Here is a 576,716-nt window from a genome sequence, read left to right on the forward strand (position 1 = left end):
TTATCGGAGGATATTTCCTTTGGCCCTATAGTCTCCAAAGGGAACCGAAATATCTGTTCTCAGATTCCACAGAAATAAGGCTAGCAAAGAGATCCACGAAATACAGATGTAACTCTGTGAGATGAATTAACAGAACACTAAGCAGTTTCTCAGAAAGCTTCTTTCCAGATTTCATCTGAGGATATTTCCTTTTTCACCATAGCCCTCTATGGGCTTCCAAATATCACTTTGCCAATTTCACAAGAACTGTCTTAGCGAAAGGCTTCTTGAGGGGAATGCTGTAACTCTGTGAGATGATTTCAAAGAACACAAAGAAGTTTCTCAGAAAGCTTCTTTCTCTTTGTTATCGGAGGATATTTCCTTTGGCCCAATAGGCTCCAAAGGGAACCGAAATATCTGTTCTCAGATTCCACAGAAATAAGGCTAGCAAAGAGATCCACGAAATACAGATATAACTCTGTGAGATGAATTAGCAGAACACTTAGCAGTATCTCAGAAAGCTTCTTTCCAGATTTCATCTGAGGATATTTCCTTTTTCACCATAGCCCTCTATGGGCTTCCAAATATCACTTTGCCAATTCCACAAGAACTGTCTTAGCGAAAGGCTTCTTGAGGGGAAAGCTGTAACTCTGTGAGATGATTTCACAGAACACAAAGAAGTTTCTCAGAAAGCTTCTTTCTCTTTGTTATCGGAGGATATTTCCTTTGGCCATATAGTCTCCACAGGGATCCGAAATATCTGTTCTCAGATTCCACAGAAATAAGGCTAGCAAAGAGATCCACGAAATACAGATGTAACTCTGTGAGATGAATTAACAGAACACTAAGCAGTTTCTCAGAAAGCTTCTTTCCCGATTTCATCTGAGGATATATCCTTTTTCACCATAGCCCTCTATGGGCTTCCAAACATCACTTTGCCAATTCCACAAGAACTGTCTTAGCGAAAGGCTTCTTGAGGGGAAAGCTGTAACTCTGTGAGATGATTTCACAGAACACAAAGAAGTTTCTCAGAAAGCTTCTTTCTCTTTGTTATCTGAGGATATTTCCTTTGGCCCTATAGTCTCCAAAGGGAACCGAAATATCTGTTCTCAGATTCCACAGAAATAAGGCTAGCAAAGAGATCCACGAAATACAGATGTAACTCTGTGAGATGAATTAACAGAACACTAAGCAGTTTCTCAGAAAGCTTCTTTCCAGATTTCATCTGAGGATATTTCCTTTTTCACCATAGCCCTCTATGGGCTTCCAAATATCACTTTGCCAATTCCACAACAACTGTCTTAGCGAAAGGCTTCTTGAAGGGAAAGCTGTAACTCTGTGAGATGATTTCACAGAACACAAAGAAGTTTCTCAGAAAGCTTCTTTCTCTTTGTTATCGGAGGATATTTCCTTTGGCCCTATAGTCTCCAAAGGGAACCGAAATATCTGTTCTCAGATTCCACAGAAATAAGGCTAGCAAAGAGATCCACGAAATACAGATGTAACTCTGTGAGATGAATTAACAGAACACTAAGCAGTTTCTCAGAAAGCTTCTTTCCAGATTTCATCTGAGGATATTTCCTTTTTCACCATAGCCCTCTATGGGCTTCCAAATATCACTTTGCCAATTCCACAAGAACTGTCTTAGCGAAAGGCTTCTTGAGGGGAAAGCTGTAACTCTGTGAGATGATTTCACAGAACACAAAGAAGTTTCTCAGAAAGCTTCTTTCTCTTTGTTATCGGAGGATATTTCCTTTGGCCCTATAGTCTCCAAAGGGAACCGAAATATCTGTTCTCAGATTCCACAGAAATAAGGCTAGCAAAGAGATCCACGAAATACAGATGTAACTCTGTGAGATGAATTAACAGAACACTAAGCAGTTTCTCAGAAAGCTTCTTTCCAGATTTCATCTGAGGATATTTCCTTTTTCACCATAGCCCTCTATGGGCTTCCAAACATCACTTTGCCAATTCCACAAGAACTGTCTTAGCGAAAGGCTTCTTGAAGGGAAAGCTGTAACTCTGTGAGATGATTTCACAGAACACAAAGAAGTTTCTCAGAAAGCTTCTTTCTCTTTGTTATCGGAGGATATTTCCTTTGGCCCTATAGGCTCCAAAGGGAACCGAAATATCTGTTCTCAGATTCCACAGAAATAAGGCTAGCAAAGAGATCCACGAAATACAGATGTAACTCTGTGAGATGAATTAACAGAACACTAAGCAGTTTCTCAGAAAGCTTCTTTCCAGATTTCATCTGAGGATATTTCCTTTTTCACCATAGCCCTCTATGGGCTTCCAAATATCACTTTGCCAATTCCACAAGAACTGTCTTAGCGAAAGGCTTCTTGAGGGGAAAGCTGTAACTCTGTGAGATGATTTCACAGAACACAAAGAAGTTTCTCAGAAAGCTTCTTTCTCTTTGTTATCGGAGGATATTTCCTTTGGCCATATAGTCTCCACAGGGATCCGAAATATCTGTTCTCAGATTCCACAGAAATAAGGCTAGCAAAGAGATCCACGAAATACAGATGTAACTCTGTGAAATGAATTAACAGAACACTAAGCAGTTTCTCAGAAAGCTTCTTTCCAGATTTCATCTGAGGATATTTCCTTTTTCACCATAGCCCTCTATGGGCTTCCAAATATCACTTTGCCAATTCCACAAGAACTGTCTTAGCGAAAGGCTTCTTGAGGGGAAAGCTGTAACTCTGTGAGATGATTTCACAGAACACAAAGAAGTTTCTCAGAAAGCTTCTTTCTCTTTGTTATCGGAGGATATTTCCTTTGGCCCTATAGTCTCCAAAGGGAACCGAAATATCTGTTCTCAGATTCCACAGAAATAAGGCTAGCAAAGAGATCCACGAAATACAGATGTAACTCTGTGAGATGAATTAACAGAACACTAAGCAGTTTCTCAGAAAGCTTCTTTCCAGATTTCATCTGAGGATATTTCCTTTTTCACCATAGCCCTCTATGGGCTTCCAAACATCACTTTGCCAATTCCACAAGAACTGTCTTAGCGAAAGGCTTCTTGAGGGGAAAGCTGTAACTCTGTGAGATGATTTCACAGAACACAAAGAAGTTTCTCAGAAAGCTTCTTTCTCTTTGTTATCGGAGGATATTTCCTTTGGCCCTATAGTCTCCAAAGGGAACCGAAATATCTGTTCTCAGATTCCACAGAAATAAGGCTAGCAAAGAGATCCACGAAATACAGATGTAACTCTGTGAGATGAATTAACAGAACACTAAGCAGTTTCTCAGAAAGCTTCTTTCCAGATTTCATCTGAGGATATTTCCTTTTTCACCATAGCCCTCTATGGGCTTCCAAATATCACTTTGCCAATTCCACAAGAACTGTCTTAGCGAAAGGCTTCTTGAGGGGAAAGCTGTAACTCTGTGAGATGATTTCACAGAACACAAAGAAGTTTCTCAGAAAGCTTCTTTCTCTTTGTTATCGGAAGATATTTCCTTTGGCCCTATAGTCTCCAAAGGGAACCGAAATATCTGTTCTCAGATTCCACAGAAATAAGGCTAGCAAAGAGATCCACGAAATACAGATGTAACTCTGTGAGATGAATTAACAGAACACTAAGCAGTTTCTCAGAAAGCTTCTTTCCAGATTTCATCTGAGGATATTTCCTTTTTCACCATAGCCCTCTATGGGCTTCCAAATATCACTTTGCCAATTCCACAAGAACTGTCTTAGCGAAAGGCTTCTTGAGGGGAAAGCTGTAACTCTGTGAGATGATTTCACAGAACACAAAGAAGTTTCTCAGAAAGCTTCTTTCTCTTTGTTATCGGAGGATATTTCCTTTGGCCCTATAGTCTCCAAAGGGAACCGAAATATCTGTTCTCAGATTCCACAGAAATAAGGCTAGCAAAGAGATCCACGAAATACAGATGTAACTCTGTGAGATGAATTAACAGAACACTAAGCAGTTTCTCAGAAAGCTTCTTTCCAGATTTCATCTGAGGATATTTCCTTTTTCACCATAGCCCTCTATGGGCTTCCAAATATCACTTTGCCGATTCCACAAGAACTGTCTTAGCGAAAGGCTTCTTGAGGGGAAAGCTGTAACTCTGTGAGATGATTTCACAGAACACAAAGAAGTTTCTCAGAAAGCTTCTTTCTCTTTGTTATCGGAGGTTATTTCCTTTGGCCCTATAGTCTCCAAAGGGAACCGAAATATCTGTTCTCAGATTCCACAGAAATAAGGCTAGCAAAGAGATCCACGAAATACAGATGTAACTCTGTGAGATGAATTAACAGAACACTAAGCAGTTTCTCAGAAAGCTTCTTTCCAGATTTCATCTGAGGATATTTCCTTTTTCACCATAGCCCTCTATGGGCTTCCAAATATCACTTTGCCAATTCCACAAGAACTGTCTTAGCGAAAGGCTTCTTGAGGGGAAAGCTGTAACTCTGTGAGATGATTTCACAGAACACAAAGAAGTTTCTCAGAAAGCTTCTTTCTCTTTGTTATCGGAGGATATTTCCTTTGGCCCTATAGGCTCCAAAGGGAACCGAAATATCTGTTCTCAGATTCCACAGAAATAAGGCTAGCAAAGAGATCCACGAAATACAGATGTAACTCTGTGAGATGAATTAACAGAACACTAAGCAGTTTCTCAGAAAGCTTCTTTCCAGATTTCATCTGAGGATATTTCCTTTTTCACCATAGCCCTCTATGGGCTTCCAAATATCACTTTGCCAATTCCACAAGAACTGTCTTAGCGAAAGGCTTCTTGAGGGGAAGCTGTAACTCTGTGAGATGATTTCACAGAACACAAAGAAGTTTCTCAGAAAGCTTCTTTCTCTTTGTTATCGGAGGATATTTCCTTTGGCCCTATAGTCTCCAAAGGGAACCGAAATATCTGTTCTCAGATTCCACAGAAATAAGGCTAGCAAAGAGATCCACGAAATACAGATGTAACTCTGTGAGATGAATTAACAGAACACTAAGCAGTTTCTCAGAAAGCTTCTTTCCAGATTTCATCTGAGGATATTTCCTTTTTCACCATAGCCCTCTATGGGCTTCCAAATATCACTTTGCCAATTCCACAAGAACTGTCTTAGCGAAAGGCTTCTTGAGGGGAAAGCTGTAACTCTGTGAGATGATTTCACAGAACACAAAGAAGTTTCTCAGAAAGCTTCTTTCACTTTGTTATCGGAGGATATTTCCTTTGGCCCTATAGTCTCCAAAGGGAACCGAAATATCTGTTCTCAGATTCCACAGAAATAAGGCTAGCAAAGAGATCCACGAAATACAGATGTAACTCTGTGAGATGAATTAACAGAACACTAAGCAGTTTCTCAGAAAGCTTCTTTCCAGATTTCATCTGAGGATATTTCCTTTTTCACCATAGCCCTCTATGGGCTTCCAAATATCACTTTGCCAATTCCACAAGAACTGTCTTAGCGAAAGGCTTCTTGAGGGGAAAGCTGTAACTCTGTGAGATGATTTCACAGAACACAAAGAAGTTTCTCAGAAAGCTTCTTTCTCTTTGTTATCGGAGGATATTTCCTTTGGCCCTATAGTCTCCAAAGGGAACCGAAATATCTGTTCTCAGATTCCACAGAAATAAGGCTAGCAAAGAGATCCACGAAATACAGATGTAACTCTGTGAGATGAATTAACAGAACACTAAGCAGTTTCTCAGAAAGCTTCTTTCCAGATTTCATCTGAGGATATTTCCTTTTTCACCATAGCCCTCTATGGGCTTCCAAATATCACTTTGCCAATTCCACAAGAACTGTCTTAGCGAAAGGCTTCTTGAGGGGAAAGCTGTAACTCTGTGAGATGATTTCACAGAACACAAAGAAGTTTCTCAGAAAGCTTCTTTCTCTTTGTTATCGGAGGATATTTCCTTTGGCCCTATAGGCTCCAAAGGGAACCGAAATATCTGTTCTCAGATTCCACAGAAATAAGGCTAGCAAAGAGATCCACGAAATACAGATGTAACTCTGTGAGATGAATTAACAGAACACTAAGCAGTTTCTCAGAAAGCTTCTTTCCAGATTTCATCTGAGGATATTTCCTTTTTCACCATAGCCCTCTATGGGCTTCCAAATATCACTTTGCCAATTCCACAAGAACTGTCTTAGCGAAAGGCTTCTTGAGGGGAAGCTGTAACTCTGTGAGATGATTTCACAGAACACAAAGAAGTTTCTCAGAAAGCTTCTTTCTCTTTGTTATCGGAGGATATTTCCTTTGGCCCTATAGTCTCCAAAGGGAACCGAAATATCTGTTCTCAGATTCCACAGAAATAAGGCTAGCAAAGAGATCCACGAAATACAGATGTAACTCTGTGAGATGAATTAACAGAACACTAAGCAGTTTCTCAGAAAGCTTCTTTCCAGATTTCATCTGAGGATATTTCCTTTTTCACCATAGCCCTCTATGGGCTTCCAAATATCACTTTGCCAATTCCACAAGAACTGTCTTAGCGAAAGGCTTCTTGAGGGGAAAGCTGTAACTCTGTGAGATGATTTCACAGAACACAAAGAAGTTTCTCAGAAAGCTTCTTTCACTTTGTTGTCGGAGGATATTTCCTTTGGCCCTATAGTCTCCAAAGGGAACCGAAATATCTGTTCTCAGATTCCACAGAAATAAGGCTAGCAAAGAGATCCACGAAATACAGATGTAACTCTGTGAGATGAATTAACAGAACACTAAGCAGTTTCTCAGAAAGCTTCTTTCCAGATTTCATCTGAGGATATTTCCTTTTTCACCATAGCCCTCTATGGGCTTCCAAATATCACTTTGCCAATTCCACAAGAACTGTCTTAGCGAAAGGCTTCTTGAGGGGAAAGCTGTAACTCTGTGAGATGATTTCACAGAACACAAAGAAGTTTCTCAGAAAGCTTCTTTCTCTTTGTTATCGGAGGATATTTCCTTTGGCCCTATAGTCTCCAAAGGGAACCGAAATATCTGTTCTCAGATTCCACAGAAATAAGGCTAGCAAAGAGATCCACGAAATACAGATGTAACTCTGTGAGATGAATTAACAGAACACTAAGCAGTTTCTCAGAAAGCTTCTTTCCAGATTTCATCTGAGGATATTTCCTTTTTCACCATAGCCCTCTATGGGCTTCCAAATATCACTTTGCCAATTCCACAAGAACTGTCTTAGCGAAAGGCTTCTTGAGGGGAAAGCTGTAACTCTGTGAGATGATTTCACAGAACACAAAGAAGTTTCTCAGAAAGCTTCTTTCTCTTTGTTATCGGAGGATATTTCCTTTGGCCCTATAGTCTCCAAAGGGAACCGAAATATCTGTTCTCAGATTCCACAGAAATAAGGCTAGCAAAGAGATCCACGAAATACAGATGTAACTCTGTGAGATGAATTAACAGAACACTAAGCAGTTTCTCAGAAAGCTTCTTTCCAGATTTCATCTGAGGATATTTCCTTTTTCACCATAGCCCTCTATGGGCTTCCAAATATCACTTTGCCAATTCCACAAGAACTGTCTTAGCGAAAGGCTTCTTGAGGGGAAAGCTGTAACTCTGTGAGATGATTTCACAGAACACAAAGAAGTTTCTCAGAAAGCTTCTTTCTCTTTGTTATCGGAGGATATTTCCTTTGGCCCTATAGTCTCCAAAGGGAACCGAAATATCTGTTCTCAGATTCCACAGAAATAAGGCTAGCAAAGAGATCCACGAAATACAGATGTAACTCTGTGAGATGAATTAACAGAACACTAAGCAGTTTCTCAGAAAGCTTCTTTCCAGATTTCATCTGAGGATATTTCCTTTTTCACCATAGCCCTTTATGGGCTTCCAAATATCACGTTGCCAATTCCACAAGAACCGTCTTAGCGAAAGGCTTCTTGAGGGGAAAGCTGTAACTCTGTGAGATGATTTCACAGAACACAAAGAAGTTTCTCAGAAAGCTTCTTTCTCTTTGTTATCGGAGGATATTTCCTTTGGCCCTATAGTCTCCAGAGGGAACCGAAATATCTGTTCTCAGATTCCACAGAAATAAGGCTAGCAAAGAGATCCACGAAATACAGATGTAACTCTGTGAGATGAATTAACAGAACACTAAGCAGTTTCTCAGAAAGCTTCTTTCCAGATTTCATCTGAGGATATTTCCTTTTTCACCATAGCCCTCTATGGGCTTCCAAATATCACTTTGCCAATTCCACAAGAACTGTCTTAGCGAAAGGCTTCTTGAGGGGAAAGCTGTAACTCTGTGAGATGATTTCACAGAACACAAAGAAGTTTCTCAGAAAGCTTCTTTCTCTTTGTTATCGGAGGATATTTCCTTTGGCCCTATAGTCTCCAAAGGGAACCGAAATATCTGTTCTCAGATTCCACAGAAATAAGGCTAGCAAAGAGATCCACGAAATACAGATGTAACTCTGTGAGATGAATTAACAGAACACTAAGCAGTTTCTCAGAAAGCTTCTTTCCAGATTTCATCTGAGGATATTTCCTTTTTCACCATAGCCCTCTATGGGCTTCCAAATATCACTTTGCCAATTCCACAAGAACTGTCTTAGCGAAAGGCTTCTTGAGGGGAAAGCTGTAACTCTGTGAGATGATTTCACAGAACACAAAGAAGTTTCTCAGAAAGCTTCTTTCACTTTGTTATCGGAGGATATTTCCTTTGGCCCTATAGTCTCCAAAGGGAACCGAAATATCTGTTCTCAGATTCCACAGAAATAAGGCTAGCAAAGAGATCCACGAAATACAGATGTAACTCTGTGAGATGAATTAACAGAACACTAAGCAGTTTCTCAGAAAGCTTCTTTCCAGATTTCATCTGAGGATATTTCCTTTTTCACCATAGCCCTCTATGGGCTTCCAAATATCACTTTGCCAATTCCACAAGAACTGTCTTAGCGAAAGGCTTCTTGAGGGGAAAGCTGTAACTCTGTGAGATGATTTCACAGAACACAAAGAAGTTTCTCAGAAAGCTTCTTTCTCTTTGTTATCGGAGGATATTTCCTTTGGCCCTATAGGCTCCAAAGGGAACCGAAATATCTGTTCTCAGATTCCACAGAAATAAGGCTAGCAAAGAGATCCACGAAATACAGATGTAACTCTGTGAGATGAATTAACAGAACACTAAGCAGTTTCTCAGAAAGCTTCTTTCCAGATTTCATCTGAGGATATTTCCTTTTTCACCATAGCCCTCTATGGGCTTCCAAATATCACTTTGCCAATTCCACAAGAACTGTCTTAGCGAAAGGCTTCTTGAGGGGAAAGCTGTAACTCTGTGAGATGATTTCACAGAACACAAAGAAGTTTCTCAGAAAGCTTCTTTCTCTTTGTTATCGGAGGATATTTCCTTTGGCCCTATAGTCTCCAAAGGGAACCGAAATATCTGTTCTCAGATTCCACAGAAATAAGGCTAGCAAAGAGATCCACGAAATACAGATGTAACTCTGTGAGATGAATTAACAGAACACTAAGCAGTTTCTCAGAAAGCTTCTTTCCAGATTTCATCTGAGGATATTTCCTTTTTCACCATAGCCCTCTATGGGCTTCCAAATATCACTTTGCCAATTTCACAAGAACTGTCTTAGCGAAAGGCTTCTTGAGGGGAATGCTGTAACTCTGTGAGATGATTTCAAAGAACACAAAGAAGTTTCTCAGAAAGCTTCTTTCTCTTTGTTATCGGAGGATATTTCCTTTGGCCCAATAGGCTCCAAAGGGAACCGAAATATCTGTTCTCAGATTCCACAGAAATAAGGCTAGCAAAGAGATCCACGAAATACAGATATAACTCTGTGAGATGAATTAGCAGAACACTTAGCAGTTTCTCAGAAAGCTTCTTTCCAGATTTCATCTGAGGATATTTCCTTTTTCACCATAGCCCTCTATGGGCTTCCAAATATCACTTTGCCAATTCCACAAGAACTGTCTTAGCGAAAGGCTTCTTGAGGGGAAAGCTGTAACTCTGTGAGATGATTTCACAGAACACAAAGAAGTTTCTCAGAAAGCTTCTTTCTCTTTGTTATCGGAGGATATTTCCTTTGGCCATATAGTCTCCACAGGGATCCGAAATATCTGTTCTCAGATTCCACAGAAATAAGGCTAGCAAAGAGATCCACGAAATACAGATGTAACTCTGTGAGATGAATTAACAGAACACTAAGCAGTTTCTCAGAAAGCTTCTTTCCCGATTTCATCTGAGGATATATCCTTTTTCACCATAGCCCTCTATGGGCTTCCAAACATCACTTTGCCAATTCCACAAGAACTGTCTTAGCGAAAGGCTTCTTGAGGGGAAAGCTGTAACTCTGTGAGATGATTTCACAGAACACAAAGAAGTTTCTCAGAAAGCTTCTTTCTCTTTGTTATCTGAGGATATTTCCTTTGGCCCTATAGTCTCCAAAGGGAACCGAAATATCTGTTCTCAGATTCCACAGAAATAAGGCTAGCAAAGAGATCCACGAAATACAGATGTAACTCTGTGAGATGAATTAACAGAACACTAAGCAGTTTCTCAGAAAGCTTCTTTCCAGATTTCATCTGAGGATATTTCCTTTTTCACCATAGCCCTCTATGGGCTTCCAAATATCACTTTGCCAATTCCACAACAACTGTCTTAGCGAAAGGCTTCTTGAAGGGAAAGCTGTAACTCTGTGAGATGATTTCACAAAACACAAAGAAGTTTCTCAGAAAGCTTCTTTCTCTTTGTTATCGGAGGATATTTCCTTTGGCCCTATAGTCTCCAAAGGGAACCGAAATATCTGTTCTCAGATTCCACAGAAATAAGGCTAGCAAAGAGATCCACGAAATACAGATGTAACTCTGTGAGATGAATTAACAGAACACTAAGCAGTTTCTCAGAAAGCTTCTTTCCAGATTTCATCTGAGGATATTTCCTTTTTCACCATAGCCCTCTATGGGCTTCCAAATATCACTTTGCCAATTCCACAAGAACTGTCTTAGCGAAAGGCTTCTTGAGGGGAAAGCTGTAACTCTGTGAGATGATTTCACAGAACACAAAGAAGTTTCTCAGAAAGCTTCTTTCTCTTTGTTATCGGAGGATATTTCCTTTGGCCCTATAGTCTCCAAAGGGAACCGAAATATCTGTTCTCAGATTCCACAGAAATAAGGCTAGCAAAGAGATCCACGAAATACAGATGTAACTCTGTGAGATGAATTAACAGAACACTAAGCAGTTTCTCAGAAAGCTTCTTTCCAGATTTCATCTGAGGATATTTCCTTTTTCACCATAGCCCTCTATGGGCTTCCAAACATCACTTTGCCAATTCCACAAGAACTGTCTTAGCGAAAGGCTTCTTGAAGGGAAAGCTGTAACTCTGTGAGATGATTTCACAGAACACAAAGAAGTTTCTCAGAAAGCTTCTTTCTCTTTGTTATCGGAGGATATTTCCTTTGGCCCTATAGGCTCCAAAGGGAACCGAAATATCTGTTCTCAGATTCCACAGAAATAAGGCTAGCAAAGAGATCCACGAAATACAGATGTAACTCTGTGAGATGAATTAACAGAACACTAAGCAGTTTCTCAGAAAGCTTCTTTCCAGATTTCATCTGAGGATATTTCCTTTTTCACCATAGCCCTCTATGGGCTTCCAAATATCACTTTGCCAATTCCACAAGAACTGTCTTAGCGAAAGGCTTCTTGAGGGGAAAGCTGTAACTCTGTGAGATGATTTCACAGAACACAAAGAAGTTTCTCAGAAAGCTTCTTTCTCTTTGTTATCGGAGGATATTTCCTTTGGCCATATAGTCTCCACAGGGATCCGAAATATCTGTTCTCAGATTCCACAGAAATAAGGCTAGCAAAGAGATCCACGAAATACAGATGTAACTCTGTGAGATGAATTAACAGAACACTAAGCAGTTTCTCAGAAAGCTTCTTTCCAGATTTCATCTGAGGATATTTCCTTTTTCACCATAGCCCTCTATGGGCTTCCAAATATCACTTTGCCAATTCCACAAGAACTGTCTTAGCGAAAGGCTTCTTGAGGGGAAAGCTGTAACTCTGTGAGATGATTTCACAGAACACAAAGAAGTTTCTCAGAAAGCTTCTTTCTCTTTGTTATCGGAGGATATTTCCTTTGGCCCTATAGTCTCCAAAGGGAACCGAAATATCTGTTCTCAGATTCCACAGAAATAAGGCTAGCAAAGAGATCCACGAAATACAGATGTAACTCTGTGAGATGAATTAACAGAACACTAAGCAGTTTCTCAGAAAGCTTCTTTCCAGATTTCATCTGAGGATATTTCCTTTTTCACCATAGCCCTCTATGGGCTTCCAAACATCACTTTGCCAATTCCACAAGAACTGTCTTAGCGAAAGGCTTCTTGAGGGGAAAGCTGTAACTCTGTGAGATGATTTCACAGAACACAAAGAAGTTTCTCAGAAAGCTTCTTTCTCTTTGTTATCGGAGGATATTTCCTTTGGCCCTATAGTCTCCAAAGGGAACCGAAATATCTGTTCTCAGATTCCACAGAAATAAGGCTAGCAAAGAGATCCACGAAATACAGATGTAACTCTGTGAGATGAATTAACAGAACACTAAGCAGTTTCTCAGAAAGCTTCTTTCCAGATTTCATCTGAGGATATTTCCTTTTTCACCATAGCCCTCTATGGGCTTCCAAATATCACTTTGCCAATTCCACAAGAACTGTCTTAGCGAAAGGCTTCTTGAGGGGAAAGCTGTAACTCTGTGAGATGATTTCACAGAACACAAAGAAGTTTCTCAGAAAGCTTCTTTCTCTTTGTTATCGGAGGATATTTCCTTTGGCCCTATAGTCTCCAAAGGGAACCGAAATATCTGTTCTCAGATTCCACAGAAATAAGGCTAGCAAAGAGATCCACGAAATACAGATGTAACTCTGTGAGATGAATTAACAGAACACTAAGCAGTTTCTCAGAAAGCTTCTTTCCAGATTTCATCTGAGGATATTTCCTTTTTCACCATAGCCCTCTATGGGCTTCCAAATATCACTTTGCCAATTCCACAAGAACTGTCTTAGCGAAAGGCTTCTTGAGGGGAAAGCTGTAACTCTGTGAGATGATTTCACAGAACACAAAGAAGTTTCTCAGAAAGCTTCTTTCTCTTTGTTATCGGAAGATATTTCCTTTGGCCCTATAGTCTCCAAAGGGAACCGAAATATCTGTTCTCAGATTCCACAGAAATAAGGCTAGCAAAGAGATCCACGAAATACAGATGTAACTCTGTGAGATGAATTAACAGAACACTAAGCAGTTTCTCAGAAAGCTTCTTTCCAGATTTCATCTGAGGATATTTCCTTTTTCACCATAGCCCTCTATGGGCTTCCAAATATCACTTTGCCAATTCCACAAGAACTGTCTTAGCGAAAGGCTTCTTGAGGGGAAAGCTGTAACTCTGTGAGATGATTTCACAGAACACAAAGAAGTTTCTCAGAAAGCTTCTTTCTCTTTGTTATCGGAGGATATTTCCTTTGGCCCTATAGTCTCCAAAGGGAACCGAAATATCTGTTCTCAGATTCCACAGAAATAAGGCTAGCAAAGAGATCCACGAAATACAGATGTAACTCTGTGAGATGAATTAACAGAACACTAAGCAGTTTCTCAGAAAGCTTCTTTCCAGATTTCATCTGAGGATATTTCCTTTTTCACCATAGCCCTCTATGGGCTTCCAAATATCACTTTGCCGATTCCACAAGAACTGTCTTAGCGAAAGGCTTCTTGAGGGGAAAGCTGTAACTCTGTGAGATGATTTCACAGAACACAAAGAAGTTTCTCAGAAAGCTTCTTTCTCTTTGTTATCGGAGGTTATTTCCTTTGGCCCTATAGTCTCCAAAGGGAACCGAAATATCTGTTCTCAGATTCCACAGAAATAAGGCTAGCAAAGAGATCCACGAAATACAGATGTAACTCTGTGAGATGAATTAACAGAACACTAAGCAGTTTCTCAGAAAGCTTCTTTCCAGATTTCATCTGAGGATATTTCCTTTTTCACCATAGCCCTCTATGGGCTTCCAAATATCACTTTGCCAATTCCACAAGAACTGTCTTAGCGAAAGGCTTCTTGAGGGGAAAGCTGTAACTCTGTGAGATGATTTCACAGAACACAAAGAAGTTTCTCAGAAAGCTTCTTTCTCTTTGTTATCGGAGGATATTTCCTTTGGCCCTATAGGCTCCAAAGGGAACCGAAATATCTGTTCTCAGATTCCACAGAAATAAGGCTAGCAAAGAGATCCACGAAATACAGATGTAACTCTGTGAGATGAATTAACAGAACACTAAGCAGTTTCTCAGAAAGCTTCTTTCCAGATTTCATCTGAGGATATTTCCTTTTTCACCATAGCCCTCTATGGGCTTCCAAATATCACTTTGCCAATTCCACAAGAACTGTCTTAGCGAAAGGCTTCTTGAGGGGAAGCTGTAACTCTGTGAGATGATTTCACAGAACACAAAGAAGTTTCTCAGAAAGCTTCTTTCTCTTTGTTATCGGAGGATATTTCCTTTGGCCCTATAGTCTCCAAAGGGAACCGAAATATCTGTTCTCAGATTCCACAGAAATAAGGCTAGCAAAGAGATCCACGAAATACAGATGTAACTCTGTGAGATGAATTAACAGAACACTAAGCAGTTTCTCAGAAAGCTTCTTTCCAGATTTCATCTGAGGATATTTCCTTTTTCACCATAGCCCTCTATGGGCTTCCAAATATCACTTTGCCAATTCCACAAGAACTGTCTTAGCGAAAGGCTTCTTGAGGGGAAAGCTGTAACTCTGTGAGATGATTTCACAGAACACAAAGAAGTTTCTCAGAAAGCTTCTTTCACTTTGTTATCGGAGGATATTTCCTTTGGCCCTATAGTCTCCAAAGGGAACCGAAATATCTGTTCTCAGATTCCACAGAAATAAGGCTAGCAAAGAGATCCACGAAATACAGATGTAACTCTGTGAGATGAATTAACAGAACACTAAGCAGTTTCTCAGAAAGCTTCTTTCCAGATTTCATCTGAGGATATTTCCTTTTTCACCATAGCCCTCTATGGGCTTCCAAATATCACTTTGCCAATTCCACAAGAACTGTCTTAGCGAAAGGCTTCTTGAGGGGAAAGCTGTAACTCTGTGAGATGATTTCACAGAACACAAAGAAGTTTCTCAGAAAGCTTCTTTCTCTTTGTTATCGGAGGATATTTCCTTTGGCCCTATAGTCTCCAAAGGGAACCGAAATATCTGTTCTCAGATTCCACAGAAATAAGGCTAGCAAAGAGATCCACGAAATACAGATGTAACTCTGTGAGATGAATTAACAGAACACTAAGCAGTTTCTCAGAAAGCTTCTTTCCAGATTTCATCTGAGGATATTTCCTTTTTCACCATAGCCCTCTATGGGCTTCCAAATATCACTTTGCCAATTCCACAAGAACTGTCTTAGCGAAAGGCTTCTTGAGGGGAAAGCTGTAACTCTGTGAGATGATTTCACAGAACACAAAGAAGTTTCTCAGAAAGCTTCTTTCTCTTTGTTATCGGAGGATATTTCCTTTGGCCCTATAGTCTCCAAAGGGAACCGAAATATCTGTTCTCAGATTCCACAGAAATAAGGCTAGCAAAGAGATCCACGAAATACAGATGTAACTCTGTGAGATGAATTAACAGAACACTAAGCAGTTTCTCAGAAAGCTTCTTTCCAGATTTCATCTGAGGATATTTCCTTTTTCACCATAGCCCTCTATGGGCTTCCAAATATCACTTTGCCAATTCCACAAGAACTGTCTTAGCGAAAGGCTTCTTGAGGGGAAAGCTGTAACTCTGTGAGATGATTTCACAGAACACAAAGAAGTTTCTCAGAAAGCTTCTTTCTCTTTGTTATCGGAGGATATTTCCTTTGGCCCTATAGTCTCCAAAGGGAACCGAAATATCTGTTCTCAGATTCCACAGAAATAAGGCTAGCAAAGAGATCCACGAAATACAGATGTAACTCTGTGAGATGAATTAACAGAACACTAAGCAGTTTCTCAGAAAGCTTCTTTCCAGATTTCATCTGAGGATATTTCCTTTTTCACCATAGCCCTTTATGGGCTTCCAAATATCACGTTGCCAATTCCACAAGAACCGTCTTAGCGAAAGGCTTCTTGAGGGGAAAGCTGTAACTCTGTGAGATGATTTCACAGAACACAAAGAAGTTTCTCAGAAAGCTTCTTTCTCTTTGTTATCGGAGGATATTTCCTTTGGCCCTATAGTCTCCAGAGGGAACCGAAATATCTGTTCTCAGATTCCACAGAAATAAGGCTAGCAAAGAGATCCACGAAATACAGATGTAACTCTGTGAGATGAATTAACAGAACACTAAGCAGTTTCTCAGAAAGCTTCTTTCCAGATTTCATCTGAGGATATTTCCTTTTTCACCATAGCCCTCTATGGGCTTCCAAATATCACTTTGCCAATTCCACAAGAACTGTCTTAGCGAAAGGCTTCTTGAGGGGAAAGCTGTAACTCTGTGAGATGATTTCACAGAACACAAAGAAGTTTCTCAGAAAGCTTCTTTCTCTTTGTTATCGGAGGATATTTCCTTTGGCCCTATAGGCTCCAAAGGGAACCGAAATATCTGTTCTCAGATTCCACAGAAATAAGGCTAGCAAAGAGATCCACGAAATACAGATGTAACTCTGTGAGATGAATTAACAGAACACTAAGCAGTTTCTCAGAAAGCTTCTTTCCAGATTTCATCTGAGGATATTTCCTTTTTCACCGTAGCCCTCTATGGGCTTCCAAATATCACTTTGCCAATTCCACAAGAACCGTCTTAGCGAAAGGCTTCTTGAGGGGAAAGCTGTAACTCTGTGAGATGATTTCACAGAACACAAAGAAGTTTCTCAGAAAGCTTCTTTCTCTTTGTTATCGGAGGATATTTCCTTTGGCCCAATAGGCTCCAAAGGGAACAGAAATATCTGTTCTCAGATTCCACAGAAATAAGGCTAGCAAAGAGATCCACGAACTACAGATATAACTCTGTGAGATGAATTAGCAGAACACTTAGCAGTTTCTCAGAAAGCTTCTTTCCAGATTTCATCTGAGGATATTTCCTTTTTCACCATAGCCCTCTATGGGCTTCCAAATATCACTTTGCCAATTCCACAAGAACTGTCTTCGCGAAAGGCTTCTTGAGGGGAAAGCTGTAACTCTGTGAGATGATTTCACAGAACACAAAGAAGTTTCTCAGAAAGCTTCTTTCTCTTTGTTATCGGAGGATATTTCCTTTGGCCATATAGTCTCCACAGGGATCCGAAATATCTGTTCTCAGATTCCACAGAAATAAGGCTAGCAAAGAGATCCACGAAATACAGATGTAACTCTGTGAGATGAATTAACCGAACACTAAGCAGTTTCTCAGAAAGCTTCTTTCCAGATTTCATCTGAGGATATTTCCTTTTTCACCATAGCCCTCTATGGGCTTCCAAATATCACTTTGCCAATTCCACAAGAACTGTCTTAGCGAAAGGCTTCTTGAGGGGAAAGCTGTAACTCTGTGAGATGATTTCACAGAACACAAAGAAGTTTCTCAGAAAGCTTCTTTCTCTTTGTTATCGGAGGATATTTCCTTTGGCCCTAGAGTCTCCAAAGGGAACCGAAATATCTGTTCTCAGATTCCACAGAAATAAGGCTAGCAAAGAGATCCACGAAATACAGATGTAACTCTGTGAGATGAATTAACAGAACACTAAGCAGTTTCTCAGAAAGCTTCTTTCCAGATTTCATCTGAGGATATTTCCTTTTTCACCATAGCCCTCTAAGGGCTTCCAAACATCACTTTGCCAATTCCACAAGAACTGTCTTAGCGAAAGGCTTCTTGAGGGGAAAGCTGTAACTCTGTGAGATGATTTCACAGAACACAAAGAAGTTTCTCAGAAAGCTTCTTTCTCTTTGTTATCGGAGGATATTTCCTTTGGCCCTATAGTCTCCAAAGGGAACCGAAATATCTGTTCTCAGATTCCACAGAAATACGGCTAGCAAAGAGATCCACGAAATACAGATGTAACTCTGTGAGATGAATTAACAGAACACTAAGCAGTTTCTCAGAAAGCTTCTTTCCAGATTTCATCTGAGGATATTTCCTTTTTCACCATAGCCCTCTATGGGCTTCCAAATATCACTTTGCCGATTCCACAAGAACCGTCTTAGCGAAAGGCTTCTTGAGGGGAAAGCTGTAACTCTGTGAGATGATTTCACAGAACACAAAGAAGTTTCTCAGAAAGCTTCTTTCTCTTTGTTATCGGAGGTTATTTCCTTTGGCCCTATAGTCTCCAAAGGGAACCGAAATATCTGTTCTCAGATTCCACAGAAATAAGGCTAGCAAAGAGATCCACGAAATACAGATGTAACTCTGTGAGATGAATTAACAGAACACTAAGCAGTTTCTCAGAAAGCTTCTTTCCAGATTTCATCTGAGGATATTTCCTTTTTCACCATAGCCCTCTATGGGCTTCCAAATATCACTTTGCCAATTCCACAAGAACTGTCTTAGCGAAAGGCTTCTTGAGGGGAAAGCTGTAACTCTGTGAGATGATTTCACAGAACACAAAGAAGTTTCTCAGAAAGCTTCTTTCTCTTTGTTATCGGAGGATATTTCCTTTGGCCCTATAGGCTCCAAAGGGAACCGAAATATCTGTTCTCAGATTCCACAGAAATAAGGCTAGCAAAGAGATCCACGAAATACAGATGTAACTCTGTGAGATGAATTAACAGAACACTAAGCAGTTTCTCAGAAAGCTTCTTTCCAGATTTCATCTGAGGATATTTCCTTTTTCACCATAGCCCTCTATGGGCTTCCAAATATCACTTTGCCAATTCCACAAGAACTGTCTTAGCGAAAGGCTTCTTGAGGGGAAAGCTGTAACTCTGTGAGATGATTTCACAGAACACAAAGAAGTTTCTCAGAAAGCTTCTTTCTCTTTGTTATCGGAGGATATTTCCTTTGGCCCTAGAGTCTCCAAAGGGAACCGAAATATCTGTTCTCAGATTCCACAGAAATAAGGCTAGCAAAGAGATCCACGAAATACAGATGTAACTCTGTGAGATGAATTAACAGAACACTAAGCAGTTTCTCAGAAAGCTTCTTTCCAGATTTCATCTGAGGATATTTCCTTTTTCACCATAGCCCTCTAAGGGCTTCCAAACATCACTTTGCCAATTCCACAAGAACTGTCTTAGCGAAAGGCTTCTTGAGGGGAAAGCTGTAACTCTGTGAGATGATTTCACAGAACACAAAGAAGTTTCTCAGAAAGCTTCTTTCTCTTTGTTATCGGAGGATATTTCCTTTGGCCCTATAGTCTCCAAAGGGAACCGAAATATCTGTTCTCAGATTCCACAGAAATACGGCTAGCAAAGAGATCCACGAAATACAGATGTAACTCTGTGAGATGAATTAACAGAACACTAAGCAGTTTCTCAGAAAGCTTCTTTCCAGATTTCATCTGAGGATATTTCCTTTTTCACCATAGCCCTCTATGGGCTTCCAAATATCACTTTGCCGATTCCACAAGAACCGTCTTAGCGAAAGGCTTCTTGAGGGGAAAGCTGTAACTCTGTGAGATGATTTCACAGAACACAAAGAAGTTTCTCAGAAAGCTTCTTTCTCTTTGTTATCGGAGGTTATTTCCTTTGGCCCTATAGTCTCCAAAGGGAACCGAAATATCTGTTCTCAGATTCCACAGAAATAAGGCTAGCAAAGAGATCCACGAAATACAGATGTAACTCTGTGAGATGAATTAACAGAACACTAAGCAGTTTCTCAGAAAGCTTCTTTCCAGATTTCATCTGAGGATATTTCCTTTTTCACCATAGCCCTCTATGGGCTTCCAAATATCACTTTGCCAATTCCACAAGAACTGTCTTAGCGAAAGGCTTCTTGAGGGGAAAGCTGTAACTCTGTGAGATGATTTCACAGAACACAAAGAAGTTTCTCAGAAAGCTTCTTTCTCTTTGTTATCGGAGGATATTTCCTTTGGCCCTATAGGCTCCAAAGGGAACCGAAATATCTGTTCTCAGATTCCACAGAAATAAGGCTAGCAAAGAGATCCACGAAATACAGATGTAACTCTGTGAGATGAATTAACAGAACACTAAGCAGTTTCTCAGAAAGCTTCTTTCCAGATTTCATCTGAGGATATTTCCTTTTTCACCATAGCCCTCTATGGGCTTCCAAATATCACTTTGCCAATTCCACAAGAACTGTCTTAGCGAAAGGCTTCTTGAGGGGAAAGCTGTAACTCTGTGAGATGATTTCACAGAACACAAAGAAGTTTCTCAGAAAGCTTCTTTCTCTTTGTTATCGGAGGATATTTCCTTTGGCCCTAGAGTCTCCAAAGGGAACCGAAATATCTGTTCTCAGATTCCACAGAAATAAGGCTAGCAAAGAGATCCACGAAATACAGATGTAACTCTGTGAGATGAATTAACAGAACACTAAGCAGTTTCTCAGAAAGCTTCTTTCCAGATTTCATCTGAGGATATTTCCTTTTTCACCATAGCCCTCTAAGGGCTTCCAAACATCACTTTGCCAATTCCACAAGAACTGTCTTAGCGAAAGGCTTCTTGAGGGGAAAGCTGTAACTCTGTGAGATGATTTCACAGAACACAAAGAAGTTTCTCAGAAAGCTTCTTTCTCTTTGTTATCGGAGGATATTTCCTTTGGCCCTATAGTCTCCAAAGGGAACCGAAATATCTGTTCTCAGATTCCACAGAAATACGGCTAGCAAAGAGATCCACGAAATACAGATGTAACTCTGTGAGATGAATTAACAGAACACTAAGCAGTTTCTCAGAAAGCTTCTTTCCAGATTTCATCTGAGGATATTTCCTTTTTCACCATAGCCCTCTATGGGCTTCCAAATATCACTTTGCCAATTCCACAAGAACTGTCTTAGCGAAAGGCTTCTTGAGGGGAAAGCTGTAACTCTGTGAGATGATTTCACAGAACACAAAGAAGTTTCTCAGAAAGCTTCTTTCTCTTTGTTATCGGAGGATATTTCCTTTGGCCCTATAGTCTCCAAAGGGAACCGAAATATCTGTTCTCAGATTCCACAGAAATAAGGCTAGCAAAGAGATCCACGAAATACAGATGTAACTCTGTGAGATGAATTAACAGAACACTAAGCAGTTTCTCAGAAAGCTTCTTTCCAGATTTCATCTGAGGATATTTCCTTTTTCACCATAGCCCTCTATGGGCTTCCAAATATCACTTTGCCAATTCCACAAGAACTGTCTTAGCGAAAGGCTTCTTGAGGGGAAAGCTGTAACTCTGTGAGATGATTTCACAGAACACAAAGAAGTTTCTCAGAAAGCTTCTTTCTCTTTGTTATCGGAGGATATTTCCTTTGGCCCTATAGTCTCCAAAGGGAACCGAAATATCTGTTCTCAGATTCCACAGAAATAAGGCTAGCAAAGAGATCCACGAAATACAGATGTAACTCTGTGAGATGAATTAACAGAACACTAAGCAGTTTCTCAGAAAGCTTCTTTCCAGATTTCATCTGAGGATATTTCCTTTTTCACCATAGCCCTCTATGGGCTTCCAAATATCACTTTGCCAATTCCACAAGAACTGTCTTAGCGAAAGGCTTCTTGAGGGGAAAGCTGTAACTCTGTGAGATGATTTCACAGAACACAAAGAAGTTTCTCAGAAAGCTTCTTTCTCTTTGTTATCGGAGGATATTTCCTTTGGCCCTATAGTCTCCATAGGGAACCGAAATATCTGTTCTCAGATTCCACAGAAATAAGGCTAGCAAAGAGATCCACGAAATACAGATGTAACTCTGTGAGATGAATTAACAGAACACTAAGCAGTTTCTCAGAAAGCTTCTTTCCAGATTTCATCTGAGGATATTTCCTTTTTCACCATAGCCCTTTATGGGCTTCCAAATATCACGTTGCCAATTCCACAAGAACCGTCTTAGCGAAAGGCTTCTTGAGGGGAAAGCTGTAACTCTGTGAGATGATTTCACAGAACACAAAGAAGTTTCTCAGAAAGCTTCTTTCTCTTTGTTATCGGAGGATATTTCCTTTGGCCCTATAGTCTCCAGAGGGAACCGAAATATCTGTTCTCAGATTCCACAGAAATAAGGCTAGCAAAGAGATCCACGAAATACAGATGTAACTCTGTGAGATGAATTAACAGAACACTAAGCAGTTTCTCAGAAAGCTTCTTTCCAGATTTCATCTGAGGATATTTCCTTTTTCACCATAGCCCTCTATGGGCTTCCAAATATCACTTTGCCAATTCCACAAGAACTGTCTTAGCGAAAGGCTTCTTGAGGGGAAAGCTGTAACTCTGTGAGATGATTTCACAGAACACAAAGAAGTTTCTCAGAAAGCTTCTTTCTCTTTGTTATCGGAGGATATTTCCTTTGGCCCTATAGGCTCCAAAGGGAACCGAAATATCTGTTCTCAGATTCCACAGAAATAAGGCTAGCAAAGAGATCCACGAAATACAGATGTAACTCTGTGAGATGAATTAACAGAACACTAAGCAGTTTCTCAGAAAGCTTCTTTCCAGATTTCATCTGAGGATATTTCCTTTTTCACCATAGCCCTCTATGGGCTTCCAAATATCACTTTGCCAATTCCACAAGAACCGTCTTAGCGAAAGGCTTCTTGAGGGGAAAGCTGTAACTCTGTGAGATGATTTCACAGAACACAAAGAAGTTTCTCAGAAAGCTTCTTTCTCTTTGTTATCGGAGGATATTTCCTTTGGCCCAATAGCCTCCAAAGGGAACAGAAATATCTGTTCTCAGATTCCACAGAAATAAGGCTAGCAAAGAGATCCACGAACTACAGATATAACTCTGTGAGATGAATTAGCAGAACACTTAGCAGTTTCTCAGAAAGCTTCTTTCCAGATTTCATCTGAGGATATTTCCTTTTTCACCATAGCCCTCTATGGGCTTCCAAATATCACTTTGCCAATTCCACAAGAACTGTCTTCGCGAAAGGCTTCTTGAGGGGAAAGCTGTAACTCTGTGAGATGATTTCACAGAACACAAAGAAGTTTCTCAGAAAGCTTCTTTCTCTTTGTTATCGGAGGATATTTCCTTTGGCCATATAGTCTCCACAGGGATCCGAAATATCTGTTCTCAGATTCCACAGAAATAAGGCTAGCAAAGAGATCCACGAAATACAGATGTAACTCTGTGAGATGAATTAACAGAACACTAAGCAGTTTCTCAGAAAGCTTCTTTCCAGATTTCATCTGAGGATATTTCCTTTTTCACCATAGCCCTCTATGGGCTTCCAAATATCACTTTGCCAATTCCACAAGAACTGTCTTAGCGAAAGGCTTCTTGAGGGGAAAGCTGTAACTCTGTGAGATGATTTCACAGAACACAAAGAAGTTTCTCAGAAAGCTTCTTTCTCTTTGTTATCGGAGGATATTTCCTTTGGCCCTAGAGTCTCCAAAGGGAACCGAAATATCTGTTCTCAGATTCCACAGAAATAAGGCTAGCAAAGAGATCCACGAAATACAGATGTAACTCTGTGAGATGAATTAACAGAACACTAAGCAGTTTCTCAGAAAGCTTCTTTCCAGATTTCATCTGAGGATATTTCCTTTTTCACCATAGCCCTCTAAGGGCTTCCAAACATCACTTTGCCAATTCCACAAGAACTGTCTTAGCGAAAGGCTTCTTGAGGGGAAAGCTGTAACTCTGTGAGATGATTTCACAGAACACAAAGAAGTTTCTCAGAAAGCTTCTTTCTCTTTGTTATCGGAGGATATTTCCTTTGGCCCTATAGTCTCCAAAGGGAACCGAAATATCTGTTCTCAGATTCCACAGAAATACGGCTAGCAAAGAGATCCACGAAATACAGATGTAACTCTGTGAGATGAATTAACAGAACACTAAGCAGTTTCTCAGAAAGCTTCTTTCCAGATTTCATCTGAGGATATTTCCTTTTTCACCATAGCCCTCTATGGGCTTCCAAATATCACTTTGCCGATTCCACAAGAACCGTCTTAGCGAAAGGCTTCTTGAGGGGAAAGCTGTAACTCTGTGAGATGATTTCACAGAACACAAAGAAGTTTCTCAGAAAGCTTCTTTCTCTTTGTTATCGGAGGTTATTTCCTTTGGCCCTATAGTCTCCAAAGGGAACCGAAATATCTGTTCTCAGATTCCACAGAAATAAGGCTAGCAAAGAGATCCACGAAATACAGATGTAACTCTGTGAGATGAATTAACAGAACACTAAGCAGTTTCTCAGAAAGCTTCTTTCCAGATTTCATCTGAGGATATTTCCTTTTTCACCATAGCCCTCTATGGGCTTCCAAATATCACTTTGCCAATTCCACAAGAACTGTCTTAGCGAAAGGCTTCTTGAGGGGAAAGCTGTAACTCTGTGAGATGATTTCACAGAACACAAAGAAGTTTCTCAGAAAGCTTCTTTCTCTTTGTTATCGGAGGATATTTCCTTTGGCCCTATAGGCTCCAAAGGGAACCGAAATATCTGTTCTCAGATTCCACAGAAATAAGGCTAGCAAAGAGATCCACGAAATACAGATGTAACTCTGTGAGATGAATTAACAGAACACTAAGCAGTTTCTCAGAAAGCTTCTTTCCAGATTTCATCTGAGGATATTTCCTTTTTCACCATAGCCCTCTATGGGCTTCCAAATATCACTTTGCCAATTCCACAAGAACTGTCTTAGCGAAAGGCTTCTTGAGGGGAAAGCTGTAACTCTGTGAGATGATTTCACAGAACACAAAGAAGTTTCTCAGAAAGCTTCTTTCTCTTTGTTATCGGAGGATATTTCCTTTGGCCCTAGAGTCTCCAAAGGGAACCGAAATATCTGTTCTCAGATTCCACAGAAATAAGGCTAGCAAAGAGATCCACGAAATACAGATGTAACTCTGTGAGATGAATTAACAGAACACTAAGCAGTTTCTCAGAAAGCTTCTTTCCAGATTTCATCTGAGGATATTTCCTTTTTCACCATAGCCCTCTAAGGGCTTCCAAACATCACTTTGCCAATTCCACAAGAACTGTCTTAGCGAAAGGCTTCTTGAGGGGAAAGCTGTAACTCTGTGAGATGATTTCACAGAACACAAAGAAGTTTCTCAGAAAGCTTCTTTCTCTTTGTTATCGGAGGATATTTCCTTTGGCCCTATAGTCTCCAAAGGGAACCGAAATATCTGTTCTCAGATTCCACAGAAATAAGGCTAGCAAAGAGATCCACGAAATACAGATGTAACTCTGTGAGATGAATTAACAGAACACTAAGCAGTTTCTCAGAAAGCTTCTTTCCAGATTTCATCTGAGGATATTTCCTTTTTCACCATAGCCCTCTATGGGCTTCCAAATATCACTTTGCCAATTCCACAAGAACTGTCTTAGCGAAAGGCTTCTTGAGGGGAAAGCTGTAACTCTGTGAGATGATTTCACAGAACACAAAGAAGTTTCTCAGAAAGCTTCTTTCTCTTTGTTATCGGAGGATATTTCCTTTGGCCCTATAGGCTCCAAAGGGAACCGAAATATCTTTTCTCAGATTCCACAGAAATAAGGCTAGCAAAGAGATCCACGAAATACAGATGTAACTCTGTGAGATGAATTAACAGAACACTAAGCAGTTTCTCAGAAAGCTTCTTTCCAGATTTCATCTGAGGATATTTCCTTTTTCACCATAGCCCTCTATGGGCTTCCAAATATCACTTTGCCAATTCCACAAGAACTGTCTTAGCGAAAGGCTTCTTGAGGGGAAAGCTGTAACTCTGTGAGATGATTTCACAGAACACAAAGAAGTTTCTCAGAAAGCTTCTTTCTCTTTGTTATCGGAGGATATTTCCTTTGGCCCTATAGTCTCCAAAGGGAACCGAAATATCTGTTCTCAGATTCCACAGAAATAAGGCTAGCAAAGAGATCCACGAAATACAGATGTAACTCTGTGAGATGAATTAACAGAACACTAAGCAGTTTCTCAGAAAGCTTCTTTCCAGATTTCATCTGAGGATATTTCCTTTTTCACCATAGCCCTCTATGGGCTTCCAAATATCACTTTGCCAATTCCACAAGAACTGTCTTAGCGAAAGGCTTCTTGAGGGGAAAGCTGTAACTCTGTGAGATGATTTCACAGAACACAAAGAAGTTTCTCAGAAAGCTTCTTTCTCTTTGTTATCAGAGGATATTTCCTTTGGCACTAGAGTCTCCAAAGGGAGCCGAAATATCTGTTCTCAGATTCCACAGAAATAAGGCTAGCAAAGAGATCCACGAAATACAGATGTAACTCTGTGAGATGAATTAACAGAACACTAAGCAGTTTCTCAGAAAGCTTCTTTCCAGATTTCATCTGAGGATATTTCCTTTTTCACCATAGCCCTCTATGGGCTTCCAAATATCACTTTGCCAATTCCACAAGAACTGTCTTAGCGAAAGGCTTCTTGAGGGGAAAGCTGTAACTCTGTGAGATGATTTCACAGAACACAAAGAAGTTTCTCAGAAAGCTTCTTTCTCTTTGTTATCGGAGGATATTTCCTTTGGCCCAATAGGCTCCAAAGGGAACCGAAATATCTGTTCTCAGATTCCACAGAAATAAGGCTAGCAAAGAGATCCACGAAATACAGATATAACTCTGTGAGATGAATTAGCAGAACACTTAGCAGTTTCTCAGAAAGCTTCTTTCCAGATTTCATCTGAGGATATTTCCTTTTTCACCATAGCCCTCTATGGGCTTCCAAATATCACTTTGCCAATTCCACAAGAACTGTCTTAGCGAAAGGCTTCTTGAGGGGAAAGCTGTAACTCTGTGAGATGATTTCACAGAACACAAAGAAGTTTCTCAGAAAGCTTCTTTCTCTTTGTTATCGGAGGATATTTCCTTTGGCCCTATAGGCTCCAAAGGGAACCGAAATATCTGTTCTCAGATTCCACAGAAATAAGGCTAGCAAAGAGATCCACGAAATACAGATGTAACTCTGTGAGATGAATTAACAGAACACTAAGCAGTTTCTCAGAAAGCTTCTTTCCAGATTTCATCTGAGGATATTTCCTTTTTCACCGTAGCCCTCTATGGGCTTCCAAATATCACTTTGCCAATTCCACAAGAACTGTCTTAGCGAAAGGCTTCTTGAGGGGAAAGCTGTAACTCTGTGAGATGATTTCACAGAACACAAAGAAGTTTCTCAGAAAGCTTCTTTCTCTTTGTTATCGGAGGATATTTCCTTTGGCCCTAGAGTCTCCAAAGGGAACCGAAATATCTGTTCTCAGATTCCACAGAAATAAGGCTAGCAAAGAGATCCACGAAATACAGATGTAACTCTGTGAGATGAATTAACAGAACACTAAGCAGTTTCTCAGAAAGCTTCTTTCCAGATTTCATCTGAGGATATTTCCTTTTTCACCATAGCCCTCTAAGGGCTTCCAAACATCACTTTGCCAATTCCACAAGAACTGTCTTAGCGAAAGGCTTCTTGAGGGGAAAGCTGTAACTCTGTGAGATGATTTCACAGAACACAAAGAAGTTTCCCAGAAAGCTTCTTTCTCTTTGTTATCGGAGGATATTTCCTTTGGCCCTATAGTCTCCAAAGGGAACCGAAATATCTGTTCTCAGATTCCACAGAAATACGGCTAGCAAAGAGATCCACGAAATACAGATGTAACTCTGTGAGATGAATTAACAGAACACTAAGCAGTTTCTCAGAAAGCTTCTTTCCAGATTTCATCTGAGGATATTTCCTTTTTCACCATAGCCCTCTATGGGCTTCCAAATATCACTTTGCCAATTCCACAAGAACTGTCTTAGCGAAAGGCTTCTTGAGGGGAAAGCTGTAACTCTGTGAGATGATTTCACAGAACACAAAGAAGTTTCTCAGAAAGCTTCTTTCTCTTTGTTATCGGAGGATATTTCCTTTGGCCCTATAGGCTCCAAAGGGAACCGAAATATCTTTTCTCAGATTCCACAGAAATAAGGCTAGCAAAGAGATCCACGAAATACAGATGTAACTCTGTGAGATGAATTAACAGAACACTAAGCAGTTTCTCAGAAAGCTTCTTTCCAGATTTCATCTGAGGATATTTACTTTTTCACCATAGCCCTCTATGGGCTTCCAAATATCACTTTGCCAATTCCACAAGAACTGTCTTAGCGAAAGGCTTCTTGAGGGGAAAGCTGTAACTCTGTGAGATGATTTCACAGAACACAAAGAAGTTTCTCAGAAAGCTTCTTTCTCTTTGTTATCGGAGGATATTTCCTTTGGCCCTATAGTCTCCAAAGGGAACCGAAATATCTGTTCTCAGATTCCACAGAAATAAGGCTAGCAAAGAGATCCACGAAATACAGATGTAACTCTGTGAGATGAATTAACAGAACACTAAGCAGTTTCTCAGAAAGCTTCTTTCCAGATTTCATCTGAGGATATTTCCTTTTTCACCATAGCCCTCTATGGGCTTCCAAATATCACTTTGCCAATTCCACAAGAACTGTCTTAGCGAAAGGCTTCTTGAGGGGAAAGCTGTAACTCTGTGAGATGATTTCACAGAACACAAAGAAGTTTCTCAGAAAGCTTCTTTCTCTTTGTTATCAGAGGATATTTCCTTTGGCCCTAGAGTCTCCAAAGGGAGCCGAAATATCTGTTCTCAGATTCCACAGAAATAAGGCTAGCAAAGAGATCCACGAAATACAGATGTAACTCTGTGAGATGAATTAACAGAACACTAAGCAGTTTCTCAGAAAGCTTCTTTCCAGATTTCATCTGAGGATATTTCCTTTTTCACCATAGCCCTCTATGGGCTTCCAAATATCACTTTGCCAATTCCACAAGAACTGTCTTAGCGAAAGGCTTCTTGAGGGGAAAGCTGTAACTCTGTGAGATGATTTCACAGAACACAAAGAAGTTTCTCAGAAAGCTTCTTTCTCTTTGTTATCGGAGGATATTTCCTTTGGCCCAATAGGCTCCAAAGGGAACCGAAATATCTGTTCTCAGATTCCACAGAAATAAGGCTAGCAAAGAGATCCACGAAATACAGATATAACTCTGTGAGATGAATTAGCAGAACACTTAGCAGTTTCTCAGAAAGCTTCTTTCCAGATTTCATCTGAGGATATTTCCTTTTTCACCATAGCCCTCTATGGGCTTCCAAATATCACTTTGCCAATTCCACAAGAACTGTCTTAGCGAAAGGCTTCTTGAGGGGAAAGCTGTAACTCTGTGAGATGATTTCACAGAACACAAAGAAGTTTCTCAGAAAGCTTCTTTCTCTTTGTTATCGGAGGATATTTCCTTTGGCCATATAGTCTCCACAGGGATCCGAAATATCTGTTCTCAGATTCCACAGAAATAAGGCTAGCAAAGAGATCCACGAAATACAGATGTAACCCTGTGAGATGAATTAACAGAACACTAAGCAGTTTCTCAGAAAGCTTCTTTCCAGATTTCATCTGAGGATATTTCCTTTTTCACCATAGCCCTCTATGGGCTTCCAAATATCACTTTGCCAATTCCACAACAACTGTCTTAGCGAAAGGTTTCTTGAGGGGAAAGCTGTAACTCTGTGAGATGATTTCACAGAACACAAAGAAGTTTCTCAGAAAGCTTCTTTCTCTTTGTTATCGGAAGATATTTCCTTTGGCCCTATAGTCTCCAAAGGGAACCGAAATATCTGTTCTCAGATTCCACAGAAATAAGGCTAGCAAAGAGATCCACGAAATACAGATGTAACTCTGTGAGATGAATTAACAGAACACTAAGCAGTTTCTCAGAAAGCTTCTTTCCAGATTTCATCTGAGGATATTTCCTTTTTCACCATAGCCCTCTATGGGCTTCCAAATATCACTTTGCCAATTCCACAAGAACTGTCTTAGCGAAAGGCTTCTTGAGGGGAAAGCTGTAACTCTGTGAGATGATTTCACAGAACACAAAGAAGTTTCTCAGAAAGCTTCTTTCTCTTTGTTATCGGAGGATATTTCCTTTGGCCCTATAGTCTCCAAAGGGAACCGAAATATCTGTTCTCAGATTCCACAGAAATAAGGCTAGCAAAGAGATCCACGAAATACAGATGTAACTCTGTGAGATGAATTAACAGAACACTAAGCAGTTTCTCAGAAAGCTTCTTTCCAGATTTCATCTGAGGATATTTCCTTTTTCACCATAGCCCTCTATGGGCTTCCAAACATCACTTTGCCAATTCCACAAGAACTGTCTTAGCGAAAGGCTTCTTGAGGGGAAAGCTGTAACTCTGTGAGATGATTTCACAGAACACAAAGAAGTTTCTCAGAAAGCTTCTTTCTCTTTGTTATCTGAGGATATTTCCTTTGACCCTATAGTCTCCAAAGGGAACCGAAATATCTGTTCTCAGATTCCACAGAAATAAGGCTAGCAAAGAGATCCACGAAATACAGATGTAACTCTGTGAGATGAATTAACAGAACACTAAGCAGTTTCTCAGAAAGCTTCTTTCCAGATTTCATCTGAGGATATTTCCTTTTTCACCATAGCCCTCTATGGGCTTCCAAATATCACTTTGCCAATTCCACAAGAACTGTCTTAGCGAAAGGCTTCTTGAGGGGAAAGCTGTAACTCTGTGAGATGATTTCACAGAACACAAAGAAGTTTCTCAGAAAGCTTCTTTCTCTTTGTTATCGGAGGATATTTCCTTTGGCCCTATAGTCTCCAAAGGGAACCGAAATATCTGTTCTCAGATTCCACAGAAATAAGGCTAGCAAAGAGATCCACGAAATACAGATGTAACTCTGTGAGATGAATTAACAGAACACTAAGCAGTTTCTCAGAAAGCTTCTTTCCAGATTTCATCTGAGGATATTTCCTTTTTCACCATAGCCCTCTATGGGCTTCCAAATATCACTTTGCCAATTCCACAAGAACTGTCTTAGCGAAAGGCTTCTTGAGGGGAAAGCTGTAACTCTGTGAGATGATTTCACAGAACACAAAGAAGTTTCTCAGAAAGCTTCTTTCTCTTTGTTATCGGAGGATACTTCCTTTGGCCCTATAGTCTCCAAAGGGAACCGAAATATCTGTTCTCAGATTCCACAGAAATAAGGCTAGCAAAGAGATCCACGAAATACAGATGTAACTCTGTGAGATGAATTAACAGAACACTAAGCAGTTTCTCAGAAAGCTTCTTTCCAGATTTCATCTGAGGATATTTCCTTTTTCACCATAGCCCTCTATGGGCTTCCAAACATCACTTTGCCAATTCCACAAGAACTGTCTTAGCGAAAGGCTTCTTGAGGGGAAAGCTGTAACTCTGTGAGATGATTTCACAGAACACAAACAAGTTTCTCAGAAAGCTTCTTTCTCTTTGTTATCGGAGGATATTTCCTTTGGCCCTATAGTCTCCAAAGGGAACCGAAATATCTGTTCTCAGATTCCACAGAAATAAGGCTAGCAAAGAGATCCACGAAATACAGATGTAACTCTGTGAGATGAATTAACAGAACAATAAGCAGTTTCTCAGAAAGCTTCTTTCCAGATTTCATCTGAGGATATTTCCTTTTTCACCATAGCCCTCTAAGGGGTTCCAAATATCACTTTGCCAATTCCACAAGAACTGTCTTAGCGAAAGGCTTCTTGAGGGGAAAGCTGTAACTCTGTGAGATGATTTCACAGAACACAAAGAAGTTTCTCAGAAAGCTTCTTTCTATTTCTTATCGGAGGATATTTCCTTTGGCCATATAGTCTCCACAGGGATCCGAAATATCTGTTATCAGATTCCACAGAAATAAGGCTAGCAAAGAGATCCACGAAATACAGATGTAACTCTGTGAGATGAATTAACAGAACACTAAGCAGTTTCTCAGAAAGCTTCTTTCCAGATTTCATCTGAGGATATTTCCTTTTTCACCATAGCCCTCTATGGGCTTCCAAATATCACTTTGCCAATTCCACAAGAACTGTCTTAGCGAAAGGCTTCTTGAGGGGAAAGCTGTAACTCTGTGAGATGATTTCACAGAACACAAAGAAGTTTCTCAGAAAGCTTCTTTCTCTTTGTTATCGGAGGATATTTCCTTTGGCCCTATAGTCTCCAAAGGGAACCGAAATATCTGTTCTCAGATTCCACAGAAATAAGGCTAGCAAAGAGATCCACGAAATACAGATGTAACTCTGTGAGATGAATTAACAGAACACTAAGCAGTTTCTCAGAAAGCTTCTTTCCAGATTTCATCTGAGGATATTTCCTTTTTCACCATAGCCCTCTATGGGCTTCCAAACATCACTTTGCCAATTCCACAACAACTGTCTTAGCGAAAGGCTTCTTGAGGGGAAAGCTGTAACTCTGTGAGATGATTTCACAGAACACAAAGAAGTTTCTCAGAAAGCTTCTTTCTCTTTGTTATCGGAGGATATTTCCTTTGGCCCTATAGTCTCCAAAGGGAACCGAAATATCTGTTCTCAGATTCCACAGAAATAAGGCTAGCAAAGAGATCCACGAAATACAGATGTAACTCTGTGAGATGAATTAACAGAACACTAAGCAGTTTCTCAGAAAGCTTCTTTCCAGATCTCATCTGAGGATATTTCCTTTTTCACCATAGCCCTCTATGGGCTTCCAAATATCACTTTGCCAATTCCCAAGAACTGTCTTAGCGAAAGGCTTCTTGTGGGGAAAGCTGTAACTCTGTGAGATGATTTCACAGAACACAAAGAAGTTTCTAAGAAAGCTTCTTTCTCTTTGTTATCGGAGGATATTTCCTTTGGCCCTATAGTCTCCAAAGGGAACCGAAATATCTGTTCTCAGATTCCACAGAAATAAGGCTAGCAAAGAGATCCACGAAATACAGATGTAACTCTGTGAGATGAATTAACAGAACACTAAGCAGTTTCTCAGAAAGCTTCTTTCCAGATTTCATCTGAGGATATTTCCTTTTTCACCATAGCCCTCTATGGGCTTCCAAACATCACTTTGCCAATTCCACAACAACTGTCTTAGCGAAAGGCTTCTTGAGGGGAAAGCTGTAACTCTGTGAGATGATTTCACAGAACACAAAGAAGTTTCTCAGAAAGCTTCTTTCTCTTTGTTATCGGAGGATATTTCCTTTGGCCCTATAGTCTCCAAAGGGAACCGAAATATCTGTTCTCAGATTCCACAGAAATAAGGCTAGCAAAGAGATCCACGAAATACAGATGTAACTCTGTGAGATGAATTAACAGAACACTAAGCAGTTTCTCAGAAAGCTTCTTTCCAGATCTCATCTGAGGATATTTCCTTTTTCACCATAGCCCTCTATGGGCTTCCAAATATCACTTTGCCAATTCCCAAGAACTGTCTTAGCGAAAGGCTTCTTGTGGGGAAAGCTGTAACTCTGTGAGATGATTTCACAGAACACAAAGAAGTTTCTAAGAAAGCTTCTTTCTCTTTGTTATCGGAGGATATTTCCTTTGGCCCTATAGTCTCCAAAGGGAACCGAAATATCTGTTCTCAGATTCCACAGAAATAAGGCTAGCAAAGAGATCCACGAAATACAGATGTAACTCTGTGAGATGAATTAACAGAACACTAAGCAGTTTCTCAGAAAGCTTCTTTCCAGATCTCATCTGAGGATATTTCCTTTTTCACCATAGCCCTCTATGGGCTTCCAAATATCACTTTGCCAATTCCCAAGAACTGTCTTAGCGAAAGGCTTCTTGTGGGGAAAGCTGTAACTCTGTGAGATGATTTCACAGAACACAAAGAAGTTTCTAAGAAAGCTTCTTTCTCTTTGTTATCGGAGGATATTTCCTTTGGCCCTATAGTCTCCAAAGGGAACCGAAATATCTGTTCTCAGATTCCACAGAAATAAGGCTAGCAAAGAGATCCACGAAATACAGATGTAACTCTGTGAGATGAATTAACAGAACACTAAGCAGTTTCTCAGAAAGCTTCTTTCCAGATTTCATCTGAGGATATTTCCTTTTTCACCATAGCCCTCTATGGGCTTCCAAATATCACTTTGCCGATTCCACAAGAACCGTCTTAGCGAAAGGCTTCTTGAGGGGAAAGCTGTAACTCTGTGAGATGATTTCACAGAACACAAAGAAGTTTCTCAGAAAGCTTCTTTCTCTTTGTTATCGGAGGTTATTTCCTTTGGCCCTATAGTCTCCAAAGGGAACCGAAATATCTGTTCTCAGATTCCACAGAAATAAGGCTAGCAAAGAGATCCACGAAATACAGATGTAACTCTGTGAGATGAATTAACAGAACACTAAGCAGTTTCTCAGAAAGCTTCTTTCCAGATTTCATCTGAGGATATTTCCTTTTTCACCATAGCCCTCTATGGGCTTCCAAATATCACTTTGCCAATTCCACAAGAACTGTCTTAGCGAAAGGCTTCTTGAGGGGAAAGCTGTAACTCTGTGAGATGATTTCACAGAACACAAAGAAGTTTCTCAGAAAGCTTCTTTCTCTTTGTTATCGGAGGATATTTCCTTTGGCCCTATAGGCTCCAAAGGGAACCGAAATATCTGTTCTCAGATTCCACAGAAATAAGGCTAGCAAAGAGATCCACGAAATACAGATGTAACTCTGTGAGATGAATTAACAGAACACTAAGCAGTTTCTCAGAAAGCTTCTTTCCAGATTTCATCTGAGGATATTTCCTTTTTCACCATAGCCCTCTATGGGCTTCCAAATATCACTTTGCCAATTCCACAAGAACTGTCTTAGCGAAAGGCTTCTTGAGGGGAAAGCTGTAACTCTGTGAGATGATTTCACAGAACACAAAGAAGTTTCTCAGAAAGCTTCTTTCTCTTTGTTATCGGAGGATATTTCCTTTGGCCCTAGAGTCTCCAAAGGGAACCGAAATATCTGTTCTCAGATTCCACAGAAATAAGGCTAGCAAAGAGATCCACGAAATACAGATGTAACTCTGTGAGATGAATTAACAGAACACTAAGCAGTTTCTCAGAAAGCTTCTTTCCAGATTTCATCTGAGGATATTTCCTTTTTCACCATAGCCCTCTAAGGGCTTCCAAACATCACTTTGCCAATTCCACAAGAACTGTCTTAGCGAAAGGCTTCTTGAGGGGAAAGCTGTAACTCTGTGAGATGATTTCACAGAACACAAAGAAGTTTCTCAGAAAGCTTCTTTCTCTTTGTTATCGGAGGATATTTCCTTTGGCCCTATAGTCTCCAAAGGGAACCGAAATATCTGTTCTCAGATTCCACAGAAATAAGGCTAGCAAAGAGATCCACGAAATACAGATGTAACTCTGTGAGATGAATTAACAGAACACTAAGCAGTTTCTCAGAAAGCTTCTTTCCAGATTTCATCTGAGGATATTTCCTTTTTCACCATAGCCCTCTATGGGCTTCCAAATATCACTTTGCCAATTCCACAAGAACTGTCTTAGCGAAAGGCTTCTTGAGGGGAAAGCTGTAACTCTGTGAGATGATTTCACAGAACACAAAGAAGTTTCTCAGAAAGCTTCTTTCTCTTTGTTATCGGAGGATATTTCCTTTGGCCCTATAGGCTCCAAAGGGAACCGAAATATCTTTTCTCAGATTCCACAGAAATAAGGCTAGCAAAGAGATCCACGAAATACAGATGTAACTCTGTGAGATGAATTAACAGAACACTAAGCAGTTTCTCAGAAAGCTTCTTTCCAGATTTCATCTGAGGATATTTCCTTTTTCACCATAGCCCTCTATGGGCTTCCAAATATCACTTTGCCAATTCCACAAGAACTGTCTTAGCGAAAGGCTTCTTGAGGGGAAAGCTGTAACTCTGTGAGATGATTTCACAGAACACAAAGAAGTTTCTCAGAAAGCTTCTTTCTCTTTGTTATCGGAGGATATTTCCTTTGGCCCTATAGTCTCCAAAGGGAACCGAAATATCTGTTCTCAGATTCCACAGAAATAAGGCTAGCAAAGAGATCCACGAAATACAGATGTAACTCTGTGAGATGAATTAACAGAACACTAAGCAGTTTCTCAGAAAGCTTCTTTCCAGATTTCATCTGAGGATATTTCCTTTTTCACCATAGCCCTCTATGGGCTTCCAAATATCACTTTGCCAATTCCACAAGAACTGTCTTAGCGAAAGGCTTCTTGAGGGGAAAGCTGTAACTCTGTGAGATGATTTCACAGAACACAAAGAAGTTTCTCAGAAAGCTTCTTTCTCTTTGTTATCAGAGGATATTTCCTTTGGCACTAGAGTCTCCAAAGGGAGCCGAAATATCTGTTCTCAGATTCCACAGAAATAAGGCTAGCAAAGAGATCCACGAAATACAGATGTAACTCTGTGAGATGAATTAACAGAACACTAAGCAGTTTCTCAGAAAGCTTCTTTCCAGATTTCATCTGAGGATATTTCCTTTTTCACCATAGCCCTCTATGGGCTTCCAAATATCACTTTGCCAATTCCACAAGAACTGTCTTAGCGAAAGGCTTCTTGAGGGGAAAGCTGTAACTCTGTGAGATGATTTCACAGAACACAAAGAAGTTTCTCAGAAAGCTTCTTTCTCTTTGTTATCGGAGGATATTTCCTTTGGCCCAATAGGCTCCAAAGGGAACCGAAATATCTGTTCTCAGATTCCACAGAAATAAGGCTAGCAAAGAGATCCACGAAATACAGATATAACTCTGTGAGATGAATTAGCAGAACACTTAGCAGTTTCTCAGAAAGCTTCTTTCCAGATTTCATCTGAGGATATTTCCTTTTTCACCATAGCCCTCTATGGGCTTCCAAATATCACTTTGCCAATTCCACAAGAACTGTCTTAGCGAAAGGCTTCTTGAGGGGAAAGCTGTAACTCTGTGAGATGATTTCACAGAACACAAAGAAGTTTCTCAGAAAGCTTCTTTCTCTTTGTTATCGGAGGATATTTCCTTTGGCCCTATAGGCTCCAAAGGGAACCGAAATATCTGTTCTCAGATTCCACAGAAATAAGGCTAGCAAAGAGATCCACGAAATACAGATGTAACTCTGTGAGATGAATTAACAGAACACTAAGCAGTTTCTCAGAAAGCTTCTTTCCAGATTTCATCTGAGGATATTTCCTTTTTCACCGTAGCCCTCTATGGGCTTCCAAATATCACTTTGCCAATTCCACAAGAACTGTCTTAGCGAAAGGCTTCTTGAGGGGAAAGCTGTAACTCTGTGAGATGATTTCACAGAACACAAAGAAGTTTCTCAGAAAGCTTCTTTCTCTTTGTTATCGGAGGATATTTCCTTTGGCCCTAGAGTCTCCAAAGGGAACCGAAATATCTGTTCTCAGATTCCACAGAAATAAGGCTAGCAAAGAGATCCACGAAATACAGATGTAACTCTGTGAGATGAATTAACAGAACACTAAGCAGTTTCTCAGAAAGCTTCTTTCCAGATTTCATCTGAGGATATTTCCTTTTTCACCATAGCCCTCTAAGGGCTTCCAAACATCACTTTGCCAATTCCACAAGAACTGTCTTAGCGAAAGGCTTCTTGAGGGGAAAGCTGTAACTCTGTGAGATGATTTCACAGAACACAAAGAAGTTTCCCAGAAAGCTTCTTTCTCTTTGTTATCGGAGGATATTTCCTTTGGCCCTATAGTCTCCAAAGGGAACCGAAATATCTGTTCTCAGATTCCACAGAAATACGGCTAGCAAAGAGATCCACGAAATACAGATGTAACTCTGTGAGATGAATTAACAGAACACTAAGCAGTTTCTCAGAAAGCTTCTTTCCAGATTTCATCTGAGGATATTTCCTTTTTCACCATAGCCCTCTATGGGCTTCCAAATATCACTTTGCCAATTCCACAAGAACTGTCTTAGCGAAAGGCTTCTTGAGGGGAAAGCTGTAACTCTGTGAGATGATTTCACAGAACACAAAGAAGTTTCTCAGAAAGCTTCTTTCTCTTTGTTATCGGAGGATATTTCCTTTGGCCCTATAGGCTCCAAAGGGAACCGAAATATCTTTTCTCAGATTCCACAGAAATAAGGCTAGCAAAGAGATCCACGAAATACAGATGTAACTCTGTGAGATGAATTAACAGAACACTAAGCAGTTTCTCAGAAAGCTTCTTTCCAGATTTCATCTGAGGATATTTACTTTTTCACCATAGCCCTCTATGGGCTTCCAAATATCACTTTGCCAATTCCACAAGAACTGTCTTAGCGAAAGGCTTCTTGAGGGGAAAGCTGTAACTCTGTGAGATGATTTCACAGAACACAAAGAAGTTTCTCAGAAAGCTTCTTTCTCTTTGTTATCGGAGGATATTTCCTTTGGCCCTATAGTCTCCAAAGGGAACCGAAATATCTGTTCTCAGATTCCACAGAAATAAGGCTAGCAAAGAGATCCACGAAATACAGATGTAACTCTGTGAGATGAATTAACAGAACACTAAGCAGTTTCTCAGAAAGCTTCTTTCCAGATTTCATCTGAGGATATTTCCTTTTTCACCATAGCCCTCTATGGGCTTCCAAATATCACTTTGCCAATTCCACAAGAACTGTCTTAGCGAAAGGCTTCTTGAGGGGAAAGCTGTAACTCTGTGAGATGATTTCACAGAACACAAAGAAGTTTCTCAGAAAGCTTCTTTCTCTTTGTTATCAGAGGATATTTCCTTTGGCCCTAGAGTCTCCAAAGGGAGCCGAAATATCTGTTCTCAGATTCCACAGAAATAAGGCTAGCAAAGAGATCCACGAAATACAGATGTAACTCTGTGAGATGAATTAACAGAACACTAAGCAGTTTCTCAGAAAGCTTCTTTCCAGATTTCATCTGAGGATATTTCCTTTTTCACCATAGCCCTCTATGGGCTTCCAAATATCACTTTGCCAATTCCACAAGAACTGTCTTAGCGAAAGGCTTCTTGAGGGGAAAGCTGTAACTCTGTGAGATGATTTCACAGAACACAAAGAAGTTTCTCAGAAAGCTTCTTTCTCTTTGTTATCGGAGGATATTTCCTTTGGCCCAATAGGCTCCAAAGGGAACCGAAATATCTGTTCTCAGATTCCACAGAAATAAGGCTAGCAAAGAGATCCACGAAATACAGATATAACTCTGTGAGATGAATTAGCAGAACACTTAGCAGTTTCTCAGAAAGCTTCTTTCCAGATTTCATCTGAGGATATTTCCTTTTTCACCATAGCCCTCTATGGGCTTCCAAATATCACTTTGCCAATTCCACAAGAACTGTCTTAGCGAAAGGCTTCTTGAGGGGAAAGCTGTAACTCTGTGAGATGATTTCACAGAACACAAAGAAGTTTCTCAGAAAGCTTCTTTCTCTTTGTTATCGGAGGATATTTCCTTTGGCCATATAGTCTCCACAGGGATCCGAAATATCTGTTCTCAGATTCCACAGAAATAAGGCTAGCAAAGAGATCCACGAAATACAGATGTAACCCTGTGAGATGAATTAACAGAACACTAAGCAGTTTCTCAGAAAGCTTCTTTCCAGATTTCATCTGAGGATATTTCCTTTTTCACCATAGCCCTCTATGGGCTTCCAAATATCACTTTGCCAATTCCACAACAACTGTCTTAGCGAAAGGTTTCTTGAGGGGAAAGCTGTAACTCTGTGAGATGATTTCACAGAACACAAAGAAGTTTCTCAGAAAGCTTCTTTCTCTTTGTTATCGGAAGATATTTCCTTTGGCCCTATAGTCTCCAAAGGGAACCGAAATATCTGTTCTCAGATTCCACAGAAATAAGGCTAGCAAAGAGATCCACGAAATACAGATGTAACTCTGTGAGATGAATTAACAGAACACTAAGCAGTTTCTCAGAAAGCTTCTTTCCAGATTTCATCTGAGGATATTTCCTTTTTCACCATAGCCCTCTATGGGCTTCCAAATATCACTTTGCCAATTCCACAAGAACTGTCTTAGCGAAAGGCTTCTTGAGGGGAAAGCTGTAACTCTGTGAGATGATTTCACAGAACACAAAGAAGTTTCTCAGAAAGCTTCTTTCTCTTTGTTATCGGAGGATATTTCCTTTGGCCCTATAGTCTCCAAAGGGAACCGAAATATCTGTTCTCAGATTCCACAGAAATAAGGCTAGCAAAGAGATCCACGAAATACAGATGTAACTCTGTGAGATGAATTAACAGAACACTAAGCAGTTTCTCAGAAAGCTTCTTTCCAGATTTCATCTGAGGATATTTCCTTTTTCACCATAGCCCTCTATGGGCTTCCAAACATCACTTTGCCAATTCCACAAGAACTGTCTTAGCGAAAGGCTTCTTGAGGGGAAAGCTGTAACTCTGTGAGATGATTTCACAGAACACAAAGAAGTTTCTCAGAAAGCTTCTTTCTCTTTGTTATCTGAGGATATTTCCTTTGACCCTATAGTCTCCAAAGGGAACCGAAATATCTGTTCTCAGATTCCACAGAAATAAGGCTAGCAAAGAGATCCACGAAATACAGATGTAACTCTGTGAGATGAATTAACAGAACACTAAGCAGTTTCTCAGAAAGCTTCTTTCCAGATTTCATCTGAGGATATTTCCTTTTTCACCATAGCCCTCTATGGGCTTCCAAATATCACTTTGCCAATTCCACAAGAACTGTCTTAGCGAAAGGCTTCTTGAGGGGAAAGCTGTAACTCTGTGAGATGATTTCACAGAACACAAAGAAGTTTCTCAGAAAGCTTCTTTCTCTTTGTTATCGGAGGATATTTCCTTTGGCCCTATAGTCTCCAAAGGGAACCGAAATATCTGTTCTCAGATTCCACAGAAATAAGGCTAGCAAAGAGATCCACGAAATACAGATGTAACTCTGTGAGATGAATTAACAGAACACTAAGCAGTTTCTCAGAAAGCTTCTTTCCAGATTTCATCTGAGGATATTTCCTTTTTCACCATAGCCCTCTATGGGCTTCCAAATATCACTTTGCCAATTCCACAAGAACTGTCTTAGCGAAAGGCTTCTTGAGGGGAAAGCTGTAACTCTGTGAGATGATTTCACAGAACACAAAGAAGTTTCTCAGAAAGCTTCTTTCTCTTTGTTATCGGAGGATACTTCCTTTGGCCCTATAGTCTCCAAAGGGAACCGAAATATCTGTTCTCAGATTCCACAGAAATAAGGCTAGCAAAGAGATCCACGAAATACAGATGTAACTCTGTGAGATGAATTAACAGAACACTAAGCAGTTTCTCAGAAAGCTTCTTTCCAGATTTCATCTGAGGATATTTCCTTTTTCACCATAGCCCTCTATGGGCTTCCAAACATCACTTTGCCAATTCCACAAGAACTGTCTTAGCGAAAGGCTTCTTGAGGGGAAAGCTGTAACTCTGTGAGATGATTTCACAGAACACAAACAAGTTTCTCAGAAAGCTTCTTTCTCTTTGTTATCGGAGGATATTTCCTTTGGCCCTATAGTCTCCAAAGGGAACCGAAATATCTGTTCTCAGATTCCACAGAAATAAGGCTAGCAAAGAGATCCACGAAATACAGATGTAACTCTGTGAGATGAATTAACAGAACAATAAGCAGTTTCTCAGAAAGCTTCTTTCCAGATTTCATCTGAGGATATTTCCTTTTTCACCATAGCCCTCTAAGGGGTTCCAAATATCACTTTGCCAATTCCACAAGAACTGTCTTAGCGAAAGGCTTCTTGAGGGGAAAGCTGTAACTCTGTGAGATGATTTCACAGAACACAAAGAAGTTTCTCAGAAAGCTTCTTTCTATTTCTTATCGGAGGATATTTCCTTTGGCCATATAGTCTCCACAGGGATCCGAAATATCTGTTATCAGATTCCACAGAAATAAGGCTAGCAAAGAGATCCACGAAATACAGATGTAACTCTGTGAGATGAATTAACAGAACACTAAGCAGTTTCTCAGAAAGCTTCTTTCCAGATTTCATCTGAGGATATTTCCTTTTTCACCATAGCCCTCTATGGGCTTCCAAATATCACTTTGCCAATTCCACAAGAACTGTCTTAGCGAAAGGCTTCTTGAGGGGAAAGCTGTAACTCTGTGAGATGATTTCACAGAACACAAAGAAGTTTCTCAGAAAGCTTCTTTCTCTTTGTTATCGGAGGATATTTCCTTTGGCCCTATAGTCTCCAAAGGGAACCGAAATATCTGTTCTCAGATTCCACAGAAATAAGGCTAGCAAAGAGATCCACGAAATACAGATGTAACTCTGTGAGATGAATTAACAGAACACTAAGCAGTTTCTCAGAAAGCTTCTTTCCAGATTTCATCTGAGGATATTTCCTTTTTCACCATAGCCCTCTATGGGCTTCCAAACATCACTTTGCCAATTCCACAACAACTGTCTTAGCGAAAGGCTTCTTGAGGGGAAAGCTGTAACTCTGTGAGATGATTTCACAGAACACAAAGAAGTTTCTCAGAAAGCTTCTTTCTCTTTGTTATCGGAGGATATTTCCTTTGGCCCTATAGTCTCCAAAGGGAACCGAAATATCTGTTCTCAGATTCCACAGAAATAAGGCTAGCAAAGAGATCCACGAAATACAGATGTAACTCTGTGAGATGAATTAACAGAACACTAAGCAGTTTCTCAGAAAGCTTCTTTCCAGATCTCATCTGAGGATATTTCCTTTTTCACCATAGCCCTCTATGGGCTTCCAAATATCACTTTGCCAATTCCCAAGAACTGTCTTAGCGAAAGGCTTCTTGTGGGGAAAGCTGTAACTCTGTGAGATGATTTCACAGAACACAAAGAAGTTTCTAAGAAAGCTTCTTTCTCTTTGTTATCGGAGGATATTTCCTTTGGCCCTATAGTCTCCAAAGGGAACCGAAATATCTGTTCTCAGATTCCACAGAAATAAGGCTAGCAAAGAGATCCACGAAATACAGATGTAACTCTGTGAGATGAATTAACAGAACACTAAGCAGTTTCTCAGAAAGCTTCTTTCCAGATTTCATCTGAGGATATTTCCTTTTTCACCATAGCCCTCTATGGGCTTCCAAACATCACTTTGCCAATTCCACAACAACTGTCTTAGCGAAAGGCTTCTTGAGGGGAAAGCTGTAACTCTGTGAGATGATTTCACAGAACACAAAGAAGTTTCTCAGAAAGCTTCTTTCTCTTTGTTATCGGAGGATATTTCCTTTGGCCCTATAGTCTCCAAAGGGAACCGAAATATCTGTTCTCAGATTCCACAGAAATAAGGCTAGCAAAGAGATCCACGAAATACAGATGTAACTCTGTGAGATGAATTAACAGAACACTAAGCAGTTTCTCAGAAAGCTTCTTTCCAGATTTCATCTGAGGATATTTCCTTTTTCACCATAGCCCTCTATGGGCTTCCAAATATCACTTTGCCAATTCCACTAGAACTGTCTTAGCGAAAGGCTTCTTGAGGGGAAAGCTGTAACTCTGTGAGATGATTTCACAGAACACAAAGAAGTTTCTCAGAAAGCTTCTTTCTCTTTGTTATCGGAGGATATTTCCTTTGGCCCTATAGTCTCCAAAGGGAACCGAAATATCTGTTCTCAGATTCCACAGAAATAAGGCTAGCAAAGAGATCCACGAAATACAGATGTAACTCTGTGAGATGAATTAACAGAACACTAAGCAGTTTCTCAGAAAGCTTCTTTCCAGATTTCATCTGAGGATATTTCCTTTTTCACCATAGCCCTCTATGGGCTTCCAAATATCACTTTGCCAATTCCACAAGAACTGTCTTAGCGAAAGGCTTCTTGAGGGGAAAGCTGTAACTCTGTGAGATGATTTCACAGAACACAAAGAAGTTTCTCAGAAAGCTTCTTTCTCTTTGTTATCGGAGGATATTTCCTTTGGCCCTATAGTCTCCAAAGGGAACCGAAATATCTGTTCTCAGATTCCACAGAAATAAGGCTAGCAAAGAGATCCACGAAATACAGATGTAACTCTGTGAGATGAATTAACAGAACACTAAGCAGTTTCTCAGAAAGCTTCTTTCCAGATTTCATCTGAGGATATTTCCTTTTTCACCATAGCCCTCTATGGGCTTCCAAACATCACTTTGCCAATTCCACAAGAACTGTCTTAGCGAAAGGCTTCTTGAGGGGAAAGCTGTAACTCTGTGAGATGATTTCACAGAACACAAAGAAGTTTCTCAGAAAGCTTCTTTCTCTTTGTTATCTGAGGATATTTCCTTTGACCCTATAGTCTCCAAAGGGAACCGAAATATCTGTTCTCAGATTCCACAGAAATAAGGCTAGCAAAGAGATCCACGAAATACAGATGTAACTCTGTGAGATGAATTAACAGAACACTAAGCAGTTTCTCAGAAAGCTTCTTTCCAGATTTCATCTGAGGATATTTCCTTTTTCACCATAGCCCTCTATGGGCTTCCAAATATCACTTTGCCAATTCCACAAGAACTGTCTTAGCGAAAGGCTTCTTGAGGGGAAAGCTGTAACTCTGTGAGATGATTTCACAGAACACAAAGAAGTTTCTCAGAAAGCTTCTTTCTCTTTGTTATCGGAGGATATTTCCTTTGGCCCTATAGTCTCCAAAGGGAACCGAAATATCTGTTCTCAGATTCCACAGAAATAAGGCTAGCAAAGAGATCCACGAAATACAGATGTAACTCTGTGAGATGAATTAACAGAACACTAAGCAGTTTCTCAGAAAGCTTCTTTCCAGATTTCATCTGAGGATATTTCCTTTTTCACCATAGCCCTCTATGGGCTTCCAAATATCACTTTGCCAATTCCACAAGAACTGTCTTAGCGAAAGGCTTCTTGAGGGGAAAGCTGTAACTCTGTGAGATGATTTCACAGAACACAAAGAAGTTTCTGAGAAAGCTTCTTTCTCTTTGTTATCGGAGGATACTTCCTTTGGCCCTATAGTCTCCAAAGGGAACCGAAATATCTGTTCTCAGATTCCACAGAAATAAGGCTAGCAAAGAGATCCACGAAATACAGATGTAACTCTGTGAGATGAATTAACAGAACACTAAGCAGTTTCTCAGAAAGCTTCTTTCCAGATTTCATCTGAGGATATTTCCTTTTTCACCATAGCCCTCTATGGGCTTCCAAACATCACTTTGCCAATTCCACAAGAACTGTCTTAGCGAAAGGCTTCTTGAGGGGAAAGCTGTAACTCTGTGAGATGATTTCACAGAACACAAACAAGTTTCTCAGAAAGCTTCTTTCTCTTTGTTATCGGAGGATATTTCCTTTGGCCCTATAGTCTCCAAAGGGAACCGAAATATCTGTTCTCAGATTCCACAGAAATAAGGCTAGCAAAGAGATCCACGAAATACAGATGTAACTCTGTGAGATGAATTAACAGAACAATAAGCAGTTTCTCAGAAAGCTTCTTTCCAGATTTCATCTGAGGATATTTCCTTTTTCACCATAGCCCTCTAAGGGGTTCCAAATATCACTTTGCCAATTCCACAAGAACTGTCTTAGCGAAAGGCTTCTTGAGGGGAAAGCTGTAACTCTGTGAGATGATTTCACAGAACACAAAGAAGTTTCTCAGAAAGCTTCTTTCTATTTCTTATCGGAGGATATTTCCTTTGGCCATATAGTCTCCACAGGGATCCGAAATATCTGTTATCAGATTCCACAGACATAAGGCTAGCAAAGAGATCCACGAAATACAGATGTAACTCTGTGAGATGAATTAACAGAACACTAAGCAGTTTCTCAGAAAGCTTCTTTCCAGATTTCATCTGAGGATATTTCCTTTTTCACCATAGCCCTCTATGGGCTTCCAAATATCACTTTGCCAATTCCACAAGAACTGTCTTAGCGAAAGGCTTCTTGAGGGGAAAGCTGTAACTCTGTGAGATGATTTCACAGAACACAAAGAAGTTTCTCAGAAAGCTTCTTTCTCTTTGTTATCGGAGGATATTTCCTTTGGCCCTATAGTCTACAAAGGGAACCGAAATATCTGTTCTCAGATTCCACAGAAATAAGGCTAGCAAAGAGATCCACGAAATACAGATGTAACTCTGTGAGATGAATTAACAGAACACTAAGCAGTTTCTCAGAAAGCTTCTTTCCAGATTTCATCTGAGGATATTTCCTTTTTCACCATAGCCCTCTATGGGCTTCCAAACATCACTTTGCCAATTCCACAACAACTGTCTTAGCGAAAGGCTTCTTGAGGGGAAAGCTGTAACTCTGTGAGATGATTTCACAGAACACAAAGAAGTTTCTCAGAAAGCTTCTTTCTCTTTGTTATCGGAGGATATTTCCTTTGGCCCTATAGTCTCCAAAGGGAACCGAAATATCTGTTCTCAGATTCCACAGAAATAAGGCTAGCAAAGAGATCCACGAAATACAGATGTAACTCTGTGAGATGAATTAACAGAACACTAAGCAGTTTCTCAGAAAGCTTCTTTCCAGATCTCATCTGAGGATATTTCCTTTTTCACCATAGCCCTCTATGGGCTTCCAAATATCACTTTGCCAATTCCCAAGAACTGTCTTAGCGAAAGGCTTCTTGTGGGGAAAGCTGTAACTCTGTGAGATGATTTCACAGAACACAAAGAAGTTTCTAAGAAAGCTTCTTTCTCTTTGTTATCGGAGGATATTTCCTTTGGCCCTATAGTCTCCAAAGGGAACCGAAATATCTGTTCTCAGATTCCACAGAAATAAGGCTAGCAAAGAGATCCACGAAATACAGATGTAACTCTGTGAGATGAATTAACAGAACACTAAGCAGTTTCTCAGAAAGCTTCTTTCCAGATTTCATCTGAGGATATTTCCTTTTTCACCATAGCCCTCTATGGGCTTCCAAACATCGCTTTGCCAATTCCACAACAACTGTCTTAGCGAAAGGCTTCTTGAGGGGAAAGCTGTAACTCTGTGAGATGATTTCACAGAACACAAAGAAGTTTCTCAGAAAGCTTCTTTCTCTTTGTTATCGGAGGATATTTCCTTTGGCCCTATAGTCTCCAAAGGGAACCGAAATATCTGTTCTCAGATTCCACAGAAATAAGGCTAGCAAAGAGATCCACGAAATACAGATGTAACTCTGTGAGATGAATTAACAGAACACTAAGCAGTTTCTCAGAAAGCTTCTTTCCAGATTTCATCTGAGGATATTTCCTTTTTCACCATAGCCCTCTATGGGCTTCCAAATATCACTTTGCCAATTCCACTAGAACTGTCTTAGCGAAAGGCTTCTTGAGGGGAAAGCTGTAACTCTGTGAGATGATTTCACAGAACACAAAGAAGTTTCTCAGAAAGCTTCTTTCTCTTTGTTATCGGAGGATATTTCCTTTGGCCCTATAGTCTCCAAAGGGAACCGAAATATCTGTTCTCAGATTCCACAGAAATAAGGCTAGCAAAGAGATCCACGAAATACAGATGTAACTCTGTGAGATGAATTAACAGAACACTAAGCAGTTTCTCAGAAAGCTTCTTTCCAGATTTCATCTGAGGATATTTCCTTTTTCACCATAGCCCTCTATGGGCTTCCAAATATCACTTTGCCAATTCCACAAGAACTGTCTTAGCGAAAGGCTTCTTGAGGGGAAAGCTGTAACTCTGTGAGATGATTTCACAGAACACAAAGAAGTTTCTCAGAAAGCTTCTTTCTCTTTGTTATCGGAGGATATTTCCTTTGGCCCAATAGGCTCCAAAGGGAACCGAAATATCTGTTCTCAGATTCCACAGAAATAAGGCTAGCAAAGAGATCCACGAAATACAGATATAACTCTGTGAGATGAATTAGCAGAACACTTAGCAGTTTCTCAGAAAGCTTCTTTCCAGATTTCATCTGAGGATATTTCCTTTTTCACCATAGCCCTCTATGGGCTTCCAAATATCACTTTGCCAATTCCACAAGAACTGTCTTAGCGAAAGGCTTCTTGAGGGGAAAGCTGTAACTCTGTGAGATGATTTCACAGAACACAAAGAAGTTTCTCAGAAAGCTTCTTTCTCTTTGTTATCGGAGGATATTTCCTTTGGCCCAATAGGCTCCACAGGGATCCGAAATATCTGTTCTCAGATTCCACAGAAATAAGGCTAGCAAAGAGATCCACGAAATACAGATGTAACTCTGTGAGATGAATTAACAGAACACTAAGCAGTTTCTCAGAAAGCTTCTTTCCAGATTTCATCTGAGGATATTTCCTTTTTCACCATAGCCCTCTATGGGCTTCCAAACATCACTTTGCCAATTCCACAAGAACTGTCTTAGCGAAAGGCTTCTTGAGGGGAAAGCTGTAACTCTGTGAGATGATTTCACAGAACACAAAGAAGTTTCTCAGAAAGCTTCTTTCTCTTTGTTATCTGAGGATATTTCCTTTGGCCCTATAGTCTCCAAAGGGAACCGAAATATCTGTTCTCAGATTCCACAGAAATAAGGCTAGCAAAGAGATCCACGAAATACAGATGTAACTCTGTGAGATGAATTAACAGAACACTAAGCAGTTTCTCAGAAAGCTTCTTTCCAGATTTCATCTGAGGATATTTCCTTTTTCACCATAGCCCTCTATGGGCTTCCAAATATCACTTTGCCAATTCTACAAGAACTGTCTTAGCGAAAGGCTTCTTGAGGGGAAAGCTGTAACTCTGTGAGATGATTTCACAGAACACAAAGAAGTTTCTCAGAAAGCTTCTTTCTCTTTGTTATCGGAGGATATTTCCTTTGGCCCTATAGTCTCCAAAGGGAACCGAAATATCTGTTCTCAGATTCCACAGAAATAAGGCTAGCAAAGAGATCCACGAAATACAGATGTAACTCTGTGAGATGAATTAACAGAACACTAAGCAGTTTCTCAGAAAGCTTCTTTCCAGATTTCATCTGAGGATATTTCCTTTTTCACCATAGCCCTCTATGGGCTTCCAAATATCACTTTGCCAATTCCACAAGAACTGTCTTAGTGAAAGGCTTCTTGAGGGGAAAGCTGTAACTCTGTGAGATGATTTCACAGAACACAAAGAAGTTTCTCAGAAAGCTTCTTTCTCTTTGTTATCGGAGGATATTTCCTTTGGCCCTATAGTCTCCAAAGGGAACCGAAATATCTGTTCTCAGATTCCACAGAAATAAGGCTAGCAAAGAGATCCACGAAATACAGATGTAACTCTGTGAGATGAATTAACAGAACACTAAGCAGTTTCTCAGAAAGCTTCTTTCCAGATTTCATCTGAGGATAGTTCCTTTTTCACCATAGCCCTCTATGGGCTTCCAAACATCACTTTGCCAATTCCACAAGAACTGTCTTAGCGAAAGGCTTCTTGAGGGGAAAGCTGTAACTCTGTGAGATGATTTCACAGAACACAAAGAAGTTTCTCAGAAAGCTTCTTTCTCTTTGTTATCGGAGGATATTTCCTTTGGCCCTATAGTCTCCAAAGGGAACCGAAATATCTGTTCTCAGATTCCACAGAAATAAGGCAAGCAAAGAGATCCACGAAATACAGATGTAACTCTGTGAGATGAATTAACAGAACAGTAAGCAGTTTCTCAGAAAGATTCTTTCCAGATTTCATCTGAGGATATTTCCTTTTTCACCATAGCCCTCTATGGGCTTCCAAATATCACTTTGCCAATTCCACAAGAACTGTCTTAGCGAAAGGCTTCTTGAGGGGAAAGCTGTAACTCTGTGAGATGATTTCACAGAACACAAAGAAGTTTCTCAGAAAGCTTCTTTCTCTTTGTTATCGGAGGATATTTCCTTTGGCCATATAGTCTCCACAGGGAACCGAAATATCTGTTCTCAGATTCCACAGAAATAAGGCTAGCAAAGAGATCCACGAAATACAGATGTAACTCTGTGAGATGAATTAACAGAACACTAAGCAGTTTCTCAGAAAGCTTCTTTCCAGATTTCATCTGAGGATATTTCCTTATTCATAGCCCTCTATGGGCTTCCAAATATCACTTTGCCAATTCCACAAGAACTGTCTTAGCGAAAGGCTTCTTGAGGGGAAAGCTGTAACTCTGTGAGATGATTTCACAGAACACAAAGAAGTTTCTCAGAAAGCTTCTTTCTCTTTGTTATCGGAGGATATTTCCTTTGGCCCTATAGTCTCCAAAGGGAACCGAAATATCTGTTCTCAGATTCCACAGAAATAAGGCTAGCAAAGAGATCCACGAAATACAGATGTAACTCTGTGAGATGAATTAACAGAACACTAAGCAGTTTCTCAGAAAGCTTCTTTCCAGATTTCATCTGAGGATATTTCCTTTTTCACCATAGCCCTCTATGGGCTTCCAAATATCACTTTGCCAATTCTACAAGAACTGTCTTAGCGAAAGGCTTCTTGAGGGGAAAGCTGTAACTCTGTGAGATGATTTCACAGAACACAAAGAAGTTTCTCAGAAAGCTTCTTTCTCTTTGTTATCGGAGGATATTTCCTTTGGCCCTATAGTCTCCAAAGGGAACCGAAATATCTGTTCTCAGATTCCACAGAAATAAGGCTAGCAAAGAGATCCACGAAATACAGATGTAACTCTGTGAGATGAATTAACAGAACACTAAGCAGTTTCTCAGAAAGCTTCTTTCCAGATTTCATCTGAGGATATTTCCTTTTTCACCATAGCCCTCTATGGGCTTCCAAATATCACTTTGCCAATTCCACAAGAACTGTCTTAGTGAAAGGCTTCTTGAGGGGAAAGCTGTAACTCTGTGAGATGATTTCACAGAACACAAAGAAGTTTCTCAGAAAGCTTCTTTCTCTTTGTTATCGGAGGATATTTCCTTTGGCCCTATAGTCTCCAAAGGGAACCGAAATATCTGTTCTCAGATTCCACAGAAATAAGGCTAGCAAAGAGATCCACGAAATACAGATGTAACTCTGTGAGATGAATTAACAGAACACTAAGCAGTTTCTCAGAAAGCTTCTTTCCAGATTTCATCTGAGGATAGTTCCTTTTTCACCATAGCCCTCTATGGGCTTCCAAACATCACTTTGCCAATTCCACAAGAACTGTCTTAGCGAAAGGCTTCTTGAGGGGAAAGCTGTAACTCTGTGAGATGATTTCACAGAACACAAAGAAGTTTCTCAGAAAGCTTCTTTCTCTTTGTTATCGGAGGATATTTCCTTTGGCCCTATAGTCTCCAAAGGGAACCGAAATATCTGTTCTCAGATTCCACAGAAATAAGGCTAGCAAAGAGATCCACGAAATACAGATGTAACTCTGTGAGATGAATTAACAGAACACTAAGCAGTTTCTCAGAAAGATTCTTTCCAGATTTCATCTGAGGATATTTCCTTTTTCACCATAGCCCTCTATGGGCTTCCAAATATCACTTTGCCAATTCCACAAGAACTGTCTTAGCGAAAGGCTTCTTGAGGGGAAAGCTGTAACTCTGTGAGATGATTTCACAGAACACAAAGAAGTTTCTCAGAAAGCTTCTTTCTCTTTGTTATCGGAGGATATTTCCTTTGGCCATATAGTCTCCACAGGGAACCGAAATATCTGTTCTCAGATTCCACAGAAATAAGGCTAGCAAAGAGATCCACGAAATACAGATGTAACTCTGTGAGATGAATTAACAGAACACTAAGCAGTTTCTCAGAAAGCTTCTTTCCAGATTTCATCTGAGGATATTTCCTTATTCATAGCCCTCTATGGGCTTCCAAATATCACTTTGCCAATTCCACAAGAACTGTCTTAGCGAAAGGCTTCTTGAGGGGAAAGCTGTAACTCTGTGAGATGATTTCACAGAACACAAAGAAGTTTCTCAGAAAGCTTCTTTCTCTTTGTTATCGGAGGATATTTCCTTTGGCCCTATAGTCTCCAAAGGGAACCGAAATATCTGTTCTCAGATTCCACAGAAATAAGGCTAGCAAAGAGATCCACGAAATACAGATGTAACTCTGTGAGATGAATTAACAGAACACTAAGCAGTTTCTCAGAAAGCTTCTTTCCAGATTTCATCTGAGGATATTTCCTTTTTCACCATAGCCCTCTATGGGCTTCCAAATATCACTTTGCCAATTCCACAAGAACTGTCTTAGCGAAAGGCTTCTTGAGGGGAAAGCTGTAACTCTGTGAGATGATTTCACAGAACACAAAGAAGTTTCTCAGAAAGCTTCTTTCTCTTTGTTATCGGAGGATATTTCCTTTGGCCCTATAGTCTCCAAAGGGAACCGAAATATCTGTTCTCAGATTCCACAGAAATAAGGCTAGCAAAGAGATCTACGAAATACAGAGGTAACTCTGTGAGATGAATTAACAGAACACTAAGCAGTTTCTCAGAAAGCTTCTTTCCAGATTTCATCTGAGGATAGTTCCTTTTTCACCATAGCCCTATATGGGCTTCCAAACATCACTTTGCCAATTCCACAAGAACTGTCTTAGCGAAAGGCTTCTTGAGGGGAAAGCTGTAACTCTGTGAGATGATTTCACAGAACACAAAGAAGTTTCTCAGAAAGCTTCTTTCTCTTTGTTATCGGAGGATATTTCCTTTGGCCCTATAGTCTCCAAAGGGAACCGAAATATCTGTTCTCAGATTCCACAGAAATAAGGCTAGCAAAGAGATCCACGAAATACAGATGTAACTCTGTGAGATGAATTAACAGAACACTAAGCAGTTTCTCAGAAAGCTTCTTTCCAGATTTCATCTGAGGATATTTCCTTTTTCACCATAGCCCTCTATGGGCTTCCAAATATCACTTTGCCAATTCCACAAGAACTGTCTTAGCGAAAGGCTTCTTGAGGGGAAAGCTGTAACTCTGTGAGATGATTTCACAGAACACAAAGAAGTTTCTCAGAAAGCTTCTTTCTCTTTGTTATCGGAGGATATTTCCTTTGGCCATATAGTCTCCACAGGGATCCGAAATATCTGTTCTCAGATTCCACAGAAATAAGGCTAGCAAAGAGATCCACGAAATACAGATGTAACTCTGTGAGATGAATTAACAGAACACTAAGCAGTTTCTCAGAAAGCTTCTTTCCAGATTTCATCTGAGGATATTTCCTTTTTCACCATAGCCCTCTATGGGCTTCCAAATATCACTTTGCCAATTCCACAAGAACTGTCTTAGCGAAAGGCTTCTTGAGGGGAAAGCTGTAACTCTGTGAGATGATTTCACAGAACACAAAGAAGTTTCTCAGAAAGCTTCTTTCTCTTTGTTATCGGAGGATATTTCCTTTGGCCCTAGAGTCTCCAAAGGGAACCGAAATATCTGTTCTCAGATTCCACAGAAATAAGGCTAGCAAAGAGATCCACGAAATACAGATGTAACTCTGTGAGATGAATTAACAGAACACTAAGCAGTTTCTCAGAAAGCTTCTTTCCAGATTTCATCTGAGGATATTTCCTTTTTCACCATAGCCCTCTATGGGCTTCCAAATATCACTTTGCCAATTCCACAAGAACTGTCTTAGCGAAAGGCTTCTTGAGGGGAAAGCTGTAACTCTGTGAGATGATTTCACAGAACACAAAGAAGTTTCTCAGAAAGCTTCTTTCTCTTTGTTATCGGAGGATATTTCCTTTGGCCCTATAGTCTCCACAGGGAACCGAAATATCTGTTCTCAGATTCCACAGAAATAAGGCTAGCAAAGAGATCCACGAAATACAGATGTAACCCTGTGAGATGAATTAACAGAACACTAAGCAGTTTCTCAGAAAGCTTCTTTCCAGATTTCATCTGAGGATATTTCCTTTTTCACCATAGCCCTCTATGGGCTTCCAAATATCACTTTGCCAATTCCACAAGAACTGTCTTAGCGAAAGGCTTCTTGAGGGGAAAGCTGTAACTCTGTGAGATGATTTCACAGAACACAAAGAAGTTTCTCAGAAAGCTTCTTTCTCTTTGTTATCGGAGGATATTTCCTTTGGCCCAATAGGCTCCAAAGGGAACCGAAATATCTGTTCTCAGATTCCACAGAAATAAGGCTAGCAAAGAGATCCACGAAATACAGATGTAACCCTGTGAGATGAATTAACAGAACACTAAGCAGTTTCTCAGAAAGCTTCTTTCCAGATTTCATCTGAGGATATTTCCTTTTTCACCATAGCCCTCTATGGGCTTCCAAATATCACTTTGCCAATTCCACAACAACTGTCTTAGCGAAAGGCTTCTTGAGGGGAAAGCTGTAACTCTGTGAGATGATTTCACAGAACACAAAGAAGTTTCTCAGAAAGCTTCTTTCTCTTTGTTATCGGAGGATATTTCCTTTGGCCCAATAGGCTCCACAGGGATCCGAAATATCTGTTCTCAGATTCCACAGAAATAAGGCTAGCAAAGAGATCCACGAAATACAGATGTAACTCTGTGAGATGAATTAACAGAACACTAAGCAGTTTCTCAGAAAGCTTCTTTCCAGACTTCATCTGAGGATATTTCCTTTTTCACCATAGCCCTCTATGGGCTTCCAAACATCACTTTGCCAATTCCACAAGAACTGTCTTAGCGAAAGGCTTCTTGAGGGGAAAGCTGTAACTCTGTGAGATGATTTCACAGAACACAAAGAAGTTTCTCAGAAAGCTTCTTTCTCTTTGTTATCGGAGGATATTACCTTTGGCCCTCTAGGCTCCAAAGGGAACCGAAATATCTGTTCTCAGATTCCACAGAAATAAGGCTAGCAAAGAGATCCACGAAATACAGATGTAACTCTGTGAGATGAATTAACAGAACACTAAGCAGTTTCTCAGAAAGCTTCTTTCCAGATTTCATCTGAGGATATTTCCTTTTTCACCATAGACCTCTATGGGCTTCCAAATATCACTTTGCCAATTCCACAAGAACTGTCTTAGTGAAAGTCTTCATGAGGGGAAGCTGTAACTCTGTGAGATGATTTCACAGAACACAAAGAAGTTTCTCAGAAAGCTTCTTTCTCTTTGTTATCGGAGGATATTTCCTTTGGCCCTATAGTCTCCAAAGGGAACCGAAATATCTGTTCTCAGATTCCACAGAAATAAGGCTAGCAAAGAGATCCACGAAATACAGATGTAACTCTGTGAGATGAATTAACAGAACAATAAGCAGTTTCTCAGAAAGCTTCTTTCCAGATTTCATCTGAGGATATTTCCTTTTTCACCATAGCCCTCTATGGGCTTCCAAACATCTCTTTGCCAATTCCACAAGAACTGTCTTAGCGAAAGGCTTCTTGAGGGGAAAGCTGTAACTCTGTGAGATGATTTCACAGAACACTAAGAAGTTTCTCAGAAAGCTTCTTTCTCTTTGTTATCGGAGGATATTTCCTTTGGCCCTATAGTCTCCAAAGGGAACCGAAATATCTGTTCTCAGATTCCACAGAAATAAGGCTAGCAAAGAGATCCACGAAATACAGATGTAACTCTGTGAGATGAATTAACAGAACACTAAGCAGTTTCTCAGAAAGCTTCTTTCCAGATTTCATCTGAGGATATTTCCTTTTTCACCATAGCCCTCTATGGGCTTCCAAATATCACTTTGCCAATTCCACAAGAACTGTCTTAGCGAAAGGCTTCTTGAGGGGAAAGTTGTAACTCTGTGAGATGATTTCACAGAACACAAAGAAGTTTCTCAGAAAGCTTCTTTCTCTTTGTTATCGGAGGATATTTCCTTTGGCCCTATAGTCTCCAAAGGGAACCGAAATATCTGTTCTCAGATTCCACAGAAATAAGGCTAGCAAAGAGATCCACGAAATACAGATGTAACTCTGTGAGATGAATTAACAGAACACTAAGCAGTTTCTCAGAAAGCTTCTTTCCAGATTTCATCTGAGGATATTTCCTTTTTCACCATAGCCCTCTATGGGCTTCCAAATATCACTTTGCCAATTCCACAAGAACTGTCTTAGCGAAAGGCTTCTTGAGGGGAAAGCTGTAACTCTGTGAGATGATTTCACAGAACACAAAGAAGTTTCTCAGAAAGCTTCTTTCTCTTTGTTATCGGAGGATATTTCCTTTGGCCCTATAGTCTCCAAAGGGAACCGAAATATCTGTTCTCAGATTCCACAGAAATAAGGCTAGCAAAGAGATCCACGAAATACAGATGTAACCCTGTGAGATGAATTAACAGAACACTAAGCAGTTTCTCAGAAAGCTTCTTTCCAGATTTCATCTGAGGATATTTCCTTTTTCACCATAGCCCTCTATGGGCTTCCAAATATCACTTTGCCAATTCCACAAGAACTGTCTTAGCGAAAGGCTTCTTGAGGGGAAAGCTGTAACTCTGTGAGATGATTTCACAGAACACAAAGAAGTTTCTCAGAAAGCTTCTTTCTCTTTGTTATCGGAGGATATTTCCTTTGGCCCAATAGGCTCCAAAGGGAACCGAAATATCTGTTCTCAGATTCCACAGAAATAAGGCTAGCAAAGAGATCCACGAAATACAGATGTAACCCTGTGAGATGAATTAACAGAACACTAAGCAGTTTCTCAGAAAGCTTCTTTCCAGATTTCATCTGAGGATATTTCCTTTTTCACCATACCCCTCTATGGGCTTCCAAATATCACTTTGCCAATTCCACAAGAACTGTCTTAGCGAAAGGCTTCTTGAGGGGAAAGCTGTAACTCTGTGAGATGATTTCACAGAGCACAAAGAAGTTTCTCAGAGAGCTTCTTTCTCTTTGTTATCGGAGGATATTTCCTTTGGCCCAACAGGCTCCACAGGGATCCGAAATATCTGTTCTCAGATTCCACAGAAATAAGGCTAGCAAAGAGATCCACGAAATACAGATGTAACTCTGTGAGATGAATTAACAGAACACTAAGCAGTTTCTCAGAAAGCTTCTTTCCAGATTTCATCTGAGGATACTTCCTTTTTCACCATAGCCCTCTATGGGCTTCCAAACATCACTTTGCCAATTCCACAAGAACTGTCTTAGCGAAAGGCTTCTTGAGGGGAAAGCTGTAACTCTGTGAGATGATTTCACAGAACACAAAGAAGTTTCTCAGAAAGCTTCTTTCTCTTTGTTATCGGAGGATATTTCCTTTGGCCCTATAGTCTCCAAAGGGAACCGAAATATCTGTTCTCAGATTCCACAGAAATAAGGCTAGCAAAGAGATCCACGAAATACAGATGTAACTCTGTGAGATGAATTAACAGAACAATAAGCAGTTTCTCAGAAAGCTTCTTTCCAGATTTCATCTGAGGATATTTCCTTTTTCACCATAGCCCTCTAAGGGCTTCCAAATATCACTTTGCCAATTCCACAAGAACTGTCTTAGCGAAAGGCTTCTTGAGGGGAAAGCTGTAACTCTGTGAGATGATTTCACAGAACACAAAGAAGTTTCTCAGAAAGCTTCTTTCTCTTTGTTATCGGAGGATATTTCCTTTGGCCATATAGTCTCCACAGGGATCCGAAATATCTGTTATCAGATTCCACAGAAATAAGGCTAGCAAAGAGATCCACGAAATACAGATTTAACTCTGTGAGATGAATTAACAGAACACTAAGCAGTTTCTCAGAAAGCTTCTTTCCAGATTTCATCTGAGGATATTTCCTTTTTCACCATAGCCCTCTATGGGCTTCCAAATATCACTTTGCCAATTCCACAAGAACTGTCTTAGCGAAAGGCTTCTTGAGGGGAAAGCTGTAACTCTGTGAGATGATTTCACAGAACACAAAGAAGTTTCTCAGAAAGCTTCTTTCTCTTTGTTATCGGAGGATATTTCCTTTGGCCCTATAGTCTCCAAAGGGAACCGAAATATCTGTTCTCAGATTCCACAGAAATAAGGCTAGCAAAGAGATCCACGAAATACAGATGTAACTCTGTGAGATGAATTAACAGAACACTAAGCAGTTTCTCAGAAAGCTTCTTTCCAGATTTCATCTGAGGATATTTCCTTTTTCACCATAGCCCTCTATGGGCTTCCAAATATCACTTTGCCAATTCCACAAGAACTGTCTTAGCGAAAGGCTTCTTGAGGGGAAAGCTGTAACTCTGTGAGATGATTTCACAGAACACAAAGAAGTTTCTCAGAAAGCTTCTTTCTCTTTGTTATCGGAGGATATTTCCTTTGGCCATATAGTCTCCACAGGGATCCGAAATATCTGTTATCAGATTCCACAGAAATAAGGCTAGCAAAGAGATCCACGAAATACAGATGTAACTCTGTGAGATGAATTAACAGAACACTAAGCAGTTTCTCAGAAAGCTTCTTTCCAGATTTCATCTGAGGATATTTCCTTTTTCACCATAGCCCTCTATGGGCTTCCAAATATCACTTTGCCAATTCCACAAGAACTGTCTTAGCGAAAGGCTTCTTGAGGGGAAAGCTGTAACTCTGTGAGATGATTTCACAGAACACAAAGAAGTTTCTCAGAAAGCTTCTTTCTCTTTGTTATCGGAGGATATTTCCTTTGGCCCTATAGTCTCCAAAGGGAACCGAAATATCTGTTCTCAGATTCCACAGAAATAAGGCTAGCAAAGAGATCCACGAAATACAGATGTAACTCTGTGAGATGAATTAACAGAACACTAAGCAGTTTCTCAGAAAGCTTCTTTCCAGATTTCATCTGAGGATATTTCCTTTTTCACCATAGCCCTCTATGGGCTTCCAAATATCACTTTGCCAATTCCACAAGAACTGTCTTAGCGAAAGGCTTCTTGAGGGGAAAGCTGTAACTCTGTGAGATGATTTCACAGAACACAAAGAAGTTTCTCAGAAAGCTTCTTTCTCTTTGTTATCGGAGGATATTTCCTTTGTCCCTAGAGTCTCCAAAGGGAACCGAAATATCTGTTCTCAGATTCCACAGAAATAAGGCTAGCAAAGAGATCCACGAAATACAGATGTAACTCTGTGAGATGAATTAACAGAACACTAAGCAGTTTCTCAGAAAGCTTCTTTCCAGATTTCATCTGAGGATATTTCCTTTTTCACCATAGCCCTCTATGGGCTTCCAAATATCACTTTGCCAATTCCACAAGAACTGTCTTAGCGAAAGGCTTCTTGAGGGGAAAGCTGTAACTCTGTGAGATGATTTCACAGAACACAAAGAAGTTTCTCAGAAAGCTTCTTTCTCTTTGTTATCGGAGGATATTTCCTTTGGCCCTAGAGTCTCCAAAGGGAACCGAAATATCTGTTCTCAGATTCCACAGAAATAAGGCTAGCAAAGAGATCCACGAAATACAGATGTAACTCTGTGAGATGAAATAACAGAACACTAAGCAGTTTCTCAGAAAGCTTCTTTCCAGATTTCATCTGAGGATATTTCCTTTTTCACCATAGCCCTCTATGGGCTTCCAAATATCACTTTGCCAATTCCACAAGAACTGTCTTAGCGAAAGGCTTCTTGAGGGGAAAGCTGTAACTCTGTGAGATGATTTCACAGAACACAAAGAAGTTTCTCAGAAAGCTTCTTTCTCTTTGTTATCGGAGGATATTTCCTTTGGCCCTATAGTCTCCAAAGGGAACCGAAATATCTGTTCTCAGATTCCACAGAAATAAGGCTAGCAAAGAGATCCACGAAATACAGATGTAACTCTGTGAGATGAATTAACAGAACACTAAGCAGTTTCTCAGAAAGCTTCTTTCCAGATTTCATCTGAGGATATTTCCTTTTTCACCATAGCCCTCTATGGGCTTCCAAATATCACTTTGCCAATTCCACAAGAACTGTCTTAGCGAAAGGCTTCTTGAGGGGAAAGCTGTAACTCTGTGAGATGATTTCACAGAACACAAAGAAGTTTCTCAGAAAGCTTCTTTCTCTTTGTTATCGGAGGATATTTCCTTTGGCCCTAGAGTCTCCAAAGGGAACCGAAATATCTGTTCTCAGATTCCACAGAAATAAGGCTAGCAAAGAGATCCACGAAATACAGATGTAACTCTGTGAGATGAATTAACAGAACACTAAGCAGTTTCTCAGAAAGCTTCTTTCCAGATTTCATCTGAGGATATTTCCTTTTTCACCATAGCCCTCTAGGGGCTTCCAAATATCACTTTGCCAATTCCACAAGAACTGTCTTAGCGAAAGGCTTCTTGAGGGGAAAGCTGTAACTCTGTGAGATGATTTCACAGAACACAAAGAAGTTTCTCAGAAAGCTTCTTTCTCTTTGTTATCGGAGGATATTTCCTTTGGCCCTATAGTCTCCAAAGGGAACCGAAATATCTGTTCTCAGATTCCACAGAAATAAGGCTAGCAAAGAGATCCACGAAATACAGATGTAACTCTGTGAGATGAATTAACAGAACACTAAGCAGTTTCTCAGAAAGCTTCTTTCCAGATTTCATCTGAGGATATTTCCTTTTTCACCATAGCCCTCTATGGGCTTCCAAATATCACTTTGCCAATTCCACAAGAACTGTCTTAGCGAAAGGCTTCTTGAGGGGAAAGCTTTAACTCTGTGAGATGATTTCACAGAACACAAAGAAGTTTCTCAGAAAGCTTCTTTCTCTTTGTTATCGGAGGATATTTCCTTTGGCCCAATAGGCTCCAAAGGGAACCGAAATATCTGTTCTCAGATTCCACAGAAATAAGGCTAGCAAAGAGATCCACGAAATACAGATATAACTCTGTGAGATGAATTAGCAGAACACTTAGCAGTTTCTCAGAAAGCTTCTTTCCAGATTTCATCTGAGGATATTTCCTTTTTCACCATAGCCCTCTATGGGCTTCCAAATATCACTTTGCCAATTCCACAAGAACTGTCTTAGCGAAAGGCTTCTTGAGGGGAAAGCTGTAACTCTGTGAGATGATTTCACAGAACACAAAGAAGTTTCTCAGAAAGCTTCTTTCTCTTTGTTATCGGAGGATATTTCCTTTGGCCATATAGTCTCCACAGGGATCCGAAATATCTGTTCTCAGATTCCACAGAAATAAGGCTAGCAAAGAGATCCACGAAATACAGATGTAACTCTGTGAGATGAATTAACAGAACACTAAGCAGTTTCTCAGAAAGCTTCTTTCCAGATTTCATCTGAGGATATTTCCTTTTTCACCATAGCCCTCTATGGGCTTCCAAATATCACTTTGCCAATTCCACAACAACTGTCTTAGCGAAAGGCTTCTTGAGGGGAAAGCTGTAACTCTGTGAGATGATTTCACAGAACACAAAGAAGTTTCTCAGAAAGCTTCTTTCTCTTTGTTATCGGAAGATATTTCCTTTGGCCCTATAGTCTCCAAAGGGAACCGAAATATCTGTTCTCAGATTCCACAGAAATAAGGCTAGCAAAGAGATCCACGAAATACAGATGTAACTCTGTGAGATGAATTAACAGAACACTAAGCAGTTTCTCAGAAAGCTTCTTTCCAGATTTCATCTGAGGATATTTCCTTTTTCACCATAGCCCTCTATGGGCTTCCAAATATCACTTTGCCAATTCCACAAGAACTGTCTTAGCGAAAGGCTTCTTGAGGGGAAAGCTGTAACTCTGTGAGATGATTTCACAGAACACAAAGAAGTTTCTCAGAAAGCTTCTTTCTCTTTGTTATCTGAGGATATTTCCTTTGACCCTATAGTCTCCAAAGGGAACCGAAATATCTGTTCTCAGATTCCACAGAAATAAGGCTAGCAAAGAGATCCACGAAATACAGATGTAACTCTGTGAGATGAATTAACAGAACACTAAGCAGTTTCTCAGAAAGCTTCTTTCCAGATTTCATCTGAGGATATTTCCTTTTTCACCATAGCCCTCTATGGGCTTCCAAATATCACTTTGCCAATTCCACAAGAACTGTCTTAGCGAAAGGCTTCTTGAGGGGAAAGCTGTAACTCTGTGAGATGATTTCACAGAACACAAAGAAGTTTCTCAGAAAGCTTCTTTCTCTTTGTTATCGGAGGATATTTCCTTTGGCCCTATAGTCTCCAAAGGGAACCGAAATATCTGTTCTCAGATTCCACAGAAATAAGGCTAGCAAAGAGATCCACGAAATACAGATGTAACTCTGTGAGATGAATTAACAGAACACTAAGCAGTTTCTCAGAAAGCTTCTTTCCAGATTTCATCTGAGGATATTTCCTTTTTCACCATAGCCCTCTATGGGCTTCCAAATATCACTTTGCCAATTCCATCAGAACTGTCTTAGTGAAAGGCTTCTTGAGGGGAAAGCTGTAACTCTGTGAGATGATTTCACAGAACACAAAGAAGTTTCTCAGAAAGCTTCTTTCTCTTTGTTATCGGAGGATATTTCCTTTGGCCCTATAGTCTCCAAAGGGAACCGAAATATCTGTTCTCAGATTCCACAGAAATAAGGCTAGCAAAGAGATCCACGAAATACAGATGTAACTCTGTGAGATGAATTAACAGAACACTAAGCAGTTTCTCAGAAAGCTTCTTTCCAGATTTCATCTGAGGATAGTTCCTTTTTCACCATAGCCCTCTATGGGCTTCCAAACATCACTTTGCCAATTCCACAAGAACTGTCTTAGCGAAAGGCTTCTTGAGGGGAAAGCTGTAACTCTGTGAGATGATTTCACAGAACACAAAGAAGTTTCTCAGAAAGCTTCTTTCTCTTTGTTATCGGAGGATATTTCCTTTGGCCCTATAGTCTCCAAAGGGAACCGAAATATCTGTTCTCAGATTCCACAGAAATAAGGCAAGCAAAGAGATCCACGAAATACAGATGTAACTCTGTGAGATGAATTAACAGAACAATAAGCAGTTTCTCAGAAAGCTTCTTTCCAGATTTCATCTGAGGATATTTCCTTTTTCACCATAGCCCTCTATGGGCTTCCAAATATCACTTTGCCAATTCCACAAGAACTGTCTTAGCGAAAGGCTTCTTGAGGGGAAAGCTGTAACTCTGTGAGATGATTTCACAGAACACAAAGAAGTTTCTCAGAAAGCTTCTTTCTCTTTGTTATCGGAGGATATTTCCTTTGGCCATATAGTCTCCACAGGGATCCGAAATATCTGTTCTCAGATTCCACAGAAATAAGGCTAGCAAAGAGATCCACGAAATACAGATGTAACTCTGTGAGATGAATTAACAGAACACTAAGCAGTTTCTCAGAAAGCTTCTTTCCAGATTTCCTCTGAGGATATTTCCTTATTCATAGCCGTCTATGGGCTTCCAAATATCACTTTGCCAATTCCACAAGAACTGTCTTAGCGAAAGGCTTCTTGAGGGGAAAGCTGTAACTCTGTGAGATGATTTCACAGAACACAAAGAAGTTTCTCAGAAAGCTTCTTTCTCTTTGTTATCGGAGGATATTTCCTTTGGCCCTATAGTCTCCAAAGGGAACCGAAATATCTGTTCTCAGATTCCACAGAAATAAGGCTAGCAAAGAGATCCACGAAATACAGATGTAACTCTGTGAGATGAATTAACAGAACACTAAGCAGTTTCTCAGAAAGCTTCTTTCCAGATTTCATCTGAGGATAGTTCCTTTTTCACCATAGCCCTATATGGGCTTCCAAACATCACTTTGCCAATTCCACAAGAACTGTCTTAGCGAAAGGCTTCTTGAGGGGAAAGCTGTAACTCTGTGAGATGATTTCACAGAACACAAAGAAGTTTCTCAGAAAGCTTCTTTCTCTTTGTTATCGGAGGATATTTCCTTTGGCCCTAGAGTCTCCAAAGGGAACCGAAATATCTGTTCTCAGATTCCACAGAAATAAGGCTAGCAAAGAGATCCACGAAATACAGATGTAACTCTGTGAGATGAAGTAACAGAACAATAAGCAGTTTCTCAGAAAGCTTCTTTCCAGATTTCATCTGAGGATATTTACTTTTTCACCATAGCCCTCTATGGGCTTCCAAATATCACTTTGCCAATTCCACAAGAACTGTCTTAGCGAAAGGCTTCTTGAGGGGAAAGCTGTAACTCTGTGAGATGATTTCACAGAACACAAAGAAGTTTCTCAGAAAGCTTCTTTCTCTTTGTTATCGGAGGATATTTCCTTTGGCCATATAGTCTCCACAGGGATCCGAAATATCTGTTATCAGATTCCACAGAAATAAGGCTAGCAAAGAGATCCACGAAATACAGATGTAACTCTGTGAGATGAATTAACAGAACACTAAGCAGTTTCTCAGAAAGCTTCTTTCCAGATTTCATCTGAGGATATTTCCTTTTTCACCATAGCCCTCTATGGGCTTCCAAATATCACTTTGCCAATTCCACAAGAACTGTCTTAGCGAAAGGCTTCTTGAGGGGAAAGCTGTAAGTCTGTGAGATGATTTCACAGAACACAAAGAAGTTTCTCAGAAAGCTTCTTTCTCTTTGTTATCGGAGGATATTTCCTTTGGCCCTATAGTCTCCAAAGGGAACCGAAATATCTGTTCTCAGATTCCACAGAAATAAGGCTAGCAAAGAGATCCACGAAATACAGATGTAACTCTGTGAGATGAATTAACAGAACACTAAGCAGTTTCTCAGAAAGCTTCTTTCCAGATTTCATCTGAGGATATTTCCTTTTTCACCATAGCCCTCTAGGGCTTCCAAATATCACTTTGCCAATTCCACAACAACTGTCTTAGCGAAAGGCTTCTTGAGGGGAAAGCTGTAACACTGTGAGATGATTTCACAGAACACAAAGAAGTTTCTCAGAAAGCTTCTTTCTCTTTGTTATCGGAGGATATTTCCTTTGGCCCTATAGTCTCCAAAGGGAACCGAAATATCTGTTCTCAGATTCCACAGAAATAAGGCTAGCAAAGAGATCCACGAAATACAGATGTAACTCTGTGAGATGAATTAACAGAACACTAAGCAGTTTCTCAGAAAGCTTCTTTCCAGATTTCATCTGAGGATAGTTCCTTTTTCACCATAGCCCTATATGGGCTTCCAAACATCACTTTGCCAATTCCACAAGAACTGTCTTAGCGAAAGGCTTCTTGAGGGGAAAGCTGTAACTCTGTGAGATGATTTCACAGAACACAAAGAAGTTTCTCAGAAAGCTTCTTTCTCTTTGTTATCGGAGGATATTTCCTTTGGCCCAATAGGCTGCAAAGGGAACCGAAATATCTGTTCTCAGATTCCACAGAAATAAGGCTAGCAAAGAGATCCACGAAATACAGATGTAACCCTGTGAGATGAATTAACAGAACACTAAGCAGTTTCTCAGAAAGCTTCTTTCCAGATTTCATCTGAGGATATTTCCTTTTTCACCATACCCCTCTATGGGCTTCCAAATATCACTTTGCCAATTCCACAAGAACTGTCTTAGCGAAAGGCTTCTTGAGGGGAAAGCTGTAACTCTGTGAGATGATTTCACAGAACACAAAGAAGTTTCTCAGAAAGCTTCTTTCTCTTTGTTATCGGAGGATATTTCCTTTGGCCCTATAGTCTCCAAAGGGAACCGAAATATCTGTTCTCAGATTCCACAGAAATAAGGCTAGCAAAGAGATCCACGAAATACAGATGTAACTCTGTGAGATGAATTAACAGAACACTAAGCAGTTTCTCAGAAAGCTTCTTTCCAGATTTCATCTGAGGATAGTTCCTTTTTCACCATAGCCCTATATGGGCTTCCAAACATCACTTTGCCAATTCCACAAGAACTGTCTTAGCGAAAGGCTTCTTGAGGGGAAAGCTGTAACTCTGTGAGATGATTTCACAGAACACAAAGAAGTTTCTCAGAAAGCTTCTTTCTCTTTGTTATCGGAGGATATTTCCTTTGGCCCTATAGTCTCCAAAGGGAACCGAAATATCTGTTCTCAGATTCCAGAGAATTAAGGCTAGCAAAGAGATCCACGAAATACAGATGTAACTCTGTGAGATGAATTAACAGAACAATAAGCAGTTTCTCAGAAAGCTTCTTTCCAGATTTCATCTGAGGATATTTCCTTTTTCACCATAGCCCTCTATGGGCTTCCAAATATCACTTTGCCAATTCCACAAGAACTGTCTTAGCGAAAGGCTTCTTGAGGGGAAAGCTGTAACTCTGTGAGATGATTTCACAGAACACAAAGAAGTTTCTCAGAAAGCTTCTTTCTCTTTGTTATCGGAGGATATTTCCTTTGGCCATATAGTCTCCACAGGGATCCGAAATATCTGTTATCAGATTCCACAGAAATAAGGCTAGCAAAGAGATCCACGAAATACAGATGTAACTCTGTGAGATGAATTAACAGAACACTAAGCAGTTTCTCAGAAAGCTTCTTTCCAGATTTCATCTGAGGATATTTCCTTTTTCACCATAGCCCTCTATGGGCTTCCAAATATCACTTTGCCAATTCCACAAGAACTGTCTTAGCGAAAGGCTTCTTGAGGGGAAAGCTGTAACTCTGTGAGATGATTTCACAGAACACAAAGAAGTTTCTCAGAAAGCTTCTTTCTCTTTGTTATCGGAGGATATTTCCTTTGGCCCTATAGTCTCCAAAGGGAACCGAAATATCTGTTCTCAGATTCCACAGAAATAAGGCTAGCAAAGAGATCCACGAAATACAGATGTAACTCTGTGAGATGAATTAACAGAACACTAAGCAGTTTCTCAGAAAGCTTCTTTCCAGATTTCATCTGAGGATATTTCCTTTTTCACCATAGCCCTCTAGGGCTTCCAAATATCACTTTGCCAATTCCACAACAACTGTCTTAGCGAAAGGCTTCTTGAGGGGAAAGCTGTAACTCTGTGAGATGATTTCACAGAACACAAAGAAGTTTCTCAGAACGCTTCTTTCTCTTTGTTATCGGAGGATATTTCCTTTGGCCCTATAGTCTCCAAAGGGAACCGAAATATCTGTTCTCAGATTCCACAGAAATAAGGCTAGCAAAGAGATCCACGAAATACAGATGTAACTCTGTGAGATGAATTAACAGAACACTAAGCAGTTTCTCAGAAAGCTTCTTTCCAGATTTCATCTGAGGATAGTTCCTTTTTCACCATAGCCCTATATGGGCTTCCAAACATCACTTTGCCAATTCCACAAGAACTGTCTTAGCGAAAGGCTTCTTGAGGGGAAAGCTGTAACTCTGTGAGATGATTTCACAGAACACAAAGAAGTTTCTCAGAAAGCTTCTTTCTCTTTGTTATCGGAGGATATTTCCTTTGGCCCTATAGTCTCCAAAGGGAACCGAAATATCTGTTCTCAGATTCCACAGAAATAAGGCTAGCAAAGAGATCCACGAAATACAGATGTAACTCTGTGAGATGAATTAACAGAACAATAAGCAGTTTCCCAGAAAGCTTCTTTCCAGATTTCATCTGAGGATATTTCCTTTTTCACCATAGCCCTCTATGGGCTTCCAAATATCACTTTGCCAATTCCACAAGAACTGTCTTAGCGAAAGGCTTCTTGAGGGGAAAGCTGTAACTCTGTGAGATGATTTCACAGAACACAAAGAAGTTTCTCAGAAAGCTTCTTTCTCTTTGTTATCGGAGGATATTTCCTTTGGCCATATAGTCTCCACAGGGATCCGAAATATCTGTTATCAGATTCCACAGAAATAAGGCTAGCAAAGAGATCCACGAAATACAGATGTAACTCTGTGAGATGAATTAACAGAACACTAAGCAGTTTCTCAGAAAGCTTCTTTCCAGATTTCATCTGAGGATATTTCCTTTTTCACCATAGCCCTCTATGGGCTTCCAAATATCACTTTGCCAATTCCACAAGAACTGTCTTAGCGAAAGGCTTCTTGAGGGGAAAGCTGTAACTCTGTGAGATGATTTCACAGAACACAAAGAAGTTTCTAAGAAAGCTTCTTTCTCTTTGTTATCGGAGGATATTTCCTTTGGCCATATAGTCTCCACAGGGATCCGAAATATCTGTTCTCAGATTCCACAGAAATAAGGCTAGCAAAGAGATCCACGAAATACAGATGTAACTCTGTGAGATGAATTAACAGAACACTAAGCAGTTTCTCAGAAAGCTTCTTTCCAGATTTCATCTGAGGATATTTCCTTTTTCACCATAGCCCTCTATGGGCTTCCAAATATCACTTTGCCAATTCCACAAGAACTGTCTTAGCGAAAGGCTTCTTGAGGGGAAAGCTGTAACTCTGTGAGATGATTTCACAGAACACAAAGAAGTTTCTCAGAAAGCTTCTTTCTCTTTGTTATCGGAGGATATTTCCTTTGGCCCTATAGTCTCCAAAGGGAACCGAAATATCTGTTCTCAGATTCCACAGAAATAAGGCTAGCAAAGAGATCCACGAAATACAGATGTAACCCTGTGAGATGAATTAACAGAAAACTAAGCAGTTTCTCAGAAAGCTTCTTTCCAGATTTCATCTGAGGATATTTCCTTTTTCACCATAGCCCTCTATGGGCTTCCAAATATCACTTTGCCAATTCCACAAGAACTGTCTTAGCGAAAGGCTTCTTGAGGGGAAAGCTGTAACTCTGTGAGATGATTTCACAGAACACAAAGAAGTTTCTCAGAAAGCTTCTTTCTCTTTGTTATCGGAGGATATTTCCTTTGGCCCTATAGTCTCCAAAGGGAACCGAAATATCTGTTCTCAGATTCCACAGAAATAAGGCTAGCAAAGAGATCCACGAAATACAGATGTAACTCTGTGAGATGAATTAACAGAACACTAAGCAGTTTCTCAGAAAGCTTCTTTACATATTTCATCTCTGGATATTTCCTTTTTCACCATAGCCCTCTATGGGCTTCCAAATATCACTTTGCCAATTCCACAAGAACTGTCTTAGCGAAAGGCTTCTTGAGGGGAAAGCTGTAACTCTGTGAGATGATTTCACAGAACACAAAGAAGTTTCTCAGAAAGCTTCTTTCTCTTTGTTATCGGAGGATATTTCCTTTGGCCCTATAGTCTCCAAAGGGAACCGAAATATCTGTTCTCAGATTCCACAGAAATAAGGCTAGCAAAGAGATCCACGAAATACAGATGTAACTCTGTGAGATGAATTAACAGAACACTAAGCAGTTTCTCAGAAAGCTTCTTTCCAGATTTCATCTGAGGATATTTCCTTTTTCACCATAGCCCTCTATGGGCTTCCAAATATCACTTTGCCAATTCCACAAGAACTGTCTTAGCGAAAGGCTTCTTGAGGGGAAAGCTGTAACTCTGTGAGATGATTTCACAGAACACAAAGAAGTTTCTCAGAAAGCTTCTTTCTCTTTGTTATCGGAGGATATTTCCTTTGGCCCAATAGGCTCCACAGGGATCCGAAATATCTGTTCTCAGATTCCACAGAAATAAGGCTAGCAAAGAGATCCACGAAATACAGATGTAACTCTGTGAGATGAATTAACAGAACACTAAGCAGTTTCTCAGAAAGCTTCTTTCCAGACTTCATCTGAGGATACTTCCTTTTTCACCATAGCCCTCTATGGGCTTCCAAACATCACTTTGCCAATTCCACAAGAACTGTCTTAGCGAAAGGCTTCTTGAGGGGAAAGCTGTAACTCTGTGAGATGATTTCACAGAACACAAAGAAGTTTCTCAGAAAGCTTCTTTCTCTTTGTTATCGGAGGATATTTCCTTTGGCCCTATAGGCTCCAAAGGGAACCGAAATATCTGTTCTCAGATTCCACAGAAATAAGGCTAGCAAAGAGATCCACGAAATACAGATGTAACTCTGTGAGATGAATTAAGAGAACACTAAGCAGTTTCTCAGAAAGCTTCTTTCCAGATTTCATCTCTGGATATTTCCTTTTTCACCATAGCCCTCTATGGGCTTCCAAATATCACTTTGCCAATTCCACAAGAACTGTCTTAGCGAAAGGCTTCTTGAGGGGAAAGCTGTAACTCTGTGAGATGATTTCACAGAACACAAAGAAGTTTCTCAGAAAGCTTCTTTCTCTTTGTTATCGGAGGATATTTCCTTTGGCCCTAGAGTCTTCAAAGGGAACCGAAATATCTGTTCTCAGATTCCACAGAAATAAGGCTAGCAAAGAGATCCACGAAATACAGATGTAACTCTGTGAGATGAATTAACAGAACACTAAGCAGTTTCTCAGAAAGCTTCTTTCCAGATTTCATCTGAGGATATTTCCTTTTTCACCATAGCCCTCTATGGGCTTCCAAATATCACTTTGCCAATTCCACAAGAACTGTCTTAGCGAAAGGCTTCTTGAGGGGAAAGCTGTAACTCTGTGAGATGATTTCAAGGAACACAAAGAAGTTTCTCAGAAAGCTTCTTTCTCTTTGTTATCGGAGGATATTTCCTTTGGCCCTATAGGCTCCAAAGGGAACCGAAATATCTGTTCTCAGATTCCACAGAAATAAGGCTAGCAAAGAGATCCACGAAATACAGATGTAACTCTGTGAGATGAATTAACAGAACACTACGCAGTTTCTCAGAAAGCTTCTTTCCAGATTTCATCTGAGGATATTTCCTTTTTCACCATAGCCCTCTATGGGCTTCCAAACATCACTTTGCCAATTCCACAAGAACTGTCTTAGCGAAAGGCTTCTTGAGGGGAAAGCTGTAACTCTGTGAGATGATTTCACAGAACACAAAGAAGTTTCTCAGAAAGCTTCTTTCTCTTTGTTATCGGAGGATATTTCCTTTGGCCCTATAGTCTCCAAAGGGAACCGAAATATCTGTTCTCAGATTCCACAGAAATAAGGCTAGCAAAGAGATCCACGAAATACAGATGTAACTCTGTGAGATGAATTAACAGAACACTAAGCAGTTTCTCAGAAAGCCTCTTTCCAGATCTCATCTGAGGATATTTCCTTTTTCACCATAGCACTCTATGGGCTTCCAAATATCACTTTGCCAATTCCACAAAAACTGTCTTAGCGAAAGGCTTCTTGAGGGGAAAGCTGTAACTCTGTGAGATGATTTCACAGAACACAAAGAAGTTTCTAAGAAAGCTTCTTTCTCTTTGTTATCGGAGGATATTTCCTTTGGCCATATAGTCTCCACAGGGATCCGAAATATCTGTTCTCAGATTCCACAGAAATAAGGCTAGCAAAGAGATCCACGAAATACAGATGTAACTCTGTGAGATGAATTAACAGAACACTAAGCAGTTTCTCAGAAAGCTTCTTTCCAGATTTCATCTGAGGATATTTCCTTTTTCACCATAGCCCTCTATGGGCTTCCAAATATCACTTTGCCAATTCCACAAGAACTGTCTTAGCGAAAGGCTTCTTGAGGGGAAAGCTGTAACTCTGTGAGATGATTTCACAGAACACAAAGAAGTTTCTCAGAAAGCTTCTTTCTCTTTGTTATCGGAGGATATTTCCTTTGGCCCTATAGTCTCCAAAGGGAACCGAAATATCTGTTCTCAGATTCCACAGAAATAAGGCTAGCAAAGAGATCCGCGAAATACAGATGTAACCCTGTGAGATGAATTAACAGAACACTAAGCAGTTTCTCAGAAAGCTTCTTTCCAGATTTCATCTGAGGATATTTCCTTTTTCACCATAGCCCTCTATGGGCTTCCAAATATCACTTTGCCAATTCCACAAGAAGTGTCTTAGCGAAAGGCTTCTTGAGGGGAAAGCTGTAACTCTGTGAGATGATTTCACAGAACACAAAGAAGTTTCTCAGAAAGCTTCTTTCTCTTTGTTATCGGAGGATATTTCCTTTGGCCCTATAGTCTCCAAAGGGAACCGAAATATCTGTTCTCAGATTCCACAGAAATAAGGCTAGCAAAGAGATCCACGAAATACAGATGTAACTCTGTGAGATGAATTAACAGAACACTAAGCAGTTTCTCAGAAAGCTTCTTTCCAGATTTCATCTGAGGATAGTTCCTTTTTCACCATAGCCCTCTATGGGCTTCCAAATATCACTTTGCCAATTCCACAAGAACTGTCTTAGCGAAAGGCTTCTGGAGGGGAAAGCTGTAACTCTGTGAGATGATTTCACAGAACACAAAGAAGTTTCTCAGAAAGCTTCTTTCTCTTTGTTATCGGAGGATATTTCCTTTGGCCCAATAGGCTCCACAGGGATCCGAAATATCTGTTCTCAGATTCCACAGAAATAAGGCTAGCAAAGAGATCCACGAAATACAGATGTAACTCTGTGAGATGAATTAACAGAACACTAAGCAGTTTCTCAGAAAGCTTCTTTCCAGACTTCATCTGAGGATACTTCCTTTTTCACCATAGCCCTCTATGGGCTTCCAAATATCACTTTGCCAATTCCACAAGAACTGTCTTAGCGAAAGGCTTCTTGAGGGGAAAGCTGTAACTCTGTGAGATGATTTCACAGAACACAAAGAAGTTTCTCAGAAAGCTTCTTTCTCTTTGTTATCGGAGGATATTTCCTTTGGCCCTATAGGCTCCAAAGGGAACCGAAATATCTGTTCTCAGATTCCACAGAAATAAGGCTAGCAAAGAGATCCACGAAATACAGATGTAACTCTGTGAGATGAATTAACAGAACACTAAGCAGTTTCTCAGAAAGCTTCTTTCCAGATTTCATCTGAGGATATTTCCTTTTTCACCATAGCCCTCTATGGGCTTCCAAATATCACTTTGCCAATTCCACAAGAACTGTCTTAGCGAAAGGCTTCTTGAGGGGAAAGCTGTAACTCTGTGAGATGATTTCACAGAACACAAAGAAGTTTCTCAGAAAGCTTCTTTCTCTTTGTTATCGGAGGATATTTCCTTTGGCCCTAGAGTCTTCAAAGGGAACCGAAATATCTGTTCTCAGATTCCACAGAAATAAGGCTAGCAAAGAGATCCACGAAATACAGATGTAACTCTGTGAGATGAATTAACAGAACACTAAGCAGTTTCTCAGAAAGCTTCTTTCCAGATTTCATCTGAGGATATTTCCTTTTTCACCATAGCCCTCTATGGGCTTCCAAATATCACTTTGCCAATTCCACAAGAACTGTCTTAGCGAAAGGCTTCTTGAGGGGAAAGCTGTAACTCTGTGAGATGATTTCAAGGAACACAAAGAAGTTTCTCAGAAAGCTTCTTTCTCTTTGTTATCGGAGGATATTTCCTTTGGCCCTATAGGCTCCAAAGGGAACCGAAATATCTGTTCTCAGATTCCACAGAAATAAGGCTAGCAAAGAGATCCACGAAATACAGATGTAACTCTGTGAGATGAATTAACAGAACACTACGCAGTTTCTCAGAAAGCTTCTTTCCAGATTTCATCTGAGGATATTTCCTTTTTCACCATAGCCCTCTATGGGCTTCCAAACATCACTTTGCCAATTCCACAAGAACTGTCTTAGCGAAAGGCTTCTTGAGGGGAAAGCTGTAACTCTGTGAGATGATTTCACAGAACACAAAGAAGTTTCTCAGAAAGCTTCTTTCTCTTTGTTATCGGAGGATATTTCCTTTGGCCCTATAGTCTCCAAAGGGAACCGAAATATCTGTTCTCAGATTCCACAGAAATAAGGCTAGCAAAGAGATCCACGAAATACAGATGTAACTCTGTGAGATGAATTAACAGAACACTAAGCAGTTTCTCAGAAAGCTTCTTTCCAGATTTCATCTGAGGATATTTCCTTTTTCACCATAGCCCTCTATGGGCTTCCAAATATCACTTTGCCAATTCCACAAGAACTGTCTTAGCGAAAGGCTTCTTGAGGGGAAAGCTGTAACTCTGTGAGATGATTTCACAGAACACAAAGAAGTTTCTAAGAAAGCTTCTTTCTCTTTGTTATCGGAGGATATTTCCTTTGGCCATATAGTCTCCACAGGGATCCGAAATATCTGTTCTCAGATTCCACAGAAATAAGGCTAGCAAAGAGATCCACGAAATACAGATGTAACTCTGTGAGATGAATTAACAGAACACTAAGCAGTTTCTCAGAAAGCTTCTTTCCAGATTTCATCTGAGGATATTTCCTTTTTCACCATAGCCCTCTATGGGCTTCCAAATATCACTTTGCCAATTCCACAAGAACTGTCTTAGCGAAAGGCTTCTTGAGGGGAAAGCTGTAACTCTGTGAGATGATTTCACAGAACACAAAGAAGTTTCTCAGAAAGCTTCTTTCTCTTTGTTATCGGAGGATATTTCCTTTGGCCCTATAGTCTCCAAAGGGAACCGAAATATCTGTTCTCAGATTCCACAGAAATAAGGCTAGCAAAGAGATCCACGAAATACAGATGTAACCCTGTGAGATGAATTAACAGAACACTAAGCAGTTTCTCAGAAAGCTTCTTTCCAGATTTCATCTGAGGATATTTCCTTTTTCACCATAGCCCTCTATGGGCTTCCAAATATCACTTTGCCAATTCCACAAGAACTGTCTTAGTGAAAGGCTTCTTGAGGGGAAAGCTGTAACTCTGTGAGATGATTTCACAGAACACAAAGAAGTTTCTCAGAAAGCTTCTTTCTCTTTGTTATCGGAGGATATTTCCTTTGGCCCTATAGTCTCCAAAGGGAACCGAAATATCTGTTCTCAGATTCCACAGAAATAAGGCTAGCAAAGAGATCCACGAAATACAGATGTAACTCTGTGAGATGAATTAACAGAACAGTAAGCAGTTTCTCAGAAAGCTTCTTTCCATATTTCATCTCTGGATATTTCCTTTTTCACCACAGCCCTCTATGGGCTTCCAAATATCACTTTGCCAATTCCACAAGAACTGTCTTAGCGAAAGGCTTCTTGAGGGGAAAGCTGTAACTCTGTGAGATGATTTCACAGAACACAAAGAAGTTTCTCAGAAAGCTTCTTTCTCTTTGTTATCGGAGGATATTTCCTTTGGCCCTATAGTCTCCAAAGGGAACCGAAATATCTGTTCTCAGATTCCACAGAAATAAGGCTAGCAAAGAGATCCACGAAATACAGATGTAACTCTGTGAGATGAATTAACAGAACACTAAGCAGTTTCTCAGAAAGCTTCTTTCCAGATTTCATCTGAGGATATTTCCTTTTTCACCATAGCCCTCTATGGGCTTCCAAATATCACTTTGCCAATTCCACAAGAACTGTCTTAGCGAAAGGCTTCTTGAGGGGAAAGCTGTAACTCTGTGAGATGATTTCACAGAACACAAAGAAGTTTCTCAGAAAGCTTCTTTCTCTTTGTTATCGGAGGATATTTCCTTTGGCCCTATAGTCTCCAAAGGGAACCGAAATATCTGTTCTCAGATTCCACAGAAATAAGGCTAGCAAAGAGATTCACGAAATACAGATGCAACCCTGTGAGATGAATTAACAGAACACTAAGCAGTTTCTCAGAAAGCTTCTTTCCAGATTTCATCTGAGGATATTTCCTTTTTCACCATAGCCCTCTATGGGCTTCCAAATATCACTTTGCCAATTCCACAAGAACTGTCTTAGCGAAAGGCTTCTTGAGGGGAAAGCTGTAACTCTGTGAGATGATTTCACAGAACACAAAGAAGTTTCTCAGAAAGCTTCTTTCTCTTTGTTATCGGAGGATATTTCCTTTGGCCCAATAGGCTCCAAAGGGAACCGAAATATCTGTTCTCAGATTCCACAGAAATAAGGCTAGCAAAGAGATCCACGAAATACAGATGTAACCCTGTGAGATGAATTAAGAGAACACTAAGCAGTTTCTCAGAAAGCTTCTTTCCAGATTTCATCTGAGGATATTTCCTTTTTCACCATAGCCCTCTATGGGCTTCCAAATATCACTTTGCCAATTCCACAAGAACTGTCTTAGCGAAAGGCTTCTTGAGGGGAAAGCTGTAACTCTGTGAGATGATTTCACAGAACACAAAGAAGTTTCTCAGAAAGCTTCTTTCTCTTTGTTATCGGAGGATATTTCCTTTGGCCCAATAGGCTCCACAGGGATCCGAAATATCTGTTCTCAGATTCCACAGAAATAAGGCTAGCAAAGAGATCCACGAAATACAGATGTAACTCTGTGAGATGAATTAACAGAACACTAAGCAGTTTCTCAGAAAGCTTCTTTCCAGACTTCATCTGAGGATACTTCCTTTTTCACCATAGCCCTCTATGGGCTTCCAAATATCACTTTGCCAATTCCACAAGAACTGTCTTAGCGAAAGGCTTCTTGAGGGGAAAGCTGTAACTCTGTGAGATGATTTCACAGAACACAAAGAAGTTTCTCAGAAAGCTTCTTTCTCTTTGTTATCGGAGGATATTTCCTTTGGCCCTATAGGCTCCAAAGGGAACCGAAATATCTGTTCTCAGATTCCACAGAAATAAGGCTAGCAAAGAGATCCACGAAATACAGATGTAACTCTGTGAGATGAATTAACAGAACACTAAGCAGTTTCTCAGAAAGCTTCTTTCCAGATTTCATCTGAGGATATTTCCTTTTTCACCATAGCCCTCTATGGGCTTCCAAATATCACTTTGCCAATTCCAGAAGAACTGTCTTAGTGAAAGTCTTCTTGAGGGGAAGCTGTAACTCTGTGAGATGATTTCACAGAACACAAAGAAGTTTCTCAGAAAGCTTCTTTCTCTTTGTTATCGGAGGATATTTCCTTTGGCCCAATAGTCTCCACAGGGATCCGAAATATCTGTTCTCAGATTCCACAGAAATAAGGCTAGCAAAGAGATCCACGAAATACAGATGTAACTCTGTGAGATGAATTAACAGAACACTAAGCAGTTTCTCAGAAAGCTTCTTTCCAGACTTCATCTGAGGATACTTCCTTTTTCACCATAGCCCTCTATGGGCTTCCAAACATCACTTTGCCAATTCCACAAGAACTGTCTTAGCGAAAGGCTTCTTGAGGGGAAAGCTGTAACTCTGTGAGATGATTTCACAGAACACAAAGAAGTTTCTCAGAAAGCTTCTTTCTCTTTGTTATCGGAGGATATTTCCTTTGGCCCTATAGGCTCCAAAGAGAACCGAAATATCTGTTCTCAGATTCCACAGAAATAAGGCTAGCAAAGAGATCCACGAAATACAGATGTAACTCTGTGAGATGAATTAACAGAACACTAAGCAGTTTCTCAGAAAGCTTCTTTCCAGATTTCATCTGAGGATATTTCCTTTTTCACCATAGCCCTCTATGGGCTTCCAAATATCACTTTGCCAATTCCACAAGAACTGTCTTAGTGAAAGTCTTCTTGAGGGGAAGCTGTAACTCTGTGAGATGATTTCACAGAACACAAAGAAGTTTCTCAGAAAGCTTCTTTCTCTTTGTTATCGGAGGATATTTCCTTTGGCCCTATAGTCTCCAAAGGGAACCGAAATATCTGTTCTCAGATTCCACAGAAATAAGGCTAGCAAAGAGATCCACGAAATACAGATGTAACTCTGTGAGATGAATTAACAGAACACTAAGCAGTTTCTCAGAAAGCTTCTTTCCAGATTTCATCTGAGGATATTTCCTTTTTCACCATAGCCCTCTATGGGCTTCCAAACATCACTTTGCCAATTCCACAAGAACTGTCTTAGCGAAAGGCTTCTTGAGGGGAAAGCTGTAACTCTGTGAGATGATTTCACAGAACACAAAGAAGTTTCTCAGAAAGCTTCTTTCTCTTTGTTATCGGAGGATATTTCCTTTGGCCCTATAGTCTCCAAAGGGAACCGAAATATCTGTTCTCAGATTCCACAGAAATAAGGCTAGCAAAGAGATCCACGAAATACAGATGTAACTCTGTGAGATGAATTAACAGAACACTAAGCAGTTTCTCAGAAAGCTTCTTTCCAGATTTCATCTGAGGATATTTCCTTTTTCACCATAGCCCTCTATGGGCTTCCAAATATCACTTTGCCAATTCCACAACAACTGTCTTAGCGAAAGGCTTCTTGAGGGGAAAGCTGTAACTCTGTGAGATGATTTCACAGAACACAAAGAAGTTTCTCAGAAAGCTTCTTTCTCTTTGTTATCGGAGGATATTTCCTTTGGCCCTATAGTCTCCAAAGGGAACCGAAATATCTGTTCTCAGATTCCACAGAAATAAGGCTAGCAAAGAGATCCACGAAATACAGATGGAACCCTGTGAGATGAATTAACAGAACACTAAGCAGTTTCTCAGAAAGCTTCTTTCCAGATTTCATCTGAGGATATTTCCTTTTTCACCATAGCCCTCTATGGGCTTCCAAATATCACTTTGCCAATTCCACAAGAACTGTCTTAGCGAAAGGCTTCTTGAGGGGAAAGCTGTAACTCTGTGAGATGATTTCACAGAACACAAAGAAGTTTCTCAGAAAGCTTCTTTCTCTTTGTTATCGGAGGATATTTCCTTTGGCCCTATAGTCTCCAAAGGGAACCGAAATATCTGTTCTCAGATTCCACAGAAATAAGGCTAGCAAAGAGATCCACGAAATACAGATGTAACTCTGTGAGATGAATTAACAGAACACTAAGCAGTTTCTCAGAAAGCTTCTTTCCAGATTTCATCTGAGGATATTTCCTTTTTCACCATAGCCCTCTATGGGCTTCCAAATATCACTTTGCCAATTCCACAAGAACTGTCTTAGCGAAAGGCTTCTTGAGGGGAAAGCTGTAACTCTGTGAGATGATTTCAAGGAACACAAAGAAGTTTCTCAGAAAGCTTCTTTCTCTTTGTTATCGGAGGATATTTCCTTTGGCCCTATAGTCTCCATAGGGAACCGAAATATCTGTTCTCAGATTCCACAGAAATAAGGCTAGCAAAGAGATCCACGAAATACAGATGTAACTCTGTGAGATGAATTAACAGAACACTAAGCAGTTTCTCAGAAAGCTTCTTTCCAGATTTCATCTGAGGATATTTCCTTTTTCACCATAGCCCTCTATGGGCTTCCAAACATCACTTTGCCAATTCCACAAGAACTGTCTTAGCGAAAGGCTTCTTGAGGGGAAAGCTGTAACTCAGTGAGATGATTTCACAGAACACAAAGAAGTTTCTCAGAAAGCTTCTTTCTCTTTGTTATCGGAGGATATTTCCTTTGGCCCTATAGTCTCCAAAGGGAACCGAAATATCTGTTCTCAGATTCCACAGAAATAAGGCTAGCAAAGAGATCCACGAAATACAGATGTAACTCTGTGAGATGAATTAACAGAACACTAAGCAGTTTCTCAGAAAGCTTCCTTAAAGATTTCATCTGAGGATATTTCCTTTTTCACCATAGCCCTCTATGGGCTTCCAAATATCACTTTGCCAATTCCACAACAACTGTCTTAGCGAAAGGCTTCTTGAGGGGAAAGCTGTAACTCTGTGAGATGATTTCAAGGAACACAAAGAAGTTTTTCAGAAAGCTTCTTTCTCTTTGTTATCGGAGGATATTTCCTTTGGCCTTATAGGCTCCAAAGGGAACCGAAATATCTGTTCTCAGATTCCACAGAAATAAGGCTAGCAAAGAGATCCACGAAATACACATGTAACTCTGTGAGATGAATTAACAGAACACTAAGCAGTTTCTCAGAAAGCTTCTTTCCAGATTTCATCTGAGGATATTTCCTTTTTCACCATAGCCCTCTATGGGCTTCCAAATATCACTTTGCCAATTCCACAAGAACTGTCTTAGCGAAAGGCTTCTTGAGGGGAAAGCTGTAACTCTGTGAGATGATTTCACAGAACACAAAGAAGTTTCTCAGAAAGCTTCTTTCTCTTTGTTATCGGAGGATATTTCCTTTGGCCCTATAGTCTCCAAAGGGAACCGAAATATCTGTTCTCAGATTCCACAGAAATAAGGCTAGCAAAGAGATCCACGAAATACAGATGTAACTCTGTGAGATGAATTAACAGAACACTAAGCAGTTTCTCAGAAAGCTTCTTTCCAGATTTCATCTGAGGATATTTCCTTTTTCACCATAGCCCTCTATGGGCTTCCAAATATCACTTTGCCAATTCCACAAGAACTGTCTTAGCGAAAGGCTTCTTGAGGGGAAAGCTGTAACTCTGTGAGATGATTTCAAGGAACACAAAGAAGTTTCTCAGAAAGCTTCTTTCTCTTTGTTATCGGAGGATATTTCCTTTGGCCCTATAGGCTCCAAAGGGAACCGAAATATCTGTTCTCAGATTCCACAGAAATAAGGCTAGCAAAGAGATCCACGAAATACAGATGTAACTCTGTGAGATGAATTAACAGAACACTACGCAGTTTCTCAGAAAGCTTCTTTCCAGATTTCATCTGAGGATATTTCCTTTTTCACCATAGCCCTCTATGGGCTTCCAAACATCACTTTGCCAATTCCACAAGAACTGTCTTAGCGAAAGGCTTCTTGAGGGGAAAGCTGTAACTCTGTGAGATGATTTCACAGAACACAAAGAAGTTTCTCAGAAAGCTTCTTTCTCTTTGTTATCGGAGGATATTTCCTTTGGCCCTATAGTCTCCAAAGGGAACCGAAATATCTGTTCTCAGATTCCACAGAAATAAGGCTAGCAAAGAGATCCACGAAATACAGATGTAACTCTGTGAGATGAATTAACAGAACACTAAGCAGTTTCTCAGAAAGCTTCTTTCCAGATTTCATCTGAGGATATTTCCTTTTTCACCATAGCCCTCTATGGGCTTCCAAACATCACTTTGCCAATTCCACAAGAACTGTCTTAGCGAAAGGCTTCTTGAGGGGAAAGCTGTAACTCTGTGAGATGATTTCACAGAACACAAAGAAGTTTCTCAGAAAGCTTCTTTCTCTTTGTTATCGGAGGATATTTCCTTTGGCCCTATAGTCTCCAAAGGGAACCGAAATATCTGTTCTCAGATTCCACAGAAATAAGGCTAGCAAAGAGATCCACGAAATACAGATGTAACTCTGTGAGATGAATTAACAGAACACTAAGCAGTTTCTCAGAAAGCTTCTTTCCAGATTTCATCTGAGGATATTTCCTTTTTCACCATAGCCCTCTATGGGCTTCCAAATATCACTTTGCCAATTCCACAAGAACTGTCTTAGCGAAAGGCTTCTTGAGGGGAAAGCTGTAACTCTGTGAGATGATTTCACAGAACACAAAGAAGTTTCTCAGAAAGCTTCTTTCTCTTTGTTATCGGAGGATATTTCCTTTGGCCCTATAGTCTCCAAAGGGAACCGAAATATCTGTTCTCAGATTCCACAGAAATAAGGCTAGCAAAGAGATCCACGAAATACAGATGTAACTCTGTGAGATGAATTAACAGAACACTAAGCAGTTTCTCAGAAAGCTTCTTTCCAGATTTCATCTGAGGATATTTCCTTTTTCACCATAGCCCTCTATGGGCTTCCAAATATCACTTTGCCAATTCCACAAGAACTGTCTTAGCGAAAGGCTTCTTGAGGGGAAAGCTGTAACTCTGTGAGATGATTTCACAGAACACAAAGAAGTTTCTAAGAAAGCTTCTTTCTCTTTGTTATCGGAGGATATTTCCTTTGGCCATATAGTCTCCACATGGATCCGAAATATCTGTTCTCAGATTCCACAGAAATAAGGCTAGCAAAGAGATCCACGAAATACAGATGTAACTCTGTGAGATGAATTAACAGAACACTAAGCAGTTTCTCAGAAAGCTTCTTTCCAGATTTCATCTGAGGATATTTCCTTTTTCACCATAGCCCTCTATGGGCTTCCAAATATCACTTTGCCAATTCCACAAGAACTGTCTTAGCGAAAGGCTTCTTGAGGGGAAAGCTGTAACTCTGTGAGATGATTTCACAGAACACAAAGAAGTTTCTCAGAAAGCTTCTTTCTATTTGTTATCGGAGGATATTTCCTTTGGCCCTATAGTCTCCAAAGGGAACCGAAATATCTGTTCTCAGATTCCACAGAAATAAGGCTAGCAAAGAGATCCACGAAATACAGATGTAACTCTGTGAGATGAATTAACAGAACACTAAGCAGTTTCTCAGAAAGCTTCTTTCCAGATTTCATCTGAGGATATTTCCTTTTTCACCATAGCCCTCTATGGGCTTCCAAATATCACTTTGCCAATTCCACAAGAACTGTCTTAGCGAAAGGCTTCTTGAGGGGAAAGCTGTAACTCTGTGAGATGATTTCAAGGAACACAAAGAAGTTTCTCAGAAAGCTTCTTTCTCTTTGTTATCGGAGGATATTTCCTTTGGCCCTATAGTCTCCATAGGGAACCGAAATATCTGTTCTCAGATTCCACAGAAATAAGGCTAGCAAAGAGATCCACGAAATACAGATGTAACTCTGTGAGATGAATTAACAGAACACTAAGCAGTTTCTCAGAAAGCTTCTTTCCAGATTTCATCTGAGGATATTTCCTTTTTCACCATAGCCCTCTATGGGCTTCCAAACATCACTTTGCCAATTCCACAAGAACTGTCTTAGCGAAAGGCTTCTTGAGGGGAAAGCTGTAACTCTGTGAGATGATTTCACAGAACACAAAGAAGTTTCTCAGAAAGCTTCTTTCTCTTTGTTATCGGAGGATATTTCCTTTGGCCCTATAGTCTCCAAAGGGAACCGAAATATCTGTTCTCAGATTCCACAGAAATAAGGCTAGCAAAGAGATCCACGAAATACAGATGTAACTCTGTGAGATGAATTAACAGAACACTAAGCAGTTTCTCAGAAAGCTTCCTTAAAGATTTCATCTGAGGATATTTCCTTTTTCACCATAGCCCTCTATGGGCTTCCAAACATCACTTTGCCAATTCCACAAGAACTGTCTTAGCGAAAGGCTTCTTGAGGGGAAAGCTGTAACTCTGTGAGATGATTTCACAGAACACAAAGAAGTTTCTCAGAAAGCTTCTTTCTCTTTGTTATCGGAGGATATTTCCTTTGGCCCTATAGTCTCCAAAGGGAACCGAAATATCTGTTCTCAGATTCCACAGAAATAAGGCTAGCAAAGAGATCCACGAAATACAGATGTAACTCTGTGAGATGAATTAACAGAACACTAAGCAGTTTCTCAGAAAGCTTCTTTCCAGATTTCATCTGAGGATATTTCCTTTTTCACCATAGCCCACTGTGGGCTTCCAAATATCACTTTGCCAATTCCACAAGAACTGTCTTAGCGAAAGGCTTCTTGAGGGGAAAGCTGTAACTCTGTGAGATGATTTCACAGAACACAAAGAAGTTTCTCAGAAAGCTTCTTTCTCTTTGTTATCGGAGGATATTTCCTTTGGCCCTATAGTCTCCAAAGGGAACCGAAATATCTGTTCTAAGATTCCACAGAAATAAGGCTAGCAAAGAGATCCACGAAATACAGATGTAACTCTGTGAGATGAATTAACAGAACACTAAGCAGTTTCTCAGAAAGCTTCTTTCCAGATTTCATCTGAGGATATTTCCTTTTTCACCATAGCCCTCTATGGGCTTCCAAATATCACTTTGCCAATTCCACAAGAAGTGTCTTAGCGAAAGGCTTCTTGAGGGGAAAGCTGTAACTCTGTGAGATGATTTCACAGAACACAAAGAAGTTTCTCAGAAAGCTTCTTTCTCTTTGTTATCGGAGGACATTTTCTTTGGCCCTATAGTCTCCAAAGGGAACCGAAATATCTGTTCTCAGATACCACAGAAATAAGGCTAGCAAAGAGATCCACGAAATACAGATGTAACTCTGTGAGATGAATTAACAGAACACTAAGCAGTTTCTCAGAAAGCTTCTTTCCAGATTTCATCTGAGGATATTTCCTTTTTCACCATAGCCCACTGTGGGCTTCCAAATATCACTTTGCCAATTCCACAAGAACTGTCTTAGCGAAAGGCTTCTTGAGGGGAAAGCTGAAACTCTGTGAGATGATTTCACAGAACACAAAGAAGTTTCTCAGAAAGCTTCTTTCTCTTTGTTATCGGAGGATATTTCCTTTGGCCCTATAGTCTCAAAGGGAACCGAAATATCTGTTCTCAGATTCCACAGAAATAAGGGTAGCAAAGAGATCCACGAAATACAGATGTAACTCTGTGAGATGAATTAACAGAACACTAAGCAGTTTCTCAGAAAGCTTCTTTCCAGATTTCATCTGAGGATATTTCCTTTTTCAACTTAGCCCTCTATGGGCTTCCAAATATCACTTTGCCAATTCCACAAGAACTGTCTTAGCGAAAGGCTTCTTGAGGGGAAAGCTGTAACTCTGTGAGATGATTTCACAGAACACCAAGAAGTTTCTCAGAGAGCTTCTTTCTCTTTGTTATCGGAGGATATTTCCTTTGGCCCTATAGTCTCCAAAGGGAACCGAAATATCTGTTCTCAGATTCCACAGAAATAAGGCTAGCAAAGATATCCCCGAAATACAGATGTAACTCTGTGAGATGAATTAACAGAACACTAAGCAGTTTCTCAGAAAGCTTCTTTCCAGATTTCATCTGAGGATATTTCCTTTTTCACCATAGCCCTCTGTGGGCTTCCAAATATCACTTTGCCAATTCCACAAGAACTGTCTTAGTGAAAGGCTTCTTGAGGGGAAAGCTGTAACTCTGTGAGATGATTTCACAGAACACTAAGAAGTTTCTCAGAAAGTTTCTTTCTCTTTGTTATCGGAGGATATTTCCTTTGGCCCTATAGTCTCCAAAGGGAACCGAAATATCTGTTCTCAGATTCCACAGAAATAAGGCTAGCAAAGAGATCCACGAAATACAGATGTAACTCTGTGAGATGAATTAACAGAACAATAAGCAGTTTCTCAGAAAGCTTCTTTCCAGATTTCATCTGAGGATATTTCCTTTTTCACCATAGCCCTCTATGGGCTTCCAAATATCACTTTGCCAAATCTACAAGAACTGTCTTAGCGAAAGGCTTCTTGAGGGGAAAGCTGTAACTCTGTGAGATGATTTCACAGAACACAAAGAAGTTTCTCAGAAAGCTTCTTTCTCTTTGTTATCGGAGGATATTTCCTTTGGCCATATAGTCTCCACAGGGATCCGAAATATCTGTTCTCAGATTCCACAGAAATAAGGCTAGCAAAGAGATCCACGAAATACAGATGTAACTCTGTGAGATGAATTAACAGAACACTAAGCAGTTTCTCAGAAAGCTTCTTTCCAGATTTCATCTGAGGATATTTCCTTTTTCACCATAGCCCTCTATGGGCTTCCAAATATCACTTTGCCAATTCCACAAGAACTGTCTTAGCGAAAGGCTTCTTGAGGGGAAAGCTGTAACTCTGTGTGATGACTTCACAGAACACAAAGAAGTTTCTCAGAAAGCTTCTTTCTCTTTGTTATCGGAGGATATTTCCTTTGGCCCTATAGTCTCCAAAGGGAACCGAAATATCTGTTCTCAGATTCCACAGAAATAAGGCTAGCAAAGAGATCCACGAAATACAGATGTAACTCTGTGAGATGAATTAACAGAACACTAAGCAGTTTCTCAGAAAGCTTCTTTCCAGATTTCATCTGAGGATATTTCCTTTTTCACCATAGCCCTCTATGGGCTTCCAAACATCACTTTGCCAATTGCACAAGAACTGTCTTAGCGAAAGGCTTCTTGAGGGGAAAGCTGTAACTCTGTGAGATGATTTCACAGAACACAAAGAAGTTTCTCAGAAAGCTTCTTTCTCTTTGTTATCGGAGGATATTTCCTTTGGCCCTATAGTCTCCAAAGGGAACCGAAATATCTGTTCTCAGATTCCACAGAAATAAGGCTAGCAAAGAGATCCACGAAATACAGATGTAACTCTGTGAGATGAATTAACAGAACACTAAGCAGTTTCTCAGAAAGCTTCTTTCCAGATTTCATCTGAGGATATTTCCTTTTTCACCATAGCCCTCTATGGGCTTCCAAATATCACTTTGCCAATTCCACAACAACTGTCTTAGCGAAAGGCTTCTTGAGGGGAAAGCTGTAACTCTGTGAGATGATTTCACAGAACACAAAGAAGTTTCTCAGAAAGCTTCTTTCTCTTTGTTATCGGAGGATATTTCCTTTGGCCCTATAGTCTCCAAAGGGAACCGAAATATCTGTTCTCAGATTCCACAGAAATAAGGCTAGCAAAGAGATCCACGAAATACAGATGTAACTCTGTGAGATGAATTAACAGAACACTAAGCAGTTTCTCAGAAAGCTTCTTTCCAGATTTCATCTGAGTATATTTCCTTTTCCACCATAGCCCTCTATGGGCTTCCAAATATCACTTTGCCAATTCCACAACAACTGTCTTAGCGAAAGGCTTCTTGAGGGGAAAGCTGTAACTCTGTGAGATGATTTCACAGAACACAAAGAAGTTTCTCAAAAAGCTTCTTTCTCTTTGTTATCGGAGGATATTTCCTTTGGCCCTATAGTCTCCAAAGGGAACCGAAATATCTGTTCTCAGATTCCACAGAAATAAGGCTAGCAAAGAGATCCACGAAATACAGATGTAACTCTGTGAGATGAATTAACAGAACACTAAGCAGTTTCTCAGAAAGCTTCTTTCCAGATTTCATCTGAGGATATTTCCTTTTTCACCATAGCCCTCTATGGGCTTCCAAATATCACTTTGCCAATTCCACAACAACTGTCTTAGCGAAAGGCTTCTTGAGGGGAAAGCTGTAACTCTGTGAGATGATTTCAAGGAACACAAAGAAGTTTCTCAGAAAGCTTCTTTCTCTTTGTTATCGGAGGATATTTCCTTTGGCCCTATAGGCTCCAAAGGGAACCGAAATATCTGTTCTCAGATTCCACAGAAATAACGCTAGCAAAGAGATCCACGAAATACAGATGTAACTCTGTGAGATGAATTAACAGAACACTAAGCAGTTTCTCAGAAAGCTTCTTTCCAGATTTCATCTGAGGATATTTCCTTTTTCACCATAGCCCTCTATGGGCTTCCAAACATCACTTTGCCAATTCCACAAGAACTGTCTTAGCGAAAGGCTTCTTGAGGGGAAAGCTGTAACTCCGTGAGATGATTTCACAGAACACAAAGAAGTTTCTCAGAAAGCTTCTTTCTCTTTGTTATCGGAGGATATTTCCTTTGGCCCTATAGTCTCCAAAGGGAACCGAAATATCTGTTCTCAGATTCCACAGAAATTAGGCTAGCAAAGAGATCCACGAAATACAGATGTAACTCTGTGAGATGAATTAACAGAACACTAAGCAGTTTCTCAGAAAGCTTCCTTCCAGATTTCATCTGAGGATATTTCCTTTTTCACCATAGCCCTCTATGGGCTTCCAAATATCACTTTGCCAATTCCACAAGAACTGTCTTAGCGAAAGGCTTCTTGAGGGGAAAGCTGTAACTCTGTGAGATGATTTCAAGGAACACAAAGAAGTTTCTCAGAAAGCTTCTTTCTCTTTGTTATCGGAGGATATTTCCTTTGGCCTAATAGGCTCCAAAGGGAACCGAAATATCTGTTCTCAGATTCCACAGAAATAAGGTTAGCAAAGAGATCCACGAAATACAGATGTAACTCTGTGAGATGAATTAACAGAACACTAAGCAGTTTCTCAGAAAGCTTCTTTCCAAATTTCATCTGAGGATATTTCCTTTTTCACCATAGCCCTCTATGGGCTTCCAAACATCACTTTGCCAATTCCACAAGAACTGTCTTAGCGAAAGGCTTCTTGAGGGGAAAGCTGTAACTCTGTGAGATGATTTCACAGAACACAAAGAAGTTTCTCAGAAAGCTTCTTTCTCTTTGTTATCGGAGGATATTTCCTTTGGTCCTATAGGCTCCAAAGGGAACCGAAATATCTGTTCTCAGATTCCACAGAAATAAGGCTAGCAAAGAGATCCACGAAATACAGATGTAACTCTGTGAGATGAATTAACAGAACACTAAGCAGTTTCTCAGAAAGCTTCCTTCCAGATTTCATCTGAGGATATTTCCTTTTTCACCATAGCCCTCTATGGGCTTCCAAATATCACTTTGCCAATTCCACAAGAACTGTCTTAGCGAAAGGCTTCTTGAGGGGAAAGCTGTAACTCTGTGAGATGATTTCACAGAACACAAAGAAGTTTCTCAGAAAGCTTCTTTCTCTTTGTTATCGGAGGATATTTCCTTTGGCCCTATAGTCTCCAAAGGGAACCGAAATATCTGTTCTCAGATTCCACAGAAATAAGGCTAGCAAAGAGATCCACGAAATACACATGTAACTCTGTGAGATGAATTAACAGAACACTAAGCACTTTCTCAGAAAGCTTCTTTCCAGATTTCATCTGAGGATATTTCCTTTTTCACCATAGCCCTCTATGGGCTTCCAAATATCACTTTGCCAATTCCACAACAACTGTCTTAGCGAAAGGCTTCTTGAGGGGAAAGCTGTAACTCTGTGAGATGATTTCACAGAACACAAAGAAGTTTCTCAGAAAGCTTCTTTCTCTTTGTTATCGGAGGATATTTCCTTTGGCCCTATAGTCTCCAAAGGGAACCGAAATATCTGTTCTCAGATTCCACAGAAATAAGGCTAGCAAAGAGATCCACGAAATACAGATGTAACTCTGTGAGATGAATTAACAGAACACTAAGCAGTTTCTCAGAAAGCTTCTTTCCAGATTTCATCTGAGGATATTTCCTTTTTCACCATAGCCCTCTATGGGCTTCCAAATATCACTTTGCCAATTCCACAAGAACTGTCTTAGCGAAAGGCTTCTTGAGGGGAAAGCTGTAACTCTGTGTGATGATTTAAAGGAACTCAAAGAAGTTTCTCAGAAAGCTTCTTTCTCTTTGTTATCGGAGGATATTTCCTCTGGCCCTCTAGGCTCCAAAGGGAACCGAAATATCTGTTCTCAGATTCCACAGAAATAAGGCTAGCAAAGAGATCCACGAAATACAGATGTAACTCTGTGAGATGAATTAACAGAACACTACGCAGTTTCTCAGAAAGCTTCTTTCCAGATTTCATCTGAGGATATTTCCTTTTTCACCATAGCCCTCTATGGGCTTCCAAACATCACTTTGCCAATTCCACAAGAACTGTCTTAGCGAAAGGCTTCTTGAGGGGAAAGCTGTAACTCTGTGAGATGATTTCACAGAACACAAAGAAGTTTCTCAGAAAGCTTCTTTCTCTTTGTTATCGGAGGATATTTCCTTTGGCCCTATAGTCTCCAAAGGGAACCGAAATATCTGTTCTCAGATTCCACAGAAATAAGGCTAGCAAAGAGATCCACGAAATACAGATGTAACTCTGTGAGATGAATTAACAGAACACTAAGCAGTTTCTCAGAAAGCTTCTTTCCAGATTTCATCTGAGGATATTTCCTTTTTCACCATAGCCCTCTATGGGCTTCCAAATATCACTTTGCCAATTCCACAAGAACTGTCTTAGCGAAAGGCTTCTTGAGGGGAAAGCTGTAACTCTGTGAGATGATTTCACAGAACACAAAGAAGTTTCTCAGAAAGCTTCTTTCTCTTTGTTATCGGAGGATATTTCCTTTGGCCCTATAGTCTCCAAAGGGAACCGAAATATCTGTTCTCAGATTCCACAGAAATAAGGCTAGCAAAGAGATCCACGAAATACAGATGTAACCCTGTGAGATGAATTAACAGAACACTAAGCAGTTTCTCAGAAAGCTTCTTTCCAGATTTCATCTGAGGATATTTCCTTTTTCACCATAGCCCTCTATGGGCTTCCAAATATCACTTTGCCAATTCCACAAGAACTGTCTTAGCGAAAGGCTTCTTGAGGGGAAAGCTGTAACTCTGTGAGATGATTTCACAGAACACAAAGAAGTTTCTCAGAAAGCTTCTTTCTCTTTGTTATCGGAGGATATTTCTTTTGGCCCTATAGTCTCCAAAGGGAACCGAAATATCTGTTCTCAGATTCCACAGAAATAAGGCTAGCAAAGAGATCCACGAAATACAGATGTAACTCTGTGAGATGAATTAACAGAACACTAAGCAGTTTCTCAGAAAGCTTCTTTCCAGATTTCATCTCTGGATATTTCCTTTTTCACCATAGCCCTCTATGGGCTTCCAAATATCACTTTGCCAATTCCACAAGAACTGTCTTAGCGAAAGGCTTCTTGAGGGGAAAGCTGTAACTCTGTGAGATGATTTCACAGAACACAAAGAAGTTTCTCAGAAAGCTTCTTTCTCTTTGTTATCGGAGGATATTTCCTTTGGCCCTATAGTCTCCAAAGGGAACCGAAATATCTGTTCTCAGATTCCACAGAAATAAGGCTAGCAAAGAGATCCACGAAATACAGATGTAACTCTGTGAGATGAATTAACAGAACACTAAGCAGTTTCTCAGAAAGCTTCTTTCCAGATTTCATCTGAGGATATTTCCTTTTTCACCATAGCCCACTGTGGGCTTCCAATTATCACTTTGCCAATTCCACAAGAACTGTCTTAGCGAAAGGCTTCTTGAGGGGAAAGCTGTAACTCTGTGAGATGATTTCACCGAACACAAAGAAGTTTCTCAGAAAGCTTCTTTCTCTTTGTTATCGGAGGATATTTCCTTTGGCCCTATAGTCTCCAAAGGGAACCGAAATATCTGTTCTCAGATTCCACAGAAATAAGGCTAGCAAAGAGATCCACGAAATACAGATGTAACTCTGTGAGATGAATTAACAGAACACTAAGCAGTTTCTCAGAAAGCTTCTTTCCAGATTTCATCTGAGGATATTTCCTTTTTCACCATAGCCCTCTATGGGCTTCCAAATATCACTTTGCCCATTCCACAAGAACTGTCTTAGCGAAAGGCTTCTTGAGGGGAAAGCTGTAACTCTGTGAGATGATTTCACAGAACACAAAGAAGTTTCTCAGAAAGCTTCTTTCTCTTTGTTATCGGAGGATATTTCCTTTGGCCATATAGTCTCCACAGGGATCCGAAATATCTGTTCTCAGATTCCACAGAAATAAGGCTAGCAAAGAGATCCACGAAATACAGATGTAACTCTGTGAGATGAATTAACAGAACACTAAGCAGTTTCTCAGAAAGCTTCTTTCCAGATTTCATCTGAGGATATTTCCTTTTTCACCATAGCCCTCTATGGGCTTCCAAATATCACTTTGCCAATTCCACAAGAACTGTCTTAGCGAAATGCTTCTTGAGGGGAAAGCTGTAACTCTGTGAGATGATTTCACAGAACACAAAGAAGTTTCTCAGAAAGCTTCTTTCTCTTTGTTATCGGAGGATATTTCCTTTGGCCCTATAGTCTCCAAAGGGAACCGAAATATCTGTTCTCAGATTCCACAGAAATAAGGCTAGCAAAGAGATCCACGAAATACAGATGTAACCCTGTGAGACGAATTAACAGAACACTAAGCAGTTTCTCAGAAAGCTTCTTTCCAGATTTCATCTGAGGATATTTCCTTTTTCACCATAGCCCTCTATGGGCTTCCAAATATCACTTTGCCAATTCCACAACAACTGTCTTAGCGAAAGGCTTCTTGAGGGGAAAGCTGTAACTCTGTGAGATGATTTCACAGAACACAAAGAAGTTTCTCAGAAAGCTTCTTTCTCTTTGTTATCGGAGGATATTTCCTTTGGCCCTATAGTCTCCAAAGGGAACCGATATATCTGTTCTCAGATTCCACAGAAATAAGGCTAGCAAAGAGATCCACGAAATACAGATGTAACTCTGTGAGATGAATTAACAGAACACTAAGCAGTTTCTCAGAAAGCTTCTTTCCAGATTTCATCTCTGGATATTTCCTTTTTCACCATAGCCCTCTATGGGCTTCCAAATATCACTTTGCCAATTCCACAAGAACTGTCTTAGCGAAAGGCTTCTTGAGGGGAAAGCTGTAACTCTGTGAGATGATTTCACAGAACACAAAGAAGTTTCTCAGAAAGCTTCTTTCTCTTTGTTATCGGAGGATATTTCCTTTGGCCCTATAGTCTCCAAAGGGAACCGAAATATCTGTTCTCAGATTCCACAGAAATAAGGCTAGCAAAGAGATCCACGAAATACAGATGTAACTCTGTGAGATGAATTAACAGAACACTAAGCAGTTTCTCAGAAAGCTTCTTTCCAGATTTCATCTGAGGATATTTCCTTTTTCACCATAGCCCACTGTGGGCTTCCAAATATCACTTTGCCAATTCCACAAGAACTGTCTTAGCGAAAGGCTTCTTGAGGGGAAAGCTGTAACTCTGTGAGATGATTTCACAGAACACAAAGAAGTTTCTCAGAAAGCTTCTTTCTCTTTGTTATCGGAGGATATTTCCTTTGGCCCTATAGTCTCCAAAGGGAACCGAAATATCTGTTCTCAGATTCCACAGAAATAAGGCTAGCAAAGAGATCCACGAAATACAGATGTAACTCTGTGAGATGAATTAACAGAACACTAAGCAGTTTCTCAGAAAGCTTCTTTCCAGATTTCATCTGAGGATATTTCCTTTTTCACCATAGCCCTCTATGGGCTTCCAAATATCACTTTGCCAATTCCACAAGAAGTGTCTTAGCGAAAGGCTTCTTGAGGGGAAAGCTGTAACTCTGTGAGATGATTTCACAGAACACAAAGAAGTTTCTCAGAAAGCTTCTTTCTCTTTGTTATCGGAGGACATTTTCTTTGGCCCTATAGTCTCCAAAGGGAACCGAAATATCTGTTCTCAGATTCCACAGAAATAAGGCTAGCAAAGAGATCCACGAAATACAGATGTAACTCTGTGAGATGAATTAACAGAACACTAAGCAGTTTCTCAGAAAGCTTCTTTCCAGATTTCATCTCTGGATATTTCCCTTTTCACCATAGCCCTCTATGGGCTTCCAAATATCACTTTGCCAATTCCACAAGAACTGTCTTAGCGAAAGGCTTCTTGAGGGGAAAGCTGTAACTCTGTGAGATGATTTCACAGAACACAAAGAAGTTTCTCAGAAAGCTTCTTTCTCTTTGTTATCGGAGGATATTTCCTTTGGCCCTATAGTCTCCAAAGGGAACCGAAATATCTGTTCTCAGATTCCACAGAAATAAGGCTAGCAAAGAGATCCACGAAATACAGATGTAACTCTGTGAGATGAATTAACAGAACACTAAGCAGTTTCTCAGAAAGCTTCTTTCCAGATTTCATCTGAGGATATTTCCTTTTTCACCATAGCCCTCTATGGGCTTCCAAATATCACTTTGCCCATTCCACAAGAACTGTCTTAGCGAAAGGCTTCTTGAGGGGAAAGCTGTAACTCTGTGAGATGATTTCACAGAACACAAAGAAGTTTCTCAGAAAGCTTCTTTCTCTTTGTTATCGGAGGATATTTCCTTTGGCCCTATAGTCTCCAAAGGGAACCGAAATATCTGTTCTCAGATTCCACAGAAATAAGGCTAGCAAAGAGATCCACGAAATACAGATGTAACTCTGTGAGATGAATTAACAGAACACTAAGCAGTTTCTCAGAAAGCTTCTTTCCAGATTTCATCTGAGGATATTTCCTTTTTCACCATAGCCCACTGTGGGCTTCCAAATATCATTTTGCCAATTCCACAAGAACTGTCTTAGCGAAAGGCTTCTTGAGGGGAAAGCTGTAACTCTGTGAGATGATTTCACAGAACACAAAGAAGTTTCTCAGAAAGCTTCTTTCTCTTTGTTATCGGAGGATATTTCTTTTGGCCCTATAGTCTCCAAAGGGAACCGAAATATCTGTTCTCAGATTCCACAGAAATAAGGCTAGCAAAGAGATCCACGAAATACAGATGAAACTCTGTGAGATGAATTAACAGAACACTAAGCAGTTTCTCAGAAAGCTTCTTTCCAGATTTCATCTGAGGATATTTCCTTTTTCAACTTAGCCCTCTATGGGCTTCCAAATATCACTTTGCCAATTCCACAAGAACTGTCTTAGCGAAAGGCTTCTTGAGGGGAAAGCTGTAACTCTGTGAGATGATTTCACAGAACACAAAGAAGTTTCTCAGAAAGCTTCTTTCTCTTTGTTATCGGAGGATATTTCCTTTGGCCCTATAGTCTCCAAAGGGAACCGAAATATCTGTTCTCAGATTCCACAGAAATAAGGCTAGCAAAGAGATCCACGAAATACAGATGTAACTCTGTGAGATGAATTAACAGAACACTAAGCAGTTTCTCAGAAAGCTTCTTTCCAGATTTCATCTGAGGATATTTCCTTTTTCACCATAGCCCTCTATGGGCTTCCAAATATCACTTTGCCAATTCCACAAGAACTGTCTTAGCGAAAGGCTTCTTGAGGGGAAAGCTGTAACTCTGTGAGATGATTTCACAGAACACAAAGAAGTTTCTAAGAAAGCTTCTTTCTCTTTGTTATCGGAGGATATTTCCTTTGGCCATATAGTCTCCACAGGGATCCGAAATATCTGTTCTCAGATTCCACAGAAATAAGGCTAGCAAAGAGATCCACGAAATACAGATGTAACTCTGTGAGATGAATTAACAGAACACTAAGCAGTTTCTCAGAAAGCTTCTTTCCAGATTTCATCTGAGGATATTTCCTTTTTCACCATAGCCCTCTACGGGCTTCCAAATATCACTTTGCCAATTCCACAAGAACTGTCTTAGCGAAATGCTTCTTGAGGGGAAAGCTGTAACTCTGTGAGATGATTTCACAGAACACAAAGAAGTTTCTCAGAAAGCTTCTTTCTCTTTGTTATCGGAGGATATTTCCTTTGGCCCTATAGTCTCCAAAGGGAACCGAAATATCTGTTCTCAGATTCCACAGAAATAAGGCTAGCAAAGAGATCCACGAAATACAGATGTAACCCTGTGAGATGAATTAACAGAACACTAAGCAGTTTCTCAGAAAGCTTCTTTCCAGATTTCATCTGAGGATATTTCCTTTTTCACCATAGCCCTCTATGGGCTTCCAAATATCACTTTGCCAATTCCACAACAACTGTCTTAGCGAAAGGCTTCTTGAGGGGAAAGCTGTAACTCTGTGAGATGATTTCACAGAACACAAAGAAGTTTCTCAGAAAGCTTCTTTCTCTTTGTTATCGGAGGATATTCCCTTTGGCCCTATAGTCTCCAAAGGGAACCGAAATATCTGTTCTCAGATTCCACAGAAATAAGGCTAGCAAAGAGATCCACGAAATACAGATGTAACTCTGTGAGATGAATTAACAGAACACTAAGCAGTTTCTCAGAAAGCTTCTTTCCAGATTTCATCTCTGGATATTTCCTTTTTCACCATAGCCCTCTATGGGCTTCCAAATATCACTTTGCCAATTCCACAAGAACTGTCTTAGCGAAAGGCTTCTTGAGGGGAAAGCTGTAACTCTGTGAGATGATTTCACAGAACACAAAGAAGTTTCTCAGAAAGCTTCTTTCTCTTTGTTATCGGAGGATATTTCCTTTGGCCCTATAGTCTCCAAAGGGAACCGAAATATCTGTTCTCAGATTCCACAGAAATAAGGCTAGCAAAGAGATCCACGAAATACAGATGTAACTCTGTGAGATGAATTAACAGAACACTAAGCAGTTTCTCAGAAAGCTTCTTTCCAGATTTCATCTGAGGATATTTCCTTTTTCACCATAGCCCACTGTGGGCTTCCAAATATCACTTTGCCAATTCCACAAGAACTGTCTTAGCGAAAGGCTTCTTGAGGGGAAAGCTGTAACTCTGTGAGATGATTTCACAGAACACAAAGAAGTTTCTCAGAAAGCTTCTTTCTCTTTGTTATCGGAGGATATTTCCTTTGGCCCTATAGTCTCCAAAGGGAACCGAAATATCTGTTCTCAGATTCCACAGAAATAAGGCTAGCAAAGAGATCCACGAAATACAGATGTAACTCTGTGAGATGAATTAACAGAACACTAAGCAGTTTCTCAGAAAGCTTCTTTCCAGATTTCATCTGAGGATATTTCCTTTTTCACCATAGCCCTCTATGGGCTTCCAAATATCACTTTGCCAATTCCACAAGAAGTGTCTTAGCGAAAGGCTTCTTGAGGGGAAAGCTGTAACTCTGTGAGATGATTTCACAGAACACAAAGAAGTTTCTCAGAAAGCTTCTTTCTCTTTGTTATCGGAGGACATTTTCTTTGGCCCTATAGTCTCCAAAGGGAACCGAAATATCTGTTCTCAGATTCCACAGAAATAAGGCTAGCAAAGAGATCCACGAAATACAGATGTAACTCTGTGAGATGAATTAACAGAACACTAAGCAGTTTCTCAGAAAGCTTCTTTCCAGATTTCATCTGAGGATATTTCCTTTTTCACCATAGCCCACTGTGGGCTTCCAAATATCACTTTGCCAATTCCACAAGAACTGTCTTAGCGAAAGGCTTCTTGAGGGGAAAGCTGTAACTCTGTGAGATGATTTCACAGAACACAAAGAAGTTTCTCAGAAAGCTTCTTTCTCTTTGTTATCGGAGGATATTTCCTTTGGCCCTATAGTCTCAAAGGGAACCGAAATATCTGTTCTCAGATTCCACAGAAATAAGGCTAGCAAAGAGATCCACGAAATACAGATGTAACTCTGTGAGATGAATAAACAGAACACTAAGCAGTTTCTCAGAAAGCTTCTTTCCAGATTTCATCTGAGGATATTTCCTTTTTCAACTTAGCCCTCTATGGGCTTCCAAATATCACTTTGCCAATTCCACAAGAACTGTCTTAGCGAAAGGCTTCTTGAGGGGAAAGCTGTAACTCTGTGAGATGATTTCACAGAACACCAAGAAGTTTCTCAGAGAGCTTCTTTCTCTTTGTTATCGGAGGATATTTCCTTTGGCCCTATAGTCTCCAAAGGGAACCGAAATATCTGTTCTCAGATTCCACAGAAATAAGGCTAGCAAAGATATCCCCGAAATACAGATGTAACTCTGTGAGATGAATTAACAGAACACTAAGCAGTTTCTCAGAAAGCTTCTTTCCAGATTTCATCTGAGGATATTTCCTTTTTCACCATAGCCCTCTGTGGGCTTCCAAATATCACTTTGCCAATTCCACAAGAACTGTCTTAGTGAAAGGCTTCTTGAGGGGAAAGCTGTAACTCTGTGAGATGATTTCACAGAACACTAAGAAGTTTCTCAGAAAGCTTCTTTCTCTTTGTTATCGGAGGATATTTCCTTTGGCCCTATAGTCTCCAAAGGGAACCGAAATATCTGTTCTCAGATTCCACAGAAATAAGGCTAGCAAGGAGATCCACGAAATACAGATGTAACTCTGTGAGAGGAATGAACAGAACAATAAGCAGTTTCTCAGAAAGCTTCTTTCCAGATTTCATCTGAGGATATTTCCTTTTTCACCATAGCCCTCTATGGGCTTCCAAATATCACTTTGCCAATTCCACAAGAACTGTCTTAGCGAAAGGCTTCTTGAGTGGAAAGCTGTAACTCTGTGTGATGACTTCACAGAACACAAAGAAGTTTCTCAGAAAGCTTCTTTCTCTTTGTTATCGGAGGATATTTCCTTTGGCCCTATAGGCTCCAAAGGGAACCGAAATATCTGTTCTCAGATTCCACAGAAATAAGGCTAGCAAAGAGATCCACGAAATACAGATGTAACTCTGTGAGATGAATTAACAGAACACTAAGCAGTTTCTCAGAAAGCTTCTTTCCAGATTTCATCTGAGGATATTTCCTTTTTCACCATAGCCCTCTATGGGCTTCCAAACATCACTTTGCCAATTGCACAAGAACTGTCTTAGCGAAAGGCTTCTTGAGGGGAAAGCTGTAACTCTGTGAGATGATTTCACAGAACACAAAGAAGTTTCTCAGAAAGCTTCTTTCTCTTTGTTATCGGAGGATATTTCCTTTGGCCCTATAGTCTCCAAAGGGAACCGAAATATCTGTTCTCAGATTCCACAGAAATAAGGCTAGCAAAGAGATCCACGAAATACAGATGTAACTCTGTGAGATGAATTAACAGAACACTAAGCAGTTTCTCAGAAAGCTTCTTTCCAGATTTCATCTGAGGATATTTCCTTTTTCACCATAGCCCTCTATGGGCTTCCAAATATCACTTTGCCAATTCCACAACAACTGTCTTAGCGAAAGGCTTCTTGAGGGGAAAGCTGTAACTCTGTGAGATGATTTCACAGAACACAAAGAAGTTTCTCAGAAAGCTTCTTTCTCTTTGTTATCGGAGGATATTTCCTTTGGCCCTATAGTCTCCAAAGGGAACCGAAATATCTGTTCTCAGATTCCACAGAAATAAGGCTAGCAAAGAGATCCACGAAATACAGATGTAACTCTGTGAGATGAATTAACAGAACACTAAGCAGTTTCTCAGAAAGCTTCTTTCCAGATTTCATCTGAGGATATTTCCTTTTTCACCATAGCCCTCTATGGGCTTCCAAATATCACTTTGCCAATTCCACAAGAACTGTCTTAGCGAAAGTCTTCTTGAGGGGAAAGCTGTAACTCTGTGAGATGATTTCACAGAACACAAAGAAGTTTCTCAAAAAGCTTCTTTCTCTTTGTTATCGGAGGATATTTCCTTTGGCCCTATAGTCTCCAAAGGGAACCGAAATATCTGTTCTCAGATTCCACAGAAATAAGGCTAGCAAAGAGATCCACGAAATACACATGTAACTCTGTGAGATGAATTAACAGAACACTAAGCAGTTTCTCAGAAAGCTTCTTTCCAGATTTCATCTGAGGATATTTCCTTTTTCACCATAGCCCTCTATGGGCTTCCAAACATCACTTTCCCAATTGCACAAGAACTGTCTTAGCGAAAGGCTTCTTGAGGGGAAAGCTGTAACTCTGTGAGATGATTTCACAGAACACAAAGAAGTTTCTCAGAAAGCTTCTTTCTCTTTGTTATCGGAGGATATTTCCTTTGGCCCTATAGTCTCCAAAGGGAACCGAAATATCTGTTCTCAGATTCCACAGAAATAAGGCTAGCAAAGAGATCCACGAAATACAGATGTAACTCTGTGAGATGAATTAACAGAACACTAAGCAGTTTCTCAGAAAGCTTCTTTCCAGATTTCATCTGAGGATATTTCCTTTTTCACCATAGCCCTCTATGGGCTTCCAAATATCACTTTGCCAATTCCACAACAACTGTCTTAGCGAAAGGCTTCTTGAGGGGAAAGCTGTAACTCTGTGAGATGATTTCACAGAACACAAAGAAGTTTCTCAGAAAGCTTCTTTCTCTTTGTTATCGGAGGATATTTCCTTTGGCCCTATAGGCTCCAAAGGGAACCGAAATATCTGTTCTCAGATTCCACAGAAATAAGGCTAGCAAAGAGATCCACGAAATACAGATGTAACTCTGTGAGATGAATTAACAGAACACTAAGCAGTTTCTCAGAAAGCTTCTTTCCAGATTTCATCTGAGGATATTTCCTTTTTCACCATAGCCCACTGTGGGCTTCCAAACATCACTTTGCCAATTCCACAAGAACTGTCTTAGCGAAAGGCTTCTTGAGGGGAAAGCTGTAACTCTGTGAGATGATTTCACAGAACACAAAGAAGTTTCTCAGAAAGCTTCTTTCTCTTTGTTATCGGAGGATATTTCCTTTGGCCCTATAGTCTCCAAAGGGAACCGAAATATTTGTTCTCAGATTCCACAGAAATAAGGCTAGCAAAGAGATCCACGAAATACAGATGTAACTCTGTGAGATGAATTAACAGAACACTAAGCAGTTTCTCAGAAAGCTTCCTTCCAGATTTCATCTGAGGATATTTCCTTTTTCACCATAAGCCCTCTATGGGCTTCCAAATATCACTTTGCCAATTCCACAACAACTGTCTTAGCGAAAGGCTTCTTGAGGGGAAAGCTGTAACTCTGTGAGATGATTTCACAGAACACAAAGAAGTTTCTCAGAAAGCTTCTTTCTCTTTGTTATCGGAGGATATTTCCTTTGGCCCTATAGTCTCCAAAGGGAACCGAAATATCTGTTCTCAGATTCCACAGAAATAAGGCTAGCAAAGAGATCCACGAAATACAGATGTAACTCTGTGAGATGAATTAACAGAACACTAAGCAGTTTCTCAGAAAGCTTCTTTCCAGATTTCATCTGAGGATATTTCCTTTTTCACCATAGCCCTCTATGGGCTTCCAAATATCACTTTGCCAATTCCACAACAACTGTCTTAGCGAAAGGCTTCTTGAGGGGAAAGCTGTAACTCTGTGAGATGATTTCACAGAACACAAAGAAGTTTCTCAGAAAGCTTCTTTCTCTTTGTTATCGGAGGATATTTTCTTTGGCCCTATAGTCTCCAAAGGGAACCGAAATATCTGTTCTCAGATTCCACAGAAATAAGGCTAGCAAAGAGATCCACGAAAGACAGATGTAACTCTGTGAGATGAATTAACAGAACACTAAGCAGTTTCTCAGAAAGCTTCTTTCCAGATTTCATCTGAGGATATTTCCTTTTTCACCATAGCCCACTGTGGGCTTCCAAATATCACTTTGCCAATTCCACAAGAACTGTCTTAGCGAAAGGCTTCTTGAGGGGAAAGCTGTAACTCTGTGAGATGATTTCACAGAACACAAAGAAGTTTCTCAGAAAGCTTCTTTCTCTTTGTTATCGGAGGATATTTCCTTTGGCCCTATAGTCTCCAAAGGGAACCGAAATATCTGTTCTCAGATTCCACAGAAATAAGGCTAGCAAAGAGATCCACGAAATACAGATGAAACTCTGTGAGATGAATTAACAGAACACTAAGCAGTTTCTCAGAAAGCTTCTTTCCAGATTTCATCTGAGGATATTTCCTTTTTCAACTTAGCCCTCTATGGGCTTCCAAATATCACTTTGCCAATTCCACAAGAACTGTCTTAGCGAAAGGCTTCTTGAGGGGAAAGCTGTAACTCTGTGAGATGATTTCACAGAACACCAAGAAGTTTCTCAGAGAGCTTCTTTCTCTTTGTTATCGGAGGATATTTCCTTTGGCCCTATAGTCTCCAAAGGGAACCGAAATATCTGTTCTCAGATTCCACAGAAATAAGGCTAGCAAAGATATCCCCGAAATACAGATGTAACTCTGTGAGATGAATTAACAGAACACTAAGCAGTTTCTCAGAAAGCTTCTTTCCAGATTTCATCTGAGGATATTTCCTTTTTCACCATAGCCCTCTGTGGGCTTCCAAATATCACTTTGCCAATTCCACAAGAACTGTCTTAGTGAAAGGCTTCTTGAGGGGAAAGCTGTAACTCTGTGAGATGATTTCACAGAACACAAAGAAGTTTCTCAGAAAGCTTCTTTCTCTTTGTTATCGGAGGATATTTCCTTTGGCCCTATAGTCTCCAAAGGGAACCGAAATATCTGTTCTCAGATTCCACAGAAATAAGGCTAGCAAAGAGATCCACGAAATACAGATGTAACTCTGTGAGATGAATTAACAGAACACTAAGCAGTTTCTCAGAAAGCTTCTTTCCAGATTTCATCTGAGGATATTTCCTTTTTCACCATAGCCCTCTATGGGCTTCCAAACATCACTTTGCCAATTCCACAAGAACTGTCTTAGCGAAAGTCTTCTTGAGGGGAAAGCTGTAACTCTGTGAGATGATTTCACAGAACACAAAGAAGTTTCTCAGAAAGCTTCTTTCTCTTTGTTATCGGAGGATATTTCCTTTGGCCCTATTGTCTCCAAAGGGAACCGAAATATCTGTTCTCAGATTCCACAGAAATAAGGCTAGCAAAGAGATCCACGAAATACAGATGTAACTCTGTGAGATGAATTAACAGAACACTAAGCAGTTTCTCAGAAAGCTTCTTTCCAGATTTCATCTGAGGATATTTCCTTTTTCACCATAGCCCTCTATGGGCTTCCAAATATCACTTTGTCAATTCCACAACAACTGTCTTAGCGAAAGGCTTCTTGAGGGGAAAGCTGTAACTCTGTGAGATGATTTCACAGAACACAAAGAAGTTTCTCAGAAAGCTTCTTTCTCTTTGTTATCGGAAGATATTTCCTTTGGCCCTATAGTCTCCAAAGGGAACCGAAATATCTGTTCTCAGATTCCACAGAAATAAGGCTAGCAAAGAGATCCACGAAATACAGATGTAACTCTGTGAGATGAATTAACAGAACACTAAGCAGTTTCTCAGAAAGCTTCTTTCCAGATTTCATCTGAGGATATTTCCTTTTTCACCATAGCCCTCTATGGGCTTCCAAATATCACTTTGCCAATTCCACAAGAACTGTCTTAGCGAAAGGCTTCTTGAGGGGAAAGCTGTAACTCTGTGAGATGATTTCACAGAACACAAAGAAGTTTCTCAGAAAGCTTCTTTCTCTTTGTTATCGGAGGATATTTCCTTTGGCCCTATAGTCTCCAAAGGGAACCGAAATATCTGTTCTCAGATTCCACAGAAATAAGGCTAGCAAAGAGATCCACGAAATACAGATGTAACTCTGTGAGATGAATTAACAGAACACTAAGCAGTTTCTCAGAAAGCTTCTTTCCAGATTTCATCTGAGGATATTTCCTTTTTCACCATAGCCCTCTATGGGCTTCCAAATATCACTTTGCCAATTCCACAAGAACTGTCTTAGCGAAAGGCTTCTTGAGGGGAAAGCTGTAACTCTGTGAGATGATTTCACAGAACACAAAGAAGTTTTTCAGAAAGCTTCTTTCTCTTTGTTATCGGAGGTTATTTCCTTTGGCCCTATAGTCTCCAAAGGGAACCGAAATATCTGTTCTCAGATTCCACAGAAATAAGGCTAGCAAAGAGATCCACGAAATACAGATGTAACTCTGTGAGATGAATTAACAGAACACTTAGCAGTTTCTCAGAAAGCTTCTTTCCAGATTTCATCTGAGGATATTTCCTTTTTCACCATAGCCCTCTATGGGCTTCCAAATATCACTTTGCCAATTCCACAAGAACTGTCTTAGCGAAAGGCTTCTTGAGGGGAAAGCTGTAACTCTGTGAGATGATTTCACAGAACACAAAGAAGTTTCTCAGAAAGCTTCTTTCTCTTTGTTATCGGAGGATATTTCCCTTGGCCCAATATGCTCCAAAGGGAACCGAAATATCTGTTCTCAGATTCCACAGAAATAAGGCTAGCAAAGAGATCCACGAAATACAGATATAACTCTGTGAGATGAATTAACAGAACACTTAGCAGTTTCTCAGAAAGCTTCTTTCCAGATTTCATCTGAGGATATTTCCTTTTTCACCATAGCCCTCTATGGGCTTCCAAATATCACTTTGCCAATTCCACAAGAACTGTCTTAGCGAAAGGCTTCTTGAGGGGAAAGCTGTAACTCTGTGAGATGATTTCACAGAACACAAAGAAGTTTCTCAGAAAGCTTCTTTCTCTTTGTTATCGGAGGATATTTCCTTTGGCCCTATAGTCTCCAAAGGGAACCGAAATATCTGTTCTCAGATTCCACAGAAATAAGGCTAGCAAAGAGATCCACGAAATACTGATGTAACTCTGTGAGATGAATTAACAGAACACTAAGCAGTTTCTCAGAAAGCTTCTTTCCAGATTTCATCTGAGGATATTTCCTTTTTCACCATAGCCCTCTATGGGCTTCCAAATATCACTTTGCCAATTCCACAAGAACTGTCTTAGCGAAAGGCTTCTTGAGGGGAAAGCTGTAACTCTGTGAGATGATTTCACAGAACACAAAGAAGTTTCTCAGAAAGCTTCTTTCTCTTTGTTATCGGAGGATATTTCCTTTGGCCCTAGAGTTTCCAAAGGGAACCGAAATATCTGTTCTCAGATTCCACAGAAATAAGGCTAGCAAAGAGATCCACGAAATACAGATGTAACTCTGTGAGATGAATTAACAGAACACTAAGCAGTTTCTCAGAAAGCTTCTTTCCAGATTTCATCTGAGGATATTTCCTTTTTCACCATAGCCCTCTATGGGCTTCCAAATATCACTTTGCCAATTCCACAACAACTGTCTTAGCGAAAGGCTTCTTGAGGGGAAAGCTGTAACTCTGTGAGATGATTTCACAGAACACAAAGAAGTTTCTCAGAAAGCTTCTTTCTCTTTGTTATCGGAGGATATTTCCTTTGGCCCTATAGTCTCCAAAGGGAACCGAAATATCTGTTCTCAGATTCCACAGAAATAAGGCTAGCAAAGAGATCCACGAAATACAGATGTAACTCTGTGAGATGAATTAACAGAACACTAAGCAGTTTCTCAGAAAGCTTCTTTCCAGATTTCATCTGAGGATATTTCCTTTTTCACCATAGCCCTCTATGGGCTTCCAAATATCACTTTGCCAATTCCACAAGAACTGTATTAGCGAAAAGCTTCTTGAGGGGAAAGCTGTAACTCTGTGAGATGATTTCACAGAACACAAAGAAGTTTCTCAGAAAGCTTCTTTCTCTTTGTTATCGGAGGATATTTCCTTTGGCCCTATAGTCTCCAAAGGGAACCGAAATATCTGTTCTCAGATTCCACAGAAATAAGGCTAGCAAAGAGATCCACGAAATACAGATGTAACTCTGTGAGATGAATTAACAGAACACTAAGCAGTTTCTCAGAAAGCTTCTTTCCAGATTTCATCTGAGGATATTTCCTTTTTCACCATAGCCCTCTATGGGCTTCCAAATATCACTTTGCCAATTCCACAAGAACTGTCTTAGCGAAAGGCTTCTTGAGGGGAAAGCTGTAACTCTGTGAGATGATTTCACAGGACACAAAGAAGTTTCTCAGAAAGCTTCTTTCTCTTTGTTATCGGAGGATATTTACTTTGGCCCTATAGTCTCCAAAGGGAACCGAAACATCTGTTCTCAGATTCCACAGAAATAAGGCTAGCAAAGAGATCCACGAAATACAGATGTAACTCTGTGAGATGAATTAACAGAACACTAAGCAGTTTCTCAGAAAGCTTCTTTCCAGATTTCATCTGAGGATATTTCCTTTTTCACCATAGCCCTCTATGGGCTTCCAAATATCACTTTGCCAATTCCACAAGAACTGTCTTAGCGAAAGGCTTCTTGAGGGGAAAGCTGTAACTCTGTGAGATGATTTCACAGAACACAAAGAAGTTTCTCAGAAAGCTTCTTTCTCTTTGTTATCGGAGGATATTTCCTTTGGCCCTATAGTCTCCAAAGGGAACCGAAATATCTGTTCTCAGATTCCACAGAAATAAGGCTAGCAAAGAGATCCACGAAATACAGATGTAACTCTGTGAGATGAATTAACAGAACACTTAGCAGTTTCTCAGAAAGCTTCTTTCCAGATTTCATCTGAGGATATTTCCTTTTTCACCATAGCCCTCTATGGGCTTCCAAATATCACTTTGCCAATTCCACAAGAACTGTCTTAGCGAAAGGCTTCTTGAGGGGAAAGCTGTAACTCTGTGAGATGATTTCACAGAACACAAAGAAGTTTCTCAGAAAGCTTCTTTCTCTTTGTTATCGGAGGATATTTCCCTTGGCCCAATATGCTCCAAAGGGAACCGAAATATCTGTTCTCAGATTCCACAGAAATAAGGCTAGCAAAGAGATCCACGAAATACAGATATAACTCTGTGAGATGAATTAACAGAACACTTAGCAGTTTCTCAGAAAGCTTCTTTCCAGATTTCATCTGAGGATATTTCCTTTTTCACCATAGCCCTCTATGGGCTTCCAAATATCACTTTGCCAATTCCACAAGAACTGTCTTAGCGAAAGGCTTCTTGAGGGGAAAGCTGTAACTCTGTGAGATGATTTCACAGAACACAAAGAGGTTTCTCAGAAAGCTTCTTTCTCTTTGTTATCGGAGGATATTTCCTTTGGCCCTATAGTCTCCAAAGGGAACCGAAATATCTGTTCTCAGATTCCACAGAAATAAGGCTAGCAAAGAGATCCACGAAATACTGATGTAACTCTGTGAGATGAATTAACAGAACACTAAGCAGTTTCTCAGAAAGCTTCTTTCCAGATTTCATCTGAGGATATTTCCTTTTTCACCATAGCCCTCTATGGGCTTCCAAATATCACTTTGCCAATTCCACAAGAACTGTCTTAGCGAAAGGCTTCTTGAGGGGAAAGCTGTAACTCTGTGAGATGATTTCACAGAACACAAAGAAGTTTCTCAGAAAGCTTCTTTCTCTTTGTTATCGGAGGATATTTCCTTTGGCCCTAGAGTTTCCAAAGGGAACCGAAATATCTGTTCTCAGATTCCACAGAAATAAGGCTAGCAAAGAGATCCACGAAATACAGATGTAACTCTGTGAGATGAATTAACAGAACACTAAGCAGTTTCTCAGAAAGCTTCTTTCCAGATTTCATCTGAGGATATTTCCTTTTTCACCATAGCCCTCTATGGGCTTCCAAATATCACTTTGCCAATTCCACAACAACTGTCTTAGCGAAAGGCTTCTTGAGGGGAAAGCTGTAACTCTGTGAGATGATTTCACAGTAACTCTGTGAGATGATTTCACAGAACACAAAGAAGTTTCTCAGAAAGCTTCTTTCTCTTTGTTATCGGAGGATATTTCCTTTGGCCCTATAGTCTCCAAAGGGAACCGAAATATCTGTTCTCAGATTCCACAGAAATAAGGCTAGCAAAGAGATCCACGAAATACAGATGTAACTCTGTGAGATGAATTAACAGAACACTAAGCAGTTTCTCAGAAAGCTTCTTTCCAGATTTCATCTGAGGATATTTCCTTTTTCACCATAGCCCTCTATGGGCTTCCAAATATCACTTTGCCAATTCCACAAGAACTGTATTAGCGAAAAGCTTCTTGAGGGGAAAGCTGTAACTCTGTGAGATGATTTCACAGAACACAAAGAAGTTTCTCAGAAAGCTTCTTTCTCTTTGTTATCGGAGGATATTTCCTTTGGCCCTATAGTCTCCAAAGGGAACCGAAATATCTGTTCTCAGATTCCACAGAAATAAGGCTAGCAAAGAGATCCACGAAATACAGATGTAACTCTGTGAGATGAATTAACAGAACACTAAGCAGTTTCTCAGAAAGCTTCTTTCCAGATTTCATCTGAGGATATTTCCTTTTTCACCATAGCCCTCTATGGGCTTCCAAATATCACTTTGCCAATTCCACAAGAACTGTCTTAGCGAAAGGCTTCTTGAGGGGAAAGCTGTAACTCTGTGAGATGATTTCACAGGACACAAAGAAGTTTCTCAGAAAGCTTCTTTCTCTTTGTTATCGGAGGATATTTACTTTGGCCCTATAGTCTCCAAAGGGAACCGAAACATCTGTTCTCAGATTCCACAGAAATAAGGCTAGCAAAGAGATCCACGAAATACAGATGTAACTCTGTGAGATGAATTAACAGAACACTAAGCAGTTTCTCAGAAAGCTTCTTTCCAGATTTCATCTGAGGATATTTCCTTTTTCACCATAGCCCTCTATGGGCTTCCAAATATCACTTTGCCAATTCCACAAGAACTGTCTTAGCGAAAGGCTTCTTGAGGGGAAAGCTGTAACTCTGTGAGATGATTTCACAGAACACAAAGAAGTTTCTCAGAAAGCTTCTTTCTCTTTGTTATCGGAGGATATTTCCTTTGGCCCTATAGTCTCCAAAGGGAACCGAAATATCTGTTCTCAGATTCCACAGAAATAAGGCTAGCAAAGAGATCCACGAAATACAGATGTAACTCTGTGAGATGAATTAACAGAACACTTAGCAGTTTCTCAGAAAGCTTCTTTCCAGATTTCATCTGAGGATATTTCCTTTTTCACCATAGCCCTCTATGGGCTTCCAAATATCACTTTGCCAATTCCACAAGAACTGTCTTAGCGAAAGGCTTCTTGAGGGGAAAGCTGTAACTCTGTGAGATGATTTCACAGAACACAAAGAAGTTTCTCAGAAAGCTTCTTTCTCTTTGTTATCGGAGGATATTTCCTTTGGCCCAATAGTCTCCAAAGGGAACCGAAATATCTGTTCTCAGATTCCACAGAAATAAGGCTAGCAAAGAGATCCACGAAATACAGATATAACTCTGTGAGATGAATTAACAGAACACTTAGCAGTTTCTCAGAAAGCTTCTTTCCAGATTTCATCTGAGGATATTTCCTTTTTCACCATAGCCCTCTATGGGCTTCCAAATATCATTTTGCCAATTCCACAAGAACTGTCTTAGCGAAAGGCTTCTTGAGGGGAAAGCTGTAACTCTGTGAGATGATTTCACAGAACACAAAGAGGTTTCTCAGAAAGCTTCTTTCTCTTTGTTATCGGAGGATATTTCCTTTGGCCCTATAGTCTCCAAAGGGAACCGAAATATCTGTTCTCAGATTCCACAGAAATAAGGCTAGCAAAGAGATCCACGAAATACTGATATAACTCTGTGAGATGAATTAACAGAACACTAAGCAGTTTCTCAGAAAGCTTCTTTCCAGATTTCATCTGAGGATATTTCCTTTTTCACCATAGCCCTCTATGGGCTTCCAAATATCACTTTGCCAATTCCACAAGAACTGTCTTAGCGAAAGGCTTCTTGAGGGGAAAGCTGTAACTCTGTGAGATGATTTCACAGAACACAAAGAAGTTTCTCAGAAAGCTTCTTTCTCTTTGTTATCGGAGGATATTTCCTTTGGCCCTAGAGTCTCCAAAGGGAACCGAAATATCTGTTCTCAGATTCCACAGAAATAAGGCTAGCAAAGAGATCCACGAAATACAGATGTAACTCTGTGAGATGAATTAACAGAACACTAAGCAGTTTCTCAGAAAGCTTCTTTCCAGATTTCATCTGAGGATATTTCCTTTTTCACCATAGCCCTCTATGGGCTTCCAAATATCACTTTGCCAATTCCACAACAACTGTCTTAGCGAAAGGCTTCTTGAGGGGAAAGCTGTAACTCTGTGAGATGATTTCACAGAACACAAAGAAGTTTCTCAGAAAGCTTCTTTCTCTTTGTTATCGGAGGATATTTCCTTTGGCCCTATAGTCTCCAAAGGGAACCGAAATATCTGTTCTCAGATTCCACAGAAATAAGGCTAGCAAAGAGATCCACGAAATACAGATGTAACTCTGTGAGATGAATTAACAGAACACTAAGCAGTTTCTCAGAAAGCTTCTTTCCAGATTTCATCTGAGGATATTTCCTTTTTCACCATAGCCCTCTATGGGCTTCCAAATATCACTTTGCCAATTCCACAAGAACTGTATTAGCGAAAAGCTTCTTGAGGGGAAAGCTGTAACTCTGTGAGATGATTTCACAGAACACAAAGAAGTTTCTCAGAAAGCTTCTTTCTCTTTGTTATCGGAGGATATTTCCTTTGGCCCTATAGTCTCCAAAGGGAACCGAAATATCTGTTCTCAGATTCCACAGAAATAAGGCTAGCAAAGAGATCCACGAAATACAGATGTAACTCTGTGAGATGAATTAACAGAACACTAAGCAGTTTCTCAGAAAGCTTCTTTCCAGATTTCATCTGAGGATATTTCCTTTTTCACCATAGCCCTGTATGGGCTTCCAAATATCACTTTGCCAATTCCACAAGAACTGTCTTAGCGAAAGGCTTCTTGAGGGGAAAGCTGTAACTCTGTGAGATGATTTCACAGAACACAAAGAAGTTTCTCAGAAAGCTTCTTTCTCTTTGTTATCGGAGGATATTTCCTTTGGCCCTATAGTCTCCAAAGGGAACCGAAATATCTGTTCTCAGATTCCACAGAAATAAGGCTAGCAAAGAGATCCACGAAATACAGATGTAACTCTGTGAGATGAATTAACAGAACACTAAGCAGTTTCTCAGAAAGCTTCTTTCCAGATTTCATCTGAGGATCTTTCCTTTTTCACCATAGCCCTCTATGGGCTTCCAAATATCACTTTGCCAATTCCACAAGAACTGTCTTAGCGAAAGGCTTCTTGAGGGGAAAGCTGTAACTCTGTGAGATGATTTCACAGAACACAAAGAAGTTTCTCAGAAAGCTTCTTTCTCTTTGTTATCGGAGGATATTTCCTTTGGCCCTATAGTCTCCAAAGGGAACCGAAATATCTGTTCTCAGATTCCACAGAAATAAGGCTAGCAAAGAGATCCACGAAATACAGATGTAACTCTGTGAGATGAATTAACAGAACACTAAGCAGTTTCTCAGAAAGCTTCTTTCCAGATTTCATCTGAGGATATTTCCTTTTTCACCATAGCCCTCTGTGGGCTTCCAAATATCACTTTGCCAATTCCACAAGAACTGTCTTAGCGAAAGGCTTCTTGAGGGGAAAGCTGTAACTCTGTGAGATGATTTCACAGAACACAAAGAAGTTTCTCAGAAAGCTTCTTTCTCTTTGTTATCGGAGGATATTTCCTTTGGCCCAATAGGCTCCAAAGGGAACCGAAATATCTGTTCTCAGATTCCACAGAAATAAAGCTAGCAAAGAGATCCACGAAATACAGATATAACTCTGTGAGATGAATTAACAGAACACTTAGCAGTTTCTCAGAAAGCTTCTTTCCAGATTTCATCGGAGGATATTTCCTTTTTCACCATAGCCCTCTGTGGGCTTACAAATATCACTTTGCCAATTCCACAAGAACTGTCTTAGCGAAAGGCTTCTTGAGGGGAAAGCTGTAACTCTGTGAGATGATTTCACAGAACACAAAGAAGTTTCTCAGAAAGCTTCTTTCTCTTTGTTATCCGAGGATATTTCCTTTGGCCCTATAGTCTCCAAAGGGAACCGAAATATCTGTTCTCAGATTCCACAGAAATAAGGCTAGCAAAGACATCCACGAAATACAGATGTAACTCTGTGAGATGAATTAACAGAACACTAAGCAGTTTCTCAGAAAGCTTCTTTCCAGATTTCATCTGAGGATATTTCCTTTTTCACCATAGCCCTCTATGGGCTTCCAAATATCACTTTGCCAATTCCACAAGAAGTGTCTTAGCGAAAGGCTTCTTGAGGGGAAAGCTGTAACTCTGTGAGATGATTTCACAGAACACAAAGAAGTTTCTCAGAAAGCTTCTTTCTCTTTGTTATCGGAGGATATTTCCTTTGGCCCTATAGTCTCCAAAGGGAACCGAAATATCTGTTCTCAGATTCCACAGAAATAAGGCTAGCAAAGAGATCCACGAAATACAGATGTAACTCTGTGAGATGAATTAACAGAACACTAAGCAGTTTCTCAGAAAGCTTCTTTCCAGATTTCATCTGAGGATATTTCTTTTTTCACCATAGCCCACTGTGGGCTTCCAAATATCACTTTGCCAATTCCACAAGAACTGTCTTAGCGAAAGGCTTCTTGAGGGGAAAGCTGTAACTCTGTGAGATGATTTCACAGAACACAAAGAAGTTTCTCAGAAAGCTTCTTTCTCTTTGTTATCGGAGGATATTTCCTTTGGCCCTATAGTCTCCAAAGGGAACCGAAATATCTGTTCTCAGATTCCACAGAAATAAGGCTAGCAAAGAGATCCACGAAATACAGATGTAACTCTGTGAGATGAATTAACAGAACACTTAGCAGTTTCTCAGAAAGCTTCTTTCCAGATTTCATCTGAGGATATTTCCTTTTTCACCATAGCCCTCTATGGGCTTCCAAACATCACTTTGCCAATTCCACAAGAACTGTCTTAGCGAAAGGCTTCTTGAGGGGAAGCTGTAACTCTGTGAGATGATTTCACAGAACACAAAGAAGTTTCTCAGAAAGCTTCTTTCTCTTTGTTATCGGAGGATATTTCCTTTGGCCATATAGTCTCCACAGGGATCCGAAATATCTGTTCTCAGATTCCACAGAAATAAGGCTAGCAAAGAGATCCACGAAATACAGATGTAACTCTGTGAGATGAATTAACAGAACACTAAGCAGTTTCTCAGAAAGCTTCTTTCCAGATTTCATCTGAGGATATTTCCTTTTTCACCATAGCCCTCTATGGGCTTCCAAATATCACTTTGCCAGTTCCACAAGAACTGTCTTAGCGAAAGGCTTCTTGAGGGGAAAGCTGTAACTCTGTGAGATGATTTCACAGAACACAAAGAAGTTTCTCAGAAAGCTTCTTTCTCTTTGTTATCGGAGGATATTTCCTTTGGCCCTATAGTCTCCAAAGGGAACCGAAATATCTGTTCTCAGATTCCACAGAAATAAGGCTAGCAAAGAGATCCACGAAATACAGATGTAACTCTGTGAGATGAATTAACAGAACACTAAGCAGTTTCTCAGAAAGCTTCTTTCCAGATTTCATCTCAGGATATTTCCTTTTTCACCATAGCCCTCTATGGGCTTCCAAATATCTCTTTGCCAATTCCACAAGAACTGTCTTAGCGAAAGGCTTCTTGAGGGGAAAGCTGTAACTCTGTGAGATGATTTCACAGAACACAAAGAAGTTTCTCAGAAAGCTTCTTTCTCTTTGTTATCGGAGGATATTTCCTTTGGCCCTATAGTCTCCAAAGGGAACCGAAATATCTGTTCTCAGATTCCACAGAAATAAGGCTAGCAAAGAGATCCACGAAATACAGATGTAACTCTGTGAGATGAATTAACAGAACACTAAGCAGTTTCTCAGAAAGCTTCTTTCCAGATTTCATCTGAGGATATTTCCTTTTTCACCATAGCCCTCTATGGGCTTCCAAACATCACTTTGCCAATTCCACAAGAACTGTCTTAGCGAAAGGCTTCTTGAGGGGAAAGCTGTAACTCTGTGAGATGATTTCACAGAACACAAAGAAGTTTCTCCGAAAGCTTCTTTCTCTTTGTTATCGGAGGATATTTCCTTTGGCCCTATTGTCTCCAAAGGGAACCGAAATATCTGTTCTCAGATTCCACAGAAATAAGGCTAGCAAAGAGATCCACGAAATACAGATGTAACTCTGTGAGATGAATTAACAGAACACTAAGCAGTTTCTCAGAAAGCTTCTTTCCAGATTTCATCTGAGGATATTTCCTTTTTCACCATAGCCCTCTAGGGGCTTCCAAATATCACTTTGCCAATTCCACAAGAACTGTCTTAGCGAAAGGCTTCTTGAGGGGAAAGCTGTAACTCTGTGAGATGATTTCACAGAACACAAAGAAGTTTCTCAGAAAGCTTCTTTCTCTTTGTTATCGGAAGATATTTCCTTTGGCCCTATAGTCTCCAAAGGGAACCGAAATATCTGTTCTCAGATTCCACAGAAATAAGGCTAGCAAAGAGATCAACGAAATACAGATGTAACTCTGTGAGATGAATTAACAGAACACTAAGCAGTTTCTCAGAAAGCTTCTTTCCAGATTTCATCTGAGGATATTTCCTTTTTCACCATAGACCTCTATGGGCTTCCAAATATCTCCTTGCCAATTCCACAAGAACTGTCTTAGCGAAAGGCTTCTTGAGGGGAAAGCTGTAACTCTGTGAGATGATTTCACAGAACACAAAGAAGTTTCTCAGAAAGCTTCTTTCTCTTTGTTATCGGAGGATATTTCCTTTGGCCCTATAGTCTCCAAAGGGAACCGAAATATCTGTTCTCAGATTCCACAGAAATAAGGCTAGCAAAGAGATCCACGAAATACAGATGTAACTCTGTGAGATGAATTAACAGAACACTAAGCAGTTTCTCAGAAAGCTTCTTTCCAGATTTCATCTGAGGATATTTCCTTTTTCACCATAGCCCTCTATGGGCTTCCAAATATCACTTTGCCAATTCCACAAGAACTGTCTTAGCGAAAGGCTTCTTGAGGGGAAAGCTGTAACTCTGTGAGATGATTTCACAGAACACAAAGAAGTTTCTCAGAAAGCTTCTTTCTCTTTGTTATCAGAGGATATTTCCTTTGGCCCTATAGTCTCCAAAGGGAACCGAAATATCTGTTCTCAGATTCCACAGAAATAAGGCTAGCAAAGAGATCCACGAAATACTGATGTAACTCTGTGAGATGAATTAACAGAACACTAAGCAGTTTCTCAGAAAGCTTCTTTCCAGATTTCATCTGAGGATATTTCCTTTTTCACCATAGCCCTCTATGGGCTTCCAAATATCACTTTGCCAATTCCACAAGAACTGTCTTAGCGAAAGGCTTCTTGAGGGGAAAGCTGTAACTCTGTGAGATGATTTCACAGAACACAAAGAAGTTTCTCAGAAAGCTTCTTTCTCTTTGTTATCGGAGGATATTTCCTTTGGCCCTAGAGTCTCCAAAGGGAACCGAAATATCTGTTCTCAGATTCCACAGAAATAAGGCTAGCAAAGAGATCCACGAAATACAGATGTAACTCTGTGAGATGAATTAACAGAACACTAAGCAGTTTCTCAGAAAGCTTCTTTCCAGATTTCATCTGAGGATATTTCCTTTTTCACCATAGCCCTCTATGGGCTTCCAAATATCACTTTGCCAATTCCACAAGAACTGTCTTAGCGAAAGGCTTCTTGAGGGGAAAGCTGTAACTCTGTGAGATGATTTCACAGAACACAAAGAAGTTTCTCAGAAAGCTTCTTTCTCTTTGTTATCGGAGGATATTTCCTTTGGCCCTATAGTCTCCAAAGGGAACCGAAATATCTGTTCTCAGATTCCACAGAAATAAGGCTAGCAAAGAGATCCACGAAATACAGATGTAACTCTGTGAGATGAATTAACAGAACACTAAGCAGTTTCTCAGAAAGCTTCTTTCCAGATTTCATCTGAGGATATTTCCTTTTTCACCATAGCCCTCTAAGGGCTTCCAAATATCACTTTGCCAATTCCACAAGAACTGTCTTAGCGAAAGGCTTCTTGAGGGGAAAGCTGTAACTCTGTGAGATGATTTCACAGAACACAAAGAAGTTTCTCAGAAAGCTTCTTTCTCTTTGTTATCGGAGGATATTTCCTTTGGCCCTATAGTCTCCAAAGGGAACCGAAATATCTGTTCTCAGATTCCACAGAAATAAGGCTAGCAAAGAGATCCACGAAATACAGATGTAACTCTGTGAGATGAATTAACAGAACACTAAGCAGTTTCTCAGAAAGCTTCTTTCCAGATTTCATCTGAGGATATTTCCTTTTTCACCATAGCCCTCTATGGGCTTCCAAATATCACTTTGCCAATTCCACAAGAACTGTCTTAGCGAAAGGCTTCTTGAGCGGAAAGCTGTAACTCTGTGAGATGATTTCACAGAACACAAAGAAGTTTCTCAGAAAGCTTCTTTCTCTTTGTTATCGGAGGATATTTCCTTTGGCCCTATAGTCTCCAAAGGGAACCGAAATATCTGTTCTCAGATTCCACAGAAATAAGGCTAGCAAAGAGATCCACGAAATACAGATGTAACTCTGTGAGATGAATTAACAGAACACTAAGCAGTTTCTCAGAAAGCTTCTTTCCAGATTTCATCTGAGGATATTTCCTTTTTCACCATAGCCCTCTATGGGCTTCCAAATATCACTTTGCCAATTCCACAAGAACTGTCTTAGCGAAAGGCTTCTTGAGGGGAAAGCTGTAACTCTGTGAGATGATTTCACAGAACACAAAGAAGTTTCTCAGAGAGCTTCTTTCTCTTTGTTATCAGAGGATATTTCCTTTGGCCCTATAGTCTCCAAAGGGAACCGAAATATCTGTTCTCAGATTCCACAGAAATAAGGCTAGCAAAGAGATCCACGAAATACAGATGTAACTCTGTGAGATGAATTAACAGAACACTAAGCAGTTTCTCAGAAAGCTTCTTTCCAGATTTCATCTGAGGATATTTCCTTTTTCACCATAGCCCTCTATGGGCTTCCAAATATCACTTTGCCAATTCCACAAGAACTGTCTTAGCGAAAGGCTTCTTGAGGGGAAAGCTGTAACTCTGTGAGATGATTTCACAGAACACAAAGAAGTTTCTCAGAAAGCTTCTTTCTCTTTGTTATCGGAGGATATTTCCTTTGGCCATATAGTCTCCACAGGGATCCGAAATATCTGTTCTCAGATTCCACAGAAATAAGGCTAGCAAAGAGATCCACGAAATACAGATGTAACTCTGTGAGATGAATTAACAGAACACTAAGCAGTTTCTCAGAAAGCTTCTTTCCAGATTTCATCTGAGGATATTTCCTTTTTCACCATAGCCCTCTATGGGCTTCCAAATATCACTTTGCCAGTTCCACAAGAACTGTCCTAGCGAAAGGCTTCTTGAGGGGAAAGCTGTAACTCTGTGAGATGATTTCACAGAACACAAAGAAGTTTCTCAGAAAGCTTCTTTCTCTTTGTTATCGGAGGATATTTCCTTTGGCCCTATAGTCTCCAAAGGGAACCGAAATATCTGTTCTCAGATTCCACAGAAATAAGGCTAGCAAAGAGATCCACGAAATACAGATGTAACTCTGTGAGATGAATTAACAGAACACTAAGCAGTTTCTCAGAAAGCTTCTTTCCAGATTTCATCTGAGGATATTTCCTTTTTCACCATAGCCCTCCATGGGCTTCCAAATATCACTTTGCCAATTCCACAAGAACTGTCTTAGCGAAAGGCTTCTTGAGGGGAAAGCTGTAACTCTGTGAGATGATTTCACAGAACACAAAGAAGTTTCTCAGAAAGCTTCTTTCTCTTTGTTATCGGAGGATATTTCCTTTGGCCCTATAGTCTCCAAAGGGAACCGAAATATCTGTTCTCAGATTCCACAGAAATAAGGCTAGCAAAGAGATCCACGAAATACAGATGTAACTCTGTGAGATGAATTAACAGAACACTAAGCAGTTTCTCAGAAAGCTTCTTTCCAGATTTCATCTGAGGATATTTCCTTTTTCACCATAGCCCTCTAAGGGCTTCCAAACATCACTTTGCCAATTCCACAAGAACTGTCTTAGCGAAAGGCTTCTTGAGGGGAAAGCTGTAACTCTGTGAGATGATTTCACAGAACACAAAGAAGTTTCTCAGAAAGCTTCTTTCTCTTTTTTATCGGAGGATATTTCCTTTGGCCCTATAGTCTCCAAAGGGAACCGAAATATCTGTTCTCAGATTCCACAGAAATAACGCTAGCAAAGAGATCCACGAAATACAGATGTAACTCTGTGAGATGAATTAACAGAACACTAAGCAGTTTCTCAGAAAGCTTCTTTCCAGATTTCATCTGAGGATATTTCCTTTTTCACCATAGCCCTCTATGGGCTTCCAAATATCACTTTGCCAATTCCACAAGAACTGTATTAGCGAAAAGCTTCTTGAGGGGAAAGCTGTAACTCTGTGAGATGATTTCACAGAACACAAAGAAGTTTCTCAGAAAGCTTCTTTCTCTTTGTTATCGGAGGATATTTCCTTTGGCCCTAGAGTCTCCAAAGGGAACCGAAATATCTGTTCTCAGATTCCACAGAAATAAGGCTAGCAAAGAGATCCACGAAATACAGATGTAACTCTGTGAGATGAATTAACAGAACACTAAGCAGTTTCTCAGAAAGCTTCTTTCCAGATTTCATCTCAGGATATTTCCTTTTTCACCATAGCCCTCTATGGGCTTCCAAATATCACTTTGCCAATTCCACAAGAACTGTCTTAGCGAAAGGCTTCTTGAGGGGAAAGCTGTAACTCTGTGAGATGATTTCACAGAACACAAAGAAGTTTCTCAGAAAGCTTCTTTCTCTTTGTTATCGGAGGATATTTCCTTTGGCTCTATAGTCTCCAAAGGGAACCGAAATATCTGTTCTCAGATTCCACAGAAATAAGGCTAGCAAAGAGATCCACGAAATACAGATGTAACTCTGTGAGATGAATTAACAGAACACTAAGCAGTTTCTCAGAAAGCTTCTTTCCAGATTTCATCTGAGGATATTTCCTTTTTCACCATAGCCCTCTATGGGCTTCCAAATATCACTTTGCCAATTCCACAAGAACTGTATTAGCGAAAAGCTTCTTGAGGGGAAAGCTGTAACTCTGTGAGATGATTTCACAGAACACAAAGAAGTTTCTCAGAAAGCTTCTTTCTCTTTGTTATTGGAGGATATTTCCTTTGGCCCTATAGTCTCCAAAGGGAACCGAAATATCTGTTCTCAGATTCCACAGAAATAAGGCTAGCAAAGAGATCCACGAAATACAGATGTAACTCTGTGAGATGAATTAACAGAACACTAAGCAGTTTCTCAGAAAGCTTCTTTCCAGATTTCATCTGAGGATATTTCCTTTTTCACCATAGCCCTCTATGGGCTTCCAAATATCACTTTGCCAATTCCACAAGAACTGTCTTAGCGAAAGGCTTCTTGAGGGGAAAGCTGTAACTCTGTGAGATGATTTCACAGAACACAAAGAAGTTTCTCAGAGAGCTTCTTTCTCTTTGTTATCAGAGGATATTTCCTTTGGCCCTATAGTCTCCAAAGGGAACCGAAATATCTGTTCTCAGATTCCACAGAAATAAGGCTAGCAAAGAGATCCACGAAATACAGATGTAACTCTGTGAGATGAATTAACAGAACACTAAGCAGTTTCTCAGAAAGCTTCTTTCCAGATTTCATCTGAGGATAGTTCCTTTTTCACCATAGCCCTCTATGGGCTTCCAAATATCACTTTGCCAATTCCACAAGAACTGTCTTAGCGAAAGGCTTCTTGAGGGGAAAGCTGTAACTCTGTGAGATGATTTCACAGAACACAAAGAAGTTTCTCAGAAAGCTTCTTTCTCTTTGTTATCGGAGGATATTTCCTTTTGCCATATAGTCTCCACAGGGATCCGAAATATCTGTTCTCAGATTCCACAGAAATAAGGCTAGCAAAGAGATCCACGAAATACAGATGTAACTCTGTGAGATGAATTAACAGAACACTAAGCAGTTTCTCAGAAAGCTTCTTTCCAGATTTCATCTGAGGATATTTCCTTTTTCACCATAGCCCTCTATGGGCTTCCAAATATCACTTTGCCAGTTCCACAAGAACTGTCCTAGCGAAAGGCTTCTTGAGGGGAAAGCTGTAACTCTGTGAGATGATTTCACAGAACACAAAGAAGTTTCTCAGAAAGCTTCTTTCTCTTTGTTATCGGAGGATATTTCCTTTGGCCCTATAGTCTCCAAAGGGAACCGAAATATCTGTTCTCAGATTCCACAGAAATAAGGCTAGCAAAGAGATCCACGAAATACAGATGTAACTCTGTGAGATGAATTAACAGAACACTAAGCAGTTTCTCAGAAAGCTTCTTTCCAGATTTCATCTGAGGATATTTCCTTTTTCACCATAGCCCTCCATGGGCTTCCAAATATCACTTTGCCAATTCCACAAGAACTGTCTTAGCGAAAGGCTTCTTGAGGGGAAAGCTGTAACTCTGTGAGATGATTTCACAGAACACAAAGAAGTTTCTCAGAAAGCTTCTTTCTCTTTGTTATCGGAGGATATTTCCTTTGGCCCTATAGTCTCCAAAGGGAACCGAAATATCTGTTCTCAGATTCCACAGAAATAAGGCTAGCAAAGAGATCCACGAAATACAGATGTAACTCTGTGAGATGAATTAACAGAACACTAAGCAGTTTCTCAGAAAGCTTCTTTCCAGATTTCATCTGAGGATATTTCCTTTTTCACCATAGCCCTCTATGGGCTTCCAAACATCACTTTGCCAATTCCACAAGAACTGTCTTAGCGAAAGGCTTCTTGAGGGGAAAGCTGTAACTCTGTGAGATGATTTCACAGAACACAAAGAAGTTTCTCAGAAAGCTTCTTTCTCTTTTTTATCGGAGGATATTTCCTTTGGCCCTATAGTCTCCAAAGGGAACCGAAATATCTGTTCTCAGATTCCACAGAAATAAGGCTAGCAAAGAGATCCACGAAATACAGATGTAACTCTGTGAGATGAATTAACAGAACACTAAGCAGTTTCTCAGAAAGCTTCTTTCCAGATTTCATCTGAGGATATTTCCTTTTTCACCATAGCCCTCTATGGGCTTCCAAATATCACTTTGCCAATTCCACAAGAACTGTCTTAGCGAAAGGCTTCTTGAGGGGAAAGCTGTAACTCTGTGAGATGATTTCACAGAACACAAAGAAGTTTCTCAGAAAGCTTCTTTCTCTTTGTTATCGGAGGATATTTCCTTTGGCCCTATAGTCTCCAAAGGGAACCGAAATATCTGTTCTCAGATTCCACAGAAATAAGGCTAGCAAAGAGATCCACGAAATACTGATGTAACTCTGTGAGATGAATTAACAGAACACTAAGCAGTTTCTCAGAAAGCTTCTTTCCAGATTTCATCTGAGGATATTTCCTTTTTCACCATAGCCCTCTATGGGCTTCCAAATATCACTTTGCCAATTCCACAAGAACTGTATTAGCGAAAAGCTTCTTGAGGGGAAAGCTGTAACTCTGTGAGATGATTTCACAGAACACAAAGAAGTTTCTCAGAAAGCTTCTTTCTCTTTGTTATCGGAGGATATTTCCTTTGGCCCTATAGTCTCCAAAGGGAACCGAAATATCTGTTCTCAGATTCCACAGAAATAAGGCTAGCAAAGAGATCCACGAAATACACATGTAACTCTGTGAGATGAATTAACAGAACACTAAGCAGTTTCTCAGAAAGCTTCTTTCCAGATTTCATCTGAGGATATTTCCTTTTTCACCATAGCCCTCTATGGGCTTCCAAATATCACTTTGCCAATTCCACAAGAACTGTCTTAGCGAAAGGCTTCTTGAGGGGAAAGCTGTAACTCTGTGAGATGATTTCACAGAACACAAAGAAGTTTCTCAGAGAGCTTCTTTCTCTTTGTTATCAGAGGATATTTCCTTTGGCCCTATAGTCTCCAAAGGGAACCGAAATATCTGTTCTCAGATTCCACAGAAATAAGGCTAGCAAAGAGATCCACGAAATACAGATGTAACTCTGTGAGATGAATTAACAGAACACTAAGCAGTTTCTCAGAAAGCTTCTTTCCAGATTTCATCTGAGGATATTTCCTTTTTCACCATAGCCCTCTATGGGCTTCCAAATATCACTTTGCCAGTTCCACAAGAACTGTCCTAGCGAAAGGCTTCTTGAGGGGAAAGCTGTAACTCTGTGAGATGATTTCACAGAACACAAAGAAGTTTCTCAGAAAGCTTCTTTCTCTTTGTTATCGGAGGACATTTCCTTTGGCCATATAGTCTCCACAGGGATCCGAAATATCTGTTCTCAGATTCCACAGAAATAAGGCTAGCAAAGAGATCCACGAAATACAGATGTAACTCTGTGAGATGAATTAACAGAACACTAAGCAGTTTCTCAGAAAGCTTCTTTCCAGATTTCATCTGAGGATATTTCCTTTTTCACCATAGCCCTCTATGGGCTTCCAAATATCACTTTGCCAGTTCCACAAGAACTGTCCTAGCGAAAGGCTTCTTGAGGGGAAAGCTGTAACTCTGTGAGATGATTTCACAGAACACAAAGAAGTTTCTCAGAAAGCTTCTTTCTCTTTGTTATCGGAGGATATTTCCTTTGGCCCTATAGTCTCCAAAGGGAACCGAAATATCTGTTCTCAGATTCCACAGAAATAAGGCTAGCAAAGAGATCCACGAAATACAGATGTAACTCTGTGAGATGAATTAACAGAACACTAAGCAGTTTCTCAGAAAGCTTCTTTCCAGATTTCATCTCAGGATATTTCCTTTTTCACCATAGCCCTCTATGGGCTTCCAAATATCACTTTGCCAGTTCCACAAGAACTGTCCTAGCGAAAGGCTTCTTGAGGGGAAAGCTGTAACTCTGTGAGATGATTTCACAGAACACAAAGAAGTTTCTCAGAAAGCTTCTTTCTCTTTGTTATCGGAGGATATTTCCTTTGGCCCTATAGTCTCCAAAGGGAACCGAAATATCTGTTCTCAGATTCCACAGAAATAAGGCTAGCAAAGAGATCCACGAAATACAGATGTAACTCTGTGAGATGAATTAACAGAACACTAAGCAGTTTCTCAGAAAGCTTCTTTCCAGATTTCATCTGAGGATATTTCCTTTTTCACCATAGCCCTCTATGGGCTTCCAAATATCACTTTGCCAATTCCACAAGAACTGTCTTAGCGAAAGGCTTCTTGAGGGGAAAGCTGTAACTCTGTGAGATGATTTCACAGAACACAAAGAAGTTTCTCAGAGAGCTTCTTTCTCTTTGTTATCAGAGGATATTTCCTTTGGCCCTATAGTCTCCAAAGGGAACCGAAATATCTGTTCTCAGATTCCACAGAAATAAGGCTAGCAAAGAGATCCACGAAATACAGATGTAACTCTGTGAGATGAATTAACAGAACACTAAGCAGTTTCTCAGAAAGCTTCTTTCCAGATTTCATCTGAGGATATTTCCTTTTTCACCATAGCCCTCTATGGGCTTCCAAATATCACTTTGCCAGTTCCACAAGAACTGTCCTAGCGAAAGGCTTCTTGAGGGGAAAGCTGTAACTCTGTGAGATGATTTCACAGAACACAAAGAAGTTTCTCAGAAAGCTTCTTTCTCTTTGTTATCGGAGGACATTTCCTTTGGCCATATAGTCTCCACAGGGATCCGAAATATCTGTTCTCAGATTCCACAGAAATAAGGCTAGCAAAGAGATCCACGAAATACAGATGTAACTCTGTGAGATGAATTAACAGAACACTAAGCAGTTTCTCAGAAAGCTTCTTTCCAGATTTCATCTGAGGATATTTCCTTTTTCACCATAGCCCTCTATGGGCTTCCAAATATCACTTTGCCAGTTCCACAAGAACTGTCCTAGCGAAAGGCTTCTTGAGGGGAAAGCTGTAACTCTGTGAGATGATTTCACAGAACACAAAGAAGTTTCTCAGAAAGCTTCTTTCTCTTTGTTATCGGAGGATATTTCCTTTGGCCCTATAGTCTCCAAAGGGAACCGAAATATCTGTTCTCAGATTCCACAGAAATAAGGCTAGCAAAGAGATCCACGAAATACAGATGTAACTCTGTGAGATGAATTAACAGAACACTAAGCAGTTTCTCAGAAAGCTTCTTTCCAGATTTCATCTGAGGATATTTCCTTTTTCACCATAGCCCTCTATGGGCTTCCAAATATCACTTTGCCAGTTCCACAAGAACTGTCCTAGCGAAAGGCTTCTTGAGGGGAAAGCTGTAACTCTGTGAGATGATTTCACAGAACACAAAGAAGTTTCTCAGAAAGCTTCTTTCTCTTTTTTATCGGAGGATATTTCCTTTGGCCCTATAGTCTCCAAAGGGAACCGAAATATCTGTTCTCAGATTCCACAGAAATAAGGCTAGCAAAGAGATCCACGAAATACAGATGTAACTCTGTGAGATGAATTAACAGAACACTAAGCAGTTTCTCAGAAAGCTTCTTTCCAGATTTCATCTGAGGATATTTCCTTTTTCACCATAGCCCTCTATGGGCTTCCAAACATCACTTTGCCAATTCCACAAGAACTGTCTTAGCGAAAGGCTTCTTGAGGGGAAAGCTGTAACTCTGTGAGATGATTTCACAGAACACAAAGAAGTTTCTCAGAAAGCTTCTTTCTCTTTTTTATCGGAGGATATTTCCTTTGGCCCTATAGTCTCCAAAGGGAACCGAAATATCTGTTCTCAGATTCCACAGAAATAACGCTAGCAAAGAGATCCACGAAATACAGATGTAACTCTGTGAGATGAATTAACAGAACACTAAGCAGTTTCTCAGAAAACTTCTTTCCAGATTTCATCTGAGGATATTTCCTTTTTCACCATAGCCCTCTATGGGCTTCCAAATATCACTTTGCCAATTCCACAAGAACTGTCTTAGCGAAAGGCTTCTTGAGGGGAAAGCTGTAACTCTGTGAGATGATTTCACAGAACACAAAGAAGTTTCTCAGAAAGCTTCTTTCTCTTTGTTATCGGAGGATATTTCCTTTGGCCCTATAGTCTCCAAAGGGAATCGAAATATCTGTTCTCAGATTCCACAGAAATAAGGCTAGCAAAGAGATCCACGAAATAAACATGTAACTCTGTGAGATGAATTAACAGAACACTAAGCAGTTTCTCAGAAAGCTTCTTTCCAGATTTCATCTGAGGATATTTCCTTTTTCACCATAGCCCTCTATGGGCTTCCAAATATCACTTTGCCAATTCCACAAGAACTGTATTAGCGAAAAGCTTCTTGAGGGGAAAGCTGTAACTCTGTGAGATGATTTCACAGAACACAAAGAAGTTTCTCAGAAAGCTTCTTTCTCTTTGTTATCGGAGGATATTTCCTTTGGCCCTATAGTCTCCAAAGGGAACCGAAATATCTGTTCTCAGATTCCACAGAAATAAGGCTAGCAAAGAGATCCACGAAATACAGATGTAACTCTGTGAGATGAATTAACAGAACACTAAGCAGTTTCTCAGAAAGCTTCTTTCCAGATTTCATCTGAGGATATTTCCTTTTTCACCATAGCCCTCTATGGGCTTCCAAATATCACTTTGCCAATTCCACAAGAACTGTATTAGCGAAAAGCTTCTTGAGGGGAAAGCTGTAACTCTGTGAGATGATTTCACAGAACACAAAGAAGTTTCTCAGAAAGCTTCTTTCTCTTTGTTATCGGAGGATATTTCCTTTGGCCCTATAGTCTCCAAAGGGAACCGAAATATCTGTTCTCAGATTCCACAGAAATAAGGCTAGCAAAGACATCCACGAAATACAGATGTAACTCTGTGACATGAATTAACAGAACACTAAGCAGTTTCTCAGAAAGCTTCTTTCCAGATTTCATCTCAGGATATTTCCTTTTTCACCATAGCCCTCTATGGGCTTCCAAATATCACTTTGCCAATTCCACAAGAACTGTCTTAGCGAAAGGCTTCTTGAGGGGAAAGCTGTAACTCTGTGAGATGATTTCACAGAACACAAAGAAGTTTCTCAGAAAGCTTCTTTCTCTTTGTTATCGGAGGATATTTCCTTTGGCCCTATAGTCTCCAAAGGGAACCGAAATATCTGTTCTCAGATTCCACAGAAATAAGGCTAGCAAAGAGATCCACGAAATACAGATGTAACTCTGTGAGATGAATTAACAGAACACTAAGCAGTTTCTCAGAAAGCTTCTTTCCAGATTTCATCTGAGGATATTTCCTTTTTCACCATAGCCCTCTATGGGCTTCCAAATATCACTTTGCCAATTCCACAAGAACTGTCTTAGCGAAAGGCTTCTTGAGGGGAAAGCTGTAACTCTGTGAGATGATTTCACAGAACACAAAGAAGTTTCTCAGAAAGCTTCTTTCTCTTTGTTATCGGAGGATATTTCCTTTGGCCCTATAGTCTCCAAAGGGAACCGAAATATCTGTTCTCAGATTCCACAGAAATAAGGCTAGCAAAGAGATCCACGAAATACTGATGTAACTCTGTGAGATGAATTAACAGAACACTAAGCAGTTTCTCAGAAAGCTTCTTTCCAGATTTCATCTGAGGATATTTCCTTTTTCACCATAGCCCTCTATGGGCTTCCAAATATCACTTTGCCAATTCCACAAGAACTGTCTTAGCGAAAGGCTTCTTGAGGGGAAAGCTGTAACTCTGTGAGATGATTTCACAGAACACAAAGAAGTTTCTCAGAGAGCTTCTTTCTCTTTGTTATCAGAGGATATTTCCTTTGGCCCTATAGTCTCCAAAGGGAACCGAAATATCTGTTCTCAGATTCCACAGAAATAAGGCTAGCAACGAGATCCACGAAATACAGATGTAACTCTGTGAGATGAATTAACAGAACACTAAGCAGTTTCTCAGAAAGCTTCTTTCCAGATTTCATCTGAGGATATTTCCTTTTTCACCATAGCCCTCTATGGGCTTCCAAATATCACTTTGCCAGTTCCACAAGAACTGTCCTAGCGAAAGGCTTCTTGAGGGGAAAGCTGTAACTCTGTGAGATGATTTCACAGAACACAAAGAAGTTTCTCAGAAAGCTTCTTTCTCTTTGTTATCGGAGGATATTTCCTTTGGCCCTATAGTCTCCAAAGGGAACCGAAATATCTGTTCTCAGATTCCACAGAAATAAGGCTAGCAAAGAGATCCACGAAATACAGATGTAACTCTGTGAGATGAATTAACAGAACACTAAGCAGTTTCTCAGAAAGCTTCTTTCCAGATTTCATCTGAGGATATTTCCTTTTTCACCATAGCCCTCTATGGGCTTCCAAATATCACTTTGCCAGTTCCACAAGAACTGTCCTAGCGAAAGGCTTCTTGAGGGGAAAGCTGTAACTCTGTGAGATGATTTCACAGAACACAAAGAAGTTTCTCAGAAAGCTTCTTTCTCTTTTTTATCGGAGGATATTTCCTTTGGCCCTATAGTCTCCAAAGGGAACCGAAATATCTGTTCTCAGATTCCACAGAAATAAGGCTAGCAAAGAGATCCACGAAATACAGATGTAACTCTGTGAGATGAATTAACAGAACACTAAGCAGTTTCTCAGAAAGCTTCTTTCCAGATTTCATCTGAGGATATTTCCTTTTTCACCATAGCCCTCTATGGGCTTCCAAACATCACTTTGCCAATTCCACAAGAACTGTCTTAGCGAAAGGCTTCTTGAGGGGAAAGCTGTAACTCTGTGAGATGATTTCACAGAACACAAAGAAGTTTCTCAGAAAGCTTCTTTCTCTTTTTTATCGGAGGATATTTCCTTTGGCCCTATAGTCTCCAAAGGGAACCGAAATATCTGTTCTCAGATTCCACAGAAATAACGCTAGCAAAGAGATCCACGAAATACAGATGTAACTCTGTGAGATGAATTAACAGAACACTAAGCAGTTTCTCAGAAAACTTCTTTCCAGATTTCATCTGAGGATATTTCCTTTTTCACCATAGCCCTCTATGGGCTTCCAAATATCACTTTGCCAATTCCACAAGAACTGTCTTAGCGAAAGGCTTCTTGAGGGGAAAGCTGTAACTCTGTGAGATGATTTCACAGAACACAAAGAAGTTTCTCAGAAAGCTTCTTTCTCTTTGTTATCGGAGGATATTTCCTTTGGCCCTATAGTCTCCAAAGGGAATCGAAATATCTGTTCTCAGATTCCACAGAAATAAGGCTAGCAAAGAGATCCACGAAATAAACATGTAACTCTGTGAGATGAATTAACAGAACACTAAGCAGTTTCTCAGAAAGCTTCTTTCCAGATTTCATCTGAGGATATTTCCTTTTTCACCATAGCCCTCTATGGGCTTCCAAATATCACTTTGCCAATTCCACAAGAACTGTATTAGCGAAAAGCTTCTTGAGGGGAAAGCTGTAACTCTGTGAGATGATTTCACAGAACACAAAGAAGTTTCTCAGAAAGCTTCTTTCTCTTTGTTATCGGAGGATATTTCCTTTGGCCCTATAGTCTCCAAAGGGAACCGAAATATCTGTTCTCAGATTCCACAGAAATAAGGCTAGCAAAGAGATCCACGAAATACAGATGTAACTCTGTGAGATGAATTAACAGAACACTAAGCAGTTTCTCAGAAAGCTTCTTTCCAGATTTCATCTGAGGATATTTCCTTTTTCACCATAGCCCTCTATGGGCTTCCAAATATCACTTTGCCAATTCCACAAGAACTGTATTAGCGAAAAGCTTCTTGAGGGGAAAGCTGTAACTCTGTGAGATGATTTCACAGAACACAAAGAAGTTTCTCAGAAAGCTTCTTTCTCTTTGTTATCGGAGGATATTTCCTTTGGCCCTATAGTCTCCAAAGGGAACCGAAATATCTGTTCTCAGATTCCACAGAAATAAGGCTAGCAAAGACATCCACGAAATACAGATGTAACTCTGTGACATGAATTAACAGAACACTAAGCAGTTTCTCAGAAAGCTTCTTTCCAGATTTCATCTCAGGATATTTCCTTTTTCACCATAGCCCTCTATGGGCTTCCAAATATCACTTTGCCAATTCCACAAGAACTGTCTTAGCGAAAGGCTTCTTGAGGGGAAAGCTGTAACTCTGTGAGATGATTTCACAGAACACAAAGAAGTTTCTCAGAAAGCTTCTTTCTCTTTGTTATCGGAGGATATTTCCTTTGGCCCTATAGTCTCCAAAGGGAACCGAAATATCTGTTCTCAGATTCCACAGAAATAAGGCTAGCAAAGAGATCCACGAAATACAGATGTAACTCTGTGAGATGAATTAACAGAACACTAAGCAGTTTCTCAGAAAGCTTCTTTCCAGATTTCATCTGAGGATATTTCCTTTTTCACCATAGCCCTCTATGGGCTTCCAAATATCACTTTGCCAATTCCACAAGAACTGTCTTAGCGAAAGGCTTCTTGAGGGGAAAGCTGTAACTCTGTGAGATGATTTCACAGAACACAAAGAAGTTTCTCAGAAAGCTTCTTTCTCTTTGTTATCGGAGGATATTTCCTTTGGCCCTATAGTCTCCAAAGGGAACCGAAATATCTGTTCTCAGATTCCACAGAAATAAGGCTAGCAAAGAGATCCACGAAATACTGATGTAACTCTGTGAGATGAATTAACAGAACACTAAGCAGTTTCTCAGAAAGCTTCTTTCCAGATTTCATCTGAGGATATTTCCTTTTTCACCATAGCCCTCTATGGGCTTCCAAATATCACTTTGCCAATTCCACAAGAACTGTCTTAGCGAAAGGCTTCTTGAGGGGAAAGCTGTAACTCTGTGAGATGATTTCACAGAACACAAAGAAGTTTCTCAGAGAGCTTCTTTCTCTTTGTTATCAGAGGATATTTCCTTTGGCCCTATAGTCTCCAAAGGGAACCGAAATATCTGTTCTCAGATTCCACAGAAATAAGGCTAGCAACGAGATCCACGAAATACAGATGTAACTCTGTGAGATGAATTAACAGAACACTAAGCAGTTTCTCAGAAAGCTTCTTTCCAGATTTCATCTGAGGATATTTCCTTTTTCACCATAGCCCTCTATGGGCTTCCAAATATCACTTTGCCAATTCCACAACAACTGTCTTAGCGAAAGGCTTCTTGAGGGGAAAGCTGTAACTCTGTGAGATGATTTCACAGAACACAAAGAAGTTTCTCAGAAAGCTTCTTTCTCTTTGTTATCGGAGGATATTTCCTTTGGCCATATAGTCTCCACAGGGATCCGAAATATCTGTTCTCAGATTCCACAGAAATAAGGCTAGCAAAGAGATCCACGAAATACAGATGTAACTCTGTGAGATGAATTAACAGAACACTAAGCAGTTTCTCAGAAAGCTTCTTTCCAGATTTCATCTGAGGATATTTCCTTTTTCACCATAGCCCTCTATGGGCTTCCAAATATCACTTTGCCAATTCCACAAGAACTGTCTTAGCGAAAGGCTTCTTGAGGGGAAAGCTGTAACTCTGTGAGATGATTTCACAGAACACAAAGAAGTTTCTCAGAAAGCTTCTTTCTCTTTGTTATCGGAGGATATTTCCTTTGGCCCTAGAGTCTCCAAAGGGAACCGAAATATCTGTTCTCAGATTCCACAGAAATAAGGCTAGCAAAGAGATCCACGAAATACAGATGTAACTCTGTGAGATGAATTAACAGAACACTAAGCAGTTTCTCAGAAAGCTTCTTTCCAGATTTCATCTGAGGATATTTCCTTTTTCACCATAGCCCTCTATGGGCTTCCAAATATCACTTTGCCAATTCCACAAGAACTGTCTTAGCGAAAGGCTTCTTGAGGGGAAAGCTGTAACTCTGTGAGATGATTTCAAGGAACACAAAAAAGTTTCTCAGAAAGCTTCTTTCTCTTTGTTATCGGAGGATATTTCCTTTGGCCCTATAGTCTCCAAAGGGAACCGAAATATCTGTTCTCAGATTCCACAGAAATAAGGCTAGCAAAGAGATCCACGAAATACAGATGAAACTCTGTGAGATGAATTAACAGAACACTACGCAGTTTCTCAGAAAGCTTCTTTCCAGATTTCATCTGAGGATATTTCCTTTTTCACCCTAGCCCTCTATGGGCTTCCAAACATCACTTTGCCAATTCCACAAGAACTGTCTTAGCGAAAGGCTTCTTGAGGGGAAAGCTGTAACTCTGTGAGATGATTTCACAGAACACAAAGAAGTTTCTCAGAAAGCTTCTTTCTCTTTGTTATCGGAGGATATTTCCTTTGGCCCTATAGGCTCCAAAGGGAACCGAAATATCTGTTCTCAGATTCCACAGAAATAAGGCTAGCAAAGAGATCCACGAAATACAGATGTAACTCTGTGAGATGAATTAACAGAACACTAAGCAGTTTCTCAGAAAGCTTCTTTCCAGATTTCATCTCAGGATATTTCCTTTTTCACCATAGCCCTCTATGGGCTTCCAAATATCACTTTGCCAATTCCACAAGAACTGTCTTAGCGAAAGGCTTCTTGAGGGGAAATCTGTAACTCTGTGAGATGATTTCATAGAACACAAAGAAGTTTCTCAGAAAGCTTCTTTCTCTTTGTTATCGGAGGATATTTCCTTTGGCCCTATAGTCTCCAAAGGGAACCGAAATATCTGTTCTCAGATTCCACAGAAATAAGGCTAGCAAAGAGATCCACGAAATACAGATGTAACTCTGTGAGATGAATTAACAGAACACTAAGCAGTTTCTCAGAAAGCTTCTTTCCAGATTTCATCTGAGGATATTTCCTTTTTCACCATAGCCCTCTATGGGCTTCCAAATATCACTTTGCCAATTCCACAAGAACTGTCTTAGCGAAAGGCTTCTTGAGGGGAAAGCTGTAACTCTGTGAGATGATTTCACAGAACACAAAGAAGTTTCTCAGAAAGCTTCTTTCTCTTTGTTATCGGAGGATATTTCCTTTGGCCCTATAGTCTCCAAAGGGAACCGAAATATCTGTTCTCAGATTCCACAGAAATAAGGCTAGCAAAGAGATCCACGAAACACACATGTAACTCTGTGAGATGAATTAACGGAACACTAAGCAGTTTCTCAGAAAGCTTCTTTCCAGATTTCATCTGAGGATATTTCCTCTTTCACCATAGCCCTCTATGGTCTTCCAAATATCACTTTGCCAATTCCACAAGAACTGTCTTAGCGAAAGGCTTCTTGAGGTGAAAGCTGTAACTCTGTGAGATGATTTCACAGAACAGAAAGAAGTTTCTCAGAGAGCTTCTTTCTCTTTGTTATCAGAGGATATTTCCTTTGGCCCTATAGTCTACAAAGGGAACCGAAAAATCTGTTCTCAGATTCCACAGAAATAAGGCTAGCAAAGAGATCCACGAAATACAGATGTAACTCTGTGAGATGAATTAACAGAACACTAAGCAGTTTCTCAGAAAGCTTCTTTCCAGATTTCATCTGAGGATATTTCCTTTTTCACCATAGCCCTCTATGGGCTTCCAAATATCACTTTGCCAATTCCACAAGAACTGTCTTAGCGAAAGGCTTCTTGAGGGGAAAGCTGTAACTCTGTGAGATGATTTCACAGAACACAAAGAAGTTTCTCAGAAAGCTTCTTTCTCTTTGTTATCGGAGGATATTTCCTTTTGCCATATAGTCTCCACAGGGATCCGAAATATCTGTTCTCAGATTCCACAGAAATAAGGCTAGCAAAGAGATCCACGAAATACAGATGTAACTCTGTGAGATGAATTAACAGAACACTAAGCAGTTACTCAGAAAGCTTCTTTCCAGATTTCATCTGAGGATATTTCCTTTTTCACCATAGCCCTCTATGGGCTTCCAAATATCACTTTGCCAGTTCCACAAGAACTGTCTTAGCGAAAGGCTTCTGGAGGGGAAAGCTGTAACTCTGTGAGATGATTTCACAGAACACAAAGAAGTTTCTCAGAAAGCTTCTTTCTCTTTGTTATCGGAGGATATTTCCTTTGTCCCTAGAGTCTCCAAAGGGAACCGAAATATCTGTTCTCAGATTCCACAGAAATAAGGCTAGCAAAGAGATCCACGAAATACAGATGTAACTCTGTGAGATGAATTAACAGAACACTAAGCAGTTTCTCAGAAAGCTTCTTTCCAGATTTCATCTCAGGATATTTCCTTTTTCACCATAGCCCTCTATGGGCTTCCAAATATCACTTTGCCAATTCCACAAGAACTGTCTTAGCGAAAGGCTTCTTGAGGGGAAAGCTGTAACTCTGTGAGATGATTTCACAGAACACAAAGAAGTTTCTCAGAAAGCTTCTTTCTCTTTGTTATCGGAGGATATTTCCTTTGGCCCTATAGTCTCCAAAGGGAACCGAAATATCTGTTCTCAGATTCCACAGAAATAAGGCTAGCAAAGAGATCCACGAAATACAGATGTAACTCTGTGAGATGAATTAACAGAACACTAAGCAGTTTCTCAGAAAGCTTCTTTCCAGATTTCATCTGAGGATATTTCCTTTTTCACCATAGCCCTCTATGGGCTTCCAAATATCACTTTGCCAGTTCCACAAGAACTGTCTTAGCGAAAGGCTTCTTGAGGGGAAAGCTGTAACTCTGTGAGATGATTTCACAGAACACAAAGAAGTTTCTCAGAAAGCTTCTTTCTCTTTGTTATCGGAGGATATTTCCTTTGGCCCTATAGTCTCCAAAGGGAACCGAAATATCTGTTCTCAGATTCCACAGAAATAAGGCTAGCAAAGAGATCCACGAAATACACATGTAACTCTGTGAGATGAATTAACAGAACACTAAGCAGTTTCTCAGAAAGCTTCTTTCCAGATTTCATCTCAGGATATTTCCTTTTTCACCATAGCCCTCTATGGGCTTCCAAATATCACTTTGCCAATTCCACAAGAACTGTCTTAGCGAAAGGCTTCTTGAGGGGAAATCTGTAACTCTGTGGGATGATTTCACAGAACACAAAGAAGTTTCTCAGAAAGCTTCTTTCTCTTTGTTATCGGAGGATATTTCCTTTGGCCCTATAGTCTCCAAAGGGAACTGAAATATCTGTTCTCAGATTCCACAGAAATAAGGCTAGCAAAGAGATCCACGAAATACAGATGTAACTCTGTGAGATGAATTAACAGAACACTAAGCAGTTTCTCAGAAAGCTTCTTTCCAGATTTCATCTGAGGATATTTCCTTTTTCACCATAGCCCTCTATGGGCTTCCAAATATCACTTTGCCAATTCCACAAGAACTGTCTTAGCGAAAGGCTTCTTGAGGGGAAAGCTGTAACTCTGTGAGATGATTTCACAGAACACAAAGAAGTTTCTCAGAAAGCTTCTTTCTCTTTGTTATCGGAGGATATTTCCTTTGGCCATATAGTCTCCACAGGGATCCGAAATATCTGTTCTCAGATTCCACAGAAATAAGGCTAGCAAAGAGATCCACGAAATACAGATGTAACTCTGTGAGATGAATTAACAGAACACTAAGCAGTTTCTCAGAAAGCTTCTTTCCAGATTTCATCTGAGGATATTTCCTTTTTCACCATAGCCCTCTATGGGCTTCCAAATATCACTTTGCCAGTTCCACAAGAACTGTCTTAGCGAAAGGCTTCTTGAGGGAAAGCTGTAACTCTGTGAGATGATTTCACAGAACACAAAGAAGTTTCTCAGAAAGCTTCTTTCTCTTTGTTATCGGAGGATATTTCCTTTGGCCCTATAGTCTCCAAAGGGAACCGAAATATCTGTTCTCAGATTCCACAGAAATAAGGCTAGCAAAGAGATCCAGGAAATACAGATGTAACTCTGTGAGATGAATTAAGAGAACACTAAGCAGTTTCTCAGAAAGATTCTTTCCAGATTTCATCTGAGGATATTTCCTTTTTCACCATAGCCCTCTATGGGCTTCCAAATATCACTTTGCCAATTCCACAAGAACTGTCTTAGCGAAAGGCTTCTTGAGGGGAAAGCTGTAACTCTGTGAGATGATTTCACAGAACACAAAGAAGTTTCTCAGAAAGCTTCTTTCTCTTTGTTATCAGAGGATATTTCCTTTGGCCCTATAGTCTCCAAAGGGAACCGAAATATCTGTTCTCAGATTCCACAGAAATAAGGCTAGCAAAGAGATCCACGAAATACAGATGTAACTCTGTGAGATGAATTAACAGAACACTAAGCAGTTTCTCAGAAAGCTTCTTTCCAGATTTCATCTCAGGATATTTCCTTTTTCACCATAGCCCTCTATGGGCTTCCAAATATCACTTTGCCAGTTCCACAAGAACTGTCTTAGCGAAAGGCTTCTTGAGGGGAAAGCTGTAACTCTGTGAGATGATTTCACAGAACACAAAGAAGTTTCTCAGAAAGCTTCTTTCTCTTTGTTATCGGAGGATATTTCCTTTGGCCCTATAGTCTCAAAAGGGAACCGAAATATCTGTTCTCAGATTCCACAGAAATAAGGCTAGCAAAGAGATCCACGAAATACAGATGTAACTCTGTGAGATGAATTAACAGAACACTAAGCAGTTTCTCAGAAAGCTTCTTTCCAGATTTCATCTGAGGATATTTCCTTTTTCACCATAGCCCTCTATGGGCTTCCAAACATCACTTTGCCAATTCCACAAGAACTGTCTTAGCGAAAGGCTTCTTGAGGGGAAAGCTGTAACTCTGTGAGATGATTTCACAGAACACAAAGAAGTTTCTCAGAAAGCTTCTTTCTCTTTGTTATCGGAGGATATTTCCTTTGGCCCTATAGTCTCCAAAGGGAACCGAAATATCTGTTCTCAGATTCCACAGAAATAAGGCTAGCAAAGAGATCCACGAAATACAGATGTAACTCTGTGAGATGAATTAACAGAACACTAAGCAGTTTCTCAGAAAGCTTCTTTCCAGATTTCATCTGAGGATATTTCCTTTTTCACCATAGCCCTCTGTGGGCTTACAAATATCACTTTGCCAATTCCACAAGAACTGTCTTAGCGAAAGGCTTCTTGAGGGGAAAGCTGTAACTCTGTGAGATGATTTCACAGAACACAAAGAAGTTACTCAGAAAGCTTCTTTCTCTTTGTTATCGGAGGATATTTCCTTTAGCCCTATAGTCTCCAAAGGGAACCGAAATATCTGTTCTCAGATTCCACAGAAATAAGGCTAGCAAAGAGATCCACGAAATACAGATGTAACTCTGTGAGATGAATTAACAGAACACTAAGCAGTTTCTCAGAAAGCTTCTTTCCAGATTTCATCTGAGGATATTTCCTTTTTCACCATAGCCCTCTATGGGCTTCCATATATCACTTTGCCAATTCCACAAGAACTGTCTTAGCGAAAGGCTTCTTGAGGGAAAGCTGTAACTCTGTGAGATGATTTCACAGAACACAAAGAAGTTTCTCAGAAAGCTTCTTTCTCTTTGTTATCGGAGGATATTTCCTTTGGCCCTATAGTCTCCAAAGGGAACCGAAATATCTGTTCTCAGATTCCACAGAAATAAGGCTAGCAAAGAGATCCACGAAATACAGATGTAACTCTGTGAGATGAATTAACAGAACACTAAGCAGTTTCTCAGAAAGCTTCTTTCCAGATTTCATCTCAGGATATTTCCTTTTTCACCATAGCCCTCTATGGGCTTCCAAATATCACTTTGCCAATTCCACAAGAACTGTCTTAGCGAAAGGCTTCTTGAGGGGAAAGCTTTAACTCTGTGAGATGATTTCACAGAACACAAAGAAGTTTCTCAGAAAGCTTCTTTCTCTTTGTTATCGGAGGATATTTCCTTTGGCCCTATAGTCTCCAAAGGGAACCGAAATATCTGTTCTCAGATTCCACAGAAATAAGGCTAGCAAAGAGATCCACGAAATACACATGTAACTCTGTGAGATGAATTAACAGAACACTAAGCAGTTTCTCAGAAAGCTTCTTTCCAGATTTCATCTGAGGATATTTCCTTTTTCACCATAGCCCTCTATGGGCTTCCAAACATCACTTTGCCAATTCCACAAGAACTGTCTTAGCGAAAGGCTTCTTGAGGGGAAAGCTGTAACTCTGTGAGATGATTTCACAGAACACAAAGAAGTTTCTCAGAAAGCTTCTTTCTCTTTTTTATCGGAGGATATTTCCTTTGGCCCTATAGTCTCCAAAGGGAACCGAAATATCTGTTCTCAGATTCCACAGAAATAAGGCTAGCAAAGAGATCCACGAAATACACATGTAACTCTGTGAGATGAATTAACAGAACACTAAGCAGTTTCTCAGAAAGCTTCTTTCCAGATTTCATCTGAGGATATTTCCTTTTTCACCATAGCCCTCTGTGGGCTTACAAATATCACTTTGCCAATTCCACAAGAACTGTCTTAGCGAAAGGCTTCTTGATGGGAAAGCTGTAACTCTGTGAGATGATTTCACAGAACACAAAGAAGTTTCTCAGAAAGCTTCTTTCTCTTTGTTATCGGAGGATATTTCCTTTAGCCCTATAGTCTCCAAAGGGAACCGAAATATCTGTTCTCAGATTCCACAGAAATAAGGCTAGCAAAGAGATCCACGAAATACAGATGTAACTCTGTGAGATGAATTAACAGAACACTAAGCAGTTTCTCAGAAAGCTTCTTTCCAGATTTCATCTGAGGATATTTCCTTTTTCACCATAGCCCTCTATGGGCTTCCAAATATCACTTTGCCAATTCCACAAGAACTGTCTTAGCGAAAGGCTTCTTGAGGGAAAGCTGTAACTCTGTGAGATGATTTCACAGAACACAAAGAAGTTTCTCAGAAAGCTTCTTTCTGTTTGTTATCGGAGGATATTTCCTTTGGCCCTATGGTCTCCAAAGGGAACCGAAATATCTGTTCTCAGATTCCACAGAAATAAGGCTAGCAAAGAGATCCACGAAATACAGATGTAACTCTGTGAGATGAATTAACAGAACACTAAGCAGTTTCTCAGAAAGCTTCTTTCCAGATTTCATCTGAGGATATTTCCTTTTTCACCATAGCCCTCTATGGGCTTCCAAATATCACTTTGCCAATTCCACAAGAACTGTCTTAGCGAAAGGCTTCTTGAGGGGAAAGCTGTAACTCTGTGAGATGATTTCACAGAACACAAAGAAGTTTCTCAGAAAGCTTCTTTCTCTTTGTTATCGGAGGATATTTCCTTTGGCCCTATAGTCTCCACAGGGATCCGAAATATCTGTTCTCAGATTCCACAGAAATAAGGCTAGCAAAGAGATCCACGAAATACAGATGTAACTCTGTGAGATGAATTAACAGAACACTAAGCAGTTTCTCAGAAAGCTTCTTTCCAGATTTCATCTGAGGATATTTCCTTTTTCACCATAGCCCTCTATGGGCTTCCAAATATCACTTTGCCAGTTCCACAAGAACTGTCTTAGCGAAAGGCTTCTTGAGGGGAAAGCTGTAACTCTGTGAGATGATTTCACAGAACACAAAGAAGTTTCTCAGAAAGCTTCTTTCTCTTTGTTATCGGAGGATATTTCCTTTGGCCCTATAGTCTCCAAAGGGAACCGAAATATCTGTTCTCAGATTCCACAGAAATAAGGCTAGCAAAGAGATCCACGAAATACAGATGTAACTCTGTGAGATGAATTAACAGAACACTAAGCAGTTTCTCAGAAAGCTTCTTTCCAGATTTCATCTCAGGATATTTCCTTTTTCACCATAGCCCTCTATGGGCTTCCAAATATCACTTTGCCAATTCCACAAGAACTGTCTTAGCGAAAGGCTTCTTGAGGGGAAAGCTGTAACTCTGTGAGATGATTTCACAGAACACAAAGAAGTTTCTCAGAAAGCTTCTTTCTCTTTGTTATCGGAGGATATTTCCTTTGGCCCTATAGTTTCCAAAGGGAACCGAAATATCTGTTCTCAGATTCCACAGAAATAAGGCTAGCAAAGAGATCCACGAAATACAGATGTAACTCTGTGAGATGAATTATCAGAACACTAAGCAGTTTCTCAGAAAGCTTCTTTCCAGATTTCATCTGAGGATATTTCCTTTTTCACCATAGCCCTCTATGGGCTTCCAAATATCACTTTGCCAATTCCACAAGAACTGTCTTAGCGAAAGGCTTCTTGAGGGGAAAGCTGTAACTCTGTGAGATGATTTCACAGAACACAAAGAAGTTTCTCAGAAAGCTTCTTTCTCTTTGTTATCGGAGGATATTTCCTTTGGCCCTATAGTCTCCAAAGGGAACCGAAATATCTGTTCTCAGATTCCACAGAAATAAGGCTAGCAAAGAGATCCACGAAATACAGATGTAACTCTGTGAGATGAATTAACAGAACACTAAGCAGTTTCTCAGAAAGCTTCTTTACAGATTTCATCTGAGGATATTTCCTTTTTCACCATAGCCCTCTATGGGCTTCCAAATATCACTTTGCCAATTCCACAAGAACTGTCTTAGCGAAAGGCTTCTTGAGGGGAAAGCTGTAACTCTGTGAGATGATTTCAAGGAACACAAAGAAGTTTCTCAGAAAGCTTCTTTCCCTTTGTTATCGGAGGATATTTCCTTTGGCCCTATAGGCTCCAAAGGGAACCGAAATATCTTTTCTCAGATTCCACAGAAATAAGGCTAGCAAAGAGATCCACGAAATACAGATGTAACTCTGTGAGATGAATTAACAGAACACTACGCAGTTTCTCAGAAAGCTTCTTTCCAGATTTCATCTGAGGATATTTCCTTTTTCACCATAGCCCTCTATGGGCTTCCAAATATCACTTTGCCAATTCCACAACAACTGTCTTAGCGAAAGGCTTCTTGAGGGGAAAGCTGTAACTCTGTGAGATGATTTCACAGAACACAAAGAAGTTTCTCAGAAAGCTTCTTTCTCTTTGTTATCGGAGGATATTTCCTTTGGCCCTATAGTCTCCAAAGGGAACCGAAATATCTGTTCTCAGATTCCACAGAAATAAGGCTAGCAAAGAGATCCACGAAATACACATGTAACTCTGTGAGATGAATTAACAGAACACTAAGCAGTTTCTCAGAAAGCTTCTTTCCAGATTTCATCTGAGGATATTTCCTTTTTCACCATAGCCCTCTATGGGCTTCCAAATATCACTTTGCCAATTCCACAAGAACTGTCTTAGCGAAAGGCTTCTTGAGGGGAAAGCTGTAACTCTGTGAGATGATTTCACAGAACACAAAGAAGTTTCTCAGAAAGCTTCTTTCTCTTTGTTATCGGAGGATATTTCCTTTGGCCCTATAGTCTCCAAAGGGAACCGAAATATCTGTTCTCAGATTCCACAGAAATAAGGCTAGCAAAGAGATCCACGAAATACAGATGTAACTCTGTGAGATGAATTAAGAGAACACTAAGCAGTTTCTCAGAAAGATTCTTTCCAGATATCATCTGAGGATATTTCCTTTTTCACCATAGCCCTCTATGGGCTTCCAAATATCACTTTGCCAATTCCACAAGAACTGTCTTAGCGAAAGGCTTCTTGAGGGGAAAGCTGTAACTCTGTGAGATGATTTCACAGAACACAAAGAAGTTTCTCAGAAAGCTTCTTTCTCTTTGTTATCAGAGGATATTTCCTTTGGCCCTATAGTCTCCAAAGGGAACCGAAATATCTGTTCTCAGATTCCACAGAAATAAGGCTAGCAAAGAGATCCACGAAATACAGATGTAACTCTGTGAGATGAATTAACAGAACACTAAGCAGTTTCTCAGAAAGCTTCTTTCCAGATTTCATCTGAGGATATTTCCTTTTTCACCATAGCCCTCTATGGGCTTCCAAATATCACTTTGCCAGTTCCACAAGAACTGTCTTAGCGAAAGGCTTCTTGAGGGGAAAGCTGTAACTCTGTGAGATGATTTCACAGAACACAAAGAAGTTTCTCAGAAAGCTTCTTTCTCTTTGTTATCGGAGGATATTTCCTTTGGCCCTATAGTCTCCAAAGGGAACCGAAATATCTGTTCTCAGATTCCACAGAAATAAGGCTAGCAAAGAGATCCACGAAATACAGATGTAACTCTGTGAGATGAATTAACAGAACACTAAGCAGTTTCTCAGAAAGCTTCTTTCCAGATTTCATCTGAGGATATTTCCTTTTTCACCATAGCCCTCTATGGGCTTCCAAACATCACTTTGCCAATTCCACAAGAACTGTCTTAGCGAAAGGCTTCTTGAGGGGAAAGCTGTAACTCTGTGAGATGATTTCACAGAACACAAAGAAGTTTCTCAGAAAGCTTCTTTCTCTTTTTTATCGGAGGATATTTCCTTTGGCCCTATAGTCTCCAAAGGGAACCGAAATATCTGTTCTCAGATTCCACAGAAATAAGGCTAGCAAAGAGATCCACGAAATACTGATGTAACTCTGTGAGATGAATTAACAGAACACTAAGCAGTTTCTCAGAAAGCTTCTTTCCAGATTTCATCTCAGGATATTTCCTTTTTCACCATAGCCCTCTATGGGCTTCCAAATATCACTTTGCCAATTCCACAAGAACTGTCTTAGCGAAAGGCTTCTTGAGGGGAAAGCTGTAACTCTGTGAGATGATTTCACAGAACACAAAGAAGTTTCTCAGAAAGCTTCTTTCTCTTTGTTTTCGGAGGATATTTCCTTTGGCCCTATAGTCTCCAAAGGGAACCGAAATATCTGTTCTCAGATTCCACAGAAATAAGGCTAGCAAAGAGATCCACGAAATACAGATGTAACTCTGTGAGATGAATTAACAGAACACTAAGCAGTTTCTCAGAAAGCTTCTTTCCAGATTTCATCTGAGGATATTTCCTTTTTCACCATAGCCCTCTGTGGGCTTACAAATATCACTTTGCCAATTCCACAAGAACTGTCTTAGCGAAAGGCTTCTTGAGGGGAAAGCTGTAACTCTGTGAGATGATTTCACAGAACACAAAGAAGTTTCTCAGAAAGCTTCTTTCTCTTTGTTATCGGAGGATATTTCCTTTAGCCCTATAGTCTCCAAAGGGAACCGAAATATCTGTTCTCAGATTCCACAGAAATAAGGCTAGCAAAGAGATCCACGAAATACAGATGTAACTCTGTGAGATGAATTAACAGAACACTAAGCAGTTTCTCCGAAAGCTTCTTTCCAGATTTCATCTGAGGATATTTCCTTTTTCACCATAGCCCTCTATGGGCTTCCAAATATCACTTTGCCAATTCCACAAGAACTGTCTTAGCGAAAGGCTTCTTGAGGGAAAGCTGTAACTCTGTGAGATGATTTCACAGAACACAAAGAAGTTTCTCAGAAAGCTTCTTTCTCTTTGTTATCGGAGGATATTTCCTTTGGCCCTATAGTCTCCAAAGGGAACCGAAATATCTGTTCTCAGATTCCACAGAAATAAGGCTAGCAAAGAGATCCACGAAATACAGATGTAACTCTGTGAGATGAATTAACAGAACACTAAGCAGTTTCTCAGAAAGCTTCTTTCCAGATTTCATCTCAGGATATTTCCTTTTTCACCATAGCCCTCTATGGGCTTCCAAATATCACTTTGCCAATTCCACAAGAACTGTCTTAGCGAAAGGCTTCTTGAGGGGAAAGCTGTAACTCTGTGAGATGATTTCACAGAACACAAAGAAGTTTCTCAGAAAGCTTCTTTCTCTTTGTTATCGGAGGATATTTCCTTTGGCCCTATAGTCTCCAAAGGGAACCGAAATATCTGTTCTCAGATTCCACAGAAATAAGGCTAGCAAAGAGATCCACGAAATACAGATGTAAGTCTGTGAGATGAATTAACAGAACACTAAGCAGTTTCTCAGAAAGCTTCTTTCCAGATTTCATCTGAGGATATTTCCTTTTTCACCATAGCCCTCTATGGGCTTCCAAATATCACTTTGCCAATTCCACAAGAACTGTCTTAGCGAAAGGCTTCTTGAGGGGAAAGCTGTAACTCTGTGAGATGATTTCACAGAACACAAAGAAGTTTCTCAGAGAGCTTCTTTCTCTTTGTTATCAGAGGATATTTCCTTTGGCCCTATAGTCTCCAAAGGGAACCGAAATATCTGTTCTCAGATTCCACAGAAATAAGGCTAGCAAAGAGATCCACGAAATACAGATGTAACTCTGTGAGATGAATTAACAGAACACTAAGCAGTTTCTCAGAAAGCTTCTTTCCAGATTTCATCTGAGGATATTTCCTTTTTCACCATAGCCCTCTATGGGCTTCCAAATATCACTTTGCCAATTCCACAAGAACTGTCTTAGCGAAAGGCTTCTGGAGGGGAAAGCTGTAACTCTGTGAGATGATTTCACAGAACACAAAGAAGTTTCTCAGAAAGCTTCTTTCTCTTTGTTATCGGAGGATATTTCCTTTGGCCATATAGTCTCCACAGGGATCCGAAATATCTGTTCTCAGATTCCACAGAAATAAGGCTAGCAAAGAGATCCACGAAATACAGATGTAACTCTGTGAGATGAATTAACAGAACACTAAGCAGTTTCTCAGAAAGCTTCTTTCCAGATTTCATCTGAGGATATTTCCTTTTTCACCATAGCCCTCTATGGGCTTCCAAATATCACTTTGCCAGTTCCACAAGAACTGTCTTAGCGAAAGGCTTCTTGAGGGGAAAGCTGTAACTCTGTGAGATGATTTCACAGAACACAAAGAAGTTTCTCAGAAAGCTTCTTTCTCTTTGTTATCGGAGGATATTTCCTTTGGCCCTATAGTCTCCAAAGGGAACCGAAATATCTGTTCTCAGATTCCACAGAAATAAGGCTAGCAAAGAGATCCACGAAATACAGATGTAACTCTGTGAGATGAATTAACAGAACACTAAGCAGTTTCTCAGAAAGCTTCTTTCCAGATTTCATCTCAGGATATTTCCTTTTTCACCATAGCCCTCTATGGGCTTCCAAATATCACTTTGCCAATTCCACAAGAACTGTCTTAGCGAAAGGCTTCTTGAGGGGAAAGCTGTAACTCTGTGAGATGATTTCACAGAACACAAAGAAGTTTCTCAGAAAGCTTCTTTCTCTTTGTTATCGGAGGATATTTCCTTTGGCCCTATAGTCTCCAAAGGGAACCGAAATATCTGTTCTCAGATTCCACAGAAATAAGGCTAGCAAAGAGATCCACGAAATACACATGTAACTCTGTGAGATGAATTAACAGAACACTAAGCAGTTTCTCAGAAAGCTTCTTTCCAGATTTCATCTGAGGATATTTCCTTTTTCACCATAGCCCTCTGTGGGCTTACAAATATCACTTTGCCAATTCCACAAGAACTGTCTTAGCGAAAGGCTTCTTGAGGGGAAAGCTGTAACTCTGTGAGATGATTTCACAGAACACAAAGAAGTTTCTCAGAAAGCTTCTTTCTCTTTGTTATCGGAGGATATTTCCTTTAGCCCTATAGTCTCCAAAGGGAACCGAAATATCTGTTCTAAGATTCCACAGAAATAAGGCTAGCAAAGAGATCCACGAAATACAGATGTAACTCTGTGAGATGAATTAACAGAACACTAAGCAGTTTCTCAGAAAGCTTCTTTCCAGATTTCATCTGAGGATATTTCCTTTTTCACCTTAGCCCTCTATGGGCTTCCATATATCACTTTGCCAATTCCACAAGAACTGTCTTAGCGAAAGGCTTCTTGAGGGAAAGCTGTAACTCTGTGAGATGATTTCACAGAACACAAAGAAGTTTCTCAGAAAGCTTCTTTCTCTTTGTTATCGGAGGATATTTCCTTTGGCCCTATAGTCTCCAAAGGGAACCGAAATATCTGTTCTCAGATTCCACAGAAATAAGGCTAGCAAAGAGATCCACGAAATACAGATGTAACTCTGTGAGATGAATTAACAGAACACTAAGCAGTTTCTCAGAAAGCTTCTTTCCAGATTTCATCTCAGGATATTTCCTTTTTCACCATAGCCCTCTATGGGCTTCCAAATATCACTTTGCCAATTCCACAAGAACTGTCTTAGCGAAAGGCTTCTTGAGGGGAAAGCTTTAACTCTGTGAGATGATTTCACAGAACACAAAGAAGTTTCTCAGAAAGCTTCTTTCTCTTTGTTATCGGAGGATATTTCCTTTGGCCCTATAGTCTCCAAAGGGAACCGAAATATCTGTTCTCAGATTCCACAGAAATAAGGCTAGCAAAGAGATCCACGAAATACACATGTAACTCTGTGAGATGAATTAACAGAACACTAAGCAGTTTCTCAGAAAGCTTCTTTCCAGATTTCATCTGAGGATATTTCCTTTTTCACCATAGCCCTCTATGGGCTTCCAAACATCACTTTGCCAATTCCACAAGAACTGTCTTAGCGAAAGGCTTCTTGAGGGGAAAGCTGTAACTCTGTGAGATGATTTCACAGAACACAAAGAAGTTTCTCAGAAAGCTTCTTTCTCTTTGTTATCGGAGGATATTTCCTTTAGCCCTATAGTCTCCAAAGGGAACCGAAATATCTGTTCTCAGATTCCACAGAAATAAGGCTAGCAAAGAGATCCACGAAATACAGATGTAACTCTGTGAGATGAATTAACAGAACACTAAGCAGTTTCTCAGAAAGCTTCTTTCCAGATTTCATCTGAGGATATTTCCTTTTTCACCATAGCCCTCTATGGGCTTCCAAATATCACTTTGCCAATTCCACAAGAACTGTCTTAGCGAAAGGCTTCTTGAGGGAAAGCTGTAACTCTGTGAGATGATTTCACAGAACACAAAGAAGTTTCTCAGAAAGCTTCTTTCTGTTTGTTATCGGAGGATATTTCCTTTGGCCCTATGGTCTCCAAAGGGAACCGAAATATCTGTTCTCAGATTCCACAGAAATAAGGCTAGCAAAGAGATCCACGAAATACAGATGTAACTCTGTGAGATGAATTAACAGAACACTAAGCAGTTTCTCAGAAAGCTTCTTTCCAGATTTCATCTGAGGATATTTCCTTTTTCACCATAGCCCTCTATGGGCTTCCAAATATCACTTTGCCAATTCCACAAGAACTGTCTTAGCGAAAGGCTTCTGGAGGGGAAAGCTGTAACTCTGTGAGATGATTTCACAGAACACAAAGAAGTTTCTCAGAAAGCTTCTTTCTCTTTGTTATCGGAGGATATTTCCTTTGGCCCTATAGGCTCCAAAGGGAACCGAAATATCTGTTCTCAGATTCCACAGAAATAAGGCTAGCAAAGAGATCCACGAAATACAGATGTAACTCTGTGAGATGAATTAACAGAACACTAAGCAGTTTCTCAGAAAGCTTCTTTCCAGATTTCATCTGAGGATATTTCCTTTTTCACCATAGCCCTCTATGGGCTTCCAAATATCACTTTGCCAATTCCACAAGAACTGTCTTAGCGAAAGGCTTCTTGAGGGGAAAGCTGTAACTCTGTGAGATGATTTCACAGAACACAAAGAAGTTTCTCAGAGAGCTTCTTTCTCTTTGTTATCAGAGGATATTTCCTTTGGCCCTATAGTCTCCAAAGGGAACCGAAATATCTGTTCTCAGATTCCACAGAAATAAGGCTAGCAAAGAGATCCACGAAATACAGATGTAACTCTGTGAGATGAATTAACAGAACACTAAGCAGTTTCTCAGAAAGCTTCTTTCCAGATTTCATCTGAGGATATTTCCTTTTTCACCATAGCCCTCTATGGGCTTCCAAATATCACTTTGCCAATTCCACAAGAACTGTCTTAGCGAAAGGCTTCTGGAGGGGAAAGCTGTAACTCTGTGAGATGATTTCACAGAACACAAAGAAGTTTCTCAGAAAGCTTCTTTCTCTTTGTTATCGGAGGATATTTCCTTTGGCCATATAGTCTCCACAGGGATCCGAAATATCTGTTCTCAGATTCCACAGAAATAAGGCTAGCAAAGAGATCCACGAAATACAGATGTAACTCTGTGAGATGAATTAACAGAACACTAAGCAGTTTCTCAGAAAGCTTCTTTCCAGATTTCATCTGAGGATATTTCCTTTTTCACCATAGCCCTCTATGGGCTTCCAAATATCACTTTGCCAGTTCCACAAGAACTGTCTTAGCGAAAGGCTTCTTGAGGGGAAAGCTGTAACTCTGTGAGATGATTTCACAGAACACAAAGAAGTTTCTCAGAAAGCTTCTTTCTCTTTGTTATCGGAGGATATTTCCTTTGGCCCTATAGTCTCCAAAGGGAACCGAAATATCTGTTCTCAGATTCCACAGAAATAAGGCTAGCAAAGAGATCCACGAAATACAGATGTAACTCTGTGAGATGAATTAACAGAACACTAAGCAGTTTCTCAGAAAGCTTCTTTCCAGATTTCATCTCAGGATATTTCCTTTTTCACCATAGCCCTCTATGGGCTTCCAAATATCACTTTGCCAATTCCACAAGAACTGTCTTAGCGAAAGGCTTCTTGAGGGGAAAGCTGTAACTCTGTGAGATGATTTCACAGAACACAAAGAAGTTTCTCAGAAAGCTTCTTTCTCTTTGTTATCGGAGGATATTTCCTTTGGCCCTATAGTTTCCAAAGGGAACCGAAATATCTGTTCTCAGATTCCACAGAAATAAGGCTAGCAAAGAGATCCACGAAATACAGATGTAACTCTGTGAGATGAATTAACAGAACACTAAGCAGTTTCTCAGAAAGCTTCTTTCCAGATTTCATCTGAGGATATTTCCTTTTTCACCATAGCCCTCTATGGGCTTCCAAATATCACTTTGCCAATTCCACAAGAACTGTCTTAGCGAAAGGCTTCTTGAGGGGAAAGCTGTAACTCTGTGAGATGATTTCACAGAACACAAAGAAGTTTCTCAGAAAGCTTCTTTCTCTTTGTTATCGGAGGATATTTCCTTTGGCCCTATAGTCTCCAAAGGGAACCGAAATATCTGTTCTCAGATTCCACAGAAATAAGGCTAGCAAAGAGATCCACGAAATACAGATGTAACTCTGTGAGATGAATTAACAGAACACTAAGCAGTTTCTCAGAAAGCTTCTTTCCAGATTTCATCTGAGGATATTTCCTTTTTCACCATAGCCCTCTATGGGCTTCCAAATATCACTTTGCCAATTCCACAAGAACTGTCTTAGCGAAAGGCTTCTTGAGGGGAAAGCTGTAACTCTGTGAGATGATTTCACAGAACACAAAGAAGTTTCTCAGAAAGCTTCTTTCTCTTTGTTATCGGAGGATATTTCCTTTGGCCCTATAGTCTCCAAAGGGAACCGAAATATCTGTTCTCAGATTCCACAGAAATAAGGCTAGCAAAGAGATCCACGAAATACAGATGTAACTCTGTGAGATGAATTAACAGAACACTAAGCAGTTTCTCAGAAAGCTTCTTTCCAGATTTCATCTGAGGATATTTCCTTTTTCACCATAGCCCTCTATGGGCTTCCAAACATCACTTTGCCAATTCCACAAGAACTGTCTTAGCGAAAGGCTTCTTGAGGGGAAAGCTGTAACTCTGTGAGATGATTTCACAGAACACAAAGAAGTTTCTCAGAAAGCTTCTTTCTCTTTTTTATCGGAGGATATTTCCTTTGGCCCTATAGTCTCCAAAGGGAACCGAAATATCTGTTCTCAGATTCCACAGAAATAAGGCTAGCAAAGAGATCCACGAAATACTGATGTAACTCTGTGAGATGAATTAACAGAACACTAAGCAGTTTCTCAGAAAGCTTCTTTCCAGATTTCATCTCAGGATATTTCCTTTTTCACCATAGCCCTCTATGGGCTTCCAAATATCACTTTGCCAATTCCACAAGAACTGTCTTAGCGAAAGGCTTCTTGAGGGGAAAGCTGTAACTCTGTGAGATGATTTCACAGAACACAAAGAAGTTTCTCAGAAAGCTTCTTTCTCTTTGTTATCGGAGGATATTTCCTTTGGCCCTATAGTCTCCAAAGGGAACCGAAATATCTGTTCTCAGATTCCACAGAAATAAGGCTAGCAAAGAGATCCACGAAATACACATATAACTCTGTGAGATGAATTAACAGAACACTAAGCAGTTTCTCAGAAAGCTTCTTTCCAGATTTCATCTGAGGATATTTCCTTTTTCACCATAGCCCTCTGTGGGCTTACAAATATCACTTTGCCAATTCCACAAGAACTGTCTTAGCGAAAGGCTTCTTGAGGGGAAAGCTGTAACTCTGTGAGATGATTTCACAGAACACAAAGAAGTTTCTCAGAAAGCTTCTTTCTCTTTGTTATCGGAGGATATTTCCTTTGGCCCTATAGTCTCCAAAGGGAACCGAAATATCTGTTCTCAGATTCCACAGAAATAAGGCTAGCAAAGAGATCCACGAAATACAGATGTAACTCTGTGAGATGAATTAACAGAACACTAAGCAGTTTCTCAGAAAGCTTCTTTCCAGATTTCATCTGAGGATATTTCCTTTTTCACCATAGCCCTCTATGGGCTTCCATATATCACTTTGCCAATTCCACAAGAACTGTCTTAGCGAAAGGCTTCTTGAGGGAAAGCTGTAACTCTGTGAGATGATTTCACAGAACACAAAGAAGTTTCTCAGAAAGCTTCTTTCTCTTTGTTATCGGAGGATATTTCCTTTGGCCCTATAGTCTCCAAAGGGAACCGAAATATCTGTTCTCAGATTCCACAGAAATAAGGCTAGCAAAGAGATCCACGAAATACAGATGTAACTCTGTGAGATGAATTAACAGAACACTAAGCAGTTTCTCAGAAAGCTTCTTTCCAGATTTCATCTCAGGATATTTCCTTTTTCACCATAGCCCTCTATGGGCTTCCAAATATCACTTTGCCAATTCCACAAGAACTGTCTTAGCGAAAGGCTTCTTGAGGGGAAAGCTTTAACTCTGTGAGATGATTTCACAGAACACAAAGAAGTTTCTCAGAAAGCTTCTTTCTATTTGTTATCGGAGGATATTTCCTTTGGCCCTATAGTCTCCAAAGGGAACCGAAATATCTGTTCTCAGATTCCACAGAAATAAGGCTAGCAAAGAGATCCACGAAATACACGTGTAACTCTGTGAGATGAATTAACAGAACACTAAGCAGTTTCTCAGAAAGCTTCTTTCCAGATTTCATCTGAGGATATTTCCTTTTTCACCATAGCCCTCTATGGGCTTCCAAACATCACTTTGCCAATTCCACAAGAACTGTCTCAGCGAAAGGCTTCTTGAGGGGAAAGCTGTAACTCTGTGAGATGATTTCACAGAACACAAAGAAGTTTCTCAGAAAGCTTCTTTCTCTTTTTTATCGGAGGATATTTCCTTTGGCCCTATAGTCTCCAAAGGGAACCGAAATATCTGTTCTCAGATTCCACAGAAATAAGGCTAGCAAAGAGATCCACGAAATACACATGTAACTCTGTGAGATGAATTAACAGAACACTAAGCAGTTTCTCAGAAAGCTTCTTTCCAGATTTCATCTGAGGATATTTCCTTTTTCACCATAGCCCTCTGTGGGCTTACAAATATCACTTTGCCAATTCCACAAGAACTGTCTTAGCGAAAGGCTTCTTGAGGGGAAAGCTGTAACTCTGTGAGATGATTTCACAGAACACAAAGAAGTTTCTCAGAAAGCTTCTTTCTGTTTGTTATCGGAGGATATTTCCTTTGGCCCTATGGTCTCCAAAGGGAACCGAAATATCTGTTCTCAGATTCCACAGAAATAAGGCTAGCAAAGAGATCCACGAAATACAGATGTAACTCTGTGAGATGAATTAACAGAACACTAAGCAGTTTCTCAGAAAGCTTCTTTCCAGATTTCATCTGAGGATATTTCCTTTTTCACCATAGCCCTCTATGGGCTTCCAAATATCACTTTGCCAATTCCACAAGAACTGTCTTAGCGAAAGGCTTCTTGAGGGGAAAGCTGTAACTCTGTGAGATGATTTCACAGAACACAAAGAAGTTTCTCAGAAAGCTTCTTTCTCTTTGTTATCGGAGGATATTTCCTTTGGCCCTATAGTCTCCAAAGGGAACCGAAATATCTGTTCTCAGATTCCACAGAAATAAGGCTAGCAAAGAGATCCACGAAATACAGATGTAACGCTGTGAGATGAATTAACAGAACACTAAGCAGTTTCTCAGAAAGCTTCTTTCCAGATTTCATCTGAGGATATTTCCTTTTTCACCATAGCCCTCTATGGGCTTCCAAATATCACTTTGCCAATTCCACAAGAACTGTCTTAGCGAAAGGCTTCTTGAGGGGAAAGCTGTAACTCTGTGAGATGATTTCACAGAACACAAAGAAGTTTCTCAGAGAGCTTCTTTCTCTTTGTTATCAGAGGATATTTCCTTTGGCCCTATAGTCTCCAAAGGGAACCGAAATATCTGTTCTCAGATTCCACAGAAATAAGGCTAGCAAAGAGATCCACGAAATACAGATGTAACTCTGTGAGATGAATTAACAGAACACTAAGCAGTTTCTCAGAAAGCTTCTTTCCAGATTTCATCTGAGGATATTTCCTTTTTCACCATAGCCCTCTATGGGCTTCCAAATATCACTTTGCCAATTCCACAAGAACTGTCTTAGCGAAAGGCTTCTTGAGGGGAAAGCTGTAACTCTGTGAGATGATTTCACAGAACACAAAGAAGTTTCTCAGAAAGCTTCTTTCTCTTTGTTATCGGAGGATATTTCCTTTGGCCCTATAGTCTCCAAAGGGAACCGAAATATCTGTTCTCAGATTCCACAGAAATAAGGATAGCAAAGAGATCCACGAAATACAGATGTAACTCTGTGAGATGAATTAACAGAACACTAAGCAGTTTCTCAGAAAGCTTCTTTCCAGATTTCATCTGAGGATATTTCCTTTTTCACCATAGCCCTCTATGGGCTTCCAAATATCACTTTGCCAATTCCACAAGAACTGTCTTAGCGAAAGGCTTCTTGAGGGGAAAGCTGTAACTCTGTGAGATGATTTCACAGAACACAAAGAAGTTTCTCAGAAAGCTTCTTTCTCTTTGTTATCGGAGGATATTTCCTTTGGCCCTATAGTCTCCAAAGGGAACTGAAATATCTGTTCTCAGATTCCACAGAAATAAGGCTAGCAAAGAGATCCACGAAATACAGATGTAACTCTGTGAGATGAATTAACAGAACACTAAGCAGTTTCTCAGAAAGCTTCTTTCCAGATTTCATCTGAGGATATTTCCTTTTTCACCATAGCCCTCTATGGGCTTCCAAATATCACTTTGCCAATTCCACAAGAACTGTCTTAGCGAAAGGCTTCTTGAGGGGAAAGCTGTAACTCTGTGAGATGATTTCACAGAACACAAAGAAGTTTCTCAGAAAGCTTCTTTCTCTTTGTTATCGGAGGATATTTCCTTTGGCCCTATAGTCTCCAAAGGGAACCGAAATATCTGTTCTCAGATTCCACAGAAATAAGGCTAGCAAAGAGATCCACGAAATACAGATGTAACTCTGTGAGATGAATTAACAGAACACTAAGCAGTTTCTCAGAAAGCTTCTTTCCAGATTTCATCTGAGGATATTTCCTTTTTCACCATAGCCCTCTATGGGCTTCCAAATATCACTTTGCCAATTCCACAAGAACTGTCTTAGCGAAAGGCTTCTTGAGGGGAAAGCTGTAACTCTGTGAGATGATTTCACAGAACACAAAGAAGTTTCTCAGAAAGCTTCTTTCTCTTTGTTATCGGAGGATATTTCCTTTGGCCCTATAGTCTCCAAAGGGAACCGAAATATCTGTTCTCAGATTCCACAGAAATAAGGCTAGCAAAGAGATCCACGAAATACAGATGTAACTCTGTGAGATGAATTAACAGAACACTAAGCAGTTTCTCAGAAAGCTTCTTTCCAGATTTCATCTGAGGATATTTCCTTTTTCACCATAGCCCTCTATGGGCTTCCAAATATCACGTTGCCAATTCCACAAGAACCGTCTTAGTGAAAGGCTTCTTGAGGGGAAAGCTGTAACTCTGTGAGATGATTTCACAGAACACAAAGAAGTTTCTCAGAAAGCTTCTTTCTCTTTGTTATCGGAGGATATTTCCTTTGGCCCTATAGTCTCCAAAGGGAACCGAAATATCTGTTCTCAGATTCCACAGAAATAAGGCTAGCAAAGAGATCCACGAAATACAGATGTAACTCTGTGAGATGAATTAACAGAACACTAAGCAGTTTCTCAGAAAGCTTCTTTCCAGATTTCATCTGAGGATATTTCCTTTTTCACCATAGCCCTCTATGGGCTTCCAAATATCACTTTGCCAATTCCACAAGAACTGTCTTAGCGAAAGGCTTCTTGAGGGGAAAGCTGTAACTCTGTGAGATGATTTCACAGAACACAAAGAAGTTTCTCAGAAAGCTTCTTTCTCTTTGTTATCGGAGGATATTTCCTTTGGCCCTATAGTCTCCAAAGGGAACCGAAATATCTGTTCTCAGATTCCACAGAAATAAGGCTAGCAAAGAGATCCACGAAATACAGATGTAACTCTGTGAGATGAATTAACAGAACACTAAGCAGTTTCTCAGAAAGCTTCTTTCCAGATTTCATCTGAGGATATTTCCTTTTTCACCATAGCCCTCTATGGGCTTCCAAATATCACTTTGCCAATTCCACAAGAACTGTTTTAGCGAAAGGCTTCTTGAGGGGAAAGCTGTAACTCTGTGAGATGATTTCACAGAACACAAAGAAGTTTCTCAGAAAGCTTCTTTCTCTTTGTTATCGGAGGATATTTCCTTTGGCCCTATAGGCTCCAAAGGGAACCGAAATATCTGTTCTCAGATTCCACAGAAATACGGCTAGCAAAGAGATCCACGAAATACAGATGTAACTCTGTGAGATGAATTAACAGAACACTAAGCAGTTTCTCAGAAAGCTTCTTTCCAGATTTCATCTGAGGATATTTCCTTTTTCACCATAGCCCTCTATGGGCTTCCAAATATCACTTTGCCAATTCCACAAGAACTGTCTTAGCGAAAGGCTTCTTGAGGGGAAAGCTGTAACTCTGTGAGATGATTTCACAGAACACAAAGAAGTTTCTCAGAAAGCTTCTTTCTCTTTGTTATCGGAGGATATTTCCTTTGGCCCAATAGGCTCCAAAGGGAACAGAAATATCTGTTCTCAGATTCCACAGAAATAAGGCTAGCAAAGAGATCCACGAACTACAGATATAACTCTGTGAGATGAATTAGCAGAACACTTAGCAGTTTCTCAGAAAGCTTCTTTCCAGATTTCATCTGAGGATATTTCCTTTTTCACCATAGCCCTCTATGGGCTTCCAAATATCACTTTGCCAATTCCACAAGAACTGTCTTAGCGAAAGGCTTCTTGAGGGGAAAGCTGTAACTCTGTGAGATGATTTCACAGAACACAAAGAAGTTTCTCAGAAAGCTTCTTTCTCTTTGTTATCGGAGGATATTTCCTTTGGCCATATAGTCTCCACAGGGATCCGAAATATCTGTTCTCAGATTCCACAGAAATAAGGCTAGCAAAGAGATCCACGAAATACAGATGTAACTCTGTGAGATGAATTAACAGAACACTAAGCAGTTTCTCAGAAAGCTTCTTTCCAGATTTCATCTGAGGATATTTCCTTTTTCACCATAGCCCTCTATGGGCTTCCAAATATCACTTTGCCAATTCCACAACAACTGTCTTAGCGAAAGGCTTCTTGAGGGGAAAGCTGTAACTCTGTGAGATGATTTCACAGAACACAAAGAAGTTTCTCAGAAAGCTTCTTTCTCTTTGTTATCGGAGGATATTTCCTTTGGCCCTATAGTCTCCAAAGGGAACCGAAATATCTGTTCTCAGATTCCACAGAAATAAGGCTAGCAAAGAGATCCACGAAATACAGATGTAACTCTGTGAGATGAATTAACAGAACACTAAGCAGTTTCTCAGAAAGCTTCTTTCCAGATTTCATCTGAGGATATTTCCTTTTTCACCATAGCCCTCTATGGGCTTCCAAATATCACTTTGCCAATTCCACAAGAACTGTCTTAGCGAAAGGCTTCTTGAGGGGAAAGCTGTAACTCTGTGAGATGATTTCACAGAACACAAAGAAGTTTCTCAGAAAGCTTCTTTCTCTTTGTTATCGGAGGATATTTCCTTTGGCCCTATAGGCTCCAAAGGGAACCGAAATATCTGTTCTCAGATTCCACAGAAATAAGGCTAGCAAAGAGATCCACGAAATACAGATGTAACTCTGTGAGATGAATTAACAGAACACTAAGCAGTTTCTCAGAAAGCTTCTTTCCAGATTTCATCTGAGGATATTTCCTTTTTCACCATAGCCCTCTATGGGCTTCCAAATATCACTTTGCCAATTCCACAAGAACTGTCTTAGCGAAAGGCTTCTTGAGGGGAAAGCTGTAACTCTGTGAGATGATTTCACAGAACACAAAGAAGTTTCTCAGAAAGCTTCTTTCTCTTTGTTATCGGAGGATATTTCCTTTGGCCCTATAGTCTCCAAAGGGAACCGAAATATCTGTTCTCAGATTCCACAGAAATAAGGCTAGCAAAGAGATCCACGAAATACAGATGTAACTCTGTGAGATGAATTAACAGAACACTAAGCAGTTTCTCAGAAAGCTTCTTTCCAGATTTCATCTGAGGATATTTGCTTTTTCACCATAGCCCTCTATGGGCTTCCAAATATCACTTTGCCAATTCCACAAGAACTGTCTTAGCGAAAGGCTTCTTGAGGGGAAAGCTGTAACTCTGTGAGATGATTTCACAGAACACAAAGAAGTTTCTCAGAAAGCTTCTTTCACTTTGTTATCGGAGGATATTTCCTTTGGCCCTATAGTCTCCAAAGGGAACCGAAATATCTGTTCTCAGATTCCACAGAAATAAGGCTAGCAAAGAGATCCACGAAATACAGATGTAACTCTGTGAGATGAATTAACAGAACACTAAGCAGTTTCTCAGAAAGCTTCTTTCCAGATTTCATCTGAGGATATTTCCTTTTTCACCATAGCCCTCTATGGGCTTCCAAATATCACTTTGCCAATTCCACAAGAACTGTCTTAGCGAAAGGCTTCTTGAGGGGAAAGCTGTAACTCTGTGAGATGATTTCACAGAACACAAAGAAGTTTCTCAGAAAGCTTCTTTCTCTTTGTTATCGGAGGATATTTCCTTTGGCCCTATAGTCTCCAAAGGGAACCGAAATATCTGTTCTCAGATTCCACAGAAATAAGGCTAGCAAAGAGATCCACGAAATACAGATGTAACTCTGTGAGATGAATTAACAGAACACTAAGCAGTTTCTCAGAAAGCTTCTTTCCAGATTTCATCTGAGGATATTTCCTTTTTCACCATAGCCCTCTATGGGCTTCCAAATATCACTTTGCCAATTCCACAAGAACTGTCTTAGCGAAAGGCTTCTTGAGGGGAAAGCTGTAACTCTGTGAGATGATTTCACAGAACACAAAGAAGTTTCTCAGAAAGCTTCTTTCTCTTTGTTATCGGAGAATATTTCCTTTGGCCCTATAGTCTCCAAAGGGAACCGAAATATCTGTTCTCAGATTCCACAGAAATAAGGCTAGCAAAGAGATCCACGAAATACAGATGTAACTCTGTGAGATGAATTAACAGAACACTAAGCAGTTTCTCAGAAAGCTTCTTTCCAGATTTCATCTGAGGATATTTCCTTTTTCACCATAGCCTTCTATGGGCTTCCAAATATCACGTTGCCAATTCCACAAGAACCGTCTTAGCGAAAGGCTTCTTGAGGGGAAAGCTGTAACTCTGTGAGATGATTTCACAGAACACAAAGAAGTTTCTCAGAAAGCTTCTTTCTCTTTGTTATCGGAGGATATTTCCTTTGGCCCTATAGTCTCCAAAGGGAACCGAAATATCTGTTCTCAGATTCCACAGAAATAAGGCTAGCAAAGAGATCCACGAAATACAGATGTAACTCTGTGAGATGAATTAACAGAACACTAAGCAGTTTCTCAGAAAGCTTCTTTCCAGATTTCATCTGAGGATATTTCCTTTTTCACCATAGCCCTCTATGGGCTTCCAAATATCACTTTGCCAATTCCACAAGAACTGTTTTAGCGAAAGGCTTCTTGAGGGGAAAGCTGTAACTCTGTGAGATGATTTCACAGAACACAAAGAAGTTTCTCAGAAAGCTTCTTTCTCTTTGTTATCGGAGGATATTTCCTTTGGCCCTATAGGCTTCAAAGGGAACCGGAATATCTGTTCTCAGATTCCACAGAAATAAGGCTAGCAAAGAGATCCACGAAATACAGATGTAACTCTGTGAGATGAATTAACAGAACACTAAGCAGTTTCTCAGAAAGCTTCTTTCCAGATTTCATCTGAGGATATTTCCTTTTTCACCATAGCCCTCTATGGGCTTCCAAATATCACTTTGCCAATTCCACAAGAACTGTTTTAGCGAAAGGCTTCTTGAGGGGAAAGCTGTAACTCTGTGAGATGATTTCACAGAACACAAAGAAGCTTCTCAGAAAGCTTCTTTCTCTTTGTTATCGGAGGATATTTCCTTTGGCCCTATAGGCTCCAAAGGGAACCGAAATATCTGTTCTCAGATTCCACAGAAATAAGGCTAGCAAAGAGATCCACGAAATACAGATGTAACTCTGTGAGATGAATTAACAGAACACTAAGCAGTTTCTCAGAAAGCTTCTTTCCAGATTTCATCTGAGGATATTTCCTTTTTCACCATAGCCCTCTATGGGCTTCCAAATATCACTTTGCCAATTCCACAAGAACTGTCTTAGCGAAAGGCTTCTTGAGGGGAAAGCTGTAACTCTGTGAGATGATTTCACAGAACACAAAGAAGTTTCTCAGAAAGCTTCTTTCTCTTTGTTATCGGAGGATATTTCCTTTGGCCCAATGGGCTCCAAAGGGAACAGAAATATCTGTTCTCAGATTCCACAGAAATAAGGCTAGCAAAGAGATCCACGAACTACAGATATAACTCTGTGAGATGAATTAGCAGAACACTTAGCAGTTTCTCAGAAAGCTTCTTTCCAGATTTCATCTGAGGATATTTCCTTTTTCACCATAGCCCTCTATGGGCTTCCAAATATCACTTTGCCAATTCCACAAGAACTGTCTTAGCGAAAGGCTTCTTGAGGGGAAAGCTGTAACTCTGTGAGATGATTTCACAGAACACAAAGAAGTTTCTCAGAAAGCTTCTTTCTCTTTGTTATCGGAGGATATTTCCTTTGGCCATATAGTCTCCACAGGGATCCGAAATATCTGTTCTCAGATTCCACAGAAATAAGGCTAGCAAAGAGATCCACGAAATACAGATGTAACTCTGTGAGATGAATTAACAGAACACTAAGCAGTTTCTCAGAAAGCTTCTTTCCAGATTTCATCTGAGGATATTTCCTTTTTCACCATAGCCCTCTAGGGGCTTCCAAATATCACTTTGCCAATTCCACAAGAACTGTCTTAGCGAAAGGCTTCTTGAGGGGAAAGCTGTAACTCTGTGAGATGATTTCACAGAACACAAAGAAGTTTCTCAGAAAGCTTCTTTCTCTTTGTTATCGGAGGATATTTCCTTTGGCCCTATAGTCTCCAAAGGGAACCGAAATATCTGTTCTCAGATTCCACAGAAATAAGGCTAGCAAAGAGATCCACGAAATACAGATGTAACTCTGTGAGATGAATTAACAGAACACTAAGCAGTTTCTCAGAAAGCTTCTTTCCAGATTTCATCTGAGGATATTTCCTTTTTCACCATAGCCCTCTATGGGCTTCCAAATATCACTTTGCCAATTCCACAAGAACTGTCTTAGCGAAAGGCTTCTTGAGGGGAAAGCTGTAACTCTGTGAGATGATTTCACAGAACACAAAGAAGTTTCTCAGAAAGCTTCTTTCTCTTTGTTATCGGAGGATATTTCCTTTGGCCCTAGAGTCTCCAAAGGGAACCGAAATATCTGTTCTCAGATTCCACAGAAATAAGGCTAGCAAAGAGATCCACGAAATACAGATGTAACTCTGTGAGATGAATTAACAGAACACTAAGCAGTTTCTCAGAAAGCTTCTTTCCAGATTTCATCTGAGGATATTTCCTTTTTCACCATAGCCCTCTATGGGCTTCCAAACATCACTTTGCCAATTCCACAAGAACTGTCTTAGCGAAAGGCTTCTTGAGGGGAAAGCTGTAACTCTGTGAGATGATTTCACAGAACACAAAGAAGTTTCTCAGAAAGCTTCTTTCTCTTTGTTATCGGAGGATATTTCCTTTGGCCCTATAGTCTCCAAAGGGAACCGAAATATCTGTTCTCAGATTCCACAGAAATACGGCTAGCAAAGAGATCCACGAAATACAGATGTAACTCTGTGAGATGAATTAACAGAACACTAAGCAGTTTCTAAGAAAGCTTCTTTCCAGATTTCATCTGAGGATATTTCCTTTTTCACCATAGCCCTCTATGGGCTTCCAAATATCACTTTGCCAATTCCACAAGAACTGTCTTAGAGAAAGGCTTCTTGAGGGGAAAGCTGTAACTCTGTGAGATGATTTCACAGAACACAAAGAAGTTTCTCAGAAAGCTTCTTTCTCTTTGTTATCGGAGGATATTTCCTTTGGCCCTATAGTCTCCAAAGGGAACCGAAATATCTGTTCTCAGATTCCACAGAAATAAGGCTAGCAAAGAGATCCACGAAATACAGATATAACTCTGTGAGATGAATTAACAGAACACTTAGCAGATTCTCAGAAAGCTTCTTTCCAGATTTCATCTGAGGATATTTCCTTTTTCACCATAGCCCTCTAAGGGCTTCCAAATATCACTTTGCCAATTCCACAAGAACTGTCTTAGCGAAAGGCTTCTTGAGGGGAAAGCTGTAACTCTGTGAGATGATTTCACAGAACTCAAAGAAGTTTCTCAGAAAGCTTCTTTCTCTTTGTTATCGGAGGATATTTCCTTTGGCCCTGTAGTCTCCAAAGGGAACCGAAATATCTGTTCTCAGATTCCACAGAAATAAGGCTAGCAAAGAGATCCACGAAATACAGATGTAACTCTGTGAGATGAATTAACAGAACACTAAGCAGTTTCTCAGAAAGCTTCTTTCCAGATTTCATCTGAGGATATTTCCTTTTTCACCATAGCCCTCTATGGGCTTCCAAATATCACTTTGCCAATTCCACAAGAACTGTCTTAGCGAAAGGCTTCTTGAGGGGAAAGCTGTAACTCTGTGAGATGATTTCACAGAACACAAAGAAGTTTCTCAGAAAGCTTCTTTCTCTTTGTTATCGGAGGATATTTCCTTTGGCCCTATAGTCTCCAAAGGGAACCGAAATATCTGTTCTCAGATTCCACAGAAATAAGGCTAGCAAAGAGATCCACGAAATACAGATGTAACTCTGTGAGATGAATTAACAGAACACTAAGCAGTTTCTCAGAAAGCTTCTTTCCAGATTTCATCTGAGGATATTTCCTTTTTCACCATAGCCCTCTATGGGCTTCCAAATATCACTTTGCCAATTCCACAAGAACTGTCTTAGCGAAAGGATTCTTGAGGGGAAAGCTGTAACTCTGTGAGATGATTTCACAGAACACAAAGAAGTTTCTCAGAAAGCGTCTTTCTCTTTGTTATCGGAGGATATTTCCTTTGGCCCTAGAGTCTCCAAAGGGAACCGAAATATCTGTTCTCAGATTCCACAGAAATAAGGCTAGCAAAGAGATCCACGAAATACAGATGTAACTCTGTGAGATGAATTAACAGAACACTAAGCAGTTTCTCAGAAAGCTTCTTTCCAGATTTCATCTGAGGATATTTCCTTTTTCACCATAGCCCTCTATGGGCTTCCAAATATCACTTTGCCAATTCCACAAGAACTGTCTTAGCGAAAGGCTTCTTGAGGGGAAAGCTGTAACTCTGTGAGATGATTTCACAGAACACAAAGAAGTTTCTCAGAAAGCTTCTTTCTCTTTGTTATCGGAGGATATTTCCTTTGGCCCTATAGTCTCCAAAGGGAACCGAAATATCTGTTCTCAGATTCCACAGAAATACGGCTAGCAAAGAGATCCACGAAATACAGATGTAACTCTGTGAGATGAATTAACAGAACACTAAGCAGTTTCTCAGAAAGCTTCTTTCCAGATTTCATCTGAGGATATTTCCTTTTTCACCATAGCCCTCTATGGGCTTCCAAATATCACTTTGCCAATTCCACAAGAACTGTCTTAGCGAAAGGCTTCTTGAGGGGAAAGCTGTAACTCTGTGAGATGATTTCACAGAACACAAAGAAGTTTCTCAGAAAGCTTCTTTCTCTTTGTTATCGGAGGATATTTCCTTTGGCCCTATAGTCTCCAAAGGGAACCGAAATATCTGTTCTCAGATTCCACAGAAATAAGGCTAGCAAAGAGATCCACGAAATACAGATGTAACTCTGTGAGATGAATTAACAGAACACTAAGCAGTTTCTCAGAAAGCTTCTTTCCAGATTTCATCTGAGGATATTTCCTTTTTCACCATAGCCCTCTATGGGCTTCCAAATATCACTTTGCCAATTCCACAACAACTGTCTTAGCGAAAGGCTTCTTGAGGGGAAAGCTGTAACTCTGTGAGATGATTTCACAGAACACAAAGAAGTTTCTCAGAAAGCTTCTTTCTCTTTGTTATCGGAGGATATTTCCTTTGGCCCTATAGTCTCCAAAGGGAACCGAAATATCTGTTCTCAGATTCCACAGAAATAAGGCTAGCAAAGAGATCCACGAAATACAGATGTAACTCTGTGAGATGAATTAACAGAACACTAAGCAGTTTCTCAGAAAGCTTCTTTCCAGATTTCATCTGAGGATATTTCCTTTTTCACCATAGCCCTCTATGGGCTTCCAAACATCACTTTGCCAATTCCACAAGAACTGTCTTAGCGAAAGGCTTCTTGAGGGGAAAGCTGTAACTCTGTGAGATGATTTCACAGAACACAAAGAAGTTTCTCAGAAAGTTTCTTTCTCTTTGTTATCTGAGGATATTTCCTTTGGCCCTATAGTCTCCAAAGGGAACCGAAATATCTGTTCTCATATTCCACAGAAATACGGCTAGCAAAGAGATCCACGAAATACAGATGTAACTCTGTGAGATGAATTAACAGAACACTAAGTAGTTTCTCAGAAAGGTTCTTTCCAGATTTCATCTGAGGATATTTCCTTTTTCACCATAGCCCTCTATGGGCTTCCAAATATCACTTTGCCAATTCCACAACAACTGTCTTAGCGAAAGGCTTCTTGAGGGGAAAGCTGTAACTCTGTGAGATGATTTCACAGAACACAAAGAAGTTTCTCAGAAAGCTTCTTTCTCTTTGTTATCGGAGGATATTTCCTTTGGCCCTATAGTCTCCAAAGGGAACCGAAATATCTTTTCTCAGATTCCACAGAAATAAGGCTAGCAAAGAGATCCACGAAATACAGATGTAACTCTGTGAGATGAATTAACAGAACACTAAGCAGTTTCTCAGAAAGCTTCTTTCCAGATTTCATCTGAGGATATTTCCTTTTTCACCATAGCCCTCTATGGGCTTCCAAATATCACTTTGCCAATTCCACAAGAACTGTCTTAGCGAAAGGCTTCTTGAGGGGAAAGCTGTAACTCTGTGAGATGATTTCACAGAACACAAAGAAGTTTCTCAGAAAGCTTCTTTCTCTTTGTTATCGGAGGATATTTCCTTTGGCCCAATAGGCTCCAAAGGGAACCGAAATATCTGTTCTCAGATTCCACAGAAATAAGGCTAGCAAAGAGATCCACGAAATACAGATGTAACTCTGTGAGATGAATTAACAGAACACTAAGCAGTTTCTCAGAGAGCTTCTTTCCAGATTTCATCTGAGGATATTTCCTTTTTCACCATAGCCCTCTATGGGCTTCCAAACATCACTTTGCCAATTCCACAAGAACTGTCTTAGCGAAAGGCTTCTTGAGGGGAAAGCTGTAACTCTGTGAGATGATTTCACAGAACACAAAGAAGTTTCTCAGAAAGCTTCTTTCTCTTTGTTATCGGAGGATATTTCCTTTGGCCCTATAGTCTCCAAAGGGAACCGAAATATCTGTTCTCAGATTCCACAGAAATACGGCTAGCAAAGAGATCCACGAAATACAGATGTAACTCTGTGAGATGAATTAACAGAACACTAAGCAGTTTCTCAGAAAGCTTCTTTCCAGATTTCATCTGAGGATATTTCCTTTTTCACCATAGCCCTCTATGGGCTTCCAAATATCACTTTGCCAATTCCACAAGAACTGTCTTAGCGAAAGGCTTCTTGAGGGGAAAGCTGTAACTCTGTGAGATGATTTCACAGAACACAAAGAAGTTTCTCAGAAAGCTTCTTTCTCTTTGTTATCGGAGGATATTTCCTTTGGCCCTATAGTCTCCAAAGGGAACCGAAATATCTGTTCTCAGATTCCACAGAAATAAGGCTAGCAAAGAGATCCACGAAATACAGATGTAACTCTGTGAGATGAATTAACAGAACACTAAGCAGTTTCTCAGAAAGCTTCTTTCCAGATTTCATCTGAGGATATTTCCTTTTTCACCATAGCCCTCTATGGGCTTCCAAATATCACTTTGCCAATTCCACAAGAACTGTCTTAGCGAAAGGCTTCTTGAGGGGAAAGCTGTAACTCTGTGAGATGATTTCACAGAACACAAAGAAGTTTCTCAGAAAGCTTCTTTCTCTTTGTTATCGGAGGATATTTCCTTTGGCCCTATAGTCTCCAAAGGGAACCGAAATATCTGTTCTCAGATTCCACAGAAATAAGGCTAGCAAAGAGATCCACGAAATACAGATGTAACTCTGTGACATGAATTAACAGAACACTAAGCAGTTTCTCAGAAAGCTTCTTTCCAGATTTCATCTGAGGATATTTCCTTTTTCACCATAGCCCTCTATGGGCTTCCAAACATCACTTTGCCAATTCCACAAGAACTGTCTTAGCGAAAGGCTTCTTGAGGGGAAAGCTGTAACTCTGTGAGATGATTTCACAGAACACAAAGATGTTTCTCAGAAAGCTTCTTTCTCTTTGTTATCGGAGGATATTTCCTTTGGCCCTATAGTCTCCAAAGGGAACCGAAATATCTGTTCTCAGATTCCACAGAAATAAGGCTAGCAAAGAGATCCACGAAATACAGATGTAACTCTGTGAGATGAATTAACAGAACACTAAGCAGTTTCTCAGAAAGCTTCTTTCCAGATTTCATCTGAGGATATTTCCTTTTTCACCATAGCCCTCTATGGGCTTCCAAATAACACTTTGCCAATTCCACAAGAACTGTCTTAGCGAAAGGCTTCTTGAGGGGAAAGCTGTAACTCTGTGAGATGATTTCACAGAACACAAAGAAGTTTCTCAGAAAGCTTCTTTCTCTTTGTTATCGGAGGATATTTCCTTTGGCCCTATAGTCTCCAAAGGGAACCGAAATATCTGTTCTCAGATTCCACAGAAATAAGGCTAGCAAAGAGATCCACGAAATACAGATGTAACTCTGTGAGATGAATTAACAGAACACTAAGCAGTTTCTCAGAAAGCTTCTTTCCAGATTTCATCTCTGGATATTTCCTTTTTCACCATAGCCCTCTATGGGCTTCCAAATATCACTTTGCCAATTCCACAAGAACTGTCTTAGCGAAAGGCTTCTTGAAGGGAAAGCTGTAACTCTGAGAGATGATTTCACAGAACACAAAGAAGTTTCTCAGAAAGCTTCTTTCTCTTTGTTATCGGAGGATATTTCCTTTGGCCCTATAGTCTCCAAAGGGAACCGAAATATCTGTTCTCAGATTCCACAGAAATAAGGCTAGCACAGAGATCCACGAAATACAGATGTAACTCTGTGAGATGAATTAACAGAACACTAAGCAGTTTCTCAGAAAGCTTCTTTCCAGATTTCATCTGAGGATATTTCCTTTTTCACCATAGCCCTCTATGGGCTTCCAAATATCACTTTGCCAATTCCACAACAACTGTCTTAGCGAAAGGCTTCTTGAGGGGAAAGCTGTAACTCTGTGAGATGATTTCACAGAACACAAAGAAGTTTCTCAGAAAGCTTCTTTCTCTTTGTTATCGGAGGATATTTCCTTTGGCCCTATAGTCTCCAAAGGGAACCGAAATATCTGTTCTCAGATTCCACAGAAATAAGGCTAGCAAAGAGATCCACGAAATACAGATGTAACTCTGTGAGATGAATTAACAGAACACTAAGCAGTTTCTCAGAAAGCTTCTTTCCAGATTTCATCTGAGGATATTTCCTTTTTCACCATAGCCCTCTATGGGCTTCCAAATATCACTTTGCCAATTCCACAAGAACTGTCTTAGCGAAAGGCTTCTTGAGGGGAAAGCTGTAACTCTGTGAGATGATTTCACAGAACACAAAGAAGTTTCTCAGAAAGCTTCTTTCTCTTTGTTATCGGAGGATATTTCCTTTGGCCCAATAGGCTCCAAAGGGAACCGAAATATCTGTTCTCAGATTCCACAGAAATAAGGCCAGCAAAGAGATCCACGAAATACAGATATAACTCTGTGAGATGAATTAGCAGAACACTTAGCAGTTTCTCAGAAAGCTTCTTTCCAGATTTCATCTGAGGATATTTCCTTTTTCACCATAGCCCTCTATGGGCTTCCAAATATCACTTTGCCAATTCCACAAGAACTGTCTTAGCGAAAGGCTTCTTGAGGGGAAAGCTGTAACTCTGTGAGATGATTTCACAGAACACAAAGAAGTTTCTCAGAAAGCTTCTTTCTCTTTGTTATCGGAGGATATTTCCTTTGGCCATAAAGTCTCCACAGGGATCCGAAATATCTGTTCTCAGATTCCACAGAAATAAGGCTAGCAAAGAGATCCACGAAATACAGATGTAACTCTGTGAGATGAATTAACAGAACACTAAGCAGTTTCTCAGAAAGCTTCTTTCCAGATTTCATCTGAGGATATTTCCTTTTTCACCATAGCACTCTATGGGCTTCCAAATATCACTTTGCCAATTCCACAAGAACTGTCTTAGCGAAAGGCTTCTTGAGGGGAAAGCTGTAACTCTGTGAGATGATTTCACAGAACACAAAGAAGTTTCTCAGAAAGCTTCTTTCTCTTTGTTATCGGAGGATATTTCCTTTGGCCCTATAGTCTCCAAAGGGAACCGAAATATCTGTTCTCAGATTCCACAGAAATAAGGCTAGCAAAGAGATCCACGAAATACAGATGTAACTCTGTGAGATGAATTAACAGAACACTAAGCAGTTTCTCAGAAAGCTTCTTTCCAGATTTCATCTGAGGATATTTCCTTTTTCACCATAGCCCTCTATGGGCTTCCAAATATCACTTTGCCAATTCCACAAGAACTGTCTTAGCGAAAGGCTTCTTGAGGGGAAAGCTGTAACTCTGTGAGATGATTTCACAGAACACAAAGAAGTTTCTCAGAAAGTTTCTTTCTCTTTGTTATCTGAGGATATTTCCTTTGGCCCTATAGTCTCCAATGGGAACTGAAATATCTGTTCTCAGATTCCACAGAAATAAGGCTAGCAAAGAGATCCACGAAATACAGATGTAACTCTGTGAGATGAATTAACAGAACACTAAGCAGTTTCTCAGAAAGCTTCTTTCCAGATTTCATCTGAGGATATTTCCTTTTTCACCATAGCCCTCTATGGGCTTCCAAACATCACTTTGCCAATTCCACAAGAACTGTCTTAGCGAAAGGCTTCTTGAGGGGAAAGCTGTAACTCTGTGAGATGATTTCACAGAACACAAAGAAGTTTCTCAGAAAGCTTCTTTCTCTTTGTTATCGGAGGATATTTCCTTTGGCCCTATAGTCTCCAAAGGGAACCGAAATATCTGTTCTCAGATTCCACAGAAATAAGGCTAGCAAAGAGATCCACGAAATACAGATGTAACTCTGTGACATGAATTAACAGAACACTAAGCAGTTTCTCAGAAAGCTTCTTTCCAGATTTCATCTGAGGATATTTCCTTTTTCACCATAGCCCTCTATGGGCTTCCAAATATCACTTTGCCAATTCCACAAGAACTGTCTTAGCGAAAGGCTTCTTGAGGGGAAAGCTGTAACTCTGTGAGATGATTTCACAGAACACAAAGAAGTTTCTCAGAAAGCTTCTTTCTCTTTGTTATCGGAGGATATTTCCTTTGGCCATATAGTCTCCACAGGGATCCGAAATATCTGTTCTCAGATTCCACAGAAATAAGGCTAGCAAAGAGATCCACGAAATACAGATGTAACTCTGTGAGATGAATTAACAGAACACTAAGCAGTTTCTCAGAAAGCTTCTTTCCAGATTTCATCTGAGGATATTTCCTTTTTCACCATAGCCCTCTATGGGCTTCCAAATATCACTTTGCCAATTCCACAAGAACTGTCTTAGCGAAAGGCTTCTTGAGGGGAAAGCTGTAACTCTGTGAGATGATTTCACAGAACACAAAGAAGTTTCTCAGAAAGCTTCTTTCTCTTTGTTATCGGAGGATATTTCCTTTGGCCCTATAGTCTCCAAAGGGAACCGAAATATCTGTTCTCAGATTCCACAGAAATAAGGCTAGCAAAGAGATCCACGAAATACAGATGTAACTCTGTGAGATGAATTAACAGAACACTAAGCAGTTTCTCAGAAAGCTTCTTTCCAGATTTCATCTGAGGATATTTCCTTTTTCACCATAGCCCTCTATGGGCTTCCAAACATCACTTTGCCAATTCCACAAGAACTGTCTTAGCGAAAGGCTTCTTGAAGGGAAAGCTGTAACTCTGTGAGATGATTTCACAGAACACAAAGAAGTTTCTCAGAAAGCTTCTTTCTCTTTGTTATCGGAGGATATTTCCTTTGGCCCTATAGTCTCCAAAGGGAACCGAAATATCTGTTCTCAGATTCCACAGAAATAAGGCTAGCAAAGAGATCCACGAAATACAGATGTAACTCTGTGAGATGAATTAACAGAACACTAAGCAGTTTCTCAGAAAGCTTCTTTCCAGATTTCATCTGAGGATATTTCCTTTTTCACCATAGCCCTCTATGGGCTTCCAAATATCACTTTGCCAATTCCACAAGAACTGTCTTAGCGAAAGGCTTCTTGAGGGGAAAGCTGTAACTCTGTGAGATGATTTCACAGAACACAAAGAAGTTTCTCAGAAAGCTTCTTTCTCTTTGTTATCGGAGGATATTTCCTTTGGCCCTATAGTCTCCAAAGGGAACCGAAATATCTGTTCTCAAATTCCACAGAAATAAGGCTAGCAAAGAGATCCACGAAATACAGATGTAACTCTGTGAGATGAATTAACAGAACACTAAGCAGTTTCTCAGAAAGCTTCTTTCCAGATTTCATCTGAGGATATTTCCTTTTTCACCATAGCCCTCTATGGGCTTCCAAATATCACTTTGCCAATTCCACAAGAACTGTCTTAGCGAAAGGCTTCTTGAGGGGAAAGCTGTAACCCTGTGAGATGATTTCACAGAACACAAAGAAGTTTCTCAGAAAGCTTCTTTCTCTTTGTTATCGGAGGATATTTCCTTTGGCCCTATAGTCTCCAAAGGGAACCGAAATATCTGTTCTCAGATTCCACAGAAATAAGGCTAGCAAAGAGATCCACGAAATACAGATGTAACTCTGTGAGATGAATTAACAGAACACTAAGCAGTTTCTCAGAAAGCTTCTTTCCAGATTTCATCTGAGGATATTTCCTTTTTCACCATAGCCCTCTATGGGCTTCCAAATATCACTTTGCCAATTCCACAAGAACTGTCTTAGCGAAATGCTTCTTGAGGGGAAAGCTGTAACTCTGTGAGATGATTTCACAGAACACAAAGAAGTTTCTCAGAAAGCTTCTTTCTCTTTGTTATCGGAGGATATTTCCTTTGGCCCTATAGTCTCCAAAGGGAACCGAAATATCTGTTCTCAGATTCCACAGAAATAAGGCTAGCAAAGAGATCCACGAAATACAGATGTAACTCTGTGAGATGAATTAACAGAACACTAAGCAGTTTCTAAGAAAGCTTCTTTCCAGATTTCATCTGAGGATATTTCCTTTTTCACCATAGCCCTCTATGGGCTTCCAAATATCACTTTGCCAATTCCACAAGAACTGTCTTAGCGAAAGGCTTCTTGAGGGGAAAGCTGTAACTCTGTGAGATGATTTCACAGAACACAAAGAAGTTTCTCAGAAAGCTTCTTTCTCTTTGTTATCGGAGGATATTTCCTTTGGCCCTATAGTCTCCAAAGGGAACCGAAATATCTGTTCTCAGATTCCACAGAAATAAGGCTAGCAAAGAGATCCACGAAATACAGATGTAACTCTGTGAGATGAATTAACAGAACACTAAGCAGTTTCTCAGAAAGCTTCTTTCCAGATTTCATCTGAGGATATTTCCTTTTTCACCATAGCCCTCTATGGGCTTCCAAATATCACTTTGCCAATTCCACAAGAACTGTCTTAGCGAAAGGCTTCTTGAGGGGAAAGCTGTAACTCTGTGAGATGATTTCACAGAACACAAAGAAGTTTCTCAGAAAGCTTCTTTCTCTTTGTTATCGGAGGATATTTCCTTTGGCCCTATAGTCTCCAAAGGGATCCGAAATATCTGTTCTCAGATTCCACAGAAATAAGGCTAGCAAAGAGATCCACGAAATACAGATGTAACTCTGTGAGATGAATTAACAGAACACTAAGCAGTTTCTCAGAAAGCTTCTTTCCAGATTTCATCTGAGGATATTTCCTTTTTCACCATAGCCCTCTATGGGCTTCCAAATATCACTTTGGCAATTCCACAAGAACTGTCTTAGCGAAAGGCTTCTTGAGGGGAAAGCTGTAACTCTGTGAGATGATTTCACAGAACACAAAGAAGTTTCTCAGAAAGCTTCTTTCTCTTTGTTATCGGAGGATATTTCCTTTGGCCCTATAGTCTCCAAAGGGAACCGAAATATCTGTTCTCAGATTCCACAGAAATAAGGCTAGCAAAGAGATCCACGAAATACAGATGTAACTCTGTGAGATGAATTAACAGAACACTAAGCAGTTTCTCAGAAAGCTTCTTTCCAGATTTCATCTGAGGATATTTCCTTTTTCACCATAGCCCTCTATGGGCTTCCAAACATCACTTTGCCAATTCCACAAGAACTGTCTTAGCGAAAGGCTTCTTGAGGGGAAAGCTGTAACTCTGTGAGATGATTTCACAGAACACAAAGAAGTTTCTCAGAAAGCTTCTTTCTCTTTGTTATCGGAGGATATTTCCTTTGGCCCTATAGTCTCCAAAGGGAACCGAAATATCTGTTCTCAGATTCCACAGAAATAAGGCAAGCAAAGAGATCCACGAAATACAGATGTAACTCTGTGAGATGAATTAACAGAACACTAAGCAGTTTCTCAGAAAGCTTCCTTCCAGATTTCATCTGAGGATATTTCCTTTTTCACCATAAGCCCTCTATGGGCTTCCAAATATCACTTTGCCAATTCCACAACAACTGTCTTAGCGAAAGGCTTCTTGAGGGGAAAGCTGTAACTCTGTGAGATGATTTCACAGAACACAAAGAAGTTTCTCAGAAAGCTTCTTTCTCTTTGTTATCGGAGGATATTTCCTTTGGCCCTATAGTCTCCAAAGGGAACAGAAATATCTGTTCTCAGATTCCACAGAAATAAGGCTAGCAAAGAGATCCACGAAATACACATGTAACTCTGTGAGATGAATTAACAGAACACTAAGCAGTTTCTCAGAAAGCTTCTTTCCAGATTTCATCTGAGGATATTTCCTTTTTCACCATAGCCCTCTATGGGCTTCCAAACATCACTTTGCCAATTCCACAAGAACTGTCTTAGCGAAAGGCTTCTTGAGGGGAAAGCTGTAACTCTGTGAGATGATTTCACAGAACACAAAGAAGTTTCTCAGAAAGCTTCTTTCTCTTTGTTATCGGAGGATATTTCCTTTGGCCCTATAGTCTCCAAAGGGAACCGAAATATCTGTTCTCAGATTCCACAGAAATAAGGCTAGCAAAGAGATCCACGAAATACAGATGTAACTCTGTGAGATGAATTAACAGAACACTAAGCAGTTTCTCAGAAAGCTTCCTTCCAGATTTCATCTGAGGATATTTCCTTTTTCACCATAAGCCCTCTATGGGCTTCCAAATATCACTTTGCCAATTCCACAACAACTGTCTTAGCGAAAGGCTTCTTGAGGGGAAAGCTGTAACTCTGTGAGATGATTTCACAGAACACAAAGAAGTTTCTCAGAAAGCTTCTTTCTCTTTGTTATCGGAGGATATTTCCTTTGGCCCTATAGTCTCCAAAGGGAACCGAAATATCTGTTCTCAGATTCCACAGAAATAAGGCTAGCAAAGAGATACACGAAATACAGATGTAACTCTGTGAGATGAATTAACAGAACACTAAGCAGTTTCTCAGAAAGCTTCTTTCCAGATTTCATCTGAGGATATTTCCTTTTTCACCATAGCCCTCTATGGGCTTCCAAATATCACTTTGCCAATTCCACAAGAACTGTCTTAGCGAAAGGCTTCTTGAGGGGAAAGCTGTAACTCTGTGAGATGATTTCACAGAACACAAAGAAGTTTCTCAGAAAGCTTCTTTCTCTTTGTTATCGGAGGATATTTCCTTTGGCCCTAGAGTCTCCAAAGGGAACCGAAATATCTGTTCTCAGATTCCACAGAAATAAGGCTAGCAAAGAGATCCACGAAATACAGATGTAACTCTGTGAGATGAATTAACAGAACACTAAGCAGTTTCTCAGAAAGCTTCTTTCCAGATTTCATCTGAGGATATTTCCTTTTTCACCATAGCCCTCTATGGGCTTCCAAATATCACTTTGCCAATTCCACAAGAACTGTCTTAGCGAAAGGCTTCTTGAGGGGAAAGCTGTAACTCTGTGAGATGATTTCACAGAACACAAAGAAGTTTCTCAGAAAGCTTCTTTCTCTTTGTTATCGGAGGATATTTCCTTTGGCCCTATAGTCTCCAAAGGGAACCGAAATATCTGTTCTCAGATTCCACAGAAATAAGGCTAGCAAAGAGATCCACGAAATACAGATGTAACTCTGTGAGATGAATTAACAGAACACTAAGCAGTTTCTCAGAAAGCTTCTTTCCAGATTTCATCTGAGGATATTTCCTTTTTCACCATAGCCCTCTATGGGCTTCCAAATATCACTTTGCCAATTCCACAAGAACTGTCTTAGCGAAAGGCTTCTTGAGGGGAAAGCTGTAACTCTGTGAGATGATTTCACAGAACACAAAGAAGTTTCTCAGAAAGCTTCTTTCTCTTTGTTATCGGAGGATATTTCCTTTGGCCCAATAGGCTCCAAAGGGAACCGAAATATCTGTTCTCAGATTCCACAGAAATAAGGCTAGCAAAGAGATCCACGAAATACAGATATAACTCTGTGAGATGAATTAGCAGAACACTTAGCAGTTTCTCAGAAAGCTTCTTTCCAGATTTCATCTGAGGATATTTCCTTTTTCACCATAGCCCTCTATGGGCTTCCAAATATCACTTTGCCAATTCCACAAGAACTGTCTTAGCGAAAGGCTTCTTGAGGGGAAAGCTGTAACTCTGTGAGATGATTTCACAGAACACAAAGAAGTTTCTCAGAAAGCTTCTTTCTCTTTGTTATCGGAGGATATTTCCTTTGGCCATATAGTCTCCACAGGGATCCGAAATATCTGTTCTCAGATTCCACAGAAATAAGGCTAGCAAAGAGATCCACGAAATACAGATGTAACTCTGTGAGATGAATTAACAGAACACTAAGCAGTTTCTCAGAAAGCTTCTTTCCAGATTTCATCTGAGGATATTTCCTTTTTCACCATAGCACTCTATGGGCTTCCAAATATCACTTTGCCAATTCCACAACAACTGTCTTAGCGAAAGGCTTCTTGAGGGGAAAGATGTAACTCTGTGAGATGATTTCACAGAACACAAAGAAGTTTCTCAGAAAGCTTCTTTCTCTTTGTTATCGGAGGATATTTCCTTTGGCCCTATAGTCTCCAAAGGGAACCGAAATATCTGTTCTCAGATTCCACAGAAATAAGTCTAGCAAAGAGATCCACGAAATACAGATGTAACTCTGTGAGATGAATTAACAGAACACTAAGCAGTTTCTCAGAAAGCTTCTTTCCAGATTTCATCTGAGGATATTTCCTTTTTCACCATAGCCCTCTATGGGCTTCCAAATATCACTTTGCCAATTCCACAAGAACTGTCTTAGCGAAAGGCTTCTTGAAGGGAAAGCTGTAACTCTGTGAGATGATTTCACAGAACACAAAGAAGTTTCTCAGAAAGCTTCTTTCTCTTTGTTATCGGAGGATATTTCCTTTGGCCCTAGAGTCTCCAAAGGGAACCGAAATATCTGTTCTCAGATTCCACAGAAATAAGGCTAGCAAAGAGATCCACGAAATACAGATATAACTCTGTGAGATGAATTAGCAGAACACTTAGCAGTTTCTCAGAAAGCTTCTTTCCAGATTTCATCTGAGGATATTTCCTTTTTCACCATAGCCCTCTATGGGCTTCCAAATATCACTTTGCCAATTCCACAAGAACTGTCTTAGCGAAAGGCTTCTTGAGGGGAAAGCTGTAACTCTGTGAGATGATTTCACAGAACACAAAGAAGTTTCTCAGAAAGCTTCTTTCTCTTTGTTATCGGAGGATATTTCCTTTGGCCATATAGTCTCCACAGGGATCCGAAATATCTGTTCTCAGATTCCACAGAAATAAGGCTAGCAAAGAGATCCACGAAATACAGATGTAACTCTGTGAGATGAATTAACAGAACACTAAGCAGTTTCTCAGAAAGCTTCTTTCCAGATTTCATCTGAGGATATTTCCTTTTTCACCATAGCACTCTATGGGCTTCCAAATATCACTTTGCCAATTCCACAACAACTGTCTTAGCGAAAGGCTTCTTGAGGGGAAAGCTGTAACTCTGTGAGATGATTTCACAGAACACAAAGAAGTTTCTCAGAAAGCTTCTTTCTCTTTGTTATCGGAGGATATTTCCTTTGGCCCTATAGTCTCCAAAGGGAACCGAAATATCTGTTCTCAGATTCCACAGAAATAAGGCTAGCAAAGAGATGCACGAAATACAGATGTAACTCTGTGAGATGAATTAACAGAACACTAAGCAGTTTCTCAGAAAGCTTCTTTCCAGATTTCATCTGAGGATATTTCCTTTTTCACCATAGCCCTCTATGGGCTTCCAAATATCACTTTGCCAATTCCACAAGAACTGTCTTAGCGAAAGGCTTCTTGAGGGGAAAGCTGTAACTCTGTGAGATGATTTCACAGAACACAAAGAAGTTTCTCAGAAAGCTTCTTTCTCTTTGTTATCGGAGGATATTTCCTTTGGCCCTATAGTCTCCAAAGGGAACCGAAATATCTGTTCTCAGATTCCACAGAAATAAGGCTAGCAAAGAGATCCACGAAATACACATGTAACTCTGTGAGATGAATTAACAGAACACTAAGCAGTTTCTCAGAAAGCTTCTTTCCAGATTTCATCTGAGGATATTTCCTTTTTCACCATAGCCCTCTATGGGCTTCCAAACATCACTTTGCCAATTCCACAAGAACTGTCTTAGCGAAAGGCTTCTTGAGGGGAAAGCTGTAACTCTGTGAGATGATTTCACAGAACACAAAGAAGTTTCTCAGAAAGCTTCTTTCTCTTTGTTATCTGAGGATATTTCCTTTGGCCCTATAGTCTCCAAATGGAACCGAAATATCTGTTCTCAGATTCCACAGAAATAAGGCTAGCAAAGAGATCCACGAAATACAGATGTAACTCTGTGAGATGAATTAACAGAACACTAAGCAGTTTCTCAGAAAGCTTCTTTCCAGATTTCATCTGAGGATATTTCCTTTTTCACCATAGCCCTCTATGGGCTTCCAAATATCACTTTGCCAATTCCACAAGAACTGTCTTAGCGAAAGGCTTCTTGAGGGGAAAGCTGTAACTCTGTGAGATGATTTCACAGAACACAAAGAAGTTTCTCAGAAAGCTTCTTTCTCTTTGTTATCGGAGGATATTTCCTTTGGCCCTATAGTCTCCAAAGGGAACCGAAATATCTGTTCTCAGATTCCACAGAAATAAGGCTAGCAAAGAGATCCACGAAATACAGATGTAACTCTGTGAGATGAATTAACAGAACACTAAGCAGTTTCTCAGAAAGCTTCTTTCCAGATTTCATCTGAGGATATTTCCTTTTTCACCATAGCCCTCTATGGGCTTCCAAATATCACTTTGCCGATTCCACAAGAACTGTCTTAGCGAAAGGCTTCTTGAGGGGAAAGCTGTAACTCTGTGAGATGATTTCACAGAACACAAAGAAGTTTCTCAGAAAGTTTCTTTCTCTTTGTTATCTGAGGATATTTCCTTTGGCCCTATAGTCTCCAATGGGAACTGAAATATCTGTTCTCAGATTCCACAGAAATAAGGCTAGCAAAGAGATCCACGAAATACAGATGTAACTCTGTGAGATGAATTAACAGAACACTAAGCAGTTTCTCAGAAAGCTTCTTTCCAGATTTCATCTGAGGATATTTCCTTTTTCACCATAGCCCTCTATGGGCTTCCAAACATCACTTTGCCAATTCCACAAGAACTGTCTTAGCGAAAGGCTTCTTGAGGGGAAAGCTGTAACTCTGTGAGATGATTTCACAGAACACAAAGAAGTTTCTCAGAAAGCTTCTTTCTCTTTGTTATCGGAGGATATTTCCTTTGGCCCTATAGTCTCCAAAGGGAACCGAAATATCTGTTCTCAGATTCCACAGAAATAAGGCTAGCAAAGAGATCCACGAAATACAGATGTAACTCTGTGAGATGAATTAACAGAACACTAAGCAGTTTCTCAGAAAGCTTCTTTCCAGATTTCATCTGAGGATATTTCCTTTTTCACCATAGCCCTCTATGGGCTTCCAAATATCACTTTGCCAATTCCACAAGAACTGTCTTAGCGAAAGGCTTCTTGAGGGGAAAGCTGTAACTCTGTGAGATGATTTCACAGAACACAAAGAAGTTTCTCAGAAAGCTTCTTTCTCTTTGTTATCGGAGGATATTTCCTTTGGCCATATAGTCTCCACAGGGATCCGAAATATCTGTTCTCAGATTCCACAGAAATAAGGCTAGCAAAGAGATCCACGAAATACAGATGTAACTCTGTGAGATGAATTAACAGAACACTAAGCAGTTTCTCAGAAAGCTTCTTTCCAGATTTCATCTGAGGATATTTCCTTTTTCACCATAGCCCTCTATGGGCTTCCAAATATCACTTTGCCAATTCCACAAGAACTGTCTTAGCGAAAGGCTTCTTGAGGGGAAAGCTGTAACTCTGTGAGATGATTTCACAGAACACAAAGAAGTTTCTCAGAAAGCTTCTTTCTCTTTGTTATCGGAGGATATTTCCTTTGGCCCTATAGTCTCCAAAGGGAACCGAAATATCTGTTCTCAGATTCCACAGAAATAAGGCTAGCAAAGAGATCCACGAAATACAGATGTAACTCTGTGAGATGAATTAACAGAACACTAAGCAGTTTCTCAGAAAGCTTCTTTCCAGATTTCATCTGAGGATAGTTCCTTTTTCACCATAGCCCTCTATGGGCTTCCAAACATCACTTTGCCAATTCCACAAGAACTGTCTTAGCGAAAGGCTTCTTGAGGGGAAAGCTGTAACTCTGTGAGATGATTTCACAGAACACAAAGAAGTTTCTCAGAAAGCTTCTTTCTCTTTGTTATCGGAGGATATTTCCTTTGGCCCTATAGTCTCCAAAGGGAACCGAAATATCTGTTCTCAGATTCCACAGAAATAAGGCTAGCAAAGAGATCCACGAAATACAGATGTAACTCTGTGAGATGAATTAACAGAACACTAAGCAGTTTCTCAGAAAGCTTCTTTCCAGATTTCATCTGAGGATATTTCCTTTTTCACCATAGCCCTCTATGGGCTTCCAAATATCACTTTGCCAATTCCACAAGAACTGTCTTAGCGAAAGGCTTCTTGAGGGGAAAGCTGTAACTCTGTGAGATGATTTCACAGAACACAAAGAAGTTTCTCAGAAAGCTTCTTTCTCTTTGTTATCGGAGGATATTTCCTTTGGCCCTATAGTCTCCAAAGGGAACCGAAATATCTGTTCTCAGATTCCACAGAAATAAGGCTAGCAAAGAGATCCACGAAATACAGATGTAACTCTGTGAGATGAATTAACAGAACACTAAGCAGTTTCTCAGAAAGCTTCTTTCCAGATTTCATCTGAGGATATTTCCTTTTTCACCATAGCCCTCTATGGGCTTCCAAATATCACTTTGCCAATTCCACAAGAACTGTCTTAGCGAAAGGCTTCTTGAGGGGAAAGCTGTAACTCTGTGAGATGATTTCACAGAACACAAAGAAGTTTCTCAGAAAGCTTCTTTCTCTTTGTTATCGGAGGATATTTCCTTTGGCCCTATAGTCTCCAAAGGGAACCGAAATATCTGTTCTCAGATTCCACAGAAATAAGGCTAGCAAAGAGATCCACGAAATACAGATGTAACTCTGTGAGATGAATTAACAGAACACTAAGCAGTTTCTCAGAAAGCTTCTTTCCAGATTTCATCTGAGGATATTTCCTTTTTCACCATAGCCCTCTATGGGCTTCCAAATATCACTTTGCCAATTCCACAAGAACTGTCTTAGCGAAATGCTTCTTGAGGGGAAAGCTGTAACTCTGTGAGATGATTTCACAGAACACAAAGAAGTTTCTCAGAAAGCTTCTTTCTCTTTGTTATCGGAGGATATTTCCTTTGGCCCTATAGTCTCCAAAGGGAACCGAAATATCTGTTCTCAGATTCCACAGAAATAAGGCTAGCAAAGAGATCCACGAAATACAGATGTAACTCTGTGAGATGAATTAACAGAACACTAAGCAGTTTCTCAGAAAGCTTCTTTCCAGATTTCATCTGAGGATATTTCCTTTTTCACCATAGCCCTCTATGGGCTTCCAAATATCACTTTGCCAATTCCACAAGAACTGTCTTAGCGAAAGGCTTCTTGAGGGGAAAGCTGTAACTCTGTGAGATGATTTCACAGAACACAAAGAAGTTTCTCAGAAAGCTTCTTTCTCTTTGTTATCGGAGGATATTTCCTTTGGCCCTATAGTCTCCAAAGGGAACCGAAATATCTGTTCTCAGATTCCACAGAAATAAGGCTAGCAAAGAGATCCACGAAATACAGATGTAACTCTGTGAGATGAATTAACAGAACACTAAGCAGTTTCTCAGAAAGCTTCTTTCCAGATTTCATCTGAGGATATTTCCTTTTTCACCATAGCCCTCTATGGGCTTCCAAATATCACTTTGCCAATTCCACAAGAACTGTCTTAGCGAAAGGCTTCTTGAGGGGAAAGCTGTAACTCTGTGAGATGATTTCACAGAACACAAAGAAGTTTCTCAGAAAGCTTCTTTCTCTTTGTTATCGGAGGATATTTCCTTTGGCCCTATAGTCTCCAAAGGGATCCGAAATATCTGTTCTCAGATTCCACAGAAATAAGGCTAGCAAAGAGATCCACGAAATACAGATGTAACTCTGTGAGATGAATTAACAGAACACTAAGCAGTTTCTCAGAAAGCTTCTTTCCAGATTTCATCTGAGGATATTTCCTTTTTCACCATAGCCCTCTATGGGCTTCCAAATATCACTTTGCCAATTCCACAAGAACTGTCTTAGCGAAAGGCTTCTTGAGGGGAAAGCTGTAACTCTGTGAGATGATTTCACAGAACACAAAGAAGTTTCTCAGAAAGCTTCTTTCTCTTTGTTATCGGAGGATATTTCCTTTGGCCCTATAGTCTCCAAAGGGAACCGAAATATCTGTTCTCAGATTCCACAGAAATAAGGCTAGCAAAGAGATCCACGAAATACAGATGTAACTCTGTGAGATGAATTAACAGAACACTAAGCAGTTTCTCAGAAAGCTTCTTTCCAGATTTCATCTGAGGATATTTCCTTTTTCACCATAGCCCTCTATGGGCTTCCAAATATCACTTTGCCAATTCCACAAGAACTGTCTTAGCGAAAGGCTTCTTGAGGGGAAAGCTGTAACTCTGTGAGATGATTTCACAGAACACAAAGAAGTTTCTCAGAAAGCTTCTTTCTCTTTGTTATCGGAGGATATTTCCTTTGGCCCTATAGGCTCCAAAGGGAACCGAAATATCTGTTCTCAGATTCCACAGAAATAAGGCTAGCAAAGAGATCCACGAAATACAGATGTAACTCTGTGAGATGAATTAACAGAACACTAAGCAGTTTCTCAGAAAGCTTCTTTCCAGATTTCATCTGAGGATATTTCCTTTTTCACCATAGCCCTCTATGGGCTTCCAAATATCACTTTGCCAATTCCACAAGAACTGTCTTAGCGAAAGGCTTCTTGAGGGGAAAGCTGTAACTCTGTGAGATGATTTCACAGAACACAAAGAAGTTTCTCAGAAAGCTTCTTTCTCTTTGTTATCGGAGGATATTTCCTTTGGCCCTATAGTCTCCAAAGGGAACCGAAATATCTGTTCTCAGATTCCACAGAAATAAGGCTAGCAAAGAGATCCACGAAATACAGATGTAACTCTGTGAGATGAATTAACAGAACACTAAGCAGTTTCTCAGAAAGCTTCTTTCCAGATTTCATCTGAGGATATTTCCTTTTTCACCATAGCCCTCTATGGGCTTCCAAATATCACTTTGCCAATTCCACAAGAACTGTCTTAGCGAAAGGCTTCTTGAGGGGAAAGCTGTAACTCTGTGAGATGATTTCACAGAACACAAAGAAGTTTCTCAGAAAGCTTCTTCCACTTTGTTATCGGAGGATATTTCCTTTGGCCCTATAGTCTCCAAAGGGAACCGAAATATCTGTTCTCAGATTCCACAGAAATAAGGCTAGCAAAGAGATCCACGAAATACAGATGTAACTCTGTGAGATGAATTAACAGAACACTAAGCAGTTTCTCAGAAAGCTTCTTTCCAGATTTCATCTGAGGATATTTCCTTTTTCACCATAGCCCTCTATGGGCTTCCAAATATCACGTTGCCAATTCCACAAGAACCGTCTTAGCGAAAGGCTTCTTGAGGGGAAAGCTGTAACTCTGTGAGATGATTTCACAGAACACAAAGAAGTTTCTCAGAAAGCTTCTTTCTCTTTGTTATCGGAGGATATTTCCTTTGGCCCTATAGTCTCCAAAGGGAACCGAAATATCTGTTCTCAGATTCCACAGAAATAAGGCTAGCAAAGAGATCCACGAAATACAGATGTAACTCTGTGAGATGAATTAACAGAACACTAAGCAGTTTCTCAGAAAGCTTCTTTCCAGATTTCATCTGAGGATATTTCCTTTTTCACCATAGCCCTCTATGGGCTTCCAAATATCACTTTGCCAATTCCACAAGAACTGTCTTAGCGAAAGGCTTCTTGAGGGGAAAGCTGTAACTCTGTGAGATGATTTCACAGAACACAAAGAAGTTTCTCAGAAAGCTTCTTTCTCTTTGTTATCGGAGGATATTTCCTTTGGCCCTATAGTCTCCAAAGGGAACCGAAATATCTGTTCTCAGATTCCACAGAAATAAGGCTAGCAAAGAGATCCACGAAATACAGATGTAACTCTGTGAGATGAATTAACAGAACACTAAGCAGTTTCTCAGAAAGCTTCTTTCCAGATTTCATCTGAGGATATTTCCTTTTTCACCATAGCCCTCTATGGGCTTCCAAATATCACTTTGCCAATTCCACAAGAACTGTCTTAGCGAAAGGCTTCTTGAGGGGAAAGCTGTAACTCTGTGAGATGATTTCACAGAACACAAAGAAGTTTCTCAGAAAGCTTCTTTCTCTTTGTTATCGGAGGATATTTCCTTTGGCCCTATAGTCTCCAAAGGGAACCGAAATATCTGTTCTCAGATTCCACAGAAATAAGGCTAGCAAAGAGATCCACGAAATACAGATGTAACTCTGTGAGATGAATTAACAGAACACTAAGCAGTTTCTCAGAAAGCTTCTTTCCAGATTTCATCTGAGGATATTTCCTTTTTCACCATAGCCCTCTATGGGCTTCCAAATATCACTTTGCCAATTCCACAAGAACTGTCTTAGCGAAAGGCTTCTTGAGGGGAAAGCTGTAACTCTGTGAGATGATTTCACAGAACACAAAGAAGTTTCTCAGAAAGCTTCTTTCTCTTTGTTATCGGAGGATATTTCCTTTGGCCCAATAGGCTCCAAAGGGAACCGAAATATCTGTTCTCAGATTCCACAGAAATAAGGCTAGCAAAGAGATCCACGAAATACAGATATAACTCTGTGAGATGAATTAGCAGAACACTTAGCAGTTTCTCAGAAAGCTTCTTTCCAGATTTCATCTGAGGATATTTCCTTTTTCACCATAGCCCTCTATGGGCTTCCAAATATCACTTTGCCAATTCCACAAGAACTGTCTTAGCGAAAGGCTTCTTGAGGGGAAAGCTGTAACTCTGTGAGATGATTTCACAGAACACAAAGAAGTTTCTCAGAAAGCTTCTTTCTCTTTGTTATCGGAGGATATTTCCTTTGGCCATATAGTCTCCACAGGGATCCGAAATATCTGTTCTCAGATTCCACAGAAATAAGGCTAGCAAAGAGATCCACGAAATACAGATGTAACTCTGTGAGATGAATTAACAGAACACTAAGCAGTTTCTCAGAAAGCTTCTTTCCCGATTTCATCTGAGGATATATCCTTTTTCACCATAGCCCTCTATGGGCTTCCAAACATCACTTTGCCAATTCCACAAGAACTGTCTTAGCGAAAGGCTTCTTGAGGGGAAAGCTGTAACTCTGTGAGATGATTTCACAGAACACAAAGAAGTTTCTCAGAAAGCTTCTTTCCCTTTGTTATCTGAGGATATTTCCTTTGGCCCTATAGTCTCCAAAGGGAACCGAAATATCTGTTCTCAGATTCCACAGAAATAAGGCTAGCAAAGAGATCCACGAAATACAGATGTAACCCTGTGAGATGAATTAACAGAACACTAAGCAGTTTCTCAGAAAGCTTCTTTCCAGATTTCATCTGAGGATATTTCCTTTTTCACCATAGCCCTCTATGGGCTTCCAAATATCACTTTGCCAATTCCACAACAACTGTCTTAGCGAAAGGCTTCTTGAGGGGAAAGCTGTAACTCTGTGAGATGATTTCACAGAACACAAAGAAGTTTCTCAGAAAGCTTCTTTCTCTTTGTTATCGGAGGATATTTCCTTTGGCCCTATAGTCTCCAAAGGGAACCGAAATATCTGTTCTCAGATTCCACAGAAATAAGGCTAGCAAAGAGATCCACGAAATACAGATGTAACTCTGTGAGATGAATTAACAGAACACTAAGCAGCTTCTCAGAAAGCTTCTTTCCAGATTTCATCTGAGGATATTTCCTTTTTCAGCATAGCCCTCTATGGGCTTCCAAATATCACTTTGCCAATTCCACAACAACTGTCTTAGCGAAAGGCTTCTTGAGGGGAAAGCTGTAACTCTGTGAGATGATTTCACAGAACACAAAGAAGTTTCTCAGAAAGCTTCTTTCTCTTTGTTATCGGAGGATATTTCCTTTGGCCCTATAGTCTCCAAAGGGAACCGAAATATCTGTTCTCAGATTCCACAGAAATAAGGCTAGCAAAGAGATCCACGAAATACAGATGTAACTCTGTGAGATGAATTAACAGAACACTAAGCAGTTTCTCAGAAAGCTTCTTTCCAGATTTCATCTGAGGATATTTCCTTTTTCACCATAGCCCTCTATGGGCTTCCAAACATCACTTTGCCAATTCCACAAGAACTGTCTTAGCGAAAGGCTTCTTGAAGGGAAAGCTGTAACTCTGTGAGATGATTTCACAGAACACAAAGAAGTTTCTCAGAAAGCTTCTTTCTCTTTGTTATCGGAGGATATTTCCTTTGGCCCTATAGGCTCCAAAGGGAACCGAAATATCTGTTCTCAGATTCCACAGAAATAAGGCTAGCAAAGAGATCCACGAAATACAGATGTAACTCTGTGAGATGAATTAACAGAACACTAAGCAGTTTCTCAGAAAGCTTCTTTCCAGATTTCATCTGAGGATATTTCCTTTTTCACCATAGCCCTCTATGGGCTTCCAAATATCACTTTGCCAATTCCACAAGAACTGTCTTAGCGAAAGGCTTCTTGAGGGGAAAGCTGTAACTCTGTGAGATGATTTCACAGAACACAAAGAAGTTTCTCAGAAAGCTTCTTTCTCTTTGTTATCGGAGGATATTTCCTTTGGCCATATAGTCTCCACAGGGATAAGAAATATCTGTTCTCAGATTCCACAGAAATAAGGCTAGCAAAGAGATCCACGAAATACAGATGTAACTCTGTGAGATGAATTAACAGAACACTAAGCAGTTTCTCAGAAAGCTTCTTTCCAGATTTCATCTGAGGATATTTCCTTTTTCACCATAGCCCTCTATGGGCTTCCAAATATCACTTTGCCAATTCCACAAGAACTGTCTTAGCGAAAGGCTTCTTGAGGGGAAAGCTGTAACTCTGTGAGATGATTTCACAGAACACAAAGAAGTTTCTCAGAAAGCTTCTTTCTCTTTGTTATCGGAGGATATTTCCTTTGGCCCTATAGTCTCCAAAGGGAACCGAAATATCTGTTCTCAGATTCCACAGAAATAAGGCTAGCAAAGAGATCCACGAAATACAGATGTAACTCTGTGAGATGAATTAACAGAACACTAAGCAGTTTCTCAGAAAGCTTCTTTCCAGATTTCATCTGAGGATATTTCCTTTTTCACCATAGCCCTCTATGGGCTTCCAAACATCACTTTGCCAATTCCACAAGAACTGTCTTAGCGAAAGGCTTCTTGAGGGGAAAGCTGTAACTCTGTGAGATGATTTCACAGAACACAAAGAAGTTTCTCAGAAAGCTTCTTTCTCTTTGTTATCGGAGGTTATTTCCTTTGGCCCTATAGTCTCCAAAGGGAACCGAAATATCTGTTCTCAGATTCCACAGAAATAAGGCTAGCAAAGAGATCCACGAAATACAGATGTAACTCTGTGAGATGAATTAACAGAACACTAAGCAGTTTCTCAGAAAGCTTCTTTCCAGATTTCATCTGAGGATATTTCCTTTTTCACCATAGCCCTCTATGGGCTTCCAAATATCACTTTGCCAATTCCACAAGAACTGTCTTAGCGAAAGGCTTCTTGAGGGGAAAGCTGTAACTCTGTGAGATGATTTCACAGAACACAAAGAAGTTTCTCAGAAAGCTTCTTTCTCTTTGTTATCGGAGGATATTTCCTTTGGCCCTATAGTCTCCAAAGGGAACCGAAATATCTGTTCTCAGATTCCACAGAAATAAGGCTAGCAAAGAGATCCACGAAATACAGATGTAACTCTGTGAGATGAATTAACAGAACACTAAGCAGTTTCTCAGAAAGCTTCTTTCCAGATTTCATCTGAGGATATTTCCTTTTTCACCATAGCCCTCTATGGGCTTCCAAATATCACTTTGCCAATTCCACAAGAACTGTCTTAGCGAAAGGCTTCTTGAGGGGAAAGCTGTAACTCTGTGAGATGATTTCACAGAACACAAAGAAGTTTCTCAGAAAGCTTCTTTCACTTTGTTATCGGAGGATATTTCCTTTGGCCCTATAGTCTCCAAAGGGAACCGAAATATCTGTTCTCAGATTCCACAGAAATAAGGCTAGCAAAGAGATCCACGAAATACAGATGTAACTCTGTGAGATGAATTAACAGAACACTAAGCAGTTTCTCAGAAAGCTTCTTTCCAGATTTCATCTGAGGATATTTCCTTTTTCACCATAGCCCTCTATGGGCTTCCAAATATCACTTTGCCAATTCCACAAGAACTGTCTTAGCGAAAGGCTTCTTGAGGGGAAAGCTGTAACTCTGTGAGATGATTTCACAGAACACAAAGAAGTTTCTCAGAAAGCTTCTTTCTCTTTGTTATCGGAGGATATTTCCTTTGGCCCTATAGGCTCCAAAGGGAACCGAAATATCTGTTCTCAGATTCCACAGAAATAAGGCTAGCAAAGAGATCCACGAAATACAGATGTAACTCTGTGAGATGAATTAACAGAACACTAAGCAGTTTCTCAGAAAGCTTCTTTCCAGATTTCATCTGAGGATATTTCCTTTTTCACCATAGCCCTCTATGGGCTTCAAAATATCACTTTGCCAATTCCACAAGAACTGTCTTAGCGAAAGGCTTCTTGAGGGGAAAGCTGTAACTCTGTGAGATGATTTCACAGAACACAAAGAAGTTTCTCAGAAAGCTTCTTTCTCTTTGTTATCGGAGGATATTTCCTTTGGCCATATAGTCTCCACAGGGATCCGAAATATCTGTTCTCAGATTCCACAGAAATAAGGCTAGCAAAGAGATCCACGAAATACAGATGTAACTCTGTGAGATGAATTAACAGAACACTAAGCAGTTTCTCAGAAAGCTTCTTTCCAGATTTCATCTGAGGATATTTCCTTTTTCACCATAGCCCTCTATGGGCTTCCAAATATCACTTTGCCAATTCCACAAGAACTGTCTTAGCGAAAGGCTTCTTGAGGGGAAAGCTGTAACTCTGTGAGATGATTTCACAGAACACAAAGAAGTTTCTCAGAAAGCTTCTTTCTCTTTGTTATCGGAGGATATTTCCTTTGGCCCTATAGTCTCCAAAGGGAACCGAAATATCTGTTCTCAGATTCCACAGAAATAAGGCTAGCAAAGAGATCCACGAAATACAGATGTAACTCTGTGAGATGAATTAACAGAACACTAAGCAGTTTCTCAGAAAGCTTCTTTCCAGATTTCATCTGAGGATATTTCCTTTTTCACCATAGCCCTCTATGGGCTTCCAAATATCACTTTGCCAATTCCACAAGAACTGTCTTAGCGAAAGGCTTCTTGAGGGGAAAGCTGTAACTCTGTGAGATGATTTCACAGAACACAAAGAAGTTTCTCAGAAAGCTTCTTTCACTTTGTTATCGGAGGATATTTCCTTTGGCCCTATAGTCTCCAAAGGGAACCGAAATATCTGTTCTCAGATTCCACAGAAATAAGGCTAGCAAAGAGATCCACGAAATACAGATGTAACTCTGTGAGATGAATTAACAGAACACTAAGCAGTTTCTCAGAAAGCTTCTTTCCAGATTTCATCTGAGGATATTTCCTTTTTCACCATAGCCCTCTATGGGCTTCCAAATATCACTTTGCCAATTCCACAAGAACTGTCTTAGCGAAAGGCTTCTTGAGGGGAAAGCTGTAACTCTGTGAGATGATTTCACAGAACACAAAGAAGTTTCTCAGAAAGCTTCTTTCTCTTTGTTATCGGAGGATATTTCCTTTGGCCCTATAGTCTCCAAAGGGAACCGAAATATCTGTTCTCAGATTCCACAGAAATAAGGCTAGCAAAGAGATCCACGAAATACAGATGTAACTCTGTGAGATGAATTAACAGAACACTAAGCAGTTTCTCAGAAAGCTTCTTTCCAGATTTCATCTGAGGATATTTCCTTTTTCACCATAGCCCTCTATGGGCTTCCAAATATCACTTTGCCAATTCCACAAGAACTGTCTTAGCGAAAGGCTTCTTGAGGGGAAAGCTGTAACTCTGTGAGATGATTTCACAGAACACAAAGAAGTTTCTCAGAAAGCTTCTTTCTCTTTGTTATCGGAGGATATTTCCTTTGGCCCTATAGTCTCCAAAGGGAACCGAAATATCTGTTCTCAGATTCCACAGAAATAAGGCTAGCAAAGAGATCCACGAAATACAGATGTAACTCTGTGAGATGAATTAACAGAACACTAAGCAGTTTCTCAGAAAGCTTCTTTCCAGATTTCATCTGAGGATATTTCCTTTTTCACCATAGCCCTCTATGGGCTTCCAAATATCACTTTGCCAATTTCACAAGAACTGTCTTAGAGAAAGGCTTCTTGAGGGGAATGCTGTAACTCTGTGAGATGATTTCAAAGAACACAAAGAAGTTTCTCAGAAAGCTTCTTTCTCTTTGTTATCGGAGGATATTTCCTTTGGCCCAATAGGCTCCAAAGGGAACCGAAATATCTGTTCTCAGATTCCACAGAAATAAGGCTAGCAAAGAGATCCACGAAATACAGATATAACTCTGTGAGATGAATTAGCAGAACACTTAGCAGTTTCTCAGAAAGCTTCTTTCCAGATTTCATCTGAGGATATTTCCTTTTTCACCATAGCCCTCTATGGGCTTCCAAATATCACTTTGCCAATTCCACAAGAACTGTCTTAGCGAAAGGCTTCTTGAGGGGAAAGCTGTAACTCTGTGAGATGATTTCACAGAACACAAAGAAGTTTCTCAGAAAGCTTCTTTCTCTTTGTTATCGGAGGATATTTCCTTTGGCCATATAGTCTCCACAGGGATCCGAAATATCTGTTCTCAGATTCCACATAAATAAGGCTAGCAAAGAGATCCACGAAATACAGATGTAACTCTGTGAGATGAATTAACAGAACACTAAGCAGTTTCTCAGAAAGCTTCTTTCCCGATTTCATCTGAGGATATATCCTTTTTCACCATAGCCCTCTATGGGCTTCCAAACATCACTTTGCCAATTCCACAAGAACTGTCTTAGCGAAAGGCTTCTTGAGGGGAAAGCTGTAACTCTGTGAGATGATTTCACAGAACACAAAGAAGTTTCTCAGAAAGCTTCTTTCTCTTTGTTATCTGAGGATATTTCCTTTGGCCCTATAGTCTCCAAAGGGAACCGAAATATCTGTTCTCAGATTCCACAGAAATAAGGCTAGCAAAGAGATCCACGAAATACAGATGTAACTCTGTGAGATGAATTAACAGAACACTAAGCAGTTTCTCAGAAAGCTTCTTTCCAGATTTCATCTGAGGATATTTCCTTTTTCACCATAGCCCTCTATGGGCTTCCAAATATCACTTTGCCAATTCCACAAGAACTGTCTTAGCGAAAGGCTTCTTGAGGGGAAAGATGTAACTCTGTGAGATGATTTCACAGAACACAAAGAAGTTTCTCAGAAAGCTTCTTTCTCTTTGTTATCGGAGGATATTTCCTTTGGCCCTATAGTCTCCAAAGGGAACCGAAATATCTGTTCTCAGATTCCACAGAAATAAGGCTAGCAAAGAGATCCACGAAATACAGATGTAACTCTGTGAGATGAATTAACAGAACACTAAGCAGTTTCTCAGAAAGCTTCTTTCCAGATTTCATCTGAGGATATTTCCTTTTTCACCATAGCCCTCTATGGGCTTCCAAATATCACTTTGCCAATTCCACAAGAACTGTCTTAGCGAAAGGCTTCTTGAGGGGAAAGCTGTAACTCTGTGAGATGATTTCACAGAACACAAAGAAGTTTCTCAGAAAGCTTCTTTCTCTTTGTTATCGGAGGATATTTCCTTTGGCCCTATAGTCTCCAAAGGGAACCGAAATATCTGTTCTCAGATTCCACAGAAATAAGGCTAGCAAAGAGATCCACGAAATACAGATGTAACTCTGTGAGATGAATTAACAGAACACTAAGCAGTTTCTCAGAAAGCTTCTTTCCAGATTTCATCTGAGGATATTTCCTTTTTCACCATAGCCCTCTATGGGCTTCCAAACATCACTTTGCCAATTCCACAAGAACTGTCTTAGCGAAAGGCTTCTTGAAGGGAAAGCTGTAACTCTGTGAGATGATTTCACAGAACACAAAGAAGTTTCTCAGAAAGCTTCTTTCTCTTTGTTATCGGAGGATATTTCCTTTGGCCCTATAGGCTCCAAAGGGAACCGAAATATCTGTTCTCAGATTCCACAGAAATAAGGCTAGCAAAGAGATCCACGAAATACAGATGTAACTCTGTGAGATGAATTAACAGAACACTAAGCAGTTTCTCAGAAAGCTTCTTTCCAGATTTCATCTGAGGATATTTCCTTTTTCACCATAGCCCTCTATGGGCTTCCAAATATCACTTTGCCAATTCCACAAGAACTGTCTTAGCGAAAGGCTTCTTGAGGGGAAAGCTGTAACTCTGTGAGATGATTTCACAGAACACAAAGAAGTTTCTCAGAAAGCTTCTTTCTCTTTGTTATCGGAGGATATTTCCTTTGGCCCTATAGTCTCCAAAGGGAACCGAAATATCTGTTCTCAGATTCCACAGAAATAAGGCTAGCAAAGAGATCCACGAAATACAGATGTAACTCTGTGAGATGAATTAACAGAACACTAAGCAGTTTCTCAGAAAGCTTCTTTCCAGATTTCATCTGAGGATATTTCCTTTTTCACCATAGCCCTCTATGGGCTTCCAAATATCACTTTGCCAATTCCACAAGAACTGTCTTAGCGAAAGGCTTCTTGAGGGGAAAGCTGTAACTCTGTGAGATGATTTCACAGAACACAAAGAAGTTTCTCAGAAAGCTTCTTTCTCTTTGTTATCGGAGGATATTTCCTTTGGCCCTATAGTCTCCAAAGGGAACCGAAATATCTGTTCTCAGATTCCACAGAAATAAGGCTAGCAAAGAGATCCACGAAATACAGATGTAACTCTGTGAGATGAATTAACAGAACACTAAGCAGTTTCTCAGAAAGCTTCTTTCCAGATTTCATCTGAGGATATTTCCTTTTTCACCATAGCCCTCTATGGGCTTCCAAACATCACTTTGCCAATTCCACAAGAACTGTCTTAGCGAAAGGCTTCTTGAGGGGAAAGCTGTAACTCTGTGAGATGATTTCACAGAACACAAAGAAGTTTCTCAGAAAGCTTCTTTCTCTTTGTTATCGGAGGATATTTCCTTTGGCCCTATAGTCTCCAAAGGGAACCGAAATATCTGTTCTCAGATTCCACAGAAATAAGGCTAGCAAAGAGATCCACGAAATACAGATGTAACTCTGTGAGATGAATTAACAGAACACTAAGCAGTTTCTCAGAAAGCTTCTTTCCAGATTTCATCTGAGGATATTTCCTTTTTCACCATAGCCCTCTATGGGCTTCCAAATATCACTTTGCCAATTCCACAAGAACTGTCTTAGCGAAAGGCTTCTTGAGGGGAAAGCTGTAACTCTGTGAGATGATTTCACAGAACACAAAGAAGTTTCTCAGAAAGCTTCTTTCTCTTTGTTATCGGAGGATATTTCCTTTGGCCCTATAGTCTCCAAAGGGAACCGAAATATCTGTTCTCAGATTCCACAGAAATAAGGCTAGCAAAGAGATCCACGAAATACAGATGTAACTCTGTGAGATGAATTAACAGAACACTAAGCAGTTTCTCAGAAAGCTTCTTTCCAGATTTCATCTGAGGATATTTCCTTTTTCACCATAGCCCTCTATGGGCTTCCAAATATCACTTTGCCAATTCCACAACAACTGTCTTAGCGAAAGGCTTCTTGAGGGGAAAGCTGTAACTCTGTGAGATGATTTCACAGAACACAAAGAAGTTTCTCAGAAAGCTTCTTTCTCTTTGTTATCGGAGGATATTTCCTTTGGCCCTATAGGCTCCAAAGGGAACCGAAATATCTGTTCTCAGATTCCACAGAAATAAGGCTAGCAAAGAGATCCACGAAATACAGATGTAACTCTGTGAGATGAATTAACAGAACACTAAGCAGTTTCTCAGAAAGCTTCTTTCCAGATTTCATCTGAGGATATTTCCTTTTTCACCATAGCCCTCTATGGGCTTCCAAATATCACTTTGCCAATTCCACAAGAACTGTCTTAGCGAAAGGCTTCTTGAGGGGAAAGCTGTAACTCTGTGAGATGATTTCGCAGAACACAAAGAAGTTTCTCAGAAAGCTTCTTTCTCTTTGTTATCGGAGGATATTTCCTTTGGCCCTATAGTCTCCAAAGGGAACCGAAATATCTGTTCTCAGATTCCACAGAAATAAGGCTAGCAAAGAGATCCACGAAATACAGATGTAACTCTGTGAGATGAATTAACAGAACACTAAGCAGTTTCTCAGAAAGCTTCTTTCCAGATTTCATCTGAGGATATTTCCTTTTTCACCATAGCCCTCTATGGGCTTCCAAATATCACTTTGCCAATTCCACAAGAACTGTCTTAGCGAAAGGCTTCTTGAGGGGAAAGCTGTAACTCTGTGAGATGATTTCACAGAACACAAAGAAGTTTCTCAGAAAGCTTCTTTCACTTTGTTATCGGAGGATATTTCCTTTGGCCCTATAGTCTCCAAAGGGAACCGAAATATCTGTTCTCAGATTCCACAGAAATAAGGCTAGCAAAGAGATCCACGAAATACAGATGTAACTCTGTGAGATGAATTAACAGAACACTAAGCAGTTTCTCAGAAAGCTTCTTTCCAGATTTCATCTGAGGATATTTCCTTTTTCACCATAGCCCTCTATGGGCTTCCAAATATCACTTTGCCAATTCCACAAGAACTGTCTTAGCGAAAGGCTTCTTGAGGGGAAAGCTGTAACTCTGTGAGATGATTTCACAGAACACAAAGAAGTTTCTCAGAAAGCTTCTTTCTCTTTGTTATCGGAGGATATTTCCTTTGGCCCTATAGGCTCCAAAGGGAACCGAAATATCTGTTCTCAGATTCCACAGAAATAAGGCTAGCAAAGAGATCCACGAAATACAGATGTAACTCTGTGAGATGAATTAACAGAACACTAAGCAGTTTCTCAGAAAGCTTCTTTCCAGATTTCATCTGAGGATATTTCCTTTTTCACCATAGCCCTCTATGGGCTTCCAAATATCACTTTGCCAATTCCACAAGAACTGTCTTAGCGAAAGGCTTCTTGAGGGGAAAGCTGTAACTCTGTGAGATGATTTCACAGAACACAAAGAAGTTTCTCAGAAAGCTTCTTTCTCTTTGTTATCGGAGGATATTTCCTTTGGCCCTATAGTCTCCAAAGGGAACCGAAATATCTGTTCTCAGATTCCACAGAAATAAGGCTAGCAAAGAGATCCACGAAATACAGATGTAACTCTGTGAGATGAATTAACAGAACACTAAGCAGTTTCTCAGAAAGCTTCTTTCCAGATTTCATCTGAGGATATTTCCTTTTTCACCATAGCCCTCTATGGGCTTCCAAATATCACTTTGCCAATTTCACAAGAACTGTCTTAGCGAAAGGCTTCTTGAGGGGAATGCTGTAACTCTGTGAGATGATTTCAAAGAACACAAAGAAGTTTCTCAGAAAGCTTCTTTCTCTTTGTTATCGGAGGATATTTCCTTTGGCCCAATAGGCTCCAAAGGGAACCGAAATATCTGTTCTCAGATTCCACAGAAATAAGGCTAGCAAAGAGATCCACGAAATACAGATATAACTCTGTGAGATGAATTAGCAGAACACTTAGCAGTTTCTCAGAAAGCTTCTTTCCAGATTTCATCTGAGGATATTTCCTTTTTCACCATAGCCCTCTATGGGCTTCCAAATATCACTTTGCCAATTCCACAAGAACTGTCTTAGCGAAAGGCTTCTTGAGGGGAAAGCTGTAACTCTGTGAGATGATTTCACAGAACACAAAGAAGTTTCTCAGAAAGCTTCTTTCTCTTTGTTATCGGAGGATATTTCCTTTGGCCATATAGTCTCCACAGGGATCCGAAATATCTGTTCTCAGATTCCACAGAAATAAGGCTAGCAAAGAGATCCACGAAATACAGATGTAACTCTGTGAGATGAATTAACAGAACACTAAGCAGTTTCTCAGAAAGCTTCTTTCCCGATTTCATCTGAGGATATATCCTTTTTCACCATAGCCCTCTATGGGCTTCCAAACATCACTTTGCCAATTCCACAAGAACTGTCTTAGCGAAAGGCTTCTTGAGGGGAAAGCTGTAACTCTGTGAGATGATTTCACAGAACACAAAGAAGTTTCTCAGAAAGCTTCTTTCTCTTTGTTATCTGAGGATATTTCCTTTGGCCCTATAGTCTCCAAAGGGAACCGAAATATCTGTTCTCAGATTCCACAGAAATAAGGCTAGCAAAGAGATCCACGAAATACAGATGTAACTCTGTGAGATGAATTAACAGAACACTAAGCAGTTTCTCAGAAAGCTTCTTTCCAGATTTCATCTGAGGATATTTCCTTTTTCACCATAGCCCTCTATGGGCTTCCAAATATCACTTTGCCAATTCCACAACAACTGTCTTAGCGAAAGGCTTCTTGAAGGGAAAGCTGTAACTCTGTGAGATGATTTCACAGAACACAAAGAAGTTTCTCAGAAAGCTTCTTTCTCTTTGTTATCGGAGGATATTTCCTTTGGCCCTATAGTCTCCAAAGGGAACCGAAATATCTGTTCTCAGATTCCACAGAAATAAGGCTAGCAAAGAGATCCACGAAATACAGATGTAACTCTGTGAGATGAATTAACAGAACACTAAGCAGTTTCTCAGAAAGCTTCTTTCCAGATTTCATCTGAGGATATTTCCTTTTTCACCATAGCCCTCTATGGGCTTCCAAATATCACTTTGCCAATTCCACAAGAACTGTCTTAGCGAAAGGCTTCTTGAGGGGAAAGCTGTAACTCTGTGAGATGATTTCACAGAACACAAAGAAGTTTCTCAGAAAGCTTCTTTCTCTTTGTTATCGGAGGATATTTCCTTTGGCCCTATAGTCTCCAAAGGGAACCGAAATATCTGTTCTCAGATTCCACAGAAATAAGGCTAGCAAAGAGATCCACGAAATACAGATGTAACTCTGTGAGATGAATTAACAGAACACTAAGCAGTTTCTCAGAAAGCTTCTTTCCAGATTTCATCTGAGGATATTTCCTTTTTCACCATAGCCCTCTATGGGCTTCCAAACATCACTTTGCCAATTCCACAAGAACTGTCTTAGCGAAAGGCTTCTTGAAGGGAAAGCTGTAACTCTGTGAGATGATTTCACAGAACACAAAGAAGTTTCTCAGAAAGCTTCTTTCTCTTTGTTATCGGAGGATATTTCCTTTGGCCCTATAGGCTCCAAAGGGAACCGAAATATCTGTTCTCAGATTCCACAGAAATAAGGCTAGCAAAGAGATCCACGAAATACAGATGTAACTCTGTGAGATGAATTAACAGAACACTAAGCAGTTTCTCAGAAAGCTTCTTTCCAGATTTCATCTGAGGATATTTCCTTTTTCACCATAGCCCTCTATGGGCTTCCAAATATCACTTTGCCAATTCCACAAGAACTGTCTTAGCGAAAGGCTTCTTGAGGGGAAAGCTGTAACTCTGTGAGATGATTTCACAGAACACAAAGAAGTTTCTCAGAAAGCTTCTTTCTCTTTGTTATCGGAGGATATTTCCTTTGGCCATATAGTCTCCACAGGGATCCGAAATATCTGTTCTCAGATTCCACAGAAATAAGGCTAGCAAAGAGATCCACGAAATACAGATGTAACTCTGTGAGATGAATTAACAGAACACTAAGCAGTTTCTCAGAAAGCTTCTTTCCAGATTTCATCTGAGGATATTTCCTTTTTCACCATAGCCCTCTATGGGCTTCCAAATATCACTTTGCCAATTCCACAAGAACTGTCTTAGCGAAAGGCTTCTTGAGGGGAAAGCTGTAACTCTGTGAGATGATTTCACAGAACACAAAGAAGTTTCTCAGAAAGCTTCTTTCTCTTTGTTATCGGAGGATATTTCCTTTGGCCCTATAGTCTCCAAAGGGAACCGAAATATCTGTTCTCAGATTCCACAGAAATAAGGCTAGCAAAGAGATCCACGAAATACAGATGTAACTCTGTGAGATGAATTAACAGAACACTAAGCAGTTTCTCAGAAAGCTTCTTTCCAGATTTCATCTGAGGATATTTCCTTTTTCACCATAGCCCTCTATGGGCTTCCAAATATCACTTTGCCAATTCCACAAGAACTGTCTTAGCGAAAGGCTTCTTGAGGGGAAAGCTGTAACTCTGTGAGATGATTTCACAGAACACAAAGAAGTTTCTCAGAAAGCTTCTTTCTCTTTGTTATCGGAGGATATTTCCTTTGGCCCTATAGTCTCCAAAGGGAACCGAAATATCTGTTCTCAGATTCCACAGAAATAAGGCTAGCAAAGAGATCCACGAAATACAGATGTAACTCTGTGAGATGAATTAACAGAACACTAAGCAGTTTCTCAGAAAGCTTCTTTCCAGATTTCATCTGAGGATATTTCCTTTTTCACCATAGCCCTCTATGGGCTTCCAAATATCACTTTGCCAATTCCACAACAACTGTCTTAGCGAAAGGCTTCTTGAGGGGAAAGCTGTAACTCTGTGAGATGATTTCACAGAACACAAAGAAGTTTCTCAGAAAGCTTCTTTCTCTTTGTTATCGGAGGATATTTCCTTTGGCCCTATAGGCTCCAAAGGGAACCGAAATATCTGTTCTCAGATTCCACAGAAATAAGGCTAGCAAAGAGATCCACGAAATACAGATGTAACTCTGTGAGATGAATTAACAGAACACTAAGCAGTTTCTCAGAAAGCTTCTTTCCAGATTTCATCTGAGGATATTTCCTTTTTCACCATAGCCCTCTATGGGCTTCTAAATATCACTTTGCCAATTCCACAAGAACTGTCTTAGCGAAAGGCTTCTTGAGGGGAAAGCTGTAACTCTGTGAGATGATTTCGCAGAACACAAAGAAGTTTCTCAGAAAGCTTCTTTCTCTTTGTTATCGGAGGATATTTCCTTTGGCCCTATAGTCTCCAAAGGGAACCGAAATATCTGTTCTCAGATTCCACAGAAATAAGGCTAGCAAAGAGATCCACGAAATACAGATGTAACTCTGTGAGATGAATTAACAGAACACTAAGCAGTTTCTCAGAAAGCTTCTTTCCAGATTTCATCTGAGGATATTTCCTTTTTCACCATAGCCCTCTATGGGCTTCCAAATATCACTTTGCCAATTCCACAAGAACTGTCTTAGCGAAAGGCTTCTTGAGGGGAAAGCTGTAACTCTGTGAGATGATTTCACAGAACACAAAGAAGTTTCTCAGAAAGCTTCTTTCACTTTGTTATCGGAGGATATTTCCTTTGGCCCTATAGTCTCCAAAGGGAACCGAAATATCTGTTCTCAGATTCCACAGAAATAAGGCTAGCAAAGAGATCCACGAAATACAGATGTAACTCTGTGAGATGAATTAACAGAACACTAAGCAGTTTCTCAGAAAGCTTCTTTCCAGATTTCATCTGAGGATATTTCCTTTTTCACCATAGCCCTCTATGGGCTTCCAAATATCACTTTGCCAATTCCACAAGAACTGTCTTAGCGAAAGGCTTCTTGAGGGGAAAGCTGTAACTCTGTGAGATGATTTCACAGAACACAAAGAAGTTTCTCAGAAAGCTTCTTTCTCTTTGTTATCGGAGGATATTTCCTTTGGCCCTATAGTCTCCAAAGGGAACCGAAATATCTGTTCTCAGATTCCACAGAAATAAGGCTAGCAAAGAGATCCACGAAATACAGATGTAACTCTGTGAGATGAATTAACAGAACACTAAGCAGTTTCTCAGAAAGCTTCTTTCCAGATTTCATCTGAGGATATTTCCTTTTTCACCATAGCCCTCTATGGGCTTCCAAATATCACTTTGCCAATTCCACAAGAACTGTCTTAGCGAAAGGCTTCTTGAGGGGAAAGCTGTAACTCTGTGAGATGATTTCACAGAACACAAAGAAGTTTCTCAGAAAGCTTCTTTCTCTTTGTTATCGGAGGATATTTCCTTTGGCCCTATAGTCTCCAAAGGGAACCGAAATATCTGTTCTCAGATTCCACAGAAATAAGGCTAGCAAAGAGATCCACGAAATACAGATGTAACTCTGTGAGATGAATTAACAGAACACTAAGCAGTTTCTCAGAAAGCTTCTTTCCAGATTTCATCTGAGGATATTTCCTTTTTCACCATAGCCCTCTATGGGCTTCCAAATATCACTTTGCCAATTTCACAAGAACTGTCTTAGCGAAAGGCTTCTTGAGGGGAATGCTGTAACTCTGTGAGATGATTTCAAAGAACTCAAAGAAGTTTCTCAGAAAGCTTCTTTCTCTTTGTTATCGGAGGATATTTCCTTTGGCCCAATAGGCTCCAAAGGGAACCGAAATATCTGTTCTCAGATTCCACAGAAATAAGGCTAGCAAAGAGATCCACGAAATACAGATATAACTCTGTGAGATGAATTAGCAGAACACTTAGCAGTTTCTCAGAAAGCTTCTTTCCAGATTTCATCTGAGGATATTTCCTTTTTCACCATAGCCCTCTATGGGCTTCCAAATATCACTTTGCCAATTCCACAAGAACTGTCTTAGCGAAAGGCTTCTTGAGGGGAAAGCTGTAACTCTGTGAGATGATTTCACAGAACACAAAGAAGTTTCTCAGAAAGCTTCTTTCTCTTTGTTATCGGAGGATATTTCCTTTGGCCATATAGTCTCCACAGGGATCCGAAATATCTGTTCTCAGATTCCACAGAAATAAGGCTAGCAAAGAGATCCACGAAATACAGATGTAACTCTGTGAGATGAATTAACAGAACACTAAGCAGTTTCTCAGAAAGCTTCTTTCCCGATTTCATCTGAGGATATATCCTTTTTCACCATAGCCCTCTATGGGCTTCCAAACATCACTTTGCCAATTCCACAAGAACTGTCTTAGCGAAAGGCTTCTTGAGGGGAAAGCTGTAACTCTGTGAGATGATTTCACAGAACACAAAGAAGTTTCTCAGAAAGCTTCTTTCTCTTTGTTATCTGAGGATATTTCCTTTGGCCCTATAGTCTCCAAAGGGAACCGAAATATCTGTTCTCAGATTCCACAGAAATAAGGCTAGCAAAGAGATCCACGAAATACAGATGTAACTCTGTGAGATGAATTAACAGAACACTAAGCAGTTTCTCAGAAAGCTTCTTTCCAGATTTCATCTGAGGATATTTCCTTTTTCACCATAGCCCTCTATGGGCTTCCAAATATCACTTTGCCAATTCCACAACAACTGTCTTAGCGAAAGGCTTCTTGAAGGGAAAGCTGTAACTCTGTGAGATGATTTCACAGAACACAAAGAAGTTTCTCAGAAAGCTTCTTTCTCTTTGTTATCGGAGGATATTTCCTTTGGCCCTATAGTCTCCAAAGGGAACCGAAATATCTGTTCTCAGATTCCACAGAAATAAGGCTAGCAAAGAGATCCACGAAATACAGATGTAACTCTGTGAGATGAATTAACAGAACACTAAGCAGTTTCTCAGAAAGCTTCTTTCCAGATTTCATCTGAGGATATTTCCTTTTTCACCATAGCCCTCTATGGGCTTCCAAATATCACTTTGCCAATTCCACAAGAACTGTCTTAGCGAAAGGCTTCTTGAGGGGAAAGCTGTAACTCTGTGAGATGATTTCACAGAACACAAAGAAGTTTCTCAGAAAGCTTCTTTCTCTTTGTTATCGGAGGATATTTCCTTTGGCCCTATAGTCTCCAAAGGGAACCGAAATATCTGTTCTCAGATTCCACAGAAATAAGGCTAGCAAAGAGATCCACGAAATACAGATGTAACTCTGTGAGATGAATTAACAGAACACTAAGCAGTTTCTCAGAAAGCTTCTTTCCAGATTTCATCTGAGGATATTTCCTTTTTCACCATAGCCCTCTATGGGCTTCCAAACATCACTTTGCCAATTCCACAAGAACTGTCTTAGCGAAAGGCTTCTTGAAGGGAAAGCTGTAACTCTGTGAGATGATTTCACAGAACACAAAGAAGTTTCTCAGAAAGCTTCTTTCTCTTTGTTATCGGAGGATATTTCCTTTGGCCCTATAGGCTCCAAAGGGAACCGAAATATCTGTTCTCAGATTCCACAGAAATAAGGCTAGCAAAGAGATCCACGAAATACAGATGTAACTCTGTGAGATGAATTAACAGAACACTAAGCAGTTTCTCAGAAAGCTTCTTTCCAGATTTCATCTGAGGATATTTCCTTTTTCACCATAGCCCTCTATGGGCTTCCAAATATCACTTTGCCAATTCCACAAGAACTGTCTTAGCGAAAGGCTTCTTGAGGGGAAAGCTGTAACTCTGTGAGATGATTTCACAGAACACAAAGAAGTTTCTCAGAAAGCTTCTTTCTCTTTGTTATCGGAGGATATTTCCTTTGGCCATATAGTCTCCACAGGGATCCGAAATATCTGTTCTCAGATTCCACAGAAATAAGGCTAGCAAAGAGATCCACGAAATACAGATGTAACTCTGTGAGATGAATTAACAGAACACTAAGCAGTTTCTCAGAAAGCTTCTTTCCAGATTTCATCTGAGGATATTTCCTTTTTCACCATAGCCCTCTATGGGCTTCCAAATATCACTTTGCCAATTCCACAAGAACTGTCTTAGCGAAAGGCTTCTTGAGGGGAAAGCTGTAACTCTGTGAGATGATTTCACAGAACACAAAGAAGTTTCTCAGAAAGCTTCTTTCTCTTTGTTATCGGAGGATATTTCCTTTGGCCCTATAGTCTCCAAAGGGAACCGAAATATCTGTTCTCAGATTCCACAGAAATAAGGCTAGCAAAGAGATCCACGAAATACAGATGTAACTCTGTGAGATGAATTAACAGAACACTAAGCAGTTTCTCAGAAAGCTTCTTTCCAGATTTCATCTGAGGATATTTCCTTTTTCACCATAGCCCTCTATGGGCTTCCAAACATCACTTTGCCAATTCCACAAGAACTGTCTTAGCGAAAGGCTTCTTGAGGGGAAAGCTGTAACTCTGTGAGATGATTTCACAGAACACAAAGAAGTTTCTCAGAAAGCTTCTTTCTCTTTGTTATCGGAGGATATTTCCTTTGGCCCTATAGTCTCCAAAGGGAACCGAAATATCTGTTCTCAGATTCCACAGAAATAAGGCTAGCAAAGAGATCCACGAAATACAGATGTAACTCTGTGAGATGAATTAACAGAACACTAAGCAGTTTCTCAGAAAGCTTCTTTCCAGATTTCATCTGAGGATATTTCCTTTTTCACCATAGCCCTCTATGGGCTTCCAAATATCACTTTGCCAATTCCACAAGAACTGTCTTAGCGAAAGGCTTCTTGAGGGGAAAGCTGTAACTCTGTGAGATGATTTCACAGAACACAAAGAAGTTTCTCAGAAAGCTTCTTTCTCTTTGTTATCGGAGGATATTTCCTTTGGCCCTATAGTCTCCAAAGGGAACCGAAATATCTGTTCTCAGATTCCACAGAAATAAGGCTAGCAAAGAGATCCACGAAATACAGATGTAACTCTGTGAGATGAATTAACAGAACACTAAGCAGTTTCTCAGAAAGCTTCTTTCCAGATTTCATCTGAGGATATTTCCTTTTTCACCATAGCCCTCTATGGGCTTCCAAATATCACTTTGCCAATTCCACAAGAACTGTCTTAGCGAAAGGCTTCTTGAGGGGAAAGCTGTAACTCTGTGAGATGATTTCACAGAACACAAAGAAGTTTCTCAGAAAGCTTCTTTCTCTTTGTTATCGGAAGATATTTCCTTTGGCCCTATAGTCTCCAAAGGGAACCGAAATATCTGTTCTCAGATTCCACAGAAATAAGGCTAGCAAAGAGATCCACGAAATACAGATGTAACTCTGTGAGATGAATTAACAGAACACTAAGCAGTTTCTCAGAAAGCTTCTTTCCAGATTTCATCTGAGGATATTTCCTTTTTCACCATAGCCCTCTATGGGCTTCCAAATATCACTTTGCCAATTCCACAAGAACTGTCTTAGCGAAAGGCTTCTTGAGGGGAAAGCTGTAACTCTGTGAGATGATTTCACAGAACACAAAGAAGTTTCTCAGAAAGCTTCTTTCTCTTTGTTATCGGAGGATATTTCCTTTGGCCCTATAGTCTCCAAAGGGAACCGAAATATCTGTTCTCAGATTCCACAGAAATAAGGCTAGCAAAGAGATCCACGAAATACAGATGTAACTCTGTGAGATGAATTAACAGAACACTAAGCAGTTTCTCAGAAAGCTTCTTTCCAGATTTCATCTGAGGATATTTCCTTTTTCACCATAGCCCTCTATGGGCTTCCAAATATCACTTTGCCGATTCCACAAGAACTGTCTTAGCGAAAGGCTTCTTGAGGGGAAAGCTGTAACTCTGTGAGATGATTTCACAGAACACAAAGAAGTTTCTCAGAAAGTTTCTTTCTCTTTGTTATCTGAGGATATTTCCTTTGGCCCTATAGTCTCCAATGGGAACTGAAATATCTGTTCTCAGATTCCACAGAAATAAGGCTAGCAAAGAGATCCACGAAATACAGATGTAACTCTGTGAGATGAATTAACAGAACACTAAGCAGTTTCTCAGAAAGCTTCTTTCCAGATTTCATCTGAGGATATTTCCTTTTTCACCATAGCCCTCTATGGGCTTCCAAACATCACTTTGCCAATTCCACAAGAACTGTCTTAGCGAAAGGCTTCTTGAGGGGAAAGCTGTAACTCTGTGAGATGATTTCACAGAACACAAAGAAGTTTCTCAGAAAGCTTCTTTCTCTTTGTTATCGGAGGATATTTCCTTTGGCCCTATAGTCTCCAAAGGGAACCGAAATATCTGTTCTCAGATTCCACAGAAATAAGGCTAGCAAAGAGATCCACGAAATACAGATGTAACTCTGTGAGATGAATTAACAGAACACTAAGCAGTTTCTCAGAAAGCTTCTTTCCAGATTTCATCTGAGGATATTTCCTTTTTCACCATAGCCCTCTATGGGCTTCCAAATATCACTTTGCCAATTCCACAAGAACTGTCTTAGCGAAAGGCTTCTTGAGGGGAAAGCTGTAACTCTGTGAGATGATTTCACAGAACACAAAGAAGTTTCTCAGAAAGCTTCTTTCTCTTTGTTATCGGAGGATATTTCCTTTGGCCATATAGTCTCCACAGGGATCCGAAATATCTGTTCTCAGATTCCACAGAAATAAGGCTAGCAAAGAGATCCACGAAATACAGATGTAACTCTGTGAGATGAATTAACAGAACACTAAGCAGTTTCTCAGAAAGCTTCTTTCCAGATTTCATCTGAGGATATTTCCTTTTTCACCATAGCCCTCTATGGGCTTCCAAATATCACTTTGCCAATTCCACAAGAACTGTCTTAGCGAAAGGCTTCTTGAGGGGAAAGCTGTAACTCTGTGAGATGATTTCACAGAACACAAAGAAGTTTCTCAGAAAGCTTCTTTCTCTTTGTTATCGGAGGATATTTCCTTTGGCCCTATAGTCTCCAAAGGGAACCGAAATATCTGTTCTCAGATTCCACAGAAATAAGGCTAGCAAAGAGATCCACGAAATACAGATGTAACTCTGTGAGATGAATTAACAGAACACTAAGCAGTTTCTCAGAAAGCTTCTTTCCAGATTTCATCTGAGGATAGTTCCTTTTTCACCATAGCCCTCTATGGGCTTCCAAACATCACTTTGCCAATTCCACAAGAACTGTCTTAGCGAAAGGCTTCTTGAGGGGAAAGCTGTAACTCTGTGAGATGATTTCACAGAACACAAAGAAGTTTCTCAGAAAGCTTCTTTCTCTTTGTTATCGGAGGATATTTCCTTTGGCCCTATAGTCTCCAAAGGGAACCGAAATATCTGTTCTCAGATTCCACAGAAATAAGGCTAGCAAAGAGATCCACGAAATACAGATGTAACTCTGTGAGATGAATTAACAGAACACTAAGCAGTTTCTCAGAAAGCTTCTTTCCAGATTTCATCTGAGGATATTTCCTTTTTCACCATAGCCCTCTATGGGCTTCCAAATATCACTTTGCCAATTCCACAAGAACTGTCTTAGCGAAAGGCTTCTTGAGGGGAAAGCTGTAACTCTGTGAGATGATTTCACAGAACACAAAGAAGTTTCTCAGAAAGCTTCTTTCTCTTTGTTATCGGAGGATATTTCCTTTGGCCCTATAGTCTCCAAAGGGAACCGAAATATCTGTTCTCAGATTCCACAGAAATAAGGCTAGCAAAGAGATCCACGAAATACAGATGTAACTCTGTGAGATGAATTAACAGAACACTAAGCAGTTTCTCAGAAAGCTTCTTTCCAGATTTCATCTGAGGATATTTCCTTTTTCACCATAGCCCTCTATGGGCTTCCAAATATCACTTTGCCAATTCCACAAGAACTGTCTTAGCGAAAGGCTTCTTGAGGGGAAAGCTGTAACTCTGTGAGATGATTTCACAGAACACAAAGAAGTTTCTCAGAAAGCTTCTTTCTCTTTGTTATCGGAGGATATTTCCTTTGGCCCTATAGTCTCCAAAGGGAACCGAAATATCTGTTCTCAGATTCCACAGAAATAAGGCTAGCAAAGAGATCCACGAAATACAGATGTAACTCTGTGAGATGAATTAACAGAACACTAAGCAGTTTCTCAGAAAGCTTCTTTCCAGATTTCATCTGAGGATATTTCCTTTTTCACCATAGCCCTCTATGGGCTTCCAAATATCACTTTGCCAATTTCACAAGAACTGTCTTAGCGAAAGGCTTCTTGAGGGGAATGCTGTAACTCTGTGAGATGATTTCAAAGAACACAAAGAAGTTTCTCAGAAAGCTTCTTTCTCTTTGTTATCGGAGGATATTTCCTTTGGCCCAATAGGCTCCAAAGGGAACCGAAATATCTGTTCTCAGATTCCACAGAAATAAGGCTAGCAAAGAGATCCACGAAATACAGATATAACTCTGTGAGATGAATTAGCAGAACACTTAGCAGTTTCTCAGAAAGCTTCTTTCCAGATTTCATCTGAGGATATTTCCTTTTTCACCATAGCCCTCTATGGGCTTCCAAATATCACTTTGCCAATTCCACAAGAACTGTCTTAGCGAAAGGCTTCTTGAGGGGAAAGCTGTAACTCTGTGAGATGATTTCACAGAACACAAAGAAGTTTCTCAGAAAGCTTCTTTCTCTTTGTTATCGGAGGATATTTCCTTTGGCCATATAGTCTCCACAGGGATCCGAAATATCTGTTCTCAGATTCCACAGAAATAAGGCTAGCAAAGAGATCCACGAAATACAGATGTAACTCTGTGAGATGAATTAACAGAACACTAAGCAGTTTCTCAGAAAGCTTCTTTCCCGATTTCATCTGAGGATATATCCTTTTTCACCATAGCCCTCTATGGGCTTCCAAACATCACTTTGCCAATTCCACAAGAACTGTCTTAGCGAAAGGCTTCTTGAGGGGAAAGCTGTAACTCTGTGAGATGATTTCACAGAACACAAAGAAGTTTCTCAGAAAGCTTCTTTCTCTTTGTTATCTGAGGATATTTCCTTTGGCCCTATAGTCTCCAAAGGGAACCGAAATATCTGTTCTCAGATTCCACAGAAATAAGGCTAGCAAAGAGATCCACGAAATACAGATGTAACTCTGTGAGATGAATTAACAGAACACTAAGCAGTTTCTCAGAAAGCTTCTTTCCAGATTTCATCTGAGGATATTTCCTTTTTCACCATAGCCCTCTATGGGCTTCCAAATATCACTTTGCCAATTCCACAACAACTGTCTTAGCGAAAGGCTTCTTGAAGGGAAAGCTGTAACTCTGTGAGATGATTTCACAGAACACAAAGAAGTTTCTCAGAAAGCTTCTTTCTCTTTGTTATCGGAGGATATTTCCTTTGGCCCTATAGTCTCCAAAGGGAACCGAAATATCTGTTCTGAGATTCCACAGAAATAAGGCTAGCAAAGAGATCCACGAAATACAGATGTAACTCTGTGAGATGAATTAACAGAACACTAAGCAGTTTCTCAGAAAGCTTCTTTCCAGATTTCATCTGAGGATATTTCCTTTTTCACCATAGCCCTCTATGGGCTTCCAAATATCACTTTGCCAATTCCACAAGAACTGTCTTAGCGAAAGGCTTCTTGAGGGGAAAGCTGTAACTCTGTGAGATGATTTCACAGAACACAAAGAAGTTTCTCAGAAAGCTTCTTTCTCTTTGTTATCGGAGGATATTTCCTTTGGCCCTATAGTCTCCAAAGGGAACCGAAATATCTGTTCTCAGATTCCACAGAAATAAGGCTAGCAAAGAGATCCACGAAATACAGATGTAACTCTGTGAGATGAATTAACAGAACACTAAGCAGTTTCTCAGAAAGCTTCTTTCCAGATTTCATCTGAGGATATTTCCTTTTTCACCATAGCCCTCTATGGGCTTCCAAACATCACTTTGCCAATTCCACAAGAACTGTCTTAGCGAAAGGCTTCTTGAAGGGAAAGCTGTAACTCTGTGAGATGATTTCACAGAACACAAAGAAGTTTCTCAGAAAGCTTCTTTCTCTTTGTTATCGGAGGATATTTCCTTTGGCCCTATAGGCTCCAAAGGGAACCGAAATATCTGTTCTCAGATTCCACAGAAATAAGGCTAGCAAAGAGATCCACGAAATACAGATGTAACTCTGTGAGATGAATTAACAGAACACTAAGCAGTTTCTCAGAAAGCTTCTTTCCAGATTTCATCTGAGGATATTTCCTTTTTCACCATAGCCCTCTATGGGCTTCCAAATATCACTTTGCCAATTCCACAAGAACTGTCTTAGCGAAAGGCTTCTTGAGGGGAAAGCTGTAACTCTGTGAGATGATTTCACAGAACACAAAGAAGTTTCTCAGAAAGCTTCTTTCTCTTTGTTATCGGAGGATATTTCCTTTGGCCATATAGTCTCCACAGGGATCCGAAATATCTGTTCTCAGATTCCACAGAAATAAGGCTAGCAAAGAGATCCACGAAATACAGATGTAACTCTGTGAGATGAATTAACAGAACACTAAGCAGTTTCTCAGAAAGCTTCTTTCCAGATTTCATCTGAGGATATTTCCTTTTTCACCATAGCCCTCTATGGGCTTCCAAATATCACTTTGCCAATTCCACAAGAACTGTCTTAGCGAAAGGCTTCTTGAGGGGAAAGCTGTAACTCTGTGAGATGATTTCACAGAACACAAAGAAGTTTCTCAGAAAGCTTCTTTCTCTTTGTTATCGGAGGATATTTCCTTTGGCCCTATAGTCTCCAAAGGGAACCGAAATATCTGTTCTCAGATTCCACAGAAATAAGGCTAGCAAAGAGATCCACGAAATACAGATGTAACTCTGTGAGATGAATTAACAGAACACTAAGCAGTTTCTCAGAAAGCTTCTTTCCAGATTTCATCTGAGGATATTTCCTTTTTCACCATAGCCCTCTATGGGCTTCCAAACATCACTTTGCCAATTCCACAAGAACTGTCTTAGCGAAAGGCTTCTTGAGGGGAAAGCTGTAACTCTGTGAGATGATTTCACAGAACACAAAGAAGTTTCTCAGAAAGCTTCTTTCTCTTTGTTATCGGAGGATATTTCCTTTGGCCCTATAGTCTCCAAAGGGAACCGAAATATCTGTTCTCAGATTCCACAGAAATAAGGCTAGCAAAGAGATCCACGAAATACAGATGTAACTCTGTGAGATGAATTAACAGAACACTAAGCAGTTTCTCAGAAAGCTTCTTTCCAGATTTCATCTGAGGATATTTCCTTTTTCACCATAGCCCTCTATGGGCTTCCAAATATCACTTTGCCAATTCCACAAGAACTGTCTTAGCGAAAGGCTTCTTGAGGGGAAAGCTGTAACTCTGTGAGATGATTTCACAGAACACAAAGAAGTTTCTCAGAAAGCTTCTTTCTCTTTGTTATCGGAGGATATTTCCTTTGGCCCTATAGTCTCCAAAGGGAACCGAAATATCTGTTCTCAGATTCCACAGAAATAAGGCTAGCAAAGAGATCCACGAAATACAGATGTAACTCTGTGAGATGAATTAACAGAACACTAAGCAGTTTCTCAGAAAGCTTCTTTCCAGATTTCATCTGAGGATATTTCCTTTTTCACCATAGCCCTCTATGGGCTTCCAAATATCACTTTGCCAATTCCACAAGAACTGTCTTAGCGAAAGGCTTCTTGAGGGGAAAGCTGTAACTCTGTGAGATGATTTCACAGAACACAAAGAAGTTTCTCAGAAAGCTTCTTTCTCTTTGTTATCGGAAGATATTTCCTTTGGCCCTATAGTCTCCAAAGGGAACCGAAATATCTGTTCTCAGATTCCACAGAAATAAGGCTAGCAAAGAGATCCACGAAATACAGATGTAACTCTGTGAGATGAATTAACAGAACACTAAGCAGTTTCTCAGAAAGCTTCTTTCCAGATTTCATCTGAGGATATTTCCTTTTTCACCATAGCCCTCTATGGGCTTCCAAATATCACTTTGCCAATTCCACAAGAACTGTCTTAGCGAAAGGCTTCTTGAGGGGAAAGCTGTAACTCTGTGAGATGATTTCACAGAACACAAAGAAGTTTCTCAGAAAGCTTCTTTCTCTTTGTTATCGGAGGATATTTCCTTTGGCCCTATAGTCTCCAAAGGGAACCGAAATATCTGTTCTCAGATTCCACAGAAATAAGGCTAGCAAAGAGATCCACGAAATACAGATGTAACTCTGTGAGATGAATTAACAGAACACTAAGCAGTTTCTCAGAAAGCTTCTTTCCAGATTTCATCTGAGGATATTTCCTTTTTCACCATAGCCCTCTATGGGCTTCCAAATATCACTTTGCCGATTCCACAAGAACTGTCTTAGCGAAAGGCTTCTTGAGGGGAAAGCTGTAACTCTGTGAGATGATTTCACAGAACACAAAGAAGTTTCTCAGAAAGTTTCTTTCTCTTTGTTATCTGAGGATATTTCCTTTGGCCCTATAGTCTCCAATGGGAACTGAAATATCTGTTCTCAGATTCCACAGAAATAAGGCTAGCAAAGAGATCCACGAAATACAGATGTAACTCTGTGAGATGAATTAACAGAACACTAAGCAGTTTCTCAGAAAGCTTCTTTCCAGATTTCATCTGAGGATATTTCCTTTTTCACCATAGCCCTCTATGGGCTTCCAAACATCACTTTGCCAATTCCACAAGAACTGTCTTAGCGAAAGGCTTCTTGAGGGGAAAGCTGTAACTCTGTGAGATGATTTCACAGAACACAAAGAAGTTTCTCAGAAAGCTTCTTTCTCTTTGTTATCGGAGGATATTTCCTTTGGCCCTATAGTCTCCAAAGGGAACCGAAATATCTGTTCTCAGATTCCACAGAAATAAGGCTAGCAAAGAGATCCACGAAATACAGATGTAACTCTGTGAGATGAATTAACAGAACACTAAGCAGTTTCTCAGAAAGCTTCTTTCCAGATTTCATCTGAGGATATTTCCTTTTTCACCATAGCCCTCTATGGGCTTCCAAATATCACTTTGCCAATTCCACAAGAACTGTCTTAGCGAAAGGCTTCTTGAGGGGAAAGCTGTAACTCTGTGAGATGATTTCACAGAACACAAAGAAGTTTCTCAGAAAGCTTCTTTCTCTTTGTTATCGGAGGATATTTCCTTTGGCCCTATAGTCTCCAAAGGGAACCGAAATATCTGTTCTCAGATTCCACAGAAATAAGGCTAGCAAAGAGATCCACGAAATACAGATGTAACTCTGTGAGATGAATTAACAGAACACTAAGCAGTTTCTCAGAAAGCTTCTTTCCAGATTTCATCTGAGGATATTTCCTTTTTCACCATAGCCCTCTATGGGCTTCCAAATATCACTTTGCCAATTCCACAAGAACTGTCTTAGCGAAAGGCTTCTTGAGGGGAAAGCTGTAACTCTGTGAGATGATTTCACAGAACACAAAGAAGTTTCTCAGAAAGCTTCTTTCTCTTTGTTATCGGAGGATATTTCCTTTGGCCCTATAGTCTCCAAAGGGAACCGAAATATCTGTTCTCAGATTCCACAGAAATAAGGCTAGCAAAGAGATCCACGAAATACAGATGTAACTCTGTGAGATGAATTAACAGAACACTAAGCAGTTTCTCAGAAAGCTTCTTTCCAGATTTCATCTGAGGATATTTCCTTTTTCACCATAGCCCTCTATGGGCTTCCAAATATCACTTTGCCAATTCCACAAGAACTGTCTTAGCGAAAGGCTTCTTGAGGGGAAAGCTGTAACTCTGTGAGATGATTTCACAGAACACAAAGAAGTTTCTCAGAAAGCTTCTTTCTCTTTGTTATCGGAGGATATTTCCTTTGGCCCTATAGTCTCCAAAGGGAACCGAAATATCTGTTCTCAGATTCCACAGAAATAAGGCTAGCAAAGAGATCCACGAAATACAGATGTAACTCTGTGAGATGAATTAACAGAACACTAAGCAGTTTCTCAGAAAGCTTCTTTCCAGATTTCATCTGAGGATATTTCCTTTTTCACCATAGCCCTCTATGGGCTTCCAAATATCACTTTGCCAATTTCACAAGAACTGTCTTAGCGAAAGGCTTCTTGAGGGGAATGCTGTAACTCTGTGAGATGATTTCAAAGAACACAAAGAAGTTTCTCAGAAAGCTTCTTTCTCTTTGTTATCGGAGGATATTTCCTTTGGCCCAATAGGCTCCAAAGGGAACCGAAATATCTGTTCTCAGATTCCACAGAAATAAGGCTAGCAAAGAGATCCACGAAATACAGATATAACTCTGTGAGATGAATTAGCAGAACACTTAGCAGTTTCTCAGAAAGCTTCTTTCCAGATTTCATCTGAGGATATTTCCTTTTTCACCATAGCCCTCTATGGGCTTCCAAATATCACTTTGCCAATTCCACAAGAACTGTCTTAGCGAAAGGCTTCTTGAGGGGAAAGCTGTAACTCTGTGAGATGATTTCACAGAACACAAAGAAGTTTCTCAGAAAGCTTCTTTCTCTTTGTTATCGGAGGATATTTCCTTTGGCCATATAGTCTCCACAGGGATCCGAAATATCTGTTCTCAGATTCCACAGAAATAAGGCTAGCAAAGAGATCCACGAAATACAGATGTAACTCTGTGAGATGAATTAACAGAACACTAAGCAGTTTCTCAGAAAGCTTCTTTCCCGATTTCATCTGAGGATATATCCTTTTTCACCATAGCCCTCTATGGGCTTCCAAACATCACTTTGCCAATTCCACAAGAACTGTCTTAGCGAAAGGCTTCTTGAGGGGAAAGCTGTAACTCTGTGAGATGATTTCACAGAACACAAAGAAGTTTCTCAGAAAGCTTCTTTCTCTTTGTTATCTGAGGATATTTCCTTTGGCCCTATAGTCTCCAAAGGGAACCGAAATATCTGTTCTCAGATTCCACAGAAATAAGGCTAGCAAAGAGATCCACGAAATACAGATGTAACTCTGTGAGATGAATTAACAGAACACTAAGCAGTTTCTCAGAAAGCTTCTTTCCAGATTTCATCTGAGGATATTTCCTTTTTCACCATAGCCCTCTATGGGCTTCCAAATATCACTTTGCCAATTCCACAACAACTGTCTTAGCGAAAGGCTTCTTGAAGGGAAAGCTGTAACTCTGTGAGATGATTTCACAGAACACAAAGAAGTTTCTCAGAAAGCTTCTTTCTCTTTGTTATCGGAGGATATTTCCTTTGGCCCTATAGTCTCCAAAGGGAACCGAAATATCTGTTCTGAGATTCCACAGAAATAAGGCTAGCAAAGAGATCCACGAAATACAGATGTAACTCTGTGAGATGAATTAACAGAACACTAAGCAGTTTCTCAGAAAGCTTCTTTCCAGATTTCATCTGAGGATATTTCCTTTTTCACCATAGCCCTCTATGGGCTTCCAAATATCACTTTGCCAATTCCACAAGAACTGTCTTAGCGAAAGGCTTCTTGAGGGGAAAGCTGTAACTCTGTGAGATGATTTCACAGAACACAAAGAAGTTTCTCAGAAAGCTTCTTTCTCTTTGTTATCGGAGGATATTTCCTTTGGCCCTATAGTCTCCAAAGGGAACCGAAATATCTGTTCTCAGATTCCACAGAAATAAGGCTAGCAAAGAGATCCACGAAATACAGATGTAACTCTGTGAGATGAATTAACAGAACACTAAGCAGTTTCTCAGAAAGCTTCTTTCCAGATTTCATCTGAGGATATTTCCTTTTTCACCATAGCCCTCTATGGGCTTCCAAACATCACTTTGCCAATTCCACAAGAACTGTCTTAGCGAAAGGCTTCTTGAAGGGAAAGCTGTAACTCTGTGAGATGATTTCACAGAACACAAAGAAGTTTCTCAGAAAGCTTCTTTCTCTTTGTTATCGGAGGATATTTCCTTTGGCCCTATAGGCTCCAAAGGGAACCGAAATATCTGTTCTCAGATTCCACAGAAATAAGGCTAGCAAAGAGATCCACGAAATACAGATGTAACTCTGTGAGATGAATTAACAGAACACTAAGCAGTTTCTCAGAAAGCTTCTTTCCAGATTTCATCTGAGGATATTTCCTTTTTCACCATAGCCCTCTATGGGCTTCCAAATATCACTTTGCCAATTCCACAAGAACTGTCTTAGCGAAAGGCTTCTTGAGGGGAAAGCTGTAACTCTGTGAGATGATTTCACAGAACACAAAGAAGTTTCTCAGAAAGCTTCTTTCTCTTTGTTATCGGAGGATATTTCCTTTGGCCATATAGTCTCCACAGGGATCCGAAATATCTGTTCTCAGATTCCACAGAAATAAGGCTAGCAAAGAGATCCACGAAATACAGATGTAACTCTGTGAGATGAATTAACAGAACACTAAGCAGTTTCTCAGAAAGCTTCTTTCCAGATTTCATCTGAGGATATTTCCTTTTTCACCATAGCCCTCTATGGGCTTCCAAATATCACTTTGCCAATTCCACAAGAACTGTCTTAGCGAAAGGCTTCTTGAGGGGAAAGCTGTAACTCTGTGAGATGATTTCACAGAACACAAAGAAGTTTCTCAGAAAGCTTCTTTCTCTTTGTTATCGGAGGATATTTCCTTTGGCCCTATAGTCTCCAAAGGGAACCGAAATATCTGTTCTCAGATTCCACAGAAATAAGGCTAGCAAAGAGATCCACGAAATACAGATGTAACTCTGTGAGATGAATTAACAGAACACTAAGCAGTTTCTCAGAAAGCTTCTTTCCAGATTTCATCTGAGGATATTTCCTTTTTCACCATAGCCCTCTATGGGCTTCCAAACATCACTTTGCCAATTCCACAAGAACTGTCTTAGCGAAAGGCTTCTTGAGGGGAAAGCTGTAACTCTGTGAGATGATTTCACAGAACACAAAGAAGTTTCTCAGAAAGCTTCTTTCTCTTTGTTATCGGAGGATATTTCCTTTGGCCCTATAGTCTCCAAAGGGAACCGAAATATCTGTTCTCAGATTCCACAGAAATAAGGCTAGCAAAGAGATCCACGAAATACAGATGTAACTCTGTGAGATGAATTAACAGAACACTAAGCAGTTTCTCAGAAAGCTTCTTTCCAGATTTCATCTGAGGATATTTCCTTTTTCACCATAGCCCTCTATGGGCTTCCAAATATCACTTTGCCAATTCCACAAGAACTGTCTTAGCGAAAGGCTTCTTGAGGGGAAAGCTGTAACTCTGTGAGATGATTTCACAGAACACAAAGAAGTTTCTCAGAAAGCTTCTTTCTCTTTGTTATCGGAGGATATTTCCTTTGGCCCTATAGTCTCCAAAGGGAACCGAAATATCTGTTCTCAGATTCCACAGAAATAAGGCTAGCAAAGAGATCCACGAAATACAGATGTAACTCTGTGAGATGAATTAACAGAACACTAAGCAGTTTCTCAGAAAGCTTCTTTCCAGATTTCATCTGAGGATATTTCCTTTTTCACCATAGCCCTCTATGGGCTTCCAAATATCACTTTGCCAATTCCACAAGAACTGTCTTAGCGAAAGGCTTCTTGAGGGGAAAGCTGTAACTCTGTGAGATGATTTCACAGAACACAAAGAAGTTTCTCAGAAAGCTTCTTTCTCTTTGTTATCGGAAGATATTTCCTTTGGCCCTATAGTCTCCAAAGGGAACCGAAATATCTGTTCTCAGATTCCACAGAAATAAGGCTAGCAAAGAGATCCACGAAATACAGATGTAACTCTGTGAGATGAATTAACAGAACACTAAGCAGTTTCTCAGAAAGCTTCTTTCCAGATTTCATCTGAGGATATTTCCTTTTTCACCATAGCCCTCTATGGGCTTCCAAATATCACTTTGCCAATTCCACAAGAACTGTCTTAGCGAAAGGCTTCTTGAGGGGAAAGCTGTAACTCTGTGAGATGATTTCACAGAACACAAAGAAGTTTCTCAGAAAGCTTCTTTCTCTTTGTTATCGGAGGATATTTCCTTTGGCCCTATAGTCTCCAAAGGGAACCGAAATATCTGTTCTCAGATTCCACAGAAATAAGGCTAGCAAAGAGATCCACGAAATACAGATGTAACTCTGTGAGATGAATTAACAGAACACTAAGCAGTTTCTCAGAAAGCTTCTTTCCAGATTTCATCTGAGGATATTTCCTTTTTCACCATAGCCCTCTATGGGCTTCCAAATATCACTTTGCCGATTCCACAAGAACTGTCTTAGCGAAAGGCTTCTTGAGGGGAAAGCTGTAACTCTGTGAGATGATTTCACAGAACACAAAGAAGTTTCTCAGAAAGTTTCTTTCTCTTTGTTATCTGAGGATATTTCCTTTGGCCCTATAGTCTCCAATGGGAACTGAAATATCTGTTCTCAGATTCCACAGAAATAAGGCTAGCAAAGAGATCCACGAAATACAGATGTAACTCTGTGAGATGAATTAACAGAACACTAAGCAGTTTCTCAGAAAGCTTCTTTCCAGATTTCATCTGAGGATATTTCCTTTTTCACCATAGCCCTCTATGGGCTTCCAAACATCACTTTGCCAATTCCACAAGAACTGTCTTAGCGAAAGGCTTCTTGAGGGGAAAGCTGTAACTCTGTGAGATGATTTCACAGAACACAAAGAAGTTTCTCAGAAAGCTTCTTTCTCTTTGTTATCGGAGGATATTTCCTTTGGCCCTATAGTCTCCAAAGGGAACCGAAATATCTGTTCTCAGATTCCACAGAAATAAGGCTAGCAAAGAGATCCACGAAATACAGATGTAACTCTGTGAGATGAATTAACAGAACACTAAGCAGTTTCTCAGAAAGCTTCTTTCCAGATTTCATCTGAGGATATTTCCTTTTTCACCATAGCCCTCTATGGGCTTCCAAATATCACTTTGCCAATTCCACAAGAACTGTCTTAGCGAAAGGCTTCTTGAGGGGAAAGCTGTAACTCTGTGAGATGATTTCACAGAACACAAAGAAGTTTCTCAGAAAGCTTCTTTCTCTTTGTTATCGGAGGATATTTCCTTTGGCCATATAGTCTCCACAGGGATCCGAAATATCTGTTCTCAGATTCCACAGAAATAAGGCTAGCAAAGAGATCCACGAAATACAGATGTAACTCTGTGAGATGAATTAACAGAACACTAAGCAGTTTCTCAGAAAGCTTCTTTCCAGATTTCATCTGAGGATATTTCCTTTTTCACCATAGCCCTCTATGGGCTTCCAAATATCACTTTGCCAATTCCACAAGAACTGTCTTAGCGAAAGGCTTCTTGAGGGGAAAGCTGTAACTCTGTGAGATGATTTCACAGAACACAAAGAAGTTTCTCAGAAAGCTTCTTTCTCTTTGTTATCGGAGGATATTTCCTTTGGCCCTATAGTCTCCAAAGGGAACCGAAATATCTGTTCTCAGATTCCACAGAAATAAGGCTAGCAAAGAGATCCACGAAATACAGATGTAACTCTGTGAGATGAATTAACAGAACACTAAGCAGTTTCTCAGAAAGCTTCTTTCCAGATTTCATCTGAGGATAGTTCCTTTTTCACCATAGCCCTCTATGGGCTTCCAAACATCACTTTGCCAATTCCACAAGAACTGTCTTAGCGAAAGGCTTCTTGAGGGGAAAGCTGTAACTCTGTGAGATGATTTCACAGAACACAAAGAAGTTTCTCAGAAAGCTTCTTTCTCTTTGTTATCGGAGGATATTTCCTTTGGCCCTATAGTCTCCAAAGGGAACCGAAATATCTGTTCTCAGATTCCACAGAAATAAGGCTAGCAAAGAGATCCACGAAATACAGATGTAACTCTGTGAGATGAATTAACAGAACACTAAGCAGTTTCTCAGAAAGCTTCTTTCCAGATTTCATCTGAGGATATTTCCTTTTTCACCATAGCCCTCTATGGGCTTCCAAATATCACTTTGCCAATTCCACAAGAACTGTCTTAGCGAAAGGCTTCTTGAGGGGAAAGCTGTAACTCTGTGAGATGATTTCACAGAACACAAAGAAGTTTCTCAGAAAGCTTCTTTCTCTTTGTTATCGGAGGATATTTCCTTTGGCCCTATAGTCTCCAAAGGGAACCGAAATATCTGTTCTCAGATTCCACAGAAATAAGGCTAGCAAAGAGATCCACGAAATACAGATGTAACTCTGTGAGATGAATTAACAGAACACTAAGCAGTTTCTCAGAAAGCTTCTTTCCAGATTTCATCTGAGGATATTTCCTTTTTCACCATAGCCCTCTATGGGCTTCCAAATATCACTTTGCCAATTCCACAAGAACTGTCTTAGCGAAAGGCTTCTTGAGGGGAAAGCTGTAACTCTGTGAGATGATTTCACAGAACACAAAGAAGTTTCTCAGAAAGCTTCTTTCTCTTTGTTATCGGAGGATATTTCCTTTGGCCCTATAGTCTCCAAAGGGAACCGAAATATCTGTTCTCAGATTCCACAGAAATAAGGCTAGCAAAGAGATCCACGAAATACAGATGTAACTCTGTGAGATGAATTAACAGAACACTAAGCAGTTTCTCAGAAAGCTTCTTTCCAGATTTCATCTGAGGATATTTCCTTTTTCACCATAGCCCTCTATGGGCTTCCAAATATCACTTTGCCAATTCCACAAGAACTGTCTTAGCGAAAGGCTTCTTGAGGGGAAAGCTGTAACTCTGTGAGATGATTTCACAGAACACAAAGAAGTTTCTCAGAAAGCTTCTTTCTCTTTGTTATCGGAGGATATTTCCTTTGGCCCTATAGTCTCCAAAGGGAACCGAAATATCTGTTCTCAGATTCCACAGAAATAAGGCTAGCAAAGAGATCCACGAAATACAGATGTAACTCTGTGAGATGAATTAACAGAACACTAAGCAGTTTCTCAGAAAGCTTCTTTCCAGATTTCATCTGAGGATATTTCCTTTTTCACCATAGCCCTCTATGGGCTTCCAAATATCACTTTGCCAATTCCACAAGAACTGTCTTAGCGAAAGGCTTCTTGAGGGGAAAGCTGTAACTCTGTGAGATGATTTCACAGAACACAAAGAAGTTTCTCAGAAAGCTTCTTTCTCTTTGTTATCGGAGGATATTTCCTTTGGCCCTATAGTCTCCAAAGGGAACCGAAATATCTGTTCTCAGATTCCACAGAAATAAGGCTAGCAAAGAGATCCACGAAATACAGATGTAACTCTGTGAGATGAATTAACAGAACACTAAGCAGTTTCTCAGAAAGCTTCTTTCCAGATTTCATCTGAGGATATTTCCTTTTTCACCATAGCCCTCTATGGGCTTCCAAATATCACTTTGCCAATTCCACAAGAACTGTCTTAGCGAAATGCTTCTTGAGGGGAAAGCTGTAACTCTGTGAGATGATTTCACAGAACACAAAGAAGTTTCTCAGAAAGCTTCTTTCTCTTTGTTATCGGAGGATATTTCCTTTGGCCCTATAGTCTCCAAAGGGAACCGAAATATCTGTTCTCAGATTCCACAGAAATAAGGCTAGCAAAGAGATCCACGAAATACAGATGTAACTCTGTGAGATGAATTAACAGAACACTAAGCAGTTTCTCAGAAAGCTTCTTTCCAGATTTCATCTGAGGATATTTCCTTTTTCACCATAGCCCTCTATGGGCTTCCAAATATCACTTTGCCAATTCCACAAGAACTGTCTTAGCGAAAGGCTTCTTGAGGGGAAAGCTGTAACTCTGTGAGATGATTTCACAGAACACAAAGAAGTTTCTCAGAAAGCTTCTTTCTCTTTGTTATCGGAGGATATTTCCTTTGGCCCTATAGTCTCCAAAGGGAACCGAAATATCTGTTCTCAGATTCCACAGAAATAAGGCTAGCAAAGAGATCCACGAAATACAGATGTAACTCTGTGAGATGAATTAACAGAACACTAAGCAGTTTCTCAGAAAGCTTCTTTCCAGATTTCATCTGAGGATATTTCCTTTTTCACCATAGCCCTCTATGGGCTTCCAAATATCACTTTGCCAATTCCACAAGAACTGTCTTAGCGAAAGGCTTCTTGAGGGGAAAGCTATAACTCTGTGAGATGATTTCACAGAACACAAAGAAGTTTCTCAGAAAGCTTCTTTCTCTTTGTTATCGGAGGATATTTCCTTTGGCCCTATAGTCTCCAAAGGGATCCGAAATATCTGTTCTCAGATTCCACAGAAATAAGGCTAGCAAAGAGATCCACGAAATACAGATGTAACTCTGTGAGATGAATTAACAGAACACTAAGCAGTTTCTCAGAAAGCTTCTTTCCAGATTTCATCTGAGGATATTTCCTTTTTCACCATAGCCCTCTATGGGCTTACAAATATCACTTTGCCAATTCCACAAGAACTGTCTTAGCGAAAGGCTTCTTGAGGGGAAAGCTGTAACTCTGTGAGATGATTTCACAGAACACAAAGAAGTTTCTCAGAAAGCTTCTTTCTCTTTGTTATCGGAGGATATTTCCTTTGGCCCTATAGTCTCCAAAGGGAACCGAAATATCTGTTCTCAGATTCCACAGAAATAAGGCTAGCAAAGAGATCCACGAAATACAGATGTAACTCTGTGAGATGAATTAACAGAACACTAAGCAGTTTCTCAGAAAGCTTCTTTCCAGATTTCATCTGAGGATATTTCCTTTTTCACCATAGCCCTCTATGGGCTTCCAAATATCACTTTGCCAATTCCACAAGAACTGTCTTAGCGAAAGGCTTCTTGAGGGGAAAGCTGTAACTCTGTGAGATGATTTCACAGAACACAAAGAAGTTTCTCAGAAAGCTTCTTTCTCTTTGTTATCGGAGGATATTTCCTTTGGCCCTATAGGCTCCAAAGGGAACCGAAATATCTGTTCTCAGATTCCACAGAAATAAGGCTAGCAAAGAGATCCACGAAATACAGATGTAACTCTGTGAGATGAATTAACAGAACACTAAGCAGTTTCTCAGAAAGCTTCTTTCCAGATTTCATCTGAGGATATTTCCTTTTTCACCATAGCCCTCTATGGGCTTCCAAATATCACTTTGCCAATTCCACAAGAACTGTCTTAGCGAAAGGCTTCTTGAGGGGAAAGCTGTAACTCTGTGAGATGATTTCACAGAACACAAAGAAGTTTCTCAGAAAGCTTCTTTCTCTTTGTTATCGGAGGATATTTCCTTTGGCCCTATAGTCTCCAAAGGGAACCGAAATATCTGTTCTCAGATTCCACAGAAATAAGGCTAGCAAAGAGATCCACGAAATACAGATGTAACTCTGTGAGATGAATTAACAGAACACTAAGCAGTTTCTCAGAAAGCTTCTTTCCAGATTTCATCTGAGGATATTTCCTTTTTCACCATAGCCCTCTATGGGCTTCCAAATATCACTTTGCCAATTCCACAAGAACTGTCTTAGCGAAAGGCTTCTTGAGGGGAAAGCTGTAACTCTGTGAGATGATTTCACAGAACACAAAGAAGTTTCTCAGAAAGCTTCTTCCACTTTGTTATCGGAGGATATTTCCTTTGGCCCTATAGTCTCCAAAGGGAACCGAAATATCTGTTCTCAGATTCCACAGAAATAAGGCTAGCAAAGAGATCCACGAAATACAGATGTAACTCTGTGAGATGAATTAACAGAACACTAAGCAGTTTCTCAGAAAGCTTCTTTCCAGATTTCATCTGAGGATATTTCCTTTTTCACCATAGCCCTCTATGGGCTTCCAAATATCACGTTGCCAATTCCACAAGAACCGTCTTAGCGAAAGGCTTCTTGAGGGGAAAGCTGTAACTCTGTGAGATGATTTCACAGAACACAAAGAAGTTTCTCAGAAAGCTTCTTTCTCTTTGTTATCGGAGGATATTTCCTTTGGCCCTATAGTCTCCAAAGGGAACCGAAATATCTGTTCTCAGATTCCACAGAAATAAGGCTAGCAAAGAGATCCACGAAATACAGATGTAACTCTGTGAGATGAATTAACAGAACACTAAGCAGTTTCTCAGAAAGCTTCTTTCCAGATTTCATCTGAGGATATTTCCTTTTTCACCATAGCCCTCTATGGGCTTCCAAATATCACTTTGCCAATTCCACAAGAACTGTCTTAGCGAAAGGCTTCTTGAGGGGAAAGCTGTAACTCTGTGAGATGATTTCACAGAACACAAAGAAGTTTCTCAGAAAGCTTCTTTCTCTTTGTTATCGGAGGATATTTCCTTTGGCCCTATAGTCTCCAAAGGGAACCGAAATATCTGTTCTCAGATTCCACAGAAATAAGGCTAGCAAAGAGATCCACGAAATACAGATGTAACTCTGTGAGATGAATTAACAGAACACTAAGCAGTTTCTCAGAAAGCTTCTTTCCAGATTTCATCTGAGGATATTTCCTTTTTCACCATAGCCCTCTATGGGCTTCCAAATATCACTTTGCCAATTCCACAAGAACTGTCTTAGCGAAAGGCTTCTTGAGGGGAAAGCTGTAACTCTGTGAGATGATTTCACAGAACACAAAGAAGTTTCTCAGAAAGCTTCTTTCTCTTTGTTATCGGAGGATATTTCCTTTGGCCCTATAGTCTCCAAAGGGAACCGAAATATCTGTTCTCAGATTCCACAGAAATAAGGCTAGCAAAGAGATCCACGAAATACAGATGTAACTCTGTGAGATGAATTAACAGAACACTAAGCAGTTTCTCAGAAAGCTTCTTTCCAGATTTCATCTGAGGATATTTCCTTTTTCACCATAGCCCTCTATGGGCTTCCAAATATCACTTTGCCAATTCCACAAGAACTGTCTTAGCGAAAGGCTTCTTGAGGGGAAAGCTGTAACTCTGTGAGATGATTTCACAGAACACAAAGAAGTTTCTCAGAAAGCTTCTTTCTCTTTGTTATCGGAGGATATTTCCTTTGGCCCAATAGGCTCCAAAGGGAACCGAAATATCTGTTCTCAGATTCCACAGAAATAAGGCTAGCAAAGAGATCCACGAAATACAGATATAACTCTGTGAGATGAATTAGCAGAACACTTAGCAGTTTCTCAGAAAGCTTCTTTCCAGATTTCATCTGAGGATATTTCCTTTTTCACCATAGCCCTCTATGGGCTTCCAAATATCACTTTGCCAATTCCACAAGAACTGTCTTAGCGAAAGGCTTCTTGAGGGGAAAGCTGTAACTCTGTGAGATGATTTCACAGAACACAAAGAAGTTTCTCAGAAAGCTTCTTTCTCTTTGTTATCGGAGGATATTTCCTTTGGCCATATAGTCTCCACAGGGATCCGAAATATCTGTTCTCAGATTCCACAGAAATAAGGCTAGCAAAGAGATCCACGAAATACAGATGTAACTCTGTGAGATGAATTAACAGAACACTAAGCAGTTTCTCAGAAAGCTTCTTTCCCGATTTCATCTGAGGATATATCCTTTTTCACCATAGCCCTCTATGGGCTTCCAAACATCACTTTGCCAATTCCACAAGAACTGTCTTAGCGAAAGGCTTCTTGAGGGGAAAGCTGTAACTCTGTGAGATGATTTCACAGAACACAAAGAAGTTTCTCAGAAAGCTTCTTTCCCTTTGTTATCTGAGGATATTTCCTTTGGCCCTATAGTCTCCAAAGGGAACCGAAATATCTGTTCTCAGATTCCACAGAAATAAGGCTAGCAAAGAGATCCACGAAATACAGATGTAACCCTGTGAGATGAATTAACAGAACACTAAGCAGTTTCTCAGAAAGCTTCTTTCCAGATTTCATCTGAGGATATTTCCTTTTTCACCATAGCCCTCTATGGGCTTCCAAATATCACTTTGCCAATTCCACAACAACTGTCTTAGCGAAAGGCTTCTTGAGGGGAAAGCTGTAACTCTGTGAGATGATTTCACAGAACACAAAGAAGTTTCTCAGAAAGCTTCTTTCTCTTTGTTATCGGAGGATATTTCCTTTGGCCCTATAGTCTCCAAAGGGAACCGAAATATCTGTTCTCAGATTCCACAGAAATAAGGCTAGCAAAGAGATCCACGAAATACAGATGTAACTCTGTGAGATGAATTAACAGAACACTAAGCAGCTTCTCAGAAAGCTTCTTTCCAGATTTCATCTGAGGATATTTCCTTTTTCAGCATAGCCCTCTATGGGCTTCCAAATATCACTTTGCCAATTCCACAACAACTGTCTTAGCGAAAGGCTTCTTGAGGGGAAAGCTGTAACTCTGTGAGATGATTTCACAGAACACAAAGAAGTTTCTCAGAAAGCTTCTTTCTCTTTGTTATCGGAGGATATTTCCTTTGGCCCTATAGTCTCCAAAGGGAACCGAAATATCTGTTCTCAGATTCCACAGAAATAAGGCTAGCAAAGAGATCCACGAAATACAGATGTAACTCTGTGAGATGAATTAACAGAACACTAAGCAGTTTCTCAGAAAGCTTCTTTCCAGATTTCATCTGAGGATATTTCCTTTTTCACCATAGCCCTCTATGGGCTTCCAAATATCACTTTGCCAATTCCACAAGAACTGTCTTAGCGAAAGGCTTCTTGAGGGGAAAGCTGTAACTCTGTGAGATGATTTCACAGAACACAAAGAAGTTTCTCAGAAAGCTTCTTTCTCTTTGTTATCGGAGGATATTTCCTTTGGCCCTATAGTCTCCAAAGGGAACCGAAATATCTGTTCTCAGATTCCACAGAAATAAGGCTAGCAAAGAGATCCACGAAATACAGATGTAACTCTGTGAGATGAATTAACAGAACACTAAGCAGTTTCTCAGAAAGCTTCTTTCCAGATTTCATCTGAGGATATTTCCTTTTTCACCATAGCCCTCTATGGGCTTCCAAATATCACTTTGCCAATTCCACAAGAACTGTCTTAGCGAAAGGCTTCTTGAGGGGAAAGCTGTAACTCTGTGAGATGATTTCACAGAACACAAAGAAGTTTCTCAGAAAGCTTCTTTCTCTTTGTTATCGGAGGATATTTCCTTTGGCCCTATAGTCTCCAAAGGGAACCGAAATATCTGTTCTCAGATTCCACAGAAATAAGGCTAGCAAAGAGATCCACGAAATACAGATGTAACTCTGTGAGATGAATTAACAGAACACTAAGCAGTTTCTCAGAAAGCTTCTTTCCAGATTTCATCTGAGGATATTTCCTTTTTCACCATAGCCCTCTATGGGCTTCCAAACATCACTTTGCCAATTCCACAAGAACTGTCTTAGCGAAAGGCTTCTTGAGGGGAAAGCTGTAACTCTGTGAGATGATTTCACAGAACACAAAGAAGTTTCTCAGAAAGCTTCTTTCTCTTTGTTATCGGAGGTTATTTCCTTTGGCCCTATAGTCTCCAAAGGGAACCGAAATATCTGTTCTCAGATTCCACAGAAATAAGGCTAGCAAAGAGATCCACGAAATACAGATGTAACTCTGTGAGATGAATTAACAGAACACTAAGCAGTTTCTCAGAAAGCTTCTTTCCAGATTTCATCTGAGGATATTTCCTTTTTCACCATAGCCCTCTATGGGCTTCCAAATATCACTTTGCCAATTCCACAAGAACTGTCTTAGCGAAAGGCTTCTTGAGGGGAAAGCTGTAACTCTGTGAGATGATTTCACAGAACACAAAGAAGTTTCTCAGAAAGCTTCTTTCTCTTTGTTATCGGAGGATATTTCCTTTGGCCCTATAGTCTCCAAAGGGAACCGAAATATCTGTTCTCAGATTCCACAGAAATAAGGCTAGCAAAGAGATCCACGAAATACAGATGTAACTCTGTGAGATGAATTAACAGAACACTAAGCAGTTTCTCAGAAAGCTTCTTTCCAGATTTCATCTGAGGATATTTCCTTTTTCACCATAGCCCTCTATGGGCTTCCAAATATCACTTTGCCAATTCCACAAGAACTGTCTTAGCGAAAGGCTTCTTGAGGGGAAAGCTGTAACTCTGTGAGATGATTTCACAGAACACAAAGAAGTTTCTCAGAAAGCTTCTTTCACTTTGTTATCGGAGGATATTTCCTTTGGCCCTATAGTCTCCAAAGGGAACCGAAATATCTGTTCTCAGATTCCACAGAAATAAGGCTAGCAAAGAGATCCACGAAATACAGATGTAACTCTGTGAGATGAATTAACAGAACACTAAGCAGTTTCTCAGAAAGCTTCTTTCCAGATTTCATCTGAGGATATTTCCTTTTTCACCATAGCCCTCTATGGGCTTCCAAATATCACTTTGCCAATTCCACAAGAACTGTCTTAGCGAAAGGCTTCTTGAGGGGAAAGCTGTAACTCTGTGAGATGATTTCACAGAACACAAAGAAGTTTCTCAGAAAGCTTCTTTCTCTTTGTTATCGGAGGATATTTCCTTTGGCCCTATAGGCTCCAAAGGGAACCGAAATATCTGTTCTCAGATTCCACAGAAATAAGGCTAGCAAAGAGATCCACGAAATACAGATGTAACTCTGTGAGATGAATTAACAGAACACTAAGCAGTTTCTCAGAAAGCTTCTTTCCAGATTTCATCTGAGGATATTTCCTTTTTCACCATAGCCCTCTATGGGCTTCAAAATATCACTTTGCCAATTCCACAAGAACTGTCTTAGCGAAAGGCTTCTTGAGGGGAAAGCTGTAACTCTGTGAGATGATTTCACAGAACACAAAGAAGTTTCTCAGAAAGCTTCTTTCTCTTTGTTATCGGAGGATATTTCCTTTGGCCATATAGTCTCCACAGGGATCCGAAATATCTGTTCTCAGATTCCACAGAAATAAGGCTAGCAAAGAGATCCACGAAATACAGATGTAACTCTGTGAGATGAATTAACAGAACACTAAGCAGTTTCTCAGAAAGCTTCTTTCCAGATTTCATCTGAGGATATTTCCTTTTTCACCATAGCCCTCTATGGGCTTCCAAATATCACTTTGCCAATTCCACAAGAACTGTCTTAGCGAAAGGCTTCTTGAGGGGAAAGCTGTAACTCTGTGAGATGATTTCACAGAACACAAAGAAGTTTCTCAGAAAGCTTCTTTCTCTTTGTTATCGGAGGATATTTCCTTTGGCCCTATAGTCTCCAAAGGGAACCGAAATATCTGTTCTCAGATTCCACAGAAATAAGGCTAGCAAAGAGATCCACGAAATACAGATGTAACTCTGTGAGATGAATTAACAGAACACTAAGCAGTTTCTCAGAAAGCTTCTTTCCAGATTTCATCTGAGGATATTTCCTTTTTCACCATAGCCCTCTATGGGCTTCCAAACATCACTTTGCCAATTCCACAAGAACTGTCTTAGCGAAAGGCTTCTTGAGGGGAAAGCTGTAACTCTGTGAGATGATTTCACAGAACACAAAGAAGTTTCTCAGAAAGCTTCTTTCTCTTTGTTATCGGAGGTTATTTCCTTTGGCCCTATAGTCTCCAAAGGGAACCGAAATATCTGTTCTCAGATTCCACAGAAATAAGGCTAGCAAAGAGATCCACGAAATACAGATGTAACTCTGTGAGATGAATTAACAGAACACTAAGCAGTTTCTCAGAAAGCTTCTTTCCAGATTTCATCTGAGGATATTTCCTTTTTCACCATAGCCCTCTATGGGCTTCCAAATATCACTTTGCCAATTCCACAAGAACTGTCTTAGCGAAAGGCTTCTTGAGGGGAAAGCTGTAACTCTGTGAGATGATTTCACAGAACACAAAGAAGTTTCTCAGAAAGCTTCTTTCTCTTTGTTATCGGAGGATATTTCCTTTGGCCCTATAGTCTCCAAAGGGAACCGAAATATCTGTTCTCAGATTCCACAGAAATAAGGCTAGCAAAGAGATCCACGAAATACAGATGTAACTCTGTGAGATGAATTAACAGAACACTAAGCAGTTTCTCAGAAAGCTTCTTTCCAGATTTCATCTGAGGATATTTCCTTTTTCACCATAGCCCTCTATGGGCTTCCAAATATCACTTTGCCAATTCCACAAGAACTGTCTTAGCGAAAGGCTTCTTGAGGGGAAAGCTGTAACTCTGTGAGATGATTTCACAGAACACAAAGAAGTTTCTCAGAAAGCTTCTTTCTCTTTGTTATCGGAGGATATTTCCTTTGGCCCTATAGTCTCCAAAGGGAACCGAAATATCTGTTCTCAGATTCCACAGAAATAAGGCTAGCAAAGAGATCCACGAAATACAGATGTAACTCTGTGAGATGAATTAACAGAACACTAAGCAGTTTCTCAGAAAGCTTCTTTCCAGATTTCATCTGAGGATATTTCCTTTTTCACCATAGCCCTCTATGGGCTTCCAAATATCACTTTGCCAATTCCACAAGAACTGTCTTAGCGAAAGGCTTCTTGAGGGGAAAGCTGTAACTCTGTGAGATGATTTCACAGAACACAAAGAAGTTTCTCAGAAAGCTTCTTTCTCTTTGTTATCGGAGGATATTTCCTTTGGCCCTATAGTCTCCAAAGGGAACCGAAATATCTGTTCTCAGATTCCACAGAAATAAGGCTAGCAAAGAGATCCACGAAATACAGATGTAACTCTGTGAGATGAATTAACAGAACACTAAGCAGTTTCTCAGAAAGCTTCTTTCCAGATTTCATCTGAGGATATTTCCTTTTTCACCATAGCCCTCTATGGGCTTCCAAACATCACTTTGCCAATTCCACAAGAACTGTCTTAGCGAAAGGCTTCTTGAGGGGAAAGCTGTAACTCTGTGAGATGATTTCACAGAACACAAAGAAGTTTCTCAGAAAGCTTCTTTCTCTTTGTTATCGGAGGATATTTCCTTTGGCCCTATAGTCTCCAAAGGGAACCGAAATATCTGTTCTCAGATTCCACAGAAATAAGGCTAGCAAAGAGATCCACGAAATACAGATGTAACTCTGTGAGATGAATTAACAGAACACTAAGCAGTTTCTCAGAAAGCTTCTTTCCAGATTTCATCTGAGGATATTTCCTTTTTCACCATAGCCCTCTATGGGCTTCCAAATATCACTTTGCCAATTCCACAAGAACTGTCTTAGCGAAAGGCTTCTTGAGGGGAAAGCTGTAACTCTGTGAGATGATTTCACAGAACACAAAGAAGTTTCCCAGAAAGCTTCTTTCTCTTTGTTATCGGAGGATATTTCCTTTGGCCCTATAGTCTCCAAAGGGAACCGAAATATCTGTTCTCAGATTCCACAGAAATAAGGCTAGCAAAGAGATCCACGAAATACAGATGTAACTCTGTGAGATGAATTAACAGAACACTAAGCAGTTTCTCAGAAAGCTTCTTTCCAGATTTCATCTGAGGATATTTCCTTTTTCACCATAGCCCTCTATGGGCTTCCAAATATCACTTTGCCAATTCCACAACAACTGTCTTAGCGAAAGGCTTCTTGAGGGGAAAGCTGTAACTCTGTGAGATGATTTCACAGAACACAAAGAAGTTTCTCAGAAAGCTTCTTTCTCTTTGTTATCGGAGGATATTTCCTTTGGCCCTATAGGCTCCAAAGGGAACCGAAATATCTGTTCTCAGATTCCACAGAAATAAGGCTAGCAAAGAGATCCACGAAATACAGATGTAACTCTGAGATGAATTAACAGAACACTAAGCAGTTTCTCAGAAAGCTTCTTTCCAGATTTCATCTGAGGATATTTCCTTTTTCACCATAGCCCTCTATGGGCTTCCAAATATCACTTTGCCAATTCCACAAGAACTGTCTTAGCGAAAGGCTTCTTGAGGGGAAAGCTGTAACTCTGTGAGATGATTTCGCAGAACACAAAGAAGTTTCTCAGAAAGCTTCTTTCTCTTTGTTATCGGAGGATATTTCCTTTGGCCCTATAGTCTCCAAAGGGAACCGAAATATCTGTTCTCAGATTCCACAGAAATAAGGCTAGCAAAGAGATCCACGAAATACAGATGTAACTCTGTGAGATGAATTAACAGAACACTAAGCAGTTTCTCAGAAAGCTTCTTTCCAGATTTCATCTGAGGATATTTCCTTTTTCACCATAGCCCTCTATGGGCTTCCAAATATCACTTTGCCAATTCCACAAGAACTGTCTTAGCGAAAGGCTTCTTGAGGGGAAAGCTGTAACTCTGTGAGATGATTTCACAGAACACAAAGAAGTTTCTCAGAAAGCTTCTTTCACTTTGTTATCGGAGGATATTTCCTTTGGCCCTATAGTCTCCAAAGGGAACCGAAATATCTGTTCTCAGATTCCACAGAAATAAGGCTAGCAAAGAGATCCACGAAATACAGATGTAACTCTGTGAGATGAATTAACAGAACACTAAGCAGTTTCTCAGAAAGCTTCTTTCCAGATTTCATCTGAGGATATTTCCTTTTTCACCATAGCCCTCTATGGGCTTCCAAATATCACTTTGCCAATTCCACAAGAACTGTCTTAGCGAAAGGCTTCTTGAGGGGAAAGCTGTAACTCTGTGAGATGATTTCACAGAACACAAAGAAGTTTCTCAGAAAGCTTCTTTCTCTTTGTTATCGGAGGATATTTCCTTTGGCCCTATAGGCTCCAAAGGGAACCGAAATATCTGTTCTCAGATTCCACAGAAATAAGGCTAGCAAAGAGATCCACGAAATACAGATGTAACTCTGTGAGATGAATTAACAGAACACTAAGCAGTTTCTCAGAAAGCTTCTTTCCAGATTTCATCTGAGGATATTTCCTTTTTCACCATAGCCCTCTATGGGCTTCCAAATATCACTTTGCCAATTCCACAAGAACTGTCTTAGCGAAAGGCTTCTTGAGGGGAAAGCTGTAACTCTGTGAGATGATTTCACAGAACACAAAGAAGTTTCTCAGAAAGCTTCTTTCTCTTTGTTATCGGAGGATATTTCCTTTGGCCCTATAGTCTCCAAAGGGAACCGAAATATCTGTTCTCAGATTCCACAGAAATAAGGCTAGCAAAGAGATCCACGAAATACAGATGTAACTCTGTGAGATGAATTAACAGAACACTAAGCAGTTTCTCAGAAAGCTTCTTTCCAGATTTCATCTGAGGATATTTCCTTTTTCACCATAGCCCTCTATGGGCTTCCAAATATCACTTTGCCAATTTCACAAGAACTGTCTTAGCGAAAGGCTTCTTGAGGGGAATGCTGTAACTCTGTGAGATGATTTCAAAGAACACAAAGAAGTTTCTCAGAAAGCTTCTTTCTCTTTGTTATCGGAGGATATTTCCTTTGGCCCAATAGGCTCCAAAGGGAACCGAAATATCTGTTCTCAGATTCCACAGAAATAAGGCTAGCAAAGAGATCCACGAAATACAGATATAACTCTGTGAGATGAATTAGCAGAACACTTAGCAGTTTCTCAGAAAGCTTCTTTCCAGATTTCATCTGAGGATATTTCCTTTTTCACCATAGCCCTCTATGGGCTTCCAAATATCACTTTGCCAATTCCACAAGAACTGTCTTAGCGAAAGGCTTCTTGAGGGGAAAGCTGTAACTCTGTGAGATGATTTCACAGAACACAAAGAAGTTTCTCAGAAAGCTTCTTTCTCTTTGTTATCGGAGGATATTTCCTTTGGCCATATAGTCTCCACAGGGATCCGAAATATCTGTTCTCAGATTCCACAGAAATAAGGCTAGCAAAGAGATCCACGAAATACAGATGTAACTCTGTGAGATGAATTAACAGAACACTAAGCAGTTTCTCAGAAAGCTTCTTTCCCGATTTCATCTGAGGATATATCCTTTTTCACCATAGCCCTCTATGGGCTTCCAAACATCACTTTGCCAATTCCACAAGAACTGTCTTAGCGAAAGGCTTCTTGAGGGGAAAGCTGTAACTCTGTGAGATGATTTCACAGAACACAAAGAAGTTTCTCAGAAAGCTTCTTTCTCTTTGTTATCTGAGGATATTTCCTTTGGCCCTATAGTCTCCAAAGGGAACCGAAATATCTGTTCTCAGATTCCACAGAAATAAGGCTAGCAAAGAGATCCACGAAATACAGATGTAACTCTGTGAGATGAATTAACAGAACACTAAGCAGTTTCTCAGAAAGCTTCTTTCCAGATTTCATCTGAGGATATTTCCTTTTTCACCATAGCCCTCTATGGGCTTCCAAATATCACTTTGCCAATTCCACAACAACTGTCTTAGCGAAAGGCTTCTTGAAGGGAAAGCTGTAACTCTGTGAGATGATTTCACAGAACACAAAGAAGTTTCTCAGAAAGCTTCTTTCTCTTTGTTATCGGAGGATATTTCCTTTGGCCCTATAGTCTCCAAAGGGAACCGAAATATCTGTTCTCAGATTCCACAGAAATAAGGCTAGCAAAGAGATCCACGAAATACAGATGTAACTCTGTGAGATGAATTAACAGAACACTAAGCAGTTTCTCAGAAAGCTTCTTTCCAGATTTCATCTGAGGATATTTCCTTTTTCACCATAGCCCTCTATGGGCTTCCAAATATCACTTTGCCAATTCCACAAGAACTGTCTTAGCGAAAGGCTTCTTGAGGGGAAAGCTGTAACTCTGTGAGATGATTTCACAGAACACAAAGAAGTTTCTCAGAAAGCTTCTTTCTCTTTGTTATCGGAGGATATTTCCTTTGGCCCTATAGTCTCCAAAGGGAACCGAAATATCTGTTCTCAGATTCCACAGAAATAAGGCTAGCAAAGAGATCCACGAAATACAGATGTAACTCTGTGAGATGAATTAACAGAACACTAAGCAGTTTCTCAGAAAGCTTCTTTCCAGATTTCATCTGAGGATATTTCCTTTTTCACCATAGCCCTCTATGGGCTTCCAAACATCACTTTGCCAATTCCACAAGAACTGTCTTAGCGAAAGGCTTCTTGAAGGGAAAGCTGTAACTCTGTGAGATGATTTCACAGAACACAAAGAAGTTTCTCAGAAAGCTTCTTTCTCTTTGTTATCGGAGGATATTTCCTTTGGCCCTATAGGCTCCAAAGGGAACCGAAATATCTGTTCTCAGATTCCACAGAAATAAGGCTAGCAAAGAGATCCACGAAATACAGATGTAACTCTGTGAGATGAATTAACAGAACACTAAGCAGTTTCTCAGAAAGCTTCTTTCCAGATTTCATCTGAGGATATTTCCTTTTTCACCATAGCCCTCTATGGGCTTCCAAATATCACTTTGCCAATTCCACAAGAACTGTCTTAGCGAAAGGCTTCTTGAGGGGAAAGCTGTAACTCTGTGAGATGATTTCACAGAACACAAAGAAGTTTCTCAGAAAGCTTCTTTCTCTTTGTTATCGGAGGATATTTCCTTTGGCCATATAGTCTCCACAGGGATCCGAAATATCTGTTCTCAGATTCCACAGAAATAAGGCTAGCAAAGAGATCCACGAAATACAGATGTAACTCTGTGAGATGAATTAACAGAACACTAAGCAGTTTCTCAGAAAGCTTCTTTCCAGATTTCATCTGAGGATATTTCCTTTTTCACCATAGCCCTCTATGGGCTTCCAAATATCACTTTGCCAATTCCACAAGAACTGTCTTAGCGAAAGGCTTCTTGAGGGGAAAGCTGTAACTCTGTGAGATGATTTCACAGAACACAAAGAAGTTTCTCAGAAAGCTTCTTTCTCTTTGTTATCGGAGGATATTTCCTTTGGCCCTATAGTCTCCAAAGGGAACCGAAATATCTGTTCTCAGATTCCACAGAAATAAGGCTAGCAAAGAGATCCACGAAATACAGATGTAACTCTGTGAGATGAATTAACAGAACACTAAGCAGTTTCTCAGAAAGCTTCTTTCCAGATTTCATCTGAGGATATTTCCTTTTTCACCATAGCCCTCTATGGGCTTCCAAACATCACTTTGCCAATTCCACAAGAACTGTCTTAGCGAAAGGCTTCTTGAGGGGAAAGCTGTAACTCTGTGAGATGATTTCACAGAACACAAAGAAGTTTCTCAGAAAGCTTCTTTCTCTTTGTTATCGGAGGATATTTCCTTTGGCCCTATAGTCTCCAAAGGGAACCGAAATATCTGTTCTCAGATTCCACAGAAATAAGGCTAGCAAAGAGATCCACGAAATACAGATGTAACTCTGTGAGATGAATTAACAGAACACTAAGCAGTTTCTCAGAAAGCTTCTTTCCAGATTTCATCTGAGGATATTTCCTTTTTCACCATAGCCCTCTATGGGCTTCCAAATATCACTTTGCCAATTCCACAAGAACTGTCTTAGCGAAAGGCTTCTTGAGGGGAAAGCTGTAACTCTGTGAGATGATTTCACAGAACACAAAGAAGTTTCTCAGAAAGCTTCTTTCTCTTTGTTATCGGAGGATATTTCCTTTGGCCCTATAGTCTCCAAAGGGAACCGAAATATCTGTTCTCAGATTCCACAGAAATAAGGCTAGCAAAGAGATCCACGAAATACAGATGTAACTCTGTGAGATGAATTAACAGAACACTAAGCAGTTTCTCAGAAAGCTTCTTTCCAGATTTCATCTGAGGATATTTCCTTTTTCACCATAGCCCTCTATGGGCTTCCAAATATCACTTTGCCAATTCCACAAGAACTGTCTTAGCGAAAGGCTTCTTGAGGGGAAAGCTGTAACTCTGTGAGATGATTTCACAGAACACAAAGAAGTTTCTCAGAAAGCTTCTTTCTCTTTGTTATCGGAAGATATTTCCTTTGGCCCTATAGTCTCCAAAGGGAACCGAAATATCTGTTCTCAGATTCCACAGAAATAAGGCTAGCAAAGAGATCCACGAAATACAGATGTAACTCTGTGAGATGAATTAACAGAACACTAAGCAGTTTCTCAGAAAGCTTCTTTCCAGATTTCATCTGAGGATATTTCCTTTTTCACCATAGCCCTCTATGGGCTTCCAAATATCACTTTGCCAATTCCACAAGAACTGTCTTAGCGAAAGGCTTCTTGAGGGGAAAGCTGTAACTCTGTGAGATGATTTCACAGAACACAAAGAAGTTTCTCAGAAAGCTTCTTTCTCTTTGTTATCGGAGGATATTTCCTTTGGCCCTATAGTCTCCAAAGGGAACCGAAATATCTGTTCTCAGATTCCACAGAAATAAGGCTAGCAAAGAGATCCACGAAATACAGATGTAACTCTGTGAGATGAATTAACAGAACACTAAGCAGTTTCTCAGAAAGCTTCTTTCCAGATTTCATCTGAGGATATTTCCTTTTTCACCATAGCCCTCTATGGGCTTCCAAATATCACTTTGCCGATTCCACAAGAACTGTCTTAGCGAAAGGCTTCTTGAGGGGAAAGCTGTAACTCTGTGAGATGATTTCACAGAACACAAAGAAGTTTCTCAGAAAGTTTCTTTCTCTTTGTTATCTGAGGATATTTCCTTTGGCCCTATAGTCTCCAATGGGAACTGAAATATCTGTTCTCAGATTCCACAGAAATAAGGCTAGCAAAGAGATCCACGAAATACAGATGTAACTCTGTGAGATGAATTAACAGAACACTAAGCAGTTTCTCAGAAAGCTTCTTTCCAGATTTCATCTGAGGATATTTCCTTTTTCACCATAGCCCTCTATGGGCTTCCAAACATCACTTTGCCAATTCCACAAGAACTGTCTTAGCGAAAGGCTTCTTGAGGGGAAAGCTGTAACTCTGTGAGATGATTTCACAGAACACAAAGAAGTTTCTCAGAAAGCTTCTTTCTCTTTGTTATCGGAGGATATTTCCTTTGGCCCTATAGTCTCCAAAGGGAACCGAAATATCTGTTCTCAGATTCCACAGAAATAAGGCTAGCAAAGAGATCCACGAAATACAGATGTAACTCTGTGAGATGAATTAACAGAACACTAAGCAGTTTCTCAGAAAGCTTCTTTCCAGATTTCATCTGAGGATATTTCCTTTTTCACCATAGCCCTCTATGGGCTTCCAAATATCACTTTGCCAATTCCACAAGAACTGTCTTAGCGAAAGGCTTCTTGAGGGGAAAGCTGTAACTCTGTGAGATGATTTCACAGAACACAAAGAAGTTTCTCAGAAAGCTTCTTTCTCTTTGTTATCGGAGGATATTTCCTTTGGCCATATAGTCTCCACAGGGATCCGAAATATCTGTTCTCAGATTCCACAGAAATAAGGCTAGCAAAGAGATCCACGAAATACAGATGTAACTCTGTGAGATGAATTAACAGAACACTAAGCAGTTTCTCAGAAAGCTTCTTTCCAGATTTCATCTGAGGATATTTCCTTTTTCACCATAGCCCTCTATGGGCTTCCAAATATCACTTTGCCAATTCCACAAGAACTGTCTTAGCGAAAGGCTTCTTGAGGGGAAAGCTGTAACTCTGTGAGATGATTTCACAGAACACAAAGAAGTTTCTCAGAAAGCTTCTTTCTCTTTGTTATCGGAGGATATTTCCTTTGGCCCTATAGTCTCCAAAGGGAACCGAAATATCTGTTCTCAGATTCCACAGAAATAAGGCTAGCAAAGAGATCCACGAAATACAGATGTAACTCTGTGAGATGAATTAACAGAACACTAAGCAGTTTCTCAGAAAGCTTCTTTCCAGATTTCATCTGAGGATAGTTCCTTTTTCACCATAGCCCTCTATGGGCTTCCAAACATCACTTTGCCAATTCCACAAGAACTGTCTTAGCGAAAGGCTTCTTGAGGGGAAAGCTGTAACTCTGTGAGATGATTTCACAGAACACAAAGAAGTTTCTCAGAAAGCTTCTTTCTCTTTGTTATCGGAGGATATTTCCTTTGGCCCTATAGTCTCCAAAGGGAACCGAAATATCTGTTCTCAGATTCCACAGAAATAAGGCTAGCAAAGAGATCCACGAAATACAGATGTAACTCTGTGAGATGAATTAACAGAACACTAAGCAGTTTCTCAGAAAGCTTCTTTCCAGATTTCATCTGAGGATATTTCCTTTTTCACCATAGCCCTCTATGGGCTTCCAAATATCACTTTGCCAATTCCACAAGAACTGTCTTAGCGAAAGGCTTCTTGAGGGGAAAGCTGTAACTCTGTGAGATGATTTCACAGAACACAAAGAAGTTTCTCAGAAAGCTTCTTTCTCTTTGTTATCGGAGGATATTTCCTTTGGCCCTATAGTCTCCAAAGGGAACCGAAATATCTGTTCTCAGATTCCACAGAAATAAGGCTAGCAAAGAGATCCACGAAATACAGATGTAACTCTGTGAGATGAATTAACAGAACACTAAGCAGTTTCTCAGAAAGCTTCTTTCCAGATTTCATCTGAGGATATTTCCTTTTTCACCATAGCCCTCTATGGGCTTCCAAATATCACTTTGCCAATTCCACAAGAACTGTCTTAGCGAAATGCTTCTTGAGGGGAAAGCTGTAACTCTGTGAGATGATTTCACAGAACACAAAGAAGTTTCTCAGAAAGCTTCTTTCTCTTTGTTATCGGAGGATATTTCCTTTGGCCCTATAGTCTCCAAAGGGAACCGAAATATCTGTTCTCAGATTCCACAGAAATAAGGCTAGCAAAGAGATCCACGAAATACAGATGTAACTCTGTGAGATGAATTAACAGAACACTAAGCAGTTTCTCAGAAAGCTTCTTTCCAGATTTCATCTGAGGATATTTCCTTTTTCACCATAGCCCTCTATGGGCTTCCAAATATCACTTTGCCAATTCCACAAGAACTGTCTTAGCGAAAGGCTTCTTGAGGGGAAAGCTGTAACTCTGTGAGATGATTTCACAGAACACAAAGAAGTTTCTCAGAAAGCTTCTTTCTCTTTGTTATCGGAGGATATTTCCTTTGGCCCTATAGTCTCCAAAGGGAACCGAAATATCTGTTCTCAGATTCCACAGAAATAAGGCTAGCAAAGAGATCCACGAAATACAGATGTAACTCTGTGAGATGAATTAACAGAACACTAAGCAGTTTCTCAGAAAGCTTCTTTCCAGATTTCATCTGAGGATATTTCCTTTTTCACCATAGCCCTCTATGGGCTTCCAAATATCACTTTGCCAATTCCACAAGAACTGTCTTAGCGAAAGGCTTCTTGAGGGGAAAGCTGTAACTCTGTGAGATGATTTCACAGAACACAAAGAAGTTTCTCAGAAAGCTTCTTTCTCTTTGTTATCGGAGGATATTTCCTTTGGCCCTATAGTCTCCAAAGGGATCCGAAATATCTGTTCTCAGATTCCACAGAAATAAGGCTAGCAAAGAGATCCACGAAATACAGATGTAACTCTGTGAGATGAATTAACAGAACACTAAGCAGTTTCTCAGAAAGCTTCTTTCCAGATTTCATCTGAGGATATTTCCTTTTTCACCATAGCCCTCTATGGGCTTACAAATATCACTTTGCCAATTCCACAAGAACTGTCTTAGCGAAAGGCTTCTTGAGGGGAAAGCTGTAACTCTGTGAGATGATTTCACAGAACACAAAGAAGTTTCTCAGAAAGCTTCTTTCTCTTTGTTATCGGAGGATATTTCCTTTGGCCCTATAGTCTCCAAAGGGAACCGAAATATCTGTTCTCAGATTCCACAGAAATAAGGCTAGCAAAGAGATCCACGAAATACAGATGTAACTCTGTGAGATGAATTAACAGAACACTAAGCAGTTTCTCAGAAAGCTTCTTTCCAGATTTCATCTGAGGATATTTCCTTTTTCACCATAGCCCTCTATGGGCTTCCAAATATCACTTTGCCAATTCCACAAGAACTGTCTTAGCGAAAGGCTTCTTGAGGGGAAAGCTGTAACTCTGTGAGATGATTTCACAGAACACAAAGAAGTTTCTCAGAAAGCTTCTTTCTCTTTGTTATCGGAGGATATTTCCTTTGGCCCTATAGGCTCCAAAGGGAACCGAAATATCTGTTCTCAGATTCCACAGAAATAAGGCTAGCAAAGAGATCCACGAAATACAGATGTAACTCTGTGAGATGAATTAACAGAACACTAAGCAGTTTCTCAGAAAGCTTCTTTCCAGATTTCATCTGAGGATATTTCCTTTTTCACCATAGCCCTCTATGGGCTTCCAAATATCACTTTGCCAATTCCACAACAACTGTCTTAGCGAAAGGCTTCTTGAGGGGAAAGCTGTAACTCTGTGAGATGATTTCACAGAACACAAAGAAGTTTCTCAGAAAGCTTCTTTCTCTTTGTTATCGGAGGATATTTCCTTTGGCCCTATAGTCTCCAAAGGGAACCGAAATATCTGTTCTCAGATTCCACAGAAATAAGGCTAGCAAAGAGATCCACGAAATACAGATGTAACTCTGTGAGATGAATTAACAGAACACTAAGCAGCTTCTCAGAAAGCTTCTTTCCAGATTTCATCTGAGGATATTTCCTTTTTCAGCATAGCCCTCTATGGGCTTCCAAATATCACTTTGCCAATTCCACAACAACTGTCTTAGCGAAAGGCTTCTTGAGGGGAAAGCTGTAACTCTGTGAGATGATTTCACAGAACACAAAGAAGTTTCTCAGAAAGCTTCTTTCTCTTTGTTATCGGAGGATATTTCCTTTGGCCCTATAGTCTCCAAAGGGAACCGAAATATCTGTTCTCAGATTCCACAGAAATAAGGCTAGCAAAGAGATCCACGAAATACAGATGTAACTCTGTGAGATGAATTAACAGAACACTAAGCAGTTTCTCAGAAAGCTTCTTTCCAGATTTCATCTGAGGATATTTCCTTTTTCACCATAGCCCTCTATGGGCTTCCAAACATCACTTTGCCAATTCCACAAGAACTGTCTTAGCGAAAGGCTTCTTGAAGGGAAAGCTGTAACTCTGTGAGATGATTTCACAGAACACAAAGAAGTTTCTCAGAAAGCTTCTTTCTCTTTGTTATCGGAGGATATTTCCTTTGGCCCTATAGGCTCCAAAGGGAACCGAAATATCTGTTCTCAGATTCCACAGAAATAAGGCTAGCAAAGAGATCCACGAAATACAGATGTAACTCTGTGAGATGAATTAACAGAACACTAAGCAGTTTCTCAGAAAGCTTCTTTCCAGATTTCATCTGAGGATATTTCCTTTTTCACCATAGCCCTCTATGGGCTTCCAAATATCACTTTGCCAATTCCACAAGAACTGTCTTAGCGAAAGGCTTCTTGAGGGGAAAGCTGTAACTCTGTGAGATGATTTCACAGAACACAAAGAAGTTTCTCAGAAAGCTTCTTTCTCTTTGTTATCGGAGGATATTTCCTTTGGCCATATAGTCTCCACAGGGATAAGAAATATCTGTTCTCAGATTCCACAGAAATAAGGCTAGCAAAGAGATCCACGAAATACAGATGTAACTCTGTGAGATGAATTAACAGAACACTAAGCAGTTTCTCAGAAAGCTTCTTTCCAGATTTCATCTGAGGATATTTCCTTTTTCACCATAGCCCTCTATGGGCTTCCAAATATCACTTTGCCAATTCCACAAGAACTGTCTTAGCGAAAGGCTTCTTGAGGGGAAAGCTGTAACTCTGTGAGATGATTTCACAGAACACAAAGAAGTTTCTCAGAAAGCTTCTTTCTCTTTGTTATCGGAGGATATTTCCTTTGGCCCTATAGTCTCCAAAGGGAACCGAAATATCTGTTCTCAGATTCCACAGAAATAAGGCTAGCAAAGAGATCCACGAAATACAGATGTAACTCTGTGAGATGAATTAACAGAACACTAAGCAGTTTCTCAGAAAGCTTCTTTCCAGATTTCATCTGAGGATATTTCCTTTTTCACCATAGCCCTCTATGGGCTTCCAAACATCACTTTGCCAATTCCACAAGAACTGTCTTAGCGAAAGGCTTCTTGAGGGGAAAGCTGTAACTCTGTGAGATGATTTCACAGAACACAAAGAAGTTTCTCAGAAAGCTTCTTTCTCTTTGTTATCGGAGGTTATTTCCTTTGGCCCTATAGTCTCCAAAGGGAACCGAAATATCTGTTCTCAGATTCCACAGAAATAAGGCTAGCAAAGAGATCCACGAAATACAGATGTAACTCTGTGAGATGAATTAACAGAACACTAAGCAGTTTCTCAGAAAGCTTCTTTCCAGATTTCATCTGAGGATATTTCCTTTTTCACCATAGCCCTCTATGGGCTTCCAAATATCACTTTGCCAATTCCACAAGAACTGTCTTAGCGAAAGGCTTCTTGAGGGGAAAGCTGTAACTCTGTGAGATGATTTCACAGAACACAAAGAAGTTTCTCAGAAAGCTTCTTTCTCTTTGTTATCGGAGGATATTTCCTTTGGCCCTATAGTCTCCAAAGGGAACCGAAATATCTGTTCTCAGATTCCACAGAAATAAGGCTAGCAAAGAGATCCACGAAATACAGATGTAACTCTGTGAGATGAATTAACAGAACACTAAGCAGTTTCTCAGAAAGCTTCTTTCCAGATTTCATCTGAGGATATTTCCTTTTTCACCATAGCCCTCTATGGGCTTCCAAATATCACTTTGCCAATTCCACAAGAACTGTCTTAGCGAAAGGCTTCTTGAGGGGAAAGCTGTAACTCTGTGAGATGATTTCACAGAACACAAAGAAGTTTCTCAGAAAGCTTCTTTCACTTTGTTATCGGAGGATATTTCCTTTGGCCCTATAGTCTCCAAAGGGAACCGAAATATCTGTTCTCAGATTCCACAGAAATAAGGCTAGCAAAGAGATCCACGAAATACAGATGTAACTCTGTGAGATGAATTAACAGAACACTAAGCAGTTTCTCAGAAAGCTTCTTTCCAGATTTCATCTGAGGATATTTCCTTTTTCACCATAGCCCTCTATGGGCTTCCAAATATCACTTTGCCAATTCCACAAGAACTGTCTTAGCGAAAGGCTTCTTGAGGGGAAAGCTGTAACTCTGTGAGATGATTTCACAGAACACAAAGAAGTTTCTCAGAAAGCTTCTTTCTCTTTGTTATCGGAGGATATTTCCTTTGGCCCTATAGGCTCCAAAGGGAACCGAAATATCTGTTCTCAGATTCCACAGAAATAAGGCTAGCAAAGAGATCCACGAAATACAGATGTAACTCTGTGAGATGAATTAACAGAACACTAAGCAGTTTCTCAGAAAGCTTCTTTCCAGATTTCATCTGAGGATATTTCCTTTTTCACCATAGCCCTCTATGGGCTTCAAAATATCACTTTGCCAATTCCACAAGAACTGTCTTAGCGAAAGGCTTCTTGAGGGGAAAGCTGTAACTCTGTGAGATGACTTCACAGAACACAAAGAAGTTTCTCAGAAAGCTTCTTTCTCTTTGTTATCGGAGGATATTTCCTTTGGCCATATAGTCTCCACAGGGATCCGAAATATCTGTTCTCAGATTCCACAGAAATAAGGCTAGCAAAGAGATCCACGAAATACAGATGTAACTCTGTGAGATGAATTAACAGAACACTAAGCAGTTTCTCAGAAAGCTTCTTTCCAGATTTCATCTGAGGATATTTCCTTTTTCACCATAGCCCTCTATGGGCTTCCAAATATCACTTTGCCAATTCCACAAGAACTGTCTTAGCGAAAGGCTTCTTGAGGGGAAAGCTGTAACTCTGTGAGATGATTTCACAGAACACAAAGAAGTTTCTCAGAAAGCTTCTTTCTCTTTGTTATCGGAGGATATTTCCTTTGGCCCTATAGTCTCCAAAGGGAACCGAAATATCTGTTCTCAGATTCCACAGAAATAAGGCTAGCAAAGAGATCCACGAAATACAGATGTAACTCTGTGAGATGAATTAACAGAACACTAAGCAGTTTCTCAGAAAGCTTCTTTCCAGATTTCATCTGAGGATATTTCCTTTTTCACCATAGCCCTCTATGGGCTTCCAAACATCACTTTGCCAATTCCACAAGAACTGTCTTAGCGAAAGGCTTCTTGAGGGGAAAGCTGTAACTCTGTGAGATGATTTCACAGAACACAAAGAAGTTTCTCAGAAAGCTTCTTTCTCTTTGTTATCGGAGGTTATTTCCTTTGGCCCTATAGTCTCCAAAGGGAACCGAAATATCTGTTCTCAGATTCCACAGAAATAAGGCTAGCAAAGAGATCCACGAAATACAGATGTAACTCTGTGAGATGAATTAACAGAACACTAAGCAGTTTCTCAGAAAGCTTCTTTCCAGATTTCATCTGAGGATATTTCCTTTTTCACCATAGCCCTCTATGGGCTTCCAAATATCACTTTGCCAATTCCACAAGAACTGTCTTAGCGAAAGGCTTCTTGAGGGGAAAGCTGTAACTCTGTGAGATGATTTCACAGAACACAAAGAAGTTTCTCAGAAAGCTTCTTTCTCTTTGTTATCGGAGGATATTTCCTTTGGCCCTATAGTCTCCAAAGGGAACCGAAATATCTGTTCTCAGATTCCACAGAAATAAGGCTAGCAAAGAGATCCACGAAATACAGATGTAACTCTGTGAGATGAATTAACAGAACACTAAGCAGTTTCTCAGAAAGCTTCTTTCCAGATTTCATCTGAGGATATTTCCTTTTTCACCATAGCCCTCTATGGGCTTCCAAATATCACTTTGCCAATTCCACAAGAACTGTCTTAGCGAAAGGCTTCTTGAGGGGAAAGCTGTAACTCTGTGAGATGATTTCACAGAACACAAAGAAGTTTCTCAGAAAGCTTCTTTCACTTTGTTATCGGAGGATATTTCCTTTGGCCCTATAGTCTCCAAAGGGAACCGAAATATCTGTTCTCAGATTCCACAGAAATAAGGCTAGCAAAGAGATCCACGAAATACAGATGTAACTCTGTGAGATGAATTAACAGAACACTAAGCAGTTTCTCAGAAAGCTTCTTTCCAGATTTCATCTGAGGATATTTCCTTTTTCACCATAGCCCTCTATGGGCTTCCAAATATCACTTTGCCAATTCCACAAGAACTGTCTTAGCGAAAGGCTTCTTGAGGGGAAAGCTGTAACTCTGTGAGATGATTTCACAGAACACAAAGAAGTTTCTCAGAAAGCTTCTTTCTCTTTGTTATCGGAGGATATTTCCTTTGGCCCTATAGTCTCCAAAGGGAACCGAAATATCTGTTCTCAGATTCCACAGAAATAAGGCTAGCAAAGAGATCCACGAAATACAGATGTAACTCTGTGAGATGAATTAACAGAACACTAAGCAGTTTCTCAGAAAGCTTCTTTCCAGATTTCATCTGAGGATATTTCCTTTTTCACCATAGCCCTCTATGGGCTTCCAAATATCACTTTGCCAATTCCACAAGAACTGTCTTAGCGAAAGGCTTCTTGAGGGGAAAGCTGTAACTCTGTGAGATGATTTCACAGAACACAAAGAAGTTTCTCAGAAAGCTTCTTTCTCTTTGTTATCGGAGGATATTTCCTTTGGCCCTATAGTCTCCAAAGGGAACCGAAATATCTGTTCTCAGATTCCACAGAAATAAGGCTAGCAAAGAGATCCACGAAATACAGATGTAACTCTGTGAGATGAATTAACAGAACACTAAGCAGTTTCTCAGAAAGCTTCTTTCCAGATTTCATCTGAGGATATTTCCTTTTTCACCATAGCCCTCTATGGGCTTCCAAATATCACTTTGCCAATTTCACAAGAACTGTCTTAGCGAAAGGCTTCTTGAGGGGAATGCTGTAACTCTGTGAGATGATTTCAAAGAACACAAAGAAGTTTCTCAGAAAGCTTCTTTCTCTTTGTTATCGGAGGATATTTCCTTTGGCCCAATAGGCTCCAAAGGGAACCGAAATATCTGTTCTCAGATTCCACAGAAATAAGGCTAGCAAAGAGATCCACGAAATACAGATATAACTCTGTGAGATGAATTAGCAGAACACTTAGCAGTTTCTCAGAAAGCTTCTTTCCAGATTTCATCTGAGGATATTTCCTTTTTCACCATAGCCCTCTATGGGCTTCCAAATATCACTTTGCCAATTCCACAAGAACTGTCTTAGCGAAAGGCTTCTTGAGGGGAAAGCTGTAACTCTGTGAGATGATTTCACAGAACACAAAGAAGTTTCTCAGAAAGCTTCTTTCTCTTTGTTATCGGAGGATATTTCCTTTGGCCATATAGTCTCCACAGGGATCCGAAATATCTGTTCTCAGATTCCACAGAAATAAGGCTAGCAAAGAGATCCACGAAATACAGATGTAACTCTGTGAGATGAATTAACAGAACACTAAGCAGTTTCTCAGAAAGCTTCTTTCCCGATTTCATCTGAGGATATATCCTTTTTCACCATAGCCCTCTATGGGCTTCCAAACATCACTTTGCCAATTCCACAAGAACTGTCTTAGCGAAAGGCTTCTTGAGGGGAAAGCTGTAACTCTGTGAGATGATTTCACAGAACACAAAGAAGTTTCTCAGAAAGCTTCTTTCTCTTTGTTATCTGAGGATATTTCCTTTGGCCCTATAGTCTCCAAAGGGAACCGAAATATCTGTTCTCAGATTCCACAGAAATAAGGCTAGCAAAGAGATCCACGAAATACAGATGTAACTCTGTGAGATGAATTAACAGAACACTAAGCAGTTTCTCAGAAAGCTTCTTTCCAGATTTCATCTGAGGATATTTCCTTTTTCACCATAGCCCTCTATGGGCTTCCAAATATCACTTTGCCAATTCCACAACAACTGTCTTAGCGAAAGGCTTCTTGAGGGGAAAGCTGTAACTCTGTGAGATGATTTCACAGAACACAAAGAAGTTTCTCAGAAAGCTTCTTTCTCTTTGTTATCGGAGGATATTTCCTTTGGCCCTATAGTCTCCAAAGGGAACCGAAATATCTGTTCTCAGATTCCACAGAAATAAGGCTAGCAAAGAGATCCACGAAATACAGATGTAACTCTGTGAGATGAATTAACAGAACACTAAGCAGTTTCTCAGAAAGCTTCTTTCCAGATTTCATCTGAGGATATTTCCTTTTTCACCATAGCCCTCTATGGGCTTCCAAATATCACTTTGCCAATTCCACAAGAACTGTCTTAGCGAAAGGCTTCTTGAGGGGAAAGCTGTAACTCTGTGAGATGATTTCACAGAACACAAAGAAGTTTCTCAGAAAGCTTCTTTCTCTTTGTTATCGGAGGATATTTCCTTTGGCCCTATAGTCTCCAAAGGGAACCGAAATATCTGTTCTCAGATTCCACAGAAATAAGGCTAGCAAAGAGATCCACGAAATACAGATGTAACTCTGTGAGATGAATTAACAGAACACTAAGCAGTTTCTCAGAAAGCTTCTTTCCAGATTTCATCTGAGGATATTTCCTTTTTCACCATAGCCCTCTATGGGCTTCCAAACATCACTTTGCCAATTCCACAAGAACTGTCTTAGCGAAAGGCTTCTTGAAGGGAAAGCTGTAACTCTGTGAGATGATTTCACAGAACACAAAGAAGTTTCTCAGAAAGCTTCTTTCTCTTTGTTATCGGAGGATATTTCCTTTGGCCCTATAGGCTCCAAAGGGAACCGAAATATCTGTTCTCAGATTCCACAGAAATAAGGCTAGCAAAGAGATCCACGAAATACAGATGTAACTCTGTGAGATGAATTAACAGAACACTAAGCAGTTTCTCAGAAAGCTTCTTTCCAGATTTCATCTGAGGATATTTCCTTTTTCACCATAGCCCTCTATGGGCTTCCAAATATCACTTTGCCAATTCCACAAGAACTGTCTTAGCGAAAGGCTTCTTGAGGGGAAAGCTGTAACTCTGTGAGATGATTTCACAGAACACAAAGAAGTTTCTCAGAAAGCTTCTTTCTCTTTGTTATCGGAGGATATTTCCTTTGGCCCTATAGTCTCCAAAGGGAACCGAAATATCTGTTCTCAGATTCCACAGAAATAAGGCTAGCAAAGAGATCCACGAAATACAGATGTAACTCTGTGAGATGAATTAACAGAACACTAAGCAGTTTCTCAGAAAGCTTCTTTCCAGATTTCATCTGAGGATATTTCCTTTTTCACCATAGCCCTCTATGGGCTTCCAAATATCACTTTGCCAATTCCACAAGAACTGTCTTAGCGAAAGGCTTCTTGAGGGGAAAGCTGTAACTCTGTGAGATGATTTCACAGAACACAAAGAAGTTTCTCAGAAAGCTTCTTTCTCTTTGTTATCGGAGGATATTTCCTTTGGCCCTATAGTCTCCAAAGGGAACCGAAATATCTGTTCTCAGATTCCACAGAAATAAGGCTAGCAAAGAGATCCACGAAATACAGATGTAACTCTGTGAGATGAATTAACAGAACACTAAGCAGTTTCTCAGAAAGCTTCTTTCCAGATTTCATCTGAGGATATTTCCTTTTTCACCATAGCCCTCTATGGGCTTCCAAACATCACTTTGCCAATTCCACAAGAACTGTCTTAGCGAAAGGCTTCTTGAGGGGAAAGCTGTAACTCTGTGAGATGATTTCACAGAACACAAAGAAGTTTCTCAGAAAGCTTCTTTCTCTTTGTTATCGGAGGATATTTCCTTTGGCCCTATAGTCTCCAAAGGGAACCGAAATATCTGTTCTCAGATTCCACAGAAATAAGGCTAGCAAAGAGATCCACGAAATACAGATGTAACTCTGTGAGATGAATTAACAGAACACTAAGCAGTTTCTCAGAAAGCTTCTTTCCAGATTTCATCTGAGGATATTTCCTTTTTCACCATAGCCCTCTATGGGCTTCCAAACATCACTTTGCCAATTCCACAAGAACTGTCTTAGCGAAAGGCTTCTTGAAGGGAAAGCTGTAACTCTGTGAGATGATTTCACAGAACACAAAGAAGTTTCTCAGAAAGCTTCTTTCTCTTTGTTATCGGAGGATATTTCCTTTGGCCCTATAGGCTCCAAAGGGAACCGAAATATCTGTTCTCAGATTCCACAGAAATAAGGCTAGCAAAGAGATCCACGAAATACAGATGTAACTCTGTGAGATGAATTAACAGAACACTAAGCAGTTTCTCAGAAAGCTTCTTTCCAGATTTCATCTGAGGATATTTCCTTTTTCACCATAGCCCTCTATGGGCTTCCAAATATCACTTTGCCAATTCCACAAGAACTGTCTTAGCGAAAGGCTTCTTGAGGGGAAAGCTGTAACTCTGTGAGATGATTTCACAGAACACAAAGAAGTTTCTCAGAAAGCTTCTTTCTCTTTGTTATCGGAGGATATTTCCTTTGGCCCTATAGTCTCCAAAGGGAACCGAAATATCTGTTCTCAGATTCCACAGAAATAAGGCTAGCAAAGAGATCCACGAAATACAGATGTAACTCTGTGAGATGAATTAACAGAACACTAAGTAGTTTCTCAGAAAGCTTCTTTCCAGATTTCATCTGAGGATATTTCCTTTTTCACCATAGCCCTCTATGGGCTTCCAAATATCACTTTGCCAATTCCACAAGAACTGTCTTAGCGAAAGGCTTCTTGAGGGGAAAGCTGTAACTCTGTGAGATGATTTCACAGAACACAAAGAAGTTTCTCAGAAAGCTTCTTTCTCTTTGTTATCGGAGGATATTTCCTTTGGCCCTATAGTCTCCAAAGGGAACCGAAATATCTGTTCTCAGATTCCACAGAAATAAGGCTAGCAAAGAGATCCACGAAATACAGATGTAACTCTGTGAGATGAATTAACAGAACACTAAGCAGTTTCTCAGAAAGCTTCTTTCCAGATTTCATCTGAGGATATTTCCTTTTTCACCATAGCCCTCTATGGGCTTCCAAACATCACTTTGCCAATTCCACAAGAACTGTCTTAGCGAAAGGCTTCTTGAGGGGAAAGCTGTAACTCTGTGAGATGATTTCACAGAACACAAAGAAGTTTCTCAGAAAGCTTCTTTCTCTTTGTTATCGGAGGATATTTCCTTTGGCCCTATAGTCTCCAAAGGGAACCGAAATATCTGTTCTCAGATTCCACAGAAATAAGGCTAGCAAAGAGATCCACGAAATACAGATGTAACTCTGTGAGATGAATTAACAGAACACTAAGCAGTTTCTCAGAAAGCTTCTTTCCAGATTTCATCTGAGGATATTTCCTTTTTCACCATAGCCCTCTATGGGCTTCCAAATATCACTTTGCCAATTCCACAAGAACTGTCTTAGCGAAAGGCTTCTTGAGGGGAAAGCTGTAACTCTGTGAGATGATTTCACAGAACACAAAGAAGTTTCTCAGAAAGCTTCTTTCTCTTTGTTATCGGAGGATATTTCCTTTGGCCCTATAGTCTCCAAAGGGAACCGAAATATCTGTTCTCAGATTCCACAGAAATAAGGCTAGCAAAGAGATCCACGAAATACAGATGTAACTCTGTGAGATGAATTAACAGAACACTAAGCAGTTTCTCAGAAAGCTTCTTTCCAGATTTCATCTGAGGATATTTCCTTTTTCACCATAGCCCTCTATGGGCTTCCAAATATCACTTTGCCAATTCCACAACAACTGTCTTAGCGAAAGGCTTCTTGAGGGGAAAGCTGTAACTCTGTGAGATGATTTCACAGAACACAAAGAAGTTTCTCAGAAAGCTTCTTTCTCTTTGTTATCGGAGGATATTTCCTTTGGCCCTATAGGCTCCAAAGGGAACCGAAATATCTGTTCTCAGATTCCACAGAAATAAGGCTAGCAAAGAGATCCACGAAATACAGATGTAACTCTGTGAGATGAATTAACAGAACACTAAGCAGTTTCTCAGAAAGCTTCTTTCCAGATTTCATCTGAGGATATTTCCTTTTTCACCATAGCCCTCTATGGGCTTCCAAATATCACTTTGCCAATTCCACAAGAACTGTCTTAGCGAAAGGCTTCTTGAGGGGAAAGCTGTAACTCTGTGAGATGATTTCGCAGAACACAAAGAAGTTTCTCAGAAAGCTTCTTTCTCTTTGTTATCGGAGGATATTTCCTTTGGCCCTATAGTCTCCAAAGGGAACCGAAATATCTGTTCTCAGATTCCACAGAAATAAGGCTAGCAAAGAGATCCACGAAATACAGATGTAACTCTGTGAGATGAATTAACAGAACACTAAGCAGTTTCTCAGAAAGCTTCTTTCCAGATTTCATCTGAGGATATTTCCTTTTTCACCATAGCCCTCTATGGGCTTCCAAATATCACTTTGCCAATTCCACAAGAACTGTCTTAGCGAAAGGCTTCTTGAGGGGAAAGCTGTAACTCTGTGAGATGATTTCACAGAACACAAAGAAGTTTCTCAGAAAGCTTCTTTCACTTTGTTATCGGAGGATATTTCCTTTGGCCCTATAGTCTCCAAAGGGAACCGAAATATCTGTTCTCAGATTCCACAGAAATAAGGCTAGCAAAGAGATCCACGAAATACAGATGTAACTCTGTGAGATGAATTAACAGAACACTAAGCAGTTTCTCAGAAAGCTTCTTTCCAGATTTCATCTGAGGATATTTCCTTTTTCACCATAGCCCTCTATGGGCTTCCAAATATCACTTTGCCAATTCCACAAGAACTGTCTTAGCGAAAGGCTTCTTGAGGGGAAAGCTGTAACTCTGTGAGATGATTTCACAGAACACAAAGAAGTTTCTCAGAAAGCTTCTTTCTCTTTGTTATCGGAGGATATTTCCTTTGGCCCTATAGGCTCCAAAGGGAACCGAAATATCTGTTCTCAGATTCCACAGAAATAAGGCTAGCAAAGAGATCCACGAAATACAGATGTAACTCTGTGAGATGAATTAACAGAACACTAAGCAGTTTCTCAGAAAGCTTCTTTCCAGATTTCATCTGAGGATATTTCCTTTTTCACCATAGCCCTCTATGGGCTTCCAAATATCACTTTGCCAATTCCACAAGAACTGTCTTAGCGAAAGGCTTCTTGAGGGGAAAGCTGTAACTCTGTGAGATGATTTCACAGAACACAAAGAAGTTTCTCAGAAAGCTTCTTTCTCTTTGTTATCGGAGGATATTTCCTTTGGCCCTATAGTCTCCAAAGGGAACCGAAATATCTGTTCTCAGATTCCACAGAAATAAGGCTAGCAAAGAGATCCACGAAATACAGATGTAACTCTGTGAGATGAATTAACAGAACACTAAGCAGTTTCTCAGAAAGCTTCTTTCCAGATTTCATCTGAGGATATTTCCTTTTTCACCATAGCCCTCTATGGGCTTCCAAATATCACTTTGCCAATTTCACAAGAACTGTCTTAGCGAAAGGCTTCTTGAGGGGAATGCTGTAACTCTGTGAGATGATTTCAAAGAACACAAAGAAGTTTCTCAGAAAGCTTCTTTCTCTTTGTTATCGGAGGATATTTCCTTTGGCCCAATAGGCTCCAAAGGGAACCGAAATATCTGTTCTCAGATTCCACAGAAATAAGGCTAGCAAAGAGATCCACGAAATACAGATATAACTCTGTGAGATGAATTAGCAGAACACTTAGCAGTTTCTCAGAAAGCTTCTTTCCAGATTTCATCTGAGGATATTTCCTTTTTCACCATAGCCCTCTATGGGCTTCCAAATATCACTTTGCCAATTCCACAAGAACTGTCTTAGCGAAAGGCTTCTTGAGGGGAAAGCTGTAACTCTGTGAGATGATTTCACAGAACACAAAGAAGTTTCTCAGAAAGCTTCTTTCTCTTTGTTATCGGAGGATATTTCCTTTGGCCATATAGTCTCCACAGGGATCCGAAATATCTGTTCTCAGATTCCACAGAAATAAGGCTAGCAAAGAGATCCACGAAATACAGATGTAACTCTGTGAGATGAATTAACAGAACACTAAGCAGTTTCTCAGAAAGCTTCTTTCCCGATTTCATCTGAGGATATATCCTTTTTCACCATAGCCCTCTATGGGCTTCCAAACATCACTTTGCCAATTCCACAAGAACTGTCTTAGCGAAAGGCTTCTTGAGGGGAAAGCTGTAACTCTGTGAGATGATTTCACAGAACACAAAGAAGTTTCTCAGAAAGCTTCTTTCTCTTTGTTATCTGAGGATATTTCCTTTGGCCCTATAGTCTCCAAAGGGAACCGAAATATCTGTTCTCAGATTCCACAGAAATAAGGCTAGCAAAGAGATCCACGAAATACAGATGTAACTCTGTGAGATGAATTAACAGAACACTAAGCAGTTTCTCAGAAAGCTTCTTTCCAGATTTCATCTGAGGATATTTCCTTTTTCACCATAGCCCTCTATGGGCTTCCAAATATCACTTTGCCAATTCCACAACAACTGTCTTAGCGAAAGGCTTCTTGAAGGGAAAGCTGTAACTCTGTGAGATGATTTCACAGAACACAAAGAAGTTTCTCAGAAAGCTTCTTTCTCTTTGTTATCGGAGGATATTTCCTTTGGCCCTATAGTCTCCAAAGGGAACCGAAATATCTGTTCTCAGATTCCACAGAAATAAGGCTAGCAAAGAGATCCACGAAATACAGATGTAACTCTGTGAGATGAATTAACAGAACACTAAGCAGTTTCTCAGAAAGCTTCTTTCCAGATTTCATCTGAGGATATTTCCTTTTTCACCATAGCCCTCTATGGGCTTCCAAATATCACTTTGCCAATTCCACAAGAACTGTCTTAGCGAAAGGCTTCTTGAGGGGAAAGCTGTAACTCTGTGAGATGATTTCACAGAACACAAAGAAGTTTCTCAGAAAGCTTCTTTCTCTTTGTTATCGGAGGATATTTCCTCTGGCCCTATAGTCTCCAAAGGGAACCGAAATATCTGTTCTCAGATTCCACAGAAATAAGGCTAGCAAAGAGATCCACGAAATACAGATGTAACTCTGTGAGATGAATTAACAGAACACTAAGCAGTTTCTCAGAAAGCTTCTTTCCAGATTTCATCTGAGGATATTTCCTTTTTCACCATAGCCCTCTATGGGCTTCCAAACATCACTTTGCCAATTCCACAAGAACTGTCTTAGCGAAAGGCTTCTTGAAGGGAAAGCTGTAACTCTGTGAGATGATTTCACAGAACACAAAGAAGTTTCTCAGAAAGCTTCTTTCTCTTTGTTATCGGAGGATATTTCCTTTGGCCCTATAGGCTCCAAAGGGAACCGAAATATCTGTTCTCAGATTCCACAGAAATAAGGCTAGCAAAGAGATCCACGAAATACAGATGTAACTCTGTGAGATGAATTAACAGAACACTAAGCAGTTTCTCAGAAAGCTTCTTTCCAGATTTCATCTGAGGATATTTCCTTTTTCACCATAGCCCTCTATGGGCTTCCAAATATCACTTTGCCAATTCCACAAGAACTGTCTTAGCGAAAGGCTTCTTGAGGGGAAAGCTGTAACTCTGTGAGATGATTTCACAGAACACAAAGAAGTTTCTCAGAAAGCTTCTTTCTCTTTGTTATCGGAGGATATTTCCTTTGGCCATATAGTCTCCACAGGGATCCGAAATATCTGTTCTCAGATTCCACAGAAATAAGGCTAGCAAAGAGATCCACGAAATACAGATGTAACTCTGTGAGATGAATTAACAGAACACTAAGCAGTTTCTCAGAAAGCTTCTTTCCAGATTTCATCTGAGGATATTTCCTTTTTCACCATAGCCCTCTATGGGCTTCCAAATATCACTTTGCCAATTCCACAAGAACTGTCTTAGCGAAAGGCTTCTTGAGGGGAAAGCTGTAACTCTGTGAGATGATTTCACAGAACACAAAGAAGTTTCTCAGAAAGCTTCTTTCTCTTTGTTATCGGAGGATATTTCCTTTGGCCCTATAGTCTCCAAAGGGAACCGAAATATCTGTTCTCTGATTCCACAGAAATAAGGCTAGCAAAGAGATCCACGAAATACAGATGTAACTCTGTGAGATGAATTAACAGAACACTAAGCAGTTTCTCAGAAAGCTTCTTTCCAGATTTCATCTGAGGATATTTCCTTTTTCACCATAGCCCTCTATGGGCTTCCAAACATCACTTTGCCAATTCCACAAGAACTGTCTTAGCGAAAGGCTTCTTGAGGGGAAAGCTGTAACTCTGTGAGATGATTTCACAGAACACAAAGAAGTTTCTCAGAAAGCTTCTTTCTCTTTGTTATCGGAGGATATTTCCTTTGGCCCTATAGTCTCCAAAGGGAACCGAAATATCTGTTCTCAGATTCCACAGAAATAAGGCTAGCAAAGAGATCCACGAAATACAGATGTAACTCTGTGAGATGAATTAACAGAACACTAAGCAGTTTCTCAGAAAGCTTCTTTCCAGATTTCATCTGAGGATATTTCCTTTTTCACCATAGCCCTCTATGGGCTTCCAAATATCACTTTGCCAATTCCACAAGAACTGTCTTAGCGAAAGGCTTCTTGAGGGGAAAGCTGTAACTCTGTGAGATGATTTCACAGAACACAAAGAAGTTTCTCAGAAAGCTTCTTTCTCTTTGTTATCGGAGGATATTTCCTTTGGCCCTATAGTCTCCAAAGGGAACCGAAATATCTGTTCTCAGATTCCACAGAAATAAGGCTAGCAAAGAGATCCACGAAATACAGATGTAACTCTGTGAGATGAATTAACAGAACACTAAGCAGTTTCTCAGAAAGCTTCTTTCCAGATTTCATCTGAGGATATTTCCTTTTTCACCATAGCCCTCTATGGGCTTCCAAATATCACTTTGCCAATTCCACAAGAACTGTCTTAGCGAAAGGCTTCTTGAGGGGAAAGCTGTAACTCTGTGAGATGATTTCACAGAACACAAAGAAGTTTCTCAGAAAGCTTCTTTCTCTTTGTTATCGGAAGATATTTCCTTTGGCCCTATAGTCTCCAAAGGGAACCGAAATATCTGTTCTCAGATTCCACAGAAATAAGGCTAGCAAAGAGATCCACGAAATACAGATGTAACTCTGTGAGATGAATTAACAGAACACTAAGCAGTTTCTCAGAAAGCTTCTTTCCAGATTTCATCTGAGGATATTTCCTTTTTCACCATAGCCCTCTATGGGCTTCCAAATATCACTTTGCCAATTCCACAAGAACTGTCTTAGCGAAAGGCTTCTTGAGGGGAAAGCTGTAACTCTGTGAGATGATTTCACAGAACACAAAGAAGTTTCTCAGAAAGCTTCTTTCTCTTTGTTATCGGAGGATATTTCCTTTGGCCCTATAGTCTCCAAAGGGAACCGAAATATCTGTTCTCAGATTCCACAGAAATAAGGCTAGCAAAGAGATCCACGAAATACAGATGTAACTCTGTGAGATGAATTAACAGAACACTAAGCAGTTTCTCAGAAAGCTTCTTTCCAGATTTCATCTGAGGATATTTCCTTTTTCACCATAGCCCTCTATGGGCTTCCAAATATCACTTTGCCGATTCCACAAGAACTGTCTTAGCGAAAGGCTTCTTGAGGGGAAAGCTGTAACTCTGTGAGATGATTTCACAGAACACAAAGAAGTTTCTCAGAAAGCTTCTTTCTCTTTGTTATCGGAGGTTATTTCCTTTGGCCCTATAGTCTCCAAAGGGAACCGAAATATCTGTTCTCAGATTCCACAGAAATAAGGCTAGCAAAGAGATCCACGAAATACAGATGTAACTCTGTGAGATGAATTAACAGAACACTAAGCAGTTTCTCAGAAAGCTTCTTTCCAGATTTCATCTGAGGATATTTCCTTTTTCACCATAGCCCTCTATGGGCTTCCAAATATCACTTTGCCAATTCCACAAGAACTGTCTTAGCGAAAGGCTTCTTGAGGGGAAAGCTGTAACTCTGTGAGATGATTTCACAGAACACAAAGAAGTTTCTCAGAAAGCTTCTTTCTCTTTGTTATCGGAGGATATTTCCTTTGGCCCTATAGGCTCCAAAGGGAACCGAAATATCTGTTCTCAGATTCCACAGAAATAAGGCTAGCAAAGAGATCCACGAAATACAGATGTAACTCTGTGAGATGAATTAACAGAACACTAAGCAGTTTCTCAGAAAGCTTCTTTCCAGATTTCATCTGAGGATATTTCCTTTTTCACCATAGCCCTCTATGGGCTTCCAAATATCACTTTGCCAATTCCACAAGAACTGTCTTAGCGAAAGGCTTCTTGAGGGGAAGCTGTAACTCTGTGAGATGATTTCACAGAACACAAAGAAGTTTCTCAGAAAGCTTCTTTCTCTTTGTTATCGGAGGATATTTCCTTTGGCCCTATAGTCTCCAAAGGGAACCGAAATATCTGTTCTCAGATTCCACAGAAATAAGGCTAGCAAAGAGATCCACGAAATACAGATGTAACTCTGTGAGATGAATTAACAGAACACTAAGCAGTTTCTCAGAAAGCTTCTTTCCAGATTTCATCTGAGGATATTTCCTTTTTCACCATAGCCCTCTATGGGCTTCCAAATATCACTTTGCCAATTCCACAAGAACTGTCTTAGCGAAAGGCTTCTTGAGGGGAAAGCTGTAACTCTGTGAGATGATTTCACAGAACACAAAGAAGTTTCTCAGAAAGCTTCTTTCACTTTGTTATCGGAGGATATTTCCTTTGGCCCTATAGTCTCCAAAGGGAACCGAAATATCTGTTCTCAGATTCCACAGAAATAAGGCTAGCAAAGAGATCCACGAAATACAGATGTAACTCTGTGAGATGAATTAACAGAACACTAAGCAGTTTCTCAGAAAGCTTCTTTCCAGATTTCATCTGAGGATATTTCCTTTTTCACCATAGCCCTCTATGGGCTTCCAAATATCACTTTGCCAATTCCACAAGAACTGTCTTAGCGAAAGGCTTCTTGAGGGGAAAGCTGTAACTCTGTGAGATGATTTCACAGAACACAAAGAAGTTTCTCAGAAAGCTTCTTTCTCTTTGTTATCGGAGGATATTTCCTTTGGCCCTATAGTCTCCAAAGGGAACCGAAATATCTGTTCTCAGATTCCACAGAAATAAGGCTAGCAAAGAGATCCACGAAATACAGATGTAACTCTGTGAGATGAATTAACAGAACACTAAGCAGTTTCTCAGAAAGCTTCTTTCCAGATTTCATCTGAGGATATTTCCTTTTTCACCATAGCCCTCTATGGGCTTCCAAATATCACTTTGCCAATTCCACAAGAACTGTCTTAGCGAAAGGCTTCTTGAGGGGAAAGCTGTAACTCTGTGAGATGATTTCACAGAACACAAAGAAGTTTCTCAGAAAGCTTCTTTCTCTTTGTTATCGGAGGATATTTCCTTTGGCCCTATAGTCTCCAAAGGGAACCGAAATATCTGTTCTCAGATTCCACAGAAATAAGGCTAGCAAAGAGATCCACGAAATACAGATGTAACTCTGTGAGATGAATTAACAGAACACTAAGCAGTTTCTCAGAAAGCTTCTTTCCAGATTTCATCTGAGGATATTTCCTTTTTCACCATAGCCCTCTATGGGCTTCCAAATATCACTTTGCCAATTCCACAAGAACTGTCTTAGCGAAAGGCTTCTTGAGGGGAAAGCTGTAACTCTGTGAGATGATTTCACAGAACACAAAGAAGTTTCTCAGAAAGCTTCTTTCTCTTTGTTATCGGAGGATATTTCCTTTGGCCCTATAGTCTCCAAAGGGAACCGAAATATCTGTTCTCAGATTCCACAGAAATAAGGCTAGCAAAGAGATCCACGAAATACAGATGTAACTCTGTGAGATGAATTAACAGAACACTAAGCAGTTTCTCAGAAAGCTTCTTTCCAGATTTCATCTGAGGATATTTCCTTTTTCACCATAGCCCTTTATGGGCTTCCAAATATCACGTTGCCAATTCCACAAGAACCGTCTTAGCGAAAGGCTTCTTGAGGGGAAAGCTGTAACTCTGTGAGATGATTTCACAGAACACAAAGAAGTTTCTCAGAAAGCTTCTTTCTCTTTGTTATTGGAGGATATTTCCTTTGGCCCTATAGTCTCCAGAGGGAACCGAAATATCTGTTCTCAGATTCCACAGAAATAAGGCTAGCAAAGAGATCCACGAAATACAGATGTAACTCTGTGAGATGAATTAACAGAACACTAAGCAGTTTCTCAGAAAGCTTCTTTCCAGATTTCATCTGAGGATATTTCCTTTTTCACCATAGCCCTCTATGGGCTTCCAAATATCACTTTGCCAATTCCACAAGAACTGTCTTAGCGAAAGGCTTCTTGAGGGGAAAGCTGTAACTCTGTGAGATGATTTCACAGAACACAAAGAAGTTTCTCAGAAAGCTTCTTTCTCTTTGTTATCGGAGGATATTTCCTTTGGCCCTATAGTCTCCAAAGGGAACCGAAATATCTGTTCTCAGATTCCACAGAAATAAGGCTAGCAAAGAGATCCACGAAATACAGATGTAACTCTGTGAGATGAATTAACAGAACACTAAGCAGTTTCTCAGAAAGCTTCTTTCCAGATTTCATCTGAGGATATTTCCTTTTTCACCATAGCCCTCTATGGGCTTCCAAATATCACTTTGCCAATTCCACAAGAACTGTCTTAGCGAAAGGCTTCTTGAGGGGAAAGCTGTAACTCTGTGAGATGATTTCACAGAACACAAAGAAGTTTCTCAGAAAGCTTCTTTCACTTTGTTATCGGAGGATATTTCCTTTGGCCCTATAGTCTCCAAAGGGAACCGAAATATCTGTTCTCAGATTCCACAGAAATAAGGCTAGCAAAGAGATCCACGAAATACAGATGTAACTCTGTGAGATGAATTAACAGAACACTAAGCAGTTTCTCAGAAAGCTTCTTTCCAGATTTCATCTGAGGATATTTCCTTTTTCACCATAGCCCTCTATGGGCTTCCAAATATCACTTTGCCAATTCCACAAGAACTGTCTTAGCGAAAGGCTTCTTGAGGGGAAAGCTGTAACTCTGTGAGATGATTTCACAGAACACAAAGAAGTTTCTCAGAAAGCTTCTTTCTCTTTGTTATCGGAGGATATTTCCTTTGGCCCTATAGGCTCCAAAGGGAACCGAAATATCTGTTCTCAGATTCCACAGAAATAAGGCTAGCAAAGAGATCCACGAAATACAGATGTAACTCTGTGAGATGAATTAACAGAACACTAAGCAGTTTCTCAGAAAGCTTCTTTCCAGATTTCATCTGAGGATATTTCCTTTTTCACCATAGCCCTCTATGGGCTTCCAAATATCACTTTGCCAATTCCACAAGAACTGTCTTAGCGAAAGGCTTCTTGAGGGGAAAGCTGTAACTCTGTGAGATGATTTCACAGAACACAAAGAAGTTTCTCAGAAAGCTTCTTTCTCTTTGTTATCGGAGGATATTTCCTTTGGCCCTATAGTCTCCAAAGGGAACCGAAATATCTGTTCTCAGATTCCACAGAAATAAGGCTAGCAAAGAGATCCACGAAATACAGATGTAACTCTGTGAGATGAATTAACAGAACACTAAGCAGTTTCTCAGAAAGCTTCTTTCCAGATTTCATCTGAGGATATTTCCTTTTTCACCATAGCCCTCTATGGGCTTCCAAATATCACTTTGCCAATTCCACAACAACTGTCTTAGCGAAAGGCTTCTTGAAGGGAAAGCTGTAACTCTGTGAGATGATTTCACAGAACACAAAGAAGTTTCTCAGAAAGCTTCTTTCTCTTTGTTATCGGAGGATATTTCCTTTGGCCCTATAGTCTCCAAAGGGAACCGAAATATCTGTTCTCAGATTCCACAGAAATAAGGCTAGCAAAGAGATCCACGAAATACAGATGTAACTCTGTGAGATGAATTAACAGAACACTAAGCAGTTTCTCAGAAAGCTTCTTTCCAGATTTCATCTGAGGATATTTCCTTTTTCACCATAGCCCTCTATGGGCTTCCAAATATCACTTTGCCAATTCCACAAGAACTGTCTTAGCGAAAGGCTTCTTGAGGGGAAAGCTGTAACTCTGTGAGATGATTTCACAGAACACAAAGAAGTTTCTCAGAAAGCTTCTTTCTCTTTGTTATCGGAGGATATTTCCTTTGGCCCTATAGTCTCCAAAGGGAACCGAAATATCTGTTCTCAGATTCCACAGAAATAAGGCTAGCAAAGAGATCCACGAAATACAGATGTAACTCTGTGAGATGAATTAACAGAACACTAAGCAGTTTCTCAGAAAGCTTCTTTCCAGATTTCATCTGAGGATATTTCCTTTTTCACCATAGCCCTCTATGGGCTTCCAAACATCACTTTGCCAATTCCACAAGAACTGTCTTAGCGAAAGGCTTCTTGAAGGGAAAGCTGTAACTCTGTGAGATGATTTCACAGAACACAAAGAAGTTTCTCAGAAAGCTTCTTTCTCTTTGTTATCGGAGGATATTTCCTTTGGCCCTATAGGCTCCAAAGGGAACCGAAATATCTGTTCTCAGATTCCACAGAAATAAGGCTAGCAAAGAGATCCACGAAATACAGATGTAACTCTGTGAGATGAATTAACAGAACACTAAGCAGTTTCTCAGAAAGCTTCTTTCCAGATTTCATCTGAGGATATTTCCTTTTTCACCATAGCCCTCTATGGGCTTCCAAATATCACTTTGCCAATTCCACAAGAACTGTCTTAGCGAAAGGCTTCTTGAGGGGAAAGCTGTAACTCTGTGAGATGATTTCACAGAACACAAAGAAGTTTCTCAGAAAGCTTCTTTCTCTTTGTTATCGGAGGATATTTCCTTTGGCCATATAGTCTCCACAGGGATCCGAAATATCTGTTCTCAGATTCCACAGAAATAAGGCTAGCAAAGAGATCCACGAAATACAGATGTAACTCTGTGAGATGAATTAACAGAACACTAAGCAGTTTCTCAGAAAGCTTCTTTCCAGATTTCATCTGAGGATATTTCCTTTTTCACCATAGCCCTCTATGGGCTTCCAAATATCACTTTGCCAATTCCACAAGAACTGTCTTAGCGAAAGGCTTCTTGAGGGGAAAGCTGTAACTCTGTGAGATGATTTCACAGAACACAAAGAAGTTTCTCAGAAAGCTTCTTTCTCTTTGTTATCGGAGGATATTTCCTTTGGCCCTATAGTCTCCAAAGGGAACCGAAATATCTGTTCTCAGATTCCACAGAAATAAGGCTAGCAAAGAGATCCACGAAATACAGATGTAACTCTGTGAGATGAATTAACAGAACACTAAGCAGTTTCTCAGAAAGCTTCTTTCCAGATTTCATCTGAGGATATTTCCTTTTTCACCATAGCCCTCTATGGGCTTCCAAACATCACTTTGCCAATTCCACAAGAACTGTCTTAGCGAAAGGCTTCTTGAGGGGAAAGCTGTAACTCTGTGAGATGATTTCACAGAACACAAAGAAGTTTCTCAGAAAGCTTCTTTCTCTTTGTTATCGGAGGATATTTCCTTTGGCCCTATAGGCTCCAAAGGGAACCGAAATATCTGTTCTCAGATTCCACAGAAATAAGGCTAGCAAAGAGATCCACGAAATACAGATGTAACTCTGTGAGATGAATTAACAGAACACTAAGCAGTTTCTCAGAAAGCTTCTTTCCAGATTTCATCTGAGGATATTTCCTTTTTCACCATAGCCCTCTATGGGCTTCCAAATATCACTTTGCCAATTCCACAAGAACTGTCTTAGCGAAAGGCTTCTTGAGGGGAAGCTGTAACTCTGTGAGATGATTTCACAGAACACAAAGAAGTTTCTCAGAAAGCTTCTTTCTCTTTGTTATCGGAGGATATTTCCTTTGGCCCTATAGTCTCCAAAGGGAACCGAAATATCTGTTCTCAGATTCCACAGAAATAAGGCTAGCAAAGAGATCCACGAAATACAGATGTAACTCTGTGAGATGAATTAACAGAACACTAAGCAGTTTCTCAGAAAGCTTCTTTCCAGATTTCATCTGAGGATATTTCCTTTTTCACCATAGCCCTCTATGGGCTTCCAAATATCACTTTGCCAATTCCACAAGAACTGTCTTAGCGAAAGGCTTCTTGAGGGGAAAGCTGTAACTCTGTGAGATGATTTCACAGAACACAAAGAAGTTTCTCAGAAAGCTTCTTTCACTTTGTTATCGGAGGATATTTCCTTTGGCCCTATAGTCTCCAAAGGGAACCGAAATATCTGTTCTCAGATTCCACAGAAATAAGGCTAGCAAAGAGATCCACGAAATACAGATGTAACTCTGTGAGATGAATTAACAGAACACTAAGCAGTTTCTCAGAAAGCTTCTTTCCAGATTTCATCTGAGGATATTTCCTTTTTCACCATAGCCCTCTATGGGCTTCCAAATATCACTTTGCCAATTCCACAAGAACTGTCTTAGCGAAAGGCTTCTTGAGGGGAAAGCTGTAACTCTGTGAGATGATTTCACAGAACACAAAGAAGTTTCTCAGAAAGCTTCTTTCTCTTTGTTATCGGAGGATATTTCCTTTGGCCCTATAGTCTCCAAAGGGAACCGAAATATCTGTTCTCAGATTCCACAGAAATAAGGCTAGCAAAGAGATCCACGAAATACAGATGTAACTCTGTGAGATGAATTAACAGAACACTAAGCAGTTTCTCAGAAAGCTTCTTTCCAGATTTCATCTGAGGATATTTCCTTTTTCACCATAGCCCTCTATGGGCTTCCAAATATCACTTTGCCAATTCCACAAGAACTGTCTTAGCGAAAGGCTTCTTGAGGGGAAAGCTGTAACTCTGTGAGATGATTTCACAGAACACAAAGAAGTTTCTCAGAAAGCTTCTTTCTCTTTGTTATCGGAGGATATTTCCTTTGGCCCTATAGTCTCCAAAGGGAACCGAAATATCTGTTCTCAGATTCCACAGAAATAAGGCTAGCAAAGAGATCCACGAAATACAGATGTAACTCTGTGAGATGAATTAACAGAACACTAAGCAGTTTCTCAGAAAGCTTCTTTCCAGATTTCATCTGAGGATATTTCCTTTTTCACCATAGCCCTCTATGGGCTTCCAAATATCACTTTGCCAATTCCACAAGAACTGTCTTAGCGAAAGGCTTCTTGAGGGGAAAGCTGTAACTCTGTGAGATGATTTCACAGAACACAAAGAAGTTTCTCAGAAAGCTTCTTTCTCTTTGTTATCGGAGGATATTTCCTTTGGCCCTATAGTCTCCAAAGGGAACCGAAATATCTGTTCTCAGATTCCACAGAAATAAGGCTAGCAAAGAGATCCACGAAATACAGATGTAACTCTGTGAGATGAATTAACAGAACACTAAGCAGTTTCTCAGAAAGCTTCTTTCCAGATTTCATCTGAGGATATTTCCTTTTTCACCATAGCCCTTTATGGGCTTCCAAATATCACGTTGCCAATTCCACAAGAACCGTCTTAGCGAAAGGCTTCTTGAGGGGAAAGCTGTAACTCTGTGAGATGATTTCACAGAACACAAAGAAGTTTCTCAGAAAGCTTCTTTCTCTTTGTTATTGGAGGATATTTCCTTTGGCCCTATAGTCTCCAGAGGGAACCGAAATATCTGTTCTCAGATTCCACAGAAATAAGGCTAGCAAAGAGATCCACGAAATACAGATGTAACTCTGTGAGATGAATTAACAGAACACTAAGCAGTTTCTCAGAAAGCTTCTTTCCAGATTTCATCTGAGGATATTTCCTTTTTCACCATAGCCCTCTATGGGCTTCCAAATATCACTTTGCCAATTCCACAAGAACTGTCTTAGCGAAAGGCTTCTTGAGGGGAAAGCTGTAACTCTGTGAGATGATTTCACAGAACACAAAGAAGTTTCTCAGAAAGCTTCTTTCTCTTTGTTATCGGAGGATATTTCCTTTGGCCCTATAGTCTCCAAAGGGAACCGAAATATCTGTTCTCAGATTCCACAGAAATAAGGCTAGCAAAGAGATCCACGAAATACAGATGTAACTCTGTGAGATGAATTAACAGAACACTAAGCAGTTTCTCAGAAAGCTTCTTTCCAGATTTCATCTGAGGATATTTCCTTTTTCACCATAGCCCTCTATGGGCTTCCAAATATCACTTTGCCAATTCCACAAGAACTGTCTTAGCGAAAGGCTTCTTGAGGGGAAAGCTGTAACTCTGTGAGATGATTTCACAGAACACAAAGAAGTTTCTCAGAAAGCTTCTTTCACTTTGTTATCGGAGGATATTTCCTTTGGCCCTATAGTCTCCAAAGGGAACCGAAATATCTGTTCTCAGATTCCACAGAAATAAGGCTAGCAAAGAGATCCACGAAATACAGATGTAACTCTGTGAGATGAATTAACAGAACACTAAGCAGTTTCTCAGAAAGCTTCTTTCCAGATTTCATCTGAGGATATTTCCTTTTTCACCATAGCCCTCTATGGGCTTCCAAATATCACTTTGCCAATTCCACAAGAACTGTCTTAGCGAAAGGCTTCTTGAGGGGAAAGCTGTAACTCTGTGAGATGATTTCACAGAACACAAAGAAGTTTCTCAGAAAGCTTCTTTCCCTTTGTTATCGGAGGATATTTCCTTTGGCCCTATAGGCTCCAAAGGGAACCGAAATATCTGTTCTCAGATTCCACAGAAATAAGGCTAGCAAAGAGATCCACGAAATACAGATGTAACTCTGTGAGATGAATTAACAGAACACTAAGCAGTTTCTCAGAAAGCTTCTTTCCAGATTTCATCTGAGGATATTTCCTTTTTCACCATAGCCCTCTATGGGCTTCCAAATATCACTTTGCCAATTCCACAAGAACTGTCTTAGCGAAAGGCTTCTTGAGGGGAAAGCTGTAACTCTGTGAGATGATTTCACAGAACACAAAGAAGTTTCTCAGAAAGCTTCTTTCTCTTTGTTATCGGAGGATATTTCCTTTGGCCCTATAGTCTCCAAAGGGAACCGAAATATCTGTTCTCAGATTCCACAGAAATAAGGCTAGCAAAGAGATCCACGAAATACAGATGTAACTCTGTGAGATGAATTAACAGAACACTAAGCAGTTTCTCAGAAAGCTTCTTTCCAGATTTCATCTGAGGATATTTCCTTTTTCACCATAGCCCTCTATGGGCTTCCAAATATCACTTTGCCAATTCCACAACAACTGTCTTAGCGAAAGGCTTCTTGAAGGGAAAGCTGTAACTCTGTGAGATGATTTCACAGAACACAAAGAAGTTTCTCAGAAAGCTTCTTTCTCTTTGTTATCGGAGGATATTTCCTTTGGCCCTATAGTCTCCAAAGGGAACCGAAATATCTGTTCTCAGATTCCACAGAAATAAGGCTAGCAAAGAGATCCACGAAATACAGATGTAACTCTGTGAGATGAATTAACAGAACACTAAGCAGTTTCTCAGAAAGCTTCTTTCCAGATTTCATCTGAGGATATTTCCTTTTTCACCATAGCCCTCTATGGGCTTCCAAATATCACTTTGCCAATTCCACAAGAACTGTCTTAGCGAAAGGCTTCTTGAGGGGAAAGCTGTAACTCTGTGAGATGATTTCACAGAACACAAAGAAGTTTCTCAGAAAGCTTCTTTCTCTTTGTTATCGGAGGATATTTCCTTTGGCCCTATAGTCTCCAAAGGGAACCGAAATATCTGTTCTCAGATTCCACAGAAATAAGGCTAGCAAAGAGATCCACGAAATACAGATGTAACTCTGTGAGATGAATTAACAGAACACTAAGCAGTTTCTCAGAAAGCTTCTTTCCAGATTTCATCTGAGGATATTTCCTTTTTCACCATAGCCCTCTATGGGCTTCCAAACATCACTTTGCCAATTCCACAAGAACTGTCTTAGCGAAAGGCTTCTTGAAGGGAAAGCTGTAACTCTGTGAGATGATTTCACAGAACACAAAGAAGTTTCTCAGAAAGCTTCTTTCTCTTTGTTATCGGAGGATATTTCCTTTGGCCCTATAGGCTCCAAAGGGAACCGAAATATCTGTTCTCAGATTCCACAGAAATAAGGCTAGCAAAGAGATCCACGAAATACAGATGTAACTCTGTGAGATGAATTAACAGAACACTAAGCAGTTTCTCAGAAAGCTTCTTTCCAGATTTCATCTGAGGATATTTCCTTTTTCACCATAGCCCTCTATGGGCTTCCAAATATCACTTTGCCAATTCCACAAGAACTGTCTTAGCGAAAGGCTTCTTGAGGGGAAAGCTGTAACTCTGTGAGATGATTTCACAGAACACAAAGAAGTTTCTCAGAAAGCTTCTTTCTCTTTGTTATCGGAGGATATTTCCTTTGGCCATATAGTCTCCACAGGGATCCGAAATATCTGTTCTCAGATTCCACAGAAATAAGGCTAGCAAAGAGATCCACGAAATACAGATGTAACTCTGTGAGATGAATTAACAGAACACTAAGCAGTTTCTCAGAAAGCTTCTTTCCAGATTTCATCTGAGGATATTTCCTTTTTCACCATAGCCCTCTATGGGCTTCCAAATATCACTTTGCCAATTCCACAAGAACTGTCTTAGCGAAAGGCTTCTTGAGGGGAAAGCTGTAACTCTGTGAGATGATTTCACAGAACACAAAGAAGTTTCTCAGAAAGCTTCTTTCTCTTTGTTATCGGAGGATATTTCCTTTGGCCCTATAGTCTCCAAAGGGAACCGAAATATCTGTTCTCAGATTCCACAGAAATAAGGCTAGCAAAAGATCCACGAAATACAGATGTAACTCTGTGAGATGAATTAACAGAACACTAAGCAGTTTCTCAGAAAGCTTCTTTCCAGATTTCATCTGAGGATATTTCCTTTTTCACCATAGCCCTCTATGGGCTTCCAAACATCACTTTGCCAATTCCACAAGAACTGTCTTAGCGAAAGGCTTCTTGAGGGGAAAGCTGTAACTCTGTGAGATGATTTCACAGAACACAAAGAAGTTTCTCAGAAAGCTTCTTTCTCTTTGTTATCGGAGGATATTTCCTTTGGCCCTATAGTCTCCAAAGGGAACCGAAATATCTGTTCTCAGATTCCACAGAAATAAGGCTAGCAAAGAGATCCACGAAATACAGATGTAACTCTGTGAGATGAATTAACAGAACACTAAGCAGTTTCTCAGAAAGCTTCTTTCCAGATTTCATCTGAGGATATTTCCTTTTTCACCATAGCCCTCTATGGGCTTCCAAATATCACTTTGCCAATTCCACAAGAACTGTCTTAGCGAAAGGCTTCTTGAGGGGAAAGCTGTAACTCTGTGAGATGATTTCACAGAACACAAAGAAGTTTCTCAGAAAGCTTCTTTCTCTTTGTTATCGGAGGATATTTCCTTTGGCCCTATAGTCTCCAAAGGGAACCGAAATATCTGTTCTCAGATTCCACAGAAATAAGGCTAGCAAAGAGATCCACGAAATACAGATGTAACTCTGTGAGATGAATTAACAGAACACTAAGCAGTTTCTCAGAAAGCTTCTTTCCAGATTTCATCTGAGGATATTTCCTTTTTCACCATAGCCCTCTATGGGCTTCCAAATATCACTTTGCCAATTCCACAAGAACTGTCTTAGCGAAAGGCTTCTTGAGGGGAAAGCTGTAACTCTGTGAGATGATTTCACAGAACACAAAGAAGTTTCTCAGAAAGCTTCTTTCTCTTTGTTATCGGAAGATATTTCCTTTGGCCCTATAGTCTCCAAAGGGAACCGAAATATCTGTTCTCAGATTCCACAGAAATAAGGCTAGCAAAGAGATCCACGAAATACAGATGTAACTCTGTGAGATGAATTAACAGAACACTAAGCAGTTTCTCAGAAAGCTTCTTTCCAGATTTCATCTGAGGATATTTCCTTTTTCACCATAGCCCTCTATGGGCTTCCAAATATCACTTTGCCAATTCCACAAGAACTGTCTTAGCGAAAGGCTTCTTGAGGGGAAAGCTGTAACTCTGTGAGATGATTTCACAGAACACAAAGAAGTTTCTCAGAAAGCTTCTTTCTCTTTGTTATCGGAGGATATTTCCTTTGGCCCTATAGTCTCCAAAGGGAACCGAAATATCTGTTCTCAGATTCCACAGAAATAAGGCTAGCAAAGAGATCCACGAAATACAGATGTAACTCTGTGAGATGAATTAACAGAACACTAAGCAGTTTCTCAGAAAGCTTCTTTCCAGATTTCATCTGAGGATATTTCCTTTTTCACCATAGCCCTCTATGGGCTTCCAAATATCACTTTGCCGATTCCACAAGAACTGTCTTAGCGAAAGGCTTCTTGAGGGGAAAGCTGTAACTCTGTGAGATGATTTCACAGAACACAAAGAAGTTTCTCAGAAAGCTTCTTTCTCTTTGTTATCGGAGGTTATTTCCTTTGGCCCTATAGTCTCCAAAGGGAACCGAAATATCTGTTCTCAGATTCCACAGAAATAAGGCTAGCAAAGAGATCCACGAAATACAGATGTAACTCTGTGAGATGAATTAACAGAACACTAAGCAGTTTCTCAGAAAGCTTCTTTCCAGATTTCATCTGAGGATATTTCCTTTTTCACCATAGCCCTCTATGGGCTTCCAAATATCACTTTGCCAATTCCACAAGAACTGTCTTAGCGAAAGGCTTCTTGAGGGGAAAGCTGTAACTCTGTGAGATGATTTCACAGAACACAAAGAAGTTTCTCAGAAAGCTTCTTTCTCTTTGTTATCGGAGGATATTTCCTTTGGCCCTATAGGCTCCAAAGGGAACCGAAATATCTGTTCTCAGATTCCACAGAAATAAGGCTAGCAAAGAGATCCACGAAATACAGATGTAACTCTGTGAGATGAATTAACAGAACACTAAGCAGTTTCTCAGAAAGCTTCTTTCCAGATTTCATCTGAGGATATTTCCTTTTTCACCATAGCCCTCTATGGGCTTCCAAATATCACTTTGCCAATTCCACAAGAACTGTCTTAGCGAAAGGCTTCTTGAGGGGAAGCTGTAACTCTGTGAGATGATTTCACAGAACACAAAGAAGTTTCTCAGAAAGCTTCTTTCTCTTTGTTATCGGAGGATATTTCCTTTGGCCCTATAGTCTCCAAAGGGAACCGAAATATCTGTTCTCAGATTCCACAGAAATAAGGCTAGCAAAGAGATCCACGAAATACAGATGTAACTCTGTGAGATGAATTAACAGAACACTAAGCAGTTTCTCAGAAAGCTTCTTTCCAGATTTCATCTGAGGATATTTCCTTTTTCACCATAGCCCTCTATGGGCTTCCAAATATCACTTTGCCAATTCCACAAGAACTGTCTTAGCGAAAGGCTTCTTGAGGGGAAAGCTGTAACTCTGTGAGATGATTTCACAGAACACAAAGAAGTTTCTCAGAAAGCTTCTTTCACTTTGTTATCGGAGGATATTTCCTTTGGCCCTATAGTCTCCAAAGGGAACCGAAATATCTGTTCTCAGATTCCACAGAAATAAGGCTAGCAAAGAGATCCACGAAATACAGATGTAACTCTGTGAGATGAATTAACAGAACACTAAGCAGTTTCTCAGAAAGCTTCTTTCCAGATTTCATCTGAGGATATTTCCTTTTTCACCATAGCCCTCTATGGGCTTCCAAATATCACTTTGCCAATTCCACAAGAACTGTCTTAGCGAAAGGCTTCTTGAGGGGAAAGCTGTAACTCTGTGAGATGATTTCACAGAACACAAAGAAGTTTCTCAGAAAGCTTCTTTCTCTTTGTTATCGGAGGATATTTCCTTTGGCCCTATAGTCTCCAAAGGGAACCGAAATATCTGTTCTCAGATTCCACAGAAATAAGGCTAGCAAAGAGATCCACGAAATACAGATGTAACTCTGTGAGATGAATTAACAGAACACTAAGCAGTTTCTCAGAAAGCTTCTTTCCAGATTTCATCTGAGGATATTTCCTTTTTCACCATAGCCCTCTATGGGCTTCCAAATATCACTTTGCCAATTCCACAAGAACTGTCTTAGCGAAAGGCTTCTTGAGGGGAAAGCTGTAACTCTGTGAGATGATTTCACAGAACACAAAGAAGTTTCTCAGAAAGCTTCTTTCTCTTTGTTATCGGAGGATATTTCCTTTGGCCCTATAGTCTCCAAAGGGAACCGAAATATCTGTTCTCAGATTCCACAGAAATAAGGCTAGCAAAGAGATCCACGAAATACAGATGTAACTCTGTGAGATGAATTAACAGAACACTAAGCAGTTTCTCAGAAAGCTTCTTTCCAGATTTCATCTGAGGATATTTCCTTTTTCACCATAGCCCTCTATGGGCTTCCAAATATCACTTTGCCAATTCCACAAGAACTGTCTTAGCGAAAGGCTTCTTGAGGGGAAAGCTGTAACTCTGTGAGATGATTTCACAGAACACAAAGAAGTTTCTCAGAAAGCTTCTTTCTCTTTGTTATCGGAGGATATTTCCTTTGGCCCTATAGTCTCCAAAGGGAACCGAAATATCTGTTCTCAGATTCCACAGAAATAAGGCTAGCAAAGAGATCCACGAAATACAGATGTAACTCTGTGAGATGAATTAACAGAACACTAAGCAGTTTCTCAGAAAGCTTCTTTCCAGATTTCATCTGAGGATATTTCCTTTTTCACCATAGCCCTTTATGGGCTTCCAAATATCACGTTGCCAATTCCACAAGAACCGTCTTAGCGAAAGGCTTCTTGAGGGGAAAGCTGTAACTCTGTGAGATGATTTCACAGAACACAAAGAAGTTTCTCAGAAAGCTTCTTTCTCTTTGTTATCGGAGGATATTTCCTTTGGCCCTATAGTCTCCAGAGGGAACCGAAATATCTGTTCTCAGATTCCACAGAAATAAGGCTAGCAAAGAGATCCACGAAATACAGATGTAACTCTGTGAGATGAATTAACAGAACACTAAGCAGTTTCTCAGAAAGCTTCTTTCCAGATTTCATCTGAGGATATTTCCTTTTTCACCATAGCCCTCTATGGGCTTCCAAATATCACTTTGCCAATTCCACAAGAACTGTCTTAGCGAAAGGCTTCTTGAGGGGAAAGCTGTAACTCTGTGAGATGATTTCACAGAACACAAAGAAGTTTCTCAGAAAGCTTCTTTCTCTTTGTTATCGGAGGATATTTCCTTTGGCCCTATAGGCTCCAAAGGGAACCGAAATATCTGTTCTCAGATTCCACAGAAATAAGGCTAGCAAAGAGATCCACGAAATACAGATGTAACTCTGTGAGATGAATTAACAGAACACTAAGCAGTTTCTCAGAAAGCTTCTTTCCAGATTTCATCTGAGGATATTTCCTTTTACCGTAGCCCTCTATGGGCTTCCAAATATCACTTTGCCAATTCCACAAGAACCGTCTTAGCGAAAGGCTTCTTGAGGGGAAAGCTGTAACTCTGTGAGATGATTTCACAGAACACAAAGAAGTTTCTCAGAAAGCTTCTTTCTCTTTGTTATCGGAGGATATTTCCTTTGGCCCAATAGGCTCCAAAGGGAACAGAAATATCTGTTCTCAGATTCCACAGAAATAAGGCTAGCAAAGAGATCCACGAACTACAGATATAACTCTGTGAGATGAATTAGCAGAACACTTAGCAGTTTCTCAGAAAGCTTCTTTCCAGATTTCATCTGAGGATATTTCCTTTTTCACCATAGCCCTCTATGGGCTTCCAAATATCACTTTGCCAATTCCACAAGAACTGTCTTCGCGAAAGGCTTCTTGAGGGGAAAGCTGTAACTCTGTGAGATGATTTCACAGAACACAAAGAAGTTTCTCAGAAAGCTTCTTTCTCTTTGTTATCGGAGGATATTTCCTTTGGCCATATAGTCTCCACAGGGATCCGAAATATCTGTTCTCAGATTCCACAGAAATAAGGCTAGCAAAGAGATCCACGAAATACAGATGTAACTCTGTGAGATGAATTAACCGAACACTAAGCAGTTTCTCAGAAAGCTTCTTTCCAGATTTCATCTGAGGATATTTCCTTTTTCACCATAGCCCTCTATGGGCTTCCAAATATCACTTTGCCAATTCCACAAGAACTGTCTTAGCGAAAGGCTTCTTGAGGGGAAAGCTGTAACTCTGTGAGATGATTTCACAGAACACAAAGAAGTTTCTCAGAAAGCTTCTTTCTCTTTGTTATCGGAGGATATTTCCTTTGGCCCTAGAGTCTCCAAAGGGAACCGAAATATCTGTTCTCAGATTCCACAGAAATAAGGCTAGCAAAGAGATCCACGAAATACAGATGTAACTCTGTGAGATGAATTAACAGAACACTAAGCAGTTTCTCAGAAAGCTTCTTTCCAGATTTCATCTGAGGATATTTCCTTTTTCACCATAGCCCTCTAAGGGCTTCCAAACATCACTTTGCCAATTCCACAAGAACTGTCTTAGCGAAAGGCTTCTTGAGGGGAAAGCTGTAACTCTGTGAGATGATTTCACAGAACACAAAGAAGTTTCTCAGAAAGCTTCTTTCTCTTTGTTATCGGAGGATATTTCCTTTGGCCCTATAGTCTCCAAAGGGAACCGAAATATCTGTTCTCAGATTCCACAGAAATACGGCTAGCAAAGAGATCCACGAAATACAGATGTAACTCTGTGAGATGAATTAACAGAACACTAAGCAGTTTCTCAGAAAGCTTCTTTCCAGATTTCATCTGAGGATATTTCCTTTTTCACCATAGCCCTCTATGGGCTTCCAAATATCACTTTGCCGATTCCACAAGAACCGTCTTAGCGAAAGGCTTCTTGAGGGGAAAGCTGTAACTCTGTGAGATGATTTCACAGAACACAAAGAAGTTTCTCAGAAAGCTTCTTTCTCTTTGTTATCGGAGGTTATTTCCTTTGGCCCTATAGTCTCCAAAGGGAACCGAAATATCTGTTCTCAGATTCCACAGAAATAAGGCTAGCAAAGAGATCCACGAAATACAGATGTAACTCTGTGAGATGAATTAACAGAACACTAAGCAGTTTCTCAGAAAGCTTCTTTCCAGATTTCATCTGAGGATATTTCCTTTTTCACCATAGCCCTCTATGGGCTTCCAAATATCACTTTGCCAATTCCACAAGAACTGTCTTAGCGAAAGGCTTCTTGAGGGGAAAGCTGTAACTCTGTGAGATGATTTCACAGAACACAAAGAAGTTTCTCAGAAAGCTTCTTTCTCTTTGTTATCGGAGGATATTTCCTTTGGCCCTATAGGCTCCAAAGGGAACCGAAATATCTGTTCTCAGATTCCACAGAAATAAGGCTAGCAAAGAGATCCACGAAATACAGATGTAACTCTGTGAGATGAATTAACAGAACACTAAGCAGTTTCTCAGAAAGCTTCTTTCCAGATTTCATCTGAGGATATTTCCTTTTTCACCATAGCCCTCTATGGGCTTCCAAATATCACTTTGCCAATTCCACAAGAACTGTCTTAGCGAAAGGCTTCTTGAGGGGAAAGCTGTAACTCTGTGAGATGATTTCACAGAACACAAAGAAGTTTCTCAGAAAGCTTCTTTCTCTTTGTTATCGGAGGATATTTCCTTTGGCCCTAGAGTCTCCAAAGGGAACCGAAATATCTGTTCTCAGATTCCACAGAAATAAGGCTAGCAAAGAGATCCACGAAATACAGATGTAACTCTGTGAGATGAATTAACAGAACACTAAGCAGTTTCTCAGAAAGCTTCTTTCCAGATTTCATCTGAGGATATTTCCTTTTTCACCATAGCCCTCTAAGGGCTTCCAAACATCACTTTGCCAATTCCACAAGAACTGTCTTAGCGAAAGGCTTCTTGAGGGGAAAGCTGTAACTCTGTGAGATGATTTCACAGAACACAAAGAAGTTTCTCAGAAAGCTTCTTTCTCTTTGTTATCGGAGGATATTTCCTTTGGCCCTATAGTCTCCAAAGGGAACCGAAATATCTGTTCTCAGATTCCACAGAAATACGGCTAGCAAAGAGATCCACGAAATACAGATGTAACTCTGTGAGATGAATTAACAGAACACTAAGCAGTTTCTCAGAAAGCTTCTTTCCAGATTTCATCTGAGGATATTTCCTTTTTCACCATAGCCCTCTATGGGCTTCCAAATATCACTTTGCCAATTCCACAAGAACTGTCTTAGCGAAAGGCTTCTTGAGGGGAAAGCTGTAACTCTGTGAGATGATTTCACAGAACACAAAGAAGTTTCTCAGAAAGCTTCTTTCTCTTTGTTATCGGAGGATATTTCCTTTGGCCCTATAGTCTCCAAAGGGAACCGAAATATCTGTTCTCAGATTCCACAGAAATAAGGCTAGCAAAGAGATCCACGAAATACAGATGTAACTCTGTGAGATGAATTAACAGAACACTAAGCAGTTTCTCAGAAAGCTTCTTTCCAGATTTCATCTGAGGATATTTCCTTTTTCACCATAGCCCTCTATGGGCTTCCAAATATCACTTTGCCAATTCCACAAGAACTGTCTTAGCGAAAGGCTTCTTGAGGGGAAAGCTGTAACTCTGTGAGATGATTTCACAGAACACAAAGAAGTTTCTCAGAAAGCTTCTTTCTCTTTGTTATCGGAGGATATTTCCTTTGGCCCTATAGTCTCCAAAGGGAACCGAAATATCTGTTCTCAGATTCCACAGAAATAAGGCTAGCAAAGAGATCCACGAAATACAGATGTAACTCTGTGAGATGAATTAACAGAACACTAAGCAGTTTCTCAGAAAGCTTCTTTCCAGATTTCATCTGAGGATATTTCCTTTTTCACCATAGCCCTCTATGGGCTTCCAAATATCACTTTGCCAATTCCACAAGAACTGTCTTAGCGAAAGGCTTCTTGAGGGGAAAGCTGTAACTCTGTGAGATGATTTCACAGAACACAAAGAAGTTTCTCAGAAAGCTTCTTTCTCTTTGTTATCGGAGGATATTTCCTTTGGCCCTATAGTCTCCAAAGGGAACCGAAATATCTGTTCTCAGATTCCACAGAAATAAGGCTAGCAAAGAGATCCACGAAATACAGATGTAACTCTGTGAGATGAATTAACAGAACACTAAGCAGTTTCTCAGAAAGCTTCTTTCCAGATTTCATCTGAGGATATTTCCTTTTTCACCATAGCCCTTTATGGGCTTCCAAATATCACGTTGCCAATTCCACAAGAACCGTCTTAGCGAAAGGCTTCTTGAGGGGAAAGCTGTAACTCTGTGAGATGATTTCACAGAACACAAAGAAGTTTCTCAGAAAGCTTCTTTCTCTTTGTTATCGGAGGATATTTCCTTTGGCCCTATAGTCTCCAGAGGGAACCGAAATATCTGTTCTCAGATTCCACAGAAATAAGGCTAGCAAAGAGATCCACGAAATACAGATGTAACTCTGTGAGATGAATTAACAGAACACTAAGCAGTTTCTCAGAAAGCTTCTTTCCAGATTTCATCTGAGGATATTTCCTTTTTCACCATAGCCCTCTATGGGCTTCCAAATATCACTTTGCCAATTCCACAAGAACTGTCTTAGCGAAAGGCTTCTTGAGGGGAAAGCTGTAACTCTGTGAGATGATTTCACAGAACACAAAGAAGTTTCTCAGAAAGCTTCTTTCTCTTTGTTATCGGAGGATATTTCCTTTGGCCCTATAGGCTCCAAAGGGAACCGAAATATCTGTTCTCAGATTCCACAGAAATAAGGCTAGCAAAGAGATCCACGAAATACAGATGTAACTCTGTGAGATGAATTAACAGAACACTAAGCAGTTTCTCAGAAAGCTTCTTTCCAGATTTCATCTGAGGATATTTCCTTTTTCACCATAGCCCTCTATGGGCTTCCAAATATCACTTTGCCAATTCGACAAGAACCGTCTTAGCGAAAGGCTTCTTGAGGGGAAAGCTGTAACTCTGTGAGATGATTTCACAGAACACAAAGAAGTTTCTCAGAAAGCTTCTTTCTCTTTGTTATCGGAGGATATTTCCTTTGGCCCAATAGGCTCCAAAGGGAACAGAAATATCTGTTCTCAGATTCCACAGAAATAAGGCTAGCAAAGAGATCCACGAACTACAGATATAACTCTGTGAGATGAATTAGCAGAACACTTAGCAGTTTCTCAGAAAGCTTCTTTCCAGATTTCATCTGAGGATATTTCCTTTTTCACCATAGCCCTCTATGGGCTTCCAAATATCACTTTGCCAATTCCACAAGAACTGTCTTCGCGAAAGGCTTCTTGAGGGGAAAGCTGTAACTCTGTGAGATGATTTCACAGAACACAAAGAAGTTTCTCAGAAAGCTTCTTTCTCTTTGTTATCGGAGGATATTTCCTTTGGCCATATAGTCTCCACAGGGATCCGAAATATCTGTTCTCAGATTCCACAGAAATAAGGCTAGCAAAGAGATCCACGAAATACAGATGTAACTCTGTGAGATGAATTAACCGAACACTAAGCAGTTTCTCAGAAAGCTTCTTTCCAGATTTCATCTGAGGATATTTCCTTTTTCACCATAGCCCTCTATGGGCTTCCAAATATCACTTTGCCAATTCCACAAGAACTGTCTTAGCGAAAGGCTTCTTGAGGGGAAAGCTGTAACTCTGTGAGATGATTTCACAGAACACAAAGAAGTTTCTCAGAAAGCTTCTTTCTCTTTGTTATCGGAGGATATTTCCTTTGGCCCTAGAGTCTCCAAAGGGAACCGAAATATCTGTTCTCAGATTCCACAGAAATAAGGCTAGCAAAGAGATCCACGAAATACAGATGTAACTCTGTGAGATGAATTAACAGAACACTAAGCAGTTTCTCAGAAAGCTTCTTTCCAGATTTCATCTGAGGATATTTCCTTTTTCACCATAGCCCTCTAAGGGCTTCCAAACATCACTTTGCCAATTCCACAAGAACTGTCTTAGCGAAAGGCTTCTTGAGGGGAAAGCTGTAACTCTGTGAGATGATTTCACAGAACACAAAGAAGTTTCTCAGAAAGCTTCTTTCTCTTTGTTATCGGAGGATATTTCCTTTGGCCCTATAGTCTCCAAAGGGAACCGAAATATCTGTTCTCAGATTCCACAGAAATACGGCTAGCAAAGAGATCCACGAAATACAGATGTAACTCTGTGAGATGAATTAACAGAACACTAAGCAGTTTCTCAGAAAGCTTCTTTCCAGATTTCATCTGAGGATATTTCCTTTTTCACCATAGCCCTCTATGGGCTTCCAAATATCACTTTGCCGATTCCACAAGAACCGTCTTAGCGAAAGGCTTCTTGAGGGGAAAGCTGTAACTCTGTGAGATGATTTCACAGAACACAAAGAAGTTTCTCAGAAAGCTTCTTTCTCTTTGTTATCGGAGGTTATTTCCTTTGGCCCTATAGTCTCCAAAGGGAACCGAAATATCTGTTCTCAGATTCCACAGAAATAAGGCTAGCAAAGAGATCCACGAAATACAGATGTAACTCTGTGAGATGAATTAACAGAACACTAAGCAGTTTCTCAGAAAGCTTCTTTCCAGATTTCATCTGAGGATATTTCCTTTTTCACCATAGCCCTCTATGGGCTTCCAAATATCACTTTGCCAATTCCACAAGAACTGTCTTAGCGAAAGGCTTCTTGAGGGGAAAGCTGTAACTCTGTGAGATGATTTCACAGAACACAAAGAAGTTTCTCAGAAAGCTTCTTTCTCTTTGTTATCGGAGGATATTTCCTTTGGCCCTATAGGCTCCAAAGGGAACCGAAATATCTGTTCTCAGATTCCACAGAAATAAGGCTAGCAAAGAGATCCACGAAATACAGATGTAACTCTGTGAGATGAATTAACAGAACACTAAGCAGTTTCTCAGAAAGCTTCTTTCCAGATTTCATCTGAGGATATTTCCTTTTTCACCATAGCCCTCTATGGGCTTCCAAATATCACTTTGCCAATTCCACAAGAACTGTCTTAGCGAAAGGCTTCTTGAGGGGAAAGCTGTAACTCTGTGAGATGATTTCACAGAACACAAAGAAGTTTCTCAGAAAGCTTCTTTCTCTTTGTTATCGGAGGATATTTCCTTTGGCCCTAGAGTCTCCAAAGGGAACCGAAATATCTGTTCTCAGATTCCACAGAAATAAGGCTAGCAAAGAGATCCACGAAATACAGATGTAACTCTGTGAGATGAATTAACAGAACACTAAGCAGTTTCTCAGAAAGCTTCTTTCCAGATTTCATCTGAGGATATTTCCTTTTTCACCATAGCCCTCTAAGGGCTTCCAAACATCACTTTGCCAATTCCACAAGAACTGTCTTAGCGAAAGGCTTCTTGAGGGGAAAGCTGTAACTCTGTGAGATGATTTCACAGAACACAAAGAAGTTTCTCAGAAAGCTTCTTTCTCTTTGTTATCGGAGGATATTTCCTTTGGCCCTATAGTCTCCAAAGGGAACCGAAATATCTGTTCTCAGATTCCACAGAAATACGGCTAGCAAAGAGATCCACGAAATACAGATGTAACTCTGTGAGATGAATTAACAGAACACTAAGCAGTTTCTCAGAAAGCTTCTTTCCAGATTTCATCTGAGGATATTTCCTTTTTCACCATAGCCCTCTATGGGCTTCCAAATATCACTTTGCCAATTCCACAAGAACTGTCTTAGCGAAAGGCTTCTTGAGGGGAAAGCTGTAACTCTGTGAGATGATTTCACAGAACACAAAGAAGTTTCTCAGAAAGCTTCTTTCTCTTTGTTATCGGAGGATATTTCCTTTGGCCCTATAGGCTCCAAAGGGAACCGAAATATCTTTTCTCAGATTCCACAGAAATAAGGCTAGCAAAGAGATCCACGAAATACAGATGTAACTCTGTGAGATGAATTAACAGAACACTAAGCAGTTTCTCAGAAAGCTTCTTTCCAGATTTCATCTGAGGATATTTCCTTTTTCACCATAGCCCTCTATGGGCTTCCAAATATCACTTTGCCAATTCCACAAGAACTGTCTTAGCGAAAGGCTTCTTGAGGGGAAAGCTGTAACTCTGTGAGATGATTTCACAGAACACAAAGAAGTTTCTCAGAAAGCTTCTTTCTCTTTGTTATCGGAGGATATTTCCTTTGGCCCTATAGTCTCCAAAGGGAACCGAAATATCTGTTCTCAGATTCCACAGAAATAAGGCTAGCAAAGAGATCCACGAAATACAGATGTAACTCTGTGAGATGAATTAACAGAACACTAAGCAGTTTCTCAGAAAGCTTCTTTCCAGATTTCATCTGAGGATATTTCCTTTTTCACCATAGCCCTCTATGGGCTTCCAAATATCACTTTGCCAATTCCACAAGAACTGTCTTAGCGAAAGGCTTCTTGAGGGGAAAGCTGTAACTCTGTGAGATGATTTCACAGAACACAAAGAAGTTTCTCAGAAAGCTTCTTTCTCTTTGTTATCAGAGGATATTTCCTTTGGCCCTAGAGTCTCCAAAGGGAGCCGAAATATCTGTTCTCAGATTCCACAGAAATAAGGCTAGCAAAGAGATCCACGAAATACAGATGTAACTCTGTGAGATGAATTAACAGAACACTAAGCAGTTTCTCAGAAAGCTTCTTTCCAGATTTCATCTGAGGATATTTCCTTTTTCACCATAGCCCTCTATGGGCTTCCAAATATCACTTTGCCAATTCCACAAGAACTGTCTTAGCGAAAGGCTTCTTGAGGGGAAAGCTGTAACTCTGTGAGATGATTTCACAGAACACAAAGAAGTTTCTCAGAAAGCTTCTTTCTCTTTGTTATCGGAGGATATTTCCTTTGGCCCAATAGGCTCCAAAGGGAACCGAAATATCTGTTCTCAGATTCCACAGAAATAAGGCTAGCAAAGAGATCCACGAAATACAGATATAACTCTGTGAGATGAATTAGCAGAACACTTAGCAGTTTCTCAGAAAGCTTCTTTCCAGATTTCATCTGAGGATATTTCCTTTTTCACCATAGCCCTCTATGGGCTTCCAAATATCACTTTGCCAATTCCACAAGAACTGTCTTAGCGAAAGGCTTCTTGAGGGGAAAGCTGTAACTCTGTGAGATGATTTCACAGAACACAAAGAAGTTTCTCAGAAAGTTTCTTTCTCTTTGTTATCGGAGGATATTTCCTTTGGCCATATAGTCTCCACAGGGATCCGAAATATCTGTTCTCAGATTCCACAGAAATAAGGCTAGCAAAGAGATCCACGAAATACAGATGTAACCCTGTGAGATGAATTAACAGAACACTAAGCAGTTTCTCAGAAAGCTTCTTTCCAGATTTCATCTGAGGATATTTCCTTTTTCACCATAGCCCTCTATGGGCTTCCAAATATCACTTTGCCAATTCCACAACAACTGTCTTAGCGAAAGGTTTCTTGAGGGGAAAGCTGTAACTCTGTGAGATGATTTCACAGAACACAAAGAAGTTTCTCAGAAAGCTTCTTTCTCTTTGTTATCGGAAGATATTTCCTTTGGCCCTATAGTCTCCAAAGGGAACCGAAATATCTGTTCTCAGATTCCACAGAAATAAGGCTAGCAAAGAGATCCACGAAATACAGATGTAACTCTGTGAGATGAATTAACAGAACACTAAGCAGTTTCTCAGAAAGCTTCTTTCCAGATTTCATCTGAGGATATTTCCTTTTTCACCATAGCCCTCTATGGGCTTCCAAATATCACTTTGCCAATTCCACAAGAACTGTCTTAGCGAAAGGCTTCTTGAGGGGAAAGCTGTAACTCTGTGAGATGATTTCACAGAACACAAAGAAGTTTCTCAGAAAGCTTCTTTCTCTTTGTTATCGGAGGATATTTCCTTTGGCCCTATAGTCTCCAAAGGGAACCGAAATATCTGTTCTCAGATTCCACAGAAATAAGGCTAGCAAAGAGATCCACGAAATACAGATGTAACTCTGTGAGATGAATTAACAGAACACTAAGCAGTTTCTCAGAAAGCTTCTTTCCAGATTTCATCTGAGGATATTTCCTTTTTCACCATAGCCCTCTATGGGCTTCCAAACATCACTTTGCCAATTCCACAAGAACTGTCTTAGCGAAAGGCTTCTTGAGGGGAAAGCTGTAACTCTGTGAGATGATTTCACAGAACACAAAGAAGTTTCTCAGAAAGCTTCTTTCTCTTTGTTATCTGAGGATATTTCCTTTGACCCTATAGTCTCCAAAGGGAACCGAAATATCTGTTCTCAGATTCCACAGAAATAAGGCTAGCAAAGAGATCCACGAAATACAGATGTAACTCTGTGAGATGAATTAACAGAACACTAAGCAGTTTCTCAGAAAGCTTCTTTCCAGATTTCATCTGAGGATATTTCCTTTTTCACCATAGCCCTCTATGGGCTTCCAAATATCACTTTGCCAATTCCACAAGAACTGTCTTAGCGAAAGGCTTCTTGAGGGGAAAGCTGTAACTCTGTGAGATGATTTCACAGAACACAAAGAAGTTTCTCAGAAAGCTTCTTTCTCTTTGTTATCGGAGGATATTTCCTTTGGCCCTATAGTCTCCAAAGGGAACCGAAATATCTGTTCTCAGATTCCACAGAAATAAGGCTAGCAAAGAGATCCACGAAATACAGATGTAACTCTGTGAGATGAATTAACAGAACACTAAGCAGTTTCTCAGAAAGCTTCTTTCCAGATTTCATCTGAGGATATTTCCTTTTTCACCATAGCCCTCTATGGGCTTCCAAATATCACTTTGCCAATTCCACAAGAACTGTCTTAGCGAAAGGCTTCTTGAGGGGAAAGCTGTAACTCTGTGAGATGATTTCACAGAACACAAAGAAGTTTCTCAGAAAGCTTCTTTCTCTTTGTTATCGGAGGATACTTCCTTTGGCCCTATAGTCTCCAAAGGGAACCGAAATATCTGTTCTCAGATTCCACAGAAATAAGGCTAGCAAAGAGATCCACGAAATACAGATGTAACTCTGTGAGATGAATTAACAGAACACTAAGCAGTTTCTCAGAAAGCTTCTTTCCAGATTTCATCTGAGGATATTTCCTTTTTCACCATAGCCCTCTATGGGCTTCCAAACATCACTTTGCCAATTCCACAAGAACTGTCTTAGCGAAAGGCTTCTTGAGGGGAAAGCTGTAACTCTGTGAGATGATTTCACAGAACACAAACAAGTTTCTCAGAAAGCTTCTTTCTCTTTGTTATCGGAGGATATTTCCTTTGGCCCTATAGTCTCCAAAGGGAACCGAAATATCTGTTCTCAGATTCCACAGAAATAAGGCTAGCAAAGAGATCCACGAAATACAGATGTAACTCTGTGAGATGAATTAACAGAACAATAAGCAGTTTCTCAGAAAGCTTCTTTCCAGATTTCATCTGAGGATATTTCCTTTTTCACCATAGCCCTCTAAGGGGTTCCAAATATCACTTTGCCAATTCCACAAGAACTGTCTTAGCGAAAGGCTTCTTGAGGGGAAAGCTGTAACTCTGTGAGATGATTTCACAGAACACAAAGAAGTTTCTCAGAAAGCTTCTTTCTATTTCTTATCGGAGGATATTTCCTTTGGCCATATAGTCTCCACAGGGATCCGAAATATCTGTTATCAGATTCCACAGAAATAAGGCTAGCAAAGAGATCCACGAAATACAGATGTAACTCTGTGAGATGAATTAACAGAACACTAAGCAGTTTCTCAGAAAGCTTCTTTCCAGATTTCATCTGAGGATATTTCCTTTTTCACCATAGCCCTCTATGGGCTTCCAAATATCACTTTGCCAATTCCACAAGAACTGTCTTAGCGAAAGGCTTCTTGAGGGGAAAGCTGTAACTCTGTGAGATGATTTCACAGAACACAAAGAAGTTTCTCAGAAAGCTTCTTTCTCTTTGTTATCGGAGGATATTTCCTTTGGCCCTATAGTCTACAAAGGGAACCGAAATATCTGTTCTCAGATTCCACAGAAATAAGGCTAGCAAAGAGATCCACGAAATACAGATGTAACTCTGTGAGATGAATTAACAGAACACTAAGCAGTTTCTCAGAAAGCTTCTTTCCAGATTTCATCTGAGGATATTTCCTTTTTCACCATAGCCCTCTATGGGCTTCCAAACATCACTTTGCCAATTCCACAACAACTGTCTTAGCGAAAGGCTTCTTGAGGGGAAAGCTGTAACTCTGTGAGATGATTTCACAGAACACAAAGAAGTTTCTCAGAAAGCTTCTTTCTCTTTGTTATCGGAGGATATTTCCTTTGGCCCTATAGTCTCCAAAGGGAACCGAAATATCTGTTCTCAGATTCCACAGAAATAAGGCTAGCAAAGAGATCCACGAAATACAGATGTAACTCTGTGAGATGAATTAACAGAACACTAAGCAGTTTCTCAGAAAGCTTCTTTCCAGATCTCATCTGAGGATATTTCCTTTTTCACCATAGCCCTCTATGGGCTTCCAAATATCACTTTGCCAATTCCCAAGAACTGTCTTAGCGAAAGGCTTCTTGTGGGGAAAGCTGTAACTCTGTGAGATGATTTCACAGAACACAAAGAAGTTTCTAAGAAAGCTTCTTTCTCTTTGTTATCGGAGGATATTTCCTTTGGCCCTATAGTCTCCAAAGGGAACCGAAATATCTGTTCTCAGATTCCACAGAAATAAGGCTAGCAAAGAGATCCACGAAATACAGATGTAACTCTGTGAGATGAATTAACAGAACACTAAGCAGTTTCTCAGAAAGCTTCTTTCCAGATTTCATCTGAGGATATTTCCTTTTTCACCATAGCCCTCTATGGGCTTCCAAACATCACTTTGCCAATTCCACAACAACTGTCTTAGCGAAAGGCTTCTTGAGGGGAAAGCTGTAACTCTGTGAGATGATTTCACAGAACACAAAGAAGTTTCTCAGAAAGCTTCTTTCTCTTTGTTATCGGAGGATATTTCCTTTGGCCCTAGAGTCTCCAAAGGGAACCGAAATATCTGTTCTCAGATTCCACAGAAATAAGGCTAGCAAAGAGATCCACGAAATACAGATGTAACTCTGTGAGATGAATTAACAGAACACTAAGCAGTTTCTCAGAAAGCTTCTTTCCAGATTTCATCTGAGGATAGTTCCTTTTTCACCATAGCCCTCTATGGGCTTCCAAATATCACTTTGCCAATTCCACAAGAACTGTCTTAGCGAAAGGCTTCTTGAGGGGAAAGCTGTAACTCTGTGAGATGATTTCACAGAACACAAAGAAGTTTCTCAGAAAGCTTCTTTCTCTTTGTTATCGGAGGATATTTCCTTTGGCCCTATAGTCTCCAAAGGGAACCGAAATATCTGTTCTCAGATTCCACAGAAATAAGGCTAGCAAAGAGATCCACGAAATACAGATGTAACTCTGTGAGATGAATTAACAGAACACTAAGCAGTTTCTCAGAAAGCTTCTTTCCAGATTTCATCTGAGGATATTTCCTTTTTCACCATAGCCCTCTATGGGCTTCCAAATATCACTTTGCCAATTCCACAAGAACTGTCTTAGCGAAAGGCTTCTTGAGGGGAAAGCTGTAACTCTGTGAGATGATTTCACAGAACACAAAGAAGTTTCTCAGAAAGCTTCTTTCTCTTTGTTATCGGAGGATATTTCCTTTGGCCCTAGAGTCTCCAAAGGGAACCGAAATATCTGTTCTCAGATTCCACAGAAATAAGGCTAGCAAAGAGATCCACGAAATACAGATGTAACCCTGTGAGATGAATTAACAGAACACTAAGCAGTTTCTCAGAAAGCTTCTTTCCAGATTTCATCTGAGGATATTTCCTTTTTCACCATAGCCCTCTATGGGCTTCCAAATATCACTTTGCCAATTCCACAAGAACTGTCTTAGCGAAAGGCTTCTTGAGGGGAAAGCTGTAACTCTGTGAGATGATTTCACAGAACACAAAGAAGTTTCTCAGAAAGCTTCTTTCTCTTTGTTATTGGAGGATATTTCCTTTGGCCCAATAGGCTCCACAGGGATCCGAAATATCTGTTCTCAGATTCCACAGAAATAAGGCTAGCAAAGAAATCCACGAAATACAGATGTAACTCTGTGAGATGAATTAACAGAACACTAAGCAGTTTCTCAGAAAGCTTCTTTCCAGACTTCATCTGAGGATACTTCCTTTTTCACCATAGCCCTCTATGGGCTTCCAAATATCACTTTGCCAATTCCACAAGAACTGTCTTAGCGAAAGGCTTCTTGAGGGGAAAGCTGTAACTCTGTGAGATGATTTCACAGAACACAAAGAAGTTTCTCAGAAAGCTTCTTTCTCTTTGTTATCGGAGGATATTTCCTTTGGCCCTATAGGCTCCAAAGGGAACCGAAATATCTGTTCTCAGATTCCACAGAAATAAGGCTAGCAAAGAGATCCACGAAATACAGATGTAACTCTGTGAGATGAATTAACAGAACACTAAGCAGTTTCTCAGAAAGCTTCTTTCCAGATTTCATCTGAGGATATTTCCTTTTTCACCATAGCCCTCTATGGGCTTCCAAATATCACTTTGCCAATTCCACAAGAACTGTCTTAGCGAAAGGCTTCTTGAGGGGAAAGCTGTAACTCTGTGAGATGATTTCACAGAACACAAAGAAGTTTCTCAGAAAGCTTCTTTCTCTTTGTTATCGGAGGATATTTCCTTTGGCCCTAGAGTCTTCAAAGGGAACCGAAATATCTGTTCTCAGATTCCACAGAAATAAGGCTAGCAAAGAGATCCACGAAATACAGATGTAACTCTGTGAGATGAATTAACAGAACACTAAGCAGTTTCTCAGAAAGCTTCTTTCCAGATTTCATCTGAGGATATTTCCTTTTTCACCATAGCCCTCTATGGGCTTCCAAATATCACTTTGCCAATTCCACAAGAACTGTCTTAGCGAAAGGCTTCTTGAGGGGAAAGCTGTAACTCTGTGAGATGATTTCAAGGAACACAAAGAAGTTTCTCAGAAAGCTTCTTTCTCTTTGTTATCGGAGGATATTTCCTTTGGCCCTATAGGCTCCAAAGGGAACCGAAATATCTGTTCTCAGATTCCACAGAAATAAGGCTAGCAAAGAGATCCACGAAATACAGATGTAACTCTGTGAGATGAATTAACAGAACACTACGCAGTTTCTCAGAAAGCTTCTTTCCAGATTTCATCTGAGGATATTTCCTTTTTCACCATAGCCCTCTATGGGCTTCCAAACATCACTTTGCCAATTCCACAAGAACTGTCTTAGCGAAAGGCTTCTTGAGGGGAAAGCTGTAACTCTGTGAGATGATTTCACAGAACACAAAGAAGTTTCTCAGAAAGCTTCTTTCTCTTTGTTATCGGAGGATATTTCCTTTGGCCCTATAGTCTCCAAAGGGAACCGAAATATCTGTTCTCAGATTCCACAGAAATAAGGCTAGCAAAGAGATCCACGAAATACAGATGTAACTCTGTGAGATGAATTAACAGAACACTAAGCAGTTTCTCAGAAAGCTTCTTTCCAGATCTCATCTGAGGATATTTCCTTTTTCACCATAGCCCTCTATGGGCTTCCAAATATCACTTTGCCAATTCCACAAGAACTGTCTTAGCGAAAGGCTTCTTGAGGGGAAAGCTGTAACTCTGTGAGATGATTTCACAGAACACAAAGAAGTTTCTAAGAAAGCTTCTTTCTCTTTGTTATCGGAGGATATTTCCTTTGGCCATATAGTCTCCACAGGGATCCGAAATATCTGTTCTCAGATTCCACAGAAATAAGGCTAGCAAAGAGATCCACGAAATACAGATGTAACTCTGTGAGATGAATTAACAGAACACTAAGCAGTTTCTCAGAAAGCTTCTTTCCAGATTTCATCTGAGGATATTTCCTTTTTCACCATAGCCCACTGTGGGCTTCCAAATATCACTTTGCCAATTCCACAAGAACTGTCTTAGCGAAAGGCTTCTTGAGGGGAAAGCTGTAACTCTGTGAGATGATTTCACAGAACACAAAGAAGTTTCTCAGAAAGCTTCTTTCTCTTTGTTATCGGAGGATATTTCCTTTGGCCCTATAGTCTCCAAAGGGAACCGAAATATCTGTTCTCAGATTCCACAGAAATAAGGCTAGCAAAGAGATCCACGAAATACAGATGTAACCCTGTGAGATGAATTAACAGAACACTAAGCAGTTTCTCAGAAAGCTTCTTTCCAGATTTCATCTGAGGATATTTCCTTTTTCACCATAGCCCTCTATGGGCTTCCAAATATCACTTTGCCAATTCCACAAGAACTGTCTTAGTGAAAGGCTTCTTGAGGGGAAAGCTGTAACTCTGTGAGATGATTTCACAGAACACAAAGAAGTTTCTCAGAAAGCTTCTTTCTCTTTGTTATCGGAGGATATTTCCTTTGGCCCTATAGTCTCCAAAGGGAACCGAAATATCTGTTCTCAGATTCCACAGAAATAAGGCTAGCAAAGAGATCCACGAAATACAGATGTAACTCTGTGAGATGAATTAACAGAACAGTAAGCAGTTTCTCAGAAAGCTTCTTTCCATATTTCATCTCTGGATATTTCCTTTTTCACCACAGCCCTCTATGGGCTTCCAAATATCACTTTGCCAATTCCACAAGAACTGTCTTAGCGAAAGGCTTCTTGAGGGGAAAGCTGTAACTCTGTGAGATGATTTCACAGAACACAAAGAAGTTTCTCAGAAAGCTTCTTTCTCTTTGTTATCGGAGGATATTTCCTTTGGCCCTATAGTCTCCAAAGGGAACCGAAATATCTGTTCTCAGATTCCACAGAAATAAGGCTAGCAAAGAGATCCACGAAATACAGATGTAACTCTGTGAGATGAATTAACAGAACACTAAGCAGTTTCTCAGAAAGCTTCTTTCCAGATTTCATCTGAGGATATTTCCTTTTTCACCATAGCCCTCTATGGGCTTCCAAATATCACTTTGCCAATTCCACAAGAACTGTCTTAGCGAAAGGCTTCTTGAGGGGAAAGCTGTAACTCTGTGAGATGATTTCACAGAACACAAAGAAGTTTCTCAGAAAGCTTCTTTCTCTTTGTTATCGGAGGATATTTCCTTTGGCCCTATAGTCTCCAAAGGGAACCGAAATATCTGTTCTCAGATTCCACAGAAATAAGGCTAGCAAAGAGATTCACGAAATACAGATGTAACCCTGTGAGATGAATTAACAGAACACTAAGCAGTTTCTCAGAAAGCTTCTTTCCAGATTTCATCTGAGGATATTTCCTTTTTCACCATAGCCCTCTATGGGCTTCCAAATATCACTTTGCCAATTCCACAAGAACTGTCTTAGCGAAAGGCTTCTTGAGGGGAAAGCTGTAACTCTGTGAGATGATTTCACAGAACACAAAGAAGTTTCTCAGAAAGCTTCTTTCTCTTTGTTATCGGAGGATATTTCCTTTGGCCCAATAGGCTCCAAAGGGAACCGAAATATCTGTTCTCAGATTCCACAGAAATAAGGCTAGCAAAGAGATCCACGAAATACAGATGTAACCCTGTGAGATGAATTAAGAGATCACTAAGCAGTTTCTCAGAAAGCTTCTTTCCAGATTTCATCTGAGGATATTTCCTTTTTCACCATAGCCCTCTATGGGCTTCCAAATATCACTTTGCCAATTCCACAAGAACTGTCTTAGCGAAAGGCTTCTTGAGGGGAAAGCTGTAACTCTGTGAGATGATTTCACAGAACACAAAGAAGTTTCTCAGAAAGCTTCTTTCTCTTTGTTATCGGAGGATATTTCCTTTGGCCCAATAGGCTCCACAGGGATCCGAAATATCTGTTCTCAGATTCCACAGAAATAAGGCTAGCAAAGAGATCCACGAAATACAGATGTAACTCTGTGAGATGAATTAACAGAACACTAAGCAGTTTCTCAGAAAGCTTCTTTCCAGACTTCATCTGAGGATACTTCCTTTTTCACCATAGCCCTCTATGGGCTTCCAAATATCACTTTGCCAATTCCACAAGAACTGTCTTAGCGAAAGGCTTCTTGAGGGGAAAGCTGTAACTCTGTGAGATGATTTCACAGAACACAAAGAAGTTTCTCAGAAAGCTTCTTTCTCTTTGTTAGCGGAGGATATTTCCTTTGGCCCTATAGGCTCCAAAGGGAACCGAAATATCTGTTCTCAGATTCCACAGAAATAAGGCTAGCAAAGAGATCCACGAAATACAGATGTAACTCTGTGAGATGAATTAACAGAACACTAAGCAGTTTCTCAGAAAGCTTCTTTCCAGATTTCATCTGAGGATATTTCCTTTTTCACCATAGCCCTCTATGGGCTTCCAAATATCACTTTGCCAATTCCAGAAGAACTGTCTTAGTGAAAGTCTTCTTGAGGGGAAGCTGTAACTCTGTGAGATGATTTCACAGAACACAAAGAAGTTTCTCAGAAAGCTTCTTTCTCTTTGTTATCGGAGGATATTTCCTTTGGCCCAATAGTCTCCACAGGGATCCGAAATATCTGTTCTCAGATTCCACAGAAATAAGGCTAGCAAAGAGATCCACGAAATACAGATGTAACTCTGTGAGATGAATTAACAGAACACTAAGCAGTTTCTCAGAAAGCTTCTTTCCAGACTTCATCTGAGGATACTTCCTTTTTCACCATAGCCCTCTATGGGCTTCCAAACATCACTTTGCCAATTCCACAAGAACTGTCTTAGCGAAAGGCTTCTTGAGGGGAAAGCTGTAACTCTGTGAGATGATTTCACAGAACACAAAGAAGTTTCTCAGAAAGCTTCTTTCTCTTTGTTATCGGAGGATATTTCCTTTGGCCCTATAGGCTCCAAAGAGAACCGAAATATCTGTTCTCAGATTCCACAGAAATAAGGCTAGCAAAGAGATCCACGAAATACAGATGTAACTCTGTGAGATGAATTAACAGAACACTAAGCAGTTTCTCAGAAAGCTTCTTTCCAGATTTCATCTGAGGATATTTCCTTTTTCACCATAGCCCTCTATGGGCTTCCAAATATCACTTTGCCAATTCCACAAGAACTGTCTTAGTGAAAGTCTTCTTGAGGGGAAGCTGTAACTCTGTGAGATGATTTCACAGAACACAAAGAAGTTTCTCAGAAAGCTTCTTTCTCTTTGTTATCGGAGGATATTTCCTTTGGCCCTATAGTCTCCAAAGGGAACCGAAATATCTGTTCTCAGATTCCACAGAAATAAGGCTAGCAAAGAGATCCACGAAATACAGATGTAACTCTGTGAGATGAATTAACAGAACACTAAGCAGTTTCTCAGAAAGCTTCTTTCCAGATTTCATCTGAGGATATTTCCTTTTTCACCATAGCCCTCTATGGGCTTCCAAACATCACTTTGCCAATTCCACAAGAACTGTCTTAGCGAAAGGCTTCTTGAGGGGAAAGCTGTAACTCTGTGAGATGATTTCACAGAACACAAAGAAGTTTCTCAGAAAGCTTCTTTCTCTTTGTTATCGGAGGATATTTCCTTTGGCCCTATAGTCTCCAAAGGGAACCGAAATATCTGTTCTCAGATTCCACAGAAATAAGGCTAGCAAAGAGATCCACGAAATACAGATGTAACTCTGTGAGATGAATTAACAGAACACTAAGCAGTTTCTCAGAAAGCTTCTTTCCAGATTTCATCTGAGGATATTTCCTTTTTCACCATAGCCCTCTATGGGCTTCCAAATATCACTTTGCCAATTCCACAACAACTGTCTTAGCGAAAGGCTTCTTGAGGGGAAAGCTGTAACTCTGTGAGATGATTTCACAGAACACAAAGAAGTTTCTCAGAAAGCTTCTTTCTCTTTGTTATCGGAGGATATTTCCTTTGGCCCTATAGTCTCCAAAGGGAACCGAAATATCTGTTCTCAGATTCCACAGAAATAAGGCTAGCAAAGAGATCCACGAAATACAGATATAACCCTGTGAGATGAATTAACAGAACACTAAGCAGTTTCTCAGAAAGCTTCTTTCCAGATTTCATCTGAGGATATTTCCTTTTTCACCATAGCCCTCTATGGGCTTCCAAATATCACTTTGCCAATTCCACAAGAACTGTCTTAGCGAAAGGCTTCTTGAGGGGAAAGCTGTAACTCTGTGAGATGATTTCACAGAACACAAAGAAGTTTCTCAGAAAGCTTCTTTCTATTTTTTATCGGAGGATATTTCCTTTGGCCCTATAGTCTCCAAAGGGAACCGAAATATCTGTTCTCAGATTCCACAGAAATAAGGCTAGCAAAGAGATCCACGAAATACAGATGTAACTCTGTGAGATGAATTAACAGAACACTAAGCAGTTTCTCAGAAAGCTTCTTTCCAGATTTCATCTGAGGATATTTCCTTTTTCACCATAGCCCTCTATGGGCTTCCAAATATCACTTTGCCAATTCCACAAGAACTGTCTTAGCGAAAGGCTTCTTGAGGGGAAAGCTGTAACTCTGTGAGATGATTTCAAGGAACACAAAGAAGTTTCTCAGAAAGCTTCTTTCTCTTTGTTATCGGAGGATATTTCCTTTGGCCCTATAGTCTCCATAGGGAACCGAAATATCTGTTCTCAGATTCCACAGAAATAAGGCTAGCAAAGAGATCCACGAAATACAGATGTAACTCTGTGAGATGAATTAACAGAACACTAAGCAGTTTCTCAGAAAGCTTCTTTCCAGATTTCATCTGAGGATATTTCCTTTTTCACCATAGCCCTCTATGGGCTTCCAAACATCACTTTGCCAATTCCACAAGAACTGTCTTAGCGAAAGGCTTCTTGAGGGGAAAGCTGTAACTCAGTGAGATGATTTCACAGAACACAAAGAAGTTTCTCAGAAAGCTTCTTTCTCTTTGTTATCGGAGGATATTTCCTTTGGCCCTATAGTCTCCAAAGGGAACCGAAATATCTGTTCTCAGATTCCACAGAAATAAGGCTAGCAAAGAGATCCACGAAATACAGATGTAACTCTGTGAGATGAATTAACAGAACACTAAGCAGTTTCTCAGAAAGCTTCCTTAAAGATTTCATCTGAGGATATTTCCTTTTTCACCATAGCCCTCTATGGGCTTCCAAATATCACTTTGCCAATTCCACAACAACTGTCTTAGCGAAAGGCTTCTTGAGGGGAAAGCTGTAACTCTGTGAGATGATTTCAAGGAACACAAAGAAGTTTCTCAGAAAGCTTCTTTCTCTTTGTTATCGGAGGATATTTCCTTTGGCCTTATAGGCTCCAAAGGGAACCGAAATATCTGTTCTCAGATTCCACAGAAATAAGGCTAGCAAAGAGATCCACGAAATACACATGTAACTCTGTGAGATGAATTAACAGAACACTAAGCAGTTTCTCAGAAAGCTTCTTTCCAGATTTCATCTGAGGATATTTCCTTTTTCACCATAGCCCTCTATGGGCTTCCAAATATCACTTTGCCAATTCCACAAGAACTGTCTTAGCGAAAGGCTTCTTGAGGGGAAAGCTGTAACTCTGTGAGATGATTTCACAGAACACAAAGAAGTTTCTCAGAAAGCTTCTTTCTCTTTGTTATCGGAGGATATTTCCTTTGGCCCTATAGTCTCCAAAGGGAACCGAAATATCTGTTCTCAGATTCCACAGAAATAAGGCTAGCAAAGAGATCCACGAAATACAGATGTAACTCTGTGAGATGAATTAACAGAACACTAAGCAGTTTCTCAGAAAGCTTCTTTCCAGATTTCATCTGAGGATATTTCCTTTTTCACCATAGCCCTCTATGGGCTTCCAAATATCACTTTGCCAATTCCACAAGAACTGTCTTAGCGAAAGGCTTCTTGAGGGGAAAGCTGTAACTCTGTGAGATGATTTCAAGGAACACAAAGAAGTTTCTCAGAAAGCTTCTTTCTCTTTGTTATCGGAGGATATTTCCTTTGGCCCTATAGGCTCCAAAGGGAACCGAAATATCTGTTCTCAGATTCCACAGAAATAAGGCTAGCAAAGAGATCCACGAAATACAGATGTAACTCTGTGAGATGAATTAACAGAACACTACGCAGTTTCTCAGAAAGCTTCTTTCCAGATTTCATCTGAGGATATTTCCTTTTTCACCATAGCCCTCTATGGGCTTCCAAACATCACTTTGCCAATTCCACAAGAACTGTCTTAGCGAAAGGCTTCTTGAGGGGAAAGCTGTAACTCTGTGAGATGATTTCACAGAACACAAAGAAGTTTCTCAGAAAGCTTCTTTCTCTTTGTTATCGGAGGATATTTCCTTTGGCCCTATAGTCTCCAAAGGGAACCGAAATATCTGTTCTCAGATTCCACAGAAATAAGGCTAGCAAAGAGATCCACGAAATACAGATGTAACTCTGTGAGATGAATTAACAGAACACTAAGCAGTTTCTCAGAAAGCTTCTTTCCAGATTTCATCTGAGGATATTTCCTTTTTCACCATAGCCCTCTATGGGCTTCCAAACATCACTTTGCCAATTCCACAAGAACTGTCTTAGCGAAAGGCTTCTTGAGGGGAAAGCTGTAACTCTGTGAGATGATTTCACAGAACACAAAGAAGTTTCTCAGAAAGCTTCTTTCTCTTTGTTATCGGAGGATATTTCCTTTGGCCCTATAGTCTCCAAAGGGAACCGAAATATCTGTTCTCAGATTCCACAGAAATAAGGCTAGCAAAGAGATCCACGAAATACAGATGTAACTCTGTGAGATGAATTAACAGAACACTAAGCAGTTTCTCAGAAAGCTTCTTTCCAGATTTCATCTGAGGATATTTCCTTTTTCACCATAGCCCTCTATGGGCTTCCAAATATCACTTTGCCAATTCCACAAGAACTGTCTTAGCGAAAGGCTTCTTGAGGGGAAAGCTGTAACTCTGTGAGATGATTTCACAGAACACAAAGAAGTTTCTCAGAAAGCTTCTTTCTCTTTGTTATCGGAGGATATTTCCTTTGGCCCTATAGTCTCCAAAGGGAACCGAAATATCTGTTCTCAGATTCCACAGAAATAAGGCTCGCAAAGAGATCCACGAAATACAGATGTAACTCTGTGAGATGAATTAACAGAACACTAAGCAGTTTCTCAGAAAGCTTCTTTCCAGATTTCATCTGAGGATATTTCCTTTTTCACCATAGCCCTCTATGGGCTTCCAAATATCACTTTGCCAATTCCACAAGAACTGTCTTAGCGAAAGGCTTCTTGAGGGGAAAGCTGTAACTCTGTGAGATGATTTCACAGAACACAAAGAAGTTTCTAAGAAAGCTTCTTTCTCTTTGTTATCGGAGGATATTTCCTTTGGCCATATAGTCTCCACATGGATCCGAAATATCTGTTCTCAGATTCCACAGAAATAAGGCTAGCAAAGAGATCCACGAAATACAGATGTAACTCTGTGAGATGAATTAACAGAACACTAAGCAGTTTCTCAGAAAGCTTCTTTCCAGATTTCATCTGAGGATATTTCCTTTTTCACCATAGCCCTCTATGGGCTTCCAAATATCACTTTGCCAATTCCACAAGAACTGTCTTAGCGAAAGGCTTCTTGAGGGGAAAGCTGTAACTCTGTGAGATGATTTCACAGAACACAAAGAAGTTTCTCAGAAAGCTTCTTTCTATTTGTTATCGGAGGATATTTCCTTTGGCCCTATAGTCTCCAAAGGGAACCGAAATATCTGTTCTCAGATTCCACAGAAATAAGGCTAGCAAAGAGATCCACGAAATACAGATGTAACTCTGTGAGATGAATTAACAGAACACTAAGCAGTTTCTCAGAAAGCTTCTTTCCAGATTTCATCTGAGGATATTTCCTTTTTCACCATAGCCCTCTATGGGCTTCCAAATATCACTTTGCCAATTCCACAAGAACTGTCTTAGCGAAAGGCTTCTTGAGGGGAAAGCTGTAACTCTGTGAGATGATTTCAAGGAACACAAAGAAGTTTCTCAGAAAGCTTCTTTCTCTTTGTTATCGGAGGATATTTCCTTTGGCCCTATAGTCTCCATAGGGAACCGAAATATCTGTTCTCAGATTCCACAGAAATAAGGCTAGCAAAGAGATCCACGAAATACAGATGTAACTCTGTGAGATGAATTAACAGAACACTAAGCAGTTTCTCAGAAAGCTTCTTTCCAGATTTCATCTGAGGATATTTCCTTTTTCACCATAGCCCTCTATGGGCTTCCAAACATCACTTTGCCAATTCCACAAGAACTGTCTTAGCGAAAGGCTTCTTGAGGGGAAAGCTGTAACTCTGTGAGATGATTTCACAGAACACAAAGAAGTTTCTCAGAAAGCTTCTTTCTCTTTGTTATCGGAGGATATTTCCTTTGGCCCTATAGTCTCCAAAGGGAACCGAAATATCTGTTCTCAGATTCCACAGAAATAAGGCTAGCAAAGAGATCCACGAAATACAGATGTAACTCTGTGAGATGAATTAACAGAACACTAAGCAGTTTCTCAGAAAGCTTCCTTAAAGATTTCATCTGAGGATATTTCCTTTTTCACCATAGCCCTCTATGGGCTTCCAAATATCACTTTGCCAATTCCACAAGAACTGTCTTAGCGAAAGGCTTCTTGAGGGGAAAGCTGTAACTCTGTGAGATGATTTCACAGAACACAAAGAAGTTTCTCAGAAAGCTTCTTTCTCTTTGTTATCGGAGGATATTTCCTTTGGCCCTATAGTCTCCAAAGGGAACCGAAATATCTGTTCTCAGATTCCACAGAAATAAGGCTAGCAAAGAGATCCACGAAATACAGATGTAACTCTGTGAGATGAATTAACAGAACACTAAGCAGTTTCTCAGAAAGCTTCTTTCCAGATTTCATCTGAGGATATTTCCTTTTTCACCATAGCCCACTGTGGGCTTCCAAATATCACTTTGCCAATTCCACAAGAACTGTCTTAGCGAAAGGCTTCTTGAGGGGAAAGCTGTAACTCTGTGAGATGATTTCACAGAACACAAAGAAGTTTCTCAGAAAGCTTCTTTCTCTTTGTTATCGGAGGATATTTCCTTTGGCCCTATAGTCTCCAAAGGGAACCGAAATATCTGTTCTAAGATTCCACAGAAATAAGGCTAGCAAAGAGATCCACGAAATACAGATGTAACTCTGTGAGATGAATTAACAGAACACTAAGCAGTTTCTCAGAAAGCGTCTTTCCAGATTTCATCTGAGGATATTTCCTTTTTCACCATAGCCCTCTATGGGCTTCCAAATATCACTTTGCCAATTCCACAAGAAGTGTCTTAGCGAAAGGCTTCTTGAGGGGAAAGCTGTAACTCTGTGAGATGATTTCGCAGAACACAAAGAAGTTTCTCAGAAAGCTTCTTTCTCTTTGTTATCGGAGGACATTTTCTTTGGCCCTATAGTCTCCAAAGGGAACCGAAATATCTGTTCTCAGATACCACAGAAATAAGGCTAGCAAAGAGATCCACGAAATACAGATGTAACTCTGTGAGATGAATTAACAGAACACTAAGCAGTTTCTCAGAAAGCTTCTTTCCAGATTTCATCTGAGGATATTTCCTTTTTCACCATAGCCCACTGTGGGCTTCCAAATATCACTTTGCCAATTCCACAAGAACTGTCTTAGCGAAAGGCTTCTTGAGGGGAAAGCTGAAACTCTGTGAGATGATTTCACAGAACACAAAGAAGTTTCTCAGAAAGCTTCTTTCTCTTTGTTATCGGAGGATATTTCCTTTGGCCCTATAGTCTCAAAGGGAACCGAAATATCTGTTCTCAGATTCCACAGAAATAAGGGTAGCAAAGAGATCCACGAAATACAGATGTAACTCTGTGAGATGAATTAACAGAACACTAAGCAGTTTCTCAGAAAGCTTCTTTCCAGATTTCATCTGAGGATATTTCCTTTTTCAACTTAGCCCTCTATGGGCTTCCAAATATCACTTTGCCAATTCCACAAGAACTGTCTTAGCGAAAGGCTTCTTGAGGGGAAAGCTGTAACTCTGTGAGATGATTTCACAGAACACCAAGAAGTTTCTCAGAGAGCTTCTTTCTCTTTGTTATCGGAGGATATTTCCTTTGGCCCTATAGTCTCCAAAGGGAACCGAAATATCTGTTCTCAGATTCCACAGAAATAAGGCTAGCAAAGATATCCCCGAAATACAGATGTAACTCTGTGAGATGAATTAACAGAACACTAAGCAGTTTCTCAGAAAGCTTCTTTCCAGATTTCATCTGAGGATATTTCCTTTTTCACCATAGCCCTCTGTGGGCTTCCAAATATCACTTTGCCAATTCCACAAGAACTGTCTTAGTGAAAGGCTTCTTGAGGGGAAAGCTGTAACTCTGTGAGATGATTTCACAGAACACTAAGAAGTTTCTCAGAAAGTTTCTTTCTCTTTGTTATCTGAGGATATTTCCTTTGGCCCTATAGTCTCCAAAGGGAACCGAAATATCTGTTCTCAGATTCCACAGAAATAAGGCTAGCAAAGAGATCCACGAAATACAGATGTAACTCTGTGAGATGAATTAACAGAACAATAAGCAGTTTCTCAGAAAGCTTCTTTCCAGATTTCATCTGAGGATATTTCCTTTTTCACCATAGCCCTCTATGGGCTTCCAAATATCACTTTGCCAATTCCACAAGAACTGTCTTAGCGAAAGGCTTCTTGAGGGGAAAGCTGTAACTCTGTGAGATGATTTCACAGAACACAAAGAAGTTTCTCAGAAAGCTTCTTTCTCTTTGTTATCGGAGGATATTTCCTTTGGCCATATAGTCTCCACAGGGATCCGAAATATCTGTTCTCAGATTCCACAGAAATAAGGCTAGCAAAGAGATCCACGAAATACAGATGTAACTCTGTGAGATGAATTAACAGAACACTAAGCAGTTTCTCAGAAAGCTTCTTTCCAGATTTCATCTGAGGATATTTCCTTTTTCACCATAGCCCTCTATGGGCTTCCAAATATCACTTTGCCAATTCCACAAGAACTGTCTTAGCGAAAGGCTTCTTGAGGGGAAAGCTGTAACTCTGTGTGATGACTTCACAGAACACAAAGAAGTTTCTCAGAAAGCTTCTTTCTCTTTGTTATCGGAGGATATTTCCTTTGGCCCTATAGTCTCCAAAGGGAACCGAAATATCTGTTCTCAGATTCCACAGAAATAAGGCTAGCAAAGAGATCCACGAAATACAGATGTAACTCTGTGAGATGAATTAACAGAACACTAAGCAGTTTCTCAGAAAGCTTCTTTCCAGATTTCATCTGAGGATATTTCCTTTTTCACCATAGCCCTCTATGGGCTTCCAAACATCACTTTGCCAATTGCACAAGAACTGTCTTAGCGAAAGGCTTCTTGAGGGGAAAGCTGTAACTCTGTGAGATGATTTCACAGAACACAAAGAAGTTTCTCAGAAAGCTTCTTTCTCTTTGTTATCGGAGGATATTTCCTTTGGCCCTATAGTCTCCAAAGGGAACCGAAATATCTGTTCTCAGATTCCACAGAAATAAGGCTAGCAAAGAGATCCCCGAAATACAGATGTAACTCTGTGAGATGAATTAACAGAACACTAAGCAGTTTCTCAGAAAGCTTCTTTCCAGATTTCATCTGAGGATATTTCCTTTTTCACCATAGCCCTCTGTGGGCTTCCAAATATCACTTTGCCAATTCCACAAGAACTGTCTTAGTGAAAGGCTTCTTGAGGGGAAAGCTGTAACTCTGTGAGATGATTTCACAGAACACTAAGAAGTTTCTCAGAAAGTTTCTTTCTCTTTGTTATCGGAGGATATTTCCTTTGGCCCTATAGTCTCCAAAGGGAACCGAAATATCTGTTCTCAGATTCCACAGAAATAAGGCTAGCAAAGAGATCCACGAAATACAGATGTAACTCTGTGAGATGAATTAACAGAACAATAAGCAGTTTCTCAGAAAGCTTCTTTCCAGATTTCATCTGAGGATATTTCCTTTTTCACCATAGCCCTCTATGGGCTTCCAAATATCACTTTGCCAATTCCACAAGAACTGTCTTAGCGAAAGGCTTCTTGAGGGGAAAGCTGTAACTCTGTGAGATGATTTCACAGAACACAAAGAAGTTTCTCAGAAAGCTTCTTTCTCTTTGTTATCGGAGGATATTTCCTTTGGCCATATAGTCTCCACAGGGATCCGAAATATCTGTTCTCAGATTCCACAGAAATAAGGCTAGCAAAGAGATCCACGAAATACAGATGTAACTCTGTGAGATGAATTAACAGAACACTAAGCAGTTTCTCAGAAAGCTTCTTTCCAGATTTCATCTGAGGATATTTCCTTTTTCACCATAGCCCTCTATGGGCTTCCAAATATCACTTTGCCAATTCCACAAGAACTGTCTTAGCGAAAGGCTTCTTGAGGGGAAAGCTGTAACTCTGTGTGATGACTTCACAGAACACAAAGAAGTTTCTCAGAAAGCTTCTTTCTCTTTGTTATCGGAGGATATTTCCTTTGGCCCTATAGTCTCCAAAGGGAACCGAAATATCTGTTCTCAGATTCCACAGAAATAAGGCTAGCAAAGAGATCCACGAAATACAGATGTAACTCTGTGAGATGAATTAACAGAACACTAAGCAGTTTCTCAGAAAGCTTCTTTCCAGATTTCATCTGAGGATATTTCCTTTTTCACCATAGCCCTCTATGGGCTTCCAAACATCACTTTGCCAATTGCACAAGAACTGTCTTAGCGAAAGGCTTCTTGAGGGGAAAGCTGTAACTCTGTGAGATGATTTCACAGAACACAAAGAAGTTTCTCAGAAAGCTTCTTTCTCTTTGTTATCGGAGGATATTTCCTTTGGCCCTATAGTCTCCAAAGGGAACCGAAATATCTGTTCTCAGATTCCACAGAAATAAGGCTAGCAAAGAGATCCACGAAATACAGATGTAACTCTGTGAGATGAATTAACAGAACACTAAGCAGTTTCTCAGAAAGCTTCTTTCCAGATTTCATCTGAGGATATTTCCTTTTTCACCATAGCCCTCTATGGGCTTCCAAATATCACTTTGCCAATTCCACAACAACTGTCTTAGCGAAAGGCTTCTTGAGGGGAAAGCTGTAACTCTGTGAGATGATTTCACAGAACACAAAGAAGTTTCTCAGAAAGCTTCTTTCTCTTTGTTATCGGAGGATATTTCCTTTGGCCCTATAGTCTCCAAAGGGAACCGAAATATCTGTTCTCAGATTCCACAGAAATAAGGCTAGCAAAGAGATCCACGAAATACAGATGTAACTCTGTGAGATGAATTAACAGAACACTAAGCAGTTTCTCAGAAAGCTTCTTTCCAGATTTCATCTGAGTATATTTCCTTTTCCACCATAGCCCTCTATGGGCTTCCAAATATCACTTTGCCAATTCCACAACAACTGTCTTAGCGAAAGGCTTCTTGAGGGGAAAGCTGTAACTCTGTGAGATGATTTCACAGAACACAAAGAAGTTTCTCAAAAAGCTTCTTTCTCTTTGTTATCGGAGGATATTTCCTTTGGCCCTATAGTCTCCAAAGGGAACCGAAATATCTGTTCTCAGATTCCACAGAAATAAGGCTAGCAAAGAGATCCACGAAATACACATGTAACTCTGTGAGATGAATTAACAGAACACTAAGCAGTTTCTCAGAAAGCTTCTTTCCAGATTTCATCTGAGGATAATTCCTTTTTCACCATAGCCCTCTATGGGCTTCCAAATATCACTTTGCCAATTCCACAACAACTGTCTTAGCGAAAGGCTTCTTGAGGGGAAAGCTGTAACTCTGTGAGATGATTTCAAGGAACACAAAGAAGTTTCTCAGAAAGCTTCTTTCTCTTTGTTATCGGAGGATATTTCCTTTGGCCCTATAGGCTCCAAAGAGAACCGAAATATCTGTTCTCAGATTCCACAGAAATAACGCTAGCAAAGAGATCCACGAAATACAGATGTAACTCTGTGAGATGAATTAACAGAACACTAAGCAGTTTCTCAGAAAGCTTCTTTCCAGATTTCATCTGAGGATATTTCCTTTTTCACCATAGCCCTCTATGGGCTTCCAAACATCACTTTGCCAATTCCACAAGAACTGTCTTAGCGAAAGGCTTCTTGAGGGGAAAGCTGTAACTCCGTGAGATGATTTCACAGAACACAAAGAAGTTTCTCAGAAAGCTTCTTTCTCTTTGTTATCGGAGGATATTTCCTTTGGCCCTATAGTCTCCAAAGGGAACCGAAATATCTGTTCTCAGATTCCACAGAAATTAGGCTAGCAAAGAGATCCACGAAATACAGATGTAACTCTGTGAGATGAATTAACAGAACACTAAGCAGTTTCTCAGAAAGCTTCCTTCCAGATTTCATCTGAGGATATTTCCTTTTTCACCATAGCCCTCTATGGGCTTCCAAATATCACTTTGCCAATTCCACAAGAACTGTCTTAGCGAAAGGCTTCTTGAGGGGAAAGCTGTAACTCTGTGAGATGATTTCAAGGAACACAAAGAAGTTTCTCAGAAAGCTTCTTTCTCTTTGTTATCGGAGGATATTTCCTTTGGCCTAATAGGCTCCAAAGGGAACCGAAATATCTGTTCTCAGATTCCACAGAAATAAGGTTAGCAAAGAGATCCACGAAATACAGATGTAACTCTGTGAGATGAATTAACAGAACACTAAGCAGTTTCTCAGAAAGCTTCTTTCCAAATTTCATCTGAGGATATTTCCTTTTTCACCATAGCCCTCTATGGGCTTCCAAACATCACTTTGCCAATTCCACAAGAACTGTCTTAGCGAAAGGCTTCTTGAGGGGAAAGCTGTAACTCTGTGAGATGATTTCACAGAACACAAAGAAGTTTCTCAGAAAGCTTCTTTCTCTTTGTTATCGGAGGATATTTCCTTTGGCCCTATAGGCTCCAAAGGGAACCGAAATATCTGTTCTCAGATTCCACAGAAATAAGGCTAGCAAAGAGATCCACGAAATACAGATGTAACTCTGTGAGATGAATTAACAGAACACTAAGCAGTTTCTCAGAAAGCTTCCTTCCAGATTTCATCTGAGGATATTTCCTTTTTCACCATAGCCCTCTATGGGCTTCCAAATATCACTTTGCCAATTCCACAAGAACTGTCTTAGCGAAAGGCTTCTTGAGGGGAAAGCTGTAACTCTGTGAGATGATTTCACAGAACACAAAGAAGTTTCTCAGAAAGCTTCTTTCTCTTTGTTATCGGAGGATATTTCCTTTGGCCCTATAGTCTCCAAAGGGAACCGAAATATCTGTTCTCAGATTCCACAGAAATAAGGCTAGCAAAGAGATCCACGAAATACACATGTAACTCTGTGAGATGAATTAACAGAACACTAAGCACTTTCTCAGAAAGCTTCTTTCCAGATTTCATCTGAGGATATTTCCTTTTTCACCATAGCCCTCTATGGGCTTCCAAATATCACTTTGCCAATTCCACAACAACTGTCTTAGCGAAAGGCTTCTTGAGGGGAAAGCTGTAACTCTGTGAGATGATTTCACAGAACACAAAGAAGTTTCTCAGAAAGCTTCTTTCTCTTTGTTATCGGAGGATATTTCCTTTGGCCCTATAGTCTCCAAAGGGAACCGAAATATCTGTTCTCAGATTCCACAGAAATAAGGCTAGCAAAGAGATCCACGAAATACAGATGTAACTCTGTGAGATGAATTAACAGAACACTAAGCAGTTTCTCAGAAAGCTTCTTTCCAGATTTCATCTGAGGATATTTCCTTTTTCACCATAGCCCTCTATGGGCTTCCAAATATCACTTTGCCAATTCCACAAGAACTGTCTTAGCGAAAGGCTTCTTGAGGGGAAAGCTGTAACTCTGTGTGATGATTTAAAGGAACTCAAAGAAGTTTCTCAGAAAGCTTCTTTCTCTTTGTTATCGGAGGATATTTCCTCTGGCCCTCTAGGCTCCAAAGGGAACCGAAATATCTGTTCTCAGATTCCACAGAAATAAGGCTAGCAAAGAGATCCACGAAATACAGATGTAACTCTGTGAGATGAATTAACAGAACACTACGCAGTTTCTCAGAAAGCTTCTTTCCAGATTTCATCTGAGGATATTTCCTTTTTCACCATAGCCCTCTATGGGCTTCCAAACATCACTTTGCCAATTCCACAAGAACTGTCTTAGCGAAAGGCTTCTTGAGGGGAAAGCTGTAACTCTGTGAGATGATTTCACAGAACACAAAGAAGTTTCTCAGAAAGCTTCTTTCTCTTTGTTATCGGAGGATATTTCCTTTGGCCCTATAGTCTCCAAAGGGAACCGAAATATCTGTTCTCAGATTCCACAGAAATAAGGCTAGCAAAGAGATCCACGAAATACAGATGTAACTCTGTGAGATGAATTAACAGAACACTAAGCAGTTTCTCAGAAAGCTTCTTTCCAGATTTCATCTGAGGATATTTCCTTTTTCACCATAGCCCTCTATGGGCTTCCAAATATCACTTTGCCAATTCCACAAGAACTGTCTTAGCGAAAGGCTTCTTGAGGGGAAAGCTGTAACTCTGTGAGATGATTTCACAGAACACAAAGAAGTTTCTCAGAAAGCTTCTTTCTCTTTGTTATCGGAGGATATTTCCTTTGGCCCTATAGTCTCCAAAGGGAACCGAAATATCTGTTCTCAGATTCCACAGAAATAAGGCTAGCAAAGAGATCCACGAAATACAGATGTAACCCTGTGAGATGAATTAACAGAACACTAAGCAGTTTCTCAGAAAGCTTCTTTCCAGATTTCATCTGAGGATATTTCCTTTTTCACCATAGCCCTCTATGGGCTTCCAAATATCACTTTGCCAATTCCACAAGAACTGTCTTAGCGAAAGGCTTCTTGAGGGGAAAGCTGTAACTCTGTGAGATGATTTCACAGAACACAAAGAAGTTTCTCAGAAAGCTTCTTTCTCTTTGTTATCGGAGGATATTTCTTTTGGCCCTATAGTCTCCAAAGGGAACCGAAATATCTGTTCTCAGATTCCACAGAAATAAGGCTAGCAAAGAGATCCACGAAATACAGATGTAACTCTGTGAGATGAATTAACAGAACACTAAGCAGTTTCTCAGAAAGCTTCTTTCCAGATTTCATCTCTGGATATTTCCTTTTTCACCATAGCCCTCTATGGGCTTCCAAATATCACTTTGCCAATTCCACAAGAACTGTCTTAGCGAAAGGCTTCTTGAGGGGAAAGCTGTAACTCTGTGAGATGATTTCACAGAACACAAAGAAGTTTCTCAGAAAGCTTCTTTCTCTTTGTTATCGGAGGATATTTCCTTTGGCCCTATAGTCTCCAAAGGGAACCGAAATATCTGTTCTCAGATTCCACAGAAATAAGGCTAGCAAAGAGATCCACGAAATACAGATGTAACTCTGTGAGATGAATTAACAGAACACTAAGCAGTTTCTCAGAAAGCTTCTTTCCAGATTTCATCTGAGGATATTTCCTTTTTCACCATAGCCCACTGTGGGCTTCCAAATATCACTTTGCCAATTCCACAAGAACTGTCTTAGCGAAAGGCTTCTTGAGGGGAAAGCTGTAACTCTGTGAGATGATTTCACCGAACACAAAGAAGTTTCTCAGAAAGCTTCTTTCTCTTTGTTATCGGAGGATATTTCCTTTGGCCCTATAGTCTCCAAAGGGAACCGAAATATCTGTTCTCAGATTCCACAGAAATAAGGCTAGCAAAGAGATCCACGAAATACAGATGTAACTCTGTGAGATGAATTAACAGAACACTAAGCAGTTTCTCAGAAAGCTTCTTTCCAGATTTCATCTGAGGATATTTCCTTTTTCACCATAGCCCTCTATGGGCTTCCAAATATCACTTTGCCCATTCCACAAGAACTGTCTTAGCGAAAGGCTTCTTGAGGGGAAAGCTGTAACTCTGTGAGATGATTTCACAGAACACAAAGAAGTTTCTCAGAAAGCTTCTTTCTCTTTGTTATCGGAGGATATTTTCTTTGGCCCTATAGTCTCCAAAGGGAACCGAAATATCTGTTCTCAGATTCCACAGAAATAAGGCTAGCAAAGAGATCCACGAAATACAGATGTAACTCTGTGAGATGAATTAACAGAACACTAAGCAGTTTCTCAGAAAGCTTCTTTCCAGATTTCATCTGAGGATATTTCCTTTTTCACCATAGCCCTCTATGGGCTTCCAAATATCACTTTGCCAATTCCACAAGAACTGTCTTAGCGAAAGGCTTCTTGAGGGGAAAGCTGTAACTCTGTGAGATGATTTCACAGAACACAAAGAAGTTTCTAAGAAAGCTTCTTTCTCTTTGTTATCGGAGGATATTTCCTTTGGCCATATAGTCTCCACAGGGATCCGAAATATCTGTTCTCAGATTCCACAGAAATAAGGCTAGCAAAGAGATCCACGAAATACAGATGTAACTCTGTGAGATGAATTAACAGAACACTAAGCAGTTTCTCAGAAAGCTTCTTTCCAGATTTCATCTGAGGATATTTCCTTTTTCACCATAGCCCTCTATGGGCTTCCAAATATCACTTTGCCAATTCCACAAGAACTGTCTTAGCGAAATGCTTCTTGAGGGGAAAGCTGTAACTCTGTGAGATGATTTCACAGAACACAAAGAAGTTTCTCAGAAAGCTTCTTTCTCTTTGTTATCGGAGGATATTTCCTTTGGCCCTATAGTCTCCAAAGGGAACCGAAATATCTGTTCTCAGATTCCACAGAAATAAGGCTAGCAAACAGATCCACGAAATACAGATGTAACCCTGTGAGACGAATTAACAGAACACTAAGCAGTTTCTCAGAAAGCTTCTTTCCAGATTTCATCTGAGGATATTTCCTTTTTCACCATAGCCCTCTATGGGCTTCCAAATATCACTTTGCCAATTCCACAACAACTGTCTTAGCGAAAGGCTTCTTGAGGGGAAAGCTGTAACTCTGTGAGATGATTTCACAGAACACAAAGAAGTTTCTCAGAAAGCTTCTTTCTCTTTGTTATCGGAGGATATTTCCTTTGGCCCTATAGTCTCCAAAGGGAACCGATATATCTGTTCTCAGATTCCACAGAAATAAGGCTAGCAAAGAGATCCACGAAATACAGATGTAACTCTGTGAGATGAATTAACAGAACACTAAGCAGTTTCTCAGAAAGCTTCTTTCCAGATTTCATCTCTGGATATTTCCTTTTTCACCATAGCCCTCTATGGGCTTCCAAATATCACTTTGCCAATTCCACAAGAACTGTCTTAGCGAAAGGCTTCTTGAGGGGAAAGCTGTAACTCTGTGAGATGATTTCACAGAACACAAAGAAGTTTCTCAGAAAGCTTCTTTCTCTTTGTTATCGGAGGATATTTCCTTTGGCCCTATAGTCTCCAAAGGGAACCGAAATATCTGTTCTCAGATTCCACAGAAATAAGGCTAGCAAAGAGATCCACGAAATACAGATGTAACTCTGTGAGATGAATTAACAGAACACTAAGCAGTTTCTCAGAAAGCTTCTTTCCAGATTTCATCTGAGGATATTTCCTTTTTCACCATAGCCCACTGTGGGCTTCCAAATATCACTTTGCCAATTCCACAAGAACTGTCTTAGCGAAAGGCTTCTTGAGGGGAAAGCTGTAACTCTGTGAGATGATTTCACAGAACACAAAGAAGTTTCTCAGAAAGCTTCTTTCTCTTTGTTATCGGAGGATATTTCCTTTGGCCCTATAGTCTCCAAAGGGAACCGAAATATCTGTTCTCAGATTCCACAGAAATAAGGCTAGCAAAGAGATCCACGAAATACAGATGTAACTCTGTGAGATGAATTAACAGAACACTAAGCAGTTTCTCAGAAAGCTTCTTTCCAGATTTCATCTGAGGATATTTCCTTTTTCACCATAGCCCTCTATGGGCTTCCAAATATCACTTTGCCAATTCCACAAGAAGTGTCTTAGCGAAAGGCTTCTTGAGGGGAAAGCTGTAACTCTGTGAGATGATTTCACAGAACACAAAGAAGTTTCTCAGAAAGCTTCTTTCTCTTTGTTATCGGAGGACATTTTCTTTGGCCCTATAGTCTCCAAAGGGAACCGAAATATCTGTTCTCAGATTCCACAGAAATAAGGCTAGCAAAGAGATCCACGAAATACAGATGTAACTCTGTGAGATGAATTAACAGAACACTAAGCAGTTTCTCAGAAAGCTTCTTTCCAGATTTCATCTCTGGATATTTCCCTTTTCACCATAGCCCTCTATGGGCTTCCAAATATCACTTTGCCAATTCCACAAGAACTGTCTTAGCGAAAGGCTTCTTGAGGGGAAAGCTGTAACTCTGTGAGATGATTTCACAGAACACAAAGAAGTTTCTCAGAAAGCTTCTTTCTCTTTGTTATCGGAGGATATTTCCTTTGGCCCTATAGTCTCCAAAGGGAACCGAAATATCTGTTCTCAGATTCCACAGAAATAAGGCTAGCAAAGAGATCCACGAAATACAGATGTAACTCTGTGAGATGAATTAACAGAACACTAAGCAGTTTCTCAGAAAGCTTCTTTCCAGATTTCATCTGAGGATATTTCCTTTTTCACCATAGCCCACTGTGGGCTTCCAAATATCACTTTGCCAATTCCACAAGAACTGTCTTAGCGAAAGGCTTCTTGAGGGGAAAGCTGTAACTCTGTGAGATGATTTCACAGAACACAAAGAAGTTTCTCAGAAAGCTTCTTTCTCTTTGTTATCGGAGGATATTTCCTTTGGCCCTATAGTCTCCAAAGGGAACCGAAATATCTGTTCTCAGATTCCACAGAAATAAGGCTAGCAAAGAGATCCACGAAATACAGATGTAACTCTGTGAGATGAATTAACAGAACACTAAGCAGTTTCTCAGAAAGCTTCTTTCCAGATTTCATCTGAGGATATTTCCTTTTTCACCATAGCCCTCTATGGGCTTCCAAATATCACTTTGCCAATTCCACAAGAAGTGTCTTAGCGAAAGGCTTCTTGAGGGGAAAGCTGTAACTCTGTGAGATGATTTCACAGAACACAAAGAAGTTTCTCAGAAAGCTTCTTTCTCTTTGTTATCGGAGGACATTTTCTTTGGCCCTATAGTCTCCAAAGGGAACCGAAATATCTCTTCTCAGATTCCACAGAAATAAGGCTAGCAAAGAGATCCACGAAATACAGATGTAACTCTGTGAGATGAATTAACAGAACACTAAGCAGTTTCTCAGAAAGCTTCTTTCCAGATTTCATCTCTGGATATTTCCCTTTTCACCATAGCCCTCTATGGGCTTCCAAATATCACTTTGCCAATTCCACAAGAACTGTCTTAGCGAAAGGCTTCTTGAGGGGAAAGCTGTAACTCTGTGAGATGATTTCACAGAACACAAAGAAGTTTCTCAGAAAGCTTCTTTCTCTTTGTTATCGGAGGATATTTCCTTTGGCCTTATAGTCTCCAAAGGGAACCGAAATATCTGTTCTCAGATTCCACAGAAATAAGGCTAGCAAAGAGATCCACGAAATACAGATGTAACTCTGTGAGATGAATTAACAGAACACTAAGCAGTTTCTCAGAAAGCTTCTTTCCAGATTTCATCTGAGGATATTTCCTTTTTCACCATAGCCCTCTATGGGCTTCCAAATATCACTTTGCCCATTCCACAAGAACTGTCTTAGCGAAAGGCTTCTTGAGGGGAAAGCTGTAACTCTGTGAGATGATTTCACAGAACACAAAGAAGTTTCTCAGAAAGCTTCTTTCTCTTTGTTATCGGAGGATATTTCCTTTGGCCCTATAGTCTCCAAAGGGAACCGAAATATCTGTTCTCAGATTCCACAGAAATAAGGCTAGCAAAGAGATCCACGAAATACAGATGTAACTCTGTGAGATGAATTAACAGAACACTAAGCAGTTTCTCAGAAAGCTTCTTTCCAGATTTCATCTGAGGATATTTCCTTTTTCACCATAGCCCACTCTGGGCTTCCAAATATCATTTTGCCAATTCCACAAGAACTGTCTTAGCGAAAGGCTTCTTGAGGGGAAAGCTGTAACTCTGTGAGATGATTTCACAGAACACAAAGAAGTTTCTCAGAAAGCTTCTTTCTCTTTGTTATCGGAGGATATTTCTTTTGGCCCTATAGTCTCCAAAGGGAACCGAAATATCTGTTCTCAGATTCCACAGAAATAAGGCTAGCAAAGAGATCCACGAAATACAGATGAAACTCTGTGAGATGAATTAACAGAACACTAAGCAGTTTCTCAGAAAGCTTCTTTCCAGATTTCATCTGAGGATATTTCCTTTTTCAACTTAGCCCTCTATGGGCTTCCAAATATCACTTTGCCAATTCCACAAGAACTGTCTTAGCGAAAGGCTTCTTGAGGGGAAAGCTGTAACTCTGTGAGATGATTTCACAGAACACAAAGAAGTTTCTCAGAAAGCTTCTTTCTCTTTGTTATCGGAGGATATTTCCTTTGGCCCTATAGTCTCCAAAGGGAACCGAAATATCTGTTCTCAGATTCCACAGAAATAAGGCTAGCAAAGAGATCCACGAAATACAGATGTAACTCTGTGAGATGAATTAACAGAACACTAAGCAGTTTCTCAGAAAGCTTCTTTCCAGATTTCATCTGAGGATATTTCCTTTTTCACCATAGCCCTCTATGGGCTTCCAAATATCACTTTGCCAATTCCACAAGAACTGTCTTAGCGAAAGGCTTCTTGAGGGGAAAGCTGTAACTCTGTGAGATGATTTCACAGAACACAAAGAAGTTTCTAAGAAAGCTTCTTTCTCTTTGTTATCGGAGGATATTTCCTTTGGCCATATAGTCTCCACAGGGATCCGAAATATCTGTTCTCAGATTCCACAGAAATAAGGCTAGCAAAGAGATCCACGAAATACAGATGTAACTCTGTGAGATGAATTAACAGAACACTAAGCAGTTTCTCAGAAAGCTTCTTTCCAGATTTCATCTGAGGATATTTCCTTTTTCACCATAGCCCTCTACGGGCTTCCAAATATCACTTTGCCAATTCCACAAGAACTGTCTTAGCGAAATGCTTCTTGAGGGGAAAGCTGTAACTCTGTGAGATGATTTCACAGAACACAAAGAAGTTTCTCAGAAAGCTTCTTTCTCTTTGTTATCGGAGGATATTTCCTTTGGCCCTATAGGCTCCAAAGGGAACCGAAATATCTGTTCTCAGATTCCACAGAAATAAGGCTAGCAAAGAGATCCACGAAATACAGATGTAACCCTGTGAGATGAATTAACAGAACACTAAGCAGTTTCTCAGAAAGCTTCTTTCCAGATTTCATCTGAGGATATTTCCTTTTTCACCATAGCCCTCTATGGGCTTCCAAATATCACTTTGCCAATTCCACAACAACTGTCTTAGCGAAAGGCTTCTTGAGGGGAAAGCTGTAACTCTGTGAGATGATTTCACAGAACACAAAGAAGTTTCTCAGAAAGCTTCTTTCTCTTTGTTATCGGAGGATATTTCCTTTGGCCCTATAGTCTCCAAAGGGAACCGAAATATCTGTTCTCAGATTCCACAGAAATAAGGCTAGCAAAGAGATCCACGAAATACAGATGTAACTCTGTGAGATGAATTAACAGAACACTAAGCAGTTTCTCAGAAAGCTTCTTTCCAGATTTCATCTCTGGATATTTCCTTTTTCACCATAGCCCTCTATGGGCTTCCAAATATCACTTTGCCAATTCCACAAGAACTGTCTTAGCGAAAGGCTTCTTGAGGGGAAAGCTGTAACTCTGTGAGATGATTTCACAGAACACAAAGAAGTTTCTCAGAAAGCTTCTTTCTCTTTGTTATCGGAGGATATTTCCTTTGGCCCTATAGTCTCCAAAGGGAACCGAAATATCTGTTCTCAGATTCCACAGAAATAAGGCTAGCAAAGAGATCCACGAAATACAGATGTAACTCTGTGAGATGAATTAACAGAACACTAAGCAGTTTCTCAGAAAGCTTCTTTCCAGATTTCATCTGAGGATATTTCCTTTTTCACCATAGCCCACTGTGGGCTTCCAAATATCACTTTGCCAATTCCACAAGAACTGTCTTAGCGAAAGGCTTCTTGAGGGGAAAGCTGTAACTCTGTGAGATGATTTCACAGAACACAAAGAAGTTTCTCAGAAAGCTTCTTTCTCTTTGTTATCGGAGGATATTTCCTTTGGCCCTATAGTCTCCAAAGGGAACCGAAATATCTGTTCTCAGATTCCACAGAAATAAGGCTAGCAAAGAGATCCACGAAATACAGATGTAACTCTGTGAGATGAATTAACAGAACACTAAGCAGTTTCTCAGAAAGCTTCTTTCCAGATTTCATCTGAGGATATTTCCTTTTTCACCATAGCCCTCTATGGGCTTCCAAATATCACTTTGCCAATTCCACAAGAAGTGTCTTAGCGAAAGGCTTCTTGAGGGGAAAGCTGTAACTCTGTGAGATGATTTCACAGAACACAAAGAAGTTTCTCAGAAAGCTTCTTTCTCTTTGTTATCGGAGGACATTTTCTTTGGCCCTATAGTCTCCAAAGGGAACCGAAATATCTGTTCTCAGATTCCACAGAAATAAGGCTAGCAAAGAGATCCACGAAATACAGATGTAACTCTGTGAGATGAATTAACAGAACACTAAGCAGTTTCTCAGAAAGCTTCTTTCCAGATTTCATCTGAGGATATTTCCTTTTTCACCATAGCCCACTGTGGGCTTCCAAATATCACTTTGCCAATTCCACAAGAACTGTCTTAGCGAAAGGCTTCTTGAGGGGAAAGCTGTAACTCTGTGAGATGATTTCACAGAACACAAAGAAGTTTCTCAGAAAGCTTCTTTCTCTTTGTTATCGGAGGATATTTCCTTTGGCCCTATAGTCTCAAAGGGAACCGAAATATCTGTTCTCAGATTCCACAGAAATAAGGCTAGCAAAGAGATCCACGAAATACAGATGTAACACTGTGAGATGAATAAACAGAACACTAAGCAGTTTCTCAGAAAGCTTCTTTCCAGATTTCATCTGAGGATATTTCCTTTTTCAACTTAGCCCTCTATGGGCTTCCAAATATCACTTTGCCAATTCCACAAGAACTGTCTTAGCGAAAGGCTTCTTGAGGGGAAAGCTGTAACTCTGTGAGATGATTTCACAGAACACCAAGAAGTTTCTCAGAGAGCTTCTTTCTCTTTGTTATCGGAGGATATTTCCTTTGGCCCTATAGTCTCCAAAGGGAACCGAAATATCTGTTCTCAGATTCCACAGAAATAAGGCTAGCAAAGATATCCCCGAAATACAGATGTAACTCTGTGAGATGAATTAACAGAACACTAAGCAGTTTCTCAGAAAGCTTCTTTCCAGATTTCATCTGAGGATATTTCCTTTTTCACCATAGCCCTCTGTGGGCTTCCAAATATCACTTTGCCAATTCCACAAGAACTGTCTTAGTGAAAGGCTTCTTGAGGGGAAAGCTGTAACTCTGTGAGATGATTTCACAGAACACTAAGAAGTTTCTCAGAAAGCTTCTTTCTCTTTGTTATCGGAGGATATTTCCTTTGGCCCTATAGTCTCCAAAGGGAACCGAAATATCTGTTCTCAGATTCCACAGAAATAAGGCTAGCAAGGAGATCCACGAAATACAGATGTAACTCTGTGAGAGGAATGAACAGAACAATAAGCAGTTTCTCAGAAAGCTTCTTTCCAGATTTCATCTGAGGATATTTCCTTTTTCACCATAGCCCTCTATGGGCTTCCAAATATCACTTTGCCAATTCCACAAGAACTGTCTTAGCGAAAGGCTTCTTGAGTGGAAAGCTGTAACTCTGTGTGATGACTTCACAGAACACAAAGAAGTTTCTCAGAAAGCTTCTTTCTCTTTGTTATCGGAGGATATTTCCTTTGGCCCTATAGGCTCCAAAGGGAACCGAAATATCTGTTCTCAGATTCCACAGAAATAAGGCTAGCAAAGAGATCCACGAAATACAGATGTAACTCTGTGAGATGAATTAACAGAACACTAAGCAGTTTCTCAGAAAGCTTCTTTCCAGATTTCATCTGAGGATATTTCCTTTTTCACCATAGCCCTCTACGGCTTCCAAACATCACTTTGCCAATTGCACAAGAACTGTCTTAGCGAAAGGCTTCTTGAGGGGAAAGCTGTAACTCTGTGAGATGATTTCACAGAACACAAAGAAGTTTCTCAGAAAGCTTCTTTCTCTTTGTTATCGGAGGATATTTCCTTTGGCCCTATAGTCTCCAAAGGGAACCGAAATATCTGTTCTCAGATTCCACAGAAATAAGGCTAGCAAAGAGATCCACGAAATACAGATGTAACTCTGTGAGATGAATTAACAGAACACTAAGCAGTTTCTCAGAAAGCTTCTTTCCAGATTTCATCTGAGGATATTTCCTTTTTCACCATAGCCCTCTATGGGCTTCCAAATATCACTTTGCCAATTCCACAACAACTGTCTTAGCGAAAGGCTTCTTGAGGGGAAAGCTGTAACTCTGTGAGATGATTTCACAGAACACAAAGAAGTTTCTCAGAAAGCTTCTTTCTCTTTGTTATCGGAGGATATTTCCTTTGGCCCTATAGTCTCCAAAGGGAACCGAAATATCTGTTCTCAGATTCCACAGAAATAAGGCTAGCAAAGAGATCCACGAAATACAGATGTAACTCTGTGAGATGAATTAACAGAACACTAAGCAGTTTCTCAGAAAGCTTCTTTCCAGATTTCATCTGAGGATATTTCCTTTTTCACCATAGCCCTCTATGGGCTTCCAAATATCACTTTGCCAATTCCACAAGAACTGTCTTAGCGAAAGTCTTCTTGAGGGGAAAGCTGTAACTCTGTGAGATGATTTCACAGAACACAAAGAAGTTTCTCAAAAAGCTTCTTTCTCTTTGTTATCGGAGGATATTTCCTTTGGCCCTATAGGCTCCAAAGGGAACCGAAATATCTGTTCTCAGATTCCACAGAAATAAGGCTAGCAAAGAGATCCACGAAATACAGATGTAACTCTGTGAGATGAATTAACAGAACACTAAGCAGTTTCTCAGAAAGCTTCTTTCCAGATTTCATCTGAGGATATTTCCTTTTTCACCATAGCCCTCTATGGGCTTCCAAACATCACTTTCCCAATTGCACAAGAACTGTCTTAGCGAAAGGCTTCTTGAGGGGAAAGCTGTAACTCTGTGAGATGATTTCACAGAACACAAAGAAGTTTCTCAGAAAGCTTCTTTCTCTTTGTTATCGGAGGATATTTCCTTTGGCCCTATAGTCTCCAAAGGGAACCGAAATATCTGTTCTCAGATTCCACAGAAATAAGGCTAGCAAAGAGATCCACGAAATACAGATGTAACTCTGTGAGATGAATTAACAGAACACTAAGCAGTTTCTCAGAAAGCTTCTTTCCAGATTTCATCTGAGGATATTTCCTTTTTCACCATAGCCCTCTATGGGCTTCCAAATATCACTTTGCCAATTCCACAACAACTGTCTTAGCGAAAGGCTTCTTGAGGGGAAAGCTGTAACTCTGTGAGATGATTTCACAGAACACAAAGAAGTTTCTCAGAAAGCTTCTTTCTCTTTGTTATCGGAGGATATTTCCTTTGGCCCTATAGGCTCCAAAGGGAACCGAAATATCTGTTCTCAGATTCCACAGAAATAAGGCTAGCAAAGAGATCCACGAAATACAGATGTAACTCTGTGAGATGAATTAACAGAACACTAAGCAGTTTCTCAGAAAGCTTCTTTCCAGATTTCATCTGAGGATATTTCCTTTTTCACCATAGCCCACTGTGGGCTTCCAAACATCACTTTGCCAATTCCACAAGAACTGTCTTAGCGAAAGGCTTCTTGAGGGGAAAGCTGTAACTCTGTGAGATGATTTCACAGAACACAAAGAAGTTTCTCAGAAAGCTTCTTTCTCTTTGTTATCGGAGGATATTTCCTTTGGCCCTATAGTCTCCAAAGGGAACCGAAATATCTGTTCTCAGATTCCACAGAAATAAGGCTAGCAAAGAGATCCACGAAATACAGATGTAACTCTGTGAGATGAATTAACAGAACACTAAGCAGTTTCTCAGAAAGCTTCCTTCCAGATTTCATCTGAGGATATTTCCTTTTTCACCATAAGCCCTCTATGGGCTTCCAAATATCACTTTGCCAATTCCACAACAACTGTCTTAGCGAAAGGCTTCTTGAGGGGAAAGCTGTAACTCTGTGAGATGATTTCACAGAACACAAAGAAGTTTCTCAGAAAGCTTCTTTCTCTTTGTTATCGGAGGATATTTCCTTTGGCCCTATAGTCTCCAAAGGGAACCGAAATATCTGTTCTCAGATTCCACAGAAATAAGGCTAGCAAAGAGATCCACGAAATACAGATGTAACTCTGTGAGATGAATTAACAGAACACTAAGCAGTTTCTCAGAAAGCTTCTTTCCAGATTTCATCTGAGGATATTTCCTTTTTCACCATAGCCCTCTATGGGCTTCCAAATATCACTTTGCCAATTCCACAACAACTGTCTTAGCGAAAGGCTTCTTGAGGGGAAAGCTGTAACTCTGTGAGATGATTTCACAGAACACAAAGAAGTTTCTCAGAATGCTTCTTTCTCTTTGTTATCGGAGGATATTTTCTTTGGCCCTATAGTCTCCAAAGGGAACCGAAATATCTGTTCTCAGATTCCACAGAAATAAGGCTAGCAAAGAGATCCACGAAAGACAGATGTAACTCTGTGAGATGAATTAACAGAACACTAAGCAGTTTCTCAGAAAGCTTCTTTCCAGATTTCATCTGAGGATATTTCCTTTTTCACCATAGCCCACTGTGGGCTTCCAAATATCACTTTGCCAATTCCACAAGAACTGTCTTAGCGAAAGGCTTCTTGAGGGGAAAGCTGTAACTCTGTGAGATGATTTCACAGAACACAAAGAAGTTTCTCAGAAAGCTTCTTTCTCTTTGTTATCGGAGGATATTTCCTTTGGCCCTATAGTCTCCAAAGGGAACCGAAATATCTGTTCTCAGATTCCACAGAAATAAGGCTAGCAAAGAGATCCACGAAATACAGATGAAACTCTGTGAGATGAATTAACAGAACACTAAGCAGTTTCTCAGAAAGCTTCTTTCCAGATTTCATCTGAGGATATTTCCTTTTTCAACTTAGCTCTCTATGGGCTTCCAAATATCACTTTGCCAATTCCACAAGAACTGTCTTAGCGAAAGGCTTCTTGAGGGGAAAGCTGTAACTCTGTGAGATGATTTCACAGAACACCAAGAAGTTTCTCAGAGAGCTTCTTTCTCTTTGTTATCGGAGGATATTTCCTTTGGCCCTATAGTCTCCAAAGGGAACCGAAATATCTGTTCTCAGATTCCACAGAAATAAGGCTAGCAAAGATATCCCCGACATACAGATGTAACTCTGTGAGATGAATTAACAGAACACTAAGCAGTTTCTCAGAAAGCTTCTTTCCAGATTTCATCTGAGGATATTTCCTTTTTCACCATAGCCCTCTGTGGGCTTCCAAATATCACTTTGCCAATTCCACAAGAACTGTCTTAGTGAAAGGCTTCTTGAGGGGAAAGCTGTAACTCTGTGAGATGATTTCACAGAACACAAAGAAGTTTCTCAGAAAGCTTCTTTCTCTTTGTTATCGGAGGATATTTCCTTTGGCCCTATAATCTCCAAAGGGAACCGAAATATCTGTTCTCAGATTCCACAGAAATAAGGCTAGCAAAGAGATCCACGAAATACAGATGTAACTCTGTGAGATGAATTAACAGAACACTAAGCAGTTTCTCAGAAAGCTTCTTTCCAGATTTCATCTGAGGATATTTCCTTTTTCACCATAGCCCTCTATGGGCTTCCAAACATCACTTTGCCAATTCCACAAGAACTGTCTTAGCGAAAGTCTTCTTGAGGGGAAAGCTGTAACTCTGTGAGATGATTTCACAGAACACAAAGAAGTTTCTCAGAAAGCTTCTTTCTCTTTGTTATCGGAGGATATTTCCTTTGGCCCTATTGTCTCCAAAGGGAACCGAAATATCTGTTCTCAGATTCCACAGAAATAAGGCTAGCAAAGAGATCCACGAAATACAGATGTAACTCTGTGAGATGAATTAACAGAACACTAAGCAGTTTCTCCGAAAGCTTCTTTCCAGATTTCATCTGAGGATATTTCCTTTTTCACCATAGCCCTCTATGGGCTTCCAAATATCACTTTGTCAATTCCACAACAACTGTCTTAGCGAAAGGCTTCTTGAGGGGAAAGCTGTAACTCTGTGAGATGATTTCACAGAACACAAAGAAGTTTCTCAGAAAGCTTCTTTCTCTTTGTTATCGGAAGATATTTCCTTTGGCCCTATAGTCTCCAAAGGGAACCGAAATATCTGTTCTCAGATTCCACAGAAATAAGGCTAGCAAAGAGATCCACGAAATACAGATGTAACTCTGTGAGATGAATTAACAGAACACTAAGCAGTTTCTCAGAAAGCTTCTTTCCAGATTTCATCTGAGGATATTTCCTTTTTCACCATAGCCCTCTATGGGCTTCCAAATATCACTTTGCCAATTCCACAAGAACTGTCTTAGCGAAAGGCTTCTTGAGGGGAAAGCTGTAACTCTGTGAGATGATTTCACAGAACACAAAGAAGTTTCTCAGAAAGCTTCTTTCTCTTTGTTATCGGAGGATATTTCCCTTGGCCCAATATGCTCCAAAGGGAACCGAAATATCTGTTCTCAGATTCCACAGAAATAAGGCTAGCAAAGAGATCCACGAAATACAGATATAACTCTGTGAGATGAATTAACAGAACACTTAGCAGTTTCTCAGAAAGCTTCTTTCCAGATTTCATCTGAGGATATTTCCTTTTTCACCATAGCCCTCTATGGGCTTCCAAATATCACTTTGCCAATTCCACAAGAACTGTCTTAGCGAAAGGCTTCTTGAGGGGAAAGCTGTAACTCTGTGAGATGATTTCACAGAACACAAAGAAGTTTCTCAGAAAGCTTCTTTCTCTTTGTTATCGGAGGATATTTCCTTTGGCCCTAGAGTTTCCAAAGGGAACCGAAATATCTGTTCTCAGATTCCACAGAAATAAGGCTAGCAAAGAGATCCACGAAATACAGATGTAACTCTGTGAGATGAATTAACAGAACACTAAGCAGTTTCTCAGAAAGCTTCTTTCCAGATTTCATCTGAGGATATTTCCTTTTTCACCATAGCCCTCTATGGGCTTCCAAATATCACTTTGCCAATTCCACAACAACTGTCTTAGCGAAAGGCTTCTTGAGGGGAAAGCTGTAACTCTGTGAGATGATTTCACAGAACACAAAGAAGTTTCTCAGAAAGCTTCTTTCTCTTTGTTATCGGAGGATATTTCCTTTGGCCCTATAGTCTCCAAAGGGAACCGAAATATCTGTTCTCAGATTCCACAGAAATAAGGCTAGCAAAGAGATCCACGAAATACAGATGTAACTCTGTGAGATGAATTAACAGAACACTAAGCAGTTTCTCAGAAAGCTTCTTTCCAGATTTCATCTGAGGATATTTCCTTTTTCACCATAGCCCTCTATGGGCTTCCAAATATCACTTTGCCAATTCCACAAGAACTGTATTAGCGAAAAGCTTCTTGAGGGGAAAGCTGTAACTCTGTGAGATGATTTCACAGAACACAAAGAAGTTTCTCAGAAAGCTTCTTTCTCTTTGTTATCGGAGGATATTTCCTTTGGCCCTATAGTCTCCAAAGGGAACCGAAATATCTGTTCTCAGATTCCACAGAAATAAGGCTAGCAAAGAGATCCACGAAATACAGATGTAACTCTGTGAGATGAATTAACAGAACACTAAGCAGTTTCTCAGAAAGCTTCTTTCCAGATTTCATCTGAGGATATTTCCTTTTTCACCATAGCCCTCTATGGGCTTCCAAATATCACTTTGCCAATTCCACAAGAACTGTCTTAGCGAAAGGCTTCTTGAGGGGAAAGCTGTAACTCTGTGAGATGATTTCACAGGACACAAAGAAGTTTCTCAGAAAGCTTCTTTCTCTTTGTTATCGGAGGATATTTACTTTGGCCCTATAGTCTCCAAAGGGAACCGAAACATCTGTTCTCAGATTCCACAGAAATAAGGCTAGCAAAGAGATCCACGAAATACAGATGTAACTCTGTGAGATGAATTAACAGAACACTAAGCAGTTTCTCAGAAAGCTTCTTTCCAGATTTCATCTGAGGATATTTCCTTTTTCACCATAGCCCTCTATGGGCTTCCAAATATCACTTTGCCAATTCCACAAGAACTGTCTTAGCGAAAGGCTTCTTGAGGGGAAAGCTGTAACTCTGTGAGATGATTTCACAGAACACAAAGAAGTTTCTCAGAAAGCTTCTTTCTCTTTGTTATCGGAGGATATTTCCTTTGGCCCTATAGTCTCCAAAGGGAACCGAAATATCTGTTCTCAGATTCCACAGAAATAAGGCTAGCAAAGAGATCCACGAAATACAGATGTAACTCTGTGAGATGAATTAACAGAACACTTAGCAGTTTCTCAGAAAGCTTCTTTCCAGATTTCATCTGAGGATATTTCCTTTTTCACCATAGCCCTCTATGGGCTTCCAAATATCACTTTGCCAATTCCACAAGAACTGTCTTAGCGAAAGGCTTCTTGAGGGGAAAGCTGTAACTCTGTGAGATGATTTCACAGAACACAAAGAAGTTTCTCAGAAAGCTTCTTTCTCTTTGTTATCGGAGGATATTTCCTTTGGCCCAATAGTCTCCAAAGGGAACCGAAATATCTGTTCTCAGATTCCACAGAAATAAGGCTAGCAAAGAGATCCACGAAATACAGATATAACTCTGTGAGATGAATTAACAGAACACTTAGCAGTTTCTCAGAAAGCTTCTTTCCAGATTTCATCTGAGGATATTTCCTTTTTCACCATAGCCCTCTATGGGCTTCCAAATATCATTTTGCCAATTCCACAAGAACTGTCTTAGCGAAAGGCTTCTTGAGGGGAAAGCTGTAACTCTGTGAGATGATTTCACAGAACACAAAGAGGTTTCTCAGAAAGCTTCTTTCTCTTTGTTATCGGAGGATATTTCCTTTGGCCCTATAGTCTCCAAAGGGAACCGAAATATCTGTTCTCAGATTCCACAGAAATAAGGCTAGCAAAGAGATCCACGAAATACTGATATAACTCTGTGAGATGAATTAACAGAACACTAAGCAGTTTCTCAGAAAGCTTCTTTCCAGATTTCATCTGAGGATATTTCCTTTTTCACCATAGCCCTCTATGGGCTTCCAAATATCACTTTGCCAATTCCACAAGAAGTGTCTTAGCGAAAGGCTTCTTGAGGGGAAAGCTGTAACTCTGTGAGATGATTTCACAGAACACAAAGAAGTTTCTCAGAAAGCTTCTTTCTCTTTGTTATCGGAGGATATTTCCTTTGGCCCTAGAGTCTCCAAAGGGAACCGAAATATCTGTTCTCAGATTCCACAGAAATAAGGCTAGCAAAGAGATCCACGAAATACAGATGTAACTCTGTGAGATGAATTAACAGAACACTAAGCAGTTTCTCAGAAAGCTTCTTTCCAGATTTCATCTGAGGATATTTCCTTTTTCACCATAGCCCTCTATGGGCTTCCAAATATCACTTTGCCAATTCCACAACAACTGTCTTAGCGAAAGGCTTCTTGAGGGGAAAGCTGTAACTCTGTGAGATGATTTCACAGAACACAAAGAAGTTTCTCAGAAAGCTTCTTTCTCTTTGTTATCGGAGGATATTTCCTTTGGCCCTATAGTCTCCAAAGGGAACCGAAATATCTGTTCTCAGATTCCACAGAAATAAGGCTAGCAAAGAGATCCACGAAATACAGATGTAACTCTGTGAGATGAATTAACAGAACACTAAGCAGTTTCTCAGAAAGCTTCTTTCCAGATTTCATCTGAGGATATTTCCTTTTTCACCATAGCCCTCTATGGGCTTCCAAATATCACTTTGCCAATTCCACAAGAACTGTATTAGCGAAAAGCTTCTTGAGGGGAAAGCTGTAACTCTGTGAGATGATTTCACAGAACACAAAGAAGTTTCTCAGAAAGCTTCTTTCTCTTTGTTATCGGAGGATATTTCCTTTGGCCCTATAGTCTCCAAAGGGAACCGAAATATCTGTTCTCAGATTCCACAGAAATAAGGCTAGCAAAGAGATCCACGAAATACAGATGTAACTCTGTGAGATGAATTAACAGAACACTAAGCAGTTTCTCAGAAAGCTTCTTTCCAGATTTCATCTGAGGATATTTCCTTTTTCACCATAGCCCTGTATGGGCTTCCAAATATCACTTTGCCAATTCCACAAGAACTGTCTTAGCGAAAGGCTTCTTGAGGGGAAAGCTGTAACTCTGTGAGATGATTTCACAGAACACAAAGAAGTTTCTCAGAAAGCTTCTTTCTCTTTGTTATCGGAGGATATTTCCTTTGGCCCTATAGTCTCCAAAGGGAACCGAAATATCTGTTCTCAGATTCCACAGAAATAAGGCTAGCAAAGAGATCCACGAAATACAGATGTAACTCTGTGAGATGAATTAACAGAACACTAAGCAGTTTCTCAGAAAGCTTCTTTCCAGATTTCATCTGAGGATATTTCCTTTTTCACCATAGCCCTCTATGGGCTTCCAAATATCACTTTGCCAATTCCACAAGAACTGTCTTAGCGAAAGGCTTCTTGAGGGGAAAGCTGTAACTCTGTGAGATGATTTCACAGAACACAAAGAAGTTTCTCAGAAAGCTTCTTTCTCTTTGTTATCGGAGGATATTTCCTTTGGCCCTATAGTCTCCAAAGGGAACCGAAATATCTGTTCTCAGATTCCACAGAAATAAGGCTAGCAAAGAGATCCACGAAATACAGATGTAACTCTGTGAGATGAATTAACAGAACACTAAGCAGTTTCTCAGAAAGCTTCTTTCCAGATTTCATCTGAGGATATTTCCTTTTTCACCATAGCCCTCTGTGGGCTTCCAAATATCACTTTGCCAATTCCACAAGAACTGTCTTAGCGAAAGGCTTCTTGAGGGGAAAGCTGTAACTCTGTGAGATGATTTCACAGAACACAAAGAAGTTTCTCAGAAAGCTTCTTTCTCTTTGTTATCGGAGGATATTTCCTTTGGCCCAATAGGCTCCAAAGGGAACCGAAATATCTGTTCTCAGATTCCACAGAAATAAAGCTAGCAAAGAGATCCACGAAATACAGATATAACTCTGTGAGATGAATTAACAGAACACTTAGCAGTTTCTCAGAAAGCTTCTTTCCAGATTTCATCGGAGGATATTTCCTTTTTCACCATAGCCCTCTGTGGGCTTACAAATATCACTTTGCCAATTCCACAAGAACTGTCTTAGCGAAAGGCTTCTTGAGGGGAAAGCTGTAACTCTGTGAGATGATTTCACAGAACACAAAGAAGTTTCTCAGAAAGCTTCTTTCAATTTGTTATCCGAGGATATTTCCTTTGGCCCTATAGTCTCCAAAGGGAACCGAAATATCTGTTCTCAGATTCCACAGAAATAAGGCTAGCAAAGACATCCACGAAATACAGATGTAACTCTGTGAGATGAATTAACAGAACACTAAGCAGTTTCTCAGAAAGCTTCTTTCCAGATTTCATCTGAGGATATTTCCTTTTTCACCATAGCCCTCTATGGGCTTCCAAATATCACTTTGCCAATTCCACAAGAAGTGTCTTAGCGAAAGGCTTCTTGAGGGGAAAGCTGTAACTCTGTGAGATGATTTCACAGAACACAAAGAAGTTTCTCAGAAAGCTTCTTTCTCTTTGTTATCGGAGGATATTTCCTTTGGCCCTATAGTCTCCAAAGGGAACCGAAATATCTGTTCTCAGATTCCACAGAAATAAGGCTAGCAAAGAGATCCACGAAATACAGATGTAACTCTGTGAGATGAATTAACAGAACACTAAGCAGTTTCTCAGAAAGCTTCTTTCCAGATTTCATCTGAGGATATTTCCTTTTTCACCATAGCCCACTGTGGGCTTCCAAATATCACTTTGCCAATTCCACAAGAACTGTCTTAGCGAAAGGCTTCTTGAGGGGAAAGCTGTAACTCTGTGAGATGATTTCACAGAACACAAAGAAGTTTCTCAGAAAGCTTCTTTCTCTTTGTTATCGGAGGATATTTCCTTTGGCCCTATAGTCTCCAAAGGGAACCGAAATATCTGTTCTCAGATTCCACAGAAATAAGGCTAGCAAAGAGATCCACGAAATACAGATGTAACTCTGTGAGATGAATTAACAGAACACTTAGCAGTTTCTCAGAAAGCTTCTTTCCAGATTTCATCTGAGGATATTTCCTTTTTCATCATAGCCCTCTATGGGCTTCCAAACATCACTTTGCCAATTCCACAAGAACTGTCTTAGCGAAAGGCTTCTTGAGGGGAAGCTGTAACTCTGTGAGATGATTTCACAGAACACAAAGAAGTTTCTCAGAAAGCTTCTTTCTCTTTGTTATCGGAGGATATTTCCTTTGGCCATATAGTCTCCACAGGGATCCGAAATATCTGTTCTCAGATTCCACAGAAATAAGGCTAGCAAAGAGATCCACGAAATACAGATGTAACTCTGTGAGATGAATTAACAGAACACTAAGCAGTTTCTCAGAAAACTTCTTTCCAGATTTCATCTGAGGATATTTCCTTTTTCACCATAGCCCTCTATGGGCTTCCAAATATCACTTTGCCAGTTCCACAAGAACTGTCTTAGCGAAAGGCTTCTTGAGGGGAAAGCTGTAACTCTGTGAGATGATTTCACAGAACACAAAGAAGTTTCTCAGAAAGCTTCTTTCTCTTTGTTATCGGAGGATATTTCCTTTGGCCCTATAGTCTCCAAAGGGAACCGAAATATCTGTTCTCAGATTCCACAGAAATAAGGCTAGCAAAGAGATCCACGAAATACAGATGTAACTCTGTGAGATGAATTAACAGAACACTAAGCAGTTTCTCAGAAAGCTTCTTTCCAGATTTCATCTCAGGATATTTCCTTTTTCACCATAGCCCTCTATGGGCTTCCAAATATCTCTTTGCCAATTCCACAAGAACTGTCTTAGCGAAAGGCTTCTTGAGGGGAAAGCTGTAACTCTGTGAGATGATTTCACAGAACACAAAGAAGTTTCTCAGAAAGCTTCTTTCTCTTTGTTATCGGAGGATATTTCCTTTGGCCCTATAGTCTCCAAAGGGAACCGAAATATCTGTTCTCAGATTCCACAGAAATAAGGCTAGCAAAGAGATCCACGAAATACAGATGTAACTCTGTGAGATGAATTAACAGAACACTAAGCAGTTTCTCAGAAAGCTTCTTTCCAGATTTCATCTGAGGATATTTCCTTTTTCACCATAGCCCTCTATGGGCTTCCAAACATCACTTTGCCAATTCCACAAGAACTGTCTTAGCGAAAGGCTTCTTGAGGGGAAAGCTGTAACTCTGTGAGATGATTTCACAGAACACAAAGAAGTTTCTCCGAAAGCTTCTTTCTCTTTGTTATCGGAGGATATTTCCTTTGGCCCTATTGTCTCCAAAGGGAACCGAAATATCTGTTCTCAGATTCCACAGAAATAAGGCTAGCAAAGAGATCCACGAAATACAGATGTAACTCTGTGAGATGAATTAACAGAACACTAAGCAGTTTCTCAGAAAGCTTCTTTCCAGATTTCATCTGAGGATATTTCCTTTTTCACCATAGCCCTCTAGGGGCTTCCAAATATCACTTTGCCAATTCCACAAGAACTGTCTTAGCGAAAGGCTTCTTGAGGGGAAAGCTGTAACTCTGTGAGATGATTTCACAGAACACAAAGAAGTTTCTCAGAAAGCTTCTTTCTCTTTGTTATCGGAAGATATTTCCTTTGGCCCTATAGTCTCCAAAGGGAACCGAAATATCTGTTCTCAGATTCCACAGAAATAAGGCTAGCAAAGAGATCCACGAAATACTGATGTAACTCTGTGAGATGAATTAACAGAACACTAAGCAGTTTCTCAGAAAGCTTCTTTCCAGATTTCATCTGAGGATATTTCCTTTTTCACCATAGCCCTCTATGGGCTTCCAAATATCACTTTGCCAATTCCACAAGAACTGTCTTAGCGAAAGGCTTCTTGAGGGGAAAGCTGTAACTCTGTGAGATGATTTCACAGAACACAAAGAAGTTTCTCAGAAAGCTTCTTTCTCTTTGTTATCGGAGGATATTTCCTTTGGCCCTAGAGTCTCCAAAGGGAACCGAAATATCTGTTCTCAGATTCCACAGAAATAAGGCTAGCAAAGAGATCCACGAAATACAGATGTAACTCTGTGAGATGAATTAACAGAACACTAAGCAGTTTCTCAGAAAGCTTCTTTCCAGATTTCATCTGAGGATATTTCCTTTTTCACCATAGCCCTCTATGGGCTTCCAAATATCACTTTGCCAATTCCACAAGAACTGTCTTAGCGAAAGGCTTCTTGAGGGGAAAGCTGTAACTCTGTGAGATGATTTCACAGAACACAAAGAAGTTTCTCAGAAAGCTTCTTTCTCTTTGTTATCGGAGGATATTTCCTTTGGCCCTATAGTCTCCAAAGGGAACCGAAATATCTGTTCTCAGATTCCACAGAAATAAGGCTAGCAAAGAGATCCACGAAATACAGATGTAACTCTGTGAGATGAATTAACAGAACACTAAGCAGTTTCTCAGAAAGCTTCTTTCCAGATTTCATCTGAGGATATTTCCTTTTTCACCATAGCCCTCTAAGGGCTTCCAAATATCACTTTGCCAATTCCACAAGAACTGTCTTAGCGAAAGGCTTCTTGAGGGGAAAGCTGTAACTCTGTGAGATGATTTCACAGAACACAAAGAAGTTTCTCAGAAAGCTTCTTTCTCTTTGTTATCGGAGGATATTTCCTTTGGCCCTATAGTCTCCAAAGGGAACCGAAATATCTGTTCTCAGATTCCACAGAAATAAGGCTAGCAAAGAGATCCACGAAATACAGATGTAACTCTGTGAGATGAATTAACAGAACACTAAGCAGTTTCTCAGAAAGCTTCTTTCCAGATTTCATCTGAGGATATTTCCTTTTTCACCATAGCCCTCTATGGGCTTCCAAATATCACTTTGCCAATTCCACAAGAACTGTCTTAGCGAAAGGCTTCTTGAGCGGAAAGCTGTAACTCTGTGAGATGATTTCACAGAACACAAAGAAGTTTCTCAGAAAGCTTCTTTCTCTTTGTTATCGGAGGATATTTCCTTTGGCCCTATAGTCTCCAAAGGGAACCGAAATATCTGTTCTCAGATTCCACAGAAATAAGGCTAGCAAAGAGATCCACGAAATACAGATGTAACTCTGTGAGATGAATTAACAGAACACTAAGCAGTTTCTCAGAAAGCTTCTTTCCAGATTTCATCTGAGGATATTTCCTTTTTCACCATAGCCCTCTATGGGCTTCCAAATATCACTTTGCCAATTCCACAAGAACTGTCTTAGCGAAAGGCTTCTTGAGGGGAAAGCTGTAACTCTGTGAGATGATTTCACAGAACACAAAGAAGTTTCTCAGAGAGCTTCTTTCTCTTTGTTATCAGAGGATATTTCCTTTGGCCCTATAGTCTCCAAAGGGAACCGAAATATCTGTTCTCAGATTCCACAGAAATAAGGCTAGCAAAGAGATCCACGAAATACAGATGTAACTCTGTGAGATGAATTAACAGAACACTAAGCAGTTTCTCAGAAAGCTTCTTTCCAGATTTCATCTGAGGATATTTCCTTTTTCACCATAGCCCTCTATGGGCTTCCAAATATCACTTTGCCAATTCCACAAGAACTGTCTTAGCGAAAGGCTTCTTGAGGGGAAAGCTGTAACTCTGTGAGATGATTTCACAGAACACAAAGAAGTTTCTCAGAAAGCTTCTTTCTCTTTGTTATCGGAGGATATTTCCTTTGGCCATATAGTCTCCACAGGGATCCGAAATATCTGTTCTCAGATTCCACAGAAATAAGGCTAGCAAAGAGATCCACGAAATACAGATGTAACTCTGTGAGATGAATTAACAGAACACTAAGCAGTTTCTCAGAAAGCTTCTTTCCAGATTTCATCTGAGGATATTTCCTTTTTCACCATAGCCCTCTATGGGCTTCCAAATATCACTTTGCCAGTTCCACAAGAACTGTCCTAGCGAAAGGCTTCTTGAGGGGAAAGCTGTAACTCTGTGAGATGATTTCACAGAACACAAAGAAGTTTCTCAGAAAGCTTCTTTCTCTTTGTTATCGGAGGATATTTCCTTTGGCCCTATAGTCTCCAAAGGGAACCGAAATATCTGTTCTCAGATTCCACAGAAATAAGGCTAGCAAAGAGATCCACGAAATACAGATGTAACTCTGTGAGATGAATTAACAGAACACTAAGCAGTTTCTCAGAAAGCTTCTTTCCAGATTTCATCTGAGGATATTTCCTTTTTCCCCATAGCCCTCCATGGGCTTCCAAATATCACTTTGCCAATTCCACAAGAACTGTCTTAGCGAAAGGCTTCTTGAGGGGAAAGCTGTAACTCTGTGAGATGATTTCACAGAACACAAAGAAGTTTCTCAGAAAGCTTCTTTCTCTTTGTTATCGGAGGATATTTCCTTTGGCCCTATAGTCTCCAAAGGGAACCGAAATATCTGTTCTCAGATTCCACAGAAATAAGGCTAGCAAAGAGATCCACGAAATACAGATGTAACTCTGTGAGATGAATTAACAGAACACTAAGCAGTTTCTCAGAAAGCTTCTTTCCAGATTTCATCTGAGGATATTTCCTTTTTCACCATAGCCCTCTAAGGGCTTCCAAACATCACTTTGCCAATTCCACAAGAACTGTCTTAGCGAAAGGCTTCTTGAGGGGAAAGCTGTAACTCTGTGAGATGATTTCACAGAACACAAAGAAGTTTCTCAGAAAGCTTCTTTCTCTTTTTTATCGGAGGATATTTCCTTTGGCCCTATAGTCTCCAAAGGGAACCGAAATATCTGTTCTCAGATTCCACAGAAATAACGCTAGCAAAGAGATCCACGAAATACAGATGTAACTCTGTGAGATGAATTAACAGAACACTAAGCAGTTTCTCAGAAAGCTTCTTTCCAGATTTCATCTGAGGATATTTCCTTTTTCACCATAGCCCTCTATGGGCTTCCAAATATCACTTTGCCAATTCCACAAGAACTGTATTAGCGAAAAGCTTCTTGAGGGGAAAGCTGTAACTCTGTGAGATGATTTCACAGAACACAAAGAAGTTTCTCAGAAAGCTTCTTTCTCTTTGTTATCGGAGGATATTTCCTTTGGCCCTAGAGTCTCCAAAGGGAACCGAAATATCTGTTCTCAGATTCCACAGAAATAAGGCTAGCAAAGAGATCCACGAAATACAGATGTAACTCTGTGAGATGAATTAACAGAACACTAAGCAGTTTCTCAGAAAGCTTCTTTCCAGATTTCATCTCAGGATATTTCCTTTTTCACCATAGCCCTCTATGGGCTTCCAAATATCACTTTGCCAATTCCACAAGAACTGTCTTAGCGAAAGGCTTCTTGAGGGGAAAGCTGTAACTCTGTGAGATGATTTCACAGAACACAAAGAAGTTTCTCAGAAAGCTTCTTTCTCTTTGTTATCGGAGGATATTTCCTTTGGCTCTATAGTCTCCAAAGGGAACCGAAATATCTGTTCTCAGATTCCACAGAAATAAGGCTAGCAAAGAGATCCACGAAATACAGATGTAACTCTGTGAGATGAATTAACAGAACACTAAGCAGTTTCTCAGAAAGCTTCTTTCCAGATTTCATCTGAGGATATTTCCTTTTTCACCATAGCCCTCTATGGGCTTCCAAATATCACTTTGCCAATTCCACAAGAACTGTATTAGCGAAAAGCTTCTTGAGGGGAAAGCTGTAACTCTGTGAGATGATTTCACAGAACACAAAGAAGTTTCTCAGAAAGCTTCTTTCTCTTTGTTATTGGAGGATATTTCCTTTGGCCCTATAGTCTCCAAAGGGAACCGAAATATCTGTTCTCAGATTCCACAGAAATAAGGCTAGCAAAGAGATCCACGAAATACAGATGTAACTCTGTGAGATGAATTAACAGAACACTAAGCAGTTTCTCAGAAAGCTTCTTTCCAGATTTCATCTGAGGATATTTCCTTTTTCACCATAGCCCTCTATGGGCTTCCAAATATCACTTTGCCAATTCCACAAGAACTGTCTTAGCGAAAGGCTTCTTGAGGGGAAAGCTGTAACTCTGTGAGATGATTTCACAGAACACAAAGAAGTTTCTCAGAGAGCTTCTTTCTCTTTGTTATCAGAGGATATTTCCTTTGGCCCTATAGTCTCCAAAGGGAACCGAAATATCTGTTCTCAGATTCCACAGAAATAAGGCTAGCAAAGAGATCCACGAAATACAGATGTAACTCTGTGAGATGAATTAACAGAACACTAAGCAGTTTCTCAGAAAGCTTCTTTCCAGATTTCATCTGAGGATAGTTCCTTTTTCACCATAGCCCTCTATGGGCTTCCAAATATCACTTTGCCAATTCCACAAGAACTGTCTTAGCGAAAGGCTTCTTGAGGGGAAAGCTGTAACTCTGTGAGATGATTTCACAGAACACAAAGAAGTTTCTCAGAAAGCTTCTTTCTCTTTGTTATCGGAGGATATTTCCTTTTGCCATATAGTCTCCACAGGGATCCGAAATATCTGTTCTCAGATTCCACAGAAATAAGGCTAGCAAAGAGATCCACGAAATACAGATGTAACTCTGTGAGATGAATTAACAGAACACTAAGCAGTTTCTCAGAAAGCTTCTTTCCAGATTTCATCTGAGGATATTTCCTTTTTCACCATAGCCCTCTATGGGCTTCCAAATATCACTTTGCCAGTTCCACAAGAACTGTCCTAGCGAAAGGCTTCTTGAGGGGAAAGCTGTAACTCTGTGAGATGATTTCACAGAACACAAAGAAGTTTCTCAGAAAGCTTCTTTCTCTTTGTTATCGGAGGATATTTCCTTTGGCCCTATAGTCTCCAAAGGGAACAGAAATATCTGTTCTCAGATTCCACAGAAATAAGGCTAGCAAAGAGATCCACGAAATACAGATGTAACTCTGTGAGATGAATTAACAGAACACTAAGCAGTTTCTCAGAAAGCTTCTTTCCAGATTTCATCTGAGGATATTTCCTTTTTCACCATAGCCCTCCATGGGCTTCCAAATATCACTTTGCCAATTCCACAAGAACTGTCTTAGCGAAAGGCTTCTTGAGGGGAAAGCTGTAACTCTGTGAGATGATTTCACAGAACACAAAGAAGTTTCTCAGAAAGCTTCTTTCTCTTTGTTATCGGAGGATATTTCCTTTGGCCCTATAGTCTCCAAAGGGAACCGAAATATCTGTTCTCAGATTCCACAGAAATAAGGCTAGCAAAGAGATCCACGAAATACAGATGTAACTCTGTGAGATGAATTAACAGAACACTAAGCAGTTTCTCAGAAAGCTTCTTTCCAGATTTCATCTGAGGATATTTCCTTTTTCACCATAGCCCTCTATGGGCTTCCAAACATCACTTTGCCAATTCCACAAGAACTGTCTTAGCGAAAGGCTTCTTGAGGGGAAAGCTGTAACTCTGTGAGATGATTTCACAGAACACAAAGAAGTTTCTCAGAAAGCTTCTTTCTCTTTGTTATCGGAGGATATTTCCTTTGGCCCTATAGTCTCCAAAGGGAACCGAAATATCTGTTCTCAGATTCCACAGAAATAAGGCTAGCAAAGAGATCCACGAAATACAGATGTAACTCTGTGAGATGAATTAACAGAACACTAAGCAGTTTCTCAGAAAGCTTCTTTCCAGATTTCATCTGAGGATATTTCCTTTTTCACCATAGCCCTCTATGGGCTTCCAAATATCACTTTGCCAATTCCACAAGAACTGTCTTAGCGAAAGGCTTCTTGAGGGGAAAGCTGTAACTCTGTGAGATGATTTCACAGAACACAAAGAAGTTTCTCAGAGAGCTTCTTTCTCTTTGTTATCAGAGGATATTTCCTTTGGCCCTATAGTCTCCAAAGGGAACCGAAATATCTGTTCTCAGATTCCACAGAAATAAGGCTAGCAAAGAGATCCACGAAATACAGATGTAACTCTGTGAGATGAATTAACAGAACACTAAGCAGTTTCTCAGAAAGCTTCTTTCCAGATTTCATCTGAGGATATTTCCTTTTTCACCATAGCCCTCTATGGGCTTCCAAATATCACTTTGCCAGTTCCACAAGAACTGTCCTAGCGAAAGGCTTCTTGAGGGGAAAGCTGTAACTCTGTGAGATGATTTCACAGAACACAAAGAAGTTTCTCAGAAAGCTTCTTTCTCTTTGTTATCGGAGGACATTTCCTTTGGCCATATAGTCTCCACAGGGATCCGAAATATCTGTTCTCAGATTCCACAGAAATAAGGCTAGCAAAGAGATCCACGAAATACAGATGTAACTCTGTGAGATGAATTAACAGAACACTAAGCAGTTTCTCAGAAAGCTTCTTTCCAGATTTCATCTGAGGATATTTCCTTTTTCACCATAGCCCTCTATGGGCTTCCAAATATCACTTTGCCAGTTCCACAAGAACTGTCCTAGCGAAAGGCTTCTTGAGGGGAAAGCTGTAACTCTGTGAGATGATTTCACAGAACACAAAGAAGTTTCTCAGAAAGCTTCTTTCTCTTTGTTATCGGAGGATATTTCCTTTGGCCCTATAGTCTCCAAAGGGAACCGAAATATCTGTTCTCAGATTCCACAGAAATAAGGCTAGCAAAGAGATCCACGAAATACAGATGTAACTCTGTGAGATGAATTAACAGAACACTAAGCAGTTTCTCAGAAAGCTTCTTTCCAGATTTCATCTCAGGATATTTCCTTTTTCACCATAGCCCTCTATGGGCTTCCAAATATCACTTTGCCAGTTCCACAAGAACTGTCCTAGCGAAAGGCTTCTTGAGGGGAAAGCTGTAACTCTGTGAGATGATTTCACAGAACACAAAGAAGTTTCTCAGAAAGCTTCTTTCTCTTTGTTATCGGAGGATATTTCCTTTGGCCCTATAGTCTCCAAAGGGAACCGAAATATCTGTTCTCAGATTCCACAGAAATAAGGCTAGCAAAGAGATCCACGAAATACAGATGTAACTCTGTGAGATGAATTAACAGAACACTAAGCAGTTTCTCAGAAAGCTTCTTTCCAGATTTCATCTGAGGATATTTCCTTTTTCACCATAGCCCTCTATGGGCTTCCAAATATCACTTTGCCAATTCCACAAGAACTGTCTTAGCGAAAGGCTTCTTGAGGGGAAAGCTGTAACTCTGTGAGATGATTTCACAGAACACAAAGAAGTTTCTCAGAGAGCTTCTTTCTCTTTGTTATCAGAGGATATTTCCTTTGGCCCTATAGTCTCCAAAGGGAACCGAAATATCTGTTCTCAGATTCCACAGAAATAAGGCTAGCAAAGAGATCCACGAAATACAGATGTAACTCTGTGAGATGAATTAACAGAACACTAAGCAGTTTCTCAGAAAGCTTCTTTCCAGATTTCATCTGAGGATATTTCCTTTTTCACCATAGCCCTCTATGGGCTTCCAAATATCACTTTGCCAGTTCCACAAGAACTGTCCTAGCGAAAGGCTTCTTGAGGGGAAAGCTGTAACTCTGTGAGATGATTTCACAGAACACAAAGAAGTTTCTCAGAAAGCTTCTTTCTCTTTGTTATCGGAGGACATTTCCTTTGGCCATATAGTCTCCACAGGGATCCGAAATATCTGTTCTCAGATTCCACAGAAATAAGGCTAGCAAAGAGATCCACGAAATACAGATGTAACTCTGTGAGATGAATTAACAGAACACTAAGCAGTTTCTCAGAAAGCTTCTTTCCAGATTTCATCTGAGGATATTTCCTTTTTCACCATAGCCCTCTATGGGCTTCCAAATATCACTTTGCCAGTTCCACAAGAACTGTCCTAGCGAAAGGCTTCTTGAGGGGAAAGCTGTAACTCTGTGAGATGATTTCACAGAACACAAAGAAGTTTCTCAGAAAGCTTCTTTCTCTTTGTTATCGGAGGATATTTCCTTTGGCCCTATAGTCTCCAAAGGGAACCGAAATATCTGTTCTCAGATTCCACAGAAATAAGGCTAGCAAAGAGATCCACGAAATACAGATGTAACTCTGTGAGATGAATTAACAGAACACTAAGCAGTTTCTCAGAAAGCTTCTTTCCAGATTTCATCTGAGGATATTTCCTTTTTCACCATAGCCCTCTATGGGCTTCCAAATATCACTTTGCCAGTTCCACAAGAACTGTCCTAGCGAAAGGCTTCTTGAGGGGAAAGCTGTAACTCTGTGAGATGATTTCACAGAACACAAAGAAGTTTCTCAGAAAGCTTCTTTCTCTTTGTTATCGGAGGATATTTCCTTTGGCCCTATAGTCTCCAAAGGGAACCGAAATATCTGTTCTCAGATTCCACAGAAATAAGGCTAGCAAAGAGATCCACGAAATACAGATGTAACTCTGTGAGATGAATTAACAGAACACTAAGCAGTTTCTCAGAAAGCTTCTTTCCAGATTTCATCTGAGGATATTTCCTTTTTCACCATAGCCCTCTATGGGCTTCCAAACATCACTTTGCCAATTCCACAAGAACTGTCTTAGCGAAAGGCTTCTTGAGGGGAAAGCTGTAACTCTGTGAGATGATTTCACAGAACACAAAGAAGTTTCTCAGAAAGCTTCTTTCTCTTTTTTATCGGAGGATATTTCCTTTGGCCCTATAGTCTCCAAAGGGAACCGAAATATCTGTTCTCAGATTCCACAGAAATAAGGCTAGCAAAGAGATCCACGAAATACAGATGTAACTCTGTGAGATGAATTAACAGAACACTAAGCAGTTTCTCAGAAAACTTCTTTCCAGATTTCATCTGAGGATATTTCCTTTTTCACCATAGCCCTCTATGGGCTTCCAAATATCACTTTGCCAATTCCACAAGAACTGTCTTAGCGAAAGGCTTCTTGAGGGGAAAGCTGTAACTCTGTGAGATGATTTCACAGAACACAAAGAAGTTTCTCAGAAAGCTTCTTTCTCTTTGTTATCGGAGGATATTTCCTTTGGCCCTATAGTCTCCAAAGGGAATCGAAATATCTGTTCTCAGATTCCACAGAAATAAGGCTAGCAAAGAGATCCACGAAATAAACATGTAACTCTGTGAGATGAATTAACAGAACACTAAGCAGTTTCTCAGAAAGCTTCTTTCCAGATTTCATCTGAGGATATTTCCTTTTTCACCATAGCCCTCTATGGGCTTCCAAATATCACTTTGCCAATTCCACAAGAACTGTATTAGCGAAAAGCTTCTTGAGGGGAAAGCTGTAACTCTGTGAGATGATTTCACAGAACACAAAGAAGTTTCTCAGAAAGCTTCTTTCTCTTTGTTATCGGAGGATATTTCCTTTGGCCCTATAGTCTCCAAAGGGAACCGAAATATCTGTTCTCAGATTCCACAGAAATAAGGCTAGCAAAGAGATCCACGAAATACAGATGTAACTCTGTGAGATGAATTAACAGAACACTAAGCAGTTTCTCAGAAAGCTTCTTTCCAGATTTCATCTGAGGATATTTCCTTTTTCACCATAGCCCTCTATGGGCTTCCAAATATCACTTTGCCAGTTCCACAAGAACTGTCCTAGCGAAAGGCTTCTTGAGGGGAAAGCTGTAACTCTGTGAGATGATTTCACAGAACACAAAGAAGTTTCTCAGAAAGCTTCTTTCTCTTTGTTATCGGAGGATATTTCCTTTGGCCCTATAGTCTCCAAAGGGAACCGAAATATCTGTTCTGAGATTCCACAGAAATAAGGCTAGCAAAGAGATCCACGAAATACAGATGTAACTCTGTGAGATGAATTAACAGAACACTAAGCAGTTTCTCAGAAAGCTTCTTTCCAGATTTCATCTCAGGATATTTCCTTTTTCACCATAGCCCTCTATGGGCTTCCAAATATCACTTTGCCAATTCCACAAGAACTGTCTTAGCGAAAGGCTTCTTGAGGGGAAAGCTGTAACTCTGTGAGATGATTTCACAGAACACAAAGAAGTTTCTCAGAAAGCTTCTTTCTCTTTGTTATCGGAGGATATTTCCTTTGGCCCTATAGTCTCCAAAGGGAACCGAAATATCTGTTCTCAGATTCCACAGAAATAAGGCTAGCAAAGAGATCCACGAAATACAGATGTAACTCTGTGAGATGAATTGACAGAACACTAAGCAGTTTCTCAGAAAGCTTCTTTCCAGATTTCATCTGAGGATATTTCCTTTTTCACCATAGCCCTCTATGGGCTTCCAAATATCACTTTGCCAATTCCACAAGAACTGTCTTAGCGAAAGGCTTCTTGAGGGGAAAGCTGTAACTCTGTGAGATGATTTCACAGAACACAAAGAAGTTTCTCAGAAAGCTTCTTTCTCTTTGTTATCGGAGGATATTTCCTTTGGCCCTATAGTCTCCAAAGGGAACCGAAATATCTGTTCTCAGATTCCACAGAAATAAGGCTAGCAAAGAGATCCACGAAATACAGATGTAACTCTGTGAGATGAATTAACAGAACACTAAGCAGTTTCTCAGAAAGCTTCTTTCCAGATTTCATCTGAGGATATTTCCTTTTTCACCATAGCCCTCTATGGGCTTCCAAATATCACTTTGCCAATTCCACAAGAACTGTCTTAGCGAAAGGCTTCTTGAGGGGAAAGCTGTAACTCTGTGAGATGATTTCACAGAACACAAAGAAGTTTCTCAGAGAGCTTCTTTCTCTTTGTTATCAGAGGATATTTCCTTTGGCCCTATAGTCTCCAAAGGGAACCGAAATATCTGTTCTCAGATTCCACAGAAATAAGGCTAGCAAAGAGATCCACGAAATACAGATGTAACTCTGTGAGATGAATTAACAGAACACTAAGCAGTTTCTCAGAAAGCTTCTTTCCAGATTTCATCTGAGGATATTTCCTTTTTCACCATAGCCCTCTATGGGCTTCCAAATATCACTTTGCCAATTCCACAACAACTGTCTTAGCGAAAGGCTTCTTGAGGGGAAAGCTGTAACTCTGTGAGATGATTTCACAGAACACAAAGAAGTTTCTCAGAAAGCTTCTTTCTCTTTGTTATCGGAGGATATTTCCTTTGGCCATATAGTCTCCACAGGGATCCGAAATATCTGTTCTCAGATTCCACAGAAATAAGGCTAGCAAAGAGATCCACGAAATACAGATGTAACTCTGTGAGATGAATTAACAGAACACTAAGCAGTTTCTCAGAAAGCTTCTTTCCAGATTTCATCTGAGGATATTTCCTTTTTCACCATAGCCCTCTATGGGCTTCCAAATATCACTTTGCCAATTCCACAAGAACTGTCTTAGCGAAAGGCTTCTTGAGGGGAAAGCTGTAACTCTGTGAGATGATTTCACAGAACACAAAGAAGTTTCTCAGAAAGCTTCTTTCTCTTTGTTATCGGAGGATATTTCCTTTGGCCCTAGAGTCTCCAAAGGGAACCGAAATATCTGTTCTCAGATTCCACAGAAATAAGGCTAGCAAAGAGATCCACGAAATACAGATGTAACTCTGTGAGATGAATTAACAGAACACTAAGCAGTTTCTCAGAAAGCTTCTTTCCAGATTTCATCTGAGGATATTTCCTTTTTCACCATAGCCCTCTATGGGCTTCCAAATATCACTTTGCCAATTCCACAAGAACTGTCTTAGCGAAAGGCTTCTTGAGGGGAAAGCTGTAACTCTGTGAGATGATTTCAAGGAACACAAAAAAGTTTCTCAGAAAGCTTCTTTCTCTTTGTTATCGGAGGATATTTCCTTTGGCCCTATAGGCTCCAAAGGGAACCGAAATATCTGTTCTCAGATTCCACAGAAATAAGGCTAGCAAAGAGATCCACGAAATACAGATGAAACTCTGTGAGATGAATTAACAGAACACTACGCAGTTTCTCAGAAAGCTTCTTTCCAGATTTCATCTGAGGATATTTCCTTTTTCACCCTAGCCCTCTATGGGCTTCCAAACATCACTTTGCCAATTCCACAAGAACTGTCTTAGCGAAAGGCTTCTTGAGGGGAAAGCTGTAACTCTGTGAGATGATTTCACAGAACACAAAGAAGTTTCTCAGAAAGCTTCTTTCTCTTTGTTATCGGAGGATATTTCCTTTGGCCCTATAGGCTCCAAAGGGAACCGAAATATCTGTTCTCAGATTCCACAGAAATAAGGCTAGCAAAGAGATCCACGAAATACAGATGTAACTCTGTGAGATGAATTAACAGAACACTAAGCAGTTTCTCAGAAAGCTTCTTTCCAGATTTCATCTGAGGATATTTCCTTTTTCACCATAGCCCTCTATGGGCTTCCAAATATCACTTTGCCAAATCTACAAGAACTGTCTTCGCCAAAGGCTTCTTGAGGGGAAAGCTGTAAATCTGTGAGATGATTTCACAGAACACAAAGAAGTTTCTCAGAAAGCTTCTTTCTCTTTGTTATCGGAGGATATTTCCTTTGGCCCTATAGGCTCCAAAGGGAACCGAAATATCTGTTCTCAGATTCCACAGAAATAAGGCTAGCAAAGAGATCCACGAAATACAGATGTAACTCTGTGAGATGAATTAACGGAACACTAAGCAGTTTCTCAGAAAGCTTCTTTCCAGATTTCATCTGAGGATATTTCCTCTTTCACCATAGCCCTCTATGGTCTTCCAAATATCACTTTGCCAATTCCACAAGAACTGTCTTAGCGAAAGGCTTCTTGAGGTGAAAGCTGTAACTCTGTGAGATGATTTCACAGAACAGAAAGAAGTTTCTCAGAGAGCTTCTTTCTCTTTGTTATCAGAGGATATTTCCTTTTGCCATATAGTCTCCACAGGGATCCGAAATATCTGTTCTCAGATTCCACAGAAATAAGGCTAGCAAAGAGATCCACGAAATACAGATGTAACTCTGTGAGATGAATTAACAGAACACTAAGCAGTTACTCAGAAAGCTTCTTTCCAGATTTCATCTGAGGATATTTCCTTTTTCACCATAGCCCTCTATGGGCTTCCAAATATCACTTTGCCAGTTCCACAAGAACTGTCTTAGCGAAAGGCTTCTGGAGGGGAAAGCTGTAACTCTGTGAGATGATTTCACAGAACACAAAGAAGTTTCTCAGAAAGCTTCTTTCTCTTTGTTATCGGAGGATATTTCCTTTGGCCCTAGAGTCTCCAAAGGGAACCGAAATATCTGTTCTCAGATTCCACAGAAATAAGGCTAGCAAAGAGATCCACGAAATACAGATGTAACTCTGTGAGATGAATTAACAGAACACTAAGCAGTTTCTCAGAAAGCTTCTTTCCAGATTTCATCTCAGGATATTTCCTTTTTCACCATAGCCCTCTATGGGCTTCCAAATATCACTTTGCCAATTCCACAAGAACTGTCTTAGCGAAAGGCTTCTTGAGGGGAAAGCTGTAACTCTGTGAGATGATTTCACAGAACACAAAGAAGTTTCTCAGAAAGCTTCTTTCTCTTTGTTATCGGAGGATATTTCCTTTGGCCCTATAGTCTCCAAAGGGAACCGAAATATCTGTTCTCAGATTCCACAGAAATAAGGCTAGCAAAGAGATCCACGAAATACAGATGTAACTCTGTGAGATGAATTAACAGAACACTAAGCAGTTTCTCAGAAAGCTTCTTTCCAGATTTCATCTGAGGATATTTCCTTTTTCACCATAGCCCTCTATGGGCTTCCAAATATCACTTTGCCAGTTCCACAAGAACTGTCTTAGCGAAAGGCTTCTTGAGGGGAAAGCTGTAACTCTGTGAGATGATTTCACAGAACACAAAGAAGTTTCTCAGAAAGCTTCTTTCTCTTTGTTATCGGAGGATATTTCCTTTGGCCCTATAGTCTCCAAAGGGAACCGAAATATCTGTTCTCAGATTCCACAGAAATAAGGCTAGCAAAGAGATCCACGAAATACACATGTAACTCTGTGAGATGAATTAACAGAACACTAAGCAGTTTCTCAGAAAGCTTCTTTCCAGATTTCATCTCAGGATATTTCCTTTTTCACCATAGCCCTCTATGGGCTTCCAAATATCACTTTGCCAATTCCACAAGAACTGTCTTAGCGAAAGGCTTCTTGAGGGGAAATCTGTAACTCTGTGAGATGATTTCACAGAACACAAAGAAGTTTCTCAGAAAGCTTCTTTCTCTTTGTTATCGGAGGATATTTCCTTTGGCCCTATAGTCTCCAAAGGGAACTGAAATATCTGTTCTCAGATTCCACAGAAATAAGGCTAGCAAAGAGATCCACGAAATACAGATGTAACTCTGTGAGATGAATTAACAGAACACTAAGCAGTTTCTCAGAAAGCTTCTTTCCAGATTTCATCTGAGGATATTTCCTTTTTCACCATAGCCCTCTATGGGCTTCCAAATATCACTTTGCCAATTCCACAAGAACTGTCTTAGCGAAAGGCTTCTTGAGGGGAAAGCTGTAACTCTGTGAGATGATTTCACAGAACACAAAGAAGTTTCTCAGAAAGCTTCTTTCTCTTTGTTATCGGAGGATATTTCCTTTGGCCATATAGTCTCCACAGGGATCCGAAATATCTGTTCTCAGATTCCACAGAAATAAGGCTAGCAAAGAGATCCACGAAATACAGATGTAACTCTGTGAGATGAATTAACAGAACACTAAGCAGTTTCTCAGAAAGCTTCTTTCCAGATTTCATCTGAGGATATTTCCTTTTTCACCATAGCCCTCTATGGGCTTCCAAATATCACTTTGCCAGTTCCACAAGAACTGTCTTAGCGAAAGGCTTCTTGAGGGAAAGCTGTAACTCTGTGAGATGATTTCACAGAACACAAAGAAGTTTCTCAGAAAGCTTCTTTCTCTTTGTTATCGGAGGATATTTCCTTTGGCCCTATAGTCTCCAAAGGGAACCGAAATATCTGTTCTCAGATTCCACAGAAATAAGGCTAGCAAAGAGATCCAGGAAATACAGATGTAACTCTGTGAGATGAATTAAGAGAACACTAAGCAGTTTCTCAGAAAGATTCTTTCCAGATTTCATCTGAGGATATTTCCTTTTTCACCATAGCCCTCTATGGGCTTCCAAATATCACTTTGCCAATTCCACAAGAACTGTCTTAGCGAAAGGCTTCTTGAGGGGAAAGCTGTAACTCTGTGAGATGATTTCACAGAACACAAAGAAGTTTCTCAGAAAGCTTCTTTCTCTTTGTTATCAGAGGATATTTCCTTTGGCCCTATAGTCTCCAAAGGGAACCGAAATATCTGTTCTGAGATTCCACAGAAATAAGGCTAGCAAAGAGATCCACGAAATACAGATGTAACTCTGTGAGATGAATTAACAGAACACTAAGCAGTTTCTCAGAAAGCTTCTTTCCAGATTTCATCTCAGGATATTTCCTTTTTCACCATAGCCCTCTATGGGCTTCCAAATATCACTTTGCCAGTTCCACAAGAACTGTCTTAGCGAAAGGCTTCTTGAGGGGAAAGCTGTAACTCTGTGAGATGATTTCACAGAACACAAAGAAGTTTCTCAGAAAGCTTCTTTCTCTTTGTTATCGGAGGATATTTCCTTTGGCCCTATAGTCTCCAAAGGGAACCGAAATATCTGTTCTCAGATTCCACAGAAATAAGGCTAGCAAAGAGATCCACGAAATACAGATGTAACTCTGTGAGATGAATTAACAGAACACTAAGCAGTTTCTCAGAAAGCTTCTTTCCAGATTTCATCTGAGGATATTTCCTTTTTCACCATAGCCCTCTATGGGCTTCCAAACATCACTTTGCCAATTCCACAAGAACTGTCTTAGCGAAAGGCTTCTTGAGGGGAAAGCTGTAACTCTGTGAGATGATTTCACAGAACACAAAGAAGTTTCTCAGAAAGCTTCTTTCTCTTTGTTATCGGAGGATATTTCCTTTGGCCCTATAGTCTCCAAAGGGAACCGAAATATCTGTTCTCAGATTCCACAGAAATAAGGCTAGCAAAGAGATCCACGAAATACACATGTAACTCTGTGAGATGAATTAACAGAACACTAAGCAGTTTCTCAGAAAGCTTCTTTCCAGATTTCATCTGAGGATATTTCCTTTTTCACCATAGCCCTCTGTGGGCTTACAAATATCACTTTGCCAATTCCACAAGAACTGTCTTAGCGAAAGGCTTCTTGAGGGGAAAGCTGTAACTCTGTGAGATGATTTCACAGAACACAAAGAAGTTACTCAGAAAGCTTCTTTCTCTTTGTTATCGGAGGATATTTCCTTTAGCCCTATAGTCTCCAAAGGGAACCGAAATATCTGTTCTCAGATTCCACAGAAATAAGGCTAGCAAAGAGATCCACGAAATACAGATGTAACTCTGTGAGATGAATTAACAGAACACTAAGCAGTTTCTCAGAAAGCTTCTTTCCAGATTTCATCTGAGGATATTTCCTTTTTCACCATAGCCCTCTATGGGCTTCCATATATCACTTTGCCAATTCCACAAGAACTGTCTTAGCGAAAGGCTTCTTGAGGGAAAGCTGTAACTCTGTGAGATGATTTCACAGAACACAAAGAAGTTTCTCAGAAAGCTTCTTTCTCTTTGTTATCGGAGGATATTTCCTTTGGCCCTATAGTCTCCAAAGGGAACCGAAATATCTGTTCTCAGATTCCACAGAAATAAGGCTAGCAAAGAGATCCACGAAATACAGATGTAACTCTGTGAGATGAATTAACAGAACACTAAGCAGTTTCTCAGAAAGCTTCTTTCCAGATTTCATCTCAGGATATTTCCTTTTTCACCATAGCCCTCTATGGGCTTCCAAATATCACTTTGCCAATTCCACAAGAACTGTCTTAGCGAAAGGCTTCTTGAGGGGAAAGCTTTAACTCTGTGAGATGATTTCACAGAACACAAAGAAGTTTCTCAGAAAGCTTCTTTCTCTTTGTTATCGGAGGATATTTCCTTTGGCCCTATAGTCTCCAAAGGGAACCGAAATATCTGTTCTCAGATTCCACAGAAATAAGGCTAGCAAAGAGATCCACGAAATACACATGTAACTCTGTGAGATGAATTAACAGAACACTAAGCAGTTTCTCAGAAAGCTTCTTTCCAGATTTCATCTGAGGATATTTCCTTTTTCACCATAGCCCTCTATGGGCTTCCAAACATCACTTTGCCAATTCCACAAGAACTGTCTTAGCGAAAGGCTTCTTGAGGGGAAAGCTGTAACTCTGTGAGATGATTTCACAGAACACAAAGAAGTTTCTCAGAAAGCTTCTTTCTCTTTTTTATCGGAGGATATTTCCTTTGGCCCTATAGTCTCCAAAGGGAACCGAAATATCTGTTCTCAGATTCCACAGAAATAAGGCTAGCAAAGAGATCCACGAAATACACATGTAACTCTGTGAGATGAATTAACAGAACACTAAGCAGTTTCTCAGAAAGCTTCTTTCCAGATTTCATCTGAGGATATTTCCTTTTTCACCATAGCCCTCTGTGGGCTTACAAATATCACTTTGCCAATTCCACAAGAACTGTCTTAGCGAAAGGCTTCTTGATGGGAAAGCTGTAACTCTGTGAGATGATTTCACAGAACACAAAGAAGTTTCTCAGAAAGCTTCTTTCTCTTTGTTATCGGAGGATATTTCCTTTAGCCCTATAGTCTCCAAAGGGAACCGAAATATCTGTTCTCAGATTCCACAGAAATAAGGCTAGCAAAGAGATCCACGAAATACAGATGTAACTCTGTGAGATGAATTAACAGAACACTAAGCAGTTTCTCAGAAAGCTTCTTTCCAGATTTCATCTGAGGATATTTCCTTTTTCACCATAGCCCTCTAAGGGCTTCCAAATATCACTTTGCCAATTCCACAAGAACTGTCTTAGCGAAAGGCTTCTTGAGGGAAAGCTGTAACTCTGTGAGATGATTTCACAGAACACAAAGAAGTTTCTCAGAAAGCTTCTTTCTGTTTGTTATCGGAGGATATTTCCTTTGGCCCTATGGTCTCCAAAGGGAACCGAAATATCTGTTCTCAGATTCCACAGAAATAAGGCTAGCAAAGAGATCCACGAAATACAGATGTAACTCTGTGAGATGAATTAACAGAACACTAAGCAGTTTCTCAGAAAGCTTCTTTCCAGATTTCATCTGAGGATATTTCCTTTTTCACCATAGCCCTCTATGGGCTTCCAAATATCACTTTGCCAATTCCACAAGAACTGTCTTAGCGAAAGGCTTCTTGAGGGGAAAGCTGTAACTCTGTGAGATGATTTCACAGAACACAAAGAAGTTTCTCAGAAAGCTTCTTTCTCTTTGTTATCGGAGGATATTTCCTTTGGCCCTATAGTCTCCACAGGGATCCGAAATATCTGTTCTCAGATTCCACAGAAATAAGGCTAGCAAAGAGATCCACGAAATACAGATGTAACTCTGTGAGATGAATTAACAGAACACTAAGCAGTTTCTCAGAAAGCTTCTTTCCAGATTTCATCTGAGGATATTTCCTTTTTCACCATAGCCCTCTATGGGCTTCCAAATATCACTTTGCCAGTTCCACAAGAACTGTCTTAGCGAAAGGCTTCTTGAGGGGAAAGCTGTAACTCTGTGAGATGATTTCACAGAACACAAAGAAGTTTCTCAGAAAGCTTCTTTCTCTTTGTTATCGGAGGATATTTCCTTTGGCCCTATAGTCTCCAAAGGGAACCGAAATATCTGTTCTCAGATTCCACAGAAATAAGGCTAGCAAAGAGATCCACGAAATACAGATGTAACTCTGTGAGATGAAATAACAGAACACTAAGCAGTTTCTCAGAAAGCTTCTTTCCAGATTTCATCTCAGGATATTTCCTTTTTCACCATAGCCCTCTATGGGCTTCCAAATATCACTTTGCCAATTCCACAAGAACTGTCTTAGCGAAAGGCTTCTTGAGGGGAAAGCTGTAACTCTGTGAGATGATTTCACAGAACACAAAGAAGTTTCTCAGAAAGCTTCTTTCTCTTTGTTATCGGAGGATATTTCCTTTGGCCCTATAGTTTCCAAAGGGAACCGAAATATCTGTTCTCAGATTCCACAGAAATAAGGCTAGCAAAGAGATCCACGAAATACAGATGTAACTCTGTGAGATGAATTATCAGAACACTAAGCAGTTTCTCAGAAAGCTTCTTTCCAGATTTCATCTGAGGATATTTCCTTTTTCACCATAGCCCTCTATGGGCTTCCAAATATCACTTTGCCAATTCCACAACAACTGTCTTAGCGAAAGGCTTCTTGAGGGGAAAGCTGTAACTCTGTGAGATGATTTCACAGAACACAAAGAAGTTTCTCAGAAAGCTTCTTTCTCTTTGTTATCGGAGGATATTTCCTTTGGCCCTATAGTCTCCAAAGGGAACCGAAATATCTGTTCTCAGATTCCACAGAAATAAGGCTAGCAAAGAGATCCACGAAATACAGATGTAACTCTGTGAGATGAATTAACAGAACACTAAGCAGTTTCTCAGAAAGCTTCTTTCCAGATTTCATCTGAGGATATTTCCTTTTTCACCATAGCCCTCTATGGGCTTCCAAATATCACTTTGCCAATTCCACAAGAACTGTCTTAGCGAAAGGCTTCTTGAGGGGAAAGCTGTAACTCTGTGAGATGATTTCAAGGAACACAAAGAAGTTTCTCAGAAAGCTTCTTTCCCTTTGTTATCGGAGGATATTTCCTTTGGCCCTATAGGCTCCAAAGGGAACCGAAATATCTTTTCTCAGATTCCACAGAAATAAGGCTAGCAAAGAGATCCACGAAATACAGATGTAACTCTGTGAGATGAATTAACAGAACACTACGCAGTTTCTCAGAAAGCTTCTTTCCAGATTTCATCTGAGGATATTTCCTTTTTCACCATAGCCCTCTATGGGCTTCCAAATATCACTTTGCCAATTCCACAACAACTGTCTTAGCGAAAGGCTTCTTGAGGGGAAAGCTGTAACTCTGTGAGATGATTTCACGGAACACAAAGAAGTTTCTCAGAAAGCTTCTTTCTCTTTGTTATCGGAGGATATTTCCTTTGGCCCTATAGTCTCCAAAGGGAACCGAAATATCTGTTCTCAGATTCCACAGAAATAAGGCTAGCAAAGAGATCCACGAAATACACATGTAACTCTGTGAGATGAATTAACAGAACACTAAGCAGTTTCTCAGAAAGCTTCTTTCCAGATTTCATCTGAGGATATTTCCTTTTTCACCATAGCCCTCTATGGGCTTCCAAACATCACTTTGCCAATTCCACAAGAACTGTCTTAGCGAAAGGCTTCTTGAGGGGAAAGCTGTAACTCTGTGAGATGATTTCACAGAACACAAAGAAGTTTCTCAGAAAGCTTCTTTCTCTTTTTTATCGGAGGATATTTCCTTTGGCCCTATAGTCTCCAAAGGGAACCGAAATATCTGTTCTCAGATTCCACAGAAATAAGGCTAGCAAAGAGATCCACGAAATACTGATGTAACTCTGTGAGATGAATTAACAGAACACTAAGCAGTTTCTCAGAAAGCTTCTTTCCAGATTTCATCTCAGGATATTTCCTTTTTCACCATAGCCCTCTATGGGCTTCCAAATATCACTTTGCCAATTCCACAAGAACTGTCTTAGCGAAAGGCTTCTTGAGGGGAAAGCTGTAACTCTGTGAGATGATTTCACAGAACACAAAGAAGTTTCTCAGAAAGCTTCTTTCTCTTTGTTTTCGGAGGATATTTCCTTTGGCCCTATAGTCTCCAAAGGGAACCGAAATATCTGTTCTCAGATTCCACAGAAATAAGGCTAGCAAAGAGATCCACGAAATACAGATGTAACTCTGTGAGATGAATTAACAGAACACTAAGCAGTTTCTCAGAAAGCTTCTTTCCAGATTTCATCTGAGGATATTTCCTTTTTCACCATAGCCCTCTGTGGGCTTCCAAATATCACTTTGCCAATTCCACAAGAACTGTCTTAGCGAAAGGCTTCTTGAGGGGAAAGCTGTAACTCTGTGAGATGATTTCACAGAACACAAAGAAGTTTCTCAGAAAGCTTCTTTCTCTTTGTTATCGGAGGATATTTCCTTTAGCCCTATAGTCTCCAAAGGGAACCGAAATATCTGTTCTCAGATTCCACAGAAATAAGGCTAGCAAAGAGATCCACGAAATACAGATGTAACTCTGTGAGATGAATTAACAGAACACTAAGCAGTTTCTCCGAAAGCTTCTTTCCAGATTTCATCTGAGGATATTTCCTTTTTCACCATAGCCCTCTATGGGCTTCCAAATATCACTTTGCCAATTCCACAAGAACTGTCTTAGCGAAAGGCTTCTTGAGGGAAAGCTGTAACTCTGTGAGATGATTTCACAGAACACAAAGAAGTTTCTCAGAAAGCTTCTTTCTCTTTGTTATCGGAGGATATTTCCTTTGGCCCTATAGTCTCCAAAGGGAACCGAAATATCTGTTCTCAGATTCCACAGAAATAAGGCTAGCAAAGAGATCCACGAAATACAGATGTAACTCTGTGAGATGAATTAACAGAACACTAAGCAGTTTCTCAGAAAGCTTCTTTCCAGATTTCATCTCAGGATATTTCCTTTTTCACCATAGCCCTCTATGGGCTTCCAAATATCACTTTGCCAATTCCACAAGAACTGTCTTAGCGAAAGGCTTCTTGAGGGGAAAGCTGTAACTCTGTGAGATGATTTCACAGAACACAAAGAAGTTTCTCAGAAAGCTTCTTTCTCTTTGTTATCGGAGGATATTTCCTTTGGCCCTATAGTCTCCAAAGGGAACCGAAATATCTGTTCTCAGATTCCACAGAAATAAGGCTAGCAAAGAGATCCACGAAATACAGATGTAAGTCTGTGAGATGAATTAACAGAACACTAAGCAGTTTCTCAGAAAGCTTCTTTCCAGATTTCATCTGAGGATATTTCCTTTTTCACCATAGCCCTCTATGGGCTTCCAAATATCACTTTGCCAATTCCACAAGAACTGTCTTAGCGAAAGGCTTCTTGAGGGGAAAGCTGTAACTCTGTGAGATGATTTCACAGAACACAAAGAAGTTTCTCAGAGAGCTTCTTTCTCTTTGTTATCAGAGGATATTTCCTTTGGCCCTATAGTCTCCAAAGGGAACCGAAATATCTGTTCTCAGATTCCACAGAAATAAGGCTAGCAAAGAGATCCACGAAATACAGATGTAACTCTGTGAGATGAATTAACAGAACACTAAGCAGTTTCTCAGAAAGCTTCTTTCCAGATTTCATCTGAGGATATTTCCTTTTTCACCATAGCCCTCTATGGGCTTCCAAATATCACTTTGCCAATTCCACAAGAACTGTCTTAGCGAAAGGCTTCTGGAGGGGAAAGCTGTAACTCTGTGAGATGATTTCACAGAACACAAAGAAGTTTCTCAGAAAGCTTCTTTCTCTTTGTTATCGGAGGATATTTCCTTTGGCCATATAGTCTCCACAGGGATCCGAAATATCTGTTCTCAGATTCCACAGAAATAAGGCTAGCAAAGAGATCCACGAAATACAGATGTAACTCTGTGAGATGAATTAACAGAACACTAAGCAGTTTCTCAGAAAGCTTCTTTCCAGATTTCATCTGAGGATATTTCCTTTTTCACCATAGCCCTCTATGGGCTTCCAAATATCACTTTGCCAGTTCCACAAGAACTGTCTTAGCGAAAGGCTTCTTGAGGGGAAAGCTGTAACTCTGTGAGATGATTTCACAGAACACAAAGAAGTTTCTCAGAAAGCTTCTTTCTCTTTGTTATCGGAGGATATTTCCTTTGGCCCTATAGTCTCCAAAGGGAACCGAAATATCTGTTCTCAGATTCCACAGAAATAAGGCTAGCAAAGAGATCCACGAAATACAGATGTAACTCTGTGAGATGAATTAACAGAACACTAAGCAGTTTCTCAGAAAGCTTCTTTCCAGATTTCATCTCAGGATATTTCCTTTTTCACCATAGCCCTCTATGGGCTTCCAAATATCACTTTGCCAATTCCACAAGAACTGTCTTAGCGAAAGGCTTCTTGAGGGGAAAGCTGTAACTCTGTGAGATGATTTCACAGAACACAAAGAAGTTTCTCAGAAAGCTTCTTTCTCTTTGTTATCGGAGGATATTTCCTTTGGCCCTATAGTCTCCAAAGGGAACCGAAATATCTGTTCTCAGATTCCACAGAAATAAGGCTAGCAAAGAGATCCACGAAATACACATGTAACTCTGTGAGATGAATTAACAGAACACTAAGCAGTTTCTCAGAAAGCTTCTTTCCAGATTTCATCTGAGGATATTTCCTTTTTCACCATAGCCCTCTGTGGGCTTACAAATATCACTTTGCCAATTCCACAAGAACTGTCTTAGCGAAAGGCTTCTTGAGGGGAAAGCTGTAACTCTGTGAGATGATTTCACAGAACACAAAGAAGTTTCTCAGAAAGCTTCTTTCTCTTTGTTATCGGAGGATATTTCCTTTAGCCCTATAGTCTCCAAAGGGAACCGAAATATCTGTTCTAAGATTCCACAGAAATAAGGCTAGCAAAGAGATCCACGAAATACAGATGTAACTCTGTGAGATGAATTAACAGAACACTAAGCAGTTTCTCAGAAAGCTTCTTTCCAGATTTCATCTGAGGATATTTCCTTTTTCACCTTAGCCCTCTATGGGCTTCCATATATCACTTTGCCAATTCCACAAGAACTGTCTTAGCGAAAGGCTTCTTGAGGGAAAGCTGTAACTCTGTGAGATGATTTCACAGAACACAAAGAAGTTTCTCAGAAAGCTTCTTTCTCTTTGTTATCGGAGGATATTTCCTTTGGCCCTATAGTCTCCAAAGGGAACCGAAATATCTGTTCTCAGATTCCACAGAAATAAGGCTAGCAAAGAGATCCACGAAATACAGATGTAACTCTGTGAGATGAATTAACAGAACACTAAGCAGTTTCTCAGAAAGCTTCTTTCCAGATTTCATCTCAGGATATTTCCTTTTTCACCATAGCCCTCTATGGGCTTCCAAATATCACTTTGCCAATTCCACAAGAACTGTCTTAGCGAAAGGCTTCTTGAGGGGAAAGCTTTAACTCTGTGAGATGATTTCACAGAACACAAAGAAGTTTCTCAGAAAGCTTCTTTCTCTTTGTTATCGGAGGATATTTCCTTTGGCCCTATAGTCTCCAAAGGGAACCGAAATATCTGTTCTCAGATTCCACAGAAATAAGGCTAGCAAAGAGATCCACGAAATACACATGTAACTCTGTGAGATGAATTAACAGAACACTAAGCAGTTTCTCAGAAAGCTTCTTTCCAGATTTCATCTGAGGATATTTCCTTTTTCACCATAGCCCTCTATGGGCTTCCAAACATCACTTTGCCAATTCCACAAGAACTGTCTTAGCGAAAGGCTTCTTGAGGGGAAAGCTGTAACTCTGTGAGATGATTTCACAGAACACAAAGAAGTTTCTCAGAAAGCTTCTTTCTCTTTGTTATCGGAGGATATTTCCTTTAGCCCTATAGTCTCCAAAGGGAACCGAAATATCTGTTCTCAGATTCCACAGAAATAAGGCTAGCAAAGAGATCCACGAAATACAGATGTAACTCTGTGAGATGAATTAACAGAACACTAAGCAGTTTCTCAGAAAGCTTCTTTCCAGATTTCATCTGAGGATATTTCCTTTTTCACCATAGCCCTCTATGGGCTTCCAAATATCACTTTGCCAATTCCACAAGAACTGTCTTAGCGAAAGGCTTCTTGAGGGAAAGCTGTAACTCTGTGAGATGATTTCACAGAACACAAAGAAGTTTCTCAGAAAGCTTCTTTCTGTTTGTTATCGGAGGATATTTCCTTTGGCCCTATGGTCTCCAAAGGGAACCGAAATATCTGTTCTCAGATTCCACAGAAATAAGGCTAGCAAAGAGATCCACGAAATACAGATGTAACTCTGTGAGATGAATTAACAGAACACTAAGCAGTTTCTCAGAAAGCTTCTTTCCAGATTTCATCTGAGGATATTTCCTTTTTCACCATAGCCCTCTATGGGCTTCCAAATATCACTTTGCCAATTCCACAAGAACTGTCTTAGCGAAAGGCTTCTGGAGGGGAAAGCTGTAACTCTGTGAGATGATTTCACAGAACACAAAGAAGTTTCTCAGAAAGCTTCTTTCTCTTTGTTATCGGAGGATATTTCCTTTGGCCCTATAGGCTCCAAAGGGAACCGAAATATCTGTTCTCAGATTCCACAGAAATAAGGCTAGCAAAGAGATCCACGAAATACAGATGTAACTCTGTGAGATGAATTAACAGAACACTAAGCAGTTTCTCAGAAAGCTTCTTTCCAGATTTCATCTGAGGATATTTCCTTTTTCACCATAGCCCTCTATGGGCTTCCAAATATCACTTTGCCAATTCCACAAGAACTGTCTTAGCGAAAGGCTTCTTGAGGGGAAAGCTGTAACTCTGTGAGATGATTTCACAGAACACAAAGAAGTTTCTCAGAGAGCTTCTTTCTCTTTGTTATCAGAGGATATTTCCTTTGGCCCTATAGTCTCCAAAGGGAACCGAAATATCTGTTCTCAGATTCCACAGAAATAAGGCTAGCAAAGAGATCCACGAAATACAGATGTAACTCTGTGAGATGAATTAACAGAACACTAAGCAGTTTCTCAGAAAGCTTCTTTCCAGATTTCATCTGAGGATATTTCCTTTTTCACCATAGCCCTCTATGGGCTTCCAAATATCACTTTGCCAATTCCACAAGAACTGTCTTAGCGAAAGGCTTCTGGAGGGGAAAGCTGTAACTCTGTGAGATGATTTCACAGAACACAAAGAAGTTTCTCAGAAAGCTTCTTTCTCTTTGTTATCGGAGGATATTTCCTTTGGCCATATAGTCTCCACAGGGATCCGAAATATCTGTTCTCAGATTCCACAGAAATAAGGCTAGCAAAGAGATCCACGAAATACAGATGTAACTCTGTGAGATGAATTAACAGAACACTAAGCAGTTTCTCAGAAAGCTTCTTTCCAGATTTCATCTGAGGATATTTCCTTTTTCACCATAGCCCTCTATGGGCTTCCAAATATCACTTTGCCAGTTCCACAAGAACTGTCTTAGCGAAAGGCTTCTTGAGGGGAAAGCTGTAACTCTGTGAGATGATTTCACAGAACACAAAGAAGTTTCTCAGAAAGCTTCTTTCTCTTTGTTATCGGAGGATATTTCCTTTGGCCCTATAGTCTCCAAAGGGAACCGAAATATCTGTTCTCAGATTCCACAGAAATAAGGCTAGCAAAGACATCCACGAAATACAGATGTAACTCTGTGAGATGAATTAACAGAACACTAAGCAGTTTCTCAGAAAGCTTCTTTCCAGATTTCATCTCAGGATATTTCCTTTTTCACCATAGCCCTCTATGGGCTTCCAAATATCACTTTGCCAATTCCACAAGAACTGTCTTAGCGAAAGGCTTCTTGAGGGGAAAGCTGTAACTCTGTGAGATGATTTCACAGAACACAAAGAAGTTTCTCAGAAAGCTTCTTTCTCTTTGTTATCGGAGGATATTTCCTTTGGCCCTATAGTTTCCAAAGGGAACCGAAATATCTGTTCTCAGATTCCACAGAAATAAGGCTAGCAAAGAGATCCACGAAATACAGATGTAACTCTGTGAGATGAATTAACAGAACACTAAGCAGTTTCTCAGAAAGCTTCTTTCCAGATTTCATCTGAGGATATTTCCTTTTTCACCATAGCCCTCTATGGGCTTCCAAATATCACTTTGCCAATTCCACAAGAACTGTCTTAGCGAAAGGCTTCTTGAGGGGAAAGCTGTAACTCTGTGAGATGATTTCACAGAACACAAAGAAGTTTCTCAGAAAGCTTCTTTCTCTTTGTTATCGGAGGATATTTCCTTTGGCCCTATAGTCTCCAAAGGGAACCGAAATATCTGTTCTCAGATTCCACAGAAATAAGGCTAGCAAAGAGATCCACGAAATACAGATGTAACTCTGTGAGATGAATTAACAGAACACTAAGCAGTTTCTCAGAAAGCTTCTTTCCAGATTTCATCTGAGGATATTTCCTTTTTCACCATAGCCCTCTATGGGCTTCCAAATATCACTTTGCCAATTCCACAAGAACTGTCTTAGCGAAAGGCTTCTTGAGGGGAAAGCTGTAACTCTGTGAGATGATTTCAAGGAACACAAAGAAGTTTCTCAGAAAGCTTCTTTCCCTTTGTTATCGGAGGATATTTCCTTTGGCCCTATAGGCTCCAAAGGGAACCGAAATATCTTTTCTCAGATTCCACAGAAATAAGGCTAGCAAAGAGATCCACGAAATACAGATGTAACTCTGTGAGATGAATTAACAGAACACTACGCAGTTTCTCAGAAAGCTTCTTTCCAGATTTCATCTGAGGATATTTCCTTTTTCACCATAGCCCTCTATGGGCTTCCAAATATCACTTTGCCAATTCCACAACAACTGTCTTAGCGATAGGCTTCTTGAGGGGAAAGCTGTAACTCTGTGAGATGATTTCACGGAACACAAAGAAGTTTCTCAGAAAGCTTCTTTCTCTTTGTTATCGGAGGATATTTCCTTTGGCCCTATAGTCTCCAAAGGGAACCGAAATATCTGTTCTCAGATTCCAGAGAAATAAGGCTAGCAAAGAGATCCACGAAATACACATGTAACTCTGTGAGATGAATTAACAGAACACTAAGCAGTTTCTCAGAAAGCTTCTTTCCAGATTTCATCTGAGGATATTTCCTTTTTCACCATAGCCCTCTATGGGCTTCCAAATATCACTTTGCCAATTCCACAAGAACTGTCTTAGCGAAAGGGTTCTTGAGGGGAAAGCTGTAACTCTGTGAGATGATTTCACAGAACACAAAGAAGTTTCTCAGAAAGCTTCTTTCTCTTTGTTATCGGAGGATATTTCCTTTGGCCCTATAGTCTCCAAAGGGAACCGAAATATCTGTTCTCAGATTCCACAGAAATAAGGCTAGCAAAGAGATCCACGAAATACAGATGTAACTCTGTGAGATGAATTAAGAGAACACTAAGCAGTTTCTCAGAAAGATTCTTTCCAGATTTCATCTGAGGATATTTCCTTTTTCACCATAGCCCTCTATGGGCTTCCAAATATCACTTTGCCAATTCCACAAGAACTGTCTTAGCGAAAGGCTTCTTGAGGGGAAAGCTGTAACTCTGTGAGATGATTTCACAGAACACAAAGAAGTTTCTCAGAAAGCTTCTTTCTCTTTGTTATCAGAGGATATTTCCTTTGGCCCTATAGTCTCCAAAGGGAACCGAAATATCTGTTCTCAGATTCCACAGAAATAAGGCTAGCAAAGAGATCCACGAAATACAGATGTAACTCTGTGAGATGAATTAACAGAACACTAAGCAGTTTCTCAGAAAGCTTCTTTCCAGATTTCATCTGAGGATATTTCCTTTTTCACCATAGCCCTCTATGGGCTTCCAAATATCACTTTGCCAATTCCACAAGAACTGTCTTAGCGAAAGGCTTCTTGAGGGGAAAGCTGTAACTCTGTGAGATGATTTCACAGAACACAAAGAAGTTTCTCAGAAAGCTTCTTTCTCTTTGTTATCGGAGGATATTTCCTTTGGCCCTATAGTCTCCAAAGGGAACCGAAATATCTGTTCTCAGATTCCACAGAAATAAGGCTAGCAAAGAGATCCACGAAATACAGATGTAACTCTGTGAGATGAATTAACAGAACACTAAGCAGTTTCTCAGAAAGCTTCTTTCCAGATTTCATCTGAGGATATTTCCTTTTTCACCATAGCCCTCTATGGGCTTCCAAACATCACTTTGCCAATTCCACAAGAACTGTCTTAGCGAAAGGCTTCTTGAGGGGAAAGCTGTAACTCTGTGAGATGATTTCACAGAACACAAAGAAGTTTCTCAGAAAGCTTCTTTCTCTTTTTTATCGGAGGATATTTCCTTTGGCCCTATAGTCTCCAAAGGGAACCGAAATATCTGTTCTCAGATTCCACAGAAATAAGGCTAGCAAAGAGATCCACGAAATACTGATGTAACTCTGTGAGATGAATTAACAGAACACTAAGCAGTTTCTCAGAAAGCTTCTTTCCAGATTTCATCTCAGGATATTTCCTTTTTCACCATAGCCCTCTATGGGCTTCCAAATATCACTTTGCCAATTCCACAAGAACTGTCTTAGCGAAAGGCTTCTTGAGGGGAAAGCTGTAACTCTGTGAGATGATTTCACAGAACACAAAGAAGTTTCTCAGAAAGCTTCTTTCTCTTTGTTATCGGAGGATATTTCCTTTGGCCCTATAGTCTCCAAAGGGAACCGAAATATCTGTTCTCAGATTCCACAGAAATAAGGCTAGCAAAGAGATCCACGAAATACACATATAACTCTGTGAGATGAATTAACAGAACACTAAGCAGTTTCTCAGAAAGCTTCTTTCCAGATTTCATCTGAGGATATTTCCTTTTTCACCATAGCCCTCTGTGGGCTTACAAATATCACTTTGCCAATTCCACAAGAACTGTCTTAGCGAAAGGCTTCTTGAGGGGAAAGCTGTAACTCTGTGAGATGATTTCACAGAACACAAAGAAGTTTCTCAGAAAGCTTCTTTCTCTTTGTTATCGGAGGATATTTCCTTTGGCCCTATAGTCTCCAAAGGGAACCGAAATATCTGTTCTCAGATTCCACAGAAATAAGGCTAGCAAAGAGATCCACGAAATACAGATGTAACTCTGTGAGATGAATTAACAGAACACTAAGCAGTTTCTCAGAAAGCTTCTTTCCAGATTTCATCTGAGGATATTTCCTTTTTCACCATAGCCCTCTATGGGCTTCCATATATCACTTTGCCAATTCCACAAGAACTGTCTTAGCGAAAGGCTTCTTGAGGGAAAGCTGTAACTCTGTGAGATGATTTCACAGAACACAAAGAAGTTTCTCAGAAAGCTTCTTTCTCTTTGTTATCGGAGGATATTTCCTTTGGCCCTATAGTCTCCAAAGGGAACCGAAATATCTGTTCTCAGATTCCACAGAAATAAGGCTAGCAAAGAGATCCACGAAATACAGATGTAACTCTGTGAGATGAATTAACAGAACACTAAGCAGTTTCTCAGAAAGCTTCTTTCCAGATTTCATCTCAGGATATTTCCTTTTTCACCATAGCCCTCTATGGGCTTCCAAATATCACTTTGCCAATTCCACAAGAACTGTCTTAGCGAAAGGCTTCTTGAGGGGAAAGCTTTAACTCTGTGAGATGATTTCACAGAACACAAAGAAGTTTCTCAGAAAGCTTCTTTCTATTTGTTATCGGAGGATATTTCCTTTGGCCCTATAGTCTCCAAAGGGAACCGAAATATCTGTTCTCAGATTCCACAGAAATAAGGCTAGCAAAGAGATCCACGAAATACACATGTAACTCTGTGAGATGAATTAACAGAACACTAAGCAGTTTCTCAGAAAGCTTCTTTCCAGATTTCATCTGAGGATATTTCCTTTTTCACCATAGCCCTCTATGGGCTTCCAAACATCACTTTGCCAATTCCACAAGAACTGTCTCAGCGAAAGGCTTCTTGAGGGGAAAGCTGTAACTCTGTGAGATGATTTCACAGAACACAAAGAAGTTTCTCAGAAAGCTTCTTTCTCTTTTTTATCGGAGGATATTTCCTTTGGCCCTATAGTCTCCAAAGGGAACCGAAATATCTGTTCTCAGATTCCACAGAAATAAGGCTAGCAAAGAGATCCACGAAATACACATGTAACTCTGTGAGATGAATTAACAGAACACTAAGCAGTTTCTCAGAAAGCTTCTTTCCAGATTTCATCTGAGGATATTTCCTTTTTCACCATAGCCCTCTGTGGGCTTACAAATATCACTTTGCCAATTCCACAAGAACTGTCTTAGCGAAAGGCTTCTTGAGGGGAAAGCTGTAACTCTGTGAGATGATTTCACAGAACACAAAGAAGTTTCTCAGAAAGCTTCTTTCTCTTTGTTATCGGAGGATATTTCCTTTAGCCCTATAGTCTCCAAAGGGAACCGAAATATCTGTTCTCAGATTCCACAGAAATAAGGCTAGCAAAGAGATCCACGAAATACAGATGTAACTCTGTGAGATGAATTAACAGAACACTAAGCAGTTTCTCAGAAAGCTTCTTTCCAGATTTCATCTGAGGATATTTCCTTTTTCACCATAGCCCTCTATGGGCTTCCAAATATCACTTTGCCAATTCCACAAGAACTGTCTTAGCGAAAGGCTTCTTGAGGGAAAGCTGTAACTCTGTGAGATGATTTCACAGAACACAAAGAAGTTTCTCAGAAAGCTTCTTTCTGTTTGTTATCGGAGGATATTTCCTTTGGCCCTATGGTCTCCAAAGGGAACCGAAATATCTGTTCTCAGATTCCACAGAAATAAGGCTAGCAAAGAGATCCACGAAATACAGATGTAACTCTGTGAGATGAATTAACAGAACACTAAGCAGTTTCTCAGAAAGCTTCTTTCCAGATTTCATCTGAGGATATTTCCTTTTTCACCATAGCCCTCTATGGGCTTCCAAATATCACTTTGCCAATTCCACAAGAACTGTCTTAGCGAAAGGCTTCTTGAGGGGAAAGCTGTAACTCTGTGAGATGATTTCACAGAACACAAAGAAGTTTCTCAGAAAGCTTCTTTCTCTTTGTTATCGGAGGATATTTCCTTTGGCCCTATAGTCTCCAAAGGGAACCGAAATATCTGTTCTCAGATTCCACAGAAATAAGGCTAGCAAAGAGATCCACGAAATACAGATGTAACGCTGTGAGATGAATTAACAGAACACTAAGCAGTTTCTCAGAAAGCTTCTTTCCAGATTTCATCTGAGGATATTTCCTTTTTCACCATAGCCCTCTATGGGCTTCCAAATATCACTTTGCCAATTCCACAAGAACTGTCTTAGCGAAAGGCTTCTTGAGGGGAAAGCTGTAACTCTGTGAGATGATTTCACAGAACACAAAGAAGTTTCTCAGAGAGCTTCTTTCTCTTTGTTATCAGAGGATATTTCCTTTGGCCCTATAGTCTCCAAAGGGAACCGAAATATCTGTTCTCAGATTCCACAGAAATAAGGCTAGCAAAGAGATCCACGAAATACAGATGTAACTCTGTGAGATGAATTAACAGAACACTAAGCAGTTTCTCAGAAAGCTTCTTTCCAGATTTCATCTGAGGATATTTCCTTTTTCACCATAGCCCTCTATGGGCTTCCAAATATCACTTTGCCAATTCCACAAGAACTGTCTTAGCGAAAGGCTTCTTGAGGGGAAAGCTGTAACTCTGTGAGATGATTTCACAGAACACAAAGAAGTTTCTCAGAAAGCTTCTTTCTCTTTGTTATCGGAGGATATTTCCTTTGGCCATATAGTCTCCACAGGGATCCGAAATATCTGTTCTCAGATTCCACAGAAATAAGGCTAGCAAAGAGATCCACGAAATACAGATGTAACTCTGTGAGATGAATTAACATAACACTAAGCAGTTTCTCAGAAAGCTTCTTTCCAGATTTCATCTGAGGATATTTCCTTTTTCACCATAGCCCTCTATGGGCTTCCAAATATCACTTTGCCAGTTCCACAAGAACTGTCTTAGCGAAAGGCTTCTTGAGGGGAAAGCTGTAACTCTGTGAGATGATTTCACAGAACACAAAGAAGTTTCTCAGAAAGCTTCTTTCTCTTTGTTATCGGAGGATATTTCCTTTGGCCCTATAGTCTCCAAAGGGAACCGAAATATCTGTTCTCAGATTCCACAGAAATAAGGCTAGCAAAGAGATCCACGAAATACAGATGTAACTCTGTGAGATGAATTAACAGAACACTAAGCAGTTTCTCAGAAAGCTTCTTTCCAGATTTCATCTGAGGATATTTCCTTTTTCACCATAGCCCTCTATGGGCTTCCAAATATCACTTTGCCAATTCCACAAGAACTGTCTTAGCGAAAGGCTTCTTGAGGGGAAAGCTGTAACTCTGTGAGATGATTTCACAGAACACAAAGAAGTTTCTCAGAAAGCTTCTTTCTCTTTGTTATCGGAGGATATTTCCTTTGGCCCTATAGTCTCCAAAGGGAACCGAAATATCTGTTCTCAGATTCCACAGAAATAAGGCTAGCAAAGAGATCCACGAAATACAGATGTAACTCTGTGAGATGAATTAACAGAACACTAAGCAGTTTCTCAGAAAGCTTCTTTCCAGATTTCATCTGAGGATATTTCCTTTTTCACCATAGCCCTCTATGGGCTTCCAAATATCACTTTGCCAATTCCACAAGAACTGTCTTAGCGAAAGGCTTCTTGAGGGGAAAGCTGTAACTCTGTGAGATGATTTCAAGGAACACAAAGAAGTTTCTCAGAAGGCTTCTTTCCCTTTGTTATCGGAGGATATTTCCTTTGGCCCTATAGGCTCCAAAGGGAACCGAAATATCTTTTCTCAGATTCCACAGAAATAAGGCTAGCAAAGAGATCCACGAAATACAGATGTAACTCTGTGAGATGAATTAACAGAACACTACGCAGTTTCTCAGAAAGCTTCTTTCCAGATTTCATCTGAGGATATTTCCTTTTTCACCATAGCCCTCTATGGGCTTCCAAATATCACTTTGTCAATTCCACAACAACTGTCTTAGCGAAAGGCTTCTTGAGGGGAAAGCTGTAACTCTGTGAGATGATTTCACGGAACACAAAGAAGTTTCTCAGAAAGCTTCTTTCTCTTTGTTATCGGAGGATATTTCCTTTGGCCCTATAGTCTCCAAAGGGAACCGAAATATATGTTCTCAGATTCCACAGAAATAAGGCTAGCAAAGAGATCCACGAAATACAGATGTAACTCTGTGAGATGAATTAACAGAACACTAAGCAGTTTCTCAGAAAGCTTCTTTCCAGATTTCATCTGAGGATATTTCCTTTTTCACCATAGCCCTCTATGGGCTTCCAAATATCACTTTGCCAATTCCACAAGAACTGTCTTAGCGAAAGGTTTCTTGAGGGGAAAGCTGTAACTCTGTGAGATGATTTCACAGAACACAAAGAAGTTTCTCAGAAAGCTTCTTTCTCTTTGTTATCGGAGGATATTTCCTTTGGCCCTAGAGTCTCCAAAGGGAACCGAAATATCTGTTCTCAGATTCCACAGAAATAAGGCTAGCAAAGAGATCCACGAAATACAGATGTAACTCTGTGAGATGAATTAACAGAACACTAAGCAGTTTCTCAGAAAGCTTCTTTCCAGATTTCATCTGAGGATATTTCCTTTTTCACCATAGCCCTCTATGGGCTTCCAAATATCACTTTGCCAATTCCACAAGAACTGTCTTAGCGAAAGGCTTCTTGAGGGGAAAGCTGTAACTCTGTGAGATGATTTCACAGAACACAAAGAAGTTTCTCAGAAAGCTTCTTTCTCTTTGTTATCGGAGGATATTTCCTTTGGCCCTATAGGCTCCAAAGGGAACCGAAATATCTGTTCTCAGATTCCACAGAAATAAGGCTAGCAAAGAGATCCACGAAATACAGATGTAACTCTGTGAGATGAATTAACAGAACACTTAGCAGTTTCTCAGAAAGCTTCTTTCCAGATTTCATCTGAGGATATTTCCTTTTTCACCATAGCCCTCTATGGGCTTCCAAATATCACTTTGCCAGTTCCACAAGAACTGTCTTAGCGAAAGGCTTCTTGAGGGGAAAGCTGTAACTCTGTGAGATGATTTCACAGAACACAAAGAAGTTTCTCAGAAAGCTTCTTTCTCTTTGTTATCGGAGTATATTTCCTTTGGCCCTAGAGTCTCCAAAGGGATCCGAAATATCTGTTCTGAGATTCCACAGAAATAAGGCTAGCAAAGAGATCCACGAAATACAGATGTAACTCTGTGAGATGAATTAACAGAACACTAAGCAGTTTCTCAGAAAGCTTCTTTCCAGATTTCATCTGAGGATATTTCCTTTTTCACCATAGCCCTCTATGGGCTTCCAAATATCACTTGGCCAAATCTACAAGAACTGTCTTAGCGAAAGGCTTCTTGAGGGGAAAGCTGTAACTCTGTGAGATGATTTCACAGAACACAAAGAAGTTTCTCAGAAAGCTTCTTTCTCTTTGTTATCGGAGGATATTTCCTTTGGCCATATAGTCTCCACAGGGATCCGAAATATCTGTTCTCAGATTCCACAGAAATAAGGCTAGCAAAGAGATCCACGAAATACAGATGTAACTCTGTGAGATGAATTAACAGAACACTAAGCAGTTTCTCAGAAAGCTTCTTTCCAGATTTCATCTGAGGATATTTCCTTTTTCACCATAGCCCTCTATGGGCTTCCAAATATCACTTTGCCAGTTCCACAAGAACTGTCTTAGCGAAAGGCTTCTTGAGGGGAAAGCTGTAACTCTGTGAGATGATTTCACAGAACACAAAGAAGTTTCTCAGAAAGCTTCTTTCTCTTTGTTATCGGAGGATATTTCCTTTGGCCCTATAGTCTCCAAAGGGATCCGAAATATCTGTTCTCAGATTCCACAGAAATAAGGCTAGCAAAGTGATCCACGAAATACAGATGTAACTCTGTGAGATGAATTAACAGAACACTAAGCAGTTTCTCAGAAAGCTTCTTTCCAGATTTCATCTGAGGATATTTCCTTTTTCACCATAGCTCTCTATGGGCTTCCAAATATCACTTTGCCAATTCCACAAGAACTGTCTTAGCGAAAGGTTTCTTGAGGGGAAAGCTGTAACTCTGTGAGATGATTTCACAGAACACAAAGAAGTTTCTCAGAAAGCTTCTTTCTCTTTGTTATCGGAGGATATTTCCTTTGGCCCTAGAGTCTCCAAAGGGAACCGAAATATCTGTTCTCAGATTCCACAGAAATAAGGCTAGCAAAGAGATCCACGAAATACAGATGTAACTCTGTGAGATGAATTAACAGAACACTAAGCAGTTTCTCAGAAAGCTTCTTTCCAGATTTCATCTGAGGATATTTCCTTTTTCACCATAGCCCTCTATGGGCTTCCAAATATCACTTTGCCAATTCCACAAGAACTGTCTTAGCGAAAGGCTTCTTGAGGGGAAAGCTGTAACTCTGTGAGATGATTTCACAGAACACAAAGAAGTTTCTCAGAAAGCTTCTTTCTCTTTGTTATCGGAGGATATTTCCTTTGGCCCTATAGTCTCCAAAGGGAACCGAAATATCTGTTCTCAGATTCCACAGAAATAAGGCTAGCAAAGAGATCCACGAAATACAGATGTAACTCTGTGAGATGAATTAACAGAACACTTAGCAGTTTCTCAGAAAGCTTCTTTCCAGATTTCATCTGAGGATATTTCCTTTTTCACCATAGCCCTCTATGGGCTTCCAAATATCACTTTGCCAATTCCACAACAACTGTCTTAGCGAAAGGCTTCTTGAGGGGAAAGCTGTAACTCTGTGAGATGATTTCACAGAACACAAAGAAGTTTCTCAGAAAGCTTCTTTCTCTTTGTTATCGGAGGATATTTCCTTTGGCCCTATAGTCTCCAAAGGGAACCGAAATATCTGTTCTCAGATTCCACAGAAATAAGGCTAGCAAAGAGATCCACGAAATACAGATGTAACTCTGTGAGATGAATTAACAGAACACTAAGCAGTTTCTCAGAAAGCTTCTTTCCAGATTTCATCTGAGGATATTTCCTTTTTCACCATAGCCCTCTATGGGCTTCCAAACATCACTTTGCCAATTCCACAAGAACTGTCTTAGCGAAAGGCTTCTTGAGGGGAAAGCTGTAACTCTGTGAGATGATTTCACAGAACACAAAGAAGTTTCTCAGAAAGCTTCTTTCTCTTTGTTATCGGAGGATATTTCCTTTGGCCCTATAGTCTCCAAAGGGAACCGAAATATCTGTTCTCAGATTCCACAGAAATAAGGCTAGCAAAGAGATCCACGAAATACAGATGTAACTCTGTGAGATGAATTAACAGAACACTAAGCAGTTTCTCAGAAAGCTTCTTTCCAGATTTCATCTGAGGATATTTCCTTTTTCACCATAGCCCTCTAAGGGCTTCCAAACATCACTTTGCCAATTCCACAAGAACTGTCTTAGCGAAAGGCTTCTTGAGGGGAAAGCTGTAACTCTGTGAGATGATTTCACAGAACACAAAGAAGTTTCTCAGAAAGCTTCTTTCTCTTTGTTATCGGAGGATATTTCCTTTGGCCCTATAGTCTCCAAAGGGAACCGAAATATCTGTTCTCAGATTCCACAGAAATAAGGCTAGCAAAGAGATCCACGAAAAACAGATGTAACTCTGTGAGATGAATTAACAGAACACTAAGCAGTTTCTCAGAAAGCTTCTTTCCAGATTTCATCTGAGGATATTTCCTTTTTCACCATAGCCCTCTATGGGCTTCCAAATATCACTTTGCCAATTCCACAAGAACTGTCTTAGCGAAAGGCTTCTTGAGGGGAAAGCTGTAACTCTGTGAGATGATTTCACAGAACACAAAGAAGTTTCTCAGAAAGCTTCTTTCTCTTTGTTATCGGAGGATATTTCCTTTGGCCCTATAGTCTCCAAAGGGAACCGAAATATCTGTTCTCAGATTCCACAGAAATAAGGCTAGCAAAGAGATCCACGAAATACACATGTAACTCTGTGAGATGAATTAACAGAACACTAAGCAGTTTCTCAGAAAGCTTCTTTCCAGATTTCATCTGAGGATATTTCCTTTTTCACCATAGCCCTCTATGGGCTTACAAATATCACTTTGCCAATTCCACAAGAACTGTCTTAGCGAAAGGCTTCTTGAGGGGAAAGCTGTAACTCTGTGAGATGATTTCACAGAACACAAAGAAGTTTCTCAGAAAGCTTCTTTCTCTTTGTTATCGGAGGATATTTCCTTTGGCCCTATAGTCTCCAAAGGGAACCGAAATATCTGTTCTCAGATTCCACAGAAATAAGGCTAGCAAAGAGATCCACGAAAAACAGATGTAACTCTGTGAGATGAATTAACAGAACACTAAGCAGTTTCTCAGAAAGCTTCTTTCCAGATTTCATCTGAGGATATTTCCTTTTTCACCATAGCCCTCTATGGGCTTCCAAATATCACTTTGCCAATTCCACAAGAACTGTCTTAGCGAAAGGCTTCTTGAGGGGAAAGCTGTAACTCTGTGAGATGATTTCACAGAACACAAAGAAGTTTCTCAGAAAGCTTCTTTCTCTTTGTTATCGGAGGATATTTCCTTTGGCCCTATAGTCTCCAAAGGGAACCGAAATATCTGTTCTCAGATTCCACAGAAATAAGGCTAGCAAAGAGATCCACGAAATACACATGTAACTCTGTGAGATGAATTAACAGAACACTAAGCAGTTTCTCAGAAAGCTTCTTTCCAGATTTCATCTGAGAATATTTCCTTTTTCACCATAGCCCTCTATGGGCTTACAAATATCACTTTGCCAATTCCACAAGAACTGTCTTAGCGAAAGGCTTCTTGAGGGGAAAGCTGTAACTCTGTGAGATGATTTCACAGAACACAAAGAAGTTTCTCAGAAAGCTTCTTTCTCTTTGTTATCGGAGGATATTTCCTTTGGCCCTAGAGTCTCCAAAGGGAACCGAAATATCTGTTCTCAGATTCCACAGAAATAAGGCTAGCAAAGAGATCCACGAAATACAGATGTAACTCTGTGAGATGAATTCACAGAACACTAAGCAGTTTCTCAGAAAGCTTCTTTCCAGATTTCATCTGAGGATATTTCCTTTTTCACCATAGCCCTCTATGGGCTTCCAAATATCACTTTGCCAATTCCACAAGAACTGTCTTAGCGAAAGGCTTCTTGAGGGGAAAGCTGTAACTCTGTGAGATGATTTCACAGAACACAAAGAAGTTTCTCAGAAAGCTTCTTTCTCTTTGTTATCGGAGGATATTTCTTTGGCCCTATAGTCTCCAAAGGGAACCGAAATATCTGTTCTCAGATTCCACAGAAATAAGGCTAGCAAAGAGATCCACGAAATACAGATGTAACTCTGTGAGATGAATTAACAGAACACTAAGCAGTTTCTCAGAAAGCTTCTTTCCAGATTTCATCTGAGGATATTTCCGTTTTCACCATAGCCCTCTATGGGCTTCCAAACATCACTTTGCCAATTCCACAAGAACTGTCTTAGCGAAAGACTTCTTGAGGGGAAAGCTGTAACTCTGTGAGATGATTTCACAGAACACAAAGAAGTTTCTCAGAAAGCTTCTTTCTCTTTGTTATCGGAGGATATTTCCTTTGGCCCTATAGTCTCCAAAGGGAACCGAAATATCTGTTCTCAGATTCCACAGAAATAAGGCTAGCAAAGAGATCCACGAAATACAGATGTAACTCTGTGAGATGAATTAACAGAACACTAAGCAGTTTCTCAGAAAGCTTCTTTCCAGATTTCATCTGAGGATATTTCCTTTTTCACCATAGCCCTCTATGGGCTTCCAAATATCACTTTGCCAATTCCACAAGAACTGTCTTAGCGAAAGGCTTCTTGAGGGGAAAGCTGTAACTCTGTGAGATGATTTCACAGAACACAAAGAAGTTTCTCAGAAAGCTTCTTTCTCTTTGTTATCGGAGGATATTTCCTTTGGCCCTATAGTCTCCAAAGGGAACCGAAATATCTGTTCTCAGATTCCACAGAAATAAGGCTAGCAAAGAGATCCACGAAATACACATGTAACTCTGTGAGATGAATTAACAGAACACTAAGCAGTTTCTCAGAAAGCTTCTTTCCAGATTTCATCTGAGGATATTTCCTTTTTCACCATAGCCCTCTATGGGCTTCCAAATATCACTTTGCCAATTCCACAAGAACTGTCTTAGCGAAAGGCTTCTTGAGGGGAAAGCTGTAACTCTGTGAGATGATTTCACAGAACACAAAGAAGTTTCTCAGAAAGCTTCTTTCTCTTTGTTATCGGAGGATATTTCCTTTGGCCCTATAGTCTCCAAAGGGAACCGAAATATCTGTTCTCAGATTCCACAGAAATAAGGCTAGCAAAGAGATCCACGAAATACAGATGTAACTCTGTGAGATGAATTAACAGAACACTAAGCAGTTTCTCAGAAAGCTTCTTTCCAGATTTCATCTGAGGATATTTCCTTTTTCACCATAGCCCTCTATGGGCTTCCAAATATCACTTTGCCAATTCCACAAGAACTGTCTTAGCGAAAGGCTTCTTGAGGGGAAAGCTGTAACTCTGTGAGATGATTTCACAGAACACAAAGAAGTTTCTCAGAAAGCTTCTTTCTCTTTGTTATCGGAGGATATTTCCTTTGGCCCTATAGTCTCCAAAGGGAACCGAAATATCTGTTCTCAGATTCCACAGAAATAAGGCTAGCAAAGAGATCCACGAAATACAGATGTAACTCTGTGAGATGAATTAACAGAACACTAAGCAGTTTCTCAGAAAGCTTCTTTCCAGATTTCATCTGAGGATATTTCCTTTTTCACCATAGCCCTCTATGGGCTTCCAAATATCACTTTGCCAATTCCACAAGAACTGTCTTAGCGAAAGGCTTCTTGAGGGGAAAGCTGTAACTCTGTGAGATGATTTCACAGAACACAAAGAAGTTTCTCAGAAAGCTTCTTTCTCTTTGTTATCGGAGGATATTTCCTTTGGCCCTATAGTCTCCAAAGGGAACCGAAATATCTGTTCTCAGATTCCACAGAAATAAGGCTAGCAAAGAGATCCACGAAATACAGATGTAACTCTGTGAGATGAATTAACAGAACACTAAGCAGTTTCTCAGAAAGCTTCTTTCCAGATTTCATCTGAGGATATTTCCTTTTTCACCATAGCCCTCTATGGGCTTCCAAATATCACTTTGCCAATTCCACAAGAACTGTCTTAGCGAAAGGCTTCTTGAGGGGAAAGCTGTAACTCTGTGAGATGATTTCACAGAACACAAAGAAGTTTCTCAGAAAGCTTCTTTCTCTTTGTTATCGGAGGATATTTCCTTTGGCCCTATAGTCTCCAAAGGGAACCGAAATATCTGTTCTCAGATTCCACAGAAATAAGGCTAGCAAAGAGATCCACGAAATACAGATGTAACTCTGTGAGATGAATTAACAGAACACTTAGCAGTTTCTCAGAAAGCTTCTTTCCAGATTTCATCTGAGGATATTTCCTTTTTCACCATAGCCCTCTATGGGCTTCCAAATATCACTTTGCCAATTCCACAACAACTGTCTTAGCGAAAGGCTTCTTGAGGGGAAAGCTGTAACTCTGTGAGATGATTTCACAGAACACAAAGAAGTTTCTCAGAAAGCTTCTTTCTCTTTGTTATCGGAGTATATTTCCTTTGGCCCTATAGTCTCCAAAGGGAACCGAAATATCTGTTCTCAGATTCCACAGAAATAAGGCTAGCAAAGAGATCCACGAAATACAGATGTAACTCTGTGAGATGAATTAACAGAACACTAAGCAGTTTCTCAGAAAGCTTCTTTCCAGATTTCATCTGAGGATATTTCCTTTTTCACCATAGCCCTCTATGGGCTTCCAAACATCACTTTGCCAATTCCACAAGAACTGTCTTAGCGAAAGGCTTCTTGAGGGGAAAGCTGTAACTCTGTGAGATGATTTCACAGAACACAAAGAAGTTTCTCAGAAAGCTTCTTTCTCTTTGTTATCGGAGGATATTTCCTTTGGCCCTATAGTCTCCAAAGGGAACCGAAATATCTGTTCTCAGATTCCACAGAAATAAGGCTAGCAAAGAGATCCACGAAAAACAGATGTAACTCTGTGAGATGAATTAACAGAACACTAAGCAGTTTCTCAGAAAGCTTCTTTCCAGATTTCATCTGAGGATATTTCCTTTTTCACCATAGCCCTCTATGGGCTTCCAAATATCACTTTGCCAATTCCACAAGAACAGTCTTAGCGAAAGGCTTCTTGAGGGGAAAGCTGTAACTCTGTGAGATGATTTCACAGAACACAAAGAAGTTTCTCAGAAAGCTTCTTTCTCTTTGTTATCGGAGGATATTTCCTTTGGCCCTATAGTCTCCAAAGGGAACCGAAATATCTGTTCTCAGATTCCACAGAAATAAGGCTAGCAAAGAGATCCACGAAATACAGATGTAACTCTGTGAGATGAATTAACAGAACACTAAGCAGTTTCTCAGAAAGCTTCTTTCCAGATTTCATCTGAGGATATTTCCTTTTTCAAAATAGCCCTCTATGGGCTTACAAATATCACTTTGCCAATTCCACAAGAACTGTCTTAGCGAAAGGCTTCTTGAGGGGAAAGCTGTAACTCTGTGAGATGATTTCACAGAACACAAAGAAGTTTCTCAGAAAGCTTCTTTCTCTTTGTTATCGGAGGATATTTCCTTTGGCCCTATAGTCTCCAAAGGGAACCGAAATATCTGTTCTCAGATTCCACAGAAATAAGGCTAGCAAAGAGATCCACGAAATACAGATGTAACTCTGTGAGATGAATTCACAGAACACTAAGCAGTTTCTCAGAAAGCTTCTTTCCAGATTTCATCTGAGGATATTTCCTTTTTCACCATAGCCCTCTAAGGGCTTCCAAATATCACTTTGCCAATTCCACAAGAACTGTCTTAGCGAAAGGCTTCTTGAGGGGAAAGCTGTAACTCTGTGAGATGATTTCACAGAACACAAAGAAGTTTCTCAGAAAGCTTCTTTCTCTTTGTTATCGGAGGATATTTCCTTTGGCCCTATAGTCTCCAAAGGGAACCGAAATATCTGTTCTCAGATTCCACAGAAATAAGGCTAGCAAAGAGATCCACGAAATACACATGTAACTCTGTGAGATGAATTAACAGAACACTAAGCAGTTTCTCAGAAAGCTTCTTTCCAGATTTCATCTGAGGATATTTCCTTTTTCACCATAGCCCTCAATGGGCTTCCAAATATCACTTTGCCAATTCCACAAGAAGTGTCTTAGCGAAAGACTTCTTGAGGGGAAAGCTGTAACTCTGTGAGATGATTTCACAGAACACAAAGAAGTTTCTCAGAGAGCTTCTTTCTCTTTGTTATCGGAGGATATTTCCTTTGGCCCTATAGTCTCCAAAGGGAACCGAAATATCTGTTCTCAGATTCCACAGAAATAAGGCTAGCAAAGAGATCCACGAAATACAGATGTAACTCTGTGAGATGAATTAACAGAACACTAAGCAGTTTCTCAGAAAGCTTCTTTCCAGATTTCATCTGAGGATATTTCCTTTTTCACCATAGCCCTCTATGGGCTTCCAAATATCACTTTGCCAATTCCACAAGAACTGTCTTAGCGAAAGGTTTCTTGAGGGGAAAGCTGTAACTCTGTGAGATGATTTCACAGAACACAAAGAAGTTTCTCAGAAAGCTTCTTTCTCTTTGTTATCGGAGGATATTTCCTTTGGCCCTAGAGTCTCCAAAGGGAACCGAAATATCTGTTCTCAGATTCCACAGAAATAAGGCTAGCAAAGAGATCCACGAAATACAGATGTAACTCTGTGAGATGAATTAACAGAACACTAAGCAGTTTCTCAGAAAGCTTCTTTCCAGATTTCATCTGAGGATATTTCCTTTTTCACCATAGCCCTCTATGGGCTTCCAAATATCACTTTGCCAATTCCACAAGAACTGTCTTAGCGAAAGGCTTCTTGAGGGGAAAGCTGTAACTCTGTGAGATGATTTCACAGAACACAAAGAAGTTTCTCAGAAAGCTTCTTTCTCTTTGTTATCGGAGTATATTTCCTTTGGCCCTAGAGTCTCCAAAGGGATCCGAAATATCTGTTCTGAGATTCCACAGAAATAAGGCTAGCAAAGAGATCCACGAAATACAGATGTAACTCTGTGAGATGAATTAACAGAACACTAAGCAGTTTCTCAGAAAGCTTCTTTCCAGATTTCATCTGAGGATATTTCCTTTTTCACCATAGCCCTCTATGGGCTTCCAAATATCACTTGGCCAAATCTACAAGAACTGTCTTAGCGAAAGGCTTCTTGAGGGGAAAGCTGTATCTCTGTGAGATGATTTCACAGAACACAAAGAAGTTTCTCAGAAAGCTTCTTTCTCTTTGTTATCGGAGGATATTTCCTTTGGCCATATAGTCTCCACAGGGATCCGAAATATCTGTTCTCAGATTCCACAGAAATAAGGCTAGCAAAGAGATCCACGAAATACAGATGTAACTCTGTGAGATGAATTAACAGAACACTAAGCAGTTTCTCAGAAAGCTTCTTTCCAGATTTCATCTGAGGATATTTCCTTTTTCACCATAGCCCTCTATGGGCTTCCAAATATCACTTTTCCAGTTCCACAAGAACTGTCTTAGCAAAAGGCTTCTTGAGGGGAAAGCTGTAACTCTGTGAGATGATTTCACAGAACACAAAGAAGTTTCTCAGAAAGCTTCTTTCTCTTTGTTATCGTAGGATATTTCCTTTGGCCCTATAGTCTCCAAAGGGAACCGAAATATCTGTTCTCAGATTCCACAGAAATAAGGCTAGCAAAGAGATCCACGAAATACAGATGTAACTCTGTGAGATGAATTAACAGAACACTAAGCAGTTTCTCAGAAAGCTTCTTTCCAGATTTCATCTGAGGATATTTCCTTTTTCACCATAGCCCTCTATGGGCTTCCAAATATCACTTTGCCAATTCCACAAGAACTGTCTTAGCGAAAGGCTTCTTGAGGGCAAAGCTGTAACTCTGTGAGATGATTTCACAGAACACAAAGAAGTTTCTCAGAAAGCTTCTTTCTCTTTGTTATCGGAGGATATTTCCTTTGGCCCTATAGTCTCCAAAGGGAACCGAAATATCTGTTCTCAGATTCCACAGAAATAAGGCTAGCAAAGAGATCCACGAAATACAGATGTAACTCTGTGAGATGAATTAACAGAACACTAAGCAGTTTCTCAGAAAGCTTCTTTCCAGATTTCATCTGAGGATATTTCCTTTTTCACCATAGCCCTCTATGGGCTTCCAAATATCACTTTGCCAATTCCACAAGAACTGTCTTAGCGAAAGGCTTCTTGAGGGGAAAGCTGTAACTCTGTGAGATGATTTCACAGAACACAAAGAAGTTTCTCAGAAAGCTTCTTTCTCTTTGTTATCGGAGGATATTTCCTTTGGCCCTATAGTCTCCAAAGGGATCCGAAATATCTGTTCTCAGATTCCACAGAAATAAGGCTAGCAAAGTGATCCACGAAATACAGATGTAACTCTGTGAGATGAATTAACAGAACACTAAGCAGTTTCTCAGAAAGCTTCTTTCCAGATTTCATCTGAGGATATTTCCTTTTTCACCATAGCTCTCTATGGGCTTCCAAATATCACTTTGCCAATTCCACAAGAACTGTCTTAGCGAAAGGTTTCTTGAGGGGAAAGCTGTAACTCTGTGAGATGATTTCACAGAACACAAAGAAGTTTCTCAGAAAGCTTCTTTCTCTTTGTTATCGGAGGATATTTCCTTTGGCCCTAGAGTCTCCAAAGGGAACCGAAATATCTGTTCTCAGATTCCACAGAAATAAGGCTAGCAAAGAGATCCACGAAATACAGATGTAACTCTGTGAGATGAATTAACAGAACACTAAGCAGTTTCTCAGAAAGCTTCTTTCCAGATTTCATCTGAGGATATTTCCTTTTTCACCATAGCCCTCTATGGGCTTCCAAATATCACTTTGCCAATTCCACAAGAACTGTCTTAGCGAAAGGCTTCTTGAGGGGAAAGCTGTAACTCTGTGAGATGATTTCACAGAACACAAAGAAGTTTCTCAGAAAGCTTCTTTCTCTTTGTTATCGGAGGATATTTCCTTTGGCCCTATAGTCTCCAAAGGGAACCGAAATATCTGTTCTCAGATTCCACAGAAATAAGGCTAGCAAAGAGATCCACGAAATACAGATGTAACTCTGTGAGATGAATTAACAGAACACTTAGCAGTTTCTCAGAAAGCTTCTTTCCAGATTTCATCTGAGGATATTTCCTTTTTCACCATAGCCCTCTATGGGCTTCCAAATATCACTTTGCCAATTCCACAACAACTGTCTTAGCGAAAGGCTTCTTGAGGGGAAAGCTGTAACTCTGTGAGATGATTTCACAGAACACAAAGAAGTTTCTCAGAAAGCTTCTTTCTCTTTGTTATCGGAGGATATTTCCTTTGGCCCTATAGTCTCCAAAGGGAACCGAAATATCTGTTCTCAGATTCCACAGAAATAAGGCTAGCAAAGAGATCCACGAAATACAGATGTAACTCTGTGAGATGAATTAACAGAACACTAAGCAGTTTCTCAGAAAGCTTCTTTCCAGATTTCATCTGAGGATATTTCCTTTTTCACCATAGCCCTCTATGGGCTTCCAAACATCACTTTGCCAATTCCACAAGAACTGTCTTAGCGAAAGGCTTCTTGAGGGGAAAGCTGTAACTCTGTGAGATGATTTCACAGAACACAAAGAAGTTTCTCAGAAAGCTTCTTTCTCTTTGTTATCGGAGGATATTTCCTTTGGCCCTATAGTCTCCAAAGGGAACCGAAATATCTGTTCTCAGATTCCACAGAAATAAGGCTAGCAAAGAGATCCACGAAATACAGATGTAACTCTGTGAGATGAATTAACAGAACACTAAGCAGTTTCTCAGAAAGCTTCTTTCCAGATTTCATCTGAGGATATTTCCTTTTTCACCATAGCCCTCTAAGGGCTTCCAAACATCACTTTGCCAATTCCACAAGAACTGTCTTAGCGAAAGGCTTCTTGAGGGGAAAGCTGTAACTCTGTGAGATGATTTCACAGAACACAAAGAAGTTTCTCAGAAAGCTTCTTTCTCTTTGTTATCGGAGGATATTTCCTTTGGCCCTATAGTCTCCAAAGGGAACCGAAATATCTGTTCTCAGATTCCACAGAAATAAGGCTAGCAAAGAGATCCACGAAAAACAGATGTAACTCTGTGAGATGAATTAACAGAACACTAAGCAGTTTCTCAGAAAGCTTCTTTCCAGATTTCATCTGAGGATATTTCCTTTTTCACCATAGCCCTCTATGGGCTTCCAAATATCACTTTGCCAATTCCACAAGAACTGTCTTAGCGAAAGGCTTCTTGAGGGGAAAGCTGTAACTCTGTGAGATGATTTCACAGAACACAAAGAAGTTTCTCAGAAAGCTTCTTTCTCTTTGTTATCGGAGGATATTTCCTTTGGCCCTATAGTCTCCAAAGGGAACCGAAATATCTGTTCTCAGATTCCACAGAAATAAGGCTAGCAAAGAGATCCACGAAATACACATGTAACTCTGTGAGATGAATTAACAGAACACTAAGCAGTTTCTCAGAAAGCTTCTTTCCAGATTTCATCTGAGGATATTTCCTTTTTCACCATAGCCCTCTATGGGCTTACAAATATCACTTTGCCAATTCCACAAGAACTGTCTTAGCGAAAGGCTTCTTGAGGGGAAAGCTGTAACTCTGTGAGATGATTTCACAGAACACAAAGAAGTTTCTCAGAAAGCTTCTTTCTCTTTGTTATCGGAGGATATTTCCTTTGGCCCTATAGTCTCCAAAGGGAACCGAAATATCTGTTCTCAGATTCCACAGAAATAAGGCTAGCAAAGAGATCCACGAAAAACAGATGTAACTCTGTGAGATGAATTAACAGAACACTAAGCAGTTTCTCAGAAAGCTTCTTTCCAGATTTCATCTGAGGATATTTCCTTTTTCACCATAGCCCTCTATGGGCTTCCAAATATCACTTTGCCAATTCCACAAGAACTGTCTTAGCGAAAGGCTTCTTGAGGGGAAAGCTGTAACTCTGTGAGATGATTTCACAGAACACAAAGAAGTTTCTCAGAAAGCTTCTTTCTCTTTGTTATCGGAGGATATTTCCTTTGGCCCTATAGTCTCCAAAGGGAACCGAAATATCTGTTCTCAGATTCCACAGAAATAAGGCTAGCAAAGAGATCCACGAAATACACATGTAACTCTGTGAGATGAATTAACAGAACACTAAGCAGTTTCTCAGAAAGCTTCTTTCCAGATTTCATCTGAGAATATTTCCTTTTTCACCATAGCCCTCTATGGGCTTACAAATATCACTTTGCCAATTCCACAAGAACTGTCTTAGCGAAAGGCTTCTTGAGGGGAAAGCTGTAACTCTGTGAGATGATTTCACAGAACACAAAGAAGTTTCTCAGAAAGCTTCTTTCTCTTTGTTATCGGAGGATATTTCCTTTGGCCCTAGAGTCTCCAAAGGGAACCGAAATATCTGTTCTCAGATTCCACAGAAATAAGGCTAGCAAAGAGATCCACGAAATACAGATGTAACTCTGTGAGATGAATTCACAGAACACTAAGCAGTTTCTCAGAAAGCTTCTTTCCAGATTTCATCTGAGGATATTTCCTTTTTCACCATAGCCCTCTATGGGCTTCCAAATATCACTTTGCCAATTCCACAAGAACTGTCTTAGCGAAAGGCTTCTTGAGGGGAAAGCTGTAACTCTGTGAGATGATTTCACAGAACACAAAGAAGTTTCTCAGAAAGCTTCTTTCTCTTTGTTATCGGAGGATATTTCTTTGGCCCTATAGTCTCCAAAGGGAACCGAAATATCTGTTCTCAGATTCCACAGAAATAAGGCTAGCAAAGAGATCCACGAAATACAGATGTAACTCTGTGAGATGAATTAACAGAACACTAAGCAGTTTCTCAGAAAGCTTCTTTCCAGATTTCATCTGAGGATATTTCCTTTTTCACCATAGCCCTCTATGGGCTTCCAAACATCACTTTGCCAATTCCACAAGAACTGTCTTAGCGAAAGACTTCTTGAGGGGAAAGCTGTAACTCTGTGAGATGATTTCACAGAACACAAAGAAGTTTCTCAGAAAGCTTCTTTCTCTTTGTTATCGGAGGATATTTCCTTTGGCCCTATAGTCTCCAAAGGGAACCGAAATATCTGTTCTCAGATTCCACAGAAATAAGGCTAGCAAAGAGATCCACGAAATACAGATGTAACTCTGTGAGATGAATTAACAGAACACTAAGCAGTTTCTCAGAAAGCTTCTTTCCAGATTTCATCTGAGGATATTTCCTTTTTCACCATAGCCCTCTATGGGCTTCCAAATATCACTTTGCCAATTCCACAAGAACTGTCTTAGCGAAAGGCTTCTTGAGGGGAAAGCTGTAACTCTGTGAGATGATTTCACAGAACACAAAGAAGTTTCTCAGAAAGCTTCTTTCTCTTTGTTATCGGAGGATATTTCCTTTGGCCCTATAGTCTCCAAAGGGAACCGAAATATCTGTTCTCAGATTCCACAGAAATAAGGCTAGCAAAGAGATCCACGAAATACACATGTAACTCTGTGAGATGAATTAACAGAACACTAAGCAGTTTCTCAGAAAGCTTCTTTCCAGATTTCATCTGAGGATATTTCCTTTTTCACCATAGCCCTCTATGGGCTTCCAAATATCACTTTGCCAATTCCACAAGAACTGTCTTAGCGAAAGGCTTCTTGAGGGGAAAGCTGTAACTCTGTGAGATGATTTCACAGAACACAAAGAAGTTTCTCAGAAAGCTTCTTTCTCTTTGTTATCGGAGGATATTTCCTTTGGCCCTATAGTCTCCAAAGGGAACCGAAATATCTGTTCTCAGATTCCACAGAAATAAGGCTAGCAAAGAGATCCACGAAATACAGATGTAACTCTGTGAGATGAATTAACAGAACACTAAGCAGTTTCTCAGAAAGCTTCTTTCCAGATTTCATCTGAGGATATTTCCTTTTTCACCATAGCCCTCTATGGGCTTCCAAATATCACTTTGCCAATTCCACAAGAACTGTCTTAGCGAAAGGCTTCTTGAGGGGAAAGCTGTAACTCTGTGAGATGATTTCACAGAACACAAAGAAGTTTCTCAGAAAGCTTCTTTCTCTTTGTTATCGGAGGATATTTCCTTTGGCCCTATAGTCTCCAAAGGGAACCGAAATATCTGTTCTCAGATTCCACAGAAATAAGGCTAGCAAAGAGATCCACGAAATACAGATGTAACTCTGTGAGATGAATTAACAGAACACTAAGCAGTTTCTCAGAAAGCTTCTTTCCAGATTTCATCTGAGGATATTTCCTTTTTCACCATAGCCCTCTATGGGCTTCCAAATATCACTTTGCCAATTCCACAAGAACTGTCTTAGCGAAAGGCTTCTTGAGGGGAAAGCTGTAACTCTGTGAGATGATTTCACAGAACACAAAGAAGTTTCTCAGAAAGCTTCTTTCTCTTTGTTATCGGAGGATATTTTCTTTGGCCCTAGAGTCTCCAAAGGGAACCGAAATATCTGTTCTCAGATTCCACAGAAATAAGGCTAGCAAAGAGATCCACGAAATACAGATGTAACTCTGTGAGATGAATTAACAGAACACTAAGCAGTTTCTCAGAAAGCTTCTTTCCAGATTTCATCTGAGGATATTTCCTTTTTCACCATAGCCCTCTATGGGCTTCCAAATATCACTTTGCCAATTCCACAAGAACTGTCTTAGCGAAAGACTTCTTGAGGGGAAAGCTGTAACTCTGTGAGATGATTTCACAGAACACAAAGAAGTTTCTCAGAGAGCTTCTTTCTCTTTGTTATCGGAGGATATTTCCTTTGGCCCTATAGTCTCCAAAGGGAACCGAAATATCTGTTCTCAGATTCCACAGAAATAAGGCTAGCAAAGAGATCCACGAAATACAGATGTAACTCTGTGAGATGAATTAACAGAACACTAAGCAGTTTCTCAGAAAGCTTCTTTCCAGATTTCATCTGAGGATATTTCCTTTTTCACCATAGCCCTCTATGGGCTTCCAAATATCACTTTGCCAATTCCACAAGAACTGTCTTAGCGAAAGGCTTCTTGAGGGGAAAGCTGTAACTCTGTGAGATGATTTCACGGAGCACAAAGAAGTTTCTCAGAAAGATTCTTTCTCTTTGTTATCGGAGGATATTTCCTTTGGCCCTATAGGCTCCAAAGGGAACCGAAATATCTGTTCTCAGATTCCACAGAAATAAGGCTAGCAAAGAGATCCACGAAATACAGATGTAACTCTGTGAGATGAATTAACAGAACACTTAGCAGTTTCTCAGAAAGCTTCTTTCCAGATTTCATCTGAGGATATTTCCTTTTTCACCATAGCCCTCTATGGGCTTCCAAATATCACTTTGCCAATTCCACAACAACTGTCTTAGCGAAAGGCTTCTTGAGGGGAAAGCTGTAACTCTGTGAGATGATTTCACAGAACACAAAGAAGTTTCTCAGAAAGCTTCTTTCTCTTTGTTATCGGAGGATATTTCCTTTGGCCCTAGAGTCTCCAAAGGGATCCGAAATATCTGTTCTGGGATTCCACAGAAATAAGGCTAGCAAAGAGATCCACGAAATACAGATGTAACTCTGTGAGATGAATTAACAGAACACTAAGCAGTTTCTCAGAAAGCTTCTTTCCAGATTTCATCTGAGGATATTTCCTTTTTCACCATAGCCCTCTATGGGCTTCCAAATATCACTTGGCCAAATCTACAAGAACTGTCTTAGCGAAAGGCTTCTTGAGGGGAAAGCTGTAACTCTGTGAGATGATTTCACAGAACACAAAGAAGTTTCTCAGAAAGCTTCTTTCTCTTTGTTATCGGAGGATATTTCCTTTGGCCATATAGTCTCCACAGGGATCCGAAATATCTGTTCTCAGATTCCACAGAAATAAGGCTAGCAAAGAGATCCACGAAATACAGATGTAACTCTGTGAGATGAATTAACAGAACACTAAGCAGTTTCTCAGAAAGCTTCTTTCCAGATTTCATCTGAGGATATTTCCTTTTTCACCATAGCCCTCTATGGGCTTCCAAATATCACTTTGCCAGTTCCACAAGAACTGTCTTAGCAAAAGGCTTCTTGAGGGGAAAGCTGTAACTCTGTGAGATGATTTCACAGAACACAAAGAAGTTTCTCAGAAAGCTTCTTTCTCTTTGTTATCGGAGGATATTTCCTTTGGCCCTATAGTCTCCAAAGGGAACCGAAATATCTGTTCTCAGATTCCACAGAAATAAGGCTAGCAAAGAGATCCACGAAATACAGATGTAACTCTGTGAGATGAATTAACAGAACACTAAGCAGTTTCTCAGAAAGCTTCTTTCCAGATTTCATCTGAGGATATTTCCTTTTTCACCATAGCCCTCTATGGGCTTCCAAATATCACTTTGCCAATTCCACAAGAACTGTCTTAGCGAAAGGCTTCTTGAGGGGAAAGCTGTAACTCTGTGAGATGATTTCACAGAACACAAAGAAGTTTCTCAGAAAGCTTCTTTCTCTTTGTTATCGGAGGATATTTCCTTTGGCCCTATAGTCTCCAAAGGGAACCGAAATATCTGTTCTCAGATTCCACAGAAATAAGGCTAGCAAAGAGATCCACGAAATACAGATGTAACTCTGTGAGATGAATTAACAGAACACTAAGCAGTTTCTCAGAAAGCTTCTTTCCAGATTTCATCTGAGGATATTTCCTTTTTCACCATAGCCCTCTATGGGCTTCCAAATATCACTTTGCCAATTCCACAAGAACTGTCTTAGCGAAAGACTTCTTGAGGGGAAAGCTGTAACTCTGTGAGATGATTTCACAGAACACAAAGAAGTTTCTCAGAGAGCTTCTTTCTCTTTGTTATCGGAGGATATTTCCTTTGGCCCTATAGTCTCCAAAGGGAACCGAAATATCTGTTCTCAGATTCCACAGAAATAAGGCTAGCAAAGTGATCCACGAAATACAGATGTAACTCTGTGAGATGAATTAACAGAACACTAAGCAGTTTCTCAGAAAGCTTCTTTCCAGATTTCATCTGAGGATATTTCCTTTTTCACCATAGCTCTCTATGGGCTTCCAAATATCACTTTGCCAATTCCACAAGAACTGTCTTAGCGAAAGGTTTCTTGAGGGGAAAGCTGTAACTCTGTGAGATGATTTCACAGAACACAAAGAAGTTTCTCAGAAAGCTTCTTTCTCTTTGTTATCGGAGGATATTTCCTTTGGCCCTAGAGTCTCCAAAGGGAACCGAAATATCTGTTCTCAGATTCCACAGAAATAAGGCTAGCAAAGAGATCCACGAAATACAGATGTAACTCTGTGAGATGAATTAACAGAACACTAAGCAGTTTCTCAGAAAGCTTCTTTCCAGATTTCATCTGAGGATATTTCCTTTTTCACCATAGCCCTCTATGGGCTTCCAAATATCACTTTGCCAATTCCACAAGAACTGTCTTAGCGAAAGGCTTCTTGAGGGGAAAGCTGTAACTCTGTGAGATGATTTCACAGAACACAAAGAAGTTTCTCAGAAAGCTTCTTTCTCTTTGTTATCGGAGGATATTTCCTTTGGCCCTATAGTCTCCAAAGGGAACCGAAATATCTGTTCTCAGATTCCACAGAAATAAGGCTAGCAAAGAGATCCACGAAATACAGATGTAACTCTGTGAGATGAATTAACAGAACACTAAGCAGTTTCTCAGAAAGCTTCTTTCCAGATTTCATCTGAGGATATTTCCTTTTTCACCATAGCCCTCTATGGGCTTCCAAATATCACTTTGCCAATTCCACAAGAACTGTCTTAGCGAAAGGCTTCTTGAGGGGAAAGCTGTAACTCTGTGAGATGATTTCACAGAACACAAAGAAGTTTCTCAGAAAGCTTCTTTCTCTTTGTTATCGGAGGATATTTCCTTTGGCCCTATAGTCTCCAAAGGGAACCGAAATATCTGTTCTCAGATTCCACAGAAATAAGGCTAGCAAAGAGATCCACGAAATACAGATGTAACTCTGTGAGATGAATTAACAGAACACTTAGCAGTTTCTCAGAAAGCTTCTTTCCAGATTTCATCTGAGGATATTTCCTTTTTCACCATAGCCCTCTATGGGCTTCCAAATATCACTTTGCCAATTCCACAACAACTGTCTTAGCGAAAGGCTTCTTGAGGGGAAAGCTGTAACTCTGTGAGATGATTTCACAGAACACAAAGAAGTTTCTCAGAAAGCTTCTTTCTCTTTGTTATCGGAGGATATTTCCTTTGGCCCTATAGTCTCCAAAGGGAACCGAAATATCTGTTCTCAGATTCCACAGAAATAAGGCTAGCAAAGAGATCCACGAAATACAGATGTAACTCTGTGAGATGAATTAACAGAACACTAAGCAGTTTCTCAGAAAGCTTCTTTCCAGATTTCATCTGAGGATATTTCCTTTTTCACCATAGCCCTCTATGGGCTTCCAAACATCACTTTGCCAATTCCACAAGAACTGTCTTAGCGAAAGGCTTCTTGAGGGGAAAGCTGTAACTCTGTGAGATGATTTCACAGAACACAAAGAAGTTTCTCAGAAAGCTTCTTTCTCTTTGTTATCGGAGGATATTTCCTTTGGCCCTAGAGTCTCCAAAGGGAACCGAAATATCTGTTCTCAGATTCCACAGAAATAAGGCTAGCAAAGAGATCCACGAAAAACAGATGTAACTCTGTGAGATGAATTCACAGAACACTAAGCAGTTTCTCAGAAAGCTTCTTTCCAGATTTCATCTGAGGATATTTCCTTTTTCACCATAGCCCTCTATGGGCTTCCAAATATCACTTTGCCAATTCCACAAGAACTGTCTTAGCGAAAGGCTTCTTGAGGGGAAAGCTGTAACTCTGTGAGATGATTTCACAGAACACAAAGAAGTTTCTCAGAAAGCTTCTTTCTCTTTGTTATCGGAGGATATTTCCTTTGGCCCTATAGTCTCCAAAGGGAACCGAAATATCTGTTCTCAGATTCCACAGAAATAAGGCTAGCAAAGAGATCCACGAAATACAGATGTAACTCTGTGAGATGAATTAACAGAACACTAAGCAGTTTCTCAGAAAGCTTCTTTCCAGATTTCATCTGAGGATATTTCCTTTTTCACCATAGCCCTCTATGGGCTTACAAATATCACTTTGCCAATTCCACAAGAACTGTCTTAGCGAAAGGCTTCTTGAGGGGAAAGCTGTAACTCTGTGAGATGATTTCACAGAACACAAAGAAGTTTCTCAGAAAGCTTCTTTCTCTTTGTTATCGGAGGATATTTCCTTTGGCCCTAGAGTCTCCAAAGGGAACCGAAATATCTGTTCTCAGATTCCACAGAAATAAGGCTAGCAAAGAGATCCACGAAATACAGATGTAACTCTGTGAGATGAATTCACAGAACACTAAGCAGTTTCTCAGAAAGCTTCTTTCCAGATTTCATCTGAGGATATTTCCTTTTTCACCATAGCCCTCTATGGGCTTCCAAATATCACTTTGCCAATTCCACAAGAACTGTCTTAGCGAAAGGCTTCTTGAGGGGAAAGCTGTAACTCTGTGAGATGATTTCACAGAACACAAAGAAGTTTCTCAGAAAGCTTCTTTCTCTTTGTTATCGGAGGATATTTCTTTGGCCCTATAGTCTCCAAAGGGAACCGAAATATCTGTTCTCAGATTCCACAGAAATAAGGCTAGCAAAGAGATCCACGAAATACACATGTAACTCTGTGAGATGAATTAACAGAACACTAAGCAGTTTCTCAGAAAGCTTCTTTCCAGATTTCATCTGAGGATATTTCCTTTTTCACCATAGCCCTCTATGGGCTTCCAAACATCACTTTGCCAATTCCACAAGAACTGTCTTAGCGAAAGGCTTCTTGAGGGGAAAGCTGTAACTCTGTGAGATGATTTCACAGAACACAAAGAAGTTTCTCAGAAAGCTTCTTTCTCTTTGTTATCGGAGGATATTTCCTTTGGCCCTAGAGTCTCCAAAGGGAACCGAAATATCTGTTCTCAGATTCCACAGAAATAAGGCTAGCAAAGAGATCCACGAAATACAGATGTAACTCTGTGAGATGAATTCACAGAACACTAAGCAGTTTCTCAGAAAGCTTCTTTCCAGATTTCATCTGAGGATATTTCCTTTTTCACCATAGCCCTCTATGGGCTTCCAAATATCACTTTGCCAATTCCACAAGAACTGTCTTAGCGAAAGGCTTCTTGAGGGGAAAGCTGTAACTCTGTGAGATGATTTCACAGAACACAAAGAAGTTTCTCAGAAAGCTTCTTTCTCTTTGTTATCGGAGGATATTTCTTTGGCCCTATAGTCTCCAAAGGGAACCGAAATATCTGTTCTCAGATTCCACAGAAATAAGGCTAGCAAAGAGATCCACGAAATACACATGTAACTCTGTGAGATGAATTAACAGAACACTAAGCAGTTTCTCAGAAAGCTTCTTTCCAGATTTCATCTGAGGATATTTCCTTTTTCACCATAGCCCTCTATGGGCTTCCAAACATCACTTTGCCAATTCCACAAGAACTGTCTTAGCGAAAGACTTCCTGAGGGGAAAGCTGTAACTCTGTGAGATGATTTCACAGAACACAAAGAAGTTTCTCAGAAAGCTTCTTTCTCTTTGTTATCGGAGGATATTTCCTTTGGCCCTATAGTCTCCAAAGGGAACCGAAATATCTGTTCTCAGATTCCACAGAAATAAGGCTAGCAAAGAGATCCACGAAATACAGATGTAACTCTGTGAGATGAATTAACAGAACACTAAGCAGTTTCTCAGAAAGCTTCTTTCCAGATTTCATCTGAGGATATTTCCTTTTTCACCATAGCCCTCTATGGGCTTCCAAATATCACTTTGCCAATTCCACAAGAACTGTCTTAGCGAAAGGCTTCTTGAGGGGAAAGCTGTAACTCTGTGAGATGATTTCACAGAACACAAAGAAGTTTCTCAGAAAGCTTCTTTCTCTTTGTTATCGGAGGATATTTCCTTTGGCCCTAGAGTCTCCAAAGGGAACCGAAATATCTGTTCTCAGATTCCACAGAAATAAGGCTAGCAAAGAGATCCACGAAATACAGATGTAACTCTGTGAGATGAATTAACAGAACACTAAGCAGTTTCTCAGAAAGCTTCTTTCCAGATTTCATCTGAGGATATTTCCTTTTTCACCATAGCCCTCTATGGGCTTCCAAATATCACTTTGCCAATTCCACAAGAACTGTCTTAGCGAAAGGCTTCTTGAGGGGAAAGCTGTAACTCTGTGAGATGATTTCACAGAACACAAAGAAGTTTCTCAGAAAGCTTCTTTCTCTTTGTTATCGGAGGATATTTCCTTTGGCCCTATAGTCTCCAAAGGGAACCGAAATATCTGTTCTCAGATTCCACAGAAATAAGGCTAGCAAAGAGATCCACGAAATACAGATGTAACTCTGTGAGATGAATTAACAGAACACTTAGCAGTTTCTCAGAAAGCTTCTTTCCAGATTTCATCTGAGGATATTTCCTTTTTCACCATAGCCCTCTATGGGCTTCCAAATATCACTTTGCCAATTCCACAACAACTGTCTTAGCGAAAGGCTTCTTGAGGGGAAAGCTGTAACTCTGTGAGATGATTTCACAGAACACAAAGAAGTTTCTCAGAAAGCTTCTTTCTCTTTGTTATCGGAGGATATTTCCTTTGGCCCTAGAGTCTCCAAAGGGAACCGAAATATCTGTTCTCAGATTCCACAGAAATAAGGCTAGCAAAGAGATCCACGAAATACACATGTAACTCTGTGAGATGAATTAACAGAACACTAAGCAGTTTCTCAGAAAGCTTCTTTCCAGATTTCATCTGAGGATATTTCCTTTTTCACCATAGCCCTCTATGGGCTTCCAAACATCACTTTGCCAATTCCACAAGAACTGTCTTAGCGAAAGGCTTCTTGAGGGGAAAGCTGTAACTCTGTGAGATGATTTCACAGAACACAAAGAAGTTTCTCAGAAAGCTTCTTTCTCTTTGTTATCGGAGGATATTTCCTTTGGCCCTATAGTCTCCAAAGGGAACCGAAATATCTGTTCTCAGATTCCACAGAAATAAGGCTAGCAAAGAGATCCACGAAATACAGATGTAACTCTGTGAGATGAATTAACAGAACACTAAGCAGTTTCTCAGAAAGCTTCTTTCCAGATTTCATCTGAGGATATTTCCTTTTTCACCATAGCCCTCTATGGGCTTCCAAATATCACTTTGCCAATTCCACAAGAACTGTCTTAGCGAAAGGCTTCTTGAGGGGAAAGCTGTAACTCTGTGAGATGATTTCACAGAACACAAAGAAGTTTCTCAGAAAGCTTCTTTCTCTTTGTTATCGGAGGATATTTCCTTTGGCCCTATAGTCTCCAAAGGGAACCGAAATATCTGTTCTCAGATTCCACAGAAATAAGGCTAGCAAAGAGATCCACGAAATACAGATGTAACTCTGTGAGATGAATTAACAGAACACTAAGCAGTTTCTCAGAAAGCTTCTTTCCAGATTTCATCTGAGGATATTTCCTTTTTCACCATAGCCCTCTATGGGCTTCCAAATATCACTTTGCCAATTCCACAAGAACTGTCTTAGCGAAAGACTTCTTGAGGGGAAAGCTGTAACTCTGTGAGATGATTTCACAGAACACAAAGAAGTTTCTCAGAGAGCTTCTTTCTCTTTGTTATCGGAGGATATTTCCTTTGGCCCTATAGTCTCCAAAGGGAACCGAAATATCTGTTCTCAGATTCCACAGAAATAAGGCTAGCAAAGAGATCCACGAAATACAGATGTAACTCTGTGAGATGAATTAACAGAACACTAAGCAGTTTCTCAGAAAGCTTCTTTCCAGATTTCATCTGAGGATATTTCCTTTTTCACCATAGCCCTCTATGGGCTTCCAAATATCACTTTGCCAATTCCACAAGAACTGTCTTAGCGAAAGGCTTCTTGAGGGGAAAGCTGTAACTCTGTGAGATGATTTCACGGAGCACAAAGAAGTTTCTCAGAAAGATTCTTTCTCTTTGTTATCGGAGGATATTTCCTTTGGCCCTATAGGCTCCAAAGGGAACCGAAATATCTGTTCTCAGATTCCACAGAAATAAGGCTAGCAAAGAGATCCACGAAATACAGATGTAACTCTGTGAGATGAATTAACAGAACACTTAGCAGTTTCTCAGAAAGCTTCTTTCCAGATTTCATCTGAGGATATTTCCTTTTTCACCATAGCCCTCTATGGGCTTCCAAATATCACTTTGCCAATTCCACAACAACTGTCTTAGCGAAAGGCTTCTTGAGGGGAAAGCTGTAACTCTGTGAGATGATTTCACAGAACACAAAGAAGTTTCTCAGAAAGCTTCTTTCTCTTTGTTATCGGAGGATATTTCCTTTGGCCCTAGAGTCTCCAAAGGGATCCGAAATATCTGTTCTGGGATTCCACAGAAATAAGGCTAGCAAAGAGATCCACGAAATACAGATGTAACTCTGTGAGATGAATTAACAGAACACTAAGCAGTTTCTCAGAAAGCTTCTTTCCAGATTTCATCTGAGGATATTTCCTTTTTCACCATAGCCCTCTATGGGCTTCCAAATATCACTTGGCCAATTCCACAAGAACTGTCTTAGCGAAAGGCTTCTTGAGGGCAAAGCTGTAACTCTGTGAGATGATTTCACAGAACACAAAGAAGTTTCTCAGAAAGCTTCTTTCTCTTTGTTATCGGAGGATATTTCCTTTGGCCCTATAGTCTCCAAAGGGAACCGAAATATCTGTTCTCAGATTCCACAGAAATAAGGCTAGCAAAGAGATCCACGAAATACAGATGTAACTCTGTGAGATGAATTAACAGAACACTAAGCAGTTTCTCAGAAAGCTTCTTTCCAGATTTCATCTGAGGATATTTCCTTTTTCACCATAGCCCTCTATGGGCTTCCAAATATCACTTTGCCAATTCCACAAGAACTGTCTTAGCGAAAGGCTTCTTGAGGGGAAAGCTGTAACTCTGTGAGATGATTTCACAGAACACAAAGAAGTTTCTCAGAAAGCTTCTTTCTCTTTGTTATCGGAGGATATTTCCTTTGGCCCTATAGTCTCCAAAGGGATCCGAAATATCTGTTCTCAGATTCCACAGAAATAAGGCTAGCAAAGTGATCCACGAAATACAGATGTAACTCTGTGAGATGAATTAACAGAACACTAAGCAGTTTCTCAGAAAGCTTCTTTCCAGATTTCATCTGAGGATATTTCCTTTTTCACCATAGCTCTCTATGGGCTTCTAAATATCACTTTGCCAATTCCACAAGAACTGTCTTAGCGAAAGGTTTCTTGAGGGGAAAGCTGTAACTCTGTGAGATGATTTCACAGAACACAAAGAAGTTTCTCAGAAAGCTTCTTTCTCTTTGTTATCGGAGGATATTTCCTTTGGCCCTAGAGTCTCCAAAGGGAACCGAAATATCTGTTCTCAGATTCCACAGAAATAAGGCTAGCAAAGAGATCCACGAAATACAGATGTAACTCTGTGAGATGAATTAACAGAACACTAAGCAGTTTCTCAGAAATCTTCTTTCCAGATTTCATCTGAGGATATTTCCTTTTTCACCATAGCCCTCTATGGGCTTCCAAATATCACTTTGCCAATTCCACAAGAACTGTCTTAGCGAAAGGCTTCTTGAGGGGAAAGCTGTAACTCTGTGAGATGATTTCACAGAACACAAAGAAGTTTCTCAGAAAGCTTCTTTCTCTTTGTTATCGGAGGATATTTCCTTTGGCCCTATAGTCTCCAAAGGGAACCGAAATATCTGTTCTCAGATTCCACAGAAATAAGGCTAGCAAAGAGATCCACGAAATACAGATGTAACTCTGTGAGATGAATTAACAGAACACTAAGCAGTTTCTCAGAAAGCTTCTTTCCAGATTTCATCTGAGGATATTTCCTTTTTCACCATAGCCCTCTATGGGCTTCCAAATATCACTTTGCCAATTCCACAAGAACTGTCTTAGCGAAAGGCTTCTTGAGGGGAAAGCTGTAACTCTGTGAGATGATTTCACAGAACACAAAGAAGTTTCTCAGAAAGCTTCTTTCTCTTTGTTATCGGAGGATATTTCCTTTGGCCCTATAGTCTCCAAAGGGAACCGAAATATCTGTTCTCAGATTCCACAGAAATAAGGCTAGCAAAGAGATCCACGAAATACAGATGTAACTCTGTGAGATGAATTAACAGAACACTTAGCAGTTTCTCAGAAAGCTTCTTTCCAGATTTCATCTGAGGATATTTCCTTTTTCACCATAGCCCTCTATGGGCTTCCAAATATCACTTTGCCAATTCCACAAGAACTGTCTTAGCGAAAGGCTTCTTGAGGGGAAAGCTGTAACTCTGTGAGATGATTTCACAGAACACAAAGAAGTTTCTCAGAAAGCTTCTTTCTCTTTGTTATCGGAGGATATTTCCTTTGGCCCTAGAGTCTCCAAAGGGAACCGAAATATCTGTTCTCAGATTCCACAGAAATAAGGCTAGCAAAGAGATCCACGAAATACAGATGTAACTCTGTGAGATGAATTAACAGAACACTAAGCAGTTTCTCAGAAAGCTTCTTTCCAGATTTCATCTGAGGATATTTCCTTTTTCACCATAGCCCTCTATGGGCTTCCAAACATCAGTTTGCCAATTCCACAAGAACTGTCTTAGCGAAAGGCTTCTTGAGGGGAAAGCTGTAACTCTGTGAGATGATTTCACAGAACACAAAGAAGTTTCTCAGAAAGCTTCTTTCTCTTTGTTATCGGAGGATATTTCCTTTGGCCCTATAGGCTCCAAAGGGAACCGAAATATCTGTTCTCAGATTCCACAGAAATAAGGCTAGCAAAGAGATCCACGAAAAACAGATGTAACTCTGTGAGATGAATTAACAGAACACTAAGCAGTTTCTCAGAAAGCTTCTTTCCAGATTTCATCTGAGGATATTTCCTTTTTCACCATAGCCCTCTATGGGCTTACAAATATCACTTTGCCAATTCCACAAGAACTGTCTTAGCGAAAGGCTTCTTGAGGGGAAAGCTGTAACTCTGTGAGATGATTTCACAGAACACAAAGAAGTTTCTCAGAAAGCTTCTTTCTCTTTGTTATCGGAGGATATTTCCTTTGGCCCTAGAGTCTCCAAAGGGAACCGAAATATCTGTTCTCAGATTCCACAGAAATAAGGCTAGCAAAGAGATCCACGAAATACACATGTAACTCTGTGAGATGAATTAACAGAACACTAAGCAGTTTCTCAGAAAGCTTCTTTCCAGATTTCATCTGAGGATATTTCCTTTTTCACCATAGCCCTCTATGGGCTTCCAAATATCACTTTGCCAATTCCACAAGAACTGTCTTAGCGAAAGGCTTCTTGAGGGGAAAGCTGTAACTCTGTGAGATGATTTCACAGAACACAAAGAAGTTTCTCAGAAAGCTTCTTTCTCTTTGTTATCGGAGGATATTTCTTTGGCCCTATAGTCTCCAAAGGGAACCGAAATATCTGTTCTCAGATTCCACAGAAATAAGGCTAGCAAAGAGATCCACGAAATACACATGTAACTCTGTGAGATGAATTAACAGAACACTAAGCAGTTTCTCAGAAAGCTTCTTTCCAGATTTCATCTGAGGATATTTCCTTTTTCACCATAGCCCTCTATGGGCTTCCAAACATCACTTTGCCAATTCCACAAGAACTGTCTTAGCGAAAGGCTTCTTGAGGGGAAAGCTGTAACTCTGTGAGATGATTTCACAGAACACAAAGAAGTTTCTCAGAAAGCTTCTTTCTCTTTGTTATCGGAGGATATTTCCTTTGGCCCTATAGTCTCCAAAGGGAACCGAAATATCTGTTCTCAGATTCCACAGAAATAAGGCTAGCAAAGAGATCCACGAAAAACAGATGTAACTCTGTGAGATGAATTAACAGAACACTAAGCAGTTTCTCAGAAAGCTTCTTTCCAGATTTCATCTGAGGATATTTCCTTTTTCACCATAGCCCTCTATGGGCTTCCAAATATCACTTTGCCAATTCCACAAGAACTGTCTTAGCGAAAGGCTTCTTGAGGGGAAAGCTGTAACTCTGTGAGATGATTTCACAGAACACAAAGAAGTTTCTCAGAAAGCTTCTTTCTCTTTGTTATCGGAGGATATTTCCTTTGGCCCTATAGTCTCCAAAGGGAACCGAAATATCTGTTCTCAGATTCCACAGAAATAAGGCTAGCAAAGAGATCCACGAAATACACATGTAACTCTGTGAGATGAATTAACAGAACACTAAGCAGTTTCTCAGAAAGCTTCTTTCCAGATTTCATCTGAGAATATTTCCTTTTTCACCATAGCCCTCTATGGGCTTACAAATATCACTTTGCCAATTCCACAAGAACTGTCTTAGCGAAAGGCTTCTTGAGGGGAAAGCTGTAACTCTGTGAGATGATTTCACAGAACACAAAGAAGTTTCTCAGAAAGCTTCTTTCTCTTTGTTATCGGAGGATATTTCCTTTGGCCCTAGAGTCTCCAAAGGGAACCGAAATATCTGTTCTCAGATTCCACAGAAATAAGGCTAGCAAAGAGATCCACGAAATACAGATGTAACTCTGTGAGATGAATTCACAGAACACTAAGCAGTTTCTCAGAAAGCTTCTTTCCAGATTTCATCTGAGGATATTTCCTTTTTCACCATAGCCCTCTATGGGCTTCCAAATATCACTTTGCCAATTCCACAAGAACTGTCTTAGCGAAAGGCTTCTTGAGGGGAAAGCTGTAACTCTGTGAGATGATTTCACAGAACACAAAGAAGTTTCTCAGAAAGCTTCTTTCTCTTTGTTATCGGAGGATATTTCTTTGGCCCTATAGTCTCCAAAGGGAACCGAAATATCTGTTCTCAGATTCCACAGAAATAAGGCTAGCAAAGAGATCCACGAAATACACATGTAACTCTGTGAGATGAATTAACAGAACACTAAGCAGTTTCTCAGAAAGCTTCTTTCCAGATTTCATCTGAGGATATTTCCTTTTTCACCATAGCCCTCTATGGGCTTCCAAACATCACTTTGCCAATTCCACAAGAACTGTCTTAGCGAAAGACTTCTTGAGGGGAAAGCTGTAACTCTGTGAGATGATTTCACAGAACACAAAGAAGTTTCTCAGAAAGCTTCTTTCTCTTTGTTATCGGAGGATATTTCCTTTGGCCCTATAGTCTCCAAAGGGAACCGAAATATCTGTTCTCAGATTCCACAGAAATAAGGCTAGCAAAGAGATCCACGAAATACAGATGTAACTCTGTGAGATGAATTAACAGAACACTAAGCAGTTTCTCAGAAAGCTTCTTTCCAGATTTCATCTGAGGATATTTCCTTTTTCACCATAGCCCTCTATGGGCTTCCAAATATCACTTTGCCAATTCCACAAGAACTGTCTTAGCGAAAGGCTTCTTGAGGGGAAAGCTGTAACTCTGTGAGATGATTTCACAGAACACAAAGAAGTTTCTCAGAAAGCTTCTTTCTCTTTGTTATCGGAGGATATTTCCTTTGGCCCTATAGTCTCCAAAGGGAACCGAAATATCTGTTCTCAGATTCCACAGAAATAAGGCTAGCAAAGAGATCCACGAAATACACATGTAACTCTGTGAGATGAATTAACAGAACACTAAGCAGTTTCTCAGAAAGCTTCTTTCCAGATTTCATCTGAGGATATTTCCTTTTTCACCATAGCCCTCTATGGGCTTCCAAATATCACTTTGCCAATTCCACAAGAACTGTCTTAGCGAAAGGCTTCTTGAGGGGAAAGCTGTAACTCTGTGAGATGATTTCACAGAACACAAAGAAGTTTCTCAGAAAGCTTCTTTCTCTTTGTTATCGGAGGATATTTCCTTTGGCCCTATAGTCTCCAAAGGGAACCGAAATATCTGTTCTCAGATTCCACAGAAATAAGGCTAGCAAAGAGATCCACGAAATACAGATGTAACTCTGTGAGATGAATTAACAGAACACTAAGCAGTTTCTCAGAAAGCTTCTTTCCAGATTTCATCTGAGGATATTTCCTTTTTCACCATAGCCCTCTATGGGCTTCCAAATATCACTTTGCCAATTCCACAAGAACTGTCTTAGCGAAAGGCTTCTTGAGGGGAAAGCTGTAACTCTGTGAGATGATTTCACAGAACACAAAGAAGTTTCTCAGAAAGCTTCTTTCTCTTTGTTATCGGAGGATATTTCCTTTGGCCCTATAGTCTCCAAAGGGAACCGAAATATCTGTTCTCAGATTCCACAGAAATAAGGCTAGCAAAGAGATCCACGAAATACAGATGTAACTCTGTGAGATGAATTAACAGAACACTAAGCAGTTTCTCAGAAAGCTTCTTTCCAGATTTCATCTGAGGATATTTCCTTTTTCACCATAGCCCTCTATGGGCTTCCAAATATCACTTTGCCAATTCCACAAGAACGGTCTTAGCGAAAGACTTCTTGAGGGGAAAGCTGTAACTCTGTGAGATGATTTCACAGAACACAAAGAAGTTTCTCAGAGAGCTTCTTTCTCTTTGTTATCGGAGGATATTTCCTTTGGCCCTATAGTCTCCAAAGGGAACCGAAATATCTGTTCTCAGATTCCACAGAAATAAGGCTAGCAAAGAGATCCACGAAATACAGATGTAACTCTGTGAGATGAATTAACAGAACACTAAGCAGTTTCTCAGAAAGCTTCTTTCCAGATTTCATCTGAGGATATTTCCTTTTTCACCATAGCCCTCTATGGGCTTCCAAATATCACTTTGCCAATTCCACAAGAACTGTCTTAGCGAAAGGCTTCTTGAGGGGAAAGCTGTAACTCTGTGAGATGATTTCACGGAGCACAAAGAAGTTTCTCAGAAAGATTCTTTCTCTTTGTTATCGGAGGATATTTCCTTTGGCCCTATAGGCTCCAAAGGGAACCGAAATATCTGTTCTCAGATTCCACAGAAATAAGGCTAGCAAAGAGATCCACGAAATACAGATGTAACTCTGTGAGATGAATTAACAGAACACTTAGCAGTTTCTCAGAAAGCTTCTTTCCAGATTTCATCTGAGGATATTTCCTTTTTCACCATAGCCCTCTATGGGCTTCCAAATATCACTTTGCCAATTCCACAACAACTGTCTTAGCGAAAGGCTTCTTGAGGGGAAAGCTGTAACTCTGTGAGATGATTTCACAGAACACAAAGAAGTTTCTCAGAAAGCTTCTTTCTCTTTGTTATCGGAGGATATTTCCTTTGGCCCTAGAGTCTCCAAAGGGATCCGAAATATCTGTTCTGGGATTCCACAGAAATAAGGCTAGCAAAGAGATCCACGAAATACAGATGTAACTCTGTGAGATGAATTAACAGAACACTAAGCAGTTTCTCAGAAAGCTTCTTTCCAGATTTCATCTGAGGATATTTCCTTTTTCACCATAGCCCTCTATGGGCTTCCAAATATCACTTGGCCAAATCTACAAGAACTGTCTTAGCGAAAGGCTTCTTGAGGGGAAAGCTGTAACTCTGTGAGATGATTTCACAGAACACAAAGAAGTTTCTCAGAAAGCTTCTTTCTCTTTGTTATCGGAGGATATTTCCTTTGGCCATATAGTCTCCACAGGGATCCGAAATATCTGTTCTCAGATTCCACAGAAATAAGGCTAGCAAAGAGATCCACGAAATACAGATGTAACTCTGTGAGATGAATTAACAGAACACTAAGCAGTTTCTCAGAAAGCTTCTTTCCAGATTTCATCTGAGGATATTTCCTTTTTCACCATAGCCCTCTATGGGCTTCCAAATATCACTTTGCCAGTTCCACAAGAACTGTCTTAGCAAAAGGCTTCTTGAGGGGAAAGCTGTAACTCTGTGAGATGATTTCACAGAACACAAAGAAGTTTCTCAGAAAGCTTCTTTCTCTTTGTTATCGGAGGATATTTCCTTTGGCCCTATAGTCTCCAAAGGGAACCGAAATATCTGTTCTCAGATTCCACAGAAATAAGGCTAGCAAAGAGATCCACGAAATACAGATGTAACTCTGTGAGATGAATTAACAGAACACTAAGCAGTTTCTCAGAAAGCTTCTTTCCAGATTTCATCTGAGGATATTTCCTTTTTCACCATAGCCCTCTATGGGCTTCCAAATATCACTTTGCCAATTCCACAAGAACTGTCTTAGCGAAAGGCTTCTTGAGGGGAAAGCTGTAACTCTGTGAGATGATTTCACAGAACACAAAGAAGTTTCTCAGAAAGCTTCTTTCTCTTTGTTATCGGAGGATATTTCCTTTGGCCCTATAGTCTCCAAAGGGAACCGAAATATCTGTTCTCAGATTCCACAGAAATAAGGCTAGCAAAGAGATCCACGAAATACAGATGTAACTCTGTGAGATGAATTAACAGAACACTAAGCAGTTTCTCAGAAAGCTTCTTTCCAGATTTCATCTGAGGATATTTCCTTTTTCACCATAGCCCTCTATGGGCTTCCAAATATCACTTTGCCAATTCCACAAGAACTGTCTTAGCGAAAGACTTCTTGAGGGGAAAGCTGTAACTCTGTGAGATGATTTCACAGAACACAAAGAAGTTTCTCAGAGAGCTTCTTTCTCTTTGTTATCGGAGGATATTTCCTTTGGCCCTATAGTCTCCAAAGGGAACCGAAATATCTGTTCTCAGATTCCACAGAAATAAGGCTAGCAAAGAGATCCACGAAATACAGATGTAACTCTGTGAGATGAATTAACAGAACACTAAGCAGTTTCTCAGAAAGCTTCTTTCCAGATTTCATCTGAGGATATTTCCTTTTTCACCATAGCCCTCTATGGGCTTCCAAATATCACTTTGCCAATTCCACAAGAACTGTCTTAGCGAAAGGCTTCTTGAGGGGAAAGCTGTAACTCTGTGAGATGATTAAACGGAGCACAAAGAAGTTTCTCAGAAAGATTCTTTCTCTTTGTTATCGGAGGATATTTCCTTTGGCCCTATAGGCTCCAAAGGGAACCGAAATATCTGTTCTCAGATTCCACAGAAATAAGGCTAGCAAAGAGATCCACGAAATACAGATGTAACTCTGTGAGATGAATTAACAGAACACTTAGCAGTTTCTCAGAAAGCTTCTTTCCAGATTTCATCTGAGGATATTTCCTTTTTCACCATAGCCCTCTATGGGCTTCCAAATATCACTTTGCCAATTCCACAACAACTGTCTTAGCGAAAGGCTTCTTGAGGGGAAAGCTGTAACTCTGTGAGATGATTTCACAGAACACAAAGAAGTTTCTCAGAAAGCTTCTTTCTCTTTGTTATCGGAGGATATTTCCTTTGGCCCTAGAGTCTCCAAAGGGATCCGAAATATCTGTTCTGGGATTCCACAGAAATAAGGCTAGCAAAGAGATCCACGAAATACAGATGTAACTCTGTGAGATGAATTAACAGAACACTAAGCAGTTTCTCAGAAAGCTTCTTTCCAGATTTCATCTGAGGATATTTCCTTTTTCACCATAGCCCTCTATGGGCTTCCAAATATCACTTGGCCAAATCTACAAGAACTGTCTTAGCGAAAGGCTTCTTGAGGGGAAAGCTGTAACTCTGTGAGATGATTTCACAGAACACAAAGAAGTTTCTCAGAAAGCTTCTTTCTCTTTGTTATCGGAGGATATTTCCTTTGGCCATATAGTCTCCACAGGGATCCGAAATATCTGTTCTCAGATTCCACAGAAATAAGGCTAGCAAAGAGATCCACGAAATACAGATGTAACTCTGTGAGATGAATTAACAGAACACTAAGCAGTTTCTCAGAAAGCTTCTTTCCAGATTTCATCTGAGGATATTTCCTTTTTCACCATAGCCCTCTATGGGCTTCCAAATATCACTTTGCCAGTTCCACAAGAACTGTCTTAGCAAAAGGCTTCTTGAGGGGAAACCTGTAACTCTGTGAGATGATTTCACAGAACACAAAGAAGTTTCTCAGAAAGCTTCTTTCTCTTTGTTATCGGAGGATATTTCCTTTGGCCCTATAGTCTCCAAAGGGAACCGAAATATCTGTTCTCAGATTCCACAGAAATAAGGCTAGCAAAGAGATCCACGAAATACAGATGTAACTCTGTGAGATGAATTAACAGAACACTAAGCAGTTTCTCAGAAAGCTTCTTTCCAGATTTCATCTCAGGATATTTCCTTTTTCACCATAGCCCTCTATGGGCTTCCAAATATCACTTTGCCAATTCCACAAGAACTGTCTTAGCGAAAGGCTTCTTGAGGGGAAAGCTGTAACTCTGTGAGATGATTTCACAGAACACAAAGAAGTTTCTCAGAAAGCTTCTTTCACTTTGTTATCGGAGGATATTTCCTTTGGCCCTATAGTCTCCAAAGGGAACCGAAATATCTGTTCTCAGATTCCACAGAAATAAGGCTAGCAAAGAGATCCACGAAATACAGATGTAACTCTGTGAGATGAATTAACAGAACACTAAGCAGTTTCTCAGAAAGCTTCTTTCCAGATTTCATCTGAGGATATTTCCTTTTACACCGTAGCCCTCTATGGGCTTCCAAATATCACTTTGCCAATTCCACAAGAACTGTCTTAGCGAAAGGCTTCTTGAGGGGAAAGCTGTAACTCTGTGAGATGATTTCACAGAACACAAAGAAGTTTCTCAGAAAGCTTCTTTCTCTTTGTTATCGGAGGATATTTCCTTTGGCCCTATAGTCTCCAAAGGGAACCGAAATATCTGTTCTCAGATTCCACAGAAATAAGGCTAGCAAGGAGATCCACGAAATACAGATGTAACTCTGTGAGATGAATTAACAGAAGACTAAGCAGTTTCTCAGAAAGCTTCTTTCCAGATTTCATCTCAGGATATTTCCTTTTTCACCATAGCCCTCTATGGGCTTCCAAATATCACTTTGCCAATTCCACAAGAACTGTCTTAGCGAAAGGCTTCTTGAGGGGAAAGCTGTAACTCTGTGAGATGATTTCACAGAACACAAAGAAGTTTCTCAGAAAGCTTCTTTCTCTTTGTTATCGGAGGATATTTCCTTTGGCCCTAGAGTCTCCAAAGGGAACCGAAATATCTGTTCTGAGATTCCACAGAAATAAGGCTAGCAAAGAGATCCACGAAATACAGATGTAACTCTGTGAGATGAATTAACAGAACACTAAGCAGTTTCTCAGAAAGCTTCTTTCCAGATTTCATCTGAGGATATTTCCTTTTTCACCATAGCCCTCTATGGGCTTCCAAATATCACTTTGCCAATTCCACAACAACTGTCTTAGCGAAAGGCTTCTTGAGCGGAAAGCTGTAACTCTGTGAGATGATTTCACAGAACACAAAGAAGTTTCTCAGAAAGCTTCTTTCTCTTTGTTATCGGAGGATATTTCCTTTGGCCCTAGAGTCTCCAAAGGGAACCGAAATATCTGTTCTCAGATTCCACAGAAATAAGGCTAGCAAAGAGATCCACGAAATACAGATGTAACTCTGTGAGATGAATTAACAGAACACTAAGCAGTTTCTCAGAAAGCTTCTTTCCAGATTTCATCTCAGGATATTTCCTTTTTCACCATAGCCCTCTATGGGCTTCCAAATATCACTTTGCCAATTCCACAAGAACTGTCTTAGCGAAAGGCTTCTTGAGGGGAAAGCTGTAACTCTGTGAGATGATTTCACAGAACACAAAGAAGTTTCTCAGAAAGCTTCTTTCTCTTTGTTATCGGAGGATATTTCCTTTGGCCCTATAGTCTCCAAAGGGAACCGAAATATCTGTTCTGAGATTCCACAGAAATAAGGCTAGCAAAGAGATCCACGAAATACAGATGTAACTCTGTGAGATGAATTAACAGAACACTAAGCAGTTTCTCAGAAAGCTTCTTTCCAGATTTCATCTGAGGATATTTCCTTTTTCACCATAGCCCTCTATGGGCTTCCAAATATCACTTTGCCAATTCCACAACAACTGTCTTAGCGAAAGGCTTCTTGAGGGGAAAGCTGTAACTCTGTGAGATGATTTCACAGAACACAAAGAAGTTTCTCAGAAAGCTTCTTTCTCTTTGTTATCGGAGGATATTTCCTTTGGCCCTATAGTCTCCAAAGGGAACCGAAATATCTGTTCTCAGATTCCACAGAAATAAGGCTAGCAAAGAGATCCACGAAATACAGATGTAACTCTGTGAGATGAATTAACAGAACACTAAGCAGTTTCTCAGAAAGCTTCTTTCCAGATTTCATCTGAGGATATTTCCTTTTTCACCATAGCCCTCTATGGGCTTCCAAATATCACTTTGCCAATTCCACAAGAACTGTCTTAGCGAAAGGCTTCTTGAGGGGAAAGCTGTAACTCTGTGAGATGATTTCACAGAACACAAAGAAGTTTCTCAGAAAGCTTCTTTCTCTTTGTTATCGGAGGATATTTCCTTTGGCCCTATAGTCTCCAAAGGGAACCGAAATATCTGTTCTCAGATTCCACAGAAATAAGGCTAGCAAAGAGATCCACGAAATACAGATGTAACTCTGTGAGATGAATTAACAGAACACTAAGCAGTTTCTCAGAAAGCTTCTTTCCAGATTTCATCTGAGGATATTTCCTTTTTCACCATAGCCCTGTATGGGCTTCCAAATATCACTTTGCCAATTCCACAAGAACTGTCTTAGCGAAAGGCTTCTTGAGGGGAAAGCTGTAACTCTGTGAGATGATTTCACAGAACACAAAGAAGTTTCTCAGAAAGCTTCTTTCTCTTTGTTATCGGAGGATATTTCCTTTGGCCCTAGAGTCTCCAAAGGGAACCGAAATATCTGTTCTCAGATTCCACAGAAATAAGGCTAGCAAAGAGATCCACGAAATACAGATGTAACTCTGTGAGATGAATTAACAGAACACTAAGCAGTTTCTCAGAAAGCTTCTTTCCAGATTTCATCTCAGGATATTTCCTTTTTCACCATAGCCCTCTATGGGCTTCCAAATATCACTTTGCCAATTCCACAAGAACTGTCTTAGCGAAAGGCTTCTTGAGGGGAAAGCTGTAACTCTGTGAGATGATTTCACAGAACACAAAGAAGTTTCTCAGAAAGCTTCTTACTCTTTGTTATCGGAGGATATTTCCTTTGGCCCTAGAGTCTCCAAAGGGAACCGAAATATCTGTTCTCAGATTCCACAGAAATAAGGCTAGCAAAGAGATCCACGAAATACAGATGTAACTCTGTGAGATGAATTAACAGAACACTAAGCAGTTTCTCTGAAAGCTTCTTTCCAGATTTCATCTGAGGATATTTCCTTTTTCACCATAGCCCTCTATGGGCTTCCAAATATCACTTTGCCAATTCCACAAGAACTGTCTTAGCGAAAGGCTTCTTGAGGGGAAAGCTGTAACTCTGTGAGATGATTTCACAGAACACAAAGAAGTTTCTCAGAAAGCTTCTTTCTCTTTGTTATCGGAGGATATTTCCTTTGGCCCTATAGTCTCCAAAGGGAACCGAAATATCTGTTCTCAGATTCCACAGAAATAAGGCTAGCAAAGAGATCCACGAAATACAGATGTAACTCTGTGAGATGAATTAACAGAACACTAAGCAGTTTCTCAGAAAGCTTCTTTCCAGATTTCATCTGAGGATATTTCCTTTTTCACCATAGCCCTCTATGGGCTTCCAAATATCACTTTGCCAATTCCACAAGAACTGTCTTAGCGAAAGGCTTCTTGAGGGGAAAGCTGTAACTCTGTGAGATGATTTCACAGAACACAAAGAAGTTTCTCAGAAAGCTTCTTTCTCTTTGTTATCGGAGGATATTTCCTTTGGCCCTAGAGTCTCCAAAGGGAACCGAAATATCTGTTATCAGATTCCACAGAAATAAGGCTAGCAAAGAGATCCACGAAATACAGATGTAACTCTGTGAGATGAATTAACAGAACACTAAGCAGTTTCTCAGAAAGCTTCTTTCCAGATTTCATCTGAGGATATTTCCTTTTTCACCATAGCCCTCTGTGGGCTTACAAATATCACTTTGCCAATTCCACAAGAACTGTCTTAGCGAAAGGCTTCTTGAGGGGAAAGCTGTAACTCTGTGAGATGATTTCACAGAACACAAAGAAGTTTCTCAGAAAGCTTCTTTCTCCTTGTTATCGGAGGATATTTCCTTTGGCCCTATAGTCTCCAAAGGGAACCGAAATATCTGTTCTCAGATTCCACAGAAATAAGGCTAGCAAAGAGATCCACGAAATACAGATGTAACTCTGTGAGATGAATTAACAGAACACTAAGCAGTTTCTCAGAAAGCTTCTTTCCAGATTTCATCTGAGGATATTTCCTTTTTCACCATAGCCCTCTATGGGCTTCCAAATATCACTTTGCCAATTCCACAACAACTGTCTTAGCGAAAGGCTTCTTGAGGGGAAAGCTGTAACTCTGTGAGATGATTTCACAGAACACAAAGAAGTTTCTCAGAAAGCTTCTTTCTCTTTGTTATCGGAGGATATTTCCTTTGGCCCTATAGTCTCCAAAGGGAACCGAAATATCTGTTCTCAGATTCCACAGAAATAAGGCTAGCAAAGAGATCCACGAAATACAGATGTAACTCTGTGAGATGAATTAACAGAACACTAAGCAGTTTCTCAGAAAGCTTCTTTCCAGATTTCATCTGAGGATATTTCCTTTTTCACCATAGCCCTCTATGGGCTTCCAAACATCACTTTGCCAATTCCACAAGAACTGTCTTAGCGAAAGACTTCTTGAGGGGAAAGCTGTAACTCTGTGAGATGATTTCACAGAACACAAAGAAGTTTCTCAGAAAGCTTCTTTCTCTTTGTTATCGGAGGATATTTCCTTTGGCCCTATAGTCTCCAAAGGGAACCGAAATATCTGTTCTCAGATTCCACAGAAATAAGGCTAGCAAAGAGATCCACGAAAAACAGATGTAACTCTGTGAGATGAATTAACAGAACACTAAGCAGTTTCTCAGAAAGCTTCTTTCCAGATTTCATCTGAGGATATTTCCTTTTTCACCATAGCCCTCTATGGGCTTCCAAATATCACTTTGCCAATTCCACAACAACTGTCTTAGCGAAAGGCTTCTTGAGCGGAAAGCTGTAACTCTGTGAGATGATTTCACAGAACACAAAGAAGTTTCTCAGAAAGTTTCTTTCTCTTTGTTATCGGAGGATATTTCCGTTGGCCCTATAGTCTCCAAAGGGAACCGAAATATCTGTTCTCAGATTCCACAGAAATAAGGCTAGCAAAGAGATCCACGAAATACAGATGTAACTCTGTGAGATGAATTAACAGAACACTAAGCAGTTTCTCAGAAAGCTTCTTTCCAGATTTCATCTGAGGATATTTCCTTTTTCACCATAGCCCTCTATGGGCTTCCAAATATCACTTTGCCAATTCCACAAGAACTGTCTTAGCGAAAGGCTTCTTGAGGGGAAAGCTGTAACTCTGTGAGATGATTTCACAGAACACAAAGAAGTTTCTCAGAAAGCTTCTTTCTCTTTGTTATCGGAGGATATTTCCTTTGGCCCTATAGTCTCCAAAGGGATCCGAAATATCTGTTCTCAGATTCCACAGAAATAAGGCTAGCAAAGAGATCCACGAAATACAGATGTAACTCTGTGAGATGAATTAACAGAACACTAAGCAGTTTCTCAGAAAGCTTCTTTCCAGATTTCATCTGAGGATATTTCCTTTTTCACCATAGCCCTCTATGGGCTTCCAAATATCACTTTGCCAATTCCACAAGAACTGTCTTAGCGAAAGGCTTCTTGAGGGGAAAGCTGTAACTCTGTGAGATGATTTCACAGAACACAAAGAAGTTTCTCAGAAAGCTTCTTTCTCTTTGTTATCGGAGGATATTTCCTTTGGCCCTAGAGTCTCCAAAGGGAACCGAAATATCTGTTCTCAGATTCCACAGAAATAAGGCTAGCAAAGAGATCCACGAAATACAGATGTAACTCTGTGAGATGAATTAACAGAACACTAAGCAGTTTCTCAGAAAGCTTCTTTCCAGATTTCATCTGAGGATATTTCCTTTTTCACCATAGCCCTCTATGGGCTTCCAAATATCACTTTGCCAATTCCACAAGAACTGTCTTAGCGAAAGGCTTCTTGAGGGGAAAGCTGTAACTCTGTGAGATGATTTCACAGAACACAAAGAAGTTTCTCAGAAAGCTTCTTTCTCTTTGTTATCGGAGGATATTTCCTTTGGCCCTATAGGCTCCAAAGGGAACCGAAATATCTGTTCTCAGATTCCACAGAAATAAGGCTAGCAAAGAGATCCACGAAATACAGATGTAACTCTGTGAGATGAATTAACAGAACACTAAGCAGTTTCTCAGAAAGCTTCTTTCCAGTTTTCATCTGAGGATATTTCCTTTTTCACCATAGCAATCTATGGGCTTCCAAATATCACTTTGCCAATTCCACAAGAACTGTCTTAGCGAAAGGCTTCTTGAGGGGAAAGCTGTAACTCTGTGAGATGATTTCACAGAACACAAAGAAGTTTCTCAGAAAGCTTCTTTCTCTTTGTTATCGGAGGATATTTCCTTTGGCCCTATAGTCTCCAAAGAGAACCGAAATATCTGTTCTCAGATTCCACAGAAATAAGGCTAGCAAAGAGATCCACGAAATACAGATGTAACTCTGTGAGATGAATTAACAGAACACTAAGCAGTTTCTCAGAAATCTTCTTTCCAGATTTCATCTCAGGATATTTCCTTTTTCACCATAGCCCTCTATGGGCTTCCAAATATCACTTTGCCAATTCCACAAGAACTGTCTTAGCGAAAGGCTTCTTGAGGGGAAAGCTGTAACTCTGTGAGATGATTTCACAGAACACAAAGAAGTTTCTCAGAAAGCTTCTTTCTCTTTGTTATCGGAGGATATTTCCTTTGGCCCTATAGTCTCCAAAGGGAACCGAAATATCTGTTCTGAGATTCCACAGAAATAAGGCTAGCAAAGAGATCCACGAAATACAGATGTAACTCTGTGAGATGAATTAACAGAACACTAAGCAGTTTCTCAGAAAGCTTCTTTCCAGATTTCATCTGAGGATATTTCCTTTTTCACCATAGCCCTCTATGGGCTTCCAAATATCACTTTGCCAATTCCACAACAACTGTCTTAGCGAAAGGCTTCTTGAGGGGAAAGCTGTAACTCTGTGAGATGATTTCACAGAACACAAAGAAGTTTCTCAGAAAGCTTCTTTCTCTTTGTTATCGGAGGATATTTCCTTTGGCCCTATAGTCTCCAAAGGGAACCGAAATATCTGTTCTCAGATTCCACAGAAATAAGGCTAGCAAAGAGATCCACGAAATACAGATGTAACTCTGTGAGATGAATTAACAGAACACTAAGCAGTTTCTCAGAAAGCTTCTTTCCAGATTTCATCTGAGGATATTTCCTTTTTCACCATAGCCCTCTATGGGCTTCCAAATATCACTTTGCCAATTCCACAAGAACTGTCTTAGCGAAAGGCTTCTTGAGGGGAAAGCTGTAACTCTGTGAGATGATTTCACAGAACACAAAGAAGTTTCTCAGAAAGCTTCTTTCTCTTTGTTATCGGAGGATATTTCCTTTGGCCCTATAGTCTCCAAAGGGAACCGAAATATCTGTTCTCAGATTCCACAGAAATAAGGCTAGCAAAGAGATCCACGAAATACAGATGTAACTCTGTGAGATGAATTAACAGAACACTAAGCAGTTTCTCAGAAAGCTTCTTTCCAGATTTCATCTGAGGATATTTCCTTTTTCACCATAGCCCTGTATGGGCTTCCAAATATCACTTTGCCAATTCCACAAGAACTGTCTTAGCGAAAGGCTTCTTGAGGGGAAAGCTGTAACTCTGTGAGATGATTTCACAGAACACAAAGAAGTTTCTCAGAAAGCTTCTTTCTCTTTGTTATCGGAGGATATTTCCTTTGGCCCTAGAGTCTCCAAAGGGAACCGAAATATCTGTTCTCAGATTCCACAGAAATAAGGCTAGCAAAGAGATCCACGAAATACAGATGTAACTCTGTGAGATGAATTAACAGAACACTAAGCAGTTTCTCAGAAAGCTTCTTTCCAGATTTCATCTCAGGATATTTCCTTTTTCACCATAGCCCTCTATGGGCTTCCAAATATCACTTTGCCAATTCCACAAGAACTGTCTTAGCGAAAGGCTTCTTGAGGGGAAAGCTGTAACTCTGTGAGATGATTTCACAGAACACAAAGAAGTTTCTCAGAAAGCTTCTTACTCTTTGTTATCGGAGGATATTTCCTTTGGCCCTATAGTCTCCAAAGGGAACCGAAATATCTGTTCTCAGATTCCACAGAAATAAGGCTAGCAAAGAGATCCACGAAATACAGATGTAACTCTGTGAGATGAATTAACAGAACACTAAGCAGTTTCTCTGAAAGCTTCTTTCCAGATTTCATCTGAGGATATTTCCTTTTTCACCATAGCCCTCTATGGGCTTCCAAATATCACTTTGCCAATTCCACAAGAACTGTCTTAGCGAAAGGCTTCTTGAGGGGAAAGCTGTAACTCTGTGAGATGATTTCACAGAACACAAAGAAGTTTCTCAGAAAGCTTCTTTCTCTTTGTTATCGGAGGATATTTCCTTTGGCCCTATAGTCTCCAAAGGGAACCGAAATATCTGTTCTCAGATTCCACAGAAATAAGGCTAGCAAAGAGATCCACGAAATACAGATGTAACTCTGTGAGATGAATTAACAGAACACTAAGCAGTTTCTCAGAAAGCTTCTTTCCAGATTTCATCTGAGGATATTTCCTTTTTCACCATAGCCCTCTATGGGCTTCCAAATATCACTTTGCCAATTCCACAAGAACTGTCTTAGCGAAAGGCTTCTTGAGGGGAAAGCTGTAACTCTGTGAGATGATTTCACAGAACACAAAGAAGTTTCTCAGAAAGCTTCTTTCTCTTTGTTATCGGAGGATATTTCCTTTGGCCCTAGAGTCTCCAAAGGGAACCGAAATATCTGTTCTCAGATTCCACAGAAATAAGGCTAGCAAAGAGATCCACGAAATACAGATGTAACTCTGTGAGATGAATTAACAGAACACTAAGCAGTTTCTCAGAAAGCTTCTTTCCAGATTTCATCTGAGGATATTTCCTTTTTCACCATAGCCCTCTGTGGGCTTACAAATATCACTTTGCCAATTCCACAAGAACTGTCTTAGCGAAAGGCTTCTTGAGGGGAAAGCTGTAACTCTGTGAGATGATTTCACAGAACACAAAGAAGTTTCTCAGAAAGCTTCTTTCTCTTTGTTATCGGAGGATATTTCCTTTGGCCCTATAGTCTCCAAAGGGAACCGAAATATCTGTTCTCAGATTCCACAGAAATAAGGCTAGCAAAGAGATCCACGAAATACAGATGTAACTCTGTGAGATGAATTAACAGAACACTAAGCAGTTTCTCAGAAAGCTTCTTTCCAGATTTCATCTGAGGATATTTCCTTTTTCACCATAGCCCTCTATGGGCTTCCAAATATCACTTTGCCAATTCCACAACAACTGTCTTAGCGAAAGGCTTCTTGAGGGGAAAGCTGTAACTCTGTGAGATGATTTCACAGAACACAAAGAAGTTTCTCAGAAAGCTTCTTTCTCTTTGTTATCGGAGGATATTTCCTTTGGCCCTATAGTCTCCAAAGGGAACCGAAATATCTGTTCTCAGATTCCACAGAAATAAGGCTAGCAAAGAGATCCACGAAATACAGATGTAACTCTGTGAGATGAATTAACAGAACACTAAGCAGTTTCTCAGAAAGCTTCTTTCCAGATTTCATCTGAGGATATTTCCTTTTTCACCATAGCCCTCTATGGGCTTCCAAACATCACTTTGCCAATTCCACAAGAACTGTCTTAGCGAAAGACTTCTTGAGGGGAAAGCTGTAACTCTGTGAGATGATTTCACAGAACACAAAGAAGTTTCTCAGAAAGCTTCTTTCTCTTTGTTATCGGAGGATATTTCCTTTGGCCCTATAGTCTCCAAAGGGAACCGAAATATCTGTTCTCAGATTCCACAGAAATAAGGCTAGCAAAGAGATCCACGAAAAACAGATGTAACTCTGTGAGATGAATTAACAGAACACTAAGCAGTTTCTCAGAAAGCTTCTTTCCAGATTTCATCTGAGGATATTTCCTTTTTCACCATAGCCCTCTATGGGCTTCCAAATATCACTTTGCCAATTCCACAAGAACTGTCTTAGCGAAAGGCTTCTTGAGGGGAAAGCTGTAACTCTGTGAGATGATTTCACAGAACACAAAGAAGTTTCTCAGAAAGCTTCTTTCTCTTTGTTATCGGAGGATATTTCCTTTGGCCCTATAGTCTCCAAAGGGAACCGAAATATCTGTTCTCAGATTCCACAGAAATAAGGCTAGCAAAGAGATCCACGAAATACACATGTAACTCTGTGAGATGAATTAACAGAACACTAAGCAGTTTCTCAGAAAGCTTCTTTCCAGATTTCATCTGAGGATATTTCCCTTTTCACCATAGCCCTCTATGGGCTTCCAAATATCACTTTGCCAATTCCACAAGAACTGTCTTAGCGAAAGTCTTCTTGAGGGGAAAGCTATAACTCTGTGAGATGATTTCACAGAACACAAAGAAGTTTCTCAGAAAGCTTCTTTCTCTTTGTTATCGGAGGATATTTCCTTTGGCCCTATAGTCTCCAAAGGGAACCGAAATATCTGTTCTCAGATTCCACAGAAATAAGGCTAGCAAAGAGATCCACGAAATACAGATGTAACTCTGTGAGATGAATTAACAGAACACTAAGCAGTTTCTCAGAAAGCTTCTTTCCAGATTTCATCTGAGGATATTTCCTTTTACACCATAGCCCTCTATGGGCTTCCAAATATCACTTTGCCAATTCCACAAGAACTGTCTTAGCGAAAGGCTTCTTGAGGGGAAAGCTGTAACTCTGTGAGATGATTTCACAGAACACAAAGAAGTTTCTCAGAAAGCTTCTTTCTCTTTGTTATCGGAGGATATTTCCTTTGGCCCTATAGTCTCCAAAGGGAACCGAAATATCTGTTCTCAGATTCCACAGAAATAAGGCTAGCAAAGAGATCCACGAAATACAGATGTAACTCTGTGAGATGAATTAACAGAACACTAAGCAGTTTCTCAGAAAGCTTCTTTCCAGATTTCATCTGAGGATATTTCCTTTTTCACCATAGCCCTCTATGGGCTTCCAAACATCACTTTGCCAATTCCACAAGAACTGTCTTAGCGAAAGGCTTCTTGAGGGGAAAGCTGTAACTCTGTGAGATGATTTCACAGAACACAAAGAAGTTTCTCAGAAAGCTTCTTTCTCTTTGTTATCGGAGGATATTTCCTTTGGCCCTATAGTCTCCAAAGGGAACCGAAATATCTGTTCTCAGATTCCACAGAAATAAGGCTAGCAAAGAGATCCACGAAATACAGATGTAACTCTGTGAGATGAATTAACAGAACACTAAGCAGTTTCTCAGAAAGCTTCTTTCCAGATTTCATCTGAGGATATTTCCTTTTTCACCATAGCCCTGTATGGGCTTCCAAATATCACTTTGCCAATTCCACAAGAACTGTCTTAGCGAAAGGCTTCTTGAGGGGAAAGCTGTAACTCTGTGAGATGATTTCACAGAACACAAAGAAGTTTCTCAGAAAGCTTCTTTCTCTTTGTTATCGGAGGATATTTCCTTTGGCCCTAGAGTCTCCAAAGGGAACCGAAATATCTGTTCTCAGATTCCACAGAAATAAGGCTAGCAAAGAGATCCACGAAATACAGATGTAACTCTGTGAGATGAATTAACAGAACACTAAGCAGTTTCTCAGAAAGCTTCTTTCCAGATTTCATCTCAGGATATTTCCTTTTTCACCATAGCCCTCTATGGGCTTCCAAATATCACTTTGCCAATTCCACAAGAACTGTCTTAGCGAAAGGCTTCTTGAGGGGAAAGCTGTAACTCTGTGAGATGATTTCACAGAACACAAAGAAGTTTCTCAGAAAGCTTCTTACTCTTTGTTATCGGAGGATATTTCCTTTGGCCCTATAGTCTCCAAAGGGAACCGAAATATCTGTTCTCAGATTCCACAGAAATAAGGCTAGCAAAGAGATCCACGAAATACAGATGTAACTCTGTGAGATGAATTAACAGAACACTAAGCAGTTTCTCTGAAAGCTTCTTTCCAGATTTCATCTGAGGATATTTCCTTTTTCACCATAGCCCTCTATGGGCTTCCAAATATCACTTTGCCAATTCCACAAGAACTGTCTTAGCGAAAGGCTTCTTGAGGGGAAAGCTGTAACTCTGTGAGATGATTTCACAGAACACAAAGAAGTTTCTCAGAAAGCTTCTTTCTCTTTGTTATCGGAGGATATTTCCTTTGGCCCTATAGTCTCCAAAGGGAACCGAAATATCTGTTCTCAGATTCCACAGAAATAAGGCTAGCAAAGAGATCCACGAAATACAGATGTAACTCTGTGAGATGAATTAACAGAACACTAAGCAGTTTCTCAGAAAGCTTCTTTCCAGATTTCATCTGAGGATATTTCCTTTTTCACCATAGCCCTCTATGGGCTTCCAAATATCACTTTGCCAATTCCACAAGAACTGTCTTAGCGAAAGGCTTCTTGAGGGGAAAGCTGTAACTCTGTGAGATGATTTCACAGAACACAAAGAAGTTTCTCAGAAAGCTTCTTTCTCTTTGTTATCGGAGGATATTTCCTTTGGCCCTAGAGTCTCCAAAGGGAACCGAAATATCTGTTCTCAGATTCCACAGAAATAAGGCTAGCAAAGAGATCCACGAAATACAGATGTAACTCTGTGAGATGAATTAACAGAACACTAAGCAGTTTCTCAGAAAGCTTCTTTCCAGATTTCATCTGAGGATATTTCCTTTTTCACCATAGCCCTCTGTGGGCTTACAAATATCACTTTGCCAATTCCACAAGAACTGTCTTAGCGAAAGGCTTCTTGAGGGGAAAGCTGTAACTCTGTGAGATGATTTCACAGAACACAAAGAAGTTTCTCAGAAAGCTTCTTTCTCTTTGTTATCGGAGGATATTTCCTTTGGCCCTATAGTCTCCAAAGGGAACCGAAATATCTGTTCTCAGATTCCACAGAAATAAGGCTAGCAAAGAGATCCACGAAATACAGATGTAACTCTGTGAGATGAATTAACAGAACACTAAGCAGTTTCTCAGAAAGCTTCTTTCCAGATTTCATCTGAGGATATTTCCTTTTTCACCATAGCCCTCTATGGGCTTCCAAATATCACTTTGCCAATTCCACAACAACTGTCTTAGCGAAAGGCTTCTTGAGGGGAAAGCTGTAACTCTGTGAGATGATTTCACAGAACACAAAGAAGTTTCTCAGAAAGCTTCTTTCTCTTTGTTATCGGAGGATATTTCCTTTGGCCCTATAGTCTCCAAAGGGAACCGAAATATCTGTTCTCAGATTCCACAGAAATAAGGCTAGCAAAGAGATCCACGAAATACAGATGTAACTCTGTGAGATGAATTAACAGAACACTAAGCAGTTTCTCAGAAAGCTTCTTTCCAGATTTCATCTGAGGATATTTCCTTTTTCACCATAGCCCTCTATGGGCTTCCAAACATCACTTTGCCAATTCCACAAGAACTGTCTTAGCGAAAGACTTCTTGAGGGGAAAGCTGTAACTCTGTGAGATGATTTCACAGAACACAAAGAAGTTTCTCAGAAAGCTTCTTTCTCTTTGTTATCGGAGGATATTTCCTTTGGCCCTATAGTCTCCAAAGGGAACCGAAATATCTGTTCTCAGATTCCACAGAAATAAGGCTAGCAAAGAGATCCACGAAAAACAGATGTAACTCTGTGAGATGAATTAACAGAACACTAAGCAGTTTCTCAGAAAGCTTCTTTCCAGATTTCATCTGAGGATATTTCCTTTTTCACCATAGCCCTCTATGGGCTTCCAAATATCACTTTGCCAATTCCACAAGAACTGTCTTAGCGAAAGGCTTCTTGAGGGGAAAGCTGTAACTCTGTGAGATGATTTCACAGAACACAAAGAAGTTTCTCAGAAAGCTTCTTTCTCTTTGTTATCGGAGGATATTTCCTTTGGCCCTATAGTCTCCAAAGGGAACCGAAATATCTGTTCTCAGATTCCACAGAAATAAGGCTAGCAAAGAGATCCACGAAATACACATGTAACTCTGTGAGATGAATTAACAGAACACTAAGCAGTTTCTCAGAAAGCTTCTTTCCAGATTTCATCTGAGGATATTTCCCTTTTCACCATAGCCCTCTATGGGCTTCCAAATATCACTTTGCCAATTCCACAAGAACTGTCTTAGCGAAAGTCTTCTTGAGGGGAAAGCTATAACTCTGTGAGATGATTTCACAGAACACAAAGAAGTTTCTCAGAAAGCTTCTTTCTCTTTGTTATCGGAGGATATTTCCTTTGGCCCTATAGTCTCCAAAGGGAACCGAAATATCTGTTCTCAGATTCCACAGAAATAAGGCTAGCAAAGAGATCCACGAAATACAGATGTAACTCTGTGAGATGAATTAACAGAACACTAAGCAGTTTCTCAGAAAGCTTCTTTCCAGATTTCATCTGAGGATATTTCCTTTTACACCATAGCCCTCTATGGGCTTCCAAATATCACTTTGCCAATTCCACAAGAACTGTCTTAGCGAAAGGCTTCTTGAGGGGAAAGCTGTAACTCTGTGAGATGATTTCACAGAACACAAAGAAGTTTCTCAGAAAGCTTCTTTCTCTTTGTTATCGGAGGATATTTCCTTTGGCCCTATAGTCTCCAAAGGGAACCGAAATATCTGTTCTCAGATTCCACAGAAATAAGGCTAGCAAAGAGATCCACGAAATACAGATGTAACTCTGTGAGATGAATTAACAGAACACTAAGCAGTTTCTCAGAAAGCTTCTTTCCAGATTTCATCTGAGGATATTTCCTTTTTCACCATAGCCCTCTATGGGCTTCCAAACATCACTTTGCCAATTCCACAAGAACTGTCTTAGCGAAAGGCTTCTTGAGGGGAAAGCTGTAACTCTGTGAGATGATTTCACAGAACACAAAGAAGTTTCTCAGAAAGCTTCTTTCTCTTTGTTATCGGAGGATATTTCCTTTGGCCCTAGAGTCTCCAAAGGGAACCGAAATATCTGTTCTCAGATTCCACAGAAATAAGGCTAGCAAAGAGATCCACGAAATACAGATGTAACTCTGCGAGATGAATTAACAGAACACTAAGCAGTTTCTCAGAAAGCTTCTTTCCAGATTTCATCTGAGGATATTTCCTTTTTCACCATAGCCCTCTATGGGCTTCCAAATATCACTTTGCCAATTCCACAAGAACTGTCTTAGCGAAAGGCTTCTTGAGGGGAAAGCTGTAACTCTGTGAGATGATTTCACAGAACACAAAGAAGTTTCTCAGAAAGCTTCTTTCTCTTTGTTATCGGAGGATATTTCCTTTGGCCCTATAGTCTCCAAAGGGAACCGAAATATCTGTTCTCAGATTCCACAGAAATAAGGCTAGCAAAGAGATCCACGAAATACAGATGTAACTCTGTGAGATGAATTAACAGAACACTAAGCAGTTTCTCAGAAAGCTTCCTTCCAGATTTCATCTGAGGATATTTCCTTTTTCACCATAGCCCTCTGTGAGCTTACAAATATCACTTTGCCAATTCCACAAGAACTGTCTTAGCGAAAGGCTTCTTGAGGGGAAAGCTGTAACTCTGTGAGATGATTTCACAGAACACAAAGAAGTTTCTCAGAAAGCTTCTTTCTCTTTGTTATCGGAGGATATTTCCTCTGGCCCTATAGTCTCCAAAGGGAACCGAAATATCTGTTCTCAGATTCCACAGAAATAAGGCTAGCAAAGAGATCCACGAAATACAGATGTAACTCTGTGAGATGAATTAAAAGAACACTAAGCAGTTTCTCAGAAAGCTTCTTTCCAGATTTCATCTGAGGATATTTCCTTTTTCACCATAGCCCTCTATGGGCTTCCAAATATCACTTTGCCAATTCCACAAGAACTGTCTTAGCGAAAGGCTTCTTGAGGGGAAAGCTGTAACTCTGTGAGATGATTTCACAGAACACAAAGAAGTTTCTCAGAAAGCTTCTTTCTCTTTGTTATCGGAGGATATTTCCTTTGGCCCTATAGTCTCCAAAGGGAATCGAAATATCTGTTCTCAGATTCCACAGAAATAAGGCTAGCAAAGAGATCCACGAAATACAGATGTAACTCTGTGAGATGAATTAACAGAACACTAAGCAGTTTCTCAGAAAGCTTCTTTCCAGATTTCATCTGAGGATATTTCCTTTTTCACCATAGCCCTCTATGGGCTTCCAAACATCATTTTGCCAATTCCACAAGAACTGTCTTAGCGAAAGGCTTCTTGAGGGGAAAGCTGTAACTCTGTGAGATGATTTCACAGAACACAAAGAAGTTTCTCAGAAAGCTTCTTTCTCTTTGTTATCGGAGGATATTTCCTTTGGCCCTAGAGTCTCCAAAGGGAACCGAAATATCTGTTCTCAGATTCCACAGAAATAAGGCTAGCAAAGAGATCCACGAAATACAGATGTAACTCTGTGAGATGAATTAACAGAACACTAAGCAGTTTCTCAGAAAGCTTCTTTCCAGATTTCATCTGAGGATATTTCCTTTTACACCATAGCCCTCTATGGGCTTCCAAATATCACTTTGCCAATTCCACAAGAACTGTCTTAGCGAAAGGCTTCTTGAGGGGAAAGCTGTAACTCTGTGAGATGATTTCACAGAACACAAAGAAGTTTCTCAGAAAGCTTCTTTCTCTTTGTTATCGGAGGATATTTCCTTTGGCCCTATAGTCTCCAAAGGGAACCGAAATATCTGTTCTCAGATTCCACAGAAATAAGGCTAGCAAAGAGATCCACGAAATACAGATGTAACTCTGTGAGATGAATTAACAGAACACTAAGCAGTTTCTCAGAAAGCTTCTTTCCAGATTTCATCTGAGGATATTTCCTTTTTCACCATAGCCCTCTATGGGCTTCCAAACATCACTTTGCCAATTCCACAAGAACTGTCTTAGCGAAAGGCTTCTTGAGGGGAAAGCTGTAACTCTGTGAGATGATTTCACAGAACACAAAGAAGTTTCTCAGAAAGCTTCTTTCTCTTTGTTATCGGAGGATATTTCCTTTGGCCCTAGAGTCTCCAAAGGGAACCGAAATATCTGTTCTGAGATTCCACAGAAATAAGGCTAGCAAAGAGATCCACGAAATACAGATGTAACTCTGCGAGATGAATTAACAGAACACTAAGCAGTTTCTCAGAAAGCTTCTTTCCAGATTTCATCTGAGGATATTTCCTTTTTCACCATAGCCCTCTATGGGCTTCCAAATATCACTTTGCCAATTCCACAAGAATTGTCTTAGCGAAAGGCTTCTTGAGGGGAAAGCTGTAACTCTGTGAGATGATTTCACAGAACACAAAGAAGTTTCTCAGAAAGCTTCTTTCTCTTTGTTATCGGAGGATATTTCCTTTGGCCCTATAGTCTCCAAAGGGAACCGAAATATCTGTTCTCAGATTCCACAGAAATAGGGCTAGCAAAGAGATCCACGAAATACAGATGTAACTCTGTGAGATGAATTAACAGAACACTAAGCAGTTTCTCAGAAAGCTTCTTTCCAGATTTCATCTGAGGATATTTCCTTTTACACCATAGCCCTCTATGGGCTTCCAAATATCACTTTGCCAATTCCACAAGAACTGTCTTAGCGAAAGGCTTCTTGAGGGGAAAGCTGTAACTCTGTGAGATGATTTCACAGAACACAAAGAAGTTTCTCAGAAAGCTTCTTTCTCTTTGTTATCGGAGGATATTTCCTTTGGCCCTATAGTCTCCAAAGGGAACCGAAATATCTGTTCTCAGATTCCACAGAAATAAGGCTAGCAAAGAGATCCACGAAATACAGATGTAACTCTGTGAGATGAATTAACAGAACACTAAGCAGTTTCTCAGAAAGCTTCTTTCCAGATTTCATCTGAGGATATTTCCTTTTTCACCATAGCCCTCTATGGGCTTCCAAACATCACTTTGCCAATTCCACAAGAACTGTCTTAGCGAAAGGCTTCTTGAGGGGAAAGCTGTAACTCTGTGAGATGATTTCACAGAACACAAAGAAGTTTCTCAGAAAGCTTCTTTCTCTTTGTTATCGGAGGATATTTCCTTTGGCCCTAGAGTCTCCAAAGGGAACCTAAATATCTGTTCTCAGATTCCACAGAAATAAGGCTAGCAAAGAGATCCACGAAATACAGATGTAACTCTGTGAGATGAATTAACAGAACACTAAGCAGTTTCTCAGAAAGCTTCTTTCCAGATTTCATCTGAGGATATTTCCTTTTTCACCATAGCCCTCTATGGGCTTCCAAATATCACTTTGCCAATTCCACAAGAACTGTCTTAGCGAAAGGCTTCTTGAGGGGAAAGCTGTAACTCTGTGAGATGATTTCACAGAACACAAAGAAGTTTCTCAGAAAGCTTCTTTCTCTTTGTTATCGGAGGATATTTCCTTTGGCCCTATAGTCTCCAAAGGGAACCGAAATATCTGTTCTCAGATTCCACAGAAATAAGGCTAGCAAAGAGATCCACGAAATACAGATGTAACTCTGTGAGATGAATTAACAGAACACTAAGCAGTTTCTCAGAAAGCTTCTTTCCAGATTTCATCTGAGGATATTTCCTTTTTCACCATAGCCCTCTGTGGGCTTACAAATATCACTTTGCCAATTCCACAAGAACTGTCTTAGCGAAAGGCTTCTTGAGGGGAAAGCTGTAACTCTGTGAGATGATTTCACAGAACACAAAGAAGTTTCTCAGAAAGCTTCTTTCTCTTTGTTATCGGAGGATATTTCCTTTGGCCCTATAGTCTCCAAAGGGAACCGAAATATCTGTTCTCAGATTCCACAGAAATAAGGCTAGCAAAGAGATCCACGAAATACAGATGTAACTCTGTGAGATGAATTAACAGAACACTAAGCAGTTTCTCAGAAAGCTTCTTTCCAGATTTCATCTGAGGATATTTCCTTTTTCACCATAGCCCTCTATGGGCTTCCAAATATCACTTTGCCAATTCCACAAGAACTGTCTTAGCGAAAGGCTTCTTGAGGGGAAAGCTGTAACTCTGTGAGATGATTTCACAGAACACAAAGAAGTTTCTCAGAAAGCTTCTTTCTCTTTGTTATCGGAGGATATTTCCTTTGGCCCTATAGTCTCCAAAGGGAACCGAAATATCTGTTCTCAGATTCCACAGAAATAAGGCTAGCAAAGAGATCCACGAAATACACATGTAACTCTGTGAGATGAATTAACAGAACACTAAGCAGTTTCTCAGAAAGCTTCTTTCCAGATTTCATCTGAGGATATTTCCCTTTTCACCATAGCCCTCTATGGGCTTCCAAATATCACTTTGCCAATTCCACAAGAACTGTCTTAGCGAAAGGCTTCTTGAGGGGAAAGCTGTAACTCTGTGAGATGATTTCACAGAACACAAAGAAGTTTCTCAGAAAGCTTCTTTCTCTTTGTTATCGGAGGATATTTCCTTTGGCCCTAGAGTCTCCAAAGGGAACCGAAATATCTGTTCTCAGATTCCACAGAAATAAGGCTAGCAAAGAGATCCACGAAATACAGATGTAACTCTGTGAGATGAATTAACAGAACACTAAGCAGTTTCTCAGAAAGCTTCTTTCCAGATTTCATCTGAGGATATTTCCTTTTTCACCATAGCCCTCTATGGGCTTCCAAACATCACTTTGCCAATTCCACAAGAACTGTCTTAGCGAAAGGCTTCTTGAGGGGAAAGCTGTAACTCTGTGAGATGATTTCACAGAACACAAAGAAGTTTCTCAGAAAGCTTCTTTCTCTTTGTTATCGGAGGATATTTCCTTTGGCCCTAGAGTCTCCAAAGGGAACCGAAATATCTGTTCTCAGATTCCACAGAAATAAGGCTAGCAAAGAGATCCACGAAAAACAGTTGTAACTCTGTGAGATGAATTAACAGAACACTAAGCAGTTTCTCAGAAAGCTTCTTTCCAGATTTCATCTGAGGATATTTCCCTTTTCACCATAGCCCTCTATGGGCTTCCAAATATCACTTTGCCAATTCCACAAGAACTGTCTTAGCGAAAGGCTTCTTGAGGGGAAAGCTGTAACTCTGTGAGATGATTTCACAGAACACAAAGAAGTTTCTCAGAAAGCTTCTTTCTCTTTGTTATCGGAGGATATTTCCTTTGGCCCTAGAGTCTCCAAAGGGAACCGAAATATCTGTTCTCAGATTCCACAGAAATAAGGCTAGCAAAGAGATCCACGAAATACAGATGTAACTCTGTGAGATGAATTAACAGAACACTAAGCAGTTTCTCAGAAAGCTTCTTTCCAGATTTCATCTGAGGATAGTTCCTTTTTCACCATAGCCCTCTATGGGCTTCCAAATATCACTTTGCCAATTCCACAAGAACTGTCTTAGCGAAAGGCTTCTTGAGGGGAAAGCTGTAACTCTGTGAGATGATTTCACAGAACACAAAGAAGTTTCTCAGAAAGCTTCTTTCTCTTTGTTATCGGAGGATATTTCCTTTGGCCCTATAGTCTCCAAAGGGAACCGAAATATCTGTTCTCAGATTCCACAGAAATAAGGCTAGCAAAGAGATCCACGAAATACAGATGTAACTCTGTGAGATGAATTAACAGAACACTAAGCAGTTTCTCAGAAAGCTTCTTTCCAGATTTCATCTGAGGATATTTCCTTTTTCACCATAGCCCTCTATGGGCTTCCAAACATCACTTTCCCAATTCCACAAGAACTGTCTTAGCGAAAGGCTTCTTGAGGGGAAAGCTGTAACTCTGTGAGATGATTTCACAGAACACAAAGAAGTTTCTCAGAAAGCTTCTTTCTCTTTGTTATCGGAGGATATTTCCTTTGGCCCTAGAGTCTCCAAAGGGAACCGAAATATCTGTTCTCAGATTCCACAGAAATAAGGCTAGCAAAGAGATCCACGAAAAACAGATGTAACTCTGTGAGATGAATTAACAGAACACTAAGCAGTTTCTCAGAAAGCTTCTTTCCAGATTTCATCTGAGGATATTTCCTTTTTCACCATAGCCCTCTATGGGCTTCCAAATATCACTTTGCCAATTCCACAAGAACTGTCTTAGCGAAAGGCTTCTTGAGGGGAAAGCTGTAACTCTGTGAGATGATTTCACAGAACACAAAGAAGTTTCTCAGAAAGCTTCTTTCTCTTTGTTATCGGAGGATATTTCCTTTGGCCCTATAGTCTCCAAAGGGAACCGAAATATCTGTTCTCAGATTCCACAGAAATAAGGCTAGCAAAGAGATCCACGAAATACAGATGTAACTCTGTGAGATGAATTAACAGAACACTAAGCAGTTTCTCAGAAAGCTTCTTTCCAGATTTCATCTGAGGATATTTCCTTTTTCACCATAGCCCTCTGTGGGCTTACAAATATCACTTTGCCAATTCCACAAGAACTGTCTTAGCGAAAGGCTTCTTGAGGGGAAAGCTGTAACTCTGTGAGATGATTTCACAGAACACAAAGAAGTTTCTCAGAAAGCTTCTTTCTCTTTGTTATCGGAGGATATTTCCTTTGGCCCTATAGTCTCCAAAGGGAACCGAAATATCTGTTCTCAGATTCCACAGAAATAAGGCTAGCAAAGAGATCCACGAAATACAGATGTAACTCTGTGAGATGAATTAACAGAACACTAAGCAGTTTCTCAGAAAGCTTCTTTCCAGATTTCATCTGAGGATATTTCCTTTTTCACCATAGCCCTCTATGGGCTTCCAAATATCACTTTGCCAATTCCACAAGAACTGTCTTAGCGAAAGGCTTCTTGAGGGGAAAGCTGTAACTCTGTGAGATGATTTCACAGAACACAAAGAAGTTTCTCAGAAAGCTTCTTTCTCTTTGTTATCGGAGGATATTTCCTTTGGCCCTATAGTCTCCAAAGGGAACCGAAATGTCTGTTCTCAGATTCCACAGAAATAAGGCTAGCAAAGAGATCCACGAAATACAGATGTAACTCTGTGAGATGAATTAACAGAACACTAAGCAGTTTCTCAGAAAGCTTCTTTCCAGATTTCATCTGAGGATATTTCCTTTTTCACCATAGCCCTCTATGGGCTTCCAAACATCACTTTGCCAATTCCACAAGAACTGTCTTAGCGAAAGGCTTCTTGAGGGGAAAGCTGTAACTCTGTGAGATGATTTCACAGAACACAAAGAAGTTTCTCAGAAAGCTTCTTTCTCTTTGTTATCGGAGGATATTTCCTTTGGCCCTATAGTCTCCAAAGGGAACCGAAATATCTGTTCTCAGATTCCACAGAAATAAGGCTAGCAAAGAGATCCACGAAAAACAGATGTAACTCTGTGAGATGAATTAACAGAACCCTAAGCAGTTTCTCAGAAAGCTTCTTTCCAGATTTCATCTGAGGATATTTCCTTTTTCACCATAGCCCTCTATGGGCTTCCAAATATCACTTTGCCAATTCCACAAGAACTGTCTTAGCCAAAGGCTTCTTGAGGGGAAAGCTGTAACTCTGTGAGATGATTTCACAGAACACAAAGAAGTTTCTCAGAAAGCTTCTTTCTCTTTGTTATCGGAGGATATTTCCTTTGGCCCTATAGTCCCCAAAGGGAACCGAAATATCTGTTCTGAGATTCCACAGAAATAAGGCTAGCAAAGAGATCCACGAAATACAGATGTAACTCTGTGAGATGAATTAACAGAACACTAAGCAGTTTCTCAGAAAGCTTCTTTCCAGATTTCATCTGAGGATATTTCCCTTTTCACCATAGCCCTCTATGGGCTTCCAAATATCACTTTGCCAATTCCACAAGAACTGTCTTAGCGAAAGGCTTCTTGAGGGGAAAGCTGTAACTCTGTGAGATGATTTCACAGAACACAAAGAAGTTTCTCAGAAAGCTTCTTTCTCTTTGTTATCGGAGGATATTTCCTTTGGCCCTATAGTCTCCAACGGGAACCGAAATATCTGTTCTCAGATTCCACAGAAATAAGGCTAGCAAAGAGATCCACGAAATACAGATGTAACTCTGTGAGATGAATTAACAGAACACTAAGCAGTTTCTCAGAAAGCTTCTTTCCAGATTTCATCTGAGGATATTTCCTTTTACACCATAGCCCTCTATGGGCTTCCAAATATCACTTTGCCAATTCCACAAGAACTGTCTTAGCGAAAGGCTTCTTGAGGGGAAAGCTGTAACTCTGTGAGATGATTTCACAGAACACAAAGAAGTTTCTCAGAAAGCTTCTTTCTCTTTGTTATCGGAGGATATTTCCTTTGGCCCTATAGTCTCCAAAGGGAACCGAAATATCTGTTCTCAGATTCCACAGAAATAAGGCTAGCAAAGAGATCTACGAAATACAGATGTAACTCTGTGAGATGAATTAACAGAACACTAAGCAGTTTCTCAGAAAGCTTCTTTCCAGATTTCATCTGAGGATATTTCCTTTTTCACCATAGCCCTCTATGGGCTTCCAAACATCACTTTGCCAATTCCACAAGAACTGTCTTAGCGAAAGGCTTCTTGAGGGGAAAGCTGTAACTCTGTGAGATGATTTCACAGAACACAAAGAAGTTTCTCAGAAAGCTTCTTTCTCTTTGTTATCGGAGGATATTTCCTTTGGCCCTAGAGTCTCCAAAGGGAACCGAAATATCTGTTCTCAGATTCCACAGAAATAAGGCTAGCAAAGAGATCCACGAAATACAGATGTAACTCTGTGAGATGAATTAACAGAACACTAAGCAGTTTCTCAGAAAGCTTCTTTCCAGATTTCATCTGAGGATATTTCCTTTTTCACCATAGCCCTCTATGGGCTTCCAAATATCACTTTGCCAATTCCACAAGAACTGTCTTAGCGAAAGGCTTCTTGAGGGGAAAGCTGTAACTCTGTGAGATGATTTCACAGAACACAAAGAAGTTTCTCAGAAAGCTTCTTTCTCTTTGTTATCGGAGGATATTTCCTTTGGCCCTATAGTCTCCAAAGGGAACCGAAATATCTGTTCTCAGATTCCACAGAAATAAGGCTAGCAAAGAGATCCACGAAATACAGATGTAACTCTGTGAGATGAATTAACAGAACACTAAGCAGTTTCTCAGAAAGCTTCTTTCCAGATTTCATCTGAGGATATTTCCTTTTTCACCATAGCCCTCTGTGGGCTTACAAATATCACTTTGCCAATTCCACAAGAACTGTCTTAGCGAAAGGCTTCTTGAGGGGAAAGCTGTAACTCTGTGAGATGATTTCACAGAACACAAAGAAGTTTCTCAGAAAGCTTCTTTCTCTTTGTTATCGGAGGATATTTCCTTTGGCCCTAGAGTCTCCAAAGGGAACCGAAATATCTGTTCTCAGATTCCACAGAAATAAGGCTAGCAAAGAGATCCACGAAATACAGATGTAACTCTGTGAGATGAATTAACAGAACACTAAGCAGTTTCTCAGAAAGCTTCTTTCCAGATTTCATCTTAGGATATTTCCTTTTTCACCATAGCCCTCTGTGGGCTTACAAATATCACTTTGCCAATTCCACAAGAACTGTCTTAGCGAAAGGCTTCTTGAGGGGAAAGCTGTAACTCTGTGAGATGATTTCACAGAACACAAAGAAGTTTCTCAGAAAGCTTCTTTCTCTTTGTTATCGGAAGATATTTCCTTTGGCCCTATAGTCTCCAAAGGGAACCGAAATATCTGTTCTCAGATTCCACAGAAATAAGGCTAGCAAAGAGATCCACGAAATACAGATGTAACTCTGTGAGATGAATTAACAGAACACTAAGCAGTTTCTCAGAAAGCTTCTTTCCAGATTTCATCTGAGGATATTTCCTTTTTCACCATAGCCCTCTATGGGCTTCCAAATATCACTTTGCCAATTCCACAAGAACTGTCTTAGCGAAAGGCTTCTTGAGGGGAAAGCTGTAACTCTGTGAGATGATTTCACAGAACACAAAGAAGTTTCTCAGAAAGCTTCTTTCTCTTTGTTATCGGAGGATATTTCCTTTGGCCCTATAGTCTCCAAAGGGAACCGAAATATCTGTTCTCAGATTCCACAGAAATAAGGCTAGCAAAGAGATCCACGAAATACAGATGTAACTCTGTGAGATGAATTAACAGAACACTAAGCAGTTTCTCAGAAAGCTTCTTTCCAGATTTCATCTGAGGATATTTCCTTTTTCACCATAGCCCTCTATGGGCTTCCAAACATCACTTTGCCAATTCCACAAGAACTGTCTTAGCGAAAGGCTTCTTGAGGGGAAAGCTGTAACTCTGTGAGATGATTTCACAGAACACAAAGAAGTTTCTCAGAAAGCTTCTTTCTCTTTGTTATCGGAGGATATTTCCTTTGGCCCTAGAGTCTCCAAAGGGAACCGAAATATCTGTTCTCAGATTCCACAGAAATAAGGCTAGCAAAGAGATCCACGAAAAACAGTTGTAACTCTGTGAGATGAATTAACAGAACACTAAGCAGTTTCTCAGAAAGCTTCTTTCCAGATTTCATCTGAGGATATTTCCTTTTTCACCATAGCCCTCTATGGGCTTCCAAATATCACTTTGCCAATTCCACAAGAACTGTCTTAGCGAAAGGCTTCTTGAGGGGAAAGCTGTAACTCTGTGAGATGATTTCACAGAACACAAAGAAGTTTCTCAGAAAGCTTCTTTCTCTTTGTTATCGGAGGATATTTCCTTTGGCCCTATAGTCTCCAAAGGGAACCGAAATATCTGTTCTCAGATTCCACATAAATAAGGCTAGCAAAGAGATCCACGAAATACACATGTAACTCTGTGAGATGAATTAACAGAACACTAAGCAGTTTCTCAGAAAGCTTCTTTCCAGATTTCATCTGAGGATATTTCCCTTTTCACCATAGCCCTCTATGGGCTTCCAAATATCACTTTGCCAATTCCACAAGAACTGTCTTAGCGAAAGGCTTCTTGAGGGGAAAGCTGTAACTCTGTGAGATGATTTCACAGAACACAAAGAAGTTTCTCAGAAAGCTTCTTTCTCTTTGTTATCGGAGGATATTTCCTTTGGCCCTATAGTCTCCAAAGGGAACCGAAATATCTGTTCTCAGATTCCACAGAAATAAGGCTAGCAAAGAGATCCACGAAATACAGATGTAACTCTGTGAGATGAATTAACAGAACACTAAGCAGTTTCTCAGAAAGCTTCTTTCCAGATTTCATCTGAGGATATTTCCTTTTACACCATAGCCCTCTATGGGCTTCCAAATATCACTTTGCCAATTCCACAAGAACTGTCTTAGCGAAAGGCTTCTTGAGGGGAAAGCTGTAACTCTGTGAGATGATTTCACAGAACACAAAGAAGTTTCTCAGAAAGCTTCTTTCTCTTTGTTATCGGAGGATATTTCCTTTGGCCCTATAGTCTCCAAAGGGAACCGAAATATCTGTTCTCAGATTCCACAGAAATAAGGCTAGCAAAGAGATCCACGAAATACAGATGTAACTCTGTGAGATGAATTAACAGAACACTAAGCAGTTTCTCAGAAAGCTTCTTTCCAGATTTCATCTGAGGATATTTCCTTTTTCACCATAGCCCTCTATGGGCTTCCAAACATCACTTTGCCAATTCCACAAGAACTGTCTTAGCGAAAGGCTTCTTGAGGGGAAAGCTGTAACTCTGTGAGATGATTTCACAGAACACAAAGAAGTTTCTCAGAAAGCTTCTTTCTCTTTGTTATCGGAGGATATTTCCTTTGGCCCTATAGTCTCCAAAGGGAACCGAAATATCTGTTCTCAGATTCCACAGAAATAAGGCTAGCAAAGAGATCCACGAAATACAGATGTAACTCTGTGAGATGAATTAACAGAACACTAAGCAGTTTCTCAGAAAGCTTCTTTCCAGATTTCATCTGAGGATATTTCCTTTTACACCATAGCCCTCTATGGGCTTCCAAATATCACTTTGCCAATTCCACAAGAACTGTCTTAGCGAAAGGCTTCTTGAGGGGAAAGCTGTAACTCTGTGAGATGATTTCACAGAACACAAAGAAGTTTCTCAGAAAGCTTCTTTCTCTTTGTTATCGGAGGATATTTCCTTTGGCCCTATAGTCTCCAAAGGGAACCGAAATATCTGTTCTCAGATTCCACAGAAATAAGGCTAGCAAAGAGATCTACGAAATACAGATGTAACTCTGTGAGATGAATTAACAGAACACTAAGCAGTTTCTCAGAAAGCTTCTTTCCAGATTTCATCTGAGGATATTTCCTTTTTCACCATAGCCCTCTATGGGCTTCCAAACATCACTTTGCCAATTCCACAAGAACTGTCTTAGCGAAAGGCTTCTTGAGGGGAAAGCTGTAACTCTGTGAGATGATTTCACAGAACACAAAGAAGTTTCTCAGAAAGCTTCTTTCTCTTTGTTATCGGAGGATATTTCCTTTGGCCCTAGAGTCTCCAAAGGGAACCGAAATATCTGTTCTCAGATTCCACAGAAATAAGGCTAGCAAAGAGATCCACGAAATACAGATGTAACTCTGTGAGATGAATTAACAGAACACTAAGCAGTTTCTCAGAAAGCTTCTTTCCAGATTTCATCTGAGGATATTTCCTTTTTCACCATAGCCCTCTATGGGCTTCCAAATATCACTTTGCCAATTCCACAAGAACTGTCTTAGCGAAAGGCTTCTTGAGGGGAAAGCTGTAACTCTGTGAGATGATTTCACAGAACACAAAGAAGTTTCTCAGAAAGCTTCTTTCTCTTTGTTATCGGAGGATATTTCCTTTGGCCCTATAGTCTCCAAAGGGAACCGAAATATCTGTTCTCAGATTCCACAGAAATAAGGCTAGCAAAGAGATCCACGAAATACAGATGTAACTCTGTGAGATGAATTAACAGAACACTAAGCAGTTTCTCAGAAAGCTTCTTTCCAGATTTCATCTGAGGATATTTCCTTTTTCACCATAGCCCTCTGTGGGCTTACAAATATCACTTTGCCAATTCCACAAGAACTGTCTTAGCGAAAGGCTTCTTGAGGGGAAAGCTGTAAATCTGTGAGATGATTTCACAGAACACAAAGAAGTTTCTCAGAAAGCTTCTTTCTCTTTGTTATCGGAGGATATTTCCTTTGGCCCTATAGTCTCCAAAGGGAACCGAAATATCTGTTCTCAGATTCCACAGAAATAAGGCTAGCAAAGAGATCCACGAAATACAGATGTAACTCTGTGAGATGAATTAACAGAACACTAAGCAGTTTCTCAGAAAGCTTCTTTCCAGATTTCATCTCAGGATATTTCCTTTTTCACCATAGCCCACTATGGGCTTCCAAATATCACTTTGCCAATTCCACAAGAACTGTCTTAGCGAAAGGCTTCTTGAGGGGAAAGCTGTAACTCTGTGAGATGATTTCAAAGAACACAAAGAAGTTTCTCAGAAAGCTTCTTTCTCTTTGTTATCGGAGGATATTTCCTTTGGCCCTATAGTCTCCAAAGGGAACCGAAATATCTGTTCTCAGATTCCACAGAAATAAGGCTAGCAAAGAGATCCACGAAATACAGATGTAACTCTGTGAGATGAATTAACAGAACACTAAGCAGTTTCTCAGAAAGCTTCTTTCCAGATTTCATCTGAGGATATTTCCTTTTTCACCATAGCCCTCTATGGGCTTCCAAATATCACTTTGCCAATTCCACAAGAACTGTCTTAGCGAAAGGCTTCTTGAGGGGAAAGCTGTAACTCTGTGAGATGATTTCACAGAACACAAAGAAGTTTCTCAGAAAGCTTCTTTCTCTTTGTTATCGGAGGATATTTCCTTTGGCCCTATAGTCTCCAAAGGGAACCGAAATATCTGTTCTCAGATTCCACAGAAATAAGGCTAGCAAAGAGATCCACGAAATACAGATGTAACTCTGTGAGATGAATTAACAGAACACTAAGCAGTTTCTCAGAAAGCTTCTTTCCAGATTTCATCTGAGGATATTTCCTTTTTCACCATAGCCCTCTATGGGCTTCCAAACATCACTTTGCCAATTCCACAAGAACTGTCTTAGCGAAAGGCTTCTTGAGGGGAAAGCTGTAACTCTGTGAGATGATTTCACAGAACACAAAGAAGTTTCTCAGAAAGCTTCTTTCTCTTTGTTATCGGAGGATATTTCCTTTGGCCCTATAGTCTCCAAAGGGAACCGAAATATCTGTTCTCAGATTCCACAGAAATAAGGCTAGCAAAGAGATCCACGAAAAACAGATGTAACTCTGTGAGATGAATTAACAGAACACTAAGCAGTTTCTCAGAAAGCTTCTTTCCAGATTTCATCTGAGGATATTTCCTTTTTCACCATAGCCCTCTATGGGCTTCCAAATATCACTTTGCCAATTCCACAAGAACTGTCTTAGCGAAAGGCTTCTTGAGGGGAAAGCTGTAACTCTGTGAGATGATTTCACAGAACACAAAGAAGTTTCTCAGAAAGCTTCTTTCTCTTTGTTATCGGAGGATATTTCCTTTGGCCCTATAGTCCCCAAAGGGAACCGAAATATCTGTTCTCAGATTCCACAGAAATAAGGCTAGCAAAGAGATCCACGAAATACAGATGTAACTCTGTGAGATGAATTAACAGAACACTAAGCAGTTTCTCAGAAAGCTTCTTTCCAGATTTCATCTGAGGATATTTCCCTTTTCACCATAGCCCTCTATGGGCTTCCAAATATCACTTTGCCAATTCCACAAGAACTGTCTTAGCGAAAGGCTTCTTGAGGGGAAAGCTGTAACTCTGTGAGATGATTTCACAGAACACAAAGAAGTTTCTCAGAAAGCTTCTTTCTCTTTTTTATCGGAGGATATTTCCTTTGGCCCTATAGTCTCCAAAGGGAACCGAAATATCTGTTCTGAGATTCCACAGAAATAAGGCTAGCAAAGAGATCCACGAAATACAGATGTAACTCTGTGAGATGAATTAACAGAATACTAAGCAGTTTCTCAGAAAGCTTCTTTCCAGATTTCATCTGAGGATATTTCCTTTTTCACCATAGCCCTCTATGGGCTTCCAAACATCACTTTGCCAATTCCACAAGAACTGTCTTAGCGAAAGGCTTCTTGAGGGGAAAGCTGTAACTCTGTGAGATGATTTCACAGAACACAAAGAAGTTTCTCAGAAAGCTTCTTTCTCTTTGTTATCGGAGGATATTTCCTTTGGCCCTATAGTCTCCAAAGGGAACCGAAATATCTGTTCTCAGATTCCACAGAAATAAGGCTAGCAAAGAGATCCACGAAAAACAGATGTAACTCTGTGAGATGAATTAACAGAACACTAAGCAGTTTCTCAGAAAGCTTCTTTCCAGATTTCATCTGAGGATATTTCCTTTTTCACCATAGCCCTCTATGGGCTTCCAAACATCACTTTGCCAATTCCACAAGAACTGTCTTAGCGAAAGGCTTCTTGAGGGGAAAGCTGTAACTCTGTGAGATGATTTCACAGAACACAAAGAAGTTTCTCAGAAAGCTTCTTTCTCTTTGTTATCGGAGGATATTTCCTTTGGCCCTATAGTCTCCAAAGGGAAACGAAATATCTGCTCTCAGATTCCACAGAAATAAGGCTAGCAAAGAGATCCACGAAATACTCATGTAACTCTGTGAGATGAATTAACAGAACACTAAGCAGTTTCTCAGAAAGCTTCTTTCCAGATTTCATCTGAGGATATTTCCTTTTTCACCATAGCCCTCTGTGGGCTTACAAATATCACTTTGCCAATTCCACAAGAACTGTCTTAGCGAAAGGCTTCTTGAGGGGAAAGCTGTAACTCTGTGAGATGATTTCACAGAACACAAAGAAGTTTCTCAGAAAGCTTCTTTCTCTTTGTTATCGGAGGATATTTCCTTTGGCCCTATAGTCTCCAAAGGGAACCGAAATATCTGTTCTCAGATTCCACAGAAATAAGGCTAGCAAAGAGATCCACGAAATACAGATGTAACTCTGTGAGATGAATTAACAGAACACTAAGCAGTTTCTCAGAAAGCTTCTTTCCAGATTTCATCTGAGGATATTTCCCTTTTCACCATAGCCCTCTATGGGCTTCCAAATATCACTTTGCCAATTCCACAAGAACTGTCTTAGCGAAAGGCTTCTTGAGGGGAAAGCTGTAACTCTGTGAGATGATTTCACAGAACACAAAGAAGTTTCTCAGAAAGCTTCTTTCTCTTTGTTATCGGAGGATATTTCCTTTGGCCCTATAGTCTCCAAAGGGAACCGAAATATCTGTTCTCAGATTCCACAGAAATAAGGCTAGCAAAGAGATCCACGAAATACAGATGTAACTCTGTGAGATGAATTAACAGAACACTAAGCAGTTTCTCAGAAAGCTTCTTTCCAGATTTCATCTGAGGATATTTCCCTTTTCAGCATAGCCCTCTATGGGCTTCCAAATATCACTTTGCCAATTCCACAAGAACTATCTTAGCGAAAGGCTTCTTGAGGGGAAAGCTGTAACTCTGTGAGATGATTTCACAGAACACAAAGAAGTTTCTCAGAAAGCTTCTTTCTCTTTGTTATCGGAGGATATTTCCTTTGGCCCTATAGTCTCCAAAGGGAACCGAAATATCTGTTCTCAGATTCCACAGAAATAAGGCTAGCAAAGAGATCCACGAAATACAGATGTATCTCTGTGAGATGAATTAACAGAACACTAAGCAGTTTCTCAGAAAGCTTCTTTCCAGATTTCATCTGAGGATATTTCCTTTTTCACCATAGCCCTCTATGGGCTTCCAAATATCACTTTGCCAATTCCACAAGAACTGTCTCAGCGAAAGACTTCTTGAGGGGAAAGCTGTAACTCTGTGAGATGATTTCACAGAACACAAAGAAGTTTCTCAGAAAGCTTCTTTCTCTTTGTTATCGGAGGATATTTCCTTTGGCCCTATAGTCTCCAAAGGGAACCGAAATATCTGTTCTCAGATTCCACAGAAATAAGGCTAGCAAAGAGATCCACGAAATACAGATGTAACTCTGTGAGATGAATTAACAGAACACTAAGCAGTTTCTCAGAAAGCTTCTTTCCAGATTTCATCTGAGGATATTTCCTTTTTCACCATAGCCCTCTATGGGCTTACAAATATCACTTTGCCAATTCCACAAGAACTGTCTTAGCGAAAGGCTTCTTCAGGGGAAAGCTGTAACTCTGTGAAATGATTTCACAGAACACAAAGAAGTTTCTCAGAAAGCTTCTTTCTCTTTGTTATCGGAGGATATTTCCTTTGGCCCTATAGTCTCCAAAGGGAACCGAAATATCTGTTCTCAGATTCCACAGAAATAAGGCTAGCAAAGAGATCCACGAAATACAGATGTAACTCTGTGAGATGAATTAACAGAACACTAAGCAGTTTCTCAGAAAGCTTCTTTCCAGATTTCATCTGAGGATATTTCCTTTTACACCATAGCCCTCTATGGGCTTCCAAATATCACTTTGCCAATTCCACAAGAACTGTCTTAGCGAAAGGCTTCTTGAGGGGAAAGCTGTAACTCTGTGAGATGATTTCACAGAACACAAAGAAGTTTCTCAGAAAGCTTCTTTCTCTTTGTTATCGGAGGATATTTCCTTTGGCCCTATAGTCTCCAAAGGGAACCGAAATATCTGTTCTCACATTCCACAGAAATAAGGCTAGCAAAGAGATCCACGAAATACAGATGTAACTCTGTGAGATGAATTAACAGAACACTAAGCAGTTTCTCAGAAAGCTTCTTTCCAGATTTCATCTGAGGATATTTCCTTTTTCACCATAGCCCTCTATGGGCTTCCAAACATCACTTTGCCAATTCCACAAGAACTGTCTTAGCGAAAGGCTTCTTGAGGGGAAAGCTGTAACTCTGTGAGATGATTTCACAGAACACAAAGAAGTTTCTCAGAAAGCTTCTTTCTCTTTGTTATCGGAGGATATTTCCTTTGGCCCTATAGTCTCCAAAGGGAACCGAAATATCTGTTCTCAGATTCCACAGAAATAAGGCTAGCAAAGAGATCCACGAAAAACAGATGTAACTCTGTGAGATGAATTAACAGAACACTAAGCAGTTTCTCAGACAGCTTCTTTCCAGATTTCATCTGAGGATATTTCCTTTTTCACCATAGCCCTCTATGGGCTTCCAAATATCACTTTGCCAATTCCACAACAACTGTCTTAGCGAAAGGCTTCTTGAGGGGAAAGCTGTAACTCTGTGAGATGATTTCACAGAACACAAAGAAGTTTCTCAGAAAGCTTCTTTCTCTTTGTTATCGGAGGATATTTCCTTTGGCCCTATAGTCTCCAAAGGGAACCGAAATATCTGTTCTCAGATTCCACAGAAATAAGGCTAGCAAAGAGATCCACGAAATACAGATGTAACTCTGTGAGATGAATTAACAGAACACTAAGCAGTTTCTCAGAAAGCTTCTTTCCAGATTTCATCTGAGGATATTTCCTTTTACACCATAGCCCTCTATGGGCTTCCAAATATCACTTTGCCAATTCCACAAGAACTGTCTTAGCGAAAGGCTTCTTGAGGGGAAAGCTGTAACTCTGTGAGATGATTTCACAGAACACAAAGAAGTTTCTCAGAAAGCTTCTTTCTCTTTGTTATCGGAGGATATTTCCTTTGGCCCTATAGTCTCCAAAGGGAACCGAAATATCTGTTCTCAGATTCCACAGAAATAAGGCTAGCAAAGAGATCCACGAAATACAGATGTAACTCTGTGAGATGAATTAACAGAACACTAAGCAGTTTCTCAGAAAGCTTCTTTCCAGATTTCATCTGAGGATATTTCCTTTTTCACCATAGCCCTCTATGGGCTTCCAAACATCACTTTGCCAATTCCACAAGAACTGTCTTAGCGAAAGGCTTCTTGAGGGGAAAGCTGTAACTCTGTGAGATGATTTCACAGAACACAAAGAAGTTTCTCAGAAAGCTTCTTTCTCTTTGTTATCGGAGGATATTTCCTTTGGCCCTATAGTCTCCAAAGGGAACCGAAATATCTGTTCTCAGATTCCACAGAAATAAGGCTAGCAAAGTGATCCACGAAAAACAGATGTAACTCTGTGAGATGAATTAACAGAACACTAAGCAGTTTCTCAGAAAGCTTCTTTCCAGATTTCATCTGAGGATATTTCCTTTTTCACCATAGCCCTCTATGGGCTTCCAAGTATCACTTTTCCAATTCCACAAGAACTGTCTTAGCGAAAGGCTTCTTGAGGGGAAAGCTGTAACTCTGTGAGATGATTTCACAGAACACAAAGAAGTTTCTCAGAAAGCTTCTTTCTCTTTGTTATCGGAGGATATTTCCTTTGGCCCTATAGTCTCCAAAGGGAACCGAAATATCTGTTCTCAGATTCCACAGAAATAAGGCTAGCAAAGAGATCCACGAAATACAGATGTAACTCTGTGAGATGAATTAACAGAACACTAAGCAGTTTCTCAGAAAGCTTCTTTCCAGATTTCATCTGAGGATATTTCCTTTTTCACCATAGCCCTCTGTGGGCTTACAAATATCACTTTGCCAATTCCACAAGAACTGTCTTAGCGAAAGGCTTCTTGAGGGGAAAGCTGTAACTCTGTGAGATGATTTCACAGAACACAAAGAAGTTTCTCAGAAAGCTTCTTTCTCTTTGTTATCGGAGGATATTTCCTTTGGCCCTATAGTCTCCAAAGGGAACCGAAATATCTGTTCTCAGATTCCACAGAAATAAGGCTAGCAAAGAGATCCACGAAATACAGATGTAACTCTGTGAGATGAATTAACAGAACACTAAGCAGTTTCTCAGAAAGCTTCTTTCCAGATTTCATCTGAGGATATTTCCTTTTTCACCATAGCCCTCTATGGGCTTCCAAACATCACTTTGCCAATTCCACAAGAACTGTCTTAGCGAAAGGCTTCTTGAGGGGAAAGCTGTAACGCTGTGAGATGATTTCACAGAACACAAAGAAGTTTCTCAGAAAGCTTCTTTCTCTTTGTTATCGGAGGATATTTCCTTTGGCCCTATAGTCTCCAAAGGGAACCGAAATATCTGTTCTCAGATTCCACAGAAATAAGGCTAGCAAAGAGATCCACGAAATACAGATGTAACTCTGTGAGATGAATTAACAGAACACTAAGCAGTTTCTCAGAAAGCTTCTTTCCAGATTTCATCTGAGGATATTTCCTTTTTCACCATAGCCCTCTATGGGCTTCCAAACATCACTTTGCCAATTCCACAAGAACTGTCTTAGCGAAAGGCTTCTTGAGGGGAAAGCTGTAACTCTGTGAGATGATTTCACAGAACACAAAGAAGTTTCTCAGAAAGCTTCTTTCTCTTTGTTATCGGAGGATATTTCCTTTGGCCCTATAGTCTCCAAAGGGAACCGAAATATCTGTTCTCAGATTCCACAGAAATAAGGCTAGCAAAGAGATCCACGAAATACAGATGTAACTCTGTGAGATGAATTAACAGAACACTAAGCAGTTTCTCAGAAAGCTTCTTTCCAGATTTCATCTGAGGATATTTCCTTTTTCACCATAGCCCTCTATGGGCTTCCAAACATCACTTTGCCAATTCCACAAGAACTGTCTTAGCGAAAGGCTTCTTGAGGGGAAAGCTGTAACTCTGTGAGATGATTTCACAGAACACAAAGAAGTTTCTCAGAAAGCTTCTTTCTCTTTGTTATCGGAGGATATTTCCTTTGGCCCTATAGTCTCCAAAGGGAACCGAAATATCTGTTCTCAGATTCCACAGAAATAAGGCTAGCAAAGTGATCCACGAAAAACAGATGTAACTCTGTGAGATGAATTAACAGAACACTAAGCAGTTTCTCAGAAAGCTTCTTTCCAGATTTCATCTGAGGATATTTCCTTTTTCACCATAGCCCTCTATGGGCTTCCAAATATCACTTTTCCAATTCCACAAGAACTGTCTTAGCGAAAGGCTTCTTGAGGGGAAAGCTGTAACTCTGTGAGATGATTTCACAGAACACAAAGAAGTTTCTCAGAAAGCTTCTTTCTCTTTGTTATCGGAGGATATTTCCTTTGGCCCTATAGTCTCCAAAGGGAACCGAAATATCTGTTCTCAGATTCCACAGAAATAAGGCTAGCAAAGAGATCCACGAAATACAGATGTAACTCTGTGAGATGAATTAACAGAACACTAAGCAGTTTCTCAGAAAGCTTCTTTCCAGATTTCATCTGAGGATATTTCCTTTTTCACCATAGCCCTCTGTGGGCTTACAAATATCACTTTGCCAATTCCACAAGAACTGTCTTAGCGAAAGGCTTCTTGAGGGGAAAGCTGTAACTCTGTGAGATGATTTCACAGAACACAAAGAAGTTTCTCAGAAAGCTTCTTTCTCTTTGTTATCGGAGGATATTTCCTTTGGCCCTATAGTCTCCAAAGGGAACCGAAATATCTGTTCTCAGATTCCACAGAAATAAGGCTAGCAAAGAGATCCACGAAATACAGATGTAACTCTGTGAGATGAATTAACAGAACACTAAGCAGTTTCTCAGAAAGCTTCTTTCCAGATTTCATCTGAGGATATTTCCTTTTTCACCATAGCCCTCTATGGGCTTCCAAACATCACTTTGCCAATTCCACAAGAACTGTCTTAGCGAAAGGCTTCTTGAGGGGAAAGCTGTAACTCTGTGAGATGATTTCACAGAACACAAAGAAGTTTCTCAGAAAGCTTCTTTCTCTTTGTTATCGGAGGATATTTCCTTTGGCCCTATAGTCTCCAAAGGGAACCGAAATATCTGTTCTCAGATTCCACAGAAATAAGGCTAGCAAAGAGATCCACGAAATACAGATGTAACTCTGTGAGATGAATTAACAGAACACTAAGCAGTTTCTCAGAAAGCTTCTTTCCAGATTTCATCTGAGGATATTTCCTTTTTCACCATAGCCCTCTATGGGCTTCCAAATATCACTTTGCCAATTCCACAAGAACTGTCTTAGCGAAAGGCTTCTTGAGGGGAAAGCTGTAACTCTGTGAGATGATTTCACAGAACACAAAGAAGTTTCTCAGAAAGCTTCTTTCTCTTTGTTATCGGAGGATATTTCCTTTGGCCCTATAGTCTCCAAAGGGAACCGAAATATCTGTTCTCAGATTCCACAGAAATAAGGCTAGCAAAGAGATCCACGAAATACAGATGTAACTCTGTGAGATGAATTAACAGAACACTAAGCAGTTTCTCAGAAAGCTTCTTTCCAGATTTCATCTGAGGATATTTCCTTTTTCACCATAGCCCTCTAAGGGCTTCCAAATATCACTTTGCCAATTCCACAAGAACTGTCTTAGCGAAAGGCTTCTTGAGGGGAAAGCTGTAACTCTGTGAGATGATTTCACAGAACACAAAGAAGTTTCTCAGAAAGCTTCTTTCTCTTTGTTATCGGAGGATATTTCCTTTGGCCCTATAGTCTCCAAAGGGAACCGAAATATCTGTTCTCAGATTCCACAGAAATAAGGCTAGCAAAGAGATCCACGAAATACAGATGTAACTCTGTGAGATGAATTAACAGAACACTAAGCAGTTTCTCAGAAAGCTTCTTTCCAGATTTCATCTGAGGATATTTCCTTTTTCACCATAGCCCTCTATGGGCTTCCAAATATCACTTTGCCAATTCCACAAGAACTGTCTTAGCGAAAGGCTTCTTGAGGGGAAAGCTGTAACTCTGTGAGATGATTTCACAGAACACAAAGAAGTTTCTCAGAAAGCTTCTTTCTCTTTGTTATCGGAGGATATTTCCTTTGGCCCTATAGTCTCCAAAGGGAACCGAAATATCTGTTCTCAGATTCCACAGAAATAAGGCTAGCAAAGAGATCCACGAAATACAGATGTAACTCTGTGAGATGAATTAACAGAACACTAAGCAGTTTCTCAGAAAGCTTCTTTCCAGATTTCATCTGAGGATATTTCCTTTTTCACCATAGCCCTCTATGGGCTTCCAAATATCACTTTGCCAATTCCACAAGAACTGTCTTAGCGAAAGGCTTCTTGAGGGGAAAGCTGTAACTCTGTGAGATGATTTCACAGAACACAAAGAAGTTTCTCAGAAAGCTTCTTTCTCTTTGTTATCGGAGGATATTTCCTTTGGCCCTATAGTCTCCAAAGGGAACCGAAATATCTGTTCTCAGATTCCACAGAAATAAGGCTAGCAAAGAGATCCACGAAATACAGATGTAACTCTGTGAGATGAATTAACAGAACACTAAGCAGTTTCTCAGAAAGCTTCTTTCCAGATTTCATCTGAGGATATTTCCTTTTTCACCATAGCCCTCTATGGGCTTCCAAATATCACTTTGCCAATTCCACAACAACTGTCTTAGCGAAAGGCTTCTTGAGGGGAAAGCTGTAACTCTGTGAGATGATTTCACAGAACACAAAGAAGTTTCTCAGAAAGCTTCTTTCTCTTTGTTATCGGAGGATATTTCCTTTGGCCCTATAGTCTCCAAAGGGAACCGAAATATCTGTTCTCAGATTCCACAGAAATAAGGCTAGCAAAGAGATCCACGAAATACAGATGTAACTCTGTGAGATGAATTAACAGAACACTAAGCAGTTTCTCAGAAAGCTTCTTTCCAGATTTCATCTGAGGATATTTCCTTTTTCACCATAGCCCTCTATGGGCTTCCAAACATCACTTTGCCAATTCCACAAGAACTGTCTTAGCGAAAGGCTTCTTGAGGGGAAAGCTGTAACTCTGTGAGATGATTTCACAGAACACAAAGAAGTTTCTCAGAAAGCTTCTTTCTCTTTGTTATCGGAGGATATTTCCTTTGGCCCTATAGTCTCCAAAGGGAACCGAAATATCTGTTCTCAGATTCCACAGAAATAAGGCTAGCAAAGAGATCCACGAAATACAGATGTAACTCTGTGAGATGAATTAACAGAACACTAAGCAGTTTCTCAGAAAGCTTCTTTCCAGATTTCATCTGAGGATATTTCCTTTTTCACCATAGCCCTCTATGGGCTTCCAAATATCACTTTGCCAATTCCACAAGAACTGTCTTAGCGAAAGGCTTCTTGAGGGGAAAGCTGTAACTCTGTGAGATGATTTCACAGAACACAAAGAAGTTTCTCAGAAAGCTTCTTTCTCTTTGTTATCGGAGGATATTTCCTTTGGCCATATAGTCTCCACAGGGATCCGAAATATCTCCTCTCAGATTCCACAGAAATAAGGCTAGCAAAGAGATCCACGAAATACAGATGTAACTCTGTGAGATGAATTAACAGAACACTAAGCAGTTTCTCAGAAAGCTTCTTTCCAGATTTCATCTGAGGATATTTCCTTTTTCACCATAGCCCTCTATGGGCTTCCAAATATCACTTTGCCAATTCCACAAGAACTGTCTTAGCGAAAGGCTTCTTGAGGGGAAAGCTGTAACTCTGTGAGATGATTTCACAGAACACAAAGAAGTTTCTCAGAAAGCTTCTTTCTCTTTGTTATCGGAGGATATTTCCTTTGGCCCTATAGTCTCCAAAGGGAACCGAAATATCTGTTCTCAGATTCCACAGAAATAAGGCTAGCAAAGAGATCCACGAAATACAGATGTAACTCTGTGAGATGAATTAACAGAACACTAAGCAGTTTCTCAGAAAGCTTCTTTCCAGATTTCATCTGAGGATATTTCCTTTTTCACCATAGCCCTCTATGGGCTTCCAAACATCACTTTGCCAATTCCACAAGAACTGTCTTAGCGAAAGGCTTCTTGAGGGGAAAGCTGTAACTCTGTGAGATGATTTCACAGAACACAAAGAAGTTTCTCAGAAAGCTTCTTTCTCTTTGTTATCGGAGGATATTTCCTTTGGCCCTATAGTCTCCAAAGGGAACCGAAATATCTGTTCTCAGATTCCACAGAAATAAGGCTAGCAAAGAGATCCACGAAATACAGAGGTAACTCTGTGAGATGAATTAACAGAACACTAAGCAGTTTCTCAGAAAGCTTCTTTCCAGATTTCATCTGAGGATATTTCCTTTTTCACCATAGCCCTCTATGGGCTTCCAAATATCACTTTGCCAATTCCACAAGAACTGTCTTAGCGAAAGGCTTCTTGAGGGGAAAGCTGTAACTCTCTGAGATGATTTCACAGAACACAAAGAAGTTTCTCAGAAAGCTTCTTTCTCTTTGTTATCGGAGGATATTTCCTTTGGCCCTATAGTCTCCAAAGGGAACCGAAATATCTGTTCTCAGATTCCACAGAAATAAGGCTAGCAAAGAGATCCACGAAATACAGATGTAACTCTGTGAGATGAATTAACAGAACACTAAGCAGTTTCTCAGAAAGCTTCTTTCCAGATTTCATCTGAGGATATTTCCTTTTTCACCATAGCCCTCTATGGGCTTCCAAATATCACTTTGCCAATTCCACAAGAACTGTCTTAGCGAAAGGCTTCTTGAGGGGAAAGCTGTAACTCTGTGAGATGATTTCACAGAACACAAAGAAGTTTCTCAGAAAGCTTCTTTCTCTTTGTTATCGGAGGATATTTCCTTTGGCCCTATAGGCTCCAAAGGGAACCGAAATATCTGTTCTCAGATTCCACAGAAATAAGGCTAGCAAAGAGATCCACGAAATACAGATGTAACTCTGTGAGATGAATTAACAGAACACTAAGCAGTTTCTCAGAAAGCTTCTTTCCAGATTTCATCTGAGGATATTTCCTTTTTCACCATAGCCCTCTATGGGCTTCCAAATATCACTTTGCCAATTCCACAAGAACTGTCTTAGCGAAAGGCTTCTTGAGGGGAAAGCTGTAACTCTGTGAGATGATTTCACAGAACACAAAGAAGTTTCTCAGAAAGCTTCTTTCTCTTTGTTATCGGAGGATATTTCCTTTGGCCCTATAGTCTCCAAAGGGAACCGAAATATCTGTTCTCAGATTCCACAGAAATAAGGCTAGCAAAGAGATCCACGAAATACAGATGTAACTCTGTGAGATGAATTAACAGAACACTAAGCAGTTTCTCAGAAAGCTTCTTTCCAGATTTCATCTGAGGATATATCCTTTTTCACCATAGCCCTCTATGGGCTTCCAAATATCACTTTGCCAATTCCACAAGAACTGTCTTAGCGAAAGGCTTCTTGAGGGGAAAGCTGTAACTCTGTGAGATGATTTCACAGAACACAAAGAAGTTTCTCAGAAAGCTTCTTTCTCTTTGTTATCGGAGGATATTTCCTTTGGCCCTATAGTCTCCAAAGGGAACCGAAATATCTGTTCTCAGATTCCACAGAAATAAGGCTAGCAAAGAGATCCACGAAATACAGATGTAACTCTGTGAGATGAATTAACAGAACACTAAGCAGTTTCTCAGAAAGCTTCTTTCCAGATTTCATCTGAGGATATTTCCTTTTTCACCATAGCCCTCTATGGGCTTCCAAATATCACTTTGCCAATTCCACAACAACTGTCTTAGCGAAAGGCTTCTTGAGGGGAAAGCTGTAACTCTGTGAGATGATTTCACAGAACACAAAGAAGTTTCTCAGAAAGCTTCTTTCTCTTTGTTATCGGAGGATATTTCCTTTGGCTCTGTCGTCTCCAAAGGGAACCGAAATATCTGTTCTCAGATTCCACAGAAATAAGGCTAGCAAAGAGATCCACGAAATACAGATGTAACTCTGTGAGATGAATTAGCAGAACACTTAGCAGTTTCTCAGAAAGCTTCTTTCCAGATTTCATCTGAGGATATTTCCTTTTTCACCATAGCCCTCTAGGGGCTTCCAAATATCACTTTGCCAATTCCACAAGAACTGTCTTAGCGAAAGGCTTCTTGAGGGGAAAGCTGTAACTCTGTGAGATGATTTCACAGAACACAAAGAAGTTTCTCAGAAAGCTTCTTTCTCTTTGTTATCGGAGGATATTTCCTTTGGCCCTATAGTCTCCAAAGGGAACCGAAATATCTGTTCTCAGATTCCACAGAAATAAGGCTAGCAAAGAGATCCACGAAATACAGATGTAACTCTGTGAGATGAATTAACAGAACACTAAGCAGTTTCTCAGAAAGCTTCTTTCCAGATTTCATCTGAGGATATTTCCTTTTTCACCATAGCCCTCTATGGGCTTCCAAATATCACTTTGCCAATTCCACAAGAACTGTCTTAGCGAAAGGCTTCTTGAGGGGAAAGCTGTAACTCTGTGAGATGATTTCACAGAACACAAAGAAGTTTCTCAGAAAGCTTCTTTCTCTTTGTTATCGGAGGATATTTCCTTTGGCCCAATAGGCTCCAAAGGGAACCGAAATATCTGTTCTCAGATTCCACAGAAATAAGGCTAGCAAAGAGATCCACGAAATACAGATATAACTCTGTGAGATGAATTAGCAGAACACTTAGCAGTTTCTCAGAAAGCTTCTTTCCAGATTTCATCTGAGGTTATTTCCTTTTTCACCATAACCCTCTATGGGCTTCCAAATATCACTTTGCCAATTCCACAAGAACTGTCTTAGCGAAAGGCTTCTTGAGGGGAAAGCTGTAACTCTGTGAGATGATTTCACAGAACACAAAGAAGTTTCTCAGAAAGCATCTTTCTCTTTGTTATCGGAGGATATTTCCTTTGGCCATATAGTCTCCACAGGGATCCGAAATATCTGTTCTCAGATTCCACAGAAATAAGGCTAGCAAAGAGATCCACGAAATACAGATGTAACTCTGTGAGATGAATTAACAGAACACTAAGCAATTTCTCAGAAAGCTTCTTTCCAGATTTCATCTGAGGATATTTCCTTTTTCACCATAGCACTCTATGGGCTTCCAAATATCACTTTGCCAATTCCACAACAACTGTCTTAGCGAAAGGCTTCTTGAGGGGAAAGCTGTAACTCTGTGAGATGATTTCACAGAACACAAAGAAGTTTCTCAGAAAGCTTCTTTCTCTTTGTTATCGGAGGATATTTCCTTTGGCCCTATAGTCTCCAAAGGGAACCGAAATATCTGTTCTCAGATTCCACAGAAATAAGGCTAGCAAAGAGATCCACGAAATACAGATGTAACTCTGTGAGATGAATTAACAGAACACTAAGCAGTTTCTCAGAAAGCTTCTTTCCAGATTTCATCTGAGGATATTTCCTTTTTCACCATAGCCCTCTATGGGCTTCCAAATATCACTTTGCCAATTCCACAAGAACTGTCTTAGCGAAAGGCTTCTTGAGGGGAAAGCTGTAACTCTGTGAGATGATTTCACAGAACACAAAGAAGTTTCTCAGAAAGCTTCTTTCTCTTTGTTATCGGAGGATATTTCCTTTGGCCCTATAGTCTCCAAAGGGAACCGAAATATCTGTTCTCAGATTCCACAGAAATAAGGCTAGCAAAGAGATCCACGAAATACAGATGTAACTCTGTGAGATGAATTAACAGAACACTAAGCAGTTTCTCAGAAAGCTTCTTTCCAGATTTCATCTGAGGATATATCCTTTTTCACCATAGCCCTCTATGGGCTTCCAAACATCACTTTGCCAATTCCACAAGAACTGTCTTAGCGAAAGGCTTCTTGAGGGGAAAGCTGTAACTCTGTGAGATGATTTCACAGAACACAAAGAAGTTTCTCAGAAAGCTTCTTTCTCTTTGTTATCGGAGGATATTTCCTTTGGCCCTATAGTCTCCAAAGGGAACCGAAATATCTGTTCTCAGATTCCACAGAAATAAGGCTAGCAAAGAGATCCACGAAACACAGATGTAACTCTGTGAGATGAATTAACAGAACACTAAGCAGTTTCTCAGAAAGCTTCTTTCCAGATTTCATCTGAGGATATTTCCTTTTTCACCATAGCCCTCTATGGGCTTCCAAATATCACTTTGCCAATTCCACAAGAACTGTCTTAGCGAAAGGCTTCTTGAGGGGAAAGCTGTAACTCTGTGAGATGATTTCACAGAACACAAAGAAGTTTCTCAGAAAGCTTCTTTCTCTTTGTTATCGGAGGATATTTCCTTTGGCCCTATAGTCTCCAAAGGGAACCGAAATATCTGTTCTCAGATTCCACAGAAATAAGGCTAGCAAAGAGATCCACGAAATACAGATGTAACTCTGTGAGATGAATTAACAGAACACTAAGCAGTTTCTCAGAAAGCTTCTTTCCAGATTTCATCTGAGGATATTTCCTTTTTCACCATAGCCCTCTATGGGCTTCCAAATATCACTTTGCCAATTCCACAAGAACGGTCTTAGCGAAAGGCTTCTTGAGGGGAAAGCTGTAACTCTGTGAGATGATTTCACAGAACACAAAGAAGTTTCTCAGAAAGCTTCTTTCTCTTTGTTATCGGAGGATATTTCCTTTGGCCCTATAGTCTCCAAAGGGAACCGAAATATCTGTTCTCAGATTCCACAGAAATAAGGCTAGCAAAGAGATCCACGAAATACAGATGTAACTCTGTGAGATGAATTAACAGAACACTAAGCAGTTTCTCAGAAAGCTTCTTTCCAGATTTCATCTGAGGATATTTCCTTTTTCACCATAGCCCTCTATGGGCTTCCAAACATCACTTTGCCAATTCCACAAGAACTGTCTTAGCGAAAGGCTTCTTGAGGGGAAAGCTGTAACTCTGTGAGATGATTTCACAGAACACAAAGAAGTTTCTCAGAAAGCTTCTTTCTCTTTGTTATCGGAGGATATTTCCTTTGGCCCTATAGTCTCCAAAGGGAACCGAAATATCTGTTCTCAGATTCCACAGAAATAAGGCTAGCAAAGAGATCCACGAAATACAGATGTAACTCTGTGAGATGAATTAACAGAACACTAAGCAGTTTCTCAGAAAGCTTCTTTCCAGATTTCATCTGAGGATATTTCCTTTTTCACCATAGCCCTCTATGGGCTTCCAAATATCACTTTGCCAATTCCACAAGAACTGTCTTAGCGAAAGGCTTCTTGAGGGGAAAGCTGTAACTCTGTGAGATGATTTCACAGAACACAAAGAAGTTTCTCAGAAAGCTTCTTTCTCTTTGTTATCGGAGGATATTTCCTTTGGCCCTATAGTCTCCAAAGGGAACCGAAATATCTGTTCTCAGATTCCACAGAAATAAGGCTAGCAAAGAGATCCACGAAATACAGATGTAACTCTGTGAGATGAATTAACAGAACACTAAGCAGTTTCTCAGAAAGCTTCTTTCCAGATTTCATCTGAGGATATTTCCTTTTTCACCATAGCCCTCTATGGGCTTCCAAATATCACTTTGCCAATTCCACAAGAACTGTCTTAGCGAAAGGCTTCTTGAGGGGAAAGCTGTAACTCTGTGAGATGATTTCACAGAACACAAAGAAGTTTCTCAGAAAGCTTCTTTCTCTTTGTTATCGGAGGATATTTCCTTTGGCCCTATAGTCTCCAAAGGGAACCGAAATATCTGTTCTCAGATTCCACAGAAATAAGGCTAGCAAAGAGATCCACGAAATACAGATGTAACTCTGTGAGATGAATTAACAGAACACTAAGCAGTTTCTCAGAAAGCTTCTTTCCAGATTTCATCTGAGGATATTTCCTTTTTCACCATAGCCCTCTATGGGCTTCCAAACATCACTTTGCCAATTCCACAAGAACTGTCTTAGCGAAAGGCTTCTTGAGGGGAAAGCTGTAACTCTGTGAGATGATTTCACAGAACACAAAGAAGTTTCTCAGAAAGCTTCTTTCTCTTTGTTATCGGAGGATATTTCCTTTGGCCCTATAGTCTCCAAAGGGAACCGAAATATCTGTTCTCAGATTCCACAGAAATAAGGCTAGCAAAGAGATCCACGAAATACAGATGTAACTCTGCGAGATGAATTAACAGAACACTAAGCAGTTTCTCAGAAAGCTTCTTTCTAGATTTCATCTGAGGATATTTCCTTTTTCACCATAGCCCTCTATGGGCTTCCAAATATCACTTTGCCAATTCCACAAGAACTGTCTTAGCGAAAGGCTTCTTGAGGGGAAAGCTGTAACTCTGTGAGATGATTTCACAGAACACAAAGAAGTTTCTCAGAAAGCTTCTTTCTCTTTGTTATCGGAGGATATTTCCTTTGGCCATGTAGTCTCCACAGGGATCCGAAATATCTGTTCTCAGATTTCACAGAAATAAGGCTAGCAAAGAGATCCACGAAATACAGATGTAACTCTGTGAGATGAATTAACAGAACACTAAGCAGTTTCTCAGAGAGCTTCTTTCCAGATTTCATCTGAGGATATTTCCTTTTTCACCATAGCCCTCTATGGGCTTCCAAATATCACTTTGCCAATTCCACAAGAACTGTCTTAGCGAAAGGCTTCTTGAGGGGAAAGCTGTAACTCTGTGAGATGATTTCACAGAACACAAAGAAGTTTCTCAGAAAGCTTCTTTCTCTTTGTTATCGGAGGATATTTCCTTTGGCCCTATAGTCTCCAAAGGGAACCGAAATATCTGTTCTCAGATTCCACAGAAATAAGGCTAGCAAAGAGATCCACGAAATACAGATGTAACTCTGTGAGATGAATTAACAGAACACTAAGCAGTTTCTCAGAAAGCTTCTTTCCAGATTTCATCTGAGGATAGTTCCTTTTTCACCATAGCCCTCTATGGGCTTCCAAACATCACTTTGCCAATTCCACAAGAACTGTCTTAGCGAAAGGCTTCTTGAGGGGAAAGCTGTAACTCTGTGAGATGATTTCACAGAACACAAAGAAGTTTCTCAGAAAGCTTCTTTCTCTTTGTTATCGGAGGATATTTCCTTTGGCCCTATAGTCTCCAAAGGGAACCGAAATATCTGTTCTCAGATTCCACAGAAATAAGGCTAGCAAAGAGATCCACGAAATACAGATGTAACTCTGTGAGATGAATTAACAGAACACTAAGCAGTTTCTCAGAAAGCTTCTTTCCAGATTTCATCTGAGGATATTTCCTTTTTCACCATAGCCCTCTATGGGCTTCCAAATATCACTTTGCCAATTCCACAAGAACTGTCTTAGCGAAAGGCTTCTTGAGGGGAAAGCTGTAACTCTGTGAGATGATTTCACAGAACACAAAGAAGTTTCTCAGAAAGCTTCTTTCTCTTTGTTATCGGAGGATATTTCCTTTGGCCCTATAGTCTCCAAAGGGAACCGAAATATCTGTTCTCAGATTCCACAGAAATAAGGCTAGCAAAGAGATCCACGAAATACAGATGTAACTCTGTGAGATGAATTAACAGAACACTTAGCAGTTTCTCAGAAAGCTTCTTTCCAGATTTCATCTGAGGATATATCCTTTTTCACCATAGCCCTCTATGGGCTTCCAAACATCACTTTGCCAATTCCACAAGAACTGTCTTAGCGAAAGGCTTCTTGAGGGGAAAGCTGTAACTCTGTGAGATGATTTCACAGAACACAAAGAAGTTTCTCAGAAAGCTTCTTTCTCTTTGTTATCGGAGGATATTTCCTTTGGCCCTATAGTCTCCAAAGGGAACCGAAATATCTGTTCTCAGATTCCACAGAAATAAGGCTAGCAAAGAGATCCACGAAATACAGATGTAACTCTGTGAGATGAATTAACAGAATACTAAGCAGTTTCTCAGAAAGCTTCTTTCCAGATTTCATCTGAGGATATTTCCTTTTTCACCATAGCCCTCTATGGGCTTCCAAATATCACTTTGCCAATTCCACAAGAACTGTCTTAGCGAAAGGCTTCTTGAGGGGAAAGCTGTAACTCTGTGAGATGATTTCACAGAACACAAAGAAGTTTCTCAGAAAGCTTCTTTCTCTTTGTTATCGGAGGATATTTCCTTTGGCCCTATAGTCTCCAAAGGGAACCGAAATATCTGTTCTCAGATTCCACAGAAATAAGGCTAGCAAAGAGATCCACGAAATACAGATGTAACTCTGTGAGATGAATTAACAGAACACTAAGCAGTTTCTCAGAAAGCTTCTTTCCAGATTTCATCTGAGGATATTTCCTTTTTCACCATAGCCCTCTATGGGCTTCCAAACATCACTTTGCCAATTCCACAAGAACTGTCTTAGCGAAAGGCTTCTTGAGGGGAAAGCTGTAACTCTGTGAGATGATTTCACAGAACACAAAGAAGTTTCTCAGAAAGCTTCTTTCTCTTTGTTATCGGAGGATATTTCCTTTGGCCCTATAGTCTCCAAAGGGAACCGAAATATCTGTTCTCAGATTCCACAGAAATAAGGCTAGCAAAGAGATCCACGAAATACAGATGTAACTCTGTGAGATGAATTAACAGAACACTAAGCAGTTTCTCAGAAAGCTTCTTTCCAGATTTCATCTGAGGATATTTCCTTTTTCACCATAGCCCTCTATGGGCTTCCAAATATCACTTTGCCAATTCCACAAGAACTGTCTTAGCGAAAGGCTTCTTGAGGGGAAAGCTGTAACTCTGTGAGATGATTTCACAGAACACAAAGAAGTTTCTCAGAAAGCTTCTTTCTCTTTGTTATCGGAGGATATTTCCTTTGGCCATATAGTCTCCACAGGGATCCGAAATATCTGTTCTCAGATTCCACATAAATAAGGCAAGCAAAGAGATCCACGAAATACAGATGTAACTCTGTGAGATGAATTAACAGAACACTAAGCAGTTTCTCAGAGAGCTTCTTTCCAGATTTCATCTGAGGATATTTCCTTTTTCACCATAGCCCTCTATGGGCTTCCAAATATCACTTTGCCAATTCCACAAGAACTGTCTTAGCGAAAGGCTTCTTGAGGGGAAAGCTGTAACTCTGTGAGATGATTTCACAGAACACAAAGAAGTTTCTCAGAAAGCTTCTTTCTCTTTGTTATCGGAGGATATTTCCTTTGGCCCTATAGTCTCCAAAGGGAACCGAAATATCTGTTCTCAGATTCCACAGAAATAAGGCTAGCAAAGAGATCCACGAAATACAGATGTAACTCTGTGAGATGAATTAACAGAACACTAAGCAGTTTCTCAGAAAGCTTCTTTCCAGATTTCATCTGAGGATAGTTCCTTTTTCACCATAGCCCTCTATGGGCTTCCAAACATCACTTTGCCAATTCCACAAGAACTGTCTTAGCGAAAGGCTTCTTGAGGGGAAAGCTGTAACTCTGTGAGATGATTTCACAGAACACAAAGAAGTTTCTCAGAAAGCTTCTTTCTCTTTGTTATCGGAGGATATTTCCTTTGGCCCTATAGTCTCCAAAGGGAACCGAAATATCTGTTCTCAGATTCCACAGAAATAAGGCTAGCAAAGAGATCCACGAAATACAGATGTAACTCTGTGAGATGAATTAACAGAACACTAAGCAGTTTCTCAGAAAGCTTCTTTCCAGATTTCATCTGAGGATATTTCCTTTTTCACCATAGCCCTCTATGGGCTTCCAAATATCACTTTGCCAATTCCACAAGAACTGTCTTAGCGAAAGGCTTCTTGAGGGGAAAGCTGTAACTCTGTGAGATGATTTCACAGAACACAAAGAAGTTTCTCAGAAAGCTTCTTTCTCTTTGTTATCGGAGGATATTTCCTTTGGCCCTATAGTCTCCAAAGGGAACCGAAATATCTGTTCTCAGATTCCACAGAAATAAGGCTAGCAAAGAGATCCACGAAATACAGATGTAACTCTGTGAGATGAATTAACAGAACACTAAGCAGTTTCTCAGAAAGCTTCTTTCCAGATTTCATCTGAGGATATTTCCTTTTTCACCATAGCCCTCTATGGGCTTCCAAATATCACTTTGCCAATTCCACAAGAACTGTCTTAGCGAAAGGCTTCTTGAGGGGAAAGCTGTAACTCTGTGAGATGATTTCACAGAACACAAAGAAGTTTCTCAGAAAGCTTCTTTCTCTTTGTTATCGGAGGATATTTCCTTTGGCCCTATAGTCTCCAAAGGGAACCGAAATATCTGTTCTCAGATTCCACAGAAATAAGGCTAGCAAAGAGATCCACGAAATACAGATGTAACTCTGTGAGATGAATTAACAGAACACTAAGCAGTTTCTCAGAAAGCTTCTTTCCAGATTTCATCTGAGGATATTTCCTTTTTCACCATAGCCCTCTATGGGCTTCCAAATATCACTTTGCCAATTCCACAAGAACTGTCTTAGCGAAAGGCTTCTTGAGGGGAAAGCTGTAACTCTGTGAGATGATTTCACAGAACACAAAGAAGTTTCTCAGAAAGCTTCTTTCTCTTTGTTATCGGAGGTTATTTCCTTTGGCCCTATAGTCTCCAAAGGGAACCGAAATATCTGTTCTCAGATTCCACAGAAATAAGGCTAGCAAAGAGATCCACGAAATACAGATGTAACTCTGTGAGATGAATTAACAGAACACTAAGCAGTTTCTCAGAAAGCTTCTTTCCAGATTTCATCTGAGGATATTTCCTTTTTCACCATAGCCCTCTATGGGCTTCCAAATATCACTTTGCCAATTCCACAAGAACTGTCTTAGCGAAAGGCTTCTTGAGGGGAAAGCTGTAACTCTGTGAGATGATTTCACAGAACACAAAGAAGTTTCTCAGAAAGCTTCTTTCTCTTTGTTATCGGAGGATATTTCCTTTGGCCCTATAGGCTCCAAAGGGAACCGAAATATCTGTTCTCAGATTCCACAGAAATAAGGCTAGCAAAGAGATCCACGAAATACAGATGTAACTCTGTGAGATGAATTAACAGAACACTAAGCAGTTTCTCAGAAAGCTTCTTTCCAGATTTCATCTGAGGATATTTCCTTTTTCACCATAGCCCTCTATGGGCTTCCAAATATCACTTTGCCAATTCCACAAGAACTGTCTTAGCGAAAGGCTTCTTGAGGGGAAAGCTGTAACTCTGTGAGATGATTTCACAGAACACAAAGAAGTTTCTCAGAAAGCTTCTTTCTCTTTGTTATCGGAGGATATTTCCTTTGGCCCTATAGTCTCCAAAGGGAACCGAAATATCTGTTCTCAGATTCCACAGAAATAAGGCTAGCAAAGAGATCCACGAAATACAGATGTAACTCTGTGAGATGAATTAACAGAACACTAAGCAGTTTCTCAGAAAGCTTCTTTCCAGATTTCATCTGAGGATATTTCCTTTTTCACCATAGCCCTCTATGGGCTTCCAAATATCACTTTGCCAATTCCACAAGAACTGTCTTAGCGAAAGGCTTCTTGAGGGGAAAGCTGTAACTCTGTGAGATGATTTCACAGAACACAAAGAAGTTTCTCAGAAAGCTTCTTTCTCTTTGTTATCGGAGGATATTTCCTTTGGCCCTATAGTCTCCAAAGGGAACCGAAATATCTGTTCTCAGATTCCACAGAAATAAGGCTAGCAAAGAGATCCACGAAATACAGATGTAACTCTGTGAGATGAATTAACAGAACACTAAGCAGTTTCTCAGAAAGCTTCTTTCCAGATTTCATCTGAGGATATTTCCTTTTTCACCATAGCCCTCTATGGGCTTCCAAATATCACTTTGCCAATTCCACAAGAACTGTCTTAGCGAAAGGCTTCTTGAGGGGAAAGCTGTAACTCTGTGAGATGATTTCACAGAACACAAAGAAGTTTCTCAGAAAGCTTCTTTCTCTTTGTTATCGGAGGATATTTCCTTTGGCCCTATAGTCTCCAAAGGGAACCGAAATATCTGTTCTCAGATTCCACAGAAATAAGGCTAGCAAAGAGATCCACGAAATACAGATGTAACTCTGTGAGATGAATTAACAGAACACTAAGCAGTTTCTCAGAAAGCTTCTTTCCAGATTTCATCTGAGGATATTTCCTTTTTCACCATAGCCTTCTATGGGCTTCCAAATATCACGTTGCCAATTCCACAAGAACTGTCTTAGCGAAAGGCTTCTTGAGGGGAAAGCTGTAACTCTGTGAGATGATTTCACAGAACACAAAGAAGTTTCTCAGAAAGCTTCTTTCTCTTTGTTATCGGAGGATATTTCCTTTGGCCCTATAGTCTCCAAAGGGAACCGAAATATCTGTTCTCAGATTCCACAGAAATAAGGCTAGCAAAGAGATCCACGAAATACAGATGTAACTCTGTGAGATGAATTAACAGAACACTAAGCAGTTTCTCAGAAAGCTTCTTTCCAGATTTCATCTGAGGATATTTCCTTTTTCACCATAGCCCTCTATGGGCTTCCAAATATCACTTTGCCAATTCCACAAGAACTGTTTTAGCGAAAGGCTTCTTGAGGGGAAAGCTGTAACTCTGTGAGATGATTTCACAGAACACAAAGAAGTTTCTCAGAAAGCTTCTTTCTCTTTGTTATCGGAGGATATTTCCTTTGGCCCTATAGGCTTCAAAGGGAACCGAAATATCTGTTCTCAGATTCCACAGAAATAAGGCTAGCAAAGAGATCCACGAAATACAGATGTAACTCTGTGAGATGAATTAACAGAACACTAAGCAGTTTCTCAGAAAGCTTCTTTCCATATTTCATCTGAGGATATTTCCTTTTTCACCATAGCCCTCTATGGGCTTCCAAATATCACTTTGCCAATTCCACAAGAACTGTTTTAGCGAAAGGCTTCTTGAGGGGAAAGCTGTAACTCTGTGAGATGATTTCACAGAACACAAAGAAGCTTCTCAGAAAGCTTCTTTCTCTTTGTTATCGGAGGATATTTCCTTTGGCCCTATAGGCTCCAAAGGGAACCGAAATATCTGTTCTCAGATTCCACAGAAATAAGGCTAGCAAAGAGATCCACGAAATACAGATGTAACTCTGTGAGATGAATTAACAGAACACTAAGCAGTTTCTCAGAAAGCTTCTTTCCAGATTTCATCTGAGGATATTTCCTTTTTCACCATAGCCCTCTATGGGCTTCCAAATATCACTTTGCCAATTCCACAAGAACTGTCTTAGCGAAAGGCTTCTTGAGGGGAAAGCTGTAACTCTGTGAGATGATTTCACAGAACACAAAGAAGTTTCTCAGAAAGCTTCTTTCTCTTTGTTATCGGAGGATATTTCCTTTGGCCCTATAGTCTCCAAAGGGAACCGAAATATCTGTTCTCAGATTCCACAGAAATAAGGCTAGCAAAGAGATCCACGAAATACAGATGTAACTCTGTGAGATGAATTAACAGAACACTAAGCAGTTTCTCAGAAAGCTTCTTTCCAGATTTCATCTGAGGATATTTCCTTTTTCACCATAGCCCTCTATGGGCTTCCAAACATCACTTTGCCAATTCCACAAGAACTGTCTTAGCGAAAGGCTTCTTGAGGGGAAAGCTGTAACTCTGTGAGATGATTTCACAGAACACAAAGAAGTTTCTCAGAAAGCTTCTTTCTCTTTGTTATCTGAGGATATTTCCTTTGGCCCTATAGTCTCCAAAGGGAACCGAAATATCTGTTCTCAGATTCCACAGAAATAAGGCTAGCAAAGAGATCCACGAAATACAGATATAACTCTGTGAGATGAATTAACAGAACACTAAGCAGTTTCTCAGAAAGCTTCTTTCCAGATTTCATCTGAGGATATTTCCTTTTTCACCATAGCCCTCTATGGGCTTCCAAATATCACTTTGCCAATTCCACAAGAACTGTCTTAGCGAAAGGCTTCTTGAGGGGAAAGCTGTAACTCTGTGAGATGATTTCACAGAACACAAAGAAGTTTCTCAGAAAGCTTCTTTCTCTTTGTTATCGGAGGATATTTCCTTTGGCCCTATAGGCTCCAAAGGGAACCGAAATATCTGTTCTCAGATTCCACAGAAATAAGGCTAGCAAAGAGATCCACGAAATACAGATATAACTCTGTGAGATGAATTAGCAGAACACTTAGCAGTTTCTCAGAAAGCTTCTTTCCAGATTTCATCTGAGGATATTTCCTTTTTCACCATAGCCCTCTATGGGCTTCCAAATATCACTTTGCCAATTCCACAAGAACTGTCTTAGCGAAAGGCTTCTTGAGGGGAAAGCTGTAACTCTGTGAGATGATTTCACAGAACTCAAAGAAGTTTCTCAGAAAGCTTCTTTCTCTTTGTTATCGGAGGATATTTCCTTTGGCCCTGTAGTCTCCACAGGGATCCGAAATATCTGTTCTCAGATTCCACAGAAATAAGGCTAGCAAAGAGATCCACGAAATACAGATGTAACTCTGTGAGATGAATTAACAGAACACTAAGCAGTTTCTCAGAAAGCTTCTTTCCAGATTTCATCTGAGGATATTTCCTTTTTCACCATAGCCCTCTATGGGCTTCCAAATATCACTTTGCCAATTCCACAAGAACTGTCTTAGCGAAAGGCTTCTTGAGGGGAAAGCTGTAACTCTGTGAGATGATTTCACAGAACACAAAGAAGTTTCTCAGAAAGCTTCTTTCTCTTTGTTATCGGAGGATATTTCCTTTGGCCCTATAGTCTCCAAAGGGAACCGAAATATCTGTTCTCAGATTCCACAGAAATAAGGCTAGCAAAGAGATCCACGAAATACAGATGTAACTCTTTGAGATGAATTAACAGAACACTAAGCAGTTTCTCAGAAAGCTTCTTTCCAGATTTCATCTGAGGATATTTCCTTTTTCACCATAGCCCTCTATGGGCTTCCAAACATCACTTTGCCAATTCCACAAGAACTGTCTTAGCGAAAGGCTTCTTGAGGGGAAAGCTGTAACTCTGTGAGATGATTTCATAGAACACAAAGAAGTTTCTCAGAAAGCTTCTTTCTCTTTGTTATCGGAGGATATTTCCTTTGGCCCTATAGTCTCCAAAGGGAACCGAAATATCTGTTCTCTGATTCCACAGAAATACGGCTAGCAAAGAGATCCACGAAATACAGATGTAACTCTGTGAGATGAATTAACAGAACACTAAGCAGTTTCTCAGAAAGCTTCTTTCCAGATTTCATCTGAGGATATTTCCTTTTTCACCATAGCCCTCTATGGGCTTCCAAATATCACTTTGCCAATTCCACAAGAACTGTCTTAGAGAAAGACTTCTTGAGGGGAAAGCTGTAACTCTGTGAGATGATTTCACAGAACACAAAGAAGTTTCTCAGAAAGCTTCTTTCTCTTTGTTATCGGAGGATATTTCCTTTGGCCCTATAGTCTCCAAAGGGAACCGAAATATCTGTTCTCAGATTCCACAGAAATAAGGCTAGCAAAGAGATCCACGAAATACAGATATAACTCTGTGAGATGAATTAACAGAACACTTAGCAGATTCTCAGAAAGCTTCTTTCCAGATTTCATCTGAGGATATTTCCTTTTTCACCATAGCCCTCTAAGGGCTTCCAAATATCACTTTGCCAATTCCACAAGAACTGTCTTAGCGAAAGGCTTCTTGAGGGGAAAGCTGTAACTCTGTGAGATGATTTCACAGAACTCAAAGAAGTTTCTCAGAAAGCTTCTTTCTCTTTGTTATCGGAGGATATTTCCTTTGGCCCTGTAGTCTCCAAAGGGAACCGAAATATCTGTTCTCAGATTCCACAGAAATAAGGCTAGCAAAGAGATCCACGAAATACAGATGTAACTCTGTGAGATGAATTAACAGAACACTAAGCAGTTTCTCAGAAAGCTTCTTTCCAGATTTCATCTGAGGATATTTCCTTTTTCACCATAGCCCTCTATGGGCTTCCAAATATCACTTTGCCAATTCCACAAGAACTGTCTTAGCGAAAGGCTTCTTGAGGGGAAAGCTGTAACTCTGTGAGATGATTTCACAGAACACAAAGAAGTTTCTCAGAAAGCTTCTTTCTCTTTGTTATCGGAGGATATTTCCTTTGGCCCTATAGTCTCCAAAGGGAACCGAAATATCTGTTCTCAGATTCCACAGAAATAAGGCTAGCAAAGAGATCCACGAAATACAGATGTAACTCTGTGAGATGAATTAACAGAACACTAAGCAGTTTCTCAGAAAGCTTCTTTCCAGATTTCATCTGAGGATATTTCCTTTTTCACCATAGCCCTCTATGGGCTTCCAAATATCACGTTGCCAATTCCACAAGAACTGTCTTAGCGAAAGGCTTCTTGAGGGGAAAGCTGTAACTCTGTGAGATGATTTCACAGAACCCAAAGAAGTTTCTCAGAAAGCTTCTTTCTCTTTGTTATCTGAGGATATTTCCTTTGGCCCTATAGTCTCCAAAGGGAACCGAAATATCTGTTCTCAGATTCCACAGAAATACGGCTAGCAAAGAGATCCACGAAATACAGATGTAACTCTGTGAGATGAATTAACAGAACACTAAGCAGTTTCTCAGAAAGCTTCTTTCCAGATTTCATCTGAGGATATTTCCTTTTTCACCATAGCCCTCTATGGGCTTCCAAATATCACTTTGCCAATTCCACAAGAACTGTCTTAGCGAAAGGCTTCTTGAGGGGAAAGCTGTAACTCTGTGAGATGATTTCACAGAACACAAAGAAGTTTCTCAGAAAGCTTCTTTCTCTTTGTTATCGGAGGATATTTCCTTTGGCCCCATAGGCTCCAAAGGGAACCGAAATATCTGTTCTGAGATTCCACAGAAATAAGGCTAGCAAAGAGATCCACGAAATACAGATGTAACTCTGTGAGATGAATTAACAGAACACTTAGCAGTTTCTCAGAAAGCTTCTTTCCAGATTTCATCTGAGGATATTTCCTTTTTCACCATAGCCCTCTATGGGCTTCCAAATATCACTTTGCCAATTCCACAAGAACTGTCTTAGTGAAAGGCTTCTTGAGGGGAAAGCTGTAACTCTGTGAGATGATTTCACAGAACACAAAGAAGTTTCTCAGAAAGCTTCTTTCTCTTTGTTGTCGGAGGATATTTCATTTGGCCCTAGAGTCTCCAAAGGGATCCGAAATATCTGTTCTGAGATTCCACAGAAATAAGGCTAGCAAAGAGATCCACGAAATACAGATGTAACTCTGTGAGATGAATTAACAGAACACTAAGCAGTTTCTCAGAAAGCTTCTTTCCAGATTTCATCTGAGGATATTTCCTTTTTCACCATAGCCCTCTATGGGCTTCCAAATATCACTTTGCCAATTCCACAAGAACTGTCTTAGCGAAAGGCTTCTTGAGGGGAAAGCTGTAACTCTGTGTGATGATTTCACCGAACACAAAGAAGTTTCTCAGAAAGCTTCTTTCTCTTTGTTATCGGAGGATATTTCCTTTGGCCATATAGTCTCCACAGGGATCCGAAATATCTGTTCTCAGATTCCACAGAAATAAGGCTAGCAAAGAGATCCACGAAATACAGATGTAACTCTGTGAGATGAATTAACAGAACACTAAGCAGTTTCTCAGAAAGCTTCTTTCCAGATTTCATCTGAGGATATTTCCTTTTTCACCATAGCCCTCTATGGGCTTCCAAATATCACTTTGCCAATTCCACAACAACTGTCTTAGCGAAAGGCTTCTTGAGAGGAAAGCTGTAACTCTGTGAGATGATTTCACAGAACACAAAGAAGTTTCTCAGAAAGCTTCTTTCTCTTTGTTATCGGAGGATATTTCCTTTGGCCCTATAGTCTCCAAAGGGAACCGAAATACCTGTTCTCAGATTCCACAGAAATAAGGCTAGCAAATAGATCCACGAAATACAGATGTAACTCTGAGAGATGAATTAACAGAACACTAAGCAGTTTCTCAGAAAGCTTCTTTCCAGATTTCATCTGAGGATATTTCCTTTTTCACCATAGCCCTCTATGGGCTTTCAAATATCACTTTGCCAATTCCACAAGAACTGTCTTAGCGAAAGGCTTCTTGAGGGGAAAGCTGTAACTCTGTGAGATGATTTCACAGAACACAAAGAAGTTTCTCAGAAAGCTTCTTTCTCTTTGTTATCGGAGGATATTTCTTTTGGCCCTGTAGTCTCCAAAGGGAACCGAAATATCTGTTCTCAGATTCCACAGAAATAAGGCTAGCAAAGAGATCCACGAAATACAGATGTAACTCTGTGAGATGAATTAACAGAACACTAAGCAGTTTCTCAGAAAGCTTCTTTCCAGATTTCATCTGAGGATATTTCCTTTTTCACCATAGCCCTCTATGGGCTTCCAAATATCACTTTGCCAATTCCACAAGAACTGTCTTAGCGAAAGGCTTCTTGAGGGGAAAGCTGTAACTCTGTGAGATGATTTCACAGAACACAAAGAAGTTTCTCAGAAAGCTTCTTTCTCTTTGTTATCGGAGGATATTTCCTTTGGCCCTATAGTCTCCAAAGGGAACCGAAATATCTGTTCTCAGATTCCACAGAAATAAGGCTAGCAAAGAGATCCACGAAATACAGATGTAACTCTGTGAGATGAATTAACAGAACACTAAGCAGTTTCTCAGAAAGCTTCTTTCCAGATTTCATCTGAGGAAATTTCCTTTTTCACCATGGCCCTCTATAGGCTTCCAAATATCACTTTGCCAATTCCACAAGAACTGTCTTAGCGAAAGGCTTCTTGAGGGGAAAGCTGTAACTCTGTGAGATGATTTCACAGAACACAAAGAATTTTCTCAGAAAGCTTCTTTCTCTTTGTTATCGGAGGATATTTCCTTTGGCCCTATAGGCTCCAAAGGGAACCGAAATATCTGTTCTCAGATTCCACAGAAATAAGGCTAGCAAAGAGATCCACGAAATACAGATGTAACTCTGTGAGATGAATTAACAGAACACTAAGCAGTTTCTCAGAAAGCTTCTTTCCAGATTTCATCTGAGGATATTTCCTTTTTCACCATAGCCCTCTATGGGCTTCCAAATATCACTTTGCCAATTCCACAAGAACTGTCTTAGCGAAAGGCTTCTTGAGGGGAAAGCTGTAACTCTGTGAGATGATTTCACAGAACACAAAGAAGTTTCTCAGAAAGCTTCTTTCTCTTTGTTATCGGAGGATATTTCCTTTGGCCCTATAGTCTCCAAAGGGATCCGAAATATCTGTTCTCAGATTCCACAGAAATAAGGCTAGCAAAGAGATCCACGAAATACAGATGTAACTCTGTGAGATGAATTAACAGAACACTAAACAGTTTCTCAGAAAGCTTCTTTCCAGATTTCATCTGAGGATATTTCCTTTTTCACCATAGCCCTCTAGGGGCTTCCAAATATCACTTTGCCAATTCCACAAGAACTGTCTTAGCGAAAGGCTTCTTGAGGGGAAAGCCGTAACTCTGTGAGATGATTTCACAGAACACAAGGAAGTTTCTCAGAAAGCTTCTTTCTCTTTGTTATCGGAGGATATTTCCTTTGGCCCTATAATCTCCAAAGGGAACCGAAATATCTGTTCTCAGATTCCACAGAAATAAGGCTAGCAAAGAGATCCACGAAATACAGATGTAACTCTGTGAGATGAATTAACAGAACACTAAGCAGTTTCTCAGAAAGCTTCTTTCCAGATTTCATCTGAGGATATTTCCTTTTTCACCATAGCCCTCTATGGGCTTCCAAATATCACTTTGCCAATTCCACCAGAACTGTCTTAGCGAAAGGCTTCTTGAGGGGAAAGCTGTAACTCTGTGAGATGATTTCACAGAACACAAAGAAGTTTCTAAGAAAGCTTCTTTCTCTTTGTTATCGGAGGATATTTCCTTTGGCCCTAGAGTCTCCAAAGGGATCCGATATATCTGTTCTGAGATTCCACAGAAATAAGGCTAGCAAAGAGATCCACGAAATACAGATGTAACTCTGTGAGATGAATTAACAGAACACTAAGCAGTTTCTCAGAAAGCTTCTTTCCAGATTTCATCTGAGGATATTTCCTTTTTCACCATAGCCCTCTATGGGCTTCCAAATATCACTTGGCCAAATCTACAAGAACTGTCTTAGCGAAAGGCTTCTTGAGGGGAAAGCTGTAACTCTGTGAGATGATTTCACAGAACACAAAGAAGTTTCTCAGAAAGCTTCTTTCTCTTTGTTATCGGAGGATATTTCCTTTGGCCCTAGAGTCTCCAAAGGGATCCGAAATATCTGTTCTAGGATTCCACAGAAATAAGGCTAGCAAAGAGATCCACGAAATACAGATGTAACTCTGTGAGATGAATTAACAGAACACTAAGCAGTTTCTCAGAAAGCTTCTTTCCAGATTTCATCTGAGGATATTTCCTTTTTCACCATAGCCCTCTATGGGCTTCCAAATATCACTTGGCCAAATCTACAAGAACTGTCTTAGCGAAAGGCTTCTTGAGGGGAAAGCTGTAACTCTGTGAGATGATTTCACAGAACACAAAGAAGTTTCTCAGAAAGCTTCTTTCTCTTTGTTATCGGAGAATATTTCCTTTGGCCATATAGTCTCCACAGGGATCCGAAATATCTGTTCTCAGATTCCACAGAAATAAGGCTAGCAAAGAGATCCACGAAATACAGATGTAACTCTGTGAGATGAATTAACAGAACACTAAGCAGTTTCTCAGAAAGCTTCTTTCCATATTTCATCTGAGGATATTTCCTTTTTCACCATAGCCCTCTATGGGCTTCCAAATATCACTTTGCCAATTCCACAAGAACTGTCTTAGCGAAAGGCTTCTTGAGGGGAAAGCTGTAACTCTGTGAGATGATTTCACAGAACACAAAGAAGTTTCTCAGAAAGCTTCTTTCTCTTGTTATCGGAGGATATTTCCTTTGGCCCTATAGGCTCCAAAGGGAACCGATATATCTGTTCTCAGATTCCACAGAAATAAGGCTAGCAAAGAGATCCACGAAATACAGATGTAACTCTGTGAGATGAATTAACAGAACACTAAGCAGTTTCTCAGAAAGCTTCTTTCCAGATTTCATCTGAGGATATTTCCTTTTTCACCATAGCCCTCTATGGGCTTCCAAATATCACTTTGCCAATTCCACAAGAACTGTCTTAGCGAAAGGCTTCTTGAGGGGAAAGCTGTAACTCTGTGAGATGATTTCACAGAACACAAAGAAGTTTCTCAGAAAGCTTCTTTCTCTTTGTTATCGGAGGATATTTCCTTTGGCCCTATAGTCTCCAAAGGGATCCGAAATATCTGTTCTCAGATTCCACAAAACTAAGGCTAGCAAAGAGATCCACGAAATACAGATGTAACTCTGTGAGATGAATTAACAGAACACTAAGCAGTTTCTCAGAAAGCTTCTTTCCAGATTTCATCTGAGGATATTTCCTTTTTCACCATAGCCCTCTATGGGCTTCCAAATATCACTTTTCCAATTCCACAAGAACTGTCTAAGCGAAAGGCTTCTTGAGGGGAAAGCTGTAACTCTGTGATATGATTTCACAGAACACAAAGAAGTTTCTCAGAAAGCTTCTTTCTCTTTGTTATCGGAGGATATTTCCTTTGGCCCTATAGTCTCCAAAAGGAACCGAAATATCTGTTCTCAGATTCCACAGAAATAAGGCTAGCAAAGAGATCCACGAAATACAGATGTAACTCTGTGAGATGAATTAACAGAACACTAAGCAGTTTCTCAGAAAGCTTCTTTCCAGATTTCATCTGAGGATATTTCCTTTTTCACCATAGCCCTCTATGGGCTTCCAAATATCACTTTTCCAATTCCACAAGAACTGTCTAAGCGAAAGGCTTCTTGAGGGGAAAGCTGTAACTCTGTGATATGATTTCACAGAACACAAAGAAGTTTCTCAGAAAGCTTCTTTCTCTTTGTTATCGGAGGATATTTCCTTTGGCCCTATAGTCTCCAAAAGGAACCGAAATATCTGTTCTCAGATTCCACAGAAATAAGGCTAGCAAAGAGATCCACGAAATACAGATGTAACTCTGTGAGATGAATTAACAGAACACTAAGCAGTTTCTCAGAAAGCTTCTTTCCAGATTTCATCTGAGGATATTTCCTTTTTCACCATAGCCCTCTATGGGCTTCCAAATATCACTTTGCCAATTCCACAACAACTGTCTTAGCGAAAGGCTTCTTGAGGGGAAAGCTGTAACTCTGTGAGATGATTTCACAGAACACAAAGAAGTTTCTCAGAAAGCTTCTTTCTCTTTGTTATCGGAGGATATTTCCTTTGGCCCTATAGTCTCCAAAGGGAACCGAAATATCTGTTCTCAGATTCTACAGAAATAAGGCTAGCAAAGAGATCCAGGAAATACAGATGTAACTCTGTGAGATGAATTACCAGAACACTAAGCCGTTTCTCAGAAAGCTTCTTTCCAGATTTCATCTGAGGATATTTCCTTTTTCACCATAGCCCTCTATGGGCTTCCAAATATCACTTTGCCAATTCCACAAGAACTGTCTTAGCGAAAGGCTTCTTGAGGGGAAAGCTGTAACTCTGTGAGATGATTTCACAGAACACAAAGAAGTTTCTCAGAAAGCTTCTTTCTCTTTGTTATCGGAGGATATTTCCTTTGGCCCTATAGGCTCCAAAGGGAACCGAAATATCTGTTCTCAGATTCCACAGAAATAAGGCTAGCAAAGAGATCCACGAAATACAGATGTAACTCTGTGAGATGAATTAACAGAACACTAAGCAGTTTCTCAGAAAGCTTCTTTCCAGATTTCATCTGAGGATATTTCCTTTTTCACCATAGCCCTCTATGGGCTTCCAAATATCACTTTGCCAATTCCACAAGAACTGTCTTAGCGAAAGGCTTCTTGAGGGGAAAGCTGTAACTCTGTGAGATGATTTCACAGAACACAAAGAAGTTTCTCAGAAAGCTTCTTTCTCTTTGTTATCGGAGGATATTTCCTTTGGCCCTATAGTCTCCAAAGGGATCCGAAATATCTGTTCTCAGATTCCACAAAACTAAGGCTAGCAAAGAGATCCACGAAATACAGATGTAACTCTGTGAGATGAATTAACAGAACACTAAGCAGTTTCTCAGAAAGCTTCTTTCCAGATTTCATCTGAGGATATTTCCTTTTTCACCATAGCCCTCTATGGGCTTCCAAATATCACTTTGCCAATTCCACAAGAACTGTCTAAGCGAAAGGCTTCTTGAGGGGAAAGCTGTAACTCTGTGATATGATTTCACAGAACACAAAGAAGTTTCTCAGAAAGCTTCTTTCTCTTTGTTATCGGAGGATATTTCCTTTGGCCCTATAGTCTCCAAAGTGAACCGAAATATCTGTTCTCAGATTCCACAGAAATAAGGCTAGCAAAGAGATCCACGAAATACAGATGTAACTCTGTGAGATGAATTAACAGAACACTAAGCAGTTTCTCAGAAAGCTTCTTTCCAGATTTCATCTGAGGATATTTCCTTTTTCACCATAGCCCTCTATGGGCTTCCAAATATCACTTTTCCAATTCCACAAGAACTGTCTAAGCGAAAGGCTTCTTGAGGGGAAAGCTGTAACTCTGTGATATGATTTCACAGAACACAAAGAAGTTTCTCAGAAAGCTTCTTTCTCTTTGTTATCGGAGGATATTTCCTTTGGCCCTATAGTCTCCAAAAGGAACCGAAATATCTGTTCTCAGATTCCACAGAAATAAGGCTAGCAAAGAGATCCACGAAATACAGATTTAACTCTGTGAGATGAATTAACAGAACACTAAGCAGTTTCTCAGAAAGCTTCTTTCCAGATTTCATCTGAGGATATTTCCTTTTTCACCATAGCCCTCTATGGGCTTCCAAATATCACTTTGCCAATTCCACAACAACTGTCTTAGCGAAAGGCTTCTTGAGGGGAAAGCTGTAACTCTGTGAGATGATTTCACAGAACACAAAGAAGTTTCTCAGAAAGCTTCTTTCTCTTTGTTATCGGAGGATATTTCCTTTGGCCCTATAGTCTCCAAAGGGAACCGAAATATCTGTTCTGAGATTCTACAGAAATAAGGCTAGCAAAGAGATCCACGAAATACAGATGTAACTCTGTGAGATGAATTAACAGAACACTAAGCAGTTTCTCAGAAAGCTTCTTTCCAGATTTCATCTGAGGATATTTCCTTTTTCACCATAGCCCTCTATGGGCTTCCAAATATCACTTTGCCAATTCCACAAGAACTGTCTTAGCGAAAGGCTTCTTGAGGGGAAAGCTGTAACTCTGTGAGATGATTTCACAGAACACAAAGAAGTTTCTCAGAAAGCTTCTTTCTCTTTGTTATCGGAGGATATTTCCTTTGGCCCTATAGGCTCCAAAGGGAACCGAAATATCTGTTCTCAGATTCCACAGAAATAAGGCTAGCAAAGAGATCCACGAAATACAGATGTAACTCTGTGAGATGAATTAACAGAACACTAAGCAGTTTCTCAGAAAGCTTCTTTCCAGATTTCATCTGAGGATATTTCCTTTTTCACCATAGCCCTCTATGGGCTTCCAAATATCACTTTGCCAATTCCACAAGAACTGTCTTAGCGAAAGGCTTCTTGAGGGGAAAGCTGTAACTCTGTGAGATGATTTCACAGAACACAAAGAAGTTTCTCAGAAAGCTTCTTTCTCTTTGTTATCGGAGGATATTTCCTTTGGCCCTATAGTCTCCAAAGGGATCCGAAATATCTGTTCTCAGATTCCACAAAACTAAGGCTAGCAAAGAGATCCACGAAATACAGATGTAACTCTGTGAGATGAATTAACAGAACACTAAGCAGTTTCTCAGAAAGCTTCTTTCCAGATTTCATCTGAGGATATTTCCTTTTTCACCATAGCCCACTATGGGCTTCCAAATATCACTTTGCCAATTCCACAAGAACTGTCTTAGCGAAAGGCTTCTTGAGGGGAAAGCTGTAACTCTGTGAGATGATTTCACAGAACACAAAGAAGTTTCTCAGAAAGCTTCTTTCTCTTTGTTATCGGAGTATATTTCCTTTGGCCCTATAGTCTCCAAAGGGAACCGAAATATCTGTTCTCAGATTCCACAGAAATAAGGCTAGCAAAGAGATCCACGAAATACAGATGTAACTCTGTGAGATGAATTAACAGAACACTAAGCAGTTTCTCAGAAAGCTTCTTTCCAGATTTCATCTGAGGATATTTCCTTTTTCACCATAGCCCTCTATGGGCTTCCAAATATCACTTTGCCAATTCCACAAGAACTGTCTTAGCGAAAGGCTTCTTGAGGGGAAAGCTGTAACTCTGTGAGATGATTTCACAGAACACAAAGAAGTTTCTCAGAAAGCTTCTTTCTCTTTGTTATCGGAGGATATTTCCTTTGGCCCTATAGGCTCCAAAGGGAACCGAAATATCTGTTCTCAGATTCCACAGAAATAAGGCTAGCAAAGAGATCCACGAAATACAGATGTAACTCTGTGAGATGAATTAACAGAACACTAAGCAGTTTCTCAGAAAGCTTCTTTCCAGATTTCATCTGAGGATATTTCCTTTTTCACCATAGCCCTCTATGGGCTTCCAAATATCACTTTGCCAATTCCACAAGAACTGTCTTAGCGAAAGGCTTCTTGAGGGGAAAGCTGTAACTCTGTGAGATGATTTCACAGAACACAAAGAAGTTTCTCAGAAAGCTTCTTTCTCTTTGTTATCGGAGGATATTTCCTTTGGCCCTATAGTCTCCAAAGGGATCCGAAATATCTGTTCTCAGATTCCACAAAACTAAGGCTAGCAAAGAGATCCACGAAATACAGATGTAACTCTGTGAGATGAATTAACAGAACACTAAGCAGTTTCTCAGAAAGCTTCTTTCCAGATTTCATCTGAGGATATTTCCTTTTTCACCATAGCCCACTATGGGCTTCCAAATATCACTTTGCCAATTCCACAAGAACTGTCTTAGCGAAAGGCTTCTTGAGGGGAAAGCTGTAACTCTGTGAGATGATTTCACAGAACACAAAGAAGTTTCTCAGAAAGCTTCTTTCTCTTTGTTATCGGAGTATATTTCCTTTGGCCCTATAGTCTCCAAAGGGAACCGAAATATCTGTTCTCAGATTCCACAGAAATAAGGCTAGCAAAGAGATCCACGAAATACAGATGTAACTCTGTGAGATGAATTAACAGAACACTAAGCAGTTTCTCAGAAAGCTTCTTTCCAGATTTCATCTGAGGATATTTCCTTTTTCACCATAGCCCTCTATGGGCTTCCAAATATCACTTTGCCAATTCCACAAGAACTGTCTTAGCGAAAGGCTTCTTGAGGGGAAAGCTGTAACTCTGTGAGATGATTTCACAGAACACAAAGAAGTTTCTCAGAAAGCTTCTTTCTCTTTGTTATCGGAGGATATTTCCTTTGGCCCTATAGTCTCCAAAGGGATCCGAAATATCTGTTCTCAGATTCCACAAAACTAAGGCTAGGAAAGAGATCCACGAAATACAGATGTAACTCTGTGAGATGAATTACCAGAACACTAAGCAGTTTCTCAGAAAGCTTCTTTCCAGATTTCATCTGAGGATATTTCCTTTTTCACCATAGCCCTCTATGGGCTTCCAAATATCACTTTGCCAATTCCACAAGAACTGTCTTAGCGAAAGGCTTCTTGAGGGGAAAGCTGTAACTCTGTGAGATGATTTCACAGAACACAAAGAAGTTTCTCAGAAAGCTTCTTTCTCTTTGTTATCGGAGGATATTTCCTTTGGCCCTATAGGCTCCAAAGGGAACCGAAATATCTGTTCTCAGATTCCACAGAAATAAGGCTAGCAAAGAGATCCAAGAAATACAGATGTAACTCTGTGAGATGAATTAACAGAACACTAAGCAGTTTCTCAGAAAGCTTCTTTCCAGATTTCATCTGAGGATATTTCCTTTTTCACCATAGCCCTCTATGGGCTTCCAAATATCACTTTGCCAATTCCACAAGAACTGTCTTAGCGAAAGGCTTCTTGAGGGGAAAGCTGTAACTCTGTGAGATGATTTCACAGAACACAAAGAAGTTTCTCAGAAAGCTTCTTTCTCTTTGTTATCGGAGGATATTTCCTTTGGCCCTATAGTCTCCAAAGGGATCCGAAATATCTGTTCTCAGATTCCACAAAACTAAGGCTAGCAAAGAGATCCACGAAATACAGATGTAACTCTGTGAGATGAATTAACAGAACACTAAGCAGTTTCTCAGAAAGCTTCTTTCCAGATTTCATCTGAGGATATTTCCTTTTTCACCATAGCCCTCTATGGGCTTCCAAATATCACTTTGCCAATTCCACAAGAACTGTCTAAGCGAAAGGCTTCTTGAGGGGAAAGCTGTAACTCTGTGATATGATTTCACAGAACACAAAGAAGTTTCTCAGAAAGCTTCTTTCTCTTTGTTATCGGAGGATATTTCCTTTGGCCCTATAGTCTCCAAAGGGAACCGAAATATCTGTTCTCAGATTCCACAGAAATAAGGCTAGCAAAGAGATCCACGAAATACAGATGTAACTCTGTGAGATGAATTAACAGAACACTAAGCAGTTTCTCAGAAAGCTTCTTTCCAGATTTCATCTGAGGATATTTCCTTTTTCACCATAGCCCTCTATGGGCTTCCAAATATCACTTTTCCAATTCCACAAGAACTGTCTAAGCGAAAGGCTTCTTGAGGGGAAAGCTGTAACTCTGTGATATGATTTCACAGAACACAAAGAAGTTTCTAAGAAAGCTTCTTTCTCTTTGTTATCGGAGGATATTTCCTTTGGCCCTATAGTCTCCAAAAGGAACCGAAATATCTGTTCTCAGATTCCACAGAAATAAGGCTAGCAAAGAGATCCACGAAATACAGATGTAACTCTGTGAGATGAATTAACAGAACACTAAGCAGTTTCTCAGAAAGCTTCTTTCCAGATTTCATCTGAGGATATTTCCTTTTTCACCATAGCCCTCTATGGGCTTCCAAATATCACTTTGCCAATTCCACAACAACTGTCTTAGCGAAAGGCTTCTTGAGGGGAAAGCTGTAACTCTGTGAGATGATTTCACAGAACACAAAGAAGTTTCTCAGAAAGCTTCTTTCTCTTTGTTATCGGAGGATATTTCCTTTGGCCCTATAGTCTCCAAAGGGAACCGAAATATCTGTTCTGAGATTCTACAGAAATAAGGCTAGCAAAGAGATCCAGGAAATACAGATGTAACTCTGTGAGATGAATTACCAGAAAACTAAGCAGTTTCTCAGAAAGCTTCTTTCCAGATTTCATCTGAGGATATTTCCTTTTTCACCATAGCCCTCTATGGGCTTCCAAATATCACTTTGCCAATTCCACAACGACTGTCTTAGCGAAAGGCTTCTTGAGGGGAAAGCTGTAACTCTGTGAGATGATTTCACAGAACACAAAGAAGTTTCTCAGAAAGCTTCTTTCTCTTTGTTATCGGAGGATATTTCCTTTGGCCCTATAGGCTCCAAAGGGAACCGAAATATCTGTTCTCAGATTCCACAGAAATAAGGCTAGCAAAGAGATCCACGAAATACAGATGTAACTCTGTGAGATGAATTAACAGAACACTAAGCAGTTTCTCAGAAAGCTTCTTTCCAGATTTCATCTGAGGATATTTCCTTTTTCACCATAGCCCTCTATGGGCTTCCAAATATCACTTTGCCAATTCCACAAGAACTGTCTTAGCGAAAGGCTTCTTGAGGGGAAAGCTGTAACTCTGTGAGATGATTTCACAGAACACAAAGAAGTTTCTCAGAAAGCTTCTTTCTCTTTGTTATCGGAGGATATTTCCTTTGGCCCTATAGTCTCCAAAGGGAACCGAAATATCTGTTCTCAGATTCCACAGAAATAAGGCTAGCAAAGAGATCCACGAAATACAGATGTAACTCTGTGAGATGAATTAACAGAACACTAAGCAGTTTCTCAGAAAGCTTCTTTCCAGATTTCATCTGAGGATATTTCCTTTTTCATCATAGCAATCTATGGGCTTCCAAATATCACTTTGCCAATTCCACAAGAACTGTCTTAGCGAAAGGCTTCTTGAGGGGAAAGCTGTAACTCTGTGAGATGATTTCACAGAACACAAAGAAGTTTCTCAGAAAGCTTCTTTCTCTTTGTTATCGGAGGATATTTCCTTTGGCCCTATAGTCTCCACAGGGATCCGAAATATCTGTTCTCAGATTCCACAGAAATAAGGCTAGCAAAGAGATCCACGAAATACAGATGTAACTCTGTGAGATGAATTAACAGAACACTAAGCAGTTTCTCAGAAAGCTTCTTTCCAGATTTCATCTGAGGATATTTCCTTTTTCACCATAGCCCTCTATGGGCTTCCAAATATCACTTTGCCAATTCCACAAGAACTGTCTTAGCGAAAGGCTTCTTGAGGGGAAAGCTGTAACTCTGTGAGATGATTTCACAGAACACAAAGAAGTTTCTCAGAAAGCTTCTTTCTCTTTGTTATCGGAGGATATTTCCTTTGGCCCTATAGGCTCCAAAGGGAACCGAAATATCTGTTCTCAGATTCCACAGAAATAAGGCTAGCAAAGAGATCCACGAAATACAGATGTAACTCTGTGAGATGAATTAACAGAACACTAAGCAGTTTCTCAGAAAGCTTCTTTCCAGATTTCATCTGAGGATATTTCCTTTTTCACCATAGCCCTCTATGGGCTTCCAAATATCACTTTGCCAATTCCACAAGAACTGTCTTAGCGAAAGGCTTCTTGAGGGGAAAGCTGTAACTCTGTGAGATGATTTCACAGAACACAAAGAAGTTTCTCAGAAAGCTTCTTTCTCTTTGTTATCGGAGGATATTTCCTTTGGCCCAATAGGCTCCAAAGGGATCCGAAATATCTGTTCTGAGATTTCACAGAAATAAGGCTAGCAAAGAGATCCACGAAATACATATGTAACTCTGTGAGATGAATTAACAGAACACTAAGCAGTTTCTCAGAAAGCTTCTTTCCAGATTTCATCTGAGGATATTTCCTTTTTCACCATAGCCCTCTATGGGCTTCCAAATATCACTTTGCCAATTCCACAAGAACTGTCTTAGCGAAAGGCTTCTTGAGTGGAAAGCTGTAACTCTGTGAGATGATTTCACGGAACACAAAGAAGTTTCTCAGAAAGCTTCTTTCTCTTTGTTATCGGAGGATATTTCCTTTGGCCCTATAGTCTCCAAAGGGAACCGAAATATCTGTTCTCAGATTCCACAGAAATAAGGCTAGCAAAGAGATCCACGAAATACAGATGTAACTCTGTGAGATGAATTAACAGAACACTAAGCAGTTTCTCAGAAAGCTTCTTTCCAGATTTCATCTGAGGATATTTCCTTTTTCACCATAGCCCTCTATGGGCTTCCAAATATCACTTTGCCAATTCCACAAGAACTGTCTTAGCGAAAGGCTTCTTGAGGGGAAAGCTGTAACTCTGTGAGATGATTTCACAGAACACAAAGAAGTTTCTCAGAAAGCTTCTTTCTCTTTGTTATCGGAGGATATTTCCTTTGACCCTATAGTCTCCTAAGGGAACCGAAATATCTGTTCTCAGATTCCACAGAAATAAGGCTAGCAAAGAGATCCACGAAATACAGATGTAACTCTGTGAGATGAATTAACAGAACACTAAGCAGTTTCTCAGAAAGCTTCTTTCCAGATTTCATCTGAGGATATTTCCTTTTTCACCATAGCCCTCTATGGGCTTCCAAATATCACTTTGCCAATTCCACAAGAACTGTCTTAGCGAAAGGCTTCTTGAGGGGAAAGCTGTAACTCTGTGAGATGATTTCACAGAACACAAAGAAGTTTCTCAGAAAGCTTCTTTCTCTTTGTTATCGGAGGATATTTCCTTTGGCCCTATAGTCTCCTAAGGGAACCGAAATATCTGTTCTCAGATTCCACAGAAATAAGGCTAGCAAAGAGATCCACGAAATACAGATGTAACTCTGTGAGATGAATTAACAGAACACTAAGCAGGTTCTCAGAAAGCTTCTTCCCAGATTTCATCTGAGGATATTTCCTTTTTCACCATAGCCCTCTATGGGCTTCCAAATATCACTTTGCCAAATCTACAAGAACTGTCTTAGCGAAAGGCTTCTTGAGGGGAAAGCTGTAAATCTGTGAGATGATTTCACAGAACACAAAGAAGTTTCTCAGAAAGCTTCTTTCTTTTTGTTATCGGAGGATATTTCCTTTGGCCCTATAGTCTCCAAAGGGATCCGAAATATCGGTTCTCAGATTCCACAGAAATAAGGCTAGCAAAGAGATCCACGAAATACAGATGTAACTCTGCGAGATGAATTAACAGAACACTAACCAGTTTCTCAGAAAGCTTCTTTCCATATTTCATCTGAGGATATTTCCTTTTTCACCATAGCCCTCTATGGGCTTCCAAATATCACTTTTCCAAATCTACAAGAACTGTCTTAGCCAAAGGCTTCTTGAGGGGAAAGCTGTAACTCTGTGAGATGATTTCACAGAACACAAAGAAGTTTCTAAGAAAGCTTCTTTCTCTTTGTTATCGGAGGATATTTCCTTTGGCCCTATAGGCTCCAAAGGGAACCGAAATATCTGTTCTCAGATTCCACAGAAATAAGGCTAGCAAAGAGATCCACGAAATACAGATGTAACTCTGTGAGATGAATTAACAGAACACTAAGCAGTTTCTCAGAAAGCTTCTTTCCAGATTTCATCTGAGGATATTTCCTTTTTCACCATAGCCCCCTATGGGCTTCCAAATATCACTTTGCCAATTCCACAAGAACTGTCTTAGCGAAAGGCTTCTTGAGGGGAAAGCTGTAACTCTGTGAGATGATTTCACAGAACACAAAGAAGTTTCTCAGAAAGCTTCTTTCTCTTTGTTATCGGAGGATATTTCCTTTGGCCCTATAGTCTCCACAGGGATCCGAAATATCTGTTCTCAGATTCCACAGAAATAAGGCTAGCAAAGAGATCCACGAAATACAGATGTAACTCTGTGAGATGAATTAACAGAACACTAAGCAGTTTCTCAGAAAGCTTCTTTCCAGATTTCATCTGAGGATATTTCCTTTTTCACCATAGCCCTCTATGGGCTTCCAAATATCACTTTGCCAATTCCACAAGAACTGTCTTAGCGAAAGGCTTCTTGAGGGGGAAGCTGTAACTCTGTGAGATGATTTCACAGAACACAAAGAAGTTTCTTAGAAAGCTTCTTTCTCTTTGTTATCGGAGGATATTTCCTTTGGCCCTATAGTCTCCAAAGGGAACGGAAATATCTGTTCTCAGATTCCACAGAAATAAGGCTAGCAAAGAGATCCACGAAATACAGATGTAACTCTGTGAGATGAATTAACAGAACACTAAGCAGTTTCTCAGAAAGCTTCTTTCCAGATTTCATCTGAGGATATTTCCTTTTTCACCATAGCCCTCTATGGGCTTCCAAATATCACTTTGCCAATTCCACACGAACTGTCTTAGCGAAAGGCTTCTTGAGGGGAAAGCTGTAACTCTGTGAGATGATTTCACAGAACACAAAGAAGTTTCTCAGAAAGCTTCTTTCTCTTTGTTATCGGAGGATATTTCCTTTGGCCCTATAGTCTCCACAGGGATCCGAAACATCTGTTCTCAGATTCCACAGAAATAAGGCTAGCAAAGAGATCCACGAAATACAGATGTAACTCTGTGAGATGAATTAACAGAACACTAAGCAGTTTCTCAGAAAGCTTCTTTCCAGATTTCATCTGAGGATATTTCCTTTTTCACCATAGCCCTCTATGGGCTTCCAAATATCACTTTGCCAATTCCACAAGAACTGTCTTAGCGAAAGGCTTCTTGAGGGGAAAGCTGTAACTCTGTGAGATGATTTCACAGAACACAAAGAATTTTCTAAGAAAGCTTCTTTCTCTTTGTTATCGGAGGATATTTCCTTTGCCCCTATAGGCTCCAAAGGGAACCGAAATATCTGTTCTCAGATTCCACAGAAATAAGGCTAGCAAAGAGATCCACGAAATACAGATGTAACTCTGTGAGATGAATTAACAGAACACTTAGCAGTTTCTCAGAAAGCTTCTTTCCAGATTTCATCTGAGGATATTTCCTTTTTCACCATAGCCCTCTATGGGCTTCCAAATATCACTTTGCCAATTCCACAAGAACTGTCTTAGCGAAAGGCTTCTTGAGGGGAAAGCTGTAACTCTGTGAGATGATTTCACAGAACACAAAGAAGTTTCTCAGAAAGCTTCTTTCTCTTTGTTATCGGAGGATATTTCCTTTGGCCCTATAGTCTCCAAAGGGATCCGAAATATCTGTTCTGAGATTCCACAGAAATAAGGCTAGCAAAGAGATCCACGAAATACAGATGTAACTCTGTGAGATGAATTAACAGAACACTAAGCAGTTTCTCAGAAAGCTTCTTTCCAGATTTCATCTGAGGATATTTCGTTTTTCACCATAGCCCTCTATGGGCTTCCAAATATCACTTTGCCAATTCCACAAGAACTGTCTTAGCGAAAGGCTTCTTGAGGGGAAAGCTGTAACTCTGTGAGATGATTTCACAGAACACAAAGAAGTTTCTCAGAAAGCTTCTTTCTCTTTGTTATCGGAGGATATTTCCTTTGGCCCTAGAGTCTCCAAAGGGATCCGAAATATCTGTTCTGAGATTCCACAGAAATAAGGCTAGTAAAGAGATCCACGAAATACAGATGTAACTCTGTGAGATGAATTAACAGAACACTAAGCAGTTTCTCAGAAAGCTTCTTTCCAGATTTCATCTGAGGATATTTCCTTTTTCACCATAGCCCTCTATGGGCTTCCAACTATCACTTGGCCAAATCTACAAGAACTGTCTTAGCGAAAGGCTTCTTGAGGGGAAAGCTGTAACTCTGTGAGATGATTTCACAGAACACAAAGAAGTTTCTCAGAAATCTTCTTTCTCTTTGTTATCGGAGGATATTTCCTTTGGCCATATAGTCTCCACAGGGATCCGAAATATCTGTTCTCAGATTCCACAGAAATAAGGCTAGCAAAGAGATCCACGAAATACAGATGTAACTCTGTGAGATGAATTAACAGAACACTAAGCAGTTTCTCAGAAAGCTTCTTTCCAGATTTCATCTGAGGATATTTCCTTTTTCACCATAGCCCTCTATGGGCTTCCAAACATCACTTTGCCAATTCCACAAGAACTGTCTTAGCGAAAGGCTTCTTGAGGGGAAAGCTGTATCTCTGTGAGATGATTTCACAGAACACAAAGAAGTTTCTCAGAAAGCTTCTTTCTCTTTGTTATCGGAGGATATTTCCTTTGGCCCTATAGTCTCCAAAGGGAACCGAAATATCTGTTCTCAGATTCCACAGAAATAAGGCTAGCAAAGAGATCCACGAAATACAGATGTAACTCTGTGAGATGAATTAACAGAACACTAAGCAGTTTCTCAGCAAGCTTCTTTCCAGATTTCATCTGAGGATATTTCCTTTTTCACCATAGCCCTCTATGGGCTTCCAAATATCACTTTGCCAATTCCACAAGAACTGTCTTAGCGAAAGGCTTCTTGAGGGGAAAGCTGTAACTCTGTGAGATGATTTCAAAGAACACAAAGAAGTTTCTCAGAAAGCTTCTTTCTCTTTGTTATCGGAGGATATTTCCTTTGGTCCTATAGTCTCCAAAGGGAACCGAAATATCTGTTCTCAGATTCCACAGAAATAAGGCTAGCAAAGAGATCCACGAAATACAGATGTAACTCTGTGAGATGAATTAACAGAACACTAAGCAGTTTCTCAGAAAGCTTCTTTCCAGATTTCATCTGAGGATATTTCCTTTTTCACCATAGCCCTCTATGGGCTTCCAAATATCACTTTGCCAATTCCACAAGAACTGTCTTAGCGAAAGGCTTCTTGAGGGGAAAGCTGTAACTCTGTGAGATGATTTCACAGAACACAAAGAAGTTTCTCAGAAAGCTTCTTTCTCTTTGTTATCGGAGGATATTTCCTTTGGCCCTATAGTCTCCACAGGGATCCGAAATATCTGTTCTCAGATTCCACAGAAATAAGGCTAGCAAAGAGATCCACGAAATACAGATGTAACTCTGTGAGATGAATTAACAGAACACTAAGCAGTTTCTCAGAAAGCTTCTTTCCAGATTTCATCTGAGGATGTTTCCTTTTTCACCATAGCCCTCTATGGGCTTCCAAATATCACTTTGCCAATACCACAAGAACTGTCTTAGCGAAAGGCTTCTTGAGGGGAAAGCTGTAACTCTGTGAGATGATTTCACGGAACACAAAGAGGTTTCTCAGAGAGCTTCTTTCTCTTTGTTATCGGAGGATATTTCCTTTGGCCCTATAGTCTCCAAAGGGAACCGAAATATCTGTTCTCAGATTCCACAGAAATAAGGCTAGCAAAGAGATCCACGAAATACAGATGTAACTCTGTGAGATGAATTAACAGAACACTTAGCAGTTTCTCAGAAAGCTTCTTTCCAGATTTCATCTGAGGATATTTCCTTTTTCACCATAGCCCTCTATGGGCTTCCAAATATCACTTTGCCAATTCCACAAGAACTGTCTTAGCGAAAGGCTTCTTGAGGAGAAAGCTGTAACTCTGTGAGATGATTTCACAGAACACAAAGAAGTTTCTCAGAAAGCTTCTTTCTCTTTGTTATCGGAGGATATTTCCTTTGGCCCTATAGTCTCCACAGGGATCCGAAATATCTGTTCTCAGATTCCACAGAAATAAGGCTAGCAAAGAGATCCACGAAATATAGATGTGACTCTGTGAGATGAATTAACAGAACACTAAGCAGTTTCTCAGAAAGCTTCTTTCCAGATTTCATCTGAGGATATTTCCTTTTTCACCATAGCCCTCTATGGGCTTCCAAATATCACTTTGCCAATTCCACAAGAACTGTCTTAGCGAAAGGCTTCTTGAGGGGAAAGCTGTAACTCTGTGAGATGATTTCACAGAACACAAAGAAGTTTCTCAGAAAGCTTCTTTCTCTTTGTTATCGGAGGATATTTCCTTTGGCCCTATAGTCTCCAAAGGGATCCGAAATATCTGTTCTGAGATTCCACAGAAATAAGGCTATCAAAGAGATCCACGAAATACAGATGCAACTCTGTGAGATGAATTAACAGAACACTAAGCAGTTTCTCAGAAAGCTTCTTTCCAGATTTCATCTGAGGATATTTCCTTTTTCACCATAGCCCTCTATGGGCTTCCAAATATCACTTTGCCAATTCCACAAGAATTGTCTTAGCGAAAGGCTTCTTGAGGGGAAAGCTGTAACTCTGTGAGATGATTTCACAGAACACAAAGAAGTTTCTCAGAAAGCTTCTTTCTCTTTGTTATCGGAGGATATTTCCTTTGGCCCTAGAGTCTCCAAAGGGATCCGAAATATCTGTTCTGAGATTCCACAGAAATAAGGCTAGCAAAGAGATCCACGAAATACAGATGTAACTCTGTGAGATGAATTAACAGAACACTAAGCAGTTTCTCAGAAAGCTTCTTTCCAGATTTCATCTGAGGATATTTCCTTTTTCACCATAGCCCTCTATGGGCTTCCAAATATCACTTTTCCAAATCTACAAGAACTGTCTTAGCCAAAGGCTTCTTGAGGGGAAAGCTGTAACTCTGTGAGATGATTTCACAGAACACAAAGAAGTTTCTAAGAAAGCTTCTTTCTCTTTGTTATCGGAGGATATTTCCTTTGGCCCTATAGGCTCCAAAGGGAACCGAAATATCTGTTCTCAGATTCCACAGAAATAAGGCTAGCAAAGAGATCCACGAAATACAGATGTAACTCTGTGAGATGAATTAACAGAACACTAAGCAGTTTCTCAGAAAGCTTCTTTCCAGATTTCATCTGAGGATATTTCCTTTTTCACCATAGCCCCCTATGGGCTTCCAAATATCACTTTGCCAATTCCACAAGAACTGTCTTAGCGAAAGGCTTCTTGAGGGGAAAGCTGTAACTCTGTGAGATGATTTCACAGAACACAAAGAAGTTTCTCAGAAAGCTTCTTTCTCTTTGTTATCGGAGGATATTTCCTTTGGCCCTATAGTCTCCACAGGGATCCGAAATATCTGTTCTCAGATTCCACAGAAATAAGGCTAGCAAAGAGATCCACGAAATACAGATGTAACTCTGTGAGATGAATTAACAGAACACTAAGCAGTTTCTCAGAAAGCTTCTTTCCAGATTTCATCTGAGGATATTTCCTTTTTCACCATAGCCCTCTATGGGCTTCCAAATATCACTTTGCCAATTCCACAAGAACTGTCTTAGCGAAAGGCTTCTTGAGGGGGAAGCTGTAACTCTGTGAGATGATTTCACAGAACACAAAGAAGTTTCTTAGAAAGCTTCTTTCTCTTTGTTATCGGAGGATATTTCCTTTGGCCCTATAGTCTCCAAAGGGAACGGAAATATCTGTTCTCAGATTCCACAGAAATAAGGCTAGCAAAGAGATCCACGAAATACAGATGTAACTCTGTGAGATGAATTAACAGAACACTAAGCAGTTTCTCAGAAAGCTTCTTTCCAGATTTCATCTGAGGATATTTCCTTTTTCACCATAGCCCTCTATGGGCTTCCAAATATCACTTTGCCAATTCCACACGAACTGTCTTAGCGAAAGGCTTCTTGAGGGGAAAGCTGTAACTCTGTGAGATGATTTCACAGAACACAAAGAAGTTTCTCAGAAAGCTTCTTTCTCTTTGTTATCGGAGGATATTTCCTTTGGCCCTATAGTCTCCACAGGGATCCGAAACATCTGTTCTCAGATTCCACAGAAATAAGGCTAGCAAAGAGATCCACGAAATACAGATGTAACTCTGTGAGATGAATTAACAGAACACTAAGCAGTTTCTCAGAAAGCTTCTTTCCAGATTTCATCTGAGGATATTTCCTTTTTCACCATAGCCCTCTATGGGCTTCCAAATATCACTTTGCCAATTCCACAAGAACTGTCTTAGCGAAAGGCTTCTTGAGGGGAAAGCTGTAACTCTGTGAGATGATTTCACAGAACACAAAGAATTTTCTAAGAAAGCTTCTTTCTCTTTGTTATCGGAGGATATTTCCTTTGCCCCTATAGGCTCCAAAGGGAACCGAAATATCTGTTCTCAGATTCCACAGAAATAAGGCTAGCAAAGAGATCCACGAAATACAGATGTAACTCTGTGAGATGAATTAACAGAACACTTAGCAGTTTCTCAGAAAGCTTCTTTCCAGATTTCATCTGAGGATATTTCCTTTTTCACCATAGCCCTCTATGGGCTTCCAAATATCACTTTGCCAATTCCACAAGAACTGTCTTAGCGAAAGGCTTCTTGAGGGGAAAGCTGTAACTCTGTGAGATGATTTCACAGAACACAAAGAAGTTTCTCAGAAAGCTTCTTTCTCTTTGTTATCGGAGGATATTTCCTTTGGCCCTATAGTCTCCAAAGGGATCCGAAATATCTGTTCTGAGATTCCACAGAAATAAGGCTAGCAAAGAGATCCACGAAATACAGATGTAACTCTGTGAGATGAATTAACAGAACACTAAGCAGTTTCTCAGAAAGCTTCTTTCCAGATTTCATCTGAGGATATTTCGTTTTTCACCATAGCCCTCTATGGGCTTCCAAATATCACTTTGCCAATTCCACAAGAACTGTCTTAGCGAAAGGCTTCTTGAGGGGAAAGCTGTAACTCTGTGAGATGATTTCACAGAACACAAAGAAGTTTCTCAGAAAGCTTCTTTCTCTTTGTTATCGGAGGATATTTCCTTTGGCCCTAGAGTCTCCAAAGGGATCCGAAATATCTGTTCTGAGATTCCACAGAAATAAGGCTAGTAAAGAGATCCACGAAATACAGATGTAACTCTGTGAGATGAATTAACAGAACACTAAGCAGTTTCTCAGAAAGCTTCTTTCCAGATTTCATCTGAGGATATTTCCTTTTTCACCATAGCCCTCTATGGGCTTCCAACTATCACTTGGCCAAATCTACAAGAACTGTCTTAGCGAAAGGCTTCTTGAGGGGAAAGCTGTAACTCTGTGAGATGATTTCACAGAACACAAAGAAGTTTCTCAGAAATCTTCTTTCTCTTTGTTATCGGAGGATATTTCCTTTGGCCATATAGTCTCCACAGGGATCCGAAATATCTGTTCTCAGATTCCACAGAAATAAGGCTAGCAAAGAGATCCACGAAATACAGATGTAACTCTGTGAGATGAATTAACAGAACACTAAGCAGTTTCTCAGAAAGCTTCTTTCCAGATTTCATCTGAGGATATTTCCTTTTTCACCATAGCCCTCTATGGGCTTCCAAACATCACTTTGCCAATTCCACAAGAACTGTCTTAGCGAAAGGCTTCTTGAGGGGAAAGCTGTATCTCTGTGAGATGATTTCACAGAACACAAAGAAGTTTCTCAGAAAGCTTCTTTCTCTTTGTTATCGGAGGATATTTCCTTTGGCCCTATAGTCTCCAAAGGGAACCGAAATATCTGTTCTCAGATTCCACAGAAATAAGGCTAGCAAAGAGATCCACGAAATACAGATGTAACTCTGTGAGATGAATTAACAGAACACTAAGCAGTTTCTCAGCAAGCTTCTTTCCAGATTTCATCTGAGGATATTTCCTTTTTCACCATAGCCCTCTATGGGCTTCCAAATATCACTTTGCCAATTCCACAAGAACTGTCTTAGCGAAAGGCTTCTTGAGGGGAAAGCTGTAACTCTGTGAGATGATTTCAAAGAACACAAAGAAGTTTCTCAGAAAGCTTCTTTCTCTTTGTTATCGGAGGATATTTCCTTTGGTCCTATAGTCTCCAAAGGGAACCGAAATATCTGTTCTCAGATTCCACAGAAATAAGGCTAGCAAAGAGATCCACGAAATACAGATGTAACTCTGTGAGATGAATTAACAGAACACTAAGCAGTTTCTCAGAAAGCTTCTTTCCAGATTTCATCTGAGGATATTTCCTTTTTCACCATAGCCCTCTATGGGCTTCCAAATATCACTTTGCCAATTCCACAAGAACTGTCTTAGCGAAAGGCTTCTTGAGGGGAAAGCTGTAACTCTGTGAGATGATTTCACAGAACACAAAGAAGTTTCTCAGAAAGCTTCTTTCTCTTTGTTATCGGAGGATATTTCCTTTGGCCCTATAGTCTCCACAGGGATCCGAAATATCTGTTCTCAGATTCCACAGAAATAAGGCTAGCAAAGAGATCCACGAAATACAGATGTAACTCTGTGAGATGAATTAACAGAACACTAAGCAGTTTCTCAGAAAGCTTCTTTCCAGATTTCATCTGAGGATGTTTCCTTTTTCACCATAGCCCTCTATGGGCTTCCAAATATCACTTTGCCAATACCACAAGAACTGTCTTAGCGAAAGGCTTCTTGAGGGGAAAGCTGTAACTCTGTGAGATGATTTCACGGAACACAAAGAGGTTTCTCAGAGAGCTTCTTTCTCTTTGTTATCGGAGGATATTTCCTTTGGCCCTATAGTCTCCAAAGGGAACCGAAATATCTGTTCTCAGATTCCACAGAAATAAGGCTAGCAAAGAGATCCACGAAATACAGATGTAACTCTGTGAGATGAATTAACAGAACACTTAGCAGTTTCTCAGAAAGCTTCTTTCCAGATTTCATCTGAGGATATTTCCTTTTTCACCATAGCCCTCTATGGGCTTCCAAATATCACTTTGCCAATTCCACAAGAACTGTCTTAGCGAAAGGCTTCTTGAGGAGAAAGCTGTAACTCTGTGAGATGATTTCACAGAACACAAAGAAGTTTCTCAGAAAGCTTCTTTCTCTTTGTTATCGGAGGATATTTCCTTTGGCCCTATAGTCTCCACAGGGATCCGAAATATCTGTTCTCAGATTCCACAGAAATAAGGCTAGCAAAGAGATCCACGAAATATAGATGTGACTCTGTGAGATGAATTAACAGAACACTAAGCAGTTTCTCAGAAAGCTTCTTTCCAGATTTCATCTGAGGATATTTCCTTTTTCACCATAGCCCTCTATGGGCTTCCAAATATCACTTTGCCAATTCCACAAGAACTGTCTTAGCGAAAGGCTTCTTGAGGGGAAAGCTGTAACTCTGTGAGATGATTTCACAGAACACAAAGAAGTTTCTCAGAAAGCTTCTTTCTCTTTGTTATCGGAGGATATTTCCTTTGGCCCTATAGTCTCCAAAGGGATCCGAAATATCTGTTCTGAGATTCCACAGAAATAAGGCTATCAAAGAGATCCACGAAATACAGATGCAACTCTGTGAGATGAATTAACAGAACACTAAGCAGTTTCTCAGAAAGCTTCTTTCCAGATTTCATCTGAGGATATTTCCTTTTTCACCATAGCCCTCTATGGGCTTCCAAATATCACTTTGCCAATTCCACAAGAATTGTCTTAGCGAAAGGCTTCTTGAGGGGAAAGCTGTAACTCTGTGAGATGATTTCACAGAACACAAAGAAGTTTCTCAGAAAGCTTCTTTCTCTTTGTTATCGGAGGATATTTCCTTTGGCCCTAGAGTCTCCAAAGGGATCCGAAATATCTGTTCTGAGATTCCACAGAAATAAGGCTAGCAAAGAGATCCACGAAATACAGATGTAACTCTGTGAGATGAATTAACAGAACACTAAGCAGTTTCTCAGAAAGCTTCTTTCCAGATTTCATCTGAGGATATTTCCTTTTTCACCATAGCCCTCTATGGGCTTCCAAATATCACTTGGCCAAATCTACAAGAACTGTCTTAGCTAAAGGCTTCTTGAGGGGAAAGCTGTAACACTGTGAGATGATTTCACGGAACACAAAGAGGTTTCTCAGAAAGCTTCTTTCTCTTTGTTATCGGAGGATATTTCCTTTGGCCCTATAGTCTCCAAAGGGAACCGAAATATCTGTTCTCAGATTCCACAGAAATAAGGCTAGCAAAGAGATCCACGAAATACAGATGTAACTCTGTGAGATGAATTAACAGAATACTTAGCAGTTTCTCAAAAGCTTCTTTCCAGATTTCATCTGAGGATATTTCCTTTTTCACCATAGCCCTCTATGGGCTTCCAAATATCACTTTGCCAATTCCACCAGAACTGTCTTAGCGAAAGGCTTCTTGAGGGGAAAGCTGTAACTCTGTGAGATGATTTCACAGAACACAAAGAAGTTTCTCAGAAAGCTTCTTTCTCTTTGTTATCGGAGGATATTTCCTTTGGCCCTATAGTCTCCAAAGGGAACCGAAATATCTGTTCTCAGATTCCACAGAAATAAGGCTAGCAAAGAGATCCACGAAATACAGATGTAACTCTGTGAGATGAATTAACAGAACACTTAGCAGTTTCTCAGAAAGCTTCTTTCCAGATTTCATCTGAGGATATTTCCTTTTTCACCATAGCCCTCTATGGGCTTCCAAATATCACTTTGCCAATTCCACAAGAACTGTCTTAGCGAAAGGCTTCTTGAGGGGAAAGCTGTAACTCTGTGAGATGATTTCACAGAACACAAAGAAGTTTCTCAGAAAGCTTCTTTCTCTTTGTTATCGGAGGATATTTCCTTTGGCCCTATAGTCTCCACAGGGATCCGAAATATCTGTTCTCAGATTCCACAGAAATAAGGCTAGCAAAGAGATCCACGAAATACAGATGTAACCCTGTGAGATGAATTAACAGAACACTAAGCAGTTTCTCAGAAAGCTTCTTTCCAGATTTCATCTGAGGATATTTCCTTTTTCACCATAGCCCTCTATGGGCTTCCAAATATCACTTTGCCAATTCCACAAGAACTGTCTTAGCGAAAGGCTTCTTGAGTGGAAAACTGTAACTCTGTGAGATGATTTCACGGAACACAAAGAAGTTTCTCAGAAAGCTTCCTTCTCTTTGTTATCGGAGGATATTTCCTTAGGCCCTATAGTCTCCAAAGGGAACCGAAATATCTGTTCTCAGATTCCACAGAAATAAGGCTAGCAAAGAGATCCACGAAATACAGATGTAACTCTGTGAGATGAATTAACAGAACACTTAGCAGTTTCTCAGAAAGCTTCTTTCCAGATTTCATCTGAGGATATTTCCTTTTTCACCATAGCCCTCTATGGGCTTCCAAATATCACTTTGCCAATTCCACAAGAACTGTCTTAGCGAAAGGCTTCTTGAGGGGAAAGCTGTAACTCTGTGAGATGATTTCACAGAACACAAAGAAGTTTCTCAGAAAGCTTCTTTCTCTTTGTTATCGGAGGATATTTCCTTTGGCCCTAGAGTCTCCAAAGGGATCCGAAATATCTGTTCTGAGATTCCACAGAAATAAGGCTAGCAAAGAGATCCACGAAATACAGATGTAACTCTGTGAGATGAATTAACAGAACACTAAGCAGTTTCTCAGAAAGCTTCTTTCCAGATTTCATCTGAGGATATTTCCTTTTTCACCATAGCCCTCTATGGGCTTCCAAATATCACTTGGCCAAATCTACAAGAACTGTCTTAGCGAAAGGCTTCTTGAGGGGAAAGCTGTAACTCTGTGAGATGATTTCACAGAACACAAAGAAGTTTCTCAGAAAGCTTCTTTCTCTTTGTTATCGGAGGATATTTCCTTTGGCCATATAGTCTCCATAGGGATCCGAAATATCTGTTCTCAGATTCCACAGAAATAAGGCTAGCAAAGAGATCCACGAAATACAGATGTAACTCTGTGAGATGAATTAACAGAACACTAAGCAGTTTCTCAGAAAGCTTCTTTCCAGATTTCATCTGAGGATATTTCCTTTTTCACCATAGCCCTCTATGGGCTTCCAAATATCACTTTGCCAATTCCACAAGAACTGTCTTAGCGAAAGGCTTCTTGAGGGGAAAGCTGTAACTCTGTGAGATGATTTCACAGAACACAAAGAAGTTTCTCAGAAAGCTTCTTTCTCTTTGTTATCGGAGGATATTTCCTTTGGCCCTATAGTCTCCAAAGGGAACCGAAATATCTGTTCTGAGATTCCACAGAAATAAGGCTAGCAAAGAGATCCACGAAATACAGATGTAACTCTGTGAGATGAATTAACAGAACACTAAGCAGTTTCTCAGCAAGCTTCTTTCCAGATTTCATCTGAGGATATTTCCTTTTTCACCATAGCCCTCTATGGGCTTCCAAATATCACTTTGCCAATTCCACAAGAACTGTCTTAGCGAAAGGCTTCTTGAGGGGAAAGCTGTAACTCTGTGAGATGATTTCACAGAACACAAAGAAGTTTCTCAGAAAGCTTCTTTCTCTTTGTTATCGGAGGATATTTCCTTTGGCCCTATAGTCTCCACAGGGATGCGAAATATCTGTTCTCAGATTCCACAGAAATAAGGCTAGCAAAGAGATCCACGAAATACAGATGTAACTCTGTGAGATGAATTAACAGAACACTAAGCAGTTTCTCAGAAAGCTTCTTTCCAGATTTCATCTGAGGATACTTCCTTTTTCACCATAGCCCTCTATGGGCTTCCAAATATCACTTTGCCAATACCACAAGAACTGTCTTAGCGAAAGGCTTCTTGAGGGGAAAGCTGTAACTCTGTGAGATGATTTCACGGAACACAAAGAAGTTTCTCAGAAAGCTTCTTTCTCTTTGTTATCGGAGGATATTTCCTTTGGCCCTATAGTCTCCAAAGGGAACCGAAATATCTGTTCTCAGATTCCACAGAAATAAGGCTAGCAAAGAGATCCACGAAATACAGATGTAACTCTGTGAGATGAATTAACAGAACACTTAGCAGTTTCTCAGAAAGCTTCTTTCCAGATTTCATCTGAGGATATTTCCTTTTTCACCATAGCCCTCTATGGGCTTCCAAATATCACTTTGCCAATTCCACAAGAACTGTCTTAGCGAAAGGCTTCTTGAGGGGAAAGCTGTAACTCTGTGAGATGATTTCACAGAACACAAAGAAGTTTCTCAGAAAGCTTCTTTCTCTTTGTTATCGGAGGATATTTCCTTTGGCCCTATAGGCTCCAAAGGGAACCGAAATATCTTTTCTCAGATTCCACAGAAATAAGGCTAGCAAAGAGATCCACGAAATACAGATGTAACTCTGTGAGATGAATTAACAGAACACTTAGCAGTTTCTCAGAAAGCTTCTTTCCAGATTTCATCTGAGGATATTTCCTTTTTCACCATAGCCCTCTATGGGCTTCCAAATATCACTATGCCAATTCCACAAGAACTGTCTTAGCGAAAGGCTTCTTGAGGGGAAAGCTGTAACTCTGTGAGATGATTTCACAGAACACAAAGAAGTTTCTCAGAAAGCTTCTTTCTCTTTGTTATCGGAGGATATTTCCTTTGGCCCTATAGTCTCCACAGGGATCCGAAATATCTGTTCTCAGATTCCACAGAAATAAGGCTAGCAAAGAGATCCACGAAATACAGATGTAACTCTGTGAGATGAATTAACAGAACACTAAGCAGTTTCTCAGAAAGCTTCTTTCCAGATTTCATCTGAGGATATTTCCTTTTTCACCATAGCCCTCTATGGGCTTCCAAATATCACTTTGCCAATTCCACCAGAACTGTCTTAGCGAAAGGCTTCTTGAGGGGAAAGCTGTAACTCTGTGAGATGATTTCACAGAACACAAGGAATTTTCTAAGAAAGCTTCTTTCTCTTTGTTATCGGAGGATATTTCCTTTGGCCCTATAGGCTCCAAAGGGAACCGAAATATCTGTTCTCAGATTCCACAGAAATAAGGCTAGCAAAGAGATCCACGAAATGCAGATGTAACTCTGTGAGATGAATTAACAGAACACTAAGCAGTTTCTCAGAAAGCTTCTTTCCAGATTTCATCTGAGGATATTTCCTTTTTCACCATAGCCCTCTATGGGCTTCCAAATATCACTTTGCCAATTCCACAAGAACTGTCTTAGCGAAAGGCTTCTTGAGGGGAAAGCTGTAACTCTGTGAGATGATTTCACAGAACACCAAGAATTTTCTAAGAAAGCTTCTTTCTCTTTGTTATCGGAGGATATTTCCTTTGCCCCTATAGGCTCCAAAGGGAACCGAAATATCTGTTCTCAGATTCCACAGAAATAAGGCTAGCAAAGAGATCCACGAAATACAGATGTAACTCTGTGAGATGAATTAACAGAACACTTAGCAGTTTCTCAGAAAGCTTCTTTCCAGATTTCATCTGAGGATATTTCCTTTTTCACCATAGCCCTCTATGGGCTTCCAAATATCACTTTGCCAATTCCACAAGAACTGTCTTAGCGAAAGGCTTCTTGAGGGGAAAGCTGTAACTCTGTGAGATGATTTCACAGAACACAAAGAAGTTTCTCAGAAAGCTTCTTTCTCTTTGTTATCGGAGGATATTTCCTTTGGCCCTATAGTCTCCACAGGGATCCGAAATATCTGTTCTCAGATTCCACAGAAATAAGGCTAGCAAAGAGATCCACGAAATACAGATAAAACTCTGTGAGATGAATTAACAGAACACTAAGCAGTTTCTCAGAATGCTTCTTTTCAGATTTCATCTGAGGATATTTCCTTTTTCACCATAGCCCTCTATGGGCTTCCAAATATCACTTTGCCAATTCCACAAGAACTGTCTTAGCGAAAGGCTTCTTGAGGGGAAAGCTGTAACTCTGTGAGATGATTTCACAGAACACAAAGAAGTTTCTCAGAAAGCTTCTTTCTCTTTGTTATCGGAGGATACTTCCTTTGGCCCTAGAGTCTCCAAAGGGATCCGAAATATCTGTTCTGAGATTCCACAGAAATAAGGCTAGCAAAGAGATCCACGAAATACAGATGTAACTCTGTGAGATGAATTAACAGAACACTAAGCAGTTTCTCAGAAAGCTTCTTTCCAGATTTCATCTGAGGATATTTCCTTTTTCACCATAGCCCTCTATGGGCTTCCAAATATCACTTGGCCAAATCTACAAGAACTGTCTTAGCGAAAGGCTTCATGAGGGGAAAGCTGTAACTCTGTGAGATGATTTCACAGAACACAAAGAAGTTTCTCAGAAAGCTTCTTTCTCTTTGTTATCGGAGGATATTTCCTTTGGCCATATAGTCTCCACAGGGATCCGAAATATCTGTTCTCAGATTCCACAGAAATAAGGCTAGCAAAGAGATCCACGAAATACAGATGTAACTCTGTGAGATGAATTAACAGAACACTAAGCAGTTTCTCAGCAAGCTTCTTTCCAGATTTCATCTGAGGATATTTCCTTTTTCACCATAGCCCTCTATGGGCTTCCAAATATCACTTAGCCAATTCCACAAGAACTGTCTTAGCGAAAGGCTTCTTGAGGGGAAAGCTGTAACTCTGTGAGATGATTTCACAGAACACAAAGAAGTTTCTCAGAAAGCTTCTTTCTCTTTGTTATCGGAGGATATTTCCTTTGGCCCTATAGTCTCCAAAGGGAACCGAAATATCTGTTCTCAGATTCCACAGAAATAAGGCTAGCAAAGAGATCCACGAAATACAGATGTAACTCTGTGAGATGAATTAACAGAACACTAAGCAGTTTCTCAGCAAGCTTCTTTCCAGATTTCATCTGAGGATATTTCCTTTTTCACCATAGCCCTCTATGGGCTTCCAAATATCACTTTGCCAATTCCACAAGAACTGTCTTAGCGAAAGGCTTCTTGAGGGGAAAGCTGTAACTCTGTGAGATGATTTCACAGAACACAAAGAAGTTTCTCAGAAAGCTTCTTTCTCTTTGTTATCGGAGGATATTTCCTTTGGCCCTATAGTCTCCAAAGGGAACCGAAATATCTGTTCTCAGATTCCACAAAACTAAGGCTAGCAAAGAGATCCACGAAATACAGATGTAACTCTGTGAGATGAATTAACAGAACACTAAGCAGTTTCTCAGAAAGCTTCTTTCCAGATTTCATCTAAGGATATTTCCTTTTTCACCATAGCCCTCTATGGGCTTCCAAATATCACTTTGCCAATTCCACAAGAACTGTCTTAGCGAAAGGCTTCTTGAGGGGAAAGCTGTAACTCTGTGAGATGATTTCACAGAACACAAAGAAGTTTCTCAGAAAGCTTCTTTCTCTTTGTTATCGGAGGATATTTCCTTTGGTCCTATGGTCTCCAAAGGGAAGCGAAATATCTGTTCTCAGATTCCACAGAAATAAGACTAGCAAAGAGATCCACGAAATACAGATGTAACTCTGTGAGATGAATTAACAGAACACTAAGCAGTTTCTCAGAAAGCTTCTTTCCAGATTTCATCTGAGGATATTTCCTTTTTCACCATAGCCCTCTATGGGCTTCCAAATATCACTTTGCCAATTCCACAAGAACTGTCTTAGCGAAAGGCTTCTTGAGGGGAAAGCTGTAACTCTGTGAGATGATTTCACAGAACACAAAGAAGTTTCTCAGAAAGCTTCTTTCTCTTTGTTATCGGAGGATATTTCCTTTGGCCCTATAGTCTCCACAGGGATCCGAAATATCTGTTCTCAGATTCCACAGAAATAAGGCTAGCAAAGAGATCCACGAAATACAGATGTAACTCTGTGAGATGAATTAACAGAACACTAAGCAGTTTCTCAGAAAGCTTCTTTCCAGATTTCATCTGAGGATATTTCCTTTTTCACCATAGCCCTCTATGGGCTTCCAAATATCACTTTGCCAATTCCACAAGAACTGTCTTAGCGAAAGGCTTCTTGAGTGGAAAGCTGTAACTCTGAGAGATGATTTCACGGAACACAAAGAAGTTTCTCAGAAAGCTTCTTTCTCTTTGTTATCGGAGGATATTTCCTTTGGCCCTATAGTCTCCAAAGGGAACCGAAATATCTGTTCTCAGATTCCACAGAAATAAGGCTAGCAAAGAGATCCACGAAATACAGATGTAACTTTGTGAGATGAATTAACAGAACACTAAGCAGTTTCTCAGAAAGCTTCTTTCCAGATTTCATCTGAGGATATTTCCTTTTTCACCATAGCCCTCTATGGGCTTCCAAATATCACTTTGCCAATTCCACCAGAACTGTCTTAGCGAAAGGCTTCTTGAGGGGAAAGCTGTAACTCTGTGAGATGATTTCACAGAACACAAAGAATTTTCTAAGAAAGCTTCTTTCCCTTTGTTATCGGAGGATATTTCCTTTGGCCCTATAGGCTCCAAAGGGAACCGAAATATCTGTTCTCAGATTCCACAGAAATAAGGCTAGCAAAGAGATCCACGAAATACAGATGTAACTCTGTGAGATGAATTAACAGAACACTAAGCAGTTTCTCAGAAAGCTTCTTTCCAGATTACATCTGAGGATATTTCCTTTTTCACCATAGCCCTCTATGGGCTTCCAAATATCACTTTGCCAATTCCACAAGAACTGTCTTAGCGAAAGGCTTCTTGAGGGGAAAGCTGTAACTCTGTGAGATGATTTCACAGAACACAAAGAATTTTCTAAGAAAGCTTCTTTCTCTTTGTTATCGGAGGATATTTCCTTTGCCCCTATAGGCTCCAAAGGGAACCGAAATATCTGTTCTCAGATTCCACAGAAATAAGGCTAGCAAAGAGATCCACGAAATACAGATGTAACTCTGTGAGATGAATTAACAGAACACTTAGCAGTTTCTCAGAAAGCTTCTTTCCAGATTTCATCTGAGGATATTTCCTTTTTCACCATAGCCCTCTATGGGCTTCCAAATATCACTTTGCCAATTCCACAAGAACTGTCTTAGCGAAAGGCTTCTTGAGGGGAAAGCTGTAACTCTGTGAGATGATTTCACAGAACACAAAGAAGTTTCTCAGAAAGCTTCCTTCTCTTTGTTATCGGAGGATATTTCCTTTGGCCCTATAGTATCCAAAGGGATCCGAAATATCTGTTCTGAGATTCCACAGAAATAAGGCTAGCAAAGAGATCCACGAAATACAGATGTAACTCTGTGAGATGAATTAACAGAACACTAAGCAGTTTCTCAGAAAGCTTCTTTCCAGATTTCATCTGAGGATATTTCCTTTTTCACCATAGCCCTCTAGGGGCTCCCAAATATCACTTTGCCAATTCCACAAGAACTGTCTTAGCGAAAGGCTTCTTGAGGGGAAAGCTGTAACTCTGTGAGATGATTTCACAGAACACAAAGAAGTTTCTCAGAAAGCTTCTTTCTCTTTGTTATCGGAGGATATTTCCTTTGGCCATATAGTCTCCACAGGGATCCGAAATATCTGTTCTCATATTCCACAGAAATAAGGCTAGCAAAGAGATCCACGAAATACAGATGTAACTCTGTGAGATGAATTAACAGAACACTAAGCAGTTTCTCAGAATGCTTCTTTCCAGATTTCATCTGAGGATATTTCCTTTTTCACCATAGCCCTCTATGGGCTTCCAAATATCACTTTGCCAATTCCACAAGAACTGTCTTAGCGAAAGGCTTCTTGAGGGGAAAGCTGTAACTCTGTGAGATGATTTCACAGAACACAAAGAAGTTTCTCAGAAAGCTTCTTTCTCTTTGTTATCAGAGGATATTTCCTTTGGCCCTAGAGTCTCCAAAGGGATCCGAAATATCTGTTCTGAGATTCCACAGAAATAAGGCTAGCAAAGAGATCCACGAAATACAGATGTAACTCTGTGAGATGAATTAACAGAACACTAAGCAGTTTCTCAGAAAGCTTCTTTCCAGATTTCATCTGAGGATATTTCCTTTTGCACCATAGCCCTCTATGGGCTTCCAAATATCACTTTGCCAATTCCACAAGAACTGTCTTAGCGAAAGGCTTCTTGAGGGGAAAGCTGTAACTCTGTGAGATGATTTCACAGAACACAAAGAAGTTTCTCAGAAAGCTTCTTTCTCTTTGTTATCGGAGGATATTTCCTTTGGCCCTATAGTCTCCAAAGGGAACCGAAATATCTGTTCTCAGATTCCACAGAAATAAGGCTAGCAAAGAGATCCACGAAATACAGATGTAACTCTGTGAGATGAATTAACAGAACACTAAGCAGTTTCTCAGAAAGCTTCTTTCCAGATTTCATCTGAGGATATTTCCTTTTTCACCATAGCCCTCTATGGGCTTCCAAATATCACTTTGCCAAATCTACAAGAACTGTCTTAGCGAAAGGCTTCTTGAGGGGAAAGCTGTAAATCTGTGAGATGATTTCACAGAACACAAAGAAGTTTCTCAGAAAGCTTCTTTCTCTTTGTTATCGGAGGATATTTCCTTTGGCCCTATAGTCTCCAAAGGGAACCGAAATATCTGTTCTCAGATTCCACAGAAATAAGGCTAGCAAAGAGATCCACGAAATACAGATGTAACTGTGTGAGATGAATTAACAGAACACTAAGCAGTTTCTCAGAAAGCTTCTTTCCAGATTTCATCTGAGGATATTTCCTTTTTCACCATAGCCCTCTATGGGCTTCCAAATATCACTTTGCCAATTCCACAAGAACTGTCTTAGCGAAAGGCTTCTTGAGGGGAAAGCTGTAACTCTGTGAGATGATTTCACAGAACACAAAGAAGTTTCTCAGAAAGCTTCTTTCTCTTTGTTATCAGAGGATATTTCCTTTGGCCCTAGAGTCTCCAAAGGGATCCGAAATATCTGTTCTGAGATTCCACAGAAATAAGGCTAGCAAAGAGATCCACGAAAAACAGATGTAACTCTGTGAGATGAATTAACAGAACACTAAGCAGTTTCTCAGAAAGCTTCTTTCCAGATTTCATCTGAGGATATTTCCTTTTTCACCATAGCCCTCTATGGGCTTCCAAATATCACTTTGCCAATTCCACAAGAACTGTCTTAGCGAAAGGCTTCTTGAGGGGAAAGCTGTAACTCTGTGAGATGATTTCACAGAACACAAAGAAGTTTCTCAGAAAGCTTCTTTCTCTTTGTTATCGGAGGATATTTCCTTTGGCCCTATAGTCTCCAAAGGGAACCGAAATATCTGTTCTCAGATTCCACAGAAATAAGGCTAGCAAAGAGATCCACGAAATACAGATGTAACTCTGTGAGATGAATTAACAGAACACTAAGCAGTTTCTCAGAAAGCTTCTTTCCAGATTTCATCTGAGGATATTTCCTTTTTCACCATAGCCCTCTATGGGCTTCCAAATATCACTTTGCCAAATCTACAAGAACTGTCTTAGCGAAAGGCTTCTTGAGGGGAAAGCTGTAAATCTGTGAGATGATTTCACAGAACACAAAGAAGTTTCTCAGAAAGCTTCTTTCTCTTTGTTATCGGAGGATATTTCCTTTGGCCCTATAGTCTCCAAAGGGAACCGAAATATCTGTTCTCAGATTCCACAGAAATAAGGCTAGCAAAGAGATCCACGAAATACAGATGTAACTGTGTGAGATGAATTAACAGAACACTAAGCAGTTTCTCAGAAAGCTTCTTTCCAGATTTCATCTGAGGATATTTCCTTTTTCACCATAGCCCTCTATGGGCTTCCAAATATCACTTTGCCAATTCCACAAGAACTGTCTTAGCGAAAGGCTTCTTGAGGGGAAAGCTGTAACTCTGTGAGATGATTTCACAGAACACAAAGAAGTTTCTCAGAAAGCTTCTTTCTCTTTGTTATCGGAGGATATTTCCTTTGGCCCTATAGTCTCCACAGGGATCCGAAATATCTGTTCTCAGATTCCACAGAAATAAGGCTAGCAAAGAGATCCACGAAATACAGATGTAACTCTGTGAGATGAATTAACAGAACATTAAGCAGTTTCTCAGAAAGCTTCTTTAAAGATTTCATCTGAGGATATTTCCTTTTTCACCATAGCCCTCTATGGGCTTCCAAATATCACTTTGCCAATTCCACAAGAACTGTCTTAGCGAAAGGCTTCTTGAGTGGAAAGCTGTAACTCTGTGAGATGATTTCACGGAACACAAAGAAGTTTCTCAGAAAGCTTCTTTCTCTTTGTTATCGGAGGATATTTCCTTTGGCCCTATAGTCTCCAAAGGGAACCGAAATATCTGCTCTCAGATTCCACAGAAATAAGGCTAGCAAAGAGATCCACGAAATACAGATGTAACTCTGTGAGATGAATTAACAGAACACTAAGCAGTTTCTCAGAAATCTTCTTTCCAGATTTCATCTGAGGATATTTCCTTTTTCACCATAGCCCTCTATGGGCTTCCAAATATCACTTTGCCAATTCCACCAGAACTGTCTTAGCGAAAGGCTTCTTGAGGGGAAAGCTGTAACTCTGTGAGATGATTTCACAGAACACAAAGAAGTTTCTCAGAAAGCTTCTTTCTCTTTGTTATCGGAGGATATTTCCTTTGGTCCTATAGTCTCCAAAGGGAACCGAAATATCTGTTCTCAGATTCCACAGAAATAAGACTAGCAAAGAGATCCACGAAATACAGATGTAACTCTGTGAGATGAATTAACAGAACACTAAGCAGTTTCTCAGAAAGCTTCTTTCCAGATTTCATCTGAGGAAATTTCCTTTTTCACCATAGCCCTCTATGGGCTTCCAAATATCACTTTGCCAATTCCACAAGAACTGTCTTAGCGAAAGGCTTCTTGAGGGGAAAGCTGTAACTCTGTGAGATGATTTCACAGAACACAAAGAAGTTTCTCAGAAAGCTTCTTTCTCTTTGTTATCGGAGGATATTTCCTTTGGCCCTATAGTCTCCACAGGGATCCGAAATATCTGTTCTCAGATTCCACAGAAATAAGGCTAGCAAAGAGATCCACGAAATACAGATGTAACTCTGTGAGATGAATTAACAGAACACTAAGCAGTTTCTCAGAAAGCTTCTTTCCAGATTTCATCTGAGGATATTTCCTTTTTCACCATAGCCCTCTATGGGCTTCCAAATATCACTTTGCCAATTCCACAAGAACTGTCTTAGCGAAAGGCTTCTTGAGTGGAAAGCTGTAACTCTGAGAGATGATTTCAGGGAACACAAAGAAGTTTCTCAGAAAGCTTCTTTCTCTTTGTTATCGGAGGATATTTCCTTTGGCCCTATAGTCTCCAAAGGGAACCGAAATATCTGTTCTCAGATTCCACAGAAATAAGGCTAGCAAAGAGATCCACGAAATACAGATTTAACTTTGTGAGATGAATTAACAGAACACTAAGCAGTTTCTCAGAAAGCTTCTTTCCAGATTTCATCTGAGGATATTTCCTTTTTCACCATAGCCCTCTATGGGCTTCCAAATATCACTTTGCCAATTCCACCAGAACTGTCTTAGCGAAAGGCTTCTTGAGGGGAAAGCTGTAACTCTGTGAGATGATTTCACAGAACACAAAGAATTTTCTAAGAAAGCTTCTTTCCCTTTGTTATCGGAGGATATTTCCTTTGGCCCTATAGGCTCCAAAGGGAACCGAAATATCTGTTCTCAGATTCCACAGAAATAAGGCTAGCAAAGAGATCCACGAAATACAGATGTAACTCTGTGAGATGAATTAACAGAACACTAAGCAGTTTCTCAGAAAGCTTCTTTCCAGATTACATCTGAGGATATTTCCTTTTTCACCATAGCCCTCTATGGGCTTCCAAATATCACTTTGCCAATTCCACAAGAACTGTCTTAGCGAAAGGCTTCTTGAGGGGAAAGCTGTAACTCTGTGAGATGATTTCACAGAACACAAAGAATTTTCTAAGAAAGCTTCTTTCTCTTTGTTATCGGAGGATATTTCCTTTGCCCCTATAGGCTCCAAAGGGAACCGAAATATCTGTTCTCAGATTCCACAGAAATAAGGCTAGCAAAGAGATCCACGAAATACAGATGTAACTCTGTGAGATGAATTAACAGAACACTAAGCAGTTTCTCAGAAAGCTTCTTTCCAGATTTCATCTGAGGATATTTCCTTTTTCACCATAGCCCTCTATGGGCTTCCAAATATCACTTTGCCAATTCCACAAGAACTGTCTTAGCGAAAGGCTTCTTGAGGGGAAAGCTGTAACTCTGTGAGATGATTTCACAGAACACAAAGAAGTTTCTCAGAAAGCTTCTTTCTCTTTGTTATCGGAGGATATTTCCTTTGGCCCTATAGTCTCCAAAGGGAACCGAAATATCTGTTCTCAGATTCCACAGAAATAAGGCTAGCAAAGAGATCCACGAAATACAGATGTAACTCTGTGAGATGAATTAACAGAACACTAAGCAGTTTCTCAGAAAGCTTCTTTCCAGATTTCATCTGAGGATATTTCCTTTTTCACCATAGCCCTCTATGGGCTTCCAAATATCACTTTGCCAATTCCACAAGAACTGTCTTAGCGAAAGGCTTCTTGAGGGGAAAGCTGTAACTCTGTGAGATGATTTCACAGAACACAAAGAAGTTTCTCAGAAAGCTTCTTTCTCTTTGTTATCGGAGGATATTTCCTTTGGCCCTATAGTCTCCTCAGGGATCCGAAATATCTGTTCTCAGTTTCCACAGAAATAAGGCTAGCAAAGAGATCCACGAAATACAGATGTAACTCTGTGAGATGAATTAACAGAACACTAAGCAGTTTCTCAGAAAGCTTCTTTAAAGATTTCATCTGAGGATATTTCCTTTTTCACCATAGCCCTCTATGGGCTTCCAAATATCACTTTGCCAATTCCACAAGAACTGTCTTAGCGAAAGGCTTCTTGAGTGGAAAGCTGTAACTCTGTGAGATGATTTCACGGAACACAAAGAAGTTTCTCAGAAAGCTTCTTTCTCTTTGTTATCGGAGGATATTTCCTTTGGCCCTATAGTCTCCAAAGGGAACCGAAATATCTGTTCTCAGATTCCACAGAAATAAGGCTAGCAAAGAGATCCACGAAATACAGATGTAACTCTGTGAGATGAATTAACAGAACACTAAGCAGTTTCTCAGAAAGCTTCTTTCCAGATTTCATCTGAGGATATTTCCTTTTTCACCATAGCCCTCTATGGGCTTCCAAATATCACTTTGCCAATTTCACCAGAACTGTCTTAGCGAAAGGCTTCTTGAGGGGAAAGCTGTAACTCTGTGAGATGATTTCACAGAACTCAAAGAATTTTCTAAGAAAGCTTCTTTCTCTTTGTTATCGGAGGATATTTCCTTTGGCCCTATAGGCTCCAAAGGGAACCGAAATATCTGTTCTCAGATTCCACAGAAATAAGGCTAGCAAAGAGATCCACGAAATACAGATGTAACTCTGTGAGATGAATTAACAGAACACTAAGCAGTTTCTCAGAAAGCTTCTTTCCAGATTACATCTGAGGATATTTCCTTTTTCACCATAGCCCTCTTGGGCTTCCAAATATCACTTTGCCAATTCCACAAGAACTGTCTTAGCGAAAGGCTTCTTGAGGGGAAAGCTGTAACTCTGTGAGATGATTTCACAGAACACAAAGAATTTTCTAAGAAAGCTTCTTTCTCTTTGTTATCGGAGGATATTTCCTTTGCCCCTATAGGCTCCAAAGGGAACCGAAATATCTGTTCTCAGATTCCACAGAAATAAGGCTAGCAAAGAGATCCACGAAATACAGATGTAACTCTGTGAGATGAATTAACAGAACACTAAGCAGTTTCTCAGAAAGCTTCTTTCCAGATTTCATCTGAGGATATTTCCTTTTTCACCATAGCCCTCTATGGGCTTCCAAATATCACTTTGCCAATTCCACAAGAACTGTCTTAGCGAAAGGCTTCTTGAGGGGAAAGCTGTAACTCTGTGAGATGATTTCACAGAACACAAAGAAGTTTCTCAGAAAGCTTCTTTCTCTTTGTTATCGGAGGATATTTCCTTTGGCCCTATAGTCTCCACAGGGATCCGAAATATCTGTTCTCAGATTCCACAGAAATAAGGCAAGCAAAGAGATCCACGAAATACAGATGTAACTCTGTGAGATGAATTAACAGAACACTAAGCAGTTTCTCAGAATGCTTCTTTCCAGATTTCATCTGAGGATATTTCCTTTTTCACCATAGCCCTCTATGAGCTTCCAAAAATCACTTTGCCAATTCCACAAGAACTGTCTTAGCGAAAGGCTTCTTGAGGGGAAAGCTGTAACTCTGTGAGATGATTTCACAGAACACAAAGAAGTTTCTCAGAAAGCTTCTTTCTCTTTGTTATCGGAGGATATTTCCTTTGGCCCTATAGTCTCCAAAGGGAACCGAAATATCTGTTCTCAGATTCCACAGAAATAAGGCTAGCAAAGGGATCCACGAAATACAGATGTAACTCTGTGAGATGAATTAACAGAACACTAAGCAGTTTCTCAGAAAGCTTCTTTCCAGATTTCATCTGAGGATATTTCCTTTTTCACCATAGCCCTCTATGGGCTTCCAAATATCACTTGGCCAAATCTGCAAGAACTGTCTTAGCGAAAGGCTTCTTGAGGGGAAAGCTGTAACTCTGTGAGATGATTTCACAGAACACAAAGAAGTTTCTCAGAAAGCTTCTTTCTCTTTGTTATCGGAGGATATTTCCTTTGGCCATATAGTCTCCACAGGGATCCGAAATATCTGTTCTCAGATTCCACAGAAATAAGGCTAGCAAAGAGATCCACGAAATACAGATGTAACTCTGTGAGATGAATTAACAGAACACTAAGCAGTTTCTCAGAAAGCTTCTTTCCAGATTTCATCTGAGGATATTTCCTTTTTCACCATAGCCCTCTATGGGCTTCCAAATATCACTTTGCCAATTCCATAAGAACTGTCTTAGCGAAAGGCTTCTTGAGGGGAAAGCTGTAACTCTGTGAGATGATTTCACAGAACACAAAGAAGTTTCTCAGAAAGCTTCTTTCTCTTTGTTATCGGAGGATATTTCCTTTGGCCCTATAGTCTCCAAAGGGAACCGAAATATCTGTTCTCAGATTCCACAGAAATAAGGCTAGCAAAGAGATCCACGAAATACAGATGTAACTCTGTGAGATGAATTAACAGAACACTAAGCAGTTTCTCAGAAAGCTTCTTTCCAGATTTCATCTGAGGATATTTCCTTTTTCACCATAGCCCTCTATGGGCTTCCAAATATCACTTTGCCAATTCCACAAGAACTGTCTTAGCGAAAGGCTTCTTGAGGGGAAAGCTGTAACTCTGTGAGATGATTTCACAGAACACAAAGAAGTTTCTCAGAAAGCTTCTTTCTCTTTGTTATCGGAGGATATTTCCTTTGGCCCTATAGTCTCCAAAGGGAACCGAAATATCTGTTCTCAGATTTCACAGAAATAAGGCTAGCAAAGAGATCCACGAAATACAGATGTAACTCTGTGAGATGAATTAACAGAACACTAAGCAGTTTCTCAGAAAGCTTCTTTCCAGATTTCATCTGAGGATATTTCCTTTTTCACCATAGCCCTCTATGGGCTTCCAAATATCACTTTGCCAAATCTACAAGAACTGTCTTAGCGAAAGGCTTCTTGAGGGGAAAGCTGTAAATCTGTGAGATGATTTCACAGAACACAAAGAAGTTTCTCAGAAAGCTTCTTTCTCTTTGTTATCGGAGGATATTTCCTTTGGCCCTATAGTCTCCAAAGGGAACCGAAATATCTGTTCTCAGATTCCACAGAAATAAGGCTAGCAAAGAGATCCACGAAATACAGATGTAACTGTGTGAGATGAATTAACAGAACACTAAGCAGTTTCTCAGAAAGCTTCTTTCCAGATTTCATCTGAGGATATTTCCTTTTTCACCATAGCCCTCTATGGGCTTCCAAATATCACTTTGCCAATTCCACAAGAACTGTCTTAGCGAAAGGCTTCTTGAGGGGAAAGCTGTAACTCTGTGAGATGATTTCACAGAACACAAAGAAGTTTCTCAGAAAGCTTCTTTCTCTTTGTTATCGGAGGATATTTCCTTTGGCCCTATAGTCTCCACAGGGATCCGAAATATCTGTTCTCAGATTCCACAGAAATAAGGCTAGCAAAGAGATCCACGAAATACAGATGTAACTCTGTGAGATGAATTAACAGAACACTAAGCAGTTTCTCAGAAAGCTTCTTTAAAGATTTCATCTGAGGATATTTCCTTTTTCACCATAGCCCTCTATGGGCTTCCAAATATCACTTTGCCAATTCCACAAGAACTGTCTTAGCGAAAGGCTTCTTGAGTGGAAATCTGTAAATCTGTGAGATGATTTCACGGAACACAAAGAAGTTTCTCAGAAAGCATCTTTCTCTTTGTTATCGGAGGATATTTCCTTTGGCCCTATAGTCTCCAAAGGGAACCGAAATATCTGTTCTCAGATTCCACAGAAATAAGGCTAGCAAAGAGATCCACGAAATACAGATGTAACTCTGTGAGATGAATTAACAGAACACTAAGCAGTTTCTCAGAAAGCTTCTTTCCAGATTTCATCTGAGGATATTTCCTTTTTCACCATAGCCCTCTATGGGCTTCCAAATATCACTTTGCCAATTCCACCAGAACTGTCTTAGCGAAAGGCTTCTTGAGGGGAAAGCTGTAACTCTGTGAGATGATTTCACAGAACACAAAGAATTTTCTAAGAAAGCTTCTTTCTCTTTGTTATCGGAGGATATTTCCTTTGGCCCTATAGGCTCCAAAGGGAACCGAAATATCTGTTCTCAGATTCCACAGAAATAAGGCTAGCAAAGAGATCCACGAAATACAGATGTAACTCTGTGAGATGAATTAACAGAACACTAAGCAGTTTCTCAGAAAGCTTCTTTCCAGATTTCATCTGAGGATATTTCCTTTTTCACCATAGCCCTCTATGGGCTTCCAAATATCACTTTGCCAATTCCACCAGAACTGTCTTAGCGAAAGGCTTCTTGAGGGGAAAGCTGTAACTCTGTGAGATGATTTCACAGAACACAAAGAAGTTTCTCAGAAAGCTTCCTTCTCTTTGTTATCGGAGGATATTTCCTTTGGCCCTAGAGTCTCCAAAGGGATCCGAAATATCTGTTCTGAGATTCCACAGAAATAAGGCTAGCAAAGAGATCCACGAAATACAGATGTAACTCTGTGAGATGAATTAACAGAACACTAAGCAGTTTCTCAGAAAGCTTCTTTCCAGATTTCATCTGAGGATATTTCCTTTTTCACCATAGCCCTCTATGGGCTTCCAAATATCACTTTGCCAATTCCACAAGAACTGTCTTAGCGAAAGGCTTCTTGAGGGGAAAGCTGTAACTCTGTGAGATGATTTCACAGAACACAAAGAAGTTTCTCAGAAAGCTTCTTTCTCTTTGTTATCGGAGGATATTTCCTTTGGCCCTATAGTCTCCAAAGGGAACCGAAATATCTGTTCTCAGATTCCACAGAAATAAGGCTAGCAAAGAGATCCACGAAATACAGATGTAACTCTGTGAGATGAATTAACAGAACACTAAGCAGTTTCTCAGAAAGCTTCTTTCCAGATTTCATCTGAGGATATTTCCTTTTTCACCATAGCCCTCTATGGGCTTCCAAATATCACTTTGCCAATTCCACAAGAACTGTCTTAGCGAAAGGCTTCTTGTGGGGAAAGCTGTAACTCTGTGAGATGATTTCACAGAACACAAAGAAGTTTCTCAGAAAGCTTCTTTCTCTTTGTTATCGGAGGATATTTCCTTTGGCCCTACTGTATCCAAAGGGATCCGAAATATCTGTTCTGAGATTCCACAGAAATAAGGCTAGCAAAAAGATCCACGAAATACAGATGTAACTCTGTGAGATGAATTAACAGAACACTAAGCAGTTTCTCAGAAAGCTTCTTTCCAGATTTCATCTGAGGATATTTCCTTTTTCACCATAGCCCTCTAAGGGCTTCCAAATATCACTTTGCCAATTCCACAAGAACTGTCTTAGCGAAAGGCTTCTTGAGGGGAAAGCTGTAACTCTGTGAGATGATTTCACAGAACACAAAGAAGTTTCTCAGAAAGCTTCTTTCTCTTTGTTATCGGAGGATATTTCCTTTGGCCCTATAGTCTCCACAGGGATCCGAAATATCTGTTCTCAGATTCCACAGAAATAAGGCAAGCAAAGAGATCCACGAAATACAGATGTAACTCTGTGAGATGAATTAACAGAACACTAAGCAGTTTCTCAGAATGCTTCTTTCCAGATTTCATCTGAGGATATTTCCTTTTTCACCATAGCCCTCTATGGGCTTCCAAATATCACTTTGCCAATTCCACAACAACTGTCTTAGCGAAAGGCTTCTTGAGGGGAAAGCTGTAACTCTGTGAGATGATTTCACAGAACACAAAGAAGTTTCTCAGAAAGCTTCTTTCTCTTTGTTATCGGAGGATATTTCCTTTGGCCCTAGAGTCTCCAAAGGGATCCGAAATATCTGTTCTCAGATTCCACAGAAATAAGGCTAGCAAAGAGATCCACGAAATACAGATGTAACTCTGTGAGATGAATTAACAGAACACTAAGCAGTTTCTCAGAAAGCTTCTTTCCAGATTTCATCTGAGGATATTTCCTTTTTCACCATAGCCCTCTATGGGCTTCCAAATATCACTTGGCCAAATCTACAAGAACTGTCTTAGCGAAAGGCTTCTTGAGGGGAAAGCTGTAACTCTGTGAGATGATTTCACAGAACACAAAGAAGTTTCTCAGAAAGCTTCTTTCTCTGTGTTATCGGAGGATATTTCCTTTGGCCCTATAGTCTCCAAAGGGATCCGAAATATCTGTTCTCAGATTCCACAGAAATAAGGCTAGCAAAGAGATCCACGAAATACAGATGTAACTCTGTGAGATGAATTAACAGAACACTAAGCAGTTTCTCAGAAAGCTTCTTTCCAGATTTCATCTGAGGATATTTCCTTTTTCACCATAGCCCTCTATGGGCTTCCAAATATCACTTTGCCAATTCCACAAGAACTGTCTTAGCGAAAGGCTTCTTGAGGGGAAAGCTGTAACTCTGTGAGATGATTTCACAGAACACAAAGAAGTTTCTCAGAAAGCTTCTTTCTCTTTGTTATCGGAGGATATTTCCTTTGGCCCTATAGGCTCCAAAGGGAACCGAAATATCTGTTCTCAGATTCCACAGAAATAAGGCTAGCAAAGAGATCCACGAAATACAGATGTAACTCTGTGAGATGAATTAACAGAACACTAAGCAGTTTCTCAGAAAGCTTCTTTCCAGATTTCATCTGAGGATATTTCCTTTTTCACCATAGCCCTCTATGGGCTTCCAAATATCACTTTGCCAATTCCACCAGAACTGTCTTAGCGAAAGGCTTCTTGAGGGGAAAGCTGTAACTCTGTGAGATGATTTCACAGAACACAAAGAAGTTTCTCAGAAAGCTTCCTTCTCTTTGTTATCGGAGGATATTTCCTTTGGCCCTAGAGTCTCCAAAGGGATCCGAAATATCTGTTCTGAGATTCCACAGAAATAAGGCTAGCAAAGAGATCCACGAAATACAGATGTAACTCTGTGAGATGAATTAACAGAACACTAAGCAGTTTCTCAGAAAGCTTCTTTCCAGATTTCATCTGAGGATATTTCCTTTTTCACCATAGCCCTCTATGGGCTTCCAAATATCACTTTGCCAATTCCACAAGAACTGTCTTAGCGAAAGGCTTCTTGAGGGGAAAGCTGTAACTCTGTGAGATGATTTCACAGAACACAAAGAAGTTTCTCAGAAAGCTTCTTTCTCTTTGTTATCGGAGGATATTTCCTTTGGCCCTATAGTCTCCAAAGGGAACCGAAATATCTGTTCTCAGATTCCACAGAAATAAGGCTAGCAAAGAGATCCACGAAATACAGATGTAACTCTGTGAGATGAATTAACAGAACACTAAGCAGTTTCTCAGAAAGCTTCTTTCCAGATTTCATCTGAGGATATTTCCTTTTTCACCATAGCCCTCTATGGGCTTCCAAATATCACTTTGCCAATTCCACAAGAACTGTCTTAGCGAAAGGCTTCTTGTGGGGAAAGCTGTAACTCTGTGAGAAGATTTCACAGAACACAAAGAAGTTTCTCAGAAAGCTTCTTTCTCTTTGTTATCGGAGGATATTTCCTTTGGCCCTACTGTATCCAAAGGGATCCGAAATATCTGTTCTGAGATTCCACAGAAATAAGGCTAGCAAAAAGATCCACGAAATACAGATGTAACTCTGTGAGATGAATTAACAGAACACTAAGCAGTTTCTCAGAAAGCTTCTTTCCAGATTTCATCTGAGGATATTTCCTTTTTCACCATAGCCCTCTAAGGGCTTCCAAATATCACTTTGCCAATTCCACAAGAACTGTCTTAGCGAAAGGCTTCTTGAGGGGAAAGCTGTAACTCTGTGAGATGATTTCACAGAACACAAAGAAGTTTCTCAGAAAGCTTCTTTCTCTTTGTTATCGGAGGATATTTCCTTTGGCCCTATAGTCTCCACAGGGATCCGAAATATCTGTTCTCAGATTCCACAGAAATAAGGCAAGCAAAGAGATCCACGAAATACAGATGTAACTCTGTGAGATGAATTAACAGAACACTAAGCAGTTTCTCAGAATGCTTCTTTCCAGATTTCATCTGAGGATATTTCCTTTTTCACCATAGCCCTCTATGGGCTTCCAAATATCACTTTGCCAATTCCACAACAACTGTCTTAGCGAAAGGCTTCTTGAGGGGAAAGCTGTAACTCTGTGAGATGATTTCACAGAACACAAAGAAGTTTCTCAGAAAGCTTCTTTCTCTTTGTTATCGGAGGATATTTCCTTTGGCCTTAGAGTCTCCAAAGGGATCCGAAATATCTGTTCTCAGATTCCACAGAAATAAGGCTAGCAAAGAGATCCACGAAATACAGATGTAACTCTGTGAGATGAATTAACAGAACACTAAGCAGTTTCTCAGAAAGCTTCTTTCCAGATTTCATCTGAGGATATTTCCTTTTTCACCATAGCCCTCTATGGGCTTCCAAATATCACTTGGCCAAATCTACAAGAACTGTCTTAGCGAAAGGCTTCTTGAGGGGAAAGCTGTAACTCTGTGAGATGATTTCACAGAACACAAAGAAGTTTCTCAGAAAGCTTCTTTCTCTGTGTTATCGGAGGATATTTCCTTTGGCCATATAGTCTCCACAGGGATCCGAAATATCTGTTCTCAGATTCCACAGAAATAAGGCTAGCAAAGAGATCCACGAAATACAGATGTAACTCTGTGAGATGAATTAACAGAACACTAAGCAGTTTCTCAGAAAGCTTCTTTCCAGATTTCATCTGAGGATATTTCCTTTTTCACCATAGCCCTCTATGGGCTTCCAAATATCACTTTGCCAATTCCACAAGAACTGTCTTAGCGAAAGGCTTCTTGAGGGGAAAGCTGTAACTCTGTGAGATGATTTCACAGAACACAAAGAAGTTTCTCAGAAAGCTTCTTTCTCTTTGTTATCGGGGGATATTTCCTTTGGCCCTATAGTCTCCAAAGGGAACCGAAATATCTGTTCTCAGATTCCACAGAAATAAGGCTAGCAAAGAGATCCACGAAATACAGATGTAACTCTGTGAGATGAATTAACAGAACACTAAGCAGTTTCTCAGAAAGCTTCTTTCCAGATTTCATCTGAGGATATTTCCTTTTTCACCATAGCCCTCTATGGGCTTCCAAATATCACTTTGCCAATTCCACAACAACTGTCTTAGCGAAAGGCTTCTTGAGGGGAAAGCTGTAACTCTGTGAGATGATTTCACAGAACACAAAGAAGTTTCTCAGAAAGCTTCTTTCTCTTTGTTATCGGAGGATATTTCCTTTGGCCCTATAGTCTCCAAAGGGAACCGAAATATCTGTTCTCAGATTCCACAGAAATAAGGCTAGCAAAGAGATCCACGAAATACAGATGTAACTCTGTGAGATGAATTAACAGAACACTAAGCAGTTTCTCAGAAAGCTTCTTTCCAGGTTTCATCTGAGGATATTTCCTTTTTCACCATAGCCCTCTAGGGGCTTCCAAATATCACTTTGCCAATTCCACAAGAACTGTCTTAGCGAAAGGCTTCTTGAGGGGAAAGCTGTAACTCTGTGAGATGATTTCACAGAACACAAAGAAGTTTCTCAGAAAGCTTCTTTCTCTTTGTTATCGGAGGATATTTCCTTTGGCCCTATAGTCTCCACAGGGATCCGAAATATCTGTTCTCAGATTCCACAGAAATAAGGCTAGCAAAGAGATCCACGAAATACAGATGTAACTCTGTCAGATGAATTAACAGAACACTAAGCAGTTTCTCAGAAAGTTTCTTTCCAGATTTCATCTGAGGATATTTCCTTTTTCACCATAGCCCTCTATGGGCTTCCAAATATCACTTTGCCAATACCACAAGAACTGTCTTAGCGAAAGGCTTCTTGAGGGGAAAGCTGTAACTCTGTGAGATGATTTCACGGAACACAAAGAAGTTTCTCAGAAAGCTTCTTTCTCTTTGTTATCGGAGGATATTTCCTTTGGCCCTATAGTCTCCAAAGGGAACCGAAATATCTGTTCTCAGATTCCACAGAAATAAGGCTAGCAAAGAGATCCACGAAATACAGATGTAACTCTGTGAGATGAATTAACAGAACACTTAGCAGTTTCTCAGAAAGCTTCTTTCCAGATTTCATCTGAGGATATTTCCTTTTTCACCATAGCCCTCTATGGGCTTCCAAATATCACTTTGCCAATTCCACAAGAACTGTCTTAGCGAAAGGCTTCTTGAGGGGAAAGCTGTAACTCTGTGAGATGATTTCACAGAACACAAAGAAGTTTCTCAGAAAGCTTCTTTCTCTTTGTTATCGGAGGATATTTCCTTTGGTCCTATAGGCTCCAAAGGGAACCGAAATATCTGTTCTCAGATTCCACAGAAATAAGGCTAGCAAAGAGATCCACGAAATACAGATGTAACTCTGTGAGATGAATTAACAGAACACTTAGCAGTTTCTCAGAAAGCTTCTTTCCAGATTTCATCTGAGGATATTTCCTTTTTCACCATAGCCCTCTATGGGCTTCCAAATATCACTTTGCCAATTCCACCAGAACTGTCTTAGCGAAAGGCTTCTTGAGGGGAAAGCTGTAACTCTGTGAGATGATTTCACAGAACACAAAGAAGTTTCTCAGAAAGCTTCTTTCTCTTTGTTATCGGAGGATATTTCCTTTGGCCCTATAGTCTCCGCAGGGATCCGAAATATCTGTTCTCAGATTCCACAGAAATAAGGCTAGCAAAGAGATCCACGAAATACAGATGTAACTCTGTGAGATGAATTAACAGAACACTAAGCAGTTTCTCAGAAAGCTTCTTTCCAGATTTCATCTGAGGATATTTCCTTTTTCACCATAGCCCTCTATGGGCTTCCAAATATCACTTTGCCAATTCCACAAGAACTGTCTTAGCGAAAGGCTTCTTGAGTGGAAAACTGTAACTCTGTGAGATGATTTCACGGAACACAAAGAAGTTTCTCAGAAAGCTTCTTTCTCTTTGTTATCGGAGGATATTTCCTTTGGCCCTATAGTCTCCAAAGGGAACCGAAATATCTGTTCTCAGATTCCACAGAAATAAGGCTAGCAAAGAGATCCACGAAATACAGATGTAACTCTGTGAGATGAATTAACAGAACACTAAGCAGTTTCTCAGAAAGCTTCTTTCCAGATTTCATCTGAGGATATTTCCTTTTTCACCATAGCCCTCTATGGGCTTCCAAATATCACTTTGCCAATTCCACAAGAACTGTCTTAGCGAAAGGATTCTTGAGGGGAAAGCTGTAACTCTGTGAGATGATTTCACAGAACACAAAGAAGTTTCTAAGAAAGCTTCTTTCTCTTTGTTATCGGAGGATATTTCCTTTGGCCCTATAGGCTCCAAAGGGAACCGAAATATCTGTTCTCAGATTCCACAGAAATAAGGCTAGCAAGAGATCCACGAAATACAGATGTAACTCTGTGAGATGAATTAACAGAACACTAAGCAGTTTCTCAGAAAGCTTCTTTCCAGATTTCATCTGAGGATATTTCCTTTTTCACCATAGCCCTCTATGGGCTTCCAAATATCACTTTGCCAATTCCACAAGAACTGTCTTAGCGAAAGGCTTCTTGAGGGGAAAGCTGTAACTCTGTGAGATGATTTCACAGAACACAAAGAAGTTTCTCAGAAAGCTTCTTTCTCTTTGTTATCGGAGGATATTTCCTTTGGCCCTATAGTCTCCAAAGGGAACCGAAATATCTGTTCTCAGATTCCACAGAAATAAGGCTAGCAAAGAGATCCACGAAATACACATGTAACTCTGTGAGATGAATTAACAGAACACTAAGCAGTTTCTCAGAAAGCTTCTTTCCAGATTTCATCTGAGGATATTTCCTTTTTCACCATAGCCCTCTATGGGCTTCCAAATATCACTTTGCCAATTCCACAAGAACTGTCTTAGCGAAAGGCTTCTTGAGGGGAAAGCTGTAACTCTGTGAGATGATTTCACAGAACACAAAGAAGTTTCTCAGAAAGCTTCTTTCTCTTTGTTATCGGAGGATATTTCCTTTGGCCCTATAGTCTCCAAAGGGAACCGAAATATCTGTTCTCAGATTCCACAGAAATAAGGCTAGCAAAGAGATCCACGAAATACAGATGTAACTCTGTGAGATGAATTAAGAGAACACTAAGCAGTTTCTCAGAAAGCTTCTTTCCAGATTTCACCTGAGGATATTTCCTTTTTCACCATAGCCCTCTATGGGCTTCCAAATATCACTTTGCCAATTCCACAAGAACTGTCTTAGCGAAAGGCTTCTTGAGGGGAAAGCTGTAACTCTGTGAGATGATTTCACAGAACACAAAGAAGTTTCTCAGAAAGCTTCTTTCTCTTTGTTATCGGAGGATATTTCCTTTGGCCCTAGAGTCTCCAAAGGGATCCGAAATATCTGTTCTGAGATTCCACAGAAATAAGGCTAGCAAAGAGATCCACGAAATACAGATGTAACTCTGTGAGATGAATTAACAGAACACTAAGCAGTTTCTCAGAAAGCTTCTTTCCAGATTTCATCTGAGGATATTTCCTTTTTCACCATAGCCCTCTATGGGCTTCCAAATATCACTTTGCCAATTCCACAAGAACTGTCTTAGCGAAAGGCTTCTTGAGGGGAAAGCTGTAACTCTGTGAGATGATTTCACAGAACACAAAGAAGTTTCTCAGAAAGCTTCTTTCTCTTTGTTATCGGAGGATATTTCCTTTGGCCCTATAGTCTCCACAGGGATCCGAAATATCTGTTCTCAGATTCCACAGAAATAAGGCTAGCAAAGAGATCCACGAAATACAGATGTAACTCTGTGAGATGAATTAACAGAACACTAAGCAGTTTCTCAGAAAGCTTCTTTCCAGATTTCATCTGAGGATATTTCCTTTTTCACCATAGCCCTCTATGGGCTTCCAAATATCACTTTGCCAATACCACAAGAACTGTCTTAGCGAAAGGCTTCTTGAGGGGAAAGCTGTAACTCTGTGAGATGATTTCACGGAACACAGAGAAGTTTCTCAGAAAGCTTCTTTCTCTTTGTTATCGGAGGATATTTCCTTTGGCCCTATAGTCTCCAAAGGGAACAGAAATATCTGTTCTCAGATCCACAGAAATAAGGCTAGCAAAGAGATCCACGAAATACAGATGTAACTCTGTGAGATGAATTAACAGAACACTTAGCAGTTTCTCAGAAAGCTTCTTTCCAGATTTCATCTGAGGATATTTCCTTTTTCACCATAGCCCTCTATGGGCTTCCAAATATCACTTTGCCAATTCCACAAGAACTGTCTTAGCGAAAGGCTTCTTGAGGGGAAAGCTGTAACTCTGTGAGATGATTTCACAGAACACAAAGAAGTTTCTCAGAAAGCTTCTTTCTCTTTGTTATCGGAGGATATTTCCTTTGGCCCTATAGGCTCCAAAGGGAACCGAAATATCTGTTCTCAGATTCCACAGAAATAAGGCTAGCAAAGAGATCCACGAAATACAGATGTAACTCTGTGAGATGAATTAACAGAACACTTAGCAGTTTCTCAGAAAGCTTCTTTCCAGATTTCATCTGAGGATATTTCCTTTTTCACCATAGCCCTCTATGGGCTTCCAAATATCACTTTGCCAATGCCACAAGAACTGTCTTAGCGAAAGGCTTCTTGAGGGGAAAGCTGTAACTCTGTGAGATGATTTCACAGAACACAAAGAAGTTTCTCAGAAAGCTTCTTTCTCTTTGTTATCGGAGGATATTTCCTTTGGCCCTATATTCTCCACAGGGATCCGAAATATCTGTTCTCAGATTCCACAGAAATAAGGCTAGCAAAGAGATCCACGAAATACAGATGTAACTCTGTGAGATGAATTAACAGAACACTAAGCAGTTTCTCAGAAAGCTTCTTTCCAGATTTCATCTGAGGATATTTCCTTTTTCACCATAGCCCTCTATGGGCTTCCAAATATCACTTTGCCAATTCCACAAGAACTGTCTTAGCGAAAGGCTTCTTGAGGGGAAAGCTGTAACTCTGTGATATGATTTCACAGAACACAAAGAAGTTTCTCAGAAAGCTTCTTTCTCTTTGTTATCGGAGGATATTTCCTTTGGTCCTATAGGCTCCAAAGGGAACCGAAATATCTGTTCTCAGATTCCACAGAAATAGGGCTAGCAAAGAGATCCACGAAATACAGATGTAACTCTGTGAGATGAATTAACAGAACACTTAGCAGTTTCTCAGAAAGCTTCTTTCCAGATTTCATCTGAGGATATTTCCTTTTTCACCATAGCCCTCTATGGGCTTCCAAATATCACTTTGCCAATTCCACAAGAACTGTCTTAGCGAAAGGCTTCTTGAGGGGAAAGCTGTAACTCTGTGAGATGATTTCACAGAACACAAAGAAGTTTCTCAGAAAGCTTCTTTCTCTTTGTTATCGGAGGATATTTCCTTTGGCCCTATAGGCTCCAAAGGGAACCGAAATATCTGTTCTCAGATTCCACAGAAATAAGGCTAGCAAGAGATCCACGAAATACAGATGTAACTCTGTGAGATGAATTAACAGAACACTAAGCAGTTTCTCAGAAAGCTTCTTTCCAGATTTCATCTGAGGATATTTCCTTTTTCACCATAGCCCTCTATGGGCTTCCAAATATCACTTTGCCAATTCCACAAGAACTGTCTTAGCGAAAGGCTTCTTGAGGGGAAAGCTGTAACTCTGTGAGATGATTTCACAGAACACAAAGAAGTTTCTCAGAAAGCTTCTTTCTCTTTGTTATCGGAGGATATTTCCTTTGGCCCTATAGTCTCCAAAGGGAACCGAAATATCTGTTCTCAGATTCCACAGAAATAAGGCTAGCAAAGAGATCCACGAAATACACATGTAACTCTGTGAGATGAATTAACAGAACACTAAGCAGTTTCTCAGAAAGCTTCTTTCCAGATTTCATCTGAGGATATTTCCTTTTTCACCATAGCCCTCTATGGGCTTCCAAATATCACTTTGCCAATTCCACAAGAACTGTCTTAGCGAAAGGCTTCTTGAGGGGAAAGCTGTAACTCTGTGAGATGATTTCACGGAACACAGAGAAGTTTCTCAGAAAGCTTCTTTCTCTTTGTTATCGGAGGATATTTCCTTTGGCCCTATAGTCTCCAAAGGGAACCGAAATATCTGTTCTCAGATTCCACAGAAATAAGGCTAGCAAAGAGATCCACGAAATACAGATGTAACTCTGTGAGATGAATTAAGAGAACACTAAGCAGTTTCTCAGAAAGCTTCTTTCCAGATTTCACCTGAGGATATTTCCTTTTTCACCATAGCCCTCTATGGGCTTCCAAATATCACTTTGCCAATTCCACAAGAACTGTCTTAGCGAAAGGCTTCTTGAGGGGAAAGCTGTAACTCTGTGAGATGATTTCACAGAACACAAAGAAGTTTCTCAGAAAGCTTCTTTCTCTTTGTTATCGGAGGATATTTCCTTTGGCCCTAGAGTCTCCAAAGGGATCCGAAATATCTGTTCTGAGATTCCACAGAAATAAGGCTAGCAAAGAGATCCACGAAATACAGATGTAACTCTGTGAGATGAATTAACAGAACACTAAGCAGTTTCTCAGAAAGCTTCTTTCCAGATTTCATCTGAGGATATTTCCTTTTTCACCATAGCCCTCTATGGGCTTCCAAATATCACTTTGCCAATTCCACAAGAACTGTCTTAGCGAAAGGCTTCTTGAGGGGAAAGCTGTAACTCTGTGAGATGATTTCACAGAACACAAAGAAGTTTCTCAGAAAGCTTCTTTCTCTTTGTTATCGGAGGATATTTCCTTTGGCCCTATAGTCTCCACAGGGATCCGAAATATCTGTTCTCAGATTCCACAGAAATAAGGCTAGCAAAGAGATCCACGAAATACAGATGTAACTCTGTGAGATGAATTAACAGAACACTTAGCAGTTTCTCAGAAAGCTTCTTTCCAGATTTCATCTGAGGATATTTCCTTTTTCACCATAGCCCTCTATGGGCTTCCAAATATCACTTTGCCAATACCACAAGAACTGTCTTAGCGAAAGGCTTCTTGAGGGGAAAGCTGTAACTCTGTGAGATGATTTCACGGAACACAGAGAAGTTTCTCAGAAAGCTTCTTTCTCTTTGTTATCGGAGGATATTTCCTTTGGCCCTATAGTCTCCAAAGGGAACAGAAATATCTGTTCTCAGATCCACAGAAATAAGGCTAGCAAAGAGATCCACGAAATACAGATGTAACTCTGTGAGATGAATTAACAGAACACTTAGCAGTTTCTCAGAAAGCTTCTTTCCAGATTTCATCTGAGGATATTTCCTTTTTCACCATAGCCCTCTATGGGCTTCCAAATATCACTTTGCCAATTCCACAAGAACTGTCTTAGCGAAAGGCTTCTTGAGGGGAAAGCTGTAACTCTGTGAGATGATTTCACAGAACACAAAGAAGTTTCTCAGAAAGCTTCTTTCTCTTTGTTATCGGAGGATATTTCCTTTGGCCCTATAGGCTCCAAAGGGAACCGAAATATCTGTTCTCAGATTCCACAGAAATAAGGCTAGCAAAGAGATCCACGAAATACAGATGTAACTCTGTGAGATGAATTAACAGAACACTTAGCAGTTTCTCAGAAAGCTTCTTTCCAGATTTCATCTGAGGATATTTCCTTTTTCACCATAGCCCTCTATGGGCTTCCAAATATCACTTTGCCAATGCCACAAGAACTGTCTTAGCGAAAGGCTTCTTGAGGGGAAAGCTGTAACTCTGTGAGATGATTTCACAGAACACAAAGAAGTTTCTCAGAAAGCTTCTTTCTCTTTGTTATCGGAGGATATTTCCTTTGGCCCTATATTCTCCACAGGGATCCGAAATATCTGTTCTCAGATTCCACAGAAATAAGGCTAGCAAAGAGATCCACGAAATACAGATGTAACTCTGTGAGATGAATTAACAGAACACTAAGCAGTTTCTCAGAAAGCTTCTTTCCAGATTTCATCTGAGGATATTTCCTTTTTCACCATAGCCCTCTATGGGCTTCCAAATATCACTTTGCCAATTCCACAAGAACTGTCTTAGCGAAAGGCTTCTTGAGGGGAAAGCTGTAACTCTGTGATATGATTTCACAGAACACAAAGAAGTTTCTCAGAAAGCTTCTTTCTCTTTGTTATCGGAGGATATTTCCTTTGGCCCTATAGGCTCCAAAGGGAACCGAAATATCTGTTCTCAGATTCCACAGAAATAAGGCTAGCAAAGAGATCCACGAAATACAGATGTAACTCTGTGAGATGAATTAACAGAACACTTAGCAGTTTCTCAGAAAGCTTCTTTCCAGATTTCATCTGAGGATATTTCCTTTTTCACTATAGCCCTCTATGGGCTTCCAAATATCACTTTGCCAATTCCACAAGAACTGTCTTAGCGAAAGGCTTCTTGAGGGGAAAGCTGTAACTCTGTGAGATGATTTCACAGAACACAAAGAAGTTTCTCAGAAACCTTCTTTCTCTTTGTTATCGGAGGATATTTCCTTTGGCCCTATATTCTCCACAGGGATCCTAAATATCTGTTCTCAGATTCCACAGAAATAAGGCTAGCAAAGAGATCCACGAAATACAGATGTAACTCTGTGAGATGAATTAACAGAACACTAAGCAGTTTCTCAGAAAGCTTCTTTCCAGATTTCATCTGAGGATATTTCCTTTTTCACCATAGCCCTCTATGGGCTTCCAAATATCACTTTGCCAATTCCACAAGAAATGTCTTAGCGAAAGGCTTCTTGAGTGGAAAGCTGTAACTCTGTGAGATGATTTCACGGAACACAAAGAAGTTTCTCAGAAAGCTTCTTTCTCTTTGTTATCGGAGGATATTTCCTTTGGCCCTATAGTCTCCAAAGGGAACCGAAATATCTGTTCTCAGATTCCACAGAAATAAGGCTAGCAAAGAGATCCACGAAATACAGATGTAACTCTGTGAGATGAATTAACAGAACACTAAGGAGTTTCTCAGAAAGCTTCTTTCCAGATTTCATCTGAGGATATTTCCTTTTTCACCATAGCCCTCTATGGGCTTCCAAATATCACTTTGCCAATTCCACCAGAACTGTCTTAGTGAAAGTCTTCTTGAGGGGAAAGCTGTAACTCTGTGAGATGATTTCACAGAACACAAAGAATTTTCTAAGAAAGCTTCTTTCTCTTTGTTATCGGAGGATATTTCCTTTGGCCCTATAGGCTCGAAAGGGAACCGAAATATCTGTTCTCAGATTCCACAGAAATAAGGCTAGCAAAGAGATCCACGAAATACAGATGTAACTCTGTGAGATGAATTAACAGAACACTAAGCAGTTTCTCAGAAAGCTTCTTTCCAGATTTCATCTGAGGATATTTCCTTTTTCACCATAGCCCTCTATGGGCTTCCAAATATCACTTTGCCAATTCCACAAGAACTGTCTTAGCGAAAGGCTTCTTGAGGGGAAAGCTGTAACTCTGTGAGATGATTTCACAGAACACAAAGAATTTTCTAAGAAAGCTTCTTTCTCTTTGTTATCGGAGGATATTTCCTTTGCCCCTATAGGCTCCAAAGGGAACCGAAATATCTGTTCTCAGATTCCACAGAAATAAGGCTAGCAAAGAGATCCACGAAATACACATGTAACTCTGTGAGATGAATTAACAGAACACTTAGCAGTTTCTCAGAAAGCTTCTTTCCAGATTTCATCTGAGGATATTTCCTTTTTCACCATAGCCCTCTATGGGCTTCCAAATATCACTTTGCCAATTCCACAAGAACTGTCTTAGCGAAAGGCTTCTTGAGGGGAAAGCTGTAACTCTGTGAGATGATTTCACAGAACACAAAGAAGTTTCTCAGAAAGCTTCTTTCTATTTGTTATCGGAGGATATTTCCTTTGGCCCTATAGTCTCCAAAGGGATCCGAAATATCTGTTCTGAGATTCCACAGAAATAAGGCTAGCAAAGAGATCCACGAAATACAGATGTAACTCTGTGAGATGAATTAACAGAACACTAAGCAGTTTCTCAGAAAGCTTCTTTCCAGATTTCATCTGAGGATATTTCCTTTTTCACCATAGCCCTCTATGGGCTTCCAAATATCACTTTGCCAATTCCACAAGAACTGTCTTAGTGAAAGGCTTCTTGACGGGAAAGCTGTAACTCTGTGAGATGATTTCACAGAACACAATGAAGTTTCTCAGAAAGCTTCTTTCTCTTTGTTATCGGAGGATATTTCCTTTGGCCCTATAGTCTCCACAGGGATCCGAAATATCTGTTCTCAGATTCCACAGAAATAAGGCTAGTAAAGAGATCCACGAAATACAGATGTAACTCTGTGAGATGAATTAACAGAACACTAAGCAGTTTCTCAGAAAGCTTCTTTCCAGATTTCATCTGAGGATATTTCCTTTTTCACCATAGCCCTCTATGGGCTTCCAAATATCACTTTGCCAATTCCACAAGAACTGTCTTAGCGAAAGGCTTCTTGAGGGGAAAGCTGTAACTCTGTGAGATGATTTCACAGAACACAAAGAAGTTTCTCAGAAAGCTTCTTTCTCTTTGTTATCGGAGGATATTTCCTTTGGCCCTATAGTCTCCAAAGGGAACCGAAATATCTGTTCTCAGATTCCACAGAAATAAGGCTAGCAAAGAGATCCACGAAATACAGATGTAACTCTGTGAGATGAATTAACAGAACACTTAGCAGTTTCTCAGAAAGCTTCTTTCCAGATTTCATCTGAGGATATTTCCTTTTTCACCATAGCCCTCTATGGGCTTCCAAATATCACTTTGCCAATTCCACCAGAACTGTCTTAGCGAAAGGCTTCTATGGGGAAAGCTGTAACTCTGTGAGATGATTTCACAGAACACAAAGAATTTTCTAAGAAAGCTTCTTTCTCTTTGTTATCGGAGGATATTTCCTTTGGCCCTATAGGCTCCAAAGGGAACCGAAATATCTGTTCTCAGATTCCACAGAAATAAGGCTAGCAAAGAGATCCACGAAATACAGATGTAACTCTGTGAGATGAATTAACAGAACAATAAGCAGTTTCTCAGAAAGCTTCTTTCCAGATTTCATCTGAGGATATTTCCTTTTTCACCATAGCCCTCTATGGGCTTCCAAATATCACTTTGCCAATTCCACAAGAACTGTCTTAGCGAAAGGCTTCTTGAGGGGAAAGCTGTAACTCTGTGAGATGATTTCACAGAACACAAAGAATTTTCTAAGAAAGCTTCTTTATCTTTGTTATCGGAGGATATTTCCTTTGCCCCTATAGGCTCCAAAGGGAACCGAAATATCTGTTCTCAGATTCCACAGAAATAAGGCTAGCAAAGAGATCCACGAAATACAGATGTAACTCTGTGAGATGAATTAACAGAACACTTAGCAGTTTCTCAGAAAACTTCTTTCCAGATTTCATCTGAGGATATTTCCTTTTTCACCATAGCCCTCTATGGGCTTCCAAATATCACTTTGCCAATTTCACAAGAACTGTCTTAGCGAAAGGCTTCTTGAGGGGAAAGCTGTAACTCTGTGAGATGATTTCACAGAACACAAAGAAGTTTCTCAGAAAGCTTCTTTCTCTTTGTTATCGGAGGATATTTCCTTTGGCCCTATAGTCTCCAAAGGGATCCGAAATATCTGTTCTGAGATTCCACAGAAATAAGGCTAGAAAAGAGATCCACGAAATACAGATGTAACTCTGTGAGATGAATTAACAGAACACTAAGCAGTTTCTCAGAAAGCTTCTTTCCAGATTTCATCTGAGGATATTTCCTTTTTCACCATAGCCCTCTATGGGCTTCCAAATATCACTTTGCCAATTCCACAAGAACTGTATTAGCGAAAGGCTTCTTGAGGGGAAAGCTGTAACTCTGTGAGATGATTTCACAGAACACAAAGAAGTTTCTCAGAAAGCTTCTTTCTCTTTGTTATCGGAGGATATTTCCTTTGGCCCTATAGTCTCCACAGGGATCCGAAATATCTGTTCTCAGATTCCACAGAAATAAGGCTAGCAAAGAGATCCACGAAATACAGATGTAACTCTGTGAGATGAATTAACAGAACACTTAGCAGTTTCTCAGAAAGCTTCTTTCCAGATTTCATCTGAGGATATTTCCTTTTTCACCATAGCCCTCTATGCGCTTCCAAATATCACTTTGCCAATTCCACAAGAACTGTCTTAGCGAAGGGCTTCTTGAGGGGAAAGCTGTAACTCTGTGAGATGATTTCACAGAACACAAAGAAGTTTCTCAGAAAGCTTCTTTCTCTTTGTTATCGGAGGATATTTCCTTTGGCCCTATAGTCTCCAAAGGGAACCGAAATATCTGTTCTCAGATTCCACAGAAATAAGGCTAGCAAAGAGATCCACGAAATACAGATGTAACTCTGTGAGATGAATTAACAGAACACTAAGGAGTTTCTCAGAAAGCTTCTTTCCAGATTTCATCTGAGGATATTTCCTTTTTCACCATAGCCCTCTATGGGCTTCCAAATATCACTTTGCCAATTCCACCAGAACTGTCTTAGCGAAAGTCTTCTTGAGGGGAAAGCTGTAACTCTGTGAGATGATTTCACAGAACACAAAGAATTTTCTAAGAAAGCTTCTTTCTCTTTGTTATCGGAGGATATTTCCTTTGGCCCTATAGGCTCCAAAGGGAACCGAAATATCTGTTCTCAGATTCCACAGAAATAAGGCTAGCAAAGAGATCCACGAAATACAGATGTAACTCTGTGAGATGAATTAACAGAACACTAAGCAGTTTCTCAGAAAGCTTCTTTCCAGATTTCATCTGAGGATATTTCCTTTTTCACCATAGCCCTCTATGGGCTTCCAAATATCACTTTGCCAATTCCACAAGAACTGTCTTAGCGAAAGGCTTCTTGAGGGGAAAGCTGTAACTCTGTGAGATGATTTCACAGAACACAAAGAATTTTCTAAGAAAGCTTCTTTCTCTTTGTTATCGGAGGATATTTCCTTTGCCCCTATAGGCTCCAAAGGGAACCGAAATATCTGTTCTCAGATTCCACAGAAATAAGGCTAGCAAAGAGATCCACGAAATACACATGTAACTCTGTGAGATGAATTAACAGAACACTTAGCAGTTTCTCAGAAAGCTTCTTTCCAGATTTCATCTGAGGATATTTCCTTTTTCACCATAGCCCTCTATGGGCTTCCAAATATCACTTTGCCAATTCCACAAGAACTGTCTTAGTGAAAGGCTTCTTGAGGGGAAAGCTGTAACTCTGTGAGATGATTTCACAGAACACAAAGAAGTTTCTCAGAAAGCTTCTTTCTATTTGTTATCGGAGGATATTTCCTTTGGCCCTATAGTCTCCAAAGGGATCCGAAATATCTGTTCTGAGATTCCACAGAAATAAGGCTAGCAAAGAGATCCACGAAATACAGATGTAACTCTGTGAGATGAATTAACAGAACACTAAGCAGTTTCTCAGAAAGCTTCTTTCCAGATTTCATCTGAGGATATTTCCTTTTTCACCATAGCCCTCTATGGGCTTCCAAATATCACTTTGCCAATTCCACAAGAACTGTCTTAGTGAAAGGCTTCTTGAGGGGAAAGCTGTAACTCTGTGAGATGATTTCACAGAACACAATGAAGTTTCTCAGAAAGCTTCTTTCTCTTTGTTATCGGAGGATATTTCCTTTGGCCCTATAGTCTCCACAGGGATCCGAAATATCTGTTCTCAGATTCCACAGAAATAAGGCTAGCAAAGAGATCCACGAAATACAGATGTAACTCTGTGAGATGAATTAACAGAACACTAAGCAGTTTCTCAGAAAGCTTCTTTCCAGATTTCATCTGAGGATATTTCCTTTTTCACCATAGCCCTCTATGGGCTTCCAAATATCACTTTGCCAATTCCACAAGAACTGTCTTAGCGAAAGGCTTCTTGAGGGAAAAGCTGTAACTCTGTGAGATGATTTCACAGAACACAAAGAAGTTTCTCAGAAAGCTTCTTTCTCTTTGTTATCGGAGGATATTTCCTTTGGCCCTATAGTCTCCAAAGGGAACCGAAACATCTGTTCTCAGATTCCACAGAAATAAGGCTAGCAAAGAGATCCACGAAATACAGATGTAACTCTGTGAGATGAATTAACAGAACACTTAGCAGTTTCTCAGAAAGCTTCTTTCCAGATTTCATCTGAGGATATTTCCTTTTTCACCATAGCCCTCTATGGGCTTCCAAATATCACTTTGCCAATTCCACCAGAACTGTCTTAGCGAAAGGCTTCTATGGGGAAAGCTGTAACTCTGTGAGATGATTTCACAGAACACAAAGAAGTTTCTAAGAAAGCTTCTTTCTCTTTGTTATCGGAGGATATTTCCTTTGGCCCTATAGGCTCCAAAGGGAACCGAAATATCTGTTCTCAGATTCCACAGAAATAAGGCTAGCAAAGAGATCCACGAAATACAGATGTAACTCTGTGAGATGAATTAACAGAACAATAAGCAGTTTCTCAGAAAGCTTCTTTCCAGATTTCATCTGAGGATATTTCCTTTTTCACCATAGCCCTCTATGGGCTTCCAAATATCACTTTGCCAATTCCACAAGAACTGTCTTAGCGAAAGGCTTCTTGAGGGGAAAGCTGTAACTCTGTGAGATGATTTCACAGAACACAAAGAATTTTCTAAGAAAGCTTCTTTATCTTTGTTATCGGAGGATATTTCCTTTGCCCCTATAGGCTCCAAAGGGAACCGAAATATCTGTTCTCAGATTCCACAGAAATAAGGCTAGCAAAGAGATCCACGAAAAACAGATGTAACTCTGTGAGATGAATTAACAGAACACTTAGCAGTTTCTCAGAAAACTTCTTTCCAGATTTCATCTGAGGATATTTCCTTTTTCACCATAGCCCTCTATGGGCTTCCAAATATCACTTTGCCAATTCCACAAGAACTGTCTTAGCGAAAGGCTTCTTGAGGGGAAAGATGTAACTCTGTGAGATGATTTCACAGAACACAAAGAATTTTCTAAGAAAGCTTCTTTATCTTTGTTATCGGAGGATATTTCCTTTGGCCCTATAGTCTCCACAGGGATCCGAAATATCTGTTCTCAGATTCCACAGAAATAAGGCTAGCAAAGAGATCCACGAAATACAGATGTAACTCTGTGAGATGAATTAACAGAACACTTAGCAGTTTCTCAGAAAGCTTCTTTCCAGATTTCATCTGAGGATATTTCCTTTTTCACCATAGCCCTCTATGCGCTTCCAAATATCACTTTGCCAATTCCACAAGAACTGTCTTAGCGAAGGGCTTCTTGAGGGGAAAGCTGTAACTCTGTGAGATGATTTCACAGAACACAAAGAAGTTTCTCAGAAAGCTTCTTTCTCTTTGTTATCGGAGGATATTTCCTTTGGCCCTATAGTCTCCAAAGGGAACCGAAATATCTGTTCTCAGATTCCACAGAAATAAGGCTAGAAAAGAGATCCACGAAATACAGATGTAACTCTGTGAGATGAATTAACAGAACACTAAGCAGTTTCTCAGAAAGCTTCTTTCCAGATTTCATCTGAGGAAATTTCCTTTTTCACCATGGCCCTCTATGGTCTTCCAAATATCACTTTGCCAATTCCACAAGAACTGTCTTAGCGAAAGGCTTCTTGAGGGGAAAGCTGTAACTCTGTGAGATGATTTCACAGAACACAAAGAAGTTTCTCAGAAAGCTTCTTTCTCTTTGTTATCGGAGGATATTTCCTTTGGCCCTATAGTCTCCAAAGGGAACCGAAATATCTGTTCTCAGATTCCACAGATATAAGGCTAGCAAAGAGATCCACGAAATACAGATGTAACTCTGTGAGATGAATTAACAGAACACTAAGCAGTTTCTCAGAAAGCTTCTTTCCAGATTTCATCTGAGGATATTTCCTTTTTCACCATAGCCCTCTATGGGCTTCCAAATATCACTTTGCCAATTCCACAAGAACTGTCTTAGCGAAAGGCTTCTTGAGGGGAAAGCTGTAACTCTGTGAGATGATTTCACAGAACACAAAGAAGTTTCTCAGAAAGCTTCTTTCTCTTTGTTATCGGAGGATATTTCCTTTGGCCCTAGAGTCTCCAAAGGGATCCGAAATATCTGTTCTGAGATTCCACAGAAATAAGGCTAGCAAAGAGATCCACGAAATACAGATGTAACTCTGTGAGATGAATTAACAGAACACTAAGCAGTTTCTCAGAAAGCTTCTTTCCAGATTTCATCTGAGGATATTTCCTTTTTCACCATAGCCCTCTATGGGCTTCCAAATATCACTTTGCCAATTCCACAAGAACTGTCTTAGCGAAAGGCTTCTTGAGGGGAAAGCTGTAACTCTGTGAGATGATTTCACAGAACACAAAGAAGTTTCTCAGAAAGCTTCTTTCTCTTTGTTATCGGAGGATATTTCCTTTGGCCCTATAGTCTCCACAGGGATCCGAAATATCTGTTCTCAGATTCCACAGAAATAAGGCTAGCAAAGAGATCCACGAAATACAGATGTAACTCTGTGAGATGAATTAACAGAACACTAAGCAGTTTCTCAGAAAGCTTCTTTCCAGATTTCATCTGAGGATATTTCCTTTTTCACCATAGCCCTCTATGGGCTTCCAAATATCACTTTGCCAATTCCACAAGAACTGTCTTAGCGAAAGGCTTCTTGAGGGGAAAGCTGTAACTCTGTGAGATGATTTCACGGAACACAAAGAAGTTTCTCAGAAAGCTTCTTTCTCTTTGTTATCGGAGGATATTTCCTTTGGCCCTATAGTCTCCAAAGGGAACCGAAATATCTGTTCTCAGATTCCACAGAAATAAGGCTAGCAAAGAGATCCACGAAATACAGATGTAACTCTGTGAGATGAATTAACAGAACACTTAGCAGTTTCTCAGAAAGCTTCTTTCCAGATTTCATCTGAGGATATTTCCTTTTTCACCATAGCCCTCTATGGGCTTCCAATTATCACTTTGCCAATTCCACAAGAACTGTCTTAGCGAAAGGCTTCTTGAGGGGAAAGCTGTAACTCTGTGAGATGATTTCACAGAACACAAAGAAGTTTCTCAGAAAGCTTCTTTCTCTTTGTTATCGGAGGATATTTCCTTTGGCCCTTTAGGCTCCAAAGGGAACCGAAATATCTGTTCTCAGATTCCACAGAAATAAGGCTAGCAAAGAGATCCACGAAATACAGATGTAACTCTGTGAGATGAATTAACAGAACACTTAGCAATTTCTCAGAAAGCTTCTTTCCAGATTTCATCTGAGGATATTTCCTTTTTCACCATAGCCCTCTATGGGCTTCCAAATATCACTTTGCCAATTCCACAAGAACTGTCTTAGCGAAAGGCTTCTTGAGGGGAAAGCTGTAACTCTGTGAGATGATTTCACAGAACACAAAGAAGTTTCTCAGAAAGCTTCTTTCTCTTTGTTATCGGAGGATATTTCCTTTGGCCCTATAGTCTCCACAGGGATCCGAAATATCTGTTCTCAGATTCCACAGAAATAAGGCTAGCAAAGAGATCCACGAAATACAGATGTAACTCTGTGAGATGAATTAACAGAACACTAAGCAGTTTCTCAGAAAGCTTCTTTCCAGATTTCATCTGAGGATATTTCCTTTTTCACCATAGCCCTCTATGGGCTTCCAAATATCACTTTGCCAATACCACAAGAACTGTCTTAGCGAAAGGCTTCTTGAGGGGAAAGCTGTAACTCTGTGAGATGATTTCACGGAACACAGAGAAGTTTCTCAGAAAGCTTCTTTCTCTTTGTTATCGGAGGATATTTCCTTTGGCCCTATAGTCTCCAAAGGGAACCGAAATATCTGTTCTCAGATCCACAGAAATAAGGCTAGCAAAGAGATCCACGAAATACAGATGTAACTCTGTGAGATGAATTAACAGAACACTTAGCAGTTTCTCAGAAAGCTTCTTTCCAGATTTCATCTGAGGATATTTCCTTTTTCACCATAGCCCTCTATGGGCTTCCAAATATCACTTTGCCAATTCCACAAGAACTGTCTTAGCGAAAGGCTTCTTGAGGGGAAAGCTGTAACTCTGTGAGATGATTTCACAGAACACAAAGAAGTTTCTCAGAAAGCTTCTTTCTCTTTGTTATCGGAGGATATTTCCTTTGGCCCTATAGGCTCCAAAGGGAACCGAAATATCTGTTCTCAGATTCCACAGAAATAAGGCTAGCAAAGAGATCCACGAAATACAGATGTAACTCTGTGAGATGAATTAACAGAACACTTAGCAGTTTCTCAGAAAGCTTCTTTCCAGATTTCATCTGAGGATATTTCCTTTTTCACCATAGCCCTCTATGGGCTTCCAAATATCACTTTGCCAATGCCAGAAGAACTGTCTTAGCGAAAGGCTTCTTGAGGGGAAAGCTGTAACTCTGTGAGATGATTTCACAGAACACAAAGAAGTTTCTCAGAAAGCTTCTTTCTCTTTGTTATCGGAGGATATTTCCTTTGGCCCTATATTCTCCACAGGGATCCGAAATATCTGTTCTCAGATTCCACAGAAATAAGGCTAGCAAAGAGATCCACGAAATACAGATGTAACTCTGTGAGATGAATTAACAGAACACTAAGCAGTTTCTCAGAAAGCTTCTTTCCAGATTTCATCTGAGGATATTTCCTTTTTCACCATAGCCCTCTATGGGCTTCCAAATATCACTTTGCCAATTCCACAAGAACTGTCTTAGCGAAAGGCTTCTTGAGGGGAAAGCTGTAACTCTGTGATATGATTTCACAGAACACAAAGAAGTTTCTCAGAAAGCTTCTTTCTCTTTGTTATCGGAGGATATTTCCTTTGGCCCTATAGGCTCCAAAGGGAACCGAAATATCTGTTCTCAGATTCCACAGAAATAAGGCTAGCAAAGAGATCCACGAAATACAGATGTAACTCTGTGAGATGAATTAACAGAACACTTAGCAGTTTCTCAGAAAGCTTCTTTCCAGATTTCATCTGAGGATATTTCCTTTTTCACCATAGCCCTCTATGGGCTTCCAAATATCACTTTGCCAATTCCACAAGAACTGTCTTAGCGAAAGGCTTCTTGAGGGGAAAGCTGTAACTCTGTGAGATGATTTCACAGAACACAAAGAAGTTTCTCAGAAAGCTTCTTTCTCTTTGTTATCGGAGGATATTTCCTTTGGCCCTATATTCTCCACAGGGATCCTAAATATCTGTTCTCAGATTCCACAGAAATAAGGCTAGCAAAGAGATCCACGAAATACAGATGTAACTCTGTGAGATGAATTAACAGAACACTAAGCAGTTTCTCAGAAAGCTTCTTTCCAGATTTCATCTGAGGATATTTCCTTTTTCACCATAGCCCTCTATGGGCTTCCAAATATCACTTTGCCAATTCCACAAGAACTGTCTTTGCGAAAGGCTTCTTGAGTGGAAAGCTGTAACTCTGTGAGATGATTTCACGGAACACAAAGAAGTTTCTCAGAAAGCTTCTTTCTCTTTGTTATCGGAGGATATTTCCTTTGGCCCTATAGTCTCCAAAGGGAACCGAAATATCTGTTCTCAGATCCACAGAAATAAGGCTAGCAAAGAGATCCACGAAATACAGATGTAACTCTGTGAGATGAATTAACAGAACACTTAGCAGTTTCTCAGAAAGCTTCTTTCCAGATTTCATCTGAGGATATTTCCTTTTTCACCATAGCCCTCTATGGGCTTCCAAATATCACTTTGCCAATTCCACAAGAACTGTCTTAGCGAAAGGCTTCTTGAGGGGAAAGCTGTAACTCTGTGAGATGATTTCACAGAACACAAAGAAGTTTCTCAGAAAGCTTCTTTCTCTTTGTTATCGGAGGATATTTCCTTTGGCCCTATAGGCTCCAAAGGGAACCGAAATATCTGTTCTCAGATTCCACAGAAATAAGGCTAGCAAAGAGATCCACGAAATACAGATGTAACTCTGTGAGATGAATTAACAGAACACTTAGCAGTTTCTCAGAAAGCTTCTTTCCAGATTTCATCTGAGGATATTTCCTTTTTCACCATAGCCCTCTATGGGCTTCCAAATATCACTTTGCCAATGCCAGAAGAACTGTCTTAGCGAAAGGCTTCTTGAGGGGAAAGCTGTAACTCTGTGAGATGATTTCACAGAACACAAAGAAGTTTCTCAGAAAGCTTCTTTCTCTTTGTTATCGGAGGATATTTCCTTTGGCCCTATATTCTCCACAGGGATCCGAAATATCTGTTCTCAGATTCCACAGAAATAAGGCTAGCAAAGAGATCCACGAAATACAGATGTAACTCTGTGAGATGAATTAACAGAACACTAAGCAGTTTCTCAGAAAGCTTCTTTCCAGATTTCATCTGAGGATATTTCCTTTTTCACCATAGCCCTCTATGGGCTTCCAAATATCACTTTGCCAATTCCACAAGAACTGTCTTAGCGAAAGGCTTCTTGAGGGGAAAGCTGTAACTCTGTGAGATGATTTCACAGAACACAAAGAAGTTTCTCAGAAAGCTTCTTTCTCTTTGTTATCGGAGGATATTTCCTTTGGCCCTATAGTCTCCAAAGGGAACCGAAATATCTGTTCTCAGATTCCACAGAAATAAGGCTAGCAAAGAGATCCACGAAATACAGATGTAACTCTGTGAGATGAATTAACAGAACACTTAGCAGTTTCTCAGAAAGCTTCTTTCCAGATTTCATCTGAGGATATTTCCTTTTTCACCATAGCCCTCTATGGGCTTCCAAATATCACTTTGCCAATTCCACCAGAACTGTCTTAGCGAAAGGCTTCTATGGGGAAAGCTGTAACTCTGTGAGATGATTTCACAGAACACAAAGAATTTTCTAAGAAAGCTTCTTTCTCTTTGTTATCGGAGGATATTTCCTTTGGCCCTATAGGCTCCAAAGGGAACCGAAATATCTGTTCTCAGATTCCACAGAAATAAGGCTAGCAAAGAGATCCACGAAATAGAGATGTAACTCTGTGAGATGAATTAACAGAACAATAAGCAGTTTCTCAGAAAGCTTCTTTCCAGATTTCATCTGAGGATATTTCCTTTTTCACCATAGCCCTCTATGGGCTTCCAAATATCACTTTGCCAATTCCACAAGAACTGTCTTAGCGAAAGGCTTCTTGAGGGGAAAGCTGTAACTCTGTGAGATGATTTCACAGAACACAAAGAATTTTCTAAGAAAGCTTCTTTCTCTTTGTTATCGGAGGATATTTCCTTTGCCCCTATAGGCTCCAAAGGGAAACGAAATATCTGTTCTCAGATTCCACAGAAATAAGGCTAGCAAAGAGATCCACGAAATACAGATGTAACTCTGTGAGATGAATTAACAGAACACTTAGCAGTTTCTCAGAAAACTTCTTTCCAGATTTCATCTGAGGATATTTCCTTTTTCACCATAGCCCTCTATGGGCTTCCAAATATCACTTTGCCAATTTCACAAGAACTGTCTTAGCGAAAGGCTTCTTGAGGGGAAAGCTGTAACTCTGTGAGATGATTTCACAGAACACAAAGAAGTTTCTCAGAAAGCTTCTTTCTCTTTGTTATCGGAGGATATTTCCTTTGGCCCTATAGTCTCCACAGGGATCCGAAATATCTGTTCTCAGATTCCACAGAAATAAGGCTAGCAAAGAGATCCACGAAATACAGATGTAACTCTGTGAGATGAATTAACAGAACACTTAGCAGTTTCTCAGAAAACTTCTTTCCAGATTTCATCTGAGGATATTTCCTTTTTCACCATAGCCCTCTATGGGCTTCCAAATATCACTTTGCCAATTCCACAAGAACTGTCTTAGCGAAAGGCTTCTTGAGGGGAAAGCTGTAACTCTGTGAGATGATTTCACAGAACACAAAGAAGTTTCTCAGAAAGCTTCTTTCTCTTTGTTATCGGAGGATATTTCCTTTGGCCCTATAGTCTCCAAAGGGAACCGAAATATCTGTTCTCAGATTCCACAGAAATAAGGCTAGCAAAGAGATCCACGAAATACAGATGTAACTCTGTGAGATGAATTAACAGAACACTAAGCAGTTTCTCAGAAAGCTTCTTTCCAGATTTCATCTGAGGATATTTCCTTTTTAACCATAGCCCTCTATGGGCTTCCAAATATCACTTTGCCAATTCCACAAGAACTGTCTTAGCGAAAGGCTTCTTGAGGGGAAAGCTGTAACTCTGTGAGATGATTTCACAGAACACAAAGAAGTTTCTCAGAAAGCTTCTTTCTCTTTGTTATCGGAGGATATTTCCTTTGGCCCTAGAGTCTCCAAAGGGATCCGAAATATCTGTTCTGAGATTCCACAGAAATAAGGCTAGCAAAGAGATCCACGAAATACAGATGTAACTCTGTGAGATGAATTAACAGAACACTAAGTAGTTTCTCAGAAAGCTTCTTTCCAGATTTCATCTGAGGATATTTCCTTTTTCACCATAGCCCTCTATGGGCTTCCAAATATCACTTTGCCAATTCCACAAGAACTGTCTTAGCGAAAGGCTTCTTGAGGGGAAAGCTGTAACTCTGTGAGATGATTTCATGGAACACAAAGAAGTTTCTCAGAAAGCTTCTTTCTCTTTGTTATCGGAGGATATTTCCTTTGGCCCTATAGTCTCCAAAGGGAACCGAAATATCTGTTCTCAGATTCCACAGAAATAAGGCTAGCAAAGAGATCCACGAAATACAGATGTAACTCTGTGAGATGAATTAACAGAACACTTAGCAGTTTCTCAGAAAGCTTCTTTCCAGATTTCATCTGAGGATATTTCCTTTTTCACCATAGCCCTCTATGGGCTTCCAAATATCACTTTGCCAATTCCACAAGAACTGTCTTAGCGAAAGGCTTCTTGAGGGGAAAGCTGTAACTCTGTGAGATGATTTCACAGAACACAAAGAAGTTTCTCAGAAAGCTTCTTTCTCTTTGTTATCGGAGGATATTTCCTTTGGCCCTTTAGGCTCCAAAGGGAACCGAAATATCTGTTCTCAGATTCCACAGAAATAAGGCTAGCAAAGAGATCCACGAAATACAGATGTAACTCTGTGAGATGAATTAACAGAACACTTAGCAGTTTCTCAGAAAGCTTCTTTCCAGATTTCATCTGAGGATATTTCCTTTTTCACCACAGCCCTCTATGGGCTTCCAAATATCACTTTGCCAATTTCACAAGAACTGTCTTAGCGAAAGGCTTCTTGAGGGGAAAGCTGTAACTCTGTGAGATGATTTCACAGAACACAAAGAAGTTTCTCAGAACGCTTCTTTCTCTTTGTTATCGGAGGATATTTCCTTTGGCCCTATAGTCTCCAAAGGGATCCGAAATATCTGTTCTGAGTTTCCACAGAAATAAGGCTAGCAAAGAGATCCACGAAATACAGATGTAACTCTGTGAGATGAATTAACAGAACACTAAGCAGTTTCTCAGAAAGCTTCTTTCCAGATTTCATCTGAGGATATTTCCTTTTTCACCATAGCCCTCTATGGGCTTCCAAATATCACTTTGCCAATTCCACAAGAACTGTATTAGCGAAAGGCTTCTTGAGGGGAAAGCTGTAACTCTGTGAGATGATTTCACAGAACACAAAGAAGTTTCTCAGAAAGCTTCTTTCTCTTTGTTATCGGAGGATATTTCCTTTGGCCCTATAGTCTCCACAGGGATCCGAAATATCTGTTCTCAGATTCCACAGAAATAAGGCTAGCAAAGAGATCCACGAAATACAGATGTAACTCTGTGAGATGAATTAACAGAACACTAAGCAGTTTCTCAGAAAGCTTCTTTCCAGATTTCATCTGAGGATATTTCCTTTTTCACCATAGCCCTCTATGGGCTTCCAAATATCACTTGGCCAAATCTACAAGAACTGTCTTAGCGAAAGGCTTCTTGAGGGGAAAGCTGTAACTCTGTGAGATGATTTCACAGAACACAAAGAAGTTTCTCAGAAAGCTTCTTTCTCTTTGTTATCGGAGGATATTTCCTTTGGCCATATAGTCTCCACAGGGATCCGAAATATCTGTTCTCAGATTCCACAGAAATAAGGCTAGCAAAGAGATCCACGAAATACAGATGTAACTCTGTGAGATGAATTAACAGAACACTAAGCAGTTTCTCAGAAAGCTTCTTTCCAGATTTCATCTGAGGATATTTCCTTTTTCACCATAGCCCTCTATGGGCTTCCAAATATCACTTTGCCAATTCCACAAGAACTGTCTTAGCGAAACGCTTCTTGAGGGGAAAGCTGTAACTCTGTGAGATGATTTCACAGAACACAAAGAAGTTTCTCAGAAAGCTTCTTTCTCTTTGTTATCAGAGGATATTTCCTTTGGCCCTATAGTCTCCAAAGGGAACCGAAATATCTGTTCTCAGATTCCACAGAAATAAGGCTAGCAAAGAGATCCACGAAATACAGATGTAACTCTGTGAGATGAATTAACAGAACACTAAGCAGTTTCTCAGAAAGCTTCTTTCCAGATTTCATCTGAGGATATTTCCTTTTTCACCATAGCCCTCTATGGGCTTCCAAATATCACTTTGCCAATTCCACAAGAACTGTCTTAGCGAAAGGCTTCTTGAGGGGAAAGCTGTAACTCTGTGAGATGATTTCACAGAACACAAAGAAGTTTCTCAGAAAGCTTCTTTCTCTTTGTTATCGGAGGATATTTCCTTTGGCCCTTTAGGCTCCAAAGGGAACCGAAATATCTGTTCTCAGATTCCACAGAAATAAGGCTAGCAAAGAGATCCACGAAATACAGATGTAACTCTGTGAGATGAATTAACAGAACACTTAGCAGTTTCTCAGAAAGCTTCTTTCCAGATTTCATCTGAGGATATTTCCTTTTTCACCACAGCCCTCTATGGGCTTCCAAATATCACTTTGCCAATTTCACAAGAACTGTCTTAGCGAAAGGCTTCTTGAGGGGAAAGCTGTAACTCTGTGAGATGATTTCACAGAACACAAAGAAGTTTCTCAGAACGCTTCTTTCTCTTTGTTATCGGAGGATATTTCCTTTGGCCCTATAGTCTCCAAAGGGATCCGAAATATCTGTTCTGAGTTTCCACAGAAATAAGGCTAGCAAAGAGATCCACGAAATACAGATGTAACTCTGTGAGATGAATTAACAGAACACTAAGCAGTTTCTCAGAAAGCTTCTTTCCAGATTTCATCTGAGGATATTTCCTTTTTCACCATAGCCCTCTATGGGCTTCCAAATATCACTTTGCCAATTCCACAAGAACTGTATTAGCGAAAGGCTTCTTGAGGGGAAAGCTGTAACTCTGTGAGATGATTTCACAGAACACAAAGAAGTTTCTCAGAAAGCTTCTTTCTCTTTGTTATCGGAGGATATTTCCTTTGGCCCTATAGTCTCCACAGGGATCCGAAATATCTGTTCTCAGATTCCACAGAAATAAGGCTAGCAAAGAGATCCACGAAATACAGATGTAACTCTGTGAGATGAATTAACAGAACACTAAGCAGTTTCTCAGAAAGCTTCTTTCCAGATTTCATCTGAGGATATTTCCTTTTTCACCATAGCCCTCTATGGGCTTCCAAATATCACTTGGCCAAATCTACAAGAACTGTCTTAGCGAAAGGCTTCTTGAGGGGAAAGCTGTAACTCTGTGAGATGATTTCACAGAACACAAAGAAGTTTCTCAGAAAGCTTCTTTCTCTTTGTTATCGGAGGATATTTCCTTTGGCCATATAGTCTCCACAGGGATCCGAAATATCTGTTCTCAGATTCCACAGAAATAAGGCTAGCAAAGAGATCCACGAAATACAGATGTAACTCTGTGAGATGAATTAACAGAACACTAAGCAGTTTCTCAGAAAGCTTCTTTCCAGATTTCATCTGAGGATATTTCCTTTTTCACCATAGCCCTCTATGGGCTTCCAAATATCACTTTGCCAATTCCACAAGAACTGTCTTAGCGAAACGCTTCTTGAGGGGAAAGCTGTAACTCTGTGAGATGATTTCACAGAACACAAAGAAGTTTCTCAGAAAGCTTCTTTCTCTTTGTTATCGGAGGATATTTCCTTTGGCCCTATAGTCTCCAAAGGGAACCGAAATATCTGTTCTCAGATTCCACAGAAATAAGGCTAGCAAAGAGATCCACGAAATACAGATGTAACTCTGTGAGATGAATTAACAGAACACTAAGCAGTTTCTCAGAAAGCTTCTTTCCTGATTTCATCTGAGGATATTTCCTTTTTCACCATAGCCCTCTATGGGCTTCCAAATATCACTTTGCCAATTCCACAAGAACTGTCTTAGCGAAAGGCTTCTTGAGGGGAAAGCTGTAACTCTGTGAGATGATTTCACAGAACACAAAGAAGTTTCTCAGAAAGCTTCTTTCTCTTTGTTATCGGAGGATATTTCCTTTGGCCCTATAGTCTCCAAATGGAACCGAAATATCTGTTCTCAGATTCCACAGAAATAAGGCTAGCAAAGAGATCCACGATATACAGATGTAACTCTGTGAGATGAATTAACAAAACACTAAGCAGTTTCTCAGAAAGCTTCTTTCCAGATTTCATCTGAGGATAATTCCTTTTTCACCATAGCCCTCTATGGACTTCCAAATATCACTTTGCCAATTCCACAAGAACTGTCTTAGCGAAAGGCTTCTTGAGGGGAAAGCTGTAACTCTGTGATATGATTTCACAGAACACAAAGAAGTTTCTCAGAAAGCTTCTTTCTCTTTGTTATCGGAGGATATTTCCTTTGGCCCTATAGTCTCCAAAGGGAACCGAAATATCTGTTCTCAGATTCCACAGAAATAAGGCTAGCAAAGAGATCCACGAAATACAGATGTAACTCTGTGAGATGAATTAACAGAACACTAAGCAGTTTCTCATAAAGCTTCTTTCCAGATTTCATCTGAGGATATTTCCTTTTTCACCATAGCCCTCTATGGGCTTCCAAATATCACTTTGCCAATTCCACAAGAACTGTCTTAGCGAAAGGCTTCTTGAGGGGAAAGCTGTAACTCTGTGAGATGATTTCACAGAACACAAAGAAGTTTCTCAGAAAGCTTCTTTCTCTTTGTTATCGGAGGATATTTCGTTTGGCCCTATAGTCTCCACAGGGATGCGAAATATCTGTTCTCAGATTCCACAGAAATAAGGCTAGCAAAGAGATCCACGAAATACAGATGTAACTCTGTGAGATGAATTAACAGAACACTAAGCAGTTTCTCAGAAAGCTTCTTTCCAGATTTCATCTGAGGATATTTCCTTTTTCACCATAGCCCTCTATGGGCTTCCAAACATCACTTTGCCAATTCCACAAGAACTGTCTTAGCGAAAGGCTTCTTGAGGGGAAAGCTGTAACTCTGTGAGATGATTTCACAGAACACAAAGAAGTTTCTCAGAAAGCTTCTTTCTCTTTGTTATCGGAGGATATTTCCTTTGGCCCTATAGTCTCCACAGGGATCCGAAATATCTGTTCTCAGATTCCACAGAAATAAGGCTAGCAAAGAGATCCACGAAATACAGATGTAACTCTGTGAGATGAATTAACAGAACACTAAGCAGTTTCTCAGAAAGCTTCTTTCCAGATTTCATCTGAGGATATTTCCTTTTTCACCATAGCCCTCTATGGGCTTCCAAATATCACTTTGCCAATTCCACAAGAACTGTCTTAGCGAAAGGCTTCTTGAGGGGAAAGCTGTAACTCTGTGAGATGATTTCACGGAACACAAAGAAGTTTCTCAGAAAGCTTCTTTCTCTTTGTTATCGGAGGATATTTCCTTTGGCCCTATAGGCTCCAAAGGGAACCGAAATATCTGTTCTCAGATTCCACAGAAATAAGGCTAGCAAAGAGATCCACGAAATACAAATGTAACTCTGTGAGATGAATTAACAGAACACTAAGCAGTTTCTCAGAAAGCTTCTTTCCAGATTTCATCTGAGGATATTTCCTTTTTCACCATAGCCCTCTATGGGCTTCCAAATATCACTTTGCCAATTCCACAAGAACTGTCTTAGCGAAAGGCTTCTTGAGGGGAAAGCTGTAACTCTGTGAGATGATTTCACAGAACACAAAGAAGTTTCTCAGAAAGCTTCTTTCTCTTTGTTATCGGAGGATATTTCCTTTGCCCCTATAGGCTCCAAAGGGAACCGAAATATCTGTTCTCAGATTCCACAGAAATAAGGCTAGCAAAGAGATCCACGAAATACAGATGTAACTCTGTGAGATGAATTAACAGAACACTAAGCAGTTTCTCAGAAAGCTTCTTTCCAGATTTCATCTGAGGATATTTCCTTTTTCACCATAGCCCTCTATGGGCTTCCAAAAATCACTTTGCCAATTCCACAAGAACTGTCTTAGCGAAAGGCTTCTTGAGGGGAAAGCTGTAACTCTGTGAGATGATTTCACAGAACACAAAGAAGTTTCTCAGAAAGCTTCTTTCTCTTTGTTATCGGAGGATATTTCCTTTGGCCCTATAGTCTCCACAGGGATCCGAAATATCTGTTCTCAGATTCCACAGAAATAAGGCTAGCAAAGAGATCCACGAAATACAGATGTAACTCTGTGAGATGAATTAACAGAACACTAAGCAGTTTCTCAGAAAGCTTCTTTCCAGATTTCATCTGAGGATATTTCCTTTTTCACCATAGCCCTCTATGGGCTTCCAAATATCACTTTGCCAATTCCACAAGAACTGTCTTAGCGAAAGGCTTCTTGAGTGGAAAGCTGTAACTCTGTGAGATGATTTCACGGAACACAAAGAAGTTTCTCAGAAAGCTTCTTTCTCTTTGTTATCGGAGGATATTTCCTTTGGCCCTATAGGCTCCAAAGGGAACCGAAATATCTGTTCTCAGATTCCACAGAAATAAGGCTAGCAAAGAGATCCACGAAATACAGATGTAACTCTGTGAGATGAATTAACAGAACACTAAGCAGTTTCTCAGAAAGCTTCTTTCCAGATTTCATCTGAGGATATTTCCTTTTTCACCATAGCCCTCTATGGGCTTCCAAATATCACTTGGCCAAATCTACAAGAACTGTCTTAGCGAAAGGCTTCTTGAGGGGAAAGCTGTAACTCTGTGAGATGATTTCACAGAACACAAAGAAGTTTCTCAGAAAGCTTCTTTCTCTTTGTTATCGGAGGATATTTCCTTTGGCCATATAGTCTCCACAGGGATCCGAAATATCTGTTCTCAGATTCCACAGAAATAAGGCTAGCAAAGAGATCCACGAAATACAGATGTAACTCTGTGAGATGAATTAACAGAACACTAAGCAGTTTCTCAGAAAGCTTCTTTCCAGATTTCATCTGAGGATATTTCCTTTTTCACCATAGCCCTCTATGGGCTTCCAAATATCACTTTGCCAATTCCACAAGAACTGTCTTAGCGAAACGCTTCTTGAGGGGAAAGCTGTAACTCTGTGAGATGATTTCACAGAACACAAAGAAGTTTCTCAGAAAGCTTCTTTCTCTTTGTTATCAGAGGATATTTCCTTTGGCCCTATAGTCTCCAAAGGGAACCGAAATATCTGTTCTCAGATTCCACAGAAATAAGGCTAGCAAAGAGATCCACGAAATACAGATGTAACTCTGTGAGATGAATTAACAGAACACTAAGCAGTTTCTCAGAAAGCTTCTTTCCTGATTTCATCTGAGGATATTTCCTTTTTCACCATAGCCCTCTATGGGCTTCCAAATATCACTTTGCCAATTCCACAAGAACTGTCTTAGCGAAAGGCTTCTTGAGGGGAAAGCTGTAACTCTGTGAGATGATTTCACAGAACACAAAGAAGTTTCTCAGAAAGCTTCTTTCTCTTTGTTATCGGAGGATATTTCCTTTGGCCCTATAGTCTCCAAATGGAACCGAAATATCTGTTCTCAGATTCCACAGAAATAAGGCTAGCAAAGAGATCCACGATATACAGATGTAACTCTGTGAGATGAATTAACAGAACACTAAGCAGTTTCTCAGAAAGCTTCTTTCCAGATTTCATCTGAGGATAATTCCTTTTTCACCATAGCCCTCTATGGGCTTCCAAATATCACTTTGCCAATTCCACAAGAACTGTCTTAGCGAAAGGCTTCTTGAGGGGAAAGCTGTAACTCTGTGATATGATTTCACAGAACACAAAGAAGTTTCTCAGAAAGCTTCTTTCTCTTTGTTATCGGAGGATATTTCCTTTGGCCCTATAGTCTCCACAGGGATGCGAAATATCTGTTCTCAGATTCCACAGAAATAAGGCTAGCAAAGAGATCCACGAAATACAGATGTAACTCTGTGAGATGAATTAACAGAACACTAAGCAGTTTCTCAGAAAGCTTCTTTCCAGATTTCATCTGAGGATATTTCCTTTTTCACCATAGCCCTCTATGGGCTTCCAAACATCACTTTGCCAATTCCACAAGAACTGTCTTAGCGAAAGGCTTCTTGAGGGGAAAGCTGTAACTCTGTGAGATGATTTCACAGAACACAAAGAAGTTTCTCAGAAAGCTTCTTTCTCTTTGTTATCGGAGGATATTTCCTTTGGCCCTATAGTCTCCACAGGGATCCGAAATATCTGTTCTCAGATTCCACAGAAATAAGGCTAGCAAAGAGATCCACGAAATACAGATGTAACTCTGTGAGATGAATTAACAGAACACTAAGCAGTTTCTCAGAAAGCTTCTTTCCAGATTTCATCTGAGGATATTTCCTTTTTCACCATAGCCCTCTATGGGCTTCCAAATATCACTTTGCCAATTCCACAAGAACTGTCTTAGCGAAAGGCTTCTTGAGGGGAAAGCTGTAACTCTGTGAGATGATTTCACGGAACACAAAGAAGTTTCTCAGAAAGCTTCTTTCTCTTTGTTATCGGAGGATATTTCCTTTGGCCCTATAGGCTCCAAAGGGAACCGAAATATCTGTTCTCAGATTCCACAGAAATAAGGCTAGCAAAGAGATCCACGAAATACAGATGTAACTCTGTGAGATGAATTAACAGAACACTAAGCAGTTTCTCAGAAAGCTTCTTTCCAGATTTCATCTGAGGATATTTCCTTTTTCACCATAGCCCTCTATGGGCTTCCAAATATCACTTTGCCAATTCCACAAGAACTGTCTTAGCGAAAGGCTTCTTGAGGGGAAAGCTGTAACTCTGTGAGATGATTTCACAGAACACAAAGAAGTTTCTCAGAAAGCTTCTTTCTCTTTGTTATCGGAGGATATTTCCTTTGCCCCTATAGGCTCCAAAGGGAACCGAAATATCTGTTCTCAGATTCCACAGAAATAAGGCTAGCAAAGAGATCCACGAAATACAGATGTAACTCTGTGAGATGAATTAACAGAACACTAAGCAGTTTCTCAGAAAGCTTCTTTCCAGATTTCATCTGAGGATATTTCCTTTTTCACCATAGCCCTCTATGGGCTTCCAAAAATCACTTTGCCAATTCCACAAGAACTGTCTTAGCGAAAGGCTTCTTGAGGGGAAAGCTGTAACTCTGTGAGATGATTTCACAGAACACAAAGAAGTTTCTCAGAAAGCTTCTTTCTCTTTGTTATCGGAGGATATTTCCTTTGGCCCTATAGTCTCCACAGGGATCCGAAATATCTGTTCTCAGATTCCACAGAAATAAGGCTAGCAAAGAGATCCACGAAATACAGATGTAACTCTGTGAGATGAATTAACAGAACACTAAGCAGTTTCTCAGAAAGCTTCTTTCCAGATTTCATCTGAGGATATTTCCTTTTTCACCATAGCCCTCTATGGGCTTCCAAATATCACTTTGCCAATTCCACAAGAACTGTCTTAGCGAAAGGCTTCTTGAGTGGAAAGCTGTAACTCTGTGAGATGATTTCACGGAACACAAAGAAGTTTCTCAGAAAGCTTCTTTCTCTTTGTTATCGGAGGATATTTCCTTTGGCCCTATAGGCTCCAAAGGGAACCGAAATATCTGTTCTCAGATTCCACAGAAATAAGGCTAGCAAAGAGATCCACGAAATACAGATGTAACTCTGTGAGATGAATTAACAGAACACTAAGCAGTTTCTCAGAAAGCTTCTTTCCAGATTTCATCTGAGGATATTTCCTTTTTCACCATAGCCCTCTATGGGCTTCCAAATATCACTTTGCCAATTCCACAAGAACTGTCTTAGCGAAAGGCTTCTTGAGGGGAAAGCTGTAACTCTGTGAGATGATTTCACAGAACACAAAGAAGTTTCTCAGAAAGCTTCTTTCTCTTTGTTATCGGAGGATATTTCCTTTGCCCCTATAGGCTCCAAAGGGAACCGAAATATCTGTTCTCAGATTCCACAGAAATAAGGCTAGCAAAGAGATCCACGAAATACAGATGTAACTCTGTGAGATGAATTAACAGAAGACTTAGCAGTTTCTCAGAAAGCTTCTTTCCAGATTTCATCTGAGGGTATTTCCTTTTTCACCATAGCCCTCTATGGGCTTCCAAATATCACTTTGCCAATTTCACAAGAACTGTCTTAGCGAAAGGCTTCTTGAGGGGAAAGCTGTAACTCTGTGAGATGATTTCACAGAACACAAAGAAGTTTCTCAGAAAGCTTCTTTCTCTTTGTTATCGGAGGATATTTCCTTTGGCCCTATAGTCTCCAAAGGGATCCGAAATATCTGTTCTGAGATTCCACAGAAATAAGGCTAGCAAAGAGATCCACGAAATACAGATGTAACTCTGTGAGATGAATTAACAGAACACTAAGCAGTTTCTCAGAAAGCTTCTTTCCAGATTTCATCTGAGGATATTTCCTTTTTCACCATAGCCCTCTAGGGGCTTCCAAATGTCACTTTGCCAATTCCACAAGAACTGTATTAGCGAAAGGCTTCTTGAGGGGAAAGCTCTAACTCTGTGAGATGATTTCACAGAACACAAAGAAGTTTCTCAGAAAGCTTCTTTCTCTTTGTTATCGGAGGATATTTCCTTTGGCCCTATAGTCTCCACAGGGATCCGAAATATCTGTTCTCAGATTCCACAGAAATAAGGCTAGCAAAGAGATCCACGAAATACAGATGTATCTCTGTGAGATGAATTAACAGAACACTAAGCAGTTTCTCAGAATGCTTCTTTCCAGATTTCATCTGAGGATATTTCCTTTTTCACCATAGCCCTCTATGGGCTTCCAAATATCACTTTGCCAATTCCACAAGAACTGTCTTAGCGAAAGGCTTCTTGAGGGGAAAGCTGTAACTCTGTGAGATGATTTCACAGAACAAAAAGAAGTTTCTCAGAAAGCTTCTTTCTCTTTGTTATCGGAGGATATTTCCTTTGGCCCTATAGTCTCCACAGGGATCCGAAATATCTGTTCTCAGATTCCACAGAAATAAGGCTAGCAAAGAGATCCACGAAATACAGATGTAACTCTGTGAGATGAATTAACAGAACACTAAGCAGTTTCTCAGAAAGCTTCTTTCCAGATTTCATCTGAGGATATTTCCTTTTTAACCATAGCCCTCTATGGGCTTCCAAATATCACTTTGCCAATTCCACAAGAACTGTCTTAGCGAAAGGCTTCTTGAGGGGAAAGCTGTAACTCTGTGAGATGATTTCACAGAACACAAAGAAGTTTCTCAGAAAGCTTCTTTCTCTTTGTTATCGGAGGATATTTCCTTTGGCCCTAGAGTCTCCAAAGGGATCCGAAATATCTGTTCTGAGATTCCACAGAAATAAGGCTAGCAAAGAGATCCACGAAATACAGATGTAACTCTGTGAGATGAATTAACAGAACACTAAGCAGTTTCTCAGAAAGCTTCTTTCCAGATTTCATCTGAGGATATTTCCTTTTTCACCATAGCCCTCTATGGGCTTCCAAATATCACTTGGCCAAATCTACAAGAACTGTCTTAGCGAAAGGCTTTTTGAGGGGAAAGCTGTAACTCTGTGAGATGATTTCACAGAACACAAAGAAGTTTCTCAGAAAGCTTCTTTCTCTTTGTTATCGGAGGATATTTCCTTTGGCCCTATAGTCTCCACAGGGATCCGAAATATCTGTTCTCAGATTCCACAGAAATAAGGCTAGCAAAGAGATCCACGAAATACAGATGTAACTCTGTGAGATGAATTAACAGAACACTAAGGAGTTTCTCAGAAAGCTTCTTTCCAGATTTCATCTGAGGATATTTCCTTTTTCACCATAGCCCTCTATGGGCTTCCAAATATCACTTTGCCAATTCCACAAGAACTGTCTTAGCGAAACGCTTCTTGAGGGGAAAGCTGTACCTCTGTGAGATGATTTCACAGAACACAAAGAAGTTTCTCAGAAAGCTTCTTTCTCTTTGTTATCGGAGGATATTTCCTTTGGCCCTATAGTCTCCAAAGGGAACCGAAATATCTGTTCTCAGATTCCACAGAAATAAGGCTAGCAAAGAGATGCACGAAATACAGATGTAACTCTGTGAGATGAATTAACAGAACACTAAGCAGTTTCTCAGAAAGCTTCTTTCCAGATTTCATCTGAGGATATTTCCTTTTTCACCATAGCCCTCTATGGGCTTCCAAATATCACTTTGCCAATTCCACAAGAACTGTCTTAGCGAAAGGCTTCTTGAGGGGAAAGCTGTAACTCTGTGAGATGATTTCACAGAACACAAAGAAGTTTCTCAGAAAGCTTCTTTCTCTTTGTTATCGGAGGATATTTCCTTTGGCCCTATAGTCTCCAAATGGAACCGAAATATCTGTTCTCAGATTCCACAGAAATAAGGCTAGCAAAGAGATCCACGATATACAGATGTAACTCTGTGAGATGAATTAACAGAACACTAAGCAGTTTCTCAGAAAGCTTCTTTCCAGATTTCATCTGAGGATATTTCCTTTTTCACCATAGCCCTCTATGGGCTTCCAAATATCACTTTGCCAATTCCACAAGAACTGTCTTAGCGAAAGGCTTCTTGAGGGGAAAGCTGTAACTCTGTGATATGATTTCACAGAACACAAAGAAGTTTCTCAGAAAGCTTCTTTCTCTTTGTTATCGGAGGATATTTCCTTTGGCCCTATAGTCTCCAAAGGGAACCGAAATATCTGTTCTCAGATTCCACAGAAATAAGGCTAGCAAGGAGATCCACGAAATACAGATGTAACTCTGTGAGATGAATTAACAGAACACTAAGCAGTTTCTCATAAAGCTTCTTTCCAGATTTCATCTGAGGATATTTCCTTTTTCACCATAGACTTCTATGGGCTTCCAAATATCACTTTGCCAATTCCACAAGAACTGTCTTAGCGAAAGGCTTCTTGAGGGGAAAGCTGTAACTCTGTGAGATGATTTCACAGAACACAAAGAAGTTTCTCAGAAAGCTTCTTTCTCTTTGTTATCGGAGGATATTTCCTTTGGCCCTAGAGTCTCCAAAGGGAACCGAAATATCTGTTCTCAGATTCCACAGAAATAAGGCTAGCAAAGAGATCCACGAAATACAGATGTAACTCTGTGAGATGAATTAACAGAACACTAAGCAGTTTCTCAGAAAGCTTCTTTCCAGATTTCATCTCAGGATATTTCCTTTTTCACCATAGCCCTCTATGGGCTTCCAAATATCACTTTGCCAATTCCACAAGAACTGTCTTAGCGAAAGGCTTCTTGAGGGGAAAGCTGTAACTCTGTGAGATGATTTCACAGAACACAAAGAAGTTTCTCAGAAAGCTTCTTTCTCTTTGTTATCGGAGGATATTTCCTTTGGCCCTATAGTCTCCAAAGGGAACCGAAATATCTGTTCTCAGATTCCACAGAAATAAGGCTAGCAAAGAGATCCACGATATACAGATGTAACTCTGTGAGATGAATTAACAGAACACTAAGCAGTTTCTCAGAAAGCTTCTTTCCAGATTTCATCTGAGGATATTTCCTTTTTCACCATAGCCCTCTATGGGCTTCCAAATATCACTTTGCCAATTCCACAAGAACTGTCTTAGCGAAAGGCTTCTTGAGGGGAAAGCTGTAACTCTGTGATATGATTTCACAGAACACAAAGAAGTTTCTCAGAAAGCTTCTTTCTCTTTGTTATCGGAGGATATTTCCTTTGGCCCAATAGTCTCCAAAGGGAACCGAAATATCTGTTCTCAGATTCCACAGAAATAAGGCTAGCAAGGAGATCCACGAAATACAGATGTAACTCTGTGAGATGAATTAACAGAACACTAAGCAGTTTCTCATAAAGCTTCTTTCCAGATTTCATCTGAGGATATTTCCTTTTTCACCATAGCCCTCTATGGGCTTCCAAATATCACTTTGCCAATTCCACAAGAACTGTCTTAGCGAAAGGCTTCTTGAGGGGAAAGCTGTAACTCTGTGAGATGATTTCACAGAACACAAAGAAGTTTCTCAGAAAGCTTCTTTCTCTTTGTTATCGGAGGATATTTCCTTTGGCCCTATAGTCTCCACAGGGATCCGAAATATCTGTTCTCAGATTCCACAGAAATAAGGCTAGCAAAGAAATCCACGAAATACAGATGTAACTCTGTGAGATGAATTAACAGAACACTAAGCAGTTTCTCAGAAAGCTTCTTTCCAGATTTCATCTGAGGATATTTCCTTTTTCACCATAGCCCTCTATGGGCTTCCAAAAATCACTTTGCCAATTCCACAAGAACTGTCTTAGCGAAAGGCTTCTTGAGGGGAAAGCTGTAACTCTGTGAGATGATTTCACAGAACACAAAGAAGTTTCTCAGAGAGCTTCTTTCTCTTTGTTATCGGAGGATATTTCCTTTGGCCCTATAGTCTCCACAGGGATCCGAAATATCTGTTCTCAGATTCCACAGAAATAAGGCTAGCAAAGAGATCCACGAAATACAGATGTAACTCTGTGAGATGAATTAACAGAACACTAAGCAGTTTCTCAGAAAGCTTCTTTCCAGATTTCATCTGAGGATATTTCCTTTTTCACCATAGCCCTCTATGGGCTTCCAAATATCACTTTGCCAATTCCACAAGAACTGTCTTAGCGAAAGGCTTCTTGAGGGGAAAGCTGTAACTCTGTGAGATGATTTCACGGAACACAAAGAAGTTTCTCAGAAAGCTTCTTTCTCTTTGTTATCGGAGGATATTTCCTTTGGCCCTATAGTCTCCAAAGGGAACCGAAATATCTGTTCTCAGATTCCACAGAAATAAGGCTAGCAAAGAGATCCACGAAATACAGATGTAACTCTGTGAGATGAATTAACAGAACACTAAGCAGTTTCTCAGAAAGCTTCTTTCCAGATTTCATCTGAGGATATTTCCTTTTTCACCATAGCCCTCTATGGGCTTCCAAATATCACTTTGCCAATTCCACAAGAACTGTCTTAGCGAAAGGCTTCTTGAGGGGAAAGCTGTAACTCTGTGAGATGATTTCACAGAACACAAAGAATTTTCTAAGAAAGCTTCTTTCTCTTTGTTATCGGAGGATATTTCCTTTGCCCCTATAGGCTCCAAAGGGAACCGAAATATCTGTTCTCAGATTCCACAGAAATAAGGCTAGCAAAGAGATCCACGAAATACAGATGTAACTCTGTGAGATGAATTAACAGAACACTTAGCAGTTTCTCAGAAAGCTTCTTTCCAGATTTCATCTGAGGATATTTCCTTTTTCACCATAGCCCTCTATGGGCTTCCAAATATCACTTTGCCAATTCCACAAGAACTGTATTAGCGAAAGGCTTCTTGAGGGGAAAGCTGTAACTCTGTGAGATGATTTCACAGAACACAAAGAAGTTTCTCAGAAAGCTTCTTTCTCTTTGTTATCGGAGCATATTTCCTTTGGCCCTATAGTCTCCCCAGGGATCCGAAATATCTGTTCTCAGATTCCACAGAAATAAGGCTAGCAAAGAGATCCACGAAATACAGATGTAACTCTGTGAGATGAATTAACAGAACACTAAGCAGTTTCTCAGAATGCTTCTTTCCAGATTTCATCTGAGGATATTTCCTTTTTCACCATAGCCCTCTATGGGCTTCCAAATATCACTTTGCCAATTCCACAAGAACTGTCTTAGCGAAAGGCTTCTTGAGGGGAAAGCTGTATCTCTGTGAGATGATTTCACAGAACACAAAGAAGTTTCTCAGAAAGCTTCTTTCTCTTTGTTATCGGAGGATATTTCCTTTGGCCCTATAGTCTCCACAGGGATCCGAAATATCTGTTTTCAGATTCCACAGAAATAAGGCTAGCAAAGAGATCCACGAAATACAGATGTAACTCTGTGAGATGAATTAACAGAACACTAAGCAGTTTCTCAGAAAGCTTCTTTCCAGATTTCATCTGAGGATATTTCCTTTTTAACCATAGCCCTCTATGGGCTTCCAAATATCACTTTGCCAATTCCAGAAGAACTGTCTTAGCGAAAGGCTTCTTGAGGGGAAAGCTGTAACTCTGTGAGATGATTTCACGGAACACAAAGAAGTTTCTCAGAAAGCTTCTTTCTCTTTGTTATCGGAGGATATTTCCTTTGGCCCTAGAGTCTCCAAAGGGATCCGAAATATCTGTTCTGAGATTCCACAGAAATAAGGCTAGCAAAGAGATCCACGAAATACAGATGTAACTCTGTGAGATGAATTAACAGAACACTAAGCAGTTTCTCAGAAAGCTTCTTTCCAGATTTCATCTGAGGATATTTCCTTTTTCACCATAGCCCTCTATGGGCTTCCAAATATCACTTTGCCAATTCCACAAGAACTGTCTTAGCGAAAGGCTTCTTGAGGGGAAAGCTGTAACTCTGTGATATGATTTCACAGAACACAAAGAAGTTTCTCAGAAAGCTTCTTTCTCTTTGTTATCGGAGGATATTTCCTTTGGCCCTATAGTCTCCAAAGGGAACCGAAATATCTGTTCTCAGATTCCACAGAAATAAGGCTAGCAAAGAGATCCACGAAATACAGATGTAACTCTGTGAGATGAATTAACAGAACACTAAGCAGTTTCTCAGAAAGCTTCTTTCCAGATTTCATCTGAGGATATTTCCTTTTTCACCATAGCCCTCTATGGGCTTCCAAATATCACTTTGCCAATTCCACAAGAACTGTCTTAGCGAAAGGCTTCTTGAGGGGAAAGCTGTAACTCTGTGAGATGATTTCACAGAACACAAAGAAGTTTCTCAGAAAGCTTCTTTCTCTTTGTTATCGGAGGATATTTCCTTTGGCCCTATAGTCTCCAAAGGGAACCGAAATATCTGTTCTCAGATTCCACAGAAATAAGGCTAGCAAAGAGATCCACGATATACAGATGTAACTCTGTGAGATGAATTAACAGAACACTAAGCAGTTTCTCAGAAAGCTTCTTTCCAGATTTCATCTGAGGATATTTCCTTTTTCACCATAGCCCTCTATGGGCTTCCAAATATCACTTTGCCAATTCCACAAGAACTGTCTTAGCGAAAGGCTTCTTGAGGGGAAAGCTCTAACTCTGTGAGATGATTTCACAGAACACAAAGAAGTTTCTCAGAAAGCTTCTTTCTCTTTGTTATCGGAGGATATTTCCTTTGGCCCTATAGTCTCCACAGGGATCCGAAATATCTGTTCTCAGATTCCACAGAAATAAGGCTAGCAAAGAGATCCACGAAATACAGATGTAACTCTGTGAGATGAATTAACAGAACACTAAGCAGTTTCTCAGAATGCTTCTTTCCAGATTTCATCTGAGGATATTTCCTTTTTCACCATAGCCCTCTATGGGCTTCCAAATATCACTTTGCCAATTCCACAAGAACTGTCTTAGCGAAAGGCTTCTTGAGCGGAAAGCTGTAACTCTGTGAGATGATTTCACAGAACACAAAGAAGTTTCTCAGAAAGCTTCTTTCTCTTTGTTATCGGAGGATATTTCCTTTGGCCCTATAGTCTCCACAGGGATCCGAAATATCTGTTCTCAGATTCCACAGAAATAAGGCTAGCAAAGAGATCCACGAAATACAGATGTAACTCTGTGAGATGAATTAACAGAACACTAAGCAGTTTCTCAGAAAGCTTCTTTCCAGATTTCATCTGAGGATATTTCCTTTTTCACCATAGCCCTCTATGGGCTTCCAAATATCACTTTGCCAATTCCACAAGAACTGTCTTAGCGAAACGCTTCTTGAGGGGAAAGCTGTAACTCTGTGAGATGATTTCACAGAACACAAAGAATTTTCTAAGAAAGCTTCTTTCTCTTTGTTATCGGAGGATATTTCCTTTGCCCCTATAGGCTCCAAAGGGAACCGAAATATCTGTTCTCAGATTCCACAGAAATAAGGCTAGCAAAGAGATCCACGAAATACAGATGTAACTCTGTGAGATGAATTAACAGAACACTTAGCAGTTTCTCAGAAAGCTTCTTTCCAGATTTCATCTGAGGATATTTCCTTTTTCACCATAGCCCTCTATGGGCTTCCAAATATCACTTTGCCAATTCCACCAGAACTGTCTTAGCGAAAGGCTTCTATGGGGAAAGCTGTAACTCTGTGAGATGATTTCACAGAACACAAAGAAGTTTCTCAGAAAGCTTCTTTCTCTTTGTTATCGGAGGATATTTCCTTTGGCCCTATAGTCTCCCCAGGGATCCGAAATATCTGTTCTCAGATTCCACAGAAATAAGGCTAGCAAAGAGATCCACGAAATACAGATGTAACTCTGTGAGATGAATTAACAGAACACTAAGCAGTTTCTCAGAATGCTTCTTTCCAGATTTCATCTGAGGATATTTCCTTTTTCACCATAGCCCTCTATGGGCTTCCAAATATCACTTTGCCAATTCCACAAGAACTGTCTTAGCGAAAGGCTTCTTGAGGGGAAAGCTGTAACTCTGTGAGATGATTTCACAGAACACAAAGAAGTTTCTCAGAAAGCTTCTTTCTCTTTGTTATCGGAGGATATTTCCTTTGGCCCTATAGTCTCCACAGGGATCCGAAATATCTGTTTTCAGATTCCACAGAAATAAGGCTAGCAAAGAGATCCACGAAATACAGATGTAACTCTGTGAGATGAATTAACAGAACACTAAGCAGTTTCTCAGAAAGCTTCTTTCCAGATTTCATCTGAGGATATTTCCTTTTTAACCATAGCCCTCTATGGGCTTCCAAATATCACTTTGCCAATTCCAGAAGAACTGTCTTAGCGAAAGGCTTCTTGAGGGGAAAGCTGTAACTCTGTGAGATGATTTCACGGAACACAAAGAAGTTTCTCAGAAAGCTTCTTTCTCTTTGTTATCGGAGGATATTTCCTTTGGCCCTATAGTCTCCAAAGGGAACCGAAATATCTGTTCTCAGATTCCACAGAAATAAGGCTAGCAAAGAGATCCACGATATACAGATGTAACTCTGTGAGATGAATTAACAGAACACTAAGCAGTTTCTCAGAAAGCTTCTTTCCAGATTTCATCTGAGGATATTTCCTTTTTCACCATAGCCCTCTATGGGCTTCCAAATATCACTTTGCCAATTCCACAAGAACTGTCTTAGCGAAAGGCTTCTTGAGGGGAAAGCTGTAACTCTGTGAGATGATTTCACAGAACACAAAGAAGTTTCTCAGAAAGCTTCTTTCTCTTTGTTATCGGAGGATATTTCCTTTGGCCCTAGAGTCTCCACAGGGAACCGAAATATCTGTTCTCAGATTCCACAAAAATAAGGCTAGCAAAGAGATCCACGAAATACAGATGTAACTCTGTGAGATGAATTAACAGAACACTAAGCAGTTTCTCAGAAAGCTTCTTTCCAGATTTCATCTGAGGATATTTCCTTTTTCACCATAGCCCTCTATGGGCTTCCAAATATCACTTTGCCAAATCTACAAGAACTGTCTTAGCGAAAGGCTTCTTGAGGGGAAAGCTGTAACTCTGTGAGATGATTTCACAGAACACAAAGAAGTTTCTCAGAAAGCTTCTTTCTCTTTGTTATCGGAGGATATTTCCTTTGGCCATATAGTCTCCACAGGGATCCGAAATATCTGTTCTCAGATTCCACAGAAATAAGGCTAGCAAAGAGATCCACGAAATACAGATGTAACTCTCTGAGATGAATTAACAGAACACTAAGCAGTTTCTCAGAAAGCTTCTTTCCAGATTTCATCTGAGGATATTTCCTTTTTCACCATAGCCCTCTATGGGCTTCCAAATATCACTTTGCCAATTCCACAAGAACTGTCTTCGCGAAAGGCTTCTTGAGTGGAAAGCTGTAACTCTGTGAGATGATTTCACGGAACACAAAGAAGTTTCTCAGAAAGCTTCTTTCTCTTTGTTATCGGAGGATATTTCCTTTGGCCCTATAGTCTCCAAAGGGAACCGAAATATCTGTTCTCAGATTCCACAGAAATAAGGCTAGCAAAGAGATCCACGAAATACATATGTAACTCTGTGAGATGAATTAACAGAACACTAAGCAGTTTCTCAGAAAGCTTCTTTCCAGATTTCATCTGAGGATATTTCCTTTTTCACCATAGCCCTCTATGGGCTTCCAAATATCACTTTGCCAATTCCACAAGAACTGTCTTAGCGAAAGGCTTCTTGAGGGGAAAGCTGTAACTCTGTGAGATGATTTCACAGAACACAAAGAAGTTTCTCAGAAAGCTTCTTTCTCTTTGTTATCGGAGGATATTTCCTTTGGCCCTATAGTCTCCAAAGGGAACCGAAATATCTGTTCTCAGATTCCACAGAAATAAGGCTAGCAAAGAGATCCACGATATACAGATGTAACTCTGTGAGATGAATTAACAGAACACTAAGCAGTTTCTCAGAAAGCTTCTTTCCAGATTTCATCTGAGGATATTTCCTTTTTCACCATAGCCCTCTATGGGCTTCCAAATATCACTTTGCCAATTCCACAAGAACTGTCTTAGCGAAAGGCTTCTTGAGGGGAAAGCTGTAACTCTGTGATATGATTTCACAGAACACAAAGAAGTTTCTCAGAAAGCTTCTTTCTCTTTGTTATCGGAGGATATTTCCTTTGGCCCTATAGTCTCCAAAGGGAACCGAAATATCTGTTCTCAGATTCCACAGAAATAAGGCTAGCAAGGAGATCCACGAAATACAGATGTAACTCTGTGAGATGAATTAACAGAACACTAAGCAGTTTCTCAGAAAGCTTCTTTCCAGATTTCATCTGAGGATATTTCCTTTTTCACCATAGCCCTCTATGGGCTTCCAAATATCACTTTGCCAATTCCACAAGAACTGTCTTAGCGAAAGGCTTCTTGAGGGGAAAGCTGTAACTCTGTGAGATGATTTCACAGAACACAAAGAATTTTCTAAGAAAGCTTCTTTCTCTTTGTTATCGGAGGATATTTCCTTTGCCCCTATAGGCTCCAAAGGGAACCGAAATATCTGTTCTCAGATTCCACAGAAATAAGGCTAGCAAAGAGATCCACGAAATACAGATGTAACTCTGTGAGATGAATTAACAGAACACTTAGCAGTTTCTCAGAAAGCTTCTTTCCAGATTTCATCTGAGGATATTTCCTTTTTCACCATAGCCCTCTATGGGCTTCCAAATATCACTTTGCCAATTCCACAAGAACTGTATTAGCGAAAGGCTTCTTGAGGGGAAAGCTGTAACTCTGTGAGATGATTTCACAGAACACAAAGAAGTTTCTCAGAAAGCTTCTTTCTCTTTGTTATCGGAGGATATTTCCTTTGGCCCTATAGTCTCCCCAGGGATCCGAAATATCTGTTCTCAGATTCCACAGAAATAAGGCTAGCAAAGAGATCCACGAAATACAGATGTAACTCTGTGAGATGAATTAACAGAACACTAAGCAGTTTCTCAGAATGCTTCTTTCCAGATTTCATCTGAGGATATTTCCTTTTTCACCATAGCCCTCTATGGGCTTCCAAATATCACTTTGCCAATTCCACAAGAACTGTCTTAGCGAAAGGCTTCTTGAGGGGAAAGCTGTAACTCTGTGAGATGATTTCACAGAACACAAAGAAGTTTCTCAGAAAGCTTCTTTCTCTTTGTTATCGGAGGATATTTCCTTTGGCCCTATAGTCTCCACAGGGATCCGAAATATCTGTTTTCAGATTCCACAGAAATAAGGCTAGCAAAGAGATCCACGAAATACAGATGTAACTCTGTGAGATGAATTCACAGAACACTAAGCAGTTTCTCAGAAAGCTTCTTTCCAGATTTCATCTGAGGATATTTCCTTTTTCACCATAGCCCTCTATGGGCTTCCAAATATCACTTTGCCAATACCACAAGAACTGTCTTAGCGAAAGGCTTCTTGAGGGGAAAGCTGTAACTCTGTGAGATGATTTCACGGAACACAAAGAAGTTTCTCAGAAAGCTTCTTTCTCTTTGTTATCGGAGGATATTTCCTTTGGCCCTAGAGTCTCCAAAGGGATCCGAAATATCTGTTCTGAGATTCCACAGAAATAAGGCTAGCAAAGAGATCCACGAAATACAGATGTAACTCTGTGAGATGAATTAACAGAACACTAAGCAGTTTCTCAGAAAGCTTCTTTCCAGATTTCATCTGAGGATATTTCCTTTTTCACCATAGCCCTCTATGGGCTTCCAAATATCACTTTGCCAATTCCACAAGAACTGTCTTAGCGAAAGGCTTCTTGAGGGGAAAGCTGTAACTCTGTGATATGATTTCACGGAACACAAAGAAGTTTCTCAGAAAGCTTCTTTCTCTTTGTTATCGGAGGATATTTCCTTTGGCCCTATAGGCTCCAAAGGGAACTGAAATATCTGTTCTCAGATTCCACAGAAATAAGGCTAGCAAAGAGATCCACGAAATACAGATGTAACTCTGTGAGATGAATTAACAGAACACTAAGCAGTTTCTCAGAAAGCTTCTTTCCAGATTTCATCTGAGGATATTTCCTTTTTCACCATAGCCCTCTATGGGCTTCCAAATATCACTTTGCCAATTCCACAAGAACTGTCTTAGCGAAAGGCTTCTTGAGGGGAAAGCTGTAACTCTGTGAGATGATTTCACAGAACACAAAGAAGTTTCTCAGAAAGCTTCTTTCTCTTTGTTATCGGAGGATATTTCCTTTGGCCCTATAGTCTCCAAAGGGAACCGAAATATCTGTTCTCAGATTCCACAGAAATAAGGCTAGGAAAGAGATCCACGATATACAGATGTAACTCTGTGAGATGAATTAACAGAACACTAAGCAGTTTCTCAGAAAGCTTCTTTCCAGATTTCATCTGAGGATATTTCCTTTTTCACCATAGCCCTCTATGGGCTTCCAAATATCACTTTGCCAATTCCACAAGAACTGTCTTAGCGAAAGGCTTCTTGAGGGGAAAGCTGTAACTCTGTGAGATGATTTCACAGAACACAAAGAAGTTTCTCAGAAAGCTTCTTTCTCTTTGTTATCGGAGGATATTTCCTTTGGCCCTATAGTCTCCAAAGGGAACCGAAATATCTGTTCTCAGATTCCACAGAAATAAGGCTAGCAAAGAGATCCACGAAATACAGATGTAACTCTGTGAGATGAATTAACAGAACACTAAGCAGTTTCTCAGAAAGCTTCTTTCCAGATTTCATCTGAGGATATTTCCTTTTTCACCATAGCCCTCTATGGGCTTCCAAATATCACTTTGCCAATTCCACAAGAACTGTCTTAGCGAAAGGCTTCTTGAGGGGAAAGCTGTAACTCTGTGAGATGATTTCACGGAACACAAAGAAGTTTCTCAGAAAGCTTCTTTCTCTTTGTTATCGGAGGATATTTCCTTTGGCCCTATAGTCTCCACAGGGATCCGAAATATCTGTTCTGAGATTCCACAGAAATAAGGCTAGCAAAGAGATCAACGAAATACAGATGTAACTCTGTGAGATGAATTAACAGAACACTAAGCAGTTTCTCAGAAAGCTTCTTTCCAGATTTCATCTGAGGATATTTCCTTTTTCACCATAGCCCTCTATGGGCTTCCAAATATCACTTTGCCAATTCCACAAGAACTGTCTTAGCGAAAGGCTTCTTGAGGGGAAAGCTGTAACTCTGTGAGATGATTTCACAGTACACAAAGAAGTTTCTAAGAAAGCTTCTTTCTCTTTGTTATCGGAGGATATTTCCTTTGGCCCTATAGGCTCCAAAGGGAACCGAAATATCTGTTCTCAGATTCCACAGAAATAAGGCTAGCAAAGAGATCCACGAAATACAGATGTAACTCTGTGAGATGAATTAACAGAACACTTAGCAGTTTCTCAGAAAGTTTCTTTCCAGATTTCATCTGAGGATATTTCCTTTTTCACCATAGCCCTCTATGGGCTTCCAAATATCACTTTACCAAATCTACATGAACTGTCTTAGCGAAAGGCTTCTTGAGGGGAAAGCAGTAGTTCTGTGAGATGATTTCACAGAACACAAAGAAGTTTCTCAGAAAGCTTCTTTCTCTTTGTTATCGGAGGATATTTCCTTTGGCCCTATAGTCTCCAAAGGGTACAGAAATATCTGTTCTGAGTTTCCACAGAAATAAGGCTAGCAAAGAGATCCACGAAATACAGATGTAACTCTGTGAGATGAATTAACACAACACTAAGCAGTTTCTCAGAAAGCTTCTTTCCAGATTTCATCTGAGGATATTTCCTTTTTCACCATAGCCCTCTATGGGCTTCCAAATATCACTTTGCCAATTCCACAAGAACTGTCTTAGCGAAAGGCTTCTTGAGGGGAAAGCTGTAACTCTTTGAGATGATTTCACAGAACACAAAGAAGTTTCTCAGAAAGCTTCTTTCTCTTTGTTATCGGAGGATATTTCCTTTGGCCCTATAGTCTCCACAGGGATCCGAAATATCTGTTCTCAGATTTCACAGAAATAAGGCTAGCAAAGAGATCCACGAAATACTGATGTAACTCTGTGAGATGAATTAACAGAACACTAAGCAGTTTCTCAGAAAGCTTCTTTCCAGATTTCATCTGAGGATATTTCCTTTTTCACCATAGCCCTCTATGGGCTTCCAAATATCACTTTGCCAATTCCACAAGAACTGTCTTAGCGAAAGGCTTCTTGAGGGGGAAGCTGTAACTCTGTGAGATGATTTCACAGAACACAAAGAAGTTTCTCAGAAAGCTTCTTTCTCTTTGTTATCGGAGGATATTTCCTTTGGCCCTATAGTCTCCAAAGGGAACCGAAATATCTGTTCTGAGATTCCACAGAAATAAGGCTAGCAAAGAGATCCACGAAATACAGATGTAATTCTGTGAGATGAATTAACAGAACACTAAGCAGTTTCTCAGAAACCTTCTTTCCAGATTTCATCTGAGGATATTTCCTTTTTCACCATAGCCCTCTATGGACTTCCAAATATCACTTTTCCAAATCTACAAGAACTGTCTTAGCGAAAGGCTTCTTGAGGGGAAAGCTGTAACTCTGTGAGATGATTTCACAGAACACAAAGAAGTTTCTCAGAAAGCTTCTTTCTCTTTGTTATCGGAGGATATTTCCTTTGGCCCTATAGTCTCCAAAGGGATCCGAAATATCTGTTCTCAGATTCAACAGAAATAAGGCTAGCAAAGAGATCCACGAAATACAGATGTAACTCTGTGAGATGAATTAACAGAACACTAAGCAGTTTCTCAGAAAGCTTCTTTCCAGATTTCATCTGAGGATATTTCCTTTTTCACCATAGCCCTCTATGGGCTTCCAAATATCACTTTGCCAATTCCACAAGAACTGTCTTAGCGAAAGGCTTCTTGAGGGGAAAGCTGTAACTCTGTGAGATGATTTCACAGAACACAAAGAATTTTCTAAGAAAGCTTCTTTCTCTTTGTTATCGGAGGATATTTCCTTTGCCCCTATAGGCTCCAAAGGGAACCGAAATATCTGTTCTCAGATTCCACAGAAATAAGGCTAGCAAAGAGATCCACGAAATACAGATGTAACTCTGTGAGATGAATTAACAGAACACTTAGCAGTTTCTCAGAAAGCTTCTTTCCAGATTTCATCTGAGGATATTTCCTTTTTCACCATAGCCCTCTATGGGCTTCCAAATATCACTTTGCCAATTCCACAAGAACTGTAGTAGCGATAGGCTTCTTGAGGGGAAAGCTGTAACTCTGTGAGATGATTTCACAGAACACAAAGAAGTTTCTCAGAAAGCTTCTTTCTCTTTGTTATCGGAGGATATTTCCTTTGGCCCTATAGTCTCCCCAGGGATCCGAAATATCTGTTCTCAGATTCCACAGAAATAAGGCTAGCAAAGAGATCCACGAAATACAGATGTAACTCTGTGAGATGAATTAACAGAACACTAAGCAGTTTCTCAGAATGCTTCTTTCCAGATTTCATCTGAGGATATTTCCTTTTTCACCATAGCCCTCTATGGGCTTCCAAATATCACTTTGCCAATTCCACAAGAACTGTCTTAGCGAAAGGCTTCTTGAGGGGAAAGCTGTAACTCTGTGAGATGATTTCACAGAACACAAAGAAGTTTCTCAGAAAGCTTCTTTCTCTTTGTTATCGGAGGATATTTCCTTTGGCCCTATAGTCTCCACAGGGATCCGAAATATCTGTTTTCAGATTCCACAGAAATAAGGCTAGCAAAGAGATCCACGAAATACAGATGTAACTCTGTGAGATGAATTAACAGAACACTAAGCAGTTTCTCAGAAAGCTTCTTTCCAGATTTCATCTGAGGATATTTCCTTTTTAACCATAGCCCTCTATGGGCTTCCAAATATCACTTTGCCAATTCCAGAAGAACTGTCTTAGCGAAAGGCTTCTTGAGGGGAAAGCTGTAACTCTGTGAGATGATTTCACGGAACACAAAGAAGTTTCTCAGAAAGCTTCTTTCTCTTTGTTATCGGAGGATATTTCCTTTGGCCCTAGAGTCTCCAAAGGGATCCGAAATATCTGTTCTGAGATTCCACAGAAATAAGGCTAGCAAAGAGATCCACGAAATACAGATGTAACTCTGTGAGATGAATTAACAGAACACTAAGCAGTTTCTCAGAAAGCTTCTTTCCAGATTTCATCTGAGGATATTTCCTTTTTCACCATAGCCCTCTATGGGCTTCCAAATATCACTTTGCCAATTCCACAAGAACTGTCTTAGCGAAAGGCTTCTTGAGGGGAAAGCTGTAACTCTGTGATATGATTTCACAGAACACAAAGAAGTTTCTCAGAAAGCTTCTTTCTCTTTGTTATCGGAGGATATTTCCTTTGGCCCTATAGTCTCCAAAGGGAACCGAAATATCTGTTCTCAGATTCCACAGAAATAAGGCTAGCAAAGAGATCCACGAAATACAGATGTAACTCTGTGAGATGAATTAACAGAACACTAAGCAGTTTCTCAGAAAGCTTCTTTCCAGATTTCATCTGAGGATATTTCCTTTTTCACCATAGCCCTCTATGGGCTTCCAAATATCACTTTGCCAATTCCACAAGAACTGTCTTAGCGAAAGGCTTCTTGAGGGGAAAGCTGTAACTCTGTGAGATGATTTCACAGAACACAAAGAATTTTCTCAGAAAGCTTCTTTCTCTTTGTTATCGGAGGATATTTCCTTTGGCCCTATAGTCTCCAAAGGGAACCGAAATATCTGTTCTCAGATTCCACAGAAATAAGGCTAGCAAAGAGATCCACGATATACAGATGTAACTCTGTGAGATGAATTAACAGAACACTAAGCAGTTTCTCAGAAAGCTTCTTTCCAGATTTCATCTGAGGATATTTCCTTTTTCACCATAGCCCTCTATGGGCTTCCAAAAATCACTTTGCCAATTCCACAAGAACTGTCTTAGCGAAAGGCTTCTTGAGGGGAAAGCTGTAACTCTGTGAGATGATTTCACAGAACACAAAGAAGTTTCTCAGAAAGCTTCTTTCTCTTTGTTATCGGAGGATATTTCCTTTGGCCCTATAGTCTCCAAAGGGAACCGAAATATCTGTTCTCAGATTCCACAGAAATAAGGCTAGCAAAGAGATCCAAGAAATACAGATGTAACTCTGTGAGATGAATTAACAGAACACTAAGCAGTTTCTCAGAAAGCTTCTTTCCAGATTTCATCTGAGGATATTTCCTTTTTCACCATAGCCCTCTATGGGCTTCCAAATATCACTTTGCCAAATCTACAAGAACTGTCTTAGCGAAAGGCTTCTTGAGGGGAAAGCTGTAACTCTGTGAGATGATTTCACGGAACACAAAGAAGTTTCTCAGAAAGCTTCTTTCTCTTTGTTATCGGAGGATATTTCCTTTGGCCATATAGTCTCCACAGGGATCCGAAATATCTGTTCTCAGATTCCACAGAAATAAGGCTGGCAAAGAGATCCACGAAATACAGATGTAACTCTGTGAGATGAATTAACAGAACACTAAGCAGTTTCTCAGAAAGCTTCTTTCCAGATTTCATCTGAGGATATTTCCTTTTTCACCATAGCCCTCTATGGGCTTCCAAATATCACTTTGCCAATTCCACAAGAACTGTCTTAGCGAAAGGCTTCTTGAGTGGAAAGCTGTAACTCTGTGAGATGATTTCACGGAACACAAAGAAGTTTCTCAGAAAGCTTCTTTCTCTTTGTTATCGGAGGATATTTCCTTTGGCCCTATAGTCTCCAAAGGGATCCGAAATATCTGTTCTCAGATTCCACAGAAATAAGGCTGGCAAAGAGATCCACGAAATACAGATGTAACTCTGTGAGATGAATTAACAGAACACTAAGCAGTTTCTCAGAAAGCTTCTTTCTAGATTTCATCTGAGGATATTTCCTTTTTCACCATAGCCCTCTATGGGCTTCCAAATATCACTTTGCCAATTCCACAAGAACTGTCTTAGCGAAAGGCTTCTTGAGGGGAAAGCTGTAACTCTGTGAGATGATTTCACAGAACACAAAGAAGTTTCTCAGAAAGCTTCTTTCTCTTTGTTATCGGAGGATATTTCCTTTGGCCCTATAGGCTCCAAAGGGATCCGAAATATCTGTTCTCAGATTCCACAGAAATAAGGCTAGCAAAGAGATCCACGAAATACAGATGTAACTCTGTGAGATGAATTAACAGAACACTAAGCAGTTTCTCAGAAAGCTTCTTTCCAGATTTCATCTGAGGATATTTCCTTTTTCACCATAGCCCTCTATGGGCTTCGAAATATCACTTTTCCAAATCTACAAGAACTGTCTTAGCAAAAGGATTCTTGAGGGGAAAGCTGTAACTCTGTGAGATGATTTCACAGAACACAAAGAAGTTTCTCAGAAAGCTTCTTTCTCTTTGTTATCAGAGGATATTTCCTTTGGCCATATAGTCTCCACAGGGATCCGAAATATCTGTTCTCAGATTCCACAGAAATAAGGCTAGCAAAGAGATCCACGAAATACAGATGTAACTCTGTGAGATGAATTAACAGAACACTAAGCAATTTCTCAGAAAGCTTCTTTCCAGATTTCATCTGAGGATATTTGCTTTTTCACCATAGCCCTCTATGGGCTTCCAAACATCACTTTGCCAATTCCACAAGAACTGTCTTAGCGAAAGGCTTCTTGAGGGGAAAGCTGTAACTCTGTGAGATGATTTCACAGAACACAAAGAAGTTTCTCAGAAAGCTTCTTTCTCTTTGTTATCGGAGGATATTTCCTTTGGCCCTATAGTCTCCAGAGGGATCCGAAATATCTGTTCTCAGATTCCACAGAAATAAGGCTAGCAAAGAGATCCACGAAATACAGATGTAACTCTGTGAGATGAATTAACAGAACACTAAGCAGTTTCTCAGAAAGCTTCTTTCCAGATTTCATCTGAGGATATTTCCTTTTTCACCATAGCCCTCTATGGGCTTCCAAATATCACTTTACCAAATCTACATGAACTGTCTTAGCGAAAGGCTTCTTGAGGGGAAAGCAGTAGTTCTTTGAGATGATTTCACAGAACACAAAGAAGTTTCTCAGAAAGCTTCTTTCTCTTTGTTATCGGAGGATATTTCCTTTGGCCCTATAGTCTCCAAAGGGTACAGAAATATCTGTTCTGAGATTCCACAGAAATAAGGCTAGCAAAGAGATCCACGAAATACAGATGTAACTCTGTGAGATGAATTAACACAACACTAAGCAGTTTCTCAGAAAGCTTCTTTCCAGATTTTATCTGAGGATATTTCCTTTTTCACCATAGCCCTCTATGGGCTTCCAAATATCACTTTGCCAATTCCACAAGAACTGTCTTAGCGAAAGGCTTCTTGAGGGGAAAGCTGTAACTCTTTGAGATGATTTCACAGAACACAAAGAAGTTTCTCAGAAAGCTTCTTTCTCTTTGTTATCGGAGGATATTTCCTTTGGCCCTATAGTCTCCACAGGGATCCGAAATATCTGTTCTCAGATTTCACAGAAATAAGGCTAGCAAAGAGATCCCCGAAATACTGATGTAACTCTGTGAGATGAATTAACAGAACACTAATAGTTTCTCAGAAAGCTTCTTTCCAGATTTCATCTGAGGATATTTCCTTTTTCACCATAGCCCTCTATGGGCTTCCAAATATCACTTTGCCAATTCCACAAGAACTGTCTTAGCGAAAGGCTTCTTGAGGGGGAAGCTGTAACTCTGTGAGATGATTTCACAGAACACAAAGAAGTTTCTCAGAAAGCTTCTTTCTCTTTGTTATCGGAGGATATTTCCTTTGGCCCTATAGTCTCCAAAGGGAACCGAAATATCTGTTCTCAGATTCCACAGAAATAAGGCTAGCAAAGAGATCCACGAAATACAGATGTAACTCTGTGAGATGAATTAACAGAACACTAAGCAGTTTCTCAGAAACCTTCTTTCCAGATTTCATCTGAGGATATTTCCTTTTTCACCATAGCCCTCTATGGACTTCCAAATATCACTTTTCCAAATCTACAAGAACTGTCTTAGCGAAAGGCTTCTTGAGGGGAAAGCTGTAAATCTGTGAGATGATTTCACAGAACACAAAGAAGTTTCTCAGAAAGCTTCTTTCTCTTTGTTATCGGAGGATATTTCCTTTGGCCCTATAGTCTCCAAAGGGATCCGAAATATCTGTTCTCAGATTCCACAGAAATAAGGCTAGCAAAGAGATCCACGAAATACAGATGTAACTCTGTGAGATGAATTAACAGAACACTAAGCAGTTTCTCAGAAAGCTTCTTTCCAGATTTCATCTGAGGATATTTCCTTTTTCACCATAGCCCTCTATGGGCTTCCAAATATCACTTTGCCAAATCTATAAGAACTGTCTTAGGGAAAGGCTTCTTGAGGGGAAAGCTGTAACTCTGTGAGATGATTTCACAGAACACAAAGAAGTTTCTCAGAAAGCTTCTTTCTCTTCGTTATCGGAGGATATTTCCTTTGGCCCTATAGTCTCCACAGGGATCCGAAATATCTGTTCTCAGATTCCACAGAAATAAGGCTAGCAAAGAGATCCACGAAATACAGATGTAACTCTGTGAGATGAATTAACAGAACACTAAGCAGTTTCTCAGAAAGCTTCTTTCCAGATTTCATCTGAGGATATTTCCTTTTTCACCATAGCCCTCTATGGGCTTCCAAATATCACTTTGCCAAATCTACATGAACTGTCTTAGCGAAAGGCTTCTTGAGGGGAAAGCTGTAATTCTGTGAGATGATTTCACAGAACACAAAGAAGTTTCTCAGAAAGCTTCTTTCTCTTTGTTTTCGGAGGATATTTCCTTTGGCCCTATAGTCTCCAAAGGGAACCGAAATATCTGTTCTCAGATTCCACAGAAATAAGGCTAGCAAAGAGATCCACGAAATACAGATGTAACTCTGTGAGATGAATTAACAGAACACTAAGCAGTTTCTCAGAAAGCTTCTTTCCAGATTTCATCTGAGGATATTTCCTTTTTCACCATAGCCCTCTATGGGCTTCCAAATATCACTTTGCCAATTCCACAAGAACTGTCTTAGCGAAAGGCTTCTTGAGGGGAAAGCTGTAACTCTGTGAGATGATTTCACAGAACACAAAGAAGTTTCTCAGAAAGCTTCTTTCTCTTTGTTATCGGAGGATATTTCCTTTGGCCCTATAGTCTCCAAAGGGAACCGAAATATCTGTTCTCAGATTCCACAGAAATAAGGCTAGCAAAGAGATCCACGAAATACAGATGTAACTCTGTGAGATGAATTAACAGAACACTAAGCAGTTTCTCAGAAAGCTTCTTTCCAGATTTCATCTGAGGATATTTCCTTTTTCACCATAGCCCTCTATGGGCTTCCAAATATCACTTTGCCAATTCCACAAGAACTGTCTTAGCGAAAGGCTTCTTGAGGGGAAAGCTGTGACTCTGTGAGATGATTTCACAGAACACAAAGAAGTTTCTCAGAAAGCTTCTTTCTCTTTGTTATCGGAGGATATTTCCTTTGGCCCTATAGTCTCCACAGGGATCCGAAATATCTGTTCTCAGATTCCACAGAAATAAGGCTAGCAAAGAGATCCACGAAATTCAGATGTAACTCTGTGAGATGAATTAACAGAACACTAAGCAGTTTCTCAGAAAGCTTCTTTCCAGATTTCATCTGAGGATATTTCCTTTTTCACCATAGCCCTCTATGGGCTTCCAAATATCACTTTGCCAATACCACAAGAACTGTCTTAGCGAAAGGCTTCTTGAGGGGAAAGCTGTAACTCTGTGAGATGATTTCACGGAACACAAAGAAGTTTCTCAGAAAGCTTCTTTCTCTTTGTTATCGGAGGATATTTCCTTTGGCCCTATAGTCTCCAAAGGGATCCGAAATATCTGTTCTCAGATTCCACAGAAATAAGGCTGGCAAAGAGATCCACGAAATACAGATGTAACTCTGTGAGATGAATTAACAGAACACTAAGCAGTTTCTCAGAAAGCTTCTTTCTAGATTTCATCTGAGGATATTTCCTTTTTCACCATAGCCCTCTATGGGCTTCCAAATATCACTTTGCCAATTCCACAAGAACTGTCTTAGCGAAAGGCTTCTTGAGGGGAAAGCTGTAACTCTGTGAGATGATTTCACAGAACACAAAGAAGTTTCTCAGAAAGCTTCTTTCTCTTTGTTATCGGAGGATATTTCCTTTGGCCCTATAGGCTCCAAAGGGATCCGAAATATCTGTTCTCAGATTCCACAGAAATAAGGCTAGCAAAGAGATCCACGAAATACAGATGTAACTCTGTGAGATGAATTAACAGAACACTAAGCAGTTTCTCAGAAAGCTTCTTTCCAGATTTCATCTGAGGATATTTCCTTTTTCACCATAGCCCTCTATGGGCTTCGAAATATCACTTTTCCAAATCTACAAGAACTGTCTTAGCAAAAGGATTCTTGAGGGGAAAGCTGTAACTCTGTGAGATGATTTCACAGAACACAAAGAAGTTTCTCAGAAAGCTTCTTTCTCTTTGTTATCAGAGGATATTTCCTTTGGCCATATAGTCTCCACAGGGATCCGAAATATCTGTTCTCAGATTCCACAGAAATAAGGCTAGCAAAGAGATCCACGAAATACAGATGTAACTCTGTGAGATGAATTAACAGAACACTAAGCAATTTCTCAGAAAGCTTCTTTCCAGATTTCATCTGAGGATATTTGCTTTTTCACCATAGCCCTCTATGGGCTTCCAAACATCACTTTGCCAATTCCACAAGAACTGTCTTAGCGAAAGGCTTCTTGAGGGGAAAGCTGTAACTCTGTGAGATGATTTCACAGAACACAAAGAAGTTTCTCAGAAAGCTTCTTTCTCTTTGTTATCGGAGGATATTTCCTTTGGCCCTATAGTCTCCAGAGGGATCCGAAATATCTGTTCTCAGATTCCACAGAAATAAGGCTAGCAAAGAGATCCACGAAATACAGATGTAACTCTGTGAGATGAATTAACAGAACACTAAGCAGTTTCTCAGAAAGCTTCTTTCCAGATTTCATCTGAGGATATTTCCTTTTTCACCATAGCCCTCTATGGGCTTCCAAATATCACTTTACCAAATCTACATGAACTGTCTTAGCGAAAGGCTTCTTGAGGGGAAAGCAGTAGTTCTTTGAGATGATTTCACAGAACACAAAGAAGTTTCTCAGAAAGCTTCTTTCTCTTTGTTATCGGAGGATATTTCCTTTGGCCCTATAGTCTCCAAAGGGTACAGAAATATCTGTTCTGAGATTCCACAGAAATAAGGCTAGCAAAGAGATCCACGAAATACAGATGTAACTCTGTGAGATGAATTAACACAACACTAAGCAGTTTCTCAGAAAGCTTCTTTCCAGATTTTATCTGAGGATATTTCCTTTTTCACCATAGCCCTCTATGGGCTTCCAAATATCACTTTGCCAATTCCACAAGAACTGTCTTAGCGAAAGGCTTCTTGAGGGGAAAGCTGTAACTCTTTGAGATGATTTCACAGAACACAAAGAAGTTTCTCAGAAAGCTTCTTTCTCTTTGTTATCGGAGGATATTTCCTTTGGCCCTATAGTCTCCACAGGGATCCGAAATATCTGTTCTCAGATTTCACAGAAATAAGGCTAGCAAAGAGATCCCCGAAATACTGATGTAACTCTGTGAGATGAATTAACAGAACACTAATAGTTTCTCAGAAAGCTTCTTTCCAGATTTCATCTGAGGATATTTCCTTTTTCACCATAGCCCTCTATGGGCTTCCAAATATCACTTTGCCAATTCCACAAGAACTGTCTTAGCGAAAGGCTTCTTGAGGGGGAAGCTGTAACTCTGTGAGATGATTTCACAGAACACAAAGAAGTTTCTCAGAAAGCTTCTTTCTCTTTGTTATCGGAGGATATTTCCTTTGGCCCTATAGTCTCCAAAGGGAACCGAAATATCTGTTCTCAGATTCCACAGAAATAAGGCTAGCAAAGAGATCCACGAAATACAGATGTAACTCTGTGAGATGAATTAACAGAACACTAAGCAGTTTCTCAGAAACCTTCTTTCCAGATTTCATCTGAGGATATTTCCTTTTTCACCATAGCCCTCTATGGACTTCCAAATATCACTTTTCCAAATCTACAAGAACTGTCTTAGCGAAAGGCTTCTTGAGGGGAAAGCTGTAAATCTGTGAGATGATTTCACAGAACACAAAGAAGTTTCTCAGAAAGCTTCTTTCTCTTTGTTATCGGAGGATATTTCCTTTGGCCCTATAGTCTCCAAAGGGATCCGAAATATCTGTTCTCAGATTCCACAGAAATAAGGCTAGCAAAGAGATCCACGAAATACAGATGTAACTCTGTGAGATGAATTAACAGAACACTAAGCAGTTTCTCAGAAAGCTTCTTTCCAGATTTCATCTGAGGATATTTCCTTTTTCACCATAGCCCTCTATGGGCTTCCAAATATCACTTTGCCAAATCTATAAGAACTGTCTTAGGGAAAGGCTTCTTGAGGGGAAAGCTGTAACTCTGTGAGATGATTTCACAGAACACAAAGAAGTTTCTCAGAAAGCTTCTTTCTCTTCGTTATCGGAGGATATTTCCTTTGGCCCTATAGTCTCCACAGGGATCCGAAATATCTGTTCTCAGATTCCACAGAAATAAGGCTAGCAAAGAGATCCACGAAATACAGATGTAACTCTGTGAGATGAATTAACAGAACACTAAGCAGTTTCTCAGAAAGCTTCTTTCCAGATTTCATCTGAGGATATTTCCTTTTTCACCATAGCCCTCTATGGGCTTCCAAATATCACTTTGCCAAATCTACATGAACTGTCTTAGCGAAAGGCTTCTTGAGGGGAAAGCTGTAATTCTGTGAGATGATTTCACAGAACACAAAGAAGTTTCTCAGAAAGCTTCTTTCTCTTTGTTTTCGGAGGATATTTCCTTTGGCCCTATAGTCTCCAAAGGGAACCGAAATATCTGTTCTCAGATTCCACAGAAATAAGGCTAGCAAAGAGATCCACGAAATACAGATGTAACTCTGTGAGATGAATTAACAGAACACTAAGCAGTTTCTCAGAAAGCTTCTTTCCAGATTTCATCTGAGGATATTTCCTTTTTCACCATAGCCCTCTATGGGCTTCCAAATATCACTTTGCCAATTCCACAAGAACTGTCTTAGCGAAAGGCTTCTTGAGGGGAAAGCTGTAACTCTGTGAGATGATTTCACAGAACACAAAGAAGTTTCTCAGAAAGCTTCTTTCTCTTTGTTATCGGAGGATATTTCCTTTGGCCCTATAGTCTCCAAAGGGAACCGAAATATCTGTTCTCAGATTCCACAGAAATAAGGCTAGCAAAGAGATCCACGAAATACAGATGTAACTCTGTGAGATGAATTAACAGAACACTAAGCAGTTTCTCAGAAAGCTTCTTTCCAGATTTCATCTGAGGATATTTCCTTTTTCACCATAGCCCTCTATGGGCTTCCAAATATCACTTTGCCAATTCCACAAGAACTGTCTTAGCGAAAGGCTTCTTGAGGGGAAAGCTGTGACTCTGTGAGATGATTTCACAGAACACAAAGAAGTTTCTCAGAAAGCTTCTTTCTCTTTGTTATCGGAGGATATTTCCTTTGGCCCTATAGTCTCCACAGGGATCCGAAATATCTGTTCTCAGATTCCACAGAAATAAGGCTAGCAAAGAGATCCACGAAATTCAGATGTAACTCTGTGAGATGAATTAACAGAACACTAAGCAGTTTCTCAGAAAGCTTCTTTCCAGATTTCATCTGAGGATATTTCCTTTTTCACCATAGCCCTCTATGGGCTTCCAAATATCACTTTGCCAATACCACAAGAACTGTCTTAGCGAAAGGCTTCTTGAGGGGAAAGCTGTAACTCTGTGAGATGATTTCACGGAACACAAAGAAGTTTCTCAGAAAGCTTCTTTCTCTTTGTTATCGGAGGATATTTCCTTTGGCCCTATAGTCTCCAAAGGGAACCGAAATATCTGTTCTCAGATTCCACAGAAATAAGGCTAGCAAAGAGATCCACGAAATACAGATGTAACTCTGTGAGATGAATTAACAGAACACTTAGCAGTTTCTCAGAAAGCTTCTTTCCAGATTTCATCTGAGGATATTTCCTTTTTCACCATAGCCCTCTATGGGCTTCCAAATATCACTTTGCCAATTCCACAAGAACTGTCTTAGCGAAAGGCTTCTTGAGGGGAAAGCTGTAACTCTGTGAGATGATTTCACAGAACACAAAGAAGTTTCTCAGAAAGCTTCTTTCTCTTTGTTATCGGAGGATATTTCCATTGGCCCTATAGGCTCCAAAGGGAACCGAAATATCTGTTCTCAGATTCCACAGAAATAAGGCTAGCAAAGAGATCCACGAAATACAGATGTAACTCTGTGAGATGAATTAACAGAACACTTAGCAGTTTCTCAGAAAGCTTCTTTCCAGATTTCATCTGAGGATATTTCCTTTTTCACCATAGCCCTCTATGGGCTTCCAAATATCACTTTGCCAATTCCACAAGAACTGTCTTAGCGAAAGGCTTCTTGAGGGGAAAGCTGTAACTCTGTGAGATGATTTCACGGAACACAAAGAAGTTTCTCAGAAAGCTTCTTTCTCTTTGTTATCGGAGGATATTTCCTTTGGCCCTATAGTCTCCACAGGGATCCGAAATATCTGTTCTCAGATTCCACAGAAATAAGGCTAGCAAAGAGATCCACGAAATACAGATGTAACTCTGTGAGATGAATTAACAGAACACTAAGCAGTTTCTCAGAAAGCTTCTTTCCAGATTTCATCTGAGGATATTTCCTTTTTCACCATAGCCCTCTATGGGCTTCCAAATATCACTTTGCCAATTCCACAAGAACTGTCTTAGCGAAAGGCTTCTTGATTGGAAAGCTGTAACTCTGTGAGATGATTTCACGGAACACAAAGAAGTTTCTCAGAAAGCTTCTTTCTCTTTGTTATCGGAGTATATTTCCTTTGGCCCTATAGTCTCCAAAGGGAACCGAAATATCTGTTCTCAGATTCCACAGAAATAAGGCTAGCAAAGAGATCCACGAAATACAGATGTAACTCTGTGAGATGAATTAACAGAACACTGAGCAGTTTCTCAGAAAGCTTCTTTCCAGATTTCATCTGAGGATATTTCCTTTTTCACCATAGCCCTATATGGGCTTCCAAATATCACTTTGCCAATTCCACAAGAACTGTCTTAGCGAAAGGCTTCTTGAGGGGAAAGCTGTAACTCTGTGAGATGATTTCACAGAACACAAAGAAGTTTCTCAGAAAGCTTCTTTCTCTTTGTTATCGGAGGATATTTCCTTTGGCCCTATAGTCTCCAAAGGGAACCGAAATATCTGTTCTCAGATTCCACAGAAATAAGGCTAGCAAAGAGATCCACGAAATACAGATGTAACTCTGTGAGATGAATTAACAGAACACTTAGCAGTTTCTCAGAAAGCTTCTTTCCAGATTTCATCTGAGGATATTTCCTTTTTCACCATAGCCCTCTATGGGCTTCCAAATATCACTTTGCCAAATCTACATGAACTATCTTAGCGAAAGGCTTCTTGAGGGGAAAGCTGTAAATCTGTGAGATGATTTCACAGAACACAAAGAAGTTTCTCAGAAAGCTTCTTTCTCTTTGTTATCGGAGGATATTTCCTTTGGCCCTATAGTCTCCAAAGGGTACAGAAATATCTGTTCTCAGATTCCACAGAAATAAGGCTAGCAAAGAGATCCACGAAATACAGATGTAACTCTGTGAGATGAATTAACAGAACACTAAGCAGTTTCTCAGAAAGCTTCTTTCCAGATTTCATCTGAGGATATTTCCTTTCTCACCATAGCCCTCTATGGGCTTCCAAATATCACTTTGCCAATTCCACAAGAACTGTCTTAGCGAAAGGCTTCTTGAGGGGAAAGCTGTAACTCTGTGAGATGATTTCACAGAACAAAAAGAAGTTTCTCAGAAAGCTTCTTTCTCTTTGTTATCGGAGGATATTTCCTTTGGCCCTATAGTCTCCACAGGGATCCGAAATATCTGTTCTCAGATTCCACAGAAATAAGGCTAGCAAAGAGATCCACGAAATACAGATGTAACTCTGTGAGATGAATTAACAGAACACTAAGCAGTTTCTCAGAAAGCTTCTTTCCAGATTTCATCTGAGGATATTTCCTTTTTCACCATAGCCCTCTATGGGCTTCCAAATATCACTTTGCCAATTCCACAAGAACTGTCTTAGCGAAAGGCTTCTTGAGGGGAAAGCTGTAACTCTGTGAGATGATTTCACAGAACACAAAGAAGTTTCTCAGAAAGCTTCTTTCTCTTTGTTATCGGAGGATATTTCCTTTGGCCCTATAGTCTCCAAAGGGAACCGAAATATCTGTTCTCAGATTCCACAGAAATAAGGCTAGCAAAGAGATCCACGAAATACAGATGTAACTCTGTGAGATGAATTAACAGAACACTAAGCAGTTTCTCAGAAAGCTTCTTTCCAGATTTCATCTGAGGATATTTCCTTTTTCACCATAGCCCTCTATGGGCTTCCAAATATCACTTTGCCAATTCCACAAGAACTGTCTTAGCGAAAGGCTTCTTGAGGGGAAAGCTGTAACTCTGTGAGATGATTTCACAGAACGCAAAGAAGTTTCTCAGAAAGCTTCTTTCTCTTTGTTATCGGAGGATATTTCCTTTGGCCCTATAGTCTCCAAAGGGTACAGAAATATCTGTTCTCAGATTCCACAGAAATAAGGCTAGCAAAGAGATCCACGAAATACAGATGTAACTCTGTGAGATGAATTAACAGAACACTAAGCAGTTTCTCAGAAAGCTTCTTTCCAGATTTCATCTGAGGATATTTCCTTTCTCACCATAGCCCTCTATGGGCTTCCAAATATCACTTTGCCAATTCCACAAGAACTGTCTTAGCGAAAGGCTTCTTGAGGGGAAAGCTGTAACTCTGTGAGATGATTTCACAGAACAAAAAGAAGTTTCTCAGAAAGCTTCTTTCTCTTTGTTATCGGAGGATATTTCCTTTGGCCCTATAGTCTCCACAGGGATCCGAAATATCTGTTCTCAGATTCCACAGAAATAAGGCTAGCAAAGAGATCCACGAAATACAGATGTAACTCTGTGAGATGAATTAACAGAACACTAAGCAGTTTCTCAGAAAGCTTCTTTCCTGATTTCATCTGAGGATATTTCCTTTTTCACCATAGCCCTCTATGGGCTTCCAAATATCACTTTGCCAATTCCACAAGAACTGTCTTAGCGAAAGGCTTCTTGAGGGGAAAGCTGTAACTCTGTGAGATGATTTCACAGAACACAAAGAAGTTTCTCAGAAAGCTTCTTTCTCTTTGTTATCGGAGGATATTTCCTTTGGCCCTATAGTCTCCAAAGGGAACCGAAATATCTGTTCTCAGATTCCACAGAAATAAGGCTAGCAAAGAGATCCACGAAATACAGATGTAACTCTGTGAGATGAATTAACAGAACACTAAGCAGTTTCTCAGAAAGCTTCTTTCCAGATTTCATCTGAGGATATTTCCTTTTTCACCATAGCCCTCTATGGGCTTCCAAATATCACTTTGCCAATTCCACAAGAACTGTCTTAGCGAAAGGCTTCTTGAGGGGAAAGCTGTAACTCTGTGAGATGATTTCACAGAACACAAAGAAGTTTCTCAGAAAGCTTCTTTCTCTTTGTTATCGGAGGATATTTCCTTTGGCCCTATAGTCTCCAAAGGGAACCGAAATATCTGTTCTCAGATTCCACAGAAATAAGGCTAGCAAAGAGATCCACGAAATACAGATGTAACTCTGTGAGATGAATTAACAGAACAATAAGCAGTTTCTCAGAAAGCTTCTTTCCAGATTTCATCTGAGGATATTTCCTTTTTCACCATAGCCCTCTATGGGCTTCCAAATATCACTTTGCCAATTCCACAAGAACTGTCTTAGCGAAAGGCTTCTTGAGGGGAAAGCTGTAACTCTGTGAGATGATTTCACAGAACACAAAGAATTTTCTAAGGAAGCTTCTTTCTCTTTGTTATCGGAAGATATTTCCTTTGGCCCTATAGGCTCCAAAGGGAACCGAAATATCTGTTCTCAGATTCCACAGAAATAAGGCTAGCAAAGAGATCCACGAAATACAGATGTAACTCTGTGAGATGAATTAACAGAACACTTAGCAGTTTCTCAGAAAGCTTCTTTCCAGATTTCATCTGAGGATATTTCCTTTTTCACCATAGCCCTCTATGGGCTTCCAAATATCACTTTGCCAATTCCACAAGAACTGTCTTAGCGAAAGGCTTCTTGAGGGGAAAGCTGTAACTCTGTGAGATGATTTCACAGAACACAAAGAAGTTTCTCAGAAAGCTTCTTTCTCTTTGCTATCGGTGGATATTTCCTTTGGCCCTATAGTCTCCAAAGGGATCCGAAATATCTGTTCTGAGATCCCACAGAAATAAGGCTAGCAAAGAGATCCACGAAATACAGATGTAACTCTGTGAGATGAATTAACAGAACACTAAGCAGTTTCTCAGAAAGCTTCTTTCCAGATTTCATCTGAGGATATTTCCTTTTTCACCATAGCCCTCTATGGGCTTCCCAATATCACTTTGCCAATTCCACAAGAACTGTCCCAGCGAAAGGCTTCTTGAGGGGAAAGCTGTAACTCTGTGAGATGATTTCACAGAACACAAAGAAGTTTCTCAGAAAGCTTCTTTCTCTTTGTTATCGGAGGATATTTCCTTTGGCCCTATAATCTCCAAAGGGAACCGAAATATCTGTTCTCAGATTTCACAGAAATAAGGCTAGCAAAGAGATCCACGAAATACAGATGTAACTCTGTGAGATGAATTAACAGAACACTAAGCAGTTTCTCAGAAATCTTCTTTCCAGATTTCATCTGAGGATATTTCCTTTTTCACCATAGCCCTCTATGGGCTTCCAAATATCACTTTGCCAATTCCACCAGAACTGTCTTAGCGAAAGGCTTCTTGAGGGGAAAGCTGTAACTCTGTGAGATGATTTCACAGAACACAAAGAAGTTTCTAAGAAAGCTTCTTTCTCTTTGTTATCGGAGGATATTTCCTTTGGCCCTATAGGCTCCAAAGGGAACCGAAATATCTGTTCTCAGATTCCACAGAAATAAGGCTAGCAAAGAGATCCACGAAATACAGATGTAACTCTGTGAGATGAATTAACAGAACACTTAGCAGTTTCTCAGAAAGCTTCTTTCCAGATTTCATCTGACGATATTTCCTTTTTCACCATAGCCCTCTATGGGCTTCCAAATATCACTTTGCCAATTCCACAAGAACTGTCTTAGCGAAAGGCTTCTTGAGGGGGAAGCTGTAACTCTGTGAGATGATTTCACAGAACACAAAGAAGTTTCTCAGAAAGCTTCTTTCTCTTTGTTATCGGAGGATATTTCCTTTGGCCCTATAGTCTCCAAAGGGAACCGAAATATCTGTTCTCAGATTCCACAGAAATAAGGCTAGCAAAGAGATCCACGAAATACAGATGTAACTCTGTGAGATGAATTAACAGAACACTAAGCAGTTTCTCAGAAACCTTCTTTCCAGATTTCATCTGAGGATATTTCCTTTTTCACCATAGCCCTCTATGGACTTCCAAATATCACTTTTCCAAATCTACAAGAACTGTCTTAGCGAAAGGCTTCTTGAGGGGAAAGCTGTAAATCTGTGAGATGATTTCACAGAACACAAAGAAGTTTCTCAGAAAGCTTCTTTCTCTTTGTTATCGGAGGATATTTCCTTTGGCCCTATAGTCTCCAAAGGGATCCGAAATATCTGTTCTCAGATTCCACAGAAATAAGGCTAGCAAAGAGATCCACGAAATACAGATGTAACTCTGTGAGATGAATTAACAGAACACTAAGCAGTTTCTCAGAAAGCTTCTTTCCAGATTTCATCTGAGGATATTTCCTTTTTCACCATAGCCCTCTATGGGCTTCCAAATATCACTTTGCCAATTCCACCAGAACTGTCTTAGCGAAAGGCTTCTTGAGGGGAAAGCTGTAACTCTGTGAGATGATTTCACAGAACACAAAGAAGTTTCTCAGAAAGCTTCTTTCTCTTTGTTATCGGAGGATATTTCCTTTGGCCCTATAGGCTCCAAAGGGAACCGAAATATCTGTTCTCAGATTCCACAGAAATAAGGCTAGCAAAGAGATCCACGAAATACAGATGTAACTCTGTGAGATGAATTAACAGAACACTTAGCAGTTTCTCAGAAAGCTTCTTTCCAGATTTCATCTGAGGATATTTCCTTTTTCACCATAGCCCTCTATGGGCTTCCAAATATCACTTTGCCAATTCCACAAGAACTGTCTTAGCGAAAGGCTTCTTGAGGGGGAAGCTGTAACTCTGTGAGATGATTTCACAGAACACAAAGAAGTTTCTCAGAAAGCTTCTTTCTCTTTGTTATCGGAGGATATTTCCTTTGGCCCTATAGTCTCCAAAGGGAACCGAAATATCTGTTCTCAGATTCCACAGAAATAAGGCTAGCAAAGAGATCCACGAAATACAGATGTAACTCTGTGAGATGAATTAACAGAACACTAAGCAGTTTCTCAGAAACCTTCTTTCCAGATTTCATCTGAGGATATTTCCTTTTTCACCATAGCCCTCTATGGACTTCCAAATATCACTTTTCCAAATCTACAAGAACTGTCTTAGCGAAAGGCTTCTTGAGGGGAAAGCTGTAAATCTGTGAGATGATTTCACAGAACACAAAGAAGTTTCTCAGAAAGCTTCTTTCTCTTTGTTATCGGAGGATATTTCCTTTGGCCCTATAGTCTCCAAAGGGATCCGAAATATCTGTTCTCAGATTCCACAGAAATAAGGCTAGCAAAGAGATCCACGAAATACAGATGTAACTCTGTGAGATGAATTAACAGAACACTAAGCAGTTTCTCAGAAAGCTTCTTTCCAGATTTCATCTGAGGATATTTCCTTTTTCACCATAGCCCTCTATGGGCTTCCAAATATCACTTTGCCAATTCCACAAGAACTGTCTTAGCGAAAGGCTTCTTGAGGGGGAAGCTGTAACTCTGTGAGATGATTTCACAGAACACAAAGAAGTTTCTCAGAAAGCTTCTTTCTCTTTGTTATCGGAGGATATTTCCTTTGGCCCTATAGTCTCCAAAGGGAACCGAAATATCTGTTCTCAGGTTCCACAGAAATAAGGCTAGCAAAGAGATCCACGAAATACAGATGTAACTCTGTGAGATGAATTAACAGAACACTAAGCAGTTTCTCAGAAACCTTCTTTCCAGATTTCATCTGAGGATATTTCCTTTTTCACCATAGCCCTCTATGGACTTCCAAATATCACTTTTCCAAATCTACAAGAACTGTCTTAGCGAAAGGCTTCTTGAGGGGAAAGCTGTAAATCTGTGAGATGATTTCACAGAACACAAAGAAGTTTCTCAGAAAGCTTCTTTCTCTTTGTTATCGGAGGATATTTCCTTTGGCCCTATAATCTCCAAAGGGATCCGAAATATCTGTTCTCAGATTCCACAGAAATAAGGCTAGCAAAGAGATCCACGAAATACAGATGTAACTCTGTGAGATGAATTAACAGAACACTAAGCAGTTTCTCAGAAAGCTTCTTTCCAGATTTCATCTGAGGATATTTCCTTTTTCACCATACCCCTCTATGGGCTTCCAAATATCACTTTGCCAATTCCACCAGAACTGTCTTAGCGAAAGGCTTCTTGAGGGGAAAGCTGTAACTCTGTGAGATGATTTCACAGAACACAAAGAAGTTTCTCAGAAAGCTTCTTTCTCTTTGTTATCGGAGGATATTTCCTTTGGCCCTATAGGCTCCAAAGGGAACCGAAATATCTGTTCTCAGATTCCACAGAAATAAGGCTAGCAAAGAGATCCACGAAATACAGATGTAACTCTGTGAGATGAATTAACAGAACACTTAGCAGTTTCTCAGAAAGCTTCTTTCCAGATTTCATCTGAGGATATTTCCTTTTTCACCATAGCCCTCTATGGGCTTCCAAATATCACCTTGCCAATTCCACAAGAACTGTCTTAGCGAAAGGCTTCTTGAGGGGGAAGCTGTAACTCTGTGAGATGATTTCACAGAACACAAAGAAGTTTCTCAGAAAGCTTCTTTCTCTTTGTTATCGGAGGATATTTCCTTTGGCCCTATAGTCTCCAAAGGGAACCGAAATATCTGTTCTCAGATTCCACAGAAATAAGGCTAGCAAAGAGATCCACGAAAGACAGATGTAACTCTGTGAGATGAATTAACAGAACACTAAGCAGTTTCTCAGAAACCTTCTTTCCAGATTTCATCTGAGGATATTTCCTTTTTCACCATAGCCCTCTATGGACTTCCAAATATCACTTTTCCAAATCTACAAGAACTGTCTTAGCGAAAGGCTTCTTGAGGGGAAAGCTGTAAATCTGTGAGATGATTTCACAGAACACAAAGAAGTTTCTCAGAAAGCTTCTTTCTCTTTGTTATCGGAGGATATTTCCTTTGGCCCTATAGTCTCCAAAGGGATCCGAAATATCTGTTCTCAGATTCCACAGAAATAAGGCTAGCAAAGAGATCCACGAAATACAGATGTAACTCTGTGAGATGAATTAACAGAACACTAAGCAGTTTCTCAGAAAGCTTCTTTCCAGATTTCATCTGAGGATATTTCCTTTTTCACCATAGCCCTCTATGGGCTTCCAAATATCACTTTGCCAATTCCACAAGAACTGTCTTAGCGAAAGGCTTCTTGAGGGGAAAGCTGTAACTCTGTGAGATGATTTCACAGAACACAAAGAAGTTTCTCAGAAAGCTTCTTTCTCTTTGTTATCGGAGGATATTTCCTTTGGCCCTATAGTCTCCACAGGGATCCGAAATATCTGTTCTCAGATTCCACAGAAATAAGGCTAGCAAAGAGATCCACGAAATACAGATGTAACTCTGTGAGATGAATTAACAGAACACTAAGCAGTTTCTCAGAAAGCTTCTTTCCAGATTTCATCTGAGGATATTTCCTTTTTCACCATAGCCCTCTATGGGCTTCCAAATATCACTTTGCCAATTCCACAAGAACTGTCTTAGCGAAAGGCTTCTTGAGGGGAAAGCTGTAACTCTGTGAGATGATTTCACAGAACACAAAGAAGTTTCTCAGAAAGCTTCTTTCTCTTTGTTATCGGAGGATATTTCCTTTGGCCCTATAGTCTCCAAAGGGAACCGAAATATCTGTTCTCAGATTCCACAGAAATAAGGCTAGCAAAGAGATCCACGAAATACAGATGTAACTCTGTGAGATGAATTAACAGAACACTAAGCAGTTTCTCAGAAAGCTTCTTTCCAGATTTCATCTGAGGATATTTCCTTTTTCACCATAGCCCTCTATGGGCTTCCAAATATCACTTTGCCAATTCCACAAGAACTGTCTTAGCGAAAGGCTTCTTGAGGGGAAAGCTGTAACTCTGTGAGATGATTTCACAGAACGCAAAGAAGTTTCTCAGAAAGCTTCTTTCTCTTTGTTATCGGAGGATATTTCCTTTGGCCCTATAGTCTCCAAAGGGTACAGAAATATCTGTTCTCAGATTCCACAGAAATAAGGCTAGCAAAGAGATCCACGAAATACAGATGTAACTCTGTGAGATGAATTAACAGAACACTAAGCAGTTTCTCAGAAAGCTTCTTTCCAGATTTCATCTGAGGATATTTCCTTTCTCACCATAGCCCTCTATGGGCTTCCAAATATCACTTTGCCAATTCCACAAGAACTGTCTTAGCGAAAGGCATCTTGAGGGGAAAGCTGTAACTCTGTGAGATGATTTCACAGAACAAAAAGAAGTTTCTCAGAAAGCTTCTTTCTCTTTGTTATCGGAGGATATTTCCTTTGGCCCTATAGTCTCCACAGGGATCCGAAATATCTGTTCTCAGATTCCACAGAAATAAGGCTAGCAAAGAGATCCACGAAATACAGATGTAACTCTGTGAGATGAATTAACAGAACACTAAGCAGTTTCTCAGAAAGCTTCTTTCCTGATTTCATCTGAGGATATTTCCTTTTTCACCATAGCCCTCTATGGGCTTCCAAATATCACTTTGCCAATTCCACAAGAACTGTCTTAGCGAAAGGCTTCTTGAGGGGAAAGCTGTAACTCTGTGAGATGATTTCACAGAACACAAAGAAGTTTCTCAGAAAGCTTCTTTCTCTTTGTTATCGGAGGATATTTCCTTTGGCCCTATAGTCTCCAAAGGGAACCGAAATATCTGTTCTCAGATTCCACAGAAATAAGGCTAGCAAAGAGATCCACGAAATACAGATGTAACTCTGTGAGATGAATTAACAGAACACTAAGCAGTTTCTCAGAAAGCTTCTTTCCAGATTTCATCTGAGGATATTTCCTTTTTCACCATAGCCCTCTATGGGCTTCCAAATATCACTTTGCCAATTCCACAAGAACTGTCTTAGCGAAAGGCTTCTTGAGGGGAAAGCTGTAACTCTGTGAGATGATTTCACAGAACACAAAGAAGTTTCTCAGAAAGCTTCTTTCTCTTTGTTATCGGAGGATATTTCCTTTGGCCCTATAGTCTCCAAAGGGAACCGAAATATCTGTTCTCAGATTCCACAGAAATAAGGCTAGCAAAGAGATCCACGAAATACAGATGTAACTCTGTGAGATGAATTAACAGAACTATAAGCAGTTTCTCAGAAAGCTTCTTTCCAGATTTCATCTGAGGATATTTCCTTTTTCACCATAGCCCTCTATGGGCTTCCAAATATCACTTTGCCAATTCCACAAGAACTGTCTTAGCGAAAGGCTTCTTGAGGGGAAAGCTGTAACTCTGTGAGATGATTTCACAGAACACAAAGAATTTTCTAAGGAAGCTTCTTTCTCTTTGTTATCGGAAGATATTTCCTTTGGCCCTATAGGCTCCAAAGGGAACCGAAATATCTGTTCTCAGATTCCACAGAAATAAGGCTAGCAAAGAGATCCACGAAATACAGATGTAACTCTGTGAGATGAATTAACAGAACACTTAGCAGTTTCTCAGAAAGCTTCTTTCCAGATTTCATCTGAGGATATTTCCTTTTTCACCATAGCCCTCTATGGGCTTCCAAATATCACTTTGCCAATTCCACAAGAACTGTCTTAGCGAAAGGCTTCTTGAGGGGAAAGCTGTAACTCTGTGAGATGATTTCACAGAACACAAAGAAGTTTCTCAGAAAGCTTCTTTCTCTTTGCTATCGGTGGATATTTCCTTTGGCCCTATAGTCTCCAAAGGGATCCGAAATATCTGTTCTGAGATCCCACAGAAATAAGGCTAGCAAAGAGATCCACGAAATACAGATGTAACTCTGTGAGATGAATTAACAGAACACTAAGCAGTTTCTCAGAAAGCTTCTTTCCAGATTTCATCTGAGGATATTTCCTTTTTCACCATAGCCCTCTATGGGCTTCCCAATATCACTTTGCCAATTCCACAAGAACTGTCTTAGCGAAAGGCTTCTTGAGGGGAAAGCTGTAACTCTGTGAGATGATTTCACAGAACACAAAGAAGTTTCTCAGAAAGCTTCTTTCTCTTTGTTATCGGAGGATATTTCCTTTGGCCCTATAATCTCCAAAGGGAACCGAAATATCTGTTCTCAGATTTCACAGAAATAAGGCTAGCAAAGAGATCCACGAAATACAGATGTAACTCTGTGAGATGAATTAACAGAACACTAAGCAGTTTCTCAGAAATCTTCTTTCCAGATTTCATCTGAGGATATTTCCTTTTTCACCATAGCCCTCTATGGGCTTCCAAATATCACTTTGCCAATTCCACCAGAACTGTCTTAGCGAAAGGCTTCTTGAGGGGAAAGCTGTAACTCTGTGAGATGATTTCACAGAACACAAAGAAGTTTCTAAGAAAGCTTCTTTCTCTTTGTTATCGGAGGATATTTCCTTTGGCCCTATAGGCTCCAAAGGGAACCGAAATATCTGTTCTCAGATTCCACAGAAATAAGGCTAGCAAAGAGATCCACGAAATACAGATGTAACTCTGTGAGATGAATTAACAGAACACTTAGCAGTTTCTCAGAAAGCTTCTTTCCAGATTTCATCTGACGATATTTCCTTTTTCACCATAGCCCTCTATGGGCTTCCAAATATCACTTTGCCAATTCCACAAGAACTGTCTTAGCGAAAGGCTTCTTGAGGGGGAAGCTGTAACTCTGTGAGATGATTTCACAGAACACAAAGAAGTTTCTCAGAAAGCTTCTTTCTCTTTGTTATCGGAGGATATTTCCTTTGGCCCTATAGTCTCCAAAGGGAACCGAAATATCTGTTCTCAGATTCCACAGAAATAAGGCTAGCAAAGAGATCCACGAAATACAGATGTAACTCTGTGAGATGAATTAACAGAACACTAAGCAGTTTCTCAGAAACCTTCTTTCCAGATTTCATCTGAGGATATTTCCTTTTTCACCATAGCCCTCTATGGACTTCCAAATATCACTTTTCCAAATCTACAAGAACTGTCTTAGCGAAAGGCTTCTTGAGGGGAAAGCTGTAAATCTGTGAGATGATTTCACAGAACACAAAGAAGTTTCTCAGAAAGCTTCTTTCTCTTTGTTATCGGAGGATATTTCCTTTGGCCCTATAGTCTCCAAAGGGATCCGAAATATCTGTTCTCAGATTCCACAGAAATAAGGCTAGCAAAGAGATCCACGAAATACAGATGTAACTCTGTGAGATGAATTAACAGAACACTAAGCAGTTTCTCAGAAAGCTTCTTTCCAGATTTCATCTGAGGATATTTCCTTTTTCACCATAGCCCTCTATGGGCTTCCAAATATCACTTTGCCAATTCCACCAGAACTGTCTTAGCGAAAGGCTTCTTGAGGGGAAAGCTGTAACTCTGTGAGATGATTTCACAGAACACAAAGAAGTTTCTCAGAAAGCTTCTTTCTCTTTGTTATCGGAGGATATTTCCTTTGGCCCTATAGGCTCCAAAGGGAACCGAAATATCTGTTCTCAGATTCCACAGAAATAAGGCTAGCAAAGAGATCCACGAAATACAGATGTAACTCTGTGAGATGAATTAACAGAACACTTAGCAGTTTCTCAGAAAGCTTCTTTCCAGATTTCATCTGAGGATATTTCCTTTTTCACCATAGCCCTCTATGGGCTTCCAAATATCACTTTGCCAATTCCACAAGAACTGTCTTAGCGAAAGGCTTCTTGAGGGGGAAGCTGTAACTCTGTGAGATGATTTCACAGAACACAAAGAAGTTTCTCAGAAAGCTTCTTTCTCTTTGTTATCGGAGGATATTTCCTTTGGCCCTATAGTCTCCAAAGGGAACCGAAATATCTGTTCTCAGATTCCACAGAAATAAGGCTAGCAAAGAGATCCACGAAATACAGATGTAACTCTGTGAGATGAATTAACAGAACACTAAGCAGTTTCTCAGAAACCTTCTTTCCAGATTTCATCTGAGGATATTTCCTTTTTCACCATAGCCCTCTATGGACTTCCAAATATCACTTTTCCAAATCTACAAGAACTGTCTTAGCGAAAGGCTTCTTGAGGGGAAAGCTGTAAATCTGTGAGATGATTTCACAGAACACAAAGAAGTTTCTCAGAAAGCTTCTTTCTCTTTGTTATCGGAGGATATTTCCTTTGGCCCTATAGTCTCCAAAGGGATCCGAAATATCTGTTCTCAGATTCCACAGAAATAAGGCTAGCAAAGAGATCCACGAAATACAGATGTAACTCTGTGAGATGAATTAACAGAACACTAAGCAGTTTCTCAGAAAGCTTCTTTCCAGATTTCATCTGAGGATATTTCCTTTTTCACCATAGCCCTCTATGGGCTTCCAAATATCACTTTGCCAATTCCACCAGAACTGTCTTAGCGAAAGGCTTCTTGAGGGGAAAGCTGTAACTCTGTGAGATGATTTCACAGAACACAAAGAAGTTTCTCAGAAAGCTTCTTTCTCTTTGTTATCGGAGGATATTTCCTTTGGCCCTATAGGCTCCAAAGGGAACCGAAATATCTGTTCTCAGATTCCACAGAAATAAGGCTAGCAAAGAGATCCACGAAATACAGATGTAACTCTGTGAGATGAATTAACAGAACACTTAGCAGTTTCTCAGAAAGCTTCTTTCCAGATTTCATCTGAGGATATTTCCTTTTTCACCATAGCCCTCTATGGGCTTCCAAATATCACTTTGCCAATTCCACAAGAACTGTCTTAGCGAAAGGCTTCTTGAGGGGGAAGCTGTAACTCTGTGAGATGATTTCACAGAACACAAAGAAGTTTCTCAGAAAGCTTCTTTCTCTTTGTTATCGGAGGATATTTCCTTTGGCCCTATAGTCTCCAAAGGGAACCGAAATATCTGTTCTCAGATTCCACAGAAATAAGGCTAGCAAAGAGATCCACGAAATACAGATGTAACTCTGTGAGATGAATTAACAGAACACTAAGCAGTTTCTCAGAAACCTTCTTTCCAGATTTCATCTGAGGATATTTCCTTTTTCACCATAGCCCTCTATGGACTTCCAAATATCACTTTTCCAAATCTACAAGAACTGTCTTAGCGAAAGGCTTCTTGAGGGGAAAGCTGTAAATCTGTGAGATGATTTCACAGAACACAAAGAAGTTTCTCAGAAAGCTTCTTTCTCTTTGTTATCGGAGGATATTTCCTTTGGCCCTATAGTCTCCAAAGGGATCCGAAATATCTGTTCTCAGATTCCACAGAAATAAGGCTAGCAAAGAGATCCACGAAATACAGATGTAACTCTGTGAGATGAATTAACAGAACACTAAGCAGTTTCTCAGAAAGCTTCTTTCCAGATTTCATCTGAGGATATTTCCTTTTTCACCATAGCCCTCTATGGGCTTCCAAATATCACTTTGCCAATTCCACAAGAACTGTCTTAGCGAAAGGCTTCTTGAGGGGGAAGCTGTAACTCTGTGAGATGATTTCACAGAACACAAAGAAGTTTCTCAGAAAGCTTCTTTCTCTTTGTTATCGGAGGATATTTCCTTTGGCCCTATAGTCTCCAAAGGGAACCGAAATATCTGTTCTCAGATTCCACAGAAATAAGGCTAGCAAAGAGATCCACGAAATACAGATGTAACTCTGTGAGATGAATTAACAGAACACTAAGCAGTTTCTCAGAAACCTTCTTTCCAGATTTCATCTGAGGATATTTCCTTTTTCACCATAGCCCTCTATGGACTTCCAAATATCACTTTTCCAAATCTACAAGAACTGTCTTAGCGAAAGGCTTCTTGAGGGGAAAGCTGTAAATCTGTGAGATGATTTCACAGAACACAAAGAAGTTTCTCAGAAAGCTTCTTTCTCTTTGTTATCGGAGGATATTTCCTTTGGCCCTATAATCTCCAAAGGGATCCGAAATATCTGTTCTCAGATTCCACAGAAATAAGGCTAGCAAAGAGATCCACGAAATACAGATGTAACTCTGTGAGATGAATTAACAGAACACTAAGCAGTTTCTCAGAAAGCTTCTTTCCAGATTTCATCTGAGGATATTTCCTTTTTCACCATACCCCTCTATGGGCTTCCAAATATCACTTTGCCAATTCCACCAGAACTGTCTTAGCGAAAGGCTTCTTGAGGGGAAAGCTGTAACTCTGTGAGATGATTTCACAGAACACAAAGAAGTTTCTCAGAAAGCTTCTTTCTCTTTGTTATCGGAGGATATTTCCTTTGGCCCTATAGGCTCCAAAGGGAACCGAAATATCTGTTCTCAGATTCCACAGAAATAAGGCTAGCAAAGAGATCCACGAAATACAGATGTAACTCTGTGAGATGAATTAACAGAACACTTAGCAGTTTCTCAGAAAGCTTCTTTCCAGATTTCATCTGAGGATATTTCCTTTTTCACCATAGCCCTCTATGGGCTTCCAAATATCACCTTGCCAATTCCACAAGAACTGTCTTAGCGAAAGGCTTCTTGAGGGGGAAGCTGTAACTCTGTGAGATGATTTCACAGAACACAAAGAAGTTTCTCAGAAAGCTTCTTTCTCTTTGTTATCGGAGGATATTTCCTTTGGCCCTATAGTCTCCAAAGGGAACCGAAATATCTGTTCTCAGATTCCACAGAAATAAGGCTAGCAAAGAGATCCACGAAAGACAGATGTAACTCTGTGAGATGAATTAACAGAACACTAAGCAGTTTCTCAGAAACCTTCTTTCCAGATTTCATCTGAGGATATTTCCTTTTTCACCATAGCCCTCTATGGACTTCCAAATATCACTTTTCCAAATCTACAAGAACTGTCTTAGCGAAAGGCTTCTTGAGGGGAAAGCTGTAAATCTGTGAGATGATTTCACAGAACACAAAGAAGTTTCTCAGAAAGCTTCTTTCTCTTTGTTATCGGAGGATATTTCCTTTGGCCCTATAGTCTCCAAAGGGATCCGAAATATCTGTTCTCAGATTCCACAGAAATAAGGCTAGCAAAGAGATCCACGAAATACAGATGTAACTCTGTGAGATGAATTAACAGAACACTAAGCAGTTTCTCAGAAAGCTTCTTTCCAGATTTCATCTGAGGATATTTCCTTTTTCACCATAGCCCTCTATGGGCTTCCAAATATCACTTTGCCAATTCCACAAGAACTGTCTTAGCGAAAGGCTTCTTGAGGGGAAAGCTGTAACTCTGTGAGATGATTTCACAGAACACAAAGAAGTTTCTCAGAAAGCTTCTTTCTCTTTGTTATCGGAGGATATTTCCTTTGGCCCTATAGGCTCCAAAGGGAACCGAAATATCTGTTCTCAGATTCCACAGAAATAAGGCTAGCAAAGAGATCCACGAAATACAGATGTAACTCTGTGAGATGAATTAACAGAACACTTAGCAGTTTCTCAGAAAGCTTCTTTCCAGATTTCATCTGAGGATATTTCCTTTTTCACCATAGCCCTCTATGGGCTTCCAAATATCACTTTGCCAATTCCACAAGAACTGTCTTAGCGAAAGGCTTCTTGAGGGGGAAGCTGTAACTCTGTGAGATGATTTCACAGAACACAAAGAAGTTTCTCAGAAAGCTTCTTTCTCTTTGTTATCGGAGGATATTTCCTTTGGCCCTATAGTCTCCAAAGGGAACCGAAATATCTGTTCTCAGATTCCACAGAAATAAGGCTAGCAAAGAGATCCACGAAATACAGATGTAACTCTGTGAGATGAATTAACAGAACACTAAGCAGTTTCTCAGAAAGCTTCTTTCCAGATTTCATCTGAGGATATTTCCTTTTTCACCATAGCCCTCTATGGACTTCCAAATATCACTTTTCCAAATCTACAAGAACTGTCTTAGCGAAAGGCTTCTTGAGGGGAAAGCTGTAAATCTGTGAGATGATTTCACAGAACACAAAGAAGTTTCTCAGAAAGCTTCTTTCTCTTTGTTATCGGAGGATATTTCCTTTGGCCCTATAGTCTCCAAAGGGATCCGAAATATCTGTTCTCAGATTCCACAGAAATAAGGCTAGCAAAGAGATCCACGAAATACAGATGTAACTCTGTGAGATGAATTAACAGAACACTAAGCAGTTTCTCAGAAAGCTTCTTTCCAGATTTCATCTGAGGATATTTCCTTTTTCACCATAGCCCTCTATGGGCTTCCAAATATCACTTTGCCAATTCCACAAGAACTGTCTTAGCGAAAGGCTTCTTGAGGGGGAAGCTGTAACTCTGTGAGATGATTTCACAGAACACAAAGAAGTTTCTCAGAAAGCTTCTTTCTCTTTGTTATCGGAGGATATTTCCTTTGGCCCTATAGTCTCCAAAGGGAACCGAAATATCTGTTCTCAGATTCCACAGAAATAAGGCTAGCAAAGAGATCCACGAAATACAGATGTAACTCTGTGAGATGAATTAACAGAACACTAAGCAGTTTCTCAGAAACCTTCTTTCCAGATTTCATCTGAGGATATTTCCTTTTTCACCATAGCCCTCTTTGGACTTCCAAATATCACTTTTCCAAATCTACAAGAACTGTCTTAGCGAAAGGCTTCTTGAGGGGAAAGCTGTAACTCTGTGAGATGATTTCACAGAACACAAAGAAGTTTCTCAGAAAGCTTCTTTCTCTTTGTTTTCGGAGGATATTTCCTTTGGCCCTATAGGCTCCAAAGGGAACCGAAATATCTGTTCTCAGATTCCACAGAAATAAGGCTAGCAAAGAGATCCACGAAATACAGATGTAACTCTGTGAGATGAATTAACAGAACACTTAGCAGTTTCTCAGAAAGCTTCTTTCCAGATTTCATCTGAGGATATTTCCTTTTTCACCATAGCCCTCTATGGGCTTCCAAATATCACTTTGCCAATTCCACAAGAACTGTCTTAGCGAAAGGCTTCTTGAGGGGGAAGCTGTAACTCTGTGAGATGATTTCACAGAACACAAAGAAGTTTCTCAGAAAGCTTCTTTCTCTTTGTTATCGAAGGATATTTCCTTTGGCCCTATAGTCTCCAAAGGGAACCGAAATATCTGTTCTCAGATTCCACAGAAATAAGGCTAGCAAAGAGATCCACGAAATACAGATGTAACTCTGTGAGATGAATTAACAGAACACTAAGCAGTTTCTCAGAAACCTTCTTTCCAGATTTCATCTGAGGATATTTCCTTTTTCACCATAGCCCTCTATGGACTTCCAAATATCACTTTTCCAAATCTACAAGAACTGTCTTAGCGAAAGGCTTCTTGAGGGGAAAGCTGTAAATCTGTGAGATGATTTCACAGAACACAAAGAAGTTTCTCAGAAAGCTTCTTTCTCTTTGTTATCGGAGGATATTTCCTTTGGCCCTATAGTCTCCAAAGGGATCCGAAATATCTGTTCTCAGATTCCACAGAAATAAGGCTAGCAAAGAGATCCACGAAATACAGATGTAACTCTGTGAGATGAATTAACAGAACACTAAGCAGTTTCTCAGAAAGCTTCTTTCCAGATTTCATCTGAGGATATTTCCTTTTTCACCATAGCCCTCTAGGGGCTTCCAAATATCACTTTGCCAAATCTATAAGAACTGTCTTAGCGAAAGGCTTCTTGAGGGGAAAGCTGTAACTCTGTGAGGTGATTTCACAGAACACAAAGAAGTTTCTCAGAAAGCTTCTTTCTCTTTGATATCGGAGGATATTTCCTTTGGCCCTATAGTCTCCACAGGGATCCGAAATATCTGTTCTGAGATTCCACAGAAATAAGGCTAGCAAAGAGATCCACGAAATACAGATGTAACTCTGTGAGATGAATTAACAGAACACTAAGCAGTTTCTCAGAAAGCTTCCTTCCAGATTTCATCTGAGGATATTTCCTTTTTCACCATAGCCCTCTATGGGCTTCCAAATATCACTTTGCCAAATCTACATGAACTGTCTTAGCGAAAGGCTTCTTGAGGGGAAAGCTGTAATTCTGTGAGATGATTTCACAGAACACAAAGAAGTTTCTCAGAAAGCTTCTTTCTCTTTGTTATCGGAGGATATTTCCTTTGGCCCTATAGTCTCCAAAGGGATCCGAAATATCTGTTCTCAGATTCCACAGAAATAAGGCTAGCAAAGAGATCCACGAAATACAGATGTAACTCTGTGAGATGAATTAACAGAACACTAAGCAGTTTCTCAGAAAGCTTCTTTCCAGATTTCATCTGAGGATATTTCCTTTTCCACCATAGCCCTCTATGGGCTTCCAAATATCACTTTGCCAATTCCACAAGAACTGTCTTAGTGAAAGGCTTCTTGAGGGGAAAGCTGTAACTCTGTGAGATGATTTCACAGAACACAAAGAAGTTTCTCAGAAAGCTTCTTTCTCTTTGTTATCGGAGGATATTTCCTTTGGCCCTATAGTCTCCAAAGGGAACCGAAATATCTGTTCTCAGATTCCACAGAAATAAGGCTAGCAAAGAGATCCACGAAATACAGATATAACTCTGTGAGATGAATTAACAGAACACTAAGCAGTTTCTCAGAAAGCTTCTTTCCAGATTTCATCTGAGGATATTTCCTTTTTCACCATAGCCCTCTATGGGCTTCCAAATATCACTTTGCCAATTCCACAAGAACTGTCTTAGCGAAAGGCTTCTTGAGGGGAAAGCTGTAACTCTGTGAGATGATTTCACAGAACACAAAGAAGTTTCTCAGAAAGCTTCTTTCTCTTTGTTATCGGAGGATATTTCCTTTGGCCCTATAGTCTACAAAGGGATCCGAAATATCTGTTCTGAGATTCCACAGAAATAAGGCTAGCAAAGAGATCCACGAAATACAGATGTAACTCTGTGAGATGAATTAACAGAACACTAAGCAATTTCTCAGAAAGCTTCTTTCCAGATTTCATCTGAGGATATTTCCTTTTTCACCATAGCCCTCCATGGGCTTCCAAATACAACTTGGCAATTCCACAAGAACTGTCTTAGCGAAAGGCTTCTTGAGGGGAAAGCTGTGACTCTGTGAGATGATTTCACAGAACACAAAGAAGTTTCTCAGAAAGCTTCTTTCTCTTTGTTATCGGAGGATATTTCCTTTGGCCCTATAGTCTCCACAGGGATCCGAAATATCTGTTCTCAGATTCCACAGAAATAAGGCTAGCAAAGAGATCCACGAAATACAGATGTAACTCTGTGAGATGAATTAACAGAACACTAAGCAGTTTCTCAGAAAGCTTCTTTCCAGATTTCATCTGAGGATATTTCCTTTTTCACCATAGCCCTCTATGGGCTTCCAAATATCACTTTGCCAATTCCACAAGAACTGTCTTAGCGAAAGGCTTCTTGAGGGGAAAGCTGTAACTCTGTGAGATGATTTCATGGAACACAAAGAAGTTTCTCAGAAAGCTTCTTTCTCTTTGTTATCGGAGGATATTTCCTTTGGCCCTATAGTCTCCAAAGGGAACCGAAATATCTGTTCTCAGATTCCACAGAAATAAGGCTAGCAAAGAGATCCACGAAATACAGATGTAACTCTGTGAGATGAATTAACAGAACACTTAGCAGTTTCTCAGAAAGCTTCTTTCCAGATTTCATCTGAGGATATTTCCTTTTTCACCATAGCCCTCTATGGGCTTCCAAATATCACTTTGCCAATTCCACAAGAACTGTCTTAGCGAAAGGCTTCTTGAGGGGAAAGCTGTAACTCTGTGAGATGATTTCACAGAACACAAAGAAGTTTCTCAGAAAGCTTCTTTCTCTTTGTTATCGGAGGATATTTCCTTTGGCCCTATAGGCTCCAAAGGGAACCGAAATATCTGTTCTCAGATTCCACAGAAATAAGGCTAGCAAAGAGATCCACGAAATACAGATGCAACTCTGTGAGATGAATTAACAGAACACTTAGCAGTTTCTCAGAAAGCTTCTTTCCAGATTTCATCTGAGGATATTTCTTTTTCACCATAGCCCTCTATGGGCTTCCAAATATCACTTTGCCAAATCTACATGAACTGTCTTAGCGAAAGGCTTCTTAAGGGGAAAGCTGTAACTCTGTGAGATGATTTCACAGAACACAAAGAAGTTTCTCAGAAAGCTTCTTTCACTTTGTTATCGGAGGATATTTCCTTTGGCCCTATAGTCTCCACAGGGATCCGAAATATGTGTTCTCAGATTCCACAGAAATAAGGCTAGCAAAGAGATCCACGAAATACAGATGTAACTCTGTGAGATGAATTAACAGAACACTAAGCAGTTTCTCAGAAAGCTTCTTTCCAGATTTCATCTGAGGATATTTCCTTTTTCACCATAGCCCTCTATGGGCTTCCAAATATCACTTTGCCAATTCCACAACAACTGTCTTAGCGAAAGGCTTCTTGAGGGGAAAGCTGTAACTCTGTGAGATGATTTCACAGAACACAAAGATGTTTCTCAGAAAGCTTCTTTCTCTTTGTTATCGGAGGATATTTCCTTTGGCCCTATAGTCTCCAAAGAGTACAGAAATATCTGTTCTCAGATTCCACAGAAATAAGGCTAGCAAAGAGATCCACGAAATACAGATGTAACTCTGTGAGATGAATTAACAGAACACTAAGCAGTTTCTCAGAAAGCTTCTTTCCAGATTTCATCTGAGGATATTTCCTTTTTCACCATAGCCCTCTACGGGCTTCCAAAAATCACTTTGCCAATTCCACAAGAACTGTCTTAGCGAAAGGCTTCTTGAGGGGAAAGCTGTAACTCTGTGAGATGATTTCACAGAACACAAAGAAGTTTCTCAGAAAGCTTCTTTCTCTTTGTTATCGGAGGATATTTCCTTTGGCCCTATAGTCTCCACAGGGATCCGAAATATCTGTTCTCAGATTCCACAGAAATAAGGCTAGCAAAGAGATCCACGAAATACAGATGTAAATCTGTGAGATGAATTAACAGAACACTAAGCAGTTTCTCAGAAAGCTTCTTTCCAGATTTCATCTGAGGATATTTCCTTTTTCACCATAGCCCTCTATGGGCTTCCAAATATCACTTTGCCAATTCCACAACAACTGTCTTAGCGAAAGGCTTCTTGAGGGGAAAGCTGTAACTCTGTGAGATGATTTCACAGAACACAAAGATGTTTCTCAGAAAGCTTCTTTCTCTTTGTTATCGGAGGATATTTCCTTTGGCCCTATAGTCTCCAAAGGGTACAGAAATATCTGTTCTCAGATTCCACAGAAATAAGGCTAGCAAAGAGATCCACGAAATACAGATGTAACTCTGTGAGATGAATTAACAGAACACTAAGCAGTTTCTCAGAAAGCTTCTTTCCAGATTTCATCTGAGGATATTTCCTTTTTCACCATAGCCCTCTACGGGCTTCCAAAAATCACTTTGCCAATTCCACAAGAACTGTCTTAGCGAAAGGCTTCTTGAGGGGAAAGCTGTAACTCTGTGAGATAATTTCACAGAACACAAAGAAGTTTCTCAGAAAGCTTCTTTCTCTTTGTTATCGGAGGATATTTCCTTTGGCCCTATAGTCTCCAAAGGGAACCGAAATATCTGTTCTCAGATTCCACAGATATAAGGCTAGCAAAGAGAACCACGAAATACAGATGTAACGCTGTGAGATGAATTAACAGAACACTAAGCAGTTTCTCAGAAAGCTTCTTTCCAGATTTCATCTGAGGATATTTCCTTTTTCACCATAGCACTCTATGGGCTTCCAAATATCACTTTGCCAATTCCACAACAACTGTCTTAGCGAAAGGCTTCTTGAGGGGAAAGCTGTAACTCTGTGAGATGATTTCACAGAACACAAAGAAGTTTCTCAGAAAGCTTCTTTCTCTTTGTTATCGGAGGATATTTCCTTTGGCCCTATAGTCTCCACAGGGATCCGAAATATCTGTTCTGAGATTCCACAGAAATAAGGCTAGCAAAGAGATCCACGAAATACAGATGTAACTCTGTGAGATGAATTAACAGAACACTAAGCAGTTTCTCAGAAAGCTTCTTTCCAGATTTCATCTGAGGATATTTCCTTTTTCACCATAGCCCTCTATGGGCTTCCAAATATCACTTTGCCAATTCCACAAGAACTGTCTTAGCGAAAGGCTTCTTGAGGGGAAAGCTGTGACTCTGTGAGATGATTTCACAGAACACAAAGAAGTTTCTCAGAAAGCTTCTTTCTCTTTGTTTTCGGAGAACATTTCCTTTGGCCCTATAGTCTCCACAGGGATCCGAAATATCTGTTCTCAGATTCCACAGAAATAAGGCTAGCAAAGAGATCCACGAAATACAGATTTAACTCTGTGAGATGAATTAACAGAACACTAAGCAGTTTCTCAGAAAGCTTCCTTCCAGATTTCATCTGAGGATATTTCCTTTTTCACCATAGCCCTCTATGGTCTTCCAAATATCACTTTGCCAATACCACAAGAACTGTCTTAGCGAAAGGCTTCTTGAGGGGAAAGCTGTAACTCTGTGAGATGATTTCACGGAACACAAAGAAGTTTCTCAGAAAGCTTCTTTCTCTTTGTTATCGGAGGATATTTCCTTTGGCCCTATAGTCTCCAAAGGGAACCAAAATATCTGTTCTCAGATTCCACAGAAATAAGGCTAGCAAAGAGATCCACGAAATACAGATGTAACTCTGTGAGATGAATTAACAGAACACTTAGCAGTTTCTCAGAAAGCTTCTTTCCAGATTTCATCTGAGGATATTTCCTTTTTCACCATAGCCCTCTATGGGCTTCCAAATATCACTTTGCCAATTCCACAAGAACTGTCTTAGCGAAAGGCTTCTTGAGGGGAAAGCTGTAACTCTGTGAGATGATTTCACAGAACACAAAGAAGTTTCTCAGAAAGCTTCTTTCTCTTTGTTATCGGAGGATATTTCCTTTGGCCCTATAGGCTCCAAAGGGAACCGAAATATCTGTTCTCAGATTCCACAGAAATAAGGCTAGCAAAGAGATCCACGAAATACAGATGTAACTCTGTGAGATGAATTAACAGAACACCTAGCAGTTTCTCAGAAAGCTTCTTTCCAGATTTCATCTGAGGATATTTCCTTTTTCACCATAGCCCTCTATGGGCTTCCAAATATCACTTTGCCAATTCCACAAGAACTGTCTTAGCGAAAGGCTTCTTGAGGGGAAAGCTGTAACTCTGTGAGATGATTTCACAGAACACAAAGAAGTTTCTCAGAAAGCTTCTTTCTCTTTGTTATTGGAGGATATTTCCTTTGGCCCTATAGTCTCCACAGGGATCCGAAATATCTGTTCTCAGATTCCACAGAAATAAGGCTAGCAAAGAGATCCACGAAATACAGATGTAACTCTGTGAGATGAATTAACAGAACACTAAGCAGTTTCTCAGAAAGCTTCTTTCCAGATTTCATCTGAATATATTTCCTTTTTAACCATAGCCCTCTATGGGCTTCCAAATATCACTTTGCCAATTCCACAAGAACTGTCTTAGCGAAAGGCTTCTTGAGGGGAAAGCTGTAACTCTGTGAGATGATTTCACAGAACACAAAGAAGTTTCTCAGAAAGCTTCTTTCTCTTTGTTATCGGAGGATATTTCCTTTGGCCCTAGAGTCTCCAAAGGGATCCGAAATATCTGTTCTGAGATTCCACAGAAATAAGGCTAGCAAAGAGATCCACGAAATACAGATGTAACTCTGTGAGATGAATTAACAGAACACTAAGCAGTTTCTCAGAAAGCTTCTTTCCAGATTTCATCTGAGGATATTTCCTTTTTCACCATAGCCCTCTATGGGCTTCCAAATATCACTTGGCCAAATCTACAAGAACTGTCTTAGCGAAAGGCTTCTTGAGGGGAAAGCTGTAACTCTGTGAGATGATTTCACAGAACACAAAGAAGTTTCTCAGAAAGCTTCTTTCTCTTTGTTATCGGAGGATATTTCCTTTGGCCATATAGTCTCCACAGGGATCCGAAATATCTGTTCTCAGATTCCACAGAAATAAGGCTAGCAAAGAGATCCACGAAATACAGATGTAACTCTGTGAGATGAATTAACAGAACACTAAGCAGTTTCTCAGAAAGCTTCTTTCCAGATTTCATCTGAGGATATTTCCTTTTTCACCATAGCCCTCTATGGGCTTCCAAATATCACTTTGCCAATTCCACAAGAACTGTCTTAGCGAAAGGCTTCTTGAGGGGAAAGCTGTAACTCTGTGAGATGATTTCACAGAACACAAAGAAGTTTCTCAGAAAGCTTCTTTCTCTTTGTTATCGGAGGATATTTCCTTTGGCCCTATAGTCTCCAAAGGGAACCGAAATATCTGTTCTCAGATTCCACAGAAATAAGGCTAGCAAAGAGATCCACGAAATACAGATGTAACTCTGTGAGATGAATTAACAGAACACTAAGCAGTTTCTCAGAAAGCTTCTTTCCAGATTTCATCTGAGGATATTTCCTTTTTCACCATAGCCCTCTATGGGCTTCCAAATATCACTTTGCCAATTCCACAAGAACTGTCTTAGCGAAAGGCTTCTTGAGGGGAAAGCTGTAACTCTGTGAGATGATTTCACAGAACACAAAGAAGTTTCTCAGAAAGCTTCTTTCTCTTTGTTATCGGAGGATATTTCCTTTGGCCCTATAGTCTCCAAAGGGAACCGAAATATCTGTTCTCAGATTCCACAGAAATAAGGCTAGCAAAGAGATCCACGATATACAGATGTAACTCTGTGAGATGAATTAACAGAACACTAAGCAGTTTCTCAGAAAGCTTCTTTCCAGATTTCATCTGAGGATATTTCCTTTTTCACCATAGCCCTCTATGGGCTTCCAAATATCACTTTGCCAATTCCACAAGAACTGTCTTAGCGAAAGGCTTCTTGAGGGGAAAGCTGTAACTCTGTGATATGATTTCACAGAACACAAAGAAGTTTCTCAGAAAGCTTCTTTCTCTTTGTTATCGGAGGATATTTCCTTTGGCCCTATAGTCTCCAAAGGGAACCGAAATATCTGTTCTCAGATTCCACAGAAATAAGGCTAGCAAAGAGATCCACGAAATACAGATGTAACTCTGTGAGATGAATTAACAGAACACTAAGCAGTTTCTCAGAAAGCTTCTTTCCAGATTTCATCTGAGGATATTTCCTTTTTCACCATAGCCCTCTATGGGCTTCCAAATATCACTTTGCCAATTCCACAAGAACTGTCTTAGCGAAAGGCTTCTTGAGGGGAAAGCTGTAACTCTGTGAGATGATTTCACAGAACACAAAGAAGTTTCTCAGAAAGCTTCTTTCTCTTTGTTATCGGAGGATATTTCCTTTGGCCCTATAGTCTCCACAGGGATCCGAAATATCTGTTCTCAGATTCCACAGAAATAAGGCTAGCAAAGAGATCCACGAAATACAGATGTAACTCTGTGAGATGAATTAACAGAACACTAAGCAGTTTCTCAGAAAGCTTCTTTCCAGATTTCATCTGAGGATATTTCCTTTTTCACCATAGCCCTCTATGGGCTTCCAAAAATCACTTTGCCAATTCCACAAGAACTGTCTTAGCGAAAGGCTTCTTGAGGAGAAAGCTGTAACTCTGTGAGATGATTTCACAGAACACAAGGAAGTTTCTCAGAAAGCTTCTTTCTCTTTGTTATCGGAGGATATTTCCTTTGGCCCGAAAGTCTCCAAAGGGATCCGAAATATCTGTTCTCAGATTCCACAGAAATAAGGCTAGCAAAGAGATCCACGAAATACAGATGTAACTCTGTGAGATGAATTAACAGAACACTAAGCAGTTTCTCAGAATGCTTCTTTCCAGATTTCATCTGAGGAT

Source organism: Macaca nemestrina, chromosome 18 (genome assembly GCF_043159975.1).
Source record: "Macaca nemestrina isolate mMacNem1 chromosome 18, mMacNem.hap1, whole genome shotgun sequence".
NCBI lineage: Eukaryota > Metazoa > Chordata > Mammalia > Primates > Cercopithecidae > Macaca > Macaca nemestrina.